The sequence below is a fragment of the Anser cygnoides genome, chromosome 15 (assembly GCF_040182565.1).
Source record: "Anser cygnoides isolate HZ-2024a breed goose chromosome 15, Taihu_goose_T2T_genome, whole genome shotgun sequence".
NCBI classification, from domain to species: domain Eukaryota; kingdom Metazoa; phylum Chordata; class Aves; order Anseriformes; family Anatidae; genus Anser; species Anser cygnoides.
In genome coordinates this window covers 12,333,609-12,840,015 of record NC_089887.1, presented here as the reverse complement: position 1 = coordinate 12,840,015, position 506,407 = coordinate 12,333,609, and the positions used below count along the sequence as shown (strand labels likewise).

Sequence of the window (506,407 nt, the reverse complement as noted above, 5' to 3'; positions counted from 1 at the left end):
CCTTCTCCAGGCCTCACTGGGTCGGCCGCACAGCACCGGGCCACGCGGTGGGGAGCCAGCATGGGCCCGCGACACCCCACATCAGCCTGGCCGCATGGATCCCCTGGTGGCACCTCCGACTGGGGCAGGAGAGGGCTGGTGGACAACTTCTGGGAGTCACAGGCTGCGCCCAGTGTTAGGGCAGGGCCGTGTCCATCTCATCTTCTCAAGTGCCTCCATGGGCACATCCCAATGTTTTCTTTCCAGGTCCTGAAGCCTTCTATCCTGCCCTTCCCCACGGCCAAGGAGTGGAAGCAGACGCCAGGCGGGCTCTGTGTGTGGCCGTGGGGAGCCCGTGTGGCTGCTGGAACCGGTGTGGAGCCGGGAGCTGTGTGCACAGAGGTCGGTGGTTCCCCTTTTTAAGGTTGTTGCACATGCAGGATGGTCTCTTACCGTTGAAACATAGCCCTGGGGCTCAGCAGCTCGGGGCGTGAAGGGGCACTGAGGCTCTGGGACAGGTGGGGCAGGAGTTGCTCTGTCACAGCATCATTTCACAGAATCACAGAATCATCTAGGTTGGAAGAGACCTCCAAGATCACCTAGTCCAACCTCTGACCTAACACATTTGACTCGGCATGTTTCCTCTCACTTAGGGCTAGTGGCACTGGTGACAGCAATTTGGCAAAGGGACTTTCCCAGTGGGTGCCAGCCTCACGTCCGTGCTCTCACACGTCCATGGAGGCAGGTTCCCAGAGCACCTGGCCTCAGCCCTGCTTTCTCCTGGTACTGGGAAACAAAGAACCTGGGAGAGGCATCATTGTGCTTGTAGCAATCCCTTTTCCCCAGTATTTTAATGAGAAAAGGAAGCTGGAGTCCAGGAGGAGCCCAGGGGGATTGTGCCTCTGCAGACCGGTGTCTCTGGGCGCAGACATCCCCATCCCTGCAGTGCCCATGTCCCCAGCTGCCAACATCCCAGAGCAAACACCACCCTGCCCGTTGGCACAGGCATCCACCTGCGTGCCCCACACCTGCCTGAGCCCAAGCAAGAGCCTCCACCACGCACAAACCCTGCGCTGGGGCCATCCAGCCCGGGTGCCACACACGTGTGTGTGTACCTCACGCAGCCAACCCCGAGTCCTGGTGGCTGGAGCATCCCTGAATATCTCATCCATGGGAGGGCAGATGTGAGCAACACTGATTCGGGGAACCGGGAGGAACGACGAGCACGGGGAACTGGGAGAACTCACGAGCAACCCGTTGTGCAAGAACCCAAACCCAGTAGAAACGCTTTGCTTTGACAGCACCGCTCGTCCCCTGCTGTTAAACCAACAGCAAACCAACTGGTCTGGGGCTTCCCCTCCCCAGCATCAGCAGGGACATGGCAGGGCCCGAGAGCAGCAGCAGGAGCTGCGTCTTCTCCCTGCCCTGGGGGCTGCGGCCGGTCCCCTCGGCGGGGACAGGCGCTCCTCTTCCAGGCACTGGGAGCACCAAAAGATGCCGCTGCAGAACACTGTGTGCTTGGTGAGGGTGTCTTTTGTCTCTGTCGACATAATTTCCATCAGGAGCAGTGTTTAAAAGCAGATCGTTGTGTGACGGCGAGAGGCACACATCGGCTTGTCCCGTTCAGCGACCAGGTCTCCTGCTCGCTCCACCCGGAGGCAGGCCCAGGTCCAGGAGCTGAGCAGGAGAAAACTGGCAGAGTTCCAAGAAGGTTAACGGGACTGTGTGAATTTGTATCGCCAGAAGAGCCACCGCTCTGTGGTATTTTGCTCTCATTGTATAGATTCACAGAAGTAAACCTAAGTTGTGACACTCTGAGTTTCCTCCCCCAAATCAGGAGCTTGTTGGCATCAGTTCTGAAGCATCTGCATTTCTTTTCTCCCATCCAAAGGGAGTTGCTCAAACAAATCCAGCTTTGTGTTTCCCGAGGTTTGGCTCTCTGAGTATGAGACATGTTTTTTTGTTTTGTTTTGTTTTGTTTTTTTGTTTGCTTTTTGTTTATTTTCCCTGGGACACTTCTCTCTTGTATCCCTGCTGTAGAATTTCTTGCCTTGGTTCTGGTTACTGGGGAAAGCTGAGGAGTTACCCTTTCTGTTCAAGCAGCTGCAGTTTCCACAGATGGGAGATGCTCTGAGCCTGCTCCAAGATCTGCTGAAGTCAGTGGAAGCCTTTCTTCCAGCTCCCTCAAACAGGAGGCGAGAAAAGCACGCGAGAGCCGTGCCAGGCATCCAAAGGAGAGGGGAAGTTCCAGGGTTATTCTGGCACATGCAATTACTAAGTTAATTACTGCTCTATCATCTGTAGGAACTCTGTGCAATTACTGTGTAGTCGCACGGACTGTTTACCCAGGTAGCTTATAAATAGCATCGCCTTGTAATTGAACTGTGGTGTGATCGGATTTATGCCGGGTGAGTCAAGGGGCTGCCGCATGCCCACACTTTCCGTCCCCAGCACGGATGTCCGCTGAGGACGCAGCCACGCCAAGCAAAGCCCTGCTGGCCGTGGCTCACCGTTCCCCAGACAGCCCAGGTTTCTGCGGGAAGCCACACACTGGTGTACTCTGTACGCTGTGGGCAAAGCCACTTCCCATGTGGAACCGGGCTGGACAATGCAGGTTTTAGACCAAGATTGTAATTTCCCAACCACGAGGACACTTGGAAGGGAGGAGATGGGAGTCCTGGTGGCGTTAGCACCATCGGAAAGCCCCGGCTGACTTCAGTGTGTCTAGGATTTCTGGTTCTTCAAACCCACCTAAAGACCGGGCAGCAAACAGATCTTTCCGCCCCGTGAAGACTCCCGGGATGCGGGGAAGTGGTCTGTTCCCAAAGCAAAATGGGAAAAATAAAACCTCATGAAAACAGGAACCAAAAGCACAAAGGTAAAAAAACTCATGAGGAAAACAGTGCTTTATTTGATTTGATTTGATTTTCCATTCAAAAGAAAGAACAAAAAAAAAAACTAAAAGGACTTTTTAGAGAAACTCATTTTCACTTTCAGAAAAAAAAAAAAACAGTTGGGCAGGACAGTGTGAATATTTACAAGTTTGTTCTAACTCAAGAATTTTGGAAGATACCATTTGTTGAAACCAACAATCCTTTATGAACGTTTATATTGTGGCTAAAATGGTGTTTTTAGTGGGAAGAAAAAAGAAAAACCCAACAGATGATGTGTCTATGGTTTTCCCTCGAGCCCCAGCTTAATCCGATAGACCAAAAACCACACACTTAGGGCTGAGCGTGCATTTTGCTGACTCAGGCTTCAAAGAGATGCAGACGTACTTGTCCTGAAGAAGTTTGATTTGGTCTGTGAATTAAGATAGCAGCAGGAGGACAGTTTTGCTCTTCACTGGCTGTGGTTGAGCTGCCGGACCACTTTCCTAGGCTCATCGCAGCACCGCTGGAGCGGAGCATCCTATGGTGAGTGGTGCCGTGCCCGTCCCGCTGCAGCAGGACTGGGGCTGGCTCCAGCATCACGGCAGCGCGGTGGCTCCGCAGCTGAGGCTCGTTTTGCCCTGGCAGTGGTAGATGTGTGTGCTGCTCCCACAGCCGGCCACATCCCTGCTGCCCCCAAGCCCCAAAGCACCGCAGCAGAGAGCAGTGCACAAAGTGCCGCCGCTGCTGCCCGCAGTCGCCCATCACCGCGACATCAGCTGATTCCTGGTGCTCCGTGTTACGGCATCTGGCTTCCGACAGCGCCTTGAAACTGCAAGTTAGATGTGCTAGGTGCTTCAGCCGAGGTCCTGGAAATCTGTCCTGTGTGCTCCCAGCCAGGCAGCCCAGAGGAGGAGGCGAGAGGGGCGAGGTGTCCTGGAAAGGACGAGCAGCGGCTGCTGCGGTTTGCAACTGTGCATCGTGGTGGGGGAGTGTGTGGGGAGATGTTATCTCTTATTCCTGGTCCCGGCACCGCTGTTCCTGCTCCTTCGCGAGCAGCACGCTCCATTCATTTGTCTGTGTTAGGGCGAAATGCAGCCCTGCCTCCTGCTGCGCCGCTCATCGATGCAAAGCTCGGCAGGTCACGGCTGGAGGCTCTCCTACAGCAGCATGGCTTAGATGAGGGTAATGCTTTTGTGTGTGCTGCGGTTCCATGCTGCCCACACAATTTGCCCTGTAATGACACCAGTGAGCTGAAGCCAGGTGCTGAAGCCTCCAGAATTTACCTTGAGGGATCCAGGAAATGACCAATTAATTGCTGGTCCTGGCATCTTTGAAGACAAATTTCCTCGGGTGGCATCAGGCAGAGCAGCCACGAACGCCGCATGCATTTGGGCACAGGAATGAGATGGAGAACTGTGCTCTTGTGCCCCACAGGCAGCATCGGTGGGTGCCACACAGACGTGGGCAATACCACGCAGCATCTCCGGGTCCCCAGAGCCCACCACGCACAGCCAGGAAGGAGCCGAGGGCTGGGGACCAGCAGCTTGCAGCAGCTGGTGGCAAGCACAGCCATGGCAAGCATCTCCAGAGAAGCACCAGCAGGATGAAGCAGCAGGTCCCTCACTGCTTGGGATGTGGGGATGGCAGCTGGGATGCCAGTGGGTCAGGGTCCCTGGAAGCCCACAGAGAAGTAAAAGCGTAAAATAGAGGCAGAGAATGTGTTGGAGAGCCTCTAGGAAACATCCGTCTGGACAATTTTGTGGTCTTGTTTTCTTCCAGATGACTTTCCCAGCCCCCGTGCTTTGCTAGGTTAACTCCAGTTCAAGTCTTGACAGCTCAACTGGAGAGGTGCCCTGGGCACCAGCAGCACCAGAGAGGTGGCCTGAGCAGGCTGCTGGGCCAGGGGGGCTCTCAGCAAGCACACATGCAGCAGCTCTGTTGTCATGCACCATGGTTAGGTCTTGTTTTCTGGTCCAAGCTGCGATGGGGAGCCAAGGGAAGACACTCACTCCCTCCATTCTCAGCTATCTCCCATTCCATGTGTAGCTGGTAGAGGACAAGCCAAGCCCTTTTTTAATTTGTCACCAATTGTGGGTGACTTCACAGAGCCGGGCTCTGTTGCGCCGTCATGCTCTGGCTGGAAGCGGCTTTGATCTGGGTGTTTAATGAAGACGTTAATTGATAGCACGTGGGGAGGAATTTGAGCTGCTCAGAGCTGTCTCCCAGCCCCTCAGATCCCAGAGCCATCATCCCCTTCAAAACAAAACAGAAGAAGAGTTATTACAAAACAAATCATGTTTGTATAGGCGCTTAAAAAAAAAAAATAGAAAAAAAAGCCCTCTCCAGCTCTGTTCAGCTCATATTACTGGCAGTGCTGAGCTCAAGACACCATGTGCACCATCGAATGCCTTCAGCAAATTAAACCAGCGTCGATGCAAGGAGAAAGAAGGTGCTGCTGTCCCCAGATCCCACCCTGACCGAGGCAGGACGAGGCTGTGGCAGGTCATGCTCCACCTGGCCAGGTGCCCACCACCCTGCTCCGCTCCTGGCAGCGCGCTTCCTCCGCCGACGGGGTGCTCCGGCCGAGGATCCCGCAGCCCCGGCGCTTCGGGGAGCTGGAGGCGTTTCAGCGCTCAGCTCCACACGTTCTGGCAGCCATGGCTTGCTGCAGACACTGTCCTTCCCTGCCCAGACGTGCGCTAACTGCAGGCAGCGCCAGGCCCTGCTTAGCTGGAGCGCTCGTCCTTCCGGACACGCATGTTTCTCCCAGCCCACGGCGCATCCAGCTCTGGTCGCTGCTGGCGGAGGTCCTCTTCCCAACTGGTCCATGGGTTGCCTCGTGGCAGCCAAACGTGACCTTGCTTCCTGCCTTTGTGATCTCGCGTAGAAGATGCTTCTGTTCCTTGCCTTGTCTAAGGTACCTGAGCCCCGCTCGCCAGCGGGCTCAGGAGGACGCAGCGTTTTGAGACCTCTCCCCCTCTGTCAGATCGGATCGGAATTGGCTGGTGGACTCAGAAGTTATTAGGAACAGACACCCCCAGACAATGTGATTGCACAAGCTTCATTTCCTTAGAAAACCAGGCCAGCAGAGCAGGAGCCTGTCAGTAAACATGTTGATTCCAGGGGCTCTTCTGCGCCGCGCAGGAAGAAGCGCGGCGCTGGCGCCCAGCCCGCACCTCTGAGCGCTGCCTTGTGCAGGGACGCCCGGACACGGCGTGTCTGTCGCAGCGGCGGGCACGTTCCAGCCGGGGGTCACATTGCCCGTGGCTCTTGGCAGTCCCCAACAGCCCGGGTCGTCCCAAGGCAGGCAGGGGAGATGTGGGGAGAGCTGCTGGTAGCACCCATGGCACGGTGTGCAGGGAGGCACCGGCGGGCTTGGGCTCGGTTCTGCTTGGCTGACATGTGAGGACTTCCCCGTGTCCAGAGGCGGGCTGAGGCAGGGCATTGTGGTAGCACGCACCCAGAGCCCTCCACCTTGCACACACAGAAAGGTGCGGGAGGAAGAGCTCCCCGTGGTCCCGCAGCCCGGCCGCTCCGCTCTCCAGCCTGCCTTCCACTTAGCACTAGGAGCCTTGGGGATTTTCTCCCCTTCCCTCGTGGAGACGCTTAGCCCCACGCTTCCCGGCCCCTGGAGCTGTGGCCTCCCCTCTGCCGGGCTGGAGGACAATCTCTTGCAACACTGGAATGCTCTGAAGTCATTACCTCCCTCTCTAGAAATTTTTGGGGTCAGAGGACATGAGTCTCAGTATCGTCCAACAACGTCAATGAAGCTCCGTTGATTTACACCAGCTGAGGATCAAACCCCTCCCTTTCCTCTCCCATATTTAAGATATTTTCCAGACTTCAGACGCATTCAGAGGAGGGAGTTGATGGCTCTTGGGTTGTTGAAGAGATTCCAGCTTTGGTCCCGGCCTGGAGTAGCATGCCTATGGTGGCTACCCTCACTGCGCCTCGCTGGGGAAATGCCGCGCTCCCACACTTCGCTGGCTGCCTTGCTGGCAGGCTGACCAGGGCAGGCACCAGCGAGGCCACACACACTCTGGAGACACGGCTCCATCACCATTTCTCTCATGGCCAGCTCGAGGAGGTTCCTGCATGCACCAGTGCTGCTCTGCAGCGAGCCGTGAACCCCACCTGAGTTCTTCGCTCCTCCAGCCACAGCAAGACCCAGCTCACCAAAGTCCTGTAGGATCCCTGTAGGATCGCCCTGTCCCTCCTGACGCCCTTGCCCAGCAGGGAACCACTGTCATGTAGCCCCGCAGAGAGAGTGCCAGGAAGGCTTGGGAGGTTTCCAGCCCCCCGCCAAGCTGCAGGTCCAGCCCCAGCCCAGGGCCAGCACCTGCAGCCTCCGTGCAGCACTGCTGAGCTCAGGATGTGGCCCGAGGAGCATCCCCAGCCTGACACAGCCAGCCACCTGGACCGCAGCGCCTGCCTCGCCGCAAGACAAAAGGCACCCGAGAGCATTAAGGGTTCGATGCGCAGCAGTGAAAGTTTCCTCTGAGCCCAGTGTTTTGGTCTGGGCAGCTGGGCCAATGTTGAGGGGAAGCACAGTTAATATTGCTGATAGCTGGATCCAATTTATAAGGCGCTCAGCAGAGACAATCATCAGGGAAGGAGACAAATAATCTTCAGGCAATTAAATTTAATTGTTCCATCTGAAGATTATTTATCTCCTTGCCTGATGAATGTCTCCTCGAAGCGCCTAATAAATTGGATCCAGCTATCACTGATAGTGGCTGCTTTTCCCTGGCAGCGGGGAAGGGTGTGGAGAGCAGAGCAGCGCTCGGCTCTGTGTGTTGCTTAAGATCTGTCACCTCAAAACATCTTTTTAGCAGACTTGAAAGTGTCCGCAGGCTTTATCAGCACACTGCCTTTGTGCTGAGAGCTTGGCTGTCCTGGGCTGGAGCGTGCAAAAGCTCCTGGACAAGGCGCTGGGTGGAACGGGTTGGGTTATAATGTCATGCACCAGTGAAGATTTGGAAACAGCCCTGTCTGTGTCTCCACTTCATTATCATTCGGTCTGGCTGCTCATAAAGAAACCTTCGAGGAACCTCTGGCTCGCTGCCCCTGCCAGCCTGCACTTGGGTGTGAAGCGCTGGGCTCAGAGCCGGGCACAAATGCTCTCTGCGACACGCTCCCTTCCCACCGCAGGTACTTTGTTTGCCCCTGCAGCCACCCCTTGTCCTGTCTTTGGGTATTTGCAGCACACTTAGAGACGTGCCTGCACCTCTCGGAGGGCCCCACACACGGCAAAGTAAGGTCACCCACGTAAATAAAAAAGCGAAGAAAGCCGTGAAAAGCAGTGCAACCAGGAGGTCTCGGGAAGAGGGAAGAGTGAGGGGCACATGGAGGTACGTGTTTCCCTCCGGACAGCTGAATTCCAGGGGGAAGGCCACAAAAACTTCCTCTGCGGTCACATCACCACCTGGAGAGCTGCTGCGGCTGCGCAGGCATCCCGGCACCCTCACCACCAGGGCACTTGGCCCGCAAGTGCCCTGCCCTCTGCCCGGCCCTGCCAGAGCCCATCACGGGCTCAGGACCAAAGCAGGCACCGTGGGAGTCTGTGGGTGTTCTGCAGGCTTGGGTGGCTTTCTGCAACCAGGTCTCTATTCACCATCCAATGGTTGAATAGTTCAGTAGTATTTAATTACTATACAATAACTGTCCCATTGAATTTGATGGAAGACATCATTTTGGAATGCTATTTACAGTGCAAGTTTTCTTACAGAAATCCATGTGTCGGAGCTTTCACCATTGCTATAGTCTTTAAAATAGGCAGATGTGCCTTTCATGGCCAACTGCATGTTTTGTTAATGGACTAGGACTATCAGATGTGTTGTAAATCACAGGACTTAGCCACCAGTCTGGTGCTTTTCCCCCTCAGAGACCCAGGGCAAGTGAGGAGATCTCAGCTGCCTGGAGGGCTCCAACAACCGCCGGGCGAGTGCTCCCATCCCTGCGGCAGCAGCGGGTTTTCCTGATCGTTCCTGGCGCTGTGTGCCCTATGCCAGCACTGCCCCTGCTCCTAACCACCTCAGCTCCCCTTCACCCTCTCTGGAGCAGTGCAGGCAGCTGGCACGTGTGAATCGTCAGTTTCGTGTGTAGACGATGCAGTTCGCATGGGCTGCGCCGGTCCCGCAGTTCCCCCTTCTGCCCCCTGTTCCTCATGGTCCATCTAACAGCACGGTTTATCCAACACCTCTCCTCCCTGCCCTCTAAGGCTGAGGGCAGGAGCAGCAGACCTGGAGCCCCTTCAGCAGAGCCTCATTCCCCACATCCCTTCCTCACACAAGCCCTCACCCTGCCCCAGTGCATTTTGCATTTTGCCCAAGCCCGCAGAGCAGCGTCTCGGTCCGTTCGATATTCACCGACAGCTTCAGCCATTCTCGCGGGACTGAAAATCCTGCATGGGCGATCGCACCATCGGAAACAACCAGGAGAGGAGGGGAGGGACGTGCCAGAAGGAAAGCCAGCAGCGGGCTGAAGGTTTTGTTGGAAAGCATCTGGCAGGGCTGCGCTGCCCACAGTCGGAGCCCGCCCAGTCTGCTCCGCGCACCCTTCGGTGCTCACGGGGACCCGTCCCGTGCCAGTGCCAGCACTGTGCCTGGGGACATCCCCGCTGGAGCCGCAGCCCAGCACTGCCACGCTCCCATTCAGACCAGGCTGTGGCAGGAGAAGTGGAGCAGGGCCCCCCAGGGAGTGCCAGCGCTGCTCCCCGCCAGCCAGCAAGGTCACTGCCGAGGCGCTCGTGGAGCACTCTGCCCCATGCCTGCAGATGCGCCTGGCAGGTTTTGTGCCTGGCTGGTGACAGAAATACCCGGTTGCTGCTAACAGGGAGCACAGCCAGTGAGCAGGCTTGCTAAAGAGGGGTTTCGAGCAGCCTTGATGCTGCCTGGGCTGCAGGCCAGGGGCAGGGATGATTTAAATGTTGCAGAAGGGGAAGAGGAAGAGGCTGCCTCGTGCCATCCATTTCGGAGGGTGCCCGTGGCGAGGGCAGGGTAGGCACCGCGCTGCATGGCCGGGTGTAGGGCGATGCTGCCTGCCGTGCTGCCTCCAGGGCTGCTGAAGGACGGCGGCACGCTCAAGGGCTGCGCCTGCAAGAGGCCTGGAGACCTCCTGCTGCAAGGGAGGGCTTCTCCGCGACCAGCTTCACAGAGGTGTGAAGCACCAGCCTTTGGGCAGGCAGCAGCTGTCGTCTGCCTGCTCCCCAGAAGCATTAATGCACGGGAAAAGGAACAGACGAAGAAGGGGAAGAGGCAGATGAGTGAACGTTGGCTGTTGGAAAATGCTCAAGGATCTGGAGCAGCCCATGGGCACAGGGAGACAGTGCAATTGCAGTCAAGAAGAAGCAAGGGGAAGAAGCACGGAGTTGTGCATGACCATCTCTGCTCCGTGCATCTGTAATGATAGCACTGGACGTGAGCGCAATGCTAAAATCCTAGATCTGTGCGTAATACTCCACTGGGGACAGATGTCCTCTCTTGTTTTGTACACTGTAAATGCAATATTGGTCTCAAACCCAAATGATTCCCCCCATCCAGCACTGTCCCCCCTCCCATCAGCTGCAAATGGCACAGATGGCTGGAAAAAGAGAATAGCTATTTTAAAAAAAAAAAAAAATCCCCAACCCTGTTATTTCTGCATTTTTTCTGTGTGAGGACACTTCCTTCCTTCCAGGAGAAATCAATCCAGAACCAAAGTGTTAACCGCTTCCCAGCCGCCACCTCCATGCGAGGTCACTCTGCGCTGGGCCCCGGTGAGCATCCCGCCTCAGAGGGCACCTGGGCTGCCCCTCCCGGCTCCACCACCATGGAGCTGCCCAGCTCCGCTGTGAGGGGCATGGAGGGGAGCAGGACGTGGGTGAAGCCGTGGCTCTTCTCTGGAGGGCAGCATGGGTAGCGGGAGATGCTGCTGGAGACGGTTCTGGCTGCGCAGAGCAGGAGCACGGAGGAGCTCATCCTGCCTTGCGCACAGCTGGCAGATCTGGAGCAGGATGTGTCCTCAGCAGGGGCAGCCAGAGGGGCTCAGAGGGGCTGGGTACATCTGCCGGTGGACCCCAGCCCCTGGGAGTGCCATGCACAGGCAGCACGTGTCTCCTGGCACTGCATTGCCTGCTCCTGCATGGCACCGCGCACGCATCCCCTGCCCCCCAGCTCCGCAGCCCCAGCAGGGGCTGCAGGGTCCTTGCAGAGACATCTCAGTGCTTTAGATGGGGAGGGGGTTGCAGAGCTGATGTGAGTGCTTAGGAAAACCTCTCGGTGCTTTATTTAGGCAGTTTGCTGACCCTGAGCCAGTCCCTCCATCCATGCCCTGAGCTATTCCGGCCCTCTAATAGATGCCAAATGGGACCGACAGCTCCCCTGCCCCCCCACCCCCCACCTGGGAAATAGCCACCCCCAAGGTGCTGCTGTCTCCTTGCCTCCAAAAGCCATATTTCCATGTGGCATGAGAGGTACAGGAGGGGCCAGCAACCCAGGCTCTCCTTCAGGACCTGGCCCGGAGGAGGGCAAGGAGATGGGACTGCTCAGGAGCTCTGCGGGAGTCTGACACTTGGCCATTCTGGCGGGGGGATGCAGAAGGGACGCAGAGGGAGAGATGAACTACGGAAAAATGCATAAGCATTTCCTAAATGCACAGGAGAGTGTGAAGGGGGACCCAGAGCAGAAAGCTTGCTTGCTATCTGACATGGGCAGGATGGGGAGGGGAAGCTCCAGCCAAGCTGCATCAAACCCAGACCAAAATAAGGCATTTGCACACCTCCATTTAGGGACCAGCCACGAAACCAACTACTCCCCAGGCACTGATCCCCGTCTTGTGGTGTGGGGAGGCAGCGGGGATCCACAAGGGATCCTGGAGCTGAATGGAACTGGCAGGAGGTTCACAGCCCTTGGGTCCCCCTCGGAGCGCAGTGGGGTCCCTCAGCACCCGAATGATGAGCAGTTTGTGCCACGCTGAGCACAGGGGCTGCTACCCTGAGGTGCCTGGTGCCAAACCCCCAGTGTGTGGGGACAGACAGGGTGTCAGGGAGGGTTACTCTGGGCTGTAGGGACCAGGGGGCCAGGAGGAGTGGGGGGGGGGGGGGGGAGCTGTGGGATTTGGGCCAAGCTGGGGTGCAGGGCCAAGGGGCAGGGCTGGGGGGGGTCAGGAGCGGGACCTGCTGGGGGCTGGGAGGGGGGACACAGACCGAGGTGCACTCGGGGGCTTTGTGTGCACAGCCCGCACAACAGCTGCCGGCAGTATGGTTGGCTCCAAAGCTGGTGTTGACAGTCCTTCACTTTTATGGGAACTAAATTTACCCAGACACACGCAAAATCAAAAAAAAAAAAAAGGGGGAAAGAAAAAGATGGGGGGTTGGAATTAAAATAAATTGCAGCAGCTCTAGCATCTGCTCCTTTGTGGTGCAGTCTGGGTTACGGAGAGGGGAGGAGAAGTCCCCGAAAGGGAGTAGCACTGGTGTTTACTGCGGCCCCGAAACATCCCCGGTTTGCCAGCCGAGTGTGTTTCCACCGTGTTGCCTCAGGAATGCCTGACATCCAGGATGCCAAAGAAATGTACCCTCTCGGTGGAAAATGAAAGCCCAACCGTTTTCCATGGGTTGGTCACCGGGTGTGTTTGCTAACGTACAGGGGCAATAATGCGCGGCGTTGTCGAAGGAGAGGAGATGTGCCGGGAGCACCGAGGCTGCGATGGGAGGAGGGTGTAACTGCTGGGCTCTCACCTCCTCCATTTTAGGCTGACCTAAGGATCCTGTTTGAAAGTCTGGTTAATTTTTTATTTTCTCTCTCCCCCTGTTCCCCCAGAACTGACGCCGCTCGTTGTCCCTTGCGTTTCGGTGAGCTGCCTCCTGCAGGCACAGCGCGGCGGACCCGAAACACGGGCACAAGGCAGGGCCAGCCGCTGGGTTGGCACCGAGATTTTGGCATCAAGCTTCCAAGGGACTCTTTTACTGGAGGGGACTCTGTTATATATGTGCTACCATTTTAAAATATGACAATGCCAGGTGGGCACCTCTACTCACATGGGGGGCTCTGGCAGCGCGCCTGCCCCCGGCGTGCCGTGCCTGCTGGCATTGCCCGGCCGCTATCCCCAGCGCGTGCACAGACGGTCAGAGGATGAAAACACATCTTTATTTTTAAATATCGCCACCACTTTCATGGCCATTTAACACTGTAAACAAACTTTGCAGCCACGGTTTACAGAGGGCCGGCTCGGCGGTGGTGTTTGTCTGCCAGCCCCCCGGCAGCTGCAGATGCAGGCTGTTCCCGGGGCTGTTTGATTAAACTGGTGCCCAAACAGAGGAGAGGAGGAAAAAGTCGGGATGGTTTCATGTGTGGCTGGAGCGGAAGGCAAACAGGGCGAGTGGGCACAGCTCTCAGAAGTTCTGGAGAGCTCTATTTTTAGCTGCCTGCTGTCTGATTTTTCCAGATGACAAGTGCTCCACTCCTTCAAAAAATTGAATTATTCTCAGGCTCTTTTGGTTTTATCCCTAATTCTTAAATTAAAAGAAAGATGCTGAAAACAATTAGTCACTTTTAAAAACTGTAGCCAACAGTTTCTTTTGCTTCCCTCAGCTGTGATGTGACCGGGGCCAGCAGTTATGCTCGGGGCGGAGGTGGGAAACCAGGGCGACTGGCACTGATTCGGCGTTTAGTGGGTGTGTAAAATGAGTGAAAATTACACCAATGTGGCAGCTATTCTCCAAGGACCAGAGGCAGCTCTGGCATGAGCTGTGAGGTCAGCGGGAACCGCTCCTGCCCGGCTGGGGACGCGTCCTGTGGTGCTGCAGCGCATGCTGGAGTGAAGGATGGGAGCTGCTCCACTCCATCCCTTGCTTCTCCTGCTCTGGGCGCTGATCTGGCACGTCCAGGGGGCTACTCCCTGCTCCTCTGACCAGCTTTCCCATGCAGTGCAGCTCATCTCACTTGTTCAAGTCACCCACATGTCTGGCATGGGCTCTCCCCCAGGATTCGCATGTGTTTTGTTCCAGCAGTAGGCAGCTGGAAGGGGCCCGGTGGCCCGGGTGATGCGTCCGGTGCATATACTGTATGCATGCAGACACTGTATATAGGTCATGAAGTTGTCCTGCAGTATGTGTATATAGGTATATATATATTTATGTATAAATGAGTCCATTTCATTTTTGCTTTGCAAGGAGCTGAAAGCTGCTTGCGTACAGGGCTAGGGCAGCTCTACTGCCGGTGCACGTGGCTCCATGCTGGCTCCTTTCCGCCCAACACCCAGCTCCCGGAGCCACGCAGTGCCACAGGAGATTCAGTTTTTGCTTGGCCACCTCACAGGCTTCTCAGAGAAAAGCACGCCCAGGAACGCAGAGAACCCAGATGTGCTTAATTCCTTTCTGTGGTGGGACCGCTGGCTCTGGGTGGCTGAGCACCTTGCGAAGCACCGCCAGCTGTGGACCTGGAGTGACCCCACGGAGCCTCGCGCAGTGTCAGGTCCCCGAGCATCCCCTGCCACGAAAAAGCTGCAGCCCCTGGGAGGCTGCCCTGCCCGTGGCCCAAACCCAGGGAGATCTGGGCTGCCGAGGGCGTCGGGAAGTGGCATCCCCATCCCTCTGCACGCCGGCGACGTGCAGGGGCCGCAGCCCTCCCGTCTGTTCGGGGCCACCCGCTGCCGGGCTGGGGGGCACGCAGCCCGCGGGCAGCAGGCACGCTCCCGCGCGGGACTTCAAAGCAGGGCCCTTTGTGTGCGTGTGCGTTTGCTGCCCTCTGCTCAGTGCGGCCGCTCTGATAGATGTGACATCACCTAGAGACAACGCGGAGGGACCGGACCCCGCCATTGTCCTCTGCGCTGGGAGGCGATGTCCGTCTCCTAGGAGGTGGGAGCCGGGGCTCGCAGGCATGCTTTCATCTCCCTGACCTGCCCCGCTGCTGGGAGGGCGCTTCCCAAGGCACCGGCCTGGGGAGAGGCTTCCCCACAGCACAGCAGAAGGGACACGAGTGAGAGACAGACACGCTCACAATGTTTAAAGACATCATTAAACACCCCCCCCCCCCCCGGCACCCCCATGCCGAAAGCCAGCACTTGCCAGCTACACCCATCTGCTGCTTTTCATTAACGAGAGCCCGCTCCGTCCCGAGGCGTGTGTGCGTGTGCGTGCGTGTGCGCGCGTGTGTGCTCCGCGCCCCCGCAGCACCAGGGAGAGGGAGCAAAGCAAGCACCCTGCAGAAAGCGGCCCTGCACCTCCACGGCCCCCCGAGGTCTGGCGGGCAGGGGGAGGAGGACTCTGCCTGGGCAGGTGATGGAGGAAGTCTGAAGAACTTCATCCTTTCTGAAGGCACCAACATTTTGTAGCTGCTCTTTTCGTTGCTTCATGGGGACAACCCCCAACGTCCCTTTGCTGCAGCAGGACCGAAGAGAGAGGGCAGTGAGGGGTCGATCCCCACCATCCTGGCCCCTTTCTCATGTGCCATGAGGGAAATCCCCCTAGTCTGCCCATGGAGAAGTTCCCCTCATCTTCTGCCTGCAGGTATTGGACAGAAAGAAGCCCCGTCACATCCCTGCTGGTGGGGGGCACCAGGGCTGCCCCTTTGCAATGGGCTCCCCTGCAAGGATGCCATCTGCAGGGGACACAGAGCAAGCAGGACACCGGGTGGGCTGGGGTCCGGGCTGGGGGGGTCTCTGGGCAGGCAGCGGAGCTAGGGCTGGGCAAGCACCAAGCACTGCGTCCCGTAAAATGGGTGCATGCAAGGGGCAGGTGGAAAGGCAGAGAGAAAAGGACAGAGGCTTGAAATCTCCAAGGCAAAAGGATTCTTGGTCCTGCCATGGCTATCTTGGACCATCCTTGAAGACCTGCTGTTGCTGCTGCTGCTGGTGCCCTTCCCCGCTCCCCTCTGTACAGGAAGATGGGGTCTGGGCTTGGTGCTCTGCAAGCTGAAGGTCTCCTTGGTTCTTGCCGTAAACACACGATGCTCTCAGCATCCCAATGGGCTTGCTGTCTCCAGACCGTCTCCAGAGAGCATCAGGCCTGAGCCGAGGAGATCTCTCTGCCCTTCCAGCCCGGGGTGTTGCGCATCTCAGCACCATGCTCTTCCAGGCACAGGATGGCAGAAGCGGCAGTGCCAGAGGAGCAGGGCAGGGCAGCAGGAGCCGAGGTGCTCTCATGGCCAAGCTCTGTGCTCGATGCAGCTGCCCCAGCAAGCCCAGGCTGCCCTGGAGCGGAGCAGGGGTTAGTGGCTCCCTGGTCCCCCTCGTTGCGCCTCTGGGACCACCACCACGGCTCGCGAGGGGTGGCCAGAGCCCTGGCTGAGCTCACACCTCGTCGAGGCATTTTGCACCTTGTCCCGGCTGGGCAGCCCCTGCAGCACCCTTCTGTGCTGGAGGGCAGAGAGCTTAGGGGATAGAGCCATCAGGGCCAAGCCTGCATTTACAGACCAAGACAAAGTCAATCCCCATTATTTGCTGTTGGGATTAGCTAGTAGGGGAAGCTCTTCTCGGAGAGGACTGGACTTAATTATCAGCACATCGTTAGCTAGCAAGGAATCTCCTAAGCCGGGAAGCTCTGAGCCGATGCCATCAGTCACTTCTAACAAGGTGGGCTGCAGTTTACCCAGAAGATTTGCAGTCCCTGATGGGCCGTGCAATTCACTGTGGCATGAAGGAACCTAGCAATTGCTGCTATGTAATGCCGCGGACATCTGGCAAGGCACAGAGGGCCAGTGCCTGGATGTGGCACTGGAGAGGCAGAGTGAAGAGGAAGGTGAGCCAGGCGCAGCGTGCACACCAGCTCAAGCACACCCAGTGTGACCGCTCACGTCCAGCCTGTCCCCGCTGCTGGATGGGAAGTGATAACAGGACTTTGCACTGGTGGCCTCAGCCTGCGGGCTGCATGCTCCAGGATGGGCCAGCAGGCAGCCCACGTGTGCTGCTGTCCCTTACGGCATGGCAGGGGGCCCGGCAGCTCCCAGCCATGCTGCCCTCCTGCCCCCATCCCCTCTGACTCAGCTCCGTCCAAACGCTCACAGGATGGGTTTGCTCCAGGGTGTAAGCACGTGGGACTTGGCCAAGTGGCTCCATCCACATGGGTAAAACTGAGCCGGGAGCAGGGGCTTTTTATGAGTTTTTTTTTTATGATGAAGGAAGCATTGTGGTACAAAGTGCTGTGCGTCCGTCACAGGGGGAAATGCTCGGTTATGAAGCCATGTTCGAGTAGTGGAGGACACAAGAAGAAGCCTGAGTGAGATGGCTTAGGGCTGGACTCTGCTGGTAAAGGGTATGTGAAGGCTTCCAGCCCAATATTCCACAGCAGCAACAAGCAAAGTCTGGAGCAGGACAGATGTGAGCCTCACTGGCCGGGACAAGCTCACCTGGTTCAGCATGGGTAGGACAGCGTTTTGTAGGTCTCTGGAGCAGGTGATGCAAAATGACAGCTCAGGGACCCAGGTTTTCACACCTGGCCAGCCAAGGCGGGGTACAACCAGGTCTGACCTGATGTGCCACCACATCTGGACCACTGCCATGGGCATTTGGTGCTGTGAAGGTAGTAAAACAAAGAGCTTTATCCATATGGATTTCCACAGAGACCTTGGTGCTTCTGACATGTTGCTTTGACAAAATTACAGCTAATTACTGATTGGGGAGCTGGGGGGGGACGGTCATTTGTGTTTTTTTTGATTTCTCTTTGTCAAGCCAGGAGAAGTCAGGCTCAGGGGAACTCCCCAGCACCCTAAGGGCTGTGACATTCGCAGTGTTTTTGCCACCGGGATATGTGCTGGTCTGCCATCTCCCCTTTTCTGTGCGGTGGGACAGGGACTGGGAAAGGCCCCATGTTTTGCTTGGCTGCAGCCAGGAACTTCTCGGCGAGGGAAATCGGGGCAGGGAGCAGCTGCTGGGTGCAGAGCGGTGCAGGGCTGCGATGGCGAGGAGCCGCCAGCCACGGGAGCCTTACCCGGCTTCGGAGGGCTTTGAAGACCGAGGTGCTGAGGAGGCTGTGGTACTGATGGAGCCCGTGAGACCATGCTGGCGGAGGCTGAGCCTCTGCCCTTTGAGGTGTTGATGTCTCTGGGTTTTGATTCCCAGCAGGATCCCAAGCCCTGGCCCTGCCTGGAACAGCTCGCACCACTCTTCCCCCCGCTCCTCTCCATCTGGTCTCTCCTGAGCTTCTGTTTTGGACACTTCTGTGCACTTCCCGTTCCTCCCCCAGCCCTGTGCCTTGCCCTCCTGGGACATTGCTGCGGGGGCATGTGGCAGGGAAGGGTGGGTTAGTGCAGCACGGCCCCGATGCAAGCCAGCACCTCTATCTAGCGCTCTGGTATTGCTGGCTGCTGCTACCATGCTAAATTGTATCTGCACTTCAGGAAAAAAAATCCCATGCTGTCTCTAGAACCGGCTTTAAAAAGGATTACACATCAATACCCAGCCACCCTGCTCACCCCCACCCTCCACCACCATTGTTCTCTCCAAGGCACTCTTCTGACTTTGATGATGATCACTGGCAGAGTTTCAAAACGATGTATTATAAAATCTTCAAAAAAAAAAAATCCAGTTGCCATAACGTAATGCAGATTTTTGTCACCGCTCCACGGCTTCTGCTTTCAATTTCCAGTGAGGGGGAGAGACTCGGTCGCAGTCAGATGGAGACCAGCTCACATCCCCGCTCCGAGGGCCCCCAGGCAAAATCCCTGGAATTTGTTCCTTACTGTTTGAAGGCAAAGCTAAGGGAGGAGATTGCAGAGGAGAGAGAGTGGGAGCAACAGGAGGTGCCAGCCCCTGGGCAGATGGGCACGAGCCAGGGCTGTGCTCTGGGGCCCCCACCCCAGGCAAGGGTGGCTTCCCCTCTCCGGAGACCAGCTCAGCCCACCTGAGCGGGGACGGGGACACTCGCAGAGGAGCAGATTCCCATGGAGAGGCTGCTGCAGTCATCCTGCAAGGTTTGGAGCAGTGACGTGAGGTCTCAGCCTGGGTTTAGGCTTCGGATGTAGCGTGTCTGTCCGCCTGTCCATGCTAAGCATGCCTCCATCCTCAGACCAAACATCCACCCTCAGCCCCGCACCTCGCTCACGCTGAGCACCTGTCGCACCGTGCTGCTGAGCACCAAGGCGGCAGCGGGGCAGCACAGCACCCCACCTGGGCCCCGCAGGCAGGGACTGGGAACGTCAGCGGGGAGCCAGGGCATCTGGTTGGCTCCGTGCAGCCCCTGCCACAGCCTGCGTGGATTTGGAGGTAGGCTGATCAGGAGCTTCATGGGCTACAAAGGTGCAAAATCAACTTCCTGGGCACCAAAATCTGTGTACTGCTTCCAGGGCTTTTCTTGCCGTTGCGGCAGGCTGTATCTGTGTGGATTGCACCTGGGAAACAGGAAAGATACTGAAGTTTTCCAGCTTCCTGAGGGAAGCTCACTCCTGTTTCCAGGACAGACCTTGCTGGTCTTACAGCTTCCCAAGCGGGAATTTCATGCAGTGACTGGAGAACTCGAGCAGATCGGGGTGAATAGGGGAACGTTTCATCTCTGCTCTTGGAGAACATCCGTGACATTTTGCAGAGGCTTTTGTTTTGGAAGAGTTAACCATCTCCTCTGAGAAATGGTGACCCTGCAGCACGCAGTGTGTGAATGTGGCTGCAGGTCACCTGCTAGCCCAGCGCCGCCAGCTGCAGACAGATCCCACTGGTTGTACCAGGGATGACGGCACTGCCGAGGCTCTGTGCTCCCAACAGCTTCAGTGTGGAAGCGCTTGGTCACCCCGTGACTGATGAAGCTATGGGTAGCTGGTAGGCAGCTGAACACATATAAAAACCTAACGTGACGCCTCTATCCACTGCTGGTGTCAGCATCGTGGCTGGAGCTGTCCCTGCTCCTGTCATCCTAGTAGTCTCTTCCCTTTGCCTCGGCCAGTGGCTGAAATCTCCACATTCCTGGAAATATTTGGAAGATCTCTCTGTTCTTGTTACCTTGATGTCTACCAAGAACCACAGAAAACTGCCCAGCTTGGCCACGGCTGCTGCTGGCTCCAGCCAGTGCTCTTCCTTTGTTCCTTCGTTCCTCCCTCCCTTCCTTCCTTCCTTCCTCCCTCCCTTCCTTCCTTCCTTCCTCCCTCCCTTCCTTCCTTCCTTCCTTCCTTCCTTCCTTCCTTCCTTCCTTCCTTCCTTCCTTCCTTCCTTCCTTCCTTCCTCCCTTCCTCCCTTCCTCCCTTCCTCCCTTCCTCCCTTCCTCCCTTCCTCCCTTCCTCCCTTCCTCCCTTCCTCCCTTCCTCCCTTCCTCCCTTCCTTCCTTCCGCTGGGTCCCCACTGCCACTCTTGCAAGATGATGGTGCAAAGCTTCAGCTCGGTGGTATGGGAGCTCAGAGACATCCTCATTCTCTGATCCTAAAAGAGAGCATTTTTGGTAAAGTTATGAGCCTGTGCAAACAGGGCTTTATAAGGCAGCATCACTATTACTGAGCACAGCCTTCCTCCCCACAAACATCCTGATAGCCTTTCTGGTGTGAGTTTGGCTTTGTAATCCAGGCCAATCTGATCAGGAAAATCCTGGGGAGAAAACAAACAAGGAGCCCCGGGAGGAGGCTGGAAGCAGCTTTCCAAAGTCAGAGCTCAAGTTATTCACTCGATGAGGATGCCACAGATGTGCCTTGGCCGGCTGATCCGCAGGGACGCGGCAGCCAGGCCACGCACTTGCCAGAGGGCTGCTAGGACAGGGCCAGGAGCACAGACGGGGGATGCTCGGTGTCACCCCCGCAGCACCCCTCGTCTCCTCCCCGGCCGTCAGGTGGCATTTCAGCCTCAGCTGCTTTTGTCCCAGCCCAGTGCTGGTGCCAAAGGCTGCAGAAAGCCCTTTTGCTGCTGGCCGATGCCCTGCTCCTCCCAGCCACCGCGTCTGCAGCTCCAGGCAGGGGGGAGAGGCCGCAGCCCTGGGGAAAGAGCTCCTTTTACTAAAATTTTATTTCCCTTCCCCTTCTCAGCACTGCCACAGCCGTGCCCGTCCCATTCCCCCCTGCCCCCCCCCACCCCCGATAATGAGCTGTTGTCTTGTGCAGCATTGAGAGCTAAGTAAGCATGAAAAATTGGAACAATAAAGAAGCAGTTCTGGGACAGCAAAGCCCCTTGTTTGACAAGGCTAATTCCACACCCCCCAGCCTCATTTTCTTTCAGCCACCTTCCCCCTCCTTGCTCCTCCTTTATTAAATGGACTGGCTTTTATTGGGGTGGAAGCTGGGTTTCCTTTTCCCCTCTCGCCTCCCCCTCTGTTCACATGTAATTTGGAGAGTTAATCTCCTCAGGCAGGAAATGTTGTTTCTTTCACTCTTTCTCTCCGGCCCTTTCCTTTTGGCTCTTTTAATTGGGGCCTGGACCAAGGAAACAGCCACACCACAGAGCGGGGCGGGAGGCAGGAGGCAGGTTGTTCCTGCCTGAGGGCCCCGAGCATCCCCGCTCCGGCTGCGGCATCCCTGCAGCAGCCCCCGGTCGTGGCTGGGTTCCTCCTGGGGATGGATGGGCCGGAGATGCTGACTGACGTTTCTGGGTGCTTTTCTGATTCCTTGTCCTGCTTCAGGGGCCATATCCTGAAGGTTAGGGGATGTGACACCGCCTGGTCATCTCACCCAGCTCTCTGGCTGTGCTCACTAAAAGCACTTTTTAAAGTAAAAGCACGTTACCCAGTAATGTTTCCTTGCAGTCACTTTGAAAGACACAACGTCATAAAACATCATGGAAATCCTCCAAGTTTTCCTTGATGCTTTTCCCCCAGTTCCTTTTAAAGCAAATAATTCTATTTTAGTGAAAAAAAAAAAAAGAGAGAGAGAGAGAAAGCGAAAGAGATGGGTCTCTCCCCTCACCCTCTGTCTGTCTTGTCTCCTGAGGCTGCAGGCAACTTACCGCGGGCACCTGGGGCACACGGTGCAGATGTCCCAGGCACTGCTGGAGAATGGACTCGCAGTGCAAGTAACTGTGACAGTGCAACGGGACCCAATTACTCAATGCACGCTAGTTGAGGGCTTTCTTCAGAAAAGGCAAGTAAAATTGCAATTACTGTATCATTTAAAGGCAGGAGCAGGACAAAACATGCTGAGAGCTTTTGTTTTGTTTTGTTTTAAATAGAGAATCCCAGGGACAAGAAAGCTACTGGAAACTCGCGGGCTTTACCTGCTGCTCCACCTGCAGCACTCCTTCCTCTGCTGAGCCTGGTCAAGCCCTGCCTGCCCCCCTGGTGCTGCTGCTCAGAGCCAGCTCTTGCTTCCCCCATGCCCTGCTGGTGCAAGGACATGCTGAGGACAAGGCTCCAGGCTGTCCTCCACCCTCCTGACCCTGCAGAGACCAGGACCCAGTGCGGCTGCTCCCAGACAGGACAGGAGCAGGGCCGCAGGCTCTCATCTCCTCATAACCACAGCCTGGCCCCAGTGCTCCTGGCTCTCTGGCAGCCAAAAGCTTTTCGCTCGCCCCTTGGCACCATTCATCACTCCCAACAGGGCAGCGGCTCGTGCTGGGAGCCTCGTTGTCCTCGAGTAGGCTCGTCCCTCTGCAGGTAGCCTCTGGCTCCTGTCGGAGGAGGAGTGAGGACGCAGAGGATGCCCTGCCTGCTCTCCTGGCTCCCTGTCCCGTGCCAGGGGACAGGCACCAGCCCGGTGTGACAGCGCGGCCTTGCGTGTCCTCTGCACGACAACTACCGCGGGGATGCAATACGGGGGCTTGAGACGCAGCACCTATGCCCCCCAGAGGGGCTGCCAGCGGCTCGCAGGGCTGCCAGGGGGCCTCGGGGATGAGCGAGACTCTTGGGGACGAGACGAGGGCACGGCACCCTGAGGCGGGGGCTGCTCCTTGCAGGGCCTGGCCTAGTCCTGGGGCAGGGGGGTGGCATGGCCCCTCGGGCCGCCAGGAGAGGGTTAACCCCGAGGCAATGCCACGCTCCCGGCTCACCGCCCTCCCGCTGCCAGTGGCATGGCTGAATGGGGAATTAGCTGTGCCGGTGCTGAGAGCTCTTAATTAGCCATTCTTCTGGCTGCGCTGGGGCCAGGAGGGGCACGGGTAGAGCCTCGGGCACCCCCAGCTGCGGCCTGGCCCCGCTCCTGGCGCAGCACAAAGGAGCCCAGCGGGCAGTGCCGCTGGAGGGCACTGGGGACGCCAGGACCTGTCAAAGCTTGTTTCCCACCTTCCAGAGCCAACCTTTTCTGTCCTGGCCAGGAGACAGCCTGCCTTAATTGGGCTGAAAATCTAATCATTTGTACCTCCGGGCCTGGGAAGGGGGCAGGGCCCTTGGCAGGGCAGGAGGCTGGGCGAAAGCTGGAAGGAGCTGGGAGGCCTGGGGAGAGGGCACGGCTGAGGGGGAGCGTCCCCATCGAGGGAGGGGATGGGGATGGGATGGGGATAGGGGGCAATAGGGTTGGGATGGGGTGGGATGGGATGGGACGGGACGGGACGGGACGGGACGGGACGGGATGGGATGGGATGGGGATAGGGGGCAATAGGGTTGGGATGGGATGGGATGGGATGGGATGGGATGGGATGGGATGGGATGGGATGGGATGGGATGGGATGGGATTGGGTGGGATGGGATGGGATGGGATGGGATGGGATGGGATGGGATGGGGTGGGATGGGATGGGATGGGGTGGGATGGGATGGGATGGGATGGGATGGGATGGGATGGGATGAGGAGGGGAATATGGTTCAACTGGGATGGGGATGGGGCAGGAGGGGCCTAAACCACGTCCCAGAGAGCACAGGCTTACAGCCAGGTTGAGAAGACAGACTTTTTTTTAAGCAAAGTAAAAGTCACTGCTTCCAACAGAAGAATGAAATGAAATGAAATGAAATGAAATGAAATGAAATGAAATGAAATGAAGTAAAATAAAATAAAATAAAATAAAATAAAGTAAAATAAAATAAAATAAAATAAAATAAAATAAAATAAAATAAAATAAAATAAAATAAAATAAAATAAAATAAAATAAAATAAAATAAAATAAAATAAAATAAAATAAAATAAAATAAAATAAAATAAAATAAAATAAAATAGAGCAACTGAAGGGGGATAGAGCAGCCAAACACACATCAGCCACGTTCCCTGATCGCTGTCTGCTCTGATAACTCAGCCAAGGCTGCCCTCACCTCTCCAAGGCAGCTCTCACCTCTCCCACCAACACACAGAGTTGGAGATGCTCCCACAGCCTGGATGTATTGCATGCATGGCCCTGCTCCCATCTCAGCACCTGCTTGCTTTGGTGCTTTTCCTCTGCCCCTTGGGTGCTGGAGACCTACACCTCCTGCCTCAAAATAACACTTCTGAGCCCTGCCCAAAAGCAAAGAGCAGGGAAATACTTCCCAGGAATGGCCGCACAGCTTCCAGACACCAGTTGTGTTGGTGGGGCAACGGCTTGCAGCAGCCAAGCTCTTGCTTTGTCTCATTGGAAGATTTCCACACCAGGCTGCCCGTGCTGCCTGTGGCACAGGGCTGGGGCGGAGGCACCCCCCAGCCTGCCCAGCTGTGTTCAGCTTAGTCCCCAACCTGGCTGTGATGTGCAGTGGCCAGGACTGGTCTGTGGACCGAAGACCAGCCCCAGGCCTCCTCGTATCTTGCCAACACTGCTTACACCACTTCCCCTCCTGCTTTCACCATCTTTACGTTAAACACCTGTGATTTCCTGCAGTGGCTGGTTTTGGTTTGATTTTCTATTTTCTTCCTTGTGGTTGATTTTGCTTCTTTTGCTTTTTTTTGCATGTTCCTGCAGGAAGAAAATTTCACTCATCCACTCATTGATCCCCTGCTCAACCTGTGGGGCTGAGGAGCAGAAACTCAGCTGAGTTTTAAGCTCAGACTGAGCTCATCAGTGGAGGACATGATGTGCTATGACCGAGCAAGGGTTGAGCACCCCGGGAAGCTGTTTCCAGCTGCAGACCCTTCCCAGCTCATGAGGGCTTGCAGAGGTGCTGTCTCGCAGGCAGCTCTGCCTGAAGCCAGCAGCCACAGTCCTGCTGCCTGAGCCCAGAAAAGGCTGGTGGCCACCAGAGGAATCTGAGGCAGAGAGGGACAATTGAACCCACCATGGTCCAGCAGACATGAAAAATCCCCAGCGTGCAGGAAGCAGGGTAAAGCACAGGGAAGAAGAAGGTTGTAAGAGCCTGGAGAAAGCCCCAGGGTGTGCAGGGACAGAACCCTTCGGCACAGAGGTGATCACAGCCCTGCTGACTGCAGACCAGGCATCAGCAAAGCCCCATGCAGCACCTCTGCACCACCAGCCCCACCAAGCTGCTGGTGAGACACCTGCAGAGCTGCAACCGCTGGTGCTGGGAACCCTTCGGTACCAACATCTCTGCATGGCTGCACACAGCAAAGCAGGGATCGGAGCCCCAGCTTCAGGGCTCGGAGGCTGCTCAGAGGCACAGGGGCTGTGGGAGAGCGCTCGGGGTGCCTGGGGCTGCCACTGCTGCTGGTAACCCCAGCACAGAGCACCTGCAAACACAGCTGCATGCAGCAGCAGGATGGGCTGCAGCAGCGCCTGGGTCAGCTGAGGTAGCTCCGTCCTAGCCGGTGACAATGACAAATTGCAGACAGATACCAGCGAGTGATCTGCCTTTGTGAAAACCCTCCATTTTCTAGCAATTGATGCCTTGGTGGCTTCCTGAGCCAGAGCGGTCTGTGTGCTGTCCCATGTAATAGCCACCGCTCAGCCTGCCCTCTGCAAATTTGTCTAATCTCTTTTCAAAGCTGTGTATATTTTTGGCCGACACGGCGTCCTGTGGCAACCAGTTCCACAATTTAATTACACGTTGTGTAGGGTAGCGATGCCTTTGGTCTGCATGGATCCCAGGGCCAGCTCGTTCATTCATAATTTCTCCCCGTAACCTCAGCTTCCCGATTCCAGTGGAAATTAGTCAGCGAAGCGCTGGGCTCCTCTGAGCAGTGCCCTTTGAGCTGGAGGAGGCTCTGGCAGTGTGCAGCCAGGGCTAGCCTCGCCGAGAAGCACCAGGATGGGCACGCGAGCCTTTGCTGACCTGCATCGGCCCGAGGGTGCTGCTCCCCTGGGACCACCAGAGCAGGCAGGGACTGGCGCATCGCTGTCTCGGAGGGGGCAACGAGGGGGCCCTGGGACTGAGCGAGGTTGATGTAGCTGCTCCTCTTGACACTGCCGCTGGATAAACCTAATTTAATCTCTGGTGGATGCAGGGGGCATAGCGCATATGAAAAATACTGCCGAATAACCAATATAGAGCTCGGAGTGTCCAAATCTCTTCCAGTCGAGCTGGACATTTACAAAACATGAGAGACAAGGTGATGGGCTACAGAGTAAGAAACTTGATTTTCGTGGATTATCTCATTCAGCACGTCGTCTCTAAGTTGACTTGGATAACTCAAAGGCTTTCCCTGCTTTTAAGCAAGATGTGCCCAGATCAGGAATATCCAACAAATGACTCACCTATTGGGCAAAAACTGTAGCAGTGTCAGGTCTGGGTCTCACATCAGTGAATTCACAGGGGCGTGAAGGGATGGACAGGGCGCTCTCATGCCCCAGGGGCTCCCTCTCTGGGCTGCCTCTGTGTGCCCCCTCCTTGCCTCCCTCCTCCCACTCAGACCATCCCTGAAGGCAGCTGGGGGCTGGAGCAGGAAAGTCTGGATCGTGCTGAAAGAAATAGTTTAGATGACTAGTTTGTTGCTTTTTCTGTTAAATGCAGATTCAGAGCAATCAGGCTTTTCCTGAATTTAGATCAAATTAATTAATGGTTTCCTCTGGAGAAAATGAGAAGTCTGGAAAAGTTTCATTTAGACATAAAAAAAAATGAAATAATTCATATTTTTGTTTTGAAACGATATTTTGAGACCAGATCTAGCTAAATTTTGTGTGTATATTTAAATTAGAAAATTGAAAACAGAACTTAAATGGACCATTTCCATGTGAAAAAACCTTTTAGGGGAAGAGAGGAAGTGTTCATTCTGATGAGAAAACACAGAGCTTTTCCACTCGCAATTTTGTGTCTCAACCGTTGAACCTGGAGCCCCGGCCAGCACAGCCGCAGCTGGGGACCCTGGTGGCGGTGGCTAGAGCCCCCTCCAGCCCCCCCAGCACCCCCTCAGCCCCCAGCCCCGGTGTAGGGCTGGTGCTGGCTGGGAGCAGCGCTGATGCTCAGGGGCACAGCTTCGGCAAGAGCGAGGACGGGGCGCTCCCGCTGGCTGGCAGAGTGGAGCTGGACACCCCGTGCTGAAGCTGAGGCACAGCCCTGGTACAGAAGGGCAAGGCAGTGAGCCGCCACGCTCTGCCTGTCCTCGTGCTGGACGTTGTGCCTTCCTGCTGCTGCTTTTGCTCCCTGAAACGTCCCCCTGGACAAAGGCCATCTCAAACCGCCAGCCGTGCCCGCCGCGTCCCTCCCTCTCCCTTCATTGTCCCCTCCGGGATGAGAAAAGGGCCACCAGCCTCTGGATGCTCATCCTGCTTGCACGACACCTTCCTCGGGTGTTAGCAGGGGGAGCGCGGGCGCTGAGCCCCCCCGGCCCCCACTCGTGCGGCCAGCAGCAGCCGGGCTCCGCTCCGCTGCTCAGGCGCTGCAGCGCCTTCAGCGCCAGTGCTCCGGCAGGAGGGAATGACTGACAGAGACTGATGGTGTCTCTGCCTGCCTGTAATCCTAGATCCGACTGGATTTGGGAAATCTTTCATTGCTTTAAAAAAAATAAGCAGCCGACTAGACTGAAGGTTTCTGATTAACCGGCGAATCTGGGCAAAATGCAAATGGCTTGTGCAGGGCTGGCCCCGCCAGTGGTGCTGGAGGTCTCCGGGGAGCCCGGCTCAGGCTGCAGCACAGGGGCACAGCCAGGGGGCATGGAGGGGCAAATCCTGGCCCTCAGGGCTGTTCGCCTGTGGCCTGAGAAGGTGTTGTGATGTTGAGCTATTTATTATTCACGTCTGGGCTTTTTCAAAGAGGAACTTGGGGAGAATTTAGCACCCGCTCCTCCAAGCCACAGCTGTCTCTGCTGCTCTGTCCTCTGGTTATCTCCTGGTTATCACACTGTCCTAGGGGCAAGCAGAGCGGGAAACAAATCAAGGGAAAACAAACACCCTGGCAAGAAATGGCTGCAAGAGAAAGCCACGCGAGTGCGATGCTGGTGGCCCTGGGTCTGACAAGAGCCCGCTGAGCGCCGGGGAGCTGCAACTGCACGGAGCCGAGCCGGGCCTGCCGGCAGGATGCAACTGGAGACTGTTCACTAACTGGGGCTCCAGCCCTCGTCTTCCTCAGCTGAAGTAAACTGAATTTGCAGAATGGAGTGAGAAACCAGGAGGAACAACTGCAGTGGTGAGTTTCCCATCTGCCCGGTAATGGGGCTATGAAGGGAAGTAGGAGGCAGGAGCCTCATGGTGCTGCTTCCATTCTGCAGCAGGCAGAGCAACAAAGGACGCACAAGCCTGGGTGAAATGCTGTGCCACAGTTTAGAATTTAACTCGCCCTTTTTAGGTAAGCTTTTCACACCTCATTTGGGATGAGCTGGGGAGAAGAGCTGGGCTTCAGACACACCATGACAGATCGTCCCAGTGCCTCGCAACCTTGGCACAGAGGTGTCCCAAGGCAACAGCATGCAGCATGCAGCCCAGGCTCTGCGGAGCCGAGTGTGGGTATCTGAGCCCCCTAAGCGCTCCCTGTGCACCAGGGGACTGGCTGACCTCTGTCCCCTGTATCCTGGCTGCCACCAGAGCTGGAGCTCCCCTGGGTGCTTCCCCATCCCACAGCGGTTGCAGCCACAAGCTGGTGTCCCTTGGAGCATCATCACTGCGGTTGCTGCCCTCGGTCTGAAGCCACCTGTGCACGAGTACTGGCTTGCACCCTGGCTACAGCCTGGAGCATGCTTGTGTGGGGTAAGAGCCCGAGGGCAGGCTGGGACCAACCTGCCCATGCTGTATGGACAGGAGAGCTCGAGTTGGCATGCGGGGCAGGACAGGAGAGGCAGCAGAAGGAAAGTACCTCGTCCTCTGGCAGCATTTGCTGCAGGATGGCTGCTTGCAAGAAGAGACACATGGGGAGAAGGCTGGAGAGACGCTGCAGCTGGATTTTCTGCTGCAGTTGAGGGAGATTCCTTGTGGCTACGTCGAGCAATGACTGTCCCAAGTGTGTGTGCTGGGCTGGGGCTTGTCCTGTGTGTCTGCACGGTGAGAGTTCCTGTCACCCCCTGTCCCCATGGTGTCGGGGTGCTAACAGCAGGGCTCCTCTGAGCAGGACAAGCAAGGAAAGGAAGGGGTGGCACATCCGGCAAGGTCTTGTGTCACCAGGCTGGCCTGGGGCAGGTCATTTGGTTTTGGTTTATGCTGGCAGTGCTCTCCCTGGAGAGCGGCTCAGGAGTCCCCAAGCCAGAAGTGGCCACCCTTAGTGGCAGGCCATGTCCCCCAGGCGAGCTCTGGCCCTTTTATTCAGGACATCTTCAAAAAATAGCTGCCCTGAGCAGTTCTCTCTGCCTTGGACTAGTGTTGACAGCGACTGCCACGTACATCATGACGTGGCAGCATTGCTCTGTGTCAACACATGTGGTGACAGATGTATGCCAAGTGGGTAGAAATCTCAGAGCTCCATGTTGTTGTTTTTTAACATTGGCGGCTGTCCAGGGACCGTTTCTGGGCCCTGTGTTGAGGACGTTCCCCCGGCTCCCCCAGGAGAGGAGGGCTCGCACTGGCAAGCTTTGGGGACTGTCTCCGGACAGCCCAGCACCTGTGTGCACAGTGGGTACGCCAGGCTGGAGGGGCTGGGGAGGCCAAAAAGTGTCCCAGCAGGGACCTTCCCTCTGGAATTTGCTCACCTGAGGCTGGGACTCTTGCCCATGAGTGTCAGGCCACAACGGCTGGTGCGTGTGAACATTTGCAGGGCTAGTGGCAAAACGGCTGCTGACAGCTGCATGAGGCTGCCTCCTTTTCCTGCTGCAATGCCACAACCTGCCCAGGAGCTGCACGGAAGCCACCGGCCCATTCAGTAGGGTCAGCTGGCAAGTGTTAGGGTCACTGCTTGTGGGCTGAGGCCAACAAGATAAATCTTTCTGCCCAGCGCAGCCTCCTCCATCACCCTGGGCATTACCTGTCCCAGTTTTCCAGATTGTTGGACGTAATCAACACCAGACTGCAAGGGAGGAGGGAGGCAAGCCCCCTTGGACTTCTTCACATGAAATGGCGACACGGGAGGTTTTTCTGCAGCATTCAGCACATCTGGCACTACTGGAGGTGTGCCAGGACCTGGGCAGCCTGTTAACAAGGACCTGCAGACCTAACGAAGATGCATTCTTGGGGGCATCAGGTCCAAGGGGGATGCAGCAAGTGACATTGGGTACAGGATACCAAAGTGCTGCTGTCCCCAAACCGGCAGTGCATGCGATAGTAAAGGATGAACTCTAGGCAAATGTTGGGGCCGTATGGTACAGCTGCACAGAAATAGGGAGATGTGGGGTCAGGAGAACAGCTCAGATCGCAAGTGGGTGAGCCAGTGAGGGCCTGGCGCAGTACCACAGTGCCAAGTGGAATAAAGGCACCACAAGCCTGAAAAGCAGAAAAATGCCTCGTGATAAGGACAAAGAAGGAAGGCAGAAAGCTCAGAATAGCAAAAATACCCTACTTGGTATAGAGAAAGTGTATTTCTGAGACACAAGTAATCCCCTCCCTGGAGCTTCAAGGGTGTTTTTTCTTTTCCTTTTAGTGCTTTGGCACGTCTGCGCTCGCTGTGGGGTAGGTGCTGCAGCAGCTGCTGAGCCCCCAGGAGCATTGCTGAGGTCTCACCGTGTCCCTCGCAGGATGCCCAGCGCCACCAGCTCAGCTTCCTGCAGCAAACCTGTCCCAGGTTCTCCCCTATGCCCCCCCTGCAGACAGGCAGCACAGGGCAGCCGGGGGAAGGCAGGGGCTGCGGTGCTGGTGGCTGTGCAAAAGCAGCTGTGGGTGCAGCAGGGCAGGTACCAGACCTGCACGGATTTAGGTCCCTAAAGCAGAAGGGAGGTGGGACAGGGAGACAAACCTGAGAGCTGGTGAATGACTTCATTCATACCTGCACTGCTGAACTGCTCACACAAATTAAACTTAGGAAACCATGTGTGTGTCCATGGGAGTCCCCGTCTGTGTCCTGTCCTTTTGACCCTTACAGTGACATTTCTGCCCCGAGGGAACCTGGCCAACTGGAGACACCTGATTCTGGCCACTGACCTCTAATGCACAGAGGATCGTGCCAAGGCACAGCCGGCCCTGGCCGGGTCTGGGGGCTTCGCCACCTCCCTTGGCACCAGCACATGGAGCACCCAGGCTCTGGGGCAGCCGCGCTGTCAGCCGCTGGATTCCTCCTGCTCGCGGCAGCCCACAGGGAGCTGCGAGCCCACGGACTGCTGCGGGAGTCTGCTCCATGGCCCCTTGCCAACCACTTGCCATGGCATACTTTGGGAACCGCTCCTTTAGACACACTGATGAGAGCAGGGTAATGTATTTCTACTGGAAAATAAACATATCTCTAATGAAAACCTGGTGCACCATCATTTAGTTCTTTCTTTTTTTTTTTTTCTTTCCTTTAGTGAAAATTAGGGCTTTTGTCCTGTCAGACCCAAGACTTTCCCAATGCTTGCCATGCCAGCCCATCAGCTTTATTTCTCAAGCATAAAGAGAGCCTGGAAAACTTAAACAAACAGTCAGAAAGCAATAGAAAGCCCCCCAAAAAAGATAAAAGACATTTGGCTGTGAGTTCTCTTCTCTTCTCTTCTCTTCTCTTCTCTTCTCTTCTCTTCTCTTCTCTTCTCTTCTCTTCTCTTCTCTTCTCTTCTCTCTTCTCTTCTCTTCTCTTCTCTTCTCTTCTCTTCTCTTCTCTTCTCTTCTCTTCTCTTCTCTTCTCTTCTCTTCTCTTCTCTTCTCTTCTCTTCTCTTCTCTTCTCTTCTCTTCTCTTCTCTTCTCTTCTCTTCTCTTCTCTTCTCTTCTCTTCTCTTCTCTTCTCTTCTCTTCTCTTCTCTTCTCTTCTCTTCTCTTCTCTTCTCTTCTCTTCTCACTTTTAGATTTCCAAGCATGGGCTTCCTGCAGTCCTTCACAGGGCAGAAGGCTTTTCAGCAGTTTAAGGTCTGCATTTGAAGCTTTTGTGACTAGAACTGAAGGGGTAGAAACGACTTGGTAACAAAGACAATTTTGTTCTGTCTCTTTATCTCTGGCATTTGAGTTATACTAGTGCTACCTGAAACAAACTAAAAGATAAAACACCTTGTCAGCTGAATAAACGTATTGCCAAGACAGTACCACTGGTGTTTTTACTTCTACTAGGAATTTACTTGCTTGTGGAGCCTTACAGTGAAAACAGAGTAGGCACTGCTTAAGTTTCAAATGTGAAATAAAAATGCCCTCTCTTCTTTTTTTTTTTTTTACAAAAATGTTCAGGTCTTCTTTAGATGACAAAAAGATGCCAAGTAAGGGAAAGAGGCAAAAATAAGTAGTTTGCGACCATTTTATCCTCCAGAAGGTGCCCTTAACGTCACGTCTTTCTTTTTATAAGGAATTATTTTGATAAGGCTTTTCTGTATGTGATATGTAGCCTTTCCAACTTTAAATCCTTTAATTAAGGGCTAGATTGTGAGCTGGGCTGTGTGCCCACAGAGAGCAGCGAGAGGGAACATATATGAATGGATAGCACCACTCAGCCCGCTAGCCTGCACACACGGCCATAAATAGGATTGTGCCCCAGCATCTCTAGTCCCAAAAGGAGGAGAACGGGAAGAGGCTGGAGAAGCAGTCTTTGGGTGTTATGGTGGACAGAATGAAGCCTTCAGTGTCCTGTCTAGGGGCTTGTCATCGTTTTTCCCACCTTGAAAAGTTAAGACACGTGCTTCCACCCCTTCCGCAGTGCTAGCTGGCGCGGGAGCTGGCTGCTTGGGAAGGCAGGCTCTTCCTGGGGTCTCTCCCCTGCCCCGGGACGTGCCAGGCAACACTTTCCCTGGATCTTGCCTCTCTGAAAGGTGAAACTTTTCCCAGCCCACCCCCGAGAGCCTCTTCTCTCCCCAGGGGGACTTGTCGAAGTGACGTGATTGTGCCCAGAGTAAAGCCATCTTCGCCTGGTGTGGGATGATTAAGAAGCATGTTTATAAAGTCCAGGAGACAGCTGAAGGAATTAAGTTACTTGAGTGCTTTGGGATCCTGCAGGATGAAAAATGCTGTATACATGTCGGATTTTATTATTACAATTACAGGCAGATGTTAATCCCCTCACCGGGATTTACTAACACAGCAGTGCCAACAGCACTACATCTCGCTGAGTAATTGCCCCATTCCTGACTCTTGGGTGTCTCTTCCCTGAGCTGCTTCTCGTTACTGTGTTTGCTTTAATTCTGACACTGCGAAGAGCCCCGCGTTTTCCCACCCGGCAGCGAGTGAACGCAGAGCACACATCTGCCTGCACATCCAGGCTGACTTCGGTTCAACTGCTGCAAGCGGATTGGATTCAGGGAATGAGTAATGAGAATGTTTTACTGACAATATTCTCTATCAAGGGCTAATGATACCGATCCCTTCTGCAAATTGTTTTGGGCGCTAATGATAAAAGAAGGGGTGAACAGGATTGTTTTGTTACTGTAATTGCAGAGTCTCTGCGTGTGTGATCCAAACGAGCGAAGAAAGGCTACAAGTTCAGCAAACCAAGCCAGGCTCATGACAGCAAGGGAAGAAAGGCTGAGTACATTTAAACCGTGTGCTTTAATCCCACATACTGTGAACAACCCGGACACCCTGGGACCAAGCTCCTGAGCCAGCACATGGCAGCTTTGTCTTGTGATGGCCAGGGGCTGCTCTGACTTTACGCAGACTCAGGGCTGGATCTTTGACCTGTCCATTTTGGGGGTCTTGCTTTCTTTTCTTCTCTGATCCCAACATTTGGCATTTCTAGGATGACAAAGAGACGTGACCCTAGGAGAACTGCGCCCTTGGTTAGTTTGCTGCGTGCACCCAGCTCGCACCAGTGGGGTGCTCCCGGCTGGCTGCGGCTGCAGCTCTTTGGTTTGCTGGGTGGGTGATGAGCACGGCATGGTGAGAAATTGGCACAGCGATCTGCCGCTTCCCTCCACGCCCTGCCCTGGCCCCAGTGGGTAGCTGGTTATCTCATGCCTTTGGGAGGGAGTGACTGGCATGGGCAGGAATGTTCTTACACACTGTCGGCCTAGAGGAACCAGCTGTGTGTCCAATTTCTGGACATGGTTCAAGAGTGAGCTCAGCCCCGAGCAATGTGGAGGTAAAGGAGGTAAGGAGGGTTTGGGTTTTCGCTCTGTTGATGCACACCAGGCTCCCACCCTCCACGCCTCAAAGGTTGCGGGTCCGGCTCTCTCCGCGAGCTTTAGCTCCGTTCCCCCAGCCCCACGCTGCAGAGCGAAGCGAGAGCCTCTGATGTGACCCGGCTCGCTCCCACGTCGCGGGGCGCTGCGGGACGCAGGGAAGAGGGGCCGGCAGGGAGGGATGCTCCCGGGCCGGCTGCGAGCTGCCCGGCAGAGGGTGCCGAGATGCCGGCGCCGCAGCGCGTCCGGCTGAGCCCCGCAGCGGGGAGGCGATGCCCGGCCCCAGGGCCTGCCCCGGGGGGGGGGGCTGCGGGGACGCTTCGGCCGCTGCGGGGCGGCTTCGGCGCCGCCTCGGGCTCCCGCGGCGGGGCTGCGGCAGGCGGAGCCCGGCCACCGGCGGCCGCCCCGGTGCCGGCGGGGGGCGGCGACCCGGTCCCGGCTCCCGCGGGCGGGGGGCGCGGGGCCTCGTGCGGGACCGGGGCGGCGGGGCCGGGGAGGGGCGGGGCGGGCGGGGGGCGGCGGTGCCGGTGCCGCGGCGAAAGTGACAGCGGGGGCGGGGCGGCCGCGCGCCGGGCGCGTATTTAACTTGGGCGGCGGGCGGCGCGCGGCAGTGCGCGGCGGGCGGGCGGCGGCGCGGAGCGGGGCGGCACGGCACCGAGCGGCACCGAGCGGCACCGAGCGGAGCGAGCGGAGCGGAGCCGAGCCGAGCTGAGCTGAACTGAACCGAGCCGAGCCGAGCCGAACCGGGCCCCGCCGGGCTCCGCGGAACCGCGCCGCGCCGGGCCAGGCGCCGGAGCTGCCCCGCGGCTGGATGCGCTGAGCACCGCGGGGCCGAGCGGGCCCCCCGAGCGGGACGGCAGCATGGGCCGCCGGGGGTGCTGAGCGCCGCCCGCCGTCGCCGAGGAGCCGCCAGGGACCGCGCCGGGAGCCGGGGCGCGCCGCCTCGCCTCGCCTCGCCGCGCCGCTGCCGGGGAGCCCCCCGCCGAGGATGCCCCGGGGGGCCGCGGGCCGCCCCAGCCGCCCGCTATGAGGAGGAGCCCGGCCGGGCCGCGGGCGCTGCCGCCGCCGCCCGCCGCCGCCTGAGCCCCGCGCCCCGGCGGTGCCCGCGCAGGCGGCGCGGCGCAGGGGCCGCCCGAGCGGGCCGCGCCGCCGTGACCCTCCTCCCCGCCCCCTCGGCCGGCTCGCCCGGCTATAAAGGAGGGTTTTATTCTCGGGCTCCGGTCTCACGCCAAACCCTGTCACACCGTCTAGACAAGCTGTCGTGGGGCTCAGCCCAGCTGTCACCATGGCGATGGAGACGAGTCCGCTGTGAATTTTGGGGGGGAGAGCGCGAGCGAGCGAGAGCGGCGGCGGAGGAGGAGGAGGAGGAGGAGGAGGAAGGCTCGGCTGCCGCCGTGCCCTGCCCCGCCGCCGCCCGCGGGGGAGGCACGGACCCCCCGGCGCTCTCGGCCGCGGCTGGAGCCGGCCCGGCGGGGAGCCCCGGGGAGCCAGCGGCCGCGCAGCGAGCCTCAGATGCGTCTGTCACACAACCCCGGCCGAGCTATTTAAAGTAACGGGCCTCGCCGGACTTTGTCTCTGCCTATTTATGAGTCCCCGGGAGCCGGCAGGCGCCGCCGGGCAGCGCTAGGAGCCGAGCCCGCAGCGCCAGCCCCGCGGGGAAGCCAGCGCCGAGCCGGGGCGGCGGGGCCGGCCGCCGGGCCGGGCCGGGCCCGCCCGGAGCATGACGGCGATCGGGGCGCTCCTGCTCTGCTCCTGCCTGGGGCTGCTGCGGCCGGGCGGCGGGCAGCCCTTCCTGCGGCTGCGGCCCTCGCCCAGCGACAACCTGCCCGTCAAAGACATCGTGGAGCACCCGGACCCCGAGTACGACCCCAAGGAGCAGGACCTGGACGAGCGGACTCTGCGCAAGAAGCTGGGCAGCCATTTCGACCCCGGCTTCATGGCCGTGGCCGTGCCGGGCCCCGCCAACGCCTCGGGCGCCGAGGCGGCGGCGGCGGCGGCGGCGGGGCGGGCGCGGGGGGCGCTGCCCGCGGAGCTGCGGCGGCTGGAGCTGGGCGCACCGCCCCACGGGCCGCGCCTGCGGGTGGGCAAGAAGGCGCGGCGGAAGGTGCTGCAGTGGCTCTGGGCATACACCTACTGCCCCGTGCTCTACACCTGGAAGGACCTGGGCGTCCGCTTCTGGCCGCGCTACATCAAGGAGGGCAACTGCTTCGCCGAGAAGTCCTGCTCGCTGCCCGAGGGCATGTTCTGCAAGCCCGTCAAGTCGGTCACCAAGACCTTCCTGCGCTGGCACTGCCAGGGCTGGTCCAGCCAGAAGTACTGCACCTGGATCCCCGTGCAGTACCCGCTCATCTCCGAGTGCAAGTGCTCCTGCTAGCCGCCGGCCCGGCACGGCTCGGCTCGGCCCGGCCCGGCCCGGCTCGGCACGGCCCCGCCGCCCGGGCGCCGGCCCCGCCGCCTCCCTCGGCCCCTTGCACTGGTTTCTTTTTTCGTTTGGATGTTTCGTGGTTTTTTGCCGCCCCCCTCCCCTCCGGGGCGCCGGGGGAGGGGAAGGGGGGGGGGGGGAGGAACCGTTTTTTGACTTATTTTAATGTTATTTTATTTGAAAGGGGGAAAAGCGAACCCAGGAACTGCAGGGCAGGCCAAAGGCACAGTAAAGCACTACAATCAGATGTCTATTTTTATACGTATATAGCCTTCTAACAAAAGGAAAAAAAAATAAAAAATAATAAAAAAAAAATACCAGTCGTGTAAATAGAGAGATTTTAAAGGAAAGGGGGAAAATTGCAGCTGTTTTTTATTATTATTATAATTATTATTGTTATTATTATTATTTTAAAAACATAGGACCACATTTTAAACCTGTCCCCACAGAACCTGAGCGCTTCCCTGCTGAAGGGAAGGGCAGAAATTTCCTGTAAAGATGATTTTAACAAAAGGAAAAGGAGGGGAAAAGAAAAAAAAAAAAAGAATGAAAGAAAGAACGGCAGCATCCCTGAAGACCGTTGTTTCCCTGTGCTGTATTTTTTTTTCCGTCTTTTTCAGACCTTGTCACTGGTGTTTCAACTAATTCGCCAAGCTCTCTAGGTTTTTTTTTTTTTTTAAGTGTATATCAATTAATTAAGGAGGAAATTTTAAAGAAAAGTACAAATCTATGAAAGAGTGGAATCGTTTTGTTGTGTGGGAATACATATAGTCATGTAGAGATGTTAAAGGAAATTTTCTGTGTACAGTTTATTTATTTTTAATGTTTGTGTATAGGAAAAAAAAAAAAAAAGAAGCTAGAGATTATGCCAGAAACTATTGGAAATGTTTACTTGAATATTCCTTTAAAAACATATCAATGTAAATATGAGCTATCACTGATCAAAACATTTTTAGCAATAAACTCTATCTTTGAAGAAAAACCTCGCGCTGCGGCCGGCTCGGTGGGAGCCCAGCGGAGTTGGGCTCTTGCTGGGCGCAGGTGATGAGCGCGGGGCCACGGCCGGGCCACGCTGACGCGGAGCAGCGAGAGGCCGCGGGGCTGCCGGAGTTGCTCCGGGCTGCGCCTCCCAGGGACCCCGCTCCGGGTCCTTTTTGCCTCGGTAACCTGTCAGGGCGAGAAAAGCCAGGAGAGAAGCGGCTCGTGATGTGCACAGGAGCTGCGGTGCCCCAGACAAGAGGTACCATCCGAAGCCTTTGGGAGATGCCCGCTCTGTGTCGCCCGCCCTGGGTTCCCGCATGCTCCACGGCTCACGGATCCAGCTCTCCCGCTGGCGGAAGAAATGGGAGAGGCTCCCAGCCCGGCCACCAAAGCAGCTGACGCAGCTCCGTGGCCCCCTGCTTTAGGACGAACGCCCCTCCCGGCTGCAGCCCCCCAACGCAGCAGGGAAGGATGGAGACGAGTCCCGTGCCTGCTGCGACGGAGCCATGGGGCCAGCACCTCCCTGGCGGCACGGCGCAGGGGTCAGGAGGAAACACCCATCCTGCCAGGGTGCTGCGTGCCACCAGCGCTTGGCCCCGCTCTCCCACGGGAGCTCCTGGAGCCCCGTGCCGCCCTGGCAGCCAGGACGGCCCGGCAAGGCCAGCGGGGAGGAGGCCGGCACCGCTCCGGGCGCTCCGGCCGCAGGGAGATCTGTCGCAGGCCTTGGAGCGGGGCCCTGACACGCTGCCAGGCGTCTCCCTGAGTGCTCCGCGTGGGCTGTCGGTGGCGAGAGGAAGGTCGGGCCGTTCTCTCCGGTGTCTGAAATGTGCCCAGCATCCCCCCCCCCCAGGAACAAATCTCCGCCAAGGACCTCCTGGCGCAGGTCCCTCTGGTGAGCCTGCCTGGGGCCGGTGAGGCCTGGGAGGTCACACGCAGAAGGAGAGAGGCTGAAACAGGGAGAGCAAGACAGAGAGGGTTTCTCTAGCGGGCAGAGGCGCTGGTCGGAGGCGAGAGGGGCACGAATGCCCAGAAGCCGATGTCCCCGCGGAGCCGGCAGCTGTCCCTGCGCTGGGGGCAGGCTGGCCTTCCCGCCTGGTTGTCCGCAAGGGAGCGGGGAAGGGGGGATGCGGAGGGCAGGGTGGAAGGGAGACCTCGCGACGGCAATGTGCAAAACATCAGGGGCATTTGGGAGAGGAAGGGGAAAGCTCATTTTGCAAGAGGAACAACATCTGTGGTGTGGGGGCCGAACATCTGTAGGAGGGAGCATGGGGGGAGGGCATTCTGGGAAAATATTTCTGACATAATCCCAACAGTATCTGGTGTGTTGGGATTTGGTTACAAATGGCCCTCTAACGTCTTTGTGCGTTTTGTTCTGCTGGTTCCAGGGGCACACAGAGACCCCTGCTTTGTGCTAACCTGGGAAATAAACCATTCGCTGGACTCAATGGCTGAGTTCAGTTGTGTGGGGAAGGGGGGTGGGAGTGGGGAAGGAGAGATTTGTGTGAACTCCACAGAAAACCAGCCTGAAAGCCTCCGTGCCATGTGCTGGCGGGAGGAGGGGGGCCGCCTGCATCCCTGGGGAACGTGCGGTGGTCCCGCTCGAGACAACCGCCTGTCTGGGGGCAGAAGCAAGAGCGCCGAGCGCCGAGGAGCTTGGCACCCTCTGCAGGCCGTGGGCAGGGGCCGGGGGGGCGCGGGCCACCAGGGGGCACGGGCCACCGGGGGGCACGGGCCGGCTCACGCAGAGCAGCCGCGGTGCCGGGACACCCGGCGCCCTCGTGCCGCTGCGCCGCCTGCTCGGCTGCCCGGGGAGGCGATGAGTCGGACGTGCGACGGCTGGGCCGTGGGCGTGATGGCTTTGCCCCGTCTGCCGAGCCTCAAAGGAGCGAAAGACAAAGGGGAATGAGCCTGGCCCTTTGGTGCGGTTGCTTCATTGTCTCCCCAAGCTGCTTGTGATTAAGGGACAGGCTGGAGGGGAGAGGGGGCAGAGCGGGCCTCCGTGAGACCCGAGATGCGGTGGGTGCCAGCTCTGCAGACATGGGTCTTTCCCCCCACACTTTGGGGTGGTGGCCCTGGAGACGGGCCTGGAGCGCCGGGGGTGGGTGGCGTCCTGTAGGTTGGGTCGCGCTTGTCATCGTGTTGGCAACAGAAGTGCACGTCCGTGGCCACACACGTGCAGGCGTGATCACACCCGCTGCCGGGTGCCCAGCTGGTCCCTCTGGTCACCCGGCTCCTCACGAGCTTGCAGGGTGATGCTGTCCTTGCCACGGGAAGCCGCTTGCTTTGCAGTCCGTCCCCTTTCCCTGCTCCACGTGGTGTGTCTACCTCCAGACCCGCCGTCCCTGCCAGCTGCTCCCCTGCACCACTTCCCACTCCCCCTGCTCGGGCAGGGGCTGCAGTCACGAGCACAGACCACAATTTCAAAGGACATTTGCAGTAGCAGCGACCACGGTGCAGCATTTGGGAGGTTCAGCAGCTCACAGCTTAACCCTGTCTTCCTTTGGGCAGGGCAGGGCACGTGGCAGAGGAGGCTCCATGGGACCCGGCAGCTGTCCCAGGCATGCCTCCACCACCACGGCAGGGAAGCACGGGCAGCTTTTCCCTGCACAGCCAGCACCGCCTGAAACTCACCCACTGGGGCTGTGCCAGGCAGCTCCTGTGGTTGGATCACCTTTGGATCTTTCTCCCCTCGTAGTCCCCACCAAGGCCAGCTTGGAGCAGAGAGCCCCTCTTGGGTCTGCCAAGGTTGCCATCACCGCTTCCATGTGTCAAGGCCACTCTGCCACCAAGCGAGTGGCTTTTCCACTGCTTGAGCCTCAGGTTTAGATGACCCCAGCCGCAGGCATAGATTTGTTTGTCATGTGAGAGAGTGAGAGCTCAGGACAGCTTCTGACATTTGAATCAGTGGCACAGAGGACTTTTCCTTCACCTTTCACATCCTGTTTGACTTTGGCACCAGCAGCAGATTAAATCTCTTATCTCCATTACCAAAGTCTACTTCATCCCATGTTCCTGTGCCATCCTGCCCCTCTTTAGCTCTGGTCCATGCAGATCCTTCCCTAGCTGTGGCCAGTCTCTAGCAACACCGCTTCTGTCGGCACGTTGGCTCTGCCAGGCTGACCCAGATTCACAGGGCCAGAGCTTTCAGGCATCTAATGCCAACTCTTGAGATATCTGACTCAGGCCGGGTGATGATCTAAGCCTATCACTCATCATTCCTAGAAAGGCAGGCTCACGGTCTGCAGGGAATAACTGGCCTCCTCACATTTTCAAGCTCAGACTGAAGCGGGACTTTCCTCAACGTGCGTAACCACGCTTTTTCTCCCCTCCTCTCCCCGTGTGAATGTTTGCTGCCGGTCACCTTTACAGCCAGGCACGGCCACCAGCAGCTGCCGGGGAAGGACGGACTCCTGGCACACCTGCTCAGCCCACCGCAAGTCCCTGGCAAGCTGGTGCGAGCAGTGCTGGGTGTGGGACCTGCTTCCTCCTGGCACCCCAGCCCCTTCTGTGTCCCCACGCTGACAAACATAGGACACCACTGATGCTGTCAGTGTCATTACCGGCGGGCTGGAGCACACGGGCGGACAGATGGCCTCACAGGGCAGGCAGCGGCGGGCTCTGGCTCTGCCATCTCCGCAGGGCTGCTGGCCGTGAGCATGCGGGTTCCACTCCTCCTGCGCAAGGCCCACCGCAGGCTGCCTTCCTCCGCACTCCTCCACTCCTCTGTCGCACCCTGCGCTTCCATCTGCAGCAAACCCAACCACGTGCCCGGCTGCTCCTCAGCAGAGCTGGGCATTGCCACCTCTACCAGCAAGCTTGCGAGAGGGCGCGGGGGCTCTCAGGGGCTTCACCCTCTGTCACTCCAGAGGTGTCAGGCAACTTCCAGTTCATCTGCAAAAAACGCACGTGAGACTCTCTCCCCAGTGCTGACTTGAAAACAAACGCTAACAGCAGTGCCATCCGGGAGGCATGGCTGCTCTTCGGCATTAGCTGCTTGTTATTCTGCCTAAAAATGTCAGACATCCCGTCAAGAAGAAGAGACCCCACCACGTGGCGCCTGGGAGCCCAATCCGAGAGGCAGGGCGAGGGAGAGCAAATCACAACTAGCAGGGAGGAAGCGCTTGCAAGCAGACCATTGGCTAAAATGGCTCTTTCAGGCAGACGGTGAATGAATCCATTCACAAAAAGCAAGGCCAGTTTGCAAACAGCAAAACAGTCTACATACTTTTTTTATTTTATTTTTTTTTTTTTTTTTTTGCACTGGATGAGCCTGCCAGGGAGACACCCAAGCCCTGAAGCAGATGGTGTGGGATGTGGCTGGTGCAGCTGTGCCCAAGCTGTGCATAGGTGCAGGGGATTCGGGAAGGATGATTCTGGCTCTCTCAGCCTGCAGGCCCCGAGTTCCTCCCAGGGCAGTGCCGTACCCTGGCCAGAGGACCTCAGCCCCCCTCCAAGCTCCATGGAGAAGGGCACAGGCCTTAGAGGGCCAGGGACCACCAGAGAGCACTGCCAGGTGGAAGTGCTACCACCAAGGTATTGTAGGAGACCTGCTCTCCGGTGTTATACGGACGGCCTGAACAGGGAGGGGAGCCCACAGTCTGAGAAAGACGATGGAACTTATGATGGGGAAGGCTCCTGCAGGGATCTGGAAGCCGGGGTGATGGATATCACGTCAGGTAACTGCCAAGTCTGCAGCACGGCTGCTCCCAGAGCCTGGCAGGATCGGCCATGTCTCGTCACACATAGGCATGGCCCTGGGAACCAGCTGGCTCCCCATGGTACAGACCAGAGAGCAGGTGACCAGCTGAACTCACTGGCCACCTTCGTTAGTTAGGGTCTGGACCTTCCCCGGGGAATCCTAAAACCTACTAGGAAGTTTGCTGAATTCAGTGGGGGAAAAAAAAAATTAAAAAAACTGCTGCCTTGGAAGCAGCCTCTGGAGAGTCTACATGAGGTTAAGGTTGCATCACTTCATGCCAGAGCAGGACAGGAGAGCAGGCTCTGAGCCTGGGGTGGGGAAGGGAGAACAGCGGTCTTGCAGGAGAGCTCCTTGTCACAGATGCTGGCTTATGCTGGGAAGTCATGTAAAGGTGTTCCCGTCCATATGTTTCTCAGAGCATTGTGCAAGAGCCGTCAGACCCCTCTGAGGCTGTTGGTGTCCTCAGGCATTGCCTGGTCTGCTTCCACCCCATTAACTGCCAAAAGACACTCTCTCCAGGAGATGGTACTAACAAAGGACTGGGCCTCTAGCCCTGGCTCAGTTTATCTGCTTTCTTGAGACAGGGACCATATTTCACCCTAGAGCTGCGACAAAGCACTAGGCTGGACTTGGTGTTCTGCTCTTTGACCATATTTTAGGAAAGAGCTTACTTTGCCTCCTCCCTTCCCACCAGGAACTGCAGCCAACCTCCCCCGTGGACACCTCTTTGAGCCACAGAAGGCAGGACACAGGTCAGCGTGTTGCTGTGAAACTGGACCTTGCTGCTTCTAATCGAGCACTTTTGTGACGGGGGGGTGTGCGGAGCTCTGCAGCACCCGACGGGCACCAGGAAGCGCCTCCTCGGCCCGAGCTGCCCACACTGCTGCTCTGGGCTGCGCTGCGGCGAAGGATTTGCGTTAGGGGAGGCCGTGCAGCGGCTGGGGCTGGTACTGGGGGCTCAGGCACAGCACCAGGCTCCCGCTGGCCGCCAGCAGGGCCGGCTCCAGGTGCACGGGGAAGCGTCTGCGGCGGAGCCAGGGCCCGGGGACCCGTTCAGGGCTCCCGGAGCGTCTCCTCCCGCCCCGGGGCTCCGGGGGGAGCCGGCCGGGCCGCAGGCCGGGAGAGGGACCTGCCCCGGGGGAGGCGGCCCGCGGCCCGGCCCGGCCCCGCGGCCTCCCGTCTCCAGGCCCCGACTCCTCGGCGCCGGGCCCCGGGCTCCAAAGGACCCGGCACGGGGTGGCGGCGGGGCGGGCCGGGCCGGGCTAGGCGGGGACCGGGCCGGGCCGGGCCCAGCCGGGGGCCGGCGCCGGGCGCCGCCGCGGGCACCGTGTCCGGGGGGCGGGCGCCACCTGGCGGCCGCGCGGGGCCTGGCGGCTCCGGGGCCCCGCTCCGCCCGCCCGGGGCAGCGGCCTGAGGCGGGTCCGGGGGGGCCCGTTCCCCGCCCCGGCCGGGCCCGGGCGGCTCCGAGGGCGAGCAGTGCCCTCAGCCGACAGCCCCGAGGGGCTGGGGGAGCTGGCCACCGGGCAGTCGGTCCCGTGAGGGGTCCTGCCGGCAGCGGGGGCGCAGGCGAGCCTTGAGGGGAGCGGGTCTCCCCCGAGGGCTCTGTTTAGGATGTGAGGAAACAGCCTCAGGTTGCAGCAGGGTAGATTGAGATTGGACATTAGAAAAAATTTCTTCCCCCAAAAAAGCTGGTCCGTCATTGGAACAGGCTGCCCAGGGAAGCAATGGAGCCGCCATCCCTGGAGGTGTTTAAGGGACATGTCAACGTGGCGCTTAGGCACAGGGTTTAGTGGCGGACTTGGTGCCGTTAGGTGATGGTTGGGCTTGGTGATCTTAAGGGTCGTTTCCAACCTAAAGGATTATCTGATTCTGAAAAGCTTTGAGTCTGGGTTGGGCAATGCGTGTTGGATACATATTAGAGTAGGGTTCATCTGGGCACTTCTCACCCATTAGCACCAGTCCCGGGCGGCCTGTCCGGCCTTCCCAGCCTTGCTGGAGCCAGCGCATCCTTTTTCTCTGGCCTGTGTGGCAGCAGTGGCGGCCAGTGTCCAACAAAGAGACCCAAGAAGTCCAAAGCTCCCTATGGCTTTCCTCTGGGCTGAAGTGAAATTGTTCATCATGGGGAATTTTAGCATGCCTTGAAAATAAAGGCTTCCCGAGGGGACTGACTAAGCAGCCCTCCGTCCTCCCGAAGGGAGTGGTGGAAGAAACACAACCAAAGATACCCTGCGAAGAAGAAAGGAGATACCCTCCATGAATGCCCTGAGTGAAGTGGGATTCATCAGGGCTCCTCCATCTCTGTTGCCTATGCTCCGAGTGTCTGTACACAGTTGTTGTCCTGGTCCAGGTCCAGCCCTGTTGTCCAGCTCAGTTACTTCAATAAGCCTTCAAATTGCTTAACACATACCACACAAATGTTTCAACCCTGAGAATTTGTACTCTGGGCTCAAAATGTGATTTATCTTCATCTATGCCTGCAAGATTTATCAGCCCCAATTAAGGGAATGGCTGCGCTCTTTAAAGCATGGTTCTAGTCACAGAAACCACGTGGAGTCTCCTTTCAGTGCGTAGGACACATGGCCAAACCAGAGGGAAAAATTGAGAAACATTTTTCTAAAAAAAAATCCTTGTGTTTTTTGGTCAAAATTTTTGAAGTGTTGCTGATTTTAGAAACATTTGACCAACTCTGTAGCGAGCCAGGAGTCAGGAAAGGAATCACGAAAATTCAGTTGTTTTTTTTTTTTCCTCTGTTTTTCATCAAAATTTCATTTTTGATGCAATTATTCATTAAAAAAAATCATAAAAAGGATGCAGCACATCTGCTGCCTAAGAAAGGCCATCTGCAGACTTTCATCCCTTTGCAACAAGGATTGGAGATGTCTCTGTGGCTGCGTATGCACATGAGGATAAGAGCACTTGTTTGCGTGTTCTGGGGAATCCAGCTAATGCATGAGAAGAGAGAACTTAAGCCTGGAAAGAAAGGAGCCCTGGTGAGTATGGCAGTAGTTTCCACAGGCCCAGCAGACCTGCAGATCAACCCTACCATGCATCTTCCTTTCCTCTTGCCACGGTGCTGAGCTCCTGAGAGGAAGCTGGCTCTGCCTTCCCTGGAGCGCAGTCAGAGCCCAGCCAGGAAATCCCAGTGCAATGGGCAGTTTCAGAGAACACAGAACCCATTCTCTTCTCTAAAATGCTCTTCCATTTGATCTCCAAGGTAGAGCCCATGCTCAGAAGAATGGGCCCCAAAATAACAGCCTCCAACAGGATGAAACCGTACAACCCAGAAGAGATGATCAGGAAATACAAGAAAGGAAGTCCCTAGGTAGGTGTCCCTAGGATCTGGCAAGACCGCCTCTGGAGCCAGATGACTTCGAGCCGGAGCCATACTGTTAAATGCACCTCAGCTGGAATTGTGAAGGCACAGAAGTCAGTCACCAAGACCCACACTGGAAAGAAACAGTCCTAGGAACTGCAATTGCTGTTGACGGGAAACTTCTTCAGACCAAACTTGCCCTGGAACTATATTATTAGTCTATCAGTTCAATTTACAACCAAATTAAATTGTAGAAAAAAAAAAATCATGATGAGGCATTCCAGGGGTTTCCTTCAGACAACACCAAAGCCTTTTAATCCATTTTAAACTTAAAGGACAAACCAAAATTAACACCAAAATAAACATGAAAATTCTGGATATTCAGATGATGGTGTTAATACGGTGGCAGAGACTTAAGGCAAAAAAGAACCAAAAGGTCCTTCTAGGCTGGATGGTGGATGTGATTCTTTCCCAATAACTACAAGGAGGATGTTTTATTCCTCATCAACTTGCTTGAGTCAGTGTGTGTTGTGCTGGGGTTTGTTTGTTTTGTTTTGCTTTTTCCCCAAAGAAAACTCTTTGTAATTAAGCCCTTTCTGGGCAGAATTTCAGGACGCATAGCAAAAATGATTTTTCTGCCTCAAAGTATTGCACTGTTAGTCATTTCTAGCTATAGGTCTCATGTTAGAGGTACAGAACAAAACTCTGACCTTTTATGCCTGCTCTCGTTGAAGCTGGAGAGAGTCACGACTCCAAACTCAGCCACCAAGGGCATGAGTAGGTCTTGGTTCAGAAGTCCTGGAATGACTCTCATCATCTCCGTCTCATCGAGCCTGTCTCACCTCAGCCTGCCCCACCTGCAGTCAGGCAGAGGCAGCCAGACTCTGTCTCCACATCTGTCCCAGCCGCTCTGCAGGTGAGATTGTGGGGATCCGATGTCTTGAGGTGGGGGCTCGAGAGGCTCCGTGTGTCACCAGTGACACCCAGCACCAGCCCTGCTCGTCCCCTTGGCCGGGTCCCAGAGGATGCCCAGCAGCCAGCATCCCTCTGCCTCCATCTCACGCCCCGTTTGACATGCAGACAGCAAAGGGCTGAGGAGATGTGCGATGCCTTGGCTGCGGGGGTCACCTCTCCTTTTCCTTTCCAAGCACTTGTAACTAAAACGAGCCGATAAGCTGCCGGCCGGCAGATGGCGGGGTCTGCTTCTGGCACTCAGAGCGCAGCGGGCAGTTATTTTGCAGTTATTTTGCTCCCCTCCAAGGCGTGGTGGCTGGCCGTGCCCCCAGGTTTCCCCCAGCCAGGGGTGGGTCACGCGTGCTCCCGATGCTGACGGAGCCTCTGAGACCCCCGGTGAAACAGAAGCAGTGTCACACTACCTCAAGCTCTTGCCTGGAGAGATGTGAATGATTTCAATCACACCAACAAATGAGATTTCCTCCTTACAGGATACATCAGCTTGGCTGCTGCTCAGCACGCTCTGGGAATTACACTTCAGCATCACAGCCCAGCGATCTGAGAACTGCTGCCAGGACTGCACGGGCACCACCCCAGGACTCCTCGGGGCTTGTCACAGGGCTGTCCCTAGGGTGGATCTTCATCCTTGGCTCCGTTTACTTTCCCCGAGCCTTTCCTGTTAGGGTAACTGCTAGAAGTGTGAACCTCCGTGCTTCAGGACTGTGTGCCGGAGCGTGTGCATTCCAATAACCAGCGGAGCAAAGCACAAGGTCCCAGCCCTTGCTCTAGCTCCAACCTTCTCCTTGCAAAGTGCTGTAGCGTGAGGATCTGCAGCTCTCCAATGCTTCCTGGCTAGGGGTAAAGCTGTCGGCCAGGAGGATGCCTTCGTTCTCACCTGCACACACATGGGCAGGTTTCGCTCACATCTGTGCTCCTTCTGCTTTTGCACAAGCCCAGGGACCTTCTGAAGAGCTGTTTGGGTGTCTGAGTCCAAGGCCTGGTCCCAGGCTACAGCTTTCCCAGGTTTGGGCTGCTGTGAGACATCTGCTGCCCAGGGCTGAGAAGAGGTTCCCAGGCCTGCTCAGAAGAAAACTGTCGCTGCCTGCTTGGCACCGGAGCTTGGACGGGAATTCTCTTGTTTTTCATGAGCAGGCTGAGCGGTCAGCACATACCACGAGCAACAGTCAGAGGAGCAATAAATAGCCTACCCAGACCAGAAGGAGACAACCTGTTCAGACTGCGCCGCTCATCCCCTGCGCCGGACAGAATGACTCTTGCTCTGCGTCAAGGTCCCGTGCGTGCCGGGGGAAGAACGCCTCCAGCCTGGCCCGGTCTGCACCGAGCGGGTCCTCGAAGAGCAGCCATGGTCGCTGCTTTGGTCTGCACGTCCCCAAGACATGGTAGGCAGCCACCAGGGTTGTCTTTGTTCCAGCAGGACATCTCCCTCCTGCTCCTGAAGCCGTGCCAAGAGGCGGAAAGACATCACTGCAGGCTGGCTGTGGGCTGCTCGTCCGGGGCTGGTCCCCATTTGGGAACATGCCCAAGCATACTCCTGGTCCCAACCAAGGTTCAAGCTTTGCTCACTCTCCGGGAAGAGGAGCGCTTTGAAAACGTCAATGTTCTGTAGAGTCCATAACAGGAAGACGCTGTATTCCCAGCGATATTTCTTTGTGGTCTTATGCCACCCATTGTGGGGAACAGGAGAGGTCCCAAATAGCCAGTGCAAGCCCATCACTGTCTGTTTCCCCTTTTTCCCCTTTAAGGTTTAAACCAGGAGTATGCACGAAGGGTGTTCCTACTGCTACAGGCCAACGTTTCCTCCTAGTCACCTCATGCCGAGCATCGAAACTGGAATAGCCAAGGGTTGTGAAGTGCTCTGAACCTGAAAAGTGCTAACTAAGAAAATAAAGCACAACACGAGTGTTATTAATAAATGCCAGCCGCTGTTATATAACTCCTAATCATGAGCTGCGTCTTTCGGCCCCCATTGTTCCATTGTCAGGCCCCATTATCTGGGAACTCTTACCCATCGACCACAAGAAATAGCCTGGGCTCTGTGGGTTTGCAAACTTTGTTGTTGGAAAGCTTTTCATGCAATTGTTTTTGCTTTGCGCTGTTGCCTTCCTTATTGTACAGATGTGGGTGTGTATCGCAGCCCACACCCTCTGTCTTTTGCCCCAGGATAACTTTGAAAATGAGCTGATCCATCTCAACGAGTGTTTTTCCTAAGAATTCTCTTTAAAAACAACAACATTCAAACCAAGAAACCCTCATTTTCCTGAAGTGAAGCTTGTGCTAAGGAAAGATGATGGCCTGCAACCCCAGCAGAATAAAGGCTGCACTTTATCCTCAGAAGAGACTCCCTGCAGGACTTAGCCCTGCTGGGGGGAAGAAGAGAGCTTGGAGCAGTTTGGGCTCTGAGACTCATTCGGAGCAGGGCATCTCTGCGGCTGCAGGGCTGGGCTAACAGTCCTCGGTCCAGGACTTAGTTTCTCCTTTGCTTCTTCAGAGACCAAACGCACGCTCCAGAGCTCCAGCCATGCTTGGGCTCTGGTTCAGCAATGCCCAAGGAAGAGCAGGAGGGATGCCTACACTCCCCGAGCCCAACGCATCTCCTCCACATGGCACTTTTCCTTCCTGGGCATCGCTCAGTCTTCTTCAAACTGCAACACCACCCTCTTGCTTCTCAAACAAGACTTAAAACAGACCAGCAAAGCTTCCCAATGAGCAGTGCGTGGCTCTCCGTGTCACCTTCGTGCTGGCCAGTATGGGGTACACCAGCATGGGAAGCTCTGCAGCCCGGTTCGTGGCTGTTGGGGTTGGTAGTACTGTTGTTTCCCTGGGCTCAGGCTAGAACTGACCACACTGAGAAATGGTTTTCTGGTCAACATGAAAAATTTTGCTGAACTTTGCCTAGGTTTGGGAGAGAAATTATAAATCAAAACCAGAAAATGCTGGGCAAACAGCTTTTGGTGTTCAGTTTCCGAGGACTTTATTTTCTCTACCAACAACATGTTTTAAAAATCAGTGCATTTTTTTCCTCTCATTTTGCTGGAAACCTGAAATGACACAGGCAGCTAAAAATAGTAACAATGCCCAACCAAGTCACTGGTGTTTTTCAATCAGCTCCAATGCAAACTTTGGCGTTGGCTCGGGCAGGATTTGTTATTTTTCTGACCAGGGCCTATATTAGGTTTGTGAATATATCCAACCAAAATGATCAAGGAAAGCCACCGACCCGTTCCTGAATGGTTTTTCCTGGAGCTCATCCAGTGCCTCACACCTTCAGGCAGCAATCACCAGGGGGCACGGCAATGCGCCCGGGATGGGGACAGCAGTGAGGAACACCCACCCAGCATGGCAAAGAGACCACGGTGTTGTATTTTGACCCTGAGGAGACGTGCCGGGGAGCTGGAGCCAGCCTTTCTCACCCTTGGGAGAGATGGCCTCTGAGACCATGCTCCCACAAGCCATCGGACAGTGTCTGTGGCTGCCTCTCCTCCCCAGTGAGCCCAGGCTCTCCCAGGTCACTGGTCTGTGGCCCACCCAGTGCCTCGCACAAAACGAGGGTGCAGAACATAGGTGGCCACCACCAGGCACCTTCTCGCCTGCTCCTGCCCAGCCGGTCCCAGAGCTTTCCCTTTAAAAGTTACGGAGCCGCAGGGCTGGGCACAGGGCTGGAGGTTGTGTGTGCTGTGCGGAGAGCTCGGGCAGCCCAGGAGACCACTCTCCTGGGACCTCTGTGTGGCACAGAGACGTCTACCTAACAATTGAGGGAATATTTTCCACCCAAAGAATCCATCTCGTGGTCCCCTCTTCATTTGTGACACAAGGGAAAATGTGAAGCAGCCAAGACGCGTGAATCACTGTCCCAAACAACATATAATGAACTCATAAAATCAAAGGCAGGGTTTGTTTCAACCCGTGCTGCCAGGGCTCCTTGGACATTGTCTGGAATGAATTTAAGTTGTTACAAAACTCTCTGTCTCTATGTGTGTGTCTCTCTTCCCCCCAACCCGTCTTTCTTCTCTCCCCCCCTTCGTGCTCCGCTTTCCTCTGATCTTTCCCCTCCTTCCCCTCCCACCTTGCCTCTCCCTCTCCTGCCTCCTCTCCCACCCACCCCGGTGCTTCCCTTCCTCCCCATCACCCCGGCCCTTCCCCGGGGAGCCCCGCTCCCCCAGCTCTTGGGACTGCTGGCAGGGCACCCCCAGCACCTCCCAGGCAGACTTGTTCCCGGGACAGATCCGAACGATGCCTCGCAGCCGCTGAACAGGGACAGCAGCGCTGCCTGCTCGCTGCCACGCAGCCACACCACGAGACCCCTCTGGGCTGTCCTGCGGTGGCTGCGCAGCCCCACGCTCGCGGACAGGGACCTCCTGGAGCAGCACCCCGGAGCCAGCAGTAACCAGCAGCACCACCCCCACCAGGAGCGCTCCTCGCACCACGCTGGGATGGGGAGGCATCAGCCCATGCAGGTGCCACGGTGAGGGGCGTCGTGCCTCAGGAGCACTGCAGTGACATGCTCGGAAGGTGGCCGCACAGCCCTCCTGCACAGCCTGCTTCTGGGAGCACCGAGCTGCTCCCCGCTGCCACTGGCACACGCTCCACGTGAAGCTGCTGCTCCTGCAAGGCTTGAGCAGGTGCTCACCCTCCTCCTGCATCCCCCCAGGGACTGCCCTCAGCCCTGAGGCCCGCCTGTGTGCCAGCCCTCCCAAAGAGGCGGGGGAAGCAGGCCCTTAAATCCCACCAGCACTTCAAAACCCAGGGGTTTTTCGCACCGCGCTGCTGCTCCCCACCGCTCAGGCTCTGGAGCCGTGGGCTGCTGATGGGGACACACACACAGGGCCTGCCCGTGATGGCAGCGGGGAAGCAGCTGGCCCTGCCGCTCCAGGGACCCAAGTCAGTGCCTCCACGCTGCCACGTGGACCCCACCGGCACTCGGGGACAGGGCAAGGCCCCCCCACCGGGCAGGCTCATGGTGCGGCACAGACACCAGCCCAGGCAGCAGAGGCAGCAGGGCTTCTGCGTGGAGCTGCACCAGGAGCTTGCACAGCCCTGAGACCTCTTCCCCTCGTTGCTGGTGCAGCACCAGGAACGTCTGGTGCTCTGACGGCGACTCCAGCAGCCACCTTCTGTGGTGGACACCCGCTCCTCCAGCACTGCGCTAGGGTGCAGGCTCAGGTGTCTCCAAAGCACGAGGCAGAAGGACATCGCCCTGCTCCTCCTGTGCGAGGCTGGTGGGCACCTGCGTGGGGCTGGGCAGTGCGAGCAGACAGGAGGGGGTCCCCAGCACCCGGAGACGCCGAGGTTCGTTAAAAGAGCTCTTGCTCCTTGTGCTAAAGCCAAGGTTTGCGGCTGACTCCAGGCCTGCTGACAGCGTTTGGGGGGCCAAATGTGTGGATGCTCCGTCCCTCTGCGGCCACGCTGCTGCCGACAGCACGAGGTGAACCGCGAGTGTCCCAGGGGAACGAGCATCCCGGTGCGGCGGCGGGACCGTGCCCAGGCAGCCGGAGCCTCTCCCGGTGCTGCGAGGCCACGGCTGCCGACGGCGGGGAGACGGCTCCATCTCCTGGCTGCGGCGGGGCCGGGTCGGGCCTCGCAGCCACACGCGCCGCTCGCCTGCGGTGAGGGAGGAACGAGCCTTGGCTTGGCTGCGAAGGGACCGGCCCGGGGAATAGCTCAGAAAGCTGAAGAGAGAGGGAAAGAGACGGGAAAACAATTTTGTGCTCGCTGCTGACCCACGCTAACAGCTTCTGGCCAGCCCTGGGGCTGGCGGTGAAGCAGGAGGTGCTCGTTACGCTCGGCACGGCCCACGTCTTCACCACGGCTGTCGCTGTGAGAAGGGACACGAGTCCCTTGTCACAGGGCAAGGGCAGGCACGGGAGAGAACATGGGGCTGGAGACACACTGGAAGAGGGCTGTGGAGCTGCTGCGAGCTGGGGACACAAAAGGGTGTTTGGGGTGTTGCCTGCCTCCCTGCACCTCCGTCCTGGCCTAGCCCCCTCCTCCTGCAGCACTCCTCGGGAGGCCTGACCCCTGCTTATGTTCGTGCACAGCATCCTCTGAGCGGGGTGGGCAGGGAAAAAAAATCCATACAGCACCACTTTGCAGCGCTGTTACATGCTGCGCTTTGCAGCGATGTTGCCCTTGGTTTCTTTTTCCCAAGCCACGTTCGCTGCACACTTTTCAGTCAACAATTCCTGTGCCCCCCAGGGTCTGTTTCTCATGTCTGCTCATGCTTGAAAACAGGCACTTCTGGCAGCGCTCAAACGGTTTGTGGATAAACGAGACCCAAGCCCCAGACACTCAGCATCCCCCTGGAGGGGGGAGGCCCATGAGACAAGAGGCGGAGGCAAAGGTGCGTTCCCCTCCTTCCGCGGGGTGTCTGCACCTCTCCGCAGTGCCCCAGGCAGACCACATGGCTGTTCCTGGGGACAGCAGGGGGGCTCGCACTCCAGAGGAGACCAGGTGTGGGGACAGGCTCCGAACACAGCACGGGAGGGGGGGTGTCTCTGCCAGGAGACTGGCAGCCCAGCGGAGGAGGCAGGTGAAGGGCAGAGCATCCTTCAGACAGTAAACGGAGCAGAAAGGAGGGAAGCATGAGGGCTGTGGAACCGCCCCGAGGACAAGCTGGTGACTAAACCAGGATGCTCTGCTCTCGCTCGCTGGGGCCCCAGTCTGCTGGGAGCAGCACAAGGACGAGCGGCAGCAAACCTCGTCCTTTCTTAGCGGTTAACGGGGGACTCGGGGAAGCGAAAGGAGCGGCAGGAGCCTGCTGACAAGCGGAGCGGAGCGAGGTGAGGGGGGCTTCGGCGTGCCGGGCCGGGGGGGGCGGGGGGGGGGTCCCGACACGGCCGGCACCAGCAGGGGGCAAGCGAGCGCCGCGCATCGCCGCCAGCCCCGGAGCCCCCCCGCTGCTCGCTCCTGCTGCAGGTTCCCCGGCTGCCGGGGCTGGGGTGCGGGTTGCCTGGACCCGAGCAGAGCCTCAGGGGCTGCTCCGGCAGCCTGTGCGTGCCCCTGTCTCCCCAGCAGCCCCTCGCCAAGCGGGAAGCCTGCCTGCCACCAGGCAGCCCCACCGGGCCAGCACGGGGAGCAGGGGCTGGATGCGCATGCAGAGCAAGGGCGGTGAAATTTGGGGGGCGGCAGAGGTCCCCGCTGGCAGCAGGGTGTTGGGGACAATGCGCTGCCTTCGCCCGCTCCTCCTCCCAGCCCTCCTGCCTGCCTGGCTGTGCAGGGGGTAGCACTGGGGGGGGGGGGGGGGGCACCGCTAGGCCGGTGGGTCCCCTGCCCGTGGTGACACTGGCATGCTGAGGGACAGACACCGGCACCCAGCAGGGTCCAGCTCCTGCTACAGCAAATGTCCAGCCCCTGCTGACATCCTCAGCACCTTGTTTGCCAAGCCCAGATCCACCTTTTTTCTCTTGAGCGTCTTGCTCATTGCTGGAAAGTGGTGGTGGAAACTGGGAGCAGTGGAAATGGGGAGCCAGATTCTGTCTTTTTCAGTTGGGCTTTTGCTGATGAGAAGTCTGTTTACACCAGTTCCAGGACTCCCCATACAGTGTCCATTCACTCTAATGTCACCTGTGAGACCCAGGACAAGGGAGTTTGACACCTTCCTCTGAGCGTGGAAACAGTAGCGCTGAGACTGTGGAGACGACGCAGCCCCCAGCTCAGCACCACCCTGTGGCAGCCAGGCCAGGCTGGCTCAGCATCATGGCTCATGTTCGTGATAGTCCCTGTGCTTTCTAGTGGGGAAAATGCCCCCAGGTCAGTCACTGGGACAATTCCAGCTTTGTGGCACCACAGGATCTTGGAGCTGTACCCCCTTCCACCCCCTTGGCCATCCTATCCCACTCTGCTTTCAGGCCCATGCATAAAGTCCTGCACTTTCCTGATGATCACGGGCCTCGCTCTGCACCGTGCTCACATCTGGCCCACGTGCAAGGCAAACGTGCAGGCTGGCCCTGCATTTGCCTCCCCCTCCAGTATCTGCATTTGGGCTGCTGGGGCTGCGCAGCTTGTGGCTTGGCCTCCTGGCTGTCAAAATGCTTGAAAGAGATGATAGAGCTACAACACACCCGTGGCATCTGACTTCAGGAGCCCCGAGTTTCCCAGTTCATCTCCCAGCTCTCCTCTTCCCTGTCACCTGGTGGCTTTCCCCTTGTTTATGCCTGTCCCTGCCACTGGAGCTGGGGAAATGCATTTTGTGCATCAAGGCTGCGAGCTGCAAACAGCATTTCCCTTGGGCCTTGTGGCCAGCTGGGGTCTCCTCCTCCAGCAAGCATCTGCCAGCCCAGCAGGGGAGGGCAACCCTGCAACCTGCTTCCCCGAAGCAACAGGATGTGGCTAACCAGGTCCTGCGGGAGCGGGTGAGGAGGGCTGGGGGGGCTTGCACAGGTGGTCCGTGCCCTGAATGCAGCGGGTGGGCAGCTCCGGCGCCGCGTTGGCACCTTGCCCTCCCCTCCACCTCCCCTGCTCTCTCCTCAAGCCCTTGCCTTCGCTGCAAGGACATCTGCGGGTGGGACGTGGGGCTGAGCCTGGAGACTGTGCTGCAGAGGGGCAGCTAAGCGGGGAGATCCAGATCCAGGTTTTCTGCTCCCCTCCACTGCCTCACACAAATGCTGATTAAGTTCGTTTCACCTTCCCCCCACCCCCCCCCCCCCTCCAGGACTCCTGGAGCCAGCTTGAACGCAGGTGGCCCTGGGCTGGCTGGGGGGCAGGCAGCTCCCGGGGAAGCCTGGGGGCAGCTGTCCCGGGCACTGCAGTTGCCCACTTTTCGCCTGCCTCCTGACCGAGCATCGCAGGCCAAGTCCAGCCTTGGTGCAGCAACACGTGAAAAGCCCCCGCATCACGGGATGGAGCCGATCCTGTAAGAGGGGGCTGCTCCCCGCCTGGTAAATCCCTCTTTTCTTCTGCTCTGGGAAGCAGGGGAAGGATTAGCAGCCACCTCCCTTGCGGCACCAGCTGAGCCCTCGGCTGCTGGGGCTGCCCGCTCGCCGCTCTCAGCCGGGCCGGAGGGCACGAAGAGCAGGGCCCGGCGATGGGCACAGCTCGGATGGGCACAGCTCGGATGGGCACAGCTCGGATGGGCACAGCCCGGTCCCAGGCTCAGGGCAGCGGGGGGGGGGGGCGGCCCGGGGCTCCGGGGGGCAGGCAGCGCCGCCTCCCACCTGCCCCGCTTCGGGCCGGGCGGCAAGCGGCTCGGTGCCCCGACGGGGAGGGCGCTGCGCTCCTTCCCTTCTCTTCCCTTCCCTTCTCTTCTCTTCCTTTCCCTTCCCTTCCCTTCCGCTCCCTTCTCTCCCCTGCCCGCTCCGCTCCCCGCCCGGCCCCTTCCCGGCCCGCTGCGCTGCGCTGCGCTCCCGGCGGGGCGGCCGCGGCCGCGGGAGGGCGGAGGCAGGGCTGGCAGCGGCGCGGCGGGCGGCGCACACACGCACACACACCTCCCTGCATGTGATTAAATGGCTCGAAATCTGCTTCTGATTTCCTCGGGGAGGTGACTTTTCCCTTCTTTTCAACCCGGGATTTATTGGAGCCTTTTTACTCCGCTTCCAGGCAGCGGCCGGGGCTCAGTTTCTCCACTTCTAGATTAGTTTTTTTCATTATTTTTTTTTCCCTTTCCTCTCGTTTTCTCCCTTCCCTCCTTCCCTGCCGCCTCCCGCAGCCGGAGCAGACACGGGCAGTGCGGCGGAGCGGGCGGGCGCTGGGGACCCGCCCGCACCGCCGGAGCAGCGCTCCCGCTTGGCACTATTTCCCTTTATTTTGCTTTCTCTCTTTTTATTTCCTGGCGAATTGTTATTATTGCTTTTTCTTTATTTTTTTTTTCCTACCCCCCTCCTTTTTTTTTTTTTTTTTTTTTTTTTTTTCCTGTTGCCATCGGCCAAGGGAAGGGGGAGCGGCCCCCGCTCCCTGCCGCCCGCGCTGCTGCGGCGGCCCCGGCTCCTCTCGCCGCCGCGGCCCCGGACCTGCCGCCGGACCGAGCCCGCTACCTGCCCGGCCGCGGTAAGCTGCTCCTCCAACTTCCCGGCACGGCGGGCCCCGCCGAGCAGCTTCCCTTCCCACCGCTCCCTCCCTCGCTGCCTTTTATTCCTCCCTCTCTCTCCCCCCCCCACCCCTCCAACCCCCCCCCCCCCCCCCCACCCGCCCTTTTTTTTCCCGTTTCATCCTTTCGAGCCGGGCTCCGGGCTCGCCAAAAAATGGGACGGAGACGGGGGGGGGGGGGGAGGGAGTGCCGCCCGTAACCGGGCACGGCCCGAGCTCCGGGCTCAGAGCTCCGGGCGCTTTGTCCCGGCCCGGCCCGGCTCGGCCCCGCTCGCTGCCGCTGCCCTGGGCGGGGGGCCGGGGGGGGTGCGCGGCGCTGCACGAAGCCCCGCTGCGGAGCTGCCGGGGGGGGGGGGGGGGCTCCGCCGCCGGTGCGGGAGCCGAGCCAGGCTGCTGCGGTGCCAGCCCCGGGGGGGGGGGGGCACGGGGCACGCGTGCGGTGCCCGCCCCGCAGCCCCCCGCGGGCACAACGCGGCCCCGCACCCCGGCTCTGCCCCATCCCGGTGCGGCCACCTCCGGGGCACCCCTGTGCGGGAGGGCGGCTTCCCCCCCGGGGAGCGCTCCCCAGCTCGGCCCCCTCGCTTTGAGGGCAGCGTGAGACCCCCTCGGCACCCCCGCACCCTGCGCCGGCCCCGGAGCGTGGCTGCCCTCGGAGGGGGTGTGTGGGAGCGGGACGTGGGGCAGGGAGAGGAGACGGGAAGCCCGGCTGCGTTTGGTGGGTTTGCCTTTCTGCCTCGGAGATACTGCTGAACCCTCGTTTCTTCAAAACACTGTCCCTCCCCTGGCTTCCCCGTCCTGCCGGAGAGTGGGCGGATGGAAATACCTTTACCGGGGGAAGGACTGACTGCCGTGCTGCGGGACGTGGTGCTCAGCAGTCCCGCGCAGCCCGGCTCTCGGCATGCCCATGAGCTGGGTGGGTGAAGAAGGCCCTGGGCAGGAGCAGGGGCAACAGAGAGGTCCCGCCAGGCAGCGGGGCAGTGCCCGTGTGTGCATTCAGCTCACTGGGGTGAGCTTGCAAGTGGATGTGTCCAGGCAGTAGATGAGACAAGAGCCAGGCTGTGGGACCCGTAGTCGCGCTCAGATGATACTGAGGCCAAACCTGGACATGCAAACCCCGAACTGCTGGAAATGACACCCGTCCTTCTGCTCCCCCACAACCCATAAATCCTCCCGCTCTCCGAGGGATCGGCGTTCCCTGTAACCAGTGCAGTGGGGAAGTGGCCTGAGCCGTGCTTCAAACATTCACTTCAAGGTGGCTTGATGGATGGTGGGCACCTTTATTTTCTGCAGTATTCCCTCTATAAAACAGAGGGAGCTGCTGTGCTTTTCTGACCGCCCGGTGGAGCGAGCTGGCAAGGGGACAGGAGGTCCTGCAGTCCCAGTGCTGGGTGCACGGTGGGCTGCAGGGGTCCCAGCCCCACGGCAGAGGTGCCGGTGGGCGCAAGCAGGAGGAGGAAGGCGAGATAGGTCTCTGTCAAGGAGAGGACAGGTGCAATGCTGGCTTTGGAAGCGGCCAAGGTGAGTTTGCAGCCTGGGAGAGAAGGATCCAGGCCCAGGGATGCAGCTGAGTGCACTGTGGCCTGCTACGAGGAGCCCTGCAGAAAGGCAGGAGGCCCCAGAGCCCGAGCCAAGCGGCGCTGGTGCTGCCCCCGGGGCACTGGCACCTGAGGGTTGGGCCAGGGCCTGCTGCAGAAGCCCCTTTGGGCAGCAGCCGGAGGAGGTACAGGGCAGAGCAGGGTCCCCAGGAGGAGGCGAGCAGCAGTGCAGGCCTTGGGACATGTGCTCGTGTGCCAGAACGGCTCGGTCTTCCTTTCCCAAAGAAGCAGCCAACTGCGCCGAGGGTGCTCGCAGCACCCCCATCTCCTGTTCCCCCACCCTCTTAGCCAGGCCCTGCTCCATAAGGAAGCAATTATTTTGTGCCCCCATGAGCCCCTCCCCGAGCCTGCGCAGGACACTTGCGCTCGGTATGGAAATGCGACAGATTTTCCATATTCCGCTTTGCCCCGTGATGTTAAAAACGTACGTGACAGCCTCTTCCAAATGCTGCAGACTTGGCTGGCACTCAAGCAGTAACAGGCTGTGTGACACCAGGGGCATGAAATATTGTACCAATAGCCAGGGAGAAAAAACGAGATGTTAGAGTGCAGTGTGTTTCCGGCCCCGTTGTCGTGAGCCATCCCGTACCCGATGTGAGAGATCTTTCAAAGCTGGCCAAATGTTGTCATCTCTGAATACCATTTTAAATATTCATCCAGACTATTTTCAACATCTGTGCCCGGCATGTTATGAAAAGGCAACAAGGGACGTTATGGAAACCAGATCGCTTTATTCCCATATGGAGTGGGAAGGGGCAGAAGCCACGAGGGCTTCTGCGATGGGGCCGCCGGTCCCGTGCCCCTGCTGGGCGCAGCGGGGGGCAGCCCCTGCCCACCGAGGGCTCTCCCGGCAGCGCGTGACGGAGCGAGCAGCACGGCAGGAATGTGCAAGGGGGCTAGGGGGCTGGGATGGGATCAGGGCCACGGAAAGCAACCAGTCGAGTCGTGGAGGGGGTTAATCAACAGGGCAGCGTCAAGGAAGCTTTTTACTCCTGCAAGGCTGTGGATCTCCTGGATCCATTCTGTTGGGAGATCTCCGGCTGGCACTGCTGGGGAGCCCTCACCCAGCAGTGTAACAAAACAAATGTCGCAGCGAGATGGGCTCAGCTCCACGGTGTGCAGACACCGCCGTGCGTAAATCTCGCCGCTGGGGAGAGCGGCGGCTCCACTCGGGGCTGTCGGGGAGCGGGGCTGGCTCAGGGCCCCCCAGGGAGGCTGCGGCGCTTTGCACAGCCCCGGCCCGTCCTCCCAGGGGGAAGCTACCAGACCGGGAGCGGGTGATGCATCCGAGCATCCCGTCTTTGACAACTTCACGCACATGTCTGAGCAGCCTCGCGACGCTTTGGTTCTGGGTGGATTTCTCTTTTTGTTTTCGATAACCTAGGAAATCTGGGCTCCGTTTCACCCTTTTGTAATGTCAGGCCGAAGTTAATTCAAGCCAGGCCAGATGCTGACCACAGGTATGCCAGTGTAAATTTGAATGGAGTCGCTTACGTCTTGTTTGGCCTGTTCTGAATGGAGCTGCTTCTGTCTGATGCCAGAGGGGCTGAGGTCAGAATCTGGCCCATCCTTTCCTGCATGCAGTGTAATTTGTATGCGTCTCCTGGCACCGCTGGAGTATCATATGGCTTGTGTAATGCTCTCTCCGGCCTGCCAGAGTGCATTGCAATATCTATCACCGTGAGTGCCTGCCTCGGGAACACGCCGCCTTGTAATTGCCCACGAGTCGCACATACTTTGCGGAGCAGAGGCTGAAAGCCCGAGGGGCTGCACAGAGCGCCTGGCTCCACGAGCGAGAGCAAATGTGGGTACCTACGCATTTATAGCCTCCTGATATTTAACTTAGAAATGGACAGAGAGGGGGCTCAGACAGGAACGCGAGGCGCCTCTGCAGTGCCGTGAGGGCTGCGCAGGAGCCATCGGCCGTGTCTGGTGTGGGCTGGGAGCGCGACGGCCCCGCCGCTGCCACCCCAGCGCCCGCGTCCCCGGCCTCTCCCCAGCGCCACACGCTCGCCTCCGCCTCGTTCCTTCCTGCCGGAAAGCCGAGCTCAGTCCCAGCGCCTTGGCTGCGTGGGGTTTTTCCTTTCATTTTAAATATTTCTCGGTTGTGTTTTCAGCCCAGCGACACATGGAACGATTTATCCGTGTCCAGAGCCCGGTTTGGTCCTGACGCATTCCTCTCGTTGGGAGGGCCCAAAGCCCCCCAGCTGGCACCGGCTCGGCGGGTGGGCACGGAGGGGTGGGCGAGGAGCCCAGGGGCCCGGCGGCTCCCCGGGCTGTGGGGCTGGGGCAGCCCTTCCGTGGGTTGCCCCTGCAGCACGCGTGGCCAGGGAGCGGGGATGCTGTCGTCAGCGGGGGCTCATAACGAGGTGGTAATGCACAAGTGTTGGTAGCAGCTATATCCCGTTTAAGGGAGTGCTCTGGCGGTGTTTGCCCATGTACAGCTTTCCTGAGTGCTGTCTGAGCACATCAGTTGTCTGCTCTGCAGGCACCTAAGCCAGGCAGCACAGCTTTGCTGGGGCTTTGCCGAGGCCAGCACAGCTCTGGGATGAGCTGGCCGTGTGGATGGCCTTATCTGAATGCTTTGGATCGAGTCCCCACATCCTCATTTAGCTGGATCCCCCTCATCTGCTCGGGTCCCTTGGGCCCTGCTGAGGTGTCTCCTGCCCCCTGCTCTGTGGCCGTGTCACACCACAGGGGCGCTTTCAGTGCTGCCCCCCGGGAGGTTCTGAGCATCCCCTGACCAAACCAAGGCTCACACTCTCCCCAGGAGGGCCGGGTGAGCCCAGCACCGTGCTCGTGGCCCAGCTGCTCCCCCCTGCCCGGCAGCGCAGGGCGCTGGCAGAAGGGAGCCCCTTCCCCTGTCCTCCCAGCTCCACCGCAGCAAGTGCCCGCCCTTGCTGAAGCTACATTTTTCAGCGCATGACTCAGGCCTCGAACGCACCCTCGAGGGGATTTGCGAGTGACACGCCGCGGCCCGCTGTGGTGGCCAGGCTGCAGCGTGCGGCCGGCCATCACTCGGGCCGCTCGCGGCTTCCCCCGCTGCTTTAATTGGAGAAGGCTGTTGTAGTGCCGCAGAGGTCCCGGGATCAAATCTGACTAATAACCCCCTTCCCTCCCCTCCCCGTGCTGTTCCACTTAATCCCATAATTACCTCCACAAAGCTGCCGCTGCCCTGCGCTGCTCTGCGGTGACCCTGGGCCTGGTGCAGGCACCGGGGTCGGGATTTGGGGAAGTTTGCTCCTCTTGTCCTGGCTCACCTGCTGCACTTGCCTTTGGGCGTTCAGTGTTTCAAACAGGACCGACAGGAACCGAGAGGTCAGGTCTGCACCCGAACGCAGCACGGCTGGCAGTGTGGAGCCTCCCTAGGATGTGGCAGGGTGGCAGCGTCACCCCAGGGAGCCTGTGGCAGGGCTGGGGTGACTGGGAGCCACCGCCAGCGCCTCCAGAGGCGGCTGCTCTGGGGACGAGGGGTGTGGAGGTGCTGTACGTAGTAGCTAATTTTTAAAGCGAAAAGCACTTCTGAGTGTTAAGGCATCGGGACTTCCTTCCAAACCGCACAGCTATTAGCATTCCCCAAACAGAGAAGTGAGGAAATCGCCCACCTCAAAAATGCAGCCGCTGCTGGGGAGGAGCGCGGCGGCGGCAGCTGGGGTGGCGGCCGCTTCCTCGGGGAGGGCGAGCCCTGCGCCGCTGCGCTCCTGCCAGCCCACGGCAGTGGCCGTGAGCTGGTGGCCACCGGCCTCGGCCTTGCTGTCACAGCCCGGCTGGAAGATGCCAGGGCACCCTCACCCACAGGGCTCTCCTTGCCTTGGGGTCCGTCGGGGTCTGGTGTCGGATACCGGCGGGTCCGGCGCGGGGTCAGCGGTGCTGCCGATTGTGCCTGGGGCTGGCTCAGCGCCTTCTCCCTCGCTCAGGGAGCGGTGTCTCCACTTGGTTCGGACCGGAGGCACTGAAGATGGGAACTGGAAGAGGGGCAGGTGGGGCTGGGAGAGAAATACCCACCGCCGGGCCTCCCTGGCAGCTTGCCGGCAGCCCAGGGGTCACGCTGAATATGCATAAAAGGGAGCAGATTGCAGCTGCCCTCCTCTCCGATACGGAGGTGAGGCCCGCGGAGACCACCGTCCCCGGCTCCCTTTCAGCAGGATAATGGGGTGAGCTGTGCACGGAGCGTGTGTGTGCATGTGTGTGGTCTCGAGGATGATAATGATTTCCATTCACGCGGTGCCTCCGCAGCGCCGACACGCCACTCGGCAAACGCCGGAGCCTTGGCTCCCGAGCGGCTCCTCCCCAGCAGAGCCCCAAAATTTGGGTACCAAACCACAGAGCACAGGAGGGAAAGCCTCTCCCCATGGGTGTCGGTGGCAGGGAGGCAGTGCAGGATGATCTCCCATCCCCCAGCACCCCCGATGCACCCCAAGGGCAGTGCTAACCCAGCCCTGAGGCTGAGCGCCTCCGCCTTGTCCCCTGGCTGCTGTCGGGTGCGGGGGCGCAGGACAGGGGGGGGAAGGGGGCCCGGCCCCCGCCGGCAGCAGCGGAGCCATGTCCGTGGCTGGCCTCCTCCCAGCAGCAGCCTTTGGGCTCATTCCCACAGCTTCTGCTGCCGGATCCCAGCCGACAGCGTGGTTATTACACGCTGGAGGTTTGGGTGGTTTCGCAGCATTTTCAGGCTGCATCTGGGGACGCCGAGCAGGATGCGGCTGCGGGTGGAGGAGACGTCCCTGGGCAGGGTCTGGAGGGTGCCACCAGAGCTGTCCTGGACAGCTGGATGCACCTCCTGGCTGCTGGGGCATCGTCACCAGGGCTTTCTGCTCTCTCCCCCCTGCTCCGAGCTTTTCCCACGGGTTGTCCCTTTGGGGCTGTCCCGACGAGGCAGGGCTGCGAGGAAGAACCACGCTCTCACCATTGTCCCTCGCACACAGGCGATACCCACAGACTGGGCTGCCAAATGGCGTGGTGCTGGTGCAGGGTGCGGGCAGACAGACAGGCTGACATCCTGCACCAGAGGGCTTGAAATGAGGTTTAGCTGCAGTTCAGCACTTGGGGAGCACCTGGCTTGCTTCCTGCCCTCTGTGACACAAAGCTGTGAAGTTTGCAGGGGGAAATAGTTGATTTTGAACCTCCAGGGGAGTTTTGGTCTTTATTCCCTGATTGGAAAGGTTTTTTATGTAAGCCTAGGCACACAAGGGTGCTCACCTGCCATGCGTGGTGCAAACGTGGCTGAAGGCGGTGGGGCGCTGGCAGTGCCACCTGTGCTCCATTTCTGTCCCTGCTGCGTGCAGGTCCTTGATCTCCTGGTGTCGCCACTCCCCAGGCCCTGCTCACCGGGCACTGCAGGTGTTGTGCAGGCAGCAGGAATGCCCCCTGGACAGGAGCTGCTGGTGGATCGCTCTGGGTCAGGGTGGTGACACTCGGTCGTATTCTCATCGCAGTCTGCCTGGGCAGAAGAGGGTCTGGGGTGAGACGCGTATCCCCCGGCTCCAGCCCGGTGCAGCAGTGCTTGCAGCACACCGGGTGGCACAGTGTGTCCACTGCAGTGACAGCCACGTCCCTGCTGCCCACAGCAACCCGCCTTTGGGCATGGTCTCGGGCATGGTTTAAGAATCCCCTTTCTGGAAGGGGCCTCACGCCCACCTCTGCTCCCACAGCACTCGCCCGCGCACTTTGCTTTTGGAGCAGGGGGTTCCCTGTACCCTGGGCGCCCCGGGGACAGTATCCCTTGTCCTGCACTCTGCTGGGTGCCCGGCCTCCGAGCCACATGCAGGGGTGTCCCCGAAAGGCTCCCCGGAGCACAGAGGATGCGCCTGCTGGGGAGATGCAGGCCACGAAGGTAGCGGCTGATTTTCGGCAGCAGAAACCTCCCCTGCCATCAGCAGCGGGGGGAGCAGAGCGCAGGGCCGGCCGTGTCAGGGAGGTCTCTGGGGACAGGCTGCCATCGCCTTCCCCGCTCCCTCCGGCCGGCTCGGAACTGGGCATCGGTGCTGGCAGCCGGGCTGGGCAGGGAGGAGGATCCCCCCTTAGCAGTTCGGCACGATGCGGACCCCCATGCCCTGCAGTGCTGTGCTGAGGGGTGCAGGGGCTGGGTTTGTGGGGGTAAGGGGCGTCTTCCCCTGGCCGTGCCACGGTGAGGGCTGTTCCTGTGGGGAAGAGGCAGCAAAAGTGACCTCTTGCCAGTGGGAAAGCTGTGGATGAGTGGCTGCGTGATTTGGAGGGCTACTGGCTCATAAACCTCTCGGGGTCAGAGGCGAGAGAGACGCCTGATGCTCCAGGTCACAGGAAGGCAAAGAGGTATAGGGTTGTGGCCTCAGCCAGCTGTGACAGCGTCACAGGGCTAATTCCCATCTCCATGGTCCTGCTGTCGGAGTCGATCTGCTTTGGCTCGGGGGCATCACCTTGTGCATTCAGGGCTGTGCACGAAATCCTGATAGCCACAGGCAGGTGTGAACACCCCTGCCCTGCCTGAGACCTGGGAGGTGTTTTTACAGGAAAGGTCTGGAAACTGGTTTTGACCTCCTCATTCTGACGCTGTAAATAAGGCACCACGAGCTAACCACCTCCCTGCCCCGCTCCCCAGATGCTCCGTGGGTAGGCACGGGGTGGGAATGGGCACAAGTTGAGGGGCCTGGGTGTCAGGGCCATCCCCGGCCCCCCAGCCCCCTGCACCAGGTTGCGATTCACTCTGTGTGCTCTCGTCCCAGGGAGGAGCCGCTCCCCTGGCCCCAGGAGGATGGAGGTCCTGCAGCTCCTGCGCCTGCTCCTCACCACCAGCATGCTGCGCCTCTCCCAGGCGGTGAATCCATTCGTGGCCCAGCAGACCCCCCCGGACCCCTGCTACGACGAGAGCGGAGCTCCTCGCCGCTGCATCCCCGAGTTCGTCAATGCAGCCTTCGGGAAGGAGGTGCACGCCTCTAGCACCTGCGGGAAGCCCCCGACGCGGCACTGCAATGCCTCCGACCCCCGCAAAGCCCACCCGCCCGCCTACCTGACCGACCTCAACACCGCCTCCAACATGACGTGCTGGCGCTCGGAGACCCTGCACCACTCACCCCACAACGTCACCCTCACCCTCTCCCTCGGCAAGAAGTTCGAGGTGGTCTACGTCAGCCTCCAGTTCTGCTCGCCCCGGCCCGAGTCCACCGCCATCTTCAAGTCCATGGACTACGGCAAGACGTGGGTGCCCTACCAGTACTACTCCTCCCAGTGCCGCAAGATCTACGGCAAGCCCAGCAAAGCCACCGTCACCAAGCAGAACGAGCAGGAGGCCCTCTGCACCGACGGCCTCACCGACCTCTACCCGCTCACCGGGGGCCTCATCGCCTTCAGCACCCTCGACGGGCGGCCCTCCGCCCAGGACTTCGACAGCAGCCCCGTGCTGCAGGACTGGGTGACGGCCACCGACATCAGGGTGGTTTTCAGCCGCCCCCACCAGTTCCGGGAGCTGGGGGGCCGCGAGGCTGGCGAGGAGGAGGGGGGCACTGGCGCGGCCCCCTACTACTACGCGGTGGGCGAGCTGCAGGTCGGCGGGCGCTGCAAGTGCAACGGGCACGCCTCGCGCTGCGTCAAGGACAAGGAGCAGAAGCTGGTGTGCGACTGCAAGCACAACACGGAGGGGCCCGAGTGCGACCGCTGCAAGCCCTTCCACTACGACCGGCCCTGGCAGCGGGCCAGTGCCCGCGAGGCCAACGAGTGTCTGGGTAAGTGACCCCCCCGCCACCGCGCTGCGCCCCCCCTCCCCGGGGCTGGGACCCCTGAGCACCCGAGGGATGCGGCCGTGGGGCTGAGCGTGCGTGCCCGGCATGGGCTTGAGCCTCTGCTGCCTCTGCTCTGCAGCTTGGTTACCTGCACCCAAACCCTCCAAAGGCACCATGGTGGTTTTTTGGCACATCGGCACACACGGGGACCGTGCAGCGTGCTGAGCTGTGTTGGCAAGGGGTGTTTGCCTTGGGCAGCGAGCTGCTCGTCCCCAGGGGAACCACGGAGGTCACCCGCACTGGGTTGGGAGCAGGCAGCAGCTGGGTTTATCCACCCAGCAGGGGTTAAGGAAATATCTGAGCTACCCCATTTCAGCCTGTTATCCTTCTCACTTGGTCTGGCACGGTGCTGTGTGCTGTGGTTTTAGCTCATCTCTCCTTAAAAAGGTTTATGTGAGTCAAAGACACTTGTAATCGACGGAAACTTTTCACAAGTATTGAACCCACATTGTTTTCCTGCCCCACTCTCAAATCTTTTTCTACAGGATTTCTGTGGAGGCTTTTGCCTTTTGTCCTAGTCTGTGCAGGGTGAGGGATGCCAGAGCCCTGCAAAGCCCTGGGAGAGGGGGGAACAACCTCTCGCTCTGCCTGGACCAGAGCCCAGGTCCCAGGGGGTGGCAGGAGGATGGAGACAAGGGAAGCCGTACCATCAATCAGTCCCTGAAAGGCTCACTGGATGTGCCAGAGGTCAGAGGGACTTGTTAGTATTTGTGATCGATGTCTTGTTGAGATCCCAGCTGTCGGCTTAAATATATATGTGTTGCGGAGGATTTCTTCTGAGAATGGCTAAAAAGGCAGTCGATTCAAATGAAGTGTCTGAGCTGATGCTTTAAAAACACCTCGTGCCCTGTGGGAATGTGCCAGCTCCGGTGCTTCCCCGTTTGTCTCAGAAAGACGAGTTTTGGAGCAAAACCTGGAAACCGCCTCTGCTCCCCACCCTGCCCTCAGTGCCTGTAGGTGTGGCTGGGGACGGCTCAGGTGAGGGCCAAAAGGAGGACCCCAGCCCCTACCCCGGTGTCTGGAGTCGTGGGATCCCGGGGCGCATCGTCGGCACCGTGCCCTCTGTTTGAGTGATGCAGCCGAGCAGAGGAGGCTCTGCCAGCTCCAGGGGGGGTTAAACTGGAGCAGACCCCGGCCTGAGACACGGGGGAAGGATCTGGGGCTGGGGGAGCGCTAGCGAAACTCCCGGCCATCCTTGGCTGGGGCAGGGGGTCCCGTGTGAGGCCTTGCTCCTGCACATCCCTGCTGCAGCCCTCCCTGCCCCCAGCCAGGTCACCGTTTTGGCAGATGGGGCTGAAAAGATAATCGAAGGAGAGAAAAGAAAGGCAGGGAGGAGGTGGGGGCGCAGAGCGGTCCCTTCAAGACACCCTGACAAGCCCCACACACAAAGGCCCGTAGCCAAGCTGCGTGTGAAAGTGTTTTTTCCTGTTGATTCGATCCCCTTCTTTCTCACTTTCCCCTCTCGGGCTTTGTGCCCTCTCTGAAGGGACCTGAAAGAGCTTCTCCATCACACGCCTCCAAAGGGCTTAGCGGCTGAAAGCTGGATTAGCTCCCCGAGCCTTCCCCTCTGTGCCTTTCAACAATGACATCTCCCCAGCCAGCACGAACAGACGCAGCAATTAGCACCAATTAAAAGGAGAGGCCGCCCGGGAAGTTCCCTTTGCTCGGCCCAGACCGCGGGGTTTCTGACTCCGTCCTGCGCCCCAGCCCTGCTCTGCCCTGTGGTGGCGAAGGAGGAGGAGGAGGAGGAGGAGGAGGAAGGTGCACCTGGAGCCTGGCAGCTCCAAGCCATCAGAGGGGCAGGGATGGAGGGCTCTGTGCACAGGAGCCTCTGGCTGCTCTGGGCTGGGGACGAGCAGCCGTCCTGCTCCACGCTGTGATGCTGGGATGGCCACGCACGCGTCTGGGGCTGGGGACAAATAACCAGACCCGGGAGAACCCCTCCCTGCTTTCCTGGGACTTTGCACAGAGGCTGACGTAGCCCCTGGTTTCGGAGGAGGACGGAGGCCTAGGCAGGCGGCTGCTTGTTTCGGGGAAGCCCGCGGGGTTCCCGTGGATTGTGCTTTTCTTATTCCACGAGAATTTCTGCTGGTGGCTGGTGCCGGGAAGTGCGGAGGAAGAACAGTCCTCGCAGCCTGAGATCTGGGCACTGGAGCAGAGCGTGCCCCGTTGTGGTGCTGTGGTGTTCGTGGGGAGGGGGACGCCGCCGTGCCGCGTGGTTACAGGGGGGAATGGCACTTTGGGAAATGGATTTGGGGATGTCGCAGCCAGGCTGACGAGAGGGATGCAGCAGCTTGGCCAAAGGGCGAGGCACCAGCCCCGTGCTGCAGGGTGCACGGCCCCGTGCCTGCCACGTGGGCTGTCTGCAGAGCAGTGCCATCGTCCCCTGGGCATGACCCACCTCTCCCGGTGCCTGGCATGGAATAATTCTGCAAAGGGGCAGGCGGCAGCAGGGGCACTGGCATGCAGAGCCCCCCAGGTGATGCATTGGCGTTACTCTGGTAGACCTGCGCCACCTCCCCCCCGCTCCCGGTCCCTGCTGTCACCGGGAGCCCAGTCCCCTGGTCAGGAGGCTGTCCCCAAGGCAGGGGGGAGCAGATTAGCGCAAGGCAGCCACTGGAAGTAATTGATCCACTCGCTGGTAATGCCGGAGCTCTTGTTCCCATTGTCACTGCCGCGGCACAAAGGGGAGACCTTGCTCCACGAGCAGGATCCACCCCACGGAGCACAGGGACAATGCTCGGGGCTCACTTTGATCCGGGGCTCCGCGGGAAGGGGCTGCACAGTCCTGGGAGGACCGCGGTCCTTTCGCTTCAGGCCCGGCAGCAGAGTGGCTGGGGGATGAGGGCATCAGTCCAGGATGTCAGTGCCCAAAAATGCCAGTCTCCAAAGTGGTGGTGGAATTTGCAGGCTCCCCGATGCTTCACCCATTTCCTCTGCCCCCTTCCCATGTATATTTTATTTCTTGTTTTTATCTCAGTGCTCCCGATGAAAAATTCCCTGATAAATCCGCTTTTTAAGCCCAGCATCCTGGCCTGGGCTGTTTCACACTGGTGCCACAAGCAGGGACGAGGCGTCCGGCTGCGGTGCAGGGGATCAGCACTTGTGTGCCCCGCTCCTGGGACGGGCTGGGGTGGCTCAGCCTCGTCCCCTCCCGGCTGTGGGATTCCTCCTCTCCTCCTGCTTCCTGGCAGCCCAGCCACAAGCCCCCGGCCCCTCTCCCCAAGCACTTTCCCCAGCTGCTTCTCCCAGCCCCAGCCCTGTCCCCAGCCCCCCATGGGCAGGGCTCTTCCCTGCCCGCGTGTGGGCAGTGGGAGCGCAGAGGGACTCCCCTGGCCCCGATCCCCCTCCCGGGGGCGAGGTGCAGCCTTGCCTCCCGGCTGGGCGCCCCTCCAGCCAAAGCAGGGGCGTAGCTCGAATCCGCTGCGGGTTGGCAGCGGCGGCCGGTCTAGGGTTTCGCTGAGCCAGCTCCGTGAACTAATTACTCCCAGGGAGCTCGTGGGGGCGGCCAGCCCCCTCGTGCCCCACAGCACCAGCACCCACCACGTGCCTGCTGCCCGTGCTGTGCCCCCCAGCTGGGTTCCCAGCCCCATGCCCCCCCACCCCAGGCTCCGCTGTTGGCTCCTGCTGGGGAGAGGAGGAGGTGGCGGGGCGGCTGGGGCCCGGGCAGAGGTTCAAAACCATCAAAAGGAGGACAGGAGGCTGCTCTATTGCAAGGTGTTGGCGTTTAATTAGTCTATTATTGCAAATTATTAGATCTTGTGATTGTTTAATTGATCATATGATTGTTTAATTGGGCATACTGTACAAGGGCGGAAGCGAACTACCACGTAATTAGCCCCAAACTGTGCAATTAAAATCTTATTAATACCCCAAACAGCAGGGAACATTCAAGCCTTTAATTAGTGATTAACAGGAGACAGACAGAGCTTGCGACCAAGTCAGCGCTGAGGAACAGCACAAGTTTTTAGCCCAGTATGAGGGGGGACCCTTCTGCTCTGACCAACGCTGGGTGCCTGTCGTGGGGGTGCTGTGCTGTGCGCCCATCCCCATCCTGGCGTGGCCAAGCCCAGCCAAATCTCCGTACTGAGCCCCCCCCCATAGCCCCTGCCACCCCCGTGCCCTCAGGGCAGCTCCTGGTGGCCCCCCGTGCTGGCAGCGCCACCGCAGCCGTGCTGCCCCGTGGCTGCAGAGTGGTGGCCCTGGGGCTGGTGGGGACATGCCAGCAGGGCAGCTGGGCAGCAAGCCAGCCGCTGGCGGTGCCAGCCACGACGCAAAAAGGCCGGGCCAGTTACTCCATCACCAATTAAACGGGCAGAGAGGGACCCGTGACGAGTGGAGAATCATTTACCTGACCTTCCTCCTCTGCCACCCCTCACATCCCCTCCGCTTCCCCAGAGCGCGCAGGGAGCTTGCGGAGGCACAGCCCTTACCCTGCACGGTGGGTAGCAAAGCTGCCATCTGACTGCGCTTCCTTCCCAGAGTGCAGCAAGGCAGGAACGAGGTCCCTTTACCCCCAGAACTGCTCCTCTGCACACCACATCCCTGGTGCAGCCCCATCCCTGGTGCAGCCCCATCCCCACCGTGCCAGCAGCACCCCCACCACCCAGCAATGTTTCTGCTTTCTTCAGGCGTCACACCCCAGCATCCAGCCACATGTGGGAATTTGCTTCAAAAGTGTCCGTTTCTCACCAGCACTGGGGAAAAAAAAGTGACCTCAAAAGGCACAAACCCCAAAAGACACCTTCTGCCTTGCCAAAGTGTTGCTTTTGTGCCTGCCACGTGATTTTTACACTAATCTCATAACTTAGGGGGAGCTGAGGTTTGAGCGTGCAGGCCTGTGCCGAGGCTGGGAACAGGCTTTTGCTCAACTCCTTTAAGCCTCCAAGAGGGCTCCCAGGCTGGGGTTCGCTGCTGCTCTCCTCCCGCACGGTCTCTGGCCGGGCGAGCAGGGTGGGGGGCGAGGCGGCCGGCGGCCGTTTGATCTGCACGGGCTGAAGCTCTCAGCGTGCTCCCGGCGGTGTGGTGGGCAGGCGGCCCCGGGGGGGTGAGCGGGGGAAACTTCACACAAACGACAAGCAGGCCCAGCAGTTAAATCTGGGCTGACATGTTAATGAATTTCACAGTACGCCTGGAAAAACTCTCACCCAGCCTCAATTTACCAGCATGGGGAGGGGGCTGGGGGCGGGCGCCACGTTTCGCTGAAGGAAATCTTGTTCCCATTATCTTTTTGTGAGAGTGTTAAACAGGAACTGGCATTGCTTTTCCTTTTTATCTCACACACGTGGAATCGGGCGGGGGGGTTCTTCATGGTTCCTGTGGCTAATGAAAGAAATAACGTGTGTGTGTTCACATCAGCATGCTCGTGGGGGCGGGGGGGGGAGGCACGTGCAAGCATCTGTGCGTGCTTATTTGTGTGTCTGTATATATACGTGCACACAGCAAGTGTGCAAATGTGCACGTATGAGCATGCACACTTGTGCACGTGCTTGTGCCGTAAGCATGGATGTGTGCACACGTGAGGGAACATGCACGCATTTGCATGTGCACACGTGCATGTAAATGTGCACATGAGCGTGTGTGTGCCTCTGCTCGTGCACACCTGTATGTGCATGCCCGTGCGCGCGTCACTACGTGGGCTCCTGTGTGTGTGCACGTGTGCACACAGGGCAGAGCCCTAACAAAAAGCAGCCTGGGGGCTCTGCTGCTGGTGCTGGGGCTGGCACCCGGCACTGCTCCGTGCTGTGCTGCAGCAGCGCGGCACGAGGAGGGTGGTCTGCGGAGCGGCTGGGCTCTGGCTGCTGCGGAGGGGGCAGCGCTGTGCAGCAGGGGCTGCCGCCCACGGGGACAGAAAGAGGGGACAGCAGGGCTGCAGGTGCCCAGCTGGTGCTGCTGGACACCCCCTGCCCTGCTGCACCCGTCCCTCCATCCTGCCTTCAGCTGAGTCCCCCCCGTGTTCCGTCCCTACACGTGCCCCGTCTCTGCGCTGACCTCCCAGCCCCGGCCCCGTGGGGCGGAGGATGCTGCACATCTGGACGGCACGTTGGGGCCGGCTGTGCCGAGTCCTGCTTACCCTGCTCCCCACCTCTGTGGCCCAGCCGGGGACCAGCGGGGGCCCGCAGCCCGACTGGTGGGCTCCGACGTTTTGGTCAGCCCTGCCGCCACCTCCTCCCCACGGATTTGAGCTGCGTTTGCTCCTCCTGCCTGGCAGCAGGCAGAGCTGCTCCCATGCGTGGCACACGGAGCCGCATCGTGGGGTCCGTGCCATGTACACAGGGTCGGTCACCTCTCCCAGCGCCCTGTTTGGATTCTTGGGCAGGATCCCAGGCAGACATCCTAGCAGACAGCCAGTGCCAGCTCTTAGGAAGTGGGACCCCACCGGATAAAAGCCACGCCAGCGTTTTTGTGGGGATGCAGAGGGCCAAGCACCTGCAGGGACAGCCACCGTTCTGGGGACCACCCGGAGGGGTCCCAACTCAGGGCACGCAGCGCACAGGAGCACTGAGGCAAGCCGCCCCCCTCGGTGTATGGGGCGAGGACAGGTTGCACCTGCCTGCGCCTCTGCCTCACCCTCCCCTTCCCTTGCAGCCTGCAACTGCAACCTGCACGCGCGGCGCTGCCGCTTCAACATGGAGCTGTACAAGCTGTCGGGCAGGAAGAGCGGAGGGGTCTGCCTCAACTGCCGGCACAACACCGCGGGGCGCCACTGCCACTACTGCAAGGAGGGCTTCTACCGCGACCTCAGCAAGTCCATCACGGACCGCAAGGCCTGCAAAGGTGAGCCAGGACGTCTCTGCCTCCCCAGGGGCACCGGGCAGGGAATGGCTTTGAGCCGAGCATCTCTGCAGGCTCCCAGACTCCCAAGGGGTGGGGAGGATGGCCCGCAGGAGCAGGCAGCTCAGGGGAGCCCCCGACCCCGCGAGGGTCTGACCTCTTGGCCCTGTTGTGACTGCGGGTACAGCCACTGGTGGTCAGTGATGGAGAGATGCTGAGCTGGGCAGGCGCTGGAGGAGGTGTGCTGGGATTTGCTGGGGTTTGGTCTCTGACCCCAGCGTAGTCTTGGCTGTAGATACGTGTGGATGCCTTCAGGCTGTTTCACAAAAGGACTTGCAGTGCTTCCTCACCTTCGGATGGCTGGGGCGATGCTGGTGGTGATTTCCATCTCCCTGCTGCACTGCAGGGCCCCGTGGCATGGGTGTTGGTGATGCAGTGGCTCTCTGGGCCTGTTTCGGGGGTGCTGAGCAGCACAGCCCAGGCACCGATGGGCAGGGTGGCTTGTCCCTGAGCCAGCCCAGAGCCACGCTGATCCAAGCCAGAGAGATGCAGCCTGGCCTCACAGATCCCGGCCTGTGCCAAACCCAAACCTCTCCTCTCCCATCTGGCCTGCCTTATCCATCCTCTTTCCTCTGCGGAGCCTCCAAACAATGGTTCCACCAGAGACCATCGGATGACAAAACACCTTGACCGTCCCCGTGGACTGCTGGCACGCAGGCTGACACGCTGGCCCCACCAGCAGGCTCTGCCATGGCTTCTCCGAGGCCAGGAACTAACCCCTGATCCCTTTTTTTCCAGCTGAGATTGCAAGTATCTCCCGGAAGGGAGTGCGGCTTCCCCTCTGGCACCAGCACTGTGCCGTGCAGATAGCAGTGGAAGCTGCTTCCCTGCGTGTGCTGGGGACAGGGAGGGTGTCACGGGAACGGTGTCTTCCCTGGCTTATGAAGCACCCTCAGAGCAGGCGAGCGCTGGCCAGGTCTGTGTGTGTTTATGTAGAGCCTACATGGCTGCTGGAGCTGGTGTTGAGCAGCGACCCTGTGGCCGCAGAAGTGAAGAATTTGGCTCACAGGGCTCCCCTCCCCAGTGCACTGGTGCCATTTGTAGGTAGGGCTCATCTGGGGCTGGGGTGCACCCAGGGACGCCACAGGTAAAACCCTTTCATTGCTCATGCTGTGTGAGCTGCCCTGGCTTTTCCCCAGCCTTGTTCTCTCCGGGGCTTTTGGACAACAAATCAAAGGAAAAACAGCTTTGGGCATGGCAGCCCCCACTTCTGAGCCCCTGGGCCACAAGGGTTTCCTGTTGGCAGGGCTCGTGCCAAGTGGCAGCCAGGTCCCAAAGCCATGCCATGTGCCCGCATCCTCCAGGTAACAGAGGGAGAGAGGAAGAGGAGACAGGGCAAGCTGCACACCCCAAGGGTCTGTATCACCCCAACACAGCTTGCGCCCCGCTCCTGGGGAGCACTGGTCACACCCCGAGGGTCCCCACTGGGGACAGCCCCCAATTTTCCCGCTGCCAGCAGTGTCCCATTATGCCAGAAATTCAGCTCCTTTGCAGAAAAGTCGTGGCACTGACCGAGGCCATGACTCTGAGCAACTGTGGGACGAGGCGGATGGCAGCAGACCCAGCTCCTGCTTCAGCACTGTCACCCTTTCCGTCAGGATTTCCCCCATGCCAGCGCTGCGCTCAGCACCCCCGTCCCTGGGGGTGCCCCCCACATCCCCAGGCAAGCGATCTCTGTGTGCAGGAGCAGCCAGGCAGGCGGCAAGCTTGTCAGCCTGCGGTTTCGTGGAAAAGACCTGAGTCATTTCCTCCGGAGGGGCAGGGAGGGGGCTGCCTGAACCAGAGCCGCGGCGAAGCCCCCCCAGCCCGGCTGCTCTCCCCCACACCCGGCACACATGCGCACTTCTCCCACCTGGGCTGTGGATGGGGCTGCATTTGCTCCTGCTCGGTACCAGTCCCTGCAGCCCCTGTGGCAGCAAGAGGAGCTTTGGGCACCGGGGCTGGGGAAAACAGGATTTCAGCATGGGGCTGCTCAAGTACTGGGGCTTTGGGGCAGGCATGGCTCACCCCAATGGGCACCAGGGCACCAGGGTGGCGGCGCTGTCTCTGCCACAGGTCGCCGAGCATCCTTTGTGAGCAGGAATGGTCCTCCCCACCAAAGGAAGGGTTTCTGCCTCCCTGGTCTCCGTCTCCTTCCAGCTTTTCTACCATAATTGTCTGATAAAATCCCAGGTAAAGTGGAAGCCTTGCAGGCTTTTCCCTCCCTGTTGGGGCTGGGGTCCCCAGCACCACCCTCTCCTGTGCACTGAGCTCCCATTTTCTGTTCCAACCAGGGAAGAGAGCACTTATAGAAAAAATAAAAATTAAAAAAAAAAAAAAAGTTAAAGAAGCAGGATTTGGCTAGAGGCTGGAAACAGGAAGGCAGCTGAGCATGGCCCAGCCTTGATGTGTGGGTGTGAGAGCTGGGTGCAGGTTTGCGGAGCGCTTCCCCCCGGTCTGCGCATAGCCTCCCGTAGAGGCTGTCCCATGCCAGGGCTCCCGGGGAACGTTCCACTCCTCCTGCAGTGCTTGGAGCTGTGGGAAGTGCCCTCCAGCCATGGGGATGCACTTCTGCACAGGTGCAGTTTATGGCCAGTTTATGGCCATAGAAACTAAGCTGCAGGAGGAGGTCAGTGCATTTCCTCCCCTGGCTGAGGCCCGGGCATTGCCGTATCCAGGCATCAGGCAGGGGAGAGCGGTACCCAGCCTCGCCCAACCAGCAAGCAAAGCCACCGGCTTTGCAGAGGGCTGGAGGGGGGCTGCGGCAGGGCCCCCCTTGCAGAGCAAACCCCTCCCGCAGGTCCTGTGCCAAGCCAGAGGCAGGCTCCTGCCAGCCGAGGCCGTGCGTGCCGCTTCCTGAGGGCTGGCAGGGCTCGCGAGTGGTTTTGAAATGCTGCAGAGGCTCAGCCCAGCCAGATGAACATGTGCACAAAGCCCGTCCCCTGCTACGGGGCATATGTTGAGGAGGATCTTGCAGTAGAGCACTACCCTGGCTCTGTAGAGCCAGCTCCTGGCTCTACCCCAAGGATCCAAGTTAATAATAAAATCCTTCATGCTTCTGTTCCTCTGACTGTCCCTCCCTTGCAAAGCAGAGAGCATTTCCCCCCTTCCTCGTCCGCATGCAGGAGTGGATCGGTGTGGATCAGGAGCTCCTTGGCACAGAACCTGTATCCTCCGGGGTCTGCCAGCCCCGTGCAGTGGAGCTGCGACAGGATGGTTTGGGCTCATTTTTGCCAAAGATGCGTTGTGTACCTGCAGCTCAGAGTAGCCATCCTTCTGCAAAGGAAAGGAAGAGAAGGAAAAGCAGGGTCTGTGAGATCAGATCTGGAAAGCACGCGCAGAGCTGGAGGCTGCGAGGAGGCTGTTCCTTGCAGCCCAGGGCTTTGAGCAAAGGTCTTCACATGCACTGCAGTGCTGGTCCAGGGCAGCAGCTGAGCAGCCCAGCGAAGGAAAACATTGGAATGAAGCTCAGCTCATATTCAGGGCTTGAAATGCTAGCCCAGGGACCAGGAACCATTATAATTTATTTCAACAAACCCGAACGGTTTTATTAAATAACTGTCCAAACAGTTCGTTTCTGCTAGGATGCAATGTCTGCCCAGGTTTTGAAGATGGGCACAAAAATATTCAGCGCAGATTTCACACCCCTGCACCTCCCGCGGCACACAAGTGGAGCTCTTGGCCTCCGGCCAGCGAGCTGGGGGCGAGCAGGGGCGAGCATCGCTCCGGCCACCAGCCGCCAGCAGCCAGCCTCACTGCTGGATGCCACGACGCAGAAAAGCTGGGAGGATGGAAAACGCAGAACCTGCAGGATTAATCCAGTGGTGGTAATTGAAAAGTCAAATAAAGAATGGCTGTGCATTAATCCCCGTAATTTAAACAAAGCTGTAAAATGTGAGCTTTCTCCAATGAAAACCGGTGAAGCAGCAGCAGCTAAGCCTTAAGAAGCAAAAATACCCGCAATATTAGGTGCAAGACATGCTTTCTGGCAAATAGAGCTCAATGACTTAAGCCCCAGGCTAGTGACTCCCTCCGCCACTCAATACCATGGGCTGGATCCTGGCACCCAGCACGGTCAGTGCGTGGGCAGCAGGCACGAAGCCAGCAGCACAGGATGGGGACGGGGCTGCCCCTGTAGCTGGAAGCAGCGGGCAGCCCTCATGGGACCACGGGAAATCGTGGGGTGGGGGCACGGCAAGGGCCAGAGCCTGGGCTTCTCCGGCAAAACTCATCTCCCAAAGGGATCTTCTGGGACAGAGCCGTCTCTTGTGGTCATGGGATGCACAAAGCTGGCTTGATTGCTGATCCAGGTAAAAGGTCAAGTCATTGGAAGCCTCCTCACAGCACGAGGAGGATCCCACTAGATGAATTGGATCCTGATTGAGCTGAGATTTATGGATGTACTTAAACTTTACACCAGGAATACACTGCCGAAGCCGGGGAGATTATCCACAACGTGTGAAGCTAAGCACTTACATAAATCCTTGCTGGACACATGCCTTGAGCCGTAAATTGTCTAGGGCACGGACTGTCTCTCTCTGTGTGCGCGGCAGAACCATAATGCCTGCGGCAATGCCCATGCTCACCTGGCAGCCACGGCCCTTCTCGGGCGGCAGGGCTTTGCCAGGTGCTGGTGAGAGAAGTCGGCACTGTGTGCCCAGCCTCGCTGACAGATATTCAAGCCTTTGCTGGTTGAAGAGAGACAAAGTGGTGGCCGTTCTCCAGGAGCAGCCATACCTGCCAGCTCGTCAAGGGCACCTGTGTCCTCCAAGACCCCGCAGAGCCAGCACGGAGGAACCTGCAGGCCGCGTGCGAGCGACGGAGAGCTGCCAAGCACCATGGCCTGGCCCCAGCACTTTACTGCTGGCTTTGCATCTCACCCCGCGGGGCCGGAGCACGCTGACGAGGCGGCTGTGGGCGGCTGCCCCAGAGCTGGACAAGCCCGTGGGACCCGTGGAGGTGCTCGTGGCCCCGGCAGGAGCAGTCTGTGGCTGAAGAAAGGCCCTGTGTTCCCCACGTCACGCCGAGGCCCTCTCACTCGCTGCCATTTGTTATCACAGCTGAGCCCCCAAAATATCCTTGTCAGAAACACGTCCGTTTCCAGCCCCAGCCAGGATCTGATAAGAAGCGCAGCATCTGGTCCCCATTAGAGGCCGCTTGCTCTTGTTTCTCACCGTGCAGGAGAAGCCCGGGGAGCCGTGCCGTGGTGCTGCGACCAGCCCCATCTGGTGAAAATTAGGGAAACGATAACATCGAGGGGCTGCGGGGGCAGGCGGGGGGAGATGTTTTTGTTTTGCTTTGGAATCACGTTCAACTCTTACACTGATGGAGGCCAAGATAACCTCCTCCAGCTCATAGCCAGACCCAGCCCTGGGCTGGCAGATGGGAGGGCCCTCTCCTGACTGAGTGTTGTCTTCTCCTTCCCACATCCCTCCTCATGGGCAAGCCCCGGTGGGTCCATCATCCAGCTTACGAGCCTGTGGTGTGACGGTGAGCCACCTCAGATCCATCCTGAGGGTGGAAAACAAACTTCCACCCAGGTCAGGTGTGGCTTGTCCCCTGGGGAGGCTGTGGTGGAAAGTCGTAGGGACAGTGTCCTCCAGCAAACAGGAAGGTCTCCTCCAGAAGACAGGAGAGGTGTTGGGGCTCATGAGCTTGGGAAGCATTGAGAAGACCCACTTCAGACCATCCTAGAACCAAAACAAGGCCCAAGGCCGTGCAGAACCTCCAAGCTGGTTCAGCTGCATGGGGGAGCAGCTCGGAGGGCCTCACCCCCGTGGGCTCTCCCCACAGCTCGGCCCTGCACCGCTGTCCCATGGGGGCTGGAGGCCAATCTGGGGACACCTCGCCCTCCTCCCACCGCCTCCCAGCCCAGGGCTCCCCCGTGCTGCCTCTGTTCCCCTGCCCACCCTGTACAGCAGAGGCAGGGAGGCTGCTTGGGCCCAGTGCAGCCCGGTGGCTGCCCAAGGGGACCATGACTGAGCCCTGGGCTTGTGCCACTCGTTGCCTCCCGTGTAACCGTAGCCTCTCCTCCTTCTCCCACCCAGCCTGTGACTGCCACCCGGTCGGTGCCGCCGGCAAGACCTGCAACCAGACGACAGGGCAGTGCCCGTGCAAGGATGGTGTGACCGGCCTCACCTGCAACCGCTGCGCCAAGGGCTTCCAGCAGAGCCGCTCGCCCGTGGCCCCCTGCATCAGTGAGTCCCCCGACGGGCTGGGGTGCCTGCCGAGGCAGGGTGGCCGGATCCATCCTGCCAGCTGGGGGCTCTGGAGGGCCCCTGGGGTTTGTGCTTTCCACCTGCACACACAGCTGGGCATGGTCAGGTCCTGAGTGCGCTGAAGCTACTGCAAAAGCACTGTTCTTCAGTGGATCTGCTTCTACCCCAAAGGCCAGAGGAACAGCATCCCTCCCTGCAGCACCCACTAGCACTGTTGGAGGTGGCAGCAGGGTTTAAACTATCTGTCCCCTCCACAGCAGCATTTCAAGGCTCTTGGGGTTGCAGTGTCAGTGTCTCAGCTTGTCCCAATTTATCAAGCTTGGTTTGGGTGCCTCCAGGGGTATTTTATGGCCTGTGATATTCAGGTCAGGCTCGCCCAATCCATCGTCTCTCTTAGTGAGCTCCCCGGAGGTGATCCACCAAATCCCCTCTGCACCGTGTTTGTGGGTGGCTCTTGCCTATGTTTCATCCCCAGAGCCCTCCCTGGCTCCAGACAGACCCAAAGTCCCTCGGCAAGGTGGCCAGGGCTGGAAGGTCCCATACAGGCCAGGTCCCACCCAAGGGCACTGACAAGAGGAGCTGCCCCAGGCTGGGCAGGGAGGGGGCAGCTGCCCTGGGCTAGTCCCCTAGGGCTGGGGACCCCTTTCTTTAAGACATCTTCCCCTTTTCTCTTCCAGAGATCCCTGCCATCAACCCAACCTCCCTGGTCACCAGCACAGAGGCACCTGCGGGTAAGTGCTCTGTACCCCCTGGCCTCAGCCCTTCCCAGGGACATCCCCCTCTGCCCCCTCTGCTCCCTCCAGACACCCAGGAAGAGTGCCAAGACAGCTCTCCAAACCCGCTGTGCCAGACACTGGCTTGCCTTTAGTGAAAAAATTGATTGGAAATCATATGTATTTCTAGGAAGGGACCAACTGACCTTCCAGGGCTTTCTCAGGGAAGGGGTTTCTGTGTCCCTTCTGGGAAGGGAAAGGGCTACGAAGATGATCAGGGGACTGGAGCAGCTGTCGTATGAGGACAGGCTGAGAGAACTGGGCCTGTTTAGCCTGGAAAAGAGAAGACTGAGGGGAGACCTCGTCAGTGTGTATAAATATCTGAGGGGAGGGTGTCAGGAGGATGGAACCAGTCTCTTTTCATTTGTGCCCAGCGAGAGGACGAGAGGCAACTGGCACAAACTGAAGCACAGGAGGTTCCATCTGAATACGAGCACACATCTTTACTGGGAGGGTGTCAGAGCCCTGGGACAGGTTGCCCAGAGAGGTTGTGCAGTCTCCTTCTCTGGAGATATTCAAAACCCACCTGGATGTGATCCTGCGCAACATGCTCGAGGTGATCCTTCTCGGCAGGGGGTTGGACTGGGTGATCTTCAGAGGTCCCTTCCCACCTCGGCCAGTCTGTGGTCCTGTGCTGCTGTGAAAGCAGGGATGCCAACACAGGGAGCAGCTGTCAGGGCCTTGCTGCCCTCACCAGCCCGTGGAGTGGCCGTGGGCTGGCTCAGGAGCCCCATGCCGGGCACGGACTGCCGAGTCTCCCCAGGGACATGGTGACATGGGACATGCTCTGTCCAGGCATGGAGAAGCTGTCCAGGTCTGAGCTGGTCCCCCAGCTCGCAGGGCAATGTAATAATGGGGTCTTCTCCCCTTCCCCAGTACCCCCTGCACAGCCCAGCTGTCCCCCCATCACCCTGGCATATCTGCTCCTCGGGCAGTGGGGCTGGCACCGCAAGGGCTGTGCCTGGCTCCTGCAGGGACCGGGAGGTGCACCCAGGACCTTTGGGGTCTCCTCTCCACTCAACCCCACAGAAAGGCCAGGGGCTGGGCACAGGCATTTCTCTTTCCTTTCCTCTGTTTTTCTCATGGAGGTTGGTGGGAAGTGAAGTCAAGGCTGTTCTCTGGCTTGTTTTGGTTTTTGGCCATGGAGATCCTGACTGGGAACTGGGAACACTGGAGAAGGGGCTTTGGGAAAAGGAAAATGGAGGGGATTTGGACAGTTTTATTGCAAACAGACAGCGACTCGTAGAGCAGAGTTAATCAAGGTGACTCCCCTCCAGTGCTGTATAAGTAGGAATATTCTTAGAATTGTGTCTGATATTTTCAGCTGCATAAAAATAAATGCCACTTGATAGCGACCCTGGTATTTACTTTGTTTTAGCGGAGCAGCTCTGTGTTAAACAGCCTGTAGTTTTATCTGTGGCTTTGTTGTTTTAAGATTTCTGCCTTATAGCTCAAATATCTTTAATGCAAAGTAGCTCGCTTAGCCCCCGGCCTTCTCCAGGGACCCAGCCTGGGTCCTGCAGGACCTATTCAGGGGGATCAAACACCGCCAGGGGCTGGCCAGGGCAATGCACCCAACACCCTGCCCCCTGCCCGCTGCCCGCACCCCCCTGCTCTGGCCCCCCTGGGAGCCCCGGAGCCTGCTCCCCTCCCGTGCTCAGCAGCAGGTGTGCCAGGCTGCGGCCGCCCGCAGGAACAGGGGGGCATTGTTCGGGGCTGCTGCTGCTCAGGTGCTTCCCCCCCACCGGCTGCTGGCCCTGCTCACATCTGGGCTTTGCGTTGACGTTGTCATCCCATCCCCTGCGTCGCATTCCCCGGGCCCTCGCAGCCGCTGAGGTCCGGCTTTGATCCCTGCCCAAGCGCAGACTCGCTCTGCAGCAAAACGTCCTGCGTCCATTTCTTGTAATTTTTATTGTTATTATTCTAAAATATTTTCCACTTAGTGAAAAAAAAAAATAAAAATCTTGTTCCCTGTTAGCAGAATTAACAAAACTAGTGGAGTGCAAAACAGGTCTTTAAAGGAATTCAAAGTCAGCAGTAAAAGATTTGTAGCCGTAACACCTAATTAAGTTACATCTCTCTTAAAACAAAATATTCCTTCTTTTTTCAAGGCGAGGCGAAGTAAACCAGATGTGCAAACCCACCGCCTCTCATGCGCTCCCCCCGCGCAGGCGTGGGACGGAATGGGATGTGGGTCACATTGCCGATGCCTGCCGACTGGGGCTGGGGGCTGTCCCAGGGCTGCAGCGGTACCTCGGTGGGGAATTGGCATGTCCCAGGGCTGCAGCAGCATCTCAAGGGGTGTGGGTACACATCCACAGCTTCTGCTACCCCCGGCCCCTCCGCATGCCCTGGACATGGCAGAGAGGTGGGCAGGAGGGCGGCTGGGAGGGGAGGTCTGGCTGCTTAGGGCAGCTATTGGGGTTACACTGGATCTTTCTGCATCCTTGTAGCACGTGTAACACCACATGGGGAGGGCTGTAGGGGAGATGGGAAGGTGAGGGATGCTCTGGGACAAGAGAGGTGCCCATGAAAGCAGCTTCTCCACTAGCTGCGATAGCAGGAGAACCTCTGACAGCAGGTTCTCCTGGCAGTTTTGCCATCACGGAGAGCGTGCAGTGGGAAGAGCAGCAACCCATGCCCTGGTAGTGGGTATCCCCATGGAGAATGGGAGGATGGGGCCCACCGTGGTCCACGGTCTTGTCCAGGTGAGAGGCATGGGGATGAGACCCTACCCGGCACCCCTGGCATGGTCATTTCTGTCCCCTGCACCCAGCCCACGTGTGGTGAGGGAGCCATGTGTGCAGAGGCAAGGAAGGGCAATAAATGCCTCGAGTTACTTGGTCGTCTTAGTTTTTTTCCCAAGTTTCTAACATAAATTGAGCAGAAATTGGTTTTATATTTGACAAATGTTCCTCAGCATAAAGCTGAGGTTAAATGTCCCCAAAAAATCCCAAATCGTTAATTTCACATACCATTTCTGGCTCTTCAGAATCACAGTTTTATGATGTTAATCATGAGCAGGAGCCCAGGGCAGTTATTGTTTTTCTTCTTTTATTCCTCTCCTTTGTTCCTGCGCACAGAGCCAGGGGAGGGCTGGGGGTCTGGCAGGTTGGCCAAGGCTGTCCCGCAGCTCATCACCTCCCAGCACGCCGTCGCCCCCCCGGCGCATCATCACCCCACGGGCTCGGCTCAGGTCCGATCCAGCACCCATCCTGCTGCTGGATGCTGCCGGCCGCTCCGGTTCCTGCCACCCTCCTCTGCCCAGGAGCCAGCGGCTGCAGACCCATGGAAGGGCCGTGGCCGGGGCCGGACCCAGTGGGGTTTCCGTGCCCCGCGGCCGCCTGCTTTCGCCGCCTGGCCCTGCATTGTGTGGCGCTGGCTGGCTGCTGCCGTGGCTCAGCTCCCAGCCCCGTCTCCAGCAGCAGGGGGGACTGCGAGCCCATATGGTCCTGCGTGTCCTTGCGAAAATGCAGCTTGGCTCAGGCAGCTCTAGCCAGATTTGCAAGGAGCTGAAAGCGGCCCCAGCGGGGTTTTCTCTTCAGAGGCACCTAAAAGCGTGGCCCTCTCTGAAGATGCTGCGTGCCGCCAGCCGCAGCATGCTGTGCCCCTGGGGCCTGTCCCCACAGCCACCCATGGCCTCAGCTCTGTCCCTGCGCTGAGCTCGTGGGCAGGGATGTGGCCACGACTCCGGGCACTCTGTCGAGCTGCAAGAAGAATGCTGCTATTAATCACTCCTGCTGCTCCTCCTTCCTTTTTTTTTTTTTTTTTTTTATGTTCCCCTCTTTTCCCTTGGAACCCTTTTGATTTCTTTAAAAAAAAAAAAAAAAAACTCTCCAATCCACAAAACGCCTTTTCTGCCCCCATAGATGACTTTACAGCTTGTGGCGTTAAAAAGTCATGCTGGTACAGAAAGGCTCAGCTCTAGAGGGCAGGTGATCCTGGCAGTTCTCTGCACCCGTGGTGCTGGGGATTGGGGTAACCTGCTGAGACGGGGATGGGGACAGGGACAGGGACAGGGACAGGGACAGGGACAGGGACAGGGACAGGGACAGGGACAGGGACAGGGACAGGGTGGCCGTTCCAGCCCAGCAGTGGGGTGGTGAAGCAGGGGTGACATGGTGACATGGGGCCTGAGCCGAAAAGCAGGGCTGAACCCCTCCTCCGCCAGGAATCAGCTCTGTGCTGAGCCCCTTCTACCACTGACAAATTTGGACTGGGCAGCACAAAGTCCCCACCGAAAGAGAGCCGGGCAGAAAGGGGAGCAGCAGAGCTCGGGACGAGTTTGTGCTTCTGGGCTTCTTTCTTCCCTCTTCCCCCGTCCTGCCCTTGGCACCGGGTGCTGCTGTTTCCCCCCGTCCCCCGCCTCCATCCCGAGCCATCGCTGTGGCAACCCGCAGACAAAGAGAGCTCAGAGCCTGCCCGCTCGTCCCGGGGCTGGGGCCGGCTCTGCCAAGCCGGACAGAGAACCTGGGAGAGAAAGGAAGAAAGATGGGCTTAGAAAAACGTGCCGTTTGGAAAGAGACAAATTGAGATGTTCAAAGGAAGACGGCAGGGGCAAAGAAAGGAGGAGAACTGGGCTGCTTCGGGCGATTGTTGGATCAAAGCCTTTGGGGAGAAGGAGAGAGGCATTCCTGGCCTGCCCTCCCTCTGCTTGAGATGCAAATCTGGGGCCTTTAGAAATGCACAGGAAAAAAAAAAAAAAAAAGCCTCCATGAGGACATGAGCCTCTCCCGGAGGCCGGGGAGCAGCAGGAAGGGATGCTGCAGGGAGGGAGGGATGCTCTGTGCTCCTACACATGCAGGGAGGACAGGAGGACGGCGTGGTGACCTTCCCTGCCGTGCTCGGTCAGCCTGAGGGCAGCTGGGAGTGATCTTGCCTGCTGGTTCCCCCTGTCCCCAAATCCTTCTGGGGGCTTTGGGGCCCCACCAAGAGCGGGGCTCAGAGGGGGCTGCCCATGGGGACGCTCCCAGCTGTGCCGGCCCCTGAGGATCACGATCCAGGCCCTAGTCCCTCAGTCTGCAGTCGGACGTTCCCTTGGGGTCCTTCCACCCCCTCTTGCCTCCCACACTCCCTCCACCACCCCGGAGCCGATTTATCCTGCAGGACGCCGGCACTGTTGGCACAGAAGGGGACACTGCCTGCCCGAGGTGGTTTCACTTCCCAGCTGCTGGGGCTTTAGTGCTGCGGTTTGGGGGCTTCAGCGGGGCCCTCCCCAGTCCGTGTGAGCTGTGGGGGTGCAGTGAGGTTCAGGGACCCCCTTGTTAGCAGAGTCCCGGGCCTGGCTCACAGTCTTGGGGAACCCCCCCAGGCTGGCTCCTCCTGTGTCACCTCCAAGGCCCCTTCCTCCTTGGTGGGACAGGACCCCGTGCACGGTGCTGCACTGCACACCCTCACACTTACCCCTCTGCTTCTCCTCTGCAGACTGCGACTCCTACTGCAAACCAGCCAAAGGCAACTACAAGATTAACATGAAGAAGTACTGCAAGAAGGATTACGGTAAGGGCCCCCTCCTGCTCCCCAGGGGACGGGCAGCTCCCGTCAGGAGGTGGCAGCCTCCCCCTCACCCAAGGCGGCACATCCCTGTCACCCTGCCTCTCCCTCTTTCCCCTCAGTGGTCCAAGTGAACATCTTGGAGATGGAGACGGTGGCCAACTGGGCCAAGTTCACCATCAACATCCTCTCTGTCTACAAGTGCCGCGACGAGCGGGTCAAGCGCGGCGACAACTTCCTGTGGATCCACCTGAAGGACCTGTCCTGCAAGTGCCCCAAGATCCAGATCAGTAAGAAGTACCTGGTGATGGGGATCAGTGAAAACTCCACCGACCGGCCGGGACTGATGGCCGACAAGAACAGCCTGGTCATCCAGTGGCGGGACGCCTGGACCCGCCGCCTTCGGAAACTGCAGCGGCGGGAGAAGAAAGGGAAGTGCGTGAAGCCCTGAGGGCTTCCTGCCCACCCCGTGCCCCAGCCCCAGCCCCAGCCTGGCTACGCACTGCCGGGCTGCACTCAGAGACTCTGTACATATATATAGTGTGAACGGACTCTTCTGTCTATAGTGTATATTTTGGCAACGGTCCCCTTTGAGTGTGCGTGTGCACGCATGGGTGTGTGTGTGTGGGTCTTCTCTAAGAGTGTATTAAAAGTAATGCAGTAATGACAAACCTTTAATGAGGAGCAAAGCGGAGGGGGTTCGCACAGGTGCCTGTTGCCTGAAGGAGCTTGAAGAGGTTGGTTTCTTGCTCTGGGCATGCTGTTCCTCGCTCTCCTGTCCTAGTCTCTTTTTTCCCTTGAAAAAAATCTTCTGACAGGCGTTGCTGTCTGAGCTCGTGGCTCTCCCTCCTCTGGTGCCCAGGGCCTGCCTCTTCCTTGCTCGCTGGAAACGCTCTGCTGCCAGCTCTCCATGCCCCTTTCCTTGCGCAGTAGCACTAGGAGGTCAGACTGCTCCATCATCCCGGTGCATGTATGGACTGAACGGGTGGAGACCGCCCCACACTGCAGAGGCCAGCCCCAGGAGCTTCACTGGGAAGACCTTTCTCAAGGTCTGGTTCTCCAGGACCTCAGGTTTACACGGACCGGTGCTGCCGCCTGGGGCAGGACCGATGCAAAGCTGCAGTGCCCTGGGGCAAGCCAGCCCTGTCGGAGGGTTGGTGGCAAAAGTCCCACAAAGCTGTGCTCACCAGGGAGCAGGGCACAGGCATTGCCTCTCCTGGTGCAGAGTCCAGGTGACCCAAAACAAAAGACCTGGAGATGCTCAGCTTCTCCTCCCTTGCCCATCACCTGCCCCGCCAGCAGGACTCAGGGCAGAGAGGACAGGCTGCCCAGAGCCAGCATCTGTATCGTACACCCCCCACGTCTGTGGACATATGTCCTCAGCCGGTACCAACTGGGATAATTCCACCCATTTCTGCTGAGCTGACACCAAGTGACTGCCAGCCTCGGTGTGCATCCTCGAGGTCTGGCCTGACTGTGAGTTCTCCTGGGAAGCAAGGCTGTGGCCAGGGCTGGCCAAGGAGGTGTGAGAGGCAGAGCAGCAGGAAGAGAGAAGAGCTTTTGCTGTCCGACCTCAATAAGCTTTTATTTCTTCTTCATACTGTATTAGTCTCCAGTTCAAACAGACATCAGTTTCTTCCCATGTCAAGGTTGTAGTGGTCTTGGCATAATAAACATGCGTGGAAATAATAGTTGATCTGACACTAGATGCTGATTTCACTACAGACCTTGCCTTGCTTGTTTAGGAACACTGAATGGCTCAGTGAGGTATTGTAGCCCACACTACAATATTCCAAATTGTTAGGAGGATGTTTCACACTTCTGAGCCCATTGCATGTTGAGCAAACTCCCCGTCCCACGGATGATGTGCAGTGCTGGAGCCTGCAGCAGATGAGACTGGCATAGACCAGAGGTAGTCAAGACGGGGGAGTTTGGGGAGTAAGGATTTAGGCATTTGTTGAAGCTGCTGGAGATGCTAACAGTGGCTTTTCAGAGATGCTCAGGACCAGCTTTCCCCCCAGTGAGGCCATCTTTCAGGCCCCCTGGATGCTGGGGTAGTCTCACAGGGCACAACCACAACTGGGACAGCAGAGAGGCAGAGGGCGTGTGGGACCACCTGGGCTTGCGTGGTCTGGCCCTGTGCTACGCTCCTGCCACAGAGCCTCCTTGCCTGCTCTGGATGAGCTGAGGGGACCCTCCTGTCCCTGGTACCACTTGTTCTGGTTGTCCCACACAATCAGTCTGCCACAAGATGTCCCTTGAACTCCATGGGCCACCCAGCCCTCCTCTTCCTCACAGTACTGCTTGCACCAAGGAGCCCTGGAAGCAGAGCTGCTGCCCTGGCTGGTGCACCCTGCTGTCCTAGCTCAGAAGCCAGGGCAGAGGCACCCCTGGTTGTGCATTGCGGGACTCCTGTCAGGGTCACCCATACAGCTCCAGCCAGGGCTCGGCATCACCCTAGGGTGCTCTGGGGACTGCTTGGGTCCTCTCTTCCATGGCCATGCATCCTCCAAGTACATACAGCCCTCAGGAGAGGCATGAAGTGCTCGTGCTCCCCAAAACCCACTCTGCACATCCAGCAGGGCAGGAGGCTCCAGGGCTTCCCTTGGCACCTGACTCTTCTGCCCACAAAGTCAGTTCTCAAAGCAAAGTGAGGATTTTGCTCTGGTGGCTGCAGTTTGGGATTTATCCTCCCAGCCAGCTCTTCCCTCGATTCATCCACCATGTCCAGTGGTGACCAAACGGGACAACCTGCCAGGGTAGCTCGTGTGTGTCCCGCTGGGCTCTGCACGCAGGCCCTGCACCATGCAGCCCAACAGCACCGCGGTGCTGCCGGCGGTGTTCGCTGGAGCCGGGCACCGGCTGTGGCTGGAGGTGTCCCCAGGTCAGGATCCAGCGGGTGCTTGGGGAGCAGCAGCGCTGCCCAGGGCTGCTTTGGGGTGTGCGTGTAAACCCTCACATGGCCATGCACTATTTTGTCCCCCATTTCCATCTGGTTCATACTTTAAGCCTGTGACTGGATGGGTCAGATCCAGGAGGCTGATGGGGTCCTTCTGAGACCCCCGTGCAGGTTTGGGGGGCTCTGCTGGCCTTTTGGGGCTGCTGAGATGTGTGGTGTGGTAACCACCTGGGGCCCCTATGAAATCCATGTTTAATATGTACAAAGAAAAGCCAGCAAATGTAATGGACAATAACGTAAGATACGCGTGTTTGTTTTTTTATTATTTTATTGTTATTATTTTAATAACACCAGTCTAATAAGCACCGACCACCTAATTCTGTGCCTTCTCAGTGAGAGCTGTGGAGCCAAGGGGCTTGTGGTGTCCCTGTGCCCCTACCCCAGCCCTGCAGGTCAGGGCTGTGCTGAACCCCGGGTTCCTCAAGAGCTGCCGGAGCCTTGTCCCTGCTTCACGTGCCCCTGGAGCGGGCACACCGTGGGGCACCAAGGCCCAATGGCTCCTGGCACGATGTGCACAAGTGACCCCAAAAAGCTCCCCCACGTCACCAGGACTGGGTCACCAGAGGGGACAGCAGCCCCGAACAGTGCATTCCTGCTCTCTGAGCTCACTGGGCAGGGAGGGGGCTCTCCCCAGCTCCCCCCCCCCACCCCCTCCAGTTCTCTGGCAGCTCAAGCATCTGGAATTACCCAAAACCCGAAGGGCTTTGCATCTCTGGGGGTGAAGCAGCTGGGAAAGCTCTTCGCATGCTGCTCCGTCTTCCTCTCTTTTACTCCAAGAGCCATAATTTAAGAAAGCGGGAATACTAATGGTATCGCTTGCTGTTTATTTTATTTAGGTATTGTTTTTATATAATCATTAATGGTTTATGTAATTATTTCATTGCTGTTCATGATGTTAATATTTAAACCAAGCCACAGTTAAAACAAAGAACAATCGAGCCAAATTTCCAGTAGGATTAACTGCTTTTGGGGGGAGGTTGGGGAAGAAAAAGGGTAATTAGCAGTCAAGCGAGGAGCTGCCTCCCCAGCCGTGCTGCTATGAGGGCAGGCTGGCTCACACCAGCTGCATCGGTGCAGGACGGGGCTGGGGTGGCTCCGTCTGGGGCAGGAAAAGGAGGTGCCTTGGGCCAGGGGACTGGGGTGGCAGCGGGGGAGACCGTGCTGGACAGAGCCAGTGGCCACCTGCTTTGCCTGGGCGAGGGATGCTGCAGCGGGCACCTGCCTCACCAGAATGAAGATATGTGTTTTCTGAAACAGCTCTTGAAGAAAAAAAATGAATTCAGTAAAAGATCTGCAAATGCAGTCAGCACCAAGGTGGCCCAGCACCTTTCTCATGAGCACTTCTTCAAGCAGACACCTGGGCTTCTCCCAGCCTGCTGCAGTCAGCTGGGGCAAACTGTCTCCTGGAGAGGCCAAGTCTGCAAGTTTTCCCCCGCTCTGGGACTGAATTTCGCAGCTGGTTGAAATTTTTCTCATTTCAAAACACTGATGGACATTTTTTTCATGGAAACCCAGAATTTGGCCAAGGAAAGAAGCAAAATGTGAGAATACTACGAGAAAATTCGATGCTCTTTTTTTTTTTTTTCCATATTCTCCAGCCAGCTCCAGTCACAAAAGATCGCGTAAGTGCTGGCAGCTGAGCCCCAGCCGCGGTGGACAGACGGACAGATGGACGCACGGATGCATGCACAGAGCATCTCCCATCGCTGCTCACCCAGCTCAGCGCTGGGCTTGGCGGCCTCCGGCTGTCCAGGGCTGTGTGTCTGAGCGGGGGTGAGGCCACTGCTCAGCCCCTTGCTGAGCACCAGGGAAGCACCCACAGGGGTGGCTGGGCTCCCGTGGCACTGCGACAAGTGCACGTGGCTCACAGTGCTGCGGGTCCACTGCACCCTGCCCCTGGCACTAAGCGCTTTGTCTGTCCCCCCTCACCAAGCACTGCGTCTTACTCGATGCTTTGTGGCCTCCACAAGCCTCATCGACCTCCCCGATTTTGCCTCCTGAGCACATCTCTGGGTGTCTGCACACTGCTGGTGGGGACCAGGGCAGGATGCGCCCCGGCTCCGAGCAGCTCCAGCCACTGCCAGCAGTGCAAAGAGTGGGAGGCGAGCGGTGAGAAAGGTGCTGTGCTCCACGGGGCACTTTTACAAGCTTTCAGGGCATTTATTCCATCGGAGTTAATCACCGTGCCATTCGTGCATCTGTTCACTAATTTGTCCATCCAAGCCATCCTTTCTAGGGTGCAGTTCAGTGCAGCGGCCCCAGGAAGCAAACCCCAAAAAGGGAGAGCCCCCCTCCAGGCCGGGCACGGGGAGGCAGCTTCCCACGGCAGCCGTGCGGGGGGAACATGAGGAAACGATTAATCGATGAGCTGGCCTGCGCTGTGTTTTTCTAAGGAAGAGCCAAAGACGGGGAACGGCTGGGGTCAGCGGGGCACCATCTGGAGAAACCCGCCAGCTCCCCCCTGCCGGGGCTTCCCACCTCGGCTGCAGTAGGGAGGACGAGGCAAAGGAGACGAGCAGTCCCTGTGGTCCCCAGGGACAGGGCCACCCCAGCGAGGGCTGTGTGGGTGCAGGCAGATCTGTGGGCAGCTCCCCGCTCTGCCAGCTCCGGGATGTGGGAAGCGGGATGTTCCTCACCCCCTCGCCCCACACAGCTCTGACCCTACAGCACGGCCACGGCCGTCCCCAGCTCCCTCTGCCCGTGTCCGTGGGGCATAGGGCCGGGTGGCCCTGCTTGCCCGGGGGACGCGAGGAGCAGCCCCGCTCCGCAGAGCCGCCAGCCGGCATCTGCCGAAGCGAGTCCTCTATTTACACAGCCAGCGCGAGACTCAAATAAACGGCCGATGTTTTCATCTTGGACAGCGCGCACTACCCAGAAAGCTCGGGGAACAGGCCTCTCTGCTGTCAAAATAAACACCACCCACTGCTTCCCCCGCAGAGGACCCACGCAAGGGGAAATAATCGGCTTTTGTTTATCGCGAGGGCTGGGGAGGTGCAGCACTCCCAGAGCGCGGCTGGTGCCGGGGAGGCTGGAAGAAGGGTGCTTGGAGGAAAGCTGGGGTTTCAGACCAGCACGTGCAGCATCCTGGGGAGTCCGGGGGGTCCCCGCAGGGCTGTGGGGTGCCTGGGGTGGGTTCCTGCCCACGGAGCCCTTCTCGGGAGCAGCACGGAGCCCAGCCGTGTGCTATCCCCTGCCCCAGTGCACGGCTGTGCCGTGGGGCTGAGGGCTGGGTCCCTGCCTCCCACCCCCGGCCCTGCTCCAGCACTCTGTGCCTCCCAAGAAATCCCTCTCCAGCAACCTGCTGGATCACACGGGGAAATTCCCCGGCTCCTCCGTCCGTCCGTAAGCCAAATTAGCTCTCAGGGAGCGCCTGGCGAAACCTCGGGCCTTTGTCTGCTCCGGGTGCTCTCAGACTTTTCCCTGGCATCCACCAGGAAGGCCGTAAATCTCCGCTACTGCCTCCGAGTCGAACATTTCCTCCGAGCCCCATTATTAATTTTCTGAAAGATCCCATAAACCCCCAGATGGAAAAATACGGAGATATTTGCACATGTGCCGTAAAACACATTGCCCATCTATTTCAAATGGATGTGGCAATATATAAAACATACTTAGGGCATGAGCCAGGTTTCACGGTATTTAAACAAGGCGGCATGATGTAATTGGAATTTACAGCGTAGAAGCAGATTGAAGCTGGGACTCGGTTGCATACCATATATCTTCAATCTCCTGAAGATTTGGCCTGCTTTACAATGCCAAATGCCTTTTGTACTTGTCACCTATATTTTAAGTAGATGAACAGCTCCTTTTGTGAAGTGTAATGGTTGGAAAATATATATTTTCCACCTGAATTTCACAGAGAGGTGACATCTGCCCGGTCCCCTGCGGGCAGCGCGGTCCCGGTGAGCTGGCAGGTGCCAGCCCTCTGCATCCCCATCCGAGCTCCAGCCAGCATGGCACCAACAGCAGGGCCATGGCACGGCTGTCCCCGGGCTGTCCCCATCACTGCCACCCCCTGGGACCAACCCACAGCTGGGTTTCAGCTCTGGCAGCCCAGTTCCTCCCATCAAGGTGCGTTCCCCCGAGCAGCCGGGGCAGGTAGGGTGGATTTGGGGTCGTAGTCCTGGGGGAGCGCTTACAGCAACGCGGGTGCTGCTTTTCAGCTGGGGGAAGCTTTCCACGGAGTGGTCAGAAGTTAGAACTTCCCCAGGAATTTTTGAAAAATGAGTAAATCGAGTCGTTCCCTTCCGGCAGGAGGAAAAGCCCTCCAAAAAACGTCAGTTAGAAATAATCCAAGTGATTTGTTTGGAAAATTTCGGAGCGCGGGTCCTTCTGAGAGCCAGGATGGCCTCTCAGCCTCCTTCTCCAGAGCCAGGAGCCAGGAGCCAAGACCCCCGGTCCAGGGCAGGAAGCCTGGAAGTGCTCAGAGCCACATCCCCAGCAGCCGCAGACCACCTGCAGCAGAGCCAGCACCAGGACCCCGTGAGCCCACCCGGGGCCATCGCTGGGCTGGACGCTGAGGAGCTCCAGACTTAATTCAGGAACAAGCCCAGCTATTCTGCACAACTGTGTTATCAGCTCTTTGCTAGCTGGGCATTGGCATTTATTTCTTTAGACCCAAAGGGACCTTGTCTATCATTTTCCAAGCAGTTCTTAGCACCAGGCAGAAGGTCTCTGAGGGTTTTTCATGAGGCTCGAGCGTGTACAGCACAGTGAAAACTCTCCTCACCGCTGTGTGTGCGTTCTCATCTCCAGGACGCCAGCCCTCAGACCTCTCGGAGACCCGACTGCCAGGCTATGGTGAGCATCAACTCCCCAAAAACCAGAAGCCTTTGTGTCATAGCCATGAGGGAGCCTAAGCAAGAGGAACCACTCCTCATGCTTGGTGGTTTGACCTTCACCAGGCAAAGAACCAGCCTCACAAAGCTTCACAGAGACATCGGTATGAGCAGGTCGGCACCAGGTACTGAGCGCTGCCTTAGAGGTGCTTGGACCTTGGTTGCTCCTGGGTCAGCGTTGGGTTTTGGCATTGGTACAGTGATGCGGAGCTGGGTTCTGACATCCTAACTCCCTCCTCGTGGGGCGTTTCTCTGAGATGAGCTCTCCTGGGTTGGTTTCCAGCCTCCACGAGGTGAATGCCATCGCTTCTCTTGGCTGCCAGCAGTGCTCATCCGACAGTTTGGTTCGTTAATTCTGAGGGAAGGGGAGAGGCAGCAAGGTGAGATCGTCCTGTGCTCCCCCAACTCCTTTTGTCAGGGTAACTTTGCAGATGTAGGAAGAGAAGAAAGTCGATGGTTTAAGCCTCCCGTCTTTTTGTAAGGAGAGTACAAAGCCCCACAGGGAAGGGTTGAGCTTGGCAGAGCCTGGGAGCACTCAAACATCAGCAAGGCAGCTCTGACAAACGGATGGAGCCAGGACTGATGGCTCGGGAGGGGACAGCGTGGATAATGGCAAACAGGCACCACGCCAGTGGTTCTACACCTGAAGAGATGGAGCAGGTCTAGGACATCAGAGGCATCTGAGACTGTTTCCTGTACAACACGTGGTCGGTACCGATGCTGTGGGGCCGACCAGGACAGATTCTCAACAGGAGTCAAGAAACACGACAGAGAAATGCACAGATGTCTCTGTATCTCTGGGTCTCCCTTCCACGTTCCCACCACCCTCCTCCACCTTTCTCTTACTCATCTCTCTCGCCTCTGACCTCTCCCCTCCTCCCACCACACTTTCTCTTTTCCCCAGTTTCTTGCTGTTTGGCTGCTCCTTCTCCCCTTCCCATCAGAGATGATAAATCACCTCTTTGGATGAGCGTCATCGACATACCAGACTCATCCTTCTCTTGACCTCCTCGGCTCCGAGCCACTTCCAGGCGGTAAGAACTGGACCCAATTACACTGGAGAGATCATCTGTCCACCCAGCCAAACAGGAACTGGTCCCTTCCCCATTTCCCTCCAGCCACAAGTCCTGCCTTTACCAGCCCAGCACATTCGGAGCAGGCTGCACATCCCTCCGGCCATCAGACTGTGGGTTTGTCCCCAGCTGGGACGCCTCATGCTAAAGAGAATGCCACGTGCACGTGCCCCTCTCTCTCCTGATCTCCCTTACCTTGCCCCCCCTCGCCCTCCCCCAGCACACATCTGCTCACACGGTTCTAGAGAATTCGTTTCATCTCACCATTGAGTCGTTTATTTCTTTCCAGAGAGTTAAAAGCCTGTCTCCCTTGATTTAGTGAGTCAAGAGTGGCTGGGAGGGGTTGGGGGGGGGGGGGGGGGGAGAAGAAAAGAATGAAAGAAAGAAATAAAATAATGAAAAAAAGGTCTCGGGAACATCTGGAGTTGCTCTTAAGCAAGATGCAATATTCTCGGCCAGATGTTGAGTGACTGGCTTCTACTTGGGAAATGTCAGCATGTTAGATGTGGAAATCCCACCCGACACCACCTTCCCTTCCCTCCCCACTGCCTCCTGGTGCTGCCCACGGCACCCTCCTGGAGGAAGGGGAGGTTTCTTGGGGCCTTGCTGGGTGTCACCAGGAGGCATTGCCAGGCTGAGATGGTCACTGGGACGCAAGCAGCCCGCCAGGATCCGCAGGGGCTGGGTGAGCTCATGGTGCCTGCCTGGGGTGGCCGAGGCAGAGCCAGGCAACGCAGGAGGCAGCCGGGGAGGTTTCACAGAGCTGAGGACGCAGCTGCAGCAGGAGAGCTGGGACAGCAAAGCCACCCGAGATCTCTGGCAGCAGGCCTGGCTCGGCAAGGACAGCACAGAGCTCTCTCAGTCCCCAGGTGAACCCATCTGGCCAGGTGGACGTCAGGGAGCCACATGCCTCCCTTCCCTGCAGGACGGAGCTCTTGGAGAGGTCACTCATATCGAAGCACCCTCGTCACCCCGGGACCCACTGGGAGCGGTGTGAGCGGGCTGCAAGGACTCATCCCAGCTCCAGAGGAATGGGTGTGGAGAAAAAGGAAGCACGTCAGGGAAAGCCAGCGGTGGGTGACGTCCCCTCGCGCTGGGCGTGCTCCAAGCGCTGTGAATCCCCAGCAGGTTCTGGTGGTGGCGGTGACACTGGAGGGCTGGAGGCAGCCATCAGCCAGCACCCCAGAGCCCTGCTGCTCCTCTGCAGGGCCTTGGGCACAGCCCATCGCCCTGTGCCACGGTCCCCATCCGTCACCGAGATGGGGTGTCTGGCAGTGCCATCCCACGGCTGCTCAGGAGCAAAGCATTCCTTCTGTCCACCAGCTGCCCCAGCTTATAAATTACGAGGCACGATGTGAAAAAGCAGAACCAGATCTGCCGGAGGTGAGCTGGGGGTGTCGAGGGGTGAAGGAGTGCACGAGAAAGCAGCAGCACAGCCCAGCCCAGCCCCTCCCGCTGACAGCCCGTGTGTGGCCGTGCTGAGCCACCCTGTGGGGCTGGGGGGCTGCTGTGGCCAGGAGCAGCCCACCAGGGGCTCTGTGGATGCCACAGTGCCTGTGTCCGTCCTGCACAGCTCTGCACAGTGAGCATCCTTGCTCTCTGCGTGCTCCCAGGGCTCAGCCTGTGCTCACTGCCCATGCTTAGCGCCTGGAGAAGCTGAGAAACCAAAGGCAGAAAGAGCAGCCTCTGCCTCTTCAGAGCAGGAACGAGCTTGGCCAGTATGTGGAGGAAAAACACAGGAGCAAGAAATATGTCTGGGTCTGCCTTCAGCCCTTCCTGCACATCTTTACTTTTCCTGGACCAAAAAATAACAGCGGAAGGCACAGGAGCTACCCCACGCTTCCCACTCTTGGGGTCCAGCAGCCTCCTCTGCCCTGGCATTGCAGTGTAGCAGAAGGACAAGGGAAAAACCCATTCCTGGGAGAGCCCCCTGCCACCATCCAGCCCCCCAAGCTCTGCCAGCCTCAGCGACTTCCCAGGGGTGCTCCCTGTGGACCCACAGCCGTCCCGGCTGCCCAGTGGGGGGGCTGCACATGAGGGCCTGGTCCCCACTGCCATGCGGTTCTTCGTCGGAGAAGGGATGGCCACTGCTCAGGAGTGGCCTCTTCTGGGCACCCGCATGGCACGGAGCTCTGCACTCCCTCCTGCTACCAGGGGGGAGACATTTACAGTCCCTAACAAAGGGAGGATCACCACGCTGTGAACTGAATGGACACAGAAGCGCCTCGGTGCAGCGCATCAGGCTCCGGTCATCAGAGGAGCATCCCTCCCTGCGCTGCCCCCGAAAGCCCCCACCCTCAATGGAGATGGGGCCAGCAGGGCCCCAGGGACGGGGGAACGGGGGCAGTGCCCAGTGTGGGCACCCCACAAGCGGGGAGGGTCCCTGGGAGCCCCCAGGGTGGCTGGGGCAGGGCCGCGGTGGCCGTGGCAGGGGCGCAGCCGGCCCCGCGGTAATGACAACCAGGTGAGCGGGGGGCGATAAGCCCCCAGGAATGCGGCGGCGGCAGCTGCCGGCCCGCGGCTCGCTCAGACCTTGGATGGGCCAATTAAGTAAATAGAAAATTTGGAGCGCGGGATCAAAGCTGGAGCGCGCGGGCTTTATTTATTTGGAAAAGGTCAGATTATATTGGCAGATGTGTTAAAAGAGAGAGGAGAAAAAAAAAAAAAAAAAAAAAAAACTTTTGAAAACATTGGCCCTGATTTGAGGTTTCCTGACAGGCGGGCTGGGGCTTTTCTTTCTTTTCGGGCCATGGGTGGGTATTGCGCTGGCAGCGCACAGAGGGAAGGGCGCATCCGGCCCCTGCGTGCACCCATGCCCCAAACCCCTCCAGCCCCAGCCCCAGCCGTCAGGGCCCCCGGGCATGCTGCCTGCTCCCCCGGGCCACCGGGCACCTGGCGGTGGCCTCCTGGGGGCACCCAATGGGCTCTGCCCCAGGACCCCCAGCAGCACCAGCCCCACATGGGTGCCAAGGCTCAGTGCCCCGAGGTGGTGGCACCCTGCTGTGCTGGGTGTCCCCAGTGCCACCCTGGCTGTGCTGGGTGACCTTCCCACCGTTGCTCCAGTGTTTTCCCGGCTCGTGCAGTGGAAAGGTGTCGCCGGTCAGGGCAGGAGCGTGCCTCAGGGATCGCCTTGTCGCTGCTGGCGGCTCCGTCCTGCTCGCCGGTTCACCCTCCAGCGCCACGGGCAGGGGGACACCGAGGGTGCTCTGCCATCGGAGAGCCTGGAAACGTCCTGGTGCCACCAGCACTGCTGCAACTCCCAGCCACAGCGTGCCCTGAGCCAACGCTGGGGCTGGACTCCTGGTCCCCAGGTCCCAGTGGCACTCAGCCATCCCTTCCCCTCCGGCACCGCCACGGGGGACAGGGGCACCTCCTGGCGCACCCCAGTTCCCCAGGGGGCTGACACAGGCCACAGGATTCTGCATCCCCACGGTACCCAAAAGCAGCAAGGGGCACCAGCTGGGGAAACTGAGGCAGGGCAGCGGGAGGGCAGGGGAGGACACGGGGCCGGGCTGCTCTGGCGACAGCATCCAGCCCCAAGGTGGGGAAGCGGCGGGAGGGACCTGCACTGGGGGAGAGGAATGCGCTCGCCCGGGCAGGAAATTGTTGGGCTCGGTGAGTGCAGGAGCCGCCTTCTAAGAAAACAAGCAGAGGCCGAAAGGCAGCGGGGGCGAAAGGCGGGCAGGGGGGGGCAGGAAGCAGACTCAGGGGGCAGGAACGCTGGCGATGGGCAGGTGTGCCAGCCCGGCGCTGGCCGCGGAGGCTCCTTTCCCCAACACAGCCAGGAGAGGAGCAGAGAGGTGGTCCGGTGGGGCTGGCAGCCCCTCTCCAGTCTTGGCTTGGCCGTGCCTCAGTTTCCCCAACCTTAAAATCCAGCAGCGGCTGTCCTGTGCCTGGTCCCCTACTCTGGGGCCACAACCAAGCTGCCCCTGCGTGGCCACCCCACTGCCCCGCAGGCCCCCGAGGGATGCTCAGCATAGCCCCAGGCCAGGCTTTTTGCCGTGGGGATACTGCTGGGCCCTTCCTGTTCCATTTATGGGACAACGTAGCCCAAAATGCCGACTGGATCACAGCACCACTTGGAAACTCCACTGGCATGTAATACAATATCTGGCAGGGGCGTCTACAACTTTATCTGCAACAGATCAGGTTGGAGCAAAACCTTCTGAGACAGCATCTGGAAGTGGTTTAACCTTTGCCAAGTTTTGCATGAAATACCAATTTTCCACCCCTTTCATTTAGTTTATTGAAATTAGGAGGGGAAGCACCCCCTCCCTCTTCCTACTGCTCCCCCCACCCCTGCTTTCTCCTCGGGGGCAGCTCAGCTTCTCACGTTGTTGCCGGAAAATCTGAAGATGTCACGGCGATCCCTGCAAGGGATGGGCAGGGGGCGTGGGGCTGGCTGCCAGCCCGTGCCACGCCGCCACCAATGCAGGGGTCCCCAAGGACGGGCGTTTTAGCCAAACCTGGCTTTTTCCCCCAGCAGTATGTCCCCAGCTCCAGCATGCAGGCGTGCTAAATTAAAAGCCCTTGCTCCAGAGCAAGGGACACGTGAGCTGCTTGCACACCGCTGAACACACCGCAAAATCTGGCCAGGTTCTGTACTCGGCTTCAGGCTCTTCTTGGAGAAAAAGCTGAGGTCCCTATGCCCTCGCCCTGAAATGTCCCTTTAGGGCTCGTCACCTGAAGCAGGGTGGCAGGAGGGGATGGCTCCGAAGTACGGCCACTGCTTCTTGTCCACCTGGTGGCTTCGCAGACTCAGCTGGGGAAGAGCTGTCCCCGGCCACTTGCCAGCCCAGTCCCGGGTGGCCCCAAGACCGCCAGCGCATGTGCTGTGTTGGCAGGGAACGAGCAGGTGTTCCCGGGATGGAACTGGCGTGCTGGCCTCAGGGACGTAGCTGCGTGTGTTTGCACACACGGGGTGGTGGCTGGTGGCAGAGCCTTGTCACTGCTGGCACAAGCAGCAGCAGTATGTTGTCCCCGGGGAGCACCGATGGGGACAGGCAGCCAGCCCTGCTGCCAGCAGCAATGAGGACCGGGGCGGCAGTGACAGCCCACACCCCCTGGCATGGCAGGAGGTGATGGAAAGCCGGGAGCCATGCCGCCCCGGCAAGGAAAGGCGGGTACCAAAAGAGCATCAGGGTGCCGCACACACCCTGCTCGCACACCCTTCCCCGCACGCCCGAGAGCCATCTGTCCCTGGCTGCTCGGGGCCGCTGCCAAGGCTCAGCTCCAGGACCCACAGCAGGGGCTGGGGGGGGGTCACGGTGTGCCCATGGCCAGGGCCGTGCTGCCGTCCTGCTCCCAGGCATCACGGAGAGAGGAACTTCTCCTGCCAGGGTGTGCAGGGGGCTTCCTAGGGAGTGCAGGGCGTGCAGGGTTCCTAGGGGGGCTTCTCGGGCCCCCTGCCCCCCTGCCCTCCCTGCTGCCTGGGTCCCAGCTCTGCCAGCAGCTGTGGCCAGTGGGGCTGTGCCAGCGCGAGAGATGTCCCCAGGGAGGGGACATTAATTTTCAGCTGGCACGGGGCCACGCAGAGCCAGGCGGAGAGCGGAGGGGAGGCTGAGCCAAGAGCGAGGAAAGAGGCACAGGGGAGGAAGCTCAGGGGGTATCTGTCTGTCCCCAGCTCCTGTCCCCAGCGGCCGGTGGGACGGTGCCATCCCCACACGCCGGCAGGGCCAGGAGCGGGGCAGGGCAGAGCAGCAGGCACACGGTGCTGTGTCAGCCCCAGGCACAGGGGCTACATCGGGGTCCCACTGCTCTGGGAGAAAAGGGCTCCAGGAGCCATCCCCAAGTGCCACACGTTGCTGCCTGTGCATCTACCTGTGTCCCCTGCAAGGGCTGGCCACGGGTAGGGGCTGGGCCATGGTGCAGGATGTGACCCATGGGGCAAGCCTCCAGTTACCTGACGCGGGCTCTGTGCTGGGCGCTGTGGCCAGCAGGAAAGTCCCTCAGAGCTGCGGGTGTTACACAGACAGCCCCCAGCCCTGCTGCTGGTATCCCTCTGGGTGTGGGGCAGGAGGCCTACGGGGACCCCCAGGAAACCCCAGCCACATTTCAGAGGGGATGTACAGCGAGAGCCAGCCACCTCTCCAGCTGCATTTCCACGGCTGCCCAAATCCCCAGCTCGGGCACCAGGCTGGGGCTCCTCCCTCTGCCCCCTCCCAGCGCCCCGGGTCCCCTCCTGGGGCTCCGCAGGTGGGACCAGGTCCCAGCCCCGGCCTGGCCAGGTGCCACCAGGCTCCTGCAGGGTTTGGGGACAGCGCCTGCCCTCGCTGCTCCCAGCCCGTCCCCGCCGGTGCGGAGGCACGGCCACAGGACCTGCACCAAGCCACCCCGCCGTGGTTCCTCCTGCACAGCCGGTGAGGGATCCGTCCCCTTCCCCAGAGCCACCGCAGCCGCCAGCCCTTGTCCTCCACTGGGATCCTCCAGCCCTAGCTCCTCCGGTCCCATTTGCACCTATTTAATTAAAGGTGTGAAATGATCTCATTAAATCAGTGCTGTGCTGTGTGTACAAACTGCTCTGACAGCTTACGGATGGCTCCTTTCCACTACATGCCACCCTTTTTTCTCCTTTCCTTCTTTCCTTCCTTCTTTCTTTCTCTCTTTCTTCCTCTCTTTCTTTCTCTCTCTCTTTTCTGGCTTGGTTTCCAATGAAAATGAGGTTTATACAGTCATGATATGTGTGGGTGTCTCTGTCCAGCTCTGTAACTTTTGAAGCCACCAGCCTATTTAATCCAGGTTCAGCATAGGGGTGGAGGGCTCAGGGATGCTCTTTCCCTGCATGTTTTGTGGGAAGGCAAGGGCAGGATTCAGCAGGATCAAAGAATGCCCAAGTGAGGTTCATTCACCTCCTACCAGCTCTGAGAACAATTTCCTCTTTTCTACTGGAAATTTTGCCCAGATCAATACTACTGAGACTGATTTGCTGCCGAAGCAGTTCTGCCCCAAACCCAGATTTTAAAACATGCTTCCCACTTCTTAACAACACCTGAGAAAGAGGAAACAACGGCCAGGGAGATGTGCCAGCTGGACGCAGTACCCACGGGAGGCACCCCTATGGTTTAACAACAAATCCTGCCGATAAATCCGAAGTGCGGGTGCTCTCTGCTCTGGCTCTCTCCCATCCCACTCCCTCGCCCCCCACCTTGGCCGGGTGTTTGCCCAAGCAGGTGCACACCGGTGTGTCGTCCCCCCCCACTGCCCTTTTTTTAATTAGCCGATAAAGAATGCATCCTTTTGAAGCAGGTAGGGGATTCCTCGCATCCCTGGCATTGCTGGGCTGCCTGCCGGTAACCCTATTCCAGTTGAAAGCTTTCTGCACCGGCCCACGGCCGTGGGGCCCCCTGCTCTCACCACACCTGCAGGCCCGCTCGGTCCCTCACCCAATTACTCGACGTGATGATTAACGGGGGCAGCGCGGTGGGGACGGGGACGTCTCCCTGCCAGCAGCACGTGGCCCTCGTCCCACGGCGCAGGTGACATGGGGCCCACCCCCAGGGCCCCCCCGGCTCTGCCCCCACAGCAAGCTCCACGCCGGGGCCGGCAGCGGGCACCGGGGCCGTGGGTCTCCCCACAAAGACCCCGCAGCCCAGGGTGCCAGCACGGCAGGGCTGGGGCTCTGGGAGGCACTTTCTGCCCGTCCCGTGCTCGGGTCCCTCTTCTGTCCCTGGCACCCCCCCAGCGCCGCAGTGCCTGGTCCTGTCCCTACACGGATGTGGGTTAATGGGGCCGTCTGTCTGGGGCAAAGGTTCTTTGGTTTCTTTGCTCCTCCCGGCCCTCAGGCAGCGAGTTCATGACCTGGGGAGAGGAAACCAGGTGAGGAGTCCTGCAGGTTCCTGGCTCCCTGGCCTCCAGCAGCCTGGAAGCCCTTGGTGCTCTGCAGGACAAGGTTACAAAGCCTGCACGTCCTCGCTGCATCCCAGTGCCCATCCTCCCGCACCCAAAGGCACGTCTCCAGTGCATCCTAATGCACATCTTTCTGCAGCCCGATGCACATCCCCACTTCATCCCGACGCACATCCCCGCTTCATCCCAATGCGTGTCCTCCCTGCGTCCCGATGCGCGCCCCCCCCGCATGCCCACGCCCAGCCCCACGCAGCCCCGCGCACCGGCAGCCCCGTGGCGTGCTGGCGTGCTGAGGCAGCCTGTCAGCACAGCACGGCTCCGGGCCCCATGTGCTGCACGTTATATTGCGGAACCAGTAAAAATTATTTCGGCATGTGCCTGTGTGGTCTGCAGCAATGCCCCAGCCTGAGATAACCTAAGAACAGGAAGCCCTGGGCTGGGCTTTAAATCTTCCTCCCTCTGCAATCCCCCAGCCAGTGACCCCCGAGTGTCTCACCCCCCGTGTCCCCTCCGTGCTGGGGGGGTCTTGGGGACCCCAGCAGCCACCCCCGGCTGGGCCAAGCCCTGCGCACCACCACGGTGACAGCATTCAGAGTTCGCTTTAAATCAATTGCTGCGCCCTGGCAGCTCTGTTTCCACGGTCCCATGTTATTCTTTCACTCAATCATGGGGAGAATGACTCTGTTTTCCTTCAGCAGTTTTAGCTCTTTTTCCCTTTTCTCCCTTTCTTCCTTTCTTTCTCAGGGCGAAGGATGGGGTCGGAGCGAATATTCATTTCCACGGTTCCAGCTCATTGAGAACAATAAGGGCAGTAAACAGAGGGCAGCATTGCTCAGGAATGTGAAGCATTTGCCTGCGGTTTAAAATTACTAATTTTTTTACAGGCAAGAATATATATTTTTAGAGACTTTTAAGGACAATCCGAGTTCTACTCCCCCACGTTGCTCCCCCAGCACCCCCTAAGCATGCGGTCACACCTCGCGTGTTTTCCCAGCTGGCCGCAGGTGTGAGAGGTGGCTGATGGCGAGCTGGGGGTCCCGGCCACAGACCAGCTGGGAAGACCCCAAGTCGCTGCTTGGAGCTGCAGAAGTTGGACCTGGGAGCTCAGAGGTTTCAGAAATGGACAAAAAAAGAGTGCTATTGGTGTGCGCCGACACCTTCTTCTCGCTGGGTGAAGTAAATGGAGAGGCAGCCGAGTGCTGAGCATGTGTCCTGCGGCGTGCAGCAGCGCACGGTGGCACCAGGGAGGGGACACGCGTGCCTTGCAGGGCCCACAGGGCCGACCCAGCATCACGCAGCACCCTGGGGTGTCAGGTGCAGGTCCTCCCACCTCAGCTGAGACCTCCGTCGGCTGCTCCGGGCCCCAAGCCTCACACGGTGCCTCCCCTCGGAGGAGGCCGGCATACCACCAGAGTCAGCCGAGGACATTCGGGCTCACAGCTCCGCTTCCGAAAGAAACAGAGGAGGGAAGCATTGTTTTATTGAGAGCAATTGCTTTCACATCCCTGCCCCACCAGGCATGCATGCATCCTGCCTCTGGGCTGATGATCTCCAGATCCGCACGCTCTGGCTGCACGATGGCCTCGGTCCCCCCAGCCCCGTGCCCCTCGCGCAGCCCCGAGCTGCCCCTTGCCCTTCCCCAAAGGAAGCACAGCGCTTCTTGCAGGGAGCAGCTGCGGTTTCCCCATCTGGATCCTCTTTGCTGTTCTCTCCCCAAAACCGTGCCGATCGCGAGGAGGCTGAATGGAAACATTCGGGCCCTTTCTCTTCGCCCTCCTCTTCCTCGTCGCCCTCCGCAGGCGGTGAATCTCTCCCCATGCCCGCTGGGGCATGGCAGCCCCATGGTGGGATCAGCTTGGGCCAGGGATGGACTCAGAGACCAAGCAGCCTCCAGCGGGTGCAGTTTGCCTCCATGGTCCTTTTACGACAGTCAAACAGCTTGAAGAGTCACAAGCCATGAAGGAATATGGCAAAAACTCCATAAATCAAGCTAAAGACGTAGACATAAAACTGGGAAGACATTTGCCTTTTATTGTCTCCTCGGACGGGCTTAGCATTTAAAGGCTTTTATCTCCTTTTTATGGTTTTTAGGGTGGGCTCCAAGCCAATAGGTACTCCGTGTCCTTGCTTTGTGTTAAATTACATCATGAAGAAAAGAGGCTTGGGAGAAAATCACAAGCCTAAGGAAAAAAACCTCCTTCGTTGCAAGCAGAAAGTCGCAGGTCGCCCCCGCAGCCACACCAGGCAGGTGCAGTGGGAGCAGGGGTCGGGGGATGCAGAATGGGACCTGCAGCCACCAGGACGGAGGCTGTGGGGCCCCGGGGCTCGCCCAGGTCACTCCTGGGGACAGGCGGCAGCAGCAAGGGGTGCCCACCCAAGGGTGGGTTTGCCTGGCCAGCCAGCCCGTCACCCCTCCACAGGGTGACTGTCCCGCTGCGGTGACCCGCGGCTCCGGGACAGGCTGTGCGTGCCGCAGGGCTGGGTTTGCTTCTTAGCAGGCACTGAACTGAGACGTGTGCTTTGCAAAGCTCCCTGCTGACACCAGGCACAGGCTCGCAGGAGGACACGGCTCTGAGCAGCTCCCCGCTGCCCCCCCAGCCCTGCCCCGAGGACGGTCCCATGCCCTGCTGGTGCAGCAGGGCGCAGGGAGGCTGGCACCGTGCAGGGGTGCCCCACGCACCCCCCTCACCTGCCCCCCGGGACTCCTCCCCCCAGTGGGTGACAGCCCCCGGTGAGTGACGGTGTTACAGACGGGGCCAGGAGCAGGACACGAGTGGTGGGCACTGCTTGTGCCCCTCATCCCCACCTCTGAGAGCCGTGATGGGAGCACGCCTGCACCTCCACCTGCTTGGGAAGAGACAAATGTCCCAAGTGAAGGGGAGAGGAGTGAAACGCGCCACCCAAAGGAGGCTGCCAGCCCGTTTCAGGGTTAACTGGGTGCCCTGGCTTCTCCTGCAGGGCTGCGACCTCTGCAGAAACCTGCAGGGCTGCTGGGGCTGCAGGGGACTTGCAGAGGGTAAAACTGCAGCTGCTCCCTTCCCAAAGCTCGTCCTGCACTAGAGGACCACGGCTCCCAGCATCTCTCAGATGTCAGCTGGAGCAGCAGCCACGGGCCAGGAGCCTTGGGGGGGGGGGGGTTGCAGCAGCCTCTGCCCCCCTCCACAGGGAGCCTCGCCGCAGGGGGCACGGAGGTGACCAGCCATCCACGGAGGGAAGAGGAGCGGCAGGTGAAGGGTTAAAGGTGTCCTTCCCACCCAGCATATGCTGTGTGCCAATCCTCCAAGCCATGTGTTTGAAATCCTTTCTGCTATCTCCTGAAAATATTTACAGTACATGCAGATAAATTAGCTGTAGCGCTTATTACGTCTCCCTGGAAATATATACAGCAGTTAAAGATGTTTAAAAAAATAGCCAAAAGCCGTCTCTTTACTATATCTGGAAGATATTTCAGAGTGAGGGGAATTTACAAGGCCGGGTGGCGGGGAAATCGCATTTATTTTCACTCGAGTAGAGAAAGTTAAAGGACCCTTCACTGGAGTTTATTTTCATCTCTGCCTGCGAGACAAGGGCCTGGGTTTGCTGGGGCAGGACTGCAGAGCCCGTGGAGGAGGAGAGGTTCCCGCAGCACAGGGACCAGGACCACGGCTGCGGGAGCCCCCTGGCACCACGGGATGGAGGAGCACCAGGAGCACCAGGCTGCCTCTGCGTGGGGCTGGCCCTGAGCCCCCCAGGTGCCCTGCGCCCCCAGGGCACCACAGACATGCCCGCGCCACCCGCGGGTGGCACAGCCACACCGAGGCAGGCAATCGCCGCTGCTGTCACCATGTGCCGCCTTCTTCCCTGCTGCCGGCTGGGCACCACGGTGATCCGGCACCATCGGGGACCCTCGGACGTCCTCCCGGTGCCCCTGGGCACCCGCGCTGGGGGGGATGTCCCAACTCCACGGCCAGCGCCTGCAGCCGAGGTCCTCATGGTCGCCGAAACCTTTGGGATGGAGCCGTCGGTTCCAGTCCCTCTTCTTCAGGCTGCTCCCTCGGCTGGGGTTGCTCGTGACGAAGGCACCTGCCAGCTGGGGACCGGAGGCCGAGGTCCTCAGATGCACCCACTGGCTTGGGGTCACTGACCCAGCGCTGGATGACAGCGTGTGTCTTCTGGGCCACTGGCAGCAAGGTCTGGAAAGGGAGCTGCTGGCCTTGACGTAAAAGGCTTTGGGAAGCCATTTGCTAATTCCCCTGAGTCACCCGCTCCCTCTGGCTGTTTTGAAATTCATATCTAATGAGTGGTTTGGGTGAAGGAATTCTGAAAAGATGCAAACAATTCCTTTGCCAAAATAAAGAGAGCCAGAGCTGGGCTTATAAACATATAAATCATTTCTAGTTTTTAGCTTGCAAACAAGATACTTGTTTCTTCATGCAGATTTTGGGGAGAGCGGGGAGAAAGGGCTGGGGCAGGAGGAGCAGGCAGCAGCCGTGACTGGGCAGCAGTTGCCCCGAGAGCCTTCCTCCAAGCCAGGCACCAGCCTCCAGGAGGAAGGAGCCTGATGGAGAGAAGCTGGGATCTCCACCAACTCATCAGGTCACCGGCTCCTCAGATGATAAACTGCGGCAGAGTAGCTCAGGCAACGCTTCGTTTTCCCTCGGGGCGAGGGACGCAGTGTCCTGGGCAGGCACCCTGGGCAGGAAGGTGCCCACTGCCCCCACGCCAGCCTCACCAGGAGGGCACAAGAAGGAGGCGGTGGGGCTGGCAGGGAGGTGGGTGCTACCGCCTGGGTGGTCACCCAACCCCGTAGGCAGGCTCTGAATTGTCACCAGCATTTTCGGCAGCTTCCTCTCCAACCCCTCCACTGGAGAGAAGCCCCGTTCCCTGCCAGCACCACCGTGCGCAGGGCAGCCGATGGGGATGAAGAGGACGGCGTGCTGGGGGCCAGCAACGAGGCACCGTGACGCGGGTCTCCCCGGGGCACCCTGGCACCCCACAGCCAGGGCTCTGCTCCCGCACGTGGCCGGGCTGTTGGCACAGCACCGCCGGTGCCTGGCGGCTCGGAGGATGGCTTTGCCGTGGTGCTGTGCTGCTCACACTCCGTGCTTTGTGTGATTCAAGCTGGATTTCCTGGGGACAAGAGAAAAACAGCGCGAATCATCCCCAAACGAAGCTGAGCACAAAGAAGCTCACCTGCCCGCACACCCCAACCGGGGAAGCCCTTGATAAACCCCGGTGTCACTGATCCCCGTGCTGCAGGCTGCGCTTGGTGCCCCAGGTGCTCGGCAAGGGCAGCCCCTCTCCAGAGGCACCTGTGCCACTCAGCCAGGCCAGCGGATGAGGATTGATCTGAGAAAGAATCAAAACAGCCCTGCCGCTGCTGCCCTGCCGCTGTGGGGTGAAGGAGCCGGGCCAGGAGCCGAGCGAGCGGCCGTGCCATGGCTGATGTCCCCTGGTGTCACCAGCACGGGTATTGGCAGGGGGGAACCCGCACCTCCGGGTGGGGGCCACTCCGATGGCCAGCTTGCACTAAGTGCATTTTTTCCCAAATAAAGTGTTCTGACTTGGTCAAATTTGAGTATATTCCAGGGACGCAAGACAAATCTCTGCCTCTCTCCCTTCCCCACTTGCCAAATTTCAAGCTCTTGCTTCAAAGGCAGAGTTTTAAAACAAAATAAGGACAAATGCTTTATTTTCCCGTGCCCTCACTCTTGGAAACAGCCTGCCTCCCTCGCTGAAATTTTCCCCCAAAGTTTAACTGGAGGCCACAACCCACCCTGAAAAAAAAAATTGCCACCCAGCCCGAGAATGGTTTGGCAGAGCTGCCAGCAGCCAAAGGCAGGATCTGACACCAGGAAGTACCAAGAGTCCTTAAAACCTGGGGGCATCTCCAGCTCCCCGCTGCAAGCACATGGAGTCCGTCTGCAGCACACTCACGGCGCAGTCACTTTATTTATAGGATGCCGCGTATGTGCCTCGTCCTTCCAGGGGCTCTTTCCCCTTTTTTTTTCCAGCTTGCGGAAGCCAGGCAGATAACCAAAGCTGTTCCTCACTTTCACAGCAGATAAGCTAATTGTCGGATGTGCCCTTTGAGATAAGCGGATCCCGGGTTTACGAGGGAACATGTGTTCTTGGGAAGCACAGTCACCGAGCCCTGATGCAGGCGATAACCCATGGGCGTGCAGGCTCCCTCCCTGGGAAGTGCAGGGCCCTGCCTCTGGCTCTCCCTCGTCCGTCGGGGCTTGGGGCGCGTTTTGGGGGGGGCGTTCCCACGCTGCCCAGCTCTGCTGCTCCTGAGCAAGGAGACGCCTCGGTACAGACCCCGTGGTTTGCCCAGTCAGGCCAGGAGGCACCCGAAGCGTGCACCAGGCCATCCTCCTGGACGCCACGCCTGGTGGCAGATGGGGGAATAAAGCCCCCCAGTGGTTTATAATTAGCCAAAGGTAGAGCACTACTGTGCAGTGCCTGTTGAAATCCACGACAGAAACTGCAGTGGTTTTATGAAGGGTCCGGCCAGGCGGGTGGCGACAGGGATTCCCTGGCTCTGAGGCATGAATACAGGCAGCAGCGCGTTTCCCTCAGCCCCTGCAGAGCCGTATGGGTCCATCAGTAGTATGGCAATGGTGCCCAGCTCCCAGTGCTGGGGATGCTGCGTCCCGCCAGCCTCCCAGTGCTGGGGGTGCTCCAGCACCCACCACCAGCACCCACAGGCACCCAGCACCCTGTGGACCTGCCACCACTACCCCAGCAGCTCTCAGGGCGGGCAAGCCACCCTCCGCTGTCCCTTCCTTCCCTCCCCCCCGAACAGCCATCACTCACCAGGCTTTGATTACAGCCACAAAGGAGCCTTGGAGGAACCACGGGGAAGCTGGAGGGAGGCAGGCAGATGATGAAAGAGCTGTCAAATGGGATTAAACAGTAACCGTCTCCCCTACCGCTGGGCAGCGGGAAGGGGGACAGATTGTACCGGATTGTAATGCAGGAGCCCTCCCGCTGCTGGAGCCTGCCAGGCCCGGCCCCTATGGGCTGCCAGCCGGCCAGGCCCCGCCGCGGGCAGCGGGATGGGGGGGACCCATCCCCGAGCCGGGCCGCGGTGGGTGCTGGGCTCAGGGGGCCGAGGGTACGGGGCAGGAGAGCGGGGCAGCGAGGAGCTGCTGGTGGAGCTACCCCGGGGGCTTTCAGCATCGCTCAGCGTGGGGGGCACGGCTTGATAGGCCGAGATGCGGTGGGCATGGCACAGGACCGGTGTCAGGGGTCCTCCCGCAGGCCCACGAGCACCCCAGCAACAGGCCCCACAGTGCCAAGAGCAGGTACGAGGTGCCACGGCGTGCAGAGAGTCCCACACCTGGCCCTCGTGCATTCGGGCCCCCCGGGGGTGCGTGGCACTGTGGTCCCAGCACGTGGCATGCAGCTCCCCGAGCACCAGGGGAGAGGAGGACCTGTGGTGCCACCAGCCCCAGACTCCCTGTGGCTCCCTCAGACGTGTGCAGGCACCAGGGGCTGCAGCCAGCCATGGGGACGTTGTCACAGACCGCAGCAAGCCACTTGTGCAGGATCTGCACACCGGCACTGCTCAGCCAGGCCATCCCAGCGCACCGAGGGCCCAAGTCCCGCACCCTGCGCCCTTCACCAAAACCACCGCAACCTCGCTCCGTCTGCATCTCCCAGTTCTCGGGAGCTGTGCCAGCCCTGGGGCTGCTTCAGGCCACATTAGGTGACATGTTGGGGCAGCCCCTCGGCAGCCTCACAGAGCCAGCACTGGCGGTGCTGGCACAGGGGCACCCCCATCCCGGCACCCCCATCCCACACAGGCGCACGCTGCCCTCGGCCCCGGGTGCCTGGCTTCCAAAAGGCACAGAGGGAAAGGCCCCAGCGCAGCCCCTGGCCCCCACCGCTGCCCCCAGCCCCGCTCCAGGCGGACCCCCCTCGCCCCCAGCACCAAGTGCTCACCACCCACTCCGCCAGCGCAGCTCCAGTTTCTCACAGCACCCTCTTTTCTGAGCCATTCGTCACGGCCCCCTGCACAAAAGCCAGGGAGAGAAAGAAACAAGGAGTAGGAAAAGGAAGGAAGATAAAAAAGAGAGAGAGAGAGGGAGCGTGAGCAAGAACGAAAGAAAGAGGGAGGACAAAGCGTGAAAGGACCCAGGTCTGTCACTGACTGAGCGCAAAGGGGGAGGAGGGGAAATTATTAAATAAATGAAGCACCTCAGCGGTTTGGGGGGCACTGGAAGACGGGCCGACCACAGCTGAATTTTAAATGCCTGCCACACAATCAGTCCCATTTTGTGAAGAGAGGAAGCTGTGTCCAAAGACCCTCATGTTTATTCACGAGGAGCCCGCCTGGCCCCTCCCACCCTATTGTCTTTGGGTATCAATCACGGCGGCCTTTATTTGGGGGCATCTGTCTGGCCCGATGAATGGCTGGGGTGACGAACGGGATGGCGGGGCCGGGGAGGGGAGCCGTGGGGCTGTCCCATCTCCCTTCCCAGCGGGTCAGGCACACCAGGACCCCTCCATGCTATTGAGGGGCGGAGAGCCGTGCCCCACGTCCCCGCGCTGTGCCAGGGCACCGCTCTGCTGCCCCTCTGCTGGGGAGGTGGAAAGCGCCCCTCTGGGTGTGCAGGAGGAATGGGTCCTCACGGGGAGCTGGGGGCTCCGAGGCAGCCTTCCTGGGTCTTGTCAAGGGAAAAGAGCGGGAGAGCTGCACAGACACCCAGATGCTCCTCTGCCACCAGGGCTGGGGGCATGGGGCAGCTGTGCTGGTGCAGGCGGCTTGGCTTTCCCCGTCTGAGCCTTTCCTTCACCCAGTGCTGGTTCTTGCACCGGGAGCGGCTGCGGGAGGCAGGAGCGGGGCTCATCTGCAGACAAAGTCATCACAAGATCGCCCGTTGGGAAGCTGAAGCTCATCAAATTCAACCTTGAAATGGCAGCTACAGCCTTACAGCCATCAGGAAATGGAGCAAGGAGCTGGGACGGGCTGCAGTACGGTCCCAGGCACCGCTGTCACCCAGCCCCTGCATGCTGCAGGGTCCAGGGCTGCCCGGTTCCGACCCCAGCAAGGGGGGAGCCGCTTCCCAGTGCCTGGTCGGGGGGCCCAGGTGGGCAGCACTGAGGGTCCCGGGGCCAGCTGCAGCACAGGAACAGGTGGGGTGGTTGGAGGGGGACAGCGGGCGCCTGGGCATGACACCAGCAGCCAGGCACAGGTCCCCACAGCAACCCACGGGGTCTGCCAGGACGAGGCAGTGGCCAGGCGAGCAGGGTCAGCACACTCAGTGCCCCACAGGCACGGCCAGCAACAGCCACGTCAGCCAGCACGTGCCCCCCTGAGCACCACGGTCAGCAGGAGGATGACGGATTCGTGCCTCCCCCCATGGCTCAGGCTCAGCCCCTGGAAGAAGCTGGCTCAGCAGATTGCACATGAGCTCTATCCAGGAAAGCATTTTTGGAAGGGCATTTCATTATTGGCATGAAAGTTGCCTTGCAGCCAAGTAAACCCAGGCACAGCTGCCAGCTCTGCCGTTCTCAAAACAGGGAAGAAGACACCTCTGCCATCCATCCCATCCCCTCTTTGTCTCTTTGTGGGGACATGGAGACAAGGTCCCCAGCTCTGGCACGGCCCCGCCAGCCCCACATAGGTGGCCGGCAGCCCCCGGGGGAGGCAGACACAGAGGCCTCGGCCCCCGTGGGGTGTGGGTCCTGGTGGGACGCAGACCTCCCAGAGGCTGGGTGAGGGAATCCCCCCACCAGGGATGACAGCTCTCACCGAGCTCCAGCCCTGCTGTCAGCAAGGCTGAAGGCATCGCTTTCAGCACCTTCCCCAGCACCGCGCTCGACCTTCACCTCCTGGCCTGGGTTGAGGTGCAGGCAGGAGGAGGAGGAGGGGGGACAGCCAGACCTCGACCCAGCAGAACTGAAGTACCCATTGAGCCAGACGGAGACGTGACGCGATGAGCTGAAAAAGCCTCTCTCCTCTCTGCTCAGGTGCCGTGGGAGAGGCCTTGGCTTGGGAAGGCTACCACGGGTGAGAGACAGCGGCATGCAGATGAGCCCTCATCCTCGCATACGCCGGCCAGCCCGCATCCCTGCCCCTCGGGGGAAAGTTTTCCGCGAGCTCTGTGTTTTGGAGACCTCACTTCCCACTAATGAGATGCTTCCTAGGTTGTAATTCGGACAAGTTGGCTTCGGTTGAGAGAAAACCAGAAGGAAAATCCTCCCAGTCCTTCCGGCTTCTGTAATTGAATGCAAATTGCTCGGTAAATATCTGCAGCCAAACACCCCCGCGGCCACAGCGCAGAGCAGGGAGTGCCGTGCTCCAGCGGGGGTGGTTTCCACCACTGGGTGATTTTCCCGGCATGCAGGCTTGGCTCTCCATGACAGAGGGAGAGGGCTGGGGGGCACATCCCCCGGCCAGCTCCAGCCATGCCTCACGGAGGCGATGACAGGGTGGGCAGCACATGTGCGGGTGGCTGCGATCCTCCTGCCGCCGGCCCTTCCCCGCCTGCCGGCCCTCTCCCACCTGCAGGGGCCGGACCCCTCCCCGTCGCTCATCGTGTCCCCAGGGTGGGCAAAGCGGCTCCCAGCGTGACCCACGGGCACCGTGCAAACACGGCAAGCGCGCAAATGCCGTCAGCTGCGAACACCTCCACGTGCGGACAGACGCAGGCGATAAGCTCCCCAGATACACAAACACGCTCCCGGGCAGATATTCAATCAGGCACGGGGAACAGCCCCAGATGCCCGAACTCGCTAACAGACAGATGCAAACACCGAGCGAGACACCCGGAGCCCAGGACGTGTGCGTACACACACTCAGACACATCCGTACACAATACCTCATTAACCATGGGCAGCGCGCGGACCCAGATTAGGTCTGGCTGGGCTGCGGGCACCGGGCCAGGCCGGGATCAGGGTTCAGCCTCAGCTCTGACAGCCCCGAGGGCTCACGGGCTGCGTTCCCCCGCTCCCGGCCCCGGGAGGCAGCCCCGGGCCGAGCAAAGGGGGCGAGGTGCTGAACCCTGATCTCGGGCCTAAAAGCGGCTTCGCCCCCGGTGCCCCGAAGGCGCCCGCAGCCGGGGCAGGGGCGTCCCGGGCGCCCCCCGGAGGGGACCGGGACCGGGACCCGGCAGCCCCCCCCGGTGCCCCCGGCGCGGCCCCGCCGCCCCTCGCCGCTCTCGCAGGGCCTCTGCTGCCACCTCCCCGCGCACCGGGGAAGCGCAGCGCGGCCCCGGGGCCCCGGGAGGGCGGCCGGGAGCTGGAGGGCCCCGGGAGCTGCCCGGGCCCCCGGAGCCGCGCAGCCTTGCCGGGCAAAGGCCCTGCTCCGCCCCGCGAGGCCTTGCCAGCTCCTTACCGATGCATCATTGAAGGAATAACGAAAGCCTGGCAGGCCCCGGCTGGGTGTCACCCACCCCCGTGAGCCCCTCGGGGCCCCTGCTCCTGCTCCCACCCGTGCCCGTGCCCAGCACCCCGGTGCCCACCCAGCACCCAGGCCAGGGGTGTACTCCCCCCACCACGCTTCCCACCCCAGCAGGGTGCTGCGAGGTGGCAGGGCGCCCTGGGGACATGGCTGGGACGGTCAGGGACCTGTGGGGAACCTGCACGGCGGCCCGCAGCAGCGTCTGCCCGCTCCCCCCACGTGCAGCACCGTGACTCCCCGGGGGCAGCCCGGATAGACGGCATTTGGCACGGGGAGTGACGGGGTTGTGTGGGTGTCCGGACGCCAACAGGCCTAGCAGGAAGGTCGTGCAGAGGCGCCAGGCACCCCTGTGCACAGACAGGCCGTCCCCCATGCACATGGTGTCCATTACCTCCTCCTACTGGGACAGGCAGCGGATTCCAGCGAGGCAAGTGATGCCTTGCAGACATGGAGCAGTGGCTCCTTCCCCACATCAGTCCCGAGTGCGACCATCAGCTCCAAGCAGCGTTTCTGCCTTGCAAATGCCAGATGGACTTCAAACCCCACACGGGCATCCTGGAGAGAAGGGAGGCCAGGATGTCCCCAGAAGCCAAACCTCCAGTGCCAGGCCTGGGAAAGAGGAACGCTTCACATCTTCATTGTGTCACCAAGTCCTCAGCAGTACATAGCAGCAGGGAAATGCAATTATTGAGACAAATGCAGCTGCCTCCCACATGAAGGAAACAGAACTGGTCAAAGCCGGGAAGCTCGGGAGGGGACAAGGAGAAAATTTTCATGAAATACTCTTTTTTTTTTTTTCCTAATGACAGTGGGGCTAATGAGCATTGTGCACACACACACTCTCCCAAAACAAACAAATAAAAGCCCTAACACACGCTGAGGTCCTCCAGCGATGCCTTGAACCGGTTTGTGGGAGGGGGACTCCCTGCAATGCCCCCCCACCGGCGGCCGCCCCGCTCCTGCGCCCACAAAGGCAGCGTCACACATGCCCCAAGGAGCCGGCCCCAGAGCCAGTGCCTCGGCCGGTCGCTGCTCTTCCCATTGTTTCACTTTAATGAGTTGCTAGCGAGGGGTGACCTTTGTTTCTTCCTCCCGAACAAAGAAATGAATACGTCTCTCAAAAACACGGGGAAACGAAAACGTCAGAGCGGGCCATGGTCACAGCGCTGCTGGATGTGCCACTGGCAAAGGCCAAAAGCAGCGGGGCCGAGGAGCCGCGGCAGCAGCAGGGCACTGCTGGGCAGCCCCAGCAGCAAGCCCCACGCCTGCAGGTGCAAAGCACTCCAAAACCTGCGCAGAGTGGGTCCCAAAGGTCTCGTCTGGGGTGTCCGTCAGCAAGCAGGGGACTTGTGCCCGTCCTGGAGAGCTGGCACCCAGGAAGGAGCGAGACCAACCTGGAAGCACAGAGCAGAGCCAAGGCTCCAGGTTCAGACCTCCTTATCCCCCTCTGTGCCCACCGCCCCAGTGCCTCCCCTTGGGACAGCAGCAAAGGGCGCCGACCCCACTGCCCTGCAGCCAGGGATGCCAGAGCAGCCTGGCCAGGCCCTGCCCTACCTCCGGTGGGGACGAGGTAAAATGTGAGGTCAGTACAGCCCTAAGTGCGTGTTTCAGCCTGGATTTACCCTGCTTAGCCTCAGTATCTCTGCAGTTTGGGGAATTGACCAAACAGCCCACTGAGCTGACCCACGGAGAGATGCTGCTCCTCATTTGGGCACCGCAACTTTGCTCTGAAGCACAAAATCTGCTGTCGCCCAAGTGAGACCCCAAAAGGCTGGTGACACCTCCGGCACCAGCCAGCCAGGACAGAACTGCACCCGTTGTTTTTCTCACCTGTGCCAAGGGTCCCCCACCACCTCCACCGTCCCCACATGAGCATGGGGCAGCCTTTCCCCAGCACCCCTCACGGTTGCAAAGTGAGCTGTGTACCAGCAGCTCCACCTAAACCCCTGCCAACATCCAAACATCTGCAGCTCCTCAGCGTGTGCCATTCCCTCGCTCTGTGTCAGCGCGCGGCTGCAGTTACCCTCCCTGCTCTCAGCCACGGCCCCTCCTCAGCACCTCGCAGCAGCAGAAAACCCCACACGAGCACCGTCTTGTTCTCTTTCCTCACATCTTCCCGTTTTTTTGTGCACCAGTCTTCCACGAATTTCAGAGCTCTTGCAGAATGGTTTGGCTGCTGCTGCCCAGAGCGGAGCTGCACAGCTCCCACGGAAAGACGCACACCAGCAGAGCCACAAACCCCTCTGTACTGGCATGAAGGCTCCTTTCCTTGGCCCCTGTGACACACTGAGTCACAGTCAGCCCCTCATCGTCACCTCTCCTTCCACCTTTTAAGCAAACCCTCCTTAAAGATGCCTTTTTTTCCTGCTCACACCCGTGCTGGCTGGGCAGGGGCCATGCTGGAGCAGGGCTGAGCAGGGCAGAAGGGGCTGCCTGCATGCCGCTGTGCCTCGCGCCCGCTCCTTCTGAGAGCAAGAAGTCGGAAAAAGTGATGTGGGAGGTTTGTGACCTGAGGACACTCCTTCCCTGTGCAGTGTTTAGGGCTGGAAAGCTCCTGGAAAGTGAAAGGAGCTGACACTTCTGCTGGCGGTGGAGTTCAGCAGGGGTCAGGGCTAATCCGCGGTGGCGGGGGGAGCCAAGCGTTGACGCGCGGAGAGGTAAAAGCTGTGTCAGACCCTCCCAGGGGGGAGGAAACAAATGTATAATCAAAACAAAACCGTCTGGGGCTCGTGTGGCGGACCGGGGGTCTCCGGGGGCTCTAATCTTACGTTCAGCTGCTGCAGGGAGTGAGGAGGGAGCACAGGCTCGGGGGTGCCGCTGGCAGGGCTGTGGTGCACGCCGCGGGCAAGGAGCCGGGCATCTGTCCAGCCTCCAGCACGCAGGGATGCCCAAAGGGTCAGCCCAGTCTGCGGATGCCCAAGGCTCGCCTCGGTTCCCAGCTCCCAGGAGGGCAGGGACGGTCAGGGAGCTGGGCCCAACCTCTCTGTGCCTCGGTCAGTGCAAGACCCGGGGCAACAGACGTGCCGAGAACCAGAACCAATCCAGACTGAAGCGGAGACCTTTGCCAGCCAGTACACGATTGACTTGACGTGGAGTCTTAGGCAGGAGTCCAAGCCGTGTGATGATACTAAGCAGTGTCTGATAATAAAATCAGCGCTAGGCAGCAGAGCCCATTTGTTTCAGATCAAGGGGATTACCAAGACTTTTACAGGTTTGCTAACAAACAGTGGGATATTCATGTGGAGTTGTCTAGGTCAAACACATCTTTCATCCAGAAGTCTCCCCATAGCTACGACACCAGGAACTGAATATCTCCTCCTCAGAAGGCCTTTTTTTCCTCTAAACAGGATGCAGGACTGAGAAATACACCTAAATCTCTCATCAAGTGATATCTAAAGTACATGGTTTTCTAGCCTATTTAAATTTTGTTTCTTTGTTTTTTAACGCAGGGGATTGAAATTATTCCTTTCAAAAAAAAAAAAAAAGAGATGTACACAGGCAAATTCACGCTAAGGGCACACAGGTGCAGAGGCACATCCAGCTCCTCCAGCCAGCCCGGACACAGCCCTGGGCAGTCCTCCTTCAGGACACTGCTGGAACACATATCCCTGGTGGAGCCCCCAGGCCTGGCCCTCTCCTTCAGCTGTCCCCAGCCTTGGACCAGGAGTGGGAACCCCAGGCACCCAAACCCCAAGGTAAGGTTCCTTTCTGCAACACTTGTTCACGGCAAATGAACGCTTTGTATTTGAAGGGAAAAAAAAAAAAAAAGAAAAAAAAAAAAGGAAGCCAGAACGCACAATCAGTCCGGGACACTTCAGGGTTTTTCTTTTTTAATGCCTTAAAGTTTCTGAGCCTTCAGACCATGTTAGCGTCATGTTTTCAGGTTTTCTCCATGGCCATGGGAGTGAAAACCTTCCTTTTCCTTGCTAAAAACCCCCGACCAAGCACAGCGGAAACACCCTCAAGCACCACAACTCCAAGAGTTTGGCCCTTAGGAGGAAAAAAAGGACAAATTGGGCACAGATGCAGTGCAGAGTCATGGCATCCAGCTGTCTGATGGGTTATCCTGCTGGGGGAGACCACTATCCCTGGACAGGATGCAGCTCCTGCCCAGTCTGGAGTACCAAGGGCTGTCTGAGCCACGCCACTGCCCTTTAACTCACTGCTCTCCCCGTACCCCAGCACCACGGACGTACCCCGGCACCACGGACGTACCCCAGCACCATGGATGAAGCACTGTCGATGGCTGCACTGCGTGGGGGCAGCCCCAAACCGCTGCTCAGGGACTGCACGACGCAGCACGCTGGCAGAAATGGTGACACTTCAGGTTTCCCAGCTTTCAAACTGCAGCTCACAACTGCGGCTGGTGGCACTGGTCTGCCCGGTACCCCGCAGGAAGGGGGGCCCGGCTCTGTCCACGGGCAGGGACTGAAGGTGAAGCACCTGGGGCACCAGACCAGCCAACAAGCTCAAGGGGTTCCTCCTGCAGGCAGCAGCACATCCTCTCCCACTTGCCCCACGGGCTGCTGGCACAGGGGGTGTGATGTCTCCGTCCTCCTGGACCAGCGTGAGCTGTCCCCACCACGGGCAGAGCCAAGGCTGCCAACCGCACAGCATTTGAGGGGTTAAGAAAACCGAACCTGCCACAAGAGATTTGAACAGAAACTCCGCTAGAGACCTTGAAATCCTGTTAATTGATGCCACACATGTGCTGCATTTAACCTCTGCCCTTTGCTGTAATAGTTTACACAAGTGGCACGAAGGCCGGTGCCTCCCGATGCACGGGCGGACGCGGTGCTGGGGCGGGCAGGGAGGGCCAGCTCCTGCCCCGGCCCCCGGCCCGCTGGCACCCTGCTGCGACACCCTGCACCCCAGGCATCCTCCTCCTCCTCTTTGTCTTCCCTCCTCCTCGTCTTTCTCCTCCTCCTTCTCTTTCTCCTCCTACCTCCTCCTCCTCCTTCAGGGTCAGCTCCTCAACACAGAGTTCCTCCACCCCAAAGGTGCCCATGAAGCCTCTGTCGGGAGTTCCACCTCTCAAACACTTGAGCTGTTCATGGGCAAGTCCCAGGAAAAGGACAAGTACAAGTGCAATTATTCAGTTCTTTGCAACAAAACCCTTGCCACGATCTCTGGGTGAAGGTGCTCCTTCCAGCTGGTGAGCAACAGCCTGATCCTGCTGGGTGCCACCTTGGCACAGTGTGCGTGGAGAGAGCTCCTGTGGCTTGTGGGTGGCAGCAGCAGGGTGGGACCAGGAGGACATGAGGTTTGGTCTTTATCACTTGGGAAAGAGACTCTGGAGTCAAGGCTGAAAACTAAAAAGATCAGAAGAGTTATGGCTGGTGTTAACCCCTGTTACACCCAGGCAAAGGACAGAGTAAACCTGCCCTCCCAGGTTTATCCATCTTAAAAACACCCAAGTAAAATCTTGTCGGTGACTGCGAGGCGACGTCCTCCCAGGAGACACGGGGCCTGTCTCTGCCCTGGATTTCAGGGCTGCGGCTGGCCCCAGGCAGCACCCACAAGGGCTCCAGCAGGCTGGAGCTGACTGCACCTGCCCTGGGAACGAGGTCCCTGCTGCGGGAAGCCAGGAGGAAGGTGCCTCTTCTAGTCCCCGAGGGCTTTTAGCCCCCAGTGCAAGCCCTGCCAGTTTGCTGGACTGTGCCAGCATGTGCTCAGCTGGAGACACACGTGTCATTGCTTCCACCCCAATGCAAAGACTTTTTGTAGCTTCTCGAATTTAAAAAGAAGCAGCCAGTAACTCCTACCACTTACGTGTCAAACTTCAAATCGGCCTGTTTCCTCTGGTGCTCTGGTGTCAGGGTTTGACACAACAGAGGTTTGTTTTGGCAGGAGACACCAGGAGGCCACGAAGGGAAGGTCTCCAGAAGAAGGCAGGACAGGGCAGGACTTGCTGCTGCCGCTGGGAGAAGTCCAGGGCCGGGGGGATTCACAGAGCTACCAAGGAGCAGCTCAGCTTCAGAAGCACACACGAGATGAAAGTGCACAGCTAACGCACGTCAGAGCCGTCTCCTCGAGCGTGTCACCACAGCTATACGAGGCGCTGCAACGGGAGCAACAGCCCCGGCTGACCTTGGCACGCACCTGGTGGATCTGCCAAATTCCCCAGGCAGGGGCTAGGCAAGATGCAGCACGCTCGTGTCACCAGGACTGGGACAGCAGCAGGAGCAGCCTGTTAGCCTCTCAGCAGTGACCGCAGACAGAGTTTCCCGTGGCCAAGATGAATGGAAGCACACCCCATCATGCACAGGGAGCTCGATATCTCACCAGATATAAAGTTTTTAAGGTTAAAAGTGGACACACCTTCCTCGTGGAGGAAGAAGCCAAGAAGCACAGCAAGAAGCACGGAGCAGTAGCAGAGGTGGATAATCAGACGGAGCAGTGGTACAGATCATCCAAAGCCCACGTGAGCTGAAGCATCATACTGTAATTAGAGTACCATCCCTCCGAAAAGGGAAATAAAGTCATAAAGACATAAAGATGAAGGTAAAGGTGGTTATTTGCTGTGGTACAGCCAAGTATGAAATACGTGATCTGCCCTTGGACAACCCAGCACTCAGCAAATTAAAAGCTGGGCCTTCAGCAGCTCCTGCCTGGACGCGTGTGACCGCAGCTCCGGGGGACTCAGCACCACTCTCTTCGTGCGTGCTGGCAGGCCACCCCTGGCACTGCAACAAGCAAACAAACAAAAAGACCTCGTTCCTCAGCAGCCGAAATGAGCCATCCAAGATCAGGTGAGGGGCAGCGAGGCTTCTGGGGTCTCACGGGCACGGGACCCCTCGCCAGTGCTACCTCAGGGTAGGAAATCATTTCAGAAGGGCTGCCAGCACTGCTTGAAATTGACATCATGAGAGGGAGACAAAGCAGAGAAACTCACTCCCGAGCTAATCAGCAAGGCCCTTATTTTATCTCCAAATGTTCCTGTGTGCAGCCATTAAAACTGCGCAGCCAATATCCCAGAGACAATTCTCTTTGAACGGCCGCTTTGTCTGGTAACTTTATTTACACTTTTGATGCCAATGTTTATTCACTCTTTAAAAAGCTATTCAGAGTGTCTCCCAAATTAACTTCAGATGTGAGAGCAATGGGAACATTCCCTACATCATATTTCATACACTTTCGTGTTATTTAATTCTTGGAAACTCTTTTTTTTTTTTTTTTAAATATAAAAATATTTTTTAAAAAATCTCCAAGGTTTTGGAGAGTATAACCTCTCCCTGTGTGGTCTGCAAAATCTGGCTGTAAAGCTTTTTCCTAAAGTTCACAAACTCCATTATAAATCGTCTCCTTATCTTACTTATTAGGTTTCTGTTTTCACCGACATCCATCCTGGATAAGAAAATGCTCCAAAGGGCCTCCACCACCAGTGGGCCTGCACCAGTCCAGGGGGGGCTGGCATGGATGCCTGGAGGAGGTGGGGATGAGGTGGGATGGAAGGATGGAGCGGAAAGGGATGGGGCAGAACACAAAGATTAGATGATGAGTTGAGATGAGATGAAATGAGATGAGACAAGACGAGATGAGGATGCAACGCAACGATGACAGGACTTGTTTTTCCCCTTTTCACCTCAAACCTGCTCTCAGATTTCAGCCTTTTTCCCCAGCGTGCCTTAGGGAAAAGAAACCACGACTGGCAGGGCTGACCTGGAGGTCTGGGCCATCAGGACTGCCCCGTATGGAGGCTGCTGCAGTGCCCAGAAGACTCGAGCACCCCCAGAGACACCTGCACCATCGGGGTGTGGAGCCAGCCCATGTGCCCATGAAGGTCTGAGGGACGATGAGCCGGGGCTGGGGCTGGAGGAAGCACCCGCAGGACTCTCACCTACAGCCAGGACCAGTCTTTCCCATCCCCACCCTGCTGGCCCAGTACAGGTGAGGCCATAGGGAAGCAGGTTCCTTGCCAGGCCAGCGAAGACCCCTCACAGCCACATCCCACATCCCACATCCCATCCCGAGGGCTGTCCCAGAAACCGTGGCAGAGCTGGCAACGCTGCCGGCTCCCAGGCAGAAGGCCTCACGGCCAGGCCAGGCCTTGGGCTGCAGCTTTCCAGCTGCGAGGCGAGTTAGAAAGCCTCTTCCCAGGGGGGCAATTTTCAGAAGAATCCCGTAGACAGCTTGAGACAGCCTCCGAAACCACCCAGCACAGCTGAAAATCCTGTGCTAAGCCGCCTGCGTGCAGATACACCACCAGCTGCTGCTCGGCCCCCATGGCCGGCGGGCTCTCTCCCTCCCCACGGCCTGGCCCGTGAGGAGGAGGAGGAGGAAGGCGGCCGACGGGCCACGGAGCGGATCTGCAACTGGGGCTGCTCCCGCTGCCGGGCCAAGCCAGAGCGGTGTCCGATGAAAACCGCTCCATCTCCTGGGACGCTGCAGCTGCGAACAAACCTCTGGACAGGACTGAGAAGGACCTGATGACAGCAGAGGGCTTGGACAGGGAGGAGGGAACCCGAGATGTTGTATTATTTGGACTCATTAGCAAGCAAGGCTTCCATGCGGTTAACACCCGCCCTGCTCCAGCGCCAGGACCCAGTGTGCCAGACAAATCCATCCCTGGCCTAAAAAAGGGGCTGGGAAAACGGAGCGTGTCTTTATCACTGGCCCTGTAGCCCCAGCGAGGGTTTCCACGGGACCCCAGGAGGAGGCAGGGCTGTGAAGTGTGCGCCGGGCCGCAGGACAGCGTCCCCCGGCCACCACCCGGTGCCGCTTGTCCCCGAGCACCTCACCCCAGGCACCTGGACAGGGACAGGGGGGGCATCCCCGGAGCAGCCGGGGCCGAAGGAGAAGCTGGAGGGAGGCAGGGGAGGCTGCACCCCTAATCCTGGCACGGCCCAGCCTCCAGGTGAGGCCATGGGAAGGGTTTGTCACCTTTTCCTGATGACAGGGACACACGGAGGGTGGTACCGTGTCCTCCTGGCAGGCTCGGAGTCGTCCATTATTTATGGAGCACTTGGGGATGCTCAGAAGCAAGGCGCCACACAAGCATGAAATGTCATTACAAAGGATATGATTTAAGGCTGGAGAGGGCTGGGAGGGGAGGGGGATCCAGTTTGCATGGAAGACTATACAAAATAAATCCTGTCCGAAAGCCTCCCCGCCTCCGCAGCAGAGGAGCTGTATCAGCCGGCCTGTCTCTGCCGTGCTCTCCTTCTTCCTTTTAGAGGCATGAAGGGATTTTTTTGCTCATCTTTGTTGTGAGACTCACTGGTTCCCGCCAGCTGATCCACAGCCAAGGGGAACGTCAAGGGAGGGGGGACCGGAGGGATCCAGCTCTGCTCGGAGGTGGGACCTCGGCCACCACCTCCACCCGCGGCCGGGCCGCCAGCAGGCCGGGGGGCACCGTGGGGGCACAGCACGGCTACTGCTGGCCGCATGCACCAGCCAGGCAGGCGAAGGCACCATGGCATGTACTTCTTCCACCGGGAGAAGACACTTCAGGAAAGCTTTGGAAATCACGTCGCTCAAGCCCTCAGCTTCCACAGATGCACGGATGGGAACCGTGCACGGGATGAGCTGACCAAAATCTGGTCGTTGGAGAGTGACCTACGGCCCACCGCCTCAGCGGGGGGGAGCAGGGCAGGGACCCAGGCCGGCAGCTCACGGCGCTCCGGGCTCGCTCACACAGGGGCTGAGGGTGCCTTGTGCCAGGGTACAGCCCTGAGCTGCCACCGGAGTGGGAGCAAATTGAAAGGAGGCTCCACGCAGCAGGAAAATGTCCCCCAAGGCTTCTCTCCCTGTCTGGAAACGGAACAAGATGAGATTGCAGCCAGAAGGCTTTGCCAAAACTGTTACTTTTTTAATTTAAGGGAAATTTCAAAAGGAAGATTCCTTTTTCAGCTTCCCTGTGAATCCTCATCTCTCCCCCTCCGGGGCAGGTAAGCAGTGCAATAGTGTTTCCAAAGGAGGCATCTTCTTCTCCCCTTTCCCTTGCATTTTCTAGGAACGAGAAGAAAGGCAAGATAAATCTACAGGAAGGGGAAACCCATTTAAATGAATTAGCCTGGAGCAAAGTCATTGGGAAACGGTCTGTTAAATGAACAGACAATAGCTTGCTGTTCTTAAACTTCAACCCAAACCAGTCCTGAAGAGCTGGTGTGCCTGGGGAGAGCACGTCCCGCACGCCCCTCGCCTACCCACGCGCTCTACACACCCTGATGCTTCCCCAGCCGAGCCTGGCAGCACTGGGCCAAGGAGCTGCATCTGGCCCAAGGCAGCGGCCCCGCAGCCGAGCTCCAGGGCCCCAGTTCCTCCCTGCCCCAACAAACGGGATCCCCCACAGTGCTTTTTCTCTGGAAGATGAACTCTCTCTTTTTCAAATCCGAGGTCATGGGTGGGAGCCAGATGGGGATTTCTGTGCCAACTGAAATTCAGACAGAAGAGGAGAACATCCCTTTTATCTCGTCCTGTTAACCTCAGTGATGCTGCTTCAGCCTGCCGAGGCTCCATCATTCTCCCCATGCCACCAGCATGCAGCTGGGTGTCCAGCCACATTGGCCCCCGAGGCACCGGCCCACACTGACGCTTGGTCTCCCTCGCTCGGCGCAGGGAAGAGGAGCCCTTCTGCTGGGACAGTTGCCCCGAGCTCTGGCTTCCTCCACCAACTCAGAAGGCAGGCGAGGAGATTCAGCTCCAAGCCCAGATACCTCTGCGATTTGGCCTCAAGTCAAGCAAGACAAACTCTGGCCTGCAGGCAGCTTTAACGAGGAATTTTTGACCCAGACTCCCTAATTAGAAAAATAAGGGTATATTCGTGCAACGTATAAATATAAAACAAAGGTTGACTTTAAAGATTCAGGGTCTACAGAGCAACGAAACCAAGAGGCCCCAAAGTTTCCGAGTTCCTGTTGGCTTTGGAGAGAAGTCCATGTCTTGGGAAGTTTAGGCTTTTCCAGATCTTCAGGGTCTGCAAAACTTGTGTCAAGACTCTCCAGGGAGCAGCCTTGCTCCCACGATTTCCGGCATTTCCTAGTGCGGGAAGGTCTGGGAAGTACTGCAAGAACAGCCTTTCGCGAAGTATTTTGGCACCTTTGCTTCCAGCAGGGATGTAGAAAGTACAAAGGCTGCAAAACCTTAGAAAAAAAATAAAGGCGAGGGAGGGGAATTAACCAAACGTTTTCAAATGTTAGCAAGTTTGACTTGGGGGCAGTTCAAGTTGGAGGTGAAAGTTGGGGCAAGGTGCTTATTCTCCGTGAATCAGAGCATCCGCCTGTATTTATCTCAGCAGTCTCACGGCGGAGCTGCAGAAAGCCCAGGCTGAGGACCAAGAGGCAGCCCAGGAGGAACGGGGACCTGACCAGAGCCCACACAGGGCAGCACGGGGCCAAGAGCTGAGCTTCACCCCATGTAGGATGCCGGAGCACGGACGGACAGCGGCAGCCCAAATAGCAAACAGCACAGTCCCCGGATGAGCTGGTTTCCATTTAAATGCCTAATTACGTGCCTCTGGCCACGCAGAGCATGCACTTCCCGCAGAGCTGGACGGAGACGCGTGCCCTCATGGCACTGCCCGTGGAGGCATCCCCGCCTGGAGCACACTGCCCCCGTCCACTGGAAACGGCAGCGGCAGTGCCAAGCCAAGGATGGGAACCGGGTGTTGGGAAAGTGCTCGTGGCTGGCACGGTCCCCCTCCCAGCAGCTCTGGGGAGTTTTGAAATTCTCCAACAATGGAAAATTCCTTCCTCTCTCCCTCTGAAAAAAAAGAAAAAAAAGAAAGAAAAAAAAGAAAAGGCTTGCTTTGGGCAAACTGAAGGATTTTTGCTCCACTTCCGACTTTCCTTGATTTTTGACTTTTCCATTCTGCCTTAGACAAGATGACACAACAGCAAATTACAGTAAAGTGTCATTTCCTCCCAAACCTGTCCTGTTCTGAACCTGCTGAGTTGAGATATTCTGGCACTGAAAGACAAAAACGGAAAATAAGTCCCAAACCAAACCCCTGTCCGAGTAGCTTCCCAGAGCGCTTGGTTCCCAGCCAAACGGCTTGGTTGGACACAGCATCATCCCAGCGGCACCTTGCTGACCAGCTGCCCTTGCAGCCCTTCATTTCTGCCGAGATATCCCACTGCATCCATCCTTCTGCTGTGTAGCCAGAGTCTATGTTCTGATCTCCTCTAGATCCCTTAATTATCCTACCTGGCGCATCACAGCTTTTGGACACAAGGTTTTGAGGAACAGGCTTGCACACCTGTAGGAGGTGACTGACGGAGCTTTGAGCCCACGTACAGACAGCAAAGGAGTCCTGACCCCCTGCTTGGCAGACCAGGAACAAGGCAGGGATAAAAGCTGCTCGAGGTCCGAGTGGTGGCCTCATTGCTGCAGGAGCTCAGGCAGGAGCCAGCCCATGCCAATGCCAGGATCTCTGCAGAACCTCTGCCACCCCCCCTGGCGATGCCTGCTCAGTCTTCTGCTCCCTGGACAGTAGCACCCACGTCTTCAGAACACTTCTAACAGGGAGGAAAACAACATATGCAATCCAAATTACAGACACAAAGCCCAAACAAAGGCCATAAAACTATAATAATTAACAGAGCAAATAAGCTGAACACACATTAGGTTGCACATATTAGGTAATGACAAGTAGTTCACAATAACCACTTCTGAATGGACCTCACCCAATATGCATTTAATTAGGGCTTAATAAAGCAACAGCATGTTCTTAAAGGCCAATTAGAAACATATTCACTGAGGTTTAGAAGCTATGTAATAGATGCCTGTAGGAACCAGATACGTGCTGATTACATAGCTATTAATCCTCAATAAAGGGTCTAATAATCATTTTGTGCTTCAGGAGCAGGCAGCTGCTTTATTAAATCTTAATGAAACGCATACTTGGGAGCTCTCCTTCAAAGCCGGCCCGCGCTATGAAGATGGGCTTAGAAGTGGCAGTCTGCTGAGAGAAAAGACCCCCCCTCATCACCACCCCGTGACCGCTGGGCCGGTCAGGGCTGACTCTGCCCAGCAGCAGCCCCGTGGCAGCCAGGAAGGCAGCAGTGGGCTCCTGCTCCAGCGGGACTGAGACCACCAGCCTGGGAGCGCCCCGGCACATTTCATCCCACACCAAACACTCGCATGGCGATCCACACAGCTCACACCAATGCTTCAGCACCACCCCGCATGCTCAGAAACCAGATCAGATGCCACACGAAGATGCCACCAGCCCCAGGAGCAGCTTGGCCACTTCTCCAAGAACTCGCCTCCTGGCTGGATTCACTGATGCCCACAAGGGAGCCAGACTGAAGCCATCTCCCACCACATCCCTCAGGTCACTGGAAGAGGAGCTGCTCTGGTCTGGATCTTGTCTTGTTACATCTTGCCACGTAACCTGTAGGATCCAGTGTCGGAACTGGTCTGAAACCTGCCAACCCATTAAAAAGTCCCCACAGATACACACAGACAAGGCGTGCCCACACCTTTCCAACATGATTGCCTAGGAAAGCCAGAAAAATGACAAGATGAACTTAAAAACTGTGAGATTGCAAAATTTTTTTAATAAACAGCCGTCTGTTTCTTCACCTTCTGGTTTCTGAGCCCTCTGACTCATCATTTTGGGTTTTCCACAGTGGCTGGAAACTTTCCCTCGGCAGGCTGCAGCTCCAGCAAGAGCAGCCCAGCGCTGGTGAAGCAGTTGCAGCGCAGCCGTACCTCATCCTGCACCGCCCAGCCCCGTGCAGGCACCGCTCAGGGTGCCCACCTGCAACCCAGCCAGCACCCCGTGAGCAGCAAAGCCCAAGCACTTCCCCTCATCCCACGGGTCATGCATACGCTGCGACACACGTGTCCCAGGACAGGGAGCCTGTCCCCTACCATGCCAGCAGTGCCAGCCCTGGGTGCCCGGTGCTTCATCCCCATGGCATCACCGCAGGCTGTTGCAGCCCGTCTCCAGCCTGAGCTCTCAGCACGGCCATGCTCAGCATCCTGCACCTCTTCCCCTGCAGCCCAGGTGAGCCTGAGGGGACGTGGCTTCCCTGGCCCCAAAACTCCAAAACAGACGCTGCAATCTGCTGGGCACGGGGGGGGTGCCCGGGGCAGCTCGGAGCAGGGAGCAGCTGGTTCGTGTTAGGTGCTGTCAGGCCTCGCTTCTCTGCAGATGGACAAAACGGCAACATCTCCAGTGTTATTAATTACTGTGTTTTCACAGAAAATGGAAACTTGTTTCCAACCTCAGGGACAAGTTAATCTGCTGCACAAATTGGGCCTAATATCAACACTGAGAGGGGGCAGGAGGCCGTGGAGACACCTAGTCTGGAGGGGAATTAAAGAGACAAGACATTTTGTTTTGCTGCTCTCCCACGAAGAAAAGCCAGACCTGGCCGAGGTGCGGGCTGCACGCTCCCCGTGCCTGCCTGCCGTCGAGAACCGCTCAGCATCCTGCTGCCTCATGGGGACCGAGAGGCTCAGTGGGGGCACCCAGCGAGACCCCAGGTGTGAGATGAGGTCTGGGAGCTCCCATCCTCCTCCTCCTCCGCCAGTAAAATACAACCTAGCCAGAGACACACACTTTTAAGCCTCTTCCCTACATGGGAGAACTGGGCCAGAGAAAGATAATCGGTGTGATGGTGACGGACTCCGGTTACATCAGGAGGGAGCCTTTGGCTGGTCATCTGTCCTTCCTGCGGGGACGAGCTGCTGCCCCAGGGCAGGTGGTTGGACTCCTCAGCCCCCAGTCTGATGAGCTCGGGGTCGGAGCTGAGGTGCCTACAGCAGGCACAGCCTCACCCCACTTCTGGGACACCCCACACAAGGGTTGCACTCTTATTCAGCCAAGCCTCGTCTGCCCACAGTGTTTCTGGTCAGCAGTTTTCTGGTGGAAAACACAGCTTCTGCAAAAGTAATGTTTTCCCCGCAAGAAAGCTCTGGTTTTCCCCCAAAGGCCAAGCCTCAGGCTTGTAGAGCCGAAGCAGAACAGTCTGAGGTCAGCTTGACATTCAGCATCCCGTGACCCATCTTGGCACCGCAGGTTGCTGCTGCACACTACCAGTCCCACCCCAAGCGCCCCGGCCTGCAGGGACGAAGTCCCTGTGCAGCTCGGTGCAGAGGCTGGAGCCCCCCGGCCAGCTCGGAGGGCACAACCTGGAGCAGGGGATGTGCAAGTGAAGTTTGCTGAATTGAGAATTTCTGCCCTCATTTTTTTTTTTCTTTCTGGAACTTTCCATCCCACAGAAGATTTTAACAAGTTGATTTTTCCAGCCTCTTGAGGACAAAAGCAAATTCTGTGACCTACGCTCAGGAAGAAGAGGCAAAAAAAAGGCAAGAAAGAGATGAATTTTGTAGGGAGCTCACAGGGATGCATTTCAATTCACCGCACAGGGTTACATCAAAAGGCCTCTGCGGCCAGGGTTGGGTGTCCAGTATTGGCTGACTGTGGATGTTTAGGGAAAAATAGAAGAGCTCAAGAGAGACCTTCCCAGCAGTAGCCGGCTATCCAGGACACCCAAATCACTGTGCTCGACAGCCACCCACTCACCAGCATTTCTCTGATCCCTTTCTGAATCACAGCCAACTGGAGGCATAAGGCCAGCCTTCCTGCTGGCCAGTCTAAACAGAAACTGCAGCTAAGGTGTTGCAGAGCATCACCGGCCAGCCCCGAGGGGACCCCTTCCAGGGGCAAAGAGACTTTGTCACACAGCCATTAGCTGCAAGAAATCCCCCAAACCCTCCCAAGCTCCTGCTTGCTGCCTCTGGTCTTGAAATAAACCTACCGCTGGTCTCCATTTCAGGTGGCCAGCTGTTCCTTATTTCTAGACCTATTTGCCTTTGACTAATTAATCAGCTCCAAATGTCTCTTCAGGCTTGGCCTGCCTGAACAGGAGGCCAGAAGTATGATGGCAGGACAGAGCTCACGCCGCAGGTGATGGCCAGGACTGCCGACAGCAGTACCACGCGTGGTCCCTGCGGCTGCCGCTCAGCTCCCTGCAGCCAAACCCTGCGTTGCCCCAGGCTCAGGGCACGGGCAGGCAGCACACGGAGCACATTCAGCACACAGAGCACGCCGGTGCTGCTGGCCCTGCTGTGCTGACTCCCGTCTCCGTCCCCCCGCAGGAGGAGGCAAGCATCGGCCCCACCACCACGTGTGACTGCACCTCGGCACGGCGGAACTGAAGTCTCAGGAAAAAATGGGATTAAAAGACCAAAGAAAAGCAAAGGAAGGATGATGCGCCCTGTGGAGCCAGACGCATGAAGGTCAGTTTTGCCTGCCCACAGCTGACACATCCCGAGCAGAGCTGGCTGTGCACAGAGCCAGCCGTGGGGAAATATGAACTGGGCCTTGCATCCAGGCCCCCAGAGCCAGCGGCACTCCCAGCCCCAGCTGGAGGAGATGGGACCGGGGGCACTGCCAACACACCCAGGCTCTGCTGCTTCAGCTTGTGCTCAGACTCCCTTCCCCTTGGAAACCCTGAAAGGAACCAAATTTCTCTTTTATTACCTTGGATCTGATCTTCACAGAGAAGGTGCTTCGAGGCTGCCTGTGCCAGAACATTTACAAAGTTTCCCAGCAGAAGAATGAAGCAAAGCATGGGAAAGCTCTTTGATCTTTATGTGCCTGAAGTTTTGAGCCAGGGAAGCACTGACCATGAAGCTGCACTTCCCATCCAGGTTTGTGATCACTGCCCCTGGCAATGGCTCATCTTCCTCTGACGGCAGCCGAGAACCCTGCCGGAGAGGTCCCCCTGTAGCAGGCTGAGCACAGAGAGGTGCTGGGGACCGGAGCTCTGACCCCGACTCTGCTGCCTGCCTTAGGGAAGGGGACGTGTCTCAGGGCTTTGTTTTCCCCATGTGAAACAGAAGGGACATCTCCTGGTAAGCCTGTCCCAGCTCTCTGGGTGGGAAGCAGTAAGTGCAAGGTTCTTTGATACACAGCGCAGCTACTACAGGCAGCACAGGATGCTTCGCCACCATCAAGCTTTGAGGACGGAGGATTCCAGCTGAACAACGGGCCTCTTGCTGTTTAGTCCCTTCGGAACAAGAAGAATCACTTGGGGTATTTAAATTGAAATCCAAATTTTGAAGATTCCATGGTACCGAGGAAAATTTTAGCGCTGCGTTTGTCCAGCTCTGCTTTAAAACCCCATCTCTTCCATCGGTCAGTGATGGTTAACCTCCAGAAAGGAAACAGTTCCACTATTCAGCCAGTTCCAGGGGTGATGAGTGTCCTTGGTACAAGACTGTAAAATATACTGTGCCTCGGGCTCCTGCACGGGAAAGCAGGACTGTCACCACAGCTGGAATTCAGGCCCCACTTTAGGCTCTCCAATGCCCCACTGCAGCCTTCCCAAGTCTGCAGCACTGTCCTGGAAACTGGGTGATGGACAGACGTGAGCAGGCTGGGGACACAGGGAGAGTCTTCCTCTTGCAGAGGTTTTCAGGAACTTGGAACTGTGGGGGCAGCAGCAGGCTAGGGCCAGAATAACACCCCGAGCAACACGGGCAGGCCTGAGTTGGTTGGGTTAGCCAAGTCACGAGATCTGGGTCTTGGTTTTGTCATTACGGTGGTGATTCCTGTCCCACAGCACAACCGCCACAAGGTTGTAGTCCCCCAACCGACATCTCCCTTTTTATTCAGCTTCCAAAGGTTAAGGGGTGCAAAGGTGGTTTCCTTGCACTGATGAGGGAAGAGGAAATGAACGGAGTGTTCAACTACTGGTGCGAAGATCCCATCCATCCCTCGTGCTGCTGCATGGCTTAGATCACCCCAAACAAGCAAGAATTCCAGCCCATCAGACCAGAAGCTCTCCATGCAGTAGACATTTATGACACAGGGAAAACCTGTGGAGCCTCTCCCAGCACCAGAGCCCCAGCACCCTATCGGCACTCAGAGGGTCAGGCTCCCCCGATTCTTGCACCCACACACAGAGCAGCCCCTGGTCCCCTGCCCCTGGGAAATGGCTGTGGGGACCAACACCTGCAGGGACACCAAGCGAGCAGAAGCAAGGCTGAGGCAGCACCGCTGCTCCTGGCACTGCAGCAGAGACATCAGGCTGTTCCCACCAGTACGGAGGGATCGGCCACAGTGCTTTGTGCATGGGCACGAGGCCTCCTGCGGCAGTCCCAGCCCCATCTCCACCGGGGTCACCCTGCTCCCGGCGCCTTGCAGGAGCAAGCCTGGCCAGCCTCGCTGCACCACGGCCACACTGCCAGCTATGCTCCAGCACTGCCTGCACTTAGGTTTTCAAGACCTCCTCCAGCAGATTGATTTGTTTGTGCTAGCTGAGTTGCTCAACAGGATGTGAGCTGCCTGGGCGGCAGATGCCCGGCACACAAACCTCCACCGAAGGACTGGCACCCCGTGGGCGCGGGGCTGGAGGCACGTAGCGAGCAGCAAGCCCTGCTCCCCGCTGGCGACACAAATGCTCCGTCCGCCCCCCTCCTGGCACAAAGAGCCCTCTTCTTCTCCAGGACATGAAAGGACCGACTCAAAGTTGTACCAAAAGTGCTCCCACGTTGCCGTTTCCCCACCTCCCCAAGGACAAGAGCAAAACACCCGTGAATCTGAGGCCTGTGGGCTCATTGCACCAGTGACAGCTGCGGAGACCTGGGAGCCCTGGCTGGAGGTGAGGGGCGGCTGATGAACGAGGTGAGAGCGGCTCAGCAGATGGCTCCAAAGGCTGTGCTGTGCTCAGGGGGTGTAGACAAAACACAGGGGTGAAGCCCAGATGTTTAACTTCAGCATCTGGATGTGATTCCTAAACAGAGACGCTCACATCTGACCACGGTGACTGAAAATAAATGGTTTGTTTGACCTTCCCCATAGCCCACACCGTTATTTTCTGTGTCCCTCCTAAACACGCCACAGCTGCTCCCCCCTCTGCGGGACTGGCAGCACATCAGACAGGAGTTGTGCCTTCTGCCAGGGCAGAGCAGGGGACATGGAGGTGCCACCCACGGGCACCATCCCTCTGCCTCGCGCCTGCCCTGCTTTGAGAACCCTGGCAGCAAACCTTCAAGCGGCCAAAGGACACCAGTGCCATGTGCCCACCCTGCCCTCTTCATGGTCCCACCTGTTGGGTGCCTGCTCCTGCCCAAAAAGCCCGTGGAAACAGAGAGGGACACAACTGAGAACCCTATGGGTATGGAGAGGGAGCAGGCTGCTGCCAGGTCCCACTTTCAGCCTGAGCAAAATGCAGTCCCAGCAGAGACCCGGAGCAGCCTGGGTGTGATGGGCCAAGCCCCCTTAGCTCATCCAGGCCCCAAGGGAGCATGAGACGGGTCCCATTTCACCACAGCTGCGTCCCATCGCCAGCAGCAGGTGAAACGAGAGCGGGTTTCGGAGCCAAGAGGAGACAAAGCTGCTCACCGTGCCGGGAGCACCGGCAGACCCCGCTCGCAGAGCTGGGGTCCCAGCGCGTGACTCCCAGCTAGGGCGTCCCCTTCAGAGAGGATATCTGATCTGGGATCAGAGACACCACACGCCAAAGAATCCTCCACGCTCCTAATAAGTGGAAATTGTAGGCGTTGGGTGGTGTTGAAGCTGACAATGAAGATAGTGATTAGTGATGACGGGCAGTACCAATTAAGGCTAATCTGCCTAATGGCCAAGTCTGAGGGTAGTGCGTGTGAGTGATGGTGACAAGTGATGGCAGCTGGAGAGGCCACAGTGACCACAGAGATGTAAGACAATGCTGGTGGCACACAGAGCAAACAAGTGGTGACACAGTAATCTGTTACTTGGATTATTTGTAATACCGCAGACGCATCTGGCATTGAGCACACTTGGGTACTTTGCTTCTCCTGAAGGATCAAACAGGCAGCACTGATGGCTGTGGGCTGAGGGGATGGACACCTCCCTCTGGTGGCTTCCCATGCACAGCATGAGACGTTGTGGAGTGAGCGTTGGCCAGGCTTGGTTCGCTCCAGCACCCTCCAGCTTGGCGAGAGCTGGGGAGAGCAGAAAGGGCCGTGCGGGACGAGTTTTGGCACAGGCCACCCTGGGAAGCCACCAGCCGTCACCCCGGGGATGGCCCACCACATCCTGCCACAGACCTGGGGCTTCCAAGGGGGGACGTTGAGGGTCCGTCCCAGCACAGCGGGACCAGGACCTCAAAGCCCTGCTGGGTCCTGGCTGCCAGGTGACGGCCGCCCACCCCAGCACAGCCCTTTCAGAGGGAGCAGCCCGGCGCCAGCAGCACACAGGCCCATGAGCCGCCCGCCGAGGTGGCCATCCGACAGCAACAAGCCACGGCGGCCAGGCTGCTGGGGTGGCCAGCCCTCTGGGTGTACCACGGGATGCAGCCTCCGCCACAGGTTTCACTGGGGGCTCTGCAGCCACCCATATAGCCCAGCCCAGCCCCAGGGGTGCTGCAGGGGTCCCTGTCCCCTCCTGCGCCTGCCTTTGAGCTTCAGGCCCTGTCGGGAGGGATGGGGAGGTACCACACAGCAGAACCACTGGCGCGTCCCGCTGCCGGGAGGGCAGTGTGGGAAAGCCAAGCCGGCCTGTAGGGACAGGGTGATACTTCACATGGGTGAAAATACAGGGCAAAACACGTCAGCTCACTGAGATAAGAGCGGTCACACAAAGCAGGCACCATTCACAGAGCAATATGTTAATTGTCATCAAGCCTGGGAGCGTGACAAGGGCCAGCACCTCGTGCCCATCAGATTTATTCCCTGCCTGAGGTTAAAGCAGGACTCTACGAGCAGGCTGCCAAGGCCTGTGTGCACACAGGCATAATAAACTGAGCTCGTCAGATCAGCTGAAAGATGCCCAAGTATGACCACAGAGCCACTAGTGCTGGCGAGGTGCAATCGAGTGGCAGGACTGTGGCCTGAGACTGAAGCTCTGCGTCCCAGGACCTGCTTTCCGAGCTTGCCAGTTTAGGGCGCGATGGAGTGATTTCGTAGGTGGTGCCAGCAGGCACCCCCGTGCCGATGCCTCGCAGCAGAGGTGAGAGGCTCGGGCTGGGCCCAGCCCCAGAGCTGCCTCCAGCACCATCCATGTTCCAGGCAGGGCCCAGGGTCGGTGTGTGCCGGCACAGCAGCCAGGCCTGCTCCAGCACCGAGCTGCCCCACAGGAGAAGCCAGGATGAGGTGTGCCTCAGTCCCTGGCTCCACGAGCTGCTCTGCTGGGTTTGAGCTGAGGCTACAGCAGAGCTACAGTGCCCCCAGATGCTACCACGCAGACAACTGGTCCCTCCTGGGCCACGGCCTGGGCCCCCACCACGCACCTTGGTGACAGACGGCCGGGCTCTGCTGCCAGCGGGACCCCGCATTTCACTGCAGGGACGCACGCGGGCATCGCCAAGGAAGTGCTGAATGACCAGCTGCCAGACCTCGGGGGTTTCCCTGAGACAGGAGCTCTGCTCGTGCCAGGCCACGCTCCCCAGCACCCCCCCAGGGGCCTTCTCGGTCCCAGTGGTGAAGAAGCGCTGCCCCAACTCCCTGACAGGTCCGCGTGCGGGTGCGCCCACCAGACGCTGACAAACCCGGGGACATGGCCCACCCCCCGCACACTGATCTTATCACCGGCCTCGAGACTCCGTTGCATTCTTGTCTTAATTTTTAATTCGATCTGGTTTTAATTTGGGGGGATTACGTTCTATCTTGCTCTGCAGCCCTTGATTAGCACGCGCACCAGCACACACGCACACACAGAATTGCCAGACTCAATCACACATGTTTGCTCAAGACCTCTTGGAAATCTTTGGATTTGGACCAACTTTTCTTTTCTTACATGCGTTTGTTGTAGTCCGATATTTATAGTTTACTTAAAATAAATGGCTCCTTATGTTTCCCACTTCCTGCTCCCGAGGGGAAGGTCTCGTGGGGTTGCTGTCTGTCTGCTGGGCTTTCTTCTTCTGTCTTTCCTCTACCTTTTGATATTTTTTTCCTCTTCCATAAACATTTTCTGAGCGGATTCTACACTTTCCAGATACTGCTGAGACTCGAACCAGGTTCTGCAGAGGACGTTTGCCTTTTCGGTGGTTCTGGTGATCCAGGTTGAAGCAGACAACCCAATGCACCACGTGTGTAGGGCAGCCGTGCTGGGCCTCCGGGGAGCAAAATGCTGAAGGAGAATGAGAGGAGGAAGAGGAGCAGGAGGAGGCAGGGTGGTCTCCAGGCCACGAGAGCCAAGCATGAATGCAGGAACAAGGGTGCAAGGACACGGCAGACAGATGCAGGGCTGCGGCAGGGGAGCAAGGGCTGGCTGCAGTCCCTGTGCCCCCCTGCTCTTGCAAGATCTCACCCGCAGCCCCCTCCAGCAGGGACCCTGTCCCCAGCCCAGCTCCGCACCCCTGGCTTGCAGGGCTCTGGCCCCTCCTGAGGATCCCCCCAGCCCCACTCCCACCAAGCCAGCTCCAAGCAAGCTGCTCCCAAGGTGGCCTGGCCAAGACCTGAGTGTCCCCAAGGACAGAGATTCTGACCCTCTTGAGGCCCCTACTCCAATATTTGACCACCCTCACGATGGCCTCACGATTTGTCCTTGCATTTACTGCGAATTTCCTTTGCTCCAGCTCATGCTGCTACCTCTCGCTCTCTCTCTTTGCACCTTCAAGAAAACCTTCCCCTTTCTTCCTCTCCTTCACCAGCTCCACTCCTGGGGTCCCAAGAATCTGCAGAGCCACGGCCTGGGCACTGCACTGGCTCGGTGCCCGCAGATGGGGCATGCAGACGGAGCCAGCCTTGTGCTGCTCTCCTCTTGGACCAGATGCTCCCAGTTTTGTCCCCACATGGGTGGACACATCCCGGGGACTGGGGCAGCCCAGGGGAGCTAGGTGCCCCGTGCTTCGCCACAGCTGAGCAGGGGAGCATGCAACAAAGAGGAAAAGGGCCCCTGGCCCTCACTGTTGTGCCCCTGCAGGCTGCCCCCCTCCAAAGGCACAGGCAGGAGCTCAGGAGATCTGGGCAAGGAGCGACCCCCAAGGCAGCCCCTGGTGCCCTTCAGCAGCTCGGGGCATGAGCTTGCGGGGATGTTGCTCGAGTATCCCTGCTGACGGCAGGAGGACAGAGGGATTAAACCAATGTTTGTGTGGCCTTTTACTCCCAGCAGCCTCTTGGCAGCTCTCTCCATTGCTCGGGCCGATGAGTCCCATTTGTTTTGGAAGAGCTGTTTGTTTTCTAACCCTCTGCTGCAAACGGAACATTTCAGCTGCGAATGATCCGGCGCCTGCGTGTGCTGACACGGCGTCAGCTCCACGAGACGAGCGCAGAGGCAGCCACGGGGGCTGAGCGCTTTTGGGAAAAGGCACCAGAGCCGGCATGGCTCCTGCCCAGCCGGTGCCGTGGCCCCCAGGAGCCCACCCAAGCACACATACGGCAGCACCCCGGGGCCGCAAGGGGCTGCTCTGTGCGCGGGGCTGTGCCAGGATGGATTGGGGGCGGCGGGATGTCCCCCACCAGCACCCTGCCTCCTCCCGTCACTCATTCTCATGATGGTCTCTGGGGCTCCGCTTGGCCCTGCTTCCCCCGGGGCTGGCCACCTGCACGCACATAGGTGCAGAATCCGACAGCCACCCCCAGCTCCCCTCCAGCACCCTGCGGGACTCCTGGCTGCCGAAGGCTTCATCCAGGAGGACCCAGGGAAGCCCCTGTCTTTCTCCTCCAGACAGCACTGAGGGCATGCTGTCCAACACCACAGCACTCAGGGCAGCACTCACTGGGCACATAGCACCACAGTGAGACCTTTTCTTTTGTCTCTCTCTCTTCTCTTCTCTTCTCTTCTCTTCTCTTCTCTTCTCTCTTCTCTTCTCTTCTCTTCTCTTCTCTTCTCTTCTCTTCTCTTCTCTTCTCTTCTCTTCTCTTCTCTTCTCTTCTCTTCTCTTCTCTTCTCTTCTCTTCTCTTCTCTTCTCTTCTCTTCTCTTCTCTTCTCTTCCTCTCCTCTCCTCTCTCTTCTCTCTCCTCTCTCCTCTCCTCTCCTCTCCTCTCCTCTCCTCTCCTCTCCTCTCCTCTCCTCTCTCTCCTCTCCTCTCTCTCCTCTCCTCCTCCTCTTCTCCTCCTTCTCCTGCTTCTCTTCCTCTTCCCCTTTTTCATTCTCTCCCTCCTTTCTGCTCCAGCTGTATGCAATCCATGCAAAGCACATTTGACTTTCACACACACGTTAATCATTTGCCAGCTCACTTTGTGAGCAGGGCTCCAGCACGTGAGCAGAGCACCACGGGGCTGGGGTGGGGGCTAGGAAGGGGGGGGGGGGGGGCAGCAGTACAAGCCTCAGCTCCTGGTACCTCACAGCACTCGAAGCAATGTTGAAGCTGGGACCTGTGGCTGGGAAATGCTGGCAGATGTCCCTATGCAATGAGCAAAAAGCCTCCACAAAAGAAGCTCCTGCAGATAGCATCACAATGGGCTGAATTAAACTGCCTTGTCAAAATGCTCTCCGCCGGGAGGGGGGCCACCAACAGCCGCCGCCTTGGCAGTGCAGCCAGAGCAGCACCCAGCAGGCAGCTCTGCCCACCCGGCCTCTGCCCAGGATCGCTCTCCCCCAGCACAGCCCCGGCACCCCGCTGGCAATCTTCACATCGCTGCGGGTAAAACACCCTCAGAGCAAAAGAGGATTAACCTAGGAGAAAGGTGGCCTCAACTCTGGAGCTAGGAGCTCAGAGGGGCTCCTGGGTACACGGGGAAAGGAGCCGTGAGGGTGCTCCCTGACCAGCCCTCCCTGAGCGGGAGCTCTGCCCTGAAGCCGGTGGGAGGCCCTTGGGATGGGGAGACAACGGCGGGTCCTGCCCAGCCTGCAAGAACAGGCTGACAGCAAGCCCTGACCCTGAGAGCAGCACAGCAAGGGCCAGGCAGTATTTTCTAGAGTGTTTCTGGGCAAAGCTCCTGGGGTTCACGAAGGAGGAGGGCGGCTTGGTACCTGGATCACTGCAGAGGGCACATCTTTTCCCCAGGGAGGTCCAACAAGCTTTCAGGTCCCTCTTCCTTGGTCTCCATCAAGCCCCTTGTCTTTGCGCAGCCTCTGCCCTGCTCACATCAGTGCACCGCTCCTTGGCCCGGCACCATGGGCAGCCTTTTGGGAAGCAGCAGAGCCCTGAGGAGGGGAACCTGTACCCCCGGACCGTGGCACCAGGGCAGCACCAGGCACAGGCACGGTGCTGCCAGCTCCCCTGGGCCCCAGCCCTCTCCGAAGGTCCCAGCCCTTGTCCTTCCTTCTCCCAGCACAAGGAGTCTTCAGAAATGGTGCAGAGCATCCACTTCGGAGAGGAGCTGCAGCCAGCAGCCTCGGGCGAGCCACAAGGATGCTGAGGCATTTCTGAGAGCGGGGGCAGGCCAGTGGGACCTGGCAGGCGATGAGACAGGAGGACAATACAACAGCCCATTTGTGCTCCCAGCTCCCAGCCCCCCTGCCCTGCCCCATGCCATAGTAAGGCTGGTATTCAGGAATTAATTGATGTAATTAAAGTGTGGCACGACTTTGCCACGGTCTCCAAACAGAGTGGCGGCGGGCCAGGGTCTGTGGGTGGAGGAGGAGCCTCCTGCGTGCTGTTCTCCATATAGAAAAAGGGCAGATCTTGGGCAGATCCAAGGCATGAAATTGGTATAAAGAGATTGTTGGGGAAGCATAACGGTGCTGGTCTTGCCACCACCAGCAGCTGCAGGGCGATAACTCATCGCAGCGAGCTGCTGTAGCCCATCCTGCCACGGCAGCACCTCTGACAGGAGGTGCTGGACCCAACACCACGCAGGGCCCGGGTCGTGCCCAGCTGGCTGGGCTCTGCGCTGGGTCCACACCACATCTCCTGAGCATGGGCAGGGCTCACATACGGGGCTGGGGGCTGCACGCGCAGGGTCCCCTCACCTCATCCCAGAGCACACATGACAGGACAGGGGCACCCTCCGGACTTCCCCTCTTCCCCTGCCCATTGCGAGAGGCAGCACAATTTAAGCAGTGACAGTAACAATATCCCGACACTGAGAGCACCCAGGGTGAGCGAACAGAGCCTGGCCCTGATTTCTGACTGCTTGCCCGTGCGGGAATAATTCTCCCACTGGGGTTCCAGTGTCAGAGGACTGCTGAGCCCTGGGCTAACCGCAGCACGCCAGCTGGAGCCCTCCCAGCTCCATCCCGGCCTGGCAAAGTTATTAGCAGCCCCCCTGGTGTTTTCAGCAGGCGGGGGAGAACTGAGCGCTGCAGCCTGGGGGGAGCGGGATCCCACGCAGGGCTCTGCGGCGAGCTGGTGACAGGGGACGCCTTGTTGTTAATGAGGTGCAGAAGAGGATGCGGACATCCTCCCCCTGCCTCCCCAAGGGCGCTGGCTCCACAGCCGCCCCGGCAGCTTTCCGTGGGTATTGGAGCAGCGGCAGACTGGCCCAGTGCTCCTCCGTGGCTCGGAGCCACTGCCCAACAGCTAGCCGGAGGAACAAGGCACCTGAAGGGGAGATGCTCCCAGCGGGGTGCCGGGGGTGTCCACCAGGCGGGGTGGCAGGGATGGCATCAGGTGCTGGCTGCACCGGAGCCCTCGCGCTTCCTCACACCTCTGCGTACTCAGCACATCAGTGCCTGCCAAAGGGGTGCGGGTGGGGTGCCAGTCCGGAGCAGGCCTCCATCCCTGCCTCCTCAGGAAATGGGCTGTGCTTTGGTTTCACCGGGGGAAGGAAGGTGGTGGCACATCCTCTCCTCCCAGGGGAACCGCCAGGCTGGGCACGTGCAAGCTCATTTCCAACGGGGACGCAGAGGGGTTAGTGCTGTCCACCTGCTGGCTTGGCTTCTCCAGCCGAGCAATCCACCCCGCGCAGACCTTGGGATCGCGAGCAGGATCACTGAGCCAGCAAGGCATCCACATGGCTGCAGCCACTGGGCTCCCTGAGCCGAGACAGCAGCACCTCCTCACACCCCCTGAGCCCTTGCCCAGAGCAGCAGGAGCCGCCAGGACAGGCTCCCACCGCCATGGTACAGGAAAAGAGAGTAGATGTGAGGCCAACCTCCGGAGCAGCCGATGGGAACCCAAACAGCCGCAGAGGGCCGGGGCTCTCCCCGTCCCTTCCTTTCCAAACCCCGGTGCGAATTCTCCTCCGAGCTGCCGCCAGAGCCATGCACCAGCTCAGCTCCTCTGCCTGCAGAAACCACAGCTCCCATGTCCTGCGCGCTCCAGCCCCTCGCATTTGCTCACCAGACACTGCGGCTTGGCCCATGCCCCACAGACTCCGCACGAGCGCGCCTGTGGCCCAGGGTAAACAAACAGCCTTTCCACGGGGGCCGTTGCCGCTTGCCACGGCAGCCGCCTCGGCTGGCCCGGCCACGCCAGCAGCACGGCTGCGAGGTTTAGCAAGGTCCACCCCTGTGGTCGCTGTGGGCTTGGCTGCAGGCACTGCCTGCCACCAGGGCTGGCGGAGTGTAGGGCTGAAACAACAAACAAACAAGAAACATGCACAGCTTGGCTAAGCCCGCACATTGGAAACAGAGATAAGCTGCTCCGAAAGGCGAAACCCAGCAAGGCAGCAGAGCTGGGTGGAAAGGGCAGCAGGGCTGCCACACGTGGGACAGGAGAGCGGCCAGCCCGGCACATGCCAGCTCCCACCCCTGGGTGCTGGGATGGGGAAGGTGGGAGAGAAGGAGAAGGAGAAGGAGAAGGAGAAGGAGAAGGAGAAGGAGAAGGAGAAGGAGAAGGAGAAGGAGAAGGAGAAGGAGAAGGAGAAGGAGAAGGAGAAGGAGAAGGAGAAGGAGAAGGAGAAGGAGAAGGAGAAGGAGAAGGAGAAGGAGAAGGAGAAGGAGAAGGAGAAGGAGAAGGAGAAGGAGAAGGAGCATCATGTCTCCAGTGCATTTCCCTAGGCAGCACTGGCTGTCAGGCTTCAGCCCACAGCAGGGCAGCATGGCCAGATCCTGGGGGGCAGAGCAAGCTGCGCACCCCAGGGGTGGCAAGGACAGGGTGCAGGCAGGAGCTCTGCTGGCCTGGGCAGGCTTCGTCAGCCGGCTGTGCGGTGCAGAAGCCAGCTGCAGTGCAGCAGGGCAGGAGGATGAGCCTGGCTGGGCTGGAGGGAGCAGCCCCATCTCCTCGCACTGCAGCCAGCTCCACCAGAGGCCGTGCAGACGAGCATGCACAGGGACAATGGCAAAAAGAAGGGCAGTAAATCATTAAGCTGCTGTGGCTGAGCTGTTAGAACCCATGCTAGAAGTCCCCAGGCACCTCAGACTCACCTGAGACTGCACAGTCGCTGAAGCCAGGGTCTCTGTACCCAGCTCACTGCACTCTCCCTTGCCCAAATACCTTCGTGCTACACCCTGGCAGGAGCAGCAGCCTCGTTACTTGGGCTCATTATGTTTTTCTAAACAACTGATCTCACAAGTGCAGTTTGGAGCAGAGTTTCTGCTGAGAAGCTGGGACTGGATTATTTCCACAGCCCTGATTCTTTGGAAACTGCTGAAACAGGCGAGAGAATAGTTCATGGTCCCCTTGAACGCACCCGACCTCCCTGGAGGAGCTGGCTGAGCTAGTGGTTTGAGCAGGAGAAGACTTGTGCTTTATTCCCGGTTCTGCCACTGACTCACTGGGTGGCTTTGAGTGAATCACTTCCCTTCGCCTGTGCTCTCAGCCGGGAAGTGCCAGCTGGGGCAGTGGCCGCTCCTGAGCACCACGAGGATGTACCTGGCAGGCCACAACCCCTCACAGGAGGCCAGGACAGCGGGCTGATGCCCTGCACCGTACCCAGCCTGTCCGAAGTGCTGCCTGCTGCAGGCAGAGCAGGGACAACGCTGCAGGCACCACTGCTCTCCCCTGCATCCTGTGCACCCCTCTGCTGTCCCCACGACCCCAGAGCTCACCTCTGCCTCAAGCAGCCTTGTGTGCTCCATCAGTCACAGGCAGCCTGGGCTCTCTTATTCCCTTCCCTGTGCCAGGTGCATCAGCTGGAAGATTCGGGTCAGACTCAGTAGCGGTGTCCCCAGGACTACAGATGCTTTGGAAAAAAAATTAATAATAAATATTCTGGACCATCATAATGAGTATATGCTGCAAACACTGCACAAGCCCTTCATCTCCTGGGCTTACACTGGTGTGGATGCCCACCCGGCAGGGGGGCTGCACCCACAGGCCTGTGGGGTGCTGCTCCTTTGCGCATTGTGGCACTGTGTATGGGCACATGCGGCCCTCGAGCATTTGGGATCAGGATCACAAGGTTCCCAGAGGAACTTCCAGAAGAGCGGCTGCTGGGATGTTACAAGGAGATAACGTGAATGTCAGAAATGCTGAGATCGGGGGGCTGCTGCGGATGGGTGTCCCAGGCCTGGGAGAGGCTGGGGAGGTCCCTTACAGGTGTTTGGAGGAGTGTGAGGGCCCACCTGTGGACAAGAATCCCCTTGACACTTTCCTTTCAGGTGGCATTACCAAGGGACGTGATGTACTCTGCATTTCACTGGAATTGTGGCAGCGAGGGGTGGAGGACCACAGCTCGATCCAGTACAGAGCTCAGCAACAGGGTGAACACAGAGAGCACACGCAGAGCACCCTGCCCAGCACCTCCGCCCTGCACAGCCATCCCAGCACAGCATTGTTCCCCTCTGCAGGGTGCAGGATGCCAAGGAACGTGCTACGTGTGAGCCCCTCTGCGGTGCAGGATGAACGGTCATGGAGACAGAGAAGAGATGAGTACATAGGTATCCTCCCTGGGCTTTGCGGATAACAGAATTACAGAATCGCAGAATCATCTAGGTTGGAAGAGACCTCCAAAATCACCTAGTCCGGCCTCTGAACGTGGCTGCCAGGGTCCTGGGTCCTGGGCAAGAAACAGAGAGAAAGGGACGAGGCCTGCCCAAGGGAACCCGCAGAAGTCCCCAGCAGCCAGGCATGTTCCCAGGACAGGGAGGTTTGAGATCAGCTCTCCCCTGCCACAGAGTGCAGTCAGTGTGGTTCTGGGCACATCCCCACTCCCCGAGGTGCCCCCAGGATGGTCCCGCAGGCCGTGGTGACCGAGCTGTCTGCGGCGAACCTGCGGGCACAGCCAGGAGGAGGTGCGGGGAGGCACGAGCAGCCTCCCCGAGCAGGGCTCCATGGGCCTCCCCTGCTGCCTCCACCAGATCTGCTTGGGAAGCCCTGCCAGTTTGTTCCCGTCCACTTTCCAGCTGGCTCCGGGCACGGAGAGCTGCGTGTCTTCTGGGCAGGCAGCGCTGCCTGGCTGCCTGCGGCCAGCTCCGGGCTGGGGAAGAGCACCCTCTGCCGCTGCTCCGGCAGGCACCGCTGCAAAAGCAGCACCCAGCTCCCAGTCTGGAAGACGAGAGGAACTCCAAGGCCCTGGCTTGTCACCGGTTTAATAGGCACAGCAAAAGGAAGTTTATAAATCCGGTTTGCATCTCTAAATGGATTTCCATTTGGCATCTCTTTCAGCAAGGGCAATGAAAACAGACTTCGATATCATACGCTATCATTTTACTAATAAAAACAGACCACCGTTGCCAGATCCATCTGAGCATCTTAAATGCTCTTTGAATTTAAGAGACATTGCCAAATCTAAAGTGCATGTTCTTAGTTTAGAAACTAGACTGCATCAAGTAAACACGAGTATACCAGCAGGGACGAAGGACGCAGGCTGAGCACACCCCGTAAGTCCCTACGCACATCGATACGTGCACGCAGCTGCTCGCACACATCCGTGTCTGGCTCCTGCTCTGCTTCTCCAGAAGGAGCATCCCCGGTTTGCTGCTCACGCCAGGCTCAGCTGCAGCAAGGAACCTCCTGGGCTGCTCCCTCAGGCACCTGCCTGGGAGAGCCCGGCTCGCACAGGAACCGGGAAGGCTGCAGGAGCTGGCGGCAGCACGGCAGGTCCCTGGGGGCTGCAGCTGGCCACGTGTGGAGCGTCACGCCTCGCTGGGAGCCCGCTCCTAGCTGCCGTGCTCCCCACGGCCACGCTCCATTCCGGGCTGCTCCCACCTGCAGAAAACGGGCCGGGCGAGATGGCCCCGGGGACTGGCCGGCAGCTGAGGAGAGCTCACATCGCAGAGCTGGGAGCCCTCGCCTGTCGATCAGAGGGGACCAGCGCTTGGGTGGGAGCCAGAGCAGCCCCTCCAGAAGGGCTCCCCGCCAGGAGCTCCCCGCAGCAGGAGCACGTGCGTGAGAACAGCCCCCGGGCTGCCCGGTCCAGGGCTCAGCGTCCCCGCAGGGTTACAGACACAGGATGGGGGCCCCGCTCTTCAGAAGCGGGGATCAGCAGCTGGAATGGCTACAAAGCCTGTCCCTGCGGATTTCTGCCTCTGGGTCACCGGCTAATGCCAGCTAGCAATACAGGGAGTTATCAAATCAGCAGCTGTCGAAATGGAGAAGTCTGATTGTTCTCGTCCCTCTTTGCCTAAACCTGTCTGCATACCTTCGTGCCGTGTTGACACAGTCCCCAAGGCTTGGAAAGGCTCCCGCTTCCCCACACCAGCAGCTCAGACAGCCATTCGGAGGAGCCCCAGCCTCTCCTAAGCATCCCTGAGGATGCAGGTGGCCAGGTGCCACCCCTGCTGGCTGTGTCCCCTGGGGAGCCAGGACCTCCACCGGCTCCCCTCTGGAGACGCCTGGCTCTCTCCATCCTAGGGCTCCCAGCCTCAGCCCCTCAAAAAGTGGCCTAAAATCAGGAGAGGTGACTCATCCCCTTTCTCACCCGTCAGGCAGAGCTGCTCAGGAATTTTCTGTCATTTTCCTTTTCCTAAAGAAAAATGCAGTTGTGCCCAGCCACGCTTCTCAGCTCTGTGACCTTTAAGGCTGACTGTCTGCTGGGAAAGCAGGAAACAAACAGATTTGTTTGGTTCAGTTTGATCCGACTCAAAATATTTTTGGTTGTGGTCCTGATCCAAAGTGTTTCATCTCAGATCAGTTCCACATTAATCCCTAATTCCCTGGCAGGCTGCGCTGCCAGCAGCGCGGTAGCCGGGATGCTGCTCCCCCCTGGGGCCCGGGAGCCCTGCAGCCGCTCCGAGCAGCTCGGGCCAGGTGTGCCACCGGGGACCCACACAGCTCAGCGGGAGCATTTTTCAGTGCGCGTCGGGTCCTGGCTGTGTCACAGAGCCGCTCAGCACCCGCTCTCAGCCACCAGACAGCCCTTCGTGGCTCAGCAGGAGGCTCCTCTAAAGTAGCTCCTCGCTGCTTTCTCTGCAAGCTTTTAGTCGCTCCTCTCTGCCCTGGGACTGCCCGATTTCTTCCCAGCAATTGATCCACCACCTTGTCTTCTCAGCACTATGCCCCTGCCTGGCACATGTGCGAGCACAGTAGGACCCTGAGCCCTGCTTGAACAGACAAAAAAAAAAACCTTTGCTGAGCCGGCCTCATCAGCACAAGGCAGTTCATTTATCAGAGCATGGAGGCACGGGGGTGGAGGCCAGTGCTGCCAGTAGCAAAGCAAGGGCACCGTGTCGGGGCCAGCATCAGAGCAGGGCTGCAGGCAGGCATTAGCTCTGTGGGCTTGTCCCACACTTCTCCCCGGGGCCAGCCCGGCCCCAGGCAGCTGCGCTCCCAGCGCGGGAGGCGCTGATGGAGCCGGGACCTGTGTGCGGGGCTGCTCCCAGCAGCTGTGGGTGGGACTGGGAAGGGCTGCTGTGACAAGGGGCAACTGCGTTGTCTCCCTCTTTCAGCCGTGGGTGCCCTAGGGCCCAAATGGAAAGGGTCTGAGTAACGTAAGGATATCACCCTTCCCTGTGGCAGGATGTGTGCGCAGGTGTGCAGAGAGCTGTCAGAAAACAAGGAAGGATCCCAATGAGCACCACGAACCTCTGTGGTCCAGCACAGCCTGCAGCCCACACGTGGGGCAGAGGGAAGGTGTTTCCTTCAGCAACACCCGTACCTCAGCAGCAACACCTCAGTGCCTCCGTTTCCCACCGTCCTGCAAAATGCGTTTATGCATGGATCACTCTCAGCCTCAGGAGGCAGGGGCGCACACAGCCACCAAATAAGACTTTCAGGTTGGTGCCGCAGCAAAAATCTTATGGTGTCTGGGTGTCTGCGCCTGCCCGGATGAGGTAGCAAGCACACACCATCATCTCCAGCAGGCCGAGATCCCAGGAGCAGCTTTACGAAGGCAAACATTTGGAGGCTTGATACTGTGCTGCACAGCCCCTGGGCACATCCGTGCTGTCCTGCCTGCTTCTGAACCGCCCCTGCTCTTCAGGCCAGCTCCTCCACGGGGGCACGAGCAGCAGTGTAATGCCCTTGAACAATTTGTCCCCTGAGCACCCAGTTCCCTGAGCTCATCTCCTGTTAAAAGACTTGCTGCACATCTCTTTGGCTCAGGACTGCCAGCCACCCCTGTGAGCATCACGCAGCTCCCACGTGCCACGGCACCTATCTGCGCACACGCCCCCTGGCAGAGGGGCAATTCGTACTTGGGAGGAGAGAAACCCAGATGGAAAAGCACTTGGCTCTAGCGCAAGGCTATCCTGACGTGTTCACTGCAAGCACTGCACGACTATGCCCGTGTGCTCAAAATCGCCTGCGTTAATAACCGCACCTCGGCGAGTTGTTACAGGCAGTCGCACAGCCAAGAAGGGCTGCAGCCGTGAGCTGGCTTGTTTTTAACAAGCCGTGAGCTGGTTTTACAGCACCAGGGATGCTGCAGGAGGGGTGAGAAGACAGGGCAGAAAGGCAATGCGTGGATACAGAGGGTGGGAGAAGAACTGGAAAGGTGAGACGGGTATTGTGACCGGTGATGACCAAAAACAGGGAGCCAGAAATGATATTGCTAGTAATCTAAAAATAAGGTCTTTCAGCTCTTCATCTTTGCCACCTCTGTGGGTCTCAGTGCTGAGGACCAAGAGGCATGACACAGTCCAGAGAGGCAGTAACTGTGCCTGAACTGCAGCACCCAGGAACCCCTTTCAGCACCAGCCGGAGGAGGGAACCAAGTCCCATCCCAGCTACGCAGCAGTAATGACAGCACAGTCATCCCTCCTGCTCCTGATGCCAAAGGGTAAGTCGAGGCAGCAGGAGCTGAGCTGAGTCAGTTCCTGGCCTCGTGCAGAGCTCCAAGCAGCTCAGCAGCGATACACGCGGCCTGTAACGGGATCTCAGGGTGCTGGGCAGATATTTCTGGAGGGTCAGGAAGGTGGAGATGATGTGCTGGGGAGCCATGCCTCCTTCAGGCTCCGTGGAGGTTACAGCCTGCTCACTTGCTCATGCTCTCTGTATTCTGATTCCCTTTTAAAATTTTTGCATTTCTTTGTCTAGAATCACCTTCGCTGCTCTCAGCATTGAGCTTTCTTCCCAACTCAACTGTAACTTGCTTTGTTTTGTTCCGTTTATCTTTCCAAGGACACTTTGCCTGGTTTTCCTTATCTCGCCTGTTCTTCTTAGAGAGCCTTGAATCACACCAGAGCAGCTCCGCTGCTCACTGTTTTTGTGGTTTATAATACGTTATTTGTGCTAACCGTCACCCACGCCAACTACAGACTGCTTGACCTGCCCTCTCCCTCGCCGAGTGCTGTGGGAAGGGCAGCTGGGCACACAGAAGGGAAGGGAACAGTGACATCGCCTAATCCCATAGATTGGGCACAGTTTATTGACGTAGGATGAAGAACCAAAGCACAGTACCATGCTGCAGGACTAGGCTAGCCTTCGTCTTCTACTTTACTGCCACAAACAAAAATTCCACGCAGCCAGGAAAGCTGAACAGTCCAGAAACAGTTTGGGTCACCTCTCCCATCGTGTCTGTCCTCTGCTGGCTGGAGTCCAGGGGGAAGTGTGCTCTGCAGTCTCAGGCCAGCTGCTGCAAATCAGCATCTGCCGGCGGGTTCCAATGGCACAGAAATAGTTTACACCAAGAGAAGATCCTGTCCAGGAACCAGGAAGCATTGTTCTCATTACCTCGGCAATGCTTTTGGTTGCAAGCTGTCCAACGGGGAATGGTGGAGCTGGCTGTTTTGGTCTGGTTTGCAACAGAAACGAAACTTACGCAATCGTGCTATTTATGTCTGTTCATCCATCCCCAACAGCTTGGGAGCTCGCTGACCTGTTTCACCCAGATCTCACACGGAGTCCAAGACCCATAAAACACAGTGGCTAACACCGAGAAATGACCGAGAACACCAGGATGTGACGCAGAGAAGTAGCCCCCTGTCTTGGGAGACCAGCGCCCGAGAAGGGCAGGTAGCATTAAGCGCATCTAGGCCTCAGACCAGGAGGAAGGGCCACAATTTTCTCACCCTTTCAGGCAGGTTTCAAAGATCACTTTTCCCCACTCAGAACACAATCCAGGGGAAACAACTGATGTCGGTGACTGACACTATAGCGCTTGAGCTGCTCAGAGAAAGAAGCACAAAAATAATACACGTTCACTATTTATTTAACACTGGCCAAGGGCAAAGTCAACAAACAGCCCTGGGATGTCTCAGGAGACTCGAAGCCAACAGTCCCAGCTGCTCAAAATGGACACAGGATGCATTGACTTTGGCAGTGCTGGCTGCTGCGTGCTGTCACATCAATAAACATCCCCACACGGATATCTGAAGGAGGTGAACAGTCGTGGGATGTGGAGGGGAACATTGTTTGCTAGGAAGAAACAAAGGAGAGGGAAAAATCAGTCTTGTAAATAATAACACTCCACCGTACAATGTGCCCATTAATAAAGAAAAGGAGGAGCACGGATGGGGGAGATGCTGCCCAGATGCTGCCCAGAAGACGCAGCAGTGCTGATGGTGCTGTGAAGCTGTGCACAGCTAACACGGTGGCGCTGCTGATGGGCTCCCACCACCCTTGCTACTGCTCTGCAACTCGCCACACAGCGTGGATCTCCGCGGTTACTCCTCTCGCAGAACACGGTCCCCTTGCTAGCTAGCACGGAGAGGGATGCAGCTCCGTGCCAGGCTGTGCCTGGAGAGCTAACCTGGGGCAGGGATCCTCCAAGAGCATGCCTCCTCTTAGACACAGCCGCCTTCCCACTTCATGGCCCATAGGCAAGTCGTCAGCAAAACACATTGGGCTGGTGAGGTAGTTTACCTGTGGCTCCTGGCAATGTTGCTACTGCAGGAAATCCACAAGCATGAAACTAGGGTTCGCAGTGCAAATTTCACTCGCTTTGAGATGTGAGAAGTCTGACACAGTCCCTTCAGCTGCTTACATTGAGAAAGGAAGCTTGTTTCCATCATCTCCAGAGAAAGAGGGCTGCTTGAAACGCAATCAAGAAGCAAACGAGCAGCCCAGGCAGCAGGGAAAAGACAGGCCATCAGCCTTGAAATGCACATCACAGCATAAAACAGATGACAGCTTGTGAAGGTCCCTCTGAATAGCAGCTGTGCCCTCCAGCATATCAACTGTTTGCCCTCAATCTGGTATCAACCATAAGCTTACTGAGAGTGCACTCTGAGTCATTAATAAAGACACTAAACGTTACTGGTCCCAGCATCAAAATAAGTATCGAGTACCTCTGCCTTTTCCACATCCTGTTTCTAGGTCCTCTGCCCCAGGAAGCAGCAAGTCCACACTTTGCTCAGCCTTCATTTAGCTGCTGAGATACTCAGAGCCCTTTCTCCGCGCACTCCACATCTGCTAGCGCCAACACTGCTGAGCTTTGGCTCTCCTCACTCCATCCCTGCAAGCTCAGGCAATGGCTCAATGGTCAGTGCAGCCCCTGCTTCCACCCCCGGTTAAGGGTTTCCCTGTCAGGTTCCTCCACAAAGCACTACTCTTACATCAAGGAAGCTGCTCCCCGCCCAAGATGCTGCTATTTCAGTGGATCCAGGATGAAAAAGAAGGCAAAGCTGTGGCCCAATCCATATGGGGGAAATCAAGGGAGAAATTCCACCCTTCCCCAAACGGCTAAGCGGTACATACGCCACAGAACCATTTTAAGAGCAACAATGCCCCCTGCCTGTCTCCATCCCAGCGCTCTCTTTCCACTCCATTTTCTGGCTGCAAATTTAGACCTGATTTAGGTCCCTCCCTTCTTTCATACCACTGCCAGGACATGCAGCTCCAGGTTTAGGGGTGATGGAGCTTCCAGGACTGAATCCTGCTTCGACGTGGTATGGAGGAAATGGGGCTTCAGTGAATTTTCGTCTGTACAGCCTGAGCCAGGGCTCCCTCGTGGACAAGCCAGGTCACTATCAGAGGAGCATCCAAAAACTCATCTCCTTCTGTTTCCAGTTGAACAATCCATACTAGTAACTTCATCTTGCCTCTCCTTTAAACTCCTTCACCTCTTCCAAACTCCCACTGTGCCAGAGAGAGGATATTGCCCAGATCTTCCCATGGACCTGACTGGGGTGCTCAGCATCTTGTGGCTCTCTAAGGACTGCACCTTGTCTTGACTCACTGCTTTCTCCAAGAGGAGGGAAGAAGCAAAGATGGAGAGGTGGGTCGTGGTGCTGAAGGAGGCCTGCTGGGCAGGAAAAGGACAGACGTTTGTGGGGACAGGGTGATACGTTCCAAGCCATGACCAGCACCCCCTGGAGGAGCTGGCCGCCCAAGTTCCCTTGGCCATGAAGAGGATGAGGACAGCCTTCCTTGGGGAGGCAGCCGTGCCTCTGCAGGGCTGGGCACGAGATCTGCCACAACTACTCTCTGGAGACACAAGAGGCCGGGTAGGATCACAGACGTCCCCGACGCAGAGGAAGGCAGGCACTGTAAACCTGGAACAAGAGACTGAGAAGTGCAGCGCAGGAAGAGTTTGGGGCGATGAGTCAGAGGCTGAAGGCACACACAGGAACAGGCTATCACGCGGCAACCACTTACTGCGTCAGCAGTGCAGTCCATGTGCATTCGCTTAGTCCGTGCAAATAAGGTCACTTCAGCCAGCTCAGTGCGGTTCCGTCGCGTTGGCGAACTCGAATTGGCTTGCAGGCGCCATGGATTAAGGGTGTGCACACGGATGCCCCCCGCCGTCAGCTGATGTATGGCAGCAGATTCCTCCGCGACAACTTGTCCAGTCTGTCCGCGCCTTCAGCTTCACGAGAAGCTTCAGCGGGACAGGGAAACCTGAACAAAAAGCACCCTGGGCTACGGCAAGGTAGCTAAGGAGGTCGGGGAAATCAGGTTAGCAGTGGGGTTATGTTCAGCCGCGACGAGGACACGCTCCGTGCCATTTCTGCCTTCCATCTTGGGCGTGCCTTCTCCAGCACCACAGCCTCCCATGTTCCTTTCCTAGGCTGGAGCCTGTTGGGCTTGGAAATGGCTGCTTGACAGAACTGCCTCGTTAGGAGGTTTCGCAACAAGCTCCCTGTGACTGTGTTAAGCGGCCTGCATCATCTGTTTTGACTTTGCTGGATTTGTCTGTGTTCAATATAGTTCTCGCAAGGGTCCCAGTTCAGCCCTCATTGACGTCAATGGGAGTCAGTCCATTCCCTTCAGTGAGAGCAAGAGCTGTCCCTTGGTGCTTGTATCTCGGCTGTTTCATTTCAATGCCCAGCTCCATACACCCTCCTACTTCAAACGATACCTTTCTCATCCCTTCAGCATGGCTGGCGGCTCTAGCCTGTCCCCTCCTGGCTGACTGATGGGTCCTGTCCCGGACTCATTCCTCGTTCCGACACCACGCCTCTCCCATCTGCTCTGCATCACTTACCTTGATTTTCTGAGCACCTCCAGCTCAGCTGGACCCTCAGCAATGTTTCCATTTCTTAAACACAGACAAAGCAAGTTTTCTTGGTTGGCCTCTCCAACTGGACGATTTCATCCTCCTGCAGGTAAGGAAGGTTTTCACTCCAGTTAGTTTTATTTCTGCACTGGCTCCTCAACGAGCAGCTGCCATCCTTAGATCTCTGTGTGGGTGACTATCAAAGAGGAAGGCTGAACAGTCACCAGAACTGCAAGCATCTGGTTTCAACACCTCACTCTGCTAAGGATCCCCACTGAGATTTCAGACAAGCCATTTCAATTCTTTGCTCTCTCCTGTAAGAGGGACTCATGCTCTCCTCGCTCCAGTGGTTTTTCGTGGTGTGATGTCCTCGCGGTACTTTTGAGAGCACTACTAAAATCGCATGCAGAGAACTTCACATCCCCAAGCCTTTCTGAGTTAGCACCGTCACTGCTTCTAAAACACTTCAAAAATGGGCAAACAAAGATGCAAAATATTAGCTGATCACTCACTAGATAAACCTTTCATCACATCTACGGGCTGCCAGGAAAGAGCAGGAGAAAGCACGCTATGCATGCATTATTTCAAGCCTTTTCCTAGAGCACTCACTCCAGCAATGCTGGGGAGAGGATCCCGCACTCAGCAGCTCCATGGTGTGATCCAGTATAGCCAGCGCTTACATTCCCATGTTCATCCTGGAGCCAAACTGTCTGTCTGATTTACGTTATCCTAAGGGAGATCTTGAGTTAGTGGCAGTAAAGTTCTTCAAAGAAGACCCAGCTCATGGAACAAGGAAAAAGACAAGGAAAAATGGAACAACAGGAACTCTTCTCCATCCACATCGCAGCTGGGGTTGGCTGGAGGTGGCTCCAAGCACGCCGGTGGAGCCCAAAGCTGTTTGCATTTCTGAGGCTGCCACCATATCTCCCAGTGCCAGAGACGCACTCTCAGGCATTATGGGAGGTAGACAGGCTGAACACAGCACCCCCACCTCCTCACGGCAGGCACGGTTTGAGAGAAGGGGATCGGTTTTATCAGTAACAGATATTTGCATTCAAACAGCAGCCTGCCACAGCTCCAGGGGAACGGTTTCAAGATGTGGCTCTGTCCCACTGATGGGCAACCATGGCACATTCAGCTCTAGGAGCAATCGTATATCCCGCTGGATTTAGAGGCAAGAAAGAGGAGAGACAACGTTTCAAAGCTGATAGTGTCCAGGGCACCCCTGCACATCAGTTCCCCGGGAGCCTGTTACGTCTGCCCCGGGAAAAGCTGCTCTGACTGCAGCACGGTGTGCTACAAAACCGGCGCTCAGGGCAGCTCCTGGGCAAACTGCAGGGAATGAAGTGTCCAAGCCAAGGCCAGCAAGCATTGCCCTCCGTCAGCGCTCCACCTGCACAGTGCACCAGAGGTGAGCAGGGCCCGAAGACATGCCACTATGCGGCTGTCCGACTAAGGAGGAACCAGGGATGGGAGGAAGTGGAAGGAGGAGGGATGGAAAAGGTGAACGTGGGCTGCCAAAGCCTTCCTCAGCTGGGCAGGAATGGCAGCGAACCCACTATTTACGAGGAGTAAAGTGTTACAGAGCACAGCTGGGCCTGGACTACCTTCACCAACACCACGGCCTGCCAAGCTGCTAATAAAACCCAACGCAGGTTGACTTGGGTTCTGCTGGTGCTCCAAGCAGCAGCCGCCCCCTCCCAACCCGGGGCCCACGTGTGCAGCGAAGCAAGCACCTCCTGGGGCCTCTGGGGCTTCCCACCCATGGCCACGGCCCAGAGGGGCAGCCCAGGAGCGGGTCCGTGCCCCCACGGCTTATCCTGCCCTCGGCAGCCCCACCTCGCCACACACACCTCCCTGCCCCGAACGGGGACGGAGTACGCCCGCAGTCTGTTGTTGTTGGTTTTGGCTCGGCGGTAGCAGGCTGCTTCCAGCAAGAGTGGTATGAATAATTGCCCAATTAACTGGAGGAACTTCCAGATGTGTGTTTGCTTTCATACCCATCCAGCCCCCCTCAATCCCACGTGCCTAATGCTGCGGAGAGCGGTGGGGGCGGGAGAGCCGAGGCTCTGCGGCAGCGCGGGCAGGGCGAGCCCGCTGCCTGGCTCAGCTCCCCTTTCCATCCCCACCTCCCTCCCTCTCCTTAAATGGGGAAATGGTCTTTTTTAACGACCCTGGGGAGAAGGAAATTTGCCCTGCCTGCCAGAGCTTGGTTATGCATGCCAAAAGCCAAGCAAGCAGAGAAGAAAGCTGATCCCATGTTATGATTTTTATCAGGTGCACACACAGTGAACCCTCTTAAGACAGGTATTTTTTGCATCCCTCCCGCCTCCCTTTCCCATCAAATAATCTCACACTCAGCAAAGGTTTTATTATCAGCCAAGCTGTTTTCACCCTGTGGGACATGCTGAAACGTTTCAGGACGGCGGTTCTTCTCTGCTGCCTGCGGAATCCAGTCCTGGCACTGCCACCAACCCACTTCTTGCCGTGTCAGAAAGGGGGATCTCTGGGATTTCGGGGGAGATTTCACCGAGCTTGGTAAACAGAACCAGGCCAAAAGGTGTCTCAGACCCTACAGGTGATGTGAGCTTCCCGCCATCCCTCGCTCACACGAAAAGCCCAAAGGGTGGCTTTCCCCTTCCTCCAGCTTTAGCACCCAGTTCGGCACCTGAAGAGCTAAGCTCCAGCGAGCAGAAACAAAAGCAGCTCCGGAGCAAGCTGCTCCACCCGACAGTGCTCAGAACAAAGGGGCTGATTCACTCATGAGGCTTCGCTCTCTCCCCACTGCATAGTGCAGATGGAGATTAAAGGGCAAAATTACACCAGATGGCAAACTTCTAGACAGCTACTGTTTGGGGAAATGAATGCCATCCAAAACACGCGCTCTGCCCAACCGCAGCATGAGTGAAGCAGCTCCAGCTCAAGGCATTCCCCCAGCCCAAAACCTCAGCCCTGGGACCCTTCGGACAGGATGGCCAGAAATAACAGCAGGAGGGTGATAACTGGAGCTGGAAGAGGCAGTAGCTTGGCATTGCGGGCATCACGCAGACTCCTTGCATCACCAGACCCCCAAGGCTTTATCTTGCAAAGCTTTGGATGCAACTAGCAGAGCGTGCCTGATACCCCCGCACCTCCCCAGCCGCAGGCAGAACATCCCCCTTTAACACCAGCACACAGACGCACTGTCGTAGCCAAAGGCTCGTAAAAACTGCTTTTTCCCCCAGCAGGCAAAGACTGAAGCAAGAAGACAAACTCACGTATGTTTGTTCTACACAGTGTACAGAGAGCCTGGCTCACTGCAGGCCAAGCAAATCCCTCTCTGACTTCCCAGGTTCAAAGAAAACATCCTCCTGAAGCTGGCGAAATGATGTGGGCAACGTTCTGATTCGCCGTCCTTTGAATCAGGACATCTGAGCAGGGCAGACAGCCAAACTCCAAATACTTTTAAATGATGCATGATGACATTTTCTCGAGAGAAGTTCAACAGACAACATTAGCTTTTTGGTAATCAGCAAATAGCCTGGTGGCAAAAACACTTTTCCGTGCTGAATCTCCATGGCACACATCGCAGGACCGGGGTGTGAGCTCCCGCTCCTGACAAGTCTCCGGTCAGTCACCGAAAAGTCACTGCTGCTGGGAATGGCTTTCCCCTTACCCTCCTAGTTTGCTATTCAAATCCAGCCCACACACAGCACTGACGATTCGCTTGCCTCCTCTTCACAGCACCTTGCCCAGTCAAATCCAGACATGGTGAACCAAATACCGGAGTGTTTGCTTCGGAGTATGAACCTGGTTACTAGCGAGCAGCTAACCTCCTGTAGCACCGTCCTGCAGAAGGAGTTATTCGTGGCTCCTCTGCCTGCCCTGCTGCGTGTTGAGCAGCTTGAACGGGCTGGCATTTTTTGTTCCACAAGAGGACAAGGCATTGGAGCCCAGAGGGCACGGAGGAGGTGTCGCGTGCGTTATGAAGATAAGGAAGGCAGGGTCTGGGATTCTGGCTGTGTGACCGCACAGGGCCAGAGAACGTAAAGATGGGGAATTGGATAAAAGCCCAAAGGGAGACAAAATTGGTTTTAGCTAAGGACAGTAAGGCCTTACGTCCGTCCTGAGCACTGGCGTCTCAGCCAGGTCCAACATCCACGGGGCAGGGGTGCTGGGCCAGCCCGCAGGGTCCCTGTCCGAGGGCAGAGGAGGCTTTCAGGCTGTGCAGGATTTTGCAAAGGAGGAACAGCAGGCTTCCCCTCCGCAGCCATCTCCCTCCCACCGCCCCGCAGGGCTCTAAGTGGGCCATAAATGTTTTCAGCATGGCACTTTACCAAGCATACGCCATAAATTACAGTCCCGTGCCGATAATAAGTCAGGTAATAGCACCACTTTTTTGTCCTGCCAACTGCACAAAAGGTGGCAGAGGGGAGCAGGAAGGCGGGGGGACGCCTATTAGCACCAGGCTGGATTTTACATGCAATGGAAAGTGTTTGTTCAGCTGGAAGTGAGAACGGTCCTTAACCCAAGAGCACACGCTAATGAAAACAGAGTGTGCAGAGGGGGAGAGGGGCACCGGCACAGAGTGGCGATTCACGCTCCAGCACAGGTGCGAGGGCCACGAGGACCAGGCCCGGGGTCAGAGCACCCACCGAGCCTGCTTTTGCTCTGGCTTCATTTCACACCTTTTCGAAACGCTAATTGCAGGTTCTGCTTTGCCCTCGGGGGGAACAGAGACAGGCCTGAGAGCACCCAGCGTCGTGGGTTTTGGGGTGAAGCCCACTTGCCAGGCAGAGTTAGGGACCTGCCCTGGCCGCCTGGCTGGGACTGGGGGGCGCCTGCTCCAGACTGGGCAATGCACCCTCTCCTCTTTCTTCCCCAGTGTGGGCCCAGCCTGTTCTCAGGTCTCCAGAAAGCAAAGCCACGAGATCACAGCCTGGTTTTGCACTTGCTTGCCCAGTGAAGTCTGACGGCCCCTCGCCGCTCCCGCTCCATCACGCTGGTGGAAATGTCCCCCAGAGCCGGGCACAGCCCAGCCGGCTGCTCGGGCATGGGCAGAGCTCTGCAAGGGACGTCAGCACCCAAGGAGCCTGGTGAACACCCCTAAGTCCCCCGAGAAGCAGCAGAGGGGGCTGGTGCAGAGGGGTACAAGGCGAAGAAAGGGACCAAGACAACATCAAAGCCAGTGAAGGGCCTCAATCCAGCCAACACATATTTATCCATCTAGGTCTGCAGCATGTGCATCACCAACAGCCCCCAGACACTTCTGTGATATAACCCGCTTTTCAGAAAGACCCAAACTCCTTCAAAATCATCCTCTCAGGGCAAACCCTGAGAAAACAGACAGGCATTCCCTGAGACCCCACAGGTCAGCAGGCAGGCACTCCGCGGGTGGCAGCGAACTACCACTTGCAAGATCCCTCTGCAGTGAATTTTCCTCCTCCAGCTACTGGAGGCTGGCAAGAGTGCCCAGCAGCTGGAGGCGTCTCTGTGGGTCTGACCCTGCAAGATATCTAATGCAACAGCAACACCTGTAGACAAAGCCACATGCTTAAGAGGCAATCATCAGGCATTTTGGAATACCTGATGCAATACACTGAGGGTATACCGTACTTTGCCACCCACAGCTATGTCCTGGTCCTCTCTTGGAGGGTGATTAAAGCCATCCAGGAGGGAGGCTACTGGGTCCTTCCTAATGAATCTCCTGTGCATACCAGAAGGATCGCCTAGGACCAAAAGCTAGCATTTTCCATGGCATCTGTGCTATGACAAGGTGAGCGCCTGTCCCTGGAAGGCAGGAGGTACCAAGGCTGGGGACAGGGAAGTGACAAAGAGTCAGGAAAAGCCAGTTGCAATCTGTCCAGCTAACCAGGAAGTACAGTGTCTGCACATCACTTCCTTGAGCCAGGGAAATGGGTGGCCACCCTCAGAACAGTTCCCCTGGACTTCTTGCTGAAACGTCCGCCGGCACGCTCCTAATTTTGGTTGGTTTTAATCTTTGCCAGGAAGAACATCAGCAGATCGTCCAGGGGGAGGGATCCAGATCTGGCTGCTGCAGATGGCTGAGAAGGTGATCCACAGTGCTGGGCAAGCATCCCAGCATCCTTTATACGTGACACATAAAGGATGCACTTCATTATCCCACGGTAATTCCCGGTTTTACCCACAGGAGGTCACACTTTGCCAGGCTTATCAGCTTTTGATGCAACCAGCCCTGCGCAAACGGCATTGCTGCGGGACCAGCAAAGCCAGAGGTTTAGTAGCCCAGCTCAGGGTTTGGCCTAATCCCTTCCGCACATCCTGGACTTCTCTGACAATGCTCTGGCCACTCTCCTGCCTCCCTGTAAGGGTGCCAGCCCCTCTCCAAAGCTGTTGCACACCCACGGGGACAGCTTTCCCACCTGATGGCCCATTCCACCTCTTTTGTGTTTCCTTGTTTTTTTATTTTCCTTTTCCTTTTCTCTTTTCTTTTCCCCATCCAGCCATCCAGTCCCTCTGTTGCCACTGACAGAAAGACTCCGTTACGTCCACACATGCCTAGACCGTAACCCTAGCATGGTTTCATAAGAAAATGAGGTATGTCCAACTGCATGCATTTCTGTTCAAATACGTTTCAGGAAAATGAATGGTGAGGTGGAAGAGCATCGCCATACAAATAAATGGCTCAGCATCAGCTCACCCATTTTTAGTCTTCAGAAACACAGACAACAATCAAGACACAAACCCGTAAGCAGGTTTCAATGTACTTGTGGAACTATTCATTTTGTGAAAGTTCTCCAAAACTCAGGGGAGTTGTTGACTGGCAGTCCTATAACTCAGTATCTTTCATTAATCCCCAGAAAGCCTTTGCAGGCTCATTGCCCTTGGTGCCTAGGCAGTCAATGGATCTTGCTCTTTATTTGAGTTGCTGCAGTACTTGGAGCCCGAGCGTTCCTTGCTTTCTGTAAAAAGCTGCCAGCAATGAACATCTTTCTCCACGAAAACAAGTAGATGTGCTCAAACATGTGTCCCATCAGCATTCAACCAGTTGAGCGTGGTTTTCACCCACTCTCACATAGTCACAAACAGCACAACAACTTGAGAACAGGGCACTGAAGGTTATTCACACGGCCATGCAGTCTCCACGGTTTTAAGGCAGCGCACAGCACCCACTCTGTCCACACCATCTGCCATTTCTTCAATGTCTGCCGCCCCACAGGCCGCTCTCTCCTTTCGCGCACACAGCCCTCCCCTTCTGGCAGATCTCCCGGCACTGACCTTACCTCTGTGCCCGGCTCCGTCTCCTGGAACACAGCCCTGTGGCACCTGGGTTGCTGGAACGGTAAAACTATCAGGCAACGCACAGACTTTGGTGACAAAAGTGTCCTCATTACACTCCTAAAATCTCTCTGAAATCGCCATGGAACATCAGTAGATAAATCTGAAGAGAGCCTTCCATCACTTCTGCTTTTTGAACGCTGAGAGCAATTATTTGTCTAAAGGGTATGTTCAGTTCAAATCATCGTTTGTGCTTCAGCAGAGAAATTCCTCAAGTCCAGTGCATTTCCCTGTGTCGGGCTCCTCCAAAGCCTGTCGGTCCCCAGCTGGGTGCACACCATGGGAACACCTTTTCTCTCTCTCTGTGCCTCAGTTTCCCCCGAGAAGCACGGGAACACAAGCACTGCTTCACCTCGGAGGGGTGCTATGAGCCCGCGTACACAGACTACGCAGGACACGTGCTACTGTGAAAAGATGCTATAAATACTGGGGACAGATGGAAGCTTTTCGTCCTACAAAACCTTTTTAAGCACTGCCCACACGTCGCTGTTCCCACACCTCTCCGTCCAGTCTCGTCCTCTTCCAAACCTGCTCCCCTTCAGGCGGCCGGGGAAGGGCACGTCGCCCGCCCCGTCCTGCCTGCCGGCGGAGGCTTTGGGGAAGCAGGGGAAGCTCCCCCTCAGGACCCCGTTCACAACCCAACTGCGACCGATGCGGCTCCGCTCTGTGCCCGACATTTTGTTATCGCGCCTCGCGCCTTCCTTGCAGCCCTTCGTGCCTCCTGTCAGGCTGCAACCCTCCCGGGGAAGGGATTCGTTATCTGTTTGGCGAGAGCCTGCGTTACAACGCTGCGTACATTTACAACACCGTATAAAAGATTAGAACTTTATTGGTCACTTAAGCACGCCTAGTTAATAATCTTTAATGCGGCAGCTATTTATCCAGTCGTAAACAGCGCGCTGCTGCCAAGCCAAGCTAAATAAACACCGCGGAAGTCCTTCGGCTTTGAAACGAGCTGGTTTCTGCCCCAGCCATCGCAGGCTCGGTAAGAAAACAACCGCTCCGTGACTGAGCGCGGAGCCACGCCGGTCCCGAAGCGCCCCTGAAGGAGCCTCGGGGCCGCGCTCCCTCACGGCGCCCTCACGGCGCTCCCGCCTCGCGCCCCTCGCCTCCGCCCAGCCCGCGCCCCGCACGTGCCACACCGCGGCCCGCCTCCCGCCCGCCCGGCGGCGCGCATGCGCGCGGTGCCGCCCGCGGTCCTCCTGGCCGCGCGGCTGACGAGAGCTGCGGCAGTGGGGGCGATGAGGGCGGCCGGGGCCGTGGGGGCCGGCGCTGCCCTGGGCGTGCTGAGGGCCGGGCGGGCCGCAGCGCCCCGCCGTGCCGTGCCGTGCGGAGCCCCTCGGGACCCGGAGCGGTGCCGGGGGTGCCCCCAGTGCTACCGGCGTGGGCCCGGCCGGAGGGGTGGTGTGTGCGCGCCTGGAGAGCGGTCTGAGCCCGGAGGTCTCGCTGCTGAGTTTGTTCCCTGAATATTCCCAGGTGTCTGCCACAGAAGGAGCTTTTTTACCGCTTTATTTTCGTGCTCCTCTTCAGCGAGGAGCTGCGTGTGTGCGTACAGCCCGTCCTGAGGTGGGAGGTGGCCGCAGGGGTGCGGGGGCTGACAGGACGATTCCCACTGAGCGCCGAGTTTGAGGCCCCCTCCGTAACGTCACCGGGTGCTCCCCGGCCCTCCTGTGCCGGCACACGGGCACGTAACCGGGGGGTGCAGCCTGCTGCCGCTGCTCCCGGCCCTGGCGGTGTCAGAGGCACCGGGAGGGCCGGGGTCCTGCGGGGTGATGGGGGAGATGGGTGGCTCTGTACAGAAACAGGCTGCCTTAAAGCTGGGTTTGTGGCCGGTTCTGTAAGGAAGCTGGAGCATCCGAAAGCTCTTGTGGTTTAACGACAAGCCAGGTAGGATTGTCAGAGTGTCTGGGAACACTCGGGGAACAAAATCAACACAGATCGCATCTAGGTATTACCAGAAAAAAGAATTCCTTGTTAGAACCTCCTTTGTTACACAATCACTGGTAGTTAGGCGGTGTTGCTACAGGCTTCTATCTTAAGATGGTTGCTTTGCAGAAGCAGCACCGAGAACTTGATTCTAAGGACTCCAGCCACGTTTTATATTAGCTCTTTCTTGCTTCCAAGCAATACATTCTACTTCTGTCCTTTGTAATTTGTAAAATAGCTGTGAATAGTATTGCACTATAGCTATTGAGAACCTTTGTACTGAATGTCTTTTCTTTCATTAATATTTGAAAAATTGCAGGTGTTTGTGCAGCTAGAGTTTGAACACTGGGGGAAGAGCTTTCTGCTTCTCTTTCTTGCTGTTAATAATTAAATGTTGCCAAGTAAATTTGTACCAAGCTATCTGTGGACCTTCCACATTCAAGTGCCTCTGCTCATCCTAACTCTCCTTCTATTGCAGCCCTTTGTTTCTCCCCTTGGTTGTTTTTGCTTCTTCATTCTGTTAATTTGAAACCTTGAAACAGCCTCCCCCTGTCCCTTGATCAGCTGTGTCATTTGGATTGTTAAAGTAAACTGAAAGAAGTTACACCTGCACTGAAATTTTTGTATCCATAAATTCAAGGCAGGCAAGCGTTAAAGCAAACCAGCCCACGCTGCTTATGTTTCTTGCTGCCTCCAAGATCAAGGTTATTGCAATCTGATAATACTGCCCTGGCATTTGTTTAGGTTGTAAGGGCTTCTGCTTCAGTGCTGAAGCTGGATAGAGTTAATAACAGGCAAATTATTGGCAACAGGCCGTGGATTTTGGTCCTTGGTGTTCCAGCTCTTTAAATTGCATTCTGCTCTGCCCGTGAGGTTGGAGAGGCTGTTAAAGCTGCTTGCGTTAGGCTGTAAGGATACGTGCTCCGAAGTAGGTGGGTATATGGTAACACCTGGAGTAGATAAGCTGTTTTAGCGGCCTGAAAGCAGCATTGCTAGTCTCCACTTATAGCTTTGAATTGTGACTGAGAATTAAAGAGCTAAAATTTCTTTTGGAAGTCTGATATGTTCATCTGGGGTTGCCTTTATGTTCAGATATAAGTGGAATGTTTGGATATGTTTGCATAGCATGTAGCTTGGGGACGAGGGCTTGCAGTAGAGCTCATCTAAGTAACGCTGGTCATCAGCCATTTAGTTCCCTTGTACCTGACTGGGCAGTCACGCGACCTTTCTGATATAAAAATAGGCAGAGCTAATTGCACTATATTAATGATTGACTTGCTTGGATTCCGTGTGTATGGGTGGGAGCACGTGCTGGAGGCGTCCAGCTGCGGCATCAACTGTTTCTCTAAGCTAACAGATGTCAGCACTCTTATCTGTGTTGTTCGTGCACTTAGGCTTCACCATATCTCATGTGTTCTCCTCTTGCTTAAACCTCTTAAGTTAAAGGACAGCTACCTGAGCTTTCAACCGTGTTGCAAACGACCAGGTGTTGATTCCCACTGTCTTGGGGAAGGAGTTTGACAGACTGTTTTATCCTGCTTGGTACGGACACAGCTCTGTTCTGTTACCAAATAGGTGTAACGTCTGTGTGGCTACACCGGCACTGGGTTATTTTGTTAGAGTTTTCCAGGAGAAAACAACTGAAGGAAGAAATAACTCACATAAAAAGATGCTCTCATGACTGGATTTTGCTGTCATTACAACTGCATCATTTCAAAATCTGCTAGGCTGAATATAATTCATTTGAAAAGAAGACTAATGTTTATCAGATCAGTTCAAACTTTCTTACCTAACAGGACAAGAGCCTGGTCTATTGACCGTTGTCAAGTAAGCTGGTTTGAACCTGTACTGCAGTACGTATCTTCAGAATATAGTTATTTTTGTTTCAGAACTGGGGATCTTAAACCTAAAAAGATAAATACTGTAAGCTGTAGAGCTAGTATTCTCAAGTCCCCTACCTATGCAGAAACTACCTCTGCCCTATGAGGAGAGATGCTCTTCAGAGATTGCAGGAAGGACACCAAATTCTGTGTTAAACAGGCAATTTCATAGATCAAAACACTGGGGAGCACTGCGGGAGAGCTGGGGCAGAGGAGAACCAGCAATAAACTACAAAGGGAACATTGGCTGAAAATATTTACTACAAAGGTGCCACAAGCAGTAATCCTGCTTGTGGTTTGAGAGGCTGAAATGAGTTGTTTATGCTGTAAGCACTTTAATAGTATGGTTAACTAGCCGCTCTTCTCTGTTGTGAGGGTATTTGCCCCCTTGTTCTCTATACTCCAGAGGCGAATATGAAGGTTGGAAGCCATGCAGAAGTGCAGGCAGATAGCTTTTGAAAATTACAGAGGTCATTGGTGTACCTAATGCATATGAATGCTGCCCGTCACATTCTTTTTAAATGGTCTGATTTTATTTTGTTCTCCTCATCAACAGACCTGGCAGAAGGGAGCAAGTCAGAAGAAGATCTATACGAAGGTAAGTTCTGCGGTAAAGATTACTAAGATCCCTTCAGTCGGGGGGAAAGAGGGGTGTTAGGGTGTTGTTTTTCTGTTGTTTGTTTGTTGGTTTTTGTTATAATATCTCACTGTATAGAGGGAATGTTTGCTTTCTAATGTAATTCCCCAAGGGGACAAGATTCCTGCTTTACATCTCAGTATGCCTGTAAGCCCTCTCCTCCAGCTGAGAGACTGGCATCCGTGGATCCGTGCAGTGACATTTGACAGAGCAGACGTCAGATACTTTAACTCCCTTTAAGTTTACTCAGAATAAGCATGTGGATAAGGAACACCATCTACTGCGAGGCAACTCATCTGTCCTGTGCTCTGAGCCCTGAGCTATCTTCCCAAAATTCTGCCCCACTAGTAAGACTAGAGATTAGCAATCTACAATAATAGTAAGATTAAAAACTCAGCAACCAGTCTGTGGTTATAAATGCCATTTGATTTTTTAATGAAATAAGGTAGCACTAGCTTGGGATTGTGCAGTGTTTGCTTTTACAGTATAAAATGCTGTTTCTGTACCTTTGCTGCTCCAGGACAAGTGTTCATGCTACTCTTGGGATTTTGGTAGGGTATAACTTTTGGAAGACTACAGAAATAAGAACAATATGTCGCTTTATTTTGATATAAGTTCCCTGAAATGTAATTGTTGGCAGTCTGCCTGAGATTAGATCCTCCTTTAATTCTGAAGTGTATTTGGAGCTGGTTTGGTGTTAGTGTCTAAGTTTTCTCTTGTGTGCAGGATAATCTACCTTTTGTTGTTTCCAAAGAGGGGTAATCCATCACCAGGGATACCAGATTATTGAAGCTTTTCTTTGGGGCAGTCTTGGGAAGAGGGAGAAGATACGGAGTTTTACAGAGCTGGAAGAGAATAGATTCTTTATAAATTGTCAGCTGTAACTTTGTAATTTTCATAATGCTTATGTTACTGTAAATCAGCTTTTGCTTTCCAAGAGAAAACCTCTATGCCTTTAGCACTTGGTGCAGAAGATAATAAAATAGTCTGATACAATAATGTTTTCCTACTCCATTTTCAGCTGCCAGCTGAAATCATGGGGCTGCAAAACTTACCCTGGAATAAACAAGTTCTGTTGATAGCTGCTGGTGTGCATGGAGCGTACCTCCCCATTTGCTTACTACGGAGGCAAAGAAGGCATGCAGCAATTTCTATAGACTCAGAGTAAGAATCATAGCATCACAGAATGGTTTGTGTTGGAAGGGACCTTAAAGATCATCTAATTCCAGCCTCCCTGCCATGGGCGGGGACACCTGCCACTAGACCGGGTTGCTCGAAGTTCTTTAGTGTGAGTGTATAATGCAGTCCCTAGGCAGGTATAAAGGATCAAGTGCCTTGAATATTCACAGAGCTAATAAATCATAATCATTTTAAATCATGTCTTGCTATATGAGACTTCTTTTTCTAACTGGAGAGATATTAATGGGGTAGTTATCGACATGGAAGATTACACAGCAGAAGAGGTAACTTGTAGGGACTTGTGTGTTCGATTAGCCCGGGGTTGCTTGTTCAGCTGCCCATCGTCTAACTTTGGTTTCCTTTAAGCACTCTGTGGCTGCTGGACTAAAGCTTTGCATGTTCATATATTGCTCCGGGAGATCTTAAATCAACTTAAACACATTCTATCATTTAAATTGATAGAAAAGTTAAATTCTTGTAAGTTTCCACACTGATATTTGTACTGCTTTGATTAAAATATTTTTGTTTTGTTTTAAAGATAACATTGGAAATTGGGTCATTGGTCTATTGCCTTGATAGACTTTAAATGGCACACTTCGTATTTTGAAACTTCTGGTTTCAAAGTAAACTTTTTAAATGGGTAACACTTAGTTCATTGTATAAAATAGATTTGCTGCTTAAATTCAGTGTTTTTTGTTTTGTTTTGTTTTAAAAAGGAAAATTCTCCGCGTAGTTGGTCCTCATGTTTGTAATGACATAGGCAGGACAGAAGCTCCTGATCTATATCTTTGATAACATTTACTATCCAGTACCCTCTTACAATTCTTCAGCATTTTGCCTCCTTTGTGGAACCATTAATCTTTTTTTTTGTTCCTTGTTTTTGCATAAGATTTTTTTTGAGGCCTTTATGTTGTTTGTTTTGGGAGTGTTTGGGTTTTCTACCTCTATGGTATCTTCTAATAAGTACAGCTCATGGAATCAACAGTGATAGAGTATCAGAAGTGCTCATGTTGTCCCAGGACAGGAGATGGGAACGAGGGGTTTCTGTTTTCTGTTGAAATGTTTTTAGATATAAGGCCTACACATTCTCTTAAATATAAGCTACTGTCATTTATCAGACCAGCATAGATCGTCATGTTTCTGAACTTTTTATTGTAATAAAATACATGATTGATTAATCACAGATAATTAAAAGTCCCTGTTTAAGAAGACATTACCTGTGCTTTCATTTGCAGATGAAAGCACAAGATTCTCAGGCAAACCTTCAGTGACTGTGCTTCATATGCAACGGTGACGTCCACAGAGAAATCATCTAGGTGCTTAAAATGATTTGCCCTGTAGTGTGCTCTTACCAGTACTGTCAGACCTTACCAGGTCTTCAGCAGTTTCTCAGGGAAGTCAGAAGTGAATACTCGTTTTGTGTCAACGCATTTCTAGACTTTGTCCCTAAAGAGCGTGAAAAACAATGGGGAGCAAATATCTCAGCCCCTATTGTTACTGATAAACCAGTGTTAGAGCATTATCCAGAAGCAGGAGCCCAGCTTATGCTGTGGACAGTGCCTGGGGCGATCCGTAAAGAGATCGAACTGCATTTAACCTCATCAAAGCAATCCGTCGAACTCTTGTGTACTCCACTAAAAAGGATCGTCAATTCAAAATGCATCAGCATGGTCCAAACTGCTTTCCTGGGCATGATGAGCTAGTTGTGTTTGGCTTGTTCCGGTGCTAAATGGAGTGCTTAATTTTTAGCTCTGCGTATATCTTCCTAAATGCTTTGTGGAATGGGAAGTAATTGAAGCTGTAGATGTAACAGGGGATGGCACTGTGATGTCTGGTCTTGTTTCCAGATCCACATAGCAGAGATGTCAAGGTATGCTGCTGTAAGCCTGGACTCAGAGAAGACTGCAGGGTGCACCGAAGTATTGGGCAAGAAAGAGTAACTGTTTGTCAGTTGTCTTTTCTTTGGCAGCATTACTTTCTTGCTGCGTTGCTTTGTTCTTCTATCAGACTCATTGGTATGTAAAGCAAAAATCTCAGATGTGATTCAGTATTGTTCAAGGATGGGAAATCATCTACTTAGGGTTTGGGGTTTAATTTTCTTCAACTGGAGTGAGGACTAATAGCTAGAAATCTCAAGGAAGAAGATTCATCTGTTCATGTGCCTTCTGCATGGGTTAGTTTAATGAAGCTATGAAAGAAATTAGACTTGAGCCTTTTCTCTGGCTACATCACTACGGCATAAACAGGAGACAGTACGCTGCAGCTCTGGGAGGTTAGCAGTAGTCTTTGTTTGTTGTACAGCAAAAGAAAATACTTGCTACCTGTTAGCACGTTATGAAAACACGAGCCAAAATATCAGTTGTCAGTATCTAGCTGTTCTGTACAGTGCGTAGCAAAGAGCTGTATCAGAGGTGTTTGAAAAGTGGGCCTCATTAAAATCAGTGCAATTGTGCATGGGTAAGATGAAAAATGTTATCGAAGTTTAGGTTTCACGTTATACAGTAACTACAATGGATGCGTGTGAAGTATCCTAACAAGTTGTTAATCTGTAGTACAACTTTCAGAAGGCAAAATTGTAAGGCTATTTAAATAGGATAGGGAACAAGGTTTTCCTGATTATAATTTTTTAAGGAACTTTCCTGTATTTATTAAAATCAGTAGCAAGTAGTTTAATCTCAGGTTTTAATCAAAGCTGGAATCTATTTCTAAAAAGTTTAGAATATAAATATTTCACTAATGTGGATATATGTACTCTGGATTTGGAAGAAATATTGGTACTCCACATTAGTTGTAATTCAGGTATTTCAGTTTGCTGATTCTTGCGTTTTGGAAAGCAAAATTTGATTATTTTAATGAACTGGAAGTAGAGTTGGTTAATTTTGTGATTGAAATACTGAAATGCATCTTGCAAAACTTACTAGGTTGCTGTTGTAATGGAACTTATTAAAGCTGTCCCTAGCCATGTTAGCTTTAGTAAAATTGTGACCTTATATTCCCTTTGATGAAGGGAAGTCATAATTTAAATTGTTTAATTTCTGACTGGTGCATTTTTAGATGATTTCATAAAATTGTTTTCAAAGGCAGTATCAGACTTTTGACTGTCACAATTTGCTCCATTGCTCTATAAAATTCAGTGCAGTTTTCAGACATCTTCTGAAAGTAGCCTACACAACAATGGGAAGAATTAAGGGATGGAATGGAAAAATGTGGCTGGACTGGCAAGCTTATTTCTTAAAAATTAGTCATTGACTTGAAATCCTGCCAGTTCCAGTTCAATGGTCATTGCCCGGTTTTGAATTATAATGATTATTTGCTTCATAGTTTTAAACTTAACCTCGGAAAATCTTCTGTCTGTACTGCAGCCATTTTTGGTGTATTTTCAATATGCTTTTTTCTACTTCTCACTTGTTTTTAATTTGCACTTAACCGAAGAGCGAGAAGCTCCATAATACACCAATAGATCCAATAATCTCAAACTTGTGCGGTGGTTGCTACTAAAACAGTGTGTTGTTCTGTTCTGTGTTAATTCTTACTGTTTTGTAGAAGTCAGTCAAATTAGAAAGGAGAATGGGGGCTTCTCCTTAAAGGAGGTATAAGTAACTTTCAAGCTTTGCCATTGTCATGAGTAATGTAATTGGCTTTGCTAATTTTTAAAACCCTATTACAATTTTGTCTTAAGAGGTACTTGAAAGCATTCCAGTTCTCTGCAGTTGAGGTGCTGTTATCCAGAGAGCCAGGTAGAGGATGCTGCTGCAACGTGGTGCTAACTTTTCTAAAGTTACTTTACCAAGAGGGAAAGAGTTGTGTTGTAATAAGGAGATATAAATGAGTCTCAGTACCTGCGAGAAGTGGGTGGGACACAGCCCCTGACCAGCTTGCTCTTTGCTACTGAAAATGAGACAGCTTTTGTCTGCTTTTACCGTCAACTCAAAGTTAAACTTTGCTCTTTATGTGGTTGCCAGAAAAGAAAACTTGTGCAGAGGGATGGATGGAGGAAGATTCAGAAGGAGTGGGAGGAGGAGACGACAAAGGCTGGCTAGAATTTTTCTGAAATTTCTTGGGCTCTTCTCCTTTGGCAAGTAAGTACTCCCAATTCGAGGCCTGCTGGCTTGCAGTAGCTTTTGGCACAGTGTCAGGAGCTGTGCACCATTACACTGAAGCACACTAATTCTGTTGGTTTTGCAAGCAGTTAAGAGCTGGTCATGCTTTAGCGGCCTCGACAATGCCTGTTTGCTTTGCTGTCATTTTTTTCTTGCAGCATTTAGAGCTCTGAGAAGCACAAGCAGCCAGACCTACTTGCACAGCCTGCAGATTTCTCCCAGCCAAAGTGTGTTCAGAAGTTCTGTCGGTCTGATTTCCATCCCCTAGCCGCTGACTTCAGTGAGCTTGCTGAGGAGCATGCACTCATCAAATTAGTTAGTTTCTGGAGAAACTTCCAGAGGGAAAGATGACGTGCAACCTTTAAATATGCCTGTGACTCTGAATGATGGAAAATAGCTATGAATTCATATGAATGTATGATATGAAGTATGTGAATGATAGAAAAAAGCAAAGAGTAAGGACAGAGAAGAAAGTTTAAAGGAAAAAGGACAGAGAAGTTGTAATTCTGAATATCTTGTAAGTTCTCTAGTAAGATAGACGTTTTAATTAACCCTCCCTAATATAAACCTAAGTGGTTCCCAAAAAGTGATGGCAGGAAGGGGAAGCTGTTTCATAGTGGAGACTCCAGCAAGTACAGGGTTGTAATAGTTTCTGGACTGAAGTGACCATGAATTGTATGGTTCAACTTTCTGTATATCATTCCCTCCTAAATAGAAATGTATTTTTTCTCCACAAGGGTATTACTGTAGAATTTCAGTTAAAGGTAAGTTCCCTGTGTTTCCCAGGTGGAGAAAGACAGAAAAATATTAACAGAGCTACGTTGACTCTGCAGTGGACTGGTATCCCACTGTTACTCCTTTGCAGATCCCGAAGACGTGCTCACAAGGAAGCATTGTTTCTAAACATCATAAGATAGCCTGCTTTCAGATCTGAAGTGGGAACAACGTGTTGCCTACTTTAATTACAGTCTGAGAATTAATTTCATATGTGGAAGAACACAACAAAAAGAAGAGGTGAGCATCTCTTTATTGTTCTTACGTTCTACAGTGTAACAGATGACTCCCCAAAAAATCTGTTTTTATAAAATCTGAAAAAATATTTGGAAGGAAGGAGCTATCCAAAGGGCTTCTGTGTGTTGCTGACAACCTTATTAAAGAGAAATTAAATTTTGGAGTTCCACCATGTGGTTCAAAAAAAAAAAAAGTTAATTTTTAGCCATAACTTAACACTATCTGAATTAAGTATATGGCTGTCCAAGCTAATGCTCATTGTATGTTTATGAACTTCTCTGAACTTGAACCAAAATGTTTGTTGTATTTTACTGTAGTAAAGTAGGAAGGATGAGTCATCTGTCTTGATGGTGTGTCCCCCTTGAGTTTCAAATCCTTTTAATGCACCTGTTATAAAAAAGGCCGTGGTCTGTGCTAGTAAATGTCAAGCTCTATGCATCGTCCAGCCTGTTGATACAGGAATGACTAAAGGTTTTCTGGAAGCAAAACTGTTTCTGTTTTTGTTGCTTTGACCTTTGCACATCATGTCATAATTGTACAAATCAGTTTTATAGGCCTGTTGCATTTTTATAGGCTTATCTGCCTTTGCAGAGCCTGCAGCGTCAGTGGGGGTGTGCTCCCTGGCTTTAACCCGGCACTGAGGACGCATCGATAGAGATGTTCCTGCAGTGGACTAACTTGTTGCCTGCTGTCACTGGTGTGTTTTAGTCCATCCAGAAGGGGAGATGCAGTAAATGAAAGCTAATTCACGTATGGGCATTAGTGGCTGCAGTCATGCTGTCTGCTGGGACACAGGTGTGCTTTGAAGCTGGAGTCAGCTGGTAGATCATGTTAACGTGTGGTTTGAGGAACTAGAGGCTAGAACCTGATCTTTTAGCTCTCGCTGCTCTTAGAGCCTAGTGTGTTTTTAAAATGGTCTAATGTTGGTGATAGCGGGCCCTCTAGAGGGCGATTTGATCATAGAAATGCATACAAAATCAGAACCAGAAGTCCAGTGCAGTGCTCAAGAGGATTAAGACTCAGTTTCATGAAGCTGTTTTAAGCTGCTGTGAGCCCGTATTGCCATCAGAAGGGGTGGTTCTGCCTTGTCATCTTTGCTCTGGCACTGACATTGACCTAGTTGACCCTACAGCTGCACATCTTGCTTACCAGATGGAAAGGAAGAACTGTACATCAACAAACTAGTCTCTGTGACTGTGTGGCCACATGAGAGCCAGTACCAGCATAAAGGAGCAACTAGGAGCACGTGGTTGTGTCTAGCAGGAGGTCAGTGTCTCTTTTTACTGGCTGCACAGTCTTGGAACAGTTTACGCTGCTCACGAAACTGCATAATTTTAGGATAAAATTTTAGGATAAATAACAGTTACTTCCCCAGAGAGTTAGGAATAGAGACTGCAAACTGGACAAGCTGGGTATTTCTGGGTGGGATGTTTCTCTTCTGTAAGTGAGAAGTTAATTTAAAGGTCTTTGCCTCTGGCTGGATCAGACATTCCTAGCCTTTGAGTCCTCGTGCATGACTTTCGGGGACCTGGTTAACAAGTACTGTCAGGCAGCACACAAGCTGATGGTGGCAGTGTCTGAGGACGTGTTAGAGGTGTACTCGGACTGGCAGCGGTGGCTCTTCAGAGAGCTGCCCATGGCATACATTGCTCGGGTCTTTGACGTGTTTCTGGTGGAGGGCTACGAAGTTCTCTATCGTGTTGCACTGGCTATTCTGAAATTTTTCCACAAAGTCAGAGCTGGGCAGCCCATGGAGTCTGACAGCGTACAGCAGGATATTCGGGCTTTTGTGAGAGACATTGCGAAGTCAGTGTCTCCAGAGAGGCTTCTGGAAAAAGCCTTTGCTATCCGCCTTTTCTCACGGAAGGAGATCCAGCTGCTGCAGATGGCCAACGAGAAGGCTTTACAGCAGAAGGGCATCACAGTCAAACAGAAAAGGTAGGGGTCTCCCCACGGGTAGTCCGAGTGGTCTCCACAAACCTGAGATCCTGAGCTTTTCTAAGTAATGAACGGTCCGCTAGTCTTGCGTGCCTGGTGGAGGAGAAGAGCTCTGCTGGTGCATGCTGATACCTCTGCTGACTTTTTCTGTGTGGATTTGGTTAGAAAAAGTCAGCAGCCCAAAAATTAAGCATTGCTGGGACTGAACTGAGAAGTGTGATGAATTTATAATTACCTTTTTACAGGTATATGTTGATTGCAAATGTTGCATCTCAAAAGTGTCTATCACAGGCTGATTTTAAACCAAAAGACAGTTTATTAAAGCTGGAAAAACACTGGTAACTTACTGGGAAGAAAAGTACCCAAACAAATACGAAGATTCTTAAGATGAGATTATTAGTATAAAACATGAATTTCCTGCCATCCAGTGCTGTGAACTCAGGTGCTTCTTTACTGCAAGTAGGCAAACGCTGTCTGAGGTGGGAATGTTTTCCTCACCTAGGGAGTTTATTTTATAAGAGGGAAGAAATAAATAAGTCTTATTTACAGGTTACTTTTAAAAGTAGTTTGACTGCAAACCTCCTGAAAATCAAGGGCATAGTAACCATAGGTAGGAGCTGACTAGTTTTGTGACAGGTACAGGTGCTGTTTGAAATAATGATTTTGAAAGAACAATGAAAAAGGAAAGTGAGGATACCAATCCAGAAGATGATTGCATTATCTCCTTTTTCAGAAACAAGAGGAGGAAAAGCCCGCTGGGAGCAATGGGCCAATGAAATCTTGGTCCATTATAATAGGTAGCCTTAATAAAAGCTTAGCGGAGAGACCTCTGCATGTATATATCTTACAGCCAGTTATATTGCTAAGTCGCAGTAGTTGCAAACGGGTATGTTCCGTGGTATTGAAATAGCCTTATCCAATTCTAGCCTACAAAATAACTTCTGTGTTAGCTGAACTTCTTACATGTACGGTGTATGCAGAACGTTATCTCCATGAACTTTGCAGTCTTTTCCGAGGGTTTATTTTTAGATTTACAAATTGGTTTACAACTGGCTTGTGCCTTACCTTGCTTTTCTCTTGGAAGAGACAGTTCTGCCAGTCTCAAATGTGCCAAGGCGCTCAGCCACTGGAAGGTCACGTTGGGTACAATTCTGATCACTGCATTCAGGGCTTGCAACAAGCAGTATTAACTCTTGCAGTTTGTGTATATTACCTTTCGTTCATGTACTGAAGTTCAGAAGAGTTGTAATATCCTTTCTGAATATATTAGTATATTCTTCAGCAACAGAGTGAGAGTTAAACAGGAGGTCCAGCTGCACTGAATGTTGTAGAGGCATTCTCACTCGGAACAGTGGTGCCTTCAGAGCAAAATGTAGTAAATTTATACCCAAATAACTCCAGTAGTAATCGCCTCACCAGACAGAGTTGCTAATGAAAAACTTTTATCATCTTTACTTTTGCGAACATACTTCTCATTCTCCATTGTCTGGGTGCTGCTGTGAACTAGGCTCAGTTTGGATCCTGGTGCAGAAGTCACCTTTTCTCCACTGCTCAATAAGATGAAAGTTTTCTTGTCCAGATAGATGTGTTTGGCCTGTGCAAGTAGTTGATGAATTATTTTACAATCAAATAACTCTGAGCAGGCAGCAAAAAGGGAAAAAATAAAAGGTGGAAGATAGAAAATATTTTAACCTAACCTTTTTTTTCATTTTGCCTTGTGGTTCAAATCAAACTGTACTTTGTTTCTTTCCAGGCTCCTTACATTCACTTTGTTATGGATGTAAAAAATCACTGATCTTTTCTACCTTTTTTTGTCTTTCCTTTTACGTTCTTCTTCTGTCAATTGCATACCCACTGCACCCCTCCTGTTTGCAGTGTGGCATCTCCAAAAAGGTAGGCTCAAACACTCGGATCTTTGCGCTTTGCTCGCTTCTTCTGTCTTTGAATGGCTGGTAATTTTTTTCTAATGCTGTCATTATTGCTAATGCTGGGGCAAGAGAAGCAAGGCAGCAATTACAGCATCAGATTGTTGCGTAACATCTACTGAATATACTCTTGCAAAGTTAGTTCAAAGCACCTGCAGAGTCCTAAGATGGGGGGAATGGGCACAGCTGGTCAACACAGCATTTTATTGTACAGCAATGCAAGTCTGTATTTTTCAGGACGGAAAAGCTTGATGTTAATGATGGGATTTAAGTTATCTCTGCACTGGAAGGAAATTGTGTGGGTGTTTTGTTAGTTTTGTTTAAAAAAAAAAAGGCAACATCCTCAGAGTTATAAGGTACTGTTCCATGCCCAAGCCTGGTATGAGCTGTTGCAGTTTACGTAAGACATGCTCAATTATTTCCTACTTTGCAAGCTTTCCGCAACTAATTGGAAAGATGTTGGACTGAACCCAATTTGGCACACTCCTACAAGTGACTTGTCTCAATTTATACTACGTTGTATTTACTCTTATGTGGGTAGTTTTTTCAAAGAGGCAAGATGACTTTTTGCTTGTGTGTCAAGAAGGTCAGAGTTACTCAGCCATACAGCATTAGTGGTTAATTCAGTCATTCATCAAGTCTTGGCCTGAAAAGCATTTCTTAAAGAACAAAAACTAGTGGATTGTAACACCTGATAAGCAGAGAAAGAATAAAGACTGCCCTGTGATTAGTACCACAGATGTATGGGTCTAAATTAATGCTTTTGAGACAAGTTTTCTGGCCTTGTTGCAGGTGCCATAGGTCAACTTTAGTGAGAGATGCACACAAAAGCTTCTGTTGGGAGCACTTTTTGACGGGAGAAAGTGGTGCTGTATGTGTTTTTTGGGTCCCAATTAGGGTTAGGCTCAGTGTTCCAGTTAGGGTTACGTTTAGGGTTGTTTGGAAAGAGAGAAGCCACAGAGTCCTCTCACCTGCTGCCTGACTGCAGACATCATCGCAGGGTCCCCATCACGACAGGTACCAGAGCAGCTGTTTCTCCTGGTCCCAAAGGTGTTTAACTCCATCACACAGGTTAATTCCAGCAGCTCGACCCCATCACACAGGTTCCCCTACAGTCACCTTCCTAAATGATTTCAATATCTTGACAAACTGTGGCTCCTTCCCCATTAGCTGTTCCACCCGCGCATCTCCAGGGCACGGAAGAATTGCCCCTAGCAGCACATTCCTGCCAGTGAAAGTGAAGCTGTGTGGCACAGGGAACAAGCTCACATCCCTGCCGGCACCGGCCTAGAGCCACCCCCTCCACCCTCCAGGTCCCCTGGAAAACAACTAGCGGAAGAGGTGATGGGATTCTCCAGAGTTTATTATTTTAAAAAAAAAAAAATGGATGACTTATGGGAACAATCTCCAAGATGTTTGGAGCTGCAAACTACTGCTTGGAGAAGGCCCTGAAGGCGGGAGGAGCTCTGCCAGAAATGCTGCGTGCTGCAGTCAGGCAGCTGAGGAGAGCCGAGCTCAGAACATCTCAGCCCACACGCAGCAAAGCCCCGGGAACCTCGCTCCTTCAGGTTTCACCACAGCTGTTCCACAGCAGAACACACCACCCCTGTCCCTGCCCCTATGCTCTGGCAGGAGGCTCGGGGGACTCAGAGCATAAAGAAACAGGCGGTGGTGTGAAAATCAAGAGGAACAGCGAGAAAAGATGGGGCCCAGGAGCACAGGACAGAGGAACACATTCGCACGGGTGGCTCTGAGGCTCTCCTGCAGCAGGTCCTGCCGTCGCAGGAAGCCTCCAGACGCTCACAGCAGGAGCCTGGCTGAGTCCTCGGAGCCTCTTCCTCCTCCAGAGGCCGCTTGCGCCCTGCAGGCAGGGGACAGGTGAAGTGAGGAGGGTCACCGAGCTGGGTCAGCCTTGGTCACCAGCCCCTGCGCTTAGCCCGTAGCAGGTTCTTTAAAACCCTTTGGTGGGGAACCTCACAGATGCAGGTGAGGACAGGGATCACACCGCCCCACAGTGACCAGCGCGCCTCTCCCCGTGGCCAGGAGCATGCGTCCTGCGCCAGGCAGTGACAGGAACAGGGCCCAGCTTCTGCTTTCCATTAGTAAATCACCTTGAGCCTGGGATTTTAGGATGCCATAGCACGCAGAGCAGCTACACTAACTACTTACTGCAGCAGATGGGAGGGAGGGGAAAAAAAAAAAAAAGAAATAGCTGCAATTGCAGTCAGCTGAAGTACTGAGTTCCAGTCAGAGAGCAGCTCCGGGAACCCTCCACACACACAGAAGAGAAACCCCCACAGCGACACCACAGCAGAGCCCCCAGTCAGCCCCAGGGCCTAAATGAAACAGACGGAAACGTCCTGTGCCCGAGCGAGGAAGACCCACGCTTCCCTCGGGCTCCGTCATCACTCGTAGATCCAGCGCTCGGCCGCGTCCTCCCAGCACGTCAGCTCCTCGGGGCGGAACCAGAGGGAGATCTCCTGCCGGGCGCTCTCGACCGAGTCGCTGCCGTGAATCACGTTCCTGTGCGGGAAGAGGAAGGGGTCAGCCAGCACCACGCAGAGAGAGGCTGGGGAGGGGAGTTGCAGGTGGGAAGATTTCACCCTGACCAATTTAACCGAGCCTGCTGAGCCGGTCACGTCACACAGCGCTCCTTGCCACCCCGCAGCCCTCCTCCTTCCAGCTCGGTGGCTGCTCGTGAGGTGGGTTAGGCCACGTATGTGTAGGAGCTGCCAGTTTCCAGCAGTCCTCTCTTCTGTAATAAATTATTTATGTGCTGCAAGTGGCTGTCAGTCTGGGGTTCACCTTTGTTTTGAAGTTCTGCCTCCAGCTTTCCCCCTTCTTTCAGGGGAAATAGGTCCTGTGAAGCAGGTTTGCTATCAGACACGAGGGAGCAGGAACCTAACAGGAGGGTGAGATAAAAACTTCATCTACTGCAGGCCAGGCTCAGCTACAGCCACCAGAGGTCACCACTGGTGACTCTCCAGTGATGAAAACAACATGCCTGCAGAACTCCTGCTTGGCTTTGGGTTCAGACTCGGGTGCCTGGTAGAGCCGAGTGCCCTCAGGGTGCCCTGCTCCCCTGGGACAAGACCGAGAGGGCTCCTCCCTTCCTCTTCTCAGCCTGACAGTCCTGGTTGCTGGAGCAAACGCCAAGCAAACCCCTCCTAGTGCAGACAGACGAGGCCTCAGGAAGCACGAAAGACCCAAACCCAGACTCCTCCCTTCTGGCAGAGCCAGCCGGGGAGGCAGAGGTCAGCGTGTCCTGGCCGGTGTCCCTCTGCAAGCAGTAACGGGGGTGACGGCGGTGATCTGAGCGCAGAAGGGGGAGCGTTGTACCGGCGTGCACCAAAACACCCAGGGCACAAGAAGCCAGACTCACCTCCCAACATCAATGCAGAAGTCTCCTCGGATGGTGCCAGGCAGGGATTCAGCTGGGTTAGTCTCCCCGATCATCATACGAGCCATCTTGACCACATCCAGGCCCTGCCAGACCTACGTGACAGCAAACAGAGTCAGCTTGCGCAGCTCCCCCGGCAGCTCCAACCACCCGCTCCCGAAATCTGCCGTCTGATCCCCGGGGGGACGGCCCACAGGGGGTCTCTCAGCGAGCTGCTTTCCGAGATCACTTCTTGAGGACCATCGGCATTGCCTCGTGGGTTCAGTTCGCCGCAGAGAATGCCCCATCAGGGTCTGCACGGCTCCACCGGCCAGCACTCACCATGGCGACCACGGGCCCCGAGCTCATGTACTTCACCAGCCGCCCGTAGAAGGGCCGGTCCCGCAGGGCGACGTAGTGCTCCTTCAGCAGCTCCTCCGAGGCCTGGGCACGGGAAGCCCGCGGTCAGCGCCCGGGGCGAGGCAGGGCTCGCTGTGACCGGGGCACGCTGCGGGGCACCGGGACGCCGCTCACCTGCAGCAGCTTCAGCCCCAGCAGCCTGAAGCCCTTCCTCTCGAACCGCCGGATGATCTCCCCGACCAGCTGCCGCTGGACGCCGTCCGGCTTGATGGCCACGAAGGTGCGCTCCGTGGCACCGGGACGGGCTGCGGGCGGGCGGCCGGGGCGTCAGCCGGGACCCGGCCCCTTCCCTTCCCTTCCCTTCCCTTCCCTTCCCTTCCCTTCCCTTCCCTTCCCTTCCCTTCCCTTCCCTTCCCTTCCCTTCCCTTCCCTTCCCTTCCCTTCCCTTCCCTTCCCTTCCCTTCCCTTCCCTTCCCTTCCCTTCCCTTCCCTTCCTCTCCCTTCCTCTCCCTTCCCCCTTCCCTTCCCTTCCTCTCCCTTTTCCCTTTCCCCTCCCCTCCCTCTCCTCATCGTCCCGGCCCCGGCCCCGGCCCGCACCGCAGTGCAGGACGCTGGCGAACACGGCCAGCACCAGGCAGATCATGGCGGCCCCGCCGCTCTCCGCGGCCCCGCTGCCGGCCCCGGTCCCGGTCCCGCCCCGCCCCCGCCGCTCCCCTTCCCCCGCGGAACGATCGCGCTGCGGCTGCGGGGCGCCGCCGGGGCCCTGGGGGCTGCAACCCGCGCCCGCAGCCGGGCAGCTGGGGGTGGCGGTTTGGGGTTTGGGGTTTTGGAGTTTTCCGTGGGGTTGCAACGATTTGTGGGTCCTGCCTCCAGCTCAGCGGTTCTCCACCCGAGGAGGGGAGCCCCCTGTGCTCCGGCGGAGTCCCGTCGTGCTTGGCCCTGTACGAAGTGTCCTGGGATGAGTGCTGTGAGCCGAGGGATGCGGCCGGTGCTGGGGAGGCTGCGGTGCCCCCCGTGCTCCCCGCGGCCTCCCTCCTGGGGGAAAGGGCTCTCCCTCCGTCTGAGCGGGGTCAGCCCAGGGAGGCCGGCTGGGTGGCGAGGAAACGCCGCCGCGTGATCTCCGCTTTTAAAACGCTGCCGTGGCACCTACACAGCACCCGCTGCCGCCCCAGTGCTGCTGGGCTCCCGGATCCACGGGCCGGGGCTTCGCTGCCTCGTCCCGGGGCTCGGTGCCTGCAGAAGGAGCGCCAGGGACGGCTCTGCGCCCTCCTGCCGGGGGGCACCTGGGTGGGTGCTGGGGAGGATGGGGATCAACCCCAGAGAGCGACCTGGGGATGCTTAGCTGTAACGTTCGGCCTTTTAAATATGGACGTGTGAGATGGGGTCTTCTGATGGGTTGGGGGTTGTTCGGGTTTTTTTGGCATTATTAACCTCCAGACAGCACGTTCTTAACCCTTCCCTTGCACTCGTAGAAACAGTTGTGCTATTTGCTTGAAACATCTCAAATTCAGTCTAGGACAGGCATCTGTCCAACAGTGCAAGCAGTTAGCGTGACGAGGTTACAGGCAGCTGTAAGGAAGGTAGGCAATGGATGGTGTTGACTCACGTTAGCTACATTCGACACTCCTCATAGCGCTGGTAATTAAGAGCGCGTTCTCCATGCTCATGAAGTATCTCCTCTTCGCATGTCAGGGTTGTTGATTGTTCTTTCCTTCTCTACAGGTCTCCTCAAAGATCCTGCCTCAGACATTTGGATCAAGGTTTTAAGTTCCTTGGACTGTAAATAATCTTCTGAGCCTCAGGCAATTCCCTGCAGCATAACCTGGAGGAGAAACATGCCAAGCACTCTGTCTGCTCCGGTGAGTCTCTCTCGTCTTCTCCGCAGTAAATGCAATCTGGCAACAGATGTGCTGTGGGGAAGAGGCTTTGACTTGGCTTTCTAGGCTGGATACTGGCGTCGTCAGCCTCAGAAATGCTGATTGCTGGTGACCACAGTTAGCTCGGGGAGTGGAGATGGGACTGATTCTCATTCAGGTTATTCCAAAGCCGATGGCTTTTCAACATCTACACCTGATTGTTTCAGGCAGGTCTGGGCAATCTGTAGCAAGCAAGAATGAGTCCTCTACAAGTCATTCATACGGAGGTTTATTTAGGAGGGCAGCAGCTTTTCCAGAGCAGATGCTGTGCATGGCATGCTGCCACAGGCAGTAGCTGCATAGCTGGAAAAGGCTGGGCAAGTTTGCCGCAGGGCCCCCAGTTTAGAAAGCCTTGTGACTGTTTCCTGAATCCTGCTTGCTGGGAACCTGAAAGCTGGCAGGTGCCTTCTGGTACCAATTACGGTGCCCGTTTCAGCTTGGTTTTGGCAAGTACTGTGTAAAACAGTATCCACGTGGCAGCAGAGGCAGAGGTAGGCTGTTCTTGTCCTCAGCCCCACTACAAGAATTTCAGGCAGAGGCAGAACTGTATTTTGGCTGTTGCTGGATAAAACATTGCAGATGCTGTGGTCATACAATAGATCATAACATCCGTACCTACGTTGTCTGTAGTCATATAACTGCGTGTGGTGCAGACTGAGCCCGTTTTGTCTTTTCAGCTTCATGGCAGTTCCTGCAGCTGTCACTGCTTTCCTCCCCAGGTGGTTATTGCACCTTCAGTCATCTGCTGGTGTGGGGAGGTTTTTTACTCTTCAGTTCAGCCGTGGTCTTCCACCAGCGTAGTACTGACACAGCATTGCCAGTGTTAGTGCCTCTCACTGCATGGGCGCTGCCTAGGTGGAGACCTGCTGCCTGCCTTCTCTCTGGACACCTGCTTGTACTGGAAATGACTTCTTCTTCTTTAGGATGACTCCATGGTGAAGACTGAAGAGGAGAAGGAGGTGCTGGTGTTAGTGGAGCCAGAAGATTTTCTAAAGCGCCTCTTTTCCCTAACCCAGGTGATCCAGATCTCTGAGCCAGACCTATACAAAGCACTCTGCAGCAGCCATTTGGCCAAAGGACCACAGAAGGGGGGGAGCCTTCATCCAAAACTGCCATTGCTCCACCCTGAAATAAAGCTGTGTTAGAGATGCAGTGGTTTGGAATGAGTGAACCTGGGGGAGAAGCAGTATCTGAGTGCGGCAGTAGGTCTTTAGGGATGATGCGCAGACTTCCCTTTAAACCCAAGACAGGATGCTGCTTTCTTTAGAGGAAGCCTGGGCAGGCCAGGCTTGTCTTTCCTCGTATTTAGCTTTTCCATCATCATGGCGCTCATAGAAGATGCGCTCGAAAGAAACAACCCAAGTACACAGCCCTTGGAACCGCTTGCGTTTTGAAGCAGGGAGGTTTGTAGTTAGCTCTCATTCACGTGCAGTCACGCAGTGTTTTATGCGTCTGTCCAGGCAGCCTGTGCTTCTGCCCTGAGACGTTCAGCAGCCATCCAGCCCAGCCCAAGACTAGAGAAGGAAAGAACAGGCGGTGTCTGAGAGGAGGTCTGCTAACACTCCAGGAGAGAGGTGAGCAGAGTATTGGCCGATGTGGCATGCAGCGTGTGCCCAAAAGCAACGCTCCCAGCTGCAGCCTGAGACTGGCCCTGCCAGCTCCCAGTGAGAGATGCTCCCGAGGAGTCCCCGAGGAGACGGGGAGGGCTTATTTCAGAGAGGAAGGCTGCTGCACACTTGGGTGTGATTTGTCTTGCTTCGGAGTTTCGTTGATGCCCCACCAGGGAGTCAGCCTGATCTGAACCACGTACTGCCTTTGGCCAGCCCGGAGGGCTCCTCCACCAGAACCTACAGCGCGGCCGTCGTGGGGCTGGGTGCCTACCAGCGGTACGTGCTGGGGACGTGCAGGAGCAGCGGGCCCGGGAGGCTGGCAGGGGGTGCAGAGAAGTGTCTCTGCAGGAAGGAGGTGCTTGGGGCTGAGCTGCTGGCACTTGATGCCAGCGTGGGGTCTGTAAAGCACAAAGTTCGTGCTCAGGGGGGCTGGGACTTGGGTTTTGCAGTCTTGTAAATCCATCCACATCCACAGCAGACTCTGAGGATCTCGTAGTGAGAAGGTGTTTGCAGGTAAGGCTGCACCGTACCAGGTGGAGGGCTGCAGTGATATGGCTCTTGCTGAATTACACCACAGCCCTTCTTGGTGCACAGGGCCCTTCTGTTCTCAGCATGCTGTGTAGCTCATGAAGAGGGAGGTCCGGTGCCTGGGGCCCTCTTCTTGTACCTCGAATGTCTCGTTTGTTTGTTGCTCCCAGTGCCCGAGTCCTTCCTGTCTGTGTACATGCACAGCAGAGGAATCCCCTTTCTGTGGTGACGGTGTGATCATCCAGAGCTTCCCCACATCGATGCAGCCACAGTAGCTAGGTCTGCCCTGTCCTGTCTTTCCCAGGGAGCATTTCCCAAGGAGAGCTCTTGTCTCACCACCTCCTGGGCTCTTTCTCACTTAAGCCTGTGAGGATACATTTTACCAAGAGTGTTATTTCTTTAAAAAAAAATCAGCTGTGGCCTGTTGAGTTCTGCCACCGAAGGAACCAAGCAGTGCTCACCCTGGTTTTGGGTCTCACCTTCTCTCACAGCCGCATCCTTCCAGCTCACGTGTAGTCCCCAGCCGGAGGGGCTGGGCACAGCCTGCAGAACCGTGCCTGCGGGAGCAGCGCTGCCTCGCAGGGGAGCTTTGTCTCCACCTTTAAGTCAGGTTGGGAGGTGGCAAACGTGGGTGCTGTTAAGTCTGGCCTCTTCCTCTTTATCAGTCAGCAGCCTGAGGCGTGAATACGCAGCACGCGTCTGTGAGCTGTGTCGTGCTTACAGGTGTAACCGGGAGCAGGACAGGCAGCAGGCACGGAGCCCTGCGAAGCAACGTCCCGGATCCCAGCCTGGCCCTGAGCTGTCCGTGACTCAGCGGGTGATACCAGAGGTAAAACTTCTCACGCTCCTTGAAGTTTTGTGTTACTCGTGGCTGAACCGTACGGAAAAGGCTCCCGCTGGGGTGCCCTTCTGTGTAATGAATGCTTTGCCAGGGAGGCGGTGGCTGGCTTGGATCAAGTTGCAGCCACGTGCATCCTCAGAGCCTGTTGTTCCTGAGATCCTGGTTCAGAGCTGATCCAGCCTCCCCTCCCCAGTCCCACCAACAGCTGCCAAGTTCGCTGTGGGTTCTCACTCAGGTCCCTGCCTTGCAAAACTTGTGTCCCACAGCAGAGCAGAAGCTCTGTGGTGCCACAGCAGTCAAAAACTAGGTCAGATAGGATCTAACTCTTGCTTGATATCCCTTGAGCTAAAATCCTGCCCTGCCTGAGTATGCCCCCGAAGGGGCGATGACCCGCTGGCTTACTGAAAGCTAAGAAGGATGAGCAGGCTTTGCTGTGCTGTGTAAACAGAGCTCACGCACCCAGTGCTGCCTCCCTCCCCTTCCAGCCCTGCTGAGGGACGTGATACTACCCTGTGCTTCCCTTGCTTCTGCCTCTGGGTCCCGTGGGTGGCCACGGCCATGCCAGCACCGCTGGCTGAAGTTTCAGTGTGCATTTGAAGGAGGCTGAGGGCCTCGGGTTGTCCTGGCCCACCTGAGCCTGTCTTTTTCCCATTGATTGGTCTTACGGTGTCGCTTCTCCTCCAGACACTGGTGGTGCTTCAGCTGTGGGGTAACACTGAGGTACTCTTCCTAGACACGTGGCAGGAATTTGGCGAACACGTTTCTGCGCTGATGAAGGCGACAGCGAAACGCCCGTACAAGTGAGTCATGTTGCTGGATTTGGTCAAGTCCCAGGCCCGGAGCTTTGGAAAATGTCAGCAGAAGCTACAGAAACGCTTACCTGTGACTGCCAGTGTGTCCTGGTCAGCGTAAGGGCTTGGACTAGATCATTTTCAGTCCTCTGTGCTGATGAAAATCACCCAGCTCTCACGGTGAATGTAGTTGTGGTTCAGCATTAAGAATGGAGGGAAAAGGAGAGCCGCAGGAAAACCTCTTCACCCAAGTGTTCTGAAGCTTTTCAGGGAAGGAAGGAAATGGTGAGGAATAAATATTAGTCCTGAACAGAGGGAGGGTTTAGAGGGAAGCCAACTGCCTAATGCTAGGCGAAGGCTGCAGCATCAGGGATCTGCAGGCACGTTCTGAGCACACGCTGTCCCCTGGTCTGGCTCTCAGCAGTCCTTCTTTCTGCAGGAGGCAGCAGGAGATGCACGAGTTGCCTTTCTGCACTGCGGGGATCTCAGGCAGCAGAGTGTGAGTGGAGAAGGATGGCACGGGACTGTGGCAGGTGTGGGAGAGAGAAATCCAGCAGTTTAATAGGGTCAGCCCTGCAATGGCAGCAGCAATAGCAGAAGCATATCCCTCCCCAAGCCTCCTGGTACAGGTAAGCCCTCAAACCCCTTGGTGTCCTGTTAAAGCTTGCTGCGTGGAAGATGATGGTAGGGAGGCGTGCCACAGGTTTCCTTGCTTAAAGGTCTCTGTGGATGGAGCAAGCAAGTCCTGAGTTTGTAATCAGCTCTCCAGAAAAGAGAGGACTCTGTCCAGACGGGTGTTTGACTTAAGCCATAGTTTTGTTTCAGCAGTAGCTGAAACAAAAGCTACATTTCAGCTGCTCGTTAGCCCTTCCAGGCCTCTTTCTGCCTTCATCTTGCCTAGAAGGACCAGCTTCATGCATCTCTGCATTTTTGCCTGGCTATCTATTTGGCTGCATATCCCAGCCAGTGCGGCTGAGGGTCTGCTGTATACGTCCCATTGCCCTTGCCCAGCATGGTCTGTCCATCAGCTTTTCTTGCCTTTATTTGAAATGGGCGCTGTCACACGTGGCTGCCATTGGTTGGGCAGCTCCAAATCCCTCCCTAGCAGAACATGCGTGTTGCCCCTGTGGACCACAAGACATCTGAGCTGTCACCAGCAGCGTACCCACACTTCCCTTGCTCTTCTGTTTGTCTGATCCTTCAGGGAGCTGATTTAGCTCACTAAATTCTCCCTCTCCCTACTGCCCTTACCTTTCTACTGGTTTGTGAGGTAACTGTCAGTGAGGTGTTGGGGGAGCAGGATTAGACAAGGATGTTGTGTGACCCTTCCAACAGCCACTTAGCCAATTTATAAAGACTTTTTTTTTGTAAACACGTGCTTGTTTCCATTTTGTGTGAGCATTAATCACTTAAGCTCTTTGCATTAGATCAGGAACTGTGACAGAACTTTTTTTAAGTCTCACATAGTCAAATATCCTCTTCTACTTTTCTTCTCCTGGAGCTTTGATCTCTGTCCCTAGCATACCCTCTTCAGAAGAAGTGGCTTTACAGCAATCTCATTGTACACCGGAGGGGCAACACAACTCCGTGTGCATGAGGCCTGTTTGCGGGTCTTGATTCTTCTGAGTTTTATCCCCTGACCCTTGTGTGTTTGGCTGAACGCTCAGCCGGGGATCCTCAGTGCAGTGATGGGATTGAGCCCTGCGGTGGAGATTGGAGTATTCTCTTAGAACATCCCCATTAACTGCTCCCTTCTCTTGTGCACTTGAAGGCCTACAAAGAGTGCAGCACGGACGATGAGACTACTTCTGCTGAGTGACATCCCAGTGAAATCGGATGTTGGTGGGCAGGACCGCCGCCTTGGGCCAGACTTACCCCGCCACATCTACCTCTTCATGGTATCCACCAACCCCAGCCTTGTCCTGGACCTGACGGCGTAGTGGGACCGTGGGCTGCCCTGGTCAGCCCCGTCGTTTTTATCTGCCAAAACTCAGCAGTCGCGGAGCTGCTGCTGGCATGGCCGTGCAGCTGGGAGCCCAGCCAGTGGAAGCAGCTGATTCTGTTTCAGAACAGAGACTTGCACATCAATAAATGTCTCGTTACAGATGCTTTCTTCAGCCTCTCGGCTCTCCTTTCCTCTTTTAGCTGCCCTAGCTTTAATATCCCTCTGGCTGGAAAGCAGGCTGACTCCTTAGAGAGTTGAGCCACATTGGGAGCAGGAGTGGGGCATGAAAGTGGTGGTGAGCTGTCCCCGAGCAGCACAGGGTCAGCTCCTCTGTTGAGACAGCCATGCGGTAAGTCTGTCCCACGCTGCCTGTCAGGTGCGGTGCTGAACGAGCTAAATATTTTGTGCACTGTTTCCTGACTTTTAATGCCCTGCTCCCTGCAGGTTCTTCGGCAAGGGCGGACCTGTTACTCTAGGTCCTTCTTGCAGCTTCCTCAGGCAGGTGGATCCTGCTGGGCTTGCTTTTAGGAAAATGTTCACCAGCCATCAGAGCCAGCTGGCCAGAGAGGAACCACATCCTAGGGTAACACGGAGCTGGAAGCAGGGCAGGGGAGTTTGTTGGCTGAGCTCCCAACATAAGGAAATACCACATAAGCTCCAGAAAACTCCACACAAACTGGTGGGCTATGATGGGATCCTCCTTTCCCAAAGCAAAAATTCTGCTTCTCACTCAGAAATATCTGCAGCTGGGAGGGGGGACCCCGAACTGAGGTTTTGGTAATGCTGACTGGGGCCTTCCATAGTGACGCGGAACCCCCCTGAGCTTCTTCCCGCGAAGCACAGCTTGCCAGCTCAAACCAACAGCAGCCAGTGCTGTGAAAGTGGGAGGGCACCCTCAGAATAAAGTTCCTCCTTGCCAGTGATTCTTCTGTCTCCATCTGCTAAGGCTTGAATTAGTTCCTGTGAGGAGAAATCCAGCAAGGCTGTTTTTTTCTGGCTGGAGCACGACTACAGATGGATTGACAGAGAGCCTGTCCTACTTAATTACAGTTCTCATTCAAAGCTCGTAACCAGAGACACCAGAGCCATCTTTGTTTAAAGATTCACGATGCGGGAAGGAAAGGCACGGTCATGGGGAATAAATGCAGGTGGAGCAAAAGGCTTTGCACGAGGCTTTTGCAGGTCTACAACGACCAGGAGAAAAGGCAGCAGGTGGCTACTTGTGTTCACAGTGGCAATGATGGGAGGCTGCTGACTGATCAAGTCCCTGGAGCCCGGCTGTCCTGACAGCGCGACAGAAGTCTGGCAAGAACCGCTCGAGTACCTGACCCCTCGCCTCGCTGCTTGCTCCCAGCCAGCGCTCGTGGCCTAATCTGCGAGGAGCAGCTAAAGCGCTTTTCCCTCCTCTTTCCTGTCTAGAATCTTAGAGCAGCTGAAATGCAAAAAAAAAAAAAAGCAGGAAGGCTCTGCTGCATGCCACTTGCTGGCGGCAGTACCAGGCCACTACTGGATTATTCTGTTCCAGGCTCTGATCCAGCATTTCTCCCCAGCACGTAGAAGGGGCCTGCCGCAGGCAGCACGCACGTCTTGGTCAGCGCCTGTCCTGCACACATGAGCTGCTCTGATTTTCAGGCTCTGGGGTGGGCATTTGGGGTTGTTTGTCTGGCCATAGCCTGTCAGAACACACCTCTTACAAAACGCTGCAGCCCTCCCTTCCTGTTTGCAGCCACAGGCATCAGCATGGCTCTGCTGGAGCTCCATCGAGGCCAGGCTGTGGTGGTCCGGTGGGAAGTGCAAGAACCCTCAACAGGGCAGAGGCGAGGTAATCTCCACTTCCTTCACCTCATCTAGACCTCACAAACAAATGTTGCATTTAAAATATCCCCTCCAGGCTATTGGCTTTGCTAGCGTGGCTATTTTTGTCAACCGCATTCAGAATCGTGCCTTTAAGGGCCATCAGAGGAATGAAAGGCAGTTTATACTTTTTTATTACAGTTTAATACAGTCTTTGATACAGGAGAAGCAGCAGTAGCCAACATGCAAAGCAATTAAAGTCATGGGGGGGGCTCAAGAATGATCACTAACAGCTCAACTCTTTTAGGTAATTGCTCTCTCACAAGTGGCGTAGATTCATCCCCAGGAGCCCGTTTCCCTAAGTGCTGCCGTTCGATCATGCCCCCCAGTGTGATGAATTCATGGCGGATACCAAACCAACACACAACAGTTAGGAGGAGGGGGACTAGTCCTTGATTTTGTCTTTCGATGAATCAAGTCAGTTACTTGACTAGAGTTTGCTAGAAGTACGCTTTGAGACCGGGAGGCCACCTTCAATCTCGTCTCTGCTGACAGCCTGCAGCGAGGCGGCTTTCTTCACAAAGAGGCGATGGCTTTGATGCCGAGCCAGGAGATTAACCTCAGGTACCTGGCTGCAGTTCACCTGTTTCACAGAGCTGAGGCCTCTTAGCCAGCAGGTATTCTCAACGCAAGTGATGGATGTTTAGGCTAAAGATTTCAACCAGAGTAAGAGAAATCTTCCCAAACAAGTAGAAACGGATGTCCCCGTGAAGAAGGAGGTGCGTCAGGCCTGGCCTGCCCTTGCAGGCGGCGGAACAAAACACCACCCGACTCCCTCAAAGCAGTTCGTCTGAAGAGACATTACGTCCTCCTGCACCTCTTCCTTTGGCAGGCCTCTGCATCCGAGCCACAGGAGCTATCTGAGTCGCTTCCCGACGATGAGGAGAAAGGCTTTGATGTGCTATAGTTCATGCTTAAGACCCACCCCAGTTTGTTGTGTAGCACTTGCTTGAGTCCTGGTGGCAACGGCAGCACCTCCAGCGTGTCCACGTAGTTGGGCAGGAGCTGGCGCAGGCGGTAACAGCAGAGGTACTGGAGAGATGTGCAGCTGGCGCAGGAGCGGATCACCTTCATGCTGCTCTTGGCTGCCGTCGAGCACACCATGGGGTAAAACTTCTTGTTCTGCAGCTTCGTAGCTGCAACCCCTGCAGGGGACAGCGTCAGGGAGGTTTCACGTTAGTTCCGACTAACTAACTTTGCCAGTATTTTCCCTTGCAGCCCAGCTGCAGCCAAATTTCGAGTTCAGCTAAAGCTGCCGCGCTCCCCCGTTCTCCTCTGCGCCTGAAGGCCACCGTGGCTGCCCCTGCTCTTACCTATGCACTTGCGGTTTTTGAAGAACGTGAGTGTCCCATGCCACGTGTCCAAATGCACCCCGATGATAGAGCCCTGGCCAAACCTCGAGGAGAAGTTTGTCTTGTCACCCTTGTGATGCAGCAGTCCTTAAAACAACACACCTTGCGTTCAATAGGAAGTCTGTGCTCCACAAATTCACCCCGATTCTCACACGCTTCACTGCAAGTTCCCTCTGGTACAGCCTGGCAGTGCCTACAAAAGCCCTCCGTCCCCTAATCACTCACCGACTGCCCTCCTCCTCAGGGCGCGTGATGGAAAGAGGGAAGCCTGGGTTCTGGAATACCAGAGCCCGGGCAGCAACACTGAAACCCCGAATCAGTGATATTCAACGTGCAGCCCAGAGGCCCCAGAAATTCACACGCTGGTTCTAAGGGGTCTGCAAAACGCAGGTACAGTTTGATGCTCCAAGAGCTGAGAGCAGGAAGCAGTCTGTCCTGCGCAATGGGATGCTTAGGCAAGCCCCACAGGTGTGTAGTAGCACTGGGGAAGCGAACGGGCAGCAGCTCTCATTATAGTTAACTACGTGACTCACAGGCCAGGCGGCCTTTTTGGCTGCAATCCCATTCAGGCCATCTAATTCCTAAACCTGTTGCTGGCTTTCCGGCTGCCCTGCCCGTGTCACCTGTGTAGGAGAGTCCCCAGCTGTCCTCGTCCTTGCCCAGCAGGCTGCAGAAGGTGTGGCGGTACTTGTCCAGGTTCACATCCGATGTCCCAATTCCCACCATCTGGGAGGAAGAACACAGGCTTAGCGTCTGCGGGGGCACCGGGTCTCCCCTCCTTTGCTTGGCACAGCCCCACAGGTTGGAAATTTGGGTGAAGCCAAGCCGGGGGTGTCAGATCTCCCCTGAAGGGTTTGGCTGGCGCTGGGTTCAGCGCTTGGGGGCCAGCCAGCGCGTGAGGTGCAGCCTGAGCAGGGCTGGGGGAGCTAACGGGGCTGTGGCCCCCGCGTTAATGGTGGGGAGCGAGTTCGGGCCCTGGTCACAAGCCACACGAGCGGTGGTCACAGCAGGGCACCCAGCCCAGCCCCGCGGGAGGCAAGTTCCAGTCCCGGGGGCAGGAAGTGACACAGCAGCGCACGCCCCAGCGCTCGGCAGAGCCCTGCTGCTAACCACAGCCCGCCCGGACGCTGCCCCGCGCTGAGGCCTGACCTTAGTCTTCGCTGAGTTTATCAGCGGTGATCTACCAGCAGCGTGAAAGGGAAGCAAGAAAATCAGGTTCTGGTCCTAATTACTGTGGTCTCATCTAGAACCACTTACCCTCCCAGCTTCAATTTCCTTACTGCTAAGCGAGGATGCCCAGGTGAACTGCTGGAGGAAGCCTGCTGACCTGGTCAGAGAACAGCGGGCTTTGCTGCACGCCTGTCAGCAGCCTGGTTCCACGTACCATGTCCGTGCCATAGACTGGCGAGGTCATCTTGATCTCCCAGAAGTGCTGCCCGTCTGCCAGCTCCTTGTTGCCCCGGATGGCCGCGGTGCCGCAGCTGTACTCCATGTGGAAGTTCACCTTGCGGTTATCACAGGTCAGCAGGGTGGCCGTCGACTTATTCAGGTCATCCCACACCCAGTCAAAATCTGCTCGGGAAGGACACAGGGGACGAGGATGGGCAAAGGCCTTCAGGGAGCTATTTCCAAGCCAAAGCACAGACGGACAGTTGTTTTGAGGGCCTGTCTAGATTTACTATTTTTTTAAAACCGTTTAAGAGGCTAAATCCTAAGCTGTGCACATGGGAGAATTATTTGAGGGCTGAACTGTTCCGCAGCGTCCCAGTGGGGACGGCTCAGTGCTCTCTCCTGCCTGACACCGTTGGTTCCTGTTCTGGCTAACACAAAGCTCCACAGACCTCCTTTCCTCCGAGGGAATCGCACTCACTTCTTGTTGGCTCAGGGGGCTAGAGCCAAAGCGCAAGTACTGCAGCGGTTCTGCTGTGCCACGGACTTTCTCGGCCAGCCCAGGCCCACCCTCCGCCTGCCTTCCTGCCTGCTCTGAGAAAGCCCCACCGTGCGCCCGGGCGCCCTGCTGGCTGTGCCAGGGATCAGCATTAACGGGGCTGGAACCACAGGAGCTGACTTCACTGCTGGCCTCGGCTGGATTTGAAATAAAGTCTCCAGAGGTGAACCCTGACACATTAACAAGGTCAGCACTCGGCTCTTGGAACACAGCAGGATGCACGTGCCTGTAATCTTCCTAAACTCTACGTGGCCTTGAGATGTTACAAAGGAGCACCGGGTGCCGGAGCAGAGGTAAGGGCCCCGTGGAAAAGTAAAGATCCACGCAGAGGCGCAGTCCGTGCCCCCGGGCCAGGACTGCACCCACCTCAAACCCCAAAGGACTCCAGCGGGTGGTTTGGGACCCCCTTCCTTACACTCATCCTCCTCGCCGCACTGGCAGTCCTTGACGCGGTGCAGGGCGTGCAGGCTGGAGCAGTAGGGAGCCTCGCTCTGGTTCTCGCAGTTGCAGTAGGACTCTCCCGTCACGGGGATGGCGCTCGGGATGGAGGGAGACAGGGAGGAGAACTCCGGCTCTGAATCCGAGTCGCTGTGCTGCGGGGAGGAGCAGAGGGACGTCACTGCCTGACGCCCCCAGGTTGGAGCGCTGGGCTCGCAGCCCGCGGCCGCGCCGGCTCTCCCTGCAGCCGGGCTGCTCGGCGAGGTCTCGCACGCTGCCGAGCTGCGTGGGGACGTCCCCGGGCTCGTGGCGGTGGCAGCACAGCTGCATCGTGCCCCTGCCTGGCCCGCCGTGTAGGAAGGCAAAGGGCTGAGCCACCCTGATTACACTGCTTCAGGACCTGCCACGTTTTGTGCCTCGGCAGCTTCCAGGGGCGGGGAGGCGAGCAGCGCGACAGTCCAAACACACATTTTTGAGCAAATTGTGCTAAAGGTTTTCAGCGTGCAGGCTACAGATAGCTGGAGATGCCACCAAGGAACCCCAAAAGAAGAGCAGACGCGTAACACGCGGCTGTGCACAGAACCCGTACATCTCCACAGGGCTCTGCACCTGCGCTGCCAAACCAGGGCAGAGCCACGCTGCTGGGAACTGCTGCCCCGGAGAGACGAGGAGGAAAGGGGACAGGAGGCCAGGCAGGGGAGAGGGCAGGACAGAGGAGAACCAGCCAGGCAGTGAGGCTGCAGCTCCTCACGCCAGTGCTGCGGACAGGCCCACAGGGAACCTGGTGAAGGATTAAAAGGCTTTTGTTTACTCTCACACACGAACACAAGAACTTGATGTACCGTTCCTCCATGCCACGAGACCCAAGCGTCCCGGCACCGGACAACGTAAGAGGAAGAGCCCCGTCTCACCCCGTAGGCTTGGTGTCACCTAATGGGGCCTCTTACTACAGATCTCAGCAAGTTACTCCGGGCTTACAAACTTGTCAGACATCCCTGCTCGTTAGTCACTCCCTTAGCAGACGGCAATACCCACGGCAGATTTTGTCATCGGTATTTAAAAACAGTCCCTTAAACTCAGGGTGTTGTAGCTGTGTAAGACAGTGGGGCTGGAAATGACTCGAGTTTAATTATCTGCTGCTCATCCCCTCCTTCTCCGTCTTATAGATTAGAAAGCTTGATTTCTGGTTTTCATTGGCCTTCCCTGACTCTGCTATCTAGAAGCCTGGCTGCAGAAACACAAAGCTGCGCTGACATTTTCTGGGAGCGCAGTGCCTGGATTTGGGCCCCGTGCTCTAGCAGTGCAGCCTTGTAGTGCTTTAGCCTGGCTTAGAAGCTTCACGAGCAGCTCGCTGTAATCCCGCTGCCGCACAGGCTGTGTGGGGACCTGAACTCACACACACAAGAACTGGGGAAAAGCGTGAAGGACTGGTGAAAAACGTGAAGGATGGCTGAGGCAAACCCACCTCACTCTGAGACCGTAATTGCACGGACTGGAGCAGCCCGCAGGCCCCCGACACCAGCTGCACAATGACCAGAAGTTAGAGCAGCTGTACGGGGAGCCAGACTGCAGAACGGATGCAGTTGAAACGCATGTTGAGATCGCTAGTTGAAATGACTATTTTAAAAATATCGTATATATTCTTTATTTCCTCACCTACACCTGCTTTACGTGCTTTTAAAAAGCATTTAATTTAGCATGAGTCGGTTCCCTGACCCGACTAGCCAGGAGACACAGAGCTGCGGTGCAGAACCGTGGGGCAGACCGCGGGCATCGCAGCAAGCGCCACCTTGGGGAGAGGCGCTGGGAGCCCCACGCTGCAGCTCGGAGGCAGCAGCCGCCTCCGTCTCACCGCAGCGCCGGCGTGATTTTACATTAAGAGCGTCCCCCGGCCCGGGCCAGTTGCGCGGTGCAGCCCCCGGCACCCTCCTACCTGCCCGTCCGAGTCGTAGCCCCAGCCTCGCGCGCCGGTGGCCAAGGCGACCGCCCGGCCGTCGGCCTCGTGGCGCACCCCGCTCAGCACCAAGTGCCAGGCCCGGCTGCTCCGCGGGCGGCGCGCCATGGCGTTCCGGGAGAGGTAAGCTGCGGGGGGGCGGAAACGGACAGCGGGTTACGCGCGGCGCCGCCCGGCCCCGGCTCTCCGCGGCGGCCTCCCCCCCCCCCAGGGCTCCCACCTCGTCCTCCCCGCGGCGAGCGGACCCCGCTGGCGGCTCCCGGGCGGCAGGGCCGAGCCGGGGACCGCTCGGGGAGCGCTCGCAGCACGGGGCCGCTGAGGGAGGCGGAGCCCCCCCCCCCCCAGGCCCTGCCAGGAGCGCGGCGGCTGCTGCAGGCCCTGCCCGGGGCCGGACCCCCCGCCCCCCCCTGCAGCCGCTGGGCCTCAGGGCCTGGGGCCTGGCCGGGGCCTGCTCCTGCGCCCCCGGGGCTCTGCCAGCGGGGGGCCGCCGCCGCCAGGCCCCGCTCCCGCAGCGCCCCGGTCCCAGCCCCGCGCAGGGCCCGGCCCCCCGGGAACCCCCGGGACCCCCTCCCCGGCCCCGACCTACTTTCCCCTCCCGGCACATAAACAATCCGCTCCCGGTCCCGCCCCTCCCCCGCGCCCATTGGCTCAGCCGCCCCGCCTCGCCGCCTCGCGGTTGGCCCGCGGCTCCGTCGCTCGCGGCGCCGGGGGAAGGGAAAGCGGGAGGCGCCCACCTGGAGTCGGGCGCTACTGGCTGCGCCGCCCGTCAATCTCCGCGGAGGAGCGCCATTGGGCGGCGGCCGCCGGTGGGGAAAGCGCGGAGCCTATCGGTCGGGCAACGAGCTGAGAGGGCGGGGCGGGGCTGGGAGCGCGGCTCGCCATTGGGGGCGGCGCCTGCCAGTCGGCGGGGGGCGGGGCTTCCGCGGCGGAAGGCGGAAGCGGGCGGCGCTGCGCGGCAGCGGCAGCATGGAGGGGGCGGCGGCGGCGGGCGGTGAGCGGCGGGGCCGGGGCCGGGGCCGGGGCCGGGGCCGGGGCCGGGGCTTCGCCTCCCCCTCCCCCTCCCCCGGCCCGGTGTCTGGTGCTCGGCCCCGGCCCCTGTTCCCCGGCCCCTGTCTCGCCGCGTACCGGAGCCTGGCGGGGCCCGGTGCCCCGGCGCGGCCCCCTCCCGCTCCCCCTCTTCCTCCAGGTTCCGGCCCGGCCCGGCCCGGCCCGGCGCGGGGCTGCCGGTGGCACCCGGCCCCGCACCGCCTCTCCCGGTGCCCCCCCGGTTGCTCCCCGGTCCCCTCCCGAACCCCCCAGGTCCCTCCCGGTGTCCCCCCCGCCGGTCTCCCCCCGCCGTTACCCTCGGTGCAGGCGCGGATGAGCTGCGCCGTGCTCCCCGCGGGCTCCATGGCGCCGGGCCCTCAGCGGCTGCCGGCGGCGGAGCTGCCCCCGGTGCCGGGGCTGTGTTCCCCGTGCCCCGGCGGTGACCGGCCCCGGCAGGAAGCGCCGAGGGGCTGAGCTCACCCCCGGGCCCCTCCCGGCCGTGGTGGGGCCCCGCGGGCGCTCGTGGCCGCGCTGCCGCAGCGCTGAGGTCATCGGGGCCAGGCCCTGACTCCCGGCCCCGCACCCCCCGGGCCCGGCCCTGGGCCCGGGCCCTCTCCGAGCCCGCCCTGCTCCCGCTCGGCGCCGCTCCTTCAGCGCCCGCGGCCCCGCGCTGCTGCCTCTGACCCCTCCGTCCCTTCTCTCTTCTTCCCCCCAGAGCAAAGCAACCTGTCCGGCGTGCGGCACGTCGTGCTGGTGCTCTCCGGGAAGGGCGGCGTGGGGAAGAGCACCGTGGCCGCCCAGCTGGCCCTGTCGCTGCGGCACGCCGGCAAGAAGGTGAGCGAGCGGCGGGGCGCCGGAGCCCTGACTTCTCCTTCCCGACGTCCAGCCGGGCCTGGGTCTCCTCGTCCTTCCTGGACGCGTGTGTGTGGGCAGCACGGAGGTGCTCTGTTAAGGATCTGGGGTTTCTTGACCCTGAGAAGCCCGGCAGAGGTAGCGGCGCCGTTCTTTTCCCCTTTGTCCGAGAGACCGACAGGATCCAAGGCTTTTTGTTTTTTTTTTTTCGGTGTTATTTTCCAAACCGGCGTACTGGGAAATGATTTCCTTGTTTGTGGTGTGACGCGGCCCCTTGTGGAATGAGGCGGGCTAGCTTTCAGCGCAGCAAGGACAAAGGGGAGCTGCGAGCACAAGGCAGCTGAGTTCCAGGAGGACTTCTTAAAGGCTTCGTGGAGCCGCTGCCTCTTAGCTTCTGACAGGTCCCTGCAATAAATATGTCTCCGAAGTGCCTGTAAATATCCAGGAGATGCTTCCTTGGACGGCAGGAGACCGGGAGGGCAGTCAAAACTTGAAGCAGCCCTTTGAAACTTTGCTTCAAACCTGCTGCTTTGGCTCCTGAGCTGCAGAGTCCTGTCTGGAGGCTGCTGCGAGCTGCAAACATTCGGGTGCCACTTCCCCTCGCCCGGAGCAGGGCTGGGGGCCGGGGCCCACTCAGGCCTGTCTGAACGGCTCTGCCTCGCCGCCCGCAGGTGGGGATCCTGGACGTGGACCTGTGCGGCCCCAGCATACCCCGCATGTTCAAGGCGCAGGACAGCGACGTGCACCAGTGCGACAGCGGCTGGGTGCCGGTCTTCGTGGACCAGGAGAAGAGCATCTCGCTCATGTCCATCGGCTTCCTGCTGGAGAAGCCGGACGACGCTGTGGTGTGGAGAGGACCTAAGAAAAACGGTACGGTCGGTTCTCGCTGCTGGCAGTGACCTTCCGGAGCTTGGTGCGGTCAGCAAACCCTCCCGGAGGTGCTGCTGGCTCCTGCTCGGAGCGAGGCTCCTGTTCTGCAGGGCTGCCCTCCCAGGTGAGTCCCATCTCTCGGACGGGGCACCCGTTATTCCTGCAGCTTTGATAAAACAGTTTGTTGCCGACGTGGCCTGGGGGGAACTGGACTTCCTCATCGTGGACACACCTCCGGGCACCTCCGATGAGCACATCTCCACGGTGGAGGCCCTGCGGCCCTACAGGCCTCTCGGAGCGATCCTAGTCACAACGCCCCAGGTAGGGCAACCCGCTGGTGCTGAGCTGGATCCCCCGGGCACGGCTGATGGGGGCGGGGTCGCACCCTAGGTAATGCTGTCACCCGTCCTCCAGCACAGCCCCTGTGTGCAGCTTCTGTAGCGAAGGGCTTGGCCCAAGTTACGGCCAGCAACGGGGAGAGAGCATCTCCTAATTCCCCTCCTCGCTTGTGCCGCAAACCACACGCGTGCCTCTTCCAGAGCCACCTCTGGAGGGACAGAGGCCTCTAACCTGCCCCGCTGTCCCCGCAGGCGGTAGCTGTGGGAGACGTGAGGCGAGAGGTGACCTTCTGTAAGAAGACGGGCCTGCGAGTTCTGGGCATTGTGGAGAACATGAGCGGCTTCGTCTGCCCGCACTGCTCGGTGAGTTTGGTGGTGCTGCCGGGCCCTTGGGGGTTCCTGGGCGTTTCTGGGCATCGCATGCTGCGGTGCCTCAGGTGGAAAATCAGTGAAACGCCACGGGGGTGATGCCGTGGACCTGGGGGACGAGAAGCTGCCGGGGGAGCTCTGGAAGAAGCCACGGGCTCTGCTGTCCTACAAAGAGCTGGGGGAGGGCAGGGGCAAGGCAGAGGGAGAGCTGGTGCTGCGCAGGGCCCTGCGCTGGGCGCGTGCCTCACTGCTGTTTCTCCTCCCGCAGGAGTGCACCAACATCTTTTCCAAAGGGGGAGGCGAGGAACTGGCCAAGTACGCTGGAGTCCCCTTTCTAGGTGAGTGGCCCCTGGAGCAGAGCCCTTCTCGTCGGGGGCGACGTGCGCGTGGTGCCGTGGGAGCGCTCGAGCGGAGACAGGCTGTCAGTGGAGCGGGTGGGCTGGGCCCTGGGCCCCCAGGAGCCCCTGGGGCTGGTCAGAGGTGAGGTGCAGTTCTTGGTTTGCTCCTCTGCCATCCACGCAGCTGGCAGTGGGCATCTGGCCCTGCTGGAGCAGAGGCAGTGCTGGTCAGCAGCCTGCTCTGGCTGCTAAAATCCCAGTGTCTGAGCAACCCAGCCTGAAGCCACCCGGCCCTCCTGAAAGGTCTTGGTGCTTCCCCATGAGGCGTGGGCAGAGGACAGCGCTGGGGTCAGGGTTGGGGTAGGAGAGGGTCTCTTGTGAAGCCCTGTGGTGTGGGGGTGGCTCAGAGCCAGGGGGAGGTGAGAAGTAGCTGCTGAAGGGCTTGGTGCGGCAGCGGTTGTCCTTTTTCCTGCTGCCCCAGAGATGCCTCTGGCAGGGCTGTTTCTCCATCCTGACTCCAGGCCTTTGCCCTGGGGTGAGCAAGCAGTCACTCTCCCCTTCCCTTCTCTCCCACAGGCTCCGTTCCCCTGGACCCCCAGCTTAGCCAGAGCTTGGAGGAAGGCAGAGACTTCATCCGGGAGTTTCCCAAGAGCTCCGCCTTCCCCGCCTTGGCTCACATTGCCCAGCAGGTCTTGGACGGCGCATCGCAGCGGAGCTCCTGAGGAGGGTTTGGGGCTGGACTCTCCCCTTGCCTGGCAGCGCCATCGATGGCCCTTGCCGGTGGGGAAGAGAAGAGGATGCAGGAGCTGTTTAATTAACCATGAGGCCGTTTCGGGGGGGGGATGACGGAGGGAGGGGGGATCACAGCATCGGTGCCGCTGATGGCAACCCAAAAAGGGAAGTGATGCTCCACCTCCCCGTGCCCGAAGAGACTCCGCGTGGATGTTTGTGCTCACGCAGGGGATGCACGGCCTGGTTCTTGCCTTCTCAACGTGCCAGCGCTCTGCCCACACGGTACGGCTGCTCCTGGCCTGCTCACGCACCGCCTTCCTCTGCGACCTGCTCTTGTCCAGGTACCTGTGGAGCCGTGGCCTCCTCCCACAGCATCTCACACGCTGCAGCGCTGCTGACGATGACTGAACGCAGCTCCAGTGGCGAACGTCGTCAGCTGGGATGGCTGCTCCCTTGCTGAGCCCAAATGGCACAAATAATCCGCGTTGTAGCTCCGCGTGCTGCTGCCTTCTGCTTCCCTTGCATGACACGCCATGGTACTTGGTTCAGTGGCTGGCCAGTTAGTGTTGGACGCTCTGCTGTGGGCCCGAGCCCAGCCAGCCTGCTCGGAAATCTCACGTTGTTGGTACATGAAGTGCCTCTGAGGGCACGGGATGTGCTTCGTGTGAGGAGGCGTCCTTAGGAGATCTAGTACCCTTTTGAAGCCTGCATCCTACCATACTGGAAACAATGTCTTCTTTTTTGGTCTGCTGGGGGTTTTCATGACTCAGGAATATTTTTAAAAGTTCCAGACAGTAAACAGTTTTCTTAAAATTCAGGTCTGTGACTTATGTTTTATTACGGCTTTGGGCCTTGCCATAGCAGAGTCTTGGTATTAAGAACACTTCAGGTATACCTAGGTATTTTCTGCGGTTCCTTGGTGGGGTTCAGCTATGTCTTTCCTCCTCCATGCCAGCTTCTGGATCCTGCCCGTTCCTTGTCTGGTTGAAAACTGATCCCTGCAGCCCTCTGCAGCATCCTTGCCACAGCCGTTCTCTACACCCCTGGCACACGTGGGGCTCCTCCCGCTCCTGGTGGCTCCTGGCTCACTGCTCTGGCCGTGCTGTCTCCCGAGCATCTGTCCCTGCTGGTGCTGCACCCACCCTTAGGACTCGCACCTGGTTAGGCTTCCCCACTTGCAGCTTTCCTGGAAACTGCCTGACCTTTGCTCGCTGATCCAGGATTTGGAGAGCGGGGCTGTTCCCTCGGCCAGACACCTCTCCCGGCCCACGGCACCCGTGTGCCCCTGTCCCATCCTGCACTAAACCCACCGTGTCCTCGCTGCGGCCACCTCTGCGCACGCTGCCTTCAGTCGGAGCCGCTCTGCGTGCGGGGAGCTGGTGGCAGCGATCCTCCCAGCACGGAAAGAGCCCGCAGTGCGAATCCTGCTCCGCAATAATGCTGTGTGGAAGGGATCGGGGCCGGGGCTGCTGGCTGTGCACGCAGTCAGGGATTCTGGGCCACTGAGCCCGGTCCCGGTCCTTCCTTCACGGCTGCTCATCTTGCAGAAAGCTCGCTGCAGGCCCCTCTGGTCTCCGGGGACATGGGGAGCCTGCAGCACCCGCGCTCCCAGGCTGAGCTGGGCTGCGTGCGAGCCCCGAGGGGCTCTGATAAGAAGCCCGGGCTGGGTGCGGCACGTGCTTTCGAAAAAACATACTTACAAGACGGGTTGCGATAGCTCCAAAGGTTTATTTGTCTGCTTGCGATTTATCGGGTAAGTGACGTGTGTGTGGCTTTCTGTACCCTGCCTGCATCGGCCGTGGCAAGGGGCTCTTAAAGCGAGCCCTCCGCCCCCTTCCCCAAGCCGACAGGAGAGCTCAACGGGGAATTTGGGATTTCTGTTTTTCCCTTAAACATACCCGGGATGGAAGTGACTCCGTGTGCTGGGTTCTAGTGCTGCTTTTCTGGCGCCCAGGGTCCTGCTGGTGGATGGGGCTGGAGGGGGAGATGCTGGGGGTCCTGGGTGGGGTGTGGGGGCTCGGAGAGGCTGGGTGCTGCCCACCGGGGGGACAGGGCGAAGCCACCCGGCCTCCTGCTTTGTATCAGGAACATGCTTCGCTCTGTCCTGGTGATGGGTGCCGGTCTTTAAATACCGCCAGACTCAAAGACTTTGGTTCGTGGAGCCGGTGCCTGTCCCCCCCCCCTCGCCTTCCCCAGGTCCCCATCCAGGACACACGGATGAGGCCGGGCTGACCGCGGGCAGCGGCAGAGCCGTCGCGCCTGGCACTGCCCCGGTGAGCCTGGCACGGCGGGGACGGGGCGGTGACAGGCGCGTGTCAGCAGTGAGCAAAGCTGTCCTCACTGGTGTCGCGGAGGTCCAGGCCTGCGAGGCTGGGGGGGTGGCGGCAGGTGAGGTTGTTGTAGGTGTAGACGGGGACGTGGGAGTCGTCCCCCTCGGCCACGGACTGCACGAAGCGCGGGACCACCGCGGGGTGCCGCAGGGAGAAGTCCCGCAGCCCCTTCAGCGAGCAGTTGCAATGCCAGTTGTTCCCCCCCAGCCACAGCTGCTCCAGGGCGAAGGAAGGGCAGAGGAAGCCCACCGAGAAGGTCTCCAGGGAGTTGTTACTCAGGCTGAGGTACCGCAGGTTGGCCAGGGGGGAGATGACGGCGTCGTCCAGCGTCTCCAGCTGGTTATGGGAGAGGTCGAGCCAGAAAAGTCTCTGGAGCGGGCTGAAGGCGTCCTGGGAGATGTCCAGGAGCTGGTTGGAGGAGAGGAAGAGGTACTCCAGGTTGCTCAGACCCACAAAGAGCTGCGACGAGAGGTGGCTCAGCCTGTTGTGCTTCAGGTCGAGCTCCAGGAGCTCGTGCAGTTCGCTGAAGCTCCGGTCCTCGATGACGGAGACGGCGTTGTGCTGCAGGAAGAGCCGCCGCAGGCTGGAGAGGCCGGAGAAGGTGCTGGCCCTGATCCTGCCGAGGCAGCTGTGCTCCAGGTGGAGGCTGTGCAGCTTGGTGACCCCCTTGAAGACGAAGTCGGGGAGGGCCTTGATGCAGTTGGCAGACAAGTGCATCACCGCCACGTTGTACAGCCCGAGGAACGCCCCAACCCTGATGTCCTGCAGCTGGTTGTTGTTGAGGCTGAGCACCTCCAGCTGGCCCAGCCCCTCGAAGGTCCTTTCTGCCAGGCTCCGGATCCTGTTGTGCCCCAGCTGCAGCTCCTCCAGGAACTGGAGGTCTTTGAAAGTCCTGGGCCTCAGGCTGCTGATGGAGTTGGTGGACAAGCGTAGGACGTGCAGGCTCAGGAGGCCCAGAAACGTGTCCTCAAAGAGCGAGACGAGGCGGTTGTGGGACAGATCCAGCCACCGGAGGGACTTCATGCCCATGAACGCGCGGGGTGCGATGGCGTTGATCTGGTTGTGGTTCAGGTAAAGCTTCTGCAGCTTCTGCAGCTTGACGAAGATGTTGATTTTGATGCCCTTGAGCGCGTTCCCGCTCAGGTCCAGCTCCTTCAGCTCCGTAAGGCTGCAGAAGAGCTGGTGCTGGAGGTAGGGGAGCTTGTTCCCCGCCAGGATCAGCTCCCTCAGGTTGGGCAGGTCGTGGAAGACCTTGTCGGGCAGGACAACCAGCGAGTTCCAGCCCAGGTTCAGGTACCACAGGTTGGAGAGCCCGGCGAACAGCCCTTCCTCCACCTTGCTGAAGAAGTTGTTGTTGAGGCTGAGGGACACGAGGTTCTGGGTGTGCAGGAAGGTGTGGGGCGCCAGGTGCTTGAGGCGGTTGCGCTCGAGGTGGAGGTGGTAGAGGCTGCGCAGGCCGTGGAAGGCGTGCTGCTCCACGGCGGCCAGCTGGCTGCTCTGCAGGTCCAGGAAGTCCAGCCCCGAGAGGTTCCTGAAGGCCGCGGCCGGCAGCTGGGTGAAGTTGTTGCCGTCCAGCCAGAGGGCTTTGGCGTTGGCGGGGACGTCCTCGGGGAGCTGCGTCAGGTTGCGGCCACTGCAGAAGACGTTGAGCTCCTCGCTGTAGTCGTCGAAGCTGCAGGCGCAGGGGCTGGGGCAGCGCAAGGGCTCCGCGGGCTCCTTGGGGACGTCCCCATCGTGGGGCTGGGACGCGGCGGCCAACAGCAGGGCCAGGGGCAGCAGGAGCGGGGCCCTGCCCGCTGCGGGGCACGGAGGAAAGGGAGACCGTGAGCGGGGCGAGCACGGGGTGGCGACCCCCGCGTGCAGGGCGATGGCTGCCGGAGGGGACGACGCAGGGCTGGGGGACCTGAGCGCCTGGGTCACCGCGGGGCAAACGGCCGTGCCACCGTGGTGTGGCACACGTCACCTACCAGCACCACGGGGCAGGGATGCCTGCTGCCACTGGTGTCCCACAGGGGACAGCGGCCACTGGTGTCCCCCTGCCCAGGGGCTGGCTCGTCCCAGCCCATGCGTGCGCACTGCTGCGTCCCGGGTCCCCCTGTGCCCTCCTGGGTCTCTGTCCCTCTGTCACAGCAGTGACCTCTTCCTTCCCCCGGAAAGGCCAGCAACAGCGCTCCTCGTCCCCTCTCCTCCTTCCTCCCCAAATTAACAGAGCGGGGAACCGAGGGCTCTGCGTCACCGTGCCCAAGAAGGCGCAGGAGCTCCCCGTCTGACTCTTTAGCAGCAGAAAGCGGGGAAAAAAAAAGTTAACGGCAGCCACACGGCAAAGTCCCGGCAGGGTTTGGCCTCTCCCCCCGCGCCCCCTCGCCCTGCCCGGCTCTCTGTGCCTTACCTCTGCCTGCGCTCATGGTGGCGGGCGGCTCCGTGCGCGCTCCCGGCCCCGCGCAGGGATGGAGCAACCACCTTGACGCCCGTCCAGCGCCCGCCGCTGGCCTTAACCCTGCCGCTGCTGGGCTCGGCCACGGCCGGCGGGAGCAGGGACGGGAGCGGGGCTTCTCCCCCCGCTCCGTGGCGGCATTTGTCCCAGCTGCAGGGGCACACGGAGACGTCTGCGGGAGCGCCGAGCCCAGGATTAGAGGTGAAGTGCCGGGAGCTGGTCTTGGGGGACGATGCTCCTGCCGGAGATGGGGTTTGGGTGGGCAGCGAGGAGAGACAGACGGACGAGGGCACCTCGTGGGGTCGCCGCGGCTGCGCCCCAGGCTCCTGCAGGGTCCCCATGTGGTGGCACCAGCCCTTCCCTGGTGCTCCGCTGAGGATGCTGGTGGGGTGAGCACGGCGTCAGACCCGTGTCCCGGTGGCACAAAGTGGCCGTGCTGGGGGCACAAAGGGCAGTCAGCATGGGCTGTCCCCACAGCCCGGGCACTGCGGTGTGGTGCAGCGCGTGCAGAGGCCGGCAGAAGGGCTCGCTCCTTCCTTCGTGTAGGGGTTTTCATGCTGGGGGCTTTCCCATCAATGTCCCTTCCCCATAGTGCTGGAGGGAATGGAAGATGCTCCAACGTGAGCTTTTCTCCCCCTCGGGGTCCTGGTTTGCACCCCCGTGACGCCCAAACTCCCCAGCTCTGCGTGTCCGTGCGGAGAGCCGAGGGCTGGCAGCGGGAAGCCCAGCCAGCCCCGAGCCCGCGAGGTCCCCGTGGGCGCTGGTGCCAGCGCTCCCCTGCTGGAGCCGCCTGGCAGCTCCCCAAATCCGTGGGGAAGCTCTGACCCCGTCCTGTATCCCAGGTCATTTTCCCCACCTGCCTGCGTCCACTGTGGCTTCTGAAGAATTCTTTACCAATTTCCTGGAAAAAAAAAAAAAAAAACGGTCGCTGGTGCCCAAGCTGGAGGAGCCCCGTTGGCTCCCTGGTATCAACCGCCTGACGAACCCGTGGAAAAGCCACCGCTCGCCCTCCAGCTCCTTCAGCTCGCCTCGCGCCAGTCCCCAGGGGCGAGGACAGGGACGATGCGGGGACAGCGATGCTGCGCAGCCGGGCTGGCGGGGGGCCTGTCCCTGCTGCCACCTCTTCGTCCCCACAAAGCACAGCCTGTCCTCCCCTGACTCGCAGGGGACTTCTCAGGTCTTCGTTCTTTAATTTTGGCAGAGGTTTTAAACGGTGGAAAACCGGGGAGTGTGCCCATGGGAACAAGTGTCAGGGTGAGCGAGGGATGCCGGCGGTTCTTTGCTCAACGTGATCGAACTTTGCAGCCCGGCTAAATAAGAAATGTTTTTCCAGTTTCTTTTTGGCCCGAAGCAGCGCTCTCCTCCCCCTCTATTTTAATCTTCTATTCTGGGAAATTATAGATCCAAAGAGAGAAGCGGGCGATGGAGACCAGCGCATCCACCACCAGGCGCTAAGCACATATTGACACAAGGCGTAATCAATGGGGGAGCCACAAAAAGCTGAACCAGCACGGCCCGGCCGGCCAAAACCCACAAAACCCACGGGTCAATTTTAAAAGCGAACGACCCGCAGCCGCAGGGCGGGTAACGCTGCGCACAGAAAGCCTCTCGCTAGGAAAACAGCAAACAAACAGCGATGGGGAAATAAGCAGACCCTTTCCCACGCTGCCCTCAAGCCGTCATCTCCGAACGTGTCCCGGGATGCTCGAGCCCCCGGGACCGGAGCGGTGCCACCGCGGGAGGGGACTTCGCCGCGGCTCCCCGCTGCCGCGGCCTCCTCCTGCCGGCACCGCGGCCCTCGGTGTGCTCGGCCAGGACCAAAGTCTGCGCCGTCCGCCCTGGTTGCCATGGAGAAGGCTGTAAGGGTATTAGGGAGAGCAGCGAAATCATCAGAAAAAGCCGTTTCGGACCTATTTTAGCTCTCGGGAACCGTTGCCCACCCAGCCCCCCTTCCCCGCCAGCCAGAGCCAGTTCAGCTCGAGGGTCCCAGCCCGCGGTGGGACGCTGCGGCCTGGGGCGTGCAGGCCCATACTGGTGGCACTGGTGGAGCTGGAAGGTCCTGGCGGTGGCAGCCACGCGGGTGGCACAGGAGGGGCAGCGCGACCCTCGCGCCACCCATCGCGCTCCTGCCTCCCGGTCCCCAGGGGTGAGCGTGGCCCCGGCCGGCACCCGCTGGACGCATTGTCACCGCCCTGTCCCCACCACCCCGGGGAGCAGGGGACGGCCCCGGGGCCCCGTGGCGGCGAGGCCCGGCCCGTGGCACCGGGACGTCCCCGGGGGCCGGCAGCAGCCCCCGCCGGCACCGCCGCCCCGCGGCGCTCCGGCCGCCAGGGGGCGCAACAACGCCGCCGCCTCCACCCGGAAGTGCCCGCGCCCGTTGCCATGGAGACGGGGCGCGGCGGCGCGGCCTAGCCAGGCCCGGCCCGGCGGGAGGCCCCGAGCCCGGTGCCCGGTGCCGGTGCCCTCCCGGCGCACCCCGTGCTGCCAGGGCCGGCGGGGGTGGGGAGGGCACTGTGGGCACCAGGGGTGTGGTGTCCGAGTCCTGGCCCAGTTCCCTCTTGAGCTGTTTCAGAGCCACGTGCGGGTGCAGGCTTGCTGGTGACCCAGCCACCACCTCATCCGCGTGCCTCGGACTCTGGAGCGAAGGGAAGACTCAGCGCAGAGTTACCACTTCTGCCCTGTGTGGGTTAATAAAGCACGTCTGGGTCTCGTGGGTTTGTTGTCATTGTTTGTTTGTCGGTTGGTTTTCGCTGGGTAGAGGCTTTGGGTTGCAATGACAGAGTGGAGCCACTCGTTCCTGCCCACTCTGCTGGTGGTGCCGTGAGCCAGGACAGCGTTTGTCCTTCGTATTTCCAGACCAGGGAAGAAATAATCACTGCTGTGTCTGGTGCGGGCGCAGCACCTGGCACTGAGGTGGGTTTGCTCCGAGCTGGGCCTGCCAGGCGGCATAGTTCCATAAATAACACCGTGTGTGTTAATTAGCCTTACAGTGCCCTGACGAGCAAAGCGAAGGCTGGCAGGTGGAGCAGGCCCCCCCTCGGGAGCCAGCCTGCTGCGTGTCCCTGCGCCAGCGTGGGCTCCGGCCACGCGGGGCTGGGAGCGGCAGGAGCCTGCCTGTGCCGGGGCAGCGCGGCTCCGCTCCTCTCCCCGGCGTGCCCGAGCACCCGCTGCCTGCTTCCGAGCGCTCTGGCGCTGTGGGCGTGTGTGAATTTGGCTTTCTGCTCAGCAGTGGGTGTGAAGAGACTGTGAATTCTCATCAGCGCTTTCATTACCTTAATAAAATTACTTCAGGGCTATTATGTTCTTTTGCAGAAAAATAAGATGTTAGCTGCATGTTTCGTTAACTTCTCCTTCCCCTAAGCCCCCAAAGAGCTCTGCCGCTGGGTCACACATCCGTGGCCGTTTATGAAATCCACTTTGAGGTGCTAGAGGATCTTCGACAGCAGCCAGGACCAGATGCCAGTGGTGAGGAGCTGGTGAACGATGCTTGGCATGGTGCTTGTATCAGGATGGGCCCTCTCCCTCGGCCATAAATTTAGCTTAGCTACTAACAAGTTATTCAGAGCTATGGTCTTTATGAATGTTGCATCAGCAACGCTTTTCTTAAGAGCCAAATTCTTACCTAAACTCGCCTGCTCTACAGAAATAGAGATAATAAGCCTGAAATTAGATGAAAAAACAGCATTTATTTTACCCCGTGACTGCCATTCCCCAAGTTTTTCCAGCATTACCACTGTGCCTTAAACTCTCTGTAACCCTCACTTGTGTGTCAGGGGCTCTGTTCAAGCACTTGTAGCTTGGTGCACCCTTGGGAGATATCCCAGTTGTGTCTGGAAGGTTTCCAGTTGGATTCGGCGATGCAGTGCAGACCGGCACAGTCCAGGTTTAGCCCTGTCTGAGCCCATCAGGGTTCAGCGCGCCTCTAACCATGAGCGAACATTGACAAATGGGCTGCTGCAAATTCCTCTGAGTCTGCAGCAAGTCAAAGTTCAGCTGCGGCTGTAAGGGAAGCAGCTCCTCCTTGGGGAGCTGCTAGCACTGCTCGATTTAGGGAGCTTCTTCCTGTGTCCTGTCATTCTCAGCACACAGCTAGCTTTTGTAGCAGTTTCTTTCCGGGTGTGTTTTGCTTTAAAATTTACATTTTTCCACATAGCGTCTTGTATGCTAGCTGATAGATTTGGGAAGGTCTTCCCTGTCACCAGCTGTAGCTCGGTCAGAGCTGAAAGATCCTGATCCCCTTTGGGCGGCTCATCGGCCTTTCATAATTGTGTGCTGTCCTTCCTAGATGACACAAGAGATACAAGTACTGTAGAGATAAAAAAAAAATGCAGGGAAGCAAGCTGATGCTAGATGCTACAGGACAGTCTCGGGACAGATGGCTGAATTAAAGGCCTGAGTTGTGAAACTGAGATCCAGATCTGAAATCCTGTAAAGATCCCTGTGGTAGAGACGGAAGCCATCCCTGCAGAGAGGCTTTGGGTTTGGAACGAATACAAACGGTGCAGCACCTCCTCACTGGCAGCATTACCTCGCTGGTGGTGTCTGCTAAGCTTCTCACTTGAGTATCTTATCTGTGCTGTCTTAGGAACACGGATACCTCCTGACCCGTGTCATTTCTTCTGCTCTAACAGCCTTAGGGCTGGCTGCAATACTTGGCTCCACCTCAGATCGAGGTGGATGCTGCACCCTCTAGCAACCAAAGTTGATAGCAACATCGCTTGTGCTGTACCTAGAGGGGAAAGTCGCTGCCGCAGAGATCCTTAGGCCCTGCCTTTGCTCTTCAGTCTCTGCTTGCCTGGTACTGTGCAAAGAACCTAGCCTGCGAGCACTGAGTCTCATGCACATGGATTTTGGAAGCGTTGCAGAGAAGGAGAGTGTAAATGCTCTGACAGGGCAAGTGCAGCATCTCACTAACAAAAACGTAAGTATGAAGGTCTGCAGCCCCTTCCTGGGTCACTGAACCAGTGCTCTGCAAATGAAATCCTAATCGCAGGAGGAAAATGGCAGCTGAAAATCCCATCCGCGATCTGTTAAAGCTCTGAGAAGCTGCATTTCCTTGCTGAATATGCTGTGCTCTTCCCTTCCATCAGCACGGTGACAGAAGAGAAGAGCTCTGCTCTCTGGCACTGGCTGTCGGAGCTGTTTTGTGTCTCTAGGTGCAGCTGCAGGATAGGAATGAGAGGCTGTACATGGGGCTTGGAGACCTGCAGGAGAGGATGGGGACGCTGGCTGGCTCCAAAACAGATTTGTCAGCCAGAATGGTCTTCAGTGAAGAGGAAAAACTGAAGGTAAAACAGATACTTGGGGAGCTGGAGAGAACTGAGCCGTGAAGCTGTATGAGCCCGATAGGTCTGCAGTGGAAAATCTGGTGGGAAACGTTGGGGCCTCTTTCCAGAGGTATTTGTGTTTCCAAAACCCAGGCTCTTCCGTTTGCTCCCTGGAGGTGTTTAGGCTGGAATAAGCTCGGATTGACTATGGTGTCACTGGCTTCCCACACCTCTTCCTTCTGAAAGAGGCCAAGACCTCAGGGTTGATTCTCCTTAGCTTTTCCTCTTCGAGGGTTGTGTCTTTGCCCTTTTATTTGGTGTGTCTGTGGGACAGGATGCTTCAGTGGCGAAAAGCCGCAGTGTCGGGAGCTGATCCCAGCTCTCAGCAGTGTTCCTCTTCTGCTGTTCTGCTAGTGCTCAGGTAAAAGGTGCAACTGTGGGTCCTTTCAGTACCCCTGGGCTCTAACTCCCTGTTGCAACCTGTTGAGATACTGTGCTGGCCTCAGAGTCAGTCCATGACCTTTTTATAACGTCGTTTCTCTCTCCTAGATTTCCAAAGACCTCATTGATCTCCAGATTGAGACAAACAAAATGAAGGAGCAGTATGAGACAGAGAACTTTGAACTGAAAAATATGGTATGCAAAAGGTTTCAGTTCTGCCAGATACCTTTATCCAGGATCTTTTCTTGTTTGGCATACTCACTTTTCTTTAGCTAGAGTAGTGAATTACCCCCATTGCCCCAGATACTTGAGAAATTCATGTGAAACTCATCTCTCTTCATACTAGAGCCTGTTTGGCCAAATAAATGCCCTATTATAGCCGCTGGTCTAATTCTGCTGCCCCCCTCTGCAGATCTTGTCCCTGGAGAACCGTGTGCTGGAGCTGGAGCTCCGCAGTGAGAAAGTCACCGGGGAGCGGGACGCCTTGCGGGACCAGCTGCGCACGCTGGAGACCAGCCGTAAGGAGCTGGCGGACGAGTACATCATTCTGAAGAGCAATTACCTGGCCCTGGGCAAAGAGCTCGACCGGGAGGTGAGCCAGCTTTGGTGTTCTCTACTCCACCCCGCAACTTCCCAATCTAAGGTTGTCTTTGGGTTGCTTACCAAGCCAGGAGCAGCGCTGTGCCCATGCTGCCCTGTGCGACTGCGCTCCTGTTATCGGAGTCTTCCCGTTTTCCCGTTACCCCACATTCCCATCCCTAGCCATGCGAAGAGGAGGTCGTTGCAGGTCTGGTCTGGGTGCACGTTTCAGGTCCCTCTGGACTGCCAGCATGCTTTGTTTCCCTTTTTTTCTGCATGGCTTGCACAGGCTGCATAGGAATGGATTTGTAGTCCGTCTCATCTCACTTGGTGGCAGGAAGGGGCCTAGAAGTTTCAGAAGTTGACAAGTTTATAAAAACACTAAATATAATCAAGTTTCTGATTGTCCCTTAAAATATAGTGAATTTCCTGGTGACTATTAAATTAGTGATGATTAACTCAAGTCTTTTAGATCCCAGAATTGTGCATTCCTTTGGCAAGAATAGCTACTGTAATAGGCCTTCCCCACTTCCCTCCCTCTCCCCCCTCCCACTTCTCCTTCTCTTTGAATTGGATCGGCTGACTGACACACTCCTGCCTCCCTCCTCGGCAGATATTTCAGCTGGTTCAGCCAAGTGACCTAGTTTACCGTGCTGGCCCTGTGATGGGAGGATGTGGGGCATGCTAGTTTATACAGGATTGACATGAAATGTCACCCCACAACTGGCAAAGCCCCACCAAGTGCATTTGTCCGTGTCTGTCCGGTTTCTCTGTATGGTGAGCATCAGGTAGAGCTCAGGTAGAGGAGTATACAAGGTCACGACCATCCGGTTGCCAATCAATGAGTTAGGGACTTGTGAAGTTACCCGTTAGCACGGATGTGGCAGTGAGGGGGGGTACAGCTCCCAGCCGGCTCCAGCTGGGAAGTGAAAAGCCAGTTTCAACTCATCTGTTGCACCTTGCAGCTGGGATGGGCGCAGGGCACGCGCAGGCGCTATCGTTTGTCATAAGCTGAGAAACTGCTCACGAGGAGGCAGGCTCGGCTGCTCGCGGGGTGCGAACCCACCCTCCAGCCCTTGCTGTCCCGGGAGCACGAGGCAGAGCGCGTGCCGCTGCCTGCCGGCACGCTGCCGACACAGAGCTCACGGAGGAGTAGCTCAGCGTTCGGCGATCTCTGTTGCTTCTCGTCCCCAAGGGGGTGCAGTGTGTTAGTCGAAAACTGGATTTTCAGGCTGCTGACATCTCAGGATGACGGTTTTAAGGGGTTAGCGGTAATAACACGCTGTTTTCGTGTGGATCCTGGAACGTTTCAGAGAAAAGCGAGGCACGTGGAGTAAGTTACATGCTCGGATAGCATCCTGGAGTGGTGGAGCAGGGATCAGAAGCCAAGGGTGAAATCCTCGGGTGTAATTGGTAGGGTGAGGACTTTACCCCGGTGTCTTGGCTCTGACTGCTGAATATCCCTGCCTGAAGCGAAAGAGACTCCAACTTGGCAGCCTGGGGGCTTGTCGCGGCATGGGCCTCTTGCTCATTATTTTCCCAGTGCGGACTTTCCCAAAGGAAATGGCAAAAGCAGCCTGCGGTTCTGCCCCCTCCCCTTCCCCGGAGCTCTTCGCTGGAGACAATGAACCTTTTACACATTCCCAATTACAAGTGCTACTTGTGACCTTGCCAATATGTTGTCATGGCTGCTTGGCGCAGAAGCAGCTCTGCGGGCTCATTCAGGGTCCCTTGTAGGGAACAGTTAGAGTCTCTGAATTGTTACAGCCCCCATTGTACGCCTCGATTCACAAATCGCCCTGGGTCTGTCCCAGAGCAGCCGCGCCGGCCTCTCCCGTCCCTGGGGAAGTGCCTTCCAGAAGATGCCAGCCCGACACTTTGTGCCTGTTTTCTAACGGGCTGTAAATTCTTCCTTTTCAAGACCCTGACCTTTCCTCAGCTCTCCGTTTCCTCCTGCTCTTTTGTTCGGGGGGCTCGCACGGCCCGCAGCGCTGCTACAAAGCGAGGCCGGCGCGGGGAACCCGGGCGGCCCCGGACCGGTCCCATGCCGGGGTTTTCCCTGGAGCGGGGCCAGGACTCGGAGCACATGGGAGGCAGAGAAGCCCATCGCAAACCTGGGGCTGCCTCTTTCTTCTGCTGGCCAAAAAAAAAAAAAAAAAAATAAAGCTGGTACTTCTGCGCTTGTGTGACCCCCTCTGATCAAATTGTCGGCACTGACAGCTGCAGATGGATCGGTTTCGGTTGGGGAACAAGCAGCCTGTCTCTGCCTAGCTGTCAGTTTTCACAGCTGTATATCTCACCTCTTTGTCAGCCTCTTTTCTCCTCTCCTCTCTCCCTCAGCCCACCCTGTGCTATCTTTTGATAAGCTATTCTCTACACGGATGACTCAGATGACCTCTGCCTCCCATCCTCCCGATTCACTGCCATGGTAACAATTACTCAAGCTTGTCCCCAGTCATAAACTCCATCAAAGCTTTGTTATCTACATAGAAACCCTCCCGTGAGACATGAATTCCCCCAGTGTTCCTTCCAGATCACCTGTAACAGAGCCTTTCTCATTCAGATCCTCTTTATCTTTTGGAAATGTGTCACTTCGCACCAGCGCTGCTTTGAATCTCGCTGCCTACACGGTGCTGTGGGCTGGCTGCTTCTGGAGGTATGCATTCAGACAAAACTGGAATTAGCTGGGTGGCGTCAGCCGAGATGGATGGATATTTGGCCATTCTCCCTTACATTATGTAGTCCAGCGCTGTTCAGAGGCATTGTCTGGGGAAAGACATGCCTAACGTGTTGGGAAGCTGTGCGGGGAGTACAGAGCCGGGGTAAGGAGGGAGCTGTAGGTCAGGACGGAGCGGTGCTGGCAGAGCTGTGCCCAGGGCTGGGCTGGCCTCAGGGTGCGCTGGCACCGCGATCCCTACCTGAACGTGAGCGTGAGAGCGAGACGGGCAGGGGGACCGAGGTTGCGTGTGAATAACGCTGCGTGCCGTGCCTGGCGCCTGGCGATGATGCTCGCCCTGCCTCTCCGTGAGAATCAGAAAATCACTGATATCCTTGGACATAAGAGAGGGAACTAAAAATAAAACTTGCTTTCAGGAGGGGATGTGAGTGCCTGCTTTGTGTACACACCAGGAGCAGTGGGTATGTGCTGAACAAACAGCGCACGGAGCTGGAGAGGCAGGATCTCAGACGCTCTTTCCTTCTTGCTTGACCTGGCAGGTCTTGAAGAATGAAGAGCTCAGCCTAGAGCTGCTCAACCTGGCCAATGCCAAGAGCACCCTTCCCGGCACAGGGAGCTACCACCACCTCTCCCACGCCGGAGCCGATGAGCCCGCTGCTGAGCTGGGAAGAGTGCGAGCAGTGGTGCGCCGTGTCTCTGCTCGGAAGGTGAAGGTAAGGACCTCTCTGCCCTGTCCCCAGTCTGAGCTCCTTGGAGAACAGGGATCTAAAGGTACCTTCTTCTGTCTCTTCTTCAAATCAGCCAGAAGATGCACTTGCCTCTGAACACAAGCAGCAAAACCTGGAAAAAAATGTGAGTGTGTGGGGGGTCTGCTGTGGGGCCCTTGGGGAAGCACAGGGGGGAACTTATTTGGAGTGTGCCTGGCACCTCCTGGTACTAACTTGAGTTTTGTGGATGAGTTAGTGCCTTGGTTTATTTTCTTTTCTTTAAGCCATGCATTTGAGATCAGAATAACTCCTGCCTCGTGCAGGGCAACATGTGGTTCCCTCAGTCAGTGCCCACTGAAGAGCAGAGGCAGGAGTTTAAAATCAACAAGTGCAGGGGACGCTTGGTTATTTTCTTCTTGCTGATACTTGAAATAGATGAGGGTGATAAGCACCCAAAAATGAGAGCACAAGAGATATTTCCTGCCTTGTTTCCATCTGCAGCCTGTGTGATACCAGCTTGGGCTCCGCCACCAGCTCCTGTTGAGAATCTGACTCTCGGAGTGAGAATCTCACTTGGAGGAGCGACACGTGTGCCCCTCCACGTGCCCTGTCACCGGATCAAACGTCATTTCTGGCGTGCTGCAGAGCACTGGTCACTAAACCTGTCCTTTCCCCTGTGTTTCCCATATCAGCTGGATTTGGGCTAGCTGGAGGCTCTCCTCACCTTCTCCCTCTTGAAGAATCCTTCTCTTTATGTCAACCCTCGATCTCATCTTCCTGTTCGCTTGTCCCTCAGTTGCTTGGAAACCAGGATCACATAAAAGTGGAGATTGAAAATCTGAAGAAAACCTACGATTCGCAGCAGCAGAAGCTGGAAGAGCAAGTGTGAGTGTTTGAGGCACACGCATCCTTCTCTTGTCCAGCTGGGCATTTTTGGGTCTCATTGCAGCTGGATGTGATCTTGGCGAACAGGCAGCCTCCCTTTGGTGGGGTACAGGGTGGCAAATGACTATTATAAGCGAGGCCTGGAAGTAAAAGCTGATGTTTTTGAGGATCTTAAGAGTGTTAGATGTCTCCTTAAAAGTCTGTTTGGGTACACAACTGGCCTTGAAAATCTGCGGTCAATGTGTGGCAGAGCTGCTCAATGTGTAAGCAGCTGCTTGGAGATTTCTGTCATTAGTAGTGATTTCCTTCTCAAAGCTGGAGGTACCGGGCCTGCAGAAGACGTTTGGGGATTTGAAATAAACATGCCTTCTTCCTGTGTGCACAGGATCGCCGTGGGGAAGGAGCTGCAGGAGGCGAAGCGAGCAATTCGAGACACCCAGCGCAAACTGGCGGAGCAGTCAGCAGTAAGGGCAGGCTCCCTCCCTTCCCCTCCCGTGGCTGAGACGCGAGGTGCAATGAGCGTAACCCGGAGCTGGCGGTGGGGCGGATGGCTGGTACCGAGGTGCTCCGGCATCTCTCCCTCTCCGGGGAGAGGGAGCTCCTCCCTGCACAGGGCGTGCAATGCACGTGGTGGGATGTGCTGCTTGCTTGGGGTGGGAGGAATTTTGTTCACTGATGTTTCAAAAGAGCTGGAGAAACCACTTGCAGGGGATTGCAAATGATAAAAGGTAGCAGAGGAACATAGACTAAATATTTCTGGTAAGCTCCTGCATGAAAAACCCAGGCCCTTCCCAACCTCTCTGCTGTAGGGAAACTGAAGTCCCCGTTCCTTATCGAGCATTTTAGTGCCCCTCGTTTGGCTGGAGGCTGAGAGCAGCAGTGTGAACGCTGGCTGTGCCTAGGTGCTGCTCACCTCCCGGAGCCAGCTGCAAGAGGTGGAGGCGGAGAACTCCCGGCTGCAGCTGCGTGTGAAGGAGCTCAACGAGCAGTACCGCTCCCGGCTCGCGCAGCACGTCAAGGACTTGGCGGTGGGTACCCCCAGACCCCGGCCTGCGGAGGGCTCTCCGTGCTGGCCGCCTGCTTCTGGAATGTGTCTGCTCCGTCCCCTCCTGCTGGGCTGCTGGGCAGAGGGGCGCTGGGGCTTGGGGAGCTGTGCTTGCAGCAGGAATCGGTCTCTCTCCTAGCCCAGATTTCCCGTGTGACCACGTGAAACTGTCTGAGTTTCTGCTGGGACGATCTTCCTTGGTCAGATTACTTGGATGGAAAGATCCTCTTATTTACTATGGCTGCCTTCCAGTTGGCTCCTAGTCCCCATTGCCCTGACAACTTCCCTCGGCAGGCCCGGCAGTGCCACTGCGGGCTTTGTTGCCGCCTCGGTTTGCTGCCTCCATGGTGCCCCTGCTGCTGTCCTCAGGGGAAGCTTTGCCAGCCTCTGCGGTCGGCACAGACCCGTGTAACGCCTGGGACCTGCAGACCTGCTCTGGGAACAAGCAAGCGCCTCTGATGTAGAGTAGGGCCCACAGAGCACGGTGAGGACTCGGCACAAAGCAGGAGTTTCAGGCAGGTTCAGGCGTGGGTACCTGCTTGCATCCGTCAGTGGCTGGGAAGAAAACTGTTTCTACCCCCATAGGTAAGCAGATTTTTGCAAGAACTGCTGTGCCAGGAGGTTAACAATGCAGAAGCATTTTTTACTATGAAGATGAGCTTAATTTCTGACAGGGTATCTCCTAACAGAGGGAGCAGGGCACAGCAGAAAGAATACAGGCCTAGAGACGTGCTCCTGACGCACTCATGTTCCCCTAGATGGACCCGTGATACAGGGTCACTGACAGCAGTATGCCTTCTCTGCCTTGAAAGGGGTGTGATGGAAGTTAATTAGTCTTTCCTGTTCTTAGGAAATGGAAGATATGCCCTATTCTGAGTGCTGTCATCACAAATATTCCTGGACCTTCAGTGTGGGAAATGGGTTACTCGCCTCAGGGAAAGACTTGATCACTTCCATTTCCTTCTCTGTATGTTTAAAGGACTACATGGACAGCAAATCCACCGACCGGACAGAGCCCAGCAAAGCCCCAGCTCACATGAAGCACTTTGTGGACAGCATGCTGAAGGACATCAGAGCTTCCTACAAGTCTCGGGAGGAGCAGCTAGCTGGAGCAGCACGTGCCTACAAGAAACGCATGAAAAACTTGGTCAAGAAGCATGAGAACCTGCTGATTGCGTACAGGCAGGGCTAAAACAGGGTCTGGGCTACCTCTGCCTCTTCAGGTCATTGCTAGGGACCTAGTGGAAGTGCCCCATGGCGCCAGCACCCAGCCCCCTTGCTGCAAGGGAGGCATACGGGGCTCCAAAGTGGAGCAGAGGTCCTGGAGTGCACGCTTATCTCCGTACTCCTGACACGCCAGGAGCAAGGTACCTCCAGCTACATACCAGGGTGCTCTGCATGTGCTGGAGCTGCTCTGCGCACAAGTTCCTCCCATGCAAAATTTAGGGCGAGAGACTGAATCCACTTTGGATGGTGTGGAAATGGAGAGGTACCACCAATATGTCCTGCTTCCCAGCCCTTCCCTGCAGCGTTCCCAGCTCTGCTCCACGGCTGTCTCAGCAGCTTGGGCTGTGGGAAGCAGCAGAAATTTGTGGCTTAAAGGCCACAAATAGGATGAGCTGCCCTCAGCACTCCCAGGAATATTGCACGTGCTGCTGGGCTCTCCCGCCTACCCTTTCCAGGTGGACTGCCTCTCGGTGGCCAGAAGCCAGTAGGTCCCAAGCCAATGGCACTGCCAGCAGCATCAACACTCAGCGCTGTTACTTCACCAAAGCTACCGAGTCTAACACCTCTTGGCATGTTGTTACAGCATGCAGCGAGAGCAGATCCGCTCCTTGGGCAGCAGCGATATGGATTCCGGCCCCGCTGAGCTCCACTTTGCCGTCACAGACCCAGAGCTGCTGACAAACACAACCCAGGAGCTAAACCGGCTGCGGGAGAACAAAGCGAAACTGGAGCTGCAGCTACACGAATTGCAGCAGGTAGCGGCTGGGCTGCTGACCTTCTGCAGCAGTGAAACTGGGTGGGGGGAGTCTCACCAGCAACAGACAGAGCAGTAGGATAGCTCTCTCCATTTCCGTGTGCATTCCCTGAGGGTTTGCTGTGTCTCTGTGACACAGACCAGTGCTTGCTCACGTTCTCTCTCGGGGGTGTCCAAGCAGGAGACCACGCTCAGAAGCACACCAGTGAGCTCCACGTCCTCTCACTGGTTCTGCCTGAGCAGCGACATCTTTCTTGATTTGTGCGAGATGCATTTATTTAAACACTAATGGGGTGGGAGACCTAAACCTTAGGACTATCCTGCACATCACTTCCCTGTCGGGACTCTTAGTGTTAGAGTGCTAGGACAGTTGTGCCACTTTCTTCAAAGTGGTGAGGACTGTGGTGAGATTGCAATGCTCTAATGCTTACAGAAGTACCGTTCTTCCTTTGCCTTCAGAAAAAAATGAAAGAAACCTCTGACCTTCAGCTGTCATCTGAGCAGTAAGTCCTGTCTGTTTCTTGGGATATTCAAAATGCTGATTTCTCCTTGCTGTATGGACTGAGGGGTCTTTTCTGCATTACTTGGAGACAGTAATAAATAGGAAGAAAGAGAGCTGATAGGAACTCATCTGAGAAGAAAAGCCAGCTGTGGTCTCAGTGCAGCATTTCCTGTGGCGAAATGAGTTGGTCATTTGGGCCTCGATCCAAGAAAGCTCTTAAGCACATGTTTGATTTAATCGTGTTTTTAGTCCCACTGATCTCTTCAGAAGCTGAAGTTAAGCGTACGGCTGAGGGCGTTGGTGGATCACAACCCAAGAAAGGCCAGTGAAACTACACCAGCTTGGGACAGTCTTGTTTCTCTTCCCTCCCAGCACAGAATCTGGGCAGGAACACTCGGTGATCCTGCCCTGACACCACCCTGGTTTCCTGACATGCCATTTATTTGCTCTTTTTGATCAATCTCTTCCCCCTGCTCCGTTCTTCTGCTGAAATTCTACCAGCTGTAACCAAGGAGTGGGAGAACAAAGTGTAAGAGAAATCCAGGCTGGGATTTTTCTGCCTTTTAAAATGTGGTAGCTTAGAAAACATGCCAGGTATTGCAGTAACTGGATTCCAGTGCCAAGGAGCTGGTCAGTGCCTGAGCCACTGGGTTCCAGAGAAGTCTCTTGGAGAAGAGTTATCGGAGCCTGCCACTGGTTTTGATGCTGACAAATAATAGTAATCCTTGAAGAGATACATTAATTTTGACAGACTCAGTGCAGGAGCAGGACAGAGAAGTACCAGAACCTTTTAGTGGTGTATCTTGTTGTGAAGGTTTGTATAGCTGCCAAGAGCCCCTACACGCTGAAAACATTTATTCTGTGTGCTGGTGGTTTTTACCAGAGCTGTTATCCTGCTGCTCTAAGCAGAGACACAAAGCCTGCTGTAACCACAGTACTGTAACTATTGTCGTGTTCCTTGTCTTTATCAGATGAGTGGCTTCACTGTTTATTGTTCTCTTAACTTCTGCTCCCACGAAACTTCTCTCAGCCACGATTTTCCAAGTGCCCGGGCTGGGTGACTGCAGCCACCAGAGGGAACTCGCGCGGCCGCAGCGGAGCGGTCTGCGGTCTGCAGGCTGCCGTGCCTGAGCACAATGCATTCCTCAGTTCATACAACCAAAATTCCGCGAGCATCAGATGTGACCTGTATTTTGCTCGTTCAGACTGGGACAGAATGGGAAGAACTTTCCCACGGCTGGGCTGCGCAGACAGCTCACCTATCGCACCCAGCGCTCAGGGCGAGCGGGTCTGTGCTCGCACACATGAAAAGCGCCAGCGCTTGGCATTGATCATACCCCGCTCTCCATTTCCATAAAGTTCAGCCTTGCAGTGTCAGGTTAATGACTCTTTCTGCTTGGAGTCCTCTGATGTATGAGTGTTGATGTGAGCTTGGAACGAATCCAGCCATCACAGCGGGAAACCCAGGTTGGCAGAGGGGCTGTGACTCTCACGCCTGGGCACAGGGACAGCGCTGCGTGCCCTGAAGTTGGGGCCACGGGGATAGAAAAGGTTTGGCGCTCTGTGCTTTCTGCTCTGCTGGACACGAAGTGCTTCCAGCCTCCGAACAGAGCTGTGCAACTTGCAGATGGGCTGGCTTTGAATGTCCGTGCAAGATCAAAATCTGCTTCTCTCTCCTAGGAAGCCAGATGAGGAGGGCTGGGCAGAGGTCAGGAAGCAGCTCCGGGAGTTCACACACAGCACCCAGGTAAAGGGCCGGAGCAGCCCACCTGAAATAAGCTCAGCCTTTGCTCAGGTGTCAAAGAGGTGCTGCCCCAGCTGGGTCCTTCTCTGGCCACAGCTGTGGCCTTGACCAGCACATGACCAAGTGATGCTGAGCGCTGAGGCTGTGCTTTCACAGCTCCTGAAAGAAGCAGAGACCAGCCCTTATAGCTGCAGGTTGTTGGCCTGTATTGTTCCACGTCTTGTTTCAGCACAAGGATTTAGGTATCTGTATAACAAACAGGTTTTCAACCCGGTTTAAATGAGAAGTCTAGTTTGAATCTGAATCAGCTTCGCAGCCTGGTTCCCTCAGGGTGCAAGGGTATTTGTACTGCATTCAGGAACGGGGTGGCCCCGAGCTCTGTCCACCCACAGCATTGCCCTGCAGCAGCCAGCAGCCTGGAGATGCTCGCTGTGAGCGGGCTTGGCACAGGTGGGCTTTGCTGTCCAGCCCTGATCACAGCAGTGGGGCTGCTGGGGGGAAAGGGGATCGCTGGCGCAGACTGCCAGACCTGGGGCAGTAGAGGAAGGGCTTTGGAAACAGAGTAGAGCTCTTGGGAGGGAAAACTAGATTGGCAGGGGAGGGTTATTGTGTGTCGTGGGGTGGCCCAGGCCCTCGTGCCTGTGGTCTGGTCAAGGAGAGCTCACCTGGTCGGCACAGCCGCTGGCCAAGAGTGGTTGAGCCTGCTGAAGGCTGGGCTCTTGTCACCAGGCTCCTTTCTCAGAGCACATCGGTCTCCTGCCTGCCTCTGCAGCTTCGTGTCAACTGTGCCAGAGTCAGAGAGTTCGGTCCCTCCTGGCAGAGAGGGGCCGAGTGACTCCCCTCCCATCTCACAGCACTCCCCATTTTCTCCACGCTTTCCTTGCCCCTCCAGGAAGATTTGGAGAAGGAGAGAAGCCAGCTGCTGACTCGGGCAATCGTGGCAGAAGAACAGGTGTCAGAGCTGCAGGAGTACGTAGAGAAGCATCTTGCAAGGTGAGACAGTGGGATCCCCCTTCACGTGCCCTCCGCTTCCTGCTCCAAGTTTGCCTCCACGGCTAATTGCCAGAGACGCGGCGGTGCCCAGCACCCTGCCAGGGCCTGACCTCGCTGCCGCCTTCCCACAGCGCTGCCCGGCACAGCCGGTGTCACACAGCTCCTCCAGCTGTGCGGGCAGCTGGCTCCGTGCCTCGCTCTGCGTGCCGGGGGGGCGCATCTGGCCCGTGAGCCTTAGTGCCCATCCTTTGGAGGAGGTGAAGAGAGGGGTTGCCTAAAATCCAAAGCCTTCCAGCAAGCCCTGATCTGCTGCGCTTTCCCACTGGCTTATCATGCCCTGCAGCAGGGGGAACAGCTGCTGGGGCAGGGAAGGGCGAGAACAACCAGAGCGCATCTGTCGGAGCCGTGCTCCAGCTCTGCGCCCGAGGCGAGGCGCAAGTCGTCTCGGCTGGAGCTTCGATCGGGCTCGTGGGCTTGTTGCTGGTACTGCTACCTGGCAGAGGCGACAAGCAGCTTTTCCCAGGGAAAAGGCCGTGGTTTTTCTCTCTGTGGCTGCTCAGATCCCAGCGTGGCTCAGCACCTGTGCTGGCCGGCATCATTAACTGATAAGGCATGCTTTCAGTGCCCGACAAACACAGGGCAAAAAGTGTCGGTTTAAGCTGACCACCTCTGTGCATGAGCTGCGCGCAGGGCCCTGACCAGGTGGGGGTGACGCTGCTGCTCCCCTGCTGCAGGTACAAGCAGGAGATCCTCCGGCTGAGGACGCTCGCTGGCAGCAAGGAACCCCGCACGCTCAGCGCGGGGGCGGCCGATGCTCCCCTGCTGCCCGGATCCAGAAGGACCCCCAGCCATGAACTGTAGCTCTTCCCCGCGGCTCCACAAAGCAGCACGATTGTAGGAAAAAAAAAAAAAAAGAAAAAAAAAAACAGAGTTTAAAAGAAGGGGGCTTTCTGTTCTGCAGGCTGGCTGAGGCGCGTATCCTTCCCTGGCCAAGAGCTGGGACGCGCAGCGCAGGGAACCACGTGGGTGTTCTCAGTCTCAAATTAACGGTGCTAAAATGGGACAGGACAACTGCGCCGCGTCTGTCCCCTGACCCCTCAGCTGTAGGAAGAGTTCTGCCGTTCCCTGAGCACACCACGACTAGGGACACGGGGGCAGCCTCCTGGGCAGCGTTTTGCCGCATGACTGCAGGGACAGGTTCCCACTCCTGCCCTTGAGAATGCTGCCATAGTGCTTATCCCAGGTCAGACTCGCTTTAAAGGCTAACTGCTCCTGCCTTTGCTCCCTTCTGAGCTTGCAAGAGAAGGCCAGGGATGGTTCAAGGTGGACTTGGCCTCTGAGAGGTTACACAAAGGGGATGAGCTGCTCTTTCGTGGTGGGAAGAAAACCTTTTTTCTCTGTGTTTGAGTGGAAGAAAGAACGCTACATGATGTGAGCAGGGCCAAACCAAATCCTTCAGTGGGAGGCAAGCCGGACGGACGGCCGTCCTGTTCCATCTTCAAAGGGACATCGGGGCAAAGCCTGAGGCTGCCCTGGCTCCAGGCAGAAGAAGCCCCCTGCGGCTCAAAGGCACAGCAAAAGTCTCGAGGGAAGAACTGTCCAAATGTTTATTTTGAAAAATTATCTAAAATTACCAATCGGACAGAAAGAGGCACTGGAGATTTAGCCCTTAAATCGTGTGATCATTCTACATCTGATTTTCCCTCCCCCTTGCTTCCACCAAGCTGACTGCTCTGGAAGATACGGAGGGACCAAGTTCCCCCTTTTTTGGGGGCGGAAAAAAGCCTGGCCAAGCACCGCTCTCACCCTCCCTCTCACTGCTCTCCTGCGCTGAGGCCACCGGTCGGAGAGGCTCCGACGGTGCCTCGGCTCCCTGCCGCCGCGGAGCCGCGATGCCAGGCTCGAGGAGCCGCCGTTAGACCGGGCGTCCCTCCGCACCGCGCCGCGCCGCGCGCCGCACCTCCTTCATGTCATAGGCCCAGGCTTGCTCCAGCCCCTGCCCCAGGGTGCTGCTTGGGGTCCACGACGGGAAGGGGAAGCGTCCGGCCACCACGCGCGCCTCGTCGGGGAGTTCTGCAAGGAGCTTGGCAGCTAGGGGAGGCTTCTGGGGAGAGACAGACAGCCGAGGCCGGGCGGCCTTAGGAGAGCGTCACCTCGCCCCCGGCTGTGCCACACGCGCTGTCCCAGAGGGGCACAGCGAAATGGTTCGGTGAGGAGGGCAGCCCCAAACACCGAAAGCTCTGCCTTGCTTTCAGGGCTGCGCCCTCTCCCAGGGGTAACGTGGGCCTGAGGAAATGCGCCTGGATGGAGCGGCCCCACCTGGGGACCTGGTCCCACGTGAATTCCTCGGGGCAGTGCCACCGGGGGACATGGGGGAGCTTCTCAGCAGGGCTGGTGGGCCCCAAAAAGCAGCAGCATCTGAAGGCCCTTCTAAAACGCAGGGCTGAGACTGGCCCCGTGCGTAGCTGGGGCCAGGACCAAATGCAAATTTTATTCCAACCTAAGTGACTCTATGATTTTCCTTACCTCCGGTCTCTTACTTTTGGCCTTTTTTATTTTTTTAAAGTCTTTGCCAATATTCCAGATTTTCTCTGTTTTCTAAAATCTCCCTCCTAAGCCTGCTGAGGACAAGACAGCAGCACCTCAGCGCAGAGGGACTTACCACGCTGGGAGCCAGGAACACGGTCACGTTGTAGCAATCAGAAAGATTTGCCTTTAAAAAGAAGGAAAAGGGGAATGAAAGAAGCAAAAGGCTCTCAGAGGGGAAGCGTGGGGGAGCTGACTGAGTGGCCAAGCATTTTGCAAGCAGTCTCGTGAACCTCAGGGGAAGCAAAGATGCCACGCAGCGTGTGGGACAGCGGGCTGCGCTGGTACAGCCGGGACCGGGTGTGAAAGCAGCGCCTCTTTCACAAAACCTGCCTTCAGCATCGTCTCGGTGTCCCCACATCACATTCCCCGGCGGGTTTTGCCCGACTGGGCTGGGGGTACCTGCAGTCAGCTCTAGCAGCGCGTCCATCAGGGCCGGCAGCGCCCCAGGCCCGTCCTCAGAGCTCTCGCCCTGCCTACGGCCAGCGCTCAGCCCCGGCAGGCCGTTACCTTCCACAGGTCCTGCTTCAGGAAGGAGACCTGCCCGTGGCACCCCGCCTTCCAAGCCCGGTACTGGGCGAGCCACAGCAGCCACGGGTTGAGCTCGTAGCCAACGGCTGGCCTGAGCCCTTGCTTATGAGCCTCTAGCACCTGCAGAGAGAGAGTCAGGGCTGAGAGGAGCCCGGGGGCAGGAGCTGGCCCCAGCAGCAGCCCCCTGCAGGACACAGCACCCATGGGTGCTGAGGCTCCTGCTGGGCCCTTGGGGTTTCCCCCCGGGTTGTCCCACCCTGCTGGACGTCCCCAGGGCCACCCCCGGTGGGGGCTGCCAGCACCCTGCCGCTGGCTCCCAGGGGTCCCCGCGCCGGGGGTGCCCTTGTGCTCCCCTCCCTGCCCTTTCCCCTCGCTGGGCCCCCCCCTTACGAGCCGGCCGTCCCCCGATCCCAGGTCCACCGTCTTCCCCGAGCGGCCCCGCAGCAGCGCCATCACGTTGGCCACTTGCTGGGCGCTGGACGGCAGGTAGGGCACCTGGGGGGTGGGGGGGGGGGCTCGGTCAGCGCTGCGAGGGGAGCAAAGCGAGGCGGGGGTGTCCCGGGCAGGGGGTGCCCCGGGGGTACCTGCAGGCGCAGCGGCACCCGGCGGAAGCCGGGCATGAGCACGGCGGCCCAGACGGCGTAGGCGGCCAGGCCGGTGGCCGCCGCCAGCTGCAGCAGCCCGCGCCCCCCCAGGGCCTCCCCCCGCAGCTGCCCCGCCAGCTCGTCCAGCGCCTCGGCGTCCATGGCTGCCGGAAGGGGCGGCCCCGCGCCCGCCGAGGCCTTCCGCCGCCCGGGGTGGGCCGCGGGCACGCTGGGCACCGTGCGGCTCTTCCACCGGAGTGCCCGGAGCGTGTGTTTGGGGGGGGGGGGGGCTGCTGGCCCCCCGCTCCTTGTGGCTGGGGCTGCTGGAAACGGCAGCACGTGTCGCAGCTGCATGTGCTTTGCACGCACTTTGCACGCCCGCGCACACTTGGCGCGCCTTGCACGCCCGTGTGCCCACGCGTGAGCCCACCTGCGGCTTCTCCTGCAAGGCGGCGGCGGCTGTGGGAAAATCCCAGCGGGGCCGGGGGCCGCCCGCAATTAAAAAAAACAAAACTGGGAACAATAACGAATCAATTAGGGGAACCGGCAGCGCACAGAGGGCGGGCGGCTTCCCCGGCCCCGCGCCTCACCTCGCGTCCCGCAGCCCGTGGCTTCCTCCCCTGCTCCCCCCCGGGTGCCTTTGTGCCGAGGTTTGCGCAGCTCCTCCAGCAGGACCCGGGAGCTTGGGGAGAGCCCGGTGTCCCCGTGATGGGGTGCCTGTCCTTGCCGTGCACCCAGGCCAGCCCCGGTGTCACTGCAGGTGCAGGGGGTGATTGCACAAGCACGCACAGGCTGCAGCCTTAAAAATGCGGGTCCGGGCGCTCAGCGATGCTCACCCCATTAAACCCGTGCACTAGAGCAGTGATGGGGACAGGGCGCACCACCGGGACTAACGCTGTCCCTACACACTGCTATAGACTGGAAAAATTGCCCAGGGCCGTGTCCCCCCCCTTCCAACACTGGTGCATGGGACAGGGCCCGGTGGCACCAGGGGACGAGGGGTGGTGGGAACCACTCCCCCCCCCCCCCAAGTGCTGCGAGATGGCCCCCATGCGGCTGTGGCCAAATGGGGGCCACGGGGATTTCACCGATTTTCTGCGGCTTGCTGGCAGGTGGGGCCAATTAGTCTGGGAGCGAGCAGAAAATCGGGGGAAACAGGAGCCGGCAGAGAGGGGCCGGGGGCGGCAGCAGCACGGGGAGGAGGAGGACGGTCCCAGGGATGCCGGGGAGCCGGTTAATTAATGAAACAATTCCCACGCAGGGCCGAGCCCCCCCGTGCATGGCCCGGGGAGGTCGGGGGGGGCCGTGTCCCGGTGTGCGGGGCCGAGCAGGTGGCCGTGCGCGGGGAGCAGTTGGGAGCCCAAGCGCCTTTAATCTGCCTCCATCCCGGGCAGCTCCCCCCGCTGGGGCCGCGGCGGCTGCAAAGCGGCTCCGAGCGCCAGGAATTTGTCGCCATGCGCTGGGAAAGCTCCTTCCCGCCAGCTGTCGGCATCGCCGCCGCGAGATCGGGGGTCGAGGGGTCCCAGGGGTTCGGATCCATCTTGGCCAAAGCCAGGGGGCTTCGAGCAGGGCCCTCAGCCCAGGTTGTGGTTTTTTTGGGGGGGGGTATGTGGTGGTCAGGGCCCCCTTGGGGGTCACTGGGCTCACCCGCTCGCTCCATCCTGCTCGGGGCTGGGGCTGGGCCCCTTTGCTGCTGCCCTGCGCAGCTGCCCAAACTGCCCTGTCCTGCCTGTTGCCCCCTGGCCACGGGGGCATCATCCTGATCCTACGGGGCATCCCTAACCCCAGGGGCGTTATCCAAACCTACAGGGCATCCCCTGACCCCAGGGCCATTATCCTGACCCTATGGGGCATCCCTAACCCCAGGAACATCATCCTAAACCTATGGGGCATCCCCTGACCCCAGAGGCATTCTCCTTACTGACCCTACAGGACTTCCCCAACCCCAGGAACATTATCTAAACCTACAGAGCATCCCCTGACCCCAGGGGTTTTATCCTGACCATATCCTGACCCCAGCCCCAGGGACATCATCCTGACCCCATGGAACACCCCTTTTCCCAGAAGCATTCCCCACGGCAGCTCCTGGGCCCCAGGGCGGTGTGGACAGAGGGGACAGGAGGGGACAGTGGGACCGGGACAGCCCCGGGCTGGGCGCGAGGTCTCCATCCCCCTGCTCGGGGCGGGCAGCGAGGAGGGCTGCGCGCGGCCGGCCGCCTTTGTGCGTCGCCTTTGTGCCCCGCGATTCACACGTCCAGGCTTTTATCTGGCGGCCGGGCAAGGGGGAAGGAAAAGGGGGGCTGCGGGAGGGAATAAAAGGGCTGGGGGGGAAGTGGCGGGAAACGGCAGCTCCCATTGTGAGCGGGGACAGGGACGGGGGCGCTGGGGACGCCCTGACGGTGCCATCGCGCAGCGCTGCGCCGTGCCGGCACGGCCACCCAGCAGCTGCGCACCCAGAGGGTCCCCTCGGTTGTGACATTGGGGTCACGGATGGGGCTGATGGGGGGGTTGGATCGAGTTGGAGTGGGTCCAGCTTGAACCTGCCCCGGGGCTGGCTTTTGGCTTGTCCCCAGGTGCCCCCAGCTTGACTATCCCTGGGGACAATGGGGACCGCCATCGCCCCCCGCCCCTCCAGCCCCCCCCGCCCCTTATCTTGTTTGCACAAAGCCCCCCTCGCCACGCCACCGTCCCCTCGTCCTCCCTCCGCACCGCCGTGGTGGCTCCCACCTTGTTTTCCATCCCGCAGAGGAAACATTAACCGGGACGGAGCCCGCCTCATGGTGCCCTCCGCTCTGTGCCAAGAGGCAGCAGGGGCCGGGCTGCCCGTCGGGAATTCAGCTGGGGCCGAGATTTTGGGGAGATGCCAGGATGGGGCTGCCAGGACCGGGGTGCTCCCTGGGGCTGCAGCATCCCTGAGCAGCCCCGTCGTCACTGTCCCCCCCCCCCGCAGCTGTGGTGACCCCCCCAGCACCAGCTCCTTCCCCAGCACCTCCCGTAGGAAGCGTTGGAGCCCTGGCCACAGCCCAGCCGCCGCGGGAAGGGGGGGCAGGCGGCCGAACCCGGCCGAGGGCAGAGGGCACCGAAAACACCGCCGAAAACTCCGCGTTGGCGAAAGAGCAGAATAACAGCCTTTTCCGCCACGGCAGAACGATCTGATTTGGCCAAATAAACATTTTGGAAGAAAAACAAGATATTGTGCGGCTGGACAGAACCCCACCGGATGCTCGGCGCATTAAATGCAATAATTTCACCCCAAGGAATGCGCTGGGGTCAGAGAAGCCAGGATTTCGCTCCGGCGCCTACAGAGGGCTGTGTGGGCAGCGCGGGTCCCTTTGTCCACGCCTCATTTATTGCTTTTCCAGTGTCGTTTTTCCTCCTCCTCTGGGTTTCCCACTCCTTCCCCCTTTCTGCCTCCTTGCTAACGCTGCCAAAACCCCGGGCTGCTGGCTTCCTCCAGAGCCCCGTCTCCCCCAGGGCCGTATCCTGCCCTCACGGCTCCCTTGCTCCCAGCACAGCCCCAAAATAGTCATCGGCATTTGGGCAGCAAGGCAGGGAGCCAGCATCCAGGAGGAACACGGGCACCGTGTGCTCTGCATCGATCCCCCGGTGAGGCTCGCAGGGGCAGGATCTCCCCAGGAACAGATCACGTGTATCTTTTAATTAAGCTCCGAAGCCAGCAGCGTTCTTTGGGAACGGTTTCCTGACGAGGAGAAGCAGATTTCGGCCGGCACCGGGCTGGGCGCGGGGCAGCCCGGCACAATGAGGCCTTGTGGCCGGCGGGCGCTGACGAGATCGGCGCTGACAGCAGCACCACCGGGGGGGCCCCGCAGCCCCCGGACCCGCTGGAGGAAACCCAGCTGACCCCAGGGAAAAGCAGGGAGGCAGCAATTTGGGAAGAGAGATCTACAGAGACGCTGTAATACAGATGTTCGCAGCCACGCTCGCCCACCCGCTCGCCCCTCGTGTCTCGGTCACCAACCGCTGCCGCTTGCTGAAAAGAGGCCACACGCGCCACAAATACAGTTTAGTTTATAGAAAACAAAATCACAAATTTGGTATCGTTATCACTTTAGTGCACATACAATGCCCCCCACGCCCCCACGGTCCCAAATCCCTCCTGGTGCGCCCTGGCACGGTGGGATGGCAAGCTGCCATGAGGTCACATCCCCGTGTCCCCACGTCCCCATGCTGGCGGTGGCACAGCCCCACCTCTTCCTACTTCCATCCCCGTGACCCCTCCTGTGCTCGACGCTTTGCTTCAGCTGTGGCCATGCCGGGGTCCCTTCCGTGCTGCCTCTGCTCCCTCCTCACCATCACATTCACTCCTTCAGCCTCACTCCTCTTCCTCTCCCCCTCCCGCCCATGCCCTGCATCACCAGCAGGGCCAGGGCGAAGCTCTCCATCGCCATCACCCCGCTCCCCCTTCCACCCTCAACATTGCAAATCCACCTCCGCGCTCTGCTCTCACCACCGTGCCCCAGCCATGCCACCGCTCTCCTCCTGCCACCCGCAGAGCCCCCCCCAGGGGACAGCTGCCCCCCCGCACCACCCGCCGTGCCCCACAGCGTCCCCAAACCTTCGGCAACCCCAAGACCACGGCATCCCCGGGGCGTGGGTCCCCACGTGCCCTCGGTCCACAGGGAGCCCCCAGCCCCCCCCCCAGGGCCAGGCCCACTTGAATGCGTCTGGGAAAACCCCTTCCCTTCCTGCAGGATTTTCACGGGGCTGCCCCTGACCGAGGATGAGGCAAAGACCAAAGCACCGTGCTCCTGTGCTCCCGTGTCCCTACGTGCCCATCCTTGCTGGCAAATCCATCCTCCCCGGGGACAGCGAGAGGCCCCCTCCACGTGGCGATGCCCCCGGGGCGGGCGGGGGGACAGTGCCGAGGTGAACCATTTTCCAGGGGTTCTCGAGCAGGGATGCTCCCGGCCCCAAAACCGGGGGCTGCCCCCTCCCCGAGCCGCTCAGTCCACGGGGAACTCGCAGGGGTTCTGCCGCCTGCGCCGGGCGCCCTCGTAGATGCGCTGGAAGTCCTTGTAGCGGGGCGCGCAGCTGAGCCAAGCCTCGCCGAAGTGCAGCCACCCCGTGAAGAGGAAGGTGCCGGGGCCCGGCCGGACGCCGCAGCGCAGGGGGGTGCGGATGCTGCCCGCCGCCCGCCCCGGCCGCCCCCCGGCCTGGAAGAGGGGGAATTTCTGGCGGTGGATGCGGACGGCGCTCACCCCGATGATGGATTCCTGCAGCTCCGCGTCGTTGGAGACGCTGCGGATGCTGCCACGGACCACTGCGGGGGAAGGCAGGGAGAGGCATGAGAGTGGTCCTGTCCCCAGCACCATCCCTGTCCCCATCCCACGGCAGCCTCATGGAGCAAATGAGCTCACTGCAGGCTGAAGGAGCAGCAGGGTAGTGGGGAACACTCCCCGGGCTTCGCCCCATGTGGGTGCCGAATGGGGCAACGATGGGTGGGCTCCGCTGAGCACCATCACCAACCTGGGGCTGGGGTGAGGCTGGGGCAGGGCTCTCAGATCAGTCAGGTGTACGCTGTCCCAGCAACACCCCCCCTCCCAGCATCCCAATTTTAGTTCCTTTCCCTCCCCTTGAGCCCAAGGAGCCACTCACCAAAGTCACTAGTGCAAATGGCCATCAGGAGCTCGGTGTCGTTGCACGGCCGGCACGCCCCTGCAATGGCCAAGCACAGCCGTCACCTCTGCCCCCCGGGAGGGCACAAGTGCCCCGTGGGGGCCAGGCGGCAGCTCCCCAGGGCTGAGCCCCCCCATCACCCCCCGCCTGCCCGTGTGGTGAGAGAAATCCCCTTTTTGGGAGGTTTCCCACTTGAACCAGGTTCCAAGGCACCCGAAGGAGCGAGGGGCGACTCCCCTGGGAGGCAAGCTGGCTCACCTTCGGCGGGCAGGCTGGCGGCGGGCAGCGCCAGGCGGGCGAGCCAGTCCCCCCGCAGCTCGTAGCGGAAGGCGGCGATGCGGCGGCTGATGTCGCGGTGCGGGGTGGCCTGCAGGAACAGGGCCACCTTCTCGCGGGGCAGCCAGCTGAAGCAGCGCACGCGGGGCCGGGGGGCCGCCTCCGCCTCCGGCAGCAGCAGCTCCAGCTCCCCGTCCCGCTCCAGGTAGAGCTGAGCCCCTCGGAAGGTGCCGGCGGGTTTGATGCAGGCGGTGACGTGCCGGGGGCTCCTGCCCTTGCCGGTGCCGGTGGCGGGGGGCAGGCGGGGGGCCAGGCGGAGGCGCAGGGCCCCCGTGGGGTACAGCCATTCCAGGGAGCCCTCGGCGCAGCGCAGGGTCAGCTGCTCCACGCTGCCCGCCTCCTGCGACAAGCCGCTGCAAGGCACCGCAGCACCCGTCAGCGGGGTGCCCCCCCCCCGGGATGGAGACCCCGACCCCCAGGGAGGGCACAGAGGGGTGTGAGGGGCACGAAAACCCCAAGGAGATGCACCAGCCCCCTGGGAGCCTCAATCTGGGGTACGCTCTCATGATTTTGGGATGGGGCTGGTGTTTTCTGCAGCCATGGCATCGTCACGGAGGGGCTCTGCCCTCCTGCCCCCTCCCCCCAAGCCCCTTCCCTTGACCTTTCGGGGGGGACCTTTGGGTGCTGGGGGGGGGGGGTCAGCCCGACCCCCTGCTCTTGCGGGACTGGGATTCCGGCGTCCCCGGCGCCCCGTGGCGACATTTGGGCATTTCTGGCCGCGGGGCTGGCACCCACCGGGGGGAGCGGGGCCGGCGGGGGGGGGGGGGGGCGCGGAGGCGGCCGCTTTGTCCGGGCCGCGCCGCTGGCGGCTGCGCGGCCCCGTGGCCCCGCCGCAGCCCCTCCTGCCGGGCCCCCGCTCTTTGTTCCCGAGCTCGGCGCCTTCCCCCGGTGGGAGAGGGCCCCGGGGAGGGTCTGGGGGCCCCAGCAGCCACCCGAGCAACGGCGGGGCCCGGGGGGGGTGTGGGGGGGTCGGTGCCGGCAGCGCGCACCTGCACGGGGAGGAAGATGAAGGAGGGCGGAGGGGGGCTCTGGAGAAGCATCTCGGAGCCCTGCGACCCCCCCGGGCCGTGAGCATCTTTTGGGGCCTCCCCCGAGCGGGGAAACTGAGGCAGGCGGCATCCCGAGGACCCCACCGCGGGGATGCCCGGATCTCCCCCCCCCCCCGCTACAACCGGGCTGCAGCCCCCCCCCCCTCCCCCGGCCCCTACCTGCCCCTCCAGCTGCACTGATCCGCCGAGAAGCTGCCGAGGGCCGCGGCCAGCCCGGCGAGGCAGAGCGCCCACAGCGCCCGCATCGCTCGCTCCGGGCTCCCGGTGGCGGCGGCGGCGGCCCCGGGGCGGCCCCGGCCGTGGCCGCGGAGCGCAGCGCGGGGGGGAATTGGGGAGGGGATGGGGGGGGGGGGGGGGGGCGTGGGAACCGGGGGGGCCAATCAGCGCCGCGCCCCCAAACTTTGGGCCAATCGGGGGGGAGGGGCGGGGCCGTTTCCCTCCCCCCCCCTTCTCCTCCCCGAGCACCCCACGCGGGGCGTGGGGGCCCGTCCGCCGCCTCCGGGGGTCCCCAGGGGCCGGGGGGGGCCGTCCCGGCCCCGGAACCCCCCAAACCCTGGGGACCCCCCCGGTGCCCCCCCCCGCGGGGGGATTTCCCACGATGCTGCGTGGGGATGCTGGGCCTCGCGCGTGGGGCGCGCGTGGGTCCTGCCCCCCCCCTCGCCCCCCCAATCCCCTCCCCAGCGCCCCAAATTGGCCTTTTCCGAAGGATTTTCCCCAAACGCGGACAGCCGGCACCAGCGTCCGGCTTCCGCCGCTTGCGCATCCTCACGCCTCCATCTCCCCTTCGTCCCTTGGCCGGCCCCTAATTATTATTAATTATTATTATTTTTTTCCCCGCCCGACGGCGTCGTGCCGGGCCCGCAGAGCCCCCAATTAATTAAGTTTCCGCCGCGTGACAGCCCGCCAAAATGTTTGAAATAAACACGGCACAGTTGCGGTGCGATGATCCAGGCGGAGAACAAAGTCCCCGGCGGGAGGGTGGAGCGGAATGGAAATGAGGGATTGTAAATTCGGGTGGCAGGAAGAAAGGGAGGGGAGGGGAGGGGAAGGGGAGGGGGCCAGGCGCGGCCCGGGGCGGGGGGGGGGGGAGCGGGATTCAGAGCCCTCCGGCCGTGAAATGACGCTGAAAGAAGTCAATTCGCTGGAATCCGTGGAAAATGAGGGCCGGGAGCGGGCGGGTGCAGCGGGCACCGGGCGGCCGAAGCCGGAGGGGTCGGCCCGGGCTGGGGCCGAACTGGGCTGAACTGGGGAAAGCGGGGAACGGGGCGAAGCACCCGCACACCCACCCACGCCCCCGGCTCCCTCTTGCCCTGGGGGGGCCGCGGCGCAGCCGCCTCTCCCGTGGCCGAGCCGGGGACGCGCGGGGAGCTGCTGGCACCCGCGGAGCCCCCCCCCGGGGCTGGGGGCGCGGAGCCCCGGCGGGATCCGGCCGGGATGCCCGGGGACGAGCGGGGTCCCCGCGGTGCTCGGAGCCCCGGGGCCGGGATGCCGCGGGCTCGCAGTGCCCTCTTGTGACCGCGGGCACGGCTCGGCAGAGCCTCCCGCCGCCCCCCCGCCTTGTCCCCCCGGCCTTGTCCCCCCGGCCCGGCCTCCAGCGCCGGCAGCCCCGGGCCGGATCCTGCCCCGGCTCCGGCTTGCTGGGGACCGGGGCGCGGTGATTACCGGGGGCTGTGGGGCGGGCAGAAACCCTCCCGGACAGGCAAAAGGGGGCCGTGGAGCGGGGCTGGGGCTGCCGGGGGGTCTGCTCGGAGGGGCTGGGGGCTGACTCCGGGGAGCATGGGGCTCCCCATCCCCATCCCCATCCCCTTCCCGGCACCCTGGGGCTGCGTGGGGAGCTGCTGCCGCCGATCCCAGCACGCCTGCAGGAGACAGGGCTGTGCCAGGCACCCACAGAGTCCCTAAAAAATAGCTCTGGAGGCCTCGCATCAGCTCCCGGCTGAGGTGGCTCCCGAGCATCCCAGAGCCGTGCCCTGGCCCCCCAGCCCCCAGGGACCCGGTGCCCCAGCCCTGTATGGGGTCCCTGTCCTCTCCTGGTGCCCCCAAGCACCTGGGGGCTGTCTGGAGGAGAAATGTGGGGCAGGGTCTCCATGGGGCTCCATGGTAGGGGAGGGTCCCAGCAGCTGGGTGAGGGGCCCTGTAGCAGGATGAGGGGCCCCACAGCCGGGCGAGGGGCCCTGTAGCAGGACAAGTGTCACTGTGGCAGGGCAGAGGTCCCCACTGGTGGGAGAAGGTCCCCGCGGCAGGATGAGGGTCCCAGCAGTGGGTGAGGGTCCCTGCAGCGTGATAAGGGTCTCCATGGCCAGGTGAGGGTGAATGCGGGTGGAGGAGGGTCCCTGCAGCAGTGTGAGTGTCCCCACAGCAGGGCAAGTGTCCCCGCAGCAGGGTGAGTGTCCCCAGAGCAAGATAAAGCATCCTGCAGCAGCAGGACAGTCTCCATGGCCCGGCAAAGGCCCCAGAGACAGGGTGAGGGTCTCGGGGACAGGGTGAGGGTCCCCACGGCTGGGTCCTGCCCTCGCCCGCCCTCAAGGCGCACATGGCCTGGAGGGTGTCGAGCCCTGGATGGGGTCCGCAGGGGGCTGAGCCCCGGGAGACCCAAGGGGGGCCACACCGGGCTGGTGGCACCGGGCTGTCCCCCCGCCACAGGTGCTGTCCCCGTGCCACCGGCAGCCCCCGCCGCCACCGAAGCAGGGCCCGGCGCGGCGGCCCCGGCGCGTGCATCCTCGCGGGCTGCGAATGGAGCTGCCTATTGATTTGCAGCCGGGCTAAAAATAACTCTCAGCCCTGCATCCAGAGCTGTGAAAAATCCCCCATCGCTAGGCGACGGGTTACCGGGAGACAGCCATCGCTAGGCGACGGCGGTTGCTGCGGCGACGGCGCCCTGCGCACTGCGGTCCAGCCTTGGCACCCGTGGTCCCCACGGTGGCCCAGCGATGCCCGGCACCCGGTGCCACCGGCCGGGACCAGGGGCGGCAGGGATGGGAGCCCAGCGAAGGCCAATGGGATGCTGGCAGTTTGCATAAGGATGAGCCGTGGAGGAGGGGTGCCGCCCGGCTCAGCCAGGAGGATGTGTTGCCACCAGCTGTGTGGCACGGCCGTAGGGACGGTCCCCGTGCGCTTGTGAGACGTGGTCTGGTGAGGCTGCGGGGTGAGCTGGGGCAGCCCTACGCCCCCGGGACCATTGGACACCCTGGGGAAGTCACAGGGGTGGGCCTGGTGCTGTCCCACCCAGGACAGCGGGACATCCTGGGTGCTGCAGAGCCAGGGGGGCCGGTTCCCCCTTTGGGTCCCATACCGGGGATCTGCCCCATCTGTGTCCCCTCCACCAGGGAGCGCCCCTGCTCAGGGTCTCCTCCCTTGGCTGTGACTCTTCTGGGCACCAAAATGTCCCCAGGATATGGGGCCACCCCAGCTTGTCCTCCTCAGTTAGTGTGAATGGGGCCGTGCCAGGACACTGCACCTGGCCAAGGGGACAACAGGGGCCACCTGCCAGCGTGGCTGGGAGCGGGCTCACTCCTGTCACCACCCCGGGGTGTCCAGGGCTGCGATGGCCACCAGGGCTGGGTGACAGCCCCCCTGGGGACACCCCTGTGGGGACAGGACATCATCAGAGGAAAGACCCCCCCAGGTCCTCACTGGTGCCACTGGGAAAAAGATGTGTGACCTTGGGACGAGGCCACAGACCCACACGTCCCCTGTCACAGGCCCCTCCAGCACCTTTTCCTGCAGTTGTCACCCACTGGACAGGGGGGGGAGGGGGTGACCAGGGCTGCCCTGTCCCTGTACGAGGGGACACCTGAGTGCCAGCAGCCCCCAGCCCGACCAGCCGCCCCTGCCATCGCCCCGCCGGCTGCTCTCCCCTCTTTGCACGAGGGACAGGGACAGTGGCACACCGTGGGGACACGGCACCTCCAGCCCTGCTGTGGGGTGGGATGAGGGTGCGTGTGAGTGTTGCACGCACCTCTCCTCCCCCCAAACACCCTCCTGCTGCCAGCTCGAAACCCGAAACCCGACCTGCCTTATAAATAATGGAGGCGGCCGGATCCGGGCAGTTACATCAGCCTCCCCAGGGCCCGGCCGGGTGGCAGCCAGCCGAGCCAGTCCCACTGGCTCCTATGGGGCTGTGCGATGGGAAGGGAGAGAGGAAGGGGTTAAACACGGCAACTAACCAGTTCCTTCCAGTTTGGGGAGCACTGGTGCAGCCAGGCCCCACACTGGGGGGTGCTGAGTGGGTGCAGCACTGGGAATGAGTGGGGCATGAGTGGGGCAGTGATGGGGCATCCCCCGGCTGTGGGTCCTGCTGCCAGCAGCAGGACGGGGCCAGACCCCCTGCTCAGCACCCTTCCCTCGATGGGGGCAGCTGGCACAGGCCCTCACAGCACCCTGGGGTGCTGGGTGGTCCCCAGTGCGCCTCGCTGAGGCAGGGGCTGCCAGCAGGGCTGGGACTACCAGGCGAGAGGGTTCAGCTCCAGGATCGCTGGTCTGCCAGTGCCCTGGTGGGGAAAGAGAGCAAACGTCCATATGTGCATCTGTCCTTTTGTCCATCCACCCCTGCATCTACCCCTCGATCTAACCCTCCATCTGTCCATCCATCCATCTCTCCCTCCATCCATCTGTCCCTGCAACCAACCCTTCATCTATCCCTCCAACCCTCCAGCAGTCCCTGCATCCATCCTTGCATCCATCCCTCCATCCCTCCATCATTTCCTCCATCCCTCCATCTACCCCCCCATCCCTCCATCCCTGTGTCCACCTGTCCATCCCTCCACCACTTCCTCCAACCGTCTGTCCTGGGGCAAACCACCTATCCCTCCATCCGTCCTTCCATCTATCCATCCATCTACACCTCCATCTCTCCATCTGTCCCTGCACCCATCCCTCCATCCTTTCCTCCATCCATCCATCTGTCCCTGCATCTCTCCATTCATCTTTCCATCCATACATCCGTGCCTACATCCATCCCTCCCTCCATCCCTCCATCCCTCCCTCCCTCCCTCCATCCAACCATCCATCCATCCCTCCCTCCATCCATCCATCCCTCCATCCCTCCATCTCCCATCTGTCCTGCATCCTCCATCCCTCCATCCCTCCATCTCTCCTCCCTACGCCTCTCCCTCCCTCCCTCCCTCCTTCCCCCATCCCTCCCCCCTTCCAGCCGTGCCTCCAGCCCCCCCCCGGCCCTGCCCGCGCTCCCCCCCGGGGCCGGCTCCTGCACCCTCACCTGGGCTCTCCCCTCCGGTGCCGCGGGGGCCGGGCTGCGACGGTGCCGTTACCGCTACCGGCGGCTCCGGGGCTCTTTAACGGGCGGCGGCGGCGGCCCGGGAGGGTGCGGGTGCGGGTGCGGGCGTGCAGCCGCGCGTGTGCGTGTGCGCGGCGTGTGCGAGCCGCTCGCAGCCTCCAGCCCGGGCTGCCCGGCACCGATCCGGATCCGGCCCTTCCTTTCTCCCCTCCCCGCCGTTCTTTTTGTCGCCTTGAGGCCCGGCGGCCCCGCGGCCGAGCGGTGAGGCTGGGCAGGCACCGAGCCCCCATCTTCCTCCTCCTCCTCCTCCTCCCCCACCTCCTCCTCTTCCTCCTCCTCCTCCTCCTCCTCCTCTCCTTCTTCCCCGCTTCTCCTCCCGATGTCTCCCCGCACATGAAAGGAGCGGCTGTCGGCGCACGGCATGGCATGAGCTAGGCGAGCTGGAGGTAAGCAGCCCCCCCTTTTCTCGTCGTCGTGTCCCCCCCCCCCCCCCCCCCGCCGCCGCTCGGCTCCCTTCGCTCTCGGGCAACCATTGCGACACAAAGCCCGCACCGCCACCGCCACCCGGCCCCGCCGGGCGGGGAGGGGGCTGGGGCCGCAGCCCCCGGTGCAGGATCCCGCAGCCCCGTTATATAACGGCGGCGGAGCGGGCCCCGCGCTCCCGGCTCGGCGCTGGGGGGGGGGGGGGGGGGGAAGCGGAGAGAAACGGGGCGGGGGGGGCACCGGAGCGTGGGGTCCCCGAGGGTTGGGGGCAGCACGGCAGCGGGGGGGCTCTTTTGGGATGGGGGCTCGGGGATGAGCGTGGTTGTCGGTGTGGGGACGGGGGCAGCCCGCGGTGGGGGTGCTGCCCCCCCCCGAGGTCCCTGAAGCACCCTCAGGCTCCTCACCCACCCCGGTGGCATCGTGGGGCAAAACAGCCCCATCACCCCGTTACCCGAAAATCCCAACACCCCTTCGCCCCGGCACCCCAGCATCCAAGCACCCCCACACCATGAGACACCAGTAGCCTGTCACCCTAAAGCCCCAACAGCCTGTCACCCCATCACCCTGGCACCCAAGTGCCCAGGCACCCTGTCACCCCAACATCCTGGCATGCCAACATCCCAGCACCCTGACAACCCAGCACCCTGGTACCCTGGCAAACCCCAACGCTAAAACCCCAGCACCCTGACACCCTGGCACCCTATCACCCTGGCACCCTTGCGCTCTGGCTCCCCAGCATCCCAGCACCGAGACACTAGGGGATCCCAGCACCCTGCTATCCCACCACCCTAAAGTCCCAAAACCCCATCACCCTGGAGCTCCATCCCTGGCACCCAAGCACCCTGGCACCCCAACATCCTGGCACCCAAACTACCTGACACCATAGCACCCCATCACGCTGGTACCCTGTCACCCTAAAACCCCAACACCCTGGTACCCTGACACCCTATCACCTTGGTGCCCTGACACCAGGCACCCTGACACCCCGTAACCCCGACACCCCAGCACTCCGACACCATGGCACCCCAGCATCCTGGCACCCCGGCACCCCAACACCCCAGTGGGGTTATCCTCTGCTGTGGGGTGACAGAAGCCATGGGGACTGGGGGCAGCCCCCTCCCGTCACGTCACTCCCAGGGTCCAGGGGCACGCAGGGACAGGCCCCGGACAGGGATGGAGCCCACGGGGCTGATGCTGGCAGCAGGGCCCCAGCTCGGTGTGGGGCACCCTATAGCGGCTCAGGAAGCCGAGGACAGACCCCGTGGTGAGGCAGGCTGGGCCAGGCGACAGGGGAAACCGAGGCACGGGTTTGCGAGCTGTGGCTGGATCCAGGCAGTCCTTATGGCCCCAGAGGTGGGGGAGCCCGGGAGTGTTGTGGGGGATCGCTTGGCCCCACCGTGCCCCAGTGCCAGGTCTGGTGGCACTGGCGGGAGGTGGCAGCGTCCGGGTGACAGAGGCTGGTGGTAGCGTCCCTGTGGTGGGGACACTTTGGCAGTGGTCCCGGGCTGGGGGCCGAGGCGCGGGGCTCTGGGTGCCTCCGTGGTGGCCGGGGGGGGGCTCGGTGGGCACAGAGCGGGAGCTGTGTGGTGCTGGCATTTCCCCTCCTCTGGAAGCTCGGAGCTGATTTCACTCCGGCTACCAGGAAGAGGGAGGGAGGTGGCTTTGGAGTGGGGAGGACTCGCTTCAGCATCCATTTTTAATGAGATAGATATCTATTTTTCCCCGAGTTGGCTTCCCCCACATCGATCCCTCTCCCATCCTCCGGGTCTGTTTTCCTCTCCGTGGCGGCAGGGATGCGGCGGTGGAGCCTCCCGGTGCTGGGAACCTCCTGGCCCCCTAAATCCTGCTCCTGGGGTGCAGGGCCCTTGCTCGGGCTGGGTGGCACGTGTAGGGAAGCAGGTGGGGGGAGAGGGTCCCCTGTCCCCTCCAGCGGGGTCACCTGCGTCTTGCCCATCCCGTGGGGACATGGCCATGGTCCAGCCTGAAAGAAGGGAGGCCGGGGTCTCCCTCAGGAACCTGCTGGTTTTGGGGGCTGGAGGCTGTGTTCATGCTGTGCTGGGAGCGGGCTGGGGCCCCTTTGGCAGCATCCCACCCCCGCCAAACCTCTGCCCACCTGGCACAGGGATGGCCACGCTCACCCAGGCGCTCCAGGGACAGGAGAGCTTTTGGGGAAGGGGCAGGCGGGCAGAAGGCGTTCCTCGGGGTTTCTCCCTGCTGGAGGTGTGACCGTGCCCAGCTCTGGCTCCTGGATGAGCAGGAGGCTGTGGGGCGGCCCCACAAGCAGGCTCAGGGCATCACACTGACCCACGGAGCCCCAGTAGTCCCCATTGCATGGGGTCAGCATTGGTGGGGAAATTGAGGCAGGTGGTTAGAGGGCACAGAGCACCAGGGTGGCACCGCCTCCCGTCACAGGGCCATGGCCTCGGTCACAGGACAGTACCCAACAGCTTTTTGAGCCTATGGCAGCACTGAGCAGCCACACAGCACCCCGCAGCAAGAAGTCCCGTGGCTGAACACCACAGGACCCCCCCGCCCATGCTGCACATCCTCATGGGCACTGGGTCTGGGGCAGGGCTCAGGCCGTGCTGGTGGCCTCTCTGAGCTGGTGCTGCCACACCGATGGCATGGCAAGGCGCTGGGTTTGGTGGTGGTGGCCCCTGTCCCAGAGGTACCCAGGGAAGACACCGGTGTCCCAGGGACTGGGACTCAGGGACAGCCACAAGCCAGGCGCAGCCTCCTGGCTCCTCTCTCCTCGATGACCACAGACAGGCCTTGCCCTATTTCTTGCCTGTTCCCAGGGCCAAAAGGGGCAACGAGTAGGGCTGCACCCTGCCGGGCGTGTTGTGGCTGTGGCACAAGAGGAGCTGCTCCTCCTTCACCGTGCCGTGGTCAGCGGGGAGCAGGGAAAAGCTTGGCTGAGGGACAGGGAAGCGTGAGCATCCTCCCTGTGGCAGTGAGGTCCTGTAACTCGAGGGGGGGCTGGAGGAGGTGGGCCCAGGTCAGCCACAGTCATGGTCCAACTCTGCCCTGGTCTGTGTGTAGGTGTTTGCTCGCGACCATCCCATGTTCCCCTTGTGTGGGTGATTCCTCCCCCATGTCCCTGTGGGACATGGAGCTGCCTGGGATAGGGAGGAGGACAGGGCTTGACGTATTTGGGAGCTTTGGGCCTCAGCAGTGGCACATCACTGGAGAATTGCATGCTCCAGGCCATGCTCAGCTCTCCAGCTTGACCAGGCACATCCACATTCCCGGGGCTAAATCACTGTGTTGGGCAGCCATGGCTGGGGTCAGCACCGGTCCGCACCCCCCGGGGCACCAAAGGGATGAACCCTCCACAAGTAGACAACAGAACAGCCAGAGGGGCCCCCACTGCCTGCTGCTGGGAAGTTTTGCCTTCTGTTGTTTCTCCAGGGCCTCCTGAGCCTCTTTGCCTGCTGCAAGGTGGGATGAGCTCCGTGGTGTTGTTGGGAGCTGGTAGGGGAGCTCCTGGCCTCTCAGGGAGCTCTCAGGGTAATCTTAGGAAGGAGTTTCCCAGCTCCCATCACACAATCAGCAGGTCCCTGGGCCAAGCAGAGTGGAGGGAAGCGGAGGCTCTTCCCCACTGTGAACTCCTGGCTTGTGCAGTGGGGGAATGCATGGTGCTGAGTTTGGAGCCGTGCTCTGAGCCTCTCTCCCAGCTGACGTGTGTGAGTCCAGGCCTGGGAGGGCTGATCCGCGTGTGCACACACACACGCACGTGTACAGGCAGCCTCTCTCCATCTATGCACCCCTGCTGTCCCTCCATTCCTAGGGGAGCAGGGGCTCCTCCAGGGCCTTCTGCGGCTGCTCTGCATTGCCAGGGTGCTCCGAGTGCTCCGCGGGGACGGACATACACCCCTGTGACTGCACACAGCACAGGCAATGGTCTGACCTGATGCAGTCAGAGCAGGAAACAGCTTGCACACTGCCGAGCACTGCTGGGCAGGGAGATCTTTGTAGTGGGATGTCTTTATTACTACCATGTGCTCTGGTCGACAGGTTCAGCCCCCAGAGCAAGAGCCTGCCTGGCACTGCTGCTGGCTGGGGCTGTAGCGTACAGCTGACAGTCCCGGGGAGCTGTTACCCTCGGGACTGCCGGACAAAAGCTTTGGCTGTGTGCTCTGCCACAGCACTCTGTCTTGGGTGTGTTTTCTCCGCCTGTAGAGCAACTTGATTTGCTGCATTAGTAAAAATAGATGGGCTAATGAATTCAGCTGATGCAACCCTGCGCGCGTGTGTGTGTGCGTGCGTGCATGCGCTTATCTGTTTGTGTGTGTGCATGTATATGTGCGTCTGAATGTCAAGGCTCATGCAAGGTGCATCTACCAGACCCTGGGGCTCCGATGGGCTGTGTGTGTGTGTGTGTCCATGCATGTCTGTTTGTGCATGTGTGTGTGTGTGCAGGAAGCCATGAGCGATGGCTGCTCGCTGCCGAGCAGCTCTCTGTCACTGAAGCAGCGCCTCTACAAATAATAATTTTGCATCAGCTTTGGATTCCAGCAGGGCAATAACGGAGCTTCAGGGGAGGCTGGCAGGGCAGCGGGGGGGGGCTCGCGGGAGGTGGTGAAGAGATCGGGACCTCGTGGGGGCTATTTGGGGGGGGGGGGGGGGGGCTGCAGGGGCCTGCTGCCGGGGGCGGGGGGGGGGGGGGGAGCTGTCCGTGGTGCTGAACGGCCCCCAGGAGCTGTCCGTGGTGCTGAACGGGGCCGGAGCTGTCCGTGGTGCTGAACGGGGCAGGAGCTGTCCGTGGTGCTGAACGGGGCCGGAGCTGTCCGTGGTGCTGAACGGGGCCAGGAGCTGTCCGTGGTGCTGAACGGGGCCGGAGCTGTCCGTGGTGCTGAACTAGACGGGAGCCGTGAGCGGAGTCTGACCGCTGTCCGTGGTGCTGAACGGGGCCGCGGTGCTGAACGAGCCCCCCCGGGCTCTGTCCGTGGTGCTGAGCCCCCTGTCTGTCCGTGGTGCTGAACGGCCCGGGACCACTGAACGGGGCCTCTCTGCCGTCCGTGGTGTTGAACGGCCCGGCCCGGCCCCGTTCCCCAGGGACCCCAAACCTAGCCAGCCCGGGGTCAGCCGGAGACAGCCCCGTAGCCTCCGAGCCCACAGATCCAGAGTCCACCGTGGCCCTTCCTGTGGGACAGCAGTGCCATCCAGTGAGTCTCTGCCACAGCCTGCAGCGTCCCAGTGAGCACCTGCACCAGGGTGGCACTAACAGGGTGACTGATCATACTGTCCCTCTCTCGAGGCCCTAATCCCTCCTCACTGCCACATGGAGACAGTAAACTCTCCAACGGCTTGGGCAAACCCTGGTTGCTTTTATTCTATCCATCCCAGCTTCCTCATCACCCATGTAATGTTTGTAGTGACAGGCTCTTAGACCCTCTTCTTTCTTCTCTCTTCCTGCGTCAAATCCGCCCCCCACCACTGCATCATCGCTCATTGTGGATGAGAAAACCCTCATGAATGAAGTGATTTCTCTGGCAATGACATTTCCTGTGAAATGTGCACCCTGGAATGAATTCGGGGGACTAAAAGACTTTGCCCTTTGCTTTTGTCATGTTTCCTCCCACTGTGGACTGGGAGCTGGTATTGCACTGCTGGTAGACACCACCCCCATGAGGTCTGTGAGAGCAGAGGGGGGTTGCTGTGAGGGGCTCTGAGGCTGGGTCCTTCCTGCGAGAGCCCACAGTAAGGGTGGTTGTACCAGGTATTGAAATCTCCTGAGAGAGGAGGAAAGGCCAGATCTATGCTCTTCTGCTTTGGGGTGGCCAAAAAGCATTTGGAGATGTCTGCAGAGCTTTTGGAACATCAGAAGGCACAAAGGAGTCAAACCATGGCTTGAGAGTGAAGGGCTCTGTATTGACTTCTCCAAGTCTGTCCCAGTGGGTTAGGGGCCTGGGGCAGGGCAGGGTGTTCTCTGTGTGTCCCTGCACATGGAAGCTCTGATCTCTGCAGGATGGGATGCTTGCACTTTGTACAGTGAAGCAACACGGCCTCTCCCCTGGGCCAGAGGAGCCTGGGGGGCTGCTGCATCGCTGACCACAGCCAGGGGCTTCCCTGCAGCTGAGGGGTGGGGAAGATCCCAGCGCTGCCCCATGGTGCCAGAGACAGAGGAGAGCGGTGATCAGACCAACACACCTCCCCCGTCTGTGCTCCCTGCCCATCTCCTCCAGGATGGTGTCCTCGCCAGGCATGGCCCTGCTCCTTTCAGGGTGGTAGGAGCCCCCAGATCCTTGGCTACCCCCTTCCCTGGAGAGATGTGGCCACGTACAGAGCCTGGCTGGATGCAGCCATCTCCCTGCCTGCCCAGCCTCCCACTGACCATGCCTGGAGCCAGCCTGTGCCCAGAGGGCCTACATCGCTGGCCGTGTTTCTATATGAAGTGACTTCCCGGCTCATTCATGGTTTGCGATATCTTTGAGCCAGACAGGCAGCCTCGGTGCCGGGGGCAGGGGGACCTGGCTCAGCTTTCCAAAGCAGGACTGTGAACGCCACTGATTCCGGCCCCTGGAGCCCTGCCCTGGGGACAAACCTTGGTCTGAGCTGGTTGTAACTGTTGCCAACACCTCCTTCTGGCTGAATTTCAGTCCGAGGGTTGTCAGCATCTGTCTCCTGCTGTGACTGTCCCCTGCGGGAGCCCCTGCCCCTGGCTTGCTCTCCCACATCTGGAGGCCCCGGGCTGCCCCTCTCCCACCACCTGGCCTCTCCCCGGAGGCAGCCGGCATGGCGAATTGCTCTCGCTGTGGGCTCTGTGCCGGAGCGACAGCCTTTCTGTGCCACGTGGTAATTATCTGTTTTGATTTGTGTTGTAGCGCTGTGTTAGACACCCTGGTGCATGTTCTGTTTGCTTCCCTAATTGCTGCCAAGCTCGGAGCCACTGGTTTTAAGTTTCTTTCCTTTTTCCCCTCCTCTTCTCCTGCTTTCAAGCAAATTTAGCACATGTCCAAGCATCAGAGCCCCAAACCCTCCGTAGGGCAGAGTAAGTGGAGGCAGCGGAGGCTGCATCCGAGAGGGGAGCGGCGCCAGGCTGTCTGCACAGGGCCGGCTCCGTCCCCGGAGGACAGGCTCTGGCGGTGCCGATGCCACCGCTGCTGCGCCGGCCTGCATGTGGATACGGGCTGCTCGCGCCTTCAGCGCTCACTGCCACTGCTGTCCTGCTTCCCCTCCACCCAGCCAGCGGCTCAGCGGGGCAAACAGGCAGAAAACTGCCCCTTAAATTGTGGGGCAAAGCCTGGAGCTCAGCCTTGCCATCCTGCTGGGGAGTCTCCAGGAGGTGCTGCACCCCCTAACCATGCCGCTTGCAGTTGCCCATGTTGCGGGGCTCGTTCTGGGGGGCTGCTCCCCTCCACCTGGTCCAGCAGGGCACGGAGATGCTGTGAGGCTCACGGTGATGGGCTGGGGCAGCAGGGGAGGTTGCCATCTGTGCCCTGGGGCTGTCAGGATGCAGCACAGAGGCTGGCTCAGCTGGACACTGTCCCCAGGGTGGGACGGCCCTAGGCCATCAGCACCATGCTCACCGGCCGGGACGCTGCTCACTCGGTGCCATCGGTCACCAGCCAGACAAGGGCTTTTACGCTTTGGTTCCTGGGGGCAAAAATGTCCCTTCCCTGGGCTCCAGCTCCTCCTGGTCTGACAGGGCTTAGCCCACTCCAGCCTCAGCCCAGGCTGGGCCCTGCAGGGGGAACAGGACCCAGTCCTTTGGCAGGGATTGGCCCCGGTGAGCGTGGTGCGCAGGGTGCCAGCACGACAGGCATGGCACCGGTGGGACCCCACGCCAGGCACCGGCCGGGGCGGGGAGGGAGGCTGAGCCCCCATCAATTATTCACCTCCGTGTTTATAGAGGGAAATGTGTTTAATAATGCATGGCGGGGTGTGGCAGGGCCGTTTGAAAGCCTGCCTCGCTGCTGCTGAAATATTTATCGGCCTGTTTGCTGCGGTGCCACCGCGAGACGCGGCGCCTGGCCGGCACGGGCTTGCCAGCACAGCACACGCGGGCTCTACCACTGCCCCAGCCCCATCCCGGCCCCATCCCGGCCCCGGCCATGTCTTCCATGCTTCCCGGGGAGCCCGGTGCTCGCCAGCAACCACTCATAACCCCCCTGTGTTGCAGAGAGACCCGTGGAAGATGTCGAACCCGAGAAACGGCGACACCAAGCCCCCATGTTTGCCCCGCAATGGACTGGTGAAGATCCCCACGCAGCCCAACGGCCTCGGCTCCGCCAGCATCACCAAAGGCACCCCCGCCGTGAAAAACCGCCTGTGCCAGCCTTCCTCCGTGCCTGCCATCCTCAGCCCGGCCTTAGCCCCCCGCAGCGACCTGCCCATCCCCAGCCTGGCCTCACCGCTCTCCCTGGCCGCTCTGGCCGGCGTCTCGTCCCCTCCCGGCGCCTCCCTGGTGGGACTGAACTCGAGCGAGGCCACCCCGGGGGCGGAGCACCCCTCGCCGGAGCGGCTGCCTGGCTCGCCCTCGGAGAGGCAGCTGGCGGTGGACGAGAAGATCCTCAACCGCCTCTTCTGGTACTTTTCGGCGTGCGAGAAGTGCGTGCTGGCGCAGGTGTGCAAGGCGTGGCGGCGGGTGCTCTACCAGCCCAAGTTCTGGGTGGGCCTGACGCCCGTCCTGCACACCAAAGAGCTCTACAACGTCCTGCCCGGGGGCGAGAAGGAGTTCGTCAGCCTGCAGGGCTTCGCCGTGCGGGGCTTCGACGGCTTCTGCCTCGTGGGCGTCTCCGACCTGGACATTTGTGAGTTCATTGACAACTACCCCCTGTCCAAGAAGGGGGTCAAGTCCATGAGCCTTAAGAGGTCGACCATCACAGATGCAGGGCTGGAGGTAGGTGGCCTCGGCACCAGTGAGGTGCCTGGGGACGGGGGTGGGTAAGATGCCTGGCCAGTGGCATCGCGGATCACCCCAATGGGATGTCCCAATGGATGTCCCCAGTGCTCAGCCCTGCAGACCGCTTGCACCCAAAGGGGGGGCAAGGTTTTGGGGGTACAAGGCTTGGTTCCCCTCCATGTGGCAATGCCCCCAGGCAACATGGAGCCCGGTGACACAACGGGCCCAACCTTCCTGCCACCACGGTGGCGCCTGGGAACACACCTGCTACAGCCTGCACCACCGAGAGCTCTCTTTGGCCCCACCGAGGGTGCAGACCACTCATGGCTACACCCAGCTACATGGTGCCAGCACCCACCTCGTCCAGCAGGCAGGTGGCATCACCACGCTGCCGGTTCCTGGACCCCTGCCCATGGTCTGGGCACTGGGTGGGTGCAGGGCTGCTCTCCCAAGATTTTGGGGGGGAGGTGTTCACCCCTGCCACCCACGGGTGCTCCTACAGCCTTTACCCATCCCTGCTGTGAAGGCCGATGGTGCGGCCGGGGCTGGGGCAGGGGGAAGAGCCGGGGGGCTCCGGGCTGAGCTGGGGGAGATGCGGGGTGCCCTGACCGCCCGCCCCTCACCAGGTGATGCTGGAGCAGATGCAGGGCGTGGTGCGGCTGGAGCTCTCGGGCTGCAACGACTTCACGGAGGCCGGGCTGTGGTCGAGCCTCAACGCCCGCATCACGGCGCTGAGCGTCAGCGACTGCATCAACGTGGCCGACGACGCCATCGCCGCCATCTCGCAGCTCCTGCCCAACCTCGCCGAGCTCAACCTGCAGGCCTACCACGTGACGGACACGGCGCTCGCCTACTTCACCGCCAAGCAGGGCTACACCACCCACACCCTGCGCCTCAACTCCTGCTGGGAGATCACCAACCACGGCGTGGTCAACATGGTGCACAGCCTGCCCAACCTGAGCGTCCTCAGCCTCTCGGGCTGCTCCAAGGTGACGGACGACGGCGTGGAGCTGGTGGCCGAGAACCTGCGCAAGCTGCGCAGCCTTGACCTGTCCTGGTGCCCTCGCATCACCGACATGGCCCTGGAGTACATCGCCTGTGACCTGCACAAGCTGGAGGAGCTGGTGCTTGACAGGTACGGGGCCGTGCCTGGTGGCCGTGGTCTGGGGAACGCATCACCTCCTTGTCCCATGCCCCCATCACCTTCTTGTCCCGTGTCCCCACAGGTGTGTGCGGATCACCGACACCGGGCTCAGCTACCTGTCCACCATGTCGTCCCTGCGGAACCTCTACCTGCGCTGGTGCTGCCAGGTACGGGAGGACGGGGCTGGGCTGCCCGCCCTGGGAGCCCGCGGCCGTGCCCGGTGCAGGGGACAGGAGGGAGGTGGCACTGGCTTTGGGATGGGGCGGGAGCTCAGGGTGGGCGTCCTGGGGCTGCTGGAGAGCCCTGGGCAGGAAGGGTGACGTGGGGCTGGGAACACGGGGAGGGGTGGGGGGCACCTGTGGGCTGAGCAGGACTCAGCTCCATCACCCTGCCTCAGCACCCAGTCCCACCAGTGTCCCAGCACCATGTCCCACCAGTGTCCCAGCAGTGTTCCATCACCCCATCCCATCACCCTGACCCACCACGATGCCCCACTGCCCTGTGCCATCATCCCATCCCACCACCCAACCCACTACCCTATTCCATCACCCCATCCCACCACCTATTCCACTACCCCATCGCATCACCCTATCCCATCACCCTGTCCCACCACCCTGACCCATCACCCTTCTCCTCCACCCCATCCCACCACCCTATCCCATCACCCTGTCCCACCACCCCATCCCACCGCCCCACCCCGGCTCAGCCCGGGGTGCCATGGATGCTGTACCCCATTTCCGGCACCTCTGCCTGCCCCCATCCTGGTCCCACTCCCGTTTCTTTTCCAGGTGCAGGATTTTGGCCTGAAGCACCTCCTGGGCATGGGCAGCCTGCGCCTCCTGTCCCTCGCCGGTGAGACCCGAGCACGAGGCTGGGGAGGCCGGGGAGGGGGAGGAGAGGCCGGGCACGGGGACAACGCCAGCCCTTGGGGACACCCAGCACCCCCCTTCCCAGCACCGCGGGGGCTCCTGCAGCCCAGGGACGCCCCCAAACCCCCCTGGCGCCCGCAGGGGGGTGGCCGGGGCCGTGACGGTGGCACTGTCCCCTTGCAGGCTGCCCCTTGCTGACCACCACGGGCCTGTCGGGGCTGGTGCAGCTGCAGGAGCTGGAGGAGCTGGAGCTCACCAACTGCCCCGGAGCCACCCCCGAGCTCTTCAAGTACTTCTCCCAGCACCTGCCCTGCTGCATGGTCATCGAGTAGCGCCCGCCCGCCGGGGACCGGCCCCCCCCAGACCCAGCTGCGCCGCCGGCCGACGTCACCCGACCGATTTCTTGCTGCCTGCGGGATTTGGGGAGGGGGACACGCAAGAGACGCTGCCGACTCGACCGACCCACGTGTAAAGACCCCCACCCCCCACCCCCTTTCGACGCCCCGGATGCCAGCATCTCCCCCCCCCCAACACCACCGCAGCTGACGAGGGGCCCGGGCCCGGCGAGAGGAGAAGGAAGCTTCTTTTTTGGCACCCATGGGTGGTGCTTGGACGGACGGGTGCCCGGGACCCCCACACGGAGCCACAGGCACCCCCGGATCCGAGAGACGAGCCAACCCCCCCGTGCTGTGCGCCCCCCCCCTTCCTGCCCCCGGACCCCCCAGCCCTGCCCGTCCATAGGATGCTTTCCTCCGCCCTCGCATGCTCGCTTGCTTCAGTCTCGTGGCACGGCGGGGGGGGACAGTGACAAGTGGCACCCGCCACCCTGCCGCCCCCCAGCCCCCCCCCCCCCCCCATACGGCTCTGCCAGCCAGGCCGTGGCCCTGTTCACCCCCCCCACATCCCCAGGCCGCTGCACCCCAATTTCCACCGGGGTCGGTGAGGTGATGCCCCCCCGCTGTCGGGGCCGTCACCCCGTTACTGCCTGGGGAGAGCCGGGGGGGGCAAGGGGCCACCGCCGTTGTGCGTGCGCCCATGGGACGTGGCACTCGGTGCCCAGCGCTGTGACCCGTCCGGCTGGGATGGGCACGTCCCGGGGGGGGGTCCCCGGGGGTCTTGGGGACCGTCCCCTTGCCCTGCTGCGGCTCCCGGGTGGCGGGGGGACAGCGGTGCCACCACGCCAAGGCGGGGGACGTCACCTCGGGACACGCCGCCGCTTCTTCCAGACCTAAAGCCATCGCCCGGGTGCCACCGAGAGCGCCCCGCTGCAGGGCACCGCCAGCACCCCGGGGTGCCCCAGGTGCTGCGGGGGGGGCCGGGGGGCGCAGGGCTGAGCCGGGCACGGGGCACGGGCACGGACACGGGCACGGACACGGACACGGACACGGACACGCTTTCGGGTTGTTTTGCCTTTGTAACGGCCGGGAAGGAACTGCTGCACCACCCGCCGCCTCCGCTCGCTCCTTTGTCCGAACCGCCCGTTTCTGGCCCCAAAACAGCCCGAGGTTCAGGCCCTGAAATGGGGCCGGGGTGCGCTGCTGGCGCTGCTGGGGCTGCCCCCCAAAAGCACCGGCACATCGCGGAGGGACAAGGGCGCGTCAGGGCACCCCGGGGTGTCGGGGCGGGGGGACCCCTGCCCGCAGGATGGGGGTGCTGGGCGCAGCCCCCCGGGAGGAAGCCGGAGGTGGGGGGGGGCAAGGTGGGAGCGGGGGGGGCTCGGGGTGCCCCGGGCTGGGGAAGGGGGTGAGGAGAGCAGCCCCATGTCAGCATGGGGTGGGGGCGTCTCCGTACATCCCAGTGCACCCCCACGCCCCCCCGACACCCCCAGGGCACCCCCATATCCCCCATAACACACGCCCCCCCCCCCATATCCACCCCACTGCACCTCCACACCCCCCAGCCCCCCCACACCCCCCAGCGCCCCCCCGTCCCTCCCCACAACCCCCAGTGCCCCCCATCCCTCCCCACCCCCCCAGCACACCCGCTGCCCCCCAGTCTCCCCATGTACCCCCCGTGCCCCTGCTGCCCCCCCGTAGCCCCCCCAAATCCCCCAGGGCACCCCCATACCCCCACGCCCCCATTAAGCCTCAGAGACCCCCACACCCCCGTACCCCCCCCACCCCAGCGCCCCCCCCCACATCCCCCGGGCACCCCTGCTCCGGGACGGGGGGGCGGGGCCTGGTGCTGGGGGCGGGGCCAGGATGGATCGGGGGCGGGGCCTGGAGAGGGGCGGGGCCTGAATGGGTCGGGGGCGTGGCCTGGTGCTGGGGGCGGGGCCTGAGAGGATCGGGGGCGGGGCCTGGAGAGGGGCGGGGCGGGGCCTGACTCGGGGGCGGTCTTGGTGTAGGGGGCGTGGTCTGGCGGGGGGCGTGGTCTAGTTCGGGGGCGGGGTTTAGCTGGGGGCGTGGTCTATGTCGGGGGCGGGGTTTCGCTCGCGGCGGGGCGGGAGGGGGCGGGAGGGGGCGTGGCTTGGCGGAGGGGGCGTGGCTTGGCGGAGGGGGCGTGGCTTGGCGGAGGGGGCGTGGCTTGGCGGAGGGGCGTGGCTTGGCGGAGGGGGCGTGGCTTGGCGGCCGCTTCCGCGCCGGGGCCTGCTGGGGCCTGGCTGCGGCCTGCGGGGGCTGAGCGGGCCCGGGGGGCCCCGGGGGGGAACCGGGGGGGAACCGGGGAGGCCCCGGGGAGGGCGCCGCGGCCCCGCGGGGCTCGTTGCGGCCGGGCCGAGGCGGCGCAGGGCGGCCTCCTGGGCCTGAATGCCGCCCGCCGTGCCGCCAGGCTCGGAGCCCGCGTCCCGGCGAGGGGTCCCCGCGCCCCGCCCGGCCATGGAGAAGATGTCGCGGTCCGGCGCGGCGCTGGGCGGCGCGGCGCTGTCGGGGCGCACCATGTTCTGCCACCTGGACGCCCCCGCCAACGCCATCAGCGTGTGCCGCGACGCCGCCCAGGTGGTGGTGGCCGGGCGCAACATCTTCAAGATCTACGGCATCGAGGAGGAGCAGTTCGTGGAGAAGCTGAACCTCCGCGTGGGCCGCAAGCCCTCGCTCAACTTCAGCTGCGCCGACGTGGTGTGGCACCAGATGGACGAGAACCTGCTGGCCACGGCCGCCACCAACGGCGTGGTGGTCACCTGGAACCTGGGCAAGCCGTCGCGCAACAAGCAGGACCAGCTCTTCACCGAGCACAAGCGCACGGTCAACAAGGTCTGCTTCCACCCCACCGAGGTGTACATGCTCCTCAGCGGCTCGCAGGACGGCTACATGAAGTGCTTCGACCTGCGCAAGAAGGACTCCGTCAGCACCTTCTCCGGTACGAGCCCGCCCCCCCCGCTGCCCCGCTGCCCCGGCCGGGGTCTTTGCCCTCGCCCCGCGCCCAGGAGGAGGGTGAGGCGTGGGACGTGGCGCTCGGAGCGGGCATGGAGGGAGCCGAGGGGCTTTTGCCACTCGGGGTGGGCTCAGGAGGGCTCCTTGGGGCTGGTTTGAAGCCGGCTGCATCCGTCCCTGCTTGGGGACCTCCTCACCTCTCCCAGCGGCATCGCCGGAGCTCCGTCCCATCGCTTCTCCCCTTCTCTCCCCGCTCAGGCCAGTCGGAGAGCGTGCGTGACGTCCAGTTCAGCATCCGCGACTACTTCACCTTCGCCGCCACCTTTGAGAACGGGAACGTGCAGCTGTGGGACATCCGCCGGCCCGACCGCTACGAGAGGATGTTCACGGCCCACAACGGCCCCGTCTTCTGCTGCGACTGGCACCCCGAGGACCGGTGGGTGCGGGGCCCGGCCCTGGCAGCTGCTCGGTCTCCACAGAGACCAGAGAGCCCAAAAAATGGGTTCCCAAGGGAAGCGGGGTCTCTGACACCCTGGCCTCTGTGCTGTTGCATGAAGATGGGGGCAGTTAGTACTTTTTCTTGAAGATGGAGAGGGAGGTGTGGGTTTTGTTCGTGTTTTTGACACGCCAGGGCTTCCTGAGCCACTGTTAATGCTCAGGTATGCCCAGTCTGGTGCCAGGGCCTTCACGTCTCGCTCTGGTGGTCAGCTCAGGGAAGGGCAGATACCAGCTCTCTTTCTTGCAGCTGGTCAGGTTTCCCTCCTGCCTTTCCCTGGGGGCGGTTCAGGTGTGTCTGTAAATAGTTGTGTCCACGGAGCTGTGCACAGCCAGTGCTGTAGCACCTTCCTCGCGTCCCGCTGTGACTCCTCGCAAGCTGAGTGAGGCACCGAAGTCTGTTCAGACTGGCCTTTTTTCTCTCTGCTGTCCATGTCCAGTAAAAAATAGATGTGGGAGGAATGAGGATCCCATCAGGTGAGTGTGGTTCCGAAGATGCAGGACCTCAAATTGGGAGGGGAAGGAGAGGTGCTGCCTCACCTGGCTATTAGCACATGGGAGGGTGCGATTGCAGCCTGGCTGCCTCCCCGTGGCATGGCCACGGCTTGCCCATGGCCGGGCACACGGCTGCATCCATGCCGTGAGCTTCACCCGCCCCGCGGGCCGGTGTCTCAGCATCTTTCCCCGTCCTTCTCACAGGGGCTGGCTGGCCACAGGCGGCCGGGATAAGATGGTGAAGGTGTGGGACATGAACACCACGCGGGCGAAGGAGATCTACTGCGTGCAGACCATCGCCTCCGTGGCCCGAGTGAAGTGGCGCCCGGAGTGCAAGCACCACATCGCCACCTGCTCCATGATGGTGGACCACAACATCTACGTCTGGGACGTGCGGCGCCCCTTCATCCCCTCCGCCATGTTCGAGGAGCACAAGGACGTCACCACGGGCATCGTGTGGCGCCACCTCCACGACCCCTACTTCCTCCTGTCCGGCTCCAAGGACAGCACCCTCTACCAGCACATCTTCAAGGACGCCAGCCAGCCCATCGACCGGGCCAACCCCGAGGGGCTGTGCTACAGCCTCTACGGAGACCTGGCCTTCGCGGCCAAGGAGAGCCTCATCTCCTCCGACTCCAACCGCAAGCCCTACATCGGGGACCGCCGCCACCCCATCTTTTTCAAGCGCAAGCTGGACCCCACGGAGCAGTTTGAGTACATCTCCTCCTCGAGCGCCCTCAGCGTCTTCGAAACGGACGTGGAGAGCGGCAGCATGGACTGGTTCGTGCACACAGCCAAGCAGTACGCGCTGGCCGGCCGGCCGCTGGCCGAGCTCTGCGACCACAACGCCAAGGTGGCCAAGGGCTTGGACCGCAACCAGGTGAGCGCGGGGCAGGGGCTCCCAGCACAGACGTGAGGTTGGGGGATGCTGTCAGGAGGAGGAGGAGGCCTGGCTGGCAGCGGTGCTCTGCCTCTGATATCCCGTCCCTCTGTCCCTTCCCCTCTGCCCTGTGGCTGTCCCTGGAAGGTTTCCCTTCACCCACAGCGCTGTTGCCTACAGCAAGCACAAATTTCCTTGTGTGCTCAGACACTCGGCATCCCCCAGAGCCTGCCCAGCTCGGTATATGGGCAGGTGATCTGGTAGATTTGCAGCCAGGGGCTGCTTGGGACAGGTGAGGTCTGACCGTGGCTGTCCCACGCAGGTGGCTCAGACGTGGACGATGCTCCGGATCATCTACTCCAGCCTCGGCACCGCGTCGTCCGCTAACCTCAATCACAGCATGGGGAAAGGCAGCGCCGCCCTCCCGCTCATGAACAGGTAAGGGACGCCAGAGCAGCTCCGTGAGCGTCAGAGCCCCGGCCTCAGCCCGCCCTGGTTTGCAGGTTGGCGTCGTCTGAGTGCGGTCGTTTTCTGCGTGGGTGTGAGGAGCGAGCGGGCAGCCTGGCCTCGAGCCACGCAGGCTTCTGTGCTGCTCCTTCCCCTCTCTGAAGCGGCGTTTGAAGCTGGCTGTGGTGGGTGTGAGGCTGGTGTGGTGTCGGCAGTCACTGAACCGTGGCTGTGACCGTGGGCTGGGGACGCAGAGCCCCTGTCTGGCTGCCGGAGCTGGCACGGGGCTGGTGCGGAGAGGTCTCCTCCTGCCTCCGAGAGGCAGAGCACAGCTCCGCTCTGCCAGTGGCTCGCTGGTGTTGAGAACCCCGCTGCGGGCTGACGAGGCAGGAAAACTTGTTTTTCCTCTTCCGAATGACACATGAAAGTGAGGAGCGAGATCTCCAAATTAGCTCTCAGACCTCGCAGGGCTGGGTTCCCGGGATGAGTGGCAAAGACTCAAATAACGTCAAACAAAGCCCTGCCATCGACCGAGCTCCGCAGCCAGCCAGGTCACTGCCTGTCACCAGCTCAAAACCACGAGCACAAGCCGGAGATCGCGGCTCTGCGTCAGCTCCATTCAGTTCCTCTTCTGTCTCGGAGGAGCCTGCGAGCAGCGACGCATAACAAATAGCCGAGCATCTTGCAGAGAAGCAGCTCCTATTTACCCTCTTCTAAGCTGAACGTGAACAGCAAGAAATGGAGTCAAGAGGCTGTGCTCAGCTCTGAAACCGCTCAGGGAAACCTCTGCAGGTGTCTTCGGTGGGTGCACAGGGATGCCAGGCTGAGAGAAAGGGCTGTGCTCACAAATGCAGTGTATTATTATTTATTTATTTTTTAAGTTACAAAGTGGGGACAGCTGACTCTTTTGCTCTCAGGAGAATTATGTCTCTTGTTCCACCATTCACATCATAACTGGAGACCCGCATCCAGCCTGCTTGCTGGCTAGAACAGAAGCTCTGAACTTTTGCGCCTTTTAAACTGAGCGAGCGGCTTCTTTTCCAGCTTCAACCTGAAGGACATTCCCTCTGGGCTGGGCAGCGAGTCGAGACTGGATCGCAGCAAAGGAGAAAGCCGCACGGAAAATATCCTCCTGGATTCCTCCTCCACTCTGATCAACAACGAAGGTAGCGTTTTGGGGGGGGGGGGGGTGCACAGTCCTGCGGCTGTCCTCAGCTGATCCCTGATGGCACAGTCCCGGACATAGGTGGCTCTGGTACGTGCTAAGTGGGTACATCTATCCTGTAAACGAGGGTATGCTCATTCCAGGGGGCAGCAGACAGGCGATTTACCCCTGTGACCCCCCCGAGGGGGCTGTGCTGACTTCCCTCTCCCTGGGCACACAGACAACGAGGAGACGGAGGGCAGCGATGTCCCTGCGGACTACCTGCTGGGAGACGTGGAAGCGGATGAGGATGACCTGTACATGATGGACCACGAGAACCCGCACGGTGAGCGTGTTGCTGGTGCTGAGAGCTGCTGCTGGTCCCAGCCACGTGGCCGGATCCTCTCCCGGCCTTCCGCGCTCGTTCCTGACCGCACGGGCGTCTCTCCTTGCAGCTGAGGAGCAGGAATACAGCCTCCCCCAGGAGGCCTTCCCTCTGCGCCACGAAATTGTGGACAACCCGTCAGCCTTGGACCACCTGCAGGACAAGGCTGACTCCCCTCACGTCAGCGGCAACGAGGCCGAGACGGTGTCACTGACGCCCGTGGAGTCCTTCTCCCTCATCTCCATCTCCCACTCGCTCTACGAGAACCGCCTGCCCTCCGACTTCTTCAGCCCCATCGTGCGGGACACGCTGCTCTTCTACGCCGAGCAGGGGGATGTGCAGACGGCCGTGTCCGTGCTCATCGTGCTGGGAGATCGCATCCGCAAGGAGATCGATGAGCAGACCCAGGTACAGGGGGGGAGCACACAGCCAAACCCACGGCCTCTTCCTCGCTGCTTTTCCCCCCCCGGGTGTCCTGTCCTGGCGGGCTGGGCAAGGATCGACCTCGCTTTCAGGGCTGGCCCAGCACCGTGCGGGCTCGGGGAAGAGCAGCTCCCCCTCTGCAGGGCTCTGCCCCTGGGAGCTGGGGCTGAGCTGTGCGTGCCGTCCCCAGGAGCACTGGTACACCTCCTACATCGACCTGCTGCAGCGCTTCCAGCTCTGGAACATCTCCAACGAGGTGATCAAGCTGAGCACGTGTCGCGCCATCAACTGCCTCAACCAGGCCTCCACCACCCTCCACATCAACTGCAGCAACTGCAAGCGGCCCATGAGCAACAGGGGCTGGATCTGCGACAGGTGAGGGCGGGAGCTGGGGGACAGCCCCGCGTCCCCTGCTGGCACAGCCTGGGGGCTGCCGGGGCAGCAGTACCCAGCAGGATGGGGCTGGTCCCCCCCCACCCCGTTCCCTCTCTGTGTCCCCTCGGGGCCTTTCCCAGCCCTCGCTCACCCCTTACCTCCGCCGCAGGTGCCGGCAGTGTGCCAGCATGTGCGCCGTGTGCCACCACGTCGTCAAGGGGCTCTTCGTCTGGTGCCAGGGCTGCAGCCACGGCGGCCACCTGCAGCACATCATGAAGTGGCTGGAGACCAGCTCGCACTGCCCCGCGGGCTGCGGCCACCTCTGCGAGTACACCTGAGCCCCGCCGCCGGCACCGGCCCCTCGCCACGGCCGGGGGGGGCAGGAATTGGTGCCGCGGTGGGGGCGACTCCCTGTGTGCGTATTTATTTTGGGGATCCTGTGTACAGAGCCTGGGGGCAGGGGGCTCCCCGCACCCCTGCGCGTGCCGTTTTGTACTGAATTAAACCAAACCAGCCTCGGGGCTCCTGGCGTTGCTTGACGGCTGTGTGGGGGGGGCCTCGGGGCCGCGCTTGGGGACCGCGGGGTCTCGCTCAGCCCCCTCGCGGTGGCCCCGCTACGGCACGGGGGTCCCTATGGGGGGGTCCGCATGGCGCCCAGCTTGTGGGCCCCACCTGTCCGGCGCTGGGTATCGCCCCTTTAAGCGCGCCCCCCCCGCCGGGAGCCGCGGCGGCGCGGTGCGTGCCGGGAGCTGTAGTCCGCGGGCGGCCCATGGCGGCGGCGCGGCGGCTGCTCGGCCTCCTGGCCCCGCTGGCCTGGGCCCGGCCCGCGGGCGGCGCGGCCCCGGCGGGAGGCGGCTGGTGGGGAGCGGGGCCGGGAGCGGCGGGGCGGGCGCCGAGCGGGGCCGGTACCGAGCTGGGGGGGGGGCCTCCCGTTGCAGGCAGGCGGGCGCGGTGCCGGAGGAGCCGCGGTGCACGGTGGAGCGGGCGGACGCGGCCCTCACCTCCGCCCTCTTCCTGCAGCGGTACCGGGCCGGGGGGGGCGGGGGGGGGGGCGGGCCGGGGGGTGCCCCGGGATGGGGGTTCCGGGAAGGGGGGGGGCCTCGGAGGGGGGGGGGTCCCGGGGGAGTCCCGGGGGAGGGGTCTCGGGGGGGGCCCCGGGGGAGGGGGGGGTCGCGGGGGGGGGGGGAGGGTCCCGGGGGGGGTCCGGGGGAGGGGTCTCGGGGGGGCCCCGAGGGGTGGGGGGGGTCGCGGGATGGGGGGGGGGAGGGTCCCGGGGGGGGTCCCGGGGAAGGGGGGGGTCGCGGGATGGGGGGGGGGGGGGTCTCGGGGGGGTCCCGGGATGGGGATTCCTGGGGGGGGGCGGGTCCCGGGGGCGGGGAGTCCCGGGGGAGGGGTCTCGGGGGGGCCCCGGGGGGTGGGGGGGGGTGGGGGGGGTCGCGGGATGGGGGCGGTCTCGGGTAGGGGGACCCCGGGAGGGTCTCGGGGGGGGTCCCGGGATGGGTGTCCCGCGGGGGGGTGGAGGGGTCCCGGGAGGGGAGTCTCGGGGGGGGGGGGACCCTGGGGGAGGGGAACCCCGGGGAGGGTCTCGGGGGTGGGGTGGGGGGGGTGTCGGGTGGGGGGGCCCCGGGGAGAGGGTCCCGGGGGAGGGGGGTCTCGGAGGGGGGGGGGCCCGGCGGGGGGTCCTGGTGCCATCCCCATATTTCCCCCTGGGACCCCCCACCCTGGTTGCGCCGCCCCCCCCCCCCCCCCCCCCCCCCCAGGTTCGCCTTCTCGCGGCCCGTCATCCTGCGCGGGGTCACGGACAACTCGGTGAGTGCCGGGCACTGGAGGGGGGGGGGGATGGGGGGGCACCGGGGGGGGCGGCAGCGGGGTGGCAGCGGCACCGTGCCCGTCCCGCCGTCCCGCAGGCGTTCCGGGCTCTGTGCACCCGCGAGAAGCTGCTGGCCGCCTTCGGGCAGCGCCTGGTGCGCCTCAGCACGGCCAACACCTACTCCTACCGCAAAGGTGAGGCGCTGAGGGGGGTCTGCGGGACAACCCCGCACCCCCCCCCCCCCACCCCGGTGGTCCCGGGCAGGGCGTGCGGGGGCTCCTGGCTGAGCTCTCGCCCTGCCCGCAGTGGACGTCCCCTTCCAGGAGTACGTGGAGCAGCTCCTGAAGCCGCAGGACCCGACCACGCTGGGCAGCGGTGGGTAGCGCGGCCCCCCCCCCCCCCCCCCCCCAACCCACGGCTGGCCCCTGCGCAGCCCCCTCAGCGCCCGTTCCCCCCCCCCCCCACAGACACCCTCTACTTCTTCGGGGACAACAACTTCACCGAGTGGGGCCCCCTCTTCCAGCAGTACGTGCCGCCGCCGTTCCGCATCCCCGGCACCAGCGGCGCCTACAGCTTCGGGATCGCAGGTGGGGGCCGCGTGGGGCCGTGGGGTCAGCATTGCGGGGGGGGGGGGGGGGGGGGGGGCGCAGGCAGACCCGGGGCCGCCCAGCACCCGCTCCCTCCCCAGGCTCGGGTTCAGGCGTCCCCTTCCACTGGCACGGCCCCGGTTACTCCGAGGTGATCTTCGGCAGGAAGGTGAGCGGGGGGCCGGGGGGGGAGGGGTCTGGAAGCCACCCGGGGGCTTTGGCGAGGGGGCGCTGAGCCTCTGCGGCGTCTCCCAGCGCTGGTTTCTCTACCCGCCGGATAAAACTCCCCACTTCCACCCCAACGAGACGACGCTGGCCTGGCTCCAGCACACCTACCCCACGCTGCCGCCGGCCGAGCGGCCGCTGGAGTGCACCGTCCGCCCCGGGGAGGTGAGGGCTGCAGGCAGGGCGCAGGCAGGGCGCAGGCAGCGCTCGGCTCCCGCCCCGGCCCGAGGGCGGGAGGGAAAAGCGCTGGCGGGCAGCTCCCGTGGCGGGGCGGGAGCCCCAGGGAGCCCCCGCTGCGCTCTGCCCGCAGGTCCTGTACTTCCCCGACCGCTGGTGGCACGCCACGCTCAACCTGGACACCAGCGTCTTCATCTCCACCTTCCTGGGGTAGCGCTGGGCACGGGGACGTCCCCCCGGTGTCCGCGCCCCATCCCGACACAGCGAGCAGCCCGGGGGCACCGGACACCCCCCCCCCCCCCCACCCGAAACACTGGTGTCGGGACCAAGCACCCGCTGCTGTGGTTTTTAACTGGGCTGCCCCCACCTTGGGTTAAAATTTAGGCCCTGCCGCGGGGCTTGCGCCAGCCCTGCCAGGCAGGGACGGGAGCTGGGGCAAACCCCGGCCCACGCGGGCAGGGTGGGGCTCGGGTGGGCGCTGCCCTGCGCTGGAACAGGAACAGCCCCTGCTGCCTGCACAGCACGCAGGGCTAGGAGGAGAACCGGCACCTCAGCTCCAGCAATGCCACCCGAACCTGCCACCAGGGGACGGGGACAAAATGCACCCACCCCCCCCGCCAGCCACAGGGAGAGGCCAGGGAAGCAGCCCCGGCCTTCCCCCAGCCCCTCGCAGAGAGCGTCAGGAACCACGCGAGCTCTTTTCACATTTATTGCTGAAGGTTTTGTTGTTGTTGTTGTTTTGTTTTGTTTTTATTGACATTGGCAAATGTCCAGAGCGCCGGGAAGCCAGGCAGGCTGCAGGCCAACCACGCGGCGACGCCGCCGACCAAAATGCTGTAGACTCAGTCAGATGGGGGGGGGTTGGTGTTTTTTTTTTTTCCCCCAAAGGGATTTCATTAAAAGGAAGATGAACTTGAACCCGGCTGCTTGTTCGAGGAACCACGGTCCCGGGGCCAGGAGGAGGGGGTGCCCCCAGCCCCTTCCAGCCCAGGGACAGTTGTTCCCCAGAAAAAGCCCAGAGGCAAGGCAGTATCGGCAGAGCACGCGTTCGGCTCCCACCCCAGCACGTGGCTATTTACAGGAAAGAGGGAGACACCACCCTGGCCCGACGGGAGCTGGACAAGGAGGAGAGGAGCTATGTACACGGGGAGGAGGGGACCCGGCCAGAGCCGCGCAGGGAGCACCGGGCGCCCGCCCCAGCGTGCTCCGCACCCGGCTCCTGCCCCGGGGGAGCAACTTTGGAGATTGTCAGCACAGGCGGGGGGGGTCCCTTCCCTCCTCTGCAGGCGACGAAGGTGTTGTCAGCCCTTCCGGGCAGCCACAAGCCACCCTCCTCCATGCCACCAGCCAGGGCTCCTCCGAGCACTGCGCTCCCCGCGGGCGGGAGCCTTCACGCCTGCCCAGCCGCGGTTCCACGGGAAGGGGGAAGGCGACGTGCCCTCGCCCAGCGCTGCCGGAGGGTCCCTGGGCACCCAGAGCGGAGGGGGGACAGACGGGGAGGGAGTAAGGCATGGTGCCAGCCCGGCCAGGGCAGCGTGGTGCTGCGGCCAGGGTGGCGGGGAGAACCCCAGGGGGCCGGCGTGGCCCCTCGGCCATCAGTAATCTTCCACCCAGCCGTTCTCCGAGATGAAGGCGTCGATCACCTCCTTCATGGCGAGGTTGGGGATCAGCTGGTCCTGGGTCAGGGGACTCCGCGTCACGGGATCGAAATGACCCACGCGCTGCAAGGGAGGAGGTGGCCGGGAACCGGTTACGCCGCATACCCGGCCCCGGGGCCGGCGGCACGGCTGCTTGGGCTAGCGCAGCACCCGCGTGGCGACCCAGCCCAGAGCTTCCTGCTGCTGCCAGGGCAAGGAGGGCACGGGGCAGGAGCGTCCCCAGCCCAGCAGTACCTGGAGATGTTCCTCTATGTCCTTCCTGTCGTACGTGATCCCGCTGGGCGTGATGCAGGGCTCCCGCATCAGCTCGAAGCTGATCTTCCCGCACAGGTAGTCGGGGATGTCCCGCTTCTGGCTCGAGAGACGCGGAGCCGGGTTAGGAGGGGCCGGGCAAACGCAGCCTCAGAATTAAAAAGTGCTGAGAGGTGGCGGTGAGTGAGGGTGCAAGCAGCTGCATGCCGCAGCAGCGGCTCGGACGGGGCTTGCCCCTGACACGCCGTCCCTGCTGCTGGCCAAGGGCTGGCTTGGGAGGAGGGGAGCGCAGGAGACTCAAGCCGCAGCTTTACCTTGGCAGCAGGGACTGAAGTGGGTTAGAGCAAGCAGCTCTGGCTGGGGAGAGTGGGGAGCACGTGCTGGGGCACACTCACCTTCCTCTTCTCATCCACCTGCGAGAAGAGCTCGTCCATGTCTGCCAGGTACTTGTCCTGAAAGAGGAAGGTGCGCGGTGAGGGGGGAGCACAGCCCGCTCCCCTCTCCTCTCCCACGTCAGAGGCTCCAGGAAGGAGCGAGCCCCGGTATCTCCCACCCACGGGTGCTGCAGACCCAGCTTGCCCCACGCAGGGACAGACCCCACTGCCAGCGGGGGCGTGGATTTGGCCACAGGTCCTGGGACAGCCCCTTGGGTTCCCAGCCCCCGTTTCCCAACCCTCACGGCTGAACCGCGTGGCAGAAGTGATCCAGCTTAAAAATAACCCTCCTTTGCGGGGCTATTTTTATCCCCGGATTAGTCCCCTGCTCCGGGACGCCACGCAGACCCACACGTGGCCGCAGTGGACAGGAGCTGCTCGCATCGCACGGCCATCGAGGAACCCCGGGCGCTGCATCCGTCAGGGCACAGCGGTGTCACCGCTGCCAGGCTGCCCCAGCTGCGACAGCAGGGTGGCAGGGCAGGGGCCGCTGCCACAGGGGGACCCACAAGGGGGGCAAAACAGAAAAAAGCAGCTTGCGTCGAGGGACGGGAGCAGCAGCCCTGGGGGAACCCCGGCTCCCTCCTGCCTGCCCTGTGCCCGCACGGCCACTCACGTGCTTGGCCTCGATGCCGGCCAGCTGAACGCGGCTCCGGCTCTCGTCCACGTTTTCTTCTTGCTGGGTCTTGCGGCACTCGGCCAACTCCCTAGGACAGAGGCAGGAGAAGTCAGGGCAGGGATCGGAAGCGGTGACGGGATGCCATCGCTGACCCAGCCCCGGGGTTCTGCTTGCCCAGGGAGGCAGGGGTGCTGTGCTCGGAGCCACAACAGCTTCACGGCACCGAAAGATCTTTACAGCGGCTTGCTTCTTCTCCCACCGCCTGCTACACGCGCACACATGTCACCCATGGGTCACATCCACGCCTTTGGGCTCAGCCGTGCAGGAGGCTGAGGGGGAAAGGGGACCCCGGCTGTCGTTACCTCTCCTTCTCCGCCATGATCAGCTTGGTCAGGTAGGAGTGCAGCTCGTTCTCCTGGTTGATCCGCTTCTCCTCGATGCTGTTCCAGCGCTTCTTCTTGGCGATGCGCAGCGCGCTGGGAATGTCGTCCCCGAAGTTCAGCCGCTGCTCCTTGGCGAGGTTGTAGGCTGGGGGGGCGGGGGGGGGGGGGGGGAATGACACGGGGCACGTCTCAAAGCCCGGCCGCGTGGCTGCGGCATCCCCCGCCCCGCCGCCAGCCGCCGCCGCTCACCTCTCTGCAGGTTGGCGATGGCCTCGTCGTAGCTCTCCATCTCCATCTGGCACTGCCCCAGGAAGAAGTGCGCCTTCACCGACTGCCCGTCCAGCTCCAGCGCCCGCTTGCAGTCCGCCAGCGCCTTGTCGTGCTGCTGCATCTTCAGGTAGCACAGGGCCCGGTTGGTGTAGTACACGGCCACCAAGGGGTTGCGGTTCTGCGGGGCGGACGGGCGTCAGCGCCGGGCAGGGCGACGGCGCCGAGCCCGGGCACCCGGGGGGGGGGGGGGCACCGGGACGGGGGGGGGGGGCACGGAGCGGGGGGGGCACGGAGCCGGGGGGGGCACGGAGCGGGGGGGGCACGGAGCGGGGGGGGCACGGAGCGGGGGGGGGCACGGAGCGGGGGGGGGCACGGAGCGGGGCCCGCGGGGCGCTGCCGCCACCCAGCCCCGCGCCTCCCTACGGGGGGGGGCACCGATGTGGGGGGGGGGGGGGCACCCCGGGGGGGGGGGGGGGGCCGTGCCGTGCCCACGGGGCTGGGGTCGGCCCGGGGGTGGCTCGGGGTGTGGGGGGGTCCCGGGGCGCACTCACGATGGCGCGGCCGTAGGCGGCGGCGGCCTCGGGGTACTTGCGGCCGCCGAAGAGCCTGTTGCCCTGCTCCTTGTGCTCCTGCGCGCTGTGGCTCTTCTCGGGGCTGCCGCCGCCGCCCCCTCCCGCTGCTCCCGGCCCCGCCGCCGCCGCCGCGCCGCCGGGCCCCGCCGCGCCGCCCTCCCGCTCCTCCTTCCCCTTCATGGCCCGGCCCGGCCCGGCCCTGCCGCCCGCCGGGGGCCGCCGGCTCCGCTCCTGCTGCGGCCGCGCACTGCGACAGCGCCGCCCCGCCCCCCGCCGTGCGTCACTTCCGGGGGAGGGGGAGTGGGCGGGGCCCGGGCTGGTGGGCGGGGCCTGTGGTGGAGGCGGGGCGGGGCTTGGCTGTTGTGGGCGGGGCTACGCGGGCGGGCGGGAACTCGTTGGTGGGCGTGGCCTGGTGGGCGGGGCGGTGGGCGGGGCTTGGTGGGCGGGGCGACTTTTGGCGCGCCCCTGAGCAGCGCGCGCTGCTCCCCCCCCCCCCCGGCGCGCGCGTCCCTGGTTCGTGCTCGTCCCCCCCCCCCCCCCCCCCAATAACACCCGCCCCCAATTAGCGCAGCACGGCATCGTTAAGCTCCCCCCGCACACACGCTAATTACCGCCCCCCCCCCCCCGCAGAGGCCGGGCGCCGGCCGTGTGCAAAATATTTATTTGTACTCCAAAAACGGGGGGGGGCCGAGCGGGGTCCCCGAGCCCCCCCCCCCCCGCACACACACACACACCCCGCGCTGGGGGCCGGGGGGGGGCCGGGGGGGGGCCACCGCGGGACCGTGCTGCTGCCTGACCCCCCCCCGGTGCTTCTTTGGGTAGAAAAATAAAATCGCTCCCGGCGTGAAAGTGCAATTCCCTTCGGGGGGGGGCACGGGGGGGGCACGAGTCGGGCCCCCGGGCCCGGAGGAGCGTGGAAAGGGGCTTCGGGGGGCAGGCGGAGCCCCCCCCTTGGGGGTCGCACGGGTTCCCCCCCCCCCCCCCCCGGGGGGCGGCTTCCTTCAGCCTGGGGGGGGGGGCGGGGGGCAGAGGGGGGGCTGCCGGGGTACACGCGGGGGGGCAGCGCGGTCGCTAGCACCGAGGGGGCAGGGGGGGGCAGGCCTGTCCCCATGTCACGCGCGGGGCCCCCCCTCCGCCGGGCTCCGGCCGTCGGTACGGCAATGGGGTGCTCTGGGGGGGCTGGGGGGGGGGGTTAGGGCGGGGGGGGGATCTGTGCCCCCAGCAGGTCGTAGGCGAAGATGTTCCAGAAGACGGCGAAGAGCAGGAAGGTGCCGTAGGAGAGCAGCACGACCCACCAGCCGCACTGGTCCTGCAGGCTCTCCTCGTAGCTGCGCAGGATGGTCAGCCCCATGCTGATGCCCACGATGGCCCCCGCCAGGTGGGCCATGAAGCTGGGCTGGGGGCCCGAGGCCGGCAGCGGCGGCGAGAAGCGGAGCCAGACGGCGCGACCCACCTCCGAGCTCACTGCAAGGCAGCGCCGCGGGTGGCACCGGCTCCCGGCCCCGTCCCCATCCCCGTCCCCATACTCACTGCACACCAGCGCCAGCACCATCCGCAGCAGCTTGTAGGGGCAGCGCATCCCGGCCCAGTTCTGCGGACGGACAGATGGACACTGAGCCCCCTGCAGCAGGGCCACCCCACGACAGCAGAGCCCCACGACACCCAAACCCTGCTCGCCCCACAGTGCCACCCCTGTGACCTGGCATGGTGCCCGCGCCCCACTCTCACACCGTGATGCCCACCCCACAATTCCCACCCCACGATTCCCACCCCACGATTCCCACCCCACGATTCCCACCCCACGATGCAACCCCCCAGCTTCATACCATGATGCCCAACCCATGGTTCCCACCCCATGGTGCCCACCCCATGATGCCCACCCTACAATCTCACCCCATGGTGCCCACCATGTGATGCCCACCCCATGGTGCCCAGTCTCACATCACGGTGCCATCCCATGGCTCCCACCCCATGGTGCCCACCCCATCATACAACCCCACAATTTCATACCATCATGCCCAACCCATGATTCCCACCCCGTAATCTTACATGAGAGTGCCATCCCATGGCTCCCACGGGAATGGTGCCCACCCTAAGATGACCACTCTACAATTTCACTCCATGGCTCCCACCCCATGGTGCCCACCCCGTGGTGCAGCCCCACAACCTCGCACCATGGTGCCCACCCCACAGTCTCCCATCACAGAGCCACCCCACGATACCCGTCCCATCGTCTTGCACCGCAATGCCCACCCCAACAACGCCCACCCCGACGATGCCCAACCCATGTTCTCACCACCCGGCACCCACCCCCAGTGCCCCCCCCCACTGCCCCCTCCCACTGACCATGACGACGTTGGCGAGGTGAGCCGAGCAGAGCGCGTAGACCCCCCCCGAGCCACCAACCAGGGGTGCCCGCATGTCCGTGATGGAGACGGTGAGGGAGCCTGCGGCATGGCGCCTTGTCAGGGGGAGGCTCCGCGCTGCCCCCCCAGCCCCACCCCGCGGGGCCACCCTGCTGGCTGCGGGGACAGCGGGGACAGGGACCGGCGCGGGCGCTCACCCACCTGCGAGGACGCCGGCCAGGTAGAGGAAGCTGATGCGCAGGATGCCGTGCACCATCTCCAGTGGCACCCCGATCATCAGCTGCAGGAGGGCGTTGAACCCCAGCTGCTCCAGCCTGCGCGGGGGACACCAGGGGACACGAGGGGACGCGTTGGCTCAGGCCAGCGTCCCTGGGCACCCCGGGTTGGCGGAGCCGTGCCGACGGCAGGGACTCACCCCACGTGCATGAACATGTAGGTGAGGAAGCGCCAGGCGCGGGCGCGGTGCCCGGGGTGGTAGACCAGGGGGCTCTTCATGTACTCGGGGTGGTAGGTCTGCAGCACCCACTTGTTCAGCCGGGCGCCGTAGCACAGGAACACGATGATCTGCGGGGACCCACGGGGCTGTCACCTCCCCCCCAATGCCCAAGTCCCTCCAGCCAGGTGTGGGGCACGGGGACATCACGGCTACTGTCACCCATCCCATCTGCCCCAGGTCGGAGCCTCCCATAGGCATGGGGACACCACAACCAGCGCCGTCTGTCCCCTCCAGCCCCGGTCTGAGCCCCCCAAGGACACCAGGATGCGGCCAGGCTCAGCCCCCCAGCTGAGCCCCCACCTGGGTGAGGGTGACGGCTGCCATAAAGACGGGCGGGGGACACGTGCGGTGCTGGTAGAAGTACCAGCGCCGGTCCATCTCGCAGGGCAGGATCTCGTAGGCCACATAGCGGACGAAGCGCTTGTAGAAGCCCAGGCCGGTCTCGTCGAGCAGCCCGTCCCGGGGCAGGGCTCGCTGCCCGTTGGCGATGGCTCGCTTGAAGCTGCTCGAGCGCTTGCTGCTGATCTGCGGAGAGAGCCCGTGGCCGCCGCCGGGAGCTGCGGGGCGCCCGGTCCCGGCTCGCACCGGGAGGCCCCCGGCGCCCACCCCAGCCCACCGGGAGGGACCGGCCCTGGCAGCACGCGGGGTGGCACCCACCCACGCTCCCGTCCCCGTCCCCGCCTCGCCCCGGCACTGACCAGGTCTACCAGCTCCTGATAGCAGACCTGCCCCTCGTCGTTGCCCTGTGCCAGGGCCACCAGCATGTCCAGCTTGGCGGGGTCCAGGGGCAGCTCATGGCTGTGCACAAGGCTGGCGAACGTCTCCACGCCGATGAAGCCGGTGTTCTCAGGGTCAAGCTGCTGGATATGGCATGGGCATGGCCAGGGGGCGTTCCCGGAGCAGCTGGTAGCCCCGAGTCGGTGCCCCCATGCCACCGCCCGCCCCATGCCACCGCCTGCCCCACAGCACCGCCTGCCCCACGCCGTGCCGCTCCAGGAGCCGCGGCAGCCCCGCCACTCGCCGCGCAGCCACCACTCTCCCACTCAGTCGCTCCCCGCCGCCAGCAGCCTGCCAGCCAGGAAGCCACGAAGCCAAACACACGCGCGGCGCTGGCACCATCCTCCTCCTCCTCCTCCTCCTCCTCCGCCTCCTGCACCTCCCAGCTCCACAGCACCTGTGCCGGGGCACCTGCACCCTCCTCAGGGCTCCCCAAACCGCTGGGCACGCTGTGACCATCGGGTACCCCGTGACCATCGGGCGCTCCGTGCCACCGTCCCACTGCTGGAGGTGAGGAGTTCAGGAAGGCGCGAGGAGGACGGGGATGAGGAAGGTGCTCACTCTCTGATGGCTGGAGCACAGCTGGGGACCCGCTCTGGAGCCACCAGCAGAATTACCCGGCCATTCCCCCGTGTCGTTTTTGCTCCTTTCTTCTCCGGGGAGCAAACTCGTGGGCAATGTCCCCACGGGACGGGCAGGGCACCGAGCGCGCAGGCACGGCTGGCACCCCGCATGTGCACTTTCGCCAGGGAAAAGCCAAAAATCCCTTCCCAAGGGGGGTTCGGCTGCCCAGAGCCCCCTCCACATCCCGGGGCTGATCCTGCCCGAGGTGGGTGCTGGTGGCTGCAGGACGGCGCCAGGCTCTGGGGGGAGATTTAGCAGGGGGAGAGGGGCAAAAAGCACAGCGCAGGGCGAATTTAATGATGGGGAGCTGAAGCGCACGCAGGGCCTCCCCGCCAGCCTCAGTGGGAGGTGGGGGCATAGGCGCAGGTTTCGGAGCGGGGTGCGGGGTGTGGGACGTGGGATGCAGGGTACGGGATGCGGGATGTGAGCTGTGCTCTCAGCCTTGCAGCAGCCGCCAGCCCATGGGGCCGGGGAGCACCCCGGTGCCACTTGCCCCCCACCCCACGTGCCACGCCAGGACCTGGCGCACGCTGCCCCACGCACCGACACACACCAAGCTCCAGGGAGCCGCTGTCTGCTTCGGGGGGGGGGACATCTCCCCACGCCCCCAGCCCTACAGCCCGGAGGGGGGACAGCTCCTGGCCCCTCAGCCCTGTGGGGCTCCCCCAGGACCTGCTCCCTCCCGGAGGCGCCCAGCAGCGGGGTGACAGCACCGCAGCACCCCGCGGGGAGGCCGGGGGGACTCGCCCAAGGTCACGGAGGCAGCCGGGGGGGCAAGGGGCCGGGGCGGGGGGGCACCGCCAACCCTGACCCCCAGTAAATTCCCTCCCCAGCCCCACAGCGGAGTCGCTGGATCGGGGGGAGAGGGGTCAGGCCCCACAGCCGAGGCCACCGAGGGAGGTGCTGGGGGTGCAGCGCCGTGCGGGGACGGTGCGGGGCTCACGGAGCGTTCGTGTGCCGGGGCCTGATCCTGCCGGCGGTGCGGGGCCGCTGCTGCGCAGCGCTGGTGCTCCCCCGGGCTGCTCCCGCAATCAGGTCACGGGGCTCGACGCAGCCCCCCGCGGCCGTGAGCCCGAGCCCGCAGCGGGGCGGCCGAGCCGCCGGGATGGGGGGGCCCCATCGCGCAGCCCCGCCGGGGCTCAGCACCCCCCGTCCTTGACGGCGCGCCCCGCGCGCACCTCGGCAGGATCCGGCCCGGGGCGCGCAGGGCGGGGAGGAGGCCACAAGTGCGCCGAGTTGCCCGGGCTCAGCGACGCAACGGGGGCACCGCGGGCGACGGAGGGGGCACGGGGGGGCTTTCACCCTGGGGGGGGCACCGGGCGCAACGCCCCCCCACCCCCGCACCCCCGGCAGCGCTGCCCGTTGCACGGTGCCCCCCCCGCCCTCCCCTTTCCAGCGCGGAGCCCGGTGCCCGCCCGCCCCCCCGGTAGCGCTGCCCGGTGCTCGGCGGCCCCCCCCCCCCGCAGCCCTCCCCCCCAGCATCCCCCCCAGCCCCGCCGCGGCTCTCACCTGCTCCTGGATGAGCTGCAGCAGGGAGCTCCTGTCCATGCACCCGGCGGGGTGCGGGCTCCGGCGCTCCCCCGCGCCCGGGGCCGGCGAACCGGGCAGGGGAGCGGCGCGGGCGGCGGGGAGGGCGGCGGGGGGGCCGGCGGCGGCGGGGGGGGCGGCTCTGCCCTCCAGCCCCGCGTTGCGGCGGGCCCGGCTCCGAGCTGAGAGCGGCGGCGCCGGGAGCCGCCGATGGCAGCGGGGCGGCGGCGGCGGCGGCGGCGGCGGCGGGGGCGGGAGCGGAGCCGAACGGAGCCGCCCCCGCCGCAGCGCACGGCGCAGCGCCCCCCCCTCTGCCCCCCCCCCCCCCTCCCCGCCGCCGCCCGGGGAACCGGGGAAGCGGGGAACCGGGGCCCGCCCCGCTCCGCCCCGCCCCGCCGGCAGCCCCGGCCCCGCGTCCCGTGGCACGGCGTGGGGAGAGGGACGGCGGCGGGCCGGGATGGGAACGGGCATCCCGGGGGGAACGGGCATCCCGGCACGGGAACGGGCATCCCAGGGGGAACGGGCATCCCGGTGGGGGAACGGGCATCCCGGGGGGAACGGGCATCCCGGCACGGGAACGGGCATCCCGGGGGGAACGGGCATCCCGGTGGGGGAACGGGCATCCCGGGGGGAACGGGCATCCCAGGGGGAACGGGCATCCCAGGGGGAATGGGCATCCCGGTATGGGAACGGGCATCCCAATATGGGAACGGACATCCCAGAGGGAAAGGGGATCCCAGAATGGGAACGGGCATCCTGGGACAGGAATGGGCATCCCAGTATGGGAACAGGCATCCCGGTATGGGAACGGGCATCCCAGTATGGGAACAGGCATCCCAATATGGGAACAGGCATCCCAGTATGGGAACAGGCATCCCAGTATGGGAACGGGCATCCCGGGACGGGAACGGGCATCCCAGTATGGGAACGGGCATCCCAAGATGGGAACCTGCATCCCGGTACAGAAACAGGCATCCCAGTACAGGAACGGGCATTCCAGTAGGGGAACAGGCATCCCAGGATGGGAACGGGCATCCCAGTACATGCATCCTGTTACAGGAATCTACATGCCAGTATGGGAACCTGCATCCCAGTACAGGTATGTGCATCCCAATACATGCATCCTGTTACAGGTATCTGCAGCCCAGTATGGGTACCTGCATCCTGGTACGGGAAACTGCGTCCCAGTACGGGAACCTGCATCCCGGTATGGGAAACTGCATCCCAGTACGGGAACCTGCATCCCGGTATGGGTATGCACATCCTAGTACTGGCATGTGCAGCATGGTAAGGTGTCTGCGTCCCAGTACAGGTACCTGCATCCCAGTATGGGAACCTGCACCCTGGTACAGGTGCGTGCAGCTTGGCATGGTGCCTGCATCCCAGTATGGGTCCCAGCATCCCAGTGTGAGTACCTGCACCCCAGTATGGGTACTGCATCCTGGTACAGGTGTGTTTATCCTGGCACGGGTACCAACATCCTGGCACAGGTACCCGCATCCCAGTACGGCTCTGTGCATCCCACTACAGGAACCTGCATCCCAGTATGGCTCCCAGCATCCCGGTACAGGTCCCAGTACATGTCCCAGCACCAGGCAGATGCCGCAGCTGGCAGAGGTGCCCCCAAGTTTTCCCTCTGTCCCCGTTGGGGTGCCCACAGCCCAGCCCAGCAGCAGCACACCCCGCAGGGGTGCTTCACGCCCCTGTTTGCAGACCGGCAGAGCCCAGCACCTGCGACTCAGCACCCTTTATATGCCACGTCCCAGTCTGGGTACCCACGTCCCCACTCCAGCACGGCATGCACTGGGACACCGGCACCGTTACCGGGTGTGGACCTGCTGCGCCCTGGGGGCCCGGCCCGTTTGGAGTCACCGGGAGCACCGCGCGTCCCGTCCACCTTGGCATCGCCTCCTCCGTCCCGCACCAGCTCCGCTCCATCCCAGTGCCAGCACCCCACGGCATGGCCAGGCTGTGTCCCCCCGCCCCGGGACCCCCTTCTGCCCTGGCAGCCCAGAAGGATCCCACGCACAACAGGAGCAGCGCGGCCCCATCCAGCCCTGGAGCTCATCCCAGGGGAGAGGTGAGGCTCTGGGGGCTTTAACAGTCCCTGGGGCCAACCCAAGCCGTGGCAGGGCCCCGGAGAGGTGTTGGGAAAGGCTGCGACCACGTTCCCCAGTGCCCAGGGCCCGCGGCAGAGCCTGCAGAGACAGAAATAAATGAGGGAAAAGCTGCCGTGGGGAAACGGGAGCAGGGAGGGGAGGTAGCACAGCCCCGAGAGCTGCACGGTGCTGAGGAGCTGGCTGCGGGGGTGCGGGGAGCCTGTGACAGCGACACGGGGACCCGCTGCCTCCTTCCCCAGCTCTCCCCGCAGGCTGGCACTCACCCTCCCTTGCACTTGTTCTGGAGGTGTCCGCGCTCCCCAGCCCTGCGCCTTGTGCCACGGGGCCAGGCTTCAGTTCGTACCCTGACATCCTGTGACTGTCCCCGAAGGGGGGGTCTGCCCAGGCCCTTGGGGACTCCTCGCTCCCGTGGGACCCCCTCACACCACAGCCAAGGGTCCCCCTGGCTTTGCAGAGCTCTGGCAGGGGACAGCGGTGCTGCTCCCTACGCAAGACAGGACAGTGGGTGCAAGCGGAAGGTGTGTAAAAATTTATTTCGTTACAGAGAACAAACCTAAAAGACCAGACCTGGAGCGGTGACGGGCACGGGGACAGCCCCGCGCCCCAGGGCTCTGCCCCACGGGACACGTTCCCGGGCTGGGGCACGGGGAGTGGGAATGGGAATGGGAGAGGTGGCCCCGGCGGTGCCAGGACCCGCGAGCCAGCAGCGAGCACTGGGGACAGTGCCACCACCTTGTCACGTCAACTGGGTCAGCGGTGGGATGGGGACAGAGGTGGCTTCTCAAACCCCTCGCCGGCTCCAGGCCATGATAAAACTTTAAATAGACAGACAGAAAGGCAGCTGGCTGTCCCTTGGTGCTGCCCCGCAAGCTGCCTGTGAATCAGCCTACCCTGAGTGTAGCCCATAAGCCTGTGGCACGTCTCCAGCCCAGGAGCTTCCCCGGGCTCCCCGCAGCGTGGCAGAAGCAGGGTGGGAGCCTGGGGGGGAGCTGGGCGCAGAGCTGCCTGGGCGCTCGGTCTCTGGGGCACTGGGGCAGGGCTGGCCCCAAACTGGGCTGAAATGCCATTTGCCCGCGTCGGGGCAGGGGGACGGGGCTGGGAGCGGGACACAGACGTGGTTCCAGTCGTACCAGGAGATGCAAAGCCCGGAGGCAGCTGCTCCGGCCTCGGTCCCTGCGGAGGGGACAGCAGGACAAGCGCCACGTGCCAGCATGCGGCACCAGCTCGGCGATGGCACGGCCAGGGGAGGAGCGCAGCCTTCCCTCAGCCCTCCCGAGAGTACTGTGGGGAGGGGACAGGACACACAGAGAGCCAGGGGAGGAGGGCAGGTGGGCCAAGATCCTGCTGCAGGACATGCTGCAGCACTCCAATACAGAAACAGAAGACAGAAAGGGCCTGGGACAGGGCCCAGGTCTCACTCCTGCCCCTCGCAGCCCAGGGCTGGGGGCTGCAGCCACGACGTCCCAGCAGGAGGGGCCAGGAGAGACCCCAAAACTGGGGTTTGGGCAGCGAGCACCCCCAGCCCTCCCTGGCCGCCTTTCCCAGCATGGGACATGCTGGCAGACGGAAATGGAGGCTGCGGGTGGTGGCGTGCCCTATGGGGCCAAAGCCCACCGGCACCAATAAACCCTGGCAGCCTTCGGGCTGGTGCTGCCGGAGACCCCAGGGGCTCCAGGAGTCACCCCACAGACCTGAGGGCACCAGCACAGCCTGCTGTGGACGGGATGTGTCTGCCCCACGGATACTGAAGCACTCACGTTTGAGCATAAAAACAAACATTAAAAAGACATGAACAGAACAGAAGACGGGGGTGAGCCTCCGGCTCCCAGGGAGGGGTCCCCAGCGGGGTTAGGCTGGCTGGTGCCGAGGATCTATCCTGCTGGTGCTGGGAAGTCTGGTCTCACTGGTCCTGCAATTGAGGCTGGGGGGAGGAGGATTTCCCAGCAGGGACCAGCTCGACACAGGGCCCCTCGCCGGGGCATCGCTCGGAAGGGGGAGGCTGGTGTCGCGGGGAGGACGGGGCGGAGAGCAGCTCTCACTTGTTCTTGGCTAGCGCACGGTACAGCGTGAAGCCTACCAGGGCGGTCACCGTGGCCCCCAGGGCCACCCGCAGCCAAAAGGACGCGGCTCCCAGCTCCGTGGCGTTCAGGTGGCTGCAAGGGAAGAGAGGAGAGGCCAGTGAGTGAGGCGCACGCGGACGGCTGCCCCGACGCCAGGCTCCCCGACAGCCAGGGGGGCTCCCACCCCGACAGGGAGGTCGGGGTGTCCCTGCGAGGGCCCAGGGCGAGCACGGCTCCAGGCCAGGGCCACCACCCGCCTGAAGGTGCCGCGCGCCGGAGCGCCCGCCACCCGGCAGCATCGCCAAGCCACGCATGGCTCCCTGCCCTGCTGGTGGAACGGACGCAGGCTTTACCCTCCCGTGGTCCTGAAATAGCACACCAACATCTAAATAATTAGTACAAGCAAGGAGCTCCGCGCCTTCCTTTCTAGGTCAGGCTGCTTTTACAGCTCCGGGAGCAGAGCGCCCCAGCAGCGGATGCAGGCGGAGATGCGGGCACGCAGGGCTGGGGGAGCCGGCACCGCTGGTGGTACCAACCCGAGGCCAGCAGGGAAGGGACCCGTGTGTACACATCCCCTTCCTAAACATGTGCTGTCCTGCATCAACGCGCTCCTCTCCGGGGAGGAAAGGCGTATCCATTATTCATTGCCCACTAAATCAGGGGAGAACAGCCAATCCCTGGCCCTCCATTACGCCGTTATTTATTTATACCACATACCCTAAGATATATTAAGATTATTTAAATTTTAATACTGCAGAGGGAAAAAAAAAAAAAGTGTCAGCTCTAAAAATAAAGTTGTTTATTGAAAAGAAGCTAAAGGGAAAACCACTCACTAGTAATCCCATCCTGTCTTCCAACGCACCCACATGTTCTCCCGGAAAGGGCTCTGCCCCCGGCGCTGTGCCGCCCCTCGGCCCCAGCCTCGGCTGCGCCGCCCTCGAGCCTCGCCGCGGGCAGAGCCCCTCTCTCCTCACCACCTCTGCCTGCGGCAGCCTCCCCACTGCCCAGCGCGACACCCGGCCCCTTCCAGGAGCGCTTTGTTCCCAGAGCGATCAGAGGTCCTGCTTCGCTGACCTCCTTTTCTGCCTGATCCATCTATCGGGAGAAAACAGCCACCACCTCCTCTCTGCAGGCCTCGGCTAACTAGCCCGGCGACTTCCCCTTCAGCACTTTTCTTAATTTTATCTCAGGCTTCAAAAATTGAGATCCTGCTCCAGGAGCTTATCTAATAAATCTGCCAGAGAGACGCTCAAGGCAGAAGGCAGCCGAGTCCCCTTCGCCCTCTCGGAGCAGGGAACGAAGCGGCCCTCTCGCTCCCATTGCCCATCGAAGCAGACGACACCGAGAGCCAGAGAAAAACCGCACCAAACGCGAGGCGCCGGCGGGCAGAGCCAGCAGCCCTCCTCCCCGGGCTCTGCTCCCAGCCCACAGCCCCCTGCCCGGGAGGGACGGATACTAACGGGAAGGTGGCGGCGGTGGCCAGCTTGGTGTAGACGGCGGTGCCGGGCGGGCCCTGGCTGTGGCAGGAGAAGAGGAAGGGCGGCGGGAGGCAGTGCTTGTAGCAGAACTCGGCGGGGGAGAGCCCGGGCTGCTGACTGGCTTCTGGCAGGTCTGTCTTGGAGGCCACGAAGACGCAGGGGATCTGGCTGTCCACGTAGTGTTCCTGCGGGGATGGGCAGAAGGCCCGGCGAGGGGTGAGCAACCGGCCGCTGCCCTGCGGGTCTCCGGGGAGGGAATCACGAGGGGTCCCAGCTGGGAAGGGCTGGAGGGCACCGGGAGGAAGGGCTCGGCCACCAACACTGCTGCCTGGAGGCAGGGGCTCCAGCACCAGGGCTGCAGAAGGCCAGCTCCTGCAGCACCCTCCCGGGAGACGCGGGGCTGCCGCTCAAAGGCTGAATCCCCCAGGGCCCCTGCCACTTACCTTATAAATACTGGCACAGTAGCTGAAGGATCTGGGGTCGCTCAGGTCATAGATCAAGCAGGCGACGTCGCAGGCAGCGTCCGATGGCTTCGTGAACTTTGTGTCAGCACTGACCTCGTACAGCTGGAGCAGGAGGGGAAAGGACACGTGGCGCGGCGCTGCCACAGGGAGACGGGGCTGGCTCCCACCAGCACGCAGCCCAGGGGCACCACGATGGTGCTGCAGCTCCGCAGCAACACGGGGGGCACAGCCCAGCCCTGCTGCGAGCCACTGCTCCTGGGCAGACCCAAGAGCGCTGCCCCCGCTCCCTGACTTACTATAAGGTATTTCTCCTGGCCGTTGACCTGCACGGTGTTGATCGTGTAGAGAGACGGCTCTCCTGGGGTCTCCCTCTGGGCCTGCCACCGAGGAAAAAACAGTCTCAGACAGCGGGGAGCAAGAGGAGTGCTCCGGGGAGGGAAAGCATTGCCCACTGCTCCAGTCCCCGCAGCGGAACAGCCGCTGCCCTTGAAGGCCAGCCAGCGTCTGCGGCGAGATGTGGGGCCGTTCGTAACGAGCAGGGAAAACCAGCATCACCTCCGTTGGGTCGGGGACGGCCCTGGGGCAGGAGCAGCCCCTGCATGTCCTGGGGACACGCCGAGGGAGGGGGCCCGCCGCCTTACACAAAATTAAGGAGGCAAGAGCCGCCGCGTGGAGGGGCCTGGCCGGGGCGGGAGGTGCCGTCACGCAGCAGGTCGCTCCCGGGCCTCGCGCTCTGCCTCCTGCTCCTGCTCCGCCGCACAGGGGAGCAGCCACTCACCGCGAGGCTCCTGCCGAGGAAGGCCTGCAGGAAGGCGGACTTGCCTGCGCCCCTGGCTCCCAGCACCTTGCAGAGGAAGACGTTTCTCTGGGTCTGGCCTTTCTCCAGGTCAATCCTCTTCTCCCGGGTCACTGCGAGGAGAGGGGCCGGGTGAGCGAGAGGAGGGTCCCGAGGGGTGAGGAGGGGAGGGCACGGCCGTACCTGTGAGGGCCTGCGTCTGCGAGTCCTGCTCCGACAGGATGGGGTAGCCCAGGTAGCCCAGGCACTCCAGGCAGTGCCGCACATCCAGGTAGGCCACGAGCCTGGGGAGGCGGAGAGCAGCGGGGAGCCAGTCGGGGGGTGCCAACCGAGCAAGCGCTACGCGACGTGACCGAAGGCGTGGGAGAGGGACTGAGCTTACGTCCACTGGCAGAGGAATCCATGCAGGGAAAGCAGGCCTTTATCAGTGGTGCATACCGTGTTGTAGAGCTCGGGGCCCCAGGGCACGCAGGGGAAGACGCTGAAGAAGTTCTGCAGCTCTGCGGGCGAGAGGGCACCGTCCTGGTCCTGCCGGAACAGACGGGAGTCAGCAGCCGAGGCAGGACGCGGCCTACACGCACCCGCGGCTCTCCACAGCCACCCCAAACACTGCCAGGGTGCAGAGAGGGGCCTTGGCACGCTGAAGCCACCTTGCCCGCTGCTGCAGGATGCCACGGGGATGCTTTCAGTGGCGGAAATCAACTGCAAGCAAGGCCAGAGGTGCACGCGTGCACTGAGAACGCGAACCCCAGGGGCTCCCGTCACTGCGCTACCTACAGGTGGGGTGATTCTGCTTTGTGACTGCAGCTGGAACCAACCAGCCCTGCCACCAGGAAGGACCCATCCACGTGAGCTGCTGGTTCTGCCACGCAGCAGCCAGACCCTCTGCGTGCAGGGAAACCAACCCAAGGTCTGCGTGCAGCCGCTGGGCCTCTGGCCGCCAGACAACCACGTGCCGACACAACACAACGCCTTCGGGCTGGCGTGCCACAGGGCCACGGCGCAGAGGCTCTGCTGGCATCTGGGCACACAGGGATGCGTGTCACAGAATCACAGAACGGTCCGGGTTGGAAGGGACCTTAAAGATCGTCTGGTTCCAACCCCCTGCCATGGGCAAGGACACTTCCCCCAGCCCAGGCTGCCCAAAGCCCCATCCAGCCTGGCCTTGGGCACTGCCAGGGATTGGGCACCCACAGCTCCTCTGGGCAGCCTGGGCCAGTGCCTCACCACCCTCATAGTGAAGAATTTCTTCCTCGTATCTAATCTAAACCTACCTTCTTTTAGTTTAAAGCCATTCCCCTTGTCCTATCACTACACCCCACGACAGAGGGCCCCTCCCCAGCTTTCCTGCAGCCCCCTGTAGGCACTGGCAGGCTGCTGGGAGGTCTCTCTGAAGCCTTCTCGTCTCCAGGCTGAACACCCCCAGCTCCCTCAGCCTGGCTCCGTAGCAGAGGTAACTGTCAACTCAGTGCCGCAGCTCCTGTCGAGCTGCCGCAACCCAGGTGCACGCCGACACCCAAGTAATTAGCGTGTCCAGATGCATTGCAGATCCTCTACAGCCCTTCTCTCGCTCTCCAAAGAGCCAGCGCGTGGCACAACCAGCCGCTTTCTCTGCCTCCCTCTGGCCCAGTACTCCTTCCACAGGGCTGCCAGCTGCGTGCCTGCTGCTGCTGGGTCCGTGGCTGCAGGCCAGCAGCTCTGCCCACTTTCCCCGGCCCGCTGCGTGCTGCAGGCAGGCACTGCGGAGGCGCGACGCCGCTTGGACGTTAGCTCAGAGCCTGAAGGCTCACAATTTACCGTCTGCACCTTGGGCAAGGGTGGTGACCCCGGCTCCACGCCCCCGTGACAGAGGAAAGCCCTTCGCTGGAAGGGGAGCAGAGGCAGGCAGAGGGCAGCCAGGCTCCCGCACGGCCCCGGCGCGTTGCCCACCTTGTCGTGCTTCTCGAACAGCCGCTGCAGGAACTGGTAGCCCAGGTGGTTGAGCTCCGAGGAGCAGCCGGGGGGCAGGCGGAACCTGCCGGGAGAGACCCGAGTGAGCAGCTCCAACGCCTCCTCGAGCCCTGAACGAAGGGCAGCGTGAGCGGGCCCTCGGCAAAGCCACATCTCACCCAGGGCACGCGGCTCGCCAGCCCCTCCCTGCCCAAGGCCCCCAACAAAACCCCAACAAAACAAAACAAAGCTGTAGGGAGAGGGTCTCGAGGCTGTGGAGCAGACTCCCCGTGGCACACCCGCACTGCCCGAGCAGCCCGGGAGCTGCCACGGCCCTCGCTCTGCCTTGTGCTCAGGGCTTCAGAAGGGCCCAGCGCTAGCCCCAGTGCTTTCCACCAGCAGGGGCCCTGCTGTCTCCCCCCGGGGCCTGCTCTCTGGGGAGAGGACGAGGCAGCTCGCAGCCGAAGCCTTTCATTACTGCCAGATCACCACCTCTGGGGTGGCAGGGAGCAGAGAAGAGACAGCAGCTGCAGAACCAGCCGGGAGGGCTACGCTGACAGCTCACTGCTCCCGACAGCTCAGCTCAGGCAGAGACAGAACTGCCTTCGCAGCCCCTTGCTGATGTCAAGGGAAGTCAGGGACAGGCCTTCACTGCCTTCCCCCCCTCCTTGCCCGCCTACACCAGAGCCAGCAGCACAGTCAACAGCCCCAAGGCCGTTATATTTGTTGCCAACCCCACGTGTCAGCTCCCGGCCACAGGGCAAGGTGAGGAGCACGAACTTGACCGTGAGCTCAGGGCACAGATTTAGCCTCAGCTGAGCAGGGCAGCAGCCCCCGGGGCGCAGAGAGGAGCCCGGGTCGCACACCGCGGGGATGTCCCACCCTGTCACCTCCATCCACAACAGGACACGCACTGCGGGTGCAGGTAGTCGTCTGTCAGCTCCAGCTCGTCGTCGTAGCCAAAGCGGCGAAGGATGGTCCAGGTGGTCTCATGCCGGCCCCTCTGGATGAAGAGCGTGTTGAGGAAGAGGAAGCCTGCGGGAGAGGCCAGGCAGCTCAGACAGCAGGGCCAGACGGGCACTGCCTCGGGGATCCACACCGCAGGACTACGCTTCCTCCGGGGACACAGGGTGCTTGGGCAGGGAGCTTTAAGTGGCCACAGCAGGCTCAGGCTTGCTTTGGCAGGAGGGACTAACTCGGCTCGGATCGAGAGCCAAGAGGCTCAGCCTGAGGACAGGGCCCCCCTGCAATATGCTGAAAGAGATGGGTGCGCCCATCCCGTGCTGGGGAGGAGCACGGAGCCCCCGTGCTGGTACCGTTTAACGTCAGCCCGTTGTCCTGCACCCCATCCGTGGTGTTCTTCCACACAACCATCTTCACGTCCTCCAGGGCCTGGGGAGCCAGCGGGTTTCCAAAGCAGGACTTCTACCTCCCAGGAGAAAAGAAGGCCTTCGTGAGCAAGCACGCAGACAGCACAACCCTCCGGCTCACCAGCAGCCGCAGGGACTGGGATGTAGCCCAGCCCCGCAGCCAGCCCTACCTGGAAGTAGTTGAGCTCATCATCGCTCAGAATCTGGTTGTTATCCTGGTCCGAGAGGTTGAAAATCCGGGTCAGTGCTCGTGCACACGCGGGTCTCAGCTGCAAGAAACCAACCACGGTGACAAAAACAGGGCACTGCCTTCAGCGGGGCTCCCCCTCCTGCCTCCCGAACCCGACGTGCAGAGCCCTTCCTGCACGGCGGGGAGCACGGCCCAGCCAGACCAGAGCCACAGCCCCACCGGAGCTGGGCGTCAGGAGCAGGACAGCTCACAGCGAAGGTTTCTCCTGCACTCTTCCCACCATGGCTGCCACAGGGCCCGGAGCATGAGGGCTTCTTCCCAAACACCCAAATTCTCTGTCCTGGCTACACTTGGCATGGGGAGACGGGTATTTTTCTGTTGGCTTCCCCCACGAGCTTTCCCCTCTTTTTTGCTATCTTGGCCAAAAAACTCTCCTCCCTCCTTCGCAGGGGTAAAAGCACAGCACGGCGCTCCCAGAGCACGAGGTGCTGCACCAGCCTGAGCTCTGCAGCCCCCCGGGGGAGACGGGAAGGGACTCCTCCAGAAACCACGAGCAGTGCTTCCTACCTGCTTCTCCTCCGGGTCGTAGAGGGGGGCGGTGGGGTGCAGCACAGCTTTCTGAGCGTAGTAGAAGAGCTCAGAGATGTTCTTGAGGTTCTTGGCAGAGCACTGAGGATTCAAAAGAAGAGACAGTCCTGTGAGTGGGGCAGGCAACAGGCTCGCGACAGGGGCAGAAGGAAGACGATTGGAGCTCTCCAAGCCAGACAAGGAATGCAACAAAGCACAGAGCAATCTCTGCCCACCAGCAGGAAAGAAAACAAAAGGGAACCTCCTGCTCACGCTGTGGCTTTGCTGTGTCCTTTCCACAGCCTCAGGCCCAACGGGGCTGCGTGGAGCTTCAAAACCATTTGCAGCCAGACAGGGCAGACACCAAAACTCGCTGTCCGTGGGGAAGCCAAAGGGCAGAAGGCGTAAAGCACAGGCCCTTGAGACCCAAAACACGGTACTTCTGCAGAGCAACAGCAGCAGAGCACAGAGTTCCCTGCAAGCACGAAGGCTCCCCTGCCCCACAGACAAGTGTTCCTGCCCCTCAGGGAGGCTTTGCAGAAACCCTCAGGTCCCTCACCTCCACGCAGGTCTCAATCTCCGAGAACTGGTTCATGATGGGCAGGATGACATCCATGGAGCTGCCCATCTGCAGGTCAGACTTGTTCCCCACCAAAATAATGGGGATCCTGGGGAAAAAGACAGAGCATCAGAGAGCACAAGCAAGGCCACCCCTCTCCCAGCCCCAGCCCCGCTCCAGCCGCACGTGCTGCCGGGCAGCCGGCCGGGGAGCCTCCCCACCCTCCTCTGCAAGGTCCAGAACAGCTTTCCTGCCTCCCACGGCTGGGAGCATCCATCTGGAGAAACAGACTGCCTGATCCTGCTTACGCTTTCACCCAGCAACAATATGTTCAGAAGCCTTTAATCCAGCACAGCAGCCTTCTGCCTAAGAGATCCCCACACAGCTTGTGGCTCCTCTGCCCCCATTCTCCCTTAGCAGCAGCCTCTCTCTGCCTGGATGGCAAGGGATCAAGGCAGGGAGGAACCCTCTCCCATGACCCTCTGCCTCAGCTAGGCTTTGAGGGAGAAAAGCCCCCACATTCTTCTGCTACAAGCGGTTTGGCCGCTGCTTGCAAAGCTGGCTTGATCTGAGCAGCCCCTGGAGGACACGAAGGCGGCGAGGGCCCAGCAGCCTCCGGGATCACCCAGCTCCGCACCCAGTACCTGGCTCCCTTCTCAGCTCCTCCGTTCACCATGGGGATCCACTTTGTGCGAATCTGAAAGGCGAACACAGGGACAGGCCCGTCAGAGCAGCCTGCGGAGGGAGAGGCAGCTCCCAGCACGCGCGCCGTAGCTGTCGGCAGGGCCCTGCAGCCATCTGCTCCCCGGTGTTCCCCCGCACCAGCAGGCAGAGCACACCCGGGGATGCTGAATGCCAGCAGAAGGATGCGACAAGCATATTGCCCCCAGCACAGGGAGGCGATTACCAGTGTGGGAGCAGGCCTGGGCTGTGCTCAGCCTGCCTCTGCTTGCAGGAGTCTCAAACCCCAAGCCCCCACAGAACCGGGAGCGTCAGGGCCCTGGCAGGGAGCACGTTACCTTCTCGATCGTGACTTCCTTGGTGACATCGTACACCACGCAGACCACGTTGGCCTGCAAGAGAGAAGAGGAAAGGGGGATGAGTGAGGGTCCTGGTGCTCCCGCCGTGGTGGGGAGGCAGGTCTGAGCCCCGGCAGCTCCAGCCCCGCACGCTGCCGTCGTGCTTGCGTTGCAACCCAGCAGCTGCAGCTGAGCACGTGTAGCACACGCGCAAACACACAGACACCGTGGGCTCCCGAGGAGCCGGACAACATCAGCTCTGGCCCCAGCTGCCCCGTGACAGCACGCAGACCCTCCCCTCCCCAGCTCTCGGCCCAGCACAGATATTTCTCTTCACTAACTTACAGATTGCGCGTGGCAGCTCCCACCTCTGCTGGGTCCGCTCCCTGGATGCAGGGCTTTTGAAAGAGAGGCGAGGGCACACGCGGAGCCGTGCCAGCCACATGGCTCGAGGCCGTTTCGAGCCGTGCAGGCTAATCCCAGGGCCACACAAGGGTTTAGGCAGGATTTCCTAGAGCCGTTTTAAGCACCTGTACTCTCCTTCTGTCTGTGGGGCAGGTACCGCACCCCTGTGCTCCCTGTCCCACCTCCTCATCCATTAAACACTGAGGAGGAGCGATTAAATATTTGTGCTCACATGAAATGCACAGTGGGGTCGTGGTGTTATTACCCATAGCCAAGAAGAAGTCTCCTCAGCACGGAGCCAAAGTCAATCCCAGAGTGGTGAGGAGCGGCCAGGCCCATCCCAGCCGGCTGGGTTGTTTCTCCTCTCCACCCAGTCCCCCAGGGCTCCAGCTCCCAAACCACCGGCTCTGTGCCACTGCAGGAACCTAAGGCAGGGAGCAGGGGGGTCTCACCCACGCTCAGCTTCTCCCCTCTTCCAAGGCTAGAACGCCCCAGGTCGGCAGCGAGCCGCCCCCCGCTGCTCTCCTTCTGGAGGCTCCCCAGAGGACTGGGACAAGCCACACGACAGCTTACAACCCAGAGAAGGATTAAACAATCTGCTAAACAAACTGATAGCGTTAATCCGCAGATAACCAACTGCCTGCACGTCTCTGGGTGGTTAATGGGAAGGGAGAACGGCCGCGTGTCGCTTGTAAGCTGCAGGGCTACGGCAGCACAGCCTCCTGTCCCGCAACCCCCCGCCCAGCCCCACTCACCTTAGCGATCTCCTCCTGCAGCTCGTCCTCCGTCTGCTCTGACTCTGGAAGGGGAAAAGAGCCGTCACTGACCGCTGCTGCCCGCCCGCTGCAGCAGGGATGCTCTTCCCCTGGCCGCAGGCGGGCAGGGAGAGGCGAGGCTGGCAGGGAGCGAGGGGACCGGCCCCACCTGAGTAGTCCACAATGTGCGTGGGGACCTTCTCGGGCGTGACGTCCGCCGGGATCGTGATCTCCTCGGCGCGAGGGGGCACCTGCGAAGCGAGCAGACTCCGTTCCATCGCGTGGACATGCCGGCCGGGCCGAGCGCAGCAGAGAGGATGGCTGAATTCAGCTCTCAACGCGGCCGCTGCGTGGGCAGAGTGACTCCAGCCCACAGACTGCTCTCGGTCCACCATGAAGGGGCTGCGAGCCGCAGCGAGCTGATGCTTGCTACAGTCCGCTCCTCACACAGAGGTTTCACTGTCTGTGAAACCTCTGAAAGCCTCCCGGGCGCGAGCCCTCCCTCGAGACGCAGCGCCGCGGCCCGCCGTGAGAGCTGCCTTTCAGAAAAGTCAGCGCTGCCACCCTGGAGCTGAGCTTTGGGGCGCTCCCCAGCCCTCCGACCTGACCTCCCGGCAGCTGCGAGACGTGCTAAGCTGAGTGCGTGGGCTTCGCCGGGAAACACGGGAAGGTGTTGGGGGCCAGCTGCCCCCCGAGCCCCAGCGAGCAGCCTGCGGGCAGCAGGCGATGCCGCCGGTGGCACCGGGCAAACGCCTGCAGGCAGGGCGATGCCCCGTCCCCACCCCAGCCATGGCAGCGAGGCGCAGCGCCGAGGCCCCGTGGGGCACACGCAGGCCGGCTGGAGGCCGAGCGCCAGGCCTGGCGCAGCCACGTCCTTGAGCCGGTGTCGCCGCAGGGCCGAGGCCGCGGAGCTGGAGGCCTGAGCTCCGGCCCCGTCCCCCCCGGGAGCAGCGGGGAACAAAGCCGGGGGAGCCCCCGCGCCCAGACGGGGACCGAGCCCGGGCTCGGGGGGCGAAGCGGGGACCCCGCCGCTGCCCCCGGCTGCGGGCAGGAGCTGCCGGGGCTGCGGCCTCGCGCTCACCTCCTCGGGGAACTCCTCGCCCACCAGCGCCATGATCAGAGACGTCTTCCCCACCTGGGCTGGGGGAGAAACGGGCACGCGTTGGCGCCGGCCGGAGCCGCGGGGCGGAGGGGGGGGGGGGGGCCGGGCCCGGGGCGCCTTCCCGACGGGCCGGCCGCCCCCAGCGGGACGCCCCGGCCCCTTTCGCCCTCACGGGAGCCGGGGCTTCACCGGGGGCTACCGGGGAGCGCGTCCGCACCGGCCCCGGGGCCCTGCACCGCGGCCCGGGAGCGAGGAGGACGGGGCCGAGGCCCCGGGCGAGGCCCGGCCGCTGCCGCCGCCGCCCGGCCGCCCCTTACCCTCCCCCAGCAGCAGGATCCGCACGTCCCGCTTCATGGCGGCGCCGCCGCCGCTCCCGGGGCCGCCGCCGCTCCCGGGGCCGCCGCCGCTCCCGGGGCCGCACCAGCGAGCGGGGCCGGGAGCGGCAGGGCCGGGAGCGGCGCCCCCCGGCGGCCGGAGGTGTCCCCCCGCTGCTCCCCCCCCCCCCCCCCCCGGCACCGGCGGGCAGGCTGGGGTGGCGCGGAGGTGGTTTATTGGGAAAGGAAAAATACAAATCAAGGGGGAACCGCGCCCCAAAACGCACCGCGGGCGGCCGGGGGCGGCCCCGGCCTGAAGCTGAGGCTGGGGCCGGTACCGGGGCCGCCTGGAGCCGGTACCGGGCCCGGTCCCCGCCGGCGGTTGGCTCGTCGCGGCCCGTGGCGGGGTGGCCGCCGTCAGCCGCCGCCCAGCTCCCAGACGAGCAGGGCGCTGTGGGAGGCCGTGAGCAGGCGGCGGCCGCCCGGGGCGAAGCGGCAGAGGTGGACGGCGTCGTCGTGGCCCCCGTAGTCCTGCGGGGCGCCCGCGGGGCAGGGCAGCAGGCGGAGGAGGCGCTCTGCGGGGACAGGAGGGGGTCAGCAGGAGGGGGAGCCCCCCCATCGGCATCCCCTCAGAGCGGGGATGGTCCTGAGGGACCAAGCAGGGAAATGGGGGCTGCTGCCCAGGGGAGCGTGTAGGGGAACGAAGGCGGCAGCAGCTCGGCCTTCAGCCTCAGCCCCTGAAGCGCCCGGCTGCCCTGGGGCAGCTGTGGGGCTCACTGGGCCCTCGGGGGCTGTGGTCTGGACAGATGAAGGGTGCTGAGTGCCCCTGTGCAGCACAAGGTCCCTTCCCGATCCCAGGCTACGCTGCGGGGGTTTTCTCCCTGTCTGCCACAACCCTGCCTGGGGCCGTTACTCCCACGGAGGAGCCACAGCAGGGTCTTAGGATAAGCCCTGGTTTGGGTGTGTGCGTCTCATTTAAAGGCAAGAGGAGGCTTGGTTTCCTCCCGCTTGCAGGAAGGGGAGAGCCCTCCCCACCAAAGGCACCCTGGGGACAAGCAGAGGCCGCAGCACCCGCCGGTACTCACCGCTGAAGCCAACGGCCATGAAGCGTGCTGCAGGAGACAGGCTCAGCGATGTGGCGAAGTACGGCAAGGAGATCTTCTCAACGACCTGCGCTCCAGCAAGAGAAGCACGCTAACACCTCAGAGCCAAGCAGGGAGCAGAACTCAAGTGACACCTTTAGGAGGGTACAGGGCTCCTGCTCAGCGGGGAGGCTGGCAGATACACGGCCTCTCTCGGAGCTCAAAAACCTGCCAAAGGCACTTCCACTTCCCAGGAGGCACGACAATTCAGAGACCGTTAGGGGTCCTGGAAGCAAACGCCCTCTCCTCCAAGGGCAGCAGCAGCGACTGGCAGCCAGCCCAGAGGCAGGGACAGGGCCCTGCAGCTCCCTGCTCACCGGGGCCAGACCTGGAGTCTCTGAGGGAGAAGCTGCTGCACTGCCCAGCTGCTTGCCCCAACCCACCTCACACCCTCAGGGGTGGTTTTATTCAGAGTGCTCCTCTCTGCACCTTGGTTAGCAGGAGGGGATGCTGCTCTGGGGCTGACATTTGGGTTAAGAGGGGGTCCTGCTCTCCCCCTCTCCCCCCGTGGAAAGAGGGGCTCATCCCCAAGCCCCTGGCTTGGCCTGCAGGTCTCCTGAGGGAGAAGGGCAGCACTGCCTCCCCTCTATCTCATTCAACACGGCCACACAACAGCAGAGCAGTGCCTATGCTGCCCTGGCATGGCACGTGGGGGTGCCAGAAGTACCTGTTTCTTGTGCAGGCTGTAAAACAAGGCTTCCTTCTGCATCCCAAAGCCAACGTAGACCAGGGTACCATGCTCCCAAGGGCAGAATGCAGCCAGGCTGGGTGGGAGGCTGCTGAGACCCTGGCAGGGGAAACCAAAAGGAACAACAGTGAAGCTAGCTTCTCCAGCCCGACCCAACACAATGGGGAGCAAAGGAGAGCACGGAGGGACAGCAGCCCTCGGGAGCGCTGGGAAATTCTTGTGATGGAGGCTGTTTCCTGCTTCTTGCATTGCCGTCTCAGCCGTGCTCACTGCAAAGAAGCAAGGAGCAACCACACACTGCCATGGAAACCTGCAGCAAGTTGTTCACTGTCACAGAAGCAGGACGCACTAGGGTCAGCGGGTTGAATTTCCACAAGGGCATTATTGCTACGTGGGCGTGAAGGTGGGACTGGGTTATGGATTGGTTTCAGCACAAGCAAATAGGGCCCAGCAGATGGATATTTAGCACTGGATGCAAGATCAGTCCTTCCCCTATCCACTGTGGGGAGACCTGTAACAGCCCCGCTGGTGCTTGAGGCTGGGACTGGCAGGCTGAGGCACGACCACTTGTCCCCCAGAAAGACCCAGCTTCCTTCTGCAGGCCCATGTCACGTGCATGGGAGGCTGCTTCGTGTCCAGTACAGTATTTGGGCACAGCAGATGTCCTGCTGCCCAAATCCCACAGCTGGTCTGCAGCCAAAGCGTTCTGCAAAGTATCGCAGGCACTCAGGACTGGAGCAGGTGTATTTGGCTCTACTAGCAGTCACTGGGCTTCTGGCTCAGGATATTCACGCTCATTGGGAGCATCAGTCAGCAGCGTGCTCATAATTAGGTGTCTCTTCTGTGCTGACTATGCCGACCCCTGGCTGCGCTCTGTTTCGCACAGCACAGGAGTATCAGCTCTTTGCAAAAGCATTTTTTGTCTCCTCATGCTTACAGTGTCGGTACTTCCCAGGGGTTAGGCAGCGCCACGCACAGTTCACACTGCCTATCTACACCCTCGAAGGTGCATTAGCAAGTTCTCCCACAAGCAGAGAACCCAGGAAGGTGACTTTCCTAAGCACACTCACTGTCTGCACCTGTCCCACTCAGAGGCATCCCTCCCCTCTGGGGTGGCTGAAACTGAAACCTTTACAACACCTGTAAAACACATTAGACTGAGCTGACAGTCTCACGTGAGTTTGGAGGGGGTTAGGACGCCTCACATCCTGCTCACAGACGGGGAGCGTGCTGAAGGGACGGGGCTGCACGGTGCCGAGGTGGGGACAGGAGCTGGTGAGCGCCGTGCTCACCTCAGGGCTGGCAGGAGCAGGGAAGCTGAGCCAGTCGAGGAGCTCACACTTGTCCTTCAGCCAGTCGGAGGCCCAGACGCTGACCCGACGGTCCGAGCTGGTGGCCAGCCAGAGCTCACCTCCTTCCACCCCAAACTCGCGGTACTACAGAAGATGAAAGCAACGTTATGACTTGTGCAGTACTGAAGCTTTACAGAAAGCTGCCAGCAAGAACTAGCAGAGGGCAAGAGTTCATGGGAACGCAGGGGATTAATGCCAGGATTAACCTCCTGGTTTCTCTCATTTGAGCAGTGCTTAGAGTCATTTATCACAATAAAATAGGACAAGGAAGCGGTGGTTCCAGAGCCAGCAGCGTGCTCTGGGCTGAGCGCCCCGGCAGAAGAGGCCGCTGGAGGAGGAGCGAGCGGCTGGCCCGAGTGACAGATTTCTGGACGTCCCCTGCACCTGCACATCTCCAGGGCAGTGCATGCAGGTAAGTATGTCTTCTAACCACATCCTTCACCTAAAACTGAAGGGGCCTCCTAACTATATGATTACCAGGACAAGCGGCTTTGCAGCCCAGATTTTAAAGCCAGAGAACTCAGGCAAAATTATTCTCATCTCAGGAAGCTGCACAAAGGAAAAAAAAAGACTCTCCATGAAGAGAAAGACGAAGGAGATGCTAAAAACATCCCGCGGTTGCACATTCAAGCCTTCCAGCTTCACAGAGGGACTGTACAAAGAGCCAGCTACATGCACAAGGTCAGGCTGCTAAGGAGTGAAGCGGGGAAATCACCCCGAGGCCGTTATCGGGGGCATGGGCCACACGCACGGGTCTGAATGCTCCCAGCTCCAGCTGCTCCCAAGGAGTGCTGCTCTCTGTGGGCACACGTCACATCTGTGCACGGTGTGTCGACAACAACCACCAAAGGTCCCCCCCCACCCGCACAGACTGGCTCAGGATTGCCCCTGCAGTGCTTGTGGCTTCTCCCCAGTGAAGTTATTCCTAGAAAAACCTAACAGAAGTTACTGGGGGTGGTGGGCACAAAGAGGAAAGAGAAGGGCCGACCGACCCAGCCGTGCTGCTGCCCCTTCCCACAGCTGTGCCGTGACACACGGGGCACTCGCTCCTGCACAGCAGCGGGCAGAGAGGGGAAGGAAGGTCTCACCTGCTTCCTGGTGCACTGGAGGACGGTGATCGGGGAGCCCTTGTGGTCAGCGAGGACGCGGATGGTCATTCCGGTGCGAGGGCTGCTGACAGCCACGAGCCCGTCCTTGCCCCCCGATAAGATCATTTCTCCTGCGGCCAGAGGGAAGGGAACGAGACACTTCTTGTAGGAGATGAAAAAGCCCGTAGCAGTAAGGTGTGATGTCACTGCTCCCCAAAGCAACATCTCCCCACTGTTACAACAAGGAACCTCACCGTCTGTGGAGTAGGCGATTGCCGTCAGCGCAGTGGCATGGGGGTGCATTTTCAGCTCCATCTCCGTCCTGGAAATGCTGAACACGCGGATGGTGCCATCACTGTACCCTGCCACTACGTGCTGGCTCTCAGCTTCCCATGCAACGGTGGTATGAGGCTTCCAGGCCAGGCACTGGCAGCTCTGGAAAAGAAACCAGGGCAGAGACCTGATGACCGTGAAAACAGTGGGACCGTACACAGTAAATGCACTAAAAGCTCCACCTGCATGTATTTCTCCAGCTTTGGGCTGCTCCACGAGGACACAGCAGTCCTTGCAATGCCAAGCGGTGACTGTGCCCTCTACCAAGACAAAGATTGATGTGCCACAAATGATTACCTGGTTCAGCACTTGAAACTGTACCACCAGCTCCATGCTGCCCAGGGACCAAATCCTCACGCTGCCATCCTCCCCACACGTGGCACAGTGAGTCTCATCAGGACTGAAGGACACTTCGTTCACCTGCAGCAAGAAAGGAGATGGGAAACAGGGGCCCTAAAAACGCTGCAGCCTAAAGCACGTCTGCTCCTCTGCACCCCTCATTCCCCAGGACTCCTCTCACAGGAAGGACCAGATGAGAAGCCCCAGACATAAAGGAAGGAGGGTTGCTTTATTTTTGTGCTAAAAAGAAATCTCGGGCTGACAACGAGGCTTGCGATGGAAAGCCGCAAACCTAACCACAAAGCTGGAACCAGGCACTCTGCAATAAAAGTCTAAGTAAAACACCTTCCCTTCTGCCACCTGAAACCTTTTTTTCCGTAGCACAAAAGTACACCAAAGCAACAGCAGAGTTCAAAACAGTCACCCTTTGTACCATTTTTTAAAACATATTTTAGGCAAAGAAAACTTTCTGCAGTATGGATGTCCAGCTAACCAACAGCCTGCTTCCAGCAGTTGCAGCACTTAGCAATGACTCTGGAGCTGCGTTCTTGCACGGCAGCAGAATGACCTGCAGTTACTCACAGGCTGAGGCCGTTAAAAAACTAAGGTTAGAGCAGCTGAGCTCAGGTTTCTTGATGTTTGCCTGCCTAGTGCAGTTATCCCTAGACTCCTCCGTGGTGTCCCATCGGCACCAGAAAGCCCTGCGGCTCTGTGACCTCTCTCATGGCCGGACCAGGGAGCGCTGCTGCAGCACACACATGGTTGGAGCACAGCCAAACCACCCCCCCAGCACAAACCGCCCCCCCCAGATCCCCGATCCCAGCCCCTCGAACCTTGTTCTTGTGGCCGCTGATCAGCCGGATGCTCGTGCTCTCCGCCCAGTTGATGTACCAGAGCGTTCCCGCGGTGGTGCCCACAATTCCCATTTCTAAGGAGTCGTCAAAGGCTGCACTGACGATTGTCCCGTCGAGGGTAATCTCATGTTCTAGCATGACCGAGTGAGATCTGGAGGAAAGGAGGATCCAAGAGGGACCGGCTCAGCTGTTGGAGCAGACGTTGCCTCCTTTCAGTGCAATTTTCTAATAAGGCCAGGCATGGCTTTGCATCTAAATTGTTCAGCGAGGGGCTCCTGCACTGAAACCATCGTGTATAGGACAGAAAGAAAAATAAGGGATGCAGTAGCACGAGAAGAAACAAAAGCGATATCTTTTCACTCATTCTTTTAAAGAATTTTAAAATTTAAATTTTAAAGACTACAAAGTTTCTCCACGTTGCTGACACAAACTTCGGGCATCCATTTCCAGCACAAGGAAGGTTCAGCTATCTGTAGCAAAAATCCAGGAAAAAGATCCAGGCAGAAAGAATCAGCAGCAACGGGGATGGAGAGGAAAAGCTAAGGGTGAAGAGCAACAAGAGCAGCACGGCTGTAGGCAGAGCTGACGCGTCCGCGAGAAGCCACCTCTCAGACAGGTCCTGGAGCTGCCAGGCGAGGAGGAGAGCGCCTCAGGAGCACGGCGCGAGACGGGTGCGAGCGGAGCAGAGGCGCTGGGGCCACCACCTCCTACCTGGCCTCGGGACCTTTCAGCCTCAGCTCCCGCACGGCTGCCACCGCCCACAGGCGGATGCGCTTCGTGTTGCTGCCGCTCAGCAGCCTGCTGCGCCGGCACACCAGCACGCCTGGGGGAGGTAAGGTGCACCCGTGAGTAACCCCCCCAGCTCTCAGCCCTCACCCTGGGCGTGCTCCTGGTGGCCAGGCCATCGTTTCATCCCAGCAGGGCAGCGTGGGTCTCACACAGCCCCACACGCAGTGTTTTCACAGGCTAGGACTGTCGTTACTACTGCCAACGCGGGCAGCAGGCCCGTTGCCACCCCCCACATCCTGCGTCCCCATCGGGTTTCTGAGCAGAGCTGAAATCGGAGGCCTGCAAGCTCATTGCTGTTCATTGCCGAAATTCCCACAAAATTTATTACAGTCCTGACGGACGCCTGGGGCATTTGCACCCACCGATCTCGCCGTCATCGGCCTCCCACGTCATGAAGCAGCGATTGGTCTCCGTGTCCCACACGCAGACCTGGCCCGAGTTGGTCCCACTGTAAAGAAGGGTGTCGGCACCGTAACAGAGAGAGGTCAGCTCCACCGGCCCCAGCACGGCCGGCGCAGGGGACCGATGAACCTGCCAGGGCACATAAAACAGGAAGGTCACAGAGAGCACGGTGCTTACCTGCAAGGGAAAGAAACCAACAACTCCTCCCACCCTCAGCTAATTCAGTTACTGCATCAAATACAACTGAAAGCCACTCATGGCCAGCCAACATCACACTCTCGCTAAGAGAAATCATCAGCTCTTGCAGAACTGTGGGGGCAGAGCCTCCATCTCACTTGCTAGGGCTCGGAAAAGACGTCAGAGATAATGAACGTGAATTTCCAAAGAAAAAACTGAGATTTACCTTGAGATTGATGTCACCCTCCCGCTGCTCCAACAGCCAAAATGTCACCGCTCCCTTCCCCACACAGGCCATTTCTCGGTGAGAAAAAGGACTAAAAGCCACGTCGTGGACCGGCTCCGAGATACAAGTTGACGACAGGAGCTCGTAAGTGTAGGTATTCCACAGAGCAACAGCTTGATCATTGTAGTCCCCTAGGTAGAACACGAGAACAGTAGGAGGGAATTCTGCAGCCTCAGTGTTTCTTCGCAATGGTCACGAGCACACATTGCACACTCGTGTCAACTTTGTCACCCCGTTACCCAGTTGTTCCAAGACAGCTGCTGCAAACAGCCCACAGCCCCCTTGCATGCTCAGCAAAAGCCAAGGAAGTGCTTCAGTGGCAGCAAAAGCTGCACGACGTGATGGATCATCACCTGAGCTGAGGACGGGTATAACGGGCCCAGCACTTTGTGCTGGAGGTTGCAGCACCTCTGGACCTGCAGCACAGGCTGCAGCCAACGTTCAAACCAGCTGATGGCTGGCGTGGTGGGGAACTCAGCACGCAGAGCTGGCTTTCTGCTGTTTCTGCATCCTCAGTAGCTACTGCACACCTCAGCACACGTCCAACACAAGCCCTCCAGCGATACCGTGCACTAAGCACCAACGGTCTCGAAACAAGAAACAGAGGTTACCATTGCTGAAGGCACCGCAGCTGGGGGGCTGCAGAAGGCACCGGCCTTGGTGATGGCAAGCATGCCCAGCTCTCAGACAGCCAGGAGAGCAGGTGCCTCATCGGCCTTTCCCAGGCCCCACAGCTCAGTGCAGACTTTCAGCTTTTTCCTTCTCCGCAGCCCAGGACGGAGCTGGAGAAGGGCTCCTCTCCCAGCTCTGCTCCGTGAGAGCACAAAGCTCTCTTCCTCTTTAGCAAAGCTTGCTTTTTTTCAAGGGCAGACTCACCAGCCCAGAGCAAATGTGTTGCCTGCTCCACAGGTCCTCTCTTGCAAAACAAGAACTTACTAATTGCATATTTGTCCTTTAAATGTCCCCTGCCTAAACAAAACAGACAGCTTGAGCGTCCATCTTGTGCTGGCATCGCTGCCTGGCAGGAGGCTCACAGTTTGAAGCCTGGCTACTTCTGTGAATTCCAGCTAAGCAACAATAAGAAGTCCAGAAGAAAGCATTTCCCTTTGGATACTATATATAGTAACTGCAAACTATTTACACAGCCTTAGCAAGCACTAGTCAGCTGGGAGAAGAAAGCTGTAACTTCAAGAAAAACAAGCTTACTGGGCAATGAGAAGGAACTGAATGGGAGCTGGGGCAAGCCCGGTGTTCATGCCTGTGGCTGGGACACACAGGGCTCGTGTTTGCCCTCGAAACGCTGCTGACAGCGCCCTGGCAACGTGCTCACTTGCAAAGAGCACCTCTGCTCACGGTCACTCCCAAGGCCACCTGGGGAGATCACCGGCAGATTTACACGCCATGCGATCCACTGTCCTGTTTGCTAGGCATCCTGTCGATTTCATTGTGAAAATACCATCCAGTGCCAAGGCTACCAAGCAGCAGCTGCTGGGCAGACCCACGAGCCCGGTGCACATCTCACGGGTGTCACTTACAGCACCCTCCTCCCATGAGCTGTCTGTTCCAGGGTCTACTCCCGCACCCACAGCTGGCGGTTGCGGGCGTACTCACCTAGGGTAGCAAGGAACCTGTCGTCCTGAGAGTAGGCCATGGCTTGCACTTGTGTCTTGTGGTGGAACAGACTTGTTGTGCAGACCCCATCCTGGATGTTCCAGATGCAGATTTGACAATGGGAGTCTCCATTCCTCCTTCCCGAGGCAGAGGCAAGAACCTAACAGAACAAAATGTTGTCATAGAGACCTTGGTAAGTAATTAGAGAACATTTCATTAGTCTTAGCAACTATTAGACCCAAATTAAAGTCATGCAGCTGGCGAAAGGAAAATTCTGCAAGAACGACTGTCACTTGGCAGGAGGAGGGAGTGGTGGCAGGGAGCAGCCTTCACTGTCAAACTGAGCCAGCCCAAGGAATAGCCAGGCTCAGAACCCACTGATTTTATTTCCATAACCCCAGGTCTCCACGCAGCACACAGAAGGAAGAACAGACAACTGGGATTTTAGCCAGTGACATTCCTTTAGCTTGAAGTGACACAGGCAAAACACAGCCCTGGGCAAGCAGAAGCCTCTCCTACCTGGGCGTCGTGGCTGACGGCGAGTGTAGAGATCTCCTCTGTGTGGCCAAGCCAGTGATTCTGCAGCCCCGAGTGCAGGTCCTCAACCACGATGACACAGCCACAGGTGTAGGCGAAGAAGCCTAGCAGAGAATGAGGAGACGGGATGTTTTCATGTAAAGGCTTCACCCACCGTAACTCACATCACAGTTCAGCAAAACTATTTTTTTTCAGTCATATGTAAAAGCTGACTCTGGTACATGGCCTCTGCAGCATCCTTCCCATCGGGCTGAGAATGGAGTAAGACAAATCTCACTTCCCCTACGCTGAGCAAAGCAAAACTGACGGGCATCACTCCAGCTTGGAGAAAGGAGGTGAGATGGACTCTGGGACAGCCCTCCCTCCACTATCCACTCAGCAACAGAAGCCTGGGACTGCCTGTATCAACTAACGGTCACCCCCCACAAAGAAGGGTTACTGGGTTTTACAAACAGAAAGCAGCGCTATGTTAAAGCAAAGATCCTAACCCAACAGCTAGACCTGACTTTGGCTCAGCGTACGCCTGCAGACAGCGAGGGCTCACAGCCCTCCCACCCCTCCCCGTGTACCTGTGTCCGGGTTCCACACCATGTTCCCTCTGCCGTTCCCATTGTAGCCGATCACTGCTTTCAGCTTCAAGAGCTCGTTGCCAGCTGGAGGAGATAAGAAACTCTGCAAGAAAAACAGACATGGGCTTAAATTAAGCTCTGGGAGGATGGCCTGGTCAGGTACAGTCAAGACCCACATAAGAAAAAGCATGCGTGCAAGCACACACACGTAACTCACACACACAACACTCGCAGGTTCGTGCCAATGCTCACAGTTCAAGTTCAACACATCAATGGATCAATAAGAAAGCGCGCGCTTACGTGTACAAAAGAGAAACCGCAGCAACAAAACCAGGTGCGGATGCTTTGAGATGGGACAAAAACCAGGCTGGCAGCAACTGCCCATCTGATGAGCAGCTGCTAATCCCGCTGGGCAAGAGTTCAATGGGTTTTGCTGACTTGGTGATGTGGATGTTTGAGCAGGAAGACAATGAGGGAAAAAGCGCTGCCAGGTTGGGGGACAGAGGAGAGAACTGATGGTGCAAGCTGAATGTAGCTTTTCTCCCACCACTGTGAACAGCAGAGCTTAGGGAAAGGTTGAGTTAAGTTTCTGTTTTATTATCGCTCTGTTTATTAACAGAGTGAGAGCTGTGCCTTAACTACCTTCACTACACTCGATGGATTGCCTTCCCCAGCCTGCTTTGCCAACGCATCTGCTCGCAAATATGTGTGCGTGATGAATCACTCCATTGCTCACTCGTCTTTCACTTTCAATAGCACATGCCATTTCCATTGCCTTTGAATAAAAAATTATGCAGATTTGCTGAACAGAAAAAGAATGGAGAATAACTCACTTTTTGCTAGTCTGGAAAGAGCTGCATGTGGAGGAGAAAGGCGGACTAATGTTAAGGGTTTCGAATTGGACATCAGGCCCGGGGGTGCATTTCACAAATTGCTTTCGTCCAAAGAACCAAAAAATGGAAAGTTTTGAAAAGCCACCTACCCCAGCCCCAAAATGCCAGTTCTTCGCCTGCCCAGGTAACCAGCACTGGCACAATTCTCACCTGGGGGAGCACTGATGCCTTAAAGCGAGGAGTGAAATGCCGGTAGGAATCTGGGCGGACGTAGCATTGGGGCTTGGGACTTTTGGTCTCCTTTCTGGGTTCTGCCACACAAAGAAGAAAACAGTGCCTATGTGATGCTGCTCACGGAGTGGTTTGGCATCAGCAGCTATGCTGTGGCTCGCTGCCTGTTCACATACTACGTGTGCATACACACAAGCACATGGGAGAGGCAATAAGCAGACTGCAGAGTCACTTGCACGTGCTCCTACGTGACCAAGTGACTGGCTGTATGAAAAGCGCCAGCTTTCCAGGAGCAAAGGAAGAAAATCCATCTCCCCAATCAGCCCACTCAGCCATGCTCCAAACAGCCTAAAGGCATCCACGCTGTGGGTTCTGGGCATCGCTGCGAAAACATAAGCCACGCTGCTAGAAAGAGCTCTCTAACCAGAGTAGCAGAGGCACATTTTTATGTTGAAGCTTTCCAACAAATCCTGCCCGGGGCTGAGCGCTGGCAGCTGCGTGCTTCTGGCAGCTCGCCACAAACTGCTGCAGCTTTGAGGCTGTGCATCTATTAATAGAGACATCGGGAGCTTTAATTTCAGCACGGTTCAATAGAATGTGCCACTTAGAGATGATATTGGCTACAAGCTGAAGAGGGGCTTCTGCCATGCCTAGAAGCAGCAGCAGGGAAAGAGCCAGAAAAACGAGTGGTTTTGGGGAGCAGCATGAGCTCCCCTTCACTCTGGCTTCCTCTGGAGCATCTCTCCCAGGACACGGGAGGAGCCCCGGGGAGCACGCTGCTGCCCTTCAGCGCACGCATCCAGCCTGGCTGGCCACTGCCGTGCCGAGTGCTGCTTGGGGCCTGCCTGCACCACATTTATAGTGATCTTTATTTTTCAAGAACAGCCCAAGCTGCCATGCAGGCCTGCACACGCTGTGCCCCTATAAAAGCTGGGACTAGCCCTCATTTACCATGCGCTGACTGTCCGGGAGACCTCGAGCTCTCCCGTCTCACTTTGGGCCTCACGACAACAAGCTCCTCGCTCCTGACCGGTTCCACCACAAGGACCGAGGCGTCTTTGTCTCCATTCGCCACCATCCCGCTGCTGCCTGGCAAACAGGCTTCCTCCTCTTTGTCCGACTCTGAGAAAATACCTGAAGGATAAAAACGAAGCAGTGGAAGGACAGAACCAACTGCGTCCTTCAGGACTGCTTCTTGTGAGACCAACCCTTTGATTTCTGGCAGTGTCATTCTCTTGCTCTGTGTAACAGCCCGTCTGTTAGGGTGGAGGGCAAAGCAGACATTTCCCGCTGGTTATGTCCAACAAGGTATTTACCACAGCCTTCCCAGAAGCCGTGCCAGCAGCTTAGTGTATGGAGCAGAGCAGAGGATGAAGCAGTGCTGCACCGCGACACCTCTGGCTGGATTTGACCAAGTTAGGAGAAGGAAAGTGCAGACTGGTCTGTCAGTCTGCAGGAAGGGGACGAGGGGCAGAGACAGGATGCTGGCGAACTAGGCAAGGAGTTCGTCCTAAAACAAGACCAACTTCACCCTCTCCTATAATCAATTCCTCTTACTTTGACATCCTGCTAGGTGGACAGAGCTGACATCCAGACATGGTGGGGAAGACAACAATGGAAGAGGAATTGTCTGACGAGGTATATCAGAGGCATCCTTTAGCTTTTCAGGGCTCTTTCCTGTGAAAAGAAAACATTTTGCACAACTCCCTTCCTCACTTAAATCCCTTCATCCTCCCAGGGTGACTGATGGTGATGCCTCCAAGCTCATTCTCCAGCTTCCTCCTACGCAGGAGGAGCCACTTCTCCCCTGTCATTCAAGAAAGAGAGGGACAGACAGAGAGGGGAAACAGTGAGGCCAGGGAACAAGACAGAAGAGGTGGAGTCAGGAGGCTGGGGGCAAGGAAAGACAGAAGGCAAAAGCTGAACACAACCTACCAGGAAACCCAGAGCTGCCCTGAATGTCCCCTCCTTGGCAGACTCCCACTGAGAGGTGCCAATTAACCGGAGACTGCCAATGGGGCTAATTAGCTGGTTAGCCCCTGCTATCTGACTACCCCCCCGAGGGAAGGAACCAAAAATCCACACCCCAACCCCAACCCTGTGCCATGAACAGCAGCTGTGGAAGAGCTGCAGACCACAGCAACTCACGGGAGGGAGCAAACTCACTCACCTGCTCCTGGCGGCGGAGGAGACTCGGAGGAACGAGCCCTGGGAAGGCAACAAGCCCGGCGTTACACCGCGAGGGGACGGAGGGGAGGGGAGGCAGGGGAGGTAACGGTGCACTTACAGGGCTGGGGGTGACCTCTCCACAGGCAGAGCCATGAAATCCCAGAGGAAGATGGCATCTCCGACGCTGATGACGTGCCGCTGGTCTGGGGTGAAAGCCACCTGGCGCACCGGCTCCGAGTGGCCGATGTACACCTGGGAGAGAGCACGTCCTGAGCTCCATCACCGCGCCTGTCCGGCAGGACGCCGGGTTGCACACTGTGGCTCCTGGACACCCAGGGAAGGAAGCTTCTGTCTACGCCCCCCAGCAGAGGCTCAGCACAGAGGCCAGCACCACACCTGCAGTGCTCAAACCTATGATTCAGCTTAGACACACTGATCCGGAGAAACGAGCAGAAGCTGAAAACCCCCAAGCTCTCATCCCAGCTCTCAACACCTCTGAAACCCTGAGCAAGCCATTTTCTTGTGTGTGTGGCTCTGTGCCTAGCAGAGAGGTTACACCTATCTCTGTCCTTTGCACAGGCTCTCGCTAGGTGCAGTGCTTGGACAGCCCCAGCCTGCACTCGGTGCACGGCCCTATTGCCTTACACACGGGAACAGGGCTGTGCTTCTCAGCTGCTGGGCAAACCGGGACTGGGGACAATGGGTCAAGCCACGCAGAGGCCACCTGCTACTTTCTTCTCCAGGGATTCAGAAATGCTTTATTTGACAGGTCAGGGCAAGGCCAAGCCGCTTCCCTCCCCGTGTGTGCAGTACCTGGAAGTTGATATCGAAGCGCATCCGATAGTCCCACACTTTGATAACCTTGTCGCCAGCAGTGAGCAGGTACCTGGCGTCCTCGCTTAGTGCCAAGGAAGAGCAGGACAGCTTGTGCACAGGAGACACCTGAGGACAAGACACAGCACCAGCAGCATTAACCGAGCTAGCTCTCACTACCGGCAAGTTAAACACTGCCTCAGCAACAAGAAATGACAGGTCTGTTGGATGAAGATGAGAGGAATCCTTTTGGCCTCTCGTGAAGTTTAAAACAGGAGACAGAGATGCCCAATGTTCCCGAGAAAGGGGTGTGCTGGTTTCCTGGTCCTTCTCCAGGAGCGTGAGGATCACAGAACCAGTGGACATACATCCAGACAGATCCGCTATGACACAGCCCCATCTCAAAACTCAGGTGGGCCATTTGGGTATTTCATTAGCTCTCCCATGAGACCAGTAACTAGTCCCACACCACCAGTCCACTGCAGTGCAGAGACAGGTTCATGTCCTTATGGTTCAGCAAGAAGACAAGAGCAAGACTAGGAAGCCAAGAAGACGACAAGAGAGGCAAGGAAAACAAGGACAAGCTCAGGCTCACCCTGAGCATGACCACACCAGGATAGCTACATGCTCGCCTCTCATGCTTTTCTTGGAAGCCTGTGAACTCCAGCATGAGCTCTTCTCTCATTTAGCCGCCCAAAGCAACACAAAGTGTCAAAGGTGAGGCCTCAGCACATGAATTTCACAATGCCCTACCTCTCGCACCAGTCGTCCTGTTTTTGCATCAAGCACAAGGATTTTATTGGAAGACGTGGACACCAGGAGCTCGCCTCGCGGCACAGGAGCGAAGCAGACCCTCACTGCGGTGTCCAAGGCTGTGCTGTTCAAATCGAGGATGCTGATGTCCACCCTCAGCAGCTGTGAAACAAGAAGCTACTGAACAAACACCCTGGAGAAGCCCCAGGAGCAGCCGCTGGGCAGCCTCAGGGGTTGCTCTTGTGGCTCTCCTAACACAAGGCTACCGAGGCCCCCAGGCTCTCTGCTCCCCGTGCTCCACCCAGCCACCTCGAGAGGGGCTGCAAGGTACAGGCAACGTCCCCGTTATCCAGGAGAGCAGCTCACAAAGAGGGCTCAGAGCTGACAGGCCACGCAACTGTTCCTCAAATTGCCTTTCCAGAGAGGAGTGGAGTTGGAGAAGAAATCTTGACTTCACTGTTTCTGTCTCACAGAGTGGAAGTCCAACCTCATTGTAAGCACCCTGAGCAAGCACCTGCAGTGCTGGGAGGGCTCCTTCCAACACCGCTGGTGCCCGAAGCCCCTGACCTATCTCATCTCATACAGTCTGGGGGAATTTCCTCCCCCGCCCGCCGCAGCATGCCCTCCCCCAGGAAGGTGGGGACCCCGCTGGGTACCTCATCGAGCGAGCAGGCCTCCATCACGGTCACAACGTACTTGGAGGGCCCCACGAAGGCCAGGAGACGGCTGTCCCCACTGAGCACCAAAGCATCCGGGCCGCTCCCAGCATCCCGGGCCACCACGTTACCTGAGGGCCACAGCAAGACAGGGGTGAGGAGAAGAGCGGAGATCATGCTGCAGGCAGCTCGCTCCGTGACGGTGCTGCTGCCTGCAGCTCCTCCTGCCTCTGCATCAGCCTTGGGTTAACGCTATGGCCTGAGAAAGGAGCAACCTCTGTTTTGGAGACGCTACTAAATCTGCAAAATCCAAACCATACAGTAAACCACCTCAAAGACAAGGTCTAGATACGTGGCCCTTAGCCTGACTGAACGTGTGGTGCTTTCAAGGAGCGTGGAACAAGCAAGAAAATTGATTTTACTGTTTATTTTTTAACATTACAAGAAGCTTCAGCTAGGAGCTATGGAGGTAAGACCTCAACTGCAGCCTGCACGTCTGAACCCTGCGTGGAACAAAGTCACAGCCAAACCCCACCGCACCGATGTCAGTCTGGTGGGCAGACAGACCCAAAGGTCTGAGAATCAGAGGAATTACCTGTATTTATTCCACCACCGGAATTCCACTGTTAGGTCTCATGGCCAGGCAGAAGCACGGGTTCTGAGCAGAGTCAAAATTGGAAGGTCCATTTCCAGTACAGACACCAAACTTCGGTGACTTTGGACCAATTTTCTAATCTCTCTGAGCCTCTTCTCTTTCTCCACCTAATTCAACTGCACACTCACTGGGGCAGGATCTTCCTCTTTGTACATTGCACTGCATAACGGAGCTCCCTTTCCTTGCCCAAACTTTTCTGTGCTGCCACAGCTAATTTCAAAAGTCTCCATTAAACATGATGTTACTATTCCAAAACGGCTTTGTCCCTGCCTGCAGCTCGCCACCAGCACAGCTCTCTGTGCAGCTGTGCTGCAGGCAGAATGAGGGAAACGATTCAGTTTAAACAAATTAAGCTGCACATGCACAAAATGGAAAGAGTCGGGGCTTGAGCACGAGTAAGTAGGCAGACTGCACTTGTGTTACTCCTGGGCAACACAGTGTTGAACCCAGACCTGAGAAAGCAGGTCTCTGTGACTCCAGCCCATCCAGGAAATCAAAATACAAAGGAAGCTGAAGGTGTTTGAACTAAGGTTTACTAACAGACAAGGTGTAAACACAAACACTGCAGCTCAGAAGGTTCTCCAGAGAACCCCTCTCTCTGAGTAGGCTGCATCTGGCTTTGACTTTGGTGCTGGGATGTCTGTGCTACTACAAAAACTGGGGGAAAAAAAGGCAACCCACAACCCCACAGACTTACCCAGGACTCTCAAGACATGGCTTTTTGGCTCCACAGAGCTGTAAAGAGCCAGGGTTCCCTGCAGACAGGAGCTGAACATGAAGTTGCCATCTGGAGAAAAAGTCAGTCCAGTGATCACAGTGCGGTGCTGCCTGCAAGAAGGCAGAAAACATGAAAAGCATAGAGAAAAGCCACAAAAAAAGAGTAGCAACAAGAGGAACAGAGTGAAGGACCCAGGAGAGCAAAATAACCAGGGGCAAGCAGAGGACTCCACCATGTTCACACCTGCAGCAGAACAACCAGCACTCCGACTTTCTGGAAAAGCGAGCATCTAGTGCAGCACTCCAGCTGTCCCTGGGTGGGACAAGCTCCCTCTCCCTTTGGAGCATCCTCCACTTCCCATGCCAAGGCTCACAAGAGCTCCCCGTTCAGCTGATCTCTAGGACAGCCCCTTTCCTACTGTTGGCCACCTGTCAGCTGGGAAATCCCCCCACACAAAGCCCTCACAGCTTGGTGTGCCAAGCTTTTGAGTGGTGGAAGTCTAATGTGCAAAGGCTGTCTCTGCTTGAAAGCCACTCAGCTGGGACATGAGGACTCAAGTCCAAGAAAAGTACTTTTCCCACTGCACGGATATTGCTCCGGCTCTTGCCACAACACCCACAGTCAGACCCACGCCCGCACGGGTGCAACTCCCACTGCGAACGCTTACTTGTGCTCCATCAGGAGATCGGAGGCCGCCAAGCTGAAGGTCCGCACCATCCCGCTGTCAAAGCCACAGGCAAGGATCCGCTGGGTAGGGTGAAAGGCCACAGCACACGGCATCTCATCTGCAGCTGTGAAGTCATACAGCTGCGGGGAAGGGACATAACACAGGCACAAAGCTGGATGAAGCAGTACCTGGCAGCCACACGTAACAACAAGGCAGCCTCAGACCTCCACCGTGTGTCCTGCAACAGAAACCTCACCCTTCCTGGTTGCATCCAAAGCCCAGGGAAGTCCTGGGTCTTCAGTCATTTAGATAAAGCCCCTGGGTATTACGTTTTGTGTTAAAAGCAATATACACATGATGAAGGAAAAGAAAATATATTATCCCGTTTTGTTTACCAACGCCTTCAGAGTCTAAGACCAAATTATGCATTAAGCAAAAACTCTCTGAACTCCAGACTTCAGAAGGATTTCTCGCCCAAGGTGAACCCCACGCTTCAGGGAGAATATTTAAGGGCTCTTGAACTGTGGAACTTTGGTAACTCGGCTAAATAGAGACTGAAGAGACTATTAATAAATGAGATATCTAACAACTCGCATCTCACCCACCTGTTGCATGGACACGAGGTCCCACACTCGGATGGTGTTATCCTGAGACACTGTTGCCATCTGCTTCCAAACTCCCTCCACTGAGAACGCCAAAATGGAGTCCTCGTGAGAGCGCATGAGGGTGCTATAGTCCCGGGACTCTATATCCAGGTAGCCCAGGTTCCCAGCCGTGGTTGTGCACAAGACTTTGTGGCTGTCCGGACTGATGCAGACAGAAGTCACCGGCGCCTCGTGCTCTGGGGAAAGACACAGCAGTCAGCACACAGCCCCAGGAAAGGAGCAACAGCACCTGGAGCACAGCTACAGAGCCAGATTCACGTATAGGAAAGAAATGCACACAGGGATGAACATCCCGCATGACCTCAAGATTAAGTGCTTGCAGGTTCGAGGCCAGTGACAAATTAGTCTGTGCCCTTTCTAGAAGTCCCCGAGCTCGGCTGTTATGATGATTGTTTCAAATAGAGTGAAGAACCGCTTGACTTCTCCCCTAATTTTTCACGGACAGATGAGCTGTAGGTACAAGGGCACAGAAATCAAGATGGACTGCCTGTTCTCACCCAGGCTCTCCTGCCTCCTGCCTAGGAGCTAGAAGAGTGAACGTGAATAAATGACTTCGTCATTGAAGTAAAATACTCCCAAGACAGTCCCCTCTAAAGACAGCAGGCATAAAAAATGCCCTCACTCATGACAGTTACTTTAGGAGACATCAGAGCGGAGGTTTTGCTTCCCAGCAGCAGGCTGGCGTAGATGTGGAGTTCAGAAGGACCGGTCCCAGCTCTACTCACCCGCCTCTAAGACAACGGCTGAGAAGTCCAGCGGCCACAGCCGCAGGTAGCCGTCTTCTGAACCCGTGGCACAGAAGGCTGAGGAGATGCTGATACTGTTTATAGCGATCCCAGGGCCTGAAACCCCAAAAAACACCATAGTGTACACCGGCAGAAACACAGAAACTCAAGCTGGGGGTTCCCCCACCCAAGAGCTGGCTCCAAATTGCTCCAGCAGCCAGAAATCCCACTGCGATGGCTGCAGAGGCTGCCTCGGGTCCCAGCCACCTCTTCTCAGGGTTCAGAACGTATTCAGTCCCCTGTCCCGCTGCCAGCGCTTCTCTTTACCACCAGTGCAGCTTTGCTTATTCTTGCCAGGCACAGAAACACCTTACCGCTTTCTAAACCCTGCCATACTTTTGGTGTGAATGGGATCACTTGGTAAGGGATGTCCTAGGTTAACCGTCTGAGACCCAAAACTGTTTCATTCCTGTGCCTCAAATCCTCCCTGCAGGGTACTGAGAAGTGGGAGAGAAGAACAAGTGGGGGTAACGACACATCTACAGAAACTACAGAAAGTAACCGATTTTTAGCTTCTGGTATGAAGTCTATCAGTCAAAGGACCGAAGACAGCTAGCACTGCCACCACTGAGACACCCAGGGACACGGTTTCATCTCCTCTCTGTTGTTTTCTCACCCACGAAGTGGGAACTGGAGTTACATGCTTCTCAAAGGGGCACGCTCAAGATTAAATAGCTCAATTTGCCAAAGCAAAACATGCACCAAGTTTTAAGATGGAGCAGTCACACTTGAAAGTGAATTCTTCCTGCTGTTAAAATTAATGGACAAGCTGAAAGCTGAACTACTTCGTATACAGCATCAAAGATTTCCCAAACACTTCATGCAGGCTGAATAATGAAAAAATCCCCAAATTCATCTTTTCATTGATCTTCTCCACTTTTTTTTTTTTTTTACATCTCTGCATTAAGATTCTCATCAGCAAATTAAGACCTTGTTTCATGTTTCTAAAAGCAGTGTTTCTCTGAAACGGCAATCAGCGTTTAAAATGCTAAAATTCTTTCTTAAAATGATACTTTGCTGTCCTAAGTACAATTATCTGCAGTGCTTAAGAGGAAAATAGTTAGCTGGCAGTGATCTAATCAACCCCGAATAATCTTTAGCAGGAGGTAAGCGGCTGGTTTAATTTACCAGAGGTTCGTTTGAATCCCCTCCTGCCCCCGATGACAGCCGAGCTGCCCTTTACCCCTCCTCCCTGCCGGGGCCCTACCTGCCCCGCCGCCCTGCTGCTGCGAGGGCAGGAGCCGCCGCGCGCTCCTGATGCAGACGTGCTTGTAGTCCACCTCCAAGACGTGGCCGCTCTTGCTGCAGACAAAGCTGAAAAGGAGAAAGACCCCCCCCCGCCTCCCAAGGTCAACTGGGTGCCCGAGGTGCCTCCCCGTGAGCTGCCCCACAAATCGGAGCTTCCTGGCTGATTTCCTGCCCCTTTGAAACGCCAGATAGAAAAAGTAAAAGCTCAGCACCGACTTCAGCAAGAGACCTCTCCGCCGCAGGACACAGCCCACGGGGAAGGCGGGGGTCGGCTGAGCTGACAGCTCTGCCTTCTTGTAGCGGCCTGTGGTAGCAACAAAGGCCTTGCTTTGATTAAAATAATGGCAAAAAAAAAAAAAAAGTGATCGTCTGTATTTAAAGGATACGTACCACACCACTCCTGCTGTCAACAGAAAGCTAACCCCAAGCCTCAGGACAGGGGAGGGAGTCCCTAACTATGGCAAAACATCAGTACCGCGGGAGGGAAGGCTCCTTTCTTGGGCTACTCTGCCAGTAGCTGGATCTCTTTTGGGAAGCAAGGCATGCTGAGAAGGGAAGCAGCTCTCACAGCTGCAGGGGAAACCCAAGCAAAACGCCGCGGTCCCACAGGGGAAGGGAAAGGTGGGCGCTACGGCCGGGCTGCGCAGAGCCTCAGCAGAGCCCTGTCCCTGCAGGGCGGCCCGAGGACGGGCGAGGGGCGAGCCCAGCAGCCCCTTACAGCGTGCGGTCCTCCGGCTCCCGCTCGGCCGAGTGCCCCTCCTCGAAGGCCAGGTCGGTGAACTCCAGGGAATGGTACTCGCCCAGGTTGACGGGACAGGAGCGCAGCGCTCCGCTCCGCACCCGCCACAGCCTCACGTTGTCCCGGCCGCACGACACCATCCTGTCGCACAAAACCACCCTGTCACACAAAACTGCGCCGAGGAACAGCACGGGACTCACGCAAAAGGTCAGTGCTGACGGCGGGGGCCAAAAGCAGGAACGGCGGCAGCAGCAGCGCCCTGCTCCTGCACCTCGAGCCACCCCCAGCCATGGCAGACCCAGGGCTGTCCATTTGGTTTCTTTGCTCCCTACCTGGTGTCGTCAAAAAAAGCAATCTTCAAGGTCTGGATGTCCACGTCCGTGTGCGCTTTGGCCAGCACGACCACGTCTCCGCCACAGGTCACCTGGGCGGTGTTCCACACCACCACCACCTGAAGCAAGAGGACAGCACGGCATTGCTGCTGAAACACGGAAACCTTGGCAGCAAGAGGGCTTCTCATCCCAAACAGCTGCACGTACTGTGCTCTGGGCACAAAGTACCGGTAATGGAATTGAAGGAGTGGAAAAAAAACACAAACTTCACATATGGAGGGTCAGGACTGTTCAAACTGCTCGGCAAAGCTTCACTGCACTCTATCTGTCCGGCACCCAGTTACAGGCTCACAACCCCAGGGCTGCCTGGCGGTGCGGCTCACGTTTGGGGAAGAAAATACGGAGTGGGAGCTCTGCTTTTGGAGCTGTAAGAGCTACGCTGGGGCAGAGATGTTCTGCGAGAGCTGGAGGCAGCGTGTGCCTGCCTGCACTCCTTTCTCACAGCACACCGCTCAGCTCCAGCTTTGCTCGCGATGCCCATCACACGGGGCAGCAGAGCCAAGCCACGCGGCAAAGCACTGGCAATGCAGCCTGTGATCTTGGGGTACGCTCAGAGCTTCCCCGCACCTCGTGGGGTGCTCTCTGCAGGTCTTCCACCACAAGGACTGACAGGCTTGGGGAGGTCACCCCCAAAGGAGCAGGGACGATCAGCGAGGACAGGCCGGTGATTTAGCTCTCTCAGAGCAGCGTTAGAAATGAACCCAGCACGGCCTCGGAGGGTAAGGATGACCGATGTGCCACCCCAAAAGTGCTCCTGGCCATCCCCACAGCCCCTCCCAGCCTGCTTCCAGCCCCCTGTGCCGCTTTCAGCGCATTGATTTCCCCTCCCCAGCTCCCACCCGGTTCGTAGAGCTCTGCCTCACGCTGTGAAAAAACTGGAGCAGTCCTGTGGCTGTTTGCTTTTTCCTGCAGGCAGTAGGCAGTTAGTGATGGCACAGCTAATTGCTGGTAGTTGTCAATAAGGGATTACTGGATGAAAACAGTTGCACTGATCAAGTAAAACCCTGAGACCCAAAAACAATTTTATTTTTGACTACTACGTGTGGGATCTGCGTCATCCCCTAGCTACATCAGTGGGTGGCAGCTTCAGTGCCCAGCATCCATCCCTTCCAGCACACGGTGCTGGAGCCCTGAAGGGAAGGATTAAACCCCGCATCTGCCTGCTCGCCCCTGATGCTATAAAAAACGGTTTTTGGGCTCCAGTCAGTGCCAAATCTCCCATTTCAACTCCCATTCCTCCACTACGTGCTTGCAAGCCTTCCAGCTCGAAATGCCACACAAGCACGCGTCACCCTCAGCTGGGTGGGCTGGAATTGCTGCAGAGATGCCAGGCGATGCTGTGCATTAGACTGCAGCGATCCCCGCAGGGCACGAGGAGAACTGTCCTGGCTGGGCTGGTGGCTGGGAGACAGAGAGCACACAGCAGTGGTTTGTCTGCAACGTAACTATCTGATCTGAGGGAAGTCCTCTCGTGTCACTTGCTTGGCAGGACAGAGAAAACGCCAAAAAAAAAAACAAGTTTTAGTTCTCACCGTTTTCCCGTGCCCATCCTTCCCAACACCACAGAGAACAGCTCCGCTGTAGGAAAAGCTGCAAGAACAGGACACCTGGTGAGACGCAGCACCTCGCACCCCAAACGCATCTCAAGGAGACAGCAAGTCCCGAGGGATGAGCCCGGGAGCTGGCAGCACGTCAGCCGTGCTGGGATAGCTGCCAGCAGGTCTCAGTGACAAGCACAGGCAGCGGAGGGAGAGCTGTAATTCACCCCTGGTTTATCACGCACTAAGAGCACGGAAAAGCTGCCACGCTGCGACACCTGGCACACCTGAACGCACCCCTGTGCGCATCTCCTCCGCCCTCACGCGCCGCTCCGGGGCCGAAACCTACCTCAGGGACAGGAGCGCCCGCACGTGGGTTTTGAACACCGACAGGCAGCTGCCCCCGGGGAAGTCCCAGAGCCGCAGCAGGCTCAGGGGGCCGGCCTGCGCCGAAGCCAGCAAGGTGCTGCTCCCGTTGAACGCCAGCGCCGACACCTGCGGGATGCGCCGGGTGGGAGAGCTGGGACAGGAGCAGCAGGGAGGTGCCTGCACCTCGGGTGCGGGCACAGCGCGGCCGTACGCCTTCGTAAGGAGTTACATCTACCTTGTCCGTGTGGCCAGTGAAGAACCTCTGCTCCCCGGTCTGAATCTGCAGGGTTACTATCACAGCGTGGCAGGGGTAGACCACTGCAGAGTTGTTCTGAGTCCACAGCGCCTGCGGGACCGAGACAAGAAGGAGAGGGCTGACGAGACGGCACAGAGGTGACCCTGGGCTGGACCCACAAAAGTTTATTAAACACGCAGATTTGGAGATCTGCTGCCCGTGGGCAGGGGAGAGGACTGCTCTCCCATGCAACAAGTAGGCTTCTATCTTGCAAGGGAAAACTAGGAGCCCAGCTGACATCCTAGTTAATTCAGCTGATTTACCATACAAATCATGTCTAAAACATGCACAGCCAATATATGGAAGAAAATGTTCTTGGCAGAGCCTTGAACTGGATGAACCAAAAAGACCCTTTTTTTATCATTAACAATCCAAAACGCATCCCTGCTTGCAGAAGCCAGGAGATCTGAAAGGCCCCCTGATTTCTGATTCAGCACCGTAGCAATAGAAGTCCCATGCACAAACAGAAGCCCGTGCCCGTTTGTTACAGAGCAATTCTCCCCAGCAAAAACGTACCAAAAGCGTGGCACTTGTCTGCCCTCCACACCTCTGAAAAAACAATACGTGATTACAGATAAACTTGCAAAACTGCCCGAGTTACTGACACATTTGGTGCTGCAGCCTCCAAAGCCAATTATCTTTCTCAGCTTCAGGATTGGATCTGGTAAGAAACTCTGAAAAACAAGACAGCAGAGTCACCCTGAGAGCAGGACTGAGGCCAGCTCGCCAACTGCTCTGCCATGGCCCTCCGACTATGGGGCCCCGCCACCCCCATTTACTGATTCTCTCTAAAGCAGAGACAGCATTGGTTTCTCCCCCGGTAAGTGGATGGCTTTTATTTAACGTAGAAGTCAAATCCAGAAAAAAGGAAGGTGCTAGGATTTCCCATCTTTGAGAAGTTCTCCCACTCCATCTAAGGGGGTTCCAGCCAGCCCCCTCCACGTCCCCAAAATGCCCCAAAAGCAGGCTGCTGCTGCAGGACGGCACCTGGTCTTACCCTGCAGTGAGCGGCTCTCCTGCTGGCCAGCACGGCTGCTCTGGGGCCCTTCCTGGATGCGTCCTGGGCAAATCAGTAAACACACAACTGGCTTAACGTCAGTGCATCCAAACACAGGTCCCTCTTTCAAGACATGTAACACCCGAGAGGAAAGAACTGCCAGTCAGAAAAAATAATGCCAGCAGAAGTATTCTGTAGCGTTAACTGAAACTCCAGCCTGAAGCTTGTGTTCCCTCTGCTGTTTCTGCTGGGCTCAAAACCATCAGGCACAAACGTCCCCAGGCCACTTGTTCAAGCAAGCCTTCAGCAGCCTGGACACCATCCCCAGTAGGTGTGGGAGGGTGCCGAGGGGGTCCGCGCGCTCGGCACAGCCCTGGGAGATGGAGCAAGCAGCAGGGGGCAGATCAGGGTCTGGCAAAACCCAGCCCTGCTGCTGGGCACCAGAGGGACAGACACTGGCTGAGGACGTGGCTGCGGAGGAGCCCTTACACACGCAGCAAGCAAAAGCCTTGCCCCAAGCCCCCTCTCCCCTCGACAAAACCGTCCTGCGATCAAAGTCTCCACCAGAGCGGAGCCCGGGGAAGCGCTGACGAGAGCCACAACCACCCCGACAGGACGCAGAGCCCGGTCGAGTGCGAAGCGAAGCCCACCTCCTCTGAGCCCGCGCGGGCGGTGCGTACGGCCCGCTCGCTCCTCCGGTGCGCGTACACGTGGACGCCGCCGTCGCTGACTGCCGGGGACTGCCCCGAGTCCCCCACGCCGTGTAGCCTCCCGTTCTCCTCTGCCTCCTGGTCGCCGGCACGCATGGCTCTCAGAGGCCCTGGGGCTGCCAGGTGAACCTCAGGGATGCTTTTTGTAACTGCAGGACACCGGTGCGGCATCTGTAAAGGGCAGAGGCTCAGACACAGACCAGCCCTCCTCCCGGTGCCTTACACCCACTGCAGAGACAAGGAGACACCAGCGTCGCTCCCGAGAGACTCTCGTAAAAACTCCAAACGTTCACGAGTGATACAAACGAGGAAGGAGTAATACGGAGGGGCAGCGTGCCTGCCACCTAGCTGTCGGCACCTACCTGGGTACCAGCCACCTGGCACCATCTGTGCGGGCTTCAGCTCCTCCCAACACACCAGAGCCCCAGGAGCCCCGGCTCCAAACAGCCTCCAGATGAGCCGCCCTCTTTCCACGGAGCAGGGGAAGCCGAAGGCACCTGGCATCCCAGCTCAGGGCTCCACTCATCGATTTCCCCCTCTCCGCAGCATTAGAAGGGGAGCTTTTCCCCTCTCCAAAAGCCCACCGCCAGCTTTCTGGTGCGAGAGCCCGAACGCCAGCTCCTGCATCGCTGCCAGCGGGGAAGGCGCGATCACGGCGAGGGCAGCTGCCTGCAGGCCCAGCAATCCCGACCCCGCGTGCTGCTCTGCTCCCTGGGGGCACCCCATCAAGCTCTGCAGTCTCCAGTCCTCGCTTCCTATCTTTAGTTTGAAGACAAAAAGTATTCGCTGCCTCCACTGACACGGGGATGGATGTCTAGAGGTTACGAAGCACTTGGCATTCATCCTGTCCCTGCTCTGTGCTACGCCACGCGGAACCACCGAGGCACTCGCTGCGGGGCTGTGCTCAGCAGACCGTGCCCAGCTCAGGCTGCGAAAGACAAAAAGCAGCTTCTACATCCTAAATAAAGGAGCTAAAAGAGGAGACGTAGGGAAAACTCCACGTGAGGGAGAAAGGCAGAAGTCACACCCTCCCTCCAGGGCATGCTTACAGCTCTGGGACTGGTGATCTGGTGGATGAGGGACAGTCGGTCACGGACGGCTTTGGTGAGCGTCACCGGCTGGGGCAGCTGGCGGACGGGGTCCTCCGAGGGTTGGCCACCTGGATGACAAGAGGAAAGGGCTGGACTCTTTTGGAAGCCCTCTGGCCTGTTAGCTACCTGCTCCTGCAGGCAGGAAACGAACAGCCACATCAGTCAGCTTCTGCCGGAGCCTAGGAAGGTGTGGGAATGAACTGCAGTGAAAAATCCCGGAGAGTCCCCTGATTACACAGTGTCCGAAACTACATCTGTTATTAAACAGATATTGAACAGACAAAACATGCTGCAGATTTGCTGCCTTAGGCTGGGAGGGAGAAGGGAAAGGACTCCAACCCCATGAGACTAGGGGCTGTTTTCTCAATGGCTCTATAAGAGGAGTCCACAGCAAAGCTTGTTTAAAATTAACCGTATTTCACAGCCAAGAAACATCTTTGCTCCAGCCACCTCCTAAAACTCCCCAGCACTTCCAAACATGCGTGGGTGCTTCAGCTGACCCATGCCAGTTCTCAGGGTGAAATGCTGGGGCTTCTCAGGTGCCTCTAAACCTCCGGTAGAAGTTCTCCCAGCACGGATCCCACAAAGGGCTCTGGGCAGACGGAGCCCCAGAGGCCAGAGCACGCTGCTCGAGCAAACACCCAGGGCTGGCACAGCCTCAGCTGCTGCCCCCGGCCTTCCCACCTGCTGCAGGACCAGAGCAGCTCTTCTGGATGGAGTCGTACGGCAGCTTGGACCCTTCGGATGGGAACCTGAGCAAAATCAGAGGAAGACACCGTGTAACCAGGCCTCCGCATAGGCACACAGCAATCTCACGTGACACCTCACGGTCTGGCCCAACAGCCTTTCTCAAGGGCAGTTTAGCTGGCTGCCTCCTACAAGATTCCTCCTTTTGCCCCTTTCTCCCCCGAGCAGTGAGACACTACAGCATCTCTCCACTCCAAACCAGCCCGTTCCTTTTCAGGGGTAAGCTCGGCACTGCCTGCTTTAGGCAACGCTGCTAAGCAGTGACTGTAACGAGCCGCGATTTACGAGCGACACAGTTCTCTGGCGAAAACCTCAGTGCAGATGGGAGCAGAGCACTGAAGCTGAGGAAGGCACGCTTACATCTGCCTGCCTGACAAGGCGTTGAGGCCGATCACAGCTCAGCAGCCACCGTGAGCGCCCTTTAATTAGCAAGAAGTTGAAGCGCTCCTTAGGAACAGCATGCATGGAAGAAACATTTGCATTCACCTGAGTTAGCCACAGGGACAAATCCAGCAAGAGACTGCTGAGAGAGAGGACTGGCATTAACACTAACCTCTGGTGGGCCCGGGGCTCATTTTCCTGCCCCAAAATATCAGCGATCAGCAAGTTAGGGCAGACTTACTAACAACCTCTAAGCACCAGAGCTGGGGCAACCAAAACGTTTTGAGCCCCAAGTCTGTACAAATCTGTCATTCCTTAACCGTGCTCATCCACCCTTCCTTCCTACAGCAACCTGCCCCAAAGAGAGGTGTAAAAGTTCTGGCGGTGCCAAAAGCAGCGCGTAGCGGGCGTACCTGATGTAGTCGTAGTGGTCGTGCCACTTCTCCCCCTTGGGCACTGGGAAGGCCATTTCCCGCGGCATGGGAGAGACCCCGTGGCCGGCCAGGTTGGCTTGTCGGGCCTCGGAGAAAGTCACGCCTGGCAGCAGGAAGACAGAAGATGAAATTCTCCAAGGCCTGTGGAGCCGGCTGAAATGACGTGTTTCCAGTGGGACACACGACTGCCTTCTTTGAGGACTTCAAAAAACAAAGATCACAACTGAAGCGAGGTCTGTAACAAACTAAGACGCCTTTGCGTGGGAATATTGCTGAAACTCTCAACTTCCAAAGACAACATAAGAGCATTAACACTTGGTATCCAGTTATCAGACCCCCAAGCCCAAAATTCACTTAGTTTTCTATTATTTTCCATAGTTTCATGTGATTTGTGCTAGGGCTCTGTTCTGATTTTCTTGTCTTGCTTCCTTGATGCATTTGTAATTTCAAGAACGTCTTCATGATATAAGAAATTCCAAGAGCCTCTTTCACTGCATGCAGCATCTGTAAATTCTTTCAGCAGACTAGTAAGTTTGGGAAGATTTCCAGCAAAGAAAAAAGAAAAGTTAGATACAAAGGTTTTAACTGAAGTAACTCTGTCACACTAAGCGGGTGAATTAAAAAAGCGTTGGAAGATTTCCAGATATCAGAGACAAAAACCACAGGCTCTTTGGACAGATAAAAGCATGGGCCTAGGAGAAGCAAACCTTGGTAACACCTTTTTTACCCCAGAAAAATTCTAACCTCGGTAAGATATTTAGCTTTTCTTGAATCATTCGCTTTTCCAGCTGGAAAATGAGATGACACTTTCCTCCAGAGAGGTCGTGAGACTGCAGTCACCAGTGCACATGAGACCTGCTAACAACACACCTGGCATTTTGTCCCTTCCACTTCCTCTCCCTACTAAAGTCAGCCTAGCTTTTGACACGGACGCATTCCCATGCTCACAGCCTAAGAATTTAAACTGCTTGATCAGGGCTAATTGCCCTACAGCAATCGCATCTCTAAAAGCGGCTTTAAAAACTACGGGGTACATCCAGGCTTGGTTTAAATCACAAGGACGCCACCCCAGAGTCTCAGCTCCTCACCTGGGTCAAACACCAAGTCGCTCGTGCAGACGTTTCTCACCAGCAGGTTGGAGCAGAGCTTGATGCTCTTCAGGTGGCTGTAACGCCGGTTGAGGTACATGGAGAGGATGTAGTGGAGATCAAGCATCAGGCAGGTCCAGCGCACGTTGGCAGGGGCTGCCCCCACCAGATCTGGAGAAGAGAACGGCACGTGGCAAAAGCAGCAAGGGAAGACGCTACGATGCCGCAAACCTTGGACCGTGCTCCCCGCAGAAGAGGAGACGCAAGGTGAGCAGCACACGCCCAGCCTGCCGCACCCCTTAACGCGTGCATCCTGTCTCCCCTCTGCCTCGTGTACGCTCATTTCCCTGTAGGAAACCCTTCTCCTTCCCCCGTGCAGGCGTGCAGCCTCGCACCTCCCTGAGCTACGCCCAGCCCACGGCCCGGACGATGCAGCCCCTGGGCCGCGGGCTTGCTGGCGCTCAGCGCTTGTGCCTGGCTGACACAGCCACGGGAAGCACCACTCGCTCAGCGCGCTTCGCCTTTTGCCCTCGGATCCCGAACCGCTGAGCTCCCCAGGGTCCCTCTGCAGCACGTGGAAAGGAAGAAAACCCCAAAGCCCTCTCAAGTAAACACTATTTATTGCCCACGATTTCCACCAGCCTCAAACTGTCTACTCTAAATGAGCAGAGATGGGAGACCAGAGAACTCATCTCACAGCTCACCGACACAGCACTCGGCTCTGGGACGGACGGAAAGACAGACAGCCTCGCTGCCCCCGCACCCGCACCCCCAGCCTGATGCTGCGCAAGGGGCTCCCGGCCGGGACACTGCGCCCATGCCACCCGGGTGCTTGCCCTCCTCGCGCCCGTCCAGCTGGCTCCTGCACTCACCGTTCCCTTCGGCTGCGTCGCGCCTGCCCAACCCCGGCTCCTTACCTCGCCTGGAAGCCCTGGCTGTGCTCTCGTCCAGCGAGCCTTTGGCTGCTGCGCATACGAAGGGGAACTGGAGCCACGTGGCTGTGGATTTGAACTCCCTGAAGAGGTTGGAGAAGGAGATGCGCACCACCTGGTTCTCCTGAGAACAGACACGGGCAGCGCTCGGTCACCCCGGCGGCTTTGGCTGGGATGTGCTGCCCAGCAGAGCGTCCCCCGGGCACACGAGCTGCGTCCCCTGTCCCCTCCAAGGCTGAGGGGAGAGACCCAGAGGTGTCACAAGAACAGGAACCGCCTCAGGCTGGGACCCCCCACCTGTGATGATGAGGACCAGCTGCACTCGAGTGCACCGAAGATCAGAGAGCGGTTTGTGTTAGAGGGGACCTTGGTGCCCAGCTGGTCCCAACCCCTTCCCTGGCCCAGGCTGCCCAGAGCCCCGTCCAGCCTTGGGCACCGCCAGGTTTGGGGCTCACAGCGACTCCGGGCAGCCTGCACCAGGGCCTCGCAGCCCTCTGAGTAAAGAATTCCCTCCCAACACCTCACCTAAATCTCCCCCTTTTAGTTTAAAGCCATTCCCCCTCATCCTACACCGCACCTACTGACAAAGACCCCCCCAGCCTTCCTGCAGGTGCCGGCTCTGCGGACCCCGTGCCCCGGGCAGGATCGCACCGCCCGGCCGGGCTCACGCACCTGGGTGGCCACATCCAGGTGCACCACGAAGTGCTTGCGGGGCAGGGGCCTGAAGAGCAGGTAGAGGTAGCGGCCCCGCAGCCCCAGCGACTGCGTGCCGGTGCGGGGCAGCTGCAGGTAGTTGCAGGCGGGGATGGAGCCCCGGATGCGGTACACCGTCCCCTTCAGCCTCTTGTCCTGCGGGAACCGGGGGAGTGGGTGCTGGGGGGGGGGGACGGGGACCAGAGCCTACACCCGGGGCAGGGGCCGGCCCCCGGTGCCCCCCGTTACCAGGCAGGCGGTGACGTCCCCCTCCTTGGCGGAGCGCTTCCACTCCTCCACGCGGAAGTGCTTGAAGACGTTCAGGTAGGGGCTCTGCCACGCTGCGGGACGCGCTGCCTGGGCACCGGCACCGGGACCCCCGGCACCGGGACCCCCCCCCCCCCCACACCGGGATACCGGCCTTCCGCATCGAGACCTCCCCCCATACCATGACACCCCCCGTACCGGGACGTCCCCCTCCCGCACCGGCACCACCCCCTCCGTGCCGCAGCCCCCCCCACACACGTACCGGCATCCCCGCCTCCCGCACCGGAGCCCCCCCGCCCCACCGGGACACCCCCATACCGAGCCCCCTCCCCGGACCGAGACGCTCCCCTCCCGTACCGGAGCCCCCCCGCACACACCGGGACACCCCCTTACCGGGCCCCCTCCCCCGCACGAGGACACCCCCCTCCCGCACCGGGACCTCCCCAGCCCGGTGCCGGTGCTCCCCCCACCCCGGTGCCCCCTCCCCCCCTACCCGCCGCCGCCATGACGCGCGCCCCCGGCTCAACCGTCCCGCGCGCCCGCCGCCAATCCGCGCGCTGCCCGAGGCCACGCCCCCTTCACGACCACGCCCCCCTTAGCCACGCCCCGCCGGTGACCACGCCCCCCGACGACAACGCCCATGTGGCCACGCCCCCTTCGAATGACCACGCCCCCCCTTAGCCACGCCCCCTCCGGTGACCACGCCCCCCTTAGCCACGCCCCCTCCGGTGACCACGCCCACTCCGACGACAACGCCCACGTGGCCACGCCCCCTTCTAATGACCACGCCCCCCTTTAGCCACGCCCCCTCCCCACGCCCACGCCCCCCCCGGGCGCAGCAGGGAGCGGGCGGCACGGCGGGCGCACGGGGCTGTATTTATTTATGGACCGGGGGGCGCTCAGAAGGCCGGGTTGCCGAAGCCGAAGCGCTGCTGGGCGGCGCGGAGCTCCTGCAGCAGGGCCGTGGGCCGCAGGCCGAGCTGCGGGAAGGAGGGCAGCACCCCAGCGGGGTTTTGGGCTCAGAAAGGGCGCTTTTGGGTAAGCGGGGCGCTGGCAGGCAGGGAGGGCACAGCTCGGTGCTCGGTGCCCTGCCCGGAGCCAGCCCCTGCTCCCCCCCATACCCACCTTGACGGCGTACTTGTAGCACTGCTCTGCCTCCAGCTGCCGCCCTCCCTGGAAAAACACAACCGTGGGTTATGGGGGGGGTTACGGGGGGCACGGGTAAGCAGCGAGCGCTGCCCTGCCCGGGAAGGGTGCTCAGCAAGAAGCACGCTGCCCCGGGGCACGCGCTCAGCAGGAGAGGACAAGCAGCGAGGCTGGGTGCTGCTCTTGCCATCCGCAGTGATCTTCCCTAAGCTTTTTCCCCCTGGGATCTACAAGATGTTTTCCAGATGAAGCCTCCCCCCCCTGCACTGGTTTGGGGTCTAGCGGCTGGCTGGGCACTCACGTGCAGGCAGATGAGGGCCAGATACGCCCACACCTCGGCATTGCTGTTGTTCAGGGCATTGGCTTCAGAGAGAGCGTCCTCTGCTTCCCCCATCTCCTCCAGCTTGAGAGAGAGAGAGAAGGAGAGGCGTGAAAAAAGGCAAACGGCAGGCAGAAACGGCTTCCCAGTTCTTTGGAGCAGGTGCCTGTTAAAATCCCTACAACGAAAGCAACCAGCAGAACAGCGGGCGCTGAGCTGCTGGGTGCTTCCCCTGACGGGGCCGCAAGGACAGGACTCAGGGCAGAGAAAACCAGACAGGTACTAACACCTCCGGCCCCAGGAACCAAGTGGTCCCGCTCCACCAGGAGCTCTGGTGACCTGCTGGGGTGCTGCTGCCATGGCTCAGGTCCTGGTCCCCCTTCCCACAGAAGCTGGCTGCTCAGCAGCTCCCCGGAGGCAGGGGGGGCTGCCGCGGGGTCTCCTTGCTCTGCGGGCTGCTCGCAGCTCCCAGGCCACACTCACCTCCCTGCCTTTTGGAGGCTGCAGCCTCTCGGGAGGTGTACGTTTGGCCAAAGGGGAAACAGAAGTTTGAGTTCCTCCCTGTTTGTTTCCCTCAGCCAAACTCCTTTGGAGGAGCCTCTCGAGGCGCGCCTTTGGGAGACGCCGCGCTGCTGGTGGCTCTGTCTGGGTGTCCTTGGCAGCCCTTCAGAGGCGCTGGATTCCTCTGGGCAGGGAAAGCACCGAGATTCCTCTGCGCTGACATTCTGCTCAGTTCTTTTGTGGTGACACGCAGGTCATGCGCAGGCAGGCACTCAGAGCAGAGCCCAGGCCCAGATCACACGCCCGCCATCACATCTGGGGAGGGAGGCCCTGGCAGGCCTGGCGGCAGGACAAGGCAGGGAAGGAGGCTGCTGCTGAGGGTAACTGTCTTACTCTCTACCTGCCCTATGAGCAGCCTGGGGCGCCACCCTGGGACTGTGACAGGATGGCCTTCAGGAGCATTGGTGTGACAGACAGTTAGGCTTTTCTTTAATAAAGGGCATCAAGTAAAAGCAAGCTCTGCATACCATGCCACAAACCCAGCTACAGCACAGGTGACGTGAAGCTGGGATCTCACACGTAACTGCACTTACCCTGTAGCAGGCGATTCCCACTCCCAGCCAGGTGAGACAGGACGCGGAGTTCTTGCAGGCTTGCAGGTAGGTCTGCTTCGCCTTGCCGTACTGCCAGGAGAGAGGTTATCACATTGCTCTGCGTTAAAAGCGTCCCTCCACAGCGGTCCCTCTCCTCAGGAAGCTGCTGAGTGCCCCATCTCCGCTGGGGCTCAGACACCCACCGTCCCCACTGCTGCCGGAGGGGCTGAGGGCTTGATCGCTGCCCCCAAAGCTGGTGGCTCTACGCTGGCAGGAGCTAATGCAGTGGCGTAAGAGCCACCCTCATTGATCTGAGGATGAGAATATCTCGGTAGCACCCCGAGACTAGGAGCCTGGCACAAAGGAGTAAGCGGCTCTGTGAAGGCTTTGCTGGGCTGTGGCATTTAGCTATAGCTGCAGATAATTGGGTTTTATACCTGGGATCTGGAATCTAATGCTGTTCACTTTGTTGCAAATTCCCTTCTTCCACTCCTGCTGCCTCCTCACCTCTTTCTCTTCCAGGTAGACGGAGCCCAGGCGCAGGTAGACAAAGTGCATATCTGCAGCATCCACCACAAAACTGATGGTTCGCTCGTAGCACTCCTTCGCCCCCGCCGAGTCTCTCTTCAGGTAGCACAGGTGCCCTTTCAGAGCCCAGACATCTGGATTCTGTGCACACAAAGCCAAAGAGTGAGGTGGGAGACGGGAGAGAGAGAGACCTGGAGGAGGGCCAGGAACCCCTGTAATCAGCAGACAGGAAGAGGCGACAGGTATTTGATTGCAGCAGAACAGATTTTACGCACAGAATAAAAATCAATTCAGCAGGCTGCCTGCAATGAAAGCCCCCTCCAGCCTTCCCTGCACGGTATCCTGGCCTGAGCAAGGCTCCCCCAGGTACTGAATACACAAGCAGCATTCGGAGATGTCAGCTTTACAGCCCTCTGTGCCTTCCATTCAACCTGACTCTCAAAAGCCGCCTTCTTCTGAATAGCAACCTTGTTTCCCATGAAACAGAAGCTGACTCACCAACACAGGGAGAAGGGATCAGGATATTCGTGTTCAAAGGGAAAGGAAAGGCAGACAATGCAGAGAGAGCACTGTTCGGACAGAAATGCTGCCTGTCTGTGCAGAAGACGATGGACAGCAAATAATAAGCTGGGTAAGGAGGAGGGCAGTGCTGCAGCCACAGCCTGGCGTGGTTAATCCCCTATGATTGCCCTCCCCAGCAGGAACTGCTGCAGACTTCCATTAGAATTGCTCAAGTGGAAATGAAGCACGGGCTCTAGGTTCAAACACACAACGCAGGCAGCGTCTGCTGCAGCGTTTGGCCGGTCTCCCCCTTTGGGGCAGCATCCTGCACGTGTGAACACAGAGGATTACCATGAAGTCGATCCTAGCGGCCTCGCAGAGACATTCTTCGCATTTGGAGAACTCTTCCTTCAGCAAGTAAGTCCGGGCCAGCGCCAGGTAGTAGGCGCAAGAGGGGCCTGCCAGCAGCTCGTGGGCAAGCGCCATGTGAACAAACTGCAGAGGAACAGCACCCGGCACCGTTAGGAGAGCAGGCACACCACGGGCATCCCCAGGCCGCTGCTCCTGCCCTGCAAACACACTTCAGGAGGACTGCCTCGCGCCCATTTGAGTTCCATGAACAGGAAACAGACAGGAGATTTTCTCCCCCCCCCTCGCTTGAAAATTTACCTCCCATTACTTCTAGGTCTGTTTTGCTTTAAGCAGCTCTTTCTGCCACGTAAAATTAAGGCAGACAGCATAATGTGGCAGTCAGAGAAATCTCACAGAGATTTCTGTGGGGGAAAGGAACATCCCACAGGTGAAACAAATTGCTCTGACATGCAAATGTCTGAAAGAAGAAAGGAGTACTGGTGCACTGGAAGCATCGCAAGAATGCATCTCATCTCTGAACGTACAAGAGCACATTGTTCCCTCCACAGCCAGCAGTGCCGAGCTGAGACACTCCGAGAGCTTTGCCTGCCTGAAGTGACTTTGTCCTCAAGCAGCATTTTGGTCTTAACACTCTGCCCGGCCTTAGTTTTGCATTTCTGGGCAGTGGCTTTGTTCTCTTGGCATCTGGGGTAGCCTCGGTTTGCTCTCTAAGCCCAAGAGAGGTCCTTGCTGGAGCTTGCCACCAGCAGTTTGGTAATTATCACACCTCCCTTCCTCCTCCTCCACTCCGTGCTGAGCTGACCTGGATGGCATTGAATTTCATCAGGAATTCCACTGCCTTCATGAAGATAGTGCTGGAAGGCTGGCTAAGTCCCGAAATGGGGGGCGGCCCTGCAAGAAAATGGGCCTTCATCAGTCCCAAACTGGGCTTTTCATTTCTGAAATAAGAGCAAGGGCTGAGACCTTAACAGAGACAGTGGGATCACAGCAACACAGTGTAAAACCCAGGAGATGGCAAGGGAGGCTGGAGCAGAGATTAGCACAACATTTCTTTCTGAAGGGCTTAAGATTTTTGTAAGATACGTGAAAAGAAACTATATTCTTGACCCACTAGTTTTCCATGCCAAACTCAGAGTAAGAAAACAGAGATTTATAACTCAGACTTGTTAACTGCACTGAGACTCCTGCCTCCCCAGAACAATCCCGTGGAGCCCAAAGACCCCAGTGCTGCCATCTCTTTGGCACCCATAGGAGAGCGGAGCTATAGAGGAGGCAGATCACGACACAGAGGAGATCCACAGGGACAGTTTAAGAGCTGGCATCTCAGGAGGGAGACGTCAGAGCAGCCGGTGAAGGCAGCTGAGTGCAGCCACACGTGGAGAGAGCTGCATTCACCCACCAGTTGTCCATCCTGAGATATGCTCTCCAAAAAAAAAAAAAAAATCAGGATGAATCCCCTCTGCTGAAGATTCCCCAGCTAGGGAGAGAGAACGAGACTCAATGTCTTGCTTTGGCATCAGGACGGCCACGGCTCAGTGCCCCCAAGTTACCTCCCTCCCTGCTGATCACACGAGGCCACCTCCCAACCCTAGGCTCTCCCTCTCACCCCAGACCCCACTCCCTGACCTTCTGGGGCTGCCTCCGATGCCAGAGCCTCTTCCTCAGGTGCTGGGCAGGCCAGGGCAGGCTCCTCCACCGCCTCTGGCAGCCTGCTGGCTGAGCCATCTGGAGGCCCCTCTGGAATGAAACCCCCCAACAAGCATTAGGTCCATGCAGGCTTTGCCTTTATCTGGCCACTTTGGAGCAGGACTCCACTGAAACGGGGGGAAGAGAGAAAATACACAAGAACTACCAGATTTCTCTAACTGGGATGAAAATAGCTTGCACAAGGTAATACGTGGCTCTGGAGTCTTGAGTACAAGATTACCATATAATGCTAGAAATAGGTATAAATGAAGCAATATCCTTTCCTTCGTAATTGCAGAGGGTGAAGAAAGGCATATGACCCTGTAGGCCTGCTTGAAGCATTTTGCACGGAGCGGGTATAGTGTTAAAAATAAAGCCAACTGACATTTTCTGCAGCCCAGCCAAATACTTAGGACTTGGCTCGGGGTGAGGCCGGATTCGCAGAGGCTCCAAAGGAGGCCTTCAGCTCAGAGTTGCCACTAAGCAGCTGTTTTGCCCTTTGAGTTGGTCAGACAGTGCTTTCTGAGCGGTGTTGGGACGTCACAGCAACAGCTTTCATGAGAGCTGAACCTGGATGACCCCGCTCAGTAGTACCGCTGTCACGGTAGCAGCCCTACCCCTCCAAAGCCTCACGAGGTACGCTCGCTTCCTCCAGTTGCCCTGGCCACTGCCCACACATCCGTATATCAGCAGCACTGGGCTGGGCCAGAAAAATAAATGCGAAGGCTGGTCCCTCTCCTAGGCTCTGGGTGAGACAAAGCACGGGCCGTGCTACCTGCATTTCAGCTCCAGCATTTGAAGCAGGGCACCTTCTCTCTCTGGCATAGTTCGTGGTCAGCCTGTTCAAGCTCACAGCCCGCTTCTGCTTCCTTTACCCTTCGCGTTTCTCCTCTTTGGTCTCACTGTTCACCATCTCGCATACAGCTTCAAGTCTCCTCCTTGCTAGCACGAGGGCACCTCCTGGCTTTGCTAGGAATTACCTGGCAAAAGCTGTTCTGGGCCTGGACTGGTAGACCTCACATACGCAGCAGCAAATTTGCTTTTTCCCTCCTTTTCCCTCAGAGATGCTCCTCTCCTTGGCGAGCTGTGCTTGGAGTTGCTTCTTAGCCTCACGGAAGGCCATTTCTGCCTGAATATTATTATTCTGCAGCTCATAGAACAAACCTACGGGAGACAAAGAGCAGCATGAGAAGAAATCTAGCCCTTAGCAAAATCCTCCCCTTAGCCCTCAAATTAGAGCAGTGGGGAAGAGCAGCAGGGTGAGAAGCAACGTTCGTCTCTACAGGAATGCCCTGAGCACACAGGCTGGCTTCCTTTTGTACCTGAAAGCGTCCAGGCTACGACGCTGGATGGCTCCAAGCAGCACGCATCCTCAAAGAAAATCTCTGCCTCTTCGTAGTGCTGCAGCACGACTGCCGCGATCCCACAGAGCAGCAAGCTGGGGGCAGGCAGACAGGTGAGCCTTGCAGGCCCCCATCGGTGGCGTGGGGGGCTCCCCTCACCTCCCCACCCTCTGGGAGCACGCAGCACCTGCGCACGTGGCGTGGATCCAGAGAAAGAGCCTCCCGGAAGCACTCCTGGGCTTTGGTGGTGTCCTCGAGCAGGAGGCAGAACGCCCCGTAGTCCAGCCAGTACTGGGTGTTGTGCTTGTCCTGAGCTATCCTCTGGGCACAAGAGATCGTTGTGGGAGTAAGGGCTCCTGCCATCGTGCCCAGCACACACAGCGCACCGGGGAGACAACTCTGCAACAGCCACGGCTTTCCTCTGGCAGAGTTTAGCAACAATCAAGCCCTTGTTTATCACATGCTAGGGTTTCCCTTAACTGGGATCATGTCGGGCTTCCTCTAAGCCTCCTTCACCTATTGGTGCCCTCCAGCTTCAGCTGACCTCTCAGCCCTCTGATAGAGGTCCCCCGTGCTGACCCAGCGTGCCTTTTGGACCAGCTCACCCCATTTCCCCTGGCCTCAAGGCTCAAGTCCTCAGCGACCTGGCCAGCCTCTGCCTCACATCCTCCAGAGAGCAGCATCTCCCTAGAAAATCTCTCACACATTCAGCGCAAGTACCCTGCTCACGTTCACCTCCCTGCTTCGCGCACAACAGATGAGGCTGGCTGAGCTGTCAGCTGCAGCGACGGTGTGCTGGCTGCCAGCCCGGACACACGGGACAGAGACAGGAGGGAACAGGGGCTCCTTCACCTGCTGGTGGTAGAGAGCTGCCAGCTTGTAGTCCTTGTTGACTTCAGCTTCGTGAGCAAAGAGCCAGAGCTGCTCGGCAGTCACGCGGGTTAGAGGGACAGGAGAAGCAGCTTCCTCGTGCAGCAGCTGGTAAGCAGTGAGACAGAGTTAGGCCTGGGGAGGGTAAGAACGGTTCGTGTGCTCCTCATTCAGCAGCAGCCCCCAGTCCAGCACCGGGCAGAGCACACCTTGGCACGGCTAGGGCTGGGTGGGTTGGAAAGGCAAGCTGCCCCAGCCTCTTTTTGGGGTGGGACACAGCCCCGCAATCCTGTGGGCCCACGTCCTTCCCAGGTACGTCTACCAGAGAGGGAAGGGGCAATATCTGTTACTGGCGGCTGTGGCGAGTAAAAGCATCCCCCAGATCAAGACCACTTCCAGCTTCCTTTGTGGTGTCACTGGTGACCCCAGCTCAAGCTGAAGGTCTGTGCTCTGCCCAGCTAGGGGGCAGATGGCACAGGCGCTGCCACCCTCCCCAGGAGCCGGCTGCAGCAGCAGCTGCTGGTGGTCCCTCGCATCCCACCAGCTGGATTTTGCAGCAATGGGATCCAGATGGAATGGATCCCGTCTGTGTGTGTGGCTTGGGGCCCACGTGTGATAACTGCAGCAAACAGAAGCAGAAGCCTGCAGCTGTCTTGAAGGCAAAAGTGCCCCTGCCTTCACTAGAAGCAGCTTCTAACCCAGATCCCCAGTGACGCTGTATCCCAGGCCGACCATCCCAGCTCACCGGACACATGCCAGGGTTTCTCCCTACCTGGTTCAGGGCAACGTGCATCTGATCCACCAGGTACACGTACAGCTCACTGAGAAACGCCTGGAACTGCTCCTGGGTCTCAAACGCCGTGGTCTTCAGGTATTTCTCCCTCACGATCTTCACTACAGCATACTGTGGAGACATGCGATACTTGGGCAAGACAGGTTCCCCCACAAGCTCCACAATCACAACAACACAGCCAGAACACACATTTTCATGGACTCATAGAATATCCTGAGTTGGAAGGGCCCTACAAGGACCAGTGAGTCCAACTCCAACTGCCTGAAGCTTTAGCTTAGTTCTAAGGAATAAATCCAGCCCAGCACTGATAAAAGGAAAAGAAAAAGTAAGCAGTGACAAATTCCTTTCCCACCTCCCAGCCCTCACCTTCCCTGACACACAGATGCCCCTTTAAGGGACACATGGAGAAGCCCCTTCTCCCTGGGGAAGGCTGTGAGAGTGCAAGAACAGTCAGCTTTGCCTCCCATGCGATACAAACACAGGGCAAATAGGTGTGATCGGGTTTGGAGTCTTCCCCTGTTGACAGGAAAGGTTCTCCTGGTGTGTGACCAAAGCAGCCTGCTGCCTGCCCCTTTAGAGGAAAAACCTGGCCCTCCCCATGCCCTCTGCAACAGCCTGGGTGGCAGGAAGGGATTCTGGAGCAACACAGAGTAACACACTAAGGTACCACCATGGAGCAGCAGTTCCTCACTGAGAAACTGCCTGGACAAAACAAGTAGGGAAGTAAAACAACACAATGGACTCTTTGCCTTTAGCTGTTCCTTAAAAGCAAAATATTTCCCAGAGCTATTGAGCTCAAAGTTGAGTACACGCTTCTGTTCCTCCAGAGTTTGATGGTCTATCGCTCCTTGGTCAGGCAGCTGCTTCCCAAATAGGTCGTGGTATTCACTTAGGATGGCAACAGCAATGCTCGTGACATGGTTGTGATAATCTTCCACAGCCTAGGATATAAGAAGTATCAGGAAATAAATAAATAACCAAACTACAAAAGTCACTTAAGCCATCAACCTTGAAATGAGTTTTATTTGCCAGAGCTCCCCCCCCAAACTCCACCTGACTCAAGTCTCAAGTAGCCTGTCACACATCTTTTCCTGTCCATACCTGGAACATTGCTATGGAAATACTGTGAAATACAGAAGTGCTCCTTCATAATTTGTTATCACTCCTGCTTTATTTTTCAATCAGAACCCAGTGTTTCAGTCATCATTGCCTTTTCTATAGCACTACAATTAGCTGCAAGTAAACTATATCTCATTTGCTGGGCGCCCCTTAAAGCCATGGGCAAGCCATCTTCAGCAGAGCCTGTAATCCCAGTGGCAAAAGCCTCCATGCGCTGCAATAATCAAAATGTATCACTTTGTGCACTCCAGACAGTCCAGCACAAATCAATTCTGCAGCCACACTGGGGTCAGTTATTGAAGTACTGCCTCGTCCCCCACTGTTGCTTTGAATTTCCCATCAGCCAGGGGCCATCTGAGGACAATCTCCTTCAGCGGCTGTTCTGTACCTACCGAAGACCAGCCAGTGGTCTCAGATTGTTTCCTGGGGCCAGGATGTTGCACATGCAAAAGTCCTCACAATTTTTTTTTTTGTGGGGTGACCTGGTTGAGGCTGGTTCTGTTCATGTTTGTCTGGGTCTGAAGAAGCACGTGGGCTAGTCTGGGACAAGAAACTGCCCATAAACATACAGTTCTGGTACCTCCCCAGCACCCAGTTCACTCCCAAACACTCCCACACTGCTGCTCTCTTCTCTGCCTTTTCCAGATCTTGCCCCTTTTTATGGGCTGCCAATGAGAGTAACACAGCCCAGGAGTGATTTCCCAAGGCATAATGCTACAAAGATAACACATCCAGAAGTTTTCTGTGTGTTTCCTCTGCAAATCTCATCTATAAGTTGCTGCAGAGCTCAGACTGAAAATTAAAATCCCTTATGTGAGAGAGACAAGGGCAGAAAGAAGTGGAAAAGTGGTGGCAAGGCCACAGGCTCTTGCACATACCTTCTTGGCTCCTTCAGTTCGGGGAGGCAGCAGAGGGCGAGGGGGAATCATCTCCTTGACCCTGTCAATGAGAGGACAGAAGAGATCGGCCTGACATCCTGCCAGCGACGCTCAGTTGTCTCAGGTGCAGGCAGCCTGCAGTGCGAGGGCTCCAGCCTGTCATCGTGTCCTTGAGATACCTTGCAGGGACCAACACGGGAGAAACTGTGAAGGCTCTGACCAAGAATGAACTGTAAAGACCAGGGCACCTTCATTCAACGCTAGCAGCTTGTCATAATGTTTGGGAGAACTAGCTACTGCCTCGCTCCCTGCTGATGATTACACTCCATGGGGATTAGATAAGATTTATTTAGTTATTTTCACCAGGCTTCACTGACCCATTACACAAAAACTCCTGTAAAAATTCAGCCCAGCAGGTAAGGTTAGCATTTGTTATTGCTAGCAATCAAAACCACTCTCCGACAGAAGTAGACTGTCTTATCAAGTTGTTATTCCTTTAACTCACAGCCTCCTGGGTCTGCCAGAACACCTGTAAGAAAGGAGGAAAGCTCTGAAGAATGTTATCACTGTAAACCCTGGGCCACCCCATCCATCAGCTCCTGACATCCCACAGTGCAGCTGCAGCACCTTGTTCTTTGGCCATGCATCGACTCCTAGACACCGTGTCACGCCTGTCTGTGTCACTACTAGGGTTGCAACAACCTTCCAAATATTGATTAAAAGGCCTTAGGACTACAGTAATATTAAGAGTTTACTGAAAGCCTTAGTGTCAAAACAGCCTAAGTTCTTTGGGATTTTATCAAGATTTCCTGTTTGCTGGCACTAAAACACCTTCAGACCTTAGAAGGCGATCCAGCCCACCAAGCAGTGTCACATCCCTGTTTTGGCCCCTGCCCAACTAGCAAAGCACACTGCTTCCCCCGCACCAAAGCAAAACCGCTCCTACAACTGTTCTGCCGGCTCGCAGAGCTTCCGAGCAGCTGACTTCGCCAGGCCCTGACCTCCGGCCACTTCTCCCATGCAAAACTTCTGTATATTCAGAGACCTGAAAGGTTTCAGCGCTGAGCAGAGGACTCAGCTCCCCTCCCGCCTCGCCCACGGGAACGGTGATGCCGCGGCCTCTGCTCGTGTCCCCGTGGGACCTGCCACCCACCATCAGCTGCTTTTCCTGTGAGGTCAAGGGAGGCTGCGCAGCACAGCTCCAAAATGCCCCTTCAGAAAGCTGCCGTCCTGCTCTCCTTGCTGCCATTCCTGCCGGTCCCTTAGCCCACGCAGGACGTACCCCCACAGGACACAAATACAATCATCTGACTCCGCGTGGGGCTGCCGTAGGCGCCAGAGGAGTTGTCGGGTCTGTGGAAAGCGCTGTGGCCGTGAGCAGCAACAAGTCCTCTGCTGTGCTGCCTAGTGACCGGTGCCCTCACACTCCTCGGGAAACCCACGCTCACAGCCCCACCCTGAGAAGAGCTCCCATCACTGATGCGGTACCTCTGCAAGGGGCACAAAGGAGAACCAAACTGTTTCACTTTAAGATGAGAAGGAGAAAACCAAGCACAACAACCACCCAGGCAAAGCAAGCGAGCAGAAGCGGAGGCTGATGGAAAATTTTGGACGCAGCCCAAGAAAGAGAGCTGCAGTTTGCTAACGAGCTATGTATTCAAACAGCCTTCCAGGAAAAAAAAAAAAAAAAAAGCATTGCTGATCCCATCTGCCAGGACACATGTACGTGTCATCAGCTCGAGCCCCTCAGGACAGGGCCCCCTCCACTATTCGGAAGTGCTGATTTTCCAGGCTTCACATCCACAGATGCACGTGGCAGGTGAGTGAAGAGTAATTACACTGAACTCATGCACGTTGCAGTAGAGTAGGAAGCAAACCAAAAAGGTCAGGACAAGGTCTGTTGCAAGGGGGGCTCACTTTCCCCAAACCTGTTTTTCCTCGAAGACAGCAGGCAGAACACAAGACAATGCACATGCTTCCTGTTCAAAGAAGGACTGCTGCTGTGTGGTTTCTACTCACATTTCTGTTTGAAAGAGACACTGCCTGTGCATGTTATGGTTTATTCATTTGCTGTATTTTCTTTTTGTCCAATAAATTATACATACTAGGCCTTCCCTAGACTCTAACACAGCAGGACTACCACTCTGCGGACAGGAAGCAACTGTCTTAAATCAAACAGACAGCAAAAGACTCGAAGCCTCAGAGATGAGAGGGCAGCTCTACAGCAGAATGATGTTAAAACTAATGGAAGAGCCCAGGAATGGGTAGAAAGTTGTGACAAAACTTCAGAAAAACAACAGAATGCCATCCGAGAGTTACAGCAGCACTACCGAGTGCAGCCCACTGGTGGCCAGCCCTGACCGAGCAGCAGACATCGCATGCAAGAGGCAAACACAAGGGGATGAATAGGAAACCAAGCCTGGACAGAATACAGATTTGGTCATGCCGCTCTGGTGTCTCTCTTTCTGAGGTGACTGGCAGGGAGATGCCAGCTCAGATGTACACAAATGTTTTCCAAACCCACCCAGTGCCACCTCTGAAGCAGTCTGGCCCAGCCCTCCTGCTGATTTCAGTGGGCTTTGGATCAGACACTCAGATGGTGCTCACGGAGCACACTGAAGGGTAGGCTTGCTATCCAGTCCTGTTTCTATCCTGCAGGAGAATTGAGTTGTCAGCCCCAGAGTTATAGCATGTCTTTACACACCTTTTGGTGAGCTCCTCTCGCAATCGTTTTGGTACCAAGGCCTTGTCCAGCTTTATCTCCACCACCAGGAACGTTCCTGCTTCAGCATATTGCTGTGAACATAACCATTACTCTCTCAATGTCACGCTATCTAGAACCACTACTGGAAAGATGAAAGACTGAGCATATAGCTACAGATCTTCAGCAAATCTTTAAACTGAAGACGTATAATTTGTTTCATAACCCATGCTCAAAGTGATTTACACTAACAAAATTATGCTCAAGCAGTCAGTCCAGGAAAAAAAAAAAAAAGCTAATCAATTTGCTTGGACAATAAATATGCATTCTAGATGTTTGGAAGAGGAAGACAAAAAAGGAAGATACCCTTCTAAATAATGCCTGATTATTTATGGCCTTCTAGCCCAATGCTAGACTGCCCTCCAACAGGATGTCACTGGAAGAACTCCGGGACAGCATCTGCGTAAGACATCCCTCATCTCCAACTCACTCTTGAATAATTTGATTATGTGAAAGGTACGAAACACTGATGCAGTGATGGTCTAGCAGTTTTCTTCTCTTTGGAGATACAAAATTACCTGTCCATCAAGGCTGAGAGATTTTTCAGTATTTTCACCTTCTAGAGCAGCATCTGACAACTGGATTTTTGGTGCATAGGACGTCTGTTGAAGAATAAAAAAAAAAAAGACATCTCGTTTCAGATTCAAACTTCACATCTTCACGCCTTCACAAATTCAGGATGTGACCGCATTGTACATTTGTTCAGGCAGCATGTACTAAAATTTCAAGGTGACGAGTATCTCTCAGTTGGCTGGAGCAACACAGCATCAGTCCCTGTTTCCAACTGCCTCTGACGTAGAAATGGTCCAACTGCGTTGCAAAGCGCCTCTATAGACCTTACCCTTCTGTTGAATTCCTTTTCTCTGGTGCTCTTCTCCTTTTCTTCTCTCTGGGCCTTACTGGGAACAGCTCTGGAAAGAGGAGAGCTGATTCCCGGGGTGCATGGTCTTTCTTTAGTCAGACTGACCTGCGGCCTGAGATCCCGCAAAATGCTCTGCTGTTTTTTAGTCTGGAGAGGAGGGGAAAGGAGAAAAAAAAAAAAGGAAGTGACAAGAGAGAATCAAAGGACAAATTAGGCTTCCCCATCCTTTTTGCTGAACCTCTGACATCACAAAACATGCTGTCAGGGCCCTAAACGCATTAAGAAGCTCTGCAACCTCACTCTCTCCTCCTAGGCAGTTAGCTGCCTGTGCTCAAGGCCAGCTCTGATACTGTACAGCTGCGCAGCCTCTGGTCAGACCGCTAAGGAAAGATCTGCCTGAGAAAGCCTCACTAGGGCCTCCCTGCCTTCTCTCAAGAACTTCGGTTTCACTGGGGCACTGGCCTTTGGTTCTTGCCCGAGCTACACGGTAAAAATGCTGGAGCCCAGCCCCAAACTGCCCTGATCCTGACCCACTGGCCTGGCGTGACGCTGGACCTGCCTCACAGCTAGGGAGTGACCTGGTGATGTGGAGTGTCAGATGCACCTGGCTACCTTCCCCAGGTCTGCTCTGCACTTGTTTTTTGGTGCCCCTGCCTGCCCTGGCCTGACCCAGCTCCCAGCTCACCTGCCCACGTGGCGCAGCCTCCCCGACACACACAGTGACCCGCCAGGAGCAGATTTTTCACACTACCTGTTCACCCGCTGCTTGACCACTGAGATGGGCAGTTCCCCTCCCAGCTGCCAGGGATATAGGAGCTGGGCTGGCAAGAACTGAAGGATGCAGGGGAGAAGGTGGAACAGCTGCGCAGGTTAGCTGTTCACACCAAGGCCCAGGAGCGGCCCAAAGCACCCGGAAAACCAGAAAATGAGAAAAGCAGAGGGTGTCACCTCACTCATAATGGATAAATGCCACAGGACAAGTAACAGCACCATGCAGCCAGGAGGCCATTATTCCCAGCAGTGAGGCAGGGGCCAGCAAACAGCCTGCTTTTTGGTAGCTGGCACCCAGCGGTGGCGGGGAGGCACGGAGAAGGGCTGTAATTCACCCAGCTCTGTGGCCGGGGCAGCAGCACGAAGGGGGACGTGGGCAGTAAAAGCAGGCTGTGCATCTGTCCTCCTGAAACAAGCTCGGGTCTGTTTGGGGAGTGCTGTGGGAAAATGGAGATGTAACTGTCACTTTTAGCACCAAGGCGGGGGGAGAAATGGAAGACAAATAAACCTCCATGAGCTACAGCTGAAAGAGCTCCAGTGACAGCTTTTTTGGTTGTTGCCTGGGGTAACGCTATCCTTTTAGAGCCACTGTTTGCTCTTCCCAGCAACGCAGTTCATTTGCCCGTGTTCCTGAGTGGGGAGCGAGGAGTGATCTCACAGCTCTCCCTGCTCAGCTGCTGACAGAGAAGGGAGTGGAGTGAGATTCTGAGCCTCCCCCAGCCCCCAAAACCTGCTCACGCACACCCAGAAATCACCTGCCTTTGAGAAGACTGCACCTAGAAGCTGGTGTCGTTTTCCTCCAGCACCAGAAGGGCAGTGAAGCCTCAGAGCTGGCCCCTGAATACCACTCTGCCCGTACTCCTGCACCCATACCGCACCACAGCCGCAGAGGTGGCGCGGAGCCTGGCTGCCTTGCCTGCTCTCACCTTCTCGAGCACCTCGCCGTCCTGGTAGGCAAAGACACGAAAAGCGCCTCGAATCCGCTTCACGCCAGGGCACAGCAAAGGCACCATGTTGACATATGCCACGCCGTGGAAGAAAATCTGCCTGTCCTCATCTCCCTGGAAACACAGATTGAGGCACTGAGATACTGAACAGACTGTTATTCTCTTTAAGGAAACAAGGTCACCGATCCCATTAAAAAAGGCCACCCAGCAAACTGATGCACCTGATGAGCCAGCGCCTCTCTGTCACTGGCACGCAGCCGAGACAACCTGGAGGAAAACACTGGAGTCATTCAGTATGTAGAATATCAATTTTATTCCAATCCCTGCAGGGCAGCTTTTCTCTCTAATGCCCAAACTGTGCCACTCCTTAGGGCAGTCTCTTCAAGGTACAACTGCAAAATTGCCAGCTATCTCGTTCGAAATCCAAACTACCCTACCAGAGCTGTAAGGATGTCAGGTCTGACAGAAATCAGGCAGCTGCAGAAGTCTGAGAGCCTGGACCAGCAGCAGACCAGTGAGGGTAAGGGAGAAGTATCCCAGTCACAGCTGAAAAACCCTGGCACCACTGACGGCTGAATGAGATTGATAGCAACTGATACGACTTTGCCCTGGAACACGTAAGGAGTTCTCACGTGTTTCTGTTCCTGGCAGCTGACCATTAGCGAAGGAGCTCATTCTTCATTAAACCACCCCAGTTCAGACACAAAAACATAGTTTATTTACACCCAGAGAAAGAAGGCATGAATTTCTTCAAGATGCTCAGAAAAACACTGTCTGAAGATAAGCTCAATGAATGACTTCTCAGAAAGTAACCTCTCCCTGACCCCTCTCCACCAAGCTACCACAGACCATCAGTGAGAGATCTGTAGGCTATAAGGAAGAAATCTTATCCTTTGTTTATTTAATAGTCCTATAAGGCTGATTAATCCCTTTACAAAGCCTCTAGCTCTCTGACTTGCTTTGGCTGGTTCAAGGCTGGTTTTGGTGTAACAAAGGCATTGAAAGAAAACGCTCAATAACACAGTGCTGCTCCACAAGCCATAACCCCACATCCCCTCCATTTTTACCTTGTCAGCTTTGCTACTTTTGCCTTTGCTGGATGAGACCACAGGCATCCTGCAGACCTCCACGGGCCAGTACCGGCACTCTGCAATGCGCTTCTGCAGGCTGAATGCAGAGGAAGGCACTGAGAAGATGCAGAACCCAAGCTGGAGAGCTCTCCCCGGTTAGCCACGCTGCCCTCCCTTCTGTCCCAGCAGCCCCAAAGGCCCCTGCCCTGGCTTTGCTCTGCCCCACTCCGTGGGACACAGCACGCACTCCTGCGCCACTGGAACACCCGTACTTTGGGGTAGGCCTGGTGGATTTCCTTTCCATCCACTGCTGTGAGCATTTATGGCACTAGGAGCTACAGAACGATTGCGAGAGCAACACACTGTGCTCCTCTCTCCCCTGGTTACTTCAGAAATGAAGCGGATAAAAAGGAACATGATTAACGTTGGTATAAATTCAAAGCGGACCCTGAGCTCCCATTCAACATGCCTGATAACTGTGAAACCAGCAGGCAGGCTGATGAAAGTGTACGGGGGGAAAAAAAAAGATAGAAGGGAGTATTTCCACACATGAGGAATAAGTTGGCTGTGAAACTCATGGCCACGATGCAGCTGAGGCCAAGAACGTTGCAGGATTCAAAGAGGATCGGGGTAGGTACCCCAATCTGAGCATACCTAGAGCCATTAAAGGTAATGTTTATCTAATAAAGAGAAAATGAGTGCCCACAGAGTGAAAGGATTTTAATATATCAGAAGAAAAAAAAAATCAACAAAACTCAATTAGCAGCTCAGAAGAGAGCTGTGTGGTCTGCTACCCACGTCTGCTCACCATGACTCTGCTGTCCCTTCCCTCAAACCTTTGGGTGACAGCCCTGAAGGGGTCATGGGAGGGAACGCAGCTGGTCAGTAAGTGTTTGCACTGCGGAGGGAACAGTAACCAGCTCCAATTGCTGGCAGCACAAGTGAGCATTCGCAGGCCGAAGACAGCACCTACAGCCAATTCATCTTCTCCCACCGTAACAGAGCTAAGCTGCTGCCAGCAATTAAAGGCTGTTAAGCTGCTCTCCTGCTAACGCAATCACCTTCGGCCAGCAGACAGCACAAGAAGTGAGGCAGGGCAATGGAATGGCCACGTAAGAGGTCTATGAAAATCCACAGACTGCTGCTCATTGCCTGAGACAGGTCACTCAACTAAGTGCATTCCAGGATGGTTTCTCCCCCCGCTCAGTGTTGGAGGGGAAGCTCTCGTATCCCTTACACAAGCACTGCAGCAGGATCCAGGTAACAGCGTCTTTCCGTGTCCCACACAATTCTCTTCATGCTTTCTGCCTGGATCCTAAACTCCCTGTCCTGTGAGAAGCAGCACACGGTCAGAGCCAGGAGACCAAACTTCACAGCCTGCATCACCCCCAGACACCCCCCTAAAATGTTCCTTGGGAGAGAAAATGAGTCAGAGACGTGTCCCACTCACCACAGACAGGATACCCTAGCAGAGTACATTAGCAGCCATCCCTGCAGGCACCAGAGCCCATCAGTACTGAGAGCCTGGCTCACAAAGACAGAATGCAAAGTCTCAGCCCAGCAGCTCAGGAGTTAGGACAAGACGTGCCACGTTCACCCTAGGGAGCTCTTCTGTAGTGAGTTAGCATGCCGGCAGCGAGTTAGCATGCCCGCTGGCTCAGGAGAACCATCTCCATGCCTGGACAGTGCAGGGAGCCCACCACCCACCCGTCCTCCCCTCTTCCCGTCACGAGTCTCTGCAAGTCTTTCTCAGCGCCTTCAGGGAGGCTTGACGGGTCTCCTCCAGCCATGACACTGCCAGTCTTTCCTCACCTCCGTTTTGTTGAGCTCTCCATCCTCATCCTCATAGGGACCACCAAAGATGAAGGAGTTGGGAATGTTCAGAGCACCAGGGGCCATGATGTTAGCAAGGGACCATTTTTTGGGCCGAGGTAATGATTCTTTTTCACCACCAGGCTTCAGGATGCCATTCTTGAAGAGCAAAGGGACCTCCTTCTAGAGAGACAGGAGAACGAAAGGACTTCAGTTTTCAGCGTGAGCAGGAGCAAGTGCCAGCTGAGCAGAGCTGGGCTTAGAAGGAAGAAAAAAACAAATCATGGCATGGAAGAAAACTGCCAGTTTCAACCCCAATCTCGCCATGCGACCCTTCATTTGTGTTAAGGAAGCACATCACACCTCAGAGACCCTGAGCAATCGCAACAAACCCTGCTGTGCCTCGAGCAGCAGAGCTGTGCACCTCACGGGCCCGGCCGTTTGTCCCACAGCGTAGGGCAACGACCTGCACTGCAGCAGCCAAATCCCAGCTCACTGTGCCAGGACCCATCCTCACCTCCCCGGCTGCCGGTACTTGCAGGCAAGCCACGTAGTTTTGTGGGGGTCCAGTGGGAACGAAGGCGTCAGGGACCGAGTAAGCTGCCTCCAGCGTGACGCTCAACAAGTTACCATTTGAAAGCTGACTTGCAGAAAGCAGGGGCTTCTCGGTGCGCACAGTCACTTCAAGGCCGCGCTGTGGGACAAGGATAAATAGAGCTAATAACCGGACAGTTATAACTTTCTGCTCTTGAAGGAGAAGCGAGCAGAAACCCAAGGCTAGAACGTATAATGTTATCTTATTCCTCACTTCAGATGTAAAAGAAAACAGATCAGCACAGGGAAGGAATTTCACGGTCAGTTTTTCCTATGTCTGAGTTACGATATTTGTGTGTTTAAATCCGAGCCTACTGGGGGGCACGGCGTACGTATCGTCAGCGTCTCGTAAAAAAGGCCATGGAGAGAGAACACCAGGGACAGAAAACAATGCCCTCGTGATTCAGCACAAGTCAAAGCTACGGCCACGCTTCAACTCTGCCCTATCTCTGCACACTGTACAGCCGTCAGCTTCCTGTCCCAACCCTGGATGGATGGGGGGGCAGTGAAAAGCCAGCTGTTCAGCATTTATTTTCCTTCCTCCCTAAGAGGTGGCCCCACACCTTTCTTATTATGCCTCGCTTATTGTGTCACTTAAATACGGGAAAGTAAATGCAATATCCATCCACGTAATTCACTCAGAGTGCTAAGTGCGTGGAGAATCAGAAGCAAAGTTAGACACGCTTTCCCAGTCTCATACCTCATTTCCTGCTTTATTCACTGGGTACTTTTCAACCTGCTGAATGAACGAAGACCTTGCAGGAGAGGCAGTCAGAGGTTGTACAATAATGGACTGTGAGACGTCTTATCCACAGAAAGGACTAATAAAGTTGGGCAAGTAATCCTGCCTTTGCCTTTTCTCAATTTTTCAGCACTGTGCTTTCCATCTTGAATATTTTTTTGCAGGGCAATTTGGTAGCTGCACATATTAGCATTTCCTAGCACGACCTCACCTGTCATAAGCACCCTGGGACAGACGTCAATGGAAACTGGAAAGGCCTCCAAGCTTCTAACATATAGGGCTGTAACATACCTGCGATGAGCTAGGCAGCTGAGTCATGCTCGCCTTCCCATTAAAAAGCAGCAGAGAGCCGAACGAGCGAAGGAACAGTTCCAAATTCCACATACCTTGGCCTCCGGGTGAAGGCTTTCTGATGGAGAGGCAGGCACGGCATACAAAGGAGCCAAGACCGTAAACGAACACTGTCCTGAGAAGAACCAGCAATGAGCACGGCGTCCACTGAGACCCTCTGTAGAGAAGTCACAGCCCAAAGCTGTGCCGCTACAACTTCTAAAGCTGAGCAGCTGCTGTCACCCCCCTCTCCCCACAGACCCAGCTTTCTAAAGACTCCGTGAAACCCATTTTTGTCAGAAGGAGGTAACTTACAGAGAGGGGTTCGTGAGCAAAGAACAACAAGTGCTGGGGAGCAAGAAATGTTTATGGAGGATGAGAAAATCGATGTTGTACCTTGCAGCAGAGGCAGAAGGTCCACCACAGCCTGGCCAAGAGGCATGACCTTCTCCTCCTTCTGTTTCTTCTGCTTTTGCAACGCTTCTATCACTGTCACTAGGCAGAAAAAAGAAAAGGAAAAAAAAAAGATAGGAGCTGGCAAAGTTTCTCAGATACTTTCAGATCAACAGACCAGAGCAGTGAGCTCCAACAGGGGCTGCAAAGGGTCTGTGTCAGCTCCGGCACAGGCTTCTATATCATCTCCCAAGGCTGACAAGAACAGTGAAGCCAAAGAGCCAGGCCAATATGAAAGGGGATTCTTCCAGCTGGCACAGACGAGAACAGAAGTGCTGAGACCCCCCCCACTGCTGCTGCTTAAGTGCTATTCTTGACCGAGTGACTCCTGCAGCAAGAAGGCAGGGCGCAGCAGCTGACAGCACCCACCTCCGCCCCTCCGAGGAGCGAGGTGCAGCATCAGGTACTTACAGAGCACAGGTTTCTGCGCGATGTCGACCAAGGAGTTGGGCCCATCGGGGCTGTATTCAAAGCTGGTCGTGAAATTATAGTTTGCTGTCCCGTTTGGCAAGACCTGAACGGTGGAGGAGTCTCCCAAGATCACTCCGTCGTACTCCACACGCACCAAAGTGAAAGAGGTGTCGCTTCTGATGCTTTTCTGCCAAATACAGACAGCAGGTGAAGCAGCTGGCTCTGCAGCAACAGGCCCGTGACCAAAGTTGCCCCTGGGAGGCAGCTCGGTTCCGCACCCAGAACAGAGCGCACCGGTGGGAATCTTTGGCTGCTCCGCTGCAAGAGCGGGGAAGAGGAACAGAGCTTGGCTGTGCCAAGACCTGCCTTTAGGAGGGAAATTTCCTGCTCCACCATGCTGTGGTGCCTCAGGGATCATTCAAACCTGCTGCTGGAAGGGTGGGGGCAGGGGGTGGAGAAGTCCAGGCTTCGTCCCAAGAATGGGGATGAAAGGCACGTCTAAAGCAAATCCAAAAATATCCCATAGATACAGGGCTTCCAGGAAAGAGGGGATTTTTGCTGTGTACTAAGAAGGTAGTCCCTGAGCTGCACGGCTGAGCTCACAAGCTCACAGGACGCTTGTGTCTATCATATGGCAGCAGCAAGCCCTGCAATCAAGCCAGGGCTCCAGCGAGCTCTTTGGGGAGCTCTGGAGTTTGTCGTGACACCAGCTTCACGTCACTTGCTTTACACCGAGATGAGGAGGCTTAATTTCAAAGCATCTGCACAAAGGGCTGCAAACACAGGTGAACAGGCACAGCGACAGCACGGCACATCGCAGCCGCACACACGCGCAGCCCTGTCCAAGCGGGCAGCACCAGGCACTTCCCTGGTGGTGCAAGGAACTGCTGAGACAGGCAGCTGCAGAAGAGTCCCCGCACAGGAGAAACACGGTTTCCTTCTCCAGCCAGGGAGGAGCAGCCACAGCCCTGCACGCAAGGACTGCCGTACCCCAACCAAGCTTTTCTTTCGTCCTGAGCCGCGGGGATGCCTGACCTCCCTGGGCCTGGCCCTGAGCTCCCTCTCTCCATGTCACTGGGGTAATTAGTTCCATAGTGGCTTTTCCACAAAAAGAGACTTCATTCACTTGGTTTTATTTTTCAGTCCTCCTGACTGTCACCTTGAGTATATATTATGTGAAAGACTAAACAGAAGAATCCAATTAACCTTTCCCTGTAACATTAATTATCCTATACTCCTCTCATCTTTCTCTACATCTCCTCTAATTAAACAGATTCCACACTTCTTATAGATGGAATATTCTCATATTGTTGTTCTCATTATTGCACCTTTGTTAGCCTCTCTCCTTTCGCCATAGCGTTTTCTAAGACATAGCAATCAGAACCACAAGCAACATTCCAGACGCAATCAAACCACTGGTCTATTATTTTCAGCACAGTTTTCCCTCTTCTTACCTCCTAATTCTCACCTAAGGTGCTGTTTGCTGAACCCATCAATGTGAGAGGTACTCAAATACTACAACATTAAAAAAAAAAAAAAGTAAAAAAAAAAATGGGCAGATGATTTTGGTTTGCTTTTTGTCTACAGCTCGAGCTGAAGCAGGGATTTGCATTTTTCTGCTTGCAGCAGTAGCAGAGATTCTCCTCCGCGTTCCTTCCTAAATGCCAGATCCTCACGAATACTTTAAGGCCAGCTGGGTGTATCGCACTGAACATGGAAAGCACACTAGTCATGTTTTCATCTGAATTAGTTCACATTCTTGTATGGTAGGCACGCTGGAGGTACTCCCTTTTCAAACCTAGAGCCACCCTATTGATTTCAACACAATTTAAACCGCTGTTGTTGGGACAAAACTCCGGCTTTATATGCTAGAACAGGTCTTCTTAGACTTCTTTGTCTCACTGATATGCATTTTCCACTGTGTTTTGCTTAAAACACAAACAAAACCCAGTAATTTACAGACAGGCTGGGAAGTCAGAGACATTTCAAGTCAACAGCACCCCAGAGCACGCCTGGACTGCTGCTGAGGAGATGCGTTCCCAAGGCAAGGTGAACCACAGGCCTCCGGTCTGTGCGAGTGAGCCCTCGGTGCAGGGGACGAAGCCACAGGGTGGCATCGCTTCCTACAGCCTTATCACCTCACGTCTGGTCCAGAATCGGATCGCAGCACAAAGAACCACTCGAGTCTCGGTTATTAAACCAGCAGAGACGTTTTCAGAAGCGCTTTACCAGGTCCTGTGCCTTCACCACTGTGATCTGCACTGCATTTGCCGACGGTGGCTGGGACTCGCTGGGAACAGCCTGAGGCACCAAACCGGATCCCTTTCCAGCAGACAGCCCCTCGGGGGCCTCCATGGCTCTGCGGGAAAAAGACTGAGGAGAGAAACGTGAAAATAGCCTTCCTTTCTGCCAGGCTCGGCTTTGCAGCAGCCTCCGATTACACCCAGCGGTGACACGAGGCCTCTGAGCCTCCCCTGGGAGCAGCTTCCCCGGACAGCGGGGGCTCGGACGTCAAACAACCACAGCGAGCACACGGCCTCACACGGGGCGAGCCCCACACGAAGGGCTCGGAGGAACTTGGAGGAACCTGAAGCAAAAATTCCCTGGTTCTGAGAGGAAACTCCCCCACGCTGCGCCCCCAGACCAGCCCCAAACCCCACGCGCCCAGGAGGGCCGTGACCAGCGTTGCACCCTCGCACCTGGCCCTGCAGCCCCCCGAGCCCCCAGAGCCTCACCGCAGCGGCCCGGGGAGCCGTGAGGAAGCTCGGGGGTGCCGAGAGGGGAAAGCCCCAGCGGGAGCCGGGCAGCTGGAGCCAGGCAGCGGGAGCCGGGCGCGGCGGCGGCGGCGGGACTCGAACCCGTGGCCTTGGCGATCCCGGGGGGGGTGGGAGGGGGAGCGCGGCGCCGCGCCTCTCGTAACCACGGCGACGCGGCCGCTCTCGCGGGCTCTCGACCCGTGGTGAGAGCTCAGCCCCGCGTCACGTGCTGGGGACCGCGTGCCCTTGAAGCCGTCGTGGCCGCCATGTTGGGTGTGGGCAGCCCTTGCCAGGCCCCTGTGGGGTGGGCAGGGGGCGTGTGACAGAGGCGGGCTGTGCCCCCCCCCCCCAATATAGGGCCAGGCCTGTCCCCACCGCCCCCAGCCCCAGCCATGGTGTTCTGCCCCCCTTCCCCAACCCACAGCGCCCACCTGGTCCGTCATCCTCGCCCATGGGTGCCCGGGGACACCCCTGTCCCCTCACGTCCCCTCGAAGCCAGGGACAGAAGAATGGGGGCTTGCTTAAGCGTATTAATGATTTCTAAATAAAACAATTGTAATTATTAAAGCCAGGAATGAAGGAATGGGGGTTTGCTTAATTGCATTAAAATAGATATTGCTGAGCGTCTTTGCTTACTGCTGTGCAAATTAACCGAAACAAGGAGTCTCGGGGCCCCTCACAGAAGATGTTTCCTGACAGAAACGGGGAACCTGTCTCAGAAACCAGCTGAGGCCGACCTCGGGTTTGGACAAGAGCCGAGGAGCAGCTGAGTCTGTACAAAGGCAGGGGGTCAACCAGTGGTGATGAAGAGGAGTTATCGGCCTTCATCCCCACGACCCCCCAGCGACCACCCCCAGAAGGCACTGCACAGGCGCAGATTGGGGGAGTTTATGGAAACGACTTCTTGGAGCTGATTTTAATACAAAGCGGGGATAGGTCATGAATATGTATAGGCGTATTGGGAAACTCCATGCATACTGCATATAACCAAAGCAGGTTGCTGCGTTGAGGTGCGCATGCCTTTGGGAGCTATCCCGCATGCGCCCGGCGCTGAAATAAACCACTTGCCTACTTTATAATTTATTTGCTTTGAGTTATAGAGTTCTTCCACGAATCACCCTCACATCCCCCCGACACCTCCCTCAGACAGCTCCGGGGCCGGGGGCACCCTGTCACCCTCCCCGGCCCCTTTTTGGGGAGCCCCAGGCGCGGGGTGGCCCCTGCCCGGGAGGGGCTGACGGGAATAGCTTCGCTATCGCTATCGGTGTCAGGCCGGCCGGGAGGCCTGGCCTTCTTGGGGCTGACATTTGAGCTCAGCCCTGCCGTGCCAGGAGCGGGACGTGCGGCCAGGCTGCCGCCCCGGTCACCACCCTCCTCCTGGCGGGACGGGGACAAGCATCGGGACGCCCGGACGGGTCTCCCGGGAGCTGGGCACCCCCACGCCCGGACCCCTCTGTCCCGCCGCCGGCATGGCCCAGCGGGGGCAAGGAGCAGCCCGCAAGGTCTCCAAGAAGCCTGCGAAGAAGCCAGCAGCTGCAAGGGCGCCCGACATGGATTCCCTGGGCTTCCAAGCCATGGATAGCAACGTGCCGGGGCTGTCCCACGTCATCCTCCAGAAGCTCAACATGAAGAGCTACGAGGACTACAAGTGAGTGAGAGCAGCTGGGGCAGGCTGTGCGGGTGCTGTGTTTCTTCCCCTGAGCTGGGGCGTCCCTGTCCCCCTGGCTCCTGGGTGCACCCCCAGCAGCCCCAGCTCCCCCAGGACAAGGTGACGCCTGTGGCTCCTTGTCCCCGACCACCTCAGCTCAGGATGGTCTTGGCCAGAGTTGAAATCCCACAAACGCAGAGGGAAGACACGAGCCCAGCTGGGCTGGGCAGGACCCTACTCACCCCCCCGATGCTTCTGGGCTCCCTTCAGATCTGCCATGGACGGGAGGAAGAGGGGCAGTGACTTCGGCATCCGGACCTACTTTGACATGTTCCAGAAGATGGAGGACACGTTCAAGTTCTGCGCCGAGTGCAAGAAGCTCCCCGATGCCCTCCCTGACCCCAAAAGTCTCCGCCGATGCAAGAGGTACAGGGGAGGTGGTGTGGCGGAGCGGGGCTGGGTGTTCCCGGGCTCCCAGAAGGGCGAGCTCAGCCCGGTGACAGGGGTGAGGCTGGGGGAGGAACAGATCCTGGCCACCCCCAAGGCTGGGCACGCTGCCTCTCTCCCCTCAGATGCCAGAACGTGTATTACTGCGGCGTGGCGTGCCAGCGTGCCAACTGGCCTCTGCACAAGAAGTTCTGCAAGAAGCTGAAGCTGGTGGCCCTGGACCGGCTGGTGGAGTGGCTCGTCTTCACAGGTGGGGCAGGGGACACTGCTCCCACCCCATACCCCCCCCCCCAGCCCATCCCCTGAGTGTATGGGGTCCCTCCTCCCAGCTCTGGTCACCCTGGGCTGGCAGTGCCACCACCCCTGACATCCCTGCAGCTTGCTGGGGGGGGGGGGACGGGCAGCCTGGCCTGCAGGGCCACCCCTGAAAAGCCACTTTTCTGCCCCCAGGTGACATTCCCTTCCCCACAGAGGCCTGGACAAAACCTGCCGGGGACGTGGCAGGCTGGGAGGACTGGTTCGCCATGCAGGGGCAGCTGGAGGAGAAGCTGGGCGCTGTCCTGGCCGGGCGCTACATGAGCCTCCTCTGGGCCAACGCGGGGAAGCCCCGGCCGGAGGAGGGAGAGCTGCGCGAGTCCGTCCGGCGCCTCGTCACCGACTTCCACTCGCGGCCGCTCACCATCGGCCTGGGGCTGCGGCTCTTTGGCATCGACCCCCTCGCCAAGCCCCTCACCATCCACGTGGTGGGGGCGTCCCACGTGGAGACCCTCAACACCCGGGTGACAGACTACGACGAGCTGGCGCGGATGTTCCCGGGGCAGCAGGGCATGGAGGTGGTGATGGTGGGGGTGGATGTGGTGGACGGGCCCATCATGAGGCCCCCCCTGGCCACGCCAGGGCCGCGGGGAAGGATCTATCTCAGCAGCTTCAAGGGCCTGTACCACGACTTCTGGGAAGGGCAGGTGGAGACCAAGCTGGCCGCCCGCCCCGACCTGGTGGTGGGCTTCCACCCGGGTGAGTGCCCAGGGTGCAGCACCCGAGGCTGCTGGGGACTTTGGGACATGCCCAGGGCTTTCCCCGGCTGTGCACCGCGCCACCACGGGCCACCACAGACAGGGGGTGACGCCCTGGGGCTCGGCTGCCAGCAGCACCCAAAGGGGTCCCTGCGTTTGGGCTCCAGATCTCGGTCCTGGGGCTCAGCCCAGGACCCGGAGCCTGGCGGGGAGTGGGGACCATCCTTGCTAAGGGCGCTCAGTCCTTCCTGGCAGCCTCACGCTGTGCCAGCCGGGCTTTCTCGGGGCGGGGAGGACAGGCAGTGCGCCCCCACTCACTAGTGCGTCCCCGCAGGTTTCCACGCCTGCCCTGACCTCATGGCAGGCTGGCTGCCCACGCTGCTGCTGCTGCGGGACTACCGCCTGCCCACCCTCTTCACCGTCTACAGGTGAGCCCCCGGTGTGCCCCCCAAGCTGGCTGCAGGGATGTCCCCACAGGGAACACCCCAGCCACGCAGTCATGGGACTCCTCCATTCCTTCTCCTGGCAGCGAGCAGGAGCTGAAGTCCTCGCTGCAGATCCTGGTGGAGCTGGAGACGCACATCATGGGCTACGCCGCCAACCCCTTTGCCTCCCTGAGGCCCGAGCAGGTCTACTCCAGCCCCAACAAGGTGCCCGTCTACTGCAGCTCCTACTACATCGCCCTGCTGGGGCCGGCCGCCTCTGTCGGGGAGCTGGAGGGTGGCAGCGACGACGACTAGCAGGGAAGGGAGCCGTGTTCCACTGGAGGCATCGGTGAGCTCCCCAGCACGACCCACCTCCTCTGGCCCACCCCACAAACCCCGACCCCCATGCTGCCCATCCCAGCTGGTGTCCAGCGTGTGCCATGTGCCAAGGAGGGACGTGGCGATGGTGCAGGTTCAGCTCTCCTCTGCAGAGCCCAATAAACCACCGCTGGGAGCCAGCCGCCATGTCTCCAGCTTTATTTCTGAAAAGGACCTTGTTTTCCCAAAGAAAATACAGGTCTGAGCCTTCCCCCGCACCCCTCGCGCTGACACGGCCTCCAACTGCGAGACCTGGAGTGCGTGGGGCTACGTGGCCCCTGGCATCCCACAGGGAGCCCCAGGAGGTGGCACTGGGCTGTCACTGTCACTCCCACACCCACCCGCCTGTGCCCGGTGCCTACCTTGCAGGGTGGTGCTCGAGCATCGCTCCCCGAGTGCGGCGGTACCCAGCCCGGCACGGCCACGCGCCCAGCCCACCAAAGGGGCTGGGATGCTGCCGTGGCCTGATGCTGCCTGGGACGAGGAGCGGGGCGTCCCCTCCCTGTGAGACAGCAGGTCCAGCGTGGCGATGGTGGCAACGTCCCACACGGGCACCCGCAGCGGCTCAGGGTCGCCGGCACCCCCACGGGGCTCCCCTGCACCCTGACGGCAGGTTCCCCCCTCGGGGTCGGCATCCGTCGGAGGGGACGAGGCGGGTGGCAGGGCTGGCACGGAGGAGAGGACAGTCCGACCGGGCAGGTGGCACGGCGCGGCGTCACGGCGCGGCCTCACTCGGCGCTGGTGCGTTCCCGCAGCGCAGGCAGCGTCAGGGTCTCTGGCGCCGACTTCTTGCGGGGCCGAGCTTTGGGGGGGGCGAGGAAGTCGGGGGCTTCGTCGCTGAGGGGGGTGGAAGGGGCGCTGGCGGGGGCCGAGTGCGTGGCCGTGGGCTGCCCCACCTCGCTGACCGAAATGGTGGGGGCCACCGTGCCGATGATCTCGTTGGTGGCCTCCTGCGTCTCCCGCTCGTACCGCCGCACCTCCTCCATCGTCATGCCTGCCGAGCACACGCGGGCTCGCGGCCGCCTCCAGCACGGCCTCGTCCTGCACCCCCCAGCGGCCCCAACCCCATCAGGCGCCAGCCCCGGGCACGGCGTCCCCGCTGAGCTGCACGCGGGGAAGGGGACAAGGGCTGGAGCAGAGGGGACGGGCAGGGAGGGGGCACGCAGGGCAGCGGGCGAAGGCGAGGTGGCAGCAGGACCCTGCAGGGAGGGGATGCACTGGGGGGCCGAGCCATGCCGGGGGGCGCAGCGGTGGCGCAGGGGGGCTCCATGTGCACGGGGGACCACCGGCGTGTGCCGAGGTGGGAACCCAAGGGGACGTACACACAGAGGCCGTCCGGGAGCTAGGGGGGCTGGCTCCCCAGCTTTGGGCTTGCGGCCGCTTGCAGCTGCGTCTCGAAGGCGCAAAGCTCTCCCGGGGACACGTCTGGAAGGCAGAGAGCCGAAATGGCCCCAACGGTGGCCCCAGAGGTGGCCTTTTCGGCTCGCCCGGCCACAGCCACGCTTCGGCCAAGCCTTGCCCAGCGCGATCCTGGGCGTGCAGCGAAGCGGGCAGCGAGCTGGGGGGGGGCAGGCAGGGCGGGCAGGGGGCACAGGGAGCCGGAGGAGCAGCCAGCGAGGTTGGTGGCATTGGGGGTCCCGTGCGCAGGGGCTGGGGGACACCACGGGGACTCACCGCACCACTCGTCCACCCAGGTGAAGGCTTGCCGGTGCCCGATCAGCAGGATGTCCCGGATCACCTGTGACACCGGCCGTCAGCACCCACACCCGCGTGGCCCCCGCCGCCCTTGGCCGCCCTCACCTTGTGCACGAACTGCTCCACGCGCGTCTGCAGCCCCCACACCTCGAACTTGACGGTCACCAGCTTGTAGGAGCACATGATGGGCTTGGTGTGCTGGCGCCAGCCCTCCCGCAGCGGCCCCCGGCCCGTCTTGGCCGAGCTGAAGAACCGGGGGTCCTGGGGCGCAGAGCGGGGCCGTGAGCCGGGGACGGGGGGACCCGGAGCGGGGCACCCCAGGGAGCTCCCCCCCCCAGCCCCGTTACCTCCAGGCTGCGGTAGTAGCGCTCGGGGATCTCGTCGAAGGCGATGTCCAGGAACGAGACCTCGTGGTCGCCCAGGATTTTATCGCTGCGGAAGATCTGGGGTGGGGAGGGAGGGTGAGAGGGGTCGGCACCGGCCGCGTGTGCCCCCCCTCAGTGAGTTTGCCAGGTCTCAGCCGTGCCGCCAGCTCAGGGGGCAGGGAGGGACACGGCCGGTGCCACTCACGTTCTCGCTGTCCCCGCAGTTGTCCTCGTATTTGGTCTCGATGTAGATGGAGAACTTGGGCAGGAAGGAGCACTGCGGGGAGAGCGCCTGGGAGCTGGTCCCCGAGGGACGCCCACCCCGGCGCCCCCTCCCCAGCCACGCGACGGGAAAGGGACCGGGTCCCCCCGTGCCCCCTCCTTACCGTGTACTCTGCAGGGACGCCGCGGCACGCCGGCATCACGGGGTGGCACCGTGGGGGAAAAGAGGGAGAGGTGAGACCAGGACACGGCTGGCCCCGCAGTGCCGTGCGGCCCCGTCCCCGCGCCCGGGTCTCACCCGTGATGGTGTAGGGGTAGTAGTTCCAGGCCTTCTCCGTGATGTAGAAGATGCGGGGGGTCACCGCCCGGGCCCAGCTCGGCAGCTTGCTGTTGCGGGGGAGGGAGGCAGGATACGGCCCAGGAGCATGGCCCTGCCCTGCTGAGCACAGCTCCCGGACCCCCATCGCCTCCCCAGGGACCTCACCCCTTCCCCAGAACCCCTCCACCACCCCAGAACCCCCAGGGACCCCCCATCACCCCAAGACCCTCCCCATCACCCTGGGACCAGGTTCCCATCACGGTCCTGTCCCCCACAGGCACCCCTGGCCCCACTCCCCGAGCAGGATCCGGCCCCACTCGCCACGGCGGCTGCCTCCCTCCCGGCGGCGGGGAGCCGGGCGGTGTTTTTTGATTAATTTTCAGGCGTTATAAATAACATCCCCAGGAGGAGAATTGTGAGTGCCGCAGCTAAAAATATCCCGTCTAACGCCAGCGACTCCCTGGCGGGGGAGCTGCCGGTACACGCTCGGCCGCGCGCCGCAGCTGGCGGCGGGGACACGGGGACAGCAGCGCCGCGTGCCTGCGGCTGCCCGACGGGCACCTGGGGCTGCGCGTGGGGACACGGGGGCACCCCGGGACGGGCAGGGCAGGGCAGCAGCCGGGGGTGTCCCCGCAGAGCCTGGGGCGGTGCAGTGCCGCACCACCCGCGGGACCCATGGAGGGGTGTGTGCCGGGAGGGGGTGCGGCCCCCAAGGATGGGGGCACCCCAGGACATGGGTGCGCACCAGGAGATGTGCACGTCCCTAAGGCGGTTGCAGTCCCCAAAGATGGGTGCAGCCCCCTGGAGATGAGTGCACCCCAGGAGATGGGTGCAGTCCCCAAAGGTGGGTGCAGGGAGATGAGTGCAGGAGATGAGTGCAGTCCCCAAAGGTAGATGCAGCCCCCAGGAGATGCACACACCCCAGGAGATGGGTGCAGGCCCCCAAAGAGATGGGTGCACCCCCGGAGACGGGTGCATCGCTGGAGATAGGTGCAGTCCCTGAAGATGGGTGCAGCCCTCAGGAGATGGATGCAATCCCAAAGATGGGTGCAGCCCCCAGGAGGTGCGCACACCCCAGGAGGTGTGCACACCCCAAATATGAGTGCAGTCCCTGAAGATGGGTGCAGCCCCATGAGATGGGTGCAGTCCCCACGAGATGCTGCACCTCTCAGAGATGGTGGCACCCCTGGGAGATGGGTGCATCCCCCAAAAGGTGGGAGCAGCCCCACTTTGGGAAGGCTGTTCCCTGAGGATTTTGGAAGCAGGGACGGGGTCACACCACTGCCTGCCTGTGCCCCCCAGCACAGCAGCGTCCCCGTGGAGCTGGGGCAGGATGGGACCGCGGGCGGGCGCCTCACCTGGAGAGGTGGACGCGCTTCTCGGTGAACTGGCCGGAGCCGTGGACGGGGTCCTCGTGGGGCTCGTTCTTCACCACCTCCACGCCCTCGCCCTTCTCACTCTCCTGGTGGCTGTGCTTGCTGATGGTGTACAGCTGCCCTACACGGTACTGCAGTGAGCGAGAGGGGAAACTGAGGCACAGAGCAAAGCGGTGCCAGAGCCCGAGCCGTGCAGCAGGCAGGAGTCTCCCCAGGATCCCTGCTCTCATGCCTGGGTGAGAGCCGGATCCTGCCCTTCCCACTGCCCAGGTACCTGCAGCGATTTCCCTGCCTGCCTGCCCGGGCGGGCCAGGGAAAAAAAAAAAAACCATGGCCGTGTGTGCCCGTACTCGGCGGTGCGGCGGCGCAATAACCGCGCTGTTGTTGTGCCGGAGATCCCATCCATCATCCCCGCTGCCGGGCAGGTCTCCTCGCCGCTCCGCCTAACCGCAAACCTTCCCCAGGTGCTGCCACAAACCCGCAGGTGTGGGCGCAGCTGCTGCGAGCCCCTGCTCCCCAGAACGGCCCCACCGATCGCTGCTCCGCCAGCACCCAAACCGCAGCCCTTTGCCCGCCACCTCTGCGCTGCCCCAGGTGTTGTGCCCCGGGGGGGCACCATGCACAGCGATGGGACGTGCTGGGGGTCCCGTGCTCGCACCCCACAACACCGCACAGAGCATCCCGCACCCAACAGCCGTGGCCAAAATGACTTAACGGAGGCACGGTCCTTGCCCCAGAGGGGACGGCAGCGGGGACCGCGGTGTCCCCCAGCCCATCTGCGGGGCAGATCCCCCAGGACCACCACCCAGTGCCCCCCGCACCCCCGGGGGGGGGACACGCACGCACCTCCTCGGTGGTGAGCGGCATGCAGATGCGGTACTCCTTGACGAGCATGGTGGCGGGGTCAGGCGTCGGCGCTGGCGGGGGCGCAGCTCATCCTGGGGGGACACGGGGCGCGCGGTGACAGCGGGCCGCGGGAGCGGACGCCCACGCTGGCACCGCGCCGCGAGCACCGGTGACTTCACGCGCCGTTGCCATGGCAGTGGTGCGAGGTCACCGGTGCGAGGAGCAGCCTGGGCGCACTGGCCACGGGGACACCCCGGCACCCCGGCACCCCGCGGCACGCATTAACCCCTTCCTTGCCGTGCAGACACCCGCAGCCTGGTGCAGCTGTCCTGGAGCACACGTACGTTGTTCTCCCCCCCCCCCCCCCCCCACCCCTCCCAAAAACGGCGCTATCAGTTTGGGGGTGCCACATCCCCATCCTGCCACGCAGACGGCTGTGGGGACAATGGGATGGGTGGGATAAGACCCACGGGGACAGACCCTGACAGAGTCCTGCTCCCACCTGGGTGCCCCCCAGGGAGCACTCACAGCCGTGTCCCCACGGGGTTGGGGCTCTGTGGGGGTCCCTCCCCTGGTGACGCCGGTCCCAGCCGGGGGCACTGCCAGGCTGACCCACTTGCCCCTGGTCCCCACTCCAGCTGGAGCAGCCTTGGGGGGCTCCTGGCCGTGGCCTGCAGCCACAAGGGACACAGAGGGGACACAGAGGGGACACGGCGGGGGTGCGAGCCCCCAGGCAGTCACCTCAAGTGGGGCTCAGACCTGGCCCCCTTGGAGGAGGCTGATGGGGGCTGCCTGGGGGTTGCTTGTCCAGACGGGGACACGGAGGTGTCCCTAGGGCCACAGGGGCACTGAGGGCCACAGGGACATCTCGGGGGGGGTCACAGGGGCTTCCAGCTGGTGGGAAGGGGGCCGGGCGCTGGTGCTGGCTTGCAAGAAGCTAAACGCCCCTCGGCGGGCTCCTCACCCACCGCCAGCGACAGAGGTGGCCCTGGCATGCGGCGCAGCCAACTGAAGGAGGGGACCCCTCCGGGGGCCCCCCCGGGATCCCCAGCCAGCCTGGGGCTGAACCGTGCGCTCCAGCCGGCCCGGGGGTGCGGGAGGGGGGTGCCCGGTGCTCCATCGCCCCCCTCCCCACCGCCCGCCCCGCTCATCCCGGGGCCCCGGCTGCCGGCTCGGCTACCGTGAGGGGGGGGCCCCGGCCCCGGCCCCGGCGCCCCCCGCCCCGGCCGCACTCACCCGGGCCCTCGCCGGTGCCCGCTCCCCGCCGCCGCCGCCGTGCCCCGGCCGCCCCGGGCCGTGCGCAGGAGCTGCCGCCTCCCGCGCCGCCGCTCCGGTGCACACCGACCCCTAGGGGGAGGAATCCGCCGCGCACCGGCACCGGCACCGCTCCTGCACCGGCAACCGCGCCGCACCGGGGCTCCCCACGGCACGGCACGGCACGGCACGGCACGGCACGGCACGGCACGGCACGGCACGGCACGGCGGCTCCCCGTGGCACAGCACGGCAATGGCACAGCACCGGCGCTCCCCGTAGCGCGCTATTTGGGTACCCCATAGCACGGCACGGCACGGCACGGGGCACGGGGGCTCCGCATTAGCACGGCCCGGCCCCGGAGCTGCCCCCAGCACGGTACCGGGGCACCCCATAGCACGGCACGGCCCCGGCGCTCCCTACGCCCACCAGCACTCAGCTGCTCCCGGTGCCACCGCGCGCCCCGGGGCCACGAGACACCCCCAGATCCCTGCGTGGGGCGCAGCGGGCTGGGAGCCCCCCCACACCCCGCACGCCCCCAGCCCACCCGTGGCTGCCTCCCCGCGCCCCAGCCTCACCGTGCCCACCGGCCGCAGCCCCGCCGCGTTACCCGTTACCGGCACCGAGCGCCGCAACTCATCGCCGGTGACGGCCGCCGCGCGCTCCCGCGCCTCTTTCCTCTATGAATTTCAATCAACTCGGGCACTAAAAATAGCTCCGCTCCAGCGCTGGGCAGGGCTGCGCCGGGGTGTGCGGTTTTTTTTCCTTTATTTGCTCAAAAAATTTCTGCCTCGAGAGGCTCCGGCGGCCGAGCGCGGGCCCCACCGGCAGGGCGAAGGTCGCGGTGGCGAGGTGACGGCCACCGTGGGGTTGTGGCACCCGGCTGGGAGGTGGCGGGGACAAGGCGGTGGCACGGCGGTGGCACTGGTGAAGGAGCAGGGGGAGCGCAGCCTGGGGCCAAACACGTGGCTAAAAGCAGCGTGAGGCCTGGGGAGGCAGAACCCGAGGGAGCAGCGTGGGTTGGGGACAGCGCGGAGACACCGTGCCCCGTGGGTGCCTGTCCCCCATGCAGGTGCCCTGCCTGCAGGACATGCCCACACTGCTTTGCGCCCTTCTTCCTGGCGTGGTGGCACCCTGCTGTGCCACCGGCCTCATGGTGGCACCCCTTGGGCGCTGGTGGCACCCCCGTGTCCTCAGGCAGGGGACTCCCCGGTGCCACCACGGTGTGAAACAGCAGGCACGGGCGGGCGGCGCAGCCGCTCCAGCCAGCGTGACCGTGAGCCGTGGGGCTCTCACCCAGGTGACGGTGACAGACCTGTCCCAGGGCTTGGGGACTCTGCTCCCCCCCCCCCAGCAGCCACATTCCTCCCGAACCCGTTCTGCAGGGTCCTGCGATGCCAAGTCAGAAGCATCCGGGTTGTTTTTTTCCTGGTCATGCCCCGTTTAACTCCAGCGGCAATGGGCAGGAGAGAAGAGAAGCTGCTGAAGGCCGGTGTCCCCCTGCCACCGCTGGTGTCCCCCTGCCACCACCCGGCCCCAGGGGGCGACCCAGAACGGCACCCCCCCACCCCCCAGCCAGGGAAAGAAAACAGGGGAAAGAAAGTGGAGGCAGAAACAACTGAAAAATGACCCAATTTAATCCCAAAGCCCCCCCCGCCCCCAGGCCATCGGGATCCCCCCGCACCCTGCTCCCCCCCCCGCCGGCACCCCCAGCACCACCGCTGCCCCCCGGCCCAGGGGGGAGGCCGGGAGGAAGGAGCTCTCCGAGGCGTCCTGCCTCTTCCTCAGCTCCGCGCCCGGCCCCGCGCCCGCCCCGCCACCATCAGGAAGGGGTCCTGATGAAGACCATCTTGGTGGAGTAGACCAGGTCCACAAGGTAGGCGAGGAAGTTGAAGATGGTGAGGAAGGTGACCCCCAGGTGCTTGTTCCAGGAGCAGTTCGCGCCGCAGGGGCTGGGCCGGCTCTTGTTGTTGAAGCTGTAGAAGGGCCAGATGACGATGGCGGTGAGGTACATTACCATGGCCAGCGCGTTGTAGGCCACCAGCACCTTCTCCAGCGGGCAGGGCATGTAGCTGAGGCAGCGGCCGATGGTGAAGATGATGATGAGGAGGGTGACGATGAAGCAGATGGAGTAGACGGCCACGCACCACTGCAGGCCGGGTTGGGAGCCGTAGGAATCCAGCAAGGAGAAGATGAGACACGCCACATAGGCCTCAAACACCTTGAGGAGGCCGGGCACGGTGGAGAGGAAGCTGCTGATGTCCCCCGGCTTGGCGCGGGTGAGCCCCACCTCGAGGGCGTAGGCGAGGAAGCAGAGGCAGGACATGGCCGTGGCGGCCGCCTGGCGCATGCAGGAGCTGCTGCTGCAAGGGCTGGTGATGAAGGCGGAGGGGAACACCACCGAGCTGGTGAAGATCATCAGTGCCGCCAGCATGGAGAAGGCTGAGGTGAAGTCATCCCAGGAGAGAGGCAGCTTGGGGTAGAGCTCCAGCAGCTCCAGCAGGACGATCAGCACCGTCACGATGAAGCAGAAGCACCAGCTGAACATGCACCACGTCCCGTAGGGGGGCCCGAAGTTCCTGGTGGAGGCCACCAGGCTGAAGGAGATGCAGGACAGCAGGATGGCGAAGAGCCGGGCGATGCCCACCCAGGAGGTGACGGCTCGCAGGTTCACCGTCACCAACGCCATGGCCCCGCCGAGCTCCCACGCCGAGCGCCGGGAAGTGGCCGCCGCCGCCTGCCGCTCTTATCTGCGTGCCGGGACCGAGGGGTGGGGCGCGCGGTGGGGAGCCGCCGGCCGCCAGCCCCCGCACATCCCCGGGGGTCCCCGCGCCACAGACCCCGGTCCCCGTCCCCACCACGGCCCCGCACGGCTGCTCGGGGCGGGCGGCGGCGCGGCGGGTGGATCATTAACGCGGGGCCGGCACTGCTGGTGACGGTTCGGGGGGGGGGGCGGGTGCTGGCACCCAGCCCGGGCCCTGCCCTGGGGGTGGGAGGCGCAAAGGGGCCTCTCCCGCACCCCAGCAGCACCCAGGGGGCCCCCACGCCCTGCCGGTGCTGCAGGTGAGGATTTCGGGGTGCTGCACCCTGAAATCCTGGGGGCTCCTTGGAAATGTCCCCATGAAGGGGGGAGGGAGGGGGGCCCGGGGTCCCCACCAGGGGGTGACGCAGCGGGGAGCAGCTGGGTGTAGCCCACACACCTCTGGGTGCTGCCGCCGCTCCCTGTGGGCACGGCCGTGGCCCGATAAGCGGCTCAAAGTCCGGGTGCGCCCGCTGCCGTCACCGGGCTGGGCCGGTGGGGTGACAGCGGGGAGGGGACCCGCGCTCCGCCAGCCCCGCTGCCACCGGCCGCCCGCCCTGCGCCTGGCCAGCTGCCCCCTTGTCACCGCCAGGGACAGCGCCGTGGGAGGGGGTGGCAGGGGGAGGATGACGATGGTGGATGCTGAAGGCTCCGGCTTCACCTTTAATGCCAAGCAGGCTTCGGGGGATCCTGGTGAAGCCCGGTGGCGAGGCTGGGGGTGACTTGGGGACAGGGACACCCTGGGAGCCCCCTCTGCTCACATCCTTGAACCAGCGTGGGCCGAGGGGGGTGCACGGCGTCCCCCTGCACCTGCCGAGGTGTCCGGGGACAGGGGAAGGTGATGCCGGGGGGCGTGGGTCCGTCCCCAGCCGGCAGAGGTGGCACGGGGCAGCACAGTCACTGGTGGGGCAGGGGACGGGCACCGCCACGGGGGCCGGGGTCCCAGGGCTCAGAGGTTGCTGTCGTCCTCGTCCTTGCCCGGCAGCCCGTTGGCGGGGCTCAGCGCCACCCGGTTGCTCTCGTTCAGCCGCCGCACGCGGTAGCTCTCGTAATGCACGTTGTGGGTGATGTCCTTGAGATCCTGCAGGTGGGACCTGCCCGGGGTGGCAGCGAGGAGGAAGGGCACCAAGTCACCGTCACACACCGCCCCCGTAGCTGGGGGTCCCCCCCCCAACCCCACCCTGGGGTGCTCCAGCAGGGTCCTGGGCACCCCCAGCCCCATTCCCCAGCTCACCGGATGAGCAGGTCCCGCAGCATGGGGAACTCGCAGTGCATCGGGTTCTCCACTGCAAGGCAAGACAGAGCAGGCTGTGGGGACGTCCTGGGCCAGCTGGGGGCCACCAGAGCTCGGGCACAGCCCCACGCCGTGGGCAGAGTACCCAACCAGGTAAGGGTGCACCCAGGGGTGCTGCTGCCCTCAAGGCCCCCCTGGTGGCACCCTGGTCCCCCTTGGCTGCCCTTACCTTCGATGATGCCCCACTTGGTCTTGCGGCCCAGCACCCGCCTGCCGTTCACCTGGTGCTCCTGGTCCGCCCCCACCACGGCGAACGGGATCTTCTCCTGCGGGCGCAGGGGTGCACGGTCACCCCGGGGTGCCACCGCGCTCCCCCCAACCCCCAAAACGCCAGCATATCCCGGCCCTCACCCGAATCACGTTGTTGAGCAACCTGTCATCCGGGTCCTCGTCAAAGTCCTCCTGCGGGTACACGCTGATGGCGTGGGCCTTCAGGTCCTGCTGGATCTGCGGGGCACGGGGTGTGAGATGGTGCTGGGCTGAGCTTGGGGGGGGTGTCAGGACCAGGAGCCCCCCGGGGGTGCCCTCACCCGTTGCTTGAACTCTGCCCGCTCCTCCAGGGTGAGCGTGTCGGCTTTGGCGATCACCGGCACCACGTTGACGATCTTGCTGAGCCTCCGCATGAACTCCAGGTCGAGGGGCCTCAGCCTGATAGGGATGTCTGTCACCCTGCTGCCCCTCCAGCAGCACCCATGGGTGCCAGCAGGGGTGGGGGCACCGCGGTGGTACTCACCAGTGGCCTGTGGGGGGGACAAAGTACACGCAGCCATGGACCCTGGTGTCCGGGATCTTCCTCTTACGGGTGATGAGGATCTCCTCGCGCAGGTACCTCTCGTACTGCTCGTTGATGTACTTGATGATGGGGTCCCAGCTGGTGATGAAGGGATGGCATCAGAGAGCCCCGCGGGGGCTCAACCTCTCCCAAAATGCTGCCACCCCCCACCCCCGGCTGCGCCCTACCAGTTCTCGTTGTTGATCTGGTCCCCGAATCCCGGCGTGTCCGTCACCGTCAGCTTCATCTTCACACCCTTCTCCTCGATGACTACGGGGCACGTGGGGTCAGCGGGGTCCACACATTGAGGAGGCTTCCCCTGCTTCTCCCCAGGGTTTGAGGGACACGACCGCATCGGTGGCCTTACCATGGGTGACCGACTGCAGCTGCACCGTCTTTGGGATGCGCTCCTCCTGGCCGGGCTGCGAGGCTTTGCGGCTCACTTTGGACTTGAAGAGGGTGTTCACCATCGTGGACTTCCCCAGCCCGCTCTGCCCTGCGGGGACACCAGCAGCTCCGCTTTGTCCCCTCTGACGGTATTTATAACCCCTCTCCCTATGATAACGCCTCGGTACCCATTTAGGAGCATCCCAGTCCTGCAGGACCAAGGTTGGGATGAGTTGCCCAGCTCCTGGTGCCGCGGGAAGCATCACCACCGTATCACGCTACGGGATTCATCCTTCCCCAATTTATTGTTAAAAGCCTGCTTTTTCCCATCCTCCCCCCACACAGTGGCATCACATTTCCAGCCACCAGCCCCGCGAGCGCTCACCGACGACCATGATGTTGAACTCGAAGCCCGTCTTCATGGTCTTGACCCTCATCTGGTCGAGCACGGCTTCGATCCCCACGTAGCCGAAGAGCTCATGCGCCCCCTTGCCGGGCGCAGCGCCGGGGGGCAGCTCCTCGAGCATGGCCGGCGCCTCCATGCTGCTCTCCTGTGGCTCCAGGCTGCTCCCTGCGCGGGGGCGAACGCGGGGTGAGCCCAGGGCTGCTGAGGAGCAGGGACGTCCCCAAACACCGTCCTCAGCTTGCTCCCGTGCCCGTTAGGACACCCGGGCTGGCTGCTGCTCGCCCCACTGCCGTTACCCCAGCAGCAGCTGTGCCGGCGGGCACGCAGCCCCGGCGCATTCCTGGCAGCTGGCGAGGCAAAGCTCGGCAACGGGGCGCACCGCCCCCCCGGCACCACGGGCAGAGGGGACGTGGGCGTCCCTTAGCGGCATCACTGGGGCGACTCTGCCCCTGTGTGGACCACCGAGCACCCGTATCCGCCCGAGTCCTCCACGATGCCACCCGCAGCTCGGCAAGCGATGGTGTCACTAGCACCGGCACCCAGTCCCAGCCACCAGCATCCTTCATTGTCACCCCGTGCCATGGCCAGCGGGCACCTCGTGGTGCAGCCCTGGTGTGCACCGGGGGGCTCCGGGCACAGCATCGGACCCTGCTTTGCACCAGGCACCTGTAACCCAGGAGGGGAGCACAGGCGGTGGCACCGCCATGGGGGCCAGCACCAAGATGCCCCCAGCCCCGAGAGAGTGAAGGGTGGCAGTGCCACCGCGGTGCCACCGGGTACCAGCTGGACCAGAGCTGCCGGGCGTGCAGCCAGAGCCCCTCGCCTTCCGCCCACCCCAGCCCTTTGTGTGGCAGCTTCAAGGGGCCCCCGAGCCCTCCTCCTCCTCCTCCTCCTCCCTCCCAGCACGGCCATTGTTCGGGTCCTACCTCCGAGACGCGACGTCCCCGCTCAGCGCCCCGCTCCCACGCAGCTGACTGGGGACGGGGAGGGGGGGGACCGTGGGTGTCCCCGTCCCCTGGCCGCTGCCGCGCCGCAGCCCGGTCCTGTCCCCTCCGGGGCTCAATCGCGGGCTGGCGCCCGGCTGCGCTCGCACATGCCCAGCATGGCAATAACCCTGCCTCCCCCGCCCCCCGCCCATGCACCGAGTTTGCCCATTCTGAGCTCAGCCTCCAACACAGCCAGCAGCAACGGGGACCCCGGCATGGCGACGCCCCCACCCCCAAACGGCACCCTGAGCACCCACGGCGTGGGTGGCCCCTGAGCACCCCCAACAGCCCCGTGGCACCCAGGGCTGTCCCCGGGGCACCCACCTGGCACCGGGCGGTGGTGGGGGAAGCACCGGAGACCCCCACGCCCGGCGCTGCCCACCCCGCTGCCGCAGTGCCCCACGGCGCCTGCGTCCCCCAGCCCACGCCGCAGCCTCCCCGCCTGGCACATATGTGCCAGCCATCTCTTGGCGTTGGCGAGGCTCGAGCAGCAGCTTGCCGCCGGCCCAAGCTGCCGACGCAGCCACGTGCCATGTGTCCTGGGGACAGGGACCCGCAGGGCCTGCCCCGGCAGTACCGGGAGGCAGATGGAGCGATGCGCTCAGTGCTGTGCGTCCCGGGGAGGGGGGACCGGGTGCCCCGTGCCCACCAGTGGGCACGAGCCCACCTTGCTGGGAGGTGCGGGATCAGCCGCTGTGGCTGCCAGGATGCAGCCGGTGACCGGGAAGGCGGCAGGGATGGGGACAGCAGCGCTGCATGGCCTGGCGAGCAGCCAGGCTGGGAGCAGGGGGGGAGCACCCCAGGGTGCTGCGCACACCATCCTCCCGGGGGGAGATTTTCTCTCTCCAAACCTGGCATGGCCCAGCTCCCATCCGCCCACAGCACCCCAGCGCCCTTGGCTGCATTGGCTGGGGCTTTCCTCGGAAATGTCAAAACAGCCCGGGACTTCCTGGTGACAGCCGTGACACCCAGCTGGCGGGGGGGGGGGGGGGGGGGGGACGGGCGGCAGGGTGCTGCCCGCAGCAGCGCCTGCTCCCGTGGGTGCTTGGAGCGAGCTGGGGGGGGCTCGTCCTGCCCTGCCCCCCAACCCACCTCAGCACCATGCGGTGCCAGGACCCCCACCTGCCCCCACCCTGTCCCCAAGGTTGCCAGGACAGATCCGGAACCAAGCGACGCAGCCACTGCCTGCAGCCACCCCAGTGGTGCCCCCACCCCCAGTCCCCAAGCCACAACCAGGAGGACGAGTGCCACCCGCTCGCAACCACCCCGAGCTCAGCGTGGGCAGGAGGAGCTGGGCCAGCCCTGAGCATCCCGCGTGTCCCCACCTCACCTCTGCTCCCCCAAGCAGGGGACACCCCCGGCGCCCCACAAAGCTTTCCCACCTCCACACGAGCCGCCACCCATCGCCAACCCAGGGGGCCCGGCCACCGCAGGCAGGGCGCAGCGCCTGCACCCTTGGCTCCCGGGGCTGCGATACCCACACAGGGGCTGCCAGCACGGCTGTCACCTCCTGCCCCACGCCGTGCCGTGCCGGCGGCAGCGCCGAGCAGACACAAACAGCCGGAGGGGTGCGGGTGGAGCCACGCGGAGCTGCTGGGTGCTGCACCCACAGCCCCCCGGCAGGGCGCCAGCCCCCCGGTGCCGCAGGCGACCCCGCCGCCCTCCGCCAGAAACCGCGGCCGAGAGCGCGGCGGCCGGGCGGCCCATGTGGGGCCATTAGGGAGCTCTTCATTATCTCTTCATGTGGCCCAGGATAATGGCTCCCTGTAGACGGACCTGTTCCAGGGCTCATTTAGGATGGTTTATTTTCCAGGCAGGGACAAGTAAGCCTGGGTCCGTGGTATCCCGGAATGGTTTAATTACTGATGCGGGGTTAATCGGCACATTGGCCGGAGAAGCCTGTAATAAGCTCACAGGGGTGGAGGGTGGCGGGAGGCGGCGATGGGAAAGGAGCTGAGCATCACTGGGCGCGGGGAGCGCGGCCGAAAGGCTCGCAGGATGCGGCCGCAGTGAGCCAGCCCCTGTGGTGCGGGGATGGAGGGTTTTGGGGTGCAGACCCCCCGCCCCTTACAAGAGCCCGTGGTGGCCGTGCCATGGTGACAGTGCCCACCATGCCACCGCTGGTCCTCACCCAGCCGAACGTGACCCAGAAACACCGCTCCCACTGCCATGCAGGACCTGAGGGGACAGCGGTGACCAGCCCTGTCCGCGGCCGGACCCGGAGCCGGGCTGGCCGTGGAGCTGCACTGGGCCGGGTGCCGCGCGCCCACTGCAAGCAGAAGAGGAAGTGAGACCATGGGGCCCTGCTGCAGTGACAGGGACCAAAACCCTGCCGTGACACCGAGCACCCTGCCCACCACGCATACGGGAACTGGGGCGCTCGCCCTGCCCCAGCACCCCGCGCCCGCCGGCCTCCCTGCGCGCCTCCGTCCGCCCCTACCTCGGCTCCGGCCGTGCCGCTGCACCACGAGCTGGTCACCAGGGCCGAATGGCTCCTGGGGTGCAAGGCAGGAGGGAGGCTGCAGCCCACGGCTCCTCCTCCGCTCCTCCTCCTCCTCCTCCTCGCCTCGGGGCCCTGCGTGGGTGATTGGGGCGCTCGGTGTGGAAGTGAAACACGGCGGCTGTGGAAGTGAAGCTCAGCGCTTCCCGAAAAGGAGAGCGGGCCCGAGCACACCACCAGCAGCCCCCAACACCCAGGGCAAACTGTGGCTGCGTGCACCCATGGGTGCCACTGGCTCAGGCCCTGGTGTCCCCCGGGAGAGGAACTGCCCCTTCCCCACCTCTTCCCAGCACAGGAGCCTCTGTCCCGGTGCCGGTGCCCACACGCTGCCCTCCGGCTTGCGCCCGCTCCGCAGCCTGGCCCAGCCAGGCCCAGCTCGGCCGTCCCGTCACCAGCGCCCCGACCCTGCTGTGTCCCCCCCAGCTCAGGTCCAGCCGGGCTGGCTCGGCCACGGGCATTGCTGCGGGATGATTCACTGCAGCCCGGAGCAGATGTATGGATGCCTTCGCGAGCGTTAGTACTTAGAGCCCCGGCGACGGCGGCTTTCAAGGCACCTGAGCGAGACAGGCAATGATCCCCAGGCATGTAAACAGGCGGCCCCGGCGGCTGCGGCCGTGCCCTGGCCACCCCGGCGTCCTCCCTCCATCCCCGGGGCCGCGCCGTGCTCGGGGACGGACGCCTGGGCAGGCGGCGGTGGGAGGCAGCGCCAGGGACGCGGCCGTGCCCCGCGCCTGGGGGCCCCGTGCTGCCACCGCCGTGAGGGGACACTTGGCACTGCGGGGCCCTGCCTGTGGTGGCACGGGGCCACGGGCACGTCCCACATCCCATGGGTGACACCAAGAGCCACGAGCTGCAGCCTGGGCACGTGGGCATTGAGCACCACACCGCTGGCACGGATGAAGCCACCGGTGCAGGGACAGCCTAGGGACGGGAGCGGTGGCTTGGGGACCCCAGGAGGGTCCGCTGGGGCTCTGCCGGGGGGGCCCCGCGGCCCCGCTTCCTCCCCACCCTTCCCGGGGCGCGGGTGGTGCGAGCATGTCAAAGCAGACCTTGGCCCCCCGCCACCTCCTCCGCCCCCGGGCCGCTGCGGGAAGGGAGGCAACAGGATCTGTCCCCGTGCCAAGGCGAGGAGGGATGAGGAGGGAAGAAAGCGCTGGACGCGGGACAAGATCGCAGCGATACGAGGCACGAGCACGGCCCCGGCGCTTGGCGCTGTGGCGGATGCAGCACATGTGTCCCGACCTGTCTCCCCGCACCGGGGAAAACAATTAGTGCCGGGGGGTGGCGCGGAAAGCTCGCCAGGCACCCCGGGGCCGGGCGGGACGGGAGCGCTGCCAGCACCGTGCTCGGCTCTGTGCCGTGCGGCCCCCCTGCCACGCGCCGTGCTGAGCCGTGCCAGGTTGAGCCCCGAAGCACCCGGCCCCGCAGCACTGGGCACTGAGAAGGATGCAGGTGGGGACTGGTGACAGTGGCAGTGTCCCCAGCGGGTGCTTCAGGGCCAGCCTGGCACTGCCATGGCCACGTCTCCAGCACCAGCCGGGGTGGCTTGAGGTGGCACCAGCACCGGGGCACACAGCGCACCACGGGGCTCACCGACAGCAAGGGGTCCCAGTGGGGATGGGAGAGAGGGACAGAGGGGAGCAAGTCCTACCGTGCTCTGGCGTCCCTGGGGTGCAGCAGCCGTCTGCAGCCTCACTGGGCCCCTGCGGCCCCTCTGAGCTGGCACTGGAGGCCTTCCCCATGGGGGGACTGGTGCCACCGCCATCCCTTGGTGCTGCTGGGGTCCCCGACATCAGCACCAGCCCCCCGAGGAAGGTGGGCTGGGAGCTCACTTGCACAGTCTGTGGCTGGGACACCAGCTTGAAGGGGGCTGCCTGGGGGGGCAGCAGCAGGGACAGAGCCTCGCCGGGGTCGGTGGCCATGGTGGCAGCAAGGGTGGTGTCCCCTGGGCCCCGGGGGGGCGGGCGGGCCAGGCGGGGGCTGGCGCTGAGACAGACCCTGAGCTGCGTCCGGGGCAGCCCCGGGGCCATCTCGGTGGGTGAAGAGGAGGAAGAGGGGGAGGAAGGCCGGCGGGCACGGGGCTGGGCGGTGGGGCTGCGGGCACCCCACGGCAGCGGGGGGCGCGAGGCCGATGGGGGGACCCCCGGCTCCTCGGCGATGTGCAGGTCCAGCGCCGGCAGCGAGCCGTGGCCGGTGGCCACGTGGAGGGGACGCTCCGGCTCCGCCGGGAAGACGCTGCTGTGGGACGGCACCTTCTTCAGGCCGGGGCTGGTGGCCGGGGGGGCACCTGGCGGCTGGGAGGGCGCAGGGCTCTCCAGGCTGGAGGAGGAGCTGCGCAGGCTCTCGCCATCGCTGCCCGGCCCCGGGCGGGTCTGGAAGGAGGCGACGCGGGCAATGCCGCTGCCGCCGGGGCCCTGGCTGGCGGCGAGGCTGGTGCTGAGCCGGCTCCGCAGCAGCGGGCTGTGGGACGGGCTAGGGCCGGTGCCCATGCGGGGCGCGGGGCTGGGCTGCAGCAACCGGTGGCTCTCGATGGCACCCGAGGGCAATGGGGTTGCAGCAGGGGAGCCGGGCACCTCGTCCACATCCTCTGTGTCCTCTGCCTCAAACGACTTCTTGAGCGCTGGGTGAGAGAGAGAGAGAGAGAGAGGTGGTATGAGAGTGGCACCCGATGGCACCCGGCATTGTCAGAGCCACGGCCGAGCCTGGAGCTCATCAGACACCCCCTACCCCATGCACCCGGAGTCTCCCGCCGTGCAGCCGGGTGCCAAAGAGCCGTTTGTGAGCCCGGCCCGGATGGGAAACCGGATCGCTGCCACCGGCCCCACGGCATTGTTCTCCCCGGCTTATCTGCGGGCCGGCCGGCCAGTGCCGCTGCCTCCCCGGCTCCCCCGTGCAGCACACTGCCCGCTTTATTCCCCTGTAAGGGATCCGGCCCCTGCGTAACCAGATCCCCGCCGGACCCTCTCGTCCTGCATCCATCAGGAGCACAGCTCCAGCTGCGGGCACCAGTGCTGAGGATCCCTGCCGTGTTCCAGGGCATTAACCCTGAAGCCTACCGATGGTGAGGCAGGCCAGTGCTATCGCTACGTGCAGCGGTAACGTTACAGGGCACGTGCTCAGCCTCTGCGGACCGCGACAGCCCTGCCAAGGGCTCTTCCGCTCCCCCACGAGCAGCTCGCGGGAGGGTTCACAGCTCTAACTGCAACCACCAGCCCACGCCGTGTCCCCGGGGCTCCTGTCAGTGCAAACGTGCCTCCCGCTTCCCCTGCACGCCCCCCGCCCACTCGCAGCCCTTTGGGCATCGCAGCGCCTGGCTGCGGAGCAAAGCCGCCTGCCACGGGGCGTTTGGCAGTGGCGGGGGGGCGAGCTGGGGCCCAGGTCGGGCATCCCACTCCCCCAGGGGCAGCGATCCCTCATGGCCCGGCCAGGCACCGCCGCGGTGGGTCTGAGCAGCCGGGACCCCCATGAAGCCCCCGCGGGCAGGAAGCGCCTTCGCGGGGCGGCCGCCCCCTCCCTCCCTCCCTTCCTCCCTTCCTCCCTTTTCCCTCTCTCGGCAGCGCGGGGCCCCCCGGGAGCCGTGTTCCTGCCAGATCTGCCGAAGCGGCACCGTTTGGTGCCGGCTCCCCACGGAGAGCTCCCACTGAGAGCTGCCCGCGGTGGGGAGCCCCACGCGGCGCCCCGTCCTCCCCGCCGTGCTGGCACGAGCACCGGCGTGAGGCCGCCCTCAGCCTCCTCTTCCTCAGCCTCATCCGCTGCCCGGCTTGGCCGTGGCCCCATCAGTGCCGGGGGCAGTGGGGTGATGGGGTGGGGGCGATGGGGTGGGGGCGATGGGGACCTGGCCAGGGGGCGATGGGGCTGGGCTGGGTCTCGCTGCCCCGTCCCCTCCTCAGGTCACTGGCCCCGTGCCCGGGGCTGGGCAGAGGTCAGGGGCCGGGGCGCGGGTGATGCTAATAACAGCTCTCCGCCGGGCAGGTATTTCCCAGGCAGCCAGGCTGCCGGGGGCGGTGGGGACACGGGGGCGATGGGGACACGGGGGGGGGGGGGGGCGGCTCCCCCCACTCTGCGCTGCTCTCCACCGCCGCAGCCCGGGTGTACCCCAAATCACCTCCTTTTACCCCAAATCTTCCCCAGCCCTGAGCCACCCTCGCCATCCTCTGCCCGGCCGCGGTGCCCGGAGCCAGGGGCAGGGCGGGGGCGGCGGAGCAGCCCCGGGGGGGGGGGTCGGGGTAGGTGCTCGCATTCCTCCCCGGCGAGGGCAGCAGCAGCCCCAGCGTCAGGTTTCGCCGCCCGCTCCTCCCCACCCTGCCCCTTCCCAAGCCCCTGCCCCGACCCGCGGCGGCCTCCGGCGAGCAGCGAGGGAGGATTTGGGGCCGAAAGAAAAAAAGGAAAAAAAAAAAAAAAAAAAAAGAGGAAAAAAAAAAAAAGGAAAGAAAAAAGGAAAGGAAAAAAAAAAAAAAAAGGAAAAAAAACTTCTCGGTGCTATCGGGCTCCCCGTGCCCGGCCCCACTGAGCAGCGACGGGTGGGAGCGCAACGCGGGACGCGGCGTGCACGCGTGGGGGGCGCACACGCACCCCCCCCGTATGTGTGTATGTACCTACACACGTGCATGCACACACACACACATATACATGTGTACACACACACACACACACATGTACACACACACACACCCGCGCACCCCTTCCCGGACCGAGCCCAGCCCCGCGCACCCACCCGTGAGCGCAGCCCCGCGTGGGGTCTGGGGGGCAGCGGGGTCCCGGGGGAGGATCTGGGGGGGCTTGGGGGGGGGGGGGGGGTCCCGGCCTCACCTTCGAAGTCGGAGAGGATCCCGTCCAGGTGCTCCTTGACCGAGAGCCGGGCCATGGGCGCGGGGGGCCGCGGGGCCGCGCCGCATGGGAACCGGAGCGGAACCGGAGCGGAACCGGAGCGGAACCGGAGCGGAGCGGCGGAGCCCGGTCCGGGACGGCGGCGGCTGCCCCGGGCTGTGCAGGCGAGCAGGCGAAGGAGGAGGGGAAAGGAGCGGGAGGAGGGGAGGGCTGCAGGGGGCGGGGGCGGCGGGGGGAGGCGCTGCCCGCGCCCCCGCCCCGGCCGGATCCCCCCACCCGGTTCCCCGGGCCCGGCCTGGGGGGCTCCGGTGGTCCCAACCCCGCCAGCCCCTTCCCCGTGGCTGCTGTCCCCACCCCACGCTGCCGGACCCCTGCCATCCCCACGGCCGCCCTGGGATGCTGCAGCCCCTCGCCTCCACGGATGGGGGGTCACCCGTGGGTGCAGGAGGAGGACGGGACCCCCCCCCGCCACCCACGTGGTGGGAGTGCAGAGTGGTGGCCAGAGCTGGGGACCCCCACACCTGGCTCTGCAGCACCCACGCAAAGGGGTCACCAAGCGGCCCTGCCCCACGCTGCTCCCTTCCAGGGATGCTCCCAGCATCCGCCTTGGCGCTGCTCGACGTGGGGGTCCCGGGTGGGCTGGGGTCCCGGGTGGGCTGTGCACCACAGGCCCAGGGATTTCCTGCTTGGAGCAAGAGGAGGAAAACGTGGTGGTGCAGGCAGGGCCGCCTCTTGTCACCTCCTCGCTGGGCGTGTGGGTGTCCACTGGGCGTTACCGTCCCCTGTCCTGCATCCCGGAGCATCCCCGGGGACCGGCCACAGGGACCCGCGCTCCCCATGAGCATTCCGGGGTGCAGCCCATGGTGGGTCCCAAGGGGCAGCACCGATGGGCGAGGGGCTGCCCCCCCATAGCCTTGCGGGATGCTCGAGGGGGGCACCAAGGGTTAAGCCGCCCCCTCCCGTCCCCAGTCCCAGCGAGGGAAATTGGCAGCAGATGTGGAAGGGAAGGAGCTGGAAATCCCTTCTCCAAACACGGGTCCCGCAGCGCCAGCCCTGCTCCTCACCACCCTCCAGCTGCCCGGCCGAGAGTAAACACCCGGCTGCTGCAGCGCATTCCTGCGCTGGGCCCGGGCTGGGGGCTGCGGCCCCGCGCCCCCGTCCCCACGGGGAGCCTGTGGGTGCAGCCCGGGTGCCGTGTCCTCACCCAGGGGTGCAGGACACGGCCGCGGTGTGGTCCCGGCTGCATTCGGGGGCTTTCGGAGGTGCCCGCTGGCTCCCCAGGGAAGGGTCTGGACGGCGCTGCGGTGTGCTCCGCGAGGCCGGGGTGATTTATGGCACTGCCTTCGCCCGTGGAGCTGAGCCAGTGCTGGGCTCGATGTGCCCAACCCGAGGAAGGCAGCGGCGGAGTGGCCGCAGGGCCGGCACCGTGGCCACGGTCGGGTCACGGCGCGTGGGTCGGGGCTCCCGGCGCACCCATGGCAGGACCAGAAGGGCCGGAGCGCGGCGGCGGCGGTGCGAGGAGCGTTGCAGAAGCTGCCGAGTGGCCCCAAGGAGTTTTGGAGCCGCGACAGCTCCGCAAAGCCATAAACCTATTGAAAGTGTGTTTGTTTAAACGCACTTCTGTTTTTTTAAGAGCTCTTCAAAGCTCCCCGGGGTGGGCTGGGGTGGCCCACAGCCGCTGGGCGCTGCCGACATCCAGAAGAGCTCGAGTGCTTCAGCATGCTTCACAGCCGCTGCAAACATTTAGAAGGCATTTCACAGGTGAAGAAGGGTTTTAGAGGAGTTTTGGAGCTGCTTTCAGCTCCACAAAGCTGCGCGGAGCAGCACGGAGCTGTTCCAGAGCCGCTCACACCTTTTCAGTGCCCTTTGGAGGAGGTTTCGAACCACTCAGAGAAGTTTATGGCCATCATTGAGAAATTTTAATGCTGTTGAGAGGGATCTTAGAAGGGTTTGGAGGCAATTTAGGGGCCTCACAGAGGGCTTCAGAGCACTTGAGACATCTCAGAGCCATTCAGAAGAGGCTTGGAGTGCTATAGAACTGCTTTTTTTTTTTTTTTTTTTTTTTTTTTAATGCATTTTGAGCTATTTCAAGGGGTTGTAAAAGTTTGAGGAGCTCAAGAGCTACTTCGAGCCGCTCCAAGCAGTTTTAGCTCCTCGGTGCCTTTCAGGGCTGGTTGGAGGAGGCTCTTGGAGCAATTCAAGTGCTTCAGCACTGCCCCGAGCTCCGTCCTTGCAGCGTTTTGGGCTGTTCAGAGGTATTTTAGGGCTCCTTGAAGCGACTCCATGCCGCGCAGAGCTGTTTACTCACCAGATTTCTAGAGCAGCCTCCAGCTGGCCAAGCTCAAGCTTTTTTTTGGAGGCATTTTAAAGGACTTTCTAGAGGTGCTTAGAGAAATCCTAGCATCCATTTGAGCTGTTTGGAGGGTTGCAGATCGCTCCGTGGCTCTCCAGAGGTGTTTGAGGGATGCTCCGAGCGGTTTTGTTGCTGCTCGGAGCAGTTTGGAGCAGGATGGAGCGGTTTGCAGTGAGCTGGGTGCTGTGCTGGGGCTGCTCGGAGGCGTTTCGCAGCATTCAGAGGCACTCAGAGCTCTTTGCAGCAGCTTCGAGTGCTCCAGGGCTGCTTGGGTGAGTTTGCAGCACTACGGGGCTGCTTTCAACGCTCTGGAGTCGTTCAGAGGGGATTTGCACGTTGGAGCCCTTTGGGGCAGCTCACAGAAGCTCGGCCTCCCTCCCGGGGCCCGTCCTCCCCCTCCCCGGCCCCTTTCTGCCTCCCACGGCCTCCCCCCGGGGCAGGGGCACTTCCACCGCCGCTGGCCCCAAGGCGCAGGGCGACCTCCCAGAGCTGCTGGAAAGAAGGGCAGGGGGCAGGAATGGTAACAGCTTTTAATCAGACAAGAATCGATACATCATTTAAGACAATACTGTTTTTGCCTCTTTTGGGACTTCCTTCACATACCGGCGGGGAAAGAGGAACATTTTTGGGAAGTACAGTTTTTTTGTGTTTTTTTTTTTTTTTTTTTTCATAGGGACTTTAAAGCATGGTGAATGTGCAAGTCAGTGCTTTGTTTGCTTAAAACTTTTTCCCGGTGCTTATTTACAGTTACAGTACCTCTTTGTGAGCGACAGGAAAAAAGACGATTGTATTAACTGGGGATCCGTGATCCCAAGTCGAGAAAGGCAGATCTCCGATATTTATATATTTATACATATATATATATATAATGCTTTTGTGTATACACAGATACATTTCTCTCTTCTTTAAAGTATTAAAAAAATGATCAACCTTCATTCTATAAAAATACCTACTCTACAAGATAGAAAAATTTCCCTCTCCAAGTATACACTGATTTACACCCAAAGCTTCTCTGGAAATGTACATTACGTGGCTTCCTCCCGCAGGCCGGGCACGGCGTGGTGTCCGCGGCGAAGAGGCGCAGGAGGGCTCGGCGCGGGGCCGGCGGCAGGGGGGACGTGGCTCTGGGGAGCAGCAAAGCCTCCGGGGACCCGGCCCGGGCTAAGGCTGCGGCATCTGCCACCGCTCCTGGCTCGTCGTGCCCTCGGGGCGAAGCCCACCCGCCGGCTGCTCTAACAACACGCCAGCGCAGAAGGAGACGCGGTGCGTGCTTGGCGCTGCCACGCTCGGAAGCATTTTGGGGAGGAGAAGACATCCCCCCCCCCCTCAAACCAGCGGCCTAGAGATCGCCGTGGCTTCTGTTTTCGGACCGCTCTGGCATTTCTAAACCCTGACAAGCAGGAGAAAGAAGCACTGCTTTGGGCCCGATGTACTAACAGAAGGCAGATCCTTGGCGGCCCGCTGGCTGCCTCCTCCTGGGAGCAGCGAGGAGCAGGTCGGGGTGAGCGGCTGCCCCCCACGGCCATGCCACGGCCGCCTGCGCCAGCGCACCAAGAGCTGTCCGGTGTAAACATGGCTTTTGTTTCCCAGGGAGCTGCTGTTTTATTCTCTGGCCAGAGGCCTCCACTACCCAGCGGACTGATGGCGCCGTGGGCTGAGAAATCGGAGCGGCCGCCTCGTCCCAGGGCGAGGAGCAGTGGCTGGAGCGGGCTCTCCCTCCAGGACTGTCACCGGCAGAGCCCTGCTCCAGGCTGGGGCCCCTGGGAGGCCACGGGGAGAGCTCAGCCCTCGCGCGGTGGTCGCAGCCTTTCCCCCGGCGCCTGCAGGTGGGACAGGCAGCGCTGCTGTGCCCGCAGCTGGGGCGGAGGGGACGGCTCTTCCCCAGCTCAGCGGACACGCAGGCACATGGGGGAGCGTGGTCGCTCTGCCGGGTCGCACGCCGGGGCCGTGAGCGCAGAGGGAAAAGAGCCACAGACAGCAAAAATAAATAAGGAGGCAGGTGACAAACTGCACCCACGCCCTGCGCCAAGGACGGCCGCCCCCCTGCCTCTTTCTGCCACCAGCGAGCGAGCGAGCAGCCAGCTAGCTCTCTGCACGTGACCCGTTCCCAAGCAAAAGCAGCAGGGCAAGGATTAACTGCGCCAGCTGGATGAGGACATTTGCATTAAGTTAATTAAAAAAAAAATTCTACAAGTCCAGGACAAGTTTCCCTCTTTCCCAGATCTGCCCCAGTGAGTGAGTGTGTCACGGACACTTTGGCAAAGCAGATACTCGGGCTGGACAGGGCAGCAAGGGAAAACGTCAGCTCCAGCGCTTCCTTCTCCATCCCGTGACCCTGCAGTTCGGAGAAACCCCCTCCTTACACCCTCGTGTCGGCCCCGTGTGTCAGAGGGTCTGCCACCACCGTCGGGACAGTTCCCACCAGGCGCGGCCGCCGGCCAGCTCTGCTGGTAGCGGGGCTGGTACAGGTCCTCCTCGCGGCTGTCCGTTGCCTGCGCTTCTTCTCCAGGTTCCCTTTCACCCCTCAAAACCAGGAGGGTTTCAAAATAACGGAGTCAGACCACAAAGCCTTGCTGCTGGTTTTCTGTTTCCCCGGTCCGCTGGCTGGCTCACCCACTGACCCGACGCGATGCTTCCTTGTGCCTTCATCAAGAGCAAAGACGTTTCAAGTCCCTCTTTCTCCTCTCAGAGCACCAAATCCACACCCATCAAAGAGTGCACAGCCCGCGGCTCTCGGCCGCCCTTACTTCACTTCCAGGATGGAGGGGTTTGTCTCCATGATGGCCACGATGATCCTGTCGATGTAGTCCTGCAGGCGGAAGTTGATCTCCTCTTGCTTTTGAATCGCTTCCATGAGCTGCGAAGGGAGAGAGAGAGGGAGAAGCGGTCACCGTGGGGACAGCAGCAGGGTTCCTTGCTGCATGGCCACACCTTGCCCTCGAGCAGACATCAGGCAGAAGGTTCCCCCTTCCTTCTCCCCCCTCCAAGGAGTCTCCCCGACAGATGCTCCCAGGCTCCCCAAACCCTGCACGTGGGGCTTGGCCGAAAAGCCAGAGGCCCCAGGCAGACGTGCTCGTTTCTCTGGGGCTGCCCCCAGCCCTCCCCTCCCCTGGAGCTGGCCCAACAGGAGGAGATGCCCTCAGCCACTGGCCCTGCTCACCTCCGTCTCTCTTTCAAGTTCTCAGCCAGACGGGAGAAAGCAAGGAGCGCCGCACCTCCCTCTGGCCCCCAGAACATCCCTGTGTTTTCCCTACACGCCCTCAGGGTTCAAAAGATTGAATTCTGGCACTTGTGTGGGCTCTCCCACAAGTGTCTGGGTGCAGCCACTGGAGCAGAGACAGCATGTGCCACAGCAGAAGTGAAGATCCAAGCTGTCCAGGGTAGATGTCCCAGCTGCCTGGGCTTTTGAGAAACCTACAGACAGCCAGGCACACCCCGTGCCTGCTGCTGCATCCCAGGAGAGGAAGGCAAAGTGGCGCTGCCAGTACCAGCAGATTGGAAGGGAGCAGCTTCCCCTGCTCCCAGGAACGAGGGCTGGCAGGCAGGGCAAGTCCCAAATGCTCTTTAAATTGTTGCATGGGTATTTCTTTGCTCCTGACAGCTTTCAGGTGAATCTGGGGAGTGAGCTGATCCACGGGCACCGCCACATCAGCTCCTGCCAGGCTGAGAGGGGAGGAGAAGCCCCAGCCACCCTGGGGAGATGCAGTTTGAGCAAAGCAGCTCCCTGTGGCACCTACCTCGTCTCTGGAGACCGAGCTGATCTCAGCCGCCAGGGATTCGGAGAAGGAGGCTGAGAAGAGGTTCTTGGCTCCCTGGATGCTCAAGTTAATGATCTGCCCGTTCAGCTCGTCGTTCTGCTCCTTCAGGTTCCTGTTATCCTGTTCGCAATAGACATCGGATCAGATATCTGATGTGATATCTGACATAGCAGAACAGGTATCAGATGCTGCGTGGTGCCCCCACAGCAGACCCGTTCAACCCCCACCGCGCAGCTGGGGAAGGCAGGGGCTGTCCTTGAACCCAGCAGCTCCCAGAACACCAGGAGCAGCACACGGTCTCCTGGCTCTGGCTCAGGAGAGCCTGGAGAACCTTAGGAAACATGGAATGTCCCGGGCAGATCCAGGGGACACAGCGTACAGGGGCTCTTGCGTACACATGGTGTCCTTCAGAGGAAGGATCCCACCTCTCCTGTCCCAGAGCAGGGCAAGAGGCTGCAGGATGCTGGACCCATGGCCAGCTCCTCAGAGGGGAGCATGCACCAAGCAAGGAGCCGGGCACTCCTCGGTCTGCCGAGGAACTGTCATCCCCTTGCGCAGACCACGCAGCCGAGGCATCTCCCTCCCTGCCCAGCTGCCCGTACCTGCTTGAGCTGCTTGATCTCTTGCTCCAGCTCCGTCTCCCGCGTCCTGCTGTTGTACTCCTGGAGCCCCATGCTGCTGCTCCTGCCTCGCCGCTGCTCAGCTTCCAGCTTGAAGAGCTGCAAGTGCTCGAGCTGCTTCCTGAGGTCCTCAATGAGCTGCAGCACAAAGGAAGGGGACAGCTGAGTGCTGCAGCCTCTGCGGGTCCGACAGCTCGCGCGGGATGCGGCTGGTGCGACACACGGGCTGTCTCCCAGCTGGAGCTACCCCACCGACTGCTGCAGCAGGATTAACAGACTGCCTGGGGGGCACACAGCTTCCCCTTCGGGCTCTGCAGCAGGAGACAGGGCTGCTCCGACAGCTGCCACGGGCAGTGCTGTGAATCCCCATCTCACCCGAGTGCTCTCAGCAACACCAAAATTTTAACAATTTCCATTCTGAGCCCCGAAGCTCCTTTCCTACCAGAACAGCAAGCGCTGTTTGAGCTGGAACTACCAAGCAGACACCTGGAAGGAGGTGAGGGGGGGCTCTATTTCTGCCCCCAAGCACAGACGAGCTGGGAGCTCTCCCCCAGGCAGCCCCACACCCCTCTCCTCCCCTTCGCTAGCGCTTGCTGGTTCCACGTGCTGCTGCCACAGCTCCCTGGGTGCAGGAGAGCAACCGGTCAGCCTGGCACAGCCCAAACGGGTCTGTGGACGCAGGCAAACATGCTCAGTTGAATTTTAACGGAGGCAAAAGTGACAAATGTTACACAGTTAAGCTGCTGCACTACCTTTCTCCACGCAGGCAGGATCCAGCACTCTACAAATAGTTACAGCTGGTTCTGGAGAGGCTGCTGAAGCCAGCTCCCCTGTAACCCCCCCCGTCTCGGGGGGGACTAGCAGGGCAGGGCTGCAGCAGGCAACGAAACTCTACTCACCTCCTGGGTCGACTCCTTCTCCTTCTGAAACTGGTGTCTCTCCTGGCTCAGCTTGTCCCCCATCTTCCTCTTGTTCTCCTGCTCCTCCGTGAGCTGCACAGTGAGGTCTTCGATCTCATCCAGCAGCTTCTGCTTCTCCTGCAGCGACACGCGAGGCGATGAGGCAGAGCCCGGCTGCCAGGGCTCGTCCCGCTCGCCCCAGGGCCCGGCGCACCCAGCCCCGCGGGGACGCTCCCCTTGCGGACGCGCTGCCCGCGGCCGTCTCGTTTGCTGTCTGAGGGCTGCAGAGCACGAGTGCTTCAAGAAGAGCCACGGACTAAAACAGTGCTCCTAGGAGAGCTCTGCAGAGAGGACTGGCGAATGACCGCGGCAGCGATCACCGCACGGCGAAGTCCCTGCGCCGGGGCAGCGCCGTGCCGGGGTGGGACACAGCTGGACGAGGGCTACAGGGCAACGAGAGACCTTGGGCTCCTTAGGTCTGAACTGCAGACCAGCCAGAAATCCAGGACCTTTTGCCGCTGCGGGGAAGTTCATTCCTTGTGTCAGACAGCAAAGAACTTAACTGAGGACTGACCCGTGCACGAACGCGACCAAGGCAGTAAAACCAACACGCAGCCCAGCTCGCCTTGGCTGGGGCTGGCGGTGGTGTGGGAAGCTTGTCACCTGCTGGTGACAACAGCCCTGTGCAGGACACGTCCCTGTACAGCAGCTCCTCTCTTCCTACGACCGGTTCACCCCGGGGCTTCCAGCCTGGCTCTCCCTGCGAGGGAGGTTTTGGCTTTCTGATCCCCGGGCTGGGGTGCCCCAGTGCTGCGCAGCACAGCACCGAAGGCACCGTGCAAGCAGGAATGCAGCACTGACAACAAAATCCGGATTTCTGGCACCAAACAAGACAGCAGTCCATCAGCAGGGCTTCTCTCCTCGGCAGGGAGGGGCAGCGACTGCGCCTCTCATCGCTGGTTAATCACATTTAACTGCGGAGAAAAGCAGCGCTGCTCTGCAGAGGGATTAAGGATCAAAACAACCCTCGCGTGGCTGGACACACCTAGGCAAGAAATTCATCCCCAGAGCCACGGCGGTTCTCCCATCCCCGGCCTCAATGCACCATGTTTACACGGCCGTGGCAGACGAAGGCAGCGTCGCCTTGGCCACGTCAGGCGGAGGCTGAGCCGCAGCGATGCCCTGCGGGCTCACGGACCGCAAATGGGTGAACTGCTGGAGGCCTTCAGCCGGGCAGAGAGGTTTGATTTGACTTCAGTTTTAATCTTAAATGCGCCACAAACGTGAGCAGAAACACAACGGGACCTTTGGGCCTGATGTGGGACCCCTAACCCACGCCCCCTCCCAAACCAAGGCTCCCGGCCAGCCCTGGGGAGACTGCAGCCCCTCGGGCAGCCTCCGCCCCGGCAGCAGATGCACGGCCTTGAGCCCTGAGCGGGGGCGAGGGTCTGGGAGATAAGGCAGCGCTTTGAAGCCTCGGCACACAGCTCCTGGTGACAGCGTATCTGCCTGGCAGGAAGCAGATAAACCATGCCCGCTCCTCTTCCCCCTCGGACTGCCCCGGCCCCGCTGCAGGGCTGGGGACGAGCCTCCACAAGAGGGCACGAGTCCCCTCCTAAGCAGCCCCGCCAGGGCTGAGGCTCTGCTGCTGTCACAAGGAGAGGCTCTGCAGGGTTTTAATCCCAGGTTTTTAGCCAGGCGGTGCAAACCTGCCTGCAGAGCAACAAGGCATGGCTCTGGCCCAGGGTGAGGTTTGCAGGTTCTGCAAGACAGAGGCAGCTCTGAAAGGATTTCCTTGTCACAGAAAGCAGACCCCACGAAGGCCCTTTGTGCAAATGAGAATTTCAGCTTCAGCCACATGAGGCGGCAGGTGGGGACCCAGGCACAGCCCCAGGAACAGAGCGGCCAGCACAGAGCGATGCCGCCACTGTGTCTGTGCTGCTAATTCTGACGGCAGCCCCAGCATGGAGGGCAGAGACCCTTCTTACACACACACACACACGCACGTCCTCACCTCCTCAAGCCTCTCGATGCTGGCTTTTAAACAAGGGACACAGGACCTCAGCTCGCTGTTCTCATCATCCAGTAGCTGCAGCCTGCAACAACAGAGATGTGCCAGAAATTCACCCAGACCTCCCAAGTGCAGGAGACTTGGTTGAAACATCATCAGGAATATCAAACCAGGACCTGCTGGAGGCAAGCCAGCAGTGATTTCTCTCTGCAGTGCAAACCCGGAGATTTCCACTATTGCCATTCGCAGGGGAAAATGGGGGAATCCACACAATTTCAGGCGAGTCTTTTGTCCAGTGCCATGCTCTCCTCAACTAAGTTGAATATAATTATTTAGCCCAAAGGCTTCATCAGTGTCCATGGGCAAACCTCAGCACTGGGCATCAGAAAGCAAATATTGCCTGGGCAGTCAGAGCAGGGGCTCAGACAGGGCTTCAGCTTTGCATTCTCCCAGTAAAGGAACATCCCATCCACGTGCTGTGGTAACTGTCCTACCACAAGCCCAATTAAAAAAAAAAAAAAAGAAATTCAGTAATTTTTCATTTACTGCAATGGCTGAGCAATAGCAGTAATTGTTCTGGAAAAGCAGAAAAAAATACCCCATCAACAAAAAACCCTGCCAAATACATGGAGCTATCTCCCCTGTTACTCTTTCCTTGGGAAGCCACGAGGTTATACGAACCCTAGGGGTCCAGGACTCCACCTGTGTCACAACTCTTCCTTCCCACGCAGGGGTCTAGCTCTGCCCCAGTACCCCTCCTGCTCCTCCAAGCAGCCTGCAGCCACGGCCCACTCGTGCCACGCTACCTGCTCCTTTCTCGCTGGGGAGAGCACTGCCGTCCCTCTCGACCTGCGCCTGCCCAGGTCCATAACCCCTGCAGCTTCTGGGAGCAGGATCAGACATTTGCTTGTTTCCAAGAAGCGACTCACATCTGAGCATCAGAGTTCCACGGGTCTTTCATGTGAAGAAGCGCTAACAAACAACATCTGCGCTCGTGCACTGCGGGGCAGGCCCAGGGAAGGAGAACACGAGCTAGACTAAACTGCATCAGGGAAACCCAAATAAGTCTGAGACCAGGTTCACGGAGGGGCCTGATTTTGGGACAAAGGTGAGGAAGCAGAAGCAGCCAAACCTCAGGGTTTATATTGACTTTAGCCGCACCTTTAACCAAGTTCAGGTCACCCTCTGCCACACTCTGTCTCCCCAAAGACACCAGCGGCCGTGCGGGTCCGGGAGACCTGCCGCCACCCAGCCCTGCCCCAGCCCTACCTGGCCTGCAGGTTCTCGATCTCAATGCTCTTCTCCCTCTCCATTTTGCTCAGCAGCTCCCTCTGCTTCTTGATCTCCTCCAGGAGTGTCTGGTCGGCTCTCAGCTCCTGCTCCTTCAGCTGTTCCTCGAGAGCGTTGGCTCTGCAGAGAGGAGGGAGAGGATGAGCGGCTCCCCACGGCTCGCCCGGCACGCTGCCCTCCCGCGGGAGGGATGGGGCTCTCTTCCCGGCCTTTCTCCCAGCCCGTGAGAGCTGGGAAATAATAAACCGAGCTTTGGGGGAAAGTGCACCCACAGCACCTTCAAGCAGCAAGCGTGTGAGAGCTTCACTTTGTCCCAGTAAAAGTGGGGAAAAGCAACGCAGTCCACAAAATCCCCGACGTGGTATTAAAGTAAAATAAACTGGGTGGTACATGCTGGTAGACGTCTCCATCTATTTTTCTACCTCTCCAGGCTGCATCAAAACCTTTTTATAAGGGGGGAGACAGCAGGGGGGGGACAAGGGCGAAAGCACAGCAATCATTCTGTAACACACCCTGCGGGTCTCAGGCACAGCACCACCGGGAACAAGTTACTTAATGTGAACCTCGTCCCTTAACCCTCTTCCTTTTCACACTCTAATGTCCCCAGCCCAAAAAACACAGGCTCTGCAGGTCAAACCTCTGTGTGCCAGCACAACGGCGATTTGCATGCAGTCCTGCGATCGTGGCACGCCGTTGGGGCAGGAGCTGTGCTTGCTCGCGCGGGCAGAGGAGCGGGCAGAGGCAGTCCCAGCCGCCGCGGAGCTCCTCACCCCGGCTTGCTGGGAGGCTGCTTTGCTGCGCTTTATGTAATTGCTTTGCGCAGGCAGGCTTTTGCCAGATGAAGCCGTTCTTCAAGCAGCAAGGAGTACACAGAGGGCTTTACGTGATTAAAAGACGACTGACACTTCTGTGCCAAGCCGCTGAAGTGAAAGCGTTCCCCTCGCCGCAAAGTTTATCACGGCTTAGAGAAACCTTTGTTTGGACGCTCGGTTCCATGACACAATCATTACTTAACAGCCTTACAGCCCTATAGATAACTCCTGCTGGGTTTATCTGGGAGTGTAAATACACTGCTGGAAGAGAGAAGCCTGCCAGATCCGTAAGGACAGGGATTACTTAAAATGGGATCCGAAGGGGCTGTGCTGCAGCCAGGATCTGAAAGCAGCAGGGCTGAGGCTGGCTGAGAGCCACGAGCCTCCCTGAGCCAACCTCTGGGGCTCTGCAGACAGCGTTAAGGGTGGACATGTGAAAACAGACCTACAAAGCTCTATGTTTACATGCAGCCAAGCAGAATGCTCCGAAGGAGCGAGTGCAAGCTGGCAGCGTAGCCAGAGGCGGGCCGTTTGTACCTGCTGAGCTGCCAGCAATTAACTAAGCTCCTGGGAACGAGCCAGCGGCCCCAAAAAGTGCATGCGGGACCGCGCGATCCCGCGTGAGAGCCCCTGCTGCTGAGCAAGAGGCGGCACGAACCGGGCTCAGAACCGGGCTCCTTACCTGTGCACGAGCTGCAGGTTCTCCTGCTTGAGGCGGCTGTGCTGCTCGCCGTTGGCAGCCGTGTCCTTTTCCAACTCCGTCACCCGCTTCTCCAGAAAGACAACCTGGGCAACGGGAGAGGCAAGGGTCAGCCCGCACCCCGCTCCCCACCCCACAAAGCGACCCTCGCTGCAGGAGCCCTCGCTGGAGCTCGGAGCTGGCTGAGCTACCTGAAAGGGGAAGGCTGCCACTGGAATCAGGGAGCCGTGTCTTTGTTCAAAACCTCCTTTTACACTCTGGTTTCTGAGTTTCTAATGTCTCCCAAGTAGAAATACGGGGCCCAACACTTCACTGTTTCCTTTCTTCACAAGATACTACATGAATGTCCAGAGGGAAAGACCCAGTGGGATCTCTGCAGCATCACCACTGAGCTCGAGTGCAGCCCCGAGGCTGGGAACAACCACCCGCTGCTTAGAAAAGGACAGCTAAGTGTAAATGAGGCCACGAGGAAACAATACTGCCTGCAGGAAGGGGGCAGAGATGAGCGTTTTCTCCCCGTACCTATACCTGGAATATTTCAGCCCTCTCTGTGTTTCCACTTGCTCGTGGTCCCCAAGTCCCACTCACACCCCTACACGGGCAACCACAAACCGCAAAGGAACTGGGGGCACGTCTACGAAACCTGAACTGTAGGACTCCCATCACTGGGGGGAGAAGGGCAAACGAGACCCGAGTGTGTTACAAAACAGCAGCATGCGGAGACAAGGACTTTACTAGGAGCACAGGGGCAGCTTTCCTAGCCAGACGGCTGGAGACTGTTCAGGAACGTGAGGTCTGCAGAGTTGTATTCAACTTTCAGACTTGGAAAAACGTTAATTTGTTTTTTAAAGGTCTTTTATGCATGATAATTATACCAGAGTGCAGCCAAACACACACGTTTGTCTTTCACACGCTGCTCCACGCAGGTCTCTATTCACGGCTGCAGAATTAAGAAGCTATTTTGAAAGAGTTTCATTACTGCAGCAAACATTTACACAAGCCCAAAATCACTCATCTTTAACTTTCCATCCTTCCCCTACCTATTTTTAGCTCCTGGTGTTCAAACTAAAGCTTTCTGGTCTTCTTGCCACGCTCCCACCTCGCCCCGTAACCCCCAGCTCACAACACCCGGGACGACCCCAGCAGCCCGACACAAGGTCGGCTTTGTGTCCTCGCGGCAGGACGAGGCCGAGGGAAGGACGCCCTTGTTTCCCACCAGGGGACTTTGCTCGTCTCGGAGAAGCAGATGTGGATGACATCTCAACCCGAGACATGAAGCAGAAGTGAAAACCATCTGCAAACAGCCAGCCCCCGGCGGGCACGGCAGCGGCTGGAGGTGCCACTGCCACCTGCGGGCGGGCGGCACGCCGTCCCCGGGGAGAAGGCAGCAGCTGGAGCTCCTCGCTCAGCACAGGAGCTCTGCAGCTTGACTCAGAGGCCTCTCGGTTTACACCCTCTCGATTCAGAGGGCTTCCCACGTCCCACCAGCCTTCCCCGGGGCAGCTACACACCCAGAGGAGCTCTGCCCCAGCCCTTGCCTGGGCATCTCAAAGCACGGCGAGCCACCCCCGACCCGCTGCGGGACGGCACGGACACCCCTGCTCCTACCTTGTCCGTGATGTCCTCCTCCGTGCACTCCAGCGTATCCCGGTAGGACTCCTCCATCGCCCCCACGGACAGCGCGCTGGTCTGATGCAGCTGCCTGTAGCAGAGAAAAGCCGCCCCGACCCCCAGGAACACGAACATTAGGGCGAACATGGCAATTCCAGGTGACAACCACCGCTACACCGCAGGATCCGGTCCCTTCTCTCTCCTCCTCAGCTGCCACCTCCTGCCGTGGCCCTCGCAGAGCAGTGTCCCTCGTCACCACGGCAAGCTAAAGGGGCGAAGCAGCCCAAGCACCTCGGGGCGCCCGGACGGGAGGCTGCTTGCCGGCTGAAGGAACGCGCCCTGCGAGCGGCGTGCAGACGTGGACACATGCTGCTGGGACTTCACACTGTGATCACCTGCTCTCGCTCCTTGGAACAGGAGATAAGGGCTCCCTCTGCCCACTTTCTTTCTTTCTGAACATACGGAGGCCGTGTGTTACCCAGCGAAGGACGGGGCGCTCGGCTCTTGCCGCTGGTACGGTGAACAAGTGGGGGCAGCGGATGGAAGGGGAGGGAAGGGGGGAAAAACCCACCCAGCCCACCGCTGCTGCAGCCGAGAACAAGCTAATCATTAGCAAGGCCTTGCGACACTGGTGTCCGTGGCTTCGTGCCAATCCAAAGGACACTGCCCAGGATGCCGCGTGGAGGGGCCGACTTGCCCTTAATTGCCGTGCTGTCGCTGCCAATTAGCTCCGGGGCACAAGCAGCAGCTATTGCCACAGCGAGGGGTCGTTAAACTCCAGCTCTGGAAGCCCTGAGCCTGGAGAAAACCATCAGTGTTCCCAGCAAAATCCAGTTCCTAGAGCTTCCAACACTGGCACCAACGTGCCTTACACTGCAGCCTGTGCTCACAAACGCCTGAACTGGTTCCCTGCTGGGGAACGACGCTTCTTGCATGGAGAAGAGGATGCCCGAGGACTGCCAGCAACGGGTTCACCTCGCTCAGGCTGGGCGATGGAGATGGGGCTGGGACCCCGACAGCGTCATGGAATGGGGCAGTCCCCTTCCCTCCCCGAAAAGGGAGAGGGGTCTTTCCCTGTTTCCCTGCCTCACGGGTGCTCTGCTCTCCCGCTACCCCACGCAGCCCGGCTGAACGATGAGCAAGCCGAGCTACTTCGAAGCCAGCACTGCTTTGAGCAGGAGGAGAACGAGAGAAGCACAGAGGCCTCTCTGAACCTAAATTATCCAATGAATATGTCATCTGGGCTCTGAAATTCACCCTGCTACACAATATGCTCATGCAAATATTCATGAAGCATAACTGGCATTTACAGAAGAGACCACAGCTGAGTACCAGGCTTATTTTGCCTCCTCACCCTGGTATATATTTAGATTCTGAAGTCTCGGGCACATTTGTCATTTGAATCATGCCAAGCGCAACAGGGCCTAAGCAGCTGAGATTTCTTGGCACACGCAGAACACGGATAACAAAAGTCAGGGAAAGAGCCCTTACCAAAATGAAATCAATTTACAAGGAGCAAATGTTATGTTTTAATTACAGTATCTGCATCAAAAAGCACCCTTTGGGCTGATCTTCAGGACCTGGCTCCTCTCTGTCACTACCACAAACTAACCCTGACTGCTCCCGAAGTGACCACCGCTGGCCCATGCCCACGAGTCCCAGGGAACCCAGCCCGGCCCCGTCCCTGCAGCTCGACCCGCAAAGCCTCGTCCAGGGCAGATGGGGCATCTCCGTTCCCAGGAGTTTCACTCAAACCCTCCCCAAATTATTTCTGCCAGACAGGGGACAAAAGCTAGTCCTGAAACAGGAAACCTGGGGACAGGCTGCTCCCTTCAGCCTTCTTTCCTGCCCCTGTTTTTAACAAAGATCTCGAAAGTGAGATGAGTGGAAGGAGGAAATTTAGTATCAAAGACCCGCTTCCTTTCCAGGAGGAGAGACTGCTGACCACAGGAAAAATAGGGAAGATGAAAGTGAGACGAAGAGGTTCAGGCAAGCTCCTGAGCCCTTCGGTTGGGTGCACCCCAAGCACTGGGGCAGGGGGCTGCCCACATTTGTGCTTCCAGAGGGAGCACGGCGGCTCCTGCTCCATCCAAAGGAGCCGCCTGTTCCTCCGCAGTGCCCCTGCCCTGCCTGGAAAGGAGCAAAGAGCAAAGCCAGCAACTGCAGAAGGCTGGGCAGGGGAGGTGAGCCTCAGCGTCCGGCTGTGAGCAGGACGACACGGGTACAGGTGGGACAGGGAGGCCAGGAGGAGAGAGGAACACCAGGGTTCATCGGGATGGGATGGAGCCTCTGCCCTAAGATTCACAGCACGCTGCAGCTCTTCCTGCGCAGGCAGGATACGAACACCCTCCGGGGAGGGCAGCTGGCAGCACACAAGCAAGCCCTGGGCAGTCCCGCAGGGGAGAACAACCCAGCGTTAAACCCCAGCAGTGGGGTTACCTGTGGCTGCCCCCACAACGCCCCAGAGCCCCTGGCCAGCCGAGCAGGGAGGGCTGCTCCAGCATAACCAAGCCCCGAGGCTTGCCCTGAGCAGAAGGGCCAAGCCCCCCCGGGGGGAGAAAGCGGGCTGACAGCAGCCTCCAGCTGCGGGCACAAGTGAGAAATCTCCAGTTCAGAAAAAGGGCTGCCACAACACAAACCCAAACGAAACCCACTTCTCAGCACCACACGTGTCCAGAAGACACGGCGAGCTTATTGTGACAGCCTTCCTTCTGCGGGCCTGGCAGCTAGCACGGGCACCCTTCCCACCGAGGCAGCAATACAAGCACGAGCTTACCTTGCCACTTTCTTGCTTGAGAGTCTTTTATTTGGACTGCAAAACGAACAAAAAACAGGAAAGGGTTAGGAAAGCTGACAGCGGAGAGCAAGGCAAACAGGAAGCTGCAGACACTGCGGGGCACATCCTTCGCCCTCGCAGCGGCACGCACGCCGCGCAGCCCCGCCGCCCGCGCGAGGAGGCAGGCGAGGAACCGAACCGAGCCGAGCCGAGCCCGCCGCAGGACCCTCACCGCCGCCAGCAACACCATCCTCTCACTGCCCGATCCCCGTCCTGAAAGCTGAGCCTCAGGGAGGGTGCTAAGAATAGAAGTGAGTTTGGTGGGTCTCGGCCAGCGCCGCCGCCCTCGCAGAGCCCGAGCACCCCCGGTGCCCCCCCCGGTGCCCCCCCGGTCCCTACCCGGCTGCCACGAGAGGCTGCGCCTCTCGCCCCCAAATCGCCATTTCCATCGTTTTGCACGCTGCCGGTTTCGTGCTGCTCCAGGACTCTTCTCGCCGAGCTATATTTGGCGTTGGATCACCGCAGAACTGCTGCCTACTCGCAGTTCAGGGATTTTGGGAGCTGTTGATTGTGGCCCTGTCTGGATTTCAGGCACAGGCATTATTACAGTCACCGGGGACGGGCACGAGGTCTCTTCGCCCGGATAACCACCGACGGAGACCAGCACCGCACGGCGGTCGGGGTTCAGCGGAGGTCCAGCACAGCACAGAGCAGGCAGCGCAGCCCCGCGCGACCCTTTCCCAGCAGCGGCTCCTGGCTGCCACTCCTGCCAGGCCTTCGGTCGCGACCGACGCAGCTGCACACTGGTGAGACAGGCAGGGCCCGCGTCTGCACCCAGCCACACGCCGTTGTCCAACAGATGTCACCGGGACACGGCGCCGGCGCCAAATCACCGCTAAACGGTGACAGCGAGCAGAGCTCCGGCTGAGGGGGGATGCAGCAGCTGCATTCCCCGGTGCTTAGCTCAGCTTAAAGAAAAAAAAAAAAATCAGCGGGGAGTTCACTTCTGCCTGGAGCTGCAGCAATGACATTAGTTCTTCGAAGGAGGAATTTAGAATAGTGCAGGGTGATTTTCTTTCCAAAAAAAAAAAAAAAATCCAGCTTCTGGGAAACAACAACTGACCGCGGGTTGTTGTCAGGGTTACGCCCGTGCCTGTGTCAGAAGTGCATCCTCGCAGCGCAGGCTGCAGGAGCAGCACCGCTGGCCAGGCCTCAAGGACACAGCACGCGCCTCGCCAGGCCCGCGGGGAGAGGCCAGGCCCCCGCCTTTGCCAGCAAATGTACAAAGTCACGTCCGTCCCCAGCGCCGCGGGGAGGAACGGTGTTTGTCTCTGCAAACGGCTTATCGGAAAGCAGCGCCGGCACCTGCGGGTCTCTCGGGAGAGGACGAGACGTGCAAACTTGCCTTCAAGGGTGCTAAACCACAACACGCTCGCAGGAATCTGGCTTGTCCCGAGCTCCCTGCAGGTTTCAGCCCCGGGCTCCTGTGCCGCGGGCTCGGGCAGCAGCGCCCTGCCGCCGGGACCAGGCTGCAGTCGGATTTGGGATTGCAGTTGGATTACTCGCAGCACAGCAAATTCTGACTTCCTCCAAGATTTCCAGCACTGGCCTGGCTCCCCACTTCTTCCAGGGGATGAACTCTCAGCATATGTACCCCAAACTCTCGATATACACCCTTTAGGAGCAAGGCTGTTATAGGGCGGCTGGGCTGCACCCCTGGAGTGTGGCCGTCCTCCGGATGCGTCCCCAGAGCCTGCCAGGTGCGGTGCGAGGCTGCTCGGCCCACACCTCGCTCCTTGCTTCACCCAAGGTCTGGCACTCGTGGGCTTCAGGTTGCTCGTGACGCTGGGAGCAAGGAGCAGGTCCCGTCGCCACCCGAGTGCTGCACGGGGCCGCCTCTCACCCGCTCTCCCCGCAGGACGGGCCCGGTTCCCCCGGTGGCTCTCTCCTGGCGACCGAGGAGCTCCCGACCTGCCGTGCAATCCCCGTTGCACCTCCAGAAAGTGATCCCAGTGGTTCGTAGCCCTCCGGGAATGCTGTCTTGTGCTTCGGTCTCGTTGTGCTGAGACCAGTGGCTCCCAGCAGCACTACTGCTCGTGCGTTGGACTCGCGTGACTCCCGAAGCAGTTACACGTGGACCCAGCCCCGGCTGCCCCTGAGCTGCTCACGCCGGCAGGCAGGGCAACGCTTCCCAGCAACAACAGCAAACCTGTGCACGGGAAACCCTGAGCCCAGGTGGGGGAACCAGACCTTCATCAAAACCTACGGAATTCCTATAGGGACGCTGCGGGGTGCGGAAGCCTCCACTGGACGTGCCATCCACGCCAGGAGGCTCAGAGCGGGTATTTCAGCCTTGCAGGTGAATTTGGTGGAGAAAACCTGAAATGGAGTGGGGCCACTGCATCTGGGGAGGTCCAGTGTTTTCCTGCTTCATCTGAGCCACATCACTAACCCTCAAAGCCTCCCCCTGGGAGATTTCTAACAGCAACTATTTGCCTGAGAAAAAGAGGGGAGAGAAGTACTTTTGGCGCTAAAAATTCTAGGCCAAGCTCCTGTTTGTTTTCCAGGTCTCTTCCCACGGCTGCAGCCCAGGAGGGCCCTCGTGTCACGCTGTCCCTGTAGAGGACACAGACACAGACCAAGACCACGACCAAAAACCAGGCTTGAAGGAGCACGCTGGGTATGAGCAGAATTATCATTACCATCAGTCCTGCGATCCTTCCCCCTCGTGGACCGCAAACAGGCCAGAACAAACAACACCAGACATCCCCCCCCGACCTGCCAGGTCAGCAAGGCTGGCTGGCTGACCCCCAAAGCTGCACTCGAGAACCTGTGGAGCTCCTAAGAAAGGCATTTATGCCCCCTTCTGGGCTGGGGGTGGTACGAGTGACACCAGCGGGTGAAACGAGTTCGTAGGGCTGCGAAGCGAGCGCCTACAGGAGAGCCCCAGGCGGCGAGCACAGCGCTGCGCTCGGGTCCCCGCTGCCCCGGGAGGAAGGGCAGCGGCTGCCCCTCCAGGTTCCAGCCCTCAGGGGCTCCTCCACGCTGCCCACTCGTTCCCCTGGTGACAGAAATACCGTGCCCGGCCAGCCTAGGGCTCCAGATCCCAGTGTAAGCAGCGGGGCGCGGTAACGCATCCACCTGACACTGCACAGGCCATGCAAAGAGGCTGACCAGAGCGGAAGGGAAGATTCCCATTGCCTGTTAGCTTCCAGGGCTCAGATTAAAGCAAACCCCTGCTCACCCTCCACGATGTTATTACAGACGTGGCCACCCCGTTCAGTGAAATTCGCCCCCTTCTGCCAACAGGAATCAAGCCCAACATCAGCAGAGGAAAGCTCTGCTAGACAATGAGAGTCTTCCCTTCACGAACATCATTCCCAACACGGACATTGCCATGCACAAGACCAATTACCTATTCATTTCAAGATCATTCAGGCGAGCAGAAAGATCCTCAAGGCGGTTGATTTGTTTGTGGCACTGGCTACAGTAAAACTCAAATGCTTCATCTGCGATAATGCTGTGCAGTTTCGCAGCGAGCGGATTGGTGCTAGAGAAATCACAAGTGTCATTTCAACAGGACAGAACGGAATAACCCGGGTTCGTCTGTGGCTTCCACAAGCTGAGGGGGGAATCTCTGGGCAGGGGTTTTAGTACGAGACACAGGACTTGCAATTAAAGCCTGAGGGCAGGTTGGGTTGCTTCCCTGCTTTCCTTTCAGAGCCCCAATTTCTGTCCATCCGGAGTTAGTACGAGTTAGCAGGAGCTCCACACCACCGTCCTCCCCCCAAAGTAAAGGGAGGCGTATGGCAGCCGAGCCTGGCCAGTTTCCAAACCCTGTGCCAACCTGCTCTAGCAGGGTCCTGGGAACCCCAGGTGCATGCTTTACACGAGCCCACAGGACTACAAAGTCCATTTTCCATCACAATTTTCCAAGCAACCTGTCTCAAGAGGCCCTACAATCATCCTGGTTTGCCCCGTGAAATGCAGACTGGGCTCACACGCGGTGCCAAGACCAAGAGCCAAGTCCTTCGGTCGGTCACACCGCTTTCCAACAGGACCACCTAAAAATAGAGCGGCCGTGCTGCTGCGGACCCACACTGGGGGTAACGTACACTGGAGTCAGATTTTCATTTCAAAGAGCTTCCCCCTTGAAGCTAAGCTCATAAAAAGGTGGTTGCGAATCGGTCCTCTCTCCTGCAAAGCCAAGCGCATGGGCAGCAGCTTTGCCTGTAATTTGGTGAGGGGACACGAAGGCCTACAGGACTAATTGCCTTTGGAGCTAACAGGCCTGGTCAGCTTTTCATTTTCAGCTGCTCACACGGACAGCGAGCTGCGGAGACACCCACCGACACCTGGCAAAGCAGGGAGCCTCTTCCCCACCTGGCACAGCCTGGGCAGGAGAGGGCCAAGGGATTCTGAACAGCACGGCGTTCGTCTTGCTTTGGGGCCAAATGCATGCCACAAAACCTTTCTGTGGGAAAACGTGCTTCTGGAAGCCACAGACTTTAATCAAAGCAAGGTTAATAGTGAAAAAACAAAGCAGTTCAATAGGAAAGACAGGTAAAGGTGTGAGCAAACACAAGCAAGCTTAAAACCAAAAGATATCTGGAGAGGACTAGTCAACCCCATGGTGCAGACCCACACTGGCAAGTCCTGGCCCGGGAGATGCTGAGGCCCCCCCAGGAGGGGTGTTCCCCCTAGCACCTTTGCATAGCCTCTCAGGGACTTTTCCTGGGGGCGGTGGGGGGTCAGTAGCCCCCCCTGGGGTCAGGTCTCTGAGTTTGTGCCATCTGTACAGTATTTCCGAGCACCCTCAGATCAGGCAAGTGGACCACAGCGCATGCTGCATTGCTCATCTCTTCCCATTCCTGCAAAACCGTTGAAAAACATCCCCCTAGCCTCTAGGGCAGGTTCGGTCTCAGGGAAGTCTTTATCCACCAGCAGTCATTTCAGTTGCTCAGGCTTTGCAGGGGGCAGAAGCTGGCAGCAGCCCTGCGGTACCCGGAGGAAGCGACGTGCCCTCCTCCGGGACCTGACCTCTCCTGGGAATGAGCCGCCGGTGAGCCCTGGGGAGCAAGACTGGTGTGCGAACTCGGCTCTGACAGGCACTCCTCAAGGTGGGGAAAGCCACCAGACAAGAAGCTGTAGGAGAATCCGCAGGTATTCGCTGTGTAAAGGTATACCTGGCCCCTGGCTGCACTGGTTCCTTGCCAGCTGAGTGGGCGAGAGCTGAACAGCACCACGCCTCGGGGCGTCCCCACCTCCCGCTGGTGGCGAGCTGCCACCCCCTGCACCGCACGCAGCCCTGCTGCCTCCTTCCTCCGTCTCGTGGGGTAGCATTTGCCTTCAGCAGCTCGTCCAGCACTTAAGGAGCAGCACGTCAGCACACGAGGAGCTTGTACTTTCAGTCGCCGTCCTTTTCTCACCAAGCGTGGCAGGGAGACCTCGCTCCTACGGGCTGAACGCACCAAGAAAGAGGTGGCAACCCAAGAGCAGGGATCAGAAACATGCACACCAGGACTAAGCAGGGAAATGCAATACCCCACAGCGTTCCCCAAAGGCTCTTGGTGCTTGTGTTAGTCCTCTTGTGAAGGTCTGGAGCTGTAGCAGGAAAATTTGTCACCGTTATTCCTGTTCAGAGGCTCTGGTAACATGAAGTGTTGTGTGGCGATGTGACCGCTTACAAGAGATGCTGTTCCTCCTATTCAAACCTCAGCAAAAAAATGCTCATCTAAGCCAGTGACATCCTGTAGGTCTTTGCAAGGTTTCACTGCGTGTAAAGGCATTGGGGAGGCAGGGCTTTGTTCAGAAAAATAGCACCTGCTTAGAGAAACATCAGCTAAGGACCTTTGTGCACACAACGACAATCCCAGGTGAAGGCTAGGCCTGAAAGGCACGCAGAAACGCTCTGTTTCCAACAGAACCGTGTTCTTTACTCCTGAGGTTTTGTCTGCAGTTTGCCTTCCCAGCAGTGGGTCTGCAGCAAAGCCGCCGAGAGCTGGAGGGCCACGCGCCTGCTGAACCTCTCCCAGCAGAGGAGAGATGCTGCAGAAGCAGGACCCGAAGAGAGAGCAGCACGGGGAAGAGAGCGCCCTGACAGAGCAAGAGCTGGGCACTGTGGGCAGAGGTAACCTGGGAGCTCAGGACTGGTATTAAAGAAAAAAATTAGCGGATTGCAAAGCTATTTTAGTTAAGTATTTCATTGCCAGGAGGCTTTTGGACTGGGCTGGAGGCCTATACTCAAGGAGAAACTCAAACACCAAGGCTAGTTTTTATCTGAGAGCACTTCTTATGCCGCAGCACCAGCACGGACAGTTGTGACCAGCATCTCCTTCTGCACAGTGCAATAAACAGCCAAGCATGGATGGGTGACGTGCCGCTTCCATGGCAGGGTATCCCAGCTCACCAAGAGCACTGTTTTCCCAAAATAACGGGTTAGCCATGCTTTACAGCAACACCTTCTATAGCAGGTTTAGGTAACATCTTCAAAACTGCTGCTGAACCAGCAAAAAGAAAAAAAAGTCAGCCCTGACTTGCAGCAAAATGTCAGTGTGTAGATTTGACAGCAGTTCTTCCCTTTCAGCCCAGTGCAAGCAGAATTGCCCAAGCTCTACAAAGGCCTTTGGGAATCTTGTAGAAAGCAGGTAAACAGGAAAAAAAAAACTGTAACAGGTTTGTACTGCCGTGGAAAGTCACACATCATCCCAAAGGAAAAAAGCGTCTTCTGGTCTTCAATGTGAGCGTGTGGCAGGCAGGGAGCACTCCTGCCCCGCGCAGACTTGTGCTGCCTGGTGGAGGAGCATGTCCCCAAGTCGCCTGTTGTCACAGGGGCTGCAGGTGTGCATGACCATTCCAGCTTTTACTTTTTTTCTTAAAAAATAAAGACTGACTGGTTTGTATTGTCATCCTCAGTCCACCCTGCATGGGCTGGAAAACCAACGTTTGCCTGGTTTCAGACCCTAACACAAGGAGTGCAAGAAAACACTTTGGTCTCCTTCCTGCCCCATCTATCCCTCAGGCTGCCTAGAGGAGGGAGGCTGCAGCTGCTTGTGCAAATCCAACCAAGCATCCCATCAAAGCCAAAAATGCATGTGTAGCAGAAAGAAAAAAAAAAAAAAAAGCTATCCAACAGGATCAGGGACAAAACTCCATGGCAGTTTTCTCTACCAGAATGCTGTGCGAGGAGCCACATGCCCAGCAGAGAGGGAACGTGGCGTTGTCCCAGACTCCGAAACTCAGAGAGCTCTTCCAACTGCTGCTGGACATTAGTGCCTCTGGATGGGAGGACGGGAACTGTTCAGGAAAACGAAAGACTGAAGGAGGCAACTCATCTTCCACTTCTGAGCTGGTTACCCCATTGTATCCAAACGTTGCCAGGAACCCCCTCCTGCAGCAAACCCAAACTCACACACACAGAGCCTGAGCGAGGACACTAAGCCAGCGAAACCGGTTAAAGCACTGCGAGTGCTGTGCTGAGCATTACCTGGGAGAGAGGAACGAGGAGCTGTTAAAGCTGCTTTCCCCGTTACACAAGCTGTCCGAGAACAAATCTGCTTCATTCCCTTCTCCATAATCCTCGAAGTGCTCCTCTCCGCTAATGACCGTAACGATGGAGTGGCTGAGGTCCGAGCCCAGGGGCAGGTCGTGCGGATGGGATCTGTGGGGACAGACAAAAATGTTACGGGGTGACCACTGCAGCAGCCTTTCCGATTGCACGCCACGCATCTGCTTCCCAAGTCGCGTCTCCTGTTTCGGTAAACCCGGCCACTTCTGCCTCACTGTGCCTTGAACAGGGCCGAAGGAGCAGCCCAGGCACCCCCAGGAAGTTTGCAGCATGTTTTTTTCACAGCTAACCATTGTTTTTTCATGCAAGCTCTCCCGGCAGCTGCATGGCAGCTTCTGGGATCGCCAGACACGCGGGACAAACCCCGAGGCCGGTGGCCAGCCCTGGCACAGCACAGGTGCAACCAAACGCATGGCAGAGACAAAGCCCGGTGTGTCCCGAGCCTGTGCTGAACATGCTCTGAGTTTCACGGCCAGCCTGCACGCCAGGCTCATGCACGCTCCATGCTGCATAATCCTCCCGAGAGCCCGGTGTGGGGTTCGGTGCTGCAGCCCCCGGTGACACAAACCCCGGGGGTTTAGGGGCGGCTGCCGAACCCAGCACCAAGAGGCCTCCCGGCAAGGCAAGGGACCTTAACTCAGCCCCTGCAGGGAGGACGCTGCACGCACTTGTGGCAATTTGTAGGGCTTTTTTAATGTTTGTAACATCGGATCCAGAGGGCTGTGCTGCACCCAGCCGAAACACGGCCAGCACGGGCCCGGGGATGTCCGTCGCTTCGGAGGGGATGCTGCTCGATACAGGAGTCATCACTTCTGGAAGTATCTTTGCATACGGGCAGTGCTACATACATGCAGCCCACCACAGCAGTATGCACCAGCAAGCTGGAATTTCCTGCCCAGGACCACAGAGGTTTTAAAGAGAAGTTTGGGGGAAAACGTGGAGGGGATTTCTGAGAACCAAGCCCGAAAGCAGCCCGCATGTCTGCGCCCCACAGGGATGTGCTCTGGGGGGACTAGCACCGCTCACCTCCCTAAAATTCAACGCTAAAGAAAGGGGAAAAAAGCTTGATTATAAAAACAGGTATTTCAGGCTAGACCCCCATATCTTCATCCACTTGGAGGGGGAAAACAGACATAGGGAACATTGAATATATCATTGTACCAAGTCAAAAAAAAACAATTACTGATAGGCCATTTATGACAGAAGTCTGCGACAATGAAGGATTTGCCCTTATCCTGCTGATAAAAACATGTCACCCCTCCAGCCAGAACAGCAGCAGATCTCCCTTTAGCCACAGACAAGCCCAGCCCAGCTGGCGAGCCTCTGCTCGCCTTCCTCGTGCCCTTGCGGAGCACCGCAGCTCCTGCAGCGGGGGGTGGCAGGAGCCCACTCCCCCACCAGGGGGTCGGATGTGGCACCCAGCACACCCAGACAGCATCAGAAACCGCTCCAGGAATAGAAAGTAGAGGGGATTTTTTTTATTTTTATTATAACTTTTTAACTCACAAGCAAAAGCCAAGCCCAGCTCTCTAAGCAGGGGCTGTGGTCTGACAAGCACCTTGCAGCAGATCTGATCAGGCACCTGGGAGCCCTCAGCCAGGGCTGCCTCAGGCACTAGCACGGGGAGTTGGTGCACACCTACAGGATCCACCGCAGCAGTTTCAAGATCCAGAGCCCAGCCAATCTTTACCACACACAACCCCTAAATAACCACTCAAACCGTCTCACGCGTGTTGAGCTTGAACAGCCACTGGAAAGCAGGGCTGGATCAAAACTCTGCTCTGGCTGGATTGCACTTACTGACTGCTCCTGGAAGAGCTCAGGGCACCGCAGGCATACAACTTCTGTCCTGCTGCGGGTCTGATGGCACCAAAACCAGCCCTCAGCAGCCTGGGATCAGATTCCCAAGTTTTCAGCCTCAAGCCTTCCAGTATTTAAACCAGAAGTCCAAAAAATTCCAATACACTTTTGCCTTGAACCTTTGGGTACCTGGAGTGTGCCCACACCTAAGACACCTGGCAATAGACACCACTTGCTTGAACAGAGCACCCAGAGGACACCTGAGGTTAGGGAAACCTCAACAACAACCTAATCTTAAAAAATCCCTAAGCACCGCGTTTTGTACCTACAGGCAGGTGAATCCAAGGCACGGCAGTTTCCCAAGAGGACGAGAGCGCACGCAGGCTGCCATGGCCCCTCCAGGGACACGCTGCTCGCGGCCAGGGGCTCAGAAACCGCTTACATCCCGGTATAAGTGCCGCTCGGGCGAGGAGCGCGTGGCCGGCTAATCCCCTTTCTCCTCTGATCCGCAGCACCTCTGCCAGCCAGCACCCTTTCGGCCCCAGCGCCCAGCAGCACCGCCTGCTCGCGTGTCCCCAGATGTGCTTTTGGGGTGGGAGGGAAGCCCCAGGGAGCCCGCTGCTTTCTAAAAGCAAAGGGAGCTGTGAGTACTCGCCACAGCACCGAGCCTGGATGTCACACTTTTGGCCAAAAAAACCCACAGGTGTTAGCAGACCTCAAGTGACAGCAGCTCCAGAAGTTTCAGTGCAGACCAGCACTTTGGGCTGCTGATAACAAAGTTATTCTCTCCCCTCCTGCCCTCCCAGCATCCTGGTTTCACCCCCAAAACAACTTTCCCTGCAAAACCTAGGAAGCGAGGGGGCCCGGGAGCAGTTTCGCCAGCAGCGGTTCAGACGGGGAAGCAGCTCCCAGTTCACTCTCCTGTGCTCGCGGCACAAGTTTCAAACTAGTTATTACAGGAGGTGGCTGCACATCAAAGGGCACGCGCGTGTTTAGGAAAAACAAGAGTACAGCGAGTTCCCCTCCTGACTTGAAAATTACACGTTACGTTTCTGGCTTCAGCGATAGATTAAAAACTGCAGGTATTTCAGGTGTTCGGAGAACTTATTTTAGAAGTTAAAGATGCTAATGAGGGTACAGAAGTTCTCCCAAGGCAAGCAAAGATTAGCTCAAAGAGATTGCCAGGCCACGCTCCAAAACAGCCTACACATGGCACAGCCTCATTATTATTCTTAAAGAAGAGCTATTTCGGTCTCGGTGAAGTGGCAAACACTATGAACGAGCCAACCGGTTTTAGCAAGGCAGACTCAACCCCCTCGATTAAATCCTCGGGCTGCATCTCCCCCAGTCCCTGTCCCTTCCTGGTCTGCCACCCCTCCTGCCCCACGGCCCCCCGCCACTGACCCATGCTCCGGCTCCTCGATGGGGTCGGTGAACTCCGAGTGCACGGTGGAATCGATGGCGCTGTCCGTCTCCACCTCGTCGTGCATCTCGTGGTGCACCAGCGTGCTGGTGTCCTCATCCGTGAAGGTTTCGCACTCGCTGTAGGTGCTCTCCGAGCCCATGTACGCGCTGTCGGTCACCTCATTTGCCTGTTACAAGACACAAGAGGGAAAGAGCCGCCCCGTAAGGTGCTAAAGCCATGCAGTTGCACTGCAGAGCCGGACAAAGCCCGTACGGGACAGCAATTCTCCGGCACGAGCCATACGCCATGCTCAGGAGCTCTGCCTTGCCGAGCCACCCCGTGCCTTGGCTGTTGGGACTCTGAGAGAGATTTCGTATGGGTTTATGGAGTCCCAGAGGGATTACCTACTGCTCCCTCAGCAGTTCCATCACCGCTCCTTTCACTCACCCCACTGGTACAAAGACACGTTACCAGTTTGAATTCTCCACAAGGAACCACCATTCAAAACCACCAGTCAGCCCTCAGAGCACTTTTTCCACCCCGCTGGTAATACGAAGGCACCTTCCGTCCCTCAACAGAAAACTCAGCTGCCTCATAAACCTTTACTACAGCCTCTGGTTTGCAAGGCCTGCGCCACCAGTCTGCATCTTCAGGACATGCTTTTTTGGGACTGCACCTTGAATGCTTTGCGCCACCTCTCCGTTACCTGCAGCGAGCCAGCAGGCTCCGGGGAAGGCGCAGCGCTTGGTTTTCAGGAGCCCACACCACGAGCACAAAGGGCTGGGTTTTCCCAGCCCCGGCACGAGGGCAGGCTGCTCCTCCCCAAGCACGGGCGGCGCTGAGCCCCCCGCACCCGCGTGTGCGGAGCGGAGCCGTGGGGCCACGAGGGAACACCTCGCGAGAACAGTGAGGGCCGGTGGCCCAGCGCTTCTGGGATTTCCCCAGGTGGTTTCAGAACAAATTAACTCAGTTGCGCCTCTGGGCCCTCAGTGCTGGGATCTGTCAGTGGGGGCACGGAGCTCCAGCTGGCCCCCTGTCACCAGAGGTGACCTCCGGAGGGAAGCAGGCTGATGGAAGCCCGTCGGCCACCCGGCTGGATCAGAGCTGCTCTGCTGCTGGCGGCTTCCCCCTGCGGCACGGCAGCAGGGCAAAGCAGCAGCATGTTGGAGGCAGGCACTAATGCCCAAGCAAACTCCTCTTCCTGCACCAGAGAGGCGCACACGGCACCAACCAGGGCTTTTTGCAAACGCGTCCAAGCAAATGGCATCTTTTGGGTGGTCCTTTGGGGACCCAGGAGTTGGACTCAATGAGCCTCGTGGGCCCCTTCCAACTCGGATATTCCGTGATTCTGTGACATTTCTCAGAGCCCCGCACCACAGAAGGCCAGCAGCTGGGCAGACACCACGCAGACATACCAGGATAAAAGAAATTTGCGCTCGAGCCGCCCGCTCCACGCCGGCCGGGCTGGGTGCGCAGCGGGGCGAGCGAGCCCTGCTCAGCCCTGCAGGAGAGCGGCACCGGTTGGTGCCAGCTCAGCACAGGCAGACAGACAGACGGCCTCTCGCGGCCACCACCCCCAGGTTAAACACGATGGAAAACTTTACAGAACTGGAGTCCAAAGTCGCCACCCGCGGAAGACGGGGCCAGCCCGGCAAACTCCACCAGACGGCAGAGGCTGCTGCAGCGAGCGCCGTCACCAACAGGGGAGGCAGTGGCTTCACCTGCCTCCCACATGAAAACAAAAGCAGTTTGCAGCATATGCCAAGTTTAGGACAGGTCAGGCTTTGGCATGTGGGACAATGCTGGGTTGTGACACTGTTTGGGGGGACAAAAGCCATCCCCAGCTCACACCGCCCGCCTGCAGGAGCACCGATGCTTCATGCGGCTCTGCTGTGCGCGGGGCGATGGGAACCCAAGGCAGCCGAGAGGGCCCGAGGGAGGAGAGCAGCCACCAGCATCTGCACAGTTACCTGCCTGCTTCAAAGGGCTGCTTTTTGCCTGCTTGAAACAGATTTAAAGCCAAATTGGACATAACTTTGCTTGCGGGCTCCAAAGTAAACTCTTGTTTTTAAAAAAATAAAAATAAACAAAAGAACAAAAACCTTCCTACTGGAAAGGTTTAAATTCAGGCATACATTCAAGTGTATTCAAGAACAAAATAAAGACAACTATTGCAAAACAAACAAACAAAAAACATGGAAACAAAACAAACCCCCCAACCCACACGCTGATTAAAAACCCACCCTCTGGAGGTTACAGTCGCTGGCCTCCCAACACAAAGCGCAACAGGGAGCCCAACAGCTCAGCACATCAGAACATCCCAATGCCCTTAAATCAAATGATTTCTCTATCAAATTGCTTCAAAAATCTTATCGACGGGAAAAAATGGTGCAGACTGGCCGATGAGGGGGCAGCCCTGAGGGAGCCAGAGGTAGCCACCAGAACAGCACAGACCCCATCCTCCTCCAGCCACACCGCGGATGTGCAGCAATTTTGTTCTTTAAAAGATGACCTGGAAGACCATCTGCAAACATTCCCTGTATTTAGCAAAGGAGAAGAATGTGTTTTTCCCTGCCACATCCCACGTGGCGTGCATACAGAAACCAGAAGAGACCAGGACAGAAGTCGCTGCGGCTTCGATCACACGCGGCCAGGCAGGGGCAAAGCGAGGGCCGCGGTCCAGGAGCACCTCGAGAAACAACCAGAGCGGTCCTGGACCATCCTGCGCTTGTTCCACAGCCCTGCTGTGCACTGTCACCACTCACAGGGCCAAAAGAAACGAGCCTGAAGTTCGTTTTTATCTTACTAAAGCAATTTTAGGAGAGTACAGACTGCTACCTCGCTCCTGCGTTTTCCTGGAAATAGTGGGTTTTCAAAGGATATTTTAGAAAACAGAAGTAATATTATTTTTTCTTACAGATTAAAAAACAAACAGACAAAAAAAAACCCCACTACCTGTACTCTATGCTTAAAGACTAAATCTTTAAGGAGGGGAGAATTGCCAGTTTGTGGGTGTCCCTTGGCCAGCTGCGCTGGGTACCACAAACCACGCGACAGAAGAGACGTCCCCATTTCTGCCAAACTCACGATGCCCTGCAGCTCCCTCCAACACGGCCTATAGGTAATGGCAGTATGTTAGCATGCTAGACCTCGATTATTCTCTTTTAATGCTTTTTCAATTTCAAATGCAAGAGCCTTATTAAAGTTAAACCCATGCGGTCAATGAGTTATGAGACAGGTGAAACTTTAAACAAAGTTCTCCTCCTGAGCACGAGCGTGGAGAACTTTGCTTTATATTTCATCACAGATTAAATAACTAAACCTCAAGAAAAGACGCCAGAAGGAGATAGGCAAACAAGCAGACTAGGGGAAGATATTACAGAATGCTTGATAAAGCGAAGCAAAGCAAAACCAAAACCCTATGCCCTGGGCAAAGGTGCAGCCGCAGATCTCAAAGCTCTTTTTATGGCCTCGTGAACAGCTGATTTGTATGCTGACCCTTTAATTCCCACTGCCACATACCTCTCTCCTCCAGCCAAGCTTGCTTTTCTGATCACAGGCAGAAAGTAGGCATTAAACACCAAAAATCACAACACAGCAGGTCAGGCAATGCCCACTTGGCTAACACATCTGTGGGGCGGCAAGCGCCCTCGGCATGAACATCCCCACTGCACGCTCAGAACAGCCCGGTGCCACCAGCCCCAGCCCATTTTCATTTTTAATCAAATAAAACACCCCCTGAGATGCTTCAGGCAAACCTTAAAATCAGGACACCCCGCCCCAGCCTGAACTGAAACCACGGCTTGACCGCGGTTCGTGCCCTGGCGTGGTGGCCGGCGGCCTGACGCCCACGCGAGGCTCAAGCCCCGTCTGCGGCCATTTTGTTAGAGGAAAGGAGACTGCAGCGAGTCACCCGCACGGGACGAGTGTTAAGGGACCATAAAGCCCTGTCATCACTGACGTGCCCGGTCTGGTAGCCAACAAAGATGGTATGGGGAAGGCAGCTCGAGAGAGGCCCGAGGCGATGAGATGCGGCCACCGCCCCCAGAGCCAGCGCCAGGCTGCAGCCGGCCGCAGGGACGGGCCCTGCCACACCGCGGAGGCCACCACCGAAGCCACATGCGAGCCGGCAAGGCCGGGCATGCAAAGCTTCCTGCTTCTGTGCCGACTTCAGGGCGCCTGCCAGCTTTGCAGGGCGTTTTGCTGGCTGGAGGATCGGGCTCAGGAGGGCTCCGGGGCTGGCAGCCCCTGTGAGGAGCTTTACAAGGCAGGGAGCGGAGCGGCGGCACGCGCTCAGGTGTGCTTCTGTGCTTCCAAGCAGGTCTGTTGGGAAAAAGCACAGCACACCCCAGGCTCGAGGGAGCATTTGTTTGGCTTCTCTGATCCGTGATGGACAATTTCACCCGAGGTACAAGCGAAGCCCATGAGTGGGGCGGCAGCCGGTCCCTGCCGGCAGCCTCACCATCCTGCAGCACCGCTGGGCCTTGGCCACGGCGACTGGGAAGCTCGGGGGGAGAGGAAAAGGAAAAACAACTCTGTTTTCCCAGCAAGAGTGAGCATATTTGTGATTCACGCCAGCTCTGAGGGACAGGCGGGGGAGAGGGATGGGTGGCACACAGCACCCTCCAAGGACACCCCGTGCTGCTCCCATCCTGTGGCCCTGGCCTCTGAGCTGATAACACCACTCTGTCCAGAGCCACAGACCTGGGGTCAGGGGAAGAAGACCACCAAAAAGAGCCCCCAGTTGCTTGGTGCTGTGTCCTGCCCCGCAGGGGTGGCCCGGCCGGTGGCAGTGAGCCCAGCCCAGCTCGTGGTGCTGGGGACAGGCACCTGCCCAGTCACACGACGTGCTTAAATTGGCTTTACACTGATGTAAAGGGGAGAGAGGAGGCAAGTTGTGCTGGCAGTCCACCCTGAAACGCCCCATGTCAGTTCAGCCCCGTGCACTGGCCCCAGGCCAGCAGGAACCTGTCACCCACCAAATAACCCCACACCGGGGACCGTCACCAGCAGCAAGGCACCAACCACTCAGCCACAGTATCTGCCTCTTCCTGCTTATTTGGGCAATACCCATTTTTCAGAGAAGCCAGAGGGTCCTCACTGAGCTCAGGGCAGAGACAATGACCCACCTGGCCTGGCACAGCCCCAAATTCAAGTTGACCCAAGCGCCAGCAGAAAGCAGGTCCAGGGCCACCTGAAAAGCTGCCTGCAAGGTTTTGAGGCTCCTGCACTCAACGCCAGCTCTCAGGCTGGGCAAGAGAAAACCCATCAGGAAAAGAACAAACAAACAAACAAAATTACAAGACCTGGCACATCCTCCGTGCCCGGAAAGCCCGCAGCCGCCATCCTTCCCGGCCCAGCTCCCCGGTCAGACCGCAGTTACTCAGACACAGCCTGCCCCTTCCTGGCGATGCCGGGGCTCGGAGCAGTCCCCAGGACGGAAATCTGCCTCCTCCAGGACCCCAGCTCCCTCCTTATTTCGTGCTAGCGCACAAAACTCACCTGCGGACACATTGCCTCTTTGCCCACGTCGAATCCAGCTCCTGCTGGGGAGGAGGTGGGAAGCAAAGTCCCGGAAAGGCTCGGCGCGAGGTTCACCAACGGAGTGCAGGTCGCGGAACAGAGTGCCTTTTGTTCCTGACCTTCCAGCCCCCGCGATAACAATATGTGAGCTAATGCACACTCCCCTGCCGTGTGACTGCAGCCATCTGAGCTACGTGAATACCAAAATAAAAGCACGCCCCACGCGACGGCCAGCCCCGCTCCAGGTGCATGTGCTTTCTTTCTATGTAAACGTATCTCCAATTAAGGTTAATTTCGAGGAGGGCCATTCTTGCTACAGAGGCTTCCCAGGCTTATCTCATCTTTCCTGGTGTTTCTGGTGAATATTTAAACATTGAATAACCATCTCCTTCCTTATAATAACAAATAGAAAAGTAAATAACGCCCGCCTTGCTCACTCCAGAGACCAGGAGCACTTTGCTGCTGATAAGTGATCACCGCTGCAGTGACTCAGAGAGCAATGCAGGACGGGTGGGTGACTGCCACCCCGAAGGGCTGCTGCTTGCCTCAGCAGGGATACCCAGCTACAAACACACCGCCCCGAGCTCCACGTTGCCCCCACCCAAGCTGCTGCTTCTGCAAACAGCGGAGCCACCGCCACGGTGCGACCCGAGGAAGCGCTTCAGGTCCCTGGGACCCCCCTGTCCCCAAGGCAGCTGCCGGCATAGGGACAAAGTCCCCGTCCCTTGAACCCGGAGGTTTGGGCTGTTCTGTGTATATCTGCACCTGGGATCCCAACGGGGCCTTATTTCTCCATCTCTTCATTTTAGCTGCCTCTCCAAGTCCTTTTCCTGCAGACTGTTCCCTGAGCCAGCACCTGGGGACAGGAACATCTCAGCCGCACGCTGCCCAGATGCCGCTCCCTGATGGGCTGGGGACTGAACCCCTTCACGACGCACCTGGAGCTTGCCCCCTCCGTCACTGCAGCAATACCCTGACCGAGGAGAGCACCAACACAAGCTTCTTCAGCCAAACGTCCACAAGAGGTACAATGGTGCCAGGCCTGCAGGACCCGACTCTTCTATGGGACCCGCACGCAGCTCCTAACGCACAGAACAAGGAGCTCAGCCCATCCTGGTTCGCTGGCCTGCTCCAGATCAGGAGCACAGCTCACCATTTCTAGCACAGTTTATCTGACAAGTCCCCCAAACCTCCACCCAAAGGTCCTACCTCTCCCCCCGCTCCAAGCAACGGATCCAAGCTTTGCTGCTGATCAGAAAGTAGCTCCCTGGTGTCTAGCCTAACCCTCCCCACTTCGGCTACACCCTCTCTTGCATTGTGCATGAGATACCAAAAACTCTGCTCCTTCCCTCTACAGAAACTTCCCATAATTGAACTTTGGTCTCCGTCGGTCACGGGAGCCAGCATAAACGAGCATTTCTTCCCATTACCTTCACAAATCACATTTTCTCATTTTCTCTGGGCTATTCTTGCTCTCCTCTGGGACACATCCTTCCTGCAGCACGGTGCCCCAAGCAGGACCTTCTGCTCCGGCAACACCAGCAGGAAGCGTCTTGCTTGATAACCAGGCGACCCTCTGTGCTCAGCGTGAAAGAGGCAGGGATTCCTGGTAACGAGCGCAGCAGCAGCACAGTTATGGTTTAACCCGAGCTCCTGTCCTGGCTCCATCCAGATCTGCCACTTAACTGAGCGGGTCACAGCCCTTTTGCTCCCTTAGCTCCTCTGCTTGTGCTGTGGGACCTCAGGGGCCTTCTAGCACCGCTGTACTGCAAGGCAAGGTTCGTCAGGAGGCACCAAGTGCTGCCAGTTTTCCTTTAGGAACTCTTACTGAGACAGCTTTGCCTCCTGGAGCTGCCTGCTGTGCTCCTGGCCACCCAGGGCCACGAGCTGCAGCCGAGCTCCTGCCTCTCTGGGTCCCACGGCCATGCTCGCGGCTCAAGATAAAGCTTCAAGGTCCTTGTTTTCCAAACTCCTTCCACCTTATCTTGCACAAGGCAAACACTACGACTAGGATCTCTTCCAACCAAGGATATTTCTCACAGTATGCCTGAACTACAGAGTCCTACTCCAGAGACACTCGTGCCCGATTTTCCCACCTCTCATCCCTTACTCTAAGTAGTGCTGAGGTCCGTACAATATATCAATTTCCTTGGTACTTTCAAGCTGCTTCTTACAAAGTTGTCAACAGAGCCAGATTTTGGAGTTTGATCCAGCAGTTTTAGCAATTACCGTGTTTTCTGTGCCTTATCGATGCAGATAACACCAGCTGTTCGCTTGTTTGCTGTGAACACGAGAGCTCTGCACGACCGGAGCTGCCTTTGCTGCTGCTTCGTGGAGCAGGGAGGCTCCGCGTGCTCCCTTAGGGGACGGACGGACGAGCAGACAGAAACCTGCATCAACCGCGTTTCACGCTCCTGCAGTTCCAGCCACCCAAGAGATTCTGGGTGCAGCAGCTCTTTATGGCCGAAGCAACGCTAACTCCAGCAACTGACTTGAAGAGGGTTTGGTGATCCTCTTCTGTTCGGACATGACGAGTTTTTGGGCCAGCCCCGTGCAGGGGAGCCCGCAGAGGCCGGTCCTACCAGACAGGGGAAAGGCACTGGTAGGAAAAGGGAAAGCCTGAGCTGAGCTGCCACGTCCTGCAAATGCTGCCTGAGGTCCGCAGACAGCTCCGTGCTTTTTCGGAAGGGAAACAACTCCTAGGGCAGCCTGCAGTAAGGAAGGAGTGCTCAGAAAGTCCACAGGGCTTCCAGGAGGAGAGAGGCACAACCACCCCCACGTGCCCACGGCGAGGCACAAGCCAAGAGGAGCGGTGGCCGATGTGCCCGTGACCCGCTCTTGCAGGCTGTGATTCAGCTTCAGCTCCTGCACCACCACCGCGCAGTTCGAGTCGTACCAGCCTTCAATCCCCAGGCAGCCAGAGAAATTCAGCAATGTGGATTTAAATTGCCTCCCTCTGATTTTTACACCCTTCCAGAAGCATTCAATTCAATTACTCCACATGAAAAGAAATTCCAGCTTCAACAGATGCAACAGTTTGCAGCAACCCCCAGCGCGCGCCGTGCCTGCAGACGGGGGGGCTGGGATAGCCAGGGGCATCCCCCTCCCACAACTAGATGTGGGACCCCGAAAAGGACCGTGGGACCCCACTGAGGACTGCAGGGCCCCACCGAGGACTGCTTTCCTCCCCAGATCCACTCCAGCTGTGCCATACACGTTGCTCCTGAACGCTTAGCCAAGGGGACAAGCCGGGGGAGAAGGCTTGCAGGGTGCACGTGTCCGGTGAGTGCCGCTGCACGCCTGCTCAGCGCTGCTGTCCTGAGAAAGCACAGCACCCCTCTGGCGGCCGCGATGCATCCTTCCTCGCTGCTACCACGGGGAGCCCCAGCAACTGCCCAGCAGATGGCAACAGCCCTGCACACCGTGCACAGCCCTGCACAGCCCTGCACACCATCACACAGCCCTGCACACCGTACACAGCCCTGCACAGCCCTGCACACCATCACACAGCCCTGCACACCGTGCACAGCCCTGCACAGCCCCGCACACCATCACACAGCCCTGCACACCGTGCACAGCCCTGCACAGCCCTGCACACCATCACACAGCCCTGCACAGCCCCGCACACCATCACACAGCCCTGCACACCGTGCACAGCCCTGCACAGCCCTGCACACCATCACACAGCCCTGCACAGCCCCGCACACCATCACACAGCTCTGCACACCGTGCACAGCCTCACACAGCCTCACAAACCATCACACAGCCCCGCTCCCCCTCTACGCCCCTCACCTTCTGCAGTCTCAGCTGCCCCGTTTTGCACATCTCAAGAAGGGCCTTCCTGCCACCGGGCTGGCCCAAAGCACGAGCTGCCATGGCTGAAATCGGCGTTTGTGTTATTTATCACACTCCTGGCCAGCCTTTACAGAGCACAGCCCTGCAGCGGCTCTGCCTCTCCTCCAACCCACCTAAGGTTACAAATCGCCGTGCCCAGTAACTCTGGCAGCCCACCAAATTTTTGTGGTTTGCTTTCATTTTGGGAGAATCATTCTATTATCGTCTGATGCTGGGAGAGCCAGCCTGCCCGCTCTGCACTGCTCCAGAGGGCTCGGCTGCCCTCAGGAGACGGGGCAGGTCGGGCAGAGGGCTCTGTCCCGGGGCAGGGCACAGCAGGCATCAAAAAAGCTAACTCCAGATTCACCTTTCCCCCCTCGCAGGGCATTGCAAAGGAGCCCCCGTACCTCAGGAGTGAGTCACCAGCACAGCTTGATGCTGCCCAGCCGGCAAGGGAGGTGAGGATAACTCCCACCTCCCAGTTAGTCAGAGCGAAGCTGCACCAGCCCAGCCTGGGGGAAAGCCGGCGAGGACTCGGGTGCCTGGACGGACGGACTCCAAGGTCCTTCTGCACTGCTCGGCAGGGTGGCCAAACCCCTGGGATTATCGTTAGGCGACGTTTCCCTGCCGGAGCAGAGAGCTGCCTACAACCACCACGGTCAGGCAGGGAGGCACTACGGGGGGCTGCCGGCAGGCACGTGGCCCCACGAGGGGATGCTCTCCCTGCTCCGGAGCCGGGCGGGCAGGGGATGAGGTTCCTTCGGCACGCGTGGCAGTGCAGCTAGGGATGGCAGGGAGCCCCTGCAGGCACCACTTGATGAGCAAAACGCCACGTGGCTGCAGGAAGCCAGGCTCCTGCACTTCTGATCCCCTCCGAGCCGCTGTCTCAGCAGAGGTACACGACCAGATATCCTCTCTGGAAACCATTTAACAGAGGGACCGTGTCTGCTGACCGGAGCTGGCAGGGCGCAGCAGGAGCCAGCAGCTCCGTGCTCCCCGTGCATGCTCCTTTGCTCCCGCTGCCTGCCTCTGCGCTGCCCCAGGGCTTATGCTCTGCTCCGACGTGTGCTGACCCTGCTGGGGACTTCCCCTAACTCCAGAAAGACCAAGCCTTACCCAAATACAACATAAAAACACCGCACTCTCCTCCACACCGGTTTTTGCCTACCGCCTCTCACTCTGTCCCTGCCGTCTCTCTCCAAGCTGAGCTGATCACATCAGGGCTGAGTCCCTGTGTGAAGCGGCAAAGCTCAGACCTCGTCTCCTGTAAGAGGCTTTTCTGCCCTTACTCGAAGGTACAAGCGTTGGCTCTCCTCCCTCTGCAGGGCAAACACTTGCTGGAAGTCACCAGTGCTGGTTCCTCGGGGATTTCTGCGGATGTTCAGTGCTCCCCGATGACAAGCGCCAGCAGAGGGGATGAGTCACCAAGAGGAGCAACCTTATCAACAAAGGGAAGGTATTTTCATTTAGACTGCTTAAAGCTCTTGTTTACACTTGTTTGAACAAACATTTAGGAGAGAAGCTCTCTGTCACGGCCTCGGCACTTAGAAGAGCCAACCACTCAAGCCCCTGTGATTCTCCGTGGCTAAGAGGGCCGAAACCCCAGACACCATAACCGTGCCTGCTCTCAGCGCCTGGCGCAGCACACGCAGCACCACTCCTCCAGGTCGCCTTTAGAAGGTCCACTGATGCGACAGAAGGCCAAAAGCTGGCCATGCCCCTAGCCCCGCCACCCTGCCAAAGCAAGAGGGGCTCACCCGTGGCCCAAAAGCCTTCGTGCTGAGGCTGAGAAGGAAGCGGTGGCCTCCAAGAGGCTGTTGAGCTGCCCGGCGGTCCCACGCAGAGGCACATTTTCGAGCCCTACGCTCGCTGTGCACCAGCTTCCCAGGTCTGAAACGGGGACATTCCCATGCAAAATGCTTTTTGGTGGTGCGTGGGGGGAGGTTTGTTCAGAGGAAAGGCAACGCCTTCACTTTCGGAAGGATTTTTTTCCCCCTCCTCTCTTCCAGGTGGATCCAGGCAAGGCGGAACATGTCCCGGGGAAGGCCACTTGCTCTGTTTGCTGTTGTTGCCGTTTGTTCTGTTTGCTGTCTCACCATCGCCAGAGCTCCCTGCTGCAACCAGCCGAGCCCAGCCTGCCGCAGGTCCTGCTGGCAAGCAGCCCTGCCGGGCTCCGACGCACAGCGATGAAAACCCCTCGTTTGCTGCTCCCAGCAGGATGCCCTGCACCGCTCCTCTCACCCTCCCGGACACAGCTCACGCTGCCCAGGGCACGGCTCCGCAGGACAAGTGCAATAAAGTGCACGTTGGGAGCTCAGCGAAATGAGAACAGAAAAACACACGCCCCAAGACACCAATTTATTTTTACACTCGCAACACTGAGCGGTATTTCTCGATCATGTTCTCATTTGCTGAATCTCTACGAAATCCTTGCAGGCTGGAGAGTATTTCGAACCACGTATCCAAGACAACAAGGGTAATTCTTCCCCAGCATATTAAACATAGACACCAACAGAGCTCTGATCTTTTCAAGATTACCCTGATTTCAGTAGAATAATCCATTGCCATCTTTCCGAAAAGACGATTTCAGGATTCATCACCTTTTTCCTCCGGTTCACCTTGTCGTTGCAAGGAATCAGTGGCCCAGGGGCCGAAGCACTCCATCCCGGTGGGGCACGCACCCGGCTTGTTGGTATTCCTGCCCAGAGCAGCCTGCAGCACTGACAGAGCTCATCTGTGTTAAATTAGCCCTTAGAAAACATCTCTGCTCTGAATCGCAGCGCAATCGTCCCATGACGTAGGTCTGAGGAGCAAAAACCAAAGCCCTTGCCTGCCCGCGCACTGCGACTCAGGGCGTCACAGCCTCTAAACTGCTCAGCGCTCAGCTCGGTGGTTAAAAAAAAAAGCAAAGAAAATAAAACACATTTGTGACCTTGTACAACACAGAGGGAGGAATACGAAAACCCACGCCCTGTCCTGCCTTCCTGTCTCCCTTCTCTATCCCGCTATCGCTGATTAGCTATAACTATCCTTAACCCCCAGAAAAAAGAGAGCGCAAAAATTATTTTAGGCCCTTTGCACAAGCCGTAGACGAAGACAACGACAGCAGTTCAGCCTATGGAAAAATAATCTCAGATCCAAGGTGCCCTGGAAAGCCTTCTGGTGGAGGGACGCAGGGTCACGAGCTCTTCAGGCCAAGGGAACAAGTGACCCGCTCTGGGTGGCGGTGTCAGCCCAACGTGCTGAGCCCGGGCAGCCAAATGGCTCAGCAGAAACCGCGCCTGGCCGGGACGCGTGCTGCTGGCACACGGCTGTCGGGCACCAGGTGTCAAAGGGACAGCTCTGAGACATGTCAAGCGATGCACACGTGCTTCTCATGAACAGGGGGAAAGGAAGTTGCCCAGCGCCCCATATATTGTCAGGAAACTCAAACGAATAGTTTCAGCCCTTTATCACGAAGGCCAGGATAACACATTACAGACTACACAAAGCAAGGATGTGCATTTACGTGCAAATCTAAAAGAGCCCTTTCCAAGTCACTATTTCCACGACAAAAACATAAAACCAGGGGTACCGAGATGAGAGTCAAAAACCCACAGAGGAAAGCTTAAAGAAGGACGAGCAGAAGGAAGCCATTCAGTCCCCCCGGGGGACCGAGGACCAGCAGGCCCCTGCTCCGAAGGCACCTGCAGCACCTCCTGCTCCGGGCTGTGGGGCAGAGCAGCAACGAGGATGCTTACAAAGCAAAGCCCCAAACCCCAGAGACAACGAATGGCAGCCTCCCTTCTAGCCGGGGCTACAGGGCCCTCCTGCAGTGTGCTCCTCTGCTAAGGAGTGCAGAAGGGAACGGAGGGATGGGGACCGCAACGTCAGCAAAAGGAAGGAAGTACAGCACGTAAGCATCCTTGATCAACCCCAAGAACAAAGAGGAAATCTACAATTTGTCTTCTGGTCTACCTTCTGCTGGCCGGATAGCACCAAGTGCCCGCTGGGCCTCAGAGGCAGGCTCCCAGCTGGCTTGTCCCAAAAATGGGCTCACGTTCTGCAACGGCAGCAGCTCCAGCAAGGACACAAACGCAACCACAGCAGGCACCCGTCCCGCACCCAGCGCACCGCGCTCTGGCGCTCTGCAAGCTAAGACAGCGCTAGCAACGAGTAGGTTTTCGCCTGGACACCGCCTTTAGGTTAAACAGCACCAAATGCTCTATGCAAACTCTCTGGCCCAGTCACCCACAGCTGAAAGGTTTCGTCCCGACTAAGCGTTAAAATCCCGAGCCGCAGCACAGCGAGCTGCTCCACCCACCGAGCCCGGCGTGCTCAAGCCTCACGCGGCACAAAGCTGCCGTTCACGGGTGTTAGCAGCATTCGTACTTGCCTCAAACGTGACAAAGTCATCAAATTCATCAGGACAGGCCGGGGTTTCCTCCTCGGGGGTATATCCCATATCATACAGCTGGCTGTCAGGATCTGCAGAGGGAAGGAAAAACAGAATCACCAAAAGGAAACCCGCACCCCCGAACGAAGGGCAGCTTTGGGAGACGCGACAGCAGAAGGACAAGAATTTCCTTCCGCACCCGCTGGTGCCTTCGGCTTTCGGAAAGGACGCCTGCCTCCAGGCACCCCACCTCCAGGAAGGGGGGAAGGCAACTCGGGCGGCTGCTCCTGGCAGAGGTCCTACGAGGCCCTTCGCTGCTCCCATGGGGCTAGCGCCTCGATTCGTCCCCACCCCGCCATGGTCTCCGCTTCTTTTCCTAGTTTCTTCCCTATCTCTGTTTCCCGCATCCCCTTCTTCTTCTCCCAGAAGGCTCTAATCCTGCTGTGGGCAGGGAATACATTAGTTCTGTGTGTGACAGCCAACTACCATGGGAACAGCAGAGAAGGCAGGCGGCACCGAAGCTGTTGTCATCTCCTGCTCCTCCCGTGACCAGCCGCATCAGGAGCCATCCTCACAGGAGGACAGGAAAATAGGAGGTTTTCAAGGAGATTTCTTAAAAAATTCACTCCTCCCACCCCCAAACACATCTGCAGCCGAGCGGGTCGGCGTTTCTCCGAGCCCTCGACGGAGGAAGCGCGCACAAATTCCCCGCGCTCCCTCAAGCAACAGCTAATGCCCGATCCAGCGCCTGACCTAGATCACAGCCTGGAAACACCAAATCGAGATCAGACGCTGCGGTCCCAAAATAAATAGCGGGCTCCAAACCACACGCCTCGGAGCCGCGAGCGCTGCGGCACCGGCTTCGTCTGATGTCGACCGACTTGGCCAGGCAAAGGGCGCCGTAATGCCGGCGCTCCCGGGGAGGCTCCGCCATCGCGGAGGCTTTCTGCGCACCGCTGCTGGAGGCAGGGGACGGGAGGAGACTTCTGAGTCCTTCGGGCTGGTGGCTTCCCAGCGGGCTGGCAGCGCGGCCGGATCCCTTCCAGGCTGGGAGGTGCCTACGAGCTGTGCCGCGGCCAGGCAGCGTGGCCACACGGGCAGGAGCGCGCACACAGCCTTCTTGCTGTGGTTGGGCCTCAGCAAGGAGCCCAGGGCCTCCTCCGGGCACGAGGGAGGGCCACGCTCCACCCCGGGGACCTGCACAGCCAGCGCAGAGGCAGGTGGTGAGGGCACGGGGCAGGCACGCCTGCAGCAGCACCCTCCCACCCACACGCACCCTCTTTGGGCTGGCCACCGAATGCAGACACGGCGGGTGCCCGGGAGCCTTCGAGGCGATGGCCACCAGCAGCTCGGGGCTGCCAGAAGCCAGCGCGGGGCCTGACGCGAGCCCCCCAGCCCAGGGCTGGGGCTTTTGGGGCTGGACTGCAAAGCAAAATGAGGAACAAGCCAAATTACTTTTCCAGAAGCCAGGGTACGCCGACTCGCTCTACAGTGAGCGCGCCGCGGGGTGGTGGCCTTAGCAGAAGAAAGGTGCTGGAGTTGGAGTAGGAGTTGGACTTGATGATCCTTATGGGTCCCTTCCAACTCGGGATATTCCATGATTCTATGTGCTCTGGTTTGTGGGGCACGACCTCGCTGTCCCCGCTGCTTTCCCTGCTGACAGCCCCGGGCGAGCGGTGCCACCGGGGGCTGCGCTCCCACCCCGGGGCAGGCAGCACGGGAGGAGGCAACCTCAGGTCGCCTTCTGCTACCTTCACCTGGACAGAGCGCCCCGCAGCCTGAAATCCCGCGTTCCCACTAATTATCCCTGCCTCTGCTCAGACGCGAGAGGCTCCCTGCCGACAGCTCCCCCAGGGCTGGGGACAGGGACCCGCGGGCTGCGAAGCCACGGCAGCACCCGGGAGCAGGACTCACCACGGGGAGCCTCTGCCCGCTCCTGGGACAGCACAACGGCGCTGCTGGAGGACACCCCACCCCACCAGCACCCTGCAGCACCCCCAGAACCACCGAGTGCCCTGCAGTGGGCAGAGCCAGGCACAGGCTGCTCCCTGCTGCTTACCCCGCTACCCATTTTTTCTCCTCCCCCTCAAACTAGACACACGAAAACCTGATTTTGTATAGACACAGACAGAGGTATTTATTCAGCTCTTTCCTTCCTACGGGGCTTGAAAAGGGAGGATTTACAGCCAAGCGAAAGCTTCCAGATCCCCCTGGAAGCAGAGGTATAAAGCGTGGGCAGCCGCGGCACAACCAGCTCCCCGCCCGCGGCCGTCCCCATCGCGGCTCCTGCCCAAAGCGAGCGCTGCTGGAGCCCTTCGGGCGTTTCTCGGCGTAGGGCGAGCAGGAGGCTGGTTGCTCCATCTGTCTGCAGAGCGAGCAGCCTGCAGAGGGGTCTGCGCGCACACAGGGCTCATTTTCACAGCAAGCTCCGTTGCTGAGAGCAAGGAGAAGCCCTTTGAGGGGTCCCCTGACGGTGCCTTGGCTGAGCAGAAGCCATGCCCAGGGGACAGCGCCCCACGTTTCCATCTCCCCCTGCTCCACTAGGAGAGCAAAACCGAACAAAACAAGCAGCACAGGTTGACTTCCCTGCTCGGTTCGTTCCCTCCCCCTCCTAAAAAGCCATATGGTGCTTTGTGTATAGGGCGAGTTGCCATGGAGAGCTTGCCTGCAAGCCTCCCAGCACAATACGCTGCATTAAGCTTCCAAATTCCTGTCCAAAAGAGCCCCAAACCCAAGAGACCTCTGCGGCTCCACCGGCAAGGAGCAGCGACGGCGCGGTGCGGCCCCGTCCTGCACCACACACGGCGAGGCGGGACGGGAGGGAGCACACAGCCCGCGCTCACCCCACTCTCCTCCGGGCCAAATCCCAGCCGATCCCCTGCTCCCCTTCACATCCCCTTCCCCACGCCCCTGGCACCACAAAGCAGACCTTCATCTCTTACACCCAGCCCCCATTTCCCCTGGCATCGCCTCCCTCCCGCGCCGCTCAGCAGCGCAGCCTTCGCCCAGGCCGGTCCCGAGGGCGGTCTGCATCCCTCCCACCCGCATCCCTCCCACCCGGCTGCCCACGACGGCTTCCCCCCCACGTTTCCAGCTCTACCGGTCACCCTTGCTGCTGGTCCTGGTACCTCTGAGCAGAGCCCAAAGGCTCAAAGCTACAAATTAGGCTCCGCGAGACCCTACGGGGAGCTCTGCTGCCCAACAGCCTCCTCACAAAGAGGCTATAAGCTATACGTCATGTCTTTTTCCCAAATTAATTGCGCTAATTTACTTGACCGGAATACTCACGTATCGCTCACACAGTGTGCCCGACACCCGGATAAAGCGTTAGTTAAATTAGTGGGGTAGCACGGTTTTACCAAGATAACGTAGCTGATGGGGAGCATATTATTGCTGTAACCAGTAAAACCGGGGACATTTATTGTACCATCCAGTGAAACTCAGGTGAAATAAATAAATAAAAAAGATGTAATAAGCAGATTAATGCTCCGCAGCACCCCCCTGACACCTCTTCCCACCCCTGCCTTGACGTTTCCCATTGCCTGACCTATGACTGCCCTAACCCGGCTGGAGATCGCCTTGATGCATGACCACAGCTGGGAGACGGGGCTGTGCCTTCATGCAGGCTCCTGGCCTCCTCCAGCCTGCTGTGAGCCCAGCTCAGAGCAGCCAGCCCCAGCGCTTCGTTTTCCCCTACACATTTGACTTTCTGCTCTTCCCAGTGCTGCTCTGCTTCCTGCTGCCTTTGGGCTCTGCATTAAATCCTGCAACTCCCTCTAGCCTTCGGATGTCCTCATTCCTCCCAGCGTTTTAAAAATCTTTGTCCAAACACCCTCGCGCAAAGCATCTGACGTGGAGCATCCCCGAATATATCTGTGCGCTCTCCCACTGACGGGTATTTGCTTTCACCTTTTACAAGGTCCACGAGCCAAGGGCAACCTCTGTCTTGCATCTGTCCCACATCTGGAGCCTCTGCCAGCAGCAGAGACGCAGCCAGGTGGCACAGAGCACGGCGCGCACGTCCAGCAAGCAGGATGGGTCCTGGGCTCTGCGCGGGGCTTGGTGCGCGCTGAGCTCTTGCAGCAGCCGCAGCCGCGCTCTCCGTCGTCTCGGTGCTCTTCGGAAAGGCTCGGAGGTGTAACTATAGCCTGGGCTTTTCAAGAAACGCAGCACAGCGTGGAGCTACAGGAAAAGAAGTCACGGGGCACAGAGGGCTCCTGAAATAGATTCTAAAAACTGCTTTCAAAAGGCAGCGTTTCAGTGAAAAGGCACCTTGAGTGAAGAGCTGTGGGTACAGGAGTGACACGCAGGTCAGAAACAGAGCCAGTTTTATCGACTTCATATAGGAATGACCTAGAAAAACAGAGCCTTTCAGAAGTATTTAAGTCATCTGCCAACACACACCGCACATACTGCTGCAAGCCACAGAGCCACAAACCCGAAGCGATTCCAACAGCCTGGACGACGTGCAGCCAGCAGACCAGACTCAGCCAGCGCGGCGCTAAGGCGAGGGACCTGCACGCACGGCACAGAACAGCCCCCCGAAAGGCAGCCTCAAGTTATGGTCGCCTTACGAGAGGGCAACCGACACAGACTGAGCTCCCTTAGCGGGCACGCTGCTTGAAAACGAGGTGGCAGAAGAGACGCAGCGAGCACTATAAATGACAGGCACAGCAGAGCCAGCGAGGAAGCCACCGTCCGTATTTCCAGCAGCACCTCGGGGCTTTGTGCTCTCAGCACACTTCCAGGCCCCCACGTGCTGTCAGCGGCTGCAGGATGAGGCCAGCCCCAGCCCAGCCGTCCTCCCTTCTGCTTGTCCTAAGCGATGCACGAGCGCGCTCAAAACCTGATGCTCACGTGCAAAATGGTAGCACCGAGCAGAGCCAGAAGCAGCAGAAGCTACCCTGCCCTCCACGTACATCTCCTGTCAGCACCAGGAGCACCACCGAAGGCCAGCAGCCTTTCCCAGGAGAAGCACAGACACCTCCAACCTCATCCCCCCGCGCACCACTGCCCTCCTCCCTGCACGCGACTTCGTCATGAAGCGGCAAATCTGCTTCCCCCGTAGCTGCTCCAGCGCTGAGACAAGGGGCTGGGAGCTCCCACCGAAGGAAGACTCATTTCACAACAAGAGTTACGTGAAGGGAATAACCAAGCGGCACGCTCGGGCCCCCAGGGAAGCAGCATCAGCACTGAGGTTGCTCACACAACCTCACCCCGGCCCCACGCAGCTAACGCGCCTCAGCAGCCCCGCGTCCCTTGGCTATCGCTGCTCGCGCAGCGGGATTTCTCAAACACCCCTTTTGATCCGGCCCTCGGGCTTTGTTTGGACGTACCACCTGAAAACAGAACAGAAAGACTCGACTTCGTGGCATCCAAGCACAGACCCAGGCACCTTCCCTTCACCTCGGGGACCAGCTGCGGCACCGCAGACGGACCTGCGAGAGGAAACCCCACTAACGTGTCTTGGGTTTGGTCTTGAGATTAACCTGCAGGTCCTCATTTTTCATTTTCTGTGCTACTTGAGCCGTTTCAAATGAGCGTTAGCAACACCAGCTCGCATTCCTCGGGACCTGCGGCAGGCCGTCGCTCCGTGACCTACCGGCGGAGAGGGCAGAGACCGAGCCTCCAGCCCAGCAGCAGCCGCCAGGCGAGGAGGCCAGCCTTCCCTCCTGACGTCCTCCGCTTCAGGCACTCCACAGCTTCTGTTTTCAACGCCTCTGTATTTCAGGAAACAAAGCTGGATTTTGCAGCCAACAGCTTTATTCCCCGCTCTGTGGGGAGGGCAAGGCAGGGCCCCTTCTAAAAGGGCGCGCACAAGCGTGCGAATAGCAGACCGGCCTGCTTTGGCCTCCCAGCGCACACAAGGTACGCGCTGCCTGTGGGACACCCAGGCCGGTGTCTCATCAAGGCAGGGGGCAGCGGTGGGGTGGCACCGTCCCACCAGCAGCCGGCTCCAGCCCGAAGAAATCGAGGTAACGCCGCTAAAAGCAGCTCGGTCCTCCCCAGCTCGCCGCTTCCAGGCCTGCGCCTGCCGCCTGCAGGTACTTGGCCACGCTCAAAGCTAAGGATTATAAACGTGGTGCCTCCGAACCTAGGCACTGCTTGCCTGCAGAGGAACCCCCGGCCCAGATGCGAGCACTACGGTGATAACTCCTTCCAGTGCGTGGCTGGCCACAGGCGCCTCCCATGCCAGCCCAGGCTGACCCCAAAAGACACAGAAAGCCACCAGGAAAAGCTCAGTGCAGTTATTTGTAAAATGGGCCAGAAGAACTCACCCTGAATTTGGGGGAAAGCGAGGAAAGAAAAGAGGACGTAGCAGAAACGTTAAACTGGGCCTATGGGGAGAATTCTTCCCAACGTGGCTTTTGCCAGGTGGAAGTGAGGGCTGTGTTGCTAAAGAACATTGTCCACGGGGGTGAGCTGGCCACAGCAGAGCAGCTTGGAGCCCCCAGCCTCCAGAGGCTCCCGAAAGCCACCCGATTAACAGGAAGATGCTCCTTAAGGCTCACCTCCTTCCATGATCCTCCCCCTAAATGCCAACACTGCCAGAAATTCTCTCCCAAGTGAGCCCAACGGCGCGCCAGGTGTTGCTGAAGGAGAGCTGGTTTTTTGTTTGGCTTCTGTAAAAACAGATTGCCAAAAAAAAATAAAAAAAAGTAAGGGAGGAGGGTCCCCTAAGATTGGTGTTTAATCCTTTTTCCATCCTGAGATCCTCCAAGGTGTGGGGCAGCTGGACAGCCCGGCCTTCCTGCGAGCGGGAGCCGACGCAGACAGCCCAGTGACTGAACCACACACCCCGCAACGCCTGCACCAGCAGGGAGCACCAGCACTTTATTCAAAGCTAATTTAATTACCGGGGAGATGAAGTTTTAATAAACCTCATTGGGCCAGTTTCCAAAGGTTTTGGTAACTTTTCATTAGCTGGAAGGGAATCCACCACCGCTACTTGCATCTGAGCGTTCTCTCTGGGGGAAGGCAGGCAGTTTAGCAAGACCCCTGTGTTGGAAGGGCCAGACCTCTTAAATCCAGCGGCGTTACACCTCTCCGGATGGATCCGAGGGGCTGAGAGGTTGCAGACATGATGCTGCCCAGATCCTACGGGCTCACCAGCAGCCTTTTTGGTGGAAGCTGTCACGTTATGCCTGCTGAGGTCTCTATAACTACTCACTGCAGGAATAAAAACTCCATCCAAAACAAAACGGGTTTCAAAGACGAGGAAGCAGAGGAGCAATAGGAGGACTCAAGCCTCGGACCGTGCCGAGCAGGGGGGCGCAGCAGCTCTGCTACACACACACCAGGCTGCAACCCCAGCCCAGGAGGCACGGACAGCTCGGTACGGACAAAGGGACGGAGGGCAAGAAGCGAGGCAGGGCTTGGCCAGAACCCCAGGGGATGTGCTGCCACCCATCCCTCTCCATTCAGGGCACGGGCCTCGGTGTGCCTGCTGCTCACACACCGCAGCCCAGCCCCGCAGCCCTGCAATTAGGACCAGTTTCCCAGCAAAGCCGCATCGCGGGCGCTGCCTGAGAACAAGGGCAGAAAACGCTCAGAAGGAATAAGCCCGCACCACCTCGGTCTGTCAAGGCGTCACACGGGCACGCTCACCACAAGCCTCCAGGCTGTGACAGAGCCAAGCGGTGCTATCCGAGAAGGAAAAGTCCTAGGTAAGTAATTATCCCCTCATTAATGACACCAGATTGACTGGATTCCTAACGAGGAAGGAACGTGTGTGCCCTCTGCTCTGGCTAGCCGGCTCTCCGAGAGGCAGGAGGCCGGGCTGCTCGCCTCCCTGTACCCATGCTCAGGCAGCGTCCCTCCCTGCTCTGCAGCCAGAGCTTTCTGGCGAGGACCGAGGAGACGTCCCTCACCCTCCGGCCTCGAGCAGAGCACCGATAATCCCTCGCTCCTGGGCGTACTCGGGAGCCAACATCCAAACCTGTGAGATGAGGGGACCCAGGAGCAAAGCTGCTGCCACCCCTCCGGAGCCACCAGCCCAGCCTCCTCCTGCTCCCCGGCCACAAGCTGGGCCGGCAGCAGCAGATGTGGAGCAAAACAGCAGGCTCTTTGCACGGAGATGTGAAATCCGATGGAGAAATACAGACGGCAGATGGATAATGAGAAAAGTCTATTTTCTAACAGAAGCAGCTTTTTTTTTTTTATAGTCATCTTCTCCATAGAAGCGAGCACCAAGAACCTCCCCAGGACTCCATCTCCACGTCTCCAGGACTCCAGCGAAACTCCTCTGTTTTCACATTGAGCACCTTCCCAAGCAAACAAGCAGCCCTGCGGCGCTTTCCCTTCTCCTTTGCCAGAGAAAAGTGTTCTTCCTGGCACCAAACTCAGGCCGTCCATCTGCGGTTTTGGGTTATGGGCTGAGGGTTTAAGCAGCAGGCACAAATCTGCTTCACTTCACTCCACCAGGACACGGGGCTGTCCCTGCTAAGCCCCCCCAGTCCCCCCGGGTTGGCTGTGCAAGAAGCGTGGCTGTGCAGCAGCGCTGCCCCTAGCAAGGGGGTGCACGCAGGGGATGCTGCTTTGGGCATCTGGTCCTGGATTTTGCATCACAGCTTTGCACTGCTATGAACCAGGCCTCCCTTGGATTTTGTTTTGGTTTGGGACCTGCAGCCCGTGACAGTCCGCGGCAGGGACTCGATGCAGCAAGCTTTCTCTGGTGTATGCATCCAAAATATTCATAGAGAAAGAATCCTGAAAATTGCAAGGGATTCCTGGGCAAATCTCTCGTTCTCTATGTCCCTGAGGGCTGCTAAGCGTTAGTGGCAGCACGTTTGAGCAACTCCCTGCCCTTCCTGTTCCAGAGCTGCGAGCAGGCCTCCGGACACAGCTCCTACAACTCCTGCGCTTCCCCTGAAAGTAGGTCACTGCAGCGTGTCATCTGCCAGGCTGTTTTTGGGAAGACATGCTCCCCGCTAAGGCACGGAGCGGGCCAGCTTTGTCCCTGATGTAACCCTTCCCCAAGCTGCCAAGGTACAAAACAAATGAACACCCCTGATTGTTGACATAAATGAAGAGGAACGCGGGCCAGGAAGCCCTCGGGAGCCAGAAGCGCCCCCTCCCAGCAGCGTCTCAGACCCGTCTCCAGCACAGCCCTGCTCGTGCTGCTGCAGGGAGCTCCGTGCTCGGAGCGAGCCTCGCCGAGCGCAGGCAGCCACGGGGCTGGAGGGAAATAACTCCGCAGGTCGTGCTTTCGTTCCTGTTTTTCCTGTTAAGAAAAGATATCCTTCCTCGCAGTCGAAGCAGCTTGAAGGCGTCCTTTTTGGCACGACGGTATTCCAAAGCAGAGGGTGAGCACCAGAAGCACCCAGCACTGACCTCATCCCCTCTCTGCTCCAGAGCTGCTCCCGGGCACACGGCATCCTCACCCTCCGGTCACACAGCCTGCAGCTCCCTCAGTGGCAGCTATTAAAAACACACGTAGGGAACAAAAGCAGGTACAGCTTTCCCCTCGTTTCAAGAGGTCTGAGAACAAGGGGTTGGGCAACAGGCGTCTGAGGAAGCCCCCCTCTGAAGGCAGCCGAGCAGCTGCACGCGCTGGGCAGCATTTTGGGCTCCACGGAGCAGAAGACTGCCTCTTCTTCTCCCCAGCATGACGTGGGCTGAGCGAACACCCCAGTGTCGCCTGCCCTGGGGCTTTCTCCCCTGTCCTCACCCCATCCAGGAGCAGCTTCCAGGGACGACAGCTGGCCTGCCCTCGCAGCCGCTCAGCTCCTCGTGACGAGGACCTCTGTCCCTCTGGGGCCTGGGGACCAGCCTGCCACAGGAGAACGCCTCAGCGCCCTGCTGAAACGCCCGATCTCTGCCGCTGGCGATGCCTCTGCAGGACAGGGATGGAGAGACCTCAGGCTGCCGCAGCCACGGGGCGCCGCGGAGGCAGCTCACCTCCGTCAGACAAGGACGGAGGCTCCTGATCTGCACCCCTGCAGGCGAGGAGTTCAACCCGGCAGATTGCCCTCACAGGTTTCCACCGGCAGGCTCAGCAATTTCCAGGACAAGTGTTCAAGCACCGCTATTTCAAGAGAAAACCAAGTTTGGTTCTTCCAAGAAAGGCTCGCTACAAAGAACAGCAGGGGGATTTTTTTTTCCTCCCCTCCTAAGTACACATATACATTTTAATATGACATTTAAGCCTTCACTCCTTTCATTGGAGGAATTAACACTTATCTTCATAAACTCCTTATCCCAACAAGCAGCATATGCCAGAGCAGAACAAGATGCGATGCAAAAAAGGCAGAAGATTTAATCAGAGCAATTTTGATTTTATTCTTGCTCATGAATCAATCTTGATTTCCCATTCACGGCAGCCCCTGTTCTCTGAATGGCAGCCGTACACAAAGAGGCATCTGTTCTACCTTCAGCCACCGCACGAGCTGCCTCCCTAACCAGGGACAGCACGACCAGGGTTAGGAACAGGCAATACCAACGGGATAAGTCTTGACTGCAGCAATGCTGCAGGAATAAAGAGATCAGCAGATCCGAGAAGTAGGAAGCGTTCACGGCAGTGCCAGATCCTCTCTGAGCCACTGAACGTGCACGTTCGCTCTCTCCCCATCTGCTAGGCGTCGGTGAATACTCTCCTTTTAACAAGCAAGCGCCTGGAATAGCGAATGGGGCCCGGGTTCCCCGCTGACAGAAGCGTGCTCCGATGCTAGCAGGGGCCTGCTGCAATACTGCCGTACTTACTGCCACACAAATGCAGTCTCGTAAAATAATTGCTGGGTTGGAAGCTTACGAGGGAACGCACGCCTTGGCTTCTGGAATTCTCTCTGTGCAAGGAAAGCCTGCATTTTGTGGAGCAAAAGCCATCTGCAATGCAGATCCTACAAAGAAAGAAGCTACACACAAACCACACAGTGGCTTACGTTGCCAGCCAGCCAGATATCTAACAGGCTGCTCACCTTCAGACGTTCTGCAGAGCTGGGGCAGCAGCCAGCCTGGCTCTTCGGAAATTCAGAGCCACCGCGTGCTGCCAGCAGTCCCGTGCGGGCACTGAGCGCCTCGTGGGCGGCTGGGGTCGTGATCCCCGCCGGGATCACCCAGCACCATCAGGCACAGAGGGGTCCCCGAGACGCTGCCCGGCTGGGGCCGCGCCTGCAGAGCTGGGAGCTGGTTTCACATCCGACGTGCGGTTCTCTCTCTGGCCGCATGCTTTGAGCTGTAACGCTCGGCCTGCATCCAGCAGGAGGGCTGGATACGGGGTTTTCTTTGGGGGAAGTGATTCCTGGGTTGCCGTCCAGCTGCCAGAAGCACACCGACCGTCCCAGGGCGCGGAAGGCTGGCTGCAGAAGCCGGAGTGCTCCCGGGGCTGCTCTCAGCAACCGGGGGTGGTGCAGCCCCCGCACAGACGTCTTCGGCCTCCTCGACTTCGCACCACCGCCGGTTCCAGCGAGCGGCCTCGGCCGGGGCCTCGCAGCAGCCTGCCCCAGCACCCGGCCAGCCCCAGCCCTCGGTTTGCCGTTCGCCCCCTGCCCTACGCCCGCTCCGCAGCTCTGCTCTCGTGCCCCCAGCCGCTCATTCGGGAACCCGAGGCTGGCCACGCTCCTCCTGCCGCAGGCCTCGCTCACCCCGCGGGCTGCCCGCCCCGAGCTTGTTAGCCCAGCGCCGCTGACGACCCCGGCGCTGCCGAGCGTCCCCCGGGCGGTGCCCCAGCGGTTGCAGCAGGCAGGAACTCCGCTGCAGCTTCCAGGTTTGGGTGTTGGCTCCGGAGCGGTATTTTCCATCTTCCCGAATCCAAAGAGCTTTCAGTTCAAGAATTTGAAAAGGGATTTGACTGTTTCCATCCTCGGGCCCAACCCCGGTGCCTCAGTGGACGCGCTGCCCGCACAGAGCTCCTTCTGTTCGGGGAGCGGAGCGGGCGGACGGCGCCGCTGTCAGCAGCGGTACCCCGCAGGGACACCAGCAGCGGTACCCCGCAGGGACACCAGCAGCCCACCCTGCACCGTGGGCCGCGTGGGGTTGTTTTTAAGGCAGATGTTACAGATGTTTCAGATCGCAGCACGAGCGTTAATCACAGGATTTGTCCACCTCTGCTACTGAATTTAAGTGCGTTGGTCTGCTGCAGAGAGACATTAAAATATCCTACTGGATGCCAAGAGGCCTCTGCAGGAAAAAACAAAAAAACAGGTGTTTGAACTTAAAAGGTTCTTAAATATCCTGACAAAGAAAGGAGCGCCTGTGAACACCAGCCTTGTTGTTCACGTCTAGCTGTGGCTGACCCTGCCCACTTCTCGTGTCTGCCAGCCACACGGCCCTGCAGCAGCTCCTGCATCAAACGCAGACCAGAGCTGCTCTGGGCCAGGCGCATTGACTTCAAACAACAGGCTCCACCTCGCTGTCCCCCTGTCCCAGGGTCAGCTCCTTGCCAGCACGGCAGAGACCTTACTCCTTCCCAGGAGCTGGCACGCAGCTCCTCACCCGGAGGTCCCACGGGTGCTCACTGAGCCAGGCCCACCCTGCTTTCATTGGGCTGGGGTTTCCCCAGCATTACACACCTTAAGGATTTAATTAGAAAGGAAAAGCGTTTTTAAAAAAAAAGGTCCTTTGCTATCTTTTAATACCGCTGAGGACCACGTTCTCCTATTAAGTCTTCTCTATGGGAAGGGTGGAAGGTAAGGCAGCCACAACAGGCTAAAGAATCTCTCGTCATAACCTCAAATCCTGCTTCTGCAGCACCTAAGTCATTTTGCTCTTTTTCTCCATGGTCAACATCACCTGGCAGGACAGCAGCTTGCAGCAGCCAAGACCAGACCTATGAAGAATCGCTCCACCGTAGCGGAGAGCTGCCGCGGTGGCTCTCGGTGCCGTGTGGTTAAATCGTGCTTCGCTCTGCGCTGACGGCAGGGGCAAGCCCCAGGAGTCCCAGATCAGCGTTTCTCAGCCAGCAGGATTGCTCCAACAGCTGGCACGGGAGCAGGACTGAGCTCACTGTCCTCCCTGGCCGTAGGGGCTAACTGAACACGAGAGCAGTTGTAGGAAAGCAGCTGCCTATGCAGGCTTTGCTCGTTTTGTGTCTGCACCATCAGTTTGCCAGGCTGGACCACAGGAGCCCGAGTAAAGTCACAGCTGCTGGCCTCCAGAGAGCCTCCAACGGGGGGGAGAGGGCAAGGAAAGCAGAGCATCCTCAGAAACAAACCCCACCTGCATTAAGGCAGTCACCGCGAGGCACGAGCTTCCCAAAGAGGGTTCCTTCTCCCTCCCTCCCCAGAGATGGAGGTGGATTAGCCAAGCATCTCCTTGCTCCTGAGTTAGCACCCCGCTCCTTAGCACGGCTGCCGCACACGAACGCCTGCAGAGATTAGGCCCACGCCTGCACACAGGCCCAGGGTTTTCACGCAGCTGCACGCTTGGCAGCCAGTATCATTCCTGCCCAAAACTTGAGGGGGAAAGTCTGAAGAAACCACTTAGGTCACGCACTTTTTTGGGATGCTGCCACCCCTCTCCCCCTGCTCCTTCATTCTAGCCACAGCACCGTGCAATTGCCATCACCCTCGGCAGCTCCATGGCCAGGGGAAGCCCAGAAGAGCTAAGAACAGTGAGAAATCCCCAATAACCACAAATGTTATGTCAGGTCTCACTCCAGGGATGGACCAAAGAGCCACAGTCTACCAGGAAATGCAACAGAGCTCTCTCTGGCTCCAAAAAGGCCAAGCTAATTAATAAAGCCTTGTTAAAAGGAACTCGCAGCAGCAAGCACAGCCTCTGCTGTCTTTACAAAGGGAAGATCAATATCGACCACCTAAACAGCAGCAACAAGTCCTCGAGATCATTCCAACGTGAACAACTGCTCAGCTGGTAAGACTTGAAGAAACACTCTCTGTGCCCTGTCCCACGTTTTTTCATAGCTGCTCAATGCTGCGCAACATTAGAGAGCTCTGCCGTTCTTAACCACTGTAATAAATACGTAGCAATCTCCTACAAGGCTAATAAATAGGATCTTAAAAGCTTTGTCCGGATCTGCTTTTTCCATCCAATTAATATAACGCAATACTAGAGCAATGAATTATTGAAGAGAAATACAAGCCGTGGCTTTCACAAACATGCTCTACTCCAGTAGCAATTTATTACAAATTAATAGCATGCTGCAGTCCCTCCTGCACCACGAGAACTGCACTCAGCCACCCGTCAAGCTACAGCGGCCACCAAAGCTCTGGAGCTGCCACAAGACACCAGTCCTAACCACGCAGGGAAGAGCTGCGCACAAATAAGCCAGGGGAGCAGGAGGAGGGATGGACGGCCGACGAAAAACAGAAGCTGCTTCTGCTTTTCAGGGCTTTTCTGCTCATGAAACAAACCTGGTCTGTACGGGAATAATTGGTCTCTGATTCTATCAGTGCTCAAAAGCACGCTCGGCGTGCAGGGGTGACAACACGGCGCATGTTCATCCCTGCATGAAAGCAACGCTGAAATTTAAGACAGGCCTTACTGTAAACAGAATTGATTAATGTGCAAATGTGACGCTTCCAATTTGCACATTTAAAGTTACATCTGCTCAGCACGATGTTTCCAATATTTTTCACACCCTGTCCTTAAAAACACATTTGCCCCAAAATGAACCTCCGACACTCGTCTTAGAGACGAATCCCATATTGAAAAAAAGTCTGTGTTTATTTTTTTTTTCCTCCCCTCTTCAGCACAGCAGTTCAAACACCAGCCAGCCAGAAAGATATCAGCATTTCCCCGAGCTATTGCTCTGGAAGCTGTGACAAGCCCCTCAAGAGCAGCATCAGAGCTGCCACTGGCCCGTGTAAAGGTTACCTACCAGGCAGCGAGTTCAAAGCCCGCTTCACGTGCTTCTCGCCAGGAAGCATTTGTACGTGCTGATCCTCCAAACGGCTGGAGCGGGGGTAAATGCATCAGTGGCCGGAGGTTAGAAGACACGTGCCCTGCAGCAGCCAGAGGGGCATCTCCAAGCAGCAGGTCAGCCAAGTCACCCCTCTGCCCGAGCAGCAAAGCCCCGCAGAGCCGTAGGTGAGCGCAGATACCAAACCAGAAGGGAGTTTCTCTCCTTGGCTTTGCTGTTTCCATCACACGTTTAGGAAGGGACTTTCCTGGTGAGCAGGAGAGCACGCAGCCACCACCACAACTGCTGTGCCACCCTTTTCAACCCTATTACTCAGCGCACCCGGCCACCCCCTCGCTCTCCACCCAGCGCGGAGCGGGGACTCCCAGCCAACCAGCCCAGCTCGCTCCCGCTTCGCCGCGGAGCCTGGCACCTTCCCGGCCTCACCTGCACCGCGGCACCAGACTCACCTCCATTTCTGATAGCTCTGATCCCCCGATGGAAATCTTCGAAGCTGATGACTCCAAGTCCGCTGGGATCGAGGTACTTGGTCAGGTCCTTCACCTGCAAGGACAAGAACAGCGTTACCAGGAAGCCCTCTGAGCATCGTCCGCACACTTACGCGAGCTCCCGATGAGGGAAACACCTCCTAACAAGTGCTGCCTCCCTACCCTCCTCTCCCACAAGACAAAGATTGGGGTTAATGACAGCGGATTTCTTAAACTGACGCCAAACTGCAGCAGTTCTCCCGAAAACACGAGTGCTCAGCACAGAGGGGTTAACTGGCACTCGGCTGGCACGGAACCATTGCTTTGTCTTGAAACATCGCTGAGCGCGCTATTTCTTTCAACACGGTCCAGGGATTTTCTGCCAGGGCTTTATTTATTTTTTATGTTGTTTAAAGAGCTTCTATCATAACTGGGAAAACTCATTAACAGGCTGCCCAGTAGGAGGGCCCAATTAAGAGGATTTGGTGGTAATGAACTGCTCCACGTTACACGTTTAGGCCACACAGTTGAAACGTTTGCACAATTAGGCGATGCCTGCAGGGGAGGGAGAAGCCTGTCGGGGTGCGGGCAGGCACACCCCAGGAGCAGGGACGCTCCCGAGACACGCCGAGGGCAATCACAGCACCTCCAGCAGGGCGGGACGCGGTTCGAGGGCAACACCGAAGTCATTCCTCATGGTCCGAACAAAGACTTGAAAAAAGTGCCTTTGGTTCCTTCCTCCCAGGCTGCCACTGCTGCCATTTCTCAAGCTGCTGTGACAGTCGGGCATTTTCCTCTAAAAGAAAAATGATAAATAAAAAATATGCAAATCCTCATTTCAAGAGACCGAGGCACCTTTGTATACTTGAGACCCACAGCCACGAGCTGAGGAACAAGCCCAGGACGAAGCAGGCTGTAAGAGGCGGAGAAGGGAGCTGCAGCACCAGCTCCGCGCTCAGAGGCTGCCCTCGCCCCGCAGGGCGCATCGCCCTCCGCTGCCCCGGGGCAGAGGCGCAGGAGGGAGCCTTCGGGAGCTCAGCTGGCGCTGGGCTCGTTCAGCCCCCACAAGCACAGCCGGGTGCAGAGGGTGATCTCCGCCTGGACCTGATCTCGGCGAGGCGGCGGTGAGTCGCTGAGCCTCCCCTCGCGAGGGAGGAGACGCACACCTCGCGTCCGAGGACGACTCTCACACCCAAGGGCAAGGGGGGACGAAGGAGCGCAGCCGCGGTGCTCGGAGCCGCCTGACTCGGCCGCGCATCAGCAGGAGCTTCGCTGCTGTTTGGTTTGCTTCCCTCTAGAAACCCGGCTCTGTTTGCCCCTGCAGCCCCACCTGCGGCTCTCCGAGCTGCGTGGGACAGAGGGGAGGGAAGGCCAAGCCCACACGCGGGCAGCGCCCAGCACGCTGCCGGCACGGAGGCAACGGTGGGGCTGAGACACCCCGGAGCTCGGCTGTGCCTCCCTGGGGCCATGGTGAGACGAAGTCACCGAGCCCCAGTGCCCACCAGCTCACCCGCCTGCCCGTCACGGACCGGGGCGAGGAAACCTGAGCATCTCCTCCGCTCCTACGGGTGCCTTTTTGGTAGGGGCTGAGCTCGCGTGGCACTCTGACTTGGGCTAGTCAGGCCTCTTGTACCTTAAACAAAGAGGTTTTAGGCTAATGAAAACAACTTAGGGGAACGTGGTAGTTCCGGTTAAAGCATCTGGCGGTTTCGGGTTCAAAAGCCACAACTTTTAATTTGTTATCTGTGCCCGTAGACACCAACTGGACTTGACGAGCCTGTAGGCGAGCATCACGGCACGCGGCGCAGCGCGGCTTCTGCAAGGACCCAGCATCGAGGCGGTGCTGCAGGGAGCTTCTTGCGAGCAAGGGCAGCCTCGAGCCCTGCTACCGACACCCCAGCAAAGCACCTCCAGGCGGGTGCTTGTGCAAAGCAGACAACAGCTGCGTGAGCGTTTTATGCGAAACATAAAAAGCCATCTGTGTATTTAAACTAAGCTGTGGGCTACGGGAAGTGACTTGAAATGCTTCTCTTTAAAGAAGACTTCGCTGCTCGGACGTTACGGATGCAAACAGGAAATCTGCACGACTCCAGGTGAAGCGTGAGCCCACGGCAGACTGCCTGTGTCAACCCCATCCTGCCCGGAGTTGCTGTCCAAGCGCAGGAGGAGCCCTGGCCGTTCAGCAAGCAACTGGGACGAGCGTTCCCACCAGCAGACAGAGCACAAGCGGCCACCGATGCTCAGCACCGCTCGGGGCATGCAGAGGACAAAACCACAAGCAGCAGAGGCTGCTCTCTGTCCCTGCGCCCACAGCCACGGAGCTGGGGACAGAGGGGACGTCCCTGGCCAGCCCCGCTGGCACCCACGGGCATCCAGCCCTGCCCCCGTGAGGCCCGGCAGCTCGCCGCCTGCTCCCACAATGTCAGCGATTCCACGCCATTCCCTGGTGTTTCACCACCACCTCCCAGCGCCACCACCACGAGACACGGGGAGGTGTGACTGTGGTGTCCCCGCGGGGTCCCAGCCGCTGCTCCATCCCCTGGACCCTTTCCATCACTGTTCCCATACCCTCTCCAGCCCCCCTGCCCCTTTTTGGAGACAGAGGCAAGGACCAAGCACAATATTCGAGACATGGTACCAGCCCCCCGCGGTACTCCCGGACCCCCGCTCCCAAGGGCCACCGTCTCATTCCTGCCTGGGCTGGGACAGCTCCAGCGCCCCGCTCCTGGGCTGTAACCACCCGTCTTCTCCATTTCTTCATTTTGATGGCTAGGCTGAAAAACCCACCTTATTAGGATGGTTAAAAACAAGAATTACGGCTCCAACAGTAAAGCTAGATTTGCTAATCTACGAAAGTCACAGATCTGCTGCCTTTAGCTGAGAGCTAATCTAAGAAGTAGTTAACAGTACCAGCACTAACTAGTGCCTGTCCCTGTCAGCACAGAGGTTAGCGCTACCCAACTCCAACACTACGCCAACATAAACCGCAGCCACAGGGAGGTACCTTCTCCTGGCCAGCGAGAAGTATTCAAAATAAAGGCTTTGCTTGATGTGTTTGTAGCCGGTTACAAGCTCCTTTTGAACAGGCAAGAGCAGCTAGAAACAGAGCATTAACGAGTCAGAGATGACAGGGCTTCAACAGCAGGCTTAGGTCCCGGCTGAAAGGGAGATTTGCACGACTTTGAGTCAAAGTCCCTCGAGCCGAGAGCAGACGCGGTGAGACCTGCCGGAGCTCTGCTCGCCCCCTGCCAGGGTCGAGGCACAGCCCGGGGTCAAAGCGGGACCGGGCTCCGGGCACCAGCCCCTACGGGACTTCTCACGGCAGGGGACGGGGCGGCTGGCCAGCCAAAACCACTGAGCTCAGCACCTCCCAGCTGCGCTCCGGGGCGCAGGAGGTGGGTTCGCCCCGGAGCCCAGCACTCCGATTTACGGACGCTTCCCTCCCTTGCAGATCCCCAGACCTCAGGCACCCAAATGCAGCGATGCCAGCCTTGGGGAGCTGCATGCCCCAGACACCCAATCCTGCCTAGACAGGCTGCCACGAGCACGGGATGCTTTAGGAATGCATCTTCGCTTCCAAACGCAGGTGAGTTACAGCACGCTTCAGACAAGGTCACGCTCACGCGAGCGGCACCACGGTGTGAGTTTGACACGGGCACCGGCGCCCGGCCGCCGATCAGCCCAACCACATTGCCACGTCTCCTGCATTCAAGGGCTCTGCGTGCTGGAAGGGCGTTTTGCCTTGCCAGACTGACAAGACCTGCTGCCAACAACCCCCGTCTCTGACCAAGGCACCGCCGAGCACGCACACCAGCACAAAGCCGCGCTGCCGCACCGCCTGCTCGCGGCTTCCCCGCCACCGAGAGCTTCCTTGCTTTGAAGCAGCGAAGTCGTTTCGCCAAGAGCTTCTGAGGCTCAGCTAAGCCAGCGGTGACAATCCCAAACTCGGATTAGCACAAAGGCTTGGCAGCTGCACAAGGGGAGTTTTTCCTGGAGGTGAGGGATTCCCCAGCCCTGAGGGGCCCTATTCCTCCAGCGGCCCTGGAGGAAAAGGAAAAGGAAGCTCCAGGCGTTTCTCTTTGCCTTGCTGGCGCTCCGTGTTTCCACCAGGCAGCAGAGGAGTCCGGCAGAACCAAAGATGCCCTGCACATGTCCGAAGCGCTGACCTGCTGAGGAAGCGAGGGCTGCGCTGGCACCCCGCAGGCCCACCAGTTTTCCTTCACGTTCTGGCAGAGACTGAGGCTAAACGGGGATCTGAAAAGAAACCTTCTGAGGGGTGAATCGAGGGTGGGAGATGTCCAGTGGCCACGGTGGCCAGGCACCCAACAAGGGGGAGTTCAGCTCCTCCAGGCCCTTCGGCATCTGCTGGGGGTGTTGCTTCCCCCCGGCCGCCACCAGGGCCACCCCGGGGCCTCCGCGCTGCGCGAGGCAGTGACTTGGTAATGCCACAGCAAGAGAGCAGGGTGGCACCTCAGTACTGCTTTATGCCACGCAGACCCTAGAAATAAATCCAGAAGAGACAAGGAGGGGGAATCAGTACCGACATTCCCGATGCAATACGCCCAGACACTGCGTGCCTGCATTCCCACACGTGCTGTGATAAGCGCAGACCGAGATGCTCTTGCTTTGAAATCACTCCCTCCTGCCCTTGGGAAGGTTTTGCCAGGTCTCGGCCTGCCGAGCAGCGGGACGAGCACCGAGGTAAGTCACGGGAACCGGAGTGAGGCTGAAGAGCTGGTCTTGCCTAGCAGGCAGCTTACGCTGCCGGGTCCCCAAAGGGACCAGCCACATGGAGCACGTGCACAAAGAAACTGGAGAGCTGTGAGAAAGACACCGAGAGGCCTGTCGAGACAAGGAACACCACGCTGGAGACTGCCCAAGGGTCTGGCTGAACCAGCCAGGCGCCTGGCTCAGCACCCTCCGGACATCTGAGCTACCAGCAGGGACAGACCAGCTCCCCAGTGAAAAAGTCCTCAAAAGCAGTAAGCAGAGTCCAGAAGGCGCTGGGTGACACAGCACGCTGCTGCCTGGGACTTCACTTTAGCCTTTAACACAGCCACCCGAGGAAGCCCCTCACCCAGCAGCTCCTGATGGCAGCGCTGGCTGGCGACTGCCGCAAGCAGCAGCAGCCACCCGCGAGCGGTTTCCAAACCCGTGAACATTTCGCTTCTAAAAACTAATCCTACAGAAAGGCAACGGCTTAGCCTAAAGAGCGAGCACTGAGGGAGCTTTGAAGGCGACCGCTCAGGGCGAGGACGGGCTGGGAGCCCCCGCCCCAGGCAGGCATTCCAGCGCCGAGGCTGCGGTGGGCAGAGCAAACAGGCGGCCGCACGCGCGGCTCCTGGCCCCCGCTCCTGGCCCAAAGCCGCCAGCCCGGCCGAGGCAGGCTGCTGGTGGAAGTCCCGTCCGCACGGACACGGGGCTGCCGGGGAGCGGGGCAGGCACCGGGGACCCCGCGCGGCTCGGCAGGAGCAGAGCTTTCCTAGGGAGGGAAGAGAGGAGAAGAGCCAGACCCCGTGCCCCTGGCACCCCTGCACCCCCGTCAGCCCCACGCGCTCGTTGCTGCCCCTCCAGCTACACCCGACTCGGCAGGAGCTTGCTCTGTCACAAAGAGACGACCATCCCTGCTAAAGGGCCAGAAAGGTTTCCAAAACATTGCTGCAGCTCTTTAATTGGCTCTGCAAGTCACACTGCACGCAGACACCGCTCCCTGCACATCTGGATGTTCGGAAAACATCTGACAACAGAAAATAAAACTTGGCTTCTGAGCCAGCTGCTGAGCTTTTTTTTCTATCAGCCTTTTTTCATTTGCTTCCTGCTCCCCTTCGCTGCCTGCGCGCTCTGCTGGAGCTCTGCCCGGCTCGGAGCTGCGCGGACCGTGCCCAAAGCCAGCCCGGGTCTCCTGCTTGGCCTTAAAAAGCCCGCTCCAAGCCACCCCCCCTCCTTATTTGTAGCCTTCGGACTGCAGCAGAGTCGGGTTTACAAGGCCCTGCCTGCAGACAGCCTGCCGTGCCCAGCAGTCTGGGTCTGCCTGCTTTGCAGGGCCAGCAAGGTTTTGGGAAGGGAGACCCACGGAGACGGTGCCTGCGCCCGCGCACCTGCGCTGCCCACGTACGCCTACAGGAGCTGCGAGCAAAACGAAGGAGTAAAAACCATCCTAAAAGCCTCTGGGTCTTGGAGCAGAAAACAGAGCGTAGGATCAGCCCACAGACAGTGTTTGTATCACGTGCCCTCCTGTGCTAACCTCAAGCTAGATGCCAGCCCTGCTCTGAACGGGGGAAATGGGCATTTAATGAGCCATCGGATAACGAGGCCCAGACCAGATCTGGGTGTGCTGTGTACGAGGCCTGCAGCACTGAGACAGGACACAAACGTCCAGGCACCTCTCACATAACTCCCGCTGGGCCCTTCTGCCCATAAGCAGCCCAAATCCGCTCTGGGCATCTTTTATCTGCAGGGAGAAAAACAGTAACGAAAGCCACAGCGCCTCGACTTCAGCAGAGAGCAAGCTGAGTCCCACCCTGGCGTTCACGCCAAATGCCGGGATTTTTACTTCTTGACACCCTAAAGCCCAGGGGAGGGCTCAGGCCAGAGGCTCCCTTCCGTACATTTATAGCCAGATCCTCAGCCTGAAGGGATACACAGGGCTTAGCAGGGCGAGCACGTGCAGCGAGGAACCTCTCGTGCTTCTGCAAAGGCAGATGCAGCACCTCCACGCTGCAGTTATCCACAGGGTATGAGCCGACACATTCATTTGTGAAAACCCACTTGGCCTCCGGAGGCTAACCCCATCCTTTCAAGGAAAAAAAAAAGAATGTTTTTAAATGTGATTATACCGAAGGCAGTAGTTGTGTTCTTTGCCTTTGGAAATGCACGAGTGCGTTGGAACTGCTGGACCTCGGGCAGCCCGACGGCAGAGCTTGCAGAGACAGAGCCGGGCCCGGGCAGCCGCTCCCTTCAGACCGTGCAGTCCCTACATCAATGGTTGCAATGCGATCAGCTGAAATGAATTGATCCCCCTTAATACGGCATTTATCCGGGCTAAGACCGCATCTATCCCCCTGTGCTGGGTGCTGAGAGCACGTTAACGTGCCAGCAACGTGAGCAGAACTTAACGTCGCTTCGTGCGATGCATTTCCCAGGATGCTGCCGTGATCCGAACCACGGTCGCACAGATCCCAGAGCAGAAACTCCCTCTCCAGAGCCCACTTCTGCAGTTTCATCGGCATAAACAAGCCGCCTGAGGGGAAGGCTGATGGCTCGGTATTACACTTGATCCAGCAACATGTATAGGAACCGACTCCATCATTTGTTAAAGAACCTGGCACTACAGAAAGCAGGCAGAACCCCAGAGCAGGCTTCTATTCTGCTGCAATTACACCTAATTAACTAACCTCTGAAACACCCTCAAGGGGCAGCTCTCATTACAGGGAGAGGCAATGGTCAATTGTGAGGAAGAAACACAAGGGCTGCATTATTTATTCTGCAAGCAGTGGCACCTATCCAGGGCTGCTGCGAGCACGCCGCTCCCCAGGCCTTCTCGGAAGCTCCCGGAGCAGAGCAGCAGGCAGATGTTGTCTGGCCAGGTCCCTGTTTAAAGCTCTAGCACCAGCAGCGCTCGGCGAAGGTGCTTTCTGCAGCTTTCACCCCACTAATCTTGCGCACACCTCAGCGCAGCCATCCTCTGTCACCACTTCAGTCCTAGAGGCTCTGTTACCAATCTCGCGCTGGAAACCCAAAATCAAGCCATTCTTCTGGAAAGAAGGCAAAGATTCAGCATGTCTTATTCTTGTCTCTTCCTGCTAGAGAAGAAATAATCAAACCTGCTATTCAAGGAGAAGGGGAATAAAGCCTCTCCTGTGGTTTTCACCAGCCTGCAGATGCCCGAAGAACTGGAACAGGAGAGGATCCCCCACGAGCCACGCGTGAGAAGCCCCAGCAGTGCGACTGCTTCCTTGAAACACACCGGGAGTGTTCACCAGCGGGACGACTTCCCCTCCTGTCCTGCCTGCCCAGGAAGATGGTGTCCTCAATTTAAACCTACAAGTTCTCCTTCCTCCTGTTTCATCCAAAATAAAAGCTGCTTGGCTTGCCTTCGATTTTGGATGCACAAAACCTACCTTCTGGAGAAATACCGGAGCTGTGAACACACAACGAACAGGAGCATGTGCTCGAGATGGCAAAGGGTCAATCTGTAGAGAACTCCCTCTCCAATGAATTATTATTTTCCCTTTTGGGGAGAGGAAGCAAGAAGTTTCTAAGTCAACTGGGAGCCAAGAAGGAACCCTGAGTTGACGCTGATGAGCAGCTCCTGCCTTTCGCTCCCAGAGCATTCTGCTGCACCGCATCGGGAGCGTGAAGAGGGAAATGCTTCTCCTTCGACGCTCAAAATTCATCAGGCAGAAGGCAGAGAAGCTGAAGAAGATGCTCTGAAGAGCTCGCAGCCAAGCAAGCCCAAGGACCCAGGCCCTTCCTGCCCACCCTCACGGGAGGGAAGAAGCCAGCACATGCAGGCAGAGCTCAGCCTGCACGCCGGCAGAAGTTCCCCGGGGCCGTACCACCCAGCAGGCGCGAGCATAGCACCCTTTGGACTAACCCTAGCAGCTCCAACGCTTACCTGCACAGCCTCCCTCAATGCCTCTGTGCCCACCACAGCTCCAGGAGCCACGCTTTGCTGTGTTTTTAAACGTGTTCTCCCGGCTCAGGCAGGACTAAGTTGTCCATCCATTGCTGCTACTGAAGCATAAAAGCATTTAGAGGAACCGCTTCAAGGGCGGTTTGAAAACAACAGCGGGAACATAAGTTACACCAAGATGGTTTTATCCACATTTAATCACCGTTGTCTCGAGCGTTCCAGATTTCCTGTCACTGCGCTCAAAGGATTCAACAGCACCACTACTACAAACATAATCATCGGTGTAAGCAAACTTGAAAAGTTCTTCTTCCTCCGCCCTCTAGGACATGGGAGGCTTTGTCTGCAGCTTTTGTTCTCCTACTGACACAGGAAGGCTGTTCTCACCCTTCCCAACGCACAGCTCAGAGGCAGGGGACTGGATCCAGAAGGGAAAAAAACAAAAAACAAAACAAAAAAAAGGTTTTGTGCTTGGTCACCACTCACACAAGACGTACACGTTAGCATGGGCTGGAGCCAGCCCCGGAGAAGAGCTGAGCGCAGCCGGAGCTGCCGCGGTGCTGGCAGGACAGCCAGAGCCCACCGGCAGGTTTCGGAGCCGGATAAAGCACCGCAGGCCACGTGCCGAGGACAAAGCGTTTACGAGACCGCTTTGTGGCGCCTGGTGTAGCTTGGCGTGAAGTCCCCTGGGACAAGACCAGGGCTCCCTTCTGGGGCTGCTGCCGCAGAGCTGGCTGCGCGGGCTGAGGCATCCTGAGCTGCGGCTCCTTCCCATCCCAAGAAGCCCTCCTGCAGCGAGCTGGGCCTGAACTGGGGGCGCACGCGGGACCAGGACCACCACGTGGAGCCCCCCAGCCCTGGGGGTCCCGCAGCTCAAACCGCGGACCCTGGAGCTCTGCGGGCACAAGCAGGCGGCGGAGGCGAAGCCGTCCGGGCTGCAACCTCCGGCCCGGCCAGGCTGCGCCTGCCACGCTGTCAAAACCGAGTTTATCTTAATACAAACAAGCGTGATTCAGAGACCGGCAGAGCACAAAGGCTCGTTTCTTTTTCAGAACCGCAACAAATTACCCCCCCCCCCACCCCAACTTTTGGCAGCCCTTCACCCAGCCTACGGAAAGCGCTGTCTGCGCGGAGGCAGAGCCGACAGGCGGGGCGGGGAGCCCGGGGGGGCTTCCAGGCTGCAGGAAGGTGCTCAGGAGGGAGCAGGAGGCAGGACCAACGTGAGGAGGCCCAGGGCTTCAGGGCGGGATCGCAAGCACCGGCCCCACGACCCTCGCAGCAAAGGCACCGTGACCTTACTGCATCTCCGGTTTGCCACCTCTCTGCCCCCGCGACACCACCAGACGAACGCTCCACGGAGCTGGAGGAGGCGCAGAGCAGAACTGGAGATGCTCCTGCTGCCCACCACCCTCAGCATCCTCCCCCGGCCCTTTTGGGGCCAGCAGCCCCCCCCGAGCCCCGCTGCTGCTCTCGGCACCCTCCTTCTACACCCCCGCCAGCGCAGGCGTCCCAGGAGCCCAGGTACCAGGAGGGGACCAGCTGGATGCCGCACCCGTAGGAAAAACATCCCACAAGGATTTCCAAGTTTTTTTTTTTTTTTTCTCCAGCTGCGTTTGCCCCCCAGCGAGCGGGGCACAGAACTGGTACTTCCCCCTGGAAAAACAGGGAACGTGGCCACGCAGAGGGGAGGCAACAGATGCCTCGTAAGCCCTCTGCAGCCACAGGCACTAGTGAAAGCCACAGGGTCCTGATTCTTATTTTTAAAGAGATATCAGCTCTAAGGCAGAAGCAGAACTGAACGTTATTTGCCCATGAGGAGTTTCACTGCCAGCAAGCAGCAAATACACTGCTGTAAGTACTCCTTCCCCAAGCAGAAGGGTCCCCTCAAGCAGCCCCCGGCCCCACAGCACCACGGAGCACCCGTGTGGCTCCCAGGCTGCTGCGGTAACGCTCACCGTCCGTTTCCTGCCCCTGAAAGCTTCTGTTCTCTAAAAACCGTTGGTTTGGGCTCCTTTCACCTCTCGCACATTTTGCTGAGCTTCCTATCGGGCTCCGGCAAACCGTGCCGGGTCGCACGGCGCCGCCTCCTCCCGTTCGGTTCGGCTCCTTCCCAGCAGCCCGCAGGCTGAAAGCCCCTTCCAGGAGCAGCAGGACTCAAGCTCAGCTTAACGCTCCCGCTCTCGCAGCAAAGGGCGTCGTGGCAGACGGAACAGCAGCTCTTTCCTCTGAAGGAACACAACGCGTTGTTAAAAAACACTGCTAAGAATCAGACAACAGCTGCCAGGCTGCTCGAAAGGTGCCCTCTCGGGGGGGTGCCCGTCCTGCAGCAGCACTGCCCCACACGCGCAGCACCGCGGCGCTCACCGTGCTGCTCTCGCGCCCAGGTGGCATCCCCAGCGCTGGCACTGCGCCGGAGCCAGGACCCACGCTGCTGTCGCCAGAATCAGTGCCATTTAAGCGAGCGCTCAAATTTGCGTTGAAAACCGCAAGCACCCGGCCGCTCGCTCCTGCTTTAGTCACCTCGAAGCTTGGAGACGGCAGCACCCAGGCAAAGCCTCAGCCCTGCAGCCCTGCAGCAGACCCGCAGCTCGCAGGAGGGGCTGCGCGGCCGCTCGCCGAGAGCGGTGCCACTGGGTACCTCACCTCCTCTGGGAGAAACCCCAAAACCACCGGGCAGCCTGCTGCGGAAGCACCTGCCGCCACGAGCTCACCGCAGTGATTTTCTTTCGGTTCTGCTCCAGCTCGCTCTCAGCCTGCCTTTGCTTTCTTTCCTTTCCTTTCCTCTCCTCTCCTCTCCGCAGGGCGAGCACCGCGCGCTGCAGCCTGGCCACAGCAGCGGCTGGGGGGAAGCGGCCTCCAAAGCTGCCCTCGCTCACGTCTCCTCCTCCCCCGTAATCCACGGGGCCATTCATCACTTTCTCCCTGCCCCACGGCACCCTTCTGCCCCACACCAACTGCAACGCTCTGCAAAGGGGGAGATGCCGTGGCGAGCCGAAGCTCAGGAGGAGGGGACAACTTCAGGTCTGAGCAGAGCAAAGCGCCAAGGCCCCGCCGCCCCGCTAACCCCTGGGGCTGTAACTCGGGCTCGGAGGTTTTGGGTTCCTGCAACAAGTCCCACGTCAGGCGCCGCTGCAGCACAGGCATCACCCGAGACTCCCCGGCCCACACGGAGAACAAGCTCCCCGTCAGCCCAGAGGGGTTCCTCCCCGCCACCAAGCAGGAGCACACCCACACTATGAAACCACCTCTTACGCCGTGTGCCATCCACAACAGCTCTGCCCCACTGCTAGAGCGCCGTCTCCTTCCTCTGGAGACCCGAAAAGAGCCCAAGCATCGGCCTTCAGCAGCGCCCCACGCGTCTCCTGCTGTGCCCCGTGGGGGCCCTGCTGCCACCAGCAGCAGCACCGCGCGGCTCCGCTGCGGGCGTACACGTCCCGGGGCGCAGCGATGTGAAAGGGGAGCGAGGGGGCGTGGAGCTCTCAGAACGGCAAACGAGGGCTGAAAGGAGCTTCGGGGGCCTGCTGGACAGGGGGGGCTTGAGCACCCGGCGGGGAACCGCTGCCTCGCAGGCTGCTAGCAAGCAGCCGTTCCGCAGATGCGGCGAAAAAGCAGCGCCAGGAGCACCCCACACACGTCGTGCCACGCCGAGACGGGGGTGCAGCCGCAGAAGGAAACGCTTTCGGCACGTGGGAGCTGCTGGAAGTACAAACTACGCGATTCCCCCAGGACAAACTCACTGTCTGTGCCAGCAGGCACACCGAGCACCACGAGCACGGCGGCGAGGTATCAGATCACGGCCTAACCCTGCTGAGCCGTGCCGCCAGCACACCGCCCCGGACCCGCTGGCCGCTCCCGGCCCCACTTGCCACCCCCCAGGCAACCTGCAGGAAGGGACGAGGAAGGCACGGCTCCCCGCAGGGCAGCGGGGGCACCCTACCTGCGGCCCGGAGCTGGAAACCGGCTGGTCTTCGGGGAGAAGCCGCCGAGCACAGGCGAGCCGCGGGCTGCAGCTAAAAGCAAGGTGTCGTTCTGCAAAACCGAAAGCTGTTTGGGGGCAGGGGGGTGGGGGAGATGCTGCTGGGCTCCAAGCAAATCTCATCTGACGATGAGCAGCAAGCAAAAGTCAAAACAGGAGTAAAACGGAGAGAAATTACGTAGGCAATTGTTGTAATGACTATCAATTACTGGCTGTATTGAGTTACACAATGATATAAGCAACTCCGAAGCGCCAGGGAAGTGTTTATAGTTGGAAGCGGCAGAGGGTCAAAATGACTCAGAGAGCACAAGGACCGCGTCCTGGTGCAGCCTCAGCCCGGCCGGGTGACTGTGACGACCCCAATTCAGCGCTGTTAGTTCTAGCCCAAGAAGCACGCCGCTGCCCCGGAGGGAGAAAGCCTTTCGCCATTCAGCCTCTAGCATCCGTTCAGCCCCACGCAGCAAACGCCGAGCAAAACTTTGGGAGAGCCTTTTCCTTTTTTCCCTCATGAAAGCCTCCCAGAGACAGCAGGGGCACGCGTTCAGAGCCAAACACAAGGCATCGCCCCCCGAGCACCCCACAAACGGCCGCAGGTTGCACAGATCAGCCCGATCCTTCCCCCTCGTGTGAGAGCAGCCCTCCGCCTCCCAAACAGCCCTGGCACCAGCCGTGCCCCCGGGGGGAGCGCGGAGGAGCCAAGGAGAGGCTCCAGCCCCTGCTGACGGGCCACGAGGCTTCCCTCCGCGAGCTGAAGCCACGGGGGGTGCCAGGGTCTCTGCCTCACCTGCACGGCCCAAAGCCCCTCAGCCCCCAGCCCAGCTCCCCCCTCTCTCCCCCACACTTTGGGTTTGCATCCCACAGCCCCCCCAGGGCTCCCCTCTCGGGCAGCGCAAGGAAAGCACCTCTTTTTTTGGAGAGGTGACCCCCGAGGGCAGGGGAAGGCACCCGATGGCTTTCATCAAGAGTGGTAATTAAAAGGAGGAACTAACAGCCTGCGCAGCAGCAGCTGTATTCTCAGCCTGAAGGCGAAAGGAGGAACGAAAAAGGTTTCCCAAGCAAGCTGGGAGCCGGGGCTAAAGTCACCGCCGCGCCCTCCTGCGCCCCGCGCACACACACTGCGCCTTCGAGCACCCACGGTGCCGCCAGCCCGGGTGAGCCATCAATCCGATTACGGCTGCAAAGGCGAGCGTGACACGGGTATCTTCAGAGAGATCTGCCTGCGGTACGACACGCTGCTAACCGCTCTCAGCCGCTCGGGAAAAGGACCCTCGCAAGGAGCTGCGAGCCAGAAGTTACCGGGAGAAGCAAAAAGGCACCCGCCCTGCCGACACCCAGAGCACCGTAAAGGAACCGTCCCTCTCCCGAAGTCCTCGGGCCGCGTACGAGCCAGGGCTTCCCTGCAAATCCCGCTCTCAGCTAACTGGGAACCACCTCGCCCGAGCCACACTGCAAGAAATATTTTGGCTCGGAAGCCTCTCCCTCTCGGATGGAGCAGGAAAAACCTCACGGCCTCAGGTCCCGCGGGGTGCTGCCGGGCTGTCAGCGATGCCACCGCTGCCTCTGAGCGGGGCCGGGGCAGGGACGGCCAAACCGGCCCGGTACCCGCGGTGAGCGGAGCTTACGCCCGACCCAGCCAGCGGGAGCCTGGCCACGAATTTCCACGGCGAGGGGCTGGGCCCTCGGTGAAGGCAAGCGGAGTGTTTCAGATCCGCGCCCTCCCCGAGCACACGTCCGTGAGCGTGACCGCCTGTCCGCCCGGGGGAAGCCCACGCCGGTCCCGCACCCGCAGCGGCTCCCGCCCCGCAAAGCCGAGCGGCGATTACAGCCCCCGAAAGGTGCAGCGGCACAGCTGGGAGCAATTCAAGCTTCACTCGCACTTACGTGGTCTGCAAAGCCACGCTGGGTGCTCACAGAAGCCTCTCCAGAGGCAAAGCCAGGATTTCCTCTGCTCAAAGGGCGTAAGAAACTTTAGAGACCGGGGGGGGGGTGGGAAATAAACGTCGGTTTCCCCATGACAGGGCTCCAAAATAGCAGATTTCACAGGCAAGCGGGAGAAGACGGAGGGGGGTGGGGAGGACGTTCGAGACCAGAGGCACCCACAGCACCTCCAGGACAGGACCACGCTGAAGCAGCTGACCCATGGGCTGCGCGCCATGCCCGAGGGATCCATCGGAGGGGAGCAGGAGAGGCGAGCCTGGATTCACCGCGCTGGAGCCTGCAGCTTGAGAGAAAACAGAACCGGGCTCCCCTGAGGGCTGCGGGGGGCTTTTACCCGAGTTCCTCCACACCCGGACCCCGCAGTGCCGCCTGCTGCCCCAGGTGGGAGGTCGGAAGAGCTCAGCAAACCTGGCAAAAGGCTCCAGAAACCGGCACGCAGGGAAAGTTAAAAGCTAAAGTTAAAAGCTAAACGCGGAGAGCTTGGCTTAGGGATTAGCTGGCGTGGGGGCAGAGGAAGGCTGGTAGTCAAGGGCAGGCGTTCGAAGGATGTAAATATTAAGGAAAGTAAAAGAGCACGTCGAAACGGAGCCTGAGCTGATCATCAGGAAAAAGAGGCCGAAGATCTGCCAGAGCACAGAAGGCGAAGACGCCACAGTGCTGGGAGCGATGCAAAAATCAGCGAGGCACACTGTCGGGACTCCTCGTAATTGAGCAGGAGCAGAGGGATCGAGTGGTGCAAGAGGCTTTCCCACCTCCAATCCTCTCCCAGATCAAAACCAAGAAGAAAAAAAAAAAAATAATCAGGATGCCAGCAGGACAGCGTCTCCCCATGCGTAACAAACGCTCGTTTCCCCTCCTCCCCTAAGGGACCCTGCACTAACAAAGCCAGCGAGAAGCGAGGCGGGCACTGCAAGCAGACACACAGCAAGGTGTAAGAGAGGCGAGAGGAACGATGAATTTGTCGGCTCAGGTGGTCGGGCAGCAGCCCCACGCCCTGCACACGGCAGGTGGAATCCGCAGCCCCCTGCTCTTTAACCCTCATGCCGAGCGTGCCCACACGCACACCCCGACGCCCGGTGCGTCCCAACGCCTGGCCGCGGGACCCGTCCCCTCCCCTGCCCCGGGTCCCGGCCAGCAGAAATCCCTCCTGCCGCTGGGGAGAACAAAGCGGCTCCGAGCGAGCGCCACAGCCCCGGCGGTAACGGGGAGGGGAAGGAGACAAAAGCACGGCGCTGCCGGCGAGCGGGCTGGGGGCTCTGCACGGCCAGCCCAGCCGGCCTCGAGACCTTTCCCCCTCTACGCCTCCCTCGCAAGCCCACGGGGCTGCACAGCTGCCCCCGAGCACGGATACCCAAGGGCCCATCCTCAGCGCTGGGACCGCAGCACCTTCTCCACGCACCCCGAGGAGCTGCCCCGAGCCCCTCGGACCCAGAGGGGCGCAGTCCGCGGTTTCCCCTGCCTCGATCTCGGCGAGCCCACGCCAGCAAAATGCCGCCGGTTCCACGGCCACGGAGCAAAGACGGCCTTCAACAACAGCCAACAAGCAACTAACCAACCAACCCTCCTCCCCGCACACTTTTTCTATGCAGATGTCACCACGCAGAGATAAAATAATCACAGAAATTCACAACCGTGTCATCTTTTAAAGGAAAGAGACCGACGGCCATTTATTCCGTGGCATTTAGCTACTGGTTGTTCCAGCCAAGTAACCAGCCAGCACTGAGCTCAGCAGCCCATCAATGCCGCTGGTGTTTTACCGAACTCCCCAGCTCCTGGTACGGCGCACATGTGCCTCCTTAACCCTCCGGCCCTGCGCGAATCCCGGATGATTCAGCCGGCTGCGATGACTTGCCGCGCTTAAATTTAGCAGTTTGTTCCACCGCCACCCCGTGCACACCTTCCACGCGTCCCCCCCGCGCGGGCGGGCAGCAGGAGGAAGCAGCGGGCGGGCCGCAGGTAGCTCGTGGTGCTGGCGAGGTGCGGGCAGGGGACGGGGATTCGCTGCTCCTCGGCTCCTGGCGGTCCCCTCCGAAACCCTCCCGAGCCGCCAGCCCCCCCGGGAGCTCCCGCAAGCTTCCCAGTTCCAGCTATAAATACAGCCCCCGTTTGTACCTTGACTTCCTTTTAGTTTCCGTAGGCGTTTAGTCATCTTAACAGCATTTCGCCCACCCGTGGATGTTCCCATCCTTTCGCTTCCACCTGAGCTGGATCTCCACGTCTCAGAGGACCCCTTGCTGGCCTCAGCTACAACTCCTCCAAACAAAATGGGTCAAGAAGCTTCCCCAGAACCCCGTCCTTCGCTACTCCACGCAGCTCCTGGGAGCTTGCAGACCCCACCGACAACCCCGTCCGCTCCTTCAGCGCACCCTCTGGCTCCTTTCCTGCTCCCCGGGGTGCCCGCTGCCTTGGCTCAGCAGCTGTCACAGCAGCCTCAGCGGGGCCTTCGGCACTTGCTGTACCCACACACTTGGTCTGGGCACCAAGAGCAAGCTATGCGAGTCTCCTGCTGATCGCAAACGTACCAGAAGCGCAGTGCGTTTCAGCGTGGACAGCATTACCGATAACTCAGGGGGAAGGAACGAGTGACCGCAAAGGGACAGCCAGCACCAGACCCCCCCTAAGCCAGGGCTGCAGCTTCCAGCAGCATGGAACCTCCCCGGACACCCTGCTTGGCTTGGGACTGACCTTAACAGCTTCAGCCACTCCTCCGGGCTCCATCCCAAAGCCCTTAACAGCCGCATTTTCGCACCTTTGAAGCGCCAGCACCGTTCCTGCAGCACCAGAAGCCGAGCGGGTCCAGAGGGCGGCTCTGTGCCCCGGACAGCCGGCAAACGCCGGACCCACCTGCCACATCCCCCCGTGCCCCACGGTGGTGACAAAGGGTGGCGGTGACAAGGGTCCGTGAGCCTGCCCGGGGCGCGGGCAGCTCACACCGACGGGAACCGAGCGCCTGCTTCTGCTTCCCCGGCTGCAGCAGCTCCGGGGGCCGCGGGGCCCGAGCCGCAGCGAGGCGAGATAAGACGAGATAAGGCTCCTGTCGCCCGGCTGCGATCTCCTGACGCCCCGGTGCTGTGACGCTACCTGTTATCACGCCAGGAGGCTGCGAGCACCGTGCCCCTCGCAGCCCCTCAGCAGGGCCCTGCCAAAGAAGTTCAATAGCCCCCCTTCGCAGAGGCGTTGCCTTGAAGGGATGCCTCTCGCCTCTTCCTAGGAGAGGTTTTTACCAGGAGGAGGAATAAAAGCCCCTCTCCCACCGAGCACTCCTTCACACACGATAATTTGCTTTGTCATGGCACTTCAGTGCCTGCACGGCAGCTGCAGCTGGAGGAGCAAAGCCCAGCTCCCGGGCGAGCACACACCGGCTTCCCGAGGATGCCTGCATACCTTAAATAAATCTATTTTACGCAACGCTTTGTGACGGCAGTGGCAGCACAGGCCAACGCACAGAACAACCGCAAATTCATTTCCATCCCCTGGCGAGCTGCGGGAGCTCTCTCCATTTTGGGTCATACCCGGCAGCCTCAAATTACACCGCGGCGGATCTGCTGCAAGGGAACGCCGGCTCACCGTGCTGCAAAGCAGCAGAGAGAATGAAAAGAAACCAAAAAAAACACAACATATTGAGGATCGTCAGGCCTACAACAAGCGAGCAGCCCCACGCCCAGCACGGCGCCCACGCAGGATCTCGTGGGGCCTGGCACGCCGGAGGACCCGGGTGGTTTATTGCTGCGGGATGAGGACAGGAGGCGCCGGCTCCCTGCAGCACGGGGTGCCCAGCGGGGCCGCCGGCTTCTCCCGGTCCTCTCGGTGCCCACCAAGGCCGGCCATCGTCCTCCACCGGGACGCCAGCGAGGCGGGCGCTGCCTCCGCTCCCACCCGGAGCTCCTCGAGGAGCGGCGGCGGCCGTCCTCCCGGGCACCCCGCGGGGCCTCGAGCGAGGCGTGAAGGCAGGGCCTGGCGGGCGGCCGCCATTTCGGGGGGACCCCGCGCCGCCGGGGCCAGGCCCGGCCTCGGGGAGCCCCCCCCCCCGGCCTCGGGAGCGCCCCGGCCTCACCTGCTCGGCCCCGTAGGCCGTGGCGAACTGGACGAACTCCTCCACCCGCACGAAGCCGTCGCCGTCGCGGTCGAGGGCGTCGAAGACGGGGCGGAGGCGCGGCTCGGCCTCGGGGCTGCCCCCCGGGCTCTGCACCGGGGCTGCCCACGGCGGCGCCCCCGCGGCCGGCTCAGGTGCCCAGGGGGCTGCTCCCGGCTCCGGTTCCAGCTCCGGTTCCGGCTCCGGTTCCAGTTCCAGCTCCGGTTCCGCTCCCGGTTCCGTCTCGTCCCACCGCAGCCCGGGGCGGCCCCGGTCCCCCGGCGGCGGCTGCGGCTCCATGGTCACCCCGCGGCCCCCGCCGCCGCCGCCCGGCTGCTGCCTGCCCCTGCCCCTGCCCGGCGGCTCCCCGCGGCGCGGCCATGCCCCGCGGCCATCGCCCCTCACATCGCGGCCGGGAGCTCCGCGCCGCCGGCGGCTCCGCCCGCTCCCGGCTTTGTGCGAGGCGGCGCCGGCCCCGCCCAGCCCTCCCCGGGGCGGCCCCGCTCGGTACGGCCCGGCCCGGCCCCGCCCCGGCTCCGTGCTCCGGGAGCCCGCCCCGCTACCACCGCCCGCCCGCCCGCCCGCCCGCGCCGCCGCAGCCGGGGCAGGCGGCGGAGAACCGCGGGATTTATCCCAGCGCGGCCGCCGCAGCGGGCCGCGCGGTGACGTCAGCCGCCAGTGTCGCGTCCCCGCCCGCCCCGGCTCGGGGCCGGCCTTAAAGGGCCCGCGCGCACGTGGGGCCGGGCCCCGGGGCCGCAGCGCGACGCCTCGGCCCCAAAGCGGCCCCAAAGCGGCCCTTTTCCGCCCCAAAACCCCCGCCCAGCTCCCCGGGACAGGCGTCGGGAGCAGGACCGTGAGCACTGAGCGGCAGCTGGAGAGCGCTGGGACAAACCCAGGGCAGGGAGAAAGGATTTGGGTTACAAACCACCAAAAACCCCAACCCCCCCCCAAAAAAAAAGAACAAAAACCCCGGGGCCAGCCGCTGCCCCCTCGGGGGGACCCCCAGCACGGCTCAGCCCCCGCGCGGGGGCACAGAGGAGAAGGCAGGGCTCCGCAGGGAAGTTCTTTATTGAGGGCCCGGGGGCAGGAGCAAACCGCTCGCGGCCCAGCTCTGGGGCAGCCCTCGGGGGGCTCGGGGTGAGCCGAAACCCGCCGGCACCTCGGCCCCGCGGGCACCGGGCTTCTCGCCCGGCTGCGCCACCGGGAGCGCCGAGGCTGAGCCCGTTCCCCCAGCAGCACGAGCTGGGGAGCAGAGGTGGCAGCCGGCAGCAGCAGCAGCGGGGAAGCGCGCGGCACTCCCCGAGCCAGCCCCTGAGCTGCCCCCCGGCCGTGGCGCAGCGCAGCTCCGGGGCCAAGAGGGCAGGGAGAGGCCGGACAGCAGGAGAGCAACCGCAGGGAGCCGCAGGCTGGGCAGCGACCATCAGAGCCCGCACCCCCGGCTGCGCTCGCAACCCCCGCAGCACCCTCGGTGCTCCTCCATGCGCCGCTGGGACGCGGCTCCCCCGTGGGTGCTGCCACGCCGAGACGTCCCAGGGCAGCAGCGCTCGGTCAGGTTTCTGTCCGTCGGTCTGTCCCAGGCTGCCCGTCACTGGTTTTGGTTTGCTCCCACAGCCCAGAAATCTGTAAGAGAGCCGGGAGGTCGGTACGCGCGGCGCTGCCTGAGGACAGCAGGAGAAGGCGGGTGCGAAAGGAGAGCCCTCTCCCAAAAAGCCCCAGCCCCGCTCCCCGGCTCTGCAGGCACCCGCGGCCAAAACGAGGCCCGCGTGCGACCCAGCCCCGACGCGAGCCATGCTGCAGTAACTCCTGCAAGGAAGAAAGGGGAGGCAGAGGCTGCCAGGACCCGGGCCTGCTGGCGGGGCACAGAAGCGGAGCGCTGTCCTGCTTCGTGGGACGCTTGGAGGCGCCCAGACGAGCGTCCCCCAGCAGGAGGAAGAGAGACCCTGTCACCCACAGGGGCTCAGAGGAGAAAAAAACATCCAGTTCTGCCCTCCCCCACGCTCCCCGCACTGCGCGGCATCTCGCGGCAACGGGCCTGGCACGCCCCGTGGCACCTCCTGCAGTCCTGGTGCTGCTGCGGCTTCGCTTCTCCGCTCTGGCAGCGCTGCGGCCAACCCCACGACACTCCTCCTGTGCCCACGGCAGCACGGCACAGGGCTCCTGCTGCCTCCCGGTCCCGGGGGGGCTCCCGGGGGGCCTCAGCAGGGATCCCAGCTGCCCACCCCACAACTCAGCCCAGGCCCCATCCTTCCTCACTCGCCCGAGCAGGGCCTGGGCGCAGGGGAGCGCTCAGAGCCAGGTGCTAGAGCCCAGCACCCCAGCTAGAGCCCAGCACCCCAGCAGCTCGCTGCAGCACCCGTGGCCTGCGCGGCGGCAGCCTCAGCAGGGGCAGAGCGCGGCACAACGGGACCGAGGCAGGTGAAGAAGGCAGCGCGACGCCCGCCGGTACGGCAGCCGTGCCTCCACGCCACGGGGCCACGGGGTTTGTGACAGGAGCCCTGCTCTAAGCCCACCGAGGGGGAAAGGCACGTCACCTAGAGTTTAGCAGAGGATGAAGCAATACCCAGCAAGGCGGGGAAGTTGTTGGCAGAGGTCAGCCAGCTCCCGCCGTCCACCACCAGGGTGGTGCCTGTCACGTAGGAGGAGAGGGGGCTCGCAAGGTAGAGCGTGCTGTGGGCGATCTCCGTCTTGTTCCCCGCGCGGTGAAGGGGGATCGTGTCAAACTGGCTTGCTTCCTCGGCAGATTTTCCACCTGAACGATGGGAGAAAGGAGTCGGCTACGAGCACGGGACCTCTCGCCCACCGCCACTCAATCCGGCAGCCCGGCAGCAGCGCCCCAAACCCCGCGAGCTGCGTGGCCCCGGTGCTCCATGGCGGTCCCCTCCCGAGCAGATGCCAGGGCAGAGGCAGCAGCCCCGGGGCCTTACCCAGGCGCCGGAAGCCCTCGGTGCCCGTGATGGGGCCTGGCGCCAGGCTGTTCACTCGGATATTGTTGGGACCCCACTCCACAGCGAGGTGACGGGTCATGGCGTCTGCGAAGGGGCAGAGAGTACAAGAGGAATGAGGCACGGAGAGCGAAGCCGTTCCAGCAACTGTTGGGGGGCAAAAAGCCAGGGAGACCGGCCAAGAGCAAAGGGTCCTGGAAGAGCATGCCCAGGTGAGAGAAGAGCCTCGCCCCAAACCCACGCACGTCAGCACTGCACAGCACCCAGCACCCACACCGCTTCTTGTTCGCCTCCCCCCCAGAGATTTTCCCATCCCAATACCCAGGCAGAAGCAGCTTCCTTGCTGGCCCCAGCCAGCTTGCAGAGCCCCAGCGAGGAGCCTTCAGGTACCTATAGCAGCCTTGGCGGTGCCAGCGTGCACCTGCAGAGCCTGCCCTCGGTAGCCCAGAGTCGCCGTGATGTTAACGATGACCCCACCGTGGTCCTGGGGAGGGAAACGAGACGTGGCGTTAGACATCAGCACGAGGGATCGTGCAGGAGCACGGCGGGCTCGGAGGGAGGTCACCCGCAGGCACAGCCACCTCCGAGCTGCTAACACATCCCCTGGCCTCACCGCGCAGGAGCCTTCCAGAGAGGCAGGAGCCGCAGGTGACAGCCGGGGGAAAGCAGAGGGGCAGCAGTTTACTTCTTCCCGGGCAGGCGGCAGAGCACGGGAAGGTGCTACGCAAGTCAAAGCCCCGTGGCCGGGGACCGGCAGGACTGGGAGCATGGCTCCCGCTTCCCGCGGGGGGGCTGCGGTCCCCAAAAGGGAACAGGATCCGAGCAGGGCAGGTGGCGCAGGCTGACAGCGCAGCCCCGGGCACACAGCGCTGCGCGCACAGAGCCCGGTACGCTTCCCTGAATGTCCCACAAGCGCGGTTTGTGCAACGCTAACCTCCTGCTTACCAGAAGCCGCTTACCCGGAAATATTTCTCGAAGAGAACTTTGGAGGTGTTGAAGGTGCCCAGGGTGTCGATATCCATCACGGTCTTGAAGGCGTTGAAGGACAGGGCGCTGGCTGGGCACAGGAAGTTTCCCGCAGCACCTAAGAACAAGTCGGGGGCTCAGCGCGGGGCCAGGAGCCGTCGGGCAGGTCAGGGACTTCTGGGGGGGGGGGACAGCGAGCGGCACTGCTTGGGCGGGTTGGAGGGGATGCGGAAACAGCCCCGACCGGGGGGTAAATCGCTCGTGGCACTGGGGGCGCAGGGATGGCCACGGACGGGTCCTGGCTTCCTCCGGGAGCATCCCCGCTGTGCTGCTCTCAGCGTCTTGCACCGGCACCTGCCCAGCCGCTCCCGGAGCGGAGCGGAAGGCGGACGCGGCACACGCAGCCCCCGCGCTGAGCGCCCCCCTGGCACAGCCTGTGCCGGCCCTCCCCTCCCCACGCCGGCAGCTCACCGTTAACCAGGATGTCGATGCGCTTGAACTCCCTCAGCGCCTCCTCCACCGCGGCCACGATGGTTTGAGGCTGCCTGACATCTATGGACAGAGGCAGGCACTGCTGCCCCGTGGCTGCCACCAGCTTTTTTGAGGCCTGGGAGAAGGGAGAAGCGCGATTCTTTCCGGGGCTCCGCTCTTCAGCGAGGGCCAGACCCAGACCTCGCAGCCGGCACGCAGGCTGGCGGGAGCCACGGCCCTGCCGGCACACAGCAAGCACAGGCACTGCCCGCACGGACGCGTGCCACATCCCGTCCTAGAAAGGCTGCCCCTCATCAGCCAGCACAAAGAACAAACTAAAACAACCCTGGGGCAGGGGAGAGCCTTGCCCAAGTGCGACCAGGGAGCCTGGGGGAGCCGGAGGAAGCTCCTGCACGTTCTGTCCCACGCGGGCCCCGGCTCCCTAAGCCCAGCCACCTCCCCGGCGATCGCGCGCAGCACGTCCCGAGCGAGGTCTCTGCAGGGCGAGTACAAAGGTCGGACCCCAGCGAGGTTCTGACACAAGCAACCTTTAGATCCAAAGCATCAGGAGGTAAAAGGGCGAATGCTAACCAGGGGCTTTGCCGGCGAGGCAGAAGGGGCAGCTCTGCCACCCGGCAGCCGCCTGGCACCCCTCCTGCTAGGGGCACGCCTCTCCCCAGCAGCCCAGGACGTCGAGCACGGGGCAAAACTCAGCCGGAGCCCCGCGCAACACCCAGCGACGTTCTGCGTGCCCGCAGCCTCGTCACACCGTTCTCCAAGAAGTTCAGAGCCCCGACTGCCAAGCACATACACCAAGGGTCCAGACCCTGGGAACGCAGTCCCTGCGCGCTCCGCTCCCTCAGGACTGAAAAGCTCCCGAGCTCTGCAGCTCGTTTTGTGGCATGTGAGACGGCAGCACTCACCGCCTCCCGGAGGCAGCCGGGTCACACCAGCTCACTCCCAAGTACTGATTTTGATCTTTGCTGTGTTTCAGTGAAACACGTGGCTACTGCACAGCTCTCCCTCGGCTGCTTCCCCCCGAGACAGCTCAGAAGCCAGGGGGGAGGAACAGGAACTGCAACTAGCCAGATTCCAGCCCAGGGTCAGACACACGGGGGGGTGTTTGTCCCACCCAGCCACGTACAGGGTAGCTGCAGCCTAACACAGATTCTCCAGTCCTTGCAGCCTCTGCTTTGCCTCAATGCACAAGAGAAGCGAGCTTTTGGGGCTCAGGGAGCCCCTCTCAGCCCACGTAGCTCCCAGACAAGGGGGGCTCGTCATACTCGAGGCTGAGTTTGCAGTTTGACCTCAGGCTCTGCCAGCTCCCAACAAACCTTCGCTGCCGTTTGTTTCTTTCTGTCTCGTTGAGACGAGAAGATGTAACCCCAGGCTCTGGAGCTCAACTACAGAAAGAAAACACTCCGTCAGAGCACCGGACCTGTCGCACGAGGCTTTCAGGGGTCTGTCCTGCCAGGCGACGAGAACAGCACCTCCCAAGGCCAGCAGGGGAAGGGAGCAATTCCTGTGACTAACTGAGCCCTACTGCCAGGCACGGGGGCTGCAGCCCCCCCCAACCCACCCCATCCCACGGCTGCTGCCCGCTGGGGTGCTGGGAGCTGAGGGAAGAGGACGGGGCAGCGGGGACGGGCCCCTTGCCCCCCGGTCCGCCCCCAGCTCCACGCAGGGCAGGCAGCAGGCGGGTCGCCAGGCGTCCGCAGCTCTCCCTGGGCCCTGAGCTCACCTCCGACACCCGCTGCAGGCTCCTGCTCGCGATGACGGTGCGGCAGCCGTGCCTGAAACAGAAGGGAGAGGTGGCTGGGGGGTGGGGGGCTAAAGGGGGGGTCAGGGGACACGGGGGGGGGCAGGGGACACACGGGGGGGGGGTCGGGGGGACACGGGGGGGGGGCAGGGGGCGGGTGCCCGCAGCGCCCTCACCTCATGAAGATCTCGGCGATGCGGAAGCCGATGCCGGAGCCGCCGCCGGTGACGAAGGCCACCTGGCCCCTGCGGGGGGGAACACGGAGTGTGTGTGTGGGGGGGGGGGGGGTCAGAGCCGTGCCCCGGGGCCGCCCCCGCCCCGCCGGGCGCTCACTCACGCCAGGATGTCGGGGCTGAAGAGGTGCCGGTACTCCCGCAGGCACTCGTCGGCCTCCACGTCCCCCGGCGGCCGGGAGGCGGCGGCGCCCTGCGCCATGGCGGCCCCTCACGGACCCTCTCTGCCCCCCCCCCCCCCTCCGCGCGGCCCGCCGGGAGTTGTAGTCCCCGCCGCCGCACGGCCCGCCGGGAGTTGTAGTTCCGCGCGGGGCTGCTGTGGAGGCTGCTCCCCGCGGGGCATGCCGGGAGCTGTAGTTCTCGCCGTGCCACCGCCCGCCCGTCGCAGCCCCGGCGCATGCGCCTGCGGGCGTCGCCTGGCAACGGAGCGGGGTCCCACAGCGCCGCCCAGTGCTCCCGGTGCCCCTGTCCCAGTGCTCCCAGTGACGGCCTGGCCCCTCCCAGTGCCATCCCAGTGCCTCTCAGAGCCCCCGCTCCCTCCCTCCCAGTCCCCTCCAGTCCCCCCCCAGTGCCCCGCCGAGCCTCGTGCTGTCCCCAGGGACCCCCCAGTGCCCCCCAGTGTGTCTCGCTGACATCCTGCTGTCCCCCAGAGCCACCCCAGCACTGTCCCAGTGACCGCCGAAGACGTCCCAGTGCCGTGTCATTGCACCCCAGTGACATCCCGATGCCTCCCAGCGACGTCTCAGTACCACCCGTTGCCACCAAAGCCACCCAGCACTTCTTGGGAACATCTCAGCGCCCTCCAGAGTTTCCCACTAACACCCAGTGACTTCCAGTGCCATCCCAGTGCTGGCCATTGCCACCCCAGTGACATTCAGCATGTCGTGGTGTCATCCTGGTGCCCCCTAGAGCTTCCCTGTGCCATCCCAGTGCCCCATGATGGCCATCGATTGACAAGCGCAGAGCCACACTGGAGGCACTGGGTTTTAATGGGCTGGGGAGGGGGGGGGGGGCGCGTCCTGGCTGGACGTCCCTAGGGCCCGTAGGTGTAGTCCCGGTCGCTGCTCTCCCAGGCCACCAGCTCGTCCCGCTGGAACCAGAAGCCGATCTCCTGCAGCGCCGTCTCCACCGAGTCGCTGGCGTGCACCACGTTCCTGCACAGGGATGGGGACGGGGACGTGGCCGCCGGGGTCCCGCGCCGTCCCCGTCCCCACGCCCCCCCTACCTGCTGACGTGCATGCTGAAGTCCCCTCGGATGGTCCCCGCCGCCGCCTGTGCTGAGTTGGTGTCCCCCACCATGGCCCGCGAGGACCGGACCACGTTGTAGCCCTCCCACACCTGCGGGACAGGGGACGCCTGAGCACCACAGCCCCGGAGAGGCCGGGGGGGGGGGAGGGCTGGCTCCTCACCATGGCCACCAGCGGCCCCGAGGTCATGTAGGAGAGGAGCGCGGGGTAGAAGGGCTTCTGCCGCAGCTGCTGGTAGTGCTTGTCCAGGAGGCCCCGGTCCGCCTGATGGCACCGCGGGGTGACGGCGGGGACACCCGGTGGGTGCCCGCGTTCATCCCCGTGGCGCGGGGTCCCCCGGGGGGCTGCAGCGTAGGGACGGGTACCTGGAGCAGCTTCATGGCCACCAGCTTGAACCCGCGCCGCTCGAAGCGCCGGATGACGTCGCCCACCAGCCGCCGCTGCACCGCGTCCGGCTTCACCAGCACCAGCGTCTGCTCCCGCAGCTCCGGGGGGGCTACGGGGGGCGCGGGGACACTGAACCACGGCCACCCGGCTGCTCCTGCAAACCCAGCCCCGTCCGCGTCTCCGTCCCCAGCACCATCCCCTTTCCCATCCCTGTCACCGTGGGCTCTGCGATGTCCCCCCCACCAGCAGTGCCTGGGCCCCCGCTGGCTGGATGCGGCCGCGGGCCCAAGGGAGGCGCAGCGATGCCGTGAGGAGCGCAGGGGACGCGTCCGGCAGCGCTTGATCCCAGCGTGGGACGGGCTCGCCCTGGTTTCGGCTGGTGGCAGGGCCTGGCCCGGCTGTCACTGCCACCCGCAGCCCCTGCCGGAGCCACGCAGCAGGGGAAGGCGCAGGCAGGAGCAGAGCGAGGAGGGCACAAGTCCCCAGGGGCACCGAGCATCCCGGCGCAGCGAGGCAGGAGCCAGGAAAGGGGATGCGAATCCAAGCAAGGGCGTTCCAGCGCCAGCCCCGGGGTTAGGGGGGGACGCTCCGTGCCTGTCCCCCCAGGGCAGAGCAGGACAGCCCCGACCTGGCCCTGGGGACACCGAACCCCGGGGTGGCACCGGGGGAGCCGCCGCCGGCCCCGGCCTCAGCGTCCGGGGGTCGGGGTCAGGAGCCCCCAGCACCGACCCGGGGGCACCGGGAGGGGACGGGCAGCGGGGCCGGGGATGGGGACAGGGTCCCCGGGGCAGGGTGGGGAAGGGACGGAGGGAAGGCCGGGGCTGGGGGCCCTGGGGCAGGCCGGGGCCGGGTCTCACCGGAGCCGTAGCGGCGGGGCGGCCCGAGGGGGCGGCCGAGGCCGGGCTGCCGCCGCAGCAGGCCCCGGGCCAGGCAGCGCCCCAGGGAGCCCATGGCCGGGGCGGGCGGCTCGGAGTCGGCCTCGGCCGCCCGGGTGGAGGCTTTAAACGCCCGGCCGGGGCCGGCTCGGCCCTCCCGGCCCTCCCCTTAAAGAGGCCGCAGGGGGGGGCCCGGCCCGGGCTCAGCAAAGCTGCCACGGGATGGGGCAGGGCCTCCCCCCAGGCAAACAGGGCGATGGCCAGCGCTCGCCCAACAGCACCTTCGCTGACCAGAAGCTGCTGCCAGCCCTGCAAAGAGGGGTTTTGGGGGGGGGAAGCCTGCTCCCCGGCACCTACCTGGCACAGAGGGTGATGGTACAGAGGAAGGAGGTGCTTTGGGTAAGGTTAACGCAGATACACGCAGACATTTACTGGGATATTTACTCAGTGAGTGCCCAACACCCAGGGCCAGGTGCTCCCCTGCCACCCCACGTAGCCCAGTGCGTTGGTGTCCTCCTGCTCCTCACCCTGGGGAAGGGGGGCAATGAGGCATCGCACCCGGCTGCCAACCCCACGGCCCGCTGCCTTTGGGACACACGGGGACAGCAGCAGCTCCTCAGCACCTGGGTGAGCCAGGGCCAGCTGTAGTGGAGCGGGGGGACAGGGGATCCACCGCCCACTGCCCCCACGCTGGGGAAGAGCCCAGGAACTTCAACCCCAGGGCACTGCTAGAGGCAAGGCAGGGGGCATTTTTGCCTTTGTCTATGGACCTGGGTGGAAGTTAGACTAAGCACTGAAGGTGACCAGCAAAGGAGAATCAGTTTTTAGTGCAGCGGCTCGCAGGTTCCAACCTGGGCTTTGGCCCCCTTCCAGCTGCTGCCCTTGATCAGTTGCCCAGCCAGGGAAAAACACGCACTTTCACCCTCTGTCAGCAAACAGCCACGATCAACCAAAGGTTTTGCAAGAAAGAATCACCAGCCCAGAGCACCGTGCTGGGAGCGAAGCCCCGGCTGCCCCTTCCCGCCCCAGCCCCAGCTTGCAGCAGGGACCTACAGGGACTGCAGGAACACCTGAACCCAGACAGCTCCAGCAGGACAGACAGAATCCGCATCCGTGCCCTCCCCCCCATTTCTCCACAAGAGGGCTTTCAGTAGCAGTGAGAGGATGCAAGAGACCTCTCTGGTACTGTAGCAGGACTGCAGTCCCCACGTTAACCTCACCGGGCTGCTCTTCACACCCCCCTGAGGACCTCCACAGACAGTTCACAGGCCCCAGGTACAGGGCCTGGGGGCACACAGCCCCAAGGGGGTGGGACTCTGGTTCACCTGCATCTTTCCAACCGCTCACTGCCGGGTACAAAGCCCACAAACAAACCAGTCCCAGTGCAGGCAGCCTGGACACACGTCTCTAACTGTACACAGGTTATCCAAACATCATCTCCCAACAGCGAACGTGTGCATTGCAAAATGTTTTTTAACAAAACTAAAGGAACTGTGGAGCGAGTGCTCCCTATGCTTCATCTCCCCCCCCCGAGACCTTCCGGCTGCCCACACGCAGCCATCTCACTTCCTGTCCACGTCTGTGAACATTTTGGGGAGAACGCACACTAATCTGAACAACTGCCCCAGGCTTGCACAAGGACGGGAGCTATTCCCCCCACGCAGCCCTTGCTGAACCTGCCCTTGGAGCTGCAAAGAAAATACAGCAGAGGAGTAAAACCATTTTAATGCTCCGCTCTAGCTACCTGATGAGAGAACTGCAGGGACAAATGGCTCCCAGCTGCATGATCAGAGACTTCACGAGCCCCACAAAATCCAGTCCAGTTTGAATGGGGACTGGGATTTTAGCTTTATGCTCCAGTGCCAGCGTCAGGTCACTGGCCAGCGGCTGGCCTTCAGCTCAGGTGTCCTGCAACGCAACTCTGCTGGCATTGGGAGATTTTCTTCCTGCGGGCAGCTCTTGATCAACATGGACAAGGGACTGCCGAAGGGAACCAATCACCACAACGGGTAACAGAAAACAGGGAACATCGGCAGTAGGTAAAATGGGAGTGGAGAAAGGTCACGCTGCTCTGCACCAGTTCGGCACTGCATCTCTCAAGAGCAGCTAGACCACTCGCAGAACAGACTGCGCACGGAGCTTGTGTGAGGCATTTCTGCGAAGCGGGCAGGATGGGCAGTGCAGGCAGCTGCTGCCTGTCCTCTGGCTCCACTGCAGATCCCTGCCTGCAGCATGAAACACGCCTTGCTGCAAAACGGCTTGGTGGCAGGCCTGCGTGGAAACTAAAATAAATTAGAAGTTACTTAAAACAACAAAGTAAGCACTTTATTTCCATTAAGCATGTTGTTTTAGTATCACAATGGAATGATGAGAAAACGTTTAAAAAAAACAAAATGTCTCTAATCCCCACAAACAGCAGGGAGGTTTTCAAGGCAATTTAAAAAACAAAGGGAGTGACAGAAGTGCCAAAACAGTCCCAACATCACAAGTCTCCTCCTCCGAGAGCTGGGCAGGGGCAGGAAGGTGGAATGACACGAAGGTACGAATGTCTGAAGTAGTCTTTGGCGCTTCTGCCTCATGATTGATACGCACAAGATCTCTCAAGACAACTCCACAGATATCTCCAGACGCAACAAAGTGCTACGTTAGTCGAACAAAACCCGGGCGAGAGGACTCTCCATACAGCTGAGATGCCCTGCGGTTGGGCGTTAAGACACATCCTGCAGACAGTGCTGACTCCAGCTGGGGGCCTTCGGGCTGGGAGGGAAGAAGGAAGCGTGGTGCATGAATCCGAGAAGATGTGCCCACCTGCAAGACACCGTGTCCTGCAGTACTGACAAAACCAGGGAGGAGAGAAGGTGGTGGCAAAACGAAACATGGATCCGTTCCCTACAGTGATCAAAACACGAGTCCAGTGCAGTAACTATAGTTTCACAGTTCCAGGGGGCAAACTGTCATTGCAGAGTCTGTAGTAGCGCAGGTCATTCACCAGTCTGTGCACATTCTGGGTAAACGATGGCAGATCCTGGAAGAGATCAAACAGCACGTTGTACTGCAACAACAACAGTACCTGCGGGCACTGTAAGACAGCAGAGAACAGAAAGGCACTGGGAGGGCCAAACACCCACGTGTATTTTCATACATGAGATTAACAGACTATTTCCTCCAGTGTCTGAGCCCAGGAAACCTGAGTTTCTGCAGCCTACGTACAGGGAACAGAGACTGCTCCGGGGTTGCTCCAGAGAGCTGACTGCAGAGAACCAGGCTCCGTTCGTGGCACGGGCTCCTCGCTGTGCACTCAGGCACAACACGAACAGTCACGACACCGCCATCTGCAGCGGCAACTGTTCTGTGCGCTCCTGCCAAGGTTCCTGTGTCCCGCAACCCCCTGACAAGGGCTGGTTTTCCTGAAGAGCAATCGCCTACTGGAAGTTCAACAATCCTCTGAAAGCTCCTCTCCTACCCTTAAACCTGGTCTCAAATCCCCACCATCTCCCATGGGAGAAGAAGCAAGCAGACAACCAAGCTTCATCAGACTGAAACCATGAGCTGGCTGCGCTGCCGTGATGTTCTACAGGGAACTCACAGCCTCCCTCAATTGCAGCTACACCATTGTCTCTTCACTTGTAACCCTCAAACATCTGGCTAGCAGCTGCAGCAAGATTTTGGCAAGGATCTGAAGGTCCCACTCTAGCAAATGTCAGCCTACTCCCCCTAGGGAACATATTCCCCAATTCCCACAGAATGAGGCAGTCCAAGAGACGAGATGGCAACTTCGCTATCCACAGTGAAAGATCCTAGGCTAGGCATTGCTGACTATGGAAGCGTTTGCAGCAAAAGCGGTACTGCCTCAAACCACTGCTCGGAGAAGCCTACGGCTGTCTACCAGCATGCTCAGCAAGAAGAACACTGCCCATCCCAGGAATACTTGCACTCTTCTGCAGCACCTTCACTTCTTACCCGGTCCATTTTGAAATTCCTTCCCAGCACGTTTTTCTGGTTCGAGTCCACACCATCACAACTGGCCAGGAACTCAGGGAGAAAGGCTGAGTAGAAGCCATCAAAGTCCACTGAGGCCATATTATAGGTGGCAATGCCGATCTCCTCCTGCAACAGGTCGTGCGACTTGTGGACAAGCACCTGAAGGAGCACGTTCACAAACTGGAACAGCATGGTCGTCCGGAAGATCTTCTGCACACCAAGAGGAGGACACAGTTAGGCAACTTCACACCAGCAACCCTCCTCCACTACAGGCACCAGAGCAGCAGCACATCGCTTCAGACGCACAAACTTCAGAGGTCAGACCAGGCACGCGAGCATGGCTGCACCGGGTCACTTCAACACCAGCAGCTTCTGAGCTACCAGTGAGGTCTGCAAGCTCTTGTGAGCACAGAGATCATTTTCCAGTCTGAGCTGTGCCAAAAGCACAAATGGCTACAACAAGCTAGATGGATATCTGCTTCGAAATTAACTGTCAATTTGGCCACGCTTACCTCACATCTAGTTCAAGTTTTGAACACTGGCATTTTAGGAAACTGCATCAAATCCCGTTTAAATCCCTGCCAACGTTAGCCCTGCCCAGTGCTCCTGAAAGCAGCCAGAGTTCCTAGGGAATCTGGCTAGCTGCCTGAAAGTCTGCAACAGGCAGCTGTTAACACGATGGACTGTCCTTGAGTTGTGACCACAGAGGCAAACCTGAAAGCTCTGCCTTCACAGGCTGATCAGAAGGGCTAGACCCTGGACTGCAACTCTAGTTCTTCATGGCAGCCGCCAACAACCCTAAATTAGAGGGTCTGGAGGCCGGATCCTACTTGACAGCAATGGACAACCACCTTGCGGTGACCCAACTGCGAATGCTGAACACCCTGCTGCTGACCCAGACAAGAACGATGGGGAGACTCTGCCACTGTCTCAGCGATGACCTACCTGATCCACCAATTTTACTTCCTCAGACAAATCGCCCATCACTGCGTGTGTTCTTTGCTTTCCCTCAGGGTCACAAGGCTTGCTTTGACTAGCAAGCATTGGGATTCCTCCTGTGCCCAGTGCAGTGGTATCAGGGAGGTGGCAGTGCCACTCTGACCAGCAACATCCTCATCATAATCACAGCAAAAAATGCAGTAAACAAGCCCCCAGATCCTGACTGTCAGTTTTTGAACCATTTGAAAGTTTGAAAGACAGTTTCCCACTACCACAAAGCAGCTTCCAGCCCCCTGGGACTGGAAAGCCCTAGCCTTTAACTGCACCTTGCCTAGCACAGCTTCCTTCGCTGTGATTCAATTCCCTACTGAGCAAGTCTCAGAACGGCACCTGCCCATTGCCAGGTGCCCGAGCACGCACTGGTCAACTCGGACCTACCTTGTGGTACAGCTTCTGCTTGGTGTTCAGTGTCTCCAAGTAGAAGAGATTCTGCTTGAATAGGTGAATGTCAGGTTGCAGGAAGGACTGGCCAAACGCCTATGAACAAAGTGGAATTGAAGTGAGGGGACTGATACCATAACGAGTATCAAACCTGCCAGGCAGAACAACGCTTTCACCCCAGCATCACACAGAACCCATTTACAGATCTCCTCTGGAAACACCACGTCAATGTTTGAGATGCATGCCAATGACCAGGGCGCTTCTGCTGCTTATGCAAGGCGGTCAGCTGTACCCACAGGTGGGTGGGAGGGGATCTTCTGGTGGGATGTCCCAGGGGAAGAAACCTCACAGGTACCATGGTGAGCACGCACAAAGCCCTAACAGACTCCCTGGTTTTGCTCTCAATCTAAGCCTAGAGGCCAAGGTGACTGGCAGATGTGTTGAACACGTTACTGCACTAAGTTAGAAAGATGTTAGAGATGGGCGCTGGGAGCCTGACCTGGGCATTACAGAAACAGGAAGAGCCTAGGAACAAAGTCTGCTGGACCCCACTGAAGTGTCTGGTAAGCCTGCACAGATTCTGGGATAAAAATCTTAAACACCCCAAGCTCCTTTGAAACACTAGAGATGAGCAGAGGTAGGCAGGAGAATTTTAGTAGTTGCTACTCCAAGACATCCAGGACAGAAGAGTGTTCCTTCTTACTGGTGTTCATTCATCAAGTGATAAGAGGGTTGGAAATGGCCTCAAGTTGCACCAGGGGAGGTTTAGACTTGATATTAGGAGACATTTTTTTACTGAAAGAGTTGTGCAGCATTGGAACAGGCTGCCCAGGGAAGTGGTTGAGTCACCATCCCTGGAGGTCTTCAAGAAACGTACAGATTTAGAACTTCGTACCATGGTTTAGTGGTGGACTTTAGTACGAGGTTAAAGTTGGACTGGATGATCTTAGAGGTCTTTTCCAACCTGAATGATTCTATGATATTAGCCATTTATTATTAGATGGACAAAAACGACCCTTTCAAATCCTTTCAAGACTGAGCTAGATCTGAACTTAGATCTCCTGTGGAAAGCAGCACAATAGTACCCAGTAACATCTGAAACAAAATGCTGGCTGTTCTTGCATTTACAGAACATTGAAGTCTGGCATCAAAACAACAGCAGCCAAGTAGTAAAACTAGCCCAGTACTGTCAACCAGCTGCAGTTCATACTGAAATTACCATGTAAATGCCTCCCCATACACACACACACACCCCAAAAAAAGAAAGAAAACAACAAGCCAAGACACTGGGGTAAGTTTGGAAGTGTCACACCGCTACAGGAGGAAAAGATGCTTGGGCAGCCCTGCACAGGGACCAGCTCAGGCCTCATTCACAAAGGTGCTAAGATAAGGGAAGCCCAGAGAGAAATACCAATATAGTTCACGTCATAGTGCAAGAGCTCCCTCTTCACGTGTACATCAGAAGGGACCGAGCCTCCACAAGCGCTCCAGGACGGGCTCTGCAAAGAGCCCTCCCTCCTGAAGCCCAAGCACGTGGCCGTCCGCTCCGGTGCTCGCTGCCCTCTGACTACCAAGCTCTGCTCTGAGCTTCCAGAGCATGGTGCAAGTGTGCTTCTGTTTGCATTGATGCAAGCTGGAGGTGAAGGGCTCCATACCGGGTGGTCTGTAACAGACCGATTAGAAGGCTGATCTTTTTTTATCCCCCAGCCTGAGACGACTGGTGCTCATTGTACATGTGCTGGCATACTGCCTCTGCCTGCCCTATTCCTCAGGCCATAGATTACAGGATTACCCGATGACCCTGCCCTACCAGATTCAATGGAACAATACAGAACAAGTTCATATATGAACATATATACTTTCATGTTTATATATTTCAATATATGAAGGGGGCTTATTAGAAAGATGGAGAAAGACTTTTTACTAGGGCCTGTACTGACAGGACAAGGGGCAGTGGTTTTAAATTGAAAGAAGGTCAATTTAGACCAGATATAAGGAAGACATTTTTCATGTCAGGGTGGTGACACACCACGACAGGTTACCGAGAGAAGCTGTGGTTGCCCCGTTGTGGGGGGCTATTCAGAGTCAGATTGAATGGGCCTTTGAGCAACCTGATCTGGTGAAAGATGTCCCTGCTTATGGCAGGGGGTGGTCTTTAAGGGCCCCTTCCAACCCAAACCATTCTATGGTTCCATATAAAACTAGAGGACATCTTGGTCTCAAGAAAACTTTCCTGCACCGGTAATTTGTCCTAATACTAACTATAAGACTTGTAAAAGAAGTAAATGGGTCAGCACCAGTAATATTTTAGGTCCAGACAAAGGATGTAGGCACGGAAAGGAATTAGCAGGAGTGAGGAAGAAATGTTAACTGAGGCACTGTGTCCCACGAGCAGATCAGCAAGACAGCTCTACTTTGATTTTTAGCGGTCCTACACAAGACCTCACACAAGACTTTGTCTAATCCCGATCAGGACTTTGTCTAATCCCAATCAGCCACATGTTTAACGCGCTACCGCAAGCAGCGCACACTGCGTTACAGAATGGGAGCTTAGACAACAGTGACAGTTACCTGCATAATGGCACTGAACTGTGCTTCGTTCTCCATCTGCTCCTCTGCTACTCCCCTTTGGACACTGGCCAAAACACTAGATTTGAAGAAGTACCGCCAGTTATGGTGGAGGACCCGGAAAAGCAGCTCGAACAACTCTGCTTTCACATCAGGAGATGAGCGCTAGGAGGAAAGAAAAACAAACAACTCTAAGCCTAAGCAGGCTCCTGTGCTGGAATCCCATTTATCCCCTGGGTCCCACTGCTAACGGCACCCTGCCTGGTGGCCACTCAGGGTCGTGCTCTGCAGCCAAGGTACCAGAGCAAAGTATTTCCTTCTAAGGAAGGCATCAACCTCAGCAACTTTTGGATCATGCTAGGAACACATCATTCAGTTTTGAGTTTTACCTCCTGCTTTGAGCACGTCTGTAATTTTATCGCCTTTAACAACTCCTGACAAAATCCTCCACCCACGCTGGTTCCAATTCCTACTGTCTAGTCACCCAACTCTCCCTGCATAGGGACTGACATTTCAGCTCTTGGAAATCTAAAAAACTTCATTGCTCCCACACCCCCAGCAATGCCTTCCCTTCCCCTTCTTCCTTCACCTGGTGAGAACAGTCCTACCTCCGCAATGATGGGGTAGACCTGCTCCATGCACAGTGAGATGACGCTGGGTAGAAACGGCTTGAACACTTGGCCTGGCTCTTGTACCACCACTTGCAGGATTTTCAGAAACTTCTCCACCACCCGACAGCCAGTGCTGCCCTCATGGAGGATGCTCTCTGCCAACTGCTCTCTAAAACAACAAAAAAAGTTGTTGTTGTACAGGAACATGTCCTGAGATCTGCATGCTTATCCAGTTTAAAAGAAAGCAGATAGCGCCTCTAACCTTGCTCAACTAATACGGACTGAGTACATTAAGCCACAGAAGGGAGCTAGGTCTCGACCAAGGATTGATCGACACCCTTCCCCAACAAAAGCTTTAGAGACAACTGGGGTGCACACAGACGTTAGGTGGGAGCTAACAGGTAATGCCTGAGTCCAGTTCAGTATCACAAACTTCCAAGATTAGAAAGTCTGTGGGAAAGCTGAAATCCCATGATGCCTGTGCACTCGATGTGCGTGGACTGGGTCACTTCAGGCCTGGAAGCATTTTCCTCAGCTTTAGCTCTGGACACAGAGGAAACACTATACTCTTTTGGGACAAGGACCTGTTTTGTTAGGCTGCTCAAGATAAATCATCCTGAGAGTAAAGGAAAAGTGACCAACGCATGACAATACCTGGTGAACATATTCAGGAAGGTCTGTATGATCTGCTCAGTGAAAGGCACTCCCATCTGCACCCTCAATCCTTGAAACAAAGTGAGGAAGAAGCTCAGCATCTCATCCGTCACATCTAAGATAGAACAGGAGAGCCAAATTAATGTGTTATGGCAACATTCAAGTACATCAAGTAGTCTTATGTGAGATCTCCCTCCTCCTGTACAGGGAACCCCATTTATTCTTGGAAATACAGCGGCAGTGTTGCTATTAGAAACCGAAACCAATAGCTGGTACTACTATAGAGCTTAAAGATTGTTCGTACACTTCTGAAGACCATCAGGGACAAGTACAGCCAGCACCAAACAACTCAGAACAAATACAGTAGTATCAGCAAGGGCCCTTTGTCCGGTCTGCCTACACAGACTGCTTGGAGAAAGCTCTTGCAATGGCCTGGGCTGACCTCCAGTTGTTCACTGCGTGGACAGGGTTAACAGGAAATACAAGGAAATCCAAAACAGCTATACAGCTTGGGGTGGCCAGGAGACAGAATCTTTTTTTTTTTTTCCCCAGGAACTGACAATATCCTTCTGACTTCAGAAGTAATTTTCATGGTGGTGCAGTCGGCTGGTCAGCACTGCAGCAAACTCTCTATCAGTCCCAACATGCTCTACTGAATAGCCAAGGTAAGCTGTAACTGCTCATGTCCTACTTTGTACAGCCTTTTACAGCCAACACAGAACAGGCTAGCAGCCTCATGCAACTGAAGACAGCAATTCACTCGAGTCACAGCAGCGTGCTGTCTTGGATCCTCTGTTTCTTTGTTTTGCCTCCCCACAGGCCTGCTTCACTGAGAAAATCCCACCTAGCTCCAAAAGCTTTTCTGAAGTGCTTGGCTCTTCATAAAGCTCCTGCAGTCCTGGGCACAGAGGCTACGCTGATGTGATACAAAACATAAGCAGCTGGCCACAAGATGGCCAAGCCCCAGTTCTGGTTACATCTCCACCTGTCCTTTACAGTGATCAAGTTTGATGAGAGCTACTCCTTTGTCTTCAAGCTTCTGGACAGAAAATAAGTGACAAAGGTAGCCAGACAGAGTATTTTAAAGCTCTTTTTTTTGGGTGCTCATGAATAGCTCCATTCCTGTTCGCTGCTGAACGCAACACAGGGCATCTCCACCTTCTGGAAGTGTGACAAGCCTTCACGACTGTGTTCTAGATGACAGAAGATCTCCCCTTCCTGTTCTGAATCAGCCCAGCCCACCCAGCAGTGAAGACTCACGTTACACTTAGGCACAGCAAGCCCACACACTTCACATGAACACCAAGATCTAGGCTGATGGACTTTGGATGTTATCGGTAGGTCATAAAGCTACTCACAGCATTAAAGCCCGTCCTATGGTTATACCTGACTGATGAATGAAAGCTGGGAAGAGGGCTAGTGAGACCTGCACGGATTCTTGCAGCGACTGATAACAGATCTGTCGAGACTTGGTGGATTCTCCAGAGATACTTTCCACAATATCTTCTAACACGCTGAGTGTCTGATGGATGATCACTTTGGCTGCAAAATCAGAGAAGTGATACTTCCTGATATGTCAAAACTACTCAGAGGCAAAAAATGAAGAGAAATCAAGTTCACACACACACACAGTACCTAGAACACCACATAAGGCAGCATATACACCAAGCTCAGGCTGGAGTCAAAGACATTCTCAATGCTCGTTCACGTTTTAAATGTTTAAACAGGTTCAGTTAAGTACCTGTGGCAACTTGCTTTCTTAAATTATACAGGCTTACTGCCCTACAGATGCATCCATTGCTTGAGTACAAAATGAGTACAAGGTGCAGAGACTGAATGGAGCTCTAAATATTATTTTCAACCCAGTATAAACTGCCCAAGAAATTAGAAGCACATTATGGTAGGAAAATATCCTGCAGGTTTCCATTTCTGAAAGTAATGATTGGAGTCGTTGTACAAACTCACTGTACAAACTAACCCAAACACTGGGAGAACTGAATAGGATCAGTTCAAAACCACGTGAACAGTCGGCTGATATTCTTTTTGTGAGGCTCAAACAACCCCCTCCCACGCTTCCTCCCTTCCTGCACAGAGCTTACCAGCATGTCAGGTTTGTCAGAAGCTGTGACAGAATACCTATAAACAAGTGATTCTTAAAAAAAAAAAAAAGAAAGACAAGACATACCCAAAACCACTCCCAAAACAGATAGAATAGCTTCAAAAGGTCCCTGGACTGCATATTTCAGGGCTCTCCTCCTACATATATACACCTCTACAGGACTTCCCTAAGTCTAGATGAAATTCTTATTTTCCCCTTTAAGTTTTATAACCATAATCTTCATTAACGCTGCCTCCAATCAATGTTTCTAGTACTATAGTACGGTAGTCCCACCATCAGGTGGTTCAGTATTCCCAACACAATCATTACTATTCAAGTTTTTATTATAAACTTGATCCCATTTTGCCAGAACAACTGAGGAAGACAGCACTTTGATGGAATAGTTTACTGGCAACCAGGGGTGAAAGTGTCCTTTACACACACAGAGAAGTGTCTCTTATGAAGAGGAAACTAATTGCTCCTTTCCCGTCCTCCTCTAAACAGTTTCTCAGCTAATATAATTACCAAAAAAACAGCTTAATGACTCCCATCAGCAGTTTGCACTGTATCCGTAAGAGGACAGCACATGCTAAGGAACTTTGTACTTACTGTCCTCCATCTGCACTTTCCTCTGTGGCAAGATAGCGTTGGATTTTAATTGGCGGTATTCCCTTGTGAGGGCAGAGATTAGGCTGGCATGGTTGGTGGAGCGAACTGCCCACTGCTGTTCGCTCTCTGGAAGATTTGGCCAGGGCAGCAACAACACGTTCGACAGCGCTCTGCACACCAACACCTGGGCCTAAAAGCAATGAGGCATTAAGCAAAGAGAAAAGGTTTTAGCGTTTGCTACCCACTTTATTTTACTAGAGCACAACCCCAGACTGACATTTTACAGTTGTCCAAGACATCCAGCAATGCTCACTCTTTGAGGAAAGAGTTCAACAGCTAAAGTTGAGCCCAAGTGAAAACTAGCAGCTCTGCAAGAGAAGCAAAGCTCCATGTCCTAAGAGATGGAACCAGCTCCCAGCTCTGTCCAGCCTCCTGTACAACAGGACGTCTCTATTCTTTAGATATCTAAAACAAAGATGATGCCACCTTCATTGCTCAGTGTCTGGTTTTCACCGCAAGCGTGCACACTTACACGGCACTTTATACCTCCATGCTATCGCACAATACAATAGTAACCCAACCTCTACCGGCGCTTTTCGGTACTTCTGTAACACAAATAGTAATTTGGAGTGAGATATGGGGAATGCTAACAAGTTTCACAGAAAACCCTTTCCATACGTCAGAATCAACATGCCAGTATGAAAAGGCAATGCAGTCAGGGACTGTCTCGGCAAACAAGAACGGAACAAGATCTAAGAGTTGCAACTGTGTTTGTTTTTTCCTTATGCTGTTGCTTGAAATAGATAACTGTTGACAAACTGTCACTGATTCCTGGATATACACAACACACAGAACTGCTGTCCCCTACCCTCTCCTTCCCTCCCTCCTCACTGTAGGTTATACTTCACAATAGTAACTGAGGCAGAGCATCCCCAGGACACCTGCTACATTTCTTCACACTCCAGACAAAAATCACCTTATCAGGAAGCCGCTGAGCAGAAGTGTCTGTGATCCTGTTGAACACTTTCTGTACTGCAGGGATGCTGATCAAGAACACTGGTCGCACTGTGGTGGCTAAAGAGACTAGCAGGTGGCACGCAGACAGCAGCAGCTTCTCCTGCACCTGCAAGAGAGAGCACGTGGTCAGGCTGCCCACTAACACCGCCACACAGAGCCACGCGGTGCGGCAGAGGTGACAGCACACTGAGTTGCCGTTACCAGGTTTTGCAAGCAAAATAGTTTACATATTCCTTTATTGTGAAGGTGGTCAAACACTGGAACAGCCTTCCTAGAAAGGTGGTTGGTGCTCCATGCCCGTCAGTGTTGAAGAGGCACTTGGATAATGTCCTTAATAACATGCTTTAACAATTAGTTAGCCTTTAAATGATCGGGCAGGTGGACTTCACAATTTCTGTAGGTCCCTTCTAAGCAGAACCACAGAACTGTTCTGTTCTATTTATTTACCAATCAGAACACAGGTCATTCCTCTTAATACTGTGGAAAAAATACTTCCCTGCTTTCAAGCTATAAAATCATGAATCTGACTTGATACGCCTGTAAGTTGCTTACTCTTGTATTAGCTTGCCCTGCCCCATGGTGCTATTAGTCAGCGTTGTTCGTATTCTCAGCCTTGCACGAGACATTTGCTGTGGCTCTGGCAGGCACATCAGCTCTCACACAGATTCGCATGGAGCCACAGCGTGGTGCAGAGCAGGCTGCTCAACACCTGAACGAACCACACCATGGCTTGAGAGCCTCCTGCTCCACGTGGCCGCCCAGCCCCAGCCCTCAGCGCAGCACTGACCTTAGAGCTGATGAGGGGTGTGATTGCCTCCAGAGCGGTGGAGACGAGAGAGATGAACTGCTCTGGGTTCTGCCGGTGAACTTCGCTGTAGAACTGTGCTAGCCAATGCGAGTAGGCCTGCAGCGCTGCCAGGGACTGCGCGTGGCTATGGGGGAAGAGAACAAGGGTCAGAGACACACGTGCCACACACACACAAGCGGGACAGCCGCCTGTCCTGCCTGAAGCTGTGTTACACTGGCTTGGGAGGATTGTTGTGCCAGTGAGCATTAGGTTAGGACTGCAGAATGGTATCCTTATTTATTTTCAGAACTCTTTCCCATCATATTTACCCACCTGAAGAGATTTGCAACCTGTTTAGATTCAGAAGGTCCCCATCCCTTATTAAATTTAACAGCAATATATAGCAGCGTTTGATTCTGCAGACTTCCCAACCCCATGCAGCAATGGGCACAGAAGGGAAAGCAATCACGAATTCACACCAGTGGAGGCTGCAGAACGACAAGTGCCATGACAACCTAGTCCCAGGTACTCCTGCAAGCACTTCCCATATTCCCTAACCTTGCAGCACAAGATTTATTCCATGTGCCCACTTGATTAGTAGGAAGAGGGGACAGTGCAATTGCCTTTAGAGATCTTTGGGCATCTCGTCACACACGGTCACCAGTGTATGTAACACACTGCCCAATCACAAGTGCCCTATGCAACAATCCCTGTGCTGCAGATTTTACTGAAAGAGTCTATGAATGCTGATATTCCCTCCAAAAACAAAGATCCTCCCATGTGTACACGTCCCCACCAGGGCGGCTACATTTAAGACCTCAGTCATCTCTGGCAGGCAGCTTCCAGGTCTGCATCAACCACCTCCTGAACACATCGGTTTGTCAGCAAGTCCAGTGGGTTTATGCACAGTGGGCAAAAATAGGGAAGTATTTTCACAATTTTATTTTTAATAGCAGGGTGAAGGCTTTTCTTTGCGAATCAGCTCTTTTCCTTTACATCTTTCTCCCCCTCCCACGCCCCCCAGCCTTAGTATATTTGTCTCTTTCCCATTCTTCCACTACGTGAGAACAGATGCATTCCTTGTGATTGTTAGTTACGTTAAATTTTTCTTTGTCCTGGACCCTGTACATTCAAGGCATATTTAAAGGTGTGCTATAACTGGACTTGTCCACTGAGCAGTAGTATTAAACCAACAGTATAAACTGATAAGGTCAAATTATCAATCATCATTTGGTAGGCTGACTATAATTATACTTCATAATTATACTTTTGGTAGAGTGCCATTTCACTTTTTTTTTTTTTTTTTGAGTCAGGATGGTGCTTGGGGGATCAGACAGGTGTCCTCCAAATATATGACAATGTACCTTTTTTTAGCCTCGCATTAGAAAATGGATCGCAATTTTCTTCAAGGACATTAGACCCAAGAGGAAAGGACAAAACCCCCTAACTAACAAATCACAAGAAAAGCCTCCAGAGCTACTTTAAACCAGAAAGAGAAGACACCAGTAAAGGAACATAATCTGCATAAAACTCAGTTCTAGTAACTCGAATTAACAGGAGCAATCCAGTCTACTGTGGGTTTTCAGGAAGGTCCTATACGTACAGTCAGAAGGAAGAACAAGCACTTGACATGTTTAAAAGCACAACCTTAAATTCTGCTCACAAAACGCCAGCTGGCAGGTAACAGGTTTGTACAACACAACCATTAACAATGGAAGGTCTCCAAAAGGACATTAGAGAGATCATCAAGATTTCATACAATGTCAACTTCTGGATCAAAGGTATTCGTTTGTTTCAGAAATGGCCTGCATCGCTGGAAGGCACACATTTGTTTTGGAAGCCAAGGATTCAAAACCTTGCACTAAAAAAGCCATCTTTACCTGGGTCATAGATTTGACTTTGGTAGCAAAAAATAAAACCCATAAGCCTCAAACTACGTATCACTCCTTCCTGAAAATGGATCTATTTCTTAAAATACCACCATTGTAACACTTACTTGACCATCTAATTTTACTGCAAAAGAGCCAAGCTTTTATAGCCATTAGTACACAGCAGAATAATGGTTTGCTTTTAGAGCTAGCACAATGGGCATTTTAACATCTGATCACAAACATATTTTTCTTTAAATAATCCAACTACATCAATTTGAGGAAACAGCGGTCCAAAATACTGGTAAAGGTCAAGGCTGTTGCCAGCAAGTGCCCTTGTGGTTAGCTAACATTTACAATTTTCAGAACATTTGCCAAGCTAGTAATTAGAGCACCAGATCTAAGAGATCCGAAGCTTCCTCCATCCCACATAGGTACAAAATTTGTATATAATCACACGTAGCGCGTATCTCATACTCACACATCAATAAGGTCAGGTTTCAATACAGATGGTACTGCAGTTTCAATGTTGTACAGTTTAATCTGGGATCCATATAGCGTTACTTTTACCAACCTGCAAGTGAATACATAAATGGTAAAACAAAAAGACTGCAAGACGGATACACACATGCACAAACCCACTCGCATGTCTTATCTGAATGCGGCTCTTGACAAGCCTGTGTCAATATTTAGCTATTATATAGATTAGATTTAGGCCATTCAGTAGAAAGTAATTTAGAACCCATTTCCTTGTTTGTGATAAGATGGAACAAGTATGATGTTCCTGTGTGGACGTGAAACGACAAAGGCAGTGGCTCTGAAATTCTGTAATTTGATACTATGCACTAAGTTTCTTGGAGGGTAAGGATCAAATAATGCCCGCTTTCCAGTTTTTAGAGATCTTTTTAGAAAGGAAATTTCAGTTTAGAAGATTTAGCTCTCAGAGTTAACTCTCAAGTAATCATAGAATCATCTAGGTTGAAAAAGACCTTCAAGATCATCAAGGCCAACCATCAGTCTGACCTACCAAGTCCCATCGCTAAACCATAGCCCTCAGTGCCACCAGAATCAACAGTGCATCACAAATGCAGGTGCTGGAAAACACGTACTTCAACCTTTCCAGTAACTGATTTTATTTATTCCTCACTACTAGTTATTTCTCTGGTGAAGGGTTAAAAAGCCATCTGAGAAACTCAGCACTGATGGACCTAACGCTTCAGGTACTAGTCATTGAGTCCTTTGCATCTCAATTTAATCATGAGAAGGGGAGGTAGAAAGAAACCTTGGCTTTCACGCTCACTGCAGTGGCGATGATTGTTCCTTGTAGTGATGAAGGGACAGCAACCCCCACCTCCTATACCTACCTCTCCACCACTGTAAGAGCATCATTGAACCTGGCAGCAAACACATCCCCAATGAAGTATTCTGCTAATCGACCAACAGCCTGCAGCAAGGAGCTCAGATCCCTCAAGGAGCAGTGCAAACGACGGCAATCATTCTCTGCAGTGATGTTCAGCCTGTGACCTGAAATGACATTTTGGTTTACTAGAAGTAAATCCAAAAGACACACGTGTACACATTCACTTGTGCTAATAGCAGTCTGAAAATTCATACTTCAAAGTGCATGTAACTTTCTGACTAATAAGTACAGCTCTTTGGGATGGGAAACCTAATTACAAAGCTACAGGAAATGCTAAGTTTATTCTAATTACATTGCAAGCATTCTTCTTAAATTAACTCGGCAGTGGGTCACAGTTCAAAACTGAGCACAGTCCCAGTGACTGAAATAGCCAATCGGGTAAGACAAGTTCAGCTGTTCTGACTGCCACAATTCAAATTTCTCTTTAAGGGCTGAAAATGATGTTACCAACAATTTCAGCCTGTTACACAATTATTTTATTCTATTTGGTATTACAATCTGTATAAACAGCAACCTTTTTGGCTATCTGTCAACACCAAAAAAACAATCCCAGTTCTGCGAAAGTCATTACCCAGACTCCCTCTGCTGGCTAGACTGAAATACATGTTCCAGCACTGGAAGCACATTTGGAGAAAGAGTGCATTTGCTGCTAATTTGAAATGTGGTTATATACTTTCATATCTGTCAGATAACAAGAAACATGCAGATAAGTAGATTTGCCTGTCTTATTGCCTATGCAATTGTCCCACTGCTCAACCACCTACACCTGCTCTCCAAACATCCCAGACCTTTTACTAAAAAGGTAAATATATTCTGCAACAACGTGTTTCAAAGAAAATCTGTTTCTCTCTACTGACCATATCTAATCTCATATTGTTTACAATTTCAGCAACAGGCTTGCCATTTATGTACCAACAGCACACTGTCACCCAGTTCTGAATGTCCAGTTGCCTCTGAGTTACTTCTGACAGCTAACACAGATCATTGCTACATTAAAAACCCCGTGCATTACTACTAAACCTAGGATGTCTTAAGTGCTCTTCAAATTGGAATTACTTTTTTTTTTTTGGGGGGGGGGGGGGGGGGACTGCTGCATAGCTGCTCTCAACACCCAAGGAGCAAGGGAAGAACCATACCAACACAAAATCGTATTATTAGATTTTTGTTTGCTATTGGAGTTTGACTACTAAGCCATCACACACCATGTGTATTGGGGTAAGAATTTCAGATCCTCAAAGCAGCAAAGAGGAAGCAATACTAAAGCAGGTCTATAGTGTTTTCGCAGTCAGCTACTCAAAGAGTGAGAACTTTTTGCTGGATGCCGGTGGTTACCTGTTCCTGAAGTGACCACAAACTGCTGGAGTCCCAGATACACTTCCAAGTTATCCTGCAGAACTGGAAACTAGAAGAGGAAAAAATGAGCATGATTTGGGGGCATGGCAGTCAGTTAACACTACTATTAGTCCATTAGAGAACATTTTTCCTATTTCTCCCTAACACCTTCAGAAAGACATTTGGAAGGAGGAAAGGCACGTTTTCTGGGCTGATTCTGCAGCTTATGTCTCTATAGGTGTCATGAAAACGATGACATGAAAAGCACCCTGAAGACACTTCCCTGTGGTAGCTCTCCTTTTCCCACAAATACCAGCGACCAGCCTCACAAGCTAGAGGTCTGACACACTAGGGTTGGCATGGCACAGCATGCCATCAGTACCAATGTGCAGATGGATGTATAACCCAGACCAAACAGAAGAGGGGTACACAAGCAAAGAAAGGCAGAGCCTGAAGCACTGGAAACCTGCACTGCATCCACCTAACCCATCAGCATCAGGTTCTCAAAATGCAGCTACCAAAACACTCAGCTGAAGAAGCTGGGTTCAGCGCCTCTGACAGAACACAGAGGGGAAATACTGCAGCCACTCTGCTGGCAAGCTGCAGACCGCACCAAGAACAGCTGAAGTCCCAGAGGGAAAACAGCCAAGGGAACAAACAACACAGTCGTCATGCGTCCCGATCTGGGAACACAGAGCGTTATCCTAACTCCATCACTCAGGACTGACAGCAAACATGCCTGTTCCTACTGATACTTCAGCTGAGTAACAGGTTATGCTACCCTGGGGAACATGTTGCACATAGACTAGGAAGCTTTCTGACCAATGTTCAGCACCCAAGGTACTTCAGTGGTACGTGTTAGGGGATTATTTGCCTTGTGCTTGAACGCATTTGCATGCATACAAGATTGCATGGTAACCTTTTCCTTGTAGACATCTCACCTGAAAAACAGTTTCCAACCTTTCACTCTGGCATAATTTTACTCATTTTCTATTGGCAAAATCGCCACATTTGAAGAGTTTGGATTTATGAAAGTTCACTTGCCCATCAGCACAAAGAACTACAGCCCTTCATTGCTCAGCATGGGAAAGAATAACAGCAGCTGCTGTACTTTCAGTTATTTGCTCCTGATGACCAGGCACTGCATTCAACATCACTGCAGAGACTATTGTGAAAGGCATGCAAAACTTCTTGAACATCTCCCAGACCATGCAGCGTACAAGAATGAACACAGGGCTCAAGCATTCACTGTCACATTTCTAACATACTGTGCCTATTTAACAGTTGAGTGCCTGTATATAATTGCAGGAGGAGAAATATTTAAAAAGAACAGATCATCTTCCTCATGCTAAGGTGTTACTTTGAGGGAAGCCACATGCTCTTCACCGTATGACCCGTATGCTCACTGTGCTCACTGAAACAGCTGTTCCGTTTATCTTCCTCTTGCTAACTCATGCCATGCCACCACGCTGCAGAGGAACTTGACATTTGCATGATAACTATTTTGCTCACTACTTTGGAGTTTCTAATAATGTGCTTCTGGTGCTTAGTTCAGGTCAGGCATCTTCTGCCTCTGTAGCAGTTCAATGTTCTTTGCTTCTTGACAACATAGCTCAGAGATCTAGGCATGCGCTATTTCCAGTGGGGTTAATAGACTTGCTTTGAGTTCCCACTGCATATACCTGCCTTTTTTCTCGTCCAGAGTAAAGACCAACTCTGAATTTTGGACTCCACTGCCTCACAGCCTTGAAGTCTCCTCCTCAGAAACCCTTATAATGCTACAAAATAAGGCAACTTGTTCCAGCAACAACAGTGACACTAGCTGGAAAGAAGCACTTATCTGTGTTTATCAGATGTAATTCCCCTCTGTCCAAGGCAATGTTTTCAGCATTTGTATCTAGCCTTTCATTTAAACAAAGATTTTGCTCTCCTTAAAATCCTAATGACACATATCTGTCCAATTCACAACGCTGTCTCCTAACATAAAGGCCAAGATAAACAGCAATGAATTATTTACACTTGAAGAGATGGGCATTTCCATAAAGCTTGGTGTCCAGCAAGTAGGACTCAGATGCTCACTGTGAAGTATCTTCACAACACCACACCAAGAAATTCAACAAAGCCAAAAACCAATTTTTTGATTTCTGGTCTCTCCTTTGCCAAGCTTACATTTCTAAAAGCAAATCTCCCTACTTTTTTTGGCCCCCTGGCCTCTGTGAAACAGCTTGCAACAAATTCCAGCAGTTGGTGCTCACTTCACGTTGTGCTTTTGGTCTGCATAGTTACTTACTAGTGTGGAGAAGGCATGGGTTGGCAAGAGCTCCATGACTTTTGCAACCACTTCCAAGCTCTGGCGCAAGTACCGCTGCCACTCAGTCTGCTGCTATGGGAAGAAACAACAAGGTAAGCACAGCACTTCCTGAGGGAAACAGGTGGCCTTTTGTAGCTGGTCCCGAGCACTGAGCCCCAGCCTAACTCCTTTCCAGAGCCTGGCTTTTGCAGACACCCGGCTGCCAAAGAGATACCGCTCCTGAGTCTCACATGGTGCCAGACACCTGACCGGGAACAGTTTTACTGACCCCCCTCTCTGGGCCTGCATGCCTCTGTTTCCCTGGGGTGAGAAGCTGCAAGCTTTCACTCCTGAAGCACAGTTACTGCACAGATGACTGGCATCTGTTATGTAGCACCACGTGGCACTCTAATGCTCCAGCCTCTGACACTTCAGCCACCTACTGCACTTTACTTTTACTGTTATCAGTATGGATTGAGATGATATTTACTGACTTCAGAGAAATATGCTCAAATGAAAGCACTAGTATATACAGCTTAAAGCTTCTGTCTTGAAAAATATTTCTGCATTTACATTCCAAAGCAACCAGACACAGACACCTAATGCCTCTGATAAACAGAGCATAGATACCTATATTTTTCCCCATAAGAACAAAGTTAAAAACAAAGGTCATATCCTTTCAGTGGAACTTAGATGTATTTTTGATAAATGCATTTCATGCTTCTTTAAACCTCAAAACCCACGCAGAACTGAGTGAAGCAGTAGGCATCTAGCCTGTACTCCAGAACTCAAGCTTTGGGAAAGACATTCCAGGTGTAATGAGCGCGGCAGTTAATATCTGAACGTGCAGCTGTCCTTGTTCAACTCTGCTCCTTACATCATCATCCAGTGTCTCATCATCCAGCTCCTCCAGCTGTGCCTGGTTATACCTGAACTGGATTCGATTCAACACCTCCGTCAGCAACAGAACCAAGGCATCTTCGTACCTATGACCATGGAGAAGACAACAGGAGTGTGATAAAGCAATTCTGCAGGGACTGCTGTGCTCACAGCCCTTCCAGCAAAGGAGAGATGTAAATCAGATGACAGTTTAACGTGAGCCACTGCAAAGAGCCTGCAGCACAGCTTTACGGGCTTATACACACAACATCAAATAGAGCTTTGGATTAAGAGTAACGCGTCACTTTACGTCACAAGCTACCTGCAAGGAAAAAGCCTGTGGTAATATCTGATACCCCACTATCTCTGAGAGGGAAATGGATAACCATTGCCTAAAGCAGCAGCCCAGAAGTACAGAACAGGAAGGGTAGCAGGAGTGGTCTTCCAGGAGGAATGGCAGCTGTATGTGAACAGGAGACACCAGCACCCTCTTACTGCTCAATCTGCTCCTCAGGAGCATGTCTGGTGCTATACTTTCTGGGCAGTGAATAAGGAACAGATGAAGGGGGATAGAATTGCTGTTCACCTACAAAAGGGGACATCCCCTGAGGCTCTTTGTTCTGCTATCTTCTTCCCATACGTTGTTGGCCAATGAATTCAGGCCCTTGCCCTCTAAAACAAAGCCAGCACTTTTTCCACTTCTACTATAACACTAAAAATGTGTCACTGAAAGACATCCTTTCATCCCAGGTACTATGCAACAGGTATGGAGTGCAGAAGATACTCCTTCCTCCATTGATCACAAAAATAATACCAAGCTGCTAAGCTAGCAGTCACCTGACCATGCATCCATTTCTGCTGGCACCGCCAAAGTTTGGGGATTTTGTTCTGTGTGTTCTTTTCTCTTTTCTTAAGCCACCTTCCTCAAAACACAGCTTGTCCTATGCAAGGACCAGTCATGCCCTCTTCTAAGTGAGATCAGGTTGGAAAACCAGACATTAACATCTACTAACAAAGATGCAAGGAATGATGCAATCCAAGCGTCAGACTCATCAGCTGCACCACCAGCTAAGCAGCTGAAAGCTTTCTGTGCAAGGTGGCTGAATTAACATCTTTTCTGTAGCCAGATGACATAACTCACGACTGGGCAATTTATCCAGTAGTAGAACTGCAATGTGTACTAAATGCAGAGTTTATAAGCCACGGAACAGGAAATTTCATCTGTGCTCCTGTGGTGTAACCACACCCATATTATCAAACTGAGGCATTTACATGTCTTAAAGCGCAGAGGAAGTCGTAGCTATATAAAGTTGCTATTAAAAACAGGTAGTTCTGACAAAACAGCACTACAAGCTTCAAACACTTAAATGTGGTTCTTTTTTATTTGTCGCTCTTTTGAGTGAAATATCTCCAAGAGAGACAGCTATGGTTTCTTTCAATTCTCTCCATAACAAAATGCCTGATGTACAGAGAACATGCATTACACACACATTAGCCAGATGAAGGGGAGCAGAATGCCAAGGCAGAGTCCAACAGCATCAGGCAGACAGTAGCAAATTAGGAACAAATTGTAACAAAGTTCAAATGCAAATACCTACTACCTGAGAAATTAAAAATACTCAGTTCCCATGCTGAAAGGAAGAGAGCTGTCTGGTGTAAGCTAGTTCCACATTTGTTCTTTGTGGTTATGACACCAGGCTGTCTTTCAGTAACTAACCACTTACTTAAATTTAGTACGCTCCAGGGGAAAACAGCTTCCTTCTGCAGTAGGCTAAGAGCAATATGGCACAAGCCATGGGGCTTTTAAGCCTAACAAATTTGAACAAGATTCAGTATATTCACCAGGTATTTTTGGGGGGAGCAAAAGGACTCTTGATAAAAGCAGAGAGCCAATTATTTCAGGAGGCAGCACCTACCAAGGAAGTGCTGCCAACCACTGTTACAATTCATACACGTCATTAGCTACAGAGGTAAGCAAGCAGAACTTTCAAACACAGCACCACCAGTATTTCTCAAGCACATCCTCCATTTAAACAGATTTTAAAACCCCAATTAAATCTAAATATTTCGTAAGTCATCAGTTAGTTGTACAAACGGTGTGTGAACCGTTCCTACACAACTTAACTCTGTAGTCTCCTCCTCTAGTATGAGCTAAAATGTGCTCTAAAATACTCTAAAAATATATTCCAGTTCTATTTTAGACTCCAAAGCTTTCTTCCTCTGGCTGCTAGGTTCACATGCAATATTTCTGTGACCTTTCTTCCTGCCTTAATTTGCTCAGCTTGAATTCTGTTCAATGAACATGTGGTAAGCACTCCAGTCTAAACTTATGTTCAGTGATTTTTAGAAAAAAGGGCTCTACACACAGCTGCAGTAAACAATAGCTTGTTTCTCAATATTTCCATAGTGACCACAAGACCCTCTGCAGCTGTCAAATCCCAACTACCTTCCCAATTACTTACCTATTGAGTACTGCTTCTTTGTCTGCCAGACGACTTTTAATTTTGCTAGTCAAATAGTCCAAGAAGAGCGTCCAAATGTCCAAGCAAGAAAAGTAACCTTCATGGGTAGGCTGAAATACACCAAATTTCATAATGAATCTCTCAAACTATGGCAATTTCAATTTCACACAATGCAAATGTTAGTTAGCATGCACTTCAATCCATGGGAATAACTTCTTGCTGTACTGAAAAGTTTCTAGGAGGTCACTGAAGAGACTTGCAGCCTCAAGATGTCAAAAGATGAGCAAGAGCTTTGGCACAAGGTGGGAACCCAGTGATGACAAGGGCTGTCTCAGCGTGAGCCCATCTCACGGCTTGCTGCATCAACTTCTAGCATTTTATAAATCTGCTTCCTGTCATTATTCACATACGATGGTGAATAGGCCTGAACTGCATTATGACAGCTTCTACAGCAACGTAACGCGTATCAAAAGCCAGTTTGTTTTAAACTGCAAAATTGAAAAATACAAGGAATGCTTCAGATACAGTAAAAGCCGCAGATTCAGGAGAAAGAAAAACATCCCCAAACACAAAACAAGCCAGACAGACTTTTTCCAGACAACATTTTCTATTTCATGGGCTAGCAAAAAAAAAAAAAAGTAGAAAAAATTAAACAACAGACAAGTTGTTCTTACGAGGTAACTACATGTGAATGTTGTCTCCAGCTAAATCCAGGAGCACATTAAGACATTTCCAAGTCCCCAGCAACACTGGGGAAGTAAGTGCCAGTAAGAAGTCAATTGTTTTTTTTGTTTTTTTGTTTTTTTGTTTTTTTTTTTTTTTTTTTTTGGGCTAGCTTTAGGTATCAGCTCCACCGAGGAAAACAAGCTACCCCTGCTGTACAAAACAACAGGACATGAAGAACAGACCAAGGAAAAACAATGCCACAAGGCTGTACCTGATGAAAAGTGTATTTGAATAACAGTGCCAGAAATTCAACCACGGGAAACTGGGAATAGGATTCAATTCTTCGTAGATGGACACTCACAAAGAGACGAAGAAAGTCCGTAAACTTCTCAATGTAGCTACAAGGGACAGAAGAAAACACAATTAAGAAAACCTGAAGGATGCCACAAGAAAAAGCAATTTCATTGAAACAATGATAAATTCACTCAAAAACCTTTCATTAAAAAAGAAAGTTACAATTAACAGCCAGTAGAACAATTAAAATATAAAGCCCTGCAACAATTACCTACAGGATGGGCAACCCTTCCTTCCATTAATACCTGAAACAGCAGAAAAGACAGTCTAGTCAAAAGCAACTTTAATATTCAGATAAATATAATTGAGTTTAGTCAGGCCTGCAAATAAACACAATCCCCCCCACCCTAGAGAAATAAGTACACGATAGCAAGACTGATCATACTGATGTATACAGGATTAGTCATATAAACTGTACCACTGAGGAATTCAGCTAAAAGCAAGAAGTTAATGCACAAGTTAACAATACACGTGTTAAAAATTCACAGGAGGTAGTGGGAGAGCCACATAGTTTAGAGCTGGAAAGGACTGCTTCTTATGCTGTGCAGATGATCAACTATTATCCTGAAGTTTCTCAGCTGAGCCCAGGCTTTTGTGACTGAACTAGACAATAAAGACAAATCTTCCTCCAGAGCATGGGACCATACAAAACGGAGATCCAAAAAGAAGCCTGCTACCAAAATTTCAGGAGTCCAGCAAGAGCATGACCTCGGTGCAAGCACAGAGGGTTCTTGTGTACCACTGGGGAAAAATTACAAAGACCACAATGGGGTAAGCTGTCATGGAATAAAAACATGCCGTGCACAACACAAGCTTCCTCAAGGTTAAAAATCATCTTCATATTGATCTGAACACAGAAGAACAAAGCACTCCATCTGTACACAGGACCAATGCATCGCAACATGATATACGAACAGCGAGAGCTCCAGTGATCCAGTGACAAGGCTGTGGGCAGAGTAATTTGTCCTTCCCATACCTTAAGAGTTCTGCAGTATAAGAGCACTTCAAGATTTTCTTTTAAAAGAAACAGCAAGTTAGGTTTAGCACAGTTTCAGACACAATTGAGCGGATTTGTTTTACTGTACTGCCTTCCTCTCCCCTTCTGCAAATGCTGGTTTGAAGACAAATGCTCTAACCACAAGTAAATCAAGTCTGGAAGCACTGCCAGCTAACAGAGCTGCAACACTGTTAGTTATTATAAGCCTATAAAAACCATACGATGCTTTGAATATGCAAAAAGATTACACGAACTTTTTATTTGGCACTGCCTGCTCGACCTGAATCATCACTAAACATGCCTGACCACTGACCAAAGGCATCAAAAATAAAAGAGAGCAAAAAATAAGTATCCAGACGCAAACATTTCCTTCATTTTTTTCATTTTTATTTTCTGAAGAGGTTCTGACCTGAGACCAGGGACATTCCTACTCGGCACCTAGCTCTGCACACCCCAAAGCCCATACTGCAACCTCTAAGCCGCTGCTTCTATCCAGACCGGACATTTTCCATTCCCATTTCCAATATTTTCACATTTTCAAGTTGAAGCCAACACAAATAAAGCAAAAGACAGTTCAAGCTTAACCTTCTTCTATTCAGCAGTAGAATCTATTCAAAACCACACCGATTTCATAACAAGACAAAAGGAATCACTGCCACAAGAGGCTGGGGAAAAACAGACCTATGGCAGGCAAGCTCTAAAGACGGCCATCTGCTGAAGTAGGGCACTTTGTCCAGCACCAGTTTTGTTTAGGACTTTGTTAGTCCATCTCAAGAAGACGCATTCACTCGATAAGTTCTTTAGTTTTGGATGTAAAACTAGGAACATCCTCCTATACAAGGCAAAGCCATTTCCACAGTGAGGACAGAGTGAGCACAGAGAGCTCCATTCCTGCCAAAGTCAGCTAGATTTTTCCAAGCAGTCTCCCCAGAACATCTTAGTTACTTCCGTATTTCAGACCTTAGCAATGAGTGAGAAGGATTCTTGTAAGTAGAGATATCAGAGATCTCTGGATAACACGCATAAGCAGCAGAAGATAATGGGACAGCAATATGATCTCAGTAAAAGCCAACACAGCTACATCTCTTCCACAGTTTGGTCACTGAAGGCAGCTTACTGATATTTCCATAGAAGAAAAAGGAGTTACAGAGGGCATTGCATTTATTGCAGGTTTACAGGACAGCTTTTGTGAAATCCAGAGTGCGACCCCTTGCTCTCTGTGCACGTATCCCATATGCAAAGGTAGCACATTTCCACCATTTAAGACATTATTTTTAGGAAGCGAGCAATACTGAAGTCACAGTAAGTCAAGAAGCGAGCAAGCGGAATTCACTGTTAAACAGAAGTCACAACTAATCTACATTTATTATCCCAGAGTTGCCAGTGTGTTTAAAGATATGGAAAACGTTTTTACAGAAGAAACATGCAAGTCATGTCTACAAAAAGACCCACAGTTGATTCCAAATTCTGTTTTACACCTGAGTGAGTATCAAGGTGAAAAAAAAAAAGCTCAAAAATCTTTCTGCTGCATCTTTGTCCAGCAGCACCAGAAGTTTATTTCCATCATTGTGCATCCGCAGCAAGATCCCGAGCACATTCACATTTACAACATATCTGTCAACATTAGCACCAGTCTGCCTGTCTTCCCATCGCAAGCGCTCGCACAGCAGGCCGGCAGTGAAAGGCAGCATCGAGTCATCACCTCGTTCACCACCCTGTCAACACGTGGATTCAACCACTCAACGCAACAGCAAGACAAATCTCACTTTCTCTCCTACAAGTAGGAATATCCGCTACGAAAGAGTCAAGCTGTTTCAGGCAAGGAGCACGGCAGTGACTTTCTGGAGAACAACCAGAACACGCAGCCTCCCGAGATGCTGCCACTTCCCCTGCTGCCTCCAGCCAAGCACGCAAGACAGCCTCCGTGGCGGAGCCATTCACCACTGCTGTGAATGGAGTTCCCCAAGCTGTCTTTCAGTGTTGTTTAAATACAAAACAAAACAAACAAAAAAGAGTAATCAAAAGTTGTCACATCTCAATGAAGGGTATGAAACTATTTCTCTTTTCTTTCAAGTCATGACTCGCAGAATATCTACCCACTCTTTGTATGGTTGAGTTTAAGACAGAGAAGGCAGATACCGACCAGCAAAGGGAATACTGCAATGCCTTTACCTCACTGTGCCTCTTCTGTTGTTCTGTTACAACTGAATGAAGGGCAGGTTCAGCTCTTGTGCCACCTCAGACCTGCAGTCAAACAGTAACGAACGGGGAAAGGGGAGGAAGAGGACAGGAAAGAATACAAACCTGTGCCACCACGGTCACTTAGCAAACTTAGCCCCTTACCAGAACCTTACCTGTGGGCACCTACCTTTCTGCCTGTCTCCACCAGCACAGAACTCTGAAAAAAAGGTGATTAGACACACCATGCATGACCGCAAATTAATAAACACTGTCCTTTAGAAAGCAAGAGGCCCTAGCACAGCTACTTAGCTGTATGGTTTCTCTTACCTTTCATCCAGTTCCTCTAGTCGGCTCTTCACTGTATGGGCATTATTCTCCTTGGTAATCTTCTGCAGGAGGTAGAAAGTCTGCTGGAACATCCGTAACAAATACTCCTCAAACTCCATAGGCACGCAGTTCTTAGACATCAGTTCATTGATGCAAGACATAGCCAAGACGCCAAGTCGGCCACGCTCCTGTCCCAACACCGAGTTCTGGCTGCTGCCGTTGACAGAAGACATCTTCCTAACGCGAGTGTCGCAGCCAAAGCGAGCAAAGTGGAAAATGGTGGTGAGGAGTGACGGGGTGATACTGGTAGACAAAGGGATCCAGCTGAAGAGGTGTGCCAGGCACTCCAGTGCCAGGGAACAAATATATTCACTTTCCGTGTCAAGGATGGGGATTGGCTGGTTCAATAATTTGGCTGCGCTGGGACTCTGCAACAGGCTACTTAACAGGTCACCTGAGGAAAAAAAAGCACATCTCTCCATTATACATCAAGGCGGTAGCTTCAAATGGTGCGACTGCAAGCCGTACCTACAAATCCAAAGCCATCAGAGCCTCTGGTACACAGCAAGTCAGTGTACAAAGATTTGTCCAAGATGAACTAGTGATTTTTGTATTCTGGAATTTTCTTCAGTTTTTGCACAGATCTCATGTGTCAGGTCAGAGGAGTTGCTGAGAGGGACTATTATGAACAAACAAGTTCAAGTGGCAGCTCTGTACTGTCCTTTAGCTTTACTGAGAAGCACACATGCAGCGTTTTGGAAGAGATAATAGTAATGCCAGGGTGTGTATTTTAGGGATTTCTTACAAAATTTATTTCCTTCAGAAGCTTGAGCATCCTTGATGTAAGCTTGCATTAGTTCTCTGGCACATCCATATTATATTGAAACTTGGCAGAGTTGCTGCTGCTTGCATATGACAGCTTGTGGATTATATAAGAGCAGATGTACCGAGTGAGACCAGAAACCTGCTTACTGAGAACAGGACCTGCCTGTTCCCGGAGTGACCAAAGACCCATGGCGAGCACACGTGAGATTCGTCAGCCTCTGGCCACTTGCAGTGCAAAGGTTTCCTGAGCCAGGTGGGGTTTGAAGAATTCTGCACAGCCTCAGAGGATTTGTCGCCCATGGATTTAGCCAGGCTCCAGCTGAAGCCACAAACACTTCAGATATGTAGCATCCTGTTACAACAGTTTCACAGCCTAACTACATATAGGTTAAAGATGGCTTTTGTTTGAAGCCTATCAACTTTACTTCCTATACCAAACAGGGAAAAACAACTTTTCCATTCATCTCCTTTTCACTCCGTATCTTCTGTCCCAGCTCCTCACTCTCAATTTGAGACTGTGCCTTTCTTATACGGAAGAGATTCAGTATCACCTTTATTGCTGTTCCACAAAGCCTTCATTTCTGTTCTACCCCCTTGGTACAGAAGACCAGAACTGCACCTGCTATTGAAGATGTGGGTGAGCCTTAGTTCCACACAGCGCCACAGCAGTTTTTGACTGCTATTGGCCTGAAGTTCTCGTAAAATGATCTCGTGCAACACTCAGAAGTTAATCCTGTATGCTGAAGGTGAGCTTGGAGCCCACAGCTCGGCCTGAGATGAGTATTGCTCTCCCTGCCAAATGCAGGTTACGCTCCCCTGCATCGCGTTTCACTTCGTTAGCCCAGAGTCACCCAAGATCCCCCTGCCAGTCGTACCTCCAGTCGTACCTCCAGTCGTACCTCCTTTTCACCCTTCTGACCACTCAGTGCTGCCAGCAAGCCTCCTCGTCTCTTCACCCAGCCTTTTTGGCAGGTCTCTCAAGTACGTTCATGTGCACAGTCCCAAGCAGGACCCCACCGGTGACCTCCCCCCTCATTGCGAGGGCTGAGCATTTCCACTTACCTTTCGTCTCCTACCTTCTGCCCAATTAATCGTCGCAGGGACTCCCCTTATGCCCAGTGAGCCTTGGCTTTCGCAAAAGCTTTTAGTGAGAAGCTGCGTTGAAAGCTTTATGAAAATCCAAGCAGATAATGCCAGCTAGACTGCCCTAACTAACTCACCCACTAACTCACAGGCTTCCACAGACCGCATGCTGGAAACCTATTTCTTTTCCCCAGGTTACTCCATGCCCTTCTCTGCCTGGAGTGCAAATAATCTCTTCACCTTTAGAAAACCACAGGCACTTGCTACGTTACTGAATTTAAAGTTCTCCCCAAAAATCCAGGTAACTTTTTTGAAAGTGAAGTGACCCAACGCCCCTGCAGGACGAACCAGCAGGTATGGTTTACTGAGCTATTTCCAAAGTACCCAGAAGCATGCACGATGAACAGGCTTCTCTTTAAGTCGCCACTTCTCATCAAGATAGATGTCCTACACCACTAAATTCATAACTCCCTGCCATACTTCATCATTTTTTCTCCTCCACTCCAGAAATTTGAGGCATCACGCTACTTCAGATGAATTAGATAACCCTGCGCTTATCCTTAGTATTACGACAGCTGCCATCGCAGCACTCACAACTAGACGTGTGCTGCAGCACACGAGCTGCTTTTATCATGTTTATAGAAGCAGGAATGCTTCTTCCAAAAGGCCTTCTTCCACGAGAATCAAAGACTCTGAGCTGTCAGTACACCAGCCAGACTGCAAATTAGGACCCTCTAATTCAAAGCAATTGGTCTGAGTATTTTGCACCCAGTTTTATCGCTGAAGCTCAGAAGTGTAATTTAAGGTATATTTTGTACCTGTGCAAACAGGTGATACACATTTACAACTGCATTCATGCACAAGGAGAAAAAACATCAAAGGAGAGGGGTTGGGATGGTGCTAGCTTTGCACAAGCAACATTTGTGCTACTCATTTGTTTACCATACGTGAGTGAAAATGCCTAAGGAAGGGATTCATCAAGTAAAGAGATAAATCACACAAAGACAACACTGGGAGGATGGGAGATTATTGCTAAGTTCTCTACTGATCCAATAGCCCAAATGTTTCCCAACATAGAACACAGCTCCTTTGCTTCAACAGTATAAGAAATGAGTTTAATATGGTTTTAGTGCTATTTAAAAACTATGCAAGACTCGTGAGTAACCATTTCACTTTGCTTCCTTTGTTGCACAGGGAAGCACAGTTTTTAAGTTCCTGAAGAGATTCTGGCTCTGACAGAAGATATTAAACATTTATATGGACTTCTGAAGCTTATTTTACTTTTTGGAATACCTTTAATTTCTCCTGAACATAAGAAAAGGAAGGTGGCCTTATCTAAGCTATGGAGGAAACAACAAAAAAATTTAAGCGTCACCAGTAAACAGAATACTTCGCATAAATGTGACTCAAACATAACCAACACGCATGTAAGAAGATTTGGTCAGCGTTGATTTCACAAATTTTTAGGGGAGAAAAGCAATTAATTCATACAGTGCAGAATTTCATGGCAAGGTGTCACCAAACCCACATTTGCCCTGCAGTTCACCTCCAAAACCTGAATTTTATTTCTATCTGCGAATAGATGAGTAAACGTGCAATGCCACAACCGCCACTCACTGCTACTGGTTTGTGTGTCTGGCTTTAAAACCCTGCGTTCTCCTTATTAGCAGCCCCAACAGTTAAAAATCTTGAAAACGCACCGCATGAGTTTGTTCATTCTCATACAAGAGGGAAGACCCAGAAATAACTGCGTCATAATTCCCATGTAGAGAATTATGATCTAAAGTCCCCATGAGATAAGAGCACAACTGGATGAAAAACTGTCTTGGCACCAGCAACATCCAGCAGTTCACTGAGGAACCAAGAGGACATTTCAAACAGGCTTCTGCTGAATTTCTTCCCGTGATTTTGCTGCAGTGCTTGGTTCTGCAGGCACGGCCTTGAACACGACTGTGTCAAACAGCCTTCTGCAGGAACGCACAAGGGCTCACTAAGCGATTCAAGCTGTTTTGTACAAATACAGCATCATTATCAGGCACTGAGTCACTCGCTGCCAACTGTGTTATGGTAACATGAATCAGCTTTTTACCTTGGAAGACGCCGATCTTACTCAATGCCACAGCACCGCAGCACTGGGGCACTTGCTGGCAGGGCGGGTGAAGCTGGCACTCCTGCTCGCTCCAAGCGGCACGCTCACTCTTGCCAAGTGATATGCCAGGTTCGGTGTGTTTTTTTTTTTTCCCGTTAATATTATTTTTTTCTATCTTTTGCTAACTACAGCAGAATTCCCCCCCTAAAAACAAGGTGATATTGCTTTCTGTTTAAGTTTTTGTATTTTTTATGTAAATATCAAAATGTCTTAAAGCTCTAAGGAAAAGAAGCACTTGAAATTCTGGTTCAACTCGGATTTAAATGTGAAAATTTTAACACTAACAAAACATTAACAAACCAAACACTAACATTAACCAACACTTAACAGGGACAGCTGTCTGAAGCTAACTAGTACAATCTGGCACAAGGAAGCAATCAACAACTTTCAGCTAACTGCTTAAGGTCCTGCAGACAGATTTAAAGACAAAACAAGGTACCTTAACACCTTGTAACAGAACACACACAATTTGGTACTAGTGTGACCCTAGAGATCCCCAAGTGTTTCATCTCCTCCCTATGCACAACCAGACATTACAGGTTTCAAGACCATAAGCCTTTCTTTTTCTTTGTTAAAAGCAGACAAAGCCAAGATCAGAGTTTTTAAAGAAAAATGATTTGACTGAATCATGGTCTTTTTTCCTACTTTGTATTCCGAGAAGGACTAAAAACACCACATGCTGCTGCACAATTCTTGGGTGAGCTGAATGTAACAGAGGCACCACAGAAACCGGTACTCATCCAGACTGTCTTCACGCCTGGGGAGACCCCCTGCACCTACAGCTATCCCTGGTACAGCCGCAACAGGATGAATGAGATGTGCTCTGAGTACAGGGATACAGAAACACACTCTTTTTTCAAAGGTAATTAATACGAATTTAAATGAGTATAGATAAACAGCCATCCAAAAGTCTAAGATGAGTAGGAAGAAAAAGTTTCCCAACACATATATGCCCAAAGTTCTAGACACTTCTGTTTTAATTTAGAGCTTCAGATTTGCTCCACTCCGCCTTTTGATATACTTTGAGCTGAAAATCACAGATAACAAATGTGCATCGGGTTTATGGGACAGGGCTGTGGTACCAGGGAGTTACAAGGGTGGCTGCTGTCAGTGGAGTCCAGCCGTTTTAGTTTCTCACTGCTCTAGTCTGGTAGTAATAAGCAATACAAAATATTAATCTCCCTACACTGAGTCTCTTTTGCCCAGGACGGTAACTGGTGAGCTAACTCCCTGTCCTTATCTCAACCCTTGAACGCTTTTCCATTGTGTTTTCTCCCCTTCTTCCTTTGAAGAGGGGGAATGAAAGAGCAGTGTGGTGGAGTTTAGCTGCCTATCCATGTGGAACCACCACACAACGCCAACTCACTGATTTAACAGCATTTTGAATTGACACTTCAGAAAGCTTTTTGCCATCTGAGAACAGTGCTGTCTCGAACGAGGCACCATTTTCAAGTGGGGCATCCCCTGCAGTGGAAATTGCTTCTTCAGGTGAAGCTTGCATTTCTGACCAGAAGTTTGTTGGACTAAGAACAAGTTTAGGAAAAGGTTAGACAGTAAGGGAAGGAATCTATACTCAATATTGCAAGTTAAAGCGCCTGGAAGTAATATTATGTAGCTTAAAGACAAGTACTCAGCTTCAGCTGTCCTTACCACTTTCTCCTGAAGTTGGGGATGGTGGTGGAGTGGCAGCAGTAACACTGTGTTTGTCCCATATGCTCTCCAAAATACCTGGCCAAAGAGACATTTTTCAGAACAGACTGCTAAAAGACAGATTGATCTAACAAACATACTGGAGACAGAGAGCTCCGCTAAAACACATCTTGAGTGCTCTAACAAGGAACATTCTGTACAAGAACTCATTAATTTTTTCAGGGTCACTAAGAAAAGACAATCCCTTTATAAAGAGGAGAATGTATGCAGCTATATATCTACTTTGCTACACAAGCTCCTTTCACAGTAATCTGACCCAGTCACCCAACAGTAGAGTTGCGCGTTTGAACAGCAGGAGTGGTCACTACATCGCCCACACCTTGTCTCACTGCACCGAGGACATGCAAGCCTGCTAGCATCATAGGGACGGTGAAGGAAGACACTTGTTTCAGGGCTGCAAGCCCACTGACTCCTACCTGTGAGGAGCCCAAGCACAGTTTGCACCTGGTCCAGGAGCAGCTTGCGTAACTCTTCTTTCCGGGCTACGCTAAGATCTTCTCGCGGACATGCCAGTTCTTCTGAAGTTGTTTTCAACATTATCAGTCCCAGAGGAGTGGTCACAGGAGACTGAATTAACTGAGAGGAAAAGGCATGAATGCAATACATGATAATATTCTGCAGAACTATCAGATCACAGAAAGGAGATAAGTAACTGTATGAGCAGTTTACAAGCGAGTATCAGTTCCCCCATTTCACAGCACTGCATGTTGAAGGAAGAGGACTGCAAGTATTGGATTTCCTGAGACATTAATCTATGTTGCAACAGTTCAAGCACCATGGGAATCCTTGGGGTTTCGAGAGAGCTTTCATAATGTCATTGCACACATTCTCTGTCCTAGCATGTTTACCAGTAACAGTTTGTTCCTCTTGTTTACGGCCTTCTGCTGACATCATCACTTCTCAGAATTGCCTCAGCACCCGTGAGTTCACCACGTAACAGGGCTGCTGCTGAAGCCACGCTCAGGCCGGGAGCCTGCACCATCAGCCAAACAGTTCCCCCTCACCCCCCTAAAAAAATGTTCTTTCCAATTGCAGACAGACAAATGCAGCCAGTACTGGATGGCAACAGAACGCAGGTAAGGGATGTAACCTCTCCTTGCATTTACACCACACCTCATTCTGGAAATCACATTTACCCTAAAAAGAATGATTTCCACTATGTACAGGACGCACGGGAATAGGACTAGAGAAAGCAGTGATTTTTGCCTTCATTAGGCACTGGGACATTACAGACACACTCAAGTGGGACAAAGTTTTATTTTCAGCTGAAAGACATTGCTGTTCTCTTGACCTGAACCATCCAAATGATTTATGCACTACTCCCTCTGGAAGAAAAAAAAATCTAAAGCCAATCACAATTATTGCAAGTAATCCTTGAAGTCATAAATTAAACAATGCAAGCTGACTTCATCTCACTGGCCCACCAGACCGGAGACAAACTGACTTAACATTGCCCAGGCTACACAGTTTGGTGAAATATGCTGTGGGAAAAAAAGCCATCTATAAGCTTTTAGTCTAGATGTACACGACTCTGGCCTTCGGAAAGGAAGCATGATGGCACAGGAGCAGACAGCTAAAGAAAGTTAAACATACAACTTGTTAGTGAATTAAAAGACGACTTAACATCTCCTCTCATAATATCTTCTGACAAAGCCAGGAAGTCTAGCAAAACCAGGCACTGGCACTCCAGTAACGTTAAATTTTGTACCTCTAAAGCAGCAGCATTAGAATTACTGTTTCTGCATAATGATAGCACAATAGACCAAGTTACTTTTCTTCTCCATTTCCCTAATGGCTCAATAAAACTTTTAGAAACTACTTAGAGGATTGTGATACCAATTTACTGCTAAAGAATCTAATAATTGCTTCAAATGATCTCAGAAGAAGAAAGGACTTGTGCAACTCTCAAGTCTATCTAACACAGGAGCAGAGTGTTTTGCTTTTGCTCTTCACTATTTTGGGATCCTGAAGTTGAGTACTAGTGCTTCTCTTCCAATTTCTCTGAACATTTTTGGAAGGCCTCTGATACAGAAATTAATTTATAGGAACAGTTCCCTCAGAAGCTGAGTCTACAAGGAGAGGCTTAAAGAAAAATTGATACCCGAAGTGGGCTTGCAAGCACCTAAGATAGCCTCCAAATGGCTAGAAAAGCAAATGGAAGCTCAGAAAGCATTTCAATTGCAAATCCAGATGAAATCAAGGCCAAAACTGTAAGTGTAGACAGTTGTCTTAAAGTACTTATTGTCAGACTGACAATTCAGGAAAAAATTGCAGTATGCTGCACTACGTGATTACAGAGAGCTATTTGAAAAGAGATTACTCCAGTAAGTTAACAAGCTCGGTTTGTCAAGTCTGCTTTTTTTTTTTTTAATTTTGCAGTTAATACTAGGTCCATTTGTCTTAGCAAAAACTCCTGACACTTTGGGACCTTGATTTATTTCAATAATTGCCTTGTGGTTTGTCTGTGGGCGTAGCTGCATTCAAATCATGTAATTTTATCAGCAGAAAAACATGGAGCAGCACCTCAGTTTACACTCAGCCTCTAAGCCAATTATGAAGGATTTGGGGAGAACTGGAAACAGCACCCAAACCAAAAGAGGAGGGTAGCACCAGTCTGGCTGGGCTCCAGCAGCAGTGAGCTGTTCGTCTGACCCAGGCTTCACTGTGAAGGAGCTGCATGTCAAACAAACAACGTTCAAGCTAGTGGCAGTGCCTCAGCCAGGGCCCTCAAACACACCTTCTCTCCTCTCAAACACCCCAGCAGCATGCAGTTAGTGACTCTACATGATGAGGTGGCAAAGCTTTTCAGGGTAATTTGGTTAATAGAATTAAGTAAAAAAAAATCTCTAACAGCTACATTCAGAAACTTCACTTTCAACATAACACTAGGAAGATGTACAATAAGTAGGAAGCTATGGGCCACTTGAAAATTAAAGGAAAAGGAATCAGAGAAGGAACTTTGTTTTTCATGCAAGTATTTAATCTTCAAGGGAAGTCACTATTCAAGGAAACAAATTATGGCCCTCTGTGAATGAAAAGTTTTACCTTTAGAAGCTTCTTACCTGCAAGATGTTAGTGAAGAAGTCATGGTAGAACATTGGCCAGTCCTGTCGGCCAATATCCACGATGACTTTGCAGAGCTTGTTCCTGATGAAGTAAGGCAGAGTTTTGTGGTGAGCTAGCAGGAGCTTGGGCAGGCAGCTGCGGATCTCCATTTTGTCTTGAGATGGGACTCCAAGCCACATCTTATTGATCAGGTTCTGGAAAAGAAACAGACCTCCACAGTGAGCCCACCTGAAACATGCTGATATTGCATGCTTCACTGAAATTAAGCAGTTAGGTGTCTGAGTGGGAAAACCTTAACGATATCAGGTGTAGTGCCTGAAGGAAAACCATCTTAACACATTTCATCAGTAGCTTTTCAGATATAGCTTTCTTAAACAACTTATACTACCTGACGGGTGACAGCAACTGGCACATCACCATTTTAACCGCTTTGGGGTTGAGCAGCGCCAGCCGGCATGCCTCCATCTTTTAACCCTGGACAGCTACATCTGCCCTTTCAAAGGGCAAAGCACAGCCTCGCATGAGGCAGAACAAAAAAAAGAAGGGAGGCAGGTTTGGCTTTAGATGTCTCTGGTGCCGCGCAGGTCTGACGAAGCTAAGCTGGAAGGTCGCCTCTCGAGCGACGGACTTCGCAGAGACGGGGCATCACTTTACCAGAAAGCTTTTAGGCCACTTAAAAACCAGGCAAAATCCATAAGAAGGCAGAGTTGCAAATTGCTTTCCTGCCACGCTACAATCCCATTTAGGGACTCTGGAGTATTAGTAGCTGAGCCTCGAAGGATAACTTATGTAGGAGGCCTGCTACAGGGGCGATGTCTGCAGCCATTTGCAGGCATATAGCCTGGAAAATCCAACACCAGGAAATACTGTGCGGTGGTTTGCTGTAGGAAATAGAAGGCTGTAGTTGTGGTCAAAGCAGATTTAATTCACAGAATAGAGGTACTGTACAGAGGTACCAGTTCACAGCGTAGAGGGGCACGTGTATGTGTGTATGGCTTGTGCATGGCATATACACAAAGTATCTCAGAGGTTACTTTCTCCTCCCCTACAGAAGATGCAGAAATATTGCTTAAAAGCCAGCAGTGACCCAACCAAATGAGAGTTCCTCGCTGCTAGTCCAGAACGAGAATTTCTGCAGTGCCCATAAAACTGGAAGATGTTTCAGCATTAATATCCATCCCTTACTGCCCACAGAATTTGTCTACTCGGCTGGCCTGAAAACGGCAGCTTTCTCCACCTGGGAAACATTCTGGGGAAGACATTCTCTTTTCCAAAAACAAGCAGAAACAATTCACCCAGAAGGGGGCCAGGAAGTTTTTATTCCAGGTCTGCCGTGGACTTTCTAGACATTCTTGAAAATACAGCGTTCTCCAGAAGTTTTGGGGATGAGCCTTGTGTTCGTAAACATGGGTTTATTGACATTCAGCACAGACCTGAAGACTATGATGAAGGCTCAGACGCAGACTGACCGAGGACTAGCCGAACGCAGTGCCACAGCAGTTAACTTTGGAAATTCCAGCTTCTCAGCTGAGAGATCCTAATCTCTCAGCTGAGCTGTGAACTCACTTCCCTCAGTTTACACACGCACAGTGATTCCTTTGTTCTGCTTAGTTCTGGGCACAATTATTAGTTCTGGGTATTACTTTCCCCCCTCTGCCTCTCCCCTAAAGCACCAGAGGCTCAGGAATCAAATGTTTTCCTCTTCATGAAAACCGATTTAATTATTGCAGGCTGCTGCGGTTTAACATCCATCCCCAGAGCAGGGAACGACTCCCATACCATTTCTGTCACGAACACCCCTTTACAAGAGGAAGGGTCACCCGATGGTCTTAGGCCATTGCATATTAAGTTTGCAGACCCACTTCAGGCTCCCTCCCTTTGCAGCGCCAGATAAATAAATAGAGCTTTTTGAGTCAAGAAGTCAACAACAACACGGAGACGTCATTTGTCAAAACAACTTTTAAGAACAGAGTTGTTTGCTCTATCCATAAAGTGGCCCAGTGCAAAGGCTATAAACACTCCTTGAGTTCAGAGCGAGGCTTGGACTGCTGATCCAGCCCAGAACAGAGTGCAGAGGCAAAAAAAAAAAAGGACTAAATTGAGGCATGACATTGACCAAGCCCCAGGACATCAGCATGGAAAGACACTGCATGGCTCGCTGAGAAATCAGCTGATAAAACAAAGTTTCACAGAATAATTTTGTTTCTTTAGTAGCTATACAAATCAATATTCAGGCTTTTAGCCATTAACTTTGTTCCCTTTAAAAGCAGGTAACAAGTGGGATGTGGTCTTCTAAGAGCGACCTTCCCTCTACAACTAGCACATAAGCTCGTGGGATGCAATTCAAAAAAGAACATCGGAAAAATAGATGTCAAAAATAAAAGAAACTTTGTTTCCCCTCTTAGCATTACAGTTTGCAGCAGCTAGTAGGAGGTAATCATACACATATTTCTGACCGTAAAAAGAGTATAAAAGCAATAGCACTCTTAAAAGCTTTGTGCAGAAAACTCAAGCAGCCTCTGAAACTGCAGGCAATTTGTACTTAGAGATGCCAGGAAGTTAATTCTTCAATTTGTGTACAAAGATTCATATTCTCCTACCCTAAGCCTGCCATCAAATAACCTCTTTAGGAGAGAGCAATAAAAGCAAGCTTTATCACTGTACTTATTAGGATTGCCTTTTTAGACAAACATTTTCAAATAAAATCGATTGCCATATAAAACTGCATCAGAACATGGAAAATGCACTATGCAGGCAACAATATACATCTTACCTCAAACACGGTCAAACTGTACATCATCACGTAGTCATTTCTTGTACTTGAGAGGAAATAGAGGCAGAATCTCCAGGCTCCTATCTGCTGGGCAAAATTATTTAAAAGCTCCTCTGAAAAAAATAAAATATTAAAAATACATTAAAGCTCAATCTGTAAACAGATTCATAACCACCTATATATAGCACACCGAGCATAGAAGAAACCCCATATTCAGAGCAACTCAAACAACCAGGGGAGGGAAAAAAAATCACACTCAAAAGCATTAAAAACAACCTAACAATAGGCTTTAATGAAAACAAAATAGGTATGTCAAAAATTGTGTAGTTTGAAATAAGTATTCCACCAGACTAATAGCTGAATATTAAGACAAGCTACGCAAAAAAATAAATTGCAAGCACTACTACTCTAAGTATAAGAGCCAAATGTTGGAATACCAGGTCACTGTGAAAGACTGCAAGTATTTCAGAACACATACAGCATTGGAAAAGGCTCATTTGAATGCAATTGCTCTGAGACACATTGATTTTTTTTGCAAGTCAGTGTAAAAAACCTCTCTGAACGCTCAGATGCAGGATTTGGTGGTAATCTCAAGTCAAGCGACTACACACCAAACGTGGCAAAAGGAAAAGCTGCAAGGGCTGTGCTCTCCAGGCTAACCAAGTGTAAGCCTTAACCAGCGGGTTCCTTCCCTGCAATTTGACCAGGAGAGCAGGGGGATGCTGAAGATTTTTTTTTTTTTTTTTAACCTTTTCCACAGCTCTGGCATTTCAGCTCCTAAGCAAGAAAAATTTTAGGGAGAGCAAAAAAAAAAGTAAGATGAGGTTGTGCTTTAATAAACACAAGCAGCTCCCAAGGAATACAGCCTACACCCAAGAAGCCCCTGAAAAAACAAGGGGACTGAAAAACTACTCCACGAATCCCAGTTATCAGTGCTGCACACAGGTCTGACCTCCTTTTCGACTCATCCCTTGTGCTGCTGGGAACACAGCAAGGGTATTTGCTGTACACCTAAATTTGGGCTAAATGAAAAGGAACGACAGATTCATTCTAGCACTGCAGGTGATCACAACAGAAAAAAAACCACTTTGCTAGTTGCTTATTCTTTATTCTTCCAGACTTCTGGAAGAAATCTTTCATGCTGATCGCAGACTTGGCACTGAAGTTACAGAAGTGGCAGAAGCTTGAGAAGAAAAGCAAACAGCCTACTTACGCCCATTAAATACAGCTGCAAGAAGCTAATCTAGAGCACCTGTAAGATCTCTGCTGGTTTTCAGAAGGACATATTTAATAACACTAACCAAAATGAAACCTCACTGTTTATTCCCCCTTGTCATTTCACATTAATTAGGACATTCTTCTGCTTTCCCTTCTTAGGACAGTACAGATCTGAAATCCATGCTCCATCTCTGGGCAGAAGGTAGACATTTTCCGAGACAAGCAGTCTGACAATGTGCAGGCAGAGAAAAACTAACATCTTTCTCCCATCCTAGCCAAGTCACCACTTGGAAAAAGGAGCTGCACCTCCGTGCTTACAGGAACAGACAGTTACTGATGTATTAATTATCTGTGGGACTTGCCACAGCAACTCCAAGACCCAAACTATCGTATTCGTACCTAAGCAGGAGAGGCTAAGATGCCAGTTCTGTACCAGACAGAGCACTTTCGTCTGCTGTGTTTAACAACCACCCAATGTCTTCTGCTGAGGTCTGCAGGCAGCAGAAAGCACACAGGACCACCCCCTAAAAGCAGCTTGCACTCACCTATCTCACGTTTCCGCTCATTCGTTGTGCAGTTGTGGAAAAACTCTGTCATTAAACTCTCCAAAGCCCGTAGCGAGGCCTCTTCAGATGCCTGGGGACAACACGTAAAGAAAAGAGTTAAAGCAAATTCCCACTTCGAAAGGCGCTCAGTTTTGTGCGCAGATGATTTCTACGGAAGGCAGCACTTGGAGGTCGACATCAGGCACGACACAGAAGTACGCAAAAACTAACCAGGAAGAAGGCAAAACTGTCTGGAATTTAAACTGCTCACTGCAGCGAGAGCCACGTAGCACCAAGATTTAACATCTGTCCAAGCGAAAGCTTTGGATGTGACTTTAAAGGGGTCTTCGGTCAGCTCATTAACTAACGAAACCAAGATGGGACGTTTCCTTCTCCTTGGTGGTGCTCAGTAGTTACAAGTTAGCTCATCCTTGTCAAATAATTCTCCCAAAGGCAGCAAATTCGAGTTAAGACGCTTTCAGCCTGAGCCTGTTCTTATTTTCGACTCGCTGCCACCTGCAACACCAGAGGTGCCATGGAAGAAGCAGCAGCTTGAAAGCTTAAGGAATTTCCAGCACTTAGAAAAGCGATGCACAAGTATTCAGAGGTTTAATTAAAGCACAACATTCCTCCACCCCCAAATTTAGTTTTTACCATTGGAAATATCCAGTTATAGCTCAGTATGTACAAGCCCTAAAAAAAGGCATTAGTACACAGCAGTTGCAGGGTTGCTGGAGTTCTGTGGCTCTCTGGAGTTGAGGAGATTTTATCCTAGTACCACCTCCACGCCGAGGTTAGCCTCTCTATCTGCACTCCGCTTCCCTGGCAGTGGACTGGCTTAGAAGAGGGCGCAGCTACAGCACAGACCGCGCTGTTCGTCATTCCTCTAAGGTCTGCAGCTCACGCTATCAGTAAGAAACGCAGCCTTCCACTGCACTGAAGCAATGTAAACGGGTAAAGAAAACTGAAAGTTCTGCCTCTACAAGTGAAAACAAACAAAAAAGATAACCGGCGGTCTTCTGCGCAGAGCTGGGCAAGCGAGGCCACTTTGCAGGCACGCGGAGCTGCTGCCAGCTCCTGTCCCCAGGGAGCAGCGCAGGGAGCAGCGCGGCAGGGGCATCTCCTCCCCTCTCCTCTCCCAAGCACCAGCAAGCCAGGACGCCAGCAGGGGCCCGCAACCTCAGCTCTGCCTCCAAACAACTGAAGTGGATGCTCTGTGGGACGCTGCTTTTTCTACTACCTAGTAAAGGGATGCTGAATGTCAGCCTCTTTGGGCCTCCCCACCCCTTTCTCCTGTTAAACACGCGCTCTAGAGAGCGAAGACTATTTTAGAAAAAAAAAAAAGTATTCTGTTAGTGGGCAATTGGCTTAAAATAGCCTACAATCAAATCAAAGGCACTTTGTCAACTTAAGCAAGATCAAGCACCCATTATCACTTCCTTGATCCATTTATCCGCAGGCTCTGCGAGCAGCCGCTGGCAGCGCAAGCTTCACCTTGCAGCTGGCCCTGGCAGGCGCTGAGCAGCTCCCTTCCGCCAGCCCCCGCTGCCCAGATAACAGCGGCACCGCGCTAAGAGCTTGATTTTAAGAACTCCCACTTGACCTGTTCCCATGATGTTAGGATGCAGCCACGCTGCCTTTTCCATGCATTTCTTTCCTGGATGTTTCACGTTGTTGCAAATCCCCTCCTAACCTACTCGCTCCCAACTAGATTGGGCCACGTAAACCCAGCGTTTCAGCAAATCCCCGTAGCTCGCTTCTTTGCTGTTCAACACAGACCAAATCTCGCCAGCGGTTCCAGATGCCTAACACCCAAAAAGGCATTTCCAGCCTTTGGCCGTGTCAATCTGATGCAGTCCAACTCCTCTGTGGGAGGACTGCTCTCTGTCCCGTCCCTCCTGCTCTCTGTCCCGTCCCTCCGGCAACCCAGACGGCCTCAATTCGCCGCGAGGCGTTAGCTCCGCACACGGGGATGTTAGGGCTTGATGGGTTTAGCACCGCTAATTCAATCCATCTTTCGGAAGAGTAGTTGAGATAAAACTACTTTCTTTCAGGGCCAAGATTCAAGATCTATTTCCTACTTTCAGAAGTTGCAGGCTTCCCATAAATACTGGGCATCTGACAGATCCCCCGCTGCCTCCAAACTACCTCTGCACGGAGGTTTCGAAGAGGGCTGAGCCTGCTCCCAGGAACACACTTCATCTTCTGTACGAACAGCACCATCACAATATTCAAAGCATCAGAAGCAAAAAGGAAACAGCGCAAGGCTAGCACCACGGGTGGTTTGCCAGAAGCGTGTCTCAGCTACGGATGGAGCCGTCGTGCACCTGGTCACCAGCTACCAAGGCGGCGTGCTCCGTTCCTGGATAAACCCTCTGGAGGGTTTTGCCCAAGCTGAGAGCTGCACCACCTAGCTTTCCTTTTTGGCAAGGGACAGGCAGAGGTAAAGTCACCCAGCCAGCCTCTCCAAACAGGATTTCATGCAAGAAGCCCAGGCTGGCCAGAAGCCAGCTCGGGCAGAAAGCAGCAGTGTGACCTCCCAGACCGTTTTACTCTCCCATTTGACTTCTCCCGGCTGTTCTAGAGGTTTTGCCAAAGGAAGGTGGAGCAGCACAAATCATCCGAGGCAATCAGAGCCCGGCCCACACCAGGCTCTGCAAACAGCAAAACCCGCCTTGTTCCCCGGGTGCCAACTGCTGGGCACCCTGCTCTAGATATTGGCCCAGCCTAAAAGGCAGAGAGCAGCGCTCTGCACTCGTTGATGCCTTTTGGGCACCCCTCAGGTTAACCATTCCCGGGGCAGGCGGCAGTTATCTGCCTTTTAAAGCGAAGGCTGCGATAACTAGGTCGTCCAGAGAAAGAGGACACGCTGCTGCAGAGCTGCAGAGGCAAGGTCCCGTCCCCACCAGGCACCCAGGAGCAGATCATCCAGCCAGAGCACAGCAGGAGACCTGCTTGTGGGCTGCGCTCTGCAACGTACCCGGCTGCGCCTCGCTGTTATCACTCACGCAGTAACAGTTTGCTTTCTCCTAGGACGCGGTGTTTACTCTGCATTGAAGGACAAAGGAGCAGGAAGGCACACCAGGATCTGGGGGAGAAGTGCCGAAGGCTCCTGGTGCTGAGCAGCAAAGAGACACGTCGACAACTGCACGAGATGGGACAGTCAGGGTGAGATCAAACCCCGCCGGCAGTCAGAGCCATCAGCACTCAGCTCAGCTGCTGTTTGGTCTGAAATTCAGCCGTTTGGGTCATATAAAATTTTAAAAATTAAGTGTTTTCAAGGAAAGCTGCAAAGTCTAGACCATCACTAGCAAAATTTGCTACAGGGTTTCTGGGCAAGAGCTGGCTGCATGCCATCACCTGCGTGAGGCACTACAAAATATTCAGCTATTGAAGGAGAAAGGCTTCCTACTTGTGTTCCTAAGATTTAATTCCCCCCTTTCCCCACCAAGGCCTGCTGGTGTCTGCAGGCTAGTTAAATGCCGTTTGCTCTCCTCTGTCAACCATCTGAGAAAAACCCCACACACTTCTCTAACTCCTGTTTGCAGAGCCAGCCTTGTGAGCTTTTTTTTTTTTTTTTACCATGAAAAACTTCTCAATTCACTATAAGCAGCCAAGGCCGGGTTTCACAAGTCACCATCCACGCTCGCTCCCCTGCTTCCAACTCCCTCGGCGCTCCGACCAGCGCGGACGGTCGGACTGCTGCGTGCAGCATCACTGCTGCCATCGGCCACAGCCCAGCTGGGCAACCGAGGTGGTGACACATGAAAGAAAGCAAGTGCACCTCATGCTAGATGGTCACAGATGTCCATGATCCATACTTTGACCCTGGAAATCGTCCACCCTCGGAGGAACTGCCCCGTCTGACCGAGATCAGGCTGGGAGCTCACACACCCAGGCCACGGGCACTCCGCGCCTGTCCCATCCCCGTTTTGGTCTCACCACATTTGTTAAGGGTGTTTCAATAGCTTATCGAGCTAGAGGTGTGTAGCTGCTTACTCATCCCGTTTATCTATCAGCTCCAACCTTTAACAGCCGTCTCATACCACCAGAAAAATGAGAGATTCACAGCTGAGAACGCAGCTTCCTCTTTGGGCAGAAATTACGAGGTTCGCTATCAAGTGCTTGCACATTTAGAGACATTCTCTGTCCAGCAAAGCACCAAAAAAGAAAAAGGTGCAACAAAACCAGCTGACTTCAGAGCTATTGCAAAATTACGCTTGAAGATGTAAGAGCCATTAACTGATTTCTCTTACGGGGAAAAAATTATTAACAGCTGCCTACTTACAACGCTTTTCAGCTGTTCAAACTCCAGGTCACTGCACCTCATAAGGCTCTAAAGGAGCGAAGCCCTCGTACCTCGCTGCCCAGAACGGGGCTGCTGCTCGGCCCAGGCTGTGCCTCGAGCGGTCGGGCAGGGCGAGTCACTCGTCCAACTCTGGTGGGTAAGCGGGAGAAAACATACAGGACAGCATACAGATCATAAATATCTGGGGCTGCATTAACACGAGCTGGTGCCAGACAGAGGAATTGGTTTGGGATTGCAATTCAGACAGTGTGCACTTACTTTAACAGAAGATACAACACATTTTAGTTTGTGTGAAACCAAAGACATTCCCCCTCTTACAAAAGATCATTCTGGAAAACAGGAAAGTGCTTATAAAGCTATTTAATTTTTTCTCCAGAAGAGCTTTCATTTAGAGTAGATTTGCCTTTTTTTTTTTCGTTTTACATTCTCTAAAGACTGAACCTAAGAAGCAGGACAGTCATATGCTTCAGACAGCTCCAAAACATCAGCTTCAGCGGCCGTGCCCGACTGTCACATTTTACTTTCATAAATAAATGCTTTTAAAAAGGAAAATGATTATTTCTGGTAGAGGAAAGCTCTTCTCTAATGCTTTGCCATAAAAACCCAAGCTGTTAACCTTTTAATGGCTGCTATTAACAGCTCAGCAGAGAATCGATCATACAAATTATGCTCTAAATACAGCATCGCAGGCAGACGATAACTGCAAAGAGGGTTGTTGTTTTTTTAATGCATTTGGAAATGGATATCACTAAACCAAAATTAAGGTAATCCCTCTACAAGGGTTTTGTTTGTTTGCTAAGATGTTAATTGCAGCTGCAACGTTACAAAGGTGACTCCAGCTGTCCGTCGGGCAGCGCTGGACCGGCCTCCTCAGATGCTGAGGGGGGGATTTTGCCGCACGCGGGCTGAGCACCGAAGAAGCTTCGCGGAGGGGCAGGCAGCGGGTGTGAGCCCCGCTCTGCGCCGAGGACGGGAGCTCTCCCAGCACAGAGCTGCCCTTTGCCGCTGCTGCACCCCTCAAGTTTTGAATTCCGAAGCCCACTCCTGTTCCCTCTGATACCTGCGATGTTGAAGGATGCCAGCAAAGCACTTCCACACTACCTAACACCTGCCAGCCCAGAAAGCCTCCCAACGCCACGCAGACAGAAAACGTACATCTTCTACCAGCACAACCCTCACTTCCTATGGTTTTGAACCTGCTTTTATACCCCCTTCCTACCACCAGCAGTACGAGACACAGCCCACCACAGCTCAGCCTCCTGCTGCTTATCGAGGTTTGGATCTTAGCACATCTTAGGCAGCGTGGCTAAAAGGAGCATCAGCTACATCTGCCTCTTGTGCTGGTACCGGCTCGTCCAGGAGAGGAGGAACTGCAGGAGAGCATATATGAAAACCCTACCCCCGGTTTGAAGTGTTCCCAGCAGGAATTTCCATCGTGCCACCAGTAAGCCAGTGGGTAAGGTTAAAAGAAAACACACAGACACACCACAACGGCAACTGCTGGTATAACAAAATTCATTAATTCCCTGTCGTTGCTGCCTCTAAGTGAGCCTGCCCCATCCTCTTCCACCTGGGAACCTTCTGCTTCCAACTTGGTGCAGTTACTTACTAGTACAGTTATATATACATATATATATATATAAATATACACACACAAACGCTATAGTTGGTTTTTCTTCCCTTTATACATATTATTTAGCATTGTAAATCATTTTTAAGCACACAGTGGAAGCTGCGGAATGTAATTATACACTTCGAACACATGTGCACGTGCCCTAACGTAGTTGTTTACACGCTGACCTTAATTATTGGGGTGTCTTTTGGAATCCCTCCCTGTCCAAACCCTAGCCTAATGTGACAACGAACACCTACAGTTACTAATTACAGCCTCAGAAGATGGCGGGTCACTTCAAGCCTGCTGGTGTGGTTCACAAAAGCCTTCCTTCTGCTGCTGTCAGCAAAGCGCAGACATTGTCACTGCTGCAGCGATCCCTCAGAGCAGCTTCGAGCCGCTCCACGCAGTGAAGCTCATGAAAGAAGCGAAGCACAGTATTATTTTTAGCAACAAAAACCAGAATTATGGAGCGCTTAAAAAAAGCTGTATGATACCCAACACATCTTCTAGAAAGGCTGAATGCATGCTACGCAGAGGCAGAGCTCTGAGTTACTTCAATACTTGCTGTTTTTAATCATTTCCAGCCAAGAGCTTTACAAGTCTGGGTTTTCACACACATTCCAAGGCTCTCCGTAACAGCATTACAAGGCTCATCCTGAAGTCTTCAAACAGAAAACAGTGCACAGCCCATCACGTACGTGCTCCCCTGCAGTACGTTGCTGATGATATCAACGGTGCTGTCTTTACTCTCAATTTCCTTGTTGCATTTCAGACGTGTTTTTGTGGTTTAATGAACAGAAACTAGGCTTAGCTTCACTCTGCGCTTTCAGAACAGTTCAGGCTCCTGGTGCCATTTCGAGAGATTTTCCGGCTGCAGAATACAACCCGGTCATCTGGCTCACTCGTTTCAGGAGCCGCCAGTCTAGCAGTTCACCGATGAGATGCTGATTTTGCAAACTCATTTCTCTTATAGCACAATTTAAGCCAAAGATCTACCATAGATGTCATGAATTACTGTTCTATCTAAAGGCAATCAACAGAGGAGCGAAGCAAGGCAGCGAACGCACCACACCACACGCAGTCCCTCCGCTGTGATGGAGCTGATGTCCTGCACGACAGCTGCCTCTGCAGCTCATCAGTTGAGAAATGCCAGATTACGCTTCAGGAATCACTGTAAACATCAGCTGGGGACTAAAAATGATTATAGGCTGAACACTGCTGCGTAGAGCAGGCTACGGAGAGGCAGCAGTGATAAGCTGATTTCTCGAACAGGATGAAGAGATCATCTTACCTGTAAACACTGCCTGGTACACAAGTAATCAGGCACCTTTTAGAATACCTACGGGATCATATTTCTTAAATCTTGTACAGGCAGGTTCAGTTAACCAGGCTTCAGGTTTTAAGGCTGAACTTTGATTAACAGGCTCAAGTGTCCAAATCGGATCCCTTCTAAACTGGGAACTCTTAATGGCGAGAATCAACCCCGGAGAAGCGCGTCCCCCAACAAGCAGTTAGCATTCGCTCTGCTCTTCACAAAAGGTGCTCAATAACACATGGAAACGCAGCAACCATAAAGCATTAAAATTCAACGCCTACAAATTCTTTTAGAAACCTACCAGATGAATAAAATAATCACAGCAACCTGGCAAAAGCATAGTCGGATTTAACCGTGGCATCGTCCATCACAAGCCCTGCTCTCGCTGAGGACACGAGCAGCAGTGGCTGAACCTGCAGGCCCGGGGAAGACGGGCTGGTCACGTGGCGATGACTTGCCACTTGATTTACTGTGGTTTCGCTGCTGGAAAAGACTTGGCAACGCGTTATTTCCCCAGCCTAGTAGTCGTTAAAATAATAATACACAGATGAGAAGTGTAGAAGCATCCAAAGCAGAGTACTACAACCCACTTTCTCCAGCACACTGCCACAGCACCAGGGCCCAGACAGCACACGCAGGCACTTTTTGGACTCATGACTGAAGTCCAACAATCCAGCACGGCCGCTACGTTTCCCTCAGAGGACACCGTGCTCACACAGCTCTCCGTTTGCCCACCGCTTCTTAAGCCCTCACCGAGGAGCGCCTCTGCTTCGGGCGCCGCCAGAGGAACGAGGCCCGGCGTCGCCGCGCGCCCTCCAGGCTGCACGAGGCCGGCCACACGCTGCTTTATGGCTGCTGGAGCACCACGCGGTGCTCGGGTTCTCCCCGGTTGTCTCCCAGTGTACACCAGCAACTTAACCCCCCCCCTCCCAGTGAAGCCCAGCACCTCACACCTGCAGGGCACAGGCTCGCGATGGCAGCGTTAGGGCCCGCCCTCGGCTGGGCTCCCCGTGCCAGCCCGCCATGCCACAGAGCACAGGAGGGCCCTGCCCGGCCTTGTGGGGCCACGCTCGTGTGGGACCGCTCGAGGCGATGGCCACGGGGTGCAGGTCACTTCCCTCTTCTCCGCAGAGGGGAATCCAGGCCTGAGCAAACGGCCCCGCAGGGCTGCCCAGCCAAACGCCACCGGCTTTCGCGTTTTGAGGCAGCGCTCGTTTGGAGATCCCCTGGCATTTTATCTGAAGTAAGCTGGGTTTTAACAAGGCAGGCGGGGAACAGCCCCCAAGGCTACACTATTTTGGACAGAAGTATATAGGGGCGGGAGAGCATGCCAGGAAGAAATCAAAACCTGCAGTGTTAAGGAAACTGCGCGCACCTTCTCGCTCAAATGGGCCGTGACAAGCAGCTGAGCAGCAGCACGGAAGATGAACTTACAAAAGATACCACGAAGCACGGCCTTTTGAGTTGAAGTCAGCTTAAAACAAGCACCAATTGTCAAGTTCTAACTGAGTCTTCCTACAAAGAGCGCTATTAATGCTCTTACAGATGGGTATTTGATACTTAATGGTAAAAAGCTTTCTTCCTCGTGACTCACTCAAATGTGGTAGCTCCTTTGACCAGGGAGGAGGAGACTGGAGAAGAGTTAAGATGTGATAGGAGCAGTAAACCTGGCACGCCTGCATATCAGCACTAAGCTGTCCAAGAAGCATTAACAGATTTTCCAAAACACTTCTCAAATACTTTACTGCCGGCAGGACTGCAAATGCAAACCCTTATTCATCCCAAGCTGCAGACAACTCAGTAACAGTGGGCAAACACTCCAAACTGCAGTTGTTTGCAATCCTAACTTCAGGAGTCTCTGGAAGCATGCACGTCGGCAGAGAGGGAAATTGAAAGTACTACAACAAGCAAAGAAGAAAGTGAATGTAAGAAGACAACGATTATTCAGCATATTTCTTAAAATGGCACTCCTATTCAGAGGCAGCTCAATCTACATAAAGGCAACCCCTGCTGAGATTTTGACTGCGCTGAAAAATCCCCTTACCTTGGTGAAAAACTCTCCCAACACAGACAAAGGGACATCAAAGCACGGTTTATGTTACAGAAAGCTTGGGACAAGGATTATACCTTGCCCAATACTACAGCAGCCAAACCTGATTTCCAGGGAGGTGGTTACGGTGCACAAAGACACAATGTTTTATAAGACCCCACTGAAGAAAAGAAAAACCCGCAGTACTGCAAATTTAATTCCTGGCAAGAGCATTAAAACTTGAGTTGGGCATTTAAGAGCATTTATGAAACTACTGTGGATAACCCTTACCATGGGAATAACTCTGCAAGACGTTTTAATGTTTCCAAAGAACAGCACATTCAGACAAAACATCTCGTCCACTTAAAGAAAAACAAGATGTTGCTATCAGTAATGCTTCTGCACTTCGGGGTATTTCACAACAGCACCCTGCTCCTCACCCTCATGTCTCTCTGGGGATCCGCTGCAAGAAGCCTCCAGGGAAGTTCTCAAGGTTGTGCCCCTCGAGGACAGGGGGGCCGAGACACACAGGCTCGGGTCAGCATGACCTGGCTCGCCTTGAGAACCATCAGGAAGCAAAAAGCAGCAGCCGAAACTCTGCAGCAAGCTGCTGCAAAGCAGCCTCTTCCTCCGCACCTTTTCCCCATCGAGGGCAAACTATTTCTCCAGGTGTCCCGGCTGTCCTTGCTGCCGAGCACCTGCCCAACGCTTGCACAGTAGAGATCGCAGGCTACGGATCGCATTGTCTTCCTCTTTCCTGGCTTCATGTTTGCACAGAGAAACCCAAGAAGCAGTGGATAATTCAACCTTCCCCCCATACTGGGCACCGGTACGTGGAGGGGGACAACAGCACAGGTCTGGCGCTGCAGAGCAGCTGCCCTTACAGGAGCCCTTCCAGACCCTGACTTCAACCGCTGTTCTCAGACACCAGCTACCACCTGCTGAAAACCAACCACACGGGCGAACTTCAGCCCTCAGCCCATAGGAAAAGGGCCAGAATTACTCCAACATAAAAGAAATCACTCTTTTTGACCCATCGAAGCAGGACAGCAGCAACCAAGCACTACACAGAATTTTCAGACAAAATCATCTCCCATAAGGAAAAAAAAAACCACGCTCATCTAGAAGGCTATGTCCCCTGCCTTCAGCGCTGACTTTGGCATCCTGGCTCCTTTTCCCAAAACACAGGGGGAAAAAAAAGGAAATACGACAATCCCTCTCCAAAAGAAATTCATGCTGCAATTAGAGCCGTAATAAAATATTAAATCAAACTGCTAAAAATAGACACAGGCTTGCAGACCCAGCTACGAAACTTGGAGATGCTGAAACAAATAAAAGATGATTTGGAGCACGAATGCAGCGCGTTGGAAAATTGTAAAAGAAATATAATTCTGGGCATGATTCCCCCGGGAGAGGGATCAGGGAAGATGTGGGATTAAAGAATTTGCAATGTTGCTAAAAGAGTCGGAAACATTTAGGTACAGTGAAAGTTCTCTCTCCTGTCTCTAAGTAGGGACCATAAACTGTTAACGAAAGCTGTGAAATGCGCGTGTATCAGGGGGAGGGCTGGAAAAAGCCTTGCTCCACAGCAGAAACACCTCTCCTAAGCTTTAGGTGCTCGTGTGCGAGATAATCTGTATGGAAGAACGTTGATTTTTCCTTTACCAAACTACTAATATTTGTGCTTGGGTTGGAACGAGCAGACCTTCACAGGACGGGAGGCAGATGCTGCATGCTTCACCTCTACAAATGATATTCCACTTCGATAAAATAAAGCTGGCAAAGGCCTCGTTTCTCTCGCAGAAGCAGAAGGCTGCCACGGGAACACCTGGGACGCGGAGAAGGCCAAGACAGCAGCGACCCAAATACAAATATAGGTACTACCAGGGGACACCTGCTGACTGACACAGGACAATGGCTCAGAGGGATTTTAGGACATGCTGTGCTACTAGCCGGGTATCAGATATAAAAGCTACTTGTCCTATTTTCCCCCCCTCTCTATTTTGCACACTACAGTAGCAGATCCTTCTTCCCGATCTAAAAGGCACCGCCTAACAACGGGCGTTAAACTCCTCCGACCGAGCACAACCTCCTGGGAGCCTTCAGGTACCTGCACACCGAGCAGGCTCTTTGCGGCACGGAACTGCACCGAGCGCACGCCACGTCCCAGCGCTTTGCACTAAACTAATCCCAGCAGCCACCGCCCCTCTCCCAGCAGATTGCCGCGAACGTCACCCAGCAGGAGGCTTTTCGAGACAGCCTGGTGGATCTTGAGGCTCAGCGACGTTGCCTAAATACCTTTTAGCCTCACTGGAGGCCGCAGAGCTACCCGGGTCTTCGAAACGCGGCGTAGGTAACGCACCACGTGCGGATACCGAAGGGTGTGACACGTAACCGTCCTGCCGAGACCAAGCCTTCACCAGGGGGGAAGCCCCCTTACCAGCCGCGCTCGAGAGCGGCCTTCCCACTACAAACTCAGTTCTGACTCCTCTTTCTTTTAACTCTGCCAGAGCCGAGTTAAACCCAGGTTTGCCAACGATGCCCGAGCACCGCCGGCAGGCTGCAGCGCCGAACGCCAGCGCTGCAGCACAGGGCCGTGCCACCCGGCCCCGCGGCGCGCCGTGCTACCTCCTGCAGCCACGGAGGCTTTGCTGCAGAGACGGTAAATACGTGAAACGGTTCACAGGCATTAAGCCTGAGCTCTCGCGTCAGGATTTAATAAAATGGGGATAATACTCCGGAGGGGCAGAAAAATTGACGTGACTTGCAGGCCAAAAAAGGAAGCCAGATGTTAGAGCTGAGGCGAAGACTTACCAGTTCCTATTCTCTCGTTTCTCCGCACAGCACAGTGAGTCAGGACACTTTTCAAAAAGATTTACTTTTCTTTTTCAGCTACACGCTTTGAGGGGATATCAGGAGGCGGACAGAACCTCAGGCTGCCACACCAGCGGCCCGGCGCTGATGCTGGAGGAGGCGGCGAGGCCCCGCTCCATCTCGCAGGCCTCCCCGCGGCACGGAGGCGACCTCGTCAAGCACGAGCGCTTCCTGCCTGCCGCAGCGCTGGGGCCGCGCGGCCTTACCGGGTTCTCCTCCGTCTCCTCCTGGAAGGCGTCCCCAGGGTTCGCCAGCTTCCCGGCCAGGCAGCAGCAGCCCAAGCTCCAGCTCCGGGCGGCAGGGCCACCGACACGGGCCCGGTTCAGTCAGCCCCCGGGCCGCCAGCTCAGCTGCGCGCAGAAAGCGTGGGCTGGTTTGATAATTCAGCAGCAAGCTCCTTGGTAACCACGAGCGCCAGAATAACCTACAGCTCGCCAGCACCCTGCCTGGATATTCTGCAATCCAGGCGTACTTGACTCCCTAGCATATGGGAGGCTTAAACCACCGTGGGTTCTTCAAAGGAAGCTTTAAGCGTAAGAAAGTGACAGCGCTTACTGCTAAAAAAAAAAAAAAAAAGCAAGCTGGTAATGGGGGCTATAAAAGAAAAGCTAGGATGCTGCTGTGAAAAACTTCGAAAGATCCGAGCTACCCACGCCCACTGCCTCCTTCCATCTTTGCGAGTTATATTTGCCTCCCGCAGAACAGGGACACGGGCTGTTTTGGGTCCGCTGCTGCTACTCGTGGTGTACGCTTCCCGTTTCGCTACGCACTTGTGAGGCCTAGTGACAACAGGAAAGAAGAGTGCCCGGCTTCGCAGCGAGCACCAGTGGCTTCCCGTACCATTTTAAAGCCCCACAGCTAGCAAAACGGCCTTTCTGGGAAGGAAACACTATTCCTAAGATATTCTTCTAGCTGCTGGCACAATACAAGTCCCAGCAAAACAAAGAGCACGTTCTGTAGGAGGTAAGTGCCCGCCCCACAGCCCCCCAGGGGAGGCAAGAAGGCACTGGCCGGGTGGCTGCTGGGCTCTGGTGATCACCGCTGGTCTCTGAGCCTCACCGCTGAACCCGTTGGGTAGTGGGAGCAGAAAAAGGGCGAAAGAATCAGAGGTGAAACAAATGCATGGCTTCTTGGGATGCAAAACATGAGCGTGTTGATGACTAGTTCCACAAACATTTATTTTGAATATTCTTTAGTATCACCTAGAGGAAACCTAAAACTCGCCTGGGAAGCACACCAATACTTTTTGGAGCTGGTTATTCTGTGTTTAGAGCCCACGGACTCAACTCACTCCAAAGAAATCCCTTTGAGATGCCCAAATTTTACGCTGTTCCCTTTCCCTACAAAGACAGCACGACGTCGCCAAGGCTGACGCACACCTTTTCCCCACAAAGCCACCGCCTGGAAGCTGCACGAGACCCACTTAGCGGAGATGCAGCGCGCATTAGCGGCCTGGCACGGCACCAGCTTCGGCACCACGACCACAAAGCCTGACGCCAGCCGAGCTGTTCTGTAAGAACTGATACCTCACAAAACAAATGACTGATTCGAGCTTCCTGCGAGACCAAATAGCTTCTTAGCGGTGGCGTAACATTTCTGAGCCGTCGGTGGAAGTGGAGCACACCGAACCGGCACCTGTTTACACCGGGAGCTCCAGCGCCCGCTGCAGTTCCCCCTCGCACCCTTGATGCCCCTCACACCGCCCTGGTTGTTCTCCTCACTCCTGCCCAGGTGACCAGGCCCTAACTCACCACCGCCCCTACCGCTTAAACCCTTCCGTTTTAACCTATTTCAACTAAGGAAGCCCGCTCCCACAAGCCTGTATTTTGACAGGGCAGTTTAATTACGCCGTAGGTGCTCCCGGTGTGCCTCGCAGGAGCTCATCCTCACGCTTTCCCCACTGTTTCCGGGAAGGAGAGTACGCCGGCAGCAGAACAGGCCCATCTGCAAGCTCCGAGGCAATCGGAACAGAAGGAAAACCCCGCACCGTAGTCACATGAAGCGTTACAACAGCCGGCTCTGCACTACAGCCCCCTGCCTGCTTCTCGCCTCCATACCCAGTACTCGGCTTGTGACCGAACCAAATATTTAATGTTCAAGGAAAAAAAAAAAAAAAAAGAAAACAAGGGGGGATTCGGCATACATCAGGCTAGACGCATACGGCTACAGGAAGGAAAAGGAAGAACTAATCAGTCCTTTTGCCAGCTGCAGGTACCGGTGTGCCCCCTGAAGCACAGAACGCAGTAACCTTGCTCCACAAGCACAGCCACAGCTCGTCACGCAGCACGGGCCTACCAAACCCTGGTAGCTGCCCATCTTCCTGCAGCAGGGGTCCTCACAGGTAAAGGGCCCACCTGGTGAGCGCGGCCCTTTGCTGTAGCTTCAGCGAAAGCTGCCCTGAGAACTGTGAGTGACATCTGGCAGCCAAGCCAGGAGCCCGTCCTGAGCTGGACGGCGCGGCGGGTGACAAATTTACAGCTACAAACCGACTTCCTGACAAAAAGGGGCCGAGAAGGCCGAGCCTGCAGCGTCTGAGAGCTGAAAATAGAAGGGGTTGAAAACCAGCTCGGTGCCTGCTGCCTTTGCCCGGCGGGACTCTGAGGTGCGGCGGGGCCGGAGGCAGCTCCCTGCTTACCGGGCACCTGAGGCTCCCCTCCGCCAGCCCAACAGGCGCCACGCTCGCTGGTTTCCCTCTGGGCAGGACGGGGGGAAAAATAATAAGAAAAAATAGGTAAAATAATACGAGAAACAGCCGCTCCTTAACACGGCCCTGGGGGCGCTGAGCACCGCCGCACCCCCCCGCGGGCAGGCTCCCCCCCGGCACCCCGCGGGGGCTCCCAGGGACCCAACGCTCCTGGCCCGGGGTCTGGGCGGGGAGAAAGGGGGGAAAAAAAAGGGGGGGGGGGGGGTGTGCAGATCGCGGCGGGCTCGGTTAGGCGGACAGCGGAGCGGGACGGGCACCGGGACGGGTCCGGCGGCGGAGGGCAGGGCGAGCCCGCAGCGGCCCCGGGGCTACCGGCGGCCCCCCGGGACCGCCCACCTCCCCCAGGCGCACACGGAGCGGGCAGGCCCCGTCCCGGCCCCGCAGCGCCGCTGGGCCCCGCCGCCCGGCCCGCACTCACCATGGCTGCCGGCGGCTCCCGCGGGGCGGCTCTAGGCCGGGCGCCGCGCTGCGCTCATGTCACGGGCGGCGGCCATGCAGCGGCCGCGGCCCCCCCGGCCTCCCCCAGCGCCGAGGCAGGGCGGCCGGAGGGACGGCCCGAGCGGGGCCGGGCTGCGCGGGGCGCGGGGCTGGCGGCGTCCCCGGGGCTGCTCCAGGCGCGTCCCGCCGCGCACCGGGAGGCGGCCCGGCCCTGCCCGCCCCGCCCCGCCCACCGGAAGCGGCCGCCGGCCCCCGCCGGCCAATAGGAAGCGAGGAAGAGGCCGAGCCGCGCCTGCGCACGCCGCCGCCGCGCACGCCGCCGCCGCCGCCATCTTGGAGGAGGGCGCGGCGCCTCGCGGCGCGGGGAGGGGGGGGGGGGAGCGGAGGGGAGCGGCGCCCCGCCCCCGAGGGGCCGCGCATGCGCGAGGGGCGCTGCCCGCACGGCAGGAAGGGGCTGTGCTCGCGCGTGTCAGGAGGGGCGTGGCGATGGCGCGGTGGGCGTGGCTCCTCCGGGACACGCCCCCTCCAGAAGGGCGGGGCCGGCTGCCGTAGGGCACGTGCGTTGCTAGGCAACGGGGGGGGGGCAGGCTCGGGCCTAGCCCCGCGCCCCCGGGGCCCCGCCGCTGCCCCCGACGCCCCCCGCCCCGTGTGCGGGGCCTCAGTGACCCCCAGCTCCGCGCTGCCCGCGGCAGTCACCTCACCCCCGGCGCTGAGCCTTCTTACAGGGGCGCTCCCTGCCCGCTGTGGGACCAAAAATGTCGTTTTTGCACAGTTACATCGGTTAGAGGGAAGGAACGCGGTGCTGCGATGTGCCTGCAGCGATAAGAAAGCTTAGCAGAGACCTCGTAAAATGCAGACCACCGGAACCCTTAGAGCAATTAGGCGGAAATCATGGTGTACGAAACGTCACCGCCTCAAAGAGTAAAAAAAGTCAAATTTGGCTTCTAACAGGCCGGCAACTGAAAGCCACGTATTGTCTGTGAAGCAGCGGATAGATTGTGAACCTGGATTACCCAGTCAATGGGGAAATGGGAGAGTCCCGCTCGTTGAGGAAAAAAAACCCACAAGTATATAAACTGTGTTATGGAACTAGTAGGCGCGCTCCGGCTTGTGGGACGCCCGCCATTGCGATCGCGAATAAAAGTGCTGCTTCACCGAGATCCTCACCTGAGCCTGTGTTATTTGGCTACAGAGCGCTTCTCACGCCCGCGGCACAGCGTGGGGCACACAGACATCCGCTGCCGGCCGCCTGCTCCGTGCGACAACCACAGCGGCACGGGCCCGGGAGGTCATGGCGGAGACCTGCCTCCGGTGCCCAGACGCCTCAGACGCTCCCACCCCCCGTGTCCTGCTCTTCACCGGGTCCAGGGGCCCTGTCGCCTCCCCAGGTGGCTGCTTCCCCCGAGAGCCTTCAGCGAAGGACCTTGCAAGGGAGGCGCACGCATGCAGGAACACTATCTGCATTTACTGGCTTCGTGCCTGTGTAACTAATTAAATAATGAACAAGGAAGGAAAATCCTCACACCGCAGGTCCTAATCAGCAGCCATAGCGAACAGTTACCTGGTACCAGAGACCAATCCCAGCCCCGCGGGTTTAGCGCAATCCGCTTTGACGCCCTCTGTTTTCTAATGACTGAAGGGGCTGGGAGAGAAGACGTAATGGGGAGACCGAGAAGAGGGGCACGATTAAAACAGGAAATTCAGCCCTTCGTTACTGCCTTTCAAAATGAAGCCAGGACCAATCAGAGCCTAAAAACAGCGAAGTTAATACAGATCAAAACACTTATGGTTCCCGAAGTCTCCTGTGGCATTTCCCGTTACAAGAGATCGCTGAAACCGGTGGCTTAATAGGCTTTAGAGGGGGGCTGTATACATGTGAGGATATTGCAAATGCTTGCAGTTACATTAGAGGATTAAACACAACAGGAGAGGGAGAGAAATAAACCCTCTAGGGGAGTGTAACTAACTGCAAGGCTTAGCAAGAAGATTACGGTTGAATAGTCCGTGTTTTTCCCACTGTCGAATTTCTTCCACTTCCCTGCTTCTAATTGTGGCTGCCTTTCAGCAGCGCGCTGACCCTGCAGCCCCTCATCGTGGGCATTCCCGTGCTGTTCCCTGTTGGTGGAAACCCCATTCTCGTCTTTAAACCGCAGGGCCCTGCGTGGCAGGGCTCATTAAATGCGGGTGAATCCCTCGTGCGTAAAGGGCTGGAGACCAGAGCCCTAACCCTGCCTGAGGTCCAGGTGCTGCAGCTCTTCCCAGACCGGGACGTGCAGCACGTGTCCATGCCCCAGGGTGAAATCTCATCACACAGATTTGCAGCTTTGACATTGTCGGGCTGCTCTGGAGATCGCTCTGGTTGCTGTTATGTGCCAGGCACTGCACCGTCTCCAAAGCCTCTCCAGCGTCTCCGAAATGTGAGGCCGAGCCCAGCAACGTGCCCGCGCGCGTGTTCACGGAGGCTGGGGCCTCTTACTCCACGGATCGTCACTTTGGGCCACCACAGCCGCACTGGCAGGGGACAAGTATCCATGGAGACCATTAAAAGGATAATCTCACGATCGTGGTTTGTTATTTTAGCACGTTGTTTGTTGACATGTGCTCCAGCGTGCACGTTTCACACCGGGGCCTGATGCAAAGCTGCTGCCGTCGCCGCTCCGCTCGCAGCTTGCCTCCTGATGCTGTGGAAGTTGCTTCTCCCCGCACTGCATTTTCAGGAGCGTTGGGTTTTGTTCTGCCTAACAAAAGAGACTCCAGAAGCGGGAGGGGTTTGGCACACGGACGGCACTGAACAAGCTGGTGGGCACCGAGAGAAAGAAGAAAACTGAGCTGGGCACAGAGCAGGACCCAGAAAGCAGAGAGGAGGAGCGTGTAGCTGCTCTGCCAGTGCTGGAGGAAAGCCTGGGAGGCTGGAGCTGGGCTTCTGCTCCTGGCGCAGTTTTTGCCAGCTCTTGCTGGAGGCAGAAGGCCCCAGAGGCGAGAGCTGCCGGCTTTAGCCTTCTGCCAAGGTGCCAAAATGCTGGATCCTTACAGGGAGCTTTTGTCCTGTGTTCCTATTTCCCCTGAAAAATCCAAAGGGCATGCAGCACATTTTAGTACAGGATTTGGGGCTGACAGCGTGCTCTGAGCTCCAGAAGCTTTTGTCCCTGTTCTAGCAACATCTGCTCCAAGGACAACAAAATATCCTCATGCCTTCAATAGCTGTGGAAATAAAAGGTCTTGCACTGCCCTGGCCGGGGAAACCACTGGCTGTCTGCAGCCCTTATGTTTCAATTCGGGGCTTTTTCATCTTCTGTTTCCTAAAGAGGGAGACAGTAAGGCTCCGACTATGTCCCAGTCAGCCGGGAAAAGCCATCAAACTTTTCTAACTTTATGTCTTAAAAAAAACCACAAAAACAAACCAGAAGAAAGGGAAACACCACGGAGCCAAATGGCTACCTCGGGAGGCCAAGGTAACAGAATTTGTGAAAATTGTTCTTAACTGTATGGTTTATCCCTCGGTTATCTTTGTTGTAAACATACACAGAAACGCACTAGAACTTGATTTGAAGCCCTTTTGTCAAAGCATCCTGCACAGCTCCAGTCTTCGTTCCAGCCTGTTCAATCACACGCTCAAATATTCATTGCAGTTAATTGCTTTATTCCAGTTTTGCAGAGTTTGGGTTTTGCCTCCAGGCTGAGTCTGAGTCTAATTCCAATCCAGCAGCTGTCTACGCCTCTCTTCAAATCCAGCCGGGTATCTGTTTCCATCTTATTGCCGTTTTATTGCTCCTACCACAAACTGAGCTGTAACTCATTCTGACTGCGGTGCACAAACGAGCGCCTTCCTGCACATCCACCCAAGATAATTTCATTGAAAGGGTTAAGCTGTATTTTATAAGTACAATAGAGCAACTTCGAAACGCGAGGGAAAGTTTTGTGGAGGGAACCCCAACCAGTCCCTTTGCTCAGTAAGCTGCTTGGCAATAAGCAGTTTGTTCATTTAGCAAGCTCTAAAATACACGGCAGGTAAAGGCTCTGAGTGCAGATACCCATGCCCACAACCTCAAAGTACAGTCGTGCGTGATTAATTAAAACCCCCAGCCCACTGCTCTGGGGGAAGGTGTGCTCCCCACCACGGGTCCCTCCTCCTCCAGAAGACCCTCCAAAAAGAAGACACTCGCCTCCAAAACAGGCGGGATGCCCCGAGGCCGGAGGGTTTCCTCTCACTGGAAAGCCCCTGGGGCTGTCTGCAGGTTACCTCCCTGGGAATTGCTTCCTGGGGCTGGGACCAAACAAGCTCAGGGGGTTGAGACGTGACAGGAGGTCAGACAAGCAGGCG

General features: G+C 58.0%; 27 protein-coding genes and 1 long non-coding RNA gene across 64 annotated transcripts; 10 read left to right on the top strand and 18 right to left on the bottom strand.

The window, feature by feature from the left end:
* Positions 1–34,657: 34,657 nt before the first annotated feature.
* On the top strand, positions 34,658–37,436 carry LOC136786444 (noggin-2-like). Its single transcript, XM_066977737.1, has one exon. The coding sequence runs from the start codon at positions 35,753–35,755 to the stop codon at positions 36,404–36,406; it is 654 nt and encodes a 217-aa protein (XP_066833838.1). The 5' UTR covers positions 34,658–35,752; the 3' UTR covers positions 36,407–37,436.
* A 15,579-nt stretch (positions 37,437–53,015) lies between these two features.
* On the top strand, positions 53,016–88,351 carry NTN3 (netrin 3). Of its 2 annotated transcripts, none has more exons than XM_048067004.2 (7): positions 53,016–53,198; positions 64,733–65,728; positions 72,374–72,562; positions 78,646–78,795; positions 79,494–79,547; positions 85,014–85,088; positions 85,205–88,351. In XM_048067004.2, exons 2-7 carry the CDS (start codon positions 64,762–64,764, stop codon positions 85,531–85,533), a joined length of 1,764 nt encoding a protein of 587 aa, XP_047922961.1. In that variant the 5' UTR covers positions 53,016–53,198; positions 64,733–64,761; the 3' UTR covers positions 85,534–88,351. The 2 variants fall into 2 exon arrangements, with proteins under 2 accessions (XP_047922961.1, XP_066833825.1); XM_066977724.1 differs by lacking the exon at positions 53,016–53,198 and adding an exon at positions 56,267–56,400.
* A 16,922-nt stretch (positions 88,352–105,273) lies between these two features.
* On the bottom strand, positions 105,274–109,050 carry LOC125183288 (uncharacterized). The gene is made up of 2 exons (XR_007165061.2): positions 108,596–109,050; positions 105,274–108,361 (listed from the first exon to the last, which is right to left on the bottom strand). It is a non-coding gene; the product is annotated as an uncharacterized lncRNA (long non-coding RNA).
* Positions 109,051–160,188: 51,138 nt separating this feature from the next.
* LOC136786436 (TBC1 domain family member 24-like) lies at positions 160,189–176,049 on the top strand. Of its 8 annotated transcripts, none has more exons than XM_066977602.1 (7): positions 160,189–160,377; positions 163,264–163,305; positions 164,366–164,508; positions 168,486–168,602; positions 169,410–169,637; positions 170,208–171,572; positions 173,448–173,660. In XM_066977602.1, exons 6-7 carry the CDS (start codon positions 171,148–171,150, stop codon positions 173,467–173,469), a joined length of 447 nt encoding a protein of 148 aa, XP_066833703.1. In that variant the 5' UTR covers positions 160,189–160,377; positions 163,264–163,305; positions 164,366–164,508; positions 168,486–168,602; positions 169,410–169,637; positions 170,208–171,147; the 3' UTR covers positions 173,470–173,660. The 8 variants fall into 8 exon arrangements, 7 of the variants coding, with proteins under 7 accessions (XP_066833703.1, XP_066833706.1, XP_066833700.1 ...); XM_066977603.1 differs by lacking the exon at positions 160,189–160,377 and adding an exon at positions 160,852–161,759; XM_066977604.1 differs by lacking the exon at positions 160,189–160,377 and adding an exon at positions 161,800–163,177.
* NME3 (NME/NM23 nucleoside diphosphate kinase 3) lies at positions 174,872–177,991 on the bottom strand. 4 transcript variants are annotated; one of them, XR_007161896.2, is made up of 6 exons: positions 177,834–177,991; positions 177,411–177,541; positions 177,219–177,320; positions 176,880–176,992; positions 176,107–176,664; positions 174,872–176,020 (listed from the first exon to the last, which is right to left on the bottom strand). XR_007161896.2 is itself a non-coding variant. In XM_048060157.2 (6 exons), exons 1-5 carry the CDS (start codon positions 177,877–177,879, stop codon positions 175,903–175,905), a joined length of 510 nt encoding a protein of 169 aa, XP_047916114.1. In that variant the 5' UTR covers positions 177,880–177,991; the 3' UTR covers positions 174,872–175,358; positions 175,883–175,902. The 4 variants fall into 4 exon arrangements, 3 of the variants coding, with proteins under 3 accessions (XP_047916114.1, XP_047916135.1, XP_047916130.2); XM_048060157.2 differs by lacking the exon at positions 176,107–176,664 and having other exon boundaries at positions 174,872–175,358; positions 175,883–176,020; XM_048060178.2 differs by lacking the exon at positions 176,107–176,664.
* Positions 177,992–179,056: 1,065 nt separating this feature from the next.
* Positions 179,057–185,039, top strand: EME2 (essential meiotic structure-specific endonuclease subunit 2). Its single transcript, XM_066977606.1, is given in 9 exon segments — positions 179,057–179,095; positions 180,076–180,168; positions 180,636–180,637; positions 180,916–181,035; positions 182,014–182,119; positions 182,816–182,931; positions 183,362–183,551; positions 184,694–184,722; positions 184,724–185,039. Coding segments are annotated over 9 exon segments (819 nt in total). The 5' UTR covers positions 179,057–179,071; the 3' UTR covers positions 184,863–185,039.
* A 1,798-nt stretch (positions 185,040–186,837) lies between these two features.
* SPSB3 (splA/ryanodine receptor domain and SOCS box containing 3) lies at positions 186,838–193,906 on the bottom strand. Of its 3 annotated transcripts, none has more exons than XM_066977588.1 (7): positions 193,756–193,906; positions 192,393–192,541; positions 190,437–190,614; positions 189,458–189,645; positions 188,697–188,799; positions 188,035–188,160; positions 186,838–187,866 (listed from the first exon to the last, which is right to left on the bottom strand). In XM_066977588.1, exons 1-7 carry the CDS (start codon positions 193,802–193,804, stop codon positions 187,523–187,525), a joined length of 1,137 nt encoding a protein of 378 aa, XP_066833689.1. In that variant the 5' UTR covers positions 193,805–193,906; the 3' UTR covers positions 186,838–187,522. The 3 variants fall into 3 exon arrangements, with proteins under 3 accessions (XP_066833689.1, XP_066833688.1, XP_047916029.2); XM_066977587.1 differs by lacking the exon at positions 193,756–193,906 and adding an exon at positions 193,000–193,120; XM_048060072.2 differs by lacking the exon at positions 193,756–193,906 and adding an exon at positions 192,634–192,789.
* NUBP2 (NUBP iron-sulfur cluster assembly factor 2, cytosolic) lies at positions 193,301–197,755 on the top strand. Its single transcript, XM_066977598.1, has 7 exons — positions 193,301–193,404; positions 194,155–194,273; positions 194,963–195,161; positions 195,328–195,482; positions 195,752–195,862; positions 196,137–196,206; positions 196,783–197,755. The coding sequence occupies exons 1-7, from the start codon at positions 193,380–193,382 to the stop codon at positions 196,926–196,928; spliced, it is 825 nt and encodes a 274-aa protein (XP_066833699.1). The 5' UTR covers positions 193,301–193,379; the 3' UTR covers positions 196,929–197,755.
* An 899-nt stretch (positions 197,756–198,654) lies between these two features.
* IGFALS (insulin like growth factor binding protein acid labile subunit) lies at positions 198,655–204,021 on the bottom strand. 2 transcript variants are annotated; one of them, XM_048059921.2, is made up of 3 exons: positions 202,688–204,021; positions 201,658–202,603; positions 198,655–201,064 (listed from the first exon to the last, which is right to left on the bottom strand). In XM_048059921.2, exons 2-3 carry the CDS (start codon positions 202,547–202,549, stop codon positions 199,254–199,256), a joined length of 2,703 nt encoding a protein of 900 aa, XP_047915878.2. In that variant the 5' UTR covers positions 202,550–202,603; positions 202,688–204,021; the 3' UTR covers positions 198,655–199,253. The 2 variants fall into 2 exon arrangements, with proteins under 2 accessions (XP_047915878.2, XP_047915867.2); XM_048059910.2 differs by having other exon boundaries at positions 201,658–204,021.
* Positions 204,022–205,687: 1,666 nt separating this feature from the next.
* On the top strand, positions 205,688–219,973 carry CCDC78 (coiled-coil domain containing 78). 2 transcript variants are annotated; one of them, XM_048060005.2, is made up of 16 exons: positions 205,688–206,623; positions 206,859–206,990; positions 207,519–207,605; positions 207,823–208,002; positions 210,553–210,645; positions 211,206–211,379; positions 211,468–211,518; positions 212,170–212,258; positions 212,644–212,722; positions 213,161–213,286; positions 214,283–214,485; positions 215,114–215,285; positions 215,744–215,787; positions 217,467–217,533; positions 218,423–218,523; positions 219,258–219,973. In XM_048060005.2, the coding sequence occupies exons 1-16, from the start codon at positions 206,540–206,542 to the stop codon at positions 219,382–219,384; spliced, it is 1,809 nt and encodes a 602-aa protein (XP_047915962.2). In that variant the 5' UTR covers positions 205,688–206,539; the 3' UTR covers positions 219,385–219,973. The 2 variants fall into 2 exon arrangements, with proteins under 2 accessions (XP_047915962.2, XP_013032677.3); XM_013177223.3 differs by lacking the exon at positions 210,553–210,645 and having other exon boundaries at positions 205,689–206,623.
* A 143-nt stretch (positions 219,974–220,116) lies between these two features.
* ANTKMT (adenine nucleotide translocase lysine methyltransferase) lies at positions 220,117–222,418 on the bottom strand. Of its 2 annotated transcripts, XM_048060128.2 has the most exons (5): positions 222,225–222,417; positions 222,031–222,135; positions 221,620–221,760; positions 221,186–221,236; positions 220,117–220,627 (listed from the first exon to the last, which is right to left on the bottom strand). In XM_048060128.2, exons 1-5 carry the CDS (start codon positions 222,384–222,386, stop codon positions 220,439–220,441), a joined length of 648 nt encoding a protein of 215 aa, XP_047916085.1. In that variant the 5' UTR covers positions 222,387–222,417; the 3' UTR covers positions 220,117–220,438. The 2 variants fall into 2 exon arrangements, with proteins under 2 accessions (XP_047916085.1, XP_047916091.1); XM_048060134.2 differs by lacking the exon at positions 222,031–222,135 and having other exon boundaries at positions 222,225–222,418.
* Positions 222,419–226,237: 3,819 nt separating this feature from the next.
* Positions 226,238–229,573, bottom strand: METRN (meteorin, glial cell differentiation regulator). Its single transcript, XM_066977597.1, has 4 exons — positions 229,406–229,573; positions 228,120–228,550; positions 227,841–227,900; positions 226,238–227,505 (listed from the first exon to the last, which is right to left on the bottom strand). Exons 1-4 carry the CDS (start codon positions 229,489–229,491, stop codon positions 227,189–227,191), a joined length of 894 nt encoding a protein of 297 aa, XP_066833698.1. The 5' UTR covers positions 229,492–229,573; the 3' UTR covers positions 226,238–227,188.
* Positions 229,574–232,196: 2,623 nt separating this feature from the next.
* On the top strand, positions 232,197–247,289 carry FBXL16 (F-box and leucine rich repeat protein 16). 3 transcript variants are annotated; one of them, XM_048060015.2, is made up of 6 exons: positions 232,197–232,391; positions 243,091–243,810; positions 244,440–244,948; positions 245,040–245,124; positions 245,746–245,809; positions 246,010–247,289. In XM_048060015.2, exons 2-6 carry the CDS (start codon positions 243,106–243,108, stop codon positions 246,156–246,158), a joined length of 1,512 nt encoding a protein of 503 aa, XP_047915972.1. In that variant the 5' UTR covers positions 232,197–232,391; positions 243,091–243,105; the 3' UTR covers positions 246,159–247,289. The 3 variants fall into 3 exon arrangements, with proteins under 3 accessions (XP_047915972.1, XP_047915981.1, XP_066833687.1); XM_048060024.2 differs by having other exon boundaries at positions 232,216–232,378; XM_066977586.1 differs by lacking the exon at positions 232,197–232,391 and adding an exon at positions 234,682–234,928 and having other exon boundaries at positions 246,010–247,288.
* A 1,100-nt stretch (positions 247,290–248,389) lies between these two features.
* WDR24 (WD repeat domain 24) lies at positions 248,390–254,803 on the top strand. 2 transcript variants are annotated; one of them, XR_010825075.1, is made up of 10 exons: positions 248,390–249,123; positions 249,396–249,573; positions 250,332–251,007; positions 251,330–251,445; positions 252,499–252,620; positions 252,840–252,944; positions 253,054–253,391; positions 253,597–253,781; positions 253,951–254,196; positions 254,720–254,803. XR_010825075.1 is itself a non-coding variant. In XM_013177221.3 (9 exons), exons 1-9 carry the CDS (start codon positions 248,574–248,576, stop codon positions 254,117–254,119), a joined length of 2,439 nt encoding a protein of 812 aa, XP_013032675.3. In that variant the 5' UTR covers positions 248,390–248,573; the 3' UTR covers positions 254,120–254,302. The 2 variants fall into 2 exon arrangements, 1 of the variants encoding a protein (XP_013032675.3); XM_013177221.3 differs by lacking the exon at positions 254,720–254,803 and having other exon boundaries at positions 253,951–254,302.
* JMJD8 (jumonji domain containing 8) lies at positions 254,491–257,498 on the top strand. 2 transcript variants are annotated; one of them, XM_066977575.1, is made up of 9 exons: positions 254,492–254,639; positions 254,720–254,803; positions 255,542–255,590; positions 255,689–255,785; positions 255,898–255,966; positions 256,059–256,178; positions 256,280–256,347; positions 256,434–256,568; positions 256,714–257,498. In XM_066977575.1, exons 1-9 carry the CDS (start codon positions 254,551–254,553, stop codon positions 256,792–256,794), a joined length of 792 nt encoding a protein of 263 aa, XP_066833676.1. In that variant the 5' UTR covers positions 254,492–254,550; the 3' UTR covers positions 256,795–257,498. The 2 variants fall into 2 exon arrangements, with proteins under 2 accessions (XP_066833677.1, XP_066833676.1); XM_066977576.1 differs by lacking the exon at positions 256,434–256,568 and having other exon boundaries at positions 254,491–254,639.
* On the bottom strand, positions 257,274–261,027 carry STUB1 (STIP1 homology and U-box containing protein 1). The gene is made up of 7 exons (XM_066977573.1): positions 260,748–261,027; positions 260,176–260,374; positions 259,906–260,071; positions 259,541–259,631; positions 258,886–258,942; positions 258,473–258,589; positions 257,274–258,301 (listed from the first exon to the last, which is right to left on the bottom strand). Exons 1-7 carry the CDS (start codon positions 260,946–260,948, stop codon positions 258,176–258,178), a joined length of 957 nt encoding a protein of 318 aa, XP_066833674.1. The 5' UTR covers positions 260,949–261,027; the 3' UTR covers positions 257,274–258,175.
* Positions 261,028–261,823: 796 nt separating this feature from the next.
* On the bottom strand, positions 261,824–266,797 carry RHBDL1 (rhomboid like 1). Of its 3 annotated transcripts, none has more exons than XM_066977820.1 (8): positions 266,541–266,797; positions 264,356–264,490; positions 263,931–264,155; positions 263,550–263,698; positions 263,336–263,448; positions 263,115–263,215; positions 262,299–262,359; positions 261,824–262,232 (listed from the first exon to the last, which is right to left on the bottom strand). In XM_066977820.1, the coding sequence occupies exons 1-8, from the start codon at positions 266,577–266,579 to the stop codon at positions 261,961–261,963; spliced, it is 1,095 nt and encodes a 364-aa protein (XP_066833921.1). In that variant the 5' UTR covers positions 266,580–266,797; the 3' UTR covers positions 261,824–261,960. The 3 variants fall into 3 exon arrangements, with proteins under 3 accessions (XP_066833921.1, XP_066833920.1, XP_066833919.1); XM_066977819.1 differs by having other exon boundaries at positions 261,828–262,232; positions 264,329–264,487; positions 266,541–266,794; XM_066977818.1 differs by having other exon boundaries at positions 261,828–262,232; positions 264,329–264,490; positions 266,541–266,793.
* Positions 266,798–269,192: 2,395 nt separating this feature from the next.
* Positions 269,193–281,826, bottom strand: RHOT2 (ras homolog family member T2). Its single transcript, XM_066977585.1, has 19 exons — positions 281,690–281,826; positions 281,352–281,410; positions 280,440–280,521; positions 280,271–280,314; positions 279,111–279,164; positions 278,736–278,788; positions 278,092–278,200; positions 277,533–277,634; positions 276,946–277,044; positions 276,722–276,830; positions 276,320–276,440; positions 275,406–275,490; positions 273,859–274,004; positions 273,660–273,760; positions 273,459–273,589; positions 272,977–273,057; positions 272,660–272,782; positions 272,199–272,401; positions 269,193–270,831 (listed from the first exon to the last, which is right to left on the bottom strand). The coding sequence occupies exons 1-19, from the start codon at positions 281,724–281,726 to the stop codon at positions 270,714–270,716; spliced, it is 1,857 nt and encodes a 618-aa protein (XP_066833686.1). The 5' UTR covers positions 281,727–281,826; the 3' UTR covers positions 269,193–270,713.
* A 192-nt stretch (positions 281,827–282,018) lies between these two features.
* Positions 282,019–313,303, bottom strand: WDR90 (WD repeat domain 90). The gene is made up of 43 exons (XM_066977577.1): positions 313,213–313,303; positions 312,702–312,793; positions 312,432–312,608; positions 311,745–311,883; positions 310,828–310,998; positions 309,719–309,842; positions 308,862–308,929; positions 308,136–308,245; positions 307,027–307,257; positions 306,377–306,439; positions 305,985–306,053; positions 305,320–305,430; positions 305,065–305,210; positions 304,710–304,767; positions 303,118–303,236; positions 302,765–302,926; positions 302,006–302,112; positions 300,739–300,855; positions 299,954–300,189; positions 299,349–299,488; positions 298,661–298,791; positions 297,309–297,439; positions 296,653–296,814; positions 295,900–296,028; positions 295,205–295,338; positions 295,088–295,125; positions 294,475–294,594; positions 293,869–294,051; positions 292,897–292,997; positions 291,854–291,956; positions 291,267–291,388; positions 290,752–290,907; positions 289,077–289,271; positions 288,634–288,802; positions 288,194–288,305; positions 287,462–287,633; positions 286,587–286,709; positions 286,211–286,391; positions 285,957–286,087; positions 284,809–284,952; positions 283,496–283,615; positions 282,772–282,856; positions 282,019–282,261 (listed from the first exon to the last, which is right to left on the bottom strand). Exons 1-43 carry the CDS (start codon positions 313,223–313,225, stop codon positions 282,104–282,106), a joined length of 5,553 nt encoding a protein of 1,850 aa, XP_066833678.1. The 5' UTR covers positions 313,226–313,303; the 3' UTR covers positions 282,019–282,103.
* A 157-nt stretch (positions 313,304–313,460) lies between these two features.
* CFAP70 (cilia and flagella associated protein 70) lies at positions 313,461–337,059 on the bottom strand. Its single transcript, XM_048059863.2, is given in 30 exon segments — positions 313,461–313,699; positions 313,845–313,892; positions 314,167–314,268; positions 315,279–315,368; positions 315,786–315,947; positions 316,659–316,802; positions 317,482–317,570; positions 318,306–318,416; positions 319,346–319,397; positions 319,399–319,529; positions 319,688–319,803; positions 319,896–320,029; positions 320,561–320,686; positions 321,351–321,482; positions 322,121–322,312; positions 323,369–323,429; positions 326,073–326,164; positions 326,648–326,731; positions 326,971–327,138; positions 328,689–328,823; positions 329,777–329,876; positions 331,017–331,108; positions 331,592–331,774; positions 332,109–332,285; positions 333,314–333,393; positions 333,654–333,752; positions 334,122–334,308; positions 336,351–336,494; positions 336,857–336,926; positions 336,958–337,059. Coding segments are annotated over 28 exon segments (3,294 nt in total). The 5' UTR covers positions 336,477–336,494; positions 336,857–336,926; positions 336,958–337,059; the 3' UTR covers positions 313,461–313,618.
* A 960-nt stretch (positions 337,060–338,019) lies between these two features.
* On the top strand, positions 338,020–340,931 carry MSS51 (MSS51 mitochondrial translational activator). Its single transcript, XM_048060036.2, has 6 exons — positions 338,020–338,525; positions 338,796–338,951; positions 339,098–339,222; positions 339,423–339,986; positions 340,320–340,413; positions 340,515–340,931. Exons 1-6 carry the CDS (start codon positions 338,347–338,349, stop codon positions 340,723–340,725), a joined length of 1,329 nt encoding a protein of 442 aa, XP_047915993.1. The 5' UTR covers positions 338,020–338,346; the 3' UTR covers positions 340,726–340,931.
* A 1-nt stretch (position 340,932) lies between these two features.
* Positions 340,933–347,581, bottom strand: LOC106033347 (cytoplasmic phosphatidylinositol transfer protein 1-like). Of its 4 annotated transcripts, none has more exons than XM_048060114.2 (10): positions 347,442–347,581; positions 345,612–345,703; positions 344,748–344,896; positions 343,369–343,457; positions 343,235–343,242; positions 343,054–343,125; positions 342,831–342,926; positions 342,589–342,744; positions 342,463–342,526; positions 340,933–341,782 (listed from the first exon to the last, which is right to left on the bottom strand). In XM_048060114.2, exons 2-10 carry the CDS (start codon positions 345,657–345,659, stop codon positions 341,517–341,519), a joined length of 948 nt encoding a protein of 315 aa, XP_047916071.1. In that variant the 5' UTR covers positions 345,660–345,703; positions 347,442–347,581; the 3' UTR covers positions 340,933–341,516. The 4 variants fall into 4 exon arrangements, with proteins under 4 accessions (XP_047916071.1, XP_066833695.1, XP_066833694.1 ...); XM_066977594.1 differs by having other exon boundaries at positions 347,481–347,501; XM_066977593.1 differs by lacking the exon at positions 347,442–347,581 and adding an exon at positions 346,848–347,008.
* A 945-nt stretch (positions 347,582–348,526) lies between these two features.
* On the bottom strand, positions 348,527–350,146 carry LOC106033391 (myeloid-associated differentiation marker-like). Its single transcript, XM_013176827.3, has one exon. The coding sequence runs from the start codon at positions 349,550–349,552 to the stop codon at positions 348,686–348,688; it is 867 nt and encodes a 288-aa protein (XP_013032281.1). The 5' UTR covers positions 349,553–350,146; the 3' UTR covers positions 348,527–348,685.
* Positions 350,147–350,470: 324 nt separating this feature from the next.
* On the bottom strand, positions 350,471–361,028 carry SEPTIN12 (septin-12). 3 transcript variants are annotated; one of them, XM_066977582.1, is made up of 12 exons: positions 360,818–361,028; positions 357,660–358,628; positions 355,949–356,083; positions 352,502–352,687; positions 352,097–352,225; positions 351,918–351,999; positions 351,691–351,828; positions 351,488–351,605; positions 351,309–351,404; positions 351,127–351,223; positions 350,898–350,949; positions 350,471–350,757 (listed from the first exon to the last, which is right to left on the bottom strand). In XM_066977582.1, exons 1-12 carry the CDS (start codon positions 360,870–360,872, stop codon positions 350,613–350,615), a joined length of 2,202 nt encoding a protein of 733 aa, XP_066833683.1. In that variant the 5' UTR covers positions 360,873–361,028; the 3' UTR covers positions 350,471–350,612. The 3 variants fall into 3 exon arrangements, with proteins under 3 accessions (XP_066833683.1, XP_066833684.1, XP_047916051.1); XM_066977583.1 differs by lacking the exon at positions 355,949–356,083 and having other exon boundaries at positions 360,818–361,027; XM_048060094.2 differs by lacking the exons at positions 355,949–356,083; positions 357,660–358,628; positions 360,818–361,028 and adding an exon at positions 353,449–354,447.
* Positions 361,029–363,700: 2,672 nt separating this feature from the next.
* RAB11FIP3 (RAB11 family interacting protein 3) lies at positions 363,701–436,533 on the bottom strand. Of its 3 annotated transcripts, XM_048059939.2 has the most exons (15): positions 436,055–436,533; positions 417,437–417,530; positions 402,170–402,261; positions 388,437–388,624; positions 385,152–385,325; positions 381,081–381,215; positions 377,666–377,701; positions 374,887–374,980; positions 373,261–373,364; positions 371,746–371,886; positions 370,480–370,561; positions 368,466–368,603; positions 367,549–367,704; positions 366,926–367,066; positions 363,701–366,045 (listed from the first exon to the last, which is right to left on the bottom strand). In XM_048059939.2, the coding sequence occupies exons 1-15, from the start codon at positions 436,370–436,372 to the stop codon at positions 365,932–365,934; spliced, it is 2,007 nt and encodes a 668-aa protein (XP_047915896.2). In that variant the 5' UTR covers positions 436,373–436,533; the 3' UTR covers positions 363,701–365,931. The 3 variants fall into 3 exon arrangements, with proteins under 3 accessions (XP_047915896.2, XP_047915903.2, XP_047915909.1); XM_048059946.2 differs by lacking the exon at positions 381,081–381,215 and having other exon boundaries at positions 436,055–436,523; XM_048059952.2 differs by lacking the exons at positions 402,170–402,261; positions 417,437–417,530; positions 436,055–436,533 and adding an exon at positions 393,940–394,108.
* Positions 436,534–437,122: 589 nt separating this feature from the next.
* DECR2 (2,4-dienoyl-CoA reductase 2) lies at positions 437,123–442,704 on the bottom strand. Of its 4 annotated transcripts, none has more exons than XM_066977590.1 (10): positions 442,548–442,704; positions 442,387–442,455; positions 442,193–442,244; positions 441,786–441,854; positions 440,452–440,587; positions 439,974–440,098; positions 439,405–439,498; positions 438,997–439,101; positions 438,604–438,821; positions 437,123–437,692 (listed from the first exon to the last, which is right to left on the bottom strand). In XM_066977590.1, the coding sequence occupies exons 1-9, from the start codon at positions 442,643–442,645 to the stop codon at positions 438,604–438,606; spliced, it is 966 nt and encodes a 321-aa protein (XP_066833691.1). In that variant the 5' UTR covers positions 442,646–442,704; the 3' UTR covers positions 437,123–437,692. The 4 variants fall into 4 exon arrangements, with proteins under 4 accessions (XP_066833691.1, XP_066833690.1, XP_066833693.1 ...); XM_066977589.1 differs by having other exon boundaries at positions 438,633–438,821; XM_066977592.1 differs by lacking the exon at positions 441,786–441,854.
* Positions 442,705–443,413: 709 nt separating this feature from the next.
* LOC125182346 (nucleoside diphosphate kinase, mitochondrial) lies at positions 443,414–445,093 on the bottom strand. Its single transcript, XM_048060142.2, has 5 exons — positions 444,935–445,093; positions 444,056–444,186; positions 443,853–443,954; positions 443,669–443,781; positions 443,414–443,597 (listed from the first exon to the last, which is right to left on the bottom strand). The coding sequence occupies exons 1-5, from the start codon at positions 445,026–445,028 to the stop codon at positions 443,477–443,479; spliced, it is 561 nt and encodes a 186-aa protein (XP_047916099.1). The 5' UTR covers positions 445,029–445,093; the 3' UTR covers positions 443,414–443,476.
* A 2,162-nt stretch (positions 445,094–447,255) lies between these two features.
* On the bottom strand, positions 447,256–502,314 carry XPO6 (exportin 6). Of its 5 annotated transcripts, none has more exons than XM_066977579.1 (25): positions 502,067–502,314; positions 486,803–486,893; positions 485,040–485,152; positions 482,263–482,460; positions 479,617–479,776; positions 479,141–479,218; positions 473,434–473,887; positions 473,294–473,323; positions 469,846–469,972; positions 468,909–469,018; positions 466,445–466,553; positions 465,568–465,657; positions 463,278–463,347; positions 461,890–462,049; positions 461,007–461,099; positions 458,658–458,802; positions 457,830–457,976; positions 456,854–457,043; positions 455,533–455,688; positions 454,147–454,261; positions 453,490–453,661; positions 452,885–453,046; positions 450,311–450,409; positions 448,913–449,143; positions 447,256–447,977 (listed from the first exon to the last, which is right to left on the bottom strand). In XM_066977579.1, the coding sequence occupies exons 1-25, from the start codon at positions 502,067–502,069 to the stop codon at positions 447,876–447,878; spliced, it is 3,405 nt and encodes a 1,134-aa protein (XP_066833680.1). In that variant the 5' UTR covers positions 502,070–502,314; the 3' UTR covers positions 447,256–447,875. The 5 variants fall into 5 exon arrangements, with proteins under 5 accessions (XP_066833680.1, XP_047918011.1, XP_047918004.1 ...); XM_048062054.2 differs by having other exon boundaries at positions 465,568–465,660; positions 502,067–502,313; XM_048062047.2 differs by lacking the exon at positions 502,067–502,314 and adding an exon at positions 487,457–487,475 and having other exon boundaries at positions 465,568–465,660.
* Positions 502,315–506,407: the final 4,093 nt, after the last annotated feature.

Bases quoted from the DNA above. Each gene is read 5' to 3' on its own strand.
- METRN (XM_066977597.1), bottom strand. From the start codon at position 229,491: ATGCGGGCGCTGTGGGCGCTCTGCCTCGCCGGGCTGGCCGCGGCCCTC. The intron at 228,551-229,405 runs GTAGGGGCCGGG...GGTGCCTTGCAG, and splicing joins CAGTGCAGCTGGAGGGGCAG to CGGCTTGTCGCAGGAGGCGG. The intron at 227,506-227,840 runs GTGAGTGGCTCC...CTTCCCCCGCAG, and splicing joins CATTTGCACTAGTGACTTTG to TGGTCCGTGGCAGCATCCGC.
- STUB1 (XM_066977573.1), bottom strand. From the start codon at position 260,948: ATGAAGGGGAAGGAGGAGCGGGAGGGCGGCGCGGCGGGGCCCGGCGGC. The intron at 260,375-260,747 runs GTGAGTGCGCCC...TCCGCCCCGCAG, and splicing joins CCGCCTACGGCCGCGCCATC to AACCGCAACCCCTTGGTGGC. The intron at 260,072-260,175 runs GTGAGCGGCGGC...CCGCCCCCCCAG, and splicing joins CATCGCCAACCTGCAGAGAG to CCTACAACCTCGCCAAGGAG.
- RAB11FIP3 (XM_048059939.2), bottom strand. From the start codon at position 436,372: ATGGAGCCGCAGCCGCCGCCGGGGGACCGGGGCCGCCCCGGGCTGCGG. The intron at 402,262-417,436 runs GTGAGTCTGGTG...TTCCCTCTGCAG, and splicing joins CAGAGCTATCAGAAATGGAG to ATCCTGACAGCCAGCTGTAT. The intron at 374,981-377,665 runs GTAAGCTCGTGC...TCTCTGCTACAG, and splicing joins TCAAGCAAGAAAGTGGCAAG to GCAGCTGCATCAGACCAGCG.
- ANTKMT (XM_048060128.2), bottom strand. From the start codon at position 222,386: ATGGACGCCGAGGCGCTGGACGAGCTGGCGGGGCAGCTGCGGGGGGAG. The intron at 222,136-222,224 runs GTACCCCCGGGG...CCCACCCCCCAG, and splicing joins GGGTGCCGCTGCGCCTGCAG to GTGCCCTACCTGCCGTCCAG. The intron at 221,237-221,619 runs GTAACGGCCTGC...TTCTTTTTAAAG, and splicing joins TGAAGCAGGACCTGTGGAAG to GCAAATCTTTCTGATTGCTA.
- XPO6 (XM_048062054.2), bottom strand. The intron at 466,554-468,908 runs GTAAGTAATTGG...CCATGGTCATAG, and splicing joins AAAGAAGCAGTACTCAATAG to GTACGAAGATGCCTTGGTTC. The intron at 447,978-448,912 runs GTAAGAAGTGAA...GATCTCTTCCAG, and splicing joins GGAATTTCAAAATGGACCGG to GATCTGCCATCGTTTACCCA.
- LOC106033391 (XM_013176827.3), bottom strand. From the start codon at position 349,552: ATGGCGTTGGTGACGGTGAACCTGCGAGCCGTCACCTCCTGGGTGGGC.
- IGFALS (XM_048059910.2), bottom strand. From the start codon at position 202,549: ATGACCTGGGATACAGGACGGGGTCAGAGCTTCCCCACGGATTTGGGG. The intron at 201,065-201,657 runs GTAAGGCACAGA...CGTGCCCCGCAG, and splicing joins CACCATGAGCGCAGGCAGAG to CGGGCAGGGCCCCGCTCCTG.
- WDR90 (XM_066977577.1), bottom strand. The intron at 296,029-296,652 runs GTAGGGCATTGT...TCTTGTCCTCAG, and splicing joins CAGGACGACTGGTGCGAGAG to GTGTCTCCTGTGCACAAGCT. The intron at 294,052-294,474 runs GTAAGAGGAATT...TTTATCCTTCAG, and splicing joins CCACCTAGCAGGATGTCAAA to GTATTTTCTCAGAGTCGGAC.
- NME3 (XM_048060173.2), bottom strand. From the start codon at position 177,879: ATGATCTGCCTGGTGCTGGCCGTGTTCGCCAGCGTCCTGCACTGCG. The intron at 177,542-177,833 runs GTGCGGGCCGGG...GCCCGCCCGCAG, and splicing joins CGCCAGCGTCCTGCACTGCG to CCCGTCCCGGTGCCACGGAG. The intron at 176,993-177,218 runs GTGAGTGCTGGC...GCTGTCACGTAG, and splicing joins CGGGGCCCGTGGTCGCCATG to GTCTGGCAGGGCCTGGATGT.
- LOC136786444 (XM_066977737.1), top strand. From the start codon at position 35,753: ATGACGGCGATCGGGGCGCTCCTGCTCTGCTCCTGCCTGGGGCTGCTG.
- SEPTIN12 (XM_066977582.1), bottom strand. From the start codon at position 360,872: ATGGCCCGGCTCTCGGTCAAGGAGCACCTGGACGGGATCCTCTCCGAC. The intron at 358,629-360,817 runs GTGAGGCCGGGA...TCTCTCACCCAG, and splicing joins GATCCTCTCCGACTTCGAAG to CGCTCAAGAAGTCGTTTGAG. The intron at 351,405-351,487 runs GTGAGGGCACCC...CGTGCCCCGCAG, and splicing joins GGGCAGAGTTCAAGCAACGG to ATCCAGCAGGACCTGAAGGC.
- FBXL16 (XM_048060015.2), top strand. From the start codon at position 243,106: ATGTCGAACCCGAGAAACGGCGACACCAAGCCCCCATGTTTGCCCCGC. The intron at 243,811-244,439 runs GTAGGTGGCCTC...GCCCCTCACCAG, and splicing joins TCACAGATGCAGGGCTGGAG to GTGATGCTGGAGCAGATGCA. The intron at 245,810-246,009 runs GTGAGACCCGAG...GTCCCCTTGCAG, and splicing joins GCGCCTCCTGTCCCTCGCCG to GCTGCCCCTTGCTGACCACC.
- NUBP2 (XM_066977598.1), top strand. From the start codon at position 193,380: ATGGAGGGGGCGGCGGCGGCGGGCG. The intron at 193,405-194,154 runs GTGAGCGGCGGG...TCTTCCCCCCAG, and splicing joins GGGGGCGGCGGCGGCGGGCG to AGCAAAGCAACCTGTCCGGC. The intron at 194,274-194,962 runs GTGAGCGAGCGG...CGCCGCCCGCAG, and splicing joins TGCGGCACGCCGGCAAGAAG to GTGGGGATCCTGGACGTGGA.
- CCDC78 (XM_048060005.2), top strand. From the start codon at position 206,540: ATGCACATGGATTTTGGAAGCGTTGCAGAGAAGGAGAGTGTAAATGCT. The intron at 208,003-210,552 runs GTGAGCCAGCTT...TTTCTCATTCAG, and splicing joins GCAAAGAGCTCGACCGGGAG to ATCCTCTTTATCTTTTGGAA. The intron at 217,534-218,422 runs GTAAAGGGCCGG...TTGCCCCTCCAG, and splicing joins AGTTCACACACAGCACCCAG to GAAGATTTGGAGAAGGAGAG.
- RHOT2 (XM_066977585.1), bottom strand. From the start codon at position 281,726: ATGAAGCGGGACGTGCGGATCCTGCTGCTGGGGGAGG. The intron at 278,789-279,110 runs GTAACGTGCTCC...TTCGCCTTTCAG, and splicing joins AGGAAGTCACGATCGAGAAG to ATTCGCACAAAGTGGATCCC. The intron at 270,832-272,198 runs GTTAGTATCCGT...CTTCCCTTGCAG, and splicing joins GCCACCGCCGCCACCTTCCC to CCACCTGAACGCCACGGAGC.
- LOC125182346 (XM_048060142.2), bottom strand. From the start codon at position 445,028: ATGGGCTCCCTGGGGCGCTGCCTGGCCCGGGGCCTGCTGCGGCGGCAG. The intron at 444,187-444,934 runs GTGAGACCCGGC...CGCCCCCCGTAG, and splicing joins GCCCCGCCGCTACGGCTCCG to CCCCCCCGGAGCTGCGGGAG. The intron at 443,598-443,668 runs GTAGGGGGGGCG...ATCCCTGTGCAG, and splicing joins TTCAGCATGCACGTCAGCAG to GAACGTGGTGCACGCCAGCG.
- JMJD8 (XM_066977575.1), top strand. From the start codon at position 254,551: ATGGCGGCGGCGCGGCGGCTGCTCGGCCTCCTGGCCCCGCTGGCCTGG. The intron at 254,804-255,541 runs GTACCGGGCCGG...CCCCCCCCCCAG, and splicing joins TCCGCCCTCTTCCTGCAGCG to GTTCGCCTTCTCGCGGCCCG. The intron at 256,348-256,433 runs GTGAGCGGGGGG...GGCGTCTCCCAG, and splicing joins AGGTGATCTTCGGCAGGAAG to CGCTGGTTTCTCTACCCGCC.
- WDR24 (XM_013177221.3), top strand. From the start codon at position 248,574: ATGCCGCCCGCCGTGCCGCCAGGCTCGGAGCCCGCGTCCCGGCGAGGG. The intron at 249,124-249,395 runs GTACGAGCCCGC...CTCCCCGCTCAG, and splicing joins CTCCGTCAGCACCTTCTCCG to GCCAGTCGGAGAGCGTGCGT. The intron at 253,782-253,950 runs GTGAGGGCGGGA...CCTCCGCCGCAG, and splicing joins AGGGGCTGGATCTGCGACAG to GTGCCGGCAGTGTGCCAGCA.
- RHBDL1 (XM_066977818.1), bottom strand. From the start codon at position 266,579: ATGGACAGGAGCTCCCTGCTGCAGCTCATCCAGGAGCAG. The intron at 263,699-263,930 runs GTGGGGGCTCAG...GGGTCCCCGCAG, and splicing joins CAGCCGTCACCCTCACCCAG to ATCATCGTGTTCCTGTGCTA. The intron at 262,233-262,298 runs GTGAGTATGGGG...GCTGCCTTGCAG, and splicing joins GGTGCTGGCGCTGGTGTGCA to TGAGCTCGGAGGTGGGTCGC.
- LOC136786436 (XM_066977605.1), top strand. From the start codon at position 171,148: ATGACTTTCGGGGACCTGGTTAACAAGTACTGTCAGGCAGCACACAAG. The intron at 171,573-173,447 runs GTAGGGGTCTCC...TCCTGTTTGCAG, and splicing joins ATCACAGTCAAACAGAAAAG to TGTGGCATCTCCAAAAAGGT.
- SPSB3 (XM_066977587.1), bottom strand. From the start codon at position 193,057: ATGGGCGCGGGGGAGGGGCGGGACCGGGAGCGGATTGTTTATGTGCCG. The intron at 189,646-190,436 runs GTAAGGAAGGGG...CTTCCCGAGCAG, and splicing joins GTGCGGCGAGGAGGATGAGT to ATTTTGACTGGGTGTGGGAT. The intron at 187,867-188,034 runs GTAAGAGCAGGG...TGTCCCCTGCAG, and splicing joins CAAAAACCGCAAGTGCATAG to GGGTTGCAGCTACGAAGCTG.
- NTN3 (XM_048067004.2), top strand. From the start codon at position 64,762: ATGGAGGTCCTGCAGCTCCTGCGCCTGCTCCTCACCACCAGCATGCTG. The intron at 72,563-78,645 runs GTGAGCCAGGAC...TCTCCCACCCAG, and splicing joins GGACCGCAAGGCCTGCAAAG to CCTGTGACTGCCACCCGGTC. The intron at 79,548-85,013 runs GTAAGTGCTCTG...TCTCCTCTGCAG, and splicing joins CAGCACAGAGGCACCTGCGG to ACTGCGACTCCTACTGCAAA.
- LOC106033347 (XM_048060114.2), bottom strand. From the start codon at position 345,659: ATGCTCGTCAAGGAGTACCGCATCTGCATGCCGCTCACCACCGAGGAG. The intron at 343,458-344,747 runs GTGAGGCGCCCG...CCCCCGCAACAG, and splicing joins AAGCGCGTCCACCTCTCCAG to CAAGCTGCCGAGCTGGGCCC. The intron at 342,527-342,588 runs GTGAGGGCGGCC...CCGGTGTCACAG, and splicing joins TGGAGCAGTTCGTGCACAAG to GTGATCCGGGACATCCTGCT.
- DECR2 (XM_066977589.1), bottom strand. From the start codon at position 442,645: ATGGCGCAGGGCGCCGCCGCCTCCCGGCCGCCGGGGGACGTGGAGGCC. The intron at 442,456-442,547 runs GTGAGTGAGCGC...TCCCCCCCGCAG, and splicing joins TTCAGCCCCGACATCCTGGC to GGGCCAGGTGGCCTTCGTCA. The intron at 441,855-442,192 runs GTGAGCTCAGGG...TTCTTTCTGTAG, and splicing joins GCCTGCAGCGGGTGTCGGAG to TTGAGCTCCAGAGCCTGGGG.
- MSS51 (XM_048060036.2), top strand. From the start codon at position 338,347: ATGGCCCAGCGGGGGCAAGGAGCAGCCCGCAAGGTCTCCAAGAAGCCT. The intron at 338,952-339,097 runs GTACAGGGGAGG...CTCTCCCCTCAG, and splicing joins AGTCTCCGCCGATGCAAGAG to ATGCCAGAACGTGTATTACT. The intron at 339,223-339,422 runs GTGGGGCAGGGG...TTCTGCCCCCAG, and splicing joins GGAGTGGCTCGTCTTCACAG to GTGACATTCCCTTCCCCACA.